The 576,716-nt window shown below is 36.1% G+C and overlaps 1 protein-coding gene, 1 long non-coding RNA gene and 1 pseudogene across 2 annotated transcripts; 2 read left to right on the forward strand and 1 right to left on the reverse strand.

Annotated features, from left to right (window-relative positions):
- Positions 1–22,313: 22,313 nt before the first annotated feature.
- LOC141584609 (uncharacterized) lies at positions 22,314–429,806 on the reverse strand. The gene is made up of 9 exons (XR_012517762.1): positions 429,380–429,806; positions 416,824–416,877; positions 384,433–384,605; positions 154,290–154,316; positions 44,116–44,208; positions 37,481–37,655; positions 25,968–26,126; positions 23,480–23,653; positions 22,314–22,685 (listed from the first exon to the last, which is right to left on the reverse strand). It is a non-coding gene; the product is annotated as an uncharacterized LOC141584609 (long non-coding RNA).
- On the forward strand, positions 263,518–274,825 carry LOC141584505 (histone H2B type 1-K-like). Its single transcript, XM_074398689.1, has 2 exons — positions 263,518–263,701; positions 274,421–274,825. Exons 1-2 carry the CDS (start codon positions 263,518–263,520, stop codon positions 274,747–274,749), a joined length of 513 nt encoding a protein of 170 aa, XP_074254790.1. The 3' UTR covers positions 274,750–274,825.
- A 105,682-nt stretch (positions 429,807–535,488) lies between the features above and the next one.
- LOC101028658 (epsilon-sarcoglycan pseudogene) lies at positions 535,489–541,014 on the forward strand (annotated as a pseudogene).
- Positions 541,015–576,716: the final 35,702 nt, after the last annotated feature.

Consider the following 576,716-nt stretch of genomic DNA (forward strand, 5'->3'; position numbering starts at 1 on the left):
CCAGCTTCAGGAGGGGAGGGTGTAGAAGCTACACATAAAGAGCTCACACTCAGACCTCACACATATGTCTCTGCTTTAGTTGCTCCTAATTTATATCCTTCATAACAAAACGGCAATCAAGGAAAACGTTCTAAGTGAGTTCTGGGAGTTGTTCTTGAAAATTATCAAACTAGAGAGGGTGGTGGGAATCCCCAGATATATAGTTGGACAGTCAGAAGTGGCCTCCAACACTTGTGACAGATGTCTGAAGCAAGGATAGGCTTTTGGAGAACTTTGCCTTTGACGTGCAGAATCAAGTGCCGACAACAGGTAGTGAGCGTTGGAATTCAGTTAAATTCAGGACATCTAATTGATGTCACAGAATTGGTGTCAGAGCAGTGATATTTGCAACTTTGTATTTATTTGTCCCCTGAATTTATTTACCTACTGGTTCAATTTTTTAAATTAAATAATGAAATACCGAAAAAAAAAAAATAGAAAACTATAGAGGAATAGCTAAGAAGGAATTCAGTTATTTCAAGTAGCAAAGTAAAACAACACTTCATTAAGGTGCTGAAATATTTAGGTTTCTTTTTCTAATTTCATGGCATATATAAAATGTATGGTGAACTGAAAGTCAATATGAATTTATAGTTGTCTAAATCCTATCTATATTATATTATATATAATGGTATAGGTAAGATTATGGTTTAGGTAAACTTTATGTTAACATCATTATTCATGTTTATGCTAACCAACAGAAATAAATTTTGACTTTGGTTGAATTTTGAGACCCACAATGTCTAGAGGAATGAAGATTAGAAGAACATCAAAGAGTAAATAAATCTAGAACCTTATAAGATGTTAGGGTTTCTCTAGCATAACTGCATCCTTCTAAATGTACTCCTTGAAAAGTCTTTCACAAAAATGAACATTTAGCAATTAGCATTCTCAGTGTTAGAAAGATAACTATTCACTTATCTGTGAGATAGGAATAATGCTGATTTCTACTGTCTTTAAGTTTCTTATGATGATAAAAGGAAACCATGATTTCAGATCTTCAGAATTCTGCCTGTGGCACTGGGCAATGCCTGACCCAAGAGCCAGGCCATTTTCCAACTTCGTCTCACCACTCAGTCACCTCCTCTGGACTTCAGCTTGCCAACATCACTCTTAAATGTGCTATTAGTTACTGAATTTAAAATTCTGGTTGTATTCTGACTGAGGCAAAGAAGACAAAGCTGTCACTCCTGTTCCCTAGAACAATATATTTCTCCTAATTCCATTTCGTTTTTATGAACAATTTTACTGTAATATTGATTGCAATTGCTGTGAAACAGGCTTGTGACAAGGAAGTTCTCTTAATTGGGCCCAATTCTTCGTTTTAAAATACAAATTTATTTCTATTGAAACTCATTACCATTGTGTCAGAGCTGAGTTCAACACTTTTAGGATAATCATTAATCAAACTATGTTTGTATTTGTTACAAGATATAAAATTTGGTGACTATGTGTCATTTCAAAAAGATAATGTGATAGAACACATTTGCAGTCAAAATCAAAACAACCAACCCAAAAAACTTGTCTTGCAATATAGATGTACTAGTTATACAATTTCAAGATAGTTTTGTAACTCAAATTTTAGTTTTCTTATTTATAAAATTAAGATTAGAACATTGCCCCCTCACTATGTGTAATAGGGCTTCTGTAAGGATCAAGTTGCATTAGATAACTTATTTTAAAATGCTCTTTAAAACAATACTCAACTATAAGGTGGAATTACAAATAATCAATAGCATTTTTTAAATGAATAAATTGGGACAAAAGACTGAGTTCTTTAACTTCTCACTAGAGACCTCTCTTCATATTCATTACATCATTCTCTTTGGGTCAGTTGTTCTTGGGACAGCCCTGACATATTTCTCTCGTGTTTTACAAGAGCCATAAGAGACTGTTGGATTCAATATATCTAAAGTTCCAGCCTAATGTTATAATAATTTTATATAACCTCCTTTTCTTCCAGGTACTCTTTCTGAGTACTCTAGCTTCTACCTTAGAAAGCTGACAGGTGAAACATTAAGAACTCAAACTGAAAAACCAAATAAACATGGGTTGGAATCCTCAACCACTTTCTGGCTAACAGACGTGGGCAAGTTATTTTATCATCATGTGTAAAATACTCCTCCCTCACAAGAGAAGTTACTTTCCTTATGGAATTGGTGTAAAGTTTCTCAGAGACAACATTAGAATTTAAACCAGTGCCAGGTACGTGCTAACTTTAAAAAGAGGAAATGAAAAGAAAGCAGAAAGCCCCATGTCAGTGCCGTTTGTCGGAAGAATGAAGAACAGAAAAAAAAAAAAAAAAGAAAGAAAAGAAAGAAAGAAAAAACAAAAGAAAAGAAAGCAGAAAGAAAAGTCATAAGAAAATAATAAAACTTCAACTCTCTTACAAGAAGGAGTATGCTAATTTCAATTCTGCGAGATAATGTGCAATGTCAGAGTGAAATCCAGGAATGCTTTTTGTGGCATTTTACAACAAATATCTCAATATGCAGATGAGGTGAGTAGATCATGTTGCTTCTTAGGAAATCCACAGGTTTCATCTGTTCTTTTAACTCTTGCCTTCGAGACCTACGGCAGAGGTAGCAGTCAGTGCATAAAAACCAGAACAAATATCGGACATCTGTGAACTGAACTCTCATAATTTGGCAGCTGTGCAATCTTTGTCCTTTTTTTATTTTGTAATCTTCATTTCATTAGATATCTCTGTATTTGAAAAACCAGCTCAACATTGGTTAGTTACTGACCTGGAAATCTTAAGATGCTTGTTTTGGTCATTGTGGCCTGGATTCATATTTCCTAACTGAGGTCCTGGGAAGCTGCTGGCTGCACCTCACTTCCATCCTCCAACTGCCCATTCAGGGAAGGGCAGACAGTTCCATATCAACTATCACTGTTATTACTTACAATTCATATTTAATATACTGAACATTAACTAAGATTATAATTATATAATTTCAGTAATCATCCCCCTTCTCGCTTTCTCAACCTGTAAGGTTTTTCATGTATTCTGCAGTCATAGTTAGAATCTACATTTATTCCTTCAGGAGGAAACTCCAATGAACCTAGAGATCTGAAATGAAATAAAACCCCTAGCTACTGGATTTCTCTTTTCTTTCTCTCTAAAATTCTTCCTCCTCTTCGCGATATTGATTCTTCTCTCTTCTGGTTAAATTCTCACTAATCTTCTAGATGATAGTAGTTGAAGAAATGCAGGTTAATAGCTATGTCTCATCTATGCTACATGTTAGTGTCTCATTTTATGGCAGACAGATATCCTTTTCCTAATTAAATCAGATTTTTACTCCAAAAACGGCTTTTTTTCCCCTTCGGCAAGTTTTATAGACCTATGCTAGACATTAGTATCCATCTTTGATCATATGTTTACAACTATCTTTTTAAACTGTCCTTTATGAATTGTTCGTATTAGAAAACTTGCAATATGTCAAATTGTTTATTATCTTTTTAACGTCCATGAGATCTGTAGTGATGTCCCCTCTTCCATTTTTGATATCAGTAATTCGTGTTCTCTCTTTTTCTTAGCATGGTTAAAGGTGTATTGATCTCTGGATATTTTCAAAGGAAAAGACCTTTGATATTAAAAAAAATAATAATAATCCCAGCTTCTGGATTTACTAATTTTCTGTTTGCAATTTTGTTGTTTTCTGTTCTGATTCTTCTTCTTATTTTTCTTCTGCTTAGTTTGAATTTAATTTGCTTTTTTTCTAGCTTCCTTGGATAGAAGTATGTGATTAATTTTATATTTTTTCTTTTCTAATATATGCATTCAAAGCCATAAATTTCCCTCTAAGAACTGCTTTTGCTGCATTCCGTAGATTTTGATAAGTTTTATTTTCATTTTCAATTAGTTGAAAGTATTTTAAAATTTATCTTCATTTCTTCTTTGGCCCATGTGTTGTTAAATCTCTAAGTACTTTGAATTTTCCCAGTTATCTTTCTGATATTGATTTCTGATTTAATTCCACTGTGGTCTGAGAGCAGACATTTTGTGACTTCTATTCTTTTATATTTGCTGTGTTTCTTAACCTAGAATTTGGTCAGTTTTGGTGAGTGTTTCATGTAAGCGTGAAAATAATGTATATCCTGTTGTTGTTGGATAATGTAATCTATAGATGTCCATTTTATTCATCTGATGGGTGTTACAGAATTCAACTACATCCTTACTGATTTTCCATCTGATTGAATCTATCCATTTCTGATAGAGGTATGTTAAAGCCTCCAACTACAATAATAGCTGCATCTATTGCTCCTTGAAATTCTATCAACTTTTCTCCAGGTATTTAATACTGTTTTATTAGATATATACACATCAAGGATTGTTATGTCTTCTTAGAGAACTGACTCCTTTGTCAATATGTAATGCCCCTCTTTATCCCTGATAAAGGGATAAACAGACTTGGTCTGAATCTGTTTCATCTGAAATTAATACAGCTACTTCTACTTTCTTTTGATTAGTGTTAACTTGGTATCTTTCACCGTGCATCTGCTTTTTATTTCTTTGCCTTTATAATTAAAGTGGGTTTCTCATAAAAAACATACATAATTCGATCTTGTTTCTTAATCCACTATGATGATCTCTGTCTTTTAGTTAGTGTATTTAGACCATTGATGTTAAAAATAACTACTGATACAGCTGGATTAATATCTACTAAATGTTACTGTTTTCTGTTTGTTGCCCTTGTTCTTGTGCCTATTTTTGTCTTTCCCTCTTTTTCCGCCTTTTGTGGTGTTAACTGAGCATTTTATACAATTGCCAGCTGGTTAGTGATGGGCCAGAATTTTCTTTTTATCACATTGCCTTCAATAGAAAATTAGACATGGGTGTCATCTTAAAGTTCATTTCCTCAATCCCCTAATTTTTCAAATGAGAAAATAAAGACATCATGGCAATTATGACAGAAATTCTGGTTCTTTATACTTTTGTACCACATCACTTTGCTTTTAGGTATAATGGCAGGGAGTATGGACATTTTTAAGCAATGTCACTAATACATGTGCTATATAATCATCACCCCTCTTTAAAAAGTTACATTCATCCTGAGAATGTACTTATCTTAGTGGTTATTACCTAATCAGCAACTATGAGGATTTTGAAGTTCCCCAAGAAACGTGTAGTCTAATAAATATTTCTATCAAAATGCTAATTCCCAAATCCTCAAAAATCCAATTGCTCTTTGAGAGAACAGGTTCTGTGAAACTTTTGTTTAAGGCAGGAGAAGCAATTAGAGTACAATCTCTCTAGTCATCCTCAGAGTCCTGTATGATCTAAAAAGTATTATAAATGGTTCCATGTCACTGTTATGTTTATAACTCCTATAGAGTAGGATTAGCATTTTTCATGAATTGAGAACATTTTTCTCCTCTCACAGTGTCACATATTGCCACAAAGCACATTTGAGAATTACATGTAACCATATACTCTGAGTTCTGTGCACTCCATGTGATTAACTTGTAACGCAATCTAGAACACTCTTTTGATGCTTCTGCATGCCTGGAATAGAATCTTGTCATTGCTCTTAAAATGATTTACAATCTGTGCTCTATCAGTTCCATGAAGATAAAATATAAATGCCAAGCTAGAATGAAGCAAATGGACAAAGATCCCATTCCCTGCCTTCAGCATGATTTGTGATATTTACTGACTAACCAAACACTAGCAATGGGATCAGACCCAAATAGCCTTTTAAGACTGGAGTGTTGACAATTGGCAGTGGTTAGTGTGGTACCAAAACATGTACAATATTTGCAATGTCATAGAACAGGGGCATTTCCAAAGGGAAAAGGCAGCACTACTCCACAAAAGACATTGGGAGATGATGTGGGCACAATCCATCGTCCTGGGTATAGGAGAGAACCCAGAAATGTCATAAAATCCCTCTCTGATCTGTTGTCGCTACTGTTGGTTGTATGGGAAATTAACATATTTAATTAACTGTCTGACCAAAGCAGCTGTTACCTTATATAAAACCTTGAACATTGATGCCTGGCTTATCCCACTAGGTGTTTGAATGTGCCAGTGGCATAAGACTGATGATATTTTTATACTGCATGGCACAGCATGACTTCTCTTGCAATCAGCTCAAGTCAAGATCTTCTTTAAATTCTTCATGGAGAATAATGATGCTCCAGCCCAAATTACTTAATAGTGTGTTGTGTCAGGCCAGCCAACAGGAAGCTCCATGCACAACAAAACAGACTCTGGCCAATCCAATCAATCCTAACTTCCAAAAAGGCTCCTGCTACATAGGCCTTGGAAAGGGCAGTCATGCATTTTTCTTCTTCATCAGTATGCTATTTTATTCACAATTCACTTCTCTTACTTATTACAGATTATTATTTGCCTTCTATATTTTTTTTCAAAAAAAATTTTCTTGGCTGCAACATTTCCAAATGGAAAGAAATGTTTCCAAGTCAGAAGTTGCTTTCATTAGTTTGCTAAGTTGTTGGTCCAAAGCTATTAGGATCTTGTAAAATAAATTTAATACATCTAATTTTATATGGCATGTGGATTGGTTTAAGGGATTTCTGAGAGGAGGGGGTAGAAGGCGGCTTTTCCGACCATTGAAAATGCTTCCTTTGCTTGGTTTGTCATTTCACCCATTTGTGAGAGAGTAAGAATCAAGCATTTTCTATTTTGGATAGCTTGAGCTGTGAAGTGTTGAGTTTATCTCTAGCAAAGATGGAGACCAGAATTCTCAATACCTTTCTCAAGGGTAATGTGGCAACACTGGTTATCTTGATTGCCAGTGCTGCTCTTTCTCTAAATGAATTTACTTTGCGATTGAATGTGTCTTCCTCATCATACCTTTACTACTGGATACACTTAATATTTCCTTTTGTGCCATTTCTGAAATTCTTGGAAAGTCTTGCAAAGTCTGCATTTTCGCCTAGTACCATATGTAACTTACAAACTGTTTGCTAGTTCAGCAATTGAAGAGCTCAAAATCCTGATTAGAGAGTCAGTCCTTCATAAAAACTATGGAGAAAAAGTTAGCCAAAAGGCCATTTCTTCAGTGTTCACACTATTACATTTGAATCTGCAATTAATATAATACACAATTAACAAAAATATATACAAGATACTATGTCACTAATAAGCAATAATCAGAACATTAACTTGGTATATGATTTTATAAAAAATAATTTTCCAAAAATATATATCTGAAGAAATTTTTAATAAATATCAGAATGGCATTTACTTAATTATTAATGAGCATATCCTGTATTCTATGCACTTTTATTTGCACAAAGATCAATTTTAGTTTTTTAAATCTATCATGGGGGGAAAGCTTTTGGGGTTAAAGAAAAACAAAATGGTGATTGGCTAGTTCATTTTTTTACTGACTCGTTGTAAGATAAATTGAAATATACATATGTATATATATATATATATATGCAATTATATATTTCTACCTACAATTATAAGGTATAGAAGGAAAATTGTTCTTCAGAAACACATTATTAAAGCAAATGGGACATCACATCTGAAACCATGAAGAGCAAGTTCAAGTCTGTATACTTTAAATATTATAAATTATAGAGGTCTTTCTCATGATTAAATTCAATGAGGAGTAAGTTGTTGAGGTAAGTAGATAATATTCTCTCTGCTGCAGTAAAATTAATTTCCTTTGGTACTCTGATCACAATATTCCTGATTGCTGTATTTATACAGATCCCCCAATTCATTCCTGTTATTCATCAAATATGTGCTACTCATTCTGCTGGGTACTAGAGAAAAGAAGTAAGGAGTGAATAAATGAGATACTCTGTTATGAATAGGTATCTAGCCATGACTGTAACTGGGGAGATTCTTTAAATAGAGATTTTAATGAATAGAATAAAAGAATATATACAAGACACTTATAGCTAATATGAATATAGTTAGATTTAATAAATTTTAGGTTACATAGAGTGAGGCTCCAAAAATTTCTAAACTACTTCTACCATACCTTGAAACAGGTATTCTGTTAAGGAATTTAAGCATTCTCTCATGTGTGCCTAATAATGCATATGTGCATATGAGGTGGCTAGTTTTAACAGATATTATCAACTAATATTATCAACTTTGAACAGATCAGAATACAAAAAAGAACTGTCAGGATGAATCGTTACCCACAAGTGGTAGAGGACTCTGTCAGCTTAGGTTTTTCCCCTACTGTGGAAATAAATGTGCTGATTTATTTCAGAGTTCTTACTATTCAGTGAACTGGGAGAAACTCTTGACATCTACTCTGATGTGTTGCAAGTAATGGTGTTTTCCTTTACAGCTTGTTCTGATTTTGAACTCACATGCCTATTCTGCTTTACCTGTAGGAAGATTTGGTTTGTTTTTTTTTCTCTTTTACTGTTGGCTACAAGTTCTTAAACTTCTGGTTTGTACTTGCACACTCTTTTGTTTTCAAACTGCACTTAAAGGAGATTGCTTTTCTCCAGTAGTCTTCCCTAAATGCCTACTACTTGTTATTCATCGATCCTGGAACAACTTCTCTTTCCTTTTTTGTGACCCTAAAATGTTTCCTTTGCTTCTTATGTCTGTGTGCTAGATTCAACTGTGAGATAATTTCATGAATTTGGGAAAGACCTGAGACTTAGAGAGTAAGAATATATATCACTACTTTCATTACTTCTTCGTATATACATTTCTCCCATTGTAGCACATTTCAAAGATGGCTCTGTCTTTTGATCCATGAAATATCAAACCCTGGTATCACATCAGTCATGAATGCAGCGGGCAGTAACTAAATATTTGTTGAATATTAAGAACTTGAAATAAATATACTTAAGAAAATATGTTTAGTTTGGTAATTTATTCCTCTTTCTTTTCAGAATAGCACCTCAAACCTTTCTTTTTGAGAAAAGAAAAGTGTGCACCGACTTCAAACCTACATAAATGGTAGGAACATGACTCAAGTCAGAACGATGGGTTGGTCTCTCTCTCTCTCTCTCTCTCTCTCTCTCTCTCTCTCTTCCTTCCTTTCTTCAACCCTCCCTCTCTCTCTGAGTTTGAATCAAGAGAATAGGGACAAGGATAGGGTAGGAATGCTTTGGAGCTTGTCTATTTCACTGAAGACTTCAAGTACAGTATGTCTATTTCAAGTACGTTTTCTACTACTTAACAGTATTAAGACATAACAAATATTTACGTATCTTTATTATTCTAAGACATTTGGAGTAACTATTAGACCAAGTAGATTTAAAACCTGGTTTGAATACTCTAACTTAATAATAAAGGAATTGGTGAAGAGACATAACAAATATTAAAAATTTGTTTAGCACTTTTACATTTGCTATCAAAGGGATAGTGATCTGCAGTTTTCTTTTTAATTGTTAAACCTGTATGTATTTTGGCATCAGAGTAGTGTTAATCTCAAAAATGAGTTGAAAAGCACTTCATTCTTTTCAATTGTGTGAAAAAATTTATGGATAATTAGTGTTATTGTTTACTTTAAATGTTTGAAAGTATTTATTTCTCAGCAAGGATATTTAGGCCTAAAATTTGCTTTGGGAAAAGGTATCTAGCTAAAAATTCTACTGATTTAACAGAAATGATATACAGGTTGTTTGCTTATTTCTTCTTGGGAGACCTGATATGTGTATCTATTAAGTAATTTTACATTTTATCTAACTGGTTGAACTTATTGACACAAAGTTCTCATACATATATATTTAATATTTAGAGAATACATAGTGATGTCATCTCTCTTACTTGTGATATTAATAGTTTGTGTCTTCTTTCTTTGTTTCCTGTCTATTTGGCTAAAGTTTTATCAATCTTACTAAATTCATATGAGATACAGTTTTTGGTTCTATTGACTGACTTACTCTAAGGTTTGTTTTTCTATTTTGTTGATTTCTGCTGTGGTCTTTATGATTTCCTTTTAAATTTACATCGAGTTTAATCTAGTTTTTTAATATGGAACATAATTATTCATGAACATTCTTCTTTCTGATGCTATAAATGTGCCCTTAAGTACTGCTTTTGCAGCATCCCATGCATTTGAATATGTAGCATTTTCATTTTTGTTTAGATTGAATACTTTGTACATTTATTTTTTATTTCCTCTAAGACAAATAGATTATTAATCATATATTACTGAATTTGAAGTTCTATTATTAGGGACTGACATAATTTGATTATTTCTTATCTCCAAATCTCCTGTGGAACTATGACTTCCAACGATGGAGGTGGGTCCTAGTGGAAGGTGTTTGGGGGCCAGATCCATCACGAATGGCTTGGTATCTTAATGAGCCATCTTGGTGTCATCACTGGTGGTAATGAGGGAGTTCTCACTCTATTATTCACGTGGGAGCTGATTGTTTAGACAGCTGGGCTTCTCCTGTCCTCTCTTGCCTTCCCTCTCTCATTCCCTCTCTTTTTGATGTGGCATACTGGCTCCCCTTTGCCTTCTGCTATGAGTACAAGCTTCCTTAGGCCTTGCTAGAAACAGATGCTGACACCATACTTCTTGTATAGTCTGTAGAACTGTGAGACAAATAAGTCTCTTTTCTTTATAAATTACCTAGCCTTGGATATTTATAAAAATACAATACAGACTAATAAAAGTACAGAAATATTTGTTACGTCTCTTCACCAATTCCTTTATTATTAAGTTAGAGTATTCAAACCAGGTTTTAAATCTGCTTGGTCTAACGGTTACTCCAAATGTCTTAGTATTATTACAGTATATATTTTTGCACTATTTTTATCCTAGCTTTGACTCTGTATTTGAGGTATATTTGTCCTGGGAAATATGTACTTGCATTTTAGTTTTGTGTGTTTCTTTCCTTTTTTTTTTTTTTTTTTTTTTGGCCATATCTATTTTTTATTAGGATATAGGATCATTAATATTTAATGTGCTACTGACACAAACATCTTGATGTGTTTTCTACCATTCTCATCTGATATATAAAACATACCAACCAATCCCACAAACTTTAAGAAGTGCCTTCAAGAAACCTACTCAGGCTGAGTGCAGTGGCTCATCCCTGTAATCCCAATACTTTTTGAGCCAGAGATGGGAGGATCACTTGAACCCAGGAGTTCAAGACCAGTTTGGGCAACATAAGGTGATCCTTCCTCTACAAAAGATTTTAAACATTAGTTGGGCAAGTGGTGTGCACCTAAGGACCCAGCCACATGGGAAGCTGAGGTAGGAGGATCACTTGAGCCTGAGAGGTTGGGGCTGCAGTGAGCCATGTTTGCACCACCGCACTCCAGGCTGGGTGCACTCCAGGCTGGGTGCCAGAGCAAGATGCTGTCTGAAAAAAATAAAAATAAAAAAATAAACACACAAACAAACAAAAAACAAGAAACCTTCTCAAAGTAGGTCTCCAGCCAAGATTTCTGACTCAGGCTCCCCTTCGTTTCCTTTCATCAATTTCTTTATAGGATGCATTGTAAGCAGTGGTATTGCTTTTGCTTTGTTTCTGTTTTACTTAAGTCTTTGAGTACACCCTTGTGATATATTAAAGAATATGTGTTGATTTAATTAACTGTTTTATGATTAGCTGATCTTATTATGATTTTATCTTATTTTTATTTGGCTTATTAGCTATACTCTGTTTTGCTAGTTAAAGGTGGTTTTAAGATTTGTATTATGCAACTTTCCTAGGTTACCATTCTTGATGCTCTTATTTCTTTTCTGTGGACACAGATTCCATCTTGTATTTCTTTCATTCTTTCAGATAAACATTCTTTAGTATTTCTTAAAATATGGGTTTGCTGGTAATAAATTTTTATAAATTGAAATTGATCTTTGCCATTGTTTTTGAAAGTTGATTTTGCTGGGTGTAGAATTCTAAGTTAATAAGGATTTTGGTTTTTCATGCTTCAGTCATTTTGCTCTACTGTCTTTTTATTTGCCTTGTACTGATAAGAATTACTCTACACTTAAATTTGTCCATAATATATTTTTTCTATTTATTTTAAAACATTTTCCTTATTTTTGAGTAGTTTTGCTGTGATGCTTTATGTTGTTTCCTGTGTGCGTAATGTTCATTGAGATTGTTGGATCTATAGAGTACTCTTTGATGATATGAATATTTGAAAAACATTTGGCCAATTTTTCTTCAAATATACTTTCTCTCATGCTCTACTTCAGGAATTCTTGAATAATCTATCGTTACTATAAGTAATTGTAGATTAGCCCACTTTAACTACCACAGGTTTCTGATTCTCTGTTGATTTTTGCTAATTATTCTTTCTCTCTATTTCATTTTAGATTTTCTATTGCTATATCTTCTTTCACTAACTTTTTCTCTGACTATGTCTAATATACGGTAAACATATGTTATGTTTTCCATCTCAGACATTGTAGTTTTCATACAGAAATTCAATTTGGGTCTGCTTTATATTTTTCACTCATTCATGTGTCAATTCAACTTTTTAAACATTTGAATACAGTTGTAAGAATTGTAATATCCTTGTTCATTTGCCATCTGTGTGAGCTTTGCTTAAGTTTCGATTGATTGGTTTATCATCACATGATTTGTATATTACTGATTCTTTGCATATTTGTTTTTTAAATTGGATGCTGTACACAGTAATGTAATTTTCTGGATGCTAGATATTTGTTATATTACCACAAATATTCTTGAGATACATTCTGATATACAGTTAGATTTTTAGATATAATTTGAAGCTTTTTACTTTCTGCTTAAGATTTGTTTTTCAGTAGCAAAACAGTATTCAGTCTAGGGCTAACTATGCCCCACTACTGAGGCAAGACTATTCTCAGAATTCAGCCAATACCCTATGAAAAAATAACATCTCTTTGAATAAAATAAAGAGATTCACAATTTATTGGTTACAGAATTCAAAGCAACAAGAAGAGTCACAGATGACTAAATATTCAAGTCTGACAGAATGTAAATGTTCTACTCACTGATGAAAAGCCACAAGTTGGAGTCAGGTTAGAGTATGCAAAAAAAATCATAAAATGAGCACAATTCATTGTACAAGACCTTTTGCATCTCACAAATTAAAACTGAAAATACATTGTCTTTCATCTATCAAACTTCAGTCTTTTTCTTTACTTTTTTCTACTTTTTTTTAAACTTAAATGCTTTTTTTCAAACATTCATTTAACATGCAGTCTTCTGCCAAATACTGTTCTTACAGTCATGTTAATGTGTATATACCCATTCAATTTTAGTAATTCACGCTAATGTGTATATACCCTTTCAATTTTAGTAATTCACACTTGAAACTATGGCTGAAGTGATAAAGATTTTAATGACTTTCCCCAAATTCAGAGACAAATAATTGAAGTATAAGAAATATACTGTTTTTAAATTAATGAAAAAAACACAAATTTGAAAAGACCTTATACATTTTAACATATGCACCTAAGAGCTATCCAGCATAAGAAAACTTTTGAAGAAAAGCATCCAGTGAAATATTCCTGCACAATTTCCATAAAAGATAAAGCACTGTGCATGGTAATAAGTTCTGGTTCTAACAGAAGCCAATATACTTTCCATAATTTGTTTGATTAATCCCTAGTAATGTAGTGAGAATAGAACATAATCAAATTGACAGAAAAAGAGCACTTCCCATTATCCACTACTGCTAGGCAATAAAATTCCAAGTTTTTTTTTCAAGAGGAGAAAATACATCATCAAACATAAAAACCTGGGATAAAACCCACAATATGAAAGTTACTGCCTTAATAAAATATTAAAATTGCATCAGGAATACTCTTCTGGCATTAAAAATAAACAATAACATTTCTTTCTAGTTATGGTTCACTTCAATTCGTTAAAAATTAATTATTACCTCTTTAAATATTTGATTAAATTAGATTTCAGTGGGCTATCACTACCCACAAAACCCATACTATTGTGTATAATTCTCATATCTCGATTTTTGATATACTTTGTCATATTATTGAATTCTGTGATAAAGTCTTTGATTTATTTTTTTGCCTTGGTAGTTTTAAAACATAAATACAACCGAAGCTCCTTCATTTTGAATATAAATATTATATACTGTTAAGAAGTCCCATAAAAAGTAAAAAGTGTGTGACAGTAATATTTGGTACTTCCCTATCATATATTGTCTCACTTTTTCTCAAAGTCAATTGCAATTGCACTTATGAAAAATATTATTTAAATTTCATATAACTGCAAGGCAGGAGCCATTCAGTCCAGCTGTTCATAGTATATACAGTTTGACTGCCAAGTAAAACATTTTTGGCACCTATCTATAAATTACTAATAAAAAATGCTTTCAAGCGAAAGTATCTGTTTCATGCTATGGTTCAATTGTCCTTAATTCAGAGTAAATTGTCGAGCCCATCATAAGTTTAGAAGTGTGATACATAGGCATAATTTTACTATTAGTATAAGTACTGAGTTTATTAAGTCACTATTTTCTTTTTCAGAGAATTGCTTTAACATCATTCATATTATATTTAAATATCCACAACCATATCTATTGTTCAATTTTAAATGCCAATCAGTGAACTTCAGAAATTATGCCTAAGGGAATAGCCTGAAAAAATGTTAATCTAGTTTGTATACATAAATCCTGGAGAAAAGGGCAGGGGTTGGTCTGTTAGATTGAAGAGTCACAATGTGCGGGATATTTTATTTAGAGAAAACTTTATTCAGGTTAATTTCTCACACATCAAGGGAAAAAACCCTCACCACCCAATGATAAATGCCTCATTTTATTCAAACTGTATCCACAATGTCCCTCTAATAATACAATATAATGCTTCCTATTAGTGCTTCTTATTAACTCCCTAGTTCTATCAATACCGTTATAATTTTGCTAATCACTGAAACTGGAGATGCTAGACTCATCTCCTGCTTAGCAATATCTAGCATCTCTCATATCCATTCTGTTGCCAGTGACAGCATTGCAGATTCCTGGGTGTTACTTGCCAAATCCACAACTCTTTGAGAATTATTTCAGTCTTTTCTGGAAAGTGGAGAAATAGCCATATTTGTGATCTTAGCCCTCTGGCAATAGCTTGTTGGATCAGATATAGCTACAATACTCAAGCTACATCAATAAAAGTTTTCCCAAGAATACCAAGTAACCCATATAGAAGTTCCATCAATCAGTGTACTCACTGGAATGAGGAGATACTACACTTTGCCAGATACCCAAATTGAGCTTAAAGAAGGAAAAGCCAGTATTGTTTAAAATAAGAGTGAAACTGTGTTTCTGTTTTGTCTGTACAGAGACATAACAGAAACACAGAGACAAAAAGATATGTGAAATTATGTAATCCCAGAAAGACAGGTTGGTTTCTAGTTATAATATTCCAGGCTCTGTTTAACTACTTTGGGAAATCCAGATATGCTTTCTGGTCCTAGACTCCAACAGATCCTCTTATATGTGCTGACCCTCCCCAACCTTGTTGATCGAGCTGGTTTAAGTTTGTAAACAAGTACTGTTCCTCACAGTTTAAGACATTGACTAAGGGTATTGTGAGAAAATCTCTCCTCATATTTCTTTTGCCTGTACTCTTGCTTCCATGTTTACTGCTACCATAGCACTTTCAATAATTACTTACACCCACTGAGCATTCAATCAGTAGTATTTTAATTGAGCCCCTACTGGGTACAAGGCATACTTCCAAACCTAGTATAATAACGTTGACCAAAAAAGCCAGTTTCTTATCTTTTGAAGCTGAAATTTAGTGAGGAGAAACTTACAAATTTATTCTAGTGTATTAACATATACTATTGAATGTAAATAAGTTCTCTTTAAAAAAAAGCATCTTTCTGTGAGTGTTTATACAGAGAAAACTGATGTAGAACCAGGATCAAGAAAGACCTCCAGGAGAAAAGGACACTTCAGCTGAGATGTGAAGGAAGAGTAAGCACGGATTTTTAGAGAATGGCAGGAACTTGAAAATGTTTTAAGAAAAAAGAAAAGCTCTTAAAAACAATTCCTATGTCTAAGGAAGTCCAAATAATATGGGAACTAAGGACAGGCAAAACAGGTTTGAGCAAAAGAACAAGCAAATCAATGCAAAATATCACTGTAGAGATAATGCAGTGTTTTTGATATTTTGGATTTTATCTTAAGAATGATGGCATGCCATAGAAGAATTATAAGTAGTGAACTGGTGTCACATACTCAGTTTAGTATTTTGAAAATATTATTCTGGCTGCAGTGTTGAGAAGGAATTGGTTAGAATGTAGTGGACAAACCAGTTGGCAATTATAGTAAACCCCACCCCCCCACCACTAAGTCAAACAGTGACCCTAGTTTCTACTTGGACCTTTCAGTATGAAAGTGGGAATGAGAAGATGCTTAGAAGAATCAAAAGGACTTGATGATGATTTTTGTATAGAAATAAAGGAAAAGCTGATATTGTAAATGACTCCAGGGTTTCTGACTACGGCAACAAAATATAGGCTGGTACATAGTTCTTATTGAGATATCCTGAAGTTTACCAGGTTTGAGAAAAATATGTGGTGAAGTGGGGGAGGTGGAGGAACATTCACAACTTAGCATTAAGACATGTTGAAATTGAAGTACTGTGACATTTTGTGTCAAAGGAGAGATTGGGCTGATATATTGAGAAGCATCAGTAAATGGAGACGACCAGTGGAACCATAGGCAGGGAAGGGATACTGTATGAGAAGATAAAAAGTAAAAGGATAAGGAGGTCTGGTACTAAACCAGGAAGAACTTCAAATTTTCCCGACTGGGTGAATCTGTAAAACATACTGAGAGAATCTCTCAGAAAGTTTGGGCCATGAAGTCAAAGAAAAAAGGTGTTTCCACATCATTCTCAGCAAACTGACCCAAGAGCAGAAAATCAAACACCGCATGTTCTCACTCATAGGTGGGTGTTGAACAATGAGAACACATGGACACAGGGAGGGGAGCACTACACACTGGGGTCCGTTGGGGGGAAATGGGGGAGGGGCGGGGGTGGGGAGTTGGGGAAAGATAGCATGGGGAGAAATGACAGATATAGGTAAAGGGGAGGAAGGCAGCAAACCACACTGCCATGTGTGTACCTATGCAACAATCTCGCATGTTCTTCACATGTACCCCAAAACCTAAAATGCAATTAAAAAAAATAGTTGTTTCCAGAACTACAAGCATCGAGGAAAAGGAATGCTAAAAAATGTGACTGAATTGAGTGACTCTGAGATTACTGTTAACTTTACTAAGAACTGTTTTATGGAGTAAGGGGCAGAGAGAGGAGAGAGAGACCAAGAAGTACAAAAACGGAAGTGGTAAACATAAAGCATGATTTTTTTTTTTTAAGTTAGCTGTGAAGGAAAAGGGAGATGATGAGAGAAAAGTGGACATCTCTCTTCTCCAGTTGAAAATAGCCCTGGATGTTGGCTTTTTAAATACTCTGAGTACAAGGCATTTTAATATGGCCATTTTAGTTCAACTAGCTGGAAAGCGCCATCGGAGTATTTCCAAAAGGTCTTTGCAAGTAACATACCTAACAAGTAATCTAACCCCATGGCTCCTCTCCTTCTCTCCTTGAACTAAACTTATTCCTGGGTCTTATTCCAATTCCCAGTCTGTCTCCTCCTTTACTGAATCCTCAGGACATCATCACACATGCCATTTCATACCTTCACCCATGATGGAACAATGAAATAAAGTGAGACCACTCCAACAAATATTAGCATAATGCCATGTATTTAATAATCACTCAAAACTAATTTACTAAATTTAACTACACAAGCCAAAAAAAAGAAAAAGAATGAATTATTAATTTTCACCCATTACCAGAAAAGTATTCTCAGGTATAATATGAGATGGTATCATTGTTAAGAAACAAGAAAGTTGGTGAGGGCCTAATGTGAATGATAAGCTATTTATCCTAAAATTGTCACTATTTTCTTATCTGTGTAGATAAAGAACATGTTTCTGATAATCGGTTATAAAGAACAAGAACACACTTATACTGTATCATCTATTCTAAGGATACATAGATGTAGGATCCAAAGATAAACTAAAAATCAAATGCTCAGACTGGAAATATGAGTATCGTTCTGAATTAAAACCAGCACTAGAGGCTTCAGCCATTAGGGATCCTGGATCTCGCTCTAGGACCTCGACTACTTCCATTTACCCTGTAACTATTTATATGTTTGTGTCTGCTTTTCAACCCATTCTTCTGTTTATTTCCATGTGTATGTGTGTGTGTGTGTGTGTGTGTATGTGTGTTTCCTCCTTCACCTAACAGCTTTTTGAACTTAATTTTCATTCCTTCATAAATTCCAATTGCATGTGGCCATATCAGAGCCTCTCCAGTGTCTCCCTTATGACCTTTCAAATTACATCACTATTGAATATCTCCCATATTTCTCTCCACATATGATAATTCATATGCCAGAGTGAAGAATCTACTTGGTCTAGTTCATAATTTTGCACCAGATCACAGTGAGATTTTTACCATTCTATTGACCCACTGTCTATGGATCACAGAACAGGATCATTATTTAGTTTGGCATTTGGATGTGGAAGCTTTATTTAGAAGAATCTGTGGACTTAGCAGACAGTATAGTTAAGACTGGTATCAGGTAAAATGCTTAAAAGATACTTAATATCTTTGGTACTATAAACCTATGGTTTATGCTCTGTTGCTGGGCTACATATCAATGAATCACCTGGTGAGCATTTTAGAAATTAGAATTCTAAGGTCTCAATCAAAATGTTCTAAATGTAAAATTTCTACAGGTTCAATGTAATAAGCTGGTATATTTTAAAAGCTTCCCAGTTAATTATGATTCTGCCTTTCAATTGTGTAGATTTTGTTCTTGATATAAGAAGTACCTGAAGTTTTATCTAGCATCACTCATTTGCTGGTTTATTTTCTATCCAAAGTGTTTGCCATATTTGTTAGAGAGTTTATTGATTGCATCTACTACAAACTTTTTTTAAGTGTGTCCATTTTCTTAGTCATCAGCTAGGAGATGCAAATTGATAAGCCTAGAAAGGTCAAGTGTAAAACTGAGAGTATTGACTCCTGGAAGACAGTAAATGGTGGGGCTTCAGGAAGTCAGAGAAGGTATGCTCCATCTCAAAGCAGCCATCACAATTCAACTTAATTTAACTCTCTTCATACAAATATGGAAGATTGGTGTTGCCAGAGCTTTTACTTTCAAAAGAAGCTAAATATCAAGATTTCATAAAAATCTAGATTTTAATAAAAATCTTCATAGCTTGTAGGTGGATAATTTATTTAAAAATTTACACACAGATACACGTTCACACACACACACTTTGTAGGCCAAATTTCATAGCCAATGAAAACATGTTCTTGTACCATGCTGCCTTTTAGAGGGAGAGTGCATATTTCTTTGATTCAGAAGGTGATACCCAAAAGTCATGGTTTGTGGAAGAAAGAGAGAGGCTATATTCTCCGTGTTGGTAAGGAAATTTGGAATGGAAAATAGTGGGAGATAAATGAAACAGGAAAGATGGAAATAATGTCAGAATCTAAAGTTTATAAAAATGCAGCCAGTGGTATTGGTGTGAGGTCAAAAGACTTTTAAGAATATATATATGGCATTTTTGTGACTTATATTTCTATCCGTCATCTCCCAAAACTTTTAATAAAGACTGCTTTATATACAAATGATCCATATAGATTGCCTAAAGGAAAATCCAGCAAAGGGGGCTAAGTTCCATGTTCAGATTTCAGCATCTGGTAGACAACGGAGATCAGCTATGGGAATGAACATGTGTATAAAAATGAGAGTTGACATTTTCAACCACTGGATTCAATCCTAAGGGATCATGAGAACCCAAGGCCCTGGGAACATGCAGAACTTAAGGAGGTACCATTGATCTTCTCAGATCCAGCATGGAGGCTAAGATCCTGTTTACCACCCAGTGCTAAGCTTTCCTAGGTGCGGTGTGACATGGGGTATAATGATAAATTTTATACGACACTGTTCCTGGCTCCCTAAACAGCTTAACTACCTTATTCAGGACAAATTTTGGTTATCCTTATTCTTTCCTCTTTAAAATATGCTACCAAGAACTAAATGTGCCTAATACTGAGAAAAATTTGAAAGTTTCTGTAGAGTATAGACAGGGAAGGTTTTTCCCTTACATGAAATGCTCTAAAATGGCAACAGAAACAACAGAGGAAAACAGAAACTAGCAAAATAATTCTCTATTGTGGCAACCCAAGGCTTTAGTTAGTATGATGATCTTAGGTTAATGATCCTGTAAAATAGGTAAAGGAAAAAGTAATGAAAAGACAGTGATCTTACTATGAAGTAGTAGATAAGAAAGATGGAGACAATTTTTTGGGTTTTTTTAATGAAAGATTTTGAATTGTGATTGAATAAGAAAATATTTTTGATGTCCAAGTACTCATTATGGCAAATGTGATGAAATATGGAAATAAATTGTGACAGACAGTACTAACCACCAGGTTTGATATTAATATACAAGAACGTGAATATCTGAAGTTGCTATTTGCAGTCTGTCAATTGTGGGAAAATTCTTCCTTTCAGTCGTGACTGTCCTCTCAATAAAATAGTGATAGGTGGTCCTATCTCCCATGGCTACTATGAAGATCAAGAACATGAAGTAATTTCTTCAAAAGTCAATTTTGAGAATTTAGTTTTAGTTGTCATAAAAAAGTCCTTATGCTTCAACTATGAGCTATAAATTATAGAAAACTCTCTTTTACCTCTTAATTTATCTTCTCTATGAGGTATCTCAGAAGAATCAAAGATTATGTCCTGATTCTTGGCAGTGGTCTAAACAGAAGACCACAACCTCTTGTTAATTAGCTGATCTATTTTCTGGACTACTTATTACATGCTTCTGGTATATCATTGTTTTAAAATATACATGTTACTGGAATTTAAGTGTGCTAACTGAAGTTCTGATCCACCCAATTCTGACACCCAGCATTTAATTTGAAAAATCTGAAATCGTCTATTCCTTTTGGTCACTATATTCAGATATGGTAAGAATTTTAATTGTAAACTTTCCCTAGTTATGGAACTTGGCTTATTAAATATTTTAAAGGAATTTGGACTTTCTGTCACTGACTTCACAGGATGGTCAGTGAAGCTTCTCTTCTCAAGCAGACCTCCTTACCTTGGTTTGGTCTTCTCAGACATTACACATTGACATAAACTTAGAATGAAATCCATGAACACTACGAAATAAGGATCTAGTCCAGTTAACACCTTTCAGAAATTGATAGTTTCACAATATCTTTTGAGAATCTACACAAATTAATAAAAGCAACTTTACCTATGAGCCATAGAAAAAGAAAAAATAAATTAAAAAGTAAGTTATTTCTCACAACTAATACAAATTCTTCATGGCATAATATTAGGTTGGCTCAATATTTTTTCTCAATGAATAAAAAGGCAAATAAAGGAAACAATTTTTAAAGTACAAACTACAGTGAATCATATGGAAATGTCATTTTGTGGAACAAAAATTATTGACTCAGTCAATACATACAGTTCAATCTAATACATCCAAAACCCTCAGAATACTTTCTGTTCTTCTTTTGCTTCAAAGAGCCTCAAAATGCATCTCAAAGTTTACCATTCTAGATTCTCCATCTATCTCAATAGACAAAGTGCCTCATAAAGCCAGAATGACTTATAAAGATTACAGACTATTCATATCAAGTATTGAAGAATTCTGAATGTTTTCTCATTCTAAATTTCTTTGCATTGTAATGTTTTATTTTTTGTTAATAACACACATCCAGTTGAATATCTTATATAACATTTGAGAAGCAATAAATTATAGTGCCTTACACTTACATTAGGCTTTTCCAGAGTTCATCTCACAGACATTGTCTTATTAATATTCAGAATTCTTCTGAAAAGTAGGTAGAGATTATTATGTTGAACAGTGATGTAAACGCAAAGAGGAAAGGTGGACTCTCTTTGCTCTCCATTTGATCTTGACTTGAAAAAGATAGTAGAAATTAAAGCTAATAGCTGAAGTTGAAGCTGATAGAATGGAGAGTTTAATAGGTGTCTTTCTAATGTTATGTAAGATCCATGAGGCAGGGACCATATCTTGCTCTGTCACATCCCTAGATTTTAAGAAGAGTGTGTTATTGCATTTTAGGTTTTGGGGTACATGTGAAGAACATGCAAGATTGTTGCATAGGTACACACATGGCAGTGTGGTTTTCTGCCTTCCATCCCCTCGCCTGTATCTGTCATTTCTCCCCATGCTATCTCTTCCCACCTCCCCACCCCCATCCCTCCCCCATTTCCCCCCAACAGACCCCAGTGTGTAGTGCTCCCCTCCCTGTGTCCATGTGTTCTCATTGATCAACACCCACCTATGAGTGAGAACATGCGGTGTTTGATTTTCTGCTCTTGTGTCAGTTTGCTGAGAATGATGGTTTCCAGGTTCATCCATGTCCCTACAAAGGACGTGAACTCATCGTTTTTGATAGCTGCATAATATTCCATGGTGTATATGTACCACATATCCAGTCTATCATCGATGGGCATTTGGGTTGGTTCCAGGTCTTTGCTATTGTAAACAGTGCTGCAATGAACATTCGTGTGCATGTGTCCTTATAGTAGAATGATTTATAATCCTTTGGATATATACCCAGTAATGGGATTGCTGGGTCAAATGGGATTTCTAATTTTAGGTCATTGAGGAATCGCCACACTTACTTTAAAAAAAAAAAAAAAAAAAAGAAGAGTGTGTTATTCATAGAAATGTTTCCTTAAATATCTTTTTAATGAATTTTTGGGGTATGCATTGTTACACTTTTGTCATACATATGCTCTTATCCCATTTAAATTATTTTACCACAACTGTAAAAAGTAGATCTACCTAAACAATTCAAATCATTTTTTTTCTGAATGTATAATTTTGCATATTGAAAATACTGCAGGTTGTTATTAAACAAAATTTCACTTTTATTTTTGACAGACGACTAAACTGAGGTTTAGGAAGAAAAGTTGAGGTAATTAGCCCAAAGCCTCTCATAAAGCAATTGGCCGAATCTGGATTCAGTCCCTGGTCTATATAGATTCTAAGTCCTAATTCTTTTCCCTGTAGAAAACTTCATTCCCATTTGATTATTATAAATTATTTTATCTCTTAAAATATGTTCTTTAAATGCAAATTCATTTTACTGAATAGTTTTCTTCCATTGAGTTGGCCTTTACATATCATCATTGCAGTACCCTTATATTAGAACTATTACTAATAGTGAATGTAGAGAAGAAAGGAAGAGATTATGAATAGATAACCATATTTTAGAAAACATTCATTGGTAAAGACAATTCTCTGGAACTTTGCAGAACTTTGTGTTAAGCCCAAAAATGTGAAAGATGGTACCTTTAATTTCTGTAATTATAATCATCCTTCAATCCTGTCCCATGTAGAGCAATTCTCATGACCAAAAGAAAAAAGAAAAGTTTGAAGAAATGAGACTTAGATTTTGAATGACAAACAGACCTGAGAATTTCTCCAACTGGGTGAAATCATAAACCAATGACTGGGAAGAGTGAGAAAGGGCCTCTCTTTTCTACGTAGCAGTGCTAGAAAGACATCCAAAATGGTGATAAATTGTTCCTTCTTCATATTCTAACAGACACACTTTCCGTGAAGAAGAATAAAATATTTTTCCTCCTGTAAAACAACAGTGTCCACTAATTAATAGGCACCCTACACTGCAGTTTGAATAAGGAAAAAAGTCATAGGAGCAGGCCAATGAATCTTAGCAGACATCATTTTATTCCATGGCTATGTCTAATATAATAACACTTAAAAAGCTGTAATAACATTTAAAAAGCAGTATCTTCTACTGCTTAGTAGATATATGGCAGAACATACATAAGCATAAAAAATAAACATGAGCATAACTGATTTAGAAGATAAAACACAAAAACAAGGGCTTTCAAAGTCAAGTCAATGAAAATATTGATAACTGAAGTGATTTTGCACACACAAGTCAGATATATTATGGATCTTGGAGCCACGGTGTTTTGCTATTTCAGGTAGGAAATAAATAGTATTTCTAAGGACCCTCAGTCATAAAAGTCTCTGCATCTCTGTCACTTAATGTAATAATGGCACATAACAGGTACCCAATCAATGCTTCTGGAAAATTGAACAAATTAGTTTCAAAGTCCATAATGATGGAGTCCCTGGTTTAGTGAGTTTAATAGACTATAGAAATGTATTTGAACATCAGATCTGTACATCTAAGATACTTTAGCTGGTAGAGCTAAGTATCACAGAGTAATAATCTCTTATGCATATGGTAGTCATTTGGATAATCCAAAAATATCAGCACCTCCCTCAAACCCCAGAGATTCTGATTCAATTGTTCTAGGATAGGACATGGGCATCAGTGCTCTTAAAAGCTACCCAAACTATGGTGCTGTGCATACCACTGGAATTAAACCAAACTGCCTATGCTACCAATTTGATGGTCATAAGTGTCACCTCTAAGTAGTAAATAGTCATCATTGGGCATCTATTTCCAGGAGAAACTTAAGGAGACTAAATATTTTAGTTATACTGACTCTACAAGGATGCACATATTTTAAAGACCAACTTAGTAAAGATGCATCATCTGAGTCTTCTAATTTGTTTAGCAAATACATATTGAGTGCCTAGTATGTGTAGGCAGTGTCATGGCCCTGGGAATACACCAAAGAGAGAGGTAAAGTCCCTACTATAATGAAAGAGAGACTATTCCTCCTCATACAAAAGTATTCAAGTGTGATTGAAGGGACTGCTACCCTCCCCACCACCCTACTATCCCCCAAAAAAGAAAGCAGTAGACATTGGGAATATATAACAGGAACAGCCCTAGATATAACAGCACCTAGATTAGGGGCTCAGGGTAGGTCCTGAGAGAAGACCTGAAATTGGAAGGACCAGCGGAGAGGTCCTTCTTAGGCAGAACGGTATATATTGAAAAGACAAGAGTAGGTAAGCAAAGCGTTTTTGAGGTTGCAAAACTGTAGGTCATTGTGCTTGAAGCATAAAGAGTGAGGGGCGCACACAACTTTTAGCTGAATCTGGTGAAGTATGTTTAGGCAGGTCATGAGAATGGATAGCTATTCATTCAAAAGATTTAACTTCCTAAACAGTTGCCAATTCTGTCCAGTTTTCCAATTCACTCAACTCTCTCTCTACCCGCTGTTACTAGCCTAATCAAAGCTACTCTATCTCTCTCCTAATTTCTGCCATTTATTCTTTTACTGAAACCAGCATAATCTTTTGAAAATAAGTAAAAATGTTACGATTTCATGCTACTGCTTGAAATATTACAATAATTTCTTGTTGACGAGGAAAATATTCAGAGCTTATTATGGACTTTCGTCATCTGACCTCTCTCACTCTCTCTCTCTCTCTCTCAGATCATCATGTCATCACTTGCCACTCTTCCACCTTGCTACAGCCATATTGAACTTCTTTCAGTTGTTGCAATTTGCCAGACTTTCTCACACAGGTTTTCTCCTCCGCCTGCTTGTCATGTGGAATTTAACTTACTTATCTGAAAATTTACTGTGTGTGTACGTTTTTTTTTGTCCCAGCTAGACTATAAACCAACGTGTATACTAATATAGACTGGTCCACATTTATTGAATTCATCTATAAGAGAAAGGGATAATTGCACTAGAGATCCTCTACTAAAAATTCCTGGGCTGGTCAAATGAATAAGCTTTTCTTCAATAATTTTTAATGGGAAATTAAAGTTTTTAATAGCACATAGCATTTTCATTCCACATGTAATAATAATTTTAAAACTTAAATATGGCTTGTGATATGGTTGTGTTTAACAACTGAGGGTCTCTCTCTGAGCTTCAGAGGAGATCAGAAACTGATGGGTACGGAGCAAACGCCACTCACACACTCTGTGGGCATTGAAGTAGTCATTTACCACTTGCAACACTTAGCCACTTCCACAACTCGCTCTGAAAAATCTTACCACAAAACCACATGCTCCTCCAATTGCTTGACAGAAGTTCAACTTGAAAAGGTTTCCTTCAGTGTAGATTTTCTTTGTTTCCAGTTAATGATAGAAGTAAAGCCTGTCACAACCTGTGTGGGCTCTGCACTCAAGATATTTTGTGACACAAACAAAGGCCTAGGAGAGGCATGGAAAATGAAAATAGAACAGAGCTATCAGTATCCAGAAAGCAGGACAACCCACATGGTCATTCCCTGTAACACATGTTCAGCTATTCTTGAAGAACCCAGATGACATGTTAAGTAGTTTCTTTTCCAAGGGGAATGATCTGGTAGGTGAAGCAAGAAAATAATATTTGTTAAGTAGTAGCAATGCTCAGAATTTTAGATGTGAGGTGATCTCATGTTTGAGGTGGTTAGTTTGGAGGAAGATTGGAGCACATTTCTGGTAGCTGCTGAGCTGTGGAAGGAGATGAGACCGCAAACAAAGAGAATGTTACTGTTTGAAAGGTGTCTGACACAGATAAGAAATGTAGTGTTCAAAGCAATGCTTCATTTCCACAGAGATGAGGTTGCTGGGATATAGATGTAAATTGGGGGAAATGCAGTCATAAAGAATGTGTAAGTCTGGTCAGAGAGAGTAGATTCAGGTGAACATCCAGTTCCTTGGCTAACAGGTGTCCTGAATTCCCCACAGGGGTAGATAATGTGCTAAGGGCTGAAAATTCATGTCCACCTCAGGTAATAGAGATGAAGCTGCAATCAACTACCAGACTAGGTGAGAACTGTGGCTTAGGACCTGGTTAAGCTAAATTGTATTGCCTGAAAGGGCTTCTGTGCTGTTAAGGTCATTGTGGAAGGAAATATGGACAGACTTGCCTTTATCAATTGTTCTCATTTGCTCCTCATTTCTTTCTTAGCTGGGTCCTGGCTTTACTATGATTTTTCTTTATATATAATTCTATTTTATTTTATTTTTATTGTACTTTAGGTTCTGAGGTACATATACAGATCATGCAGGATTGTTGCATGGGTACATACACGGCAAAGTGGTTTGCTGCCTCCATCCCCCTATCACCTATATCTGGCATTTCTCCCCATGTTATCTCTCCCCAACCTCCCCACCCCCCACTGTCCCTCCTTTATCCCCCCATAGCAACCCCAGTGTGATGCTCCCCTCCCTGTGTCCATGTGCTCTCATTGTTCAACATCTGCCTATGAGTGAGTACATGCAGTGTTTGATTTTCTGTTCTTGTGTCAATTTGCTGAGAATGATGGTTTCCAGATTCATCCATGTCCCCACAAAGGACACGAACTCATCGTTTTTTTATGGCTGCATTTTTTTCTACCTGCTGCATGGTTCTGTTGGCCCCAGTGCCTTCTACCATCAGTCCTCTACTATAGCATGCCCTGCTTCTTTTTCACCCTTCTCCCAACTGAAATATCTGCATCCCACATAGACCTCTTTGCCATCGTTTTAAAGCAATGGTACTGAAAAATGAAGCTCCTCTAGCAAGGAACAGGGGATTTAAAAAGCTTGAGGAAAGAAATAAGGAAGAAAAGGCTTAAGAGCACAGTTTATGGAACAAGATTGGCTGGGTACGAATCCTTACTAACTGTAGGATCATATGTTCCATCAGACTTTCACTTTTTCATCTGTAAAATGGGTACAATAATAACAGCAGTTACCTTGTTGGGTCGTTGTAAAGAGTGAGAAAATACAGGCAACATACTGGAAACAGTGCTCAGTACAAAATAGCTTTTATAAATCTTAGCTATTAATTATTGTTTTCATACATTCCTCAAATTATCATGGCATTTTAGTAGCTAGCTATTCATCCAGTGTGGGCTAGGAGATCAGACCTCAGAGAAATAAATACATCCAGAACACTCCAAACTGTGTAACTTTATCGTGTGACAGATAGTTAAAACTTCTGAAATACTGAATGTTTCACTACCTATACATGGATTTCTTATAGGATGCTCTTGTACTATTTAGAGCTAAGCCTCCAAAAATGACCCGAAGATAATAGCGATTATTGCTAAAGCCTAACTGGATTCATCTTGTCTCCCAGCTTCCTTGTGACTTTATAGTAGCTAAAAATTTATCTGTTTTAAAAATAATAATTGTATAATTCAGTTTTCTTAATTGGAGTAGCATTTCTTCTTCTTTTCTTCCCTGCCTTCCACTAACTTCTCTCCATACGTGAAATGAAAGCATTCTATATGTGCATGATGAATGCATATTAAGTAACTAAAATATGCATGGTTAAAGGTAAATGGTTTTTCTAATTAGACTTAAACAAGACTGAATAATCAATGAAGGTGGATAAAATAATTCTAACATTTTAATTATTTTGTTTTTGCCAAGTTGCATACACAGTGAGATTTAAAATAATAATTCTGAAGTAAACCACATTTTCAACACTGAGCTTTATTTTTGCATTAATGCAATGTACAAAGATTTTCAGTTTTTTGAATACAGATTCTAGAATCAAGTCTTGCTTTCACTGTTTACTGCATGATGTCAGGCAAATCACTTAGGTTCTCTGGATCTCAGTTACATCATAAGTTACATGAGGATAATAAGATTATTTCCCTTGGGGTTATTTTGAAGTTTCCAAGATTCCTCCTGTTATTAATGGCTAGCTTTATACCATTGTGATTGGAAAAGATATGTGATATTATTTTGACTTTCTTAAATGTACTAAAACTTGTTTGGGGGCCTAACATGTGATCTATTCTGGAGAATGTTCCACATACACTTGATAAGAATGCATATTCGATTGTTGTTGGGTGAATATTATAGTTTTGAAAAGGAATTTATCTTAATAAAATGCCTAGAACAGTGTCTCACATTGAGCAAGAGCTATGTAAATGTTTGTTTGCTATTTAAAAATACAATAATCGCATAGCAATGGTAAATTCCAGTAAGGTATGCCTTATGTGGTTCGATAAGATAGGCTGATACAATTGTGAATTTAAGTCTTCTAAGCTCACAAGCTCAGAGTGCCAGAGGATGACTGGATGTTTGTGTATGTGTGCCTGTCTTGGCTGTATCTTTAATACAGCAACTTTAGTTCACACTTTATTTAGCTAAATAAAAAATGTTTACACTTTATTTAAGGCTGTTGGTCTTCCAGTCCTCTGGCAGCGGGTATTTCAAAAAATAACATCCTGCTTTGCATGGCCAAAAGTTGCTCAGTTTCAAGACAGTTGTACTAAACGTGTTTGAGGAAATACATGATCGGCTGCTCTTACAAAGACTACAGGATGTTCCGAAGGAGTTTAGTCTTTACCTTTAGATTTCTATGCAGTTAGCTATTATCCTGAAACATCCCTGGCTTCCCAGAGTGTATCAAGTAGCTTCAGGAACTGGCAGTGTTTATAAGCCCCAACTGAATGTTTTCACTCCCTTGATCTCCAATTCCAAAGGATACATGTAGAGTTTTGGTGACAAGTGGAATAATTTGAGTCTCTATTTGAAGTGGAAGGCTCATTGACTATTTTAACCCATGTATAGATTATAATTTCACAGAAGGAATATCTAATTAGGGTTGTACACAGACTAAAGACTCAATAGGTGTCTTATATAAATGTTTTTCCATTTTGTAGTTATTTAGCAATAAGGACAGCACTAATTCTAGTGTATTCATTAAGGACATGGAAGTAATAACATTTCTTCTCTGACCAAGCCCCATTTCTCTCAAAATTTTTTGGAAGGAGAGAAGGAAAAAAGGCAGTTAGTTCTCTTAACAATAATTGTGTATTGAAACCATCCCCAAACACAGTGTCTTATGACAGCTATTTATTTCTCAGGCACAACCTACAGGTCTTTAAGTTTGGGCTGATCTTGGCTAGACTTGGCATGATTTGGCTTAAAGGTGTATGTTTGGTTCAGATCTATTTCTCTTTGGATCAAAAGCAGATATATACTTAAGGCATGTTTTTCTCCTACCAAAATGCAGAAAGATAAGAATATAAGCTCAACAATGCAAGCACGTCTCACTCAAGGCTCCCATCATACAGTCACCTAATGTCTCATTTGTCAAAACAAGTCAAAGATTGGGAAAGTACATTCTGCTCACCATGAGACCATGGAACTATGTTAGGGGTGTGAAAAGGATGGTAATGATAAGTAAGGAGTGAATATATGCTGAAAATGAATTTGAATAAGGATATGAACAAACCCACAGATAACCAACTGAGTTTCCAAAGTAAGAAGTATCAAGACAATTGTTTCCAGGAACCTGATATTGGTTCAATTTGCCTTTAAAAAGTATAGATACACACACTTAGGGATGTTTTGTGCACTTAGGCAGAAAAGGGGAGTATCATCTCTCCATAAAGGTCCTTGGTCCATATTCTCCTCACCTTGCTATAAACACTAAGTGCCAGAAAAGCAACCTTGGTTCATGCCTCAAGCCATTTAAGGGAACAGTTTTTTCCCTTCTCTGAATAATTTCTGGCTTTTTCCTGTCAATCCTCTATGAAACCATAATCTATATGGTTATCAAAAATCACCAAGTTGCCAATCTAAAGCAAAACTTTTCTTGAAATCTGTGAAATCAAGAAAAGTTTAATTAATTATTACTGTAGGGACTGTGAAGCCCCTTCTCTTTTGAAAACTAGGTATAGTTTGGAATATGAACAGGCTATTGTATAATACCTCATGAACACTGCTGTGAAAAGATGAGCAGAGCGTGATAGATAATGGAAGAGAAGCTCATCATCAGCAAGAAAAATAGAGGATATGATATCACTTCATATCCTCTATGAAGTGATGTCTAAACTGATACCTAAAAGGTGTATAAGAGTTAGACCAAGAGTGGGATGTATATATGTGTGTTCATATCTGAGGGACTGCCAGAAATGAGAAGCCTGTTTTGAAAAGGAATTTATCTTAATAAAATGCTTAGAACAGTATCTCACAAAGAGAAAGAGCTGTGTAAATGTTTGTATGCTATTTAAAAATATAATAATCACATAGCAATGGTAAATTCCAGTAAGGTATGCCTTATGTGGTTAGGTAAGACAGGCTGAGTTTCCAAAGTACACTTAGGGTTGTTTTGTTCACTTAGGCAGAAAAGGGGAGTATCATCTCTCCATAAACGTCCTTGGCCCATATTCTCCTTATGGGCTAGGGTATAATCTTGAGAATGAGTGTCTGAGGAAAGGCAGAGGCCAAGGAATAAAGAGTCTAGGGAATCTGAGGCCAGGCGCGGTGGCTCAAGCCTGTAATCCCAGCACTTTGGGAGGCCGAGGCGGGTGGATCACGAGGTCAAGAGATCGAGACCATCCTAGTCAACATGGTGAAACCGTGTCTCTACTAAAAATACAAAAAAAAGATAGCTGGGCATGGTGGCACGTGCCTGTAATCCCAGCTACTCAGGAGGCTGAGGCAGGAGAATTGCCAGAACCCAAGAGGCGGAGGTTGTGGTGAGCCGAGATCGCGCCATTGCACTCCAGCCTGGGTAACAAGAGTGAAACTCTGTCTCAAAAAAATAATAATAAAGAGTCTAGGGAATCTGAAAGACCATCTATGACTCTGTGGATATCAAATTCCTTGGAAATTGTGTTAGGAGTATTGGGAAAAATATCAGCAAGCATAGAAATTACACTTTTAAGCAATGAGAGAGTGGCCCAGCACATCTGTAAAGGGCTGCAAGTTGGAGGAGGAGTGGGTGGGGTTGTCACAATTTGAAACTGAAAGCTGCATGTTTTCCTGAAGGAAAATGATGTAGTAGTTGAGCAAGGAAAACATGTACACAGCCTTCATATCCAATAAGAGGAAAAGAGTGGGAGCAAAATCAGGCACCAACTGAGAGGGCTGAAGAGAAGAAAGCACCTGCAGGGGAGAGTTATAAAGGGAATTTTTTTTAGAACAAGAAGGTAAAAGGAATATTCAAAGAAGAAGATAAGGATAGATCTATGGGGAGGTGCCCGGAAGACTGGCTACGAGTCAAAGAGGGCAGAGTGGAAGGGTTTTAGTCATCAGGAAGGGGTAGAAATAGGAGCAGACATACAGACGCATGTGGAATAGAAGGCAGGGAATTAGAAATTGAGTTTATTATGGTCACTGATATAAACATCAATAAAGAGCATAAGTAGAATTGATCCTGATGGTCTCAAGGCATAAAGTTGTGTTGAGCCTATAAGGCGTGAGGGTAATGAAGGGTTGCAGGTCTTTCCAGGAGCACTCAGTGTTCTGGGCAACTTACAGACTCCATTCTACGGAAGGCCAGAAAGAGGAGGAGAGGTTGGAAGACAATTAATGGAAATTAACAGTGAGAAAATTAGAGAGAACCCACCACATTCTAAAAGAAAGCTGGCTCAACTCTTTTCTGTTTAAAAAAAGCAACTCAGATCTCTTCTTTCTGATGAATCCAGGAGTCATAGAACCTGTCTGTCTCTTTTGCCTCTAATTTTTCAACACTTTCAGTTTAGTGTGCTGGGTTATATATACCTATATTAACATAATCTATTCTATTACCTTGAGTCCATGGTCTAGCCCTTTTAGTAACCAGAAATTTATTTAACTTCTTATGCCTCAAACTTCATGCAAGTAAAAGTGAGATAATAATGGTACATAGCACATAGGACTGTTTGGAGAACTCTATTAGTTAATTATGTAAATATATGCAATATTATGAAAGTTCTCTGACATTTTAATAATCTAACATACATTGTATATTTTCAAGAGGGAAGTATATTATCTGAAAAAGGAGATTTGTATTAACATAGAAATGCATTTTACTTCTTACTTATGATGTGACATTGGGCAAGCTACTTAATTTCTTAATAAATAGGTACATATATAAAATTTATTTTACAAAATTGATGGTAATAGAAGGACCTAGAACAAAAGGCCAGGTCTTCTTGTTTCATGTGTGAGTTGGCTTATTAGGAAATTTGTTACTTGATGATGGGTATTCTAACATATAAGACATATGTTTTAATTATTAAATAGCACAATATAATTTATTAATAAGTCTTATGGCAGCTTACACAGAGCCCTCAATGAGGGCACATGTGGCAATGGTGGTGTGTTGAACTAGTGACTAAACATCACTGCTTTGAATATTATTACAAATGCATTTATGGCTCAGATCATTCTTGTCCAAATTAGATGAGGTATAACTCATAGCATTTCCTCTTTGGGGTCTCGCTTTAATGGAAAGAAAAAAAAATCTGTCTAATGTGAAACTCCCTCTTTTTCATACTTCCTGATCATTGTACCTAAATAGAAAATATCATAATAAAGAAATACATTTTTTAATGGAAGTAAATTCAACTTTTATCTGGATTAAATCCTTGCGAACTCTGGGATGAACAAGAGCTTTATTTCTCCTACCAGAAAATTATGTCCTAAAATTATCCATTAGTCCGTTTGCCTTACAGCCTCCTCTCCATCTCCGCTAACTGGCACTGTGATCTGAGCAGTAGCTCTGTTCTGCATTGCTTGAGTGCTTATGATGCCAACACTATGGAAATATTTTCATATTTAGGAATCAAGTGTTAAGGCTTTGAAGGCTCAAGAGTCCAAAGGATGTTTATGAGGCGCTATTTGACAGGACAATCAGCAATAGCCCCTAGTGCAATGGAGCTGTAGAGAGTCTGTCCTTGCTTTAGGACTGAAACTTCACCAACACTGTACATTTGAGGAAGACTGGGACCTCTCAGAGCCTTAGTCTGTGAGGCAACAAACATAACTGTCATGACGAAAAAAACTGCTAAAAAATAACTCAAACCCATTCTGAAGAAATAGTTTGCTTCTCTCGATAAAATAATCCTGAGAGTATTAGAGGTGAATCCTTTAAGGACACAGATGTTTCTCACTATTATTATGGCTCAGTAATTCAACTATCATACTAGCAACTACACAAAGATGATTTGTAATGTGGATAATATATATCTTTAATGCTCAATAATCACATTTATTATCAGGTAATACATATTGTTATTTATGCTTCATATTTTAAAATGGCATGTAAAGTAATGAGTAAAAGAATTGATCAGAAGTGTTGACAAGATTTTTAATTCCTCAGTTTCCTTTGATATTTTTCTTAAATAGAATATGTAAGTGATGTAACCCCTACATAAAACACATCTCGGTTTATGTTTATTCTGCTTTTTTATTGCACATTTGAAAATTAATAATTCAATGTTCTAATATTAGCTGTCATCTTAGCTGTGATAAAATTAATAATTCATCAAAATGATATCAAACAAATGGTGCCTTTTTTTGTTCTGGATGAGAAATAGTCCTCTCAGCTTCGAGAAACTACAATTGGTGAATTTATTTCTTTTATTTTGGGTCAACTAATATTTAATCACTTAAGCTATAATTTTAATGCTTTCATTTTAAATATAAAAATCTGCATACATCACAATTGATGCTAAGAAAACAACCTTCCTGTTAGAGTGGATTGTTCCTACCCTTGCTCATTTCTTGGCAGATAAGCCTTCTTCAGAAAAAAACAAGAAAAGTCATGTTTTGGAAAAGTGAAATGATGCCTTTCGTTCTGGCTGATGTTATACTTGCACCTTCCTAGGCTAGAATTCACTGTAAGTATGTTATTGGACTGAAGGGTACAATAGTCAGAGACTCAGAACATTTTTTTCTGAATAACATATTTCTTTGAACACATTTGAATATATATTTAAGTTAAAATAATGTGTTCTTAAAGTTAGGTGTTTATTTTCAGTTTAAAAAATGTGATCTTAAAGTATCTGCTTTCAAAAGTCTTTATAGTTTTCTTCATTCTTTAACAGAAGCTTTGTCTCTTTAATTATAGATATTGTTTTAAGGCTCCCAGGATTGGGAGTGGGAGTTATAATAAACCAGTTTATTTAAATCCTTCCTGTTTTATTCCCATAATTTTTTTATTGGATGAGTTAGCAGGAGATGGTGGTAGCATGGAGCAAAGTATTGCAGCTTGTATTAAGGCCTGAGACCTCACTCAGCCTGAGTTTATGAACCACCTGTAAAAAATAGGGATTTGTAATATATCAAATGGTATTCAAGGTCCTGCCATAACATTCTATATCAAATCTTACTGAATCATAAGTCCAACATATTCAGCTGTTATAAGAAGTAAAATTGTGTGTTATGGGTCACTATGAAGGATTACAATCTGCCTCTTCACTCTGAGTTCACTTATTTTTATTTTTACTTTTGTGTTGAGAGAAACGATCATACTCCTCCACCTATGCCTGAGTGCAGTAGTGTGATCATAGTTCACCTTAACGTCCAAATTCCAGGCTCAAGGGATCCCCTCACATAGTTAGGACTACAGATGCACACCATTATGCCTGGCTAATTTTCTCTTTTTGAGACAGGATCTCACCATATTGCACCTAACCTCAACCGATCCTCTTGTCTTTGCCTCCCAAAGAACTGGAATTACAGGCATGAGCTACCATGCCTGGGCCGTGCACACTCTTTTTTTGGCCTATTGCTTTAACTCCAGCTTCCTCAATATCAATGTACATCAGTAACTCCTGAGGTGCTTGTTCAAATGCAGAGTCCCAGTCCAATTTTAAAGATTCCGATTCAGTGACACTAGTGTTGAGCCCCAAATTTACATTTTCAAATAAGCACCCATATAGTTTTTACCAAGTGGCCCACACAGGGTTATCGTCTGTCCTGGCTTGACTAGATGGTGCCAGCATTTCTTCTAATACCAATAGTAAACATACTATTAGTAAGCATTCCCCCTTTAACTCTTGAAAATGTTTTAGTTTATATGATAAATAATATGGTTGCTCTACTCATAGGCCACACTTGGAAGAACACATAATCTTTGTCTCTCAGTGAAGCATAAAGCCGGAGTTTGAAAGAAGTGTTTTGATGTGAGTACTGGCTATCAGGTTAACAATAAACTTCTGCACCATGAAATGATTGTTTTCTTCCTCTCCTTCCCTCCCCATGGTGACACAAGTGTCAAGTTTGCTGCTTTCTTCTTTTTTTTTAATGCATTCAAACTCTATTAGTTTGCATTTGGATTATTCAAGTGTGTACTTCAAAGTTCCTAGCATTCACACTAAAATATAAAGTTTTTCACTGGTCTGTAAACCTATTGAAATTTGTTTACTGCAAAGTGAATCAGCTATGTGCAAAAGACTCTGACAAATCTGTCAGTGGGAACAAAATAAAAGAGGATATATTAAAAACAGAGAATTTATACTCTTCTATCTTCCCACCTCCCCCCCAACTTTTCACAAATTAAGTAGGTGTCTTCACAGCAAAGAGTTGCAGTCCTAAACGTTTTCCCTTCTCATTGAATAGAGTGTTTCATTACAATAACTCATTTATCACACAATTTTGAGGATTCTGTTTCATCAACCATTGAGTCCTCACTATATGGAAGGTATATGTTGGGCCCTGCAGAAGCAAAGGAAGGAAAACATGGTCTATTTCCTTGAGAAGATCATAATTTAGTATAAGACATAGACAGATCAACATTTCTTTACATTGTAATGCACATTATAATGGAGTAATACGCAAAATACATGAGAACACATAAGATGGTTAACTCATTTAATTTTCATTCTAACAAATGAAGTAATGTCTTTTATCAGAAATATCTAGGTGATGGAATATCTTGTCAAAGAATCCATTAACAACCAATTCCAGTTGAAGACTGTAGTGATATAAAAATGTTTCATTCAACCCACATTTGTTGAATGAGGACTTACTATGTACAAATGACTTTTCTTGGCAATGAAAATGATAGAAAGATCACATAAATCATGCTTTCTGCCCTCAGAAACTTTAGACATATGGTATATAATATAGAAGTTAGAAAGTGGCATGTGTAAAAAGAATAGTTAACATGATATAAGGTTTGAGAAAAAGGCAATTTTCCTATTGGCTTGGAAAAGATAAGTGTGACATTCTATAACAGTGGTGGTCATATTCTAGCTTAAACTCTTAAAATAAAAGCCTATAGATTTGTCTGCACATATTTTTATGTGATAATCAATTTTTTGTTGAAAATATTTATTCATAGAAGTGTTCTGATGAAGAACATGTTCACCTCTTCTCTGTTGTCTCAGGCTGTTTGTTAATTTGACAGACTGGAACATAGGTCTACTCCCTATTTAGGAATACATTTTATTTAGGATTTCAGAAATCTCCCCAGATGTGACCATACTTTCTGTCTCTAGGTCTCATGCGTGTATTTTGCAATATGCCAATTTCTACTTAACGCTTTCTAAACACTATTCAGTGTCAGGTGTGTTCTGTTAGCTCACATTAGATGAATCAAAAATATGAATAAGGTACACCACAAATTTTGTGAATTTTTCTTGTATATTTCCCTATCCCTAGCTGGCCTTCATAGCTGGACCCGTCAAGTCCTTCATAGCTGGCCTTCTTATATATTCCCCTACCCATAGCTGACCAACTGCCAATTATCTGGAACTGATTTGAGGAATGGAGGAGTCTCAAGAATCTGAAAACAGGAACTATGGAAAACAAATTTTGTCCTTAATAAAATATTTGGATGTATACAGTATGCAAGGTACCTTGTTGCACAAAGAAGCTGTAAAGATGAATAAACACATGTAAGCGAAGTAATTATAGCTCATTCTCAGGAACTACATTTCCAGTGACATTGGATTGAAAATTGAGGAAAATTCCAATTCAGCATCAAATATTCTCTCATTTGTTTCTTTCCCTTCAGGGGCAGATAAATAAAACCTAAAATGAGGAAAGAATCTTAATAAGGAACAATGCGATAAGGTTGAAAAACACTTGCCTTTTGAAGACAGGGACAGCATATACGTACATTACATAGCGTATGTTCTTAGGAATATTATTTAGAAATATTTTCCTTTATACCCTTAGGATAAATATTATCCAAAAATACTTGAAACTGGTATGTTAAATTTGCTAGGGAAATTTAAAAATCATAAAATTTTTGATCAGATTTTTCCTCTTCTTATCAACATATGCATTTGCTGAGCTTTACTTTTTGTTAGTATCAACATTTATTGATTCACAAGATAAATATTGACATGACATTGCCTTCACATCGGTTTATATCTACTTCTTAAGTCAATAAATCTAGAAACTGATCTGACAGCAGCCAATATTCATATAATATTCTTAAAATAGCAGCTTTGCTGTAAGGTAATAATTCAGTATTTTATAGTTTCTGCCTCAAAGAAATAAAAAGGCAATGTAACTTGTCAATTAGCTAGATAAAACTCTTTCTATGCCATTTGAGTTCAAATACAAGAATCCCACTCATGTCGAAGAACATTGATACTTTAATGCCTCTATATCTTCTAATCTCTGACCCAAAGTATTTGAAATACGTTATTCCACTTACTGGTGGCAATTGAACACTAGTCTCTTGCTTTGATTCTATTCATAATTAAGATACATAATTAGGTTCTAAATGACTGATGCTTTCCGTTGGGCTTAGTTCCCCTTGGACTGAATTTTACCTAGAGATATAATAAATAGTCAACAGCTCTACCGGACTTTGGAAGTTAAAGGCAACAACACATTTGTTACTTCACATGTTAGCTTGTTTTCATCTTTTCAAAGTCTAGTAGATATAAACCATAGGTCAAGATTACATATATTTGTACTATGGATAAAGGAGGTAGGCTTAGGGACCTACTTATAACCAGTGCAATATCCTCTACAATTTATTGCTTTTTTAAGGCCACAGCACTCATTTTTTACTTATATGATTTCCCAGTGTTTTGGGGATAGATGACATAATCATACTTCAGAACTCCATAATAAAATTTTGCAAAATGCTTTTTAAAAACATAGGTTTTCAACATAAGCAACAAATAAAAATTGTGTTTGGAAATGAGTTTTGAAAATAACTGATACCCAGTTGGTCTAAAGAAATTGATTATAATGTTAATATTAAAGCATATTTAATCAGGTAGCTGTTTAGAGATTGAATTTAAAATCATGAGAATAGGTGATGAACTCAAAGTAAAAATAAAAAGTTATACGGTTTATTTCACCAGTTAAAAGAATCCTACTATAGTGTAAGACTTGTGTTTTTAATAATCTTATTAAATGTTTCATCCTTGCCTAGGTTAGATGAACGATCATCTAAGTATAGATAAATGGTGCAAATTGGCCAAACCGTACAAGGAAGATACAAATATTTAACAAAATACTGGCACCTCACTTGAAATCACGTTAGCAAACCTTATGGGCGCAAAGCTAATAATCCTTCCAATAAATTCTAAAGTTTTTAAGGGCAGATCTCATACATTGTTTATATTCACATCCTTTCATATATGTATGAGTAACATGCCTTCCATATATGTGGCTCTCAATAAATTCTTATGCTTACCATAACAAATTTCTGCTAATGATTTTTATTCTACCTTAACTTGATTTTGTTTAATCAAATATTAACTCTAGATTTAAAGAGACTTAGTAAATATAGTAGTTAACTATGTCTTGATCACGAAGTGCCATTTTTGCAATATAATATGATAAATCGGCCTCATAATGAAGAGCCATATAAGTAAATATTAGAATTATAAGGTTAGAATTGTTATTTTATTCATTAAATTTTAATCTCACTATTCTTACAACTTGCCATTTTTTCTTAGCCCATACTATTTCTTATCTAGTCAAGCTCCATGACTGGGTGTTTATCACTGAATTTAGCACCACAAGAAATAATAATCATAATGCTTACCTGAAAAAAAAGAATTTATTTAGAAAACAAGGCATTGTGAGATTATCAAAATGCATTTCATAATAATTATGTAATGATAAATTCTGATAGGATTATTTTATGATATTTGGTTTACTTTTCATACTACTACCTCATGTCCAAAGGGCTAAAAATAGTTCAAGGAAATGCTTCATCTAATTATTCAGTGCCCTCTCCTCTCATACATCTAAGAACCTAAACATGGTGAGAGAGAGGCAGTTATTTCCAGAGAAATAGCATTTGAAATTCAGTGAAATGAATTCCCCTCTTACTTAGAATTCTTTATATTTTTTGTACTTAGTTTTGGTTAACAGAGAGTGCTGCTTACAGTATCTCTCATTTGTGTAAGTGAAAAATAACTATGTTTTTATTACTTAAAATATTACAAAAAGGGACAATATGCTAAAAATATGCAGTGAACAAATATCATCTGTACAGACTGGAAGAGAACCTTCATAAATTAACCTTATTAGTGCATTACTGTAAGCGAATGCCAAAAAAGCTCCTAATTTGCATTAAGATAGATTTTTCAGGTTGGCTGCATGATTTAATTAAAGAAAAGATTAAGAATCATTAAACAAGCTGCTCTACCTTGCAATAACAGAATTCATATCTGATTCAGGTTAACGAAAACACAGATGGTGATTCAGTAACTGTTGAGTTGCTGTAACAGAATGAAAATGATCCCATTAGTTCTCTGGAAATGTGAGGGAATTTGGAAATTAGTATGCAGATACATTGTATGGTGCTAGACAGCTTGGTCTGCTCGGATCATCGCTGATTATACTTTGTTTGGGTTGGCAACACTGAACTTAATAAATGAAAAAATGTTCCAGTATACCACAGTTGGAAACTGTTCAAGGTTGAAATAGGTGTGCAGGCTTTCAAAAGGAGAGAGTTAAGTAAACAAATGTCAATCAATTCAGAGCTGGCAACTTTTTTTCTTTCCTTTAAAGAATATGTCTCTTCTTGAGAAGCAAGTGTCATAAGAATGGAAAACCTTTACTGGATACATATGCCTGTGTGGTATTTATTGTTACAAAAGTATTTTAAATGCATAGTATCAGTTTGAGGGAGACGTGCAAGCATTTTAATAGTTTTCTTTCTGGCAGAAATAGAAAAATTCAGTCACTATGAGGATTATTATATTTTTCACAAAAGAAAATCAATATAATTCTGATGGAAAATGTTATGACAGGATAAAAAAAAAAGTGTCAGTATAATGGCTATTGAAAGTTTAAAGGTGTCAATAAGGACCACAAAGTAATCCTCAAGGAGCCTTCTGGGAAAGAACAACTTAAACAAGTAGTATTGTCAATCACAGAAGCTGACAGAAATAGCCTTCATGTCAAGCACTCAACTACACATGCAGCCTCCATTTTTAACACCTAGTTCATGCCATCAGTCTGAGTGCTGAGCATCTGACCCTTTGGAATGAGTCTCCACGAGAGTGCAAAAGACCCAGATGGATGGAGGTTCTCAAAGGCAAGCAGCAAATGACCCTGTTCTGTTAACTTGTTACAATAAAGCAGACACAGAAACGTGCACTTTAAAGACTACTTTGGTCATGTAATTTTCCCTACAACTAACTTAAAGGCCAGAACATCGATCATGTGAAAATGCTCAAGGGATTACAATAAATATAGAGGTGAAGCATTCTAGATCAAAATGGTGCCTGTTTATCTTGTATTACAATCTTTCCAGAATGTATTGCACCAGGGACTTTATTCTACATATGCAAACTACCTTGAAACCTAAGAAAAATTAATTGACATCATATAATCTTGGACAACTCATACTACCAATGTGATAGTACTAATCTCATGGAAAACATAACCTCTTTTCAGGATTAGCACAAAAATGTTCTAAGCAGATTGCCTTCTCTCTGACCGTAACTATTCATTTCATTAAACTTTTTAAAAAGAGATTTATGTCACCATTTTTCTGAAAACTTACATACTAAAAATTATAGTCTACAATACATAATAGCTTCAACACCTGGCAACATTTAAAAGGACACATGTTATTATAAACATGAGTGTCTTAGTTACAAATGACATCCTCATAGTTCCTCAATTACAAGCCCTTTTTATGGCTCTCAAACTAGATCTCTAAGGAAATTATACTATTGAGAAGAAATGCTGCAAAATACTTTCCACACAGTGCAGAATACAAACTCAGTATCTATAATTGTAAAGGCCTTGGTATATCTCCTTTTCTTTTAACCACAACTTAATTCTGTCTTCCTAAAAAATATATTTAAAAAATTTCCGGTTTCCCTGAGCACTGTATCAAGAAAAGACACTGGGTGTAGGAATTGTGCATGCAACATATGGTACTATTTTAAGTTGGGATGCTTAAGAAAGAAACTAGATCAAGTTGTTATTTGCCACTACAGTATAGTATTGTGTTGTTACAGATCTAGTGGAAGTCACCTTCACCCTGAATAGGCAATAATTATTTTAGCTACATTTAAAGATGATTATCTGAAGATTTGCATTCAGGTCCATCTCCCAATGTTAAATAATGATTTCAACTGGACTTTTTCCTCCTTTTCTCATGTAAGATGCCAATGATTTTTTTTTTTTTTTTTTTTTTTTTTTTTTTTTTTTTTTTTTTTGAGACAGAGTCTCACTCTGTCACCCAGGCCAGAGTGTAGTGGCTCAATTTCAGCTCACTGCAACCTCCACCTCCCAGGTTCAAGCAATTATCCTACCTTAGCCTCCTGAGTAGCTGGGATTACAAGCGTGCACCACTATGCCTGGCTAATTTTTTGTGTGTGTATTTTTAGTAGAGATGGGATTTCACCACCTTGGCCAGGCTGGTCTCAAACTCCAGATCTTGTGATCTGCCCACCTTGGCCTCCCAAAGTGCTGGGATTACAGACATGAGCCACTGTGCCCAGCCAAAATGCCAAATTTATTCATTATCTTCATGTCTAAACAGTCTCTGGAAAGGTTTGAAGTCAATGGAACAGAAATGTTGGAAAGAGTTATGGTACATGGCTATCTTTTTATGCTATTTAAAATTACTTAACCCATTTCCTTTAAAACAAGAGCCTATGCTGTGGCAAATTGGTAGTTACTTTTTTATAATTGTGAATGCTGTTTATAGGTGTTGCAATATTAGCTCTGCAATGACTTGGAGAAAAGTTGACCCATAAAAATAAAAGCAAAATATAAAGAAGAAACAAACAGTAGGCACTTTTAGTTTATAAAAAGCCTCACCATAGGATTATTATAAAATATTAATTCCTGGTGAATGTAACTTTTGTACTTCACAGAATCAAACAAATATTCAACCACATTTTTAGGTAAGCTTTTATATATGATGTAGGTAAATGTATATCTCAAATTTTCCAAAGTTATTTTTAAGGGCCATTATCATTTAAATATATTAAATATATATTAAGTAAAGACTGAAAGTTTAGCATTGCTCTTAGTTGATCTCCATTTACTTCGCATTCCTTGAGCCAATGTTTTAGTTATTTACTACATTCTATATCATGCATTAACAAATATCACAAGGTTTATATAATTTGTACTGTCATGTTATTAGTCTGGTTTCACAGATTATGAAATTCAAATTTAAGTAAGTTACCAAAGTTGTCATAAAGAAACAGGATTTGATCACATTTATGTTGCCAAATTCAGTAGACATTAACCCTAACCAACGCAATTGTTGCAATCCTTACTATCCCGATTCAAAATAGCCATTTAGTGCCGAATAATGCAGGTAAGGGGCAGTTTTGTATCCAACTTGTTCTATGCCAGATTGATTTCAATTTGTTGGCTTGTTATTTTGCAAATGTGTTATTTAACTTGTTTCTTACATGTGATCTATTTTTCTAACAATTTAGATTTAAGTAGTAATCTAACCACTGCACCTGGGATGGAGAATGAATACCTCTGCCACACACCTTAAAGCTATACTAAAGAGGAACAAAAGTATCTGCTGGAGAAAGCCTTTGTTTATTTATTTCATAAACAATAAATTAAGAAATATATTTATCAACCAGGCATGGTGGCTCATGCCTGTAATCCTAACACTTTGGAAGTCCAAGGCAGACAGATTGGTTGAGCTCTGGAGTTTAAGACCAACCTGCTTTGTCTCTACTAAAAATACAAAACTTAGCCTTGTGTGGTAGCAGTCACCTGTAGTTCTAACTACTTGGGAGGCTGAGGTGGAAGGATCACCTGAGCCTGGGAGGTCGAGGCTGCAGTGAACCGAGATTGCACCACTGCACTGCAGCCTAGACAACAGAGCAAGACCTGGTCTCAAACAAACGAACAAAAAAACAAAAAATGTATTTATCATTTGCATATTTGAATGATTACTTCCATGGAATGGTGGGGAAGAGTTCTCTACCCCAAATTCCTGGAAGAAAGCCAAGGATCTATTCAGAGAAAATAAGATCATGAGTGACTAATTATTCAGCAGCCAAGTTAAGCGGCTTACCTGCCCTCGAAGAATACAGCTGCTCTTCTCCTTGTCTGCTTAAGGCTGGCCTGCTCTTTAATGGAAGGGACTCTGTCTATCGCAGAGGTAGAGCTTAAAAAAGAAAATGGCGGGGGAGAGAACAAGTTCAAATAAATTATACTATCTGTATTAGAAAAACAGAAGCAGGGAAGAGAAGAGGCTTAATGGAAAAAGGAGCAAAATCAAGGTAAAAACAAAAGTGATTCATAATAATAAAGCTGAAAGGAGGGAAGAGGAACAAGCAGTGAGATGACAGCTGGGGAATTCTGATGATCAGTATGCCAAAATTAAATTGTCATGAACCCAGAGTTGTCTTTTCTTTCTCTTTCTCTCCAATTGACATCCTACCCCTTTCCCCTATTTTCTCGTAGAAATAAAGTATAGGCACTCTCATACTGATAGGGTTCTCATGTAAACTCCCAGCCTGTAACTCAGGCTTGGTGGATGTGGTATGACAGCATCATCATTAGGTCAATGCCACTGTACAATCGACACACAGACACCCAAACACACACACACACACACACACACACACACACACACACAAACATGCACAAGCACACACACACGCACACACACACACACACATCATAAAAACAAACAAGCAAAAACTAACAAACAAAAAAAAAGCAGCAGTACTATAATACTTATAACGCAATCACGTGAGGGGTAGATCAAGCAAGTCCCTGTGAAATCAGTGAATATCTAAACTATCCAAAAAAGTAATACAAATAAGTTGATACTTTTGTAATTTGGGTTTCCTTGTCCTCTGTAACTATAATTCCATCTGAGGTCAAAACAAGGATTTTAACGTAAAATAACAAGGCAAATCTAGCAAATGTGAGATTATTTTTTCTTATGCATGTACTTTAGGTTCTTCCATCCATGTATAGGATCCCATAGGGCCAACCAAGGCTTCAGTAGTCCTATCTCCTGCTGTATCACATATCACTCCATATTTCTTGATCAACAGCTCCTGGCTGCCACAATTCCCTTCAAACTAGAGGACCCAACAGAACCCACAGGAACAATTTTTCAGTGAAAATAAGATTGGCTACAGTCTTACAGCCTAACGCTGTACTGATTGCTTTGGCAAAAATACTAGTCACATTGTGCAAATGTGACATGAAAATAATAAAACATGAATGAGTTAAAGATTAAACACAATACAAAATTAAACTTAGAGTAATACCTACCTTACAGTGCTATTGTAAGAATTAACACATAAAGCACTAAGCATTCAATACAGATTAGCTGTCCTTACAGATTTTATTTGTGAAATGTGTAGACATAGATACATGGTAGAAGGAATTGCATGTGGATCAGTATGTCAAAATTTTAAGACACGCATTTTCTTCTTTTTCTCTCCCATGGGCAGCCCATTTTTATCTGTTTTTTTAAGAATACATCAGAATGACAAACTGAGAATGTTTGAAATGTCATAAAATGGTCATATTCTCTTTAGCCTGCTTTGCAGTAGAAAGAAAGGTGAATTTAACTGGTACACAACTGTTTTAGAAGATAAGATGACTGAATTAGTCATATTCCTGGGATAAGATTGGAGATAGAATTAATTCTCAGCAAACTCTGAATAAATCCATTCAAGCCATCAGTTTCATCATTTGATTCACCTTATTATATGTCATGGCAATAAAAATAAGGAGCATTAAAATATATTGGGAAAATTAGAAAAATACTTCCTAGAGATATTCTTGAGTTGATGAAAAATTATTTTAAGTTAATAGGAAACTTATAAATCCAAAATAGAGCTAAAGAAAAAACATCAACAACCAGTGACAGGCTCTAGTTAACAAAGAATACAACTGTATGTGTGTCCTAAAGATGTATAGCGCAGGCCAGGCACAGTGGCTCACGCCTGTAATCCAAGCACTTTGGAGACCAAGGTGGGCAGATCACCTGAGATCGGGAGTTCAAGACCAGCCTGACCAACATGGAGAAACCCCATCTTTAAAAATTAAAAAAAAAAAAAAATTTTTAAATTAAAAAAGATGTATAGCGCATTCTGGGAACATGATCATGGTGCTTTCACGTGGGATGTCACCTACTGGTGCAAGGTGTTTTAAGATTAGGGCTAGGGCTAATTTATTCTGCTACACATAGTGAAATGTTTTAGACATTGATAGATTTTTTAAAGGAAGATTAAAAGAGGTAAATTAAGCTGTCCAATGCCATTCATATGCTCTAACGGCACTGTTCATGGTCCCTGGTAGCTCGCAGTAAGTACTGATTGATTAAATGAACTACCACCCATGCTTTAAAGTGCCTAAAGGGACCTAATATCAAGAAAATGCAACTCCTCTCCTAACAAAGAATATAAATTAATAAAAGCTAAGAATAATAAAATCAGTTTTTGTTTTTCACACATGCTCGGTCTGGGAATTATAGCATATAACACCTCAAAATTTTAAAATCTTACTTGAATTTAAATATAATCTGGTGCCACTTAATCATTTTATAGATAAAGAGCCAGACGAGTTTAGTGGATTTGGAAAGTTAGGTGGAATTAATACATTCACACATTATTTTTTGGAGTAAATGGTCTATACTTTAATAATTCAGATGAAAACAAAACTTTAGTTACATGGACAAATCAGGAAGTCAAAAGAACAGTTTGGTGGAAGACATCTAGACATAATGATATCAAGTACCATATTGAATGTGAGATTAGTCTCTCTGGAAAAACCTTGAAATTGGATATCCAGGACCTAGTTACCTGACTCATGGATACACACCTTCTCTTTGAGATTCAAAACAGTGTTAGGAGTTCAAATTTTAGAGAGTATTTTAGGGTGTTTTTATCAAAAGAACTACTGAACTGTTGTTACTCAATTCTGGGAGTGGGGTTGAATGTGCTGTCTCATAAAGACTATTCATTTGGAAGACCCAGACATTGCTAACTGGTCCATTGCTGATGACATTAAAAAGGGCTGTGACTCCAGGAGAGAGAATTATGTCTTTTGAGCAATTGCATTCACCTTCAGCTATAAGAAGGGGTGGCTGTTTGGGACTGGACCCATACTTCTAGGGTTGACTGGAGAAAGGGTTAACTAAGTCCCATGCACCAGATGTGGGCCACATGAAAAGAGCCTACATGCAAACTTTTGGATTCCTGCTGAAGAAGACTGCCTCACAGGGCAATGGACTCCAATAAAAAGAGCCTGGGAGGATTCGACCTCAGGAAAACAGGGACTGAAGAGTAGCAGCATCCATGCCACAGAATTTTGTCAGAAGGACTCTGCAGGGCAGGAAGAATTTATAACAGTGCTTGTGAAATGAGTCAGCTTTATGTATCTGCCAGTCAGAGGTTCTTAATGCTGGTAGACACTGGTACTTTTCACATGTGGCATGGAGAAGAAGGACTAGACAGCAGGCAGAATCTACAAGAAAGTCCATACTGCTCTGCCCTCTCGCAACTGTTCTGCTTTCTCCCACTGCCCCAAGTAGACCTTGGCCTAGTAAGAGGGAGAAAACTTAAAGCTAGATCAAGTTAGGAATCAGGATCATTACAAACATGTTCTATTTTCCAACTTGAGACTGGGCTTGTAATTGAAGCAACCAGAGGACTCTTACTACGAGTGAATGCCCAGAAAGGAAATGGACCTGCTGGTGCTTCCTCTAGTAACTGAGAAATACTTTCTCTGACAAAATAAGTTTAAAAAAAAAAAAAAAAAAAAAACAGTTGCAGCCAAAAAAAAAAGGGGGGGGGGGGTTTATTCTGCTTGTGTTCCAAAAATCTTGCATGAGCCGATAGAATTTTTCACTAATGCAGATGCTTATGCTATAGCAAAATATGTGTCACATTTGTTGATAAAAACAGTAATAACAAGCTATAAAATATTTTCAAAATAATTCAATAAATTTTGTTATGAGACTGCACACCTATTTCCAGGTTCTTACATCTCTTTAGCTAGTAGAACATGAAACTTCCACAGATAATTTAAATTTAGAACAGTGATTCTTAACCAGGGTGATTTTGTTCCCAGGGGATATTTGGCAATATTAGGAGACATTTTTGGTTATCATGACTGGGAGTTGTTGCCAGCATCTGAAACAAGGGATGCTGCTTAACATCCTATAGTACAGTGTATGGAACAGCCCCGCTTCCCCGCTTATAACAAATAATTAGCTCAAATTGTCAATAACTTTGTGATTGAGAAACCCTAAGTTAGAGGCATAGATAAGCATTATAAGTAAGCCAGCAAGGCTGAAAAAAGACAGCATGCAGAGCTTGCTGATGTAACAAATGAAACCTGAGTAGTCTACAGGCTGTCTTCCTACCTTCTCACTGGCTTCTACTTGTCAGTTTCATCTTCTAGCACTTTCTTCTCTGATTGACTGATTCCTAGAATGCTCCAGGGCTGAAGAAAGCCTTTCCCACTCCTGTCTCCCTAGGTAGTAGCATCTTTTAACCACTTTCGGTCTATTTGCCAGCTTGTAATGTAAAGAGGCTAGATCAGATCATCACGATGGCTCTTTCCACCTCTGGCATAGCAAGATTAATGTTTACTTTAAAAAAAGAAACATACAAATTCACAAAATGGGAGAAAAATAATGTAAAGCAAACACAAAATAGCTAAAAGGTGTTTAGCAAATGTTTGTAATGTGAAAGAATAAAATGCTTCCCACTGTTTTGGGGGAACTACCTTCTAGTTCATTTCTAGGTGATGCAGTGCTGTTTTTATTGAGAGATGTGGAAAGTTCCTTTTCTTAAACTCCATCATTTTCCTAAGCAAGTAGAGTCACTTCCCGGTAAGCTCAGCTCCTTGGGGAAGGTTGATCAGTAAAATCACTGCTCTCATGATTATATATATATATATATATATATATATATATATATATATATATGCATATACGTATATATGTGTTTATATATATATATATATATTTTTTTTTTTTTCTTGAGCAACCTATCTGTTTAATAAATACTTGGCTTGGTAAAATTGAGTTAGATTGCCTGTCAATAGATACTCTTCAATTTAGGGAAGAAAAGAATTTGGAAGATGAGTGCAAAGGGAAAGTCAAGGTTAATTCTAAACAGTTTCTGACTTTGCATAAAATCTACTAAAAGCCTCTTCTGTGTGCTTCCACATTTTTCCTGCTTTATTAGATATGTAGGAAAATTCATAACTCTTCTACTTCAAAGATACTATTTTATTAGGAAGTTTAGCACACAAAGACAGATCCAAATCATTTAATGCCTAAATATCCATTCTGACAAAGTGAGGAAATACTTTTAATTTGAAATATTCTTGAGAGGTATCAATGTTATCGAAATGTCTCTTGTAATTCTAGAATGAAAAATTCAGTGTTTGATAAATTGAGTTTATTCCATAGAGGTAACAAGTAAAAAAACATTTTATGATTCCAGAATGTAAATTTTGCATAAGTTTACTGCCAGTCTCAAATAGACTATCACGATTTCAATCAAATCAGCTTTGAAAAATGCAGATCCTCCGTTCCTAATTTCCCTTTATACCAACCCCCTTTTCTGTCATCCTTTTATAAATTTATATTTTGATATGTCTTGTATTCCTAACTGGTTAACTAGAAATATTTCTGGATGTCAGTAATTTCTTTAATATTATTTCAAGGTTTTTTACTTGCCTTAAACATGAGTAAAATTACATTTGCACTTTTGTTTTGTGGATATATGCATGTACGTTTTCATGTTTGTAATAGTCTTCCTTCTTTAAAATTTATCTCTAATTTAACCTACCCATTCTTATATTTCTCTAGAAAAAAATATTCATCTTTTATCTAATAATGGCCACTTCTGGGTGTTGATTTTAGGTATGCTTTTATTTTCTTATTCATGTTTGTTTTCTGAATTTATTATAATATAACGTATCATTTTCACAAAATAATAGACATATCTTAAATATAAAAATGTATTTGCAGGGTTTTTTTTTTCTCATTCAATATTTTACAAGCTTTTTATAGCACACTTAGACAATTGCCAAAGTATGTTAAATTTCATTTTTAAAATTCCAATCAGGAAATTGTTCTGTCACGAAAAGGATCAAGATATAACTAATCCCGGTACTACAGCAAAAACAGGAATGATATAATTACACAGATTCCAGGTGGAGGCTATAGCTCTAGAGGAACAAAGTTGTCATTTCCAAGGCAATAAGGGATTAATAAAAATCTAATTGCAGAGCATTGGAGAGAACAAAATGCCCTGGTATTTCAGGATGGTTATAAAAATAAACTTTGTGCAATTACAAATCTCTGGAAAATTTGTGAACGTTGGGGAGTAACCACTTCCTGAACCAGAAAATGAGAATCAGCAATCCCTGAAAAATACACTAAGTAGAGGAATTCAGATGGACCCTAACTGATACCTTTCTCTTAATCACACTGAAGAGGAACTGGTGACAACTGTCAATCATCCAATTATAGTTGTTTATAGCTACATTTATGATTATGTGTAGAGTAATCTGGCTATATTTATTTTATACATTCAATTCATTTCAGTTCATCGTTAATTATTAAGTTAATGAAATTTTGAATTAAAAAACCACCTCAGATATTTTCATCAATGAGTCAGGCAGTAGATACTGAGTAAACAATGAATGTTAAAGAGGCCAAGCTCCTACCCTGGAGAGTTTATAATCTGATAGAGAACACATCAGATAAGCAAGCCAGAAGAATGCAGGGTCCCCCCCTGATTCTTGCAGTCAAGACACTGGCATACTCGTTAGCTAAACTGAAAAAAGGTGCCACTCCCAGAGTGCTGAGCTTCAGGGTTCATTTACAGGCAGATATTTTAGATGTTACACACCTTGGGTTATTTTCCAACAAAGCAAATGCCTCTGATCTCCCCTGTTTGCCTGGAGTCACTTGTGATTGCAACGCATTTTCTGTAGATGCTTGCTGAAGATTCTGGTTTAGCCTGCATTATTAGGAGGCCTCAATCAAGAGTCTACCTTTAACCTTAATCACATTACTACCTATATCCTTTCACCAACTAGATAAAAATCAGAAAAAAGAGCCATGTACCATAATTTAGTATCAACTTATCATTGAAATTTTTTCTAATGTGATTCACAAATGTTGCTTGAATTTCTTCTAGGTAGCCAGCCCAGCCATCCTGCTTTACATCCATGTGAGCCCTTTAGTCCAACTTAATCTCAGTTTCCACACACTCATGCCTCAATCTTCCCTAGTTGGAAATCTCGCTTACATCTCCTTCCCACCAGGAATGCCCATCTTCCTGCTTCTGAAATATGGTTCCTTTATAGACCAGTTTAGGTTCCAAAAATTTTAACCATTCCCTGATCACTTTAAGCCACAATGATGCTCATCTTCCTTTCTAGTCTTCTACAGAACTGGTTTCCTCTAGACCTAAGTGTTCTGTTCTACAAAGGTCAAAGCCATCATGACATTCCCAGAATTCTGCTTGCAGCATTCAGGAACAGAGACATTAAATAAAGCAGACTGTGTGTCACACATATTTCTGCATCCACAAATATTCTCTGTTGTGGTAGGTTAAAAGACAAAACCAAATTACAGGAATCACCATCATGCATTAGCATCTGGAACCTAGGGTATTGGTAACTGTCTCTCCGGAGATGACAGACTAACAACATAACCGACAGAAAAACTTGAATGAGATATTTAAACAGAAAAATGAAAGTCCAGCTCAAGATTGTCCACGTTAGAATTAATTCTGAAACAGATATGCCAAGTTCCGCCTACACTTCCAAACAGAATATGCCCTTTGCTGCCATTCCACTTCTTCAAGTAGTCTTTTTAAAACACTTAATCTGCATCGATTAGAAATATGAATGTGTATAAAAAAATAAAGGACTTATGCATGAAAAATGTGTAAAAGGAGACTGAGTATAAAGAAGAGGGGAGACGTGATGGCAGAGCAGGCCTTGACACAGTGAAGCTTCCTCATCTCTGCTAGTCACACAGTGAGACTCCCTTTCTGTTTTTTCAGGATCTGTAGCCATTTGAGAACACCCAAGATCAAATCATGGCTATCAAAGACCGATGCTGCCTCATCACATTGCTGGTGGCCAGGAGCCAGGACTGTCATCACTTGGTTTTGTGCTGCTTAGCACAGAAAATCTGATTGTTCAGCAACATGTAATCAGCTTAAAACAAATCTGGAAGCCGTTACCCAAAGACTAGATGATATCCAGGCTCTGGAACTCTGTCCAGACAAAGAAAAAGAAGGATTTGCTAAAATAAATAAATAAATAAATAAATAAACAAACAAACAAATAAATAAAATAAAAGCTGTATTTGTGATCTGTGACAAGAAACTTGAGACATTGGAACAAGATTCAAATCAGTAAGTTTAATGCTAATGCTTTAAGAAACTGGAATTACAATCCAAACAAGCCAGGCAAATCCTGTAGAGCAATGAGAGAAACCAGAGTTGACTTTCTAGAACCAATCTTTGCTCTATTCAGTGTGCAGGTAGCACTTACAATGTATTCCTCAGAAATGGCTCACTCCCATGAGAAACAGAATTACCGTTACTGAAGACCAAGATAACAGAAGGCTTAGGAGTTGATCTGAGTCATGATTTAACTATACACCATGTGACCTGTGACCTTATATATATATCACTCTGTCTCCATTAACCTTCTTTTCTTTATCTGAAAAAGTAGGGCTAGGAATACTAGTTCTACCAATTTTTTTTTGTACAAATATTCCCTTCTTCCTTCCATATTCTCTCCCCCACGACAACTCTTGGTGTGCAGAAGACGGGTTGCTAATATTACAGAAGGTTGGAAGATAAAAGCTGTGGGAAATATATTAGCAAGACATTACTCCCCAAAGTGTAAACGCCTGCTCTCCTTTGAGAAAATGCACTCTAAGCCATCCCAGTCAGTGTCTTTGCTCTCTTCTTTCTCCACCCTCACAGGAACTTTTGGCCTCTGACTCTGGTGACCACCTTGGGCAGCAGAATGGGGGTAGAGGATTGGAGTTAGCATGAGAAACTGTGGGACCCGAGGATACAGATTCTGAGTCAAAGCCAATTTTATTTTAAAAAGCTATCTGGACCGAGCACAGTGGCTCATGCCTATAATACCAGCATTTTGGGAGGCCGAGGCAGGCAGATCACCTGAGGTCAGGAGTTTGAGACCAGCCCAACCAACATGGTGAAAACTTGTCTCTACTAAAAATAAAAATAAAAAAAATTACCTGGGCATGGGGGCACATACCTGTAATCCTAGCTACTTGGGAGGCTGAGGCAGGAGAATCACTTGATCTTGGGAGTCAGACAGTGCAGTCAGTCAAGACTCCAGCCTGGGTGACAGCAAGTCTCCATTAAAAAAGAAAAAAAAAAAAAGCTATTATCTGTAAACAGCAGAATTGAGTGAGCCTTTAGGTGAGTGAAAATAGGTAATGCTTATTGAGTGCTTTCTATTCACCAGACACCGTTTAAGTACTTTATCTATATTAATGTATTTAATTCTTATGATAAACCCTTGAGGAATGGACTCTGATTATTCCCATTTTACAGATGATGAAAGTGGGGCAGAATGAGTTTAAATAATTTGCATAACATTTCCCATGGAATAAATGATAGAGCTGAACCAACACGGTCTAAACCCAGAGTCCACCCTCTTTCCCGAAATGATCTACTACAGTGTGGAATTACCTAGGAAAGAAGAAGCAAGTAGCAGATTCAGGCAGAAGAAGCCATGTGAATGAATGCACAAAGGCCTTGAAGAGGTTTTGTCTTCAGAGACTTAAACATATCAGGAAGTACATAGGATAAATTTTTAAAGTTGGCTATAACCAGGTCCAGAAATATGATTTGATGATTTATAAAGAGCTGGATAAATGTTTAATACTAACCGATATAAATTTTCCCTGTTATCTCGTTATCCAATGACCTTTCTTTTATCTTCTGGGCCGTGATGCATCAGTTGTCTCAAGAAAGGTTGATAAATCAGAAGCAGAAAATATCTTGAGCTTTACAAGGGCTTTGGAATCACAAGAAAGTCTCAGATTATTGTGTTTCTAAGCACTAAATTACTTGCGACATAAAAGACTTGGATTGATTCCTAATAAATAAGAGAAGATCTCCACAGATAATACAAAATCATTCTGCAGGCTGATAGGAAGGGCAGGGAGAAAAGAAAGGATGACAGAAAGCTTGGATGCTTGGGGTGTCTAAGAGAAAAAGGAAATGTACCCCCAAATCCAGATAAAGTCCAGAGAGCTGGCAAGATCAGGAGTTTCTCATTATCCAGTATTGGAAAGGGTAGTAGCATAGAAATGATATCATGGATCATCTAGATAAAGAGACTTCAGTTTCAGTACATTTCCAAGAATGTTAGGGTGGCAGTAGGCAAACCTGTCTTGGTGCCTGAGGAAAGACCAATATCTCCTATGAGAGAGCTGACCTGGAGAGACTGTGAGTTTGTGATAAGGAAAAAATAGTGGCAATATGCATGTAGTTGGAAGCAGAGATCAGGTGATGCAATCTAAGCCTCAACAGGTGCCAGTGTGGATGGGTGCTGACAACCTGGACCGGATTCCTTTTGCCCTGCCTGACCCCCACCCATCTCTTTCCCATATGGTTTTAACACTAGGTACTCCTTTCTCAAGGACTGAGTTTAGGGATGAGAGACCATTCAGTGAAAATTTAATTTTCAATACACGGCAAAAGGAAGCTCAAAAATTAAAATCAGTTACAAGAAAATAAAATAAAATTCTGTTGTACCAAAATTTATGACTTGGCACTCACGGCTAGTTTACATCTAAGTGTTATTGTTTTGTTAGCTTTTGCTATATGCAATGTATGAGCAAATAAAAAAAAAGTATACTCCGAGATAGATTTAAGGAAAGCAACTCATCGGGGGAGAGTAGGTGAAGCTGTTAATAGGTAGGAAGCAGTTAGTGAGACTGACCTGGAGAGCAGGAACACATCGTACCTGATGAGCAGGTATTTTCCACAGGTGGACAATAGTAATTTTATACCTCTGTACTCACATTTGTTTTTTAAATTAATCTTCAAACAAATCTGCTTGTTTATTTGTCACCCATTCTGTCTGTGCATGACTACTGGACACTCTTTTCTTTCCATTTGTTTTCTCCAGACACTTATTCCAGTTCTCCCTTGGACTGGTCAGCCTCCCCTATCCATTGGTGATCTAATTATTCAGGTCTTCATTCCTTAACTGAGCCCTGCTATTTCAGAAGCCAGTATTTTGCTTAACTTCTTCTTAACTCTTTGCAGTGCCTGACATAGTACTATAAAACCACTGGTAATATAATTTAATTTTATAACATATTTCTTTGCAGGTTTCCATTTTGTTTACTTAATTTAAGTTTCTAACCTTGGAAATATTAGCCAGGTACTTTTATTTGGTTTGAAATTCCAGAAACAGTACCATTTGTGCCAGTATCGAGGATCCAACCTAATTTGAATCATTATTTCAAATAACCATAACTTTGTGCAACTCTAAATTTTCCTAATCTTACCTTTCTACTACTAACATATTCCAAAGCAGGATGGCAATTTTAATGATCTTACAATTTTATATGTAATTGTTAACTCCTCACATAAAACTTCATTTTTTATTATAACCATATGATGGATAAAATAGCAGCATTTGAATAATTTTTGTATTTTTCTTTTCTCTGGTATGTGTTCTAAATTTTGTCCTATTGTGACCTAGCACTGAAGGGTTTGTAAGACATTCAACTTGTTTAGACTCAAATGTTTTCATCCACAAAAAAATCAATATTTATATTAAATGTTACAATTAGAATGTTTATTTTGCAAACATTTACATAGTACTTGCTATGTGCCAGGTTGTGTTCTAAGCACTTTGCAGATATCAGTTTGGTTCACCCTCATAAGAGCTCAGTGAGTTGCTACTTTTAATTTCCCCATTTTATAGTTAAAGAAAAATAAACACAAAAGGGATTAAGTAAATTGCCCAAGTCACAAAACTAGTAAACAACGAGCCAGGACCTGAGCCCAGAAAGCTGGGCTCCAGGACCTATGCTTATATCCATTACATGGTGCCACCTTTCCAGTTATAGATATTTAGACTCTATCTGCATATACATCAAGTTAGACATGGTTTCTCTTTCTAAGGCACTGACAATTTAAGTCAGCACTTAAAGTCCTTATAATTAAGGTGCTGACAATTTAGAACAGATGGTTACAATCAAATGATCAATACTACCAACCTATTTGCACTGAATGGTGATTGATGCCATGTCCACTAAGTATCAACAGTACATTTAGCACACATTGAGCTTGATTATATGTAGGATTATTATAACTACACATTAAGGACATTCTAATAGACTTGCTAACCACTTTTGTGATGAGGTCACAGGAAACTTATCATGGGTCACATCAGCCCAAGGCTCTCAAGAGGCCTGGATCTGGGCAAAACTAAAAGATATGAGTTTATCTCTGACAATGTCACCATCCTTCAGTTTCCTTTCCCAGAATCCACCCTCTTGGGTACCTCAAACAAGCATAGAGAGTTTATTAAGCGTATTCTTCTCTGAGTGAAATTTGCCACTTACGGTAATAACTTGACTTTGACAGAATCTGATATCTTTCTTATCCAGGCTTTGTGACTTCCAAGGTGAATATTTGCTAGTGGAAACCTACAATTGGCATGCTAAAAATCATAAGGTAACAAGCTAGGACAATCTTGAGGAGCTTTGCATCTCTACGTAGAGTGTCCTGGTTACTCTCTGTTATCAATTTTCCTATGGATTCTATTTCACAGTGGAGATTTGAATAGTAATTATAATGGCTGACATTTTTGAGGGCTTATTTGTGTCAGGCACTGCTGTGGAAACTTCACATGCATATTAGTCTGTTTTTATGCTGCTGATAAAGACATACCCAAGACTGGGCAGTTTACAAACTAAAGAGGCTTAATTGGACTTACAGTTCCATGTGGCTGGGGAAGCCTCACAATCATGGCAGAAGGCAAGGAGGAGCAAGTCACATCTTTCATGGATGGCAACAAGCAAAAAGAGAGAATGAAAGCCAAGCAAAATGGGTTTCATCTTATCAAACTATCAGATCTCAGGAGACTTATTCATTACCACAAGAAGAGTATGGGAGAAACTGCCCCTGTGATTGAATTATCTCCCACCAGGTTTCTTCCATACCACATGGGAATTATGGGAGTGCAATTCAAGATGAGATTTGGGTGGAGACACAAAGTCAAACCATATCATTCCACCCCAGCACCTGCCAAATCTCATACCTTTACATTTCAAAAACAATCATGCCTTCCCAACAGTCCCCCAAAGTCTCATTTCAGCATCAATTCAAAAGTCCAGGCCGGGCGTGGTGGCTCAAGCCTGTAATTCCAGCACTTTGGGAGGCCGAGGCGGGTGGATCATGAGGTCAAGAGATCGAGACCATCCTGGCCAACATGGTGAAACCCCGTCTCTACTAAACATACAAAACATTAGCTGGGCATGGTGGCACGTGCCTGTAATCCCAGCTACTCAGGAGGCTGAGGAAAGAGAATTGCCTGAACCCAGGAGGCGGATGTTGCAGTGAGCCAAGATCGTGCCATTGCACTCCAATCTGGGTAACAAGAGCAAAACTCCGTCTCAAAAAAAAAAAAAAAAAAAAAAAAGTCCATAGTCCAAAGTCTGAGACACGCTTCCACCTATAAGCCAGTAAAATCAAAAGCAAGTTAGTTACTTCCAATATACAATGGGAGTAAAGGCATTGGGTAAATATAGCCATTCTAAATGGGAGAAATTGGCCCAAAGGGGCTACAAGCCCCATGCTAGCTCAAAATCCAGTAGGGGAGTCAAATCTTAAAGCTCCCAAATGATCTCCCTTGACTCTATGTCTTGGATGCGGGACATGATGATGCAAAAGGTGGGTCCCAGTGGTCTTGAGAAGCCCTTCCCCTGTGTCTTTGCAGGGTACAGCCTCCCTCCAGGCTGCTTTCATGAGCTGCTGTTGCCTGCAGCTTTTCAAGGCATATGGTGCAAGCTGTAGGTGGATCTACCATTCTGGGGTCTGGAGGATGGTGGCCCTCACAGCTTCATTAGGTGGTGCCCCAGTAGGGACTCTGTGTGGAGTTCCAACCCTACATTTCCCCTCTGTAACTCCTTATTAGAGGTTCTCCATGAGACACCCTACCCCTTTGCAAACATCTGCCTGGGCATACAGGTATTTCCATACATTCTCTGAAATCTAGGCAGAGGTTCCCAAACTTCAATTCTTGACTTCTGTGCACCAGCAGGCTCAGTACCACATGGAAGCTTCCAAGGCATGGAACTTGCACCCTCTGAAGCCATGGCGTGAGCTTTATGTTAGCCCCTTTCAGCCACAGCTGAAGGGACTGGGACACAGGGCAACAAGTCTCTAGACTGCATACTGTACAGGGATCCTGGGGCTGGCCCATGAATCCATTTTCTTCTAGGTCTCTGGGCCTGTGAACAGAGGGGTTGCTGTGAAGACCTATGATATGACTTGGAGACATTTTCTCCATTGTCTTGGAGATTAACATTCAGCTCCTCGTTACTTGTGCAAATTTCTGCAGCCTGCTTCAGTTTCTTCCCAAAAAGTGTGTTTTTCTTTTCTATCACATTATCAGGCAGCTAATTTTCTGCTAATTTTCTAAACTTTTATGCTCTGCTTTCCTTACAAAACTGAATGTCTTTAATAGGACCCAAGTCACCTCTTGATGCTTAGAAATTTCCTCCACCAGATACCATAAATCATCTCTTTCAAGTTCAAAGTTCCATAAATCTCTAGGACAGGAACAAAATGCCACCATTCTCTGCTAAAACATAAAAAGAGTCACCTTTGCTCCAGTTCCCAACATGTTCCTCATCTCCATCTGAGGCTCTCTCAGCCTGGACCTTATTGTCCATATTCCTATTAGGCTTTTGGTCAAAGCCATTCAACAATTCTGTAGGAAGTTCCAAACTTTCCAGCATTTTCCTATCTTCTTCTGAGTCCTCTAAACTGTTCCAATCTATGCCTGTTACCCAGTTCCAAAGTTGCTTATTACATTTTTGGGTATCTTTTTAGCTACGCCCACTCTAGTGGTCCAATTTACTGTATAAGTTCTTTTTATACTGCTGATAAAGATATACCCAAGATTGGGCAGTTTACAAAAGAAAGAGTTTTAACTGAACTTGCAGTTCCACGTGGCTGGGGAAGCCTCACAATTATGGCAGAAGGTAAGGAGGAGCAAGTCAAGTCTTACATGGATAACAGGAAGCAGAGAGAATGAAAGCCAAGTGAAATGAGTTTACTCTTAACAAACTGTCAGACATCATGAGACTTATTCACTACCATGAGAACAGTATGAGAGAATCCACTCCTATAATTCTATTGTCTCCCACCAGGTCCATCCCACAACACATGGGAATTATGAGAGGACAATTCAAGATGAGATTTGAGTGGGAACACAGAGCCAAACCATATCAACATGTTTTTATTTTCGCAACAACCCTTAGAAATGGATGAGATCACTACTGCATTTTTGAAATCATAAAATTAGGGCTGAAATGTTAACTAATTTTTTCGAATTCACAAAAATGTTTAGTAACTGAAGTTTGATTATATCTTAAAGTTTTATTTTGTTTCTTCTATCTATTACTTCATGACAAATGTCCATAAAACATTGATCTAAGACAACCATTTATTTTACTCATAGACTGATGTGTCAGGAACTCAAAAGGATTTGATTGAGTGGATCCTTTCTGGTCCACATGGCATAAACTGGAGCTGTGGGGACTGGAGAATCCACTTCCAAGATGGTTTTTTTATTGTATTAGTCTGTTTATGTATTGCTAAAAAGAACTGCTTGAGATGGGGTAATTTATAAAGCAAAGAGCTTTAATTGACTCAAAGTTCAGCATATCTAAGAGGGGCCTCAGGAAACTTACAATCATCACTGAAAGTGAAGGAAAAGCAAGGTGCCTTCTTCACAAGGCAACAAGAAGAACTGCCAAGCGAAGGGGAAAGAGTCCTCTATAAAAACCATCAGATCTTGTGAGAACTCACTATCATGAGAACAGCATGGGAGAACCATCTTCATGAATAAATTATCTCCAACTGATCTCTCCTTTGACATGGAGAGATTATGGGGATTATGGGGATTACAATTTACGATGAGATTTGGGTGGGGACACAAAGCTTAATTATATCATTCTGCCCCTGGCCTCTCCCAAATATTATGTCCCTCCCTTTCACATTTCAAAGCCAATCATGCCTTCCCAATAGTCCTCCAAAGTGTTAATTCATTCCAATATTAACCCTAAAGTCCAAGTCCAAAATCTCGTTTGAAATAAGGAAAGTCCCTTCTACCTAGGAACCTGTAAAATCAGAAGAAAGTTAGTTACTTCATAGATACAATGGAGGCACAGGCATTGGGTAAGTATACCCATCCCAAATGGAAGACATTTCCCAAAGCAAAGGGGCTATAGGCCCCATACAAGTCTGAAATACAATAGGACAGTCAAACTTTAAAGATCCAAAATGATCACTTTTGACTCCATGTCTCACATTCAGGTAACACTGATGCAAGAGGTGGGCTTTCATGGCCTTAGGCAGCTGTGCCCTTTGGCTTTGCAGGGTATAGCTCCTCTCCCAGCTGCTTTCATGAGCTGGCTTTGAGTAGCTTTTCCAGGTGCATGGTGAAAGCAGTTGATGGATCTCCCATTGTGGGGTCTGAAAGATGGTGGCCCTCTTCTCACAGTTCCACTGGGCAGTGTGCCAGTGGGGACATTGTGTGGAGACTTCAACCCCACATTTTCCTTCAACACTATCCTAGCAGAGATTCTTCATGAAGGCTCTACCCCTTCATCAAACTTCTGCCTGGACATCCAGGCATTTCCATACATCTTGTAAAATCTAGGTGGAGGTTCCTGAACCTTAATTCTTGACATTTGTGTACCCACAGGCTCAACACCACATAGAAGTCACCAAGGCTTAGGGCTTGCACCCTCTGAAGCAATGACCCAAGTGTACCTTGGCCCCGTTTTAGCCACAGCTGGTGCTGAAGCAGCTGGGATGCTGGACACCATGTTCTGAAGCTGTGCAGAGCATGGTGCCTGGACCCAGCCCATGAAACCATTTTTCCCTGCTAGGCCTCTGGGTCTGTGGTGGGAGGTATTGCTTTTAAGGTCTCTGACATGCCCTAGAGATATTTTCCCCATTGTCTTGGTGATTAATATTTGGCATCTTCTTACTTATTCAAATGTCTGCAGAAGGCTTGAATTTCTCCTCGGAAAATTGTTGTTTTTTTTTTTTTCTATTGCATAGTCAGGCTGTGAATTTTCCAAATTTTTAAATTTTGCTTCCTCTTGAACACTCTGCTGCTTAGAAATTTCTTCCACTAGATACCTTGTCATTTCTCTCAAGTTCAGAACTCTATGGCAGGGCCAAAATCCCACCAGTCTCTTTGCTAAAGTACAGCAAGAGTGACCTTTACTCCAGTTACCAACAAGTTCCTCATCTCCATCTGAGACCACCTCAGCCTGGACTTCATTGTTCCTATTACTATCAACATTTTAATCAAAGCCATTCAACAAGTCTCTAGGAAGTTCCAAATGTTCCCACATTTCCCTACCTTCTTCTGAGCACCCAAACTGTTCCAACCTCTGCCTGTTGCTCAGTTCCAAAGTCACATTTTTGCGTATCCTTACAGCAGTTCCTCACTACCTCAGTACCAATTCACTGTATCATTCCATTTTCATGTGGCTAAAAATAACTGGGTAATTTATAAAGGAAAGAAGTTTAATTGACTTGTAGTTCAGCATGGCTGGGAAAGCCTCAGGAAACTTACAATCATGGCAGAAGGCAAAGGGATAGCAAGGAACCTTCTTCACAAGGTGTCAGGAAGGAGAAGTGCTGAGCAAAGGGAGAAAATCCCTTTATAAAACTGTCATATATGAGAACTCACTCACTATCATGGTAACAGCATAGGAGAAACTGTTACCATGATTCAATTACCTCTACTTGCTCTCTCCCTTGACATGTGTGGATTATGGGGACTATGGGACCTACACAATTCAAGATGAGATTTGGCTGTAAACACAAAGCCTAACCCTATCATTTCTTCACCCACATGTCTAGTTCCTCAGGGCTTGTTTCCCTTACTCACTCCTCACATTGTGTCTCATTATCTAGAGAAATCTTGTCCAACCCATGGCCCATGGGCTACATGGGTCCCAGGATGGTTTTGAATGTGGCCCAATAAAAATTCATAGATTTTCTCAAAACATGAGTTTTTGTGTGATTTTTATTTTAGCTCATCAGCTATCATTACTGTTGGCATATTTTACATGTTGCCCAATATAATTCTTCTTCCAATGTGGTCCAGAAAAGCAAAATATTGGACACCCCTGATTTAGAGCATCTTAGTGTTCTTAGTGTGGCTGGGGCTCCTTACAGCACAGTGAATTGAAGGTGTTCTCACTTCTTACATGGAAACTGACCTTTAAGAACAACTATTTCTAAACAAAACGAACTGAAACTGACAGTCCTTTGGAAGTGTACTGCCTACTGCTAGCACAGCCCCACTTCTGCCATATTCTAATGGTCAAAAAAGTCAAAGCCCATCCAAAATTCACAAAGAGGGAAAATAAACCCCATCTCTCAGTGGGAAGAGTGTCAAAGTATTTGCAGCCATATTTAATCAACCAAGCATTTGCAGTCAGGATGTGAGTGAGACTGGAGTCATTCAAAGACTTGGAGGTACAACTGAATTGTCTCCCTCATAGGACTGGAAGTTGACAATTAGTTGAGAGCACAGATGAGGCTGTTGACCAGGGTGTCTACCCTATACACAATCTCACCATGTAGATTCTTACATCACGATGGCTGGGTTCTTAGAGAAAACGTTCTAATAGCTATCCTTTCGAGAGACCCATGCATAAGTTGCAAAGCTCTGTTTCAATCTATTGGTGACAAAATTCATTAAGAACAGCTTAGATTCATGGAGATAGTAATTAGATTCCACCTCTTGATATGAGGTGAAGTATTTCTCAAACTCTAGCATGGTTGCTTGGCTTTATAAGTGGTTGCTGAACATGTGTTTCACTTTGTCACTGCATGTACTTCTATCAGAAAGAATTGTTTTTCTTTTTACTTATGTAGAAAGAAAAGCATGATGCAATGAAAGGCTATGGTTTGTAGTATTCAAGAAAACATGATTCCACAAATTAAGGAACTCTTAGCAGAGATAGATTGAACCATATGAAATGTCTAATATTTAACCAGCATTGACTAACAAAAATTTCTAAGATGATTTTCAGTTTTGTATCATTCAACTTAATACTTTAGGTATCCATCAGCATTGAGATGTATATTTTAAAAATATTTTATATTAATATTTAGCAAACTCAAAAAGAAGGCTTTGCTATCTTAACTTTGAGAAAAAGCAGAACATTTTTCTGCTAGGTAGGGATTGCCAGACCAACATGTCTATCTTCTGATTACTTATGTCCCTTAGTCCAGATTCCTGAATCCCTTCCTGGCATTGATTCTCTGAGTTTATGAGGCCAGTGCTTGGATTTGGCGAAGACTTATAGAGGCCTCCTCTCCAACCTTATCCCATGGGGAGGGAATAAGGTCAATTCACTGTGTCAATAGCAATAAAACTGTTCTCCTTCTTACCAAATCTTCTGTTTTTCTTTGTGACTTTCCCAGTGTTGCTCCCCACATGAAGGACCTGTCTTACAATTTACTTCTAACTGGAAAGCTTTTCAATAGTAGATCCCCTGTGAAGGAACCCACAACTCTTAAAATGAGGGAAGGTAGCCAAACCTCAAAGCTCAGAGCTGACTACTTGCTGAGTTGGTATATTTTAGGAAGGGATTATTGTGTGTCAATAACTCTCTCATACTATGGTTTATATGATATGAAACACTCAACAAATGTCAATTAGTAATGAATATAGCTCTCCTTCGTCTTCTATTACTTAAACAGTATTAATTGAAGTACACAAGATTTCTATCTCTCACACCTCAGAAATTTTAAATATTTAATCATAGATGGTTCAAGACACTACAGTGCCTTTGGTCTCTAAGAGAACTTCTTTTATCTTTTAAGTGAGGTTCTAATTATTAACATTGAGAATTTATGGACATTACATGCTATTTGAAACACAACATTCTGATAATAACACTTTTGATCATATGAAGCCAGGGTAGACAAAACATTAAGTGGGAATCAGAGCAAAAGGGGTTGTCTCTGTCAGTGATGTCCTGATAGTGGATTACAAGAGGGTGTGAACTTACGATACCTAAGAAGAAAAAGGCTGCTGACTAAGATCTCTTCTATCTTTAAGGAAGTCTGAGCTCTGCTTTGTGTTTGGGCTGAGATACAAAACAATTTCTCTATTTTCTCAAATAGTTCACCCCTCCCTAATTATAGCCCTCAGATGAATGTTTTGTTACCATCAGAAAGCAGGCAAAGCAGGAAGGAAATAATCAGGCATTTTCACTTAGAACATTGAATTTTAATACCATTTTCCTCTTGCTAACAGACCTTTCAATTTTACTTCTTACATATTTTAAGTGTGATCAATTTTACCTTTCAAGATATTATTCCTCATCCACAAAATTACACAAAAATTGCCATAAACAAGCTGGCTGCAAAGGAACAATCGTCATACATTAAAAAAAATAACCTTCGTGTTTATAGAAATAATAAAGCCCATGCAGTACTTCTTTTAAATATCTTGCTCTAAACAAACTGAATTATTCATGCATAGAATTGTACAGCATTAGAACACCTGTTTTCAATCATGCATAATGTAAAATCACTCATTACCTCACAAGAGCCTCTACATCTCCAGCAATCAAATGGCATTGAAACAGCAAAACAGGTGCCTGGCAGGTGGATCCAAGCAGATGTTTTGGGCTTGCATGCCTTTTCTTGTACAGGTGTGATGATCTTGTTTTCAACGGCGTAATTGCTATTTAAAAAGGTAATATTTAATTCTTATGTACTTTAATATTTATTTTTGCTTCTTCAATTCCTTTGCCTCTTTGCCACTGCCTGGGCTTGAGGTGGATTTGAAAGCTTTCAGAATCCTGTGAAGTGGAGTGATGCCAGTTGAAGGTGCAATCCCACTGTCTTAAACTTTCATTGCAAAGCAACCCTTCTGGGTGAGCATTTGGGGTTTCAGCAGCATGACTAACTACTGAACAGAAATGGAAAAGTTACTTTCCCTTGTTAGGTATCATCCAAAAGTCATATTTAACCATTTCTCCTGTGCATACAAGGAATTTTAAATTAAGTTGATGCAAATCTATGAGTGCAAATCAGATAGAGAACATCTTTCTTCAGCTGCCGATACACACTTTATTGAACTTCCTCAAAGATAGCTCTGTGTGTATCCTCCTTGTGAGGCATCAAAATGCATTTGCTTAAGCATGTTTTAGTAAAACATCTTTAAGTCTCAGCTGGAAATAGGGTTTTCACTTCGTACTAGATTTATCCAATATAAATTCATTCAAGCGGAATAAGTAATGCAGCTTTCAACAGGGGGTGTTACAGGCACCTTATTTCTCTGTCTGTTTGTATAGTTCTTCCTTTTTTTAATAATCAACATATTTAGTATCAGTGTAAGGTGTTATATTGAAAGCTGCAAAGACAGGAAGCTTTATTTTTGAGAACAGGTGCAGCATGAATTTCTATGGCATCCCATCAATGCCATCCTTCTCTACAAATCCTTGTGACTCTTTTAGCCACGAGTTAACAGCGAGTTAGGATGCCAGAGTGGAATCAGATGTCCATTTTGCTGACATAGTTGAAGGTTTGGGCACCCGTATATCTCAGAAACTCTAGTGACTGCCATACCAAGCAAGCAAACTCTGGATCACACCAACAGCAGCACATATCTTTGACATTCTGCTTTATATAATAGATAATCTGGGTAAACTGTAAAATGTCCAAACACATCTAGATAAAGAGAACAATTTTTTTAAATCATCCAAATATTGTATTTATCTCTTTCAAGTATCAATTGTATTTATCTCAATTCAAGATACCTTGAGTTATTCATGTAGAACAAAGACCTGGAAGATGGCTGTCTTTCTCATATTTTGAAGACAGTTGACTCTATGTAGACATGGCCATTATTTAAGTTAGACATGTGATATTCTTCCAATGAAAATACTCTGAAATTAGTGAAGGAAAATTTTATTACAGTTATTTTACTAGCTTTTTAGATTATTTAAGCTACTGCAATGGATTTTTTAAGTCAGAAAGTTAACTCTTTGTATTTTCTTGTATTTTCACCTCAGTATTACTGATGATTTGCTGTATTGATTGTCATAACTTTCTTCTGAGGTTTACCTATATCACAAGTATAGTGAGAATAAAATGTCTGTTGCAGTCTATATTAAACAAATCAGTCCCATTTTCTTCATATTTATTTATTTTTTTATATTGGTTATTGATATTTTATTGTTAGAAATTATTTTAACTATTAGTTGTATGTTAATTGAGATCTATTACCATCTATGAATAATAAGAAATCACTATTACTGCCATTTCATAAATGCCTATCATGGGCCAAATATGACATTAAATGCTTTATACATATTATTTTAATATCATACTATACACTCACACATGCATTATTGTTATCTTTATCATTTTTATTATTTGAGTATGTTTAAAAATGTAGACCTACCAAATATGAATATAAAATATTTGGTAGGTCTGAGAATATAAATTTGGTAGGACTGAGAATATAAAATCTATTGCTAAACTTGGTTTCAAGTTCCTTCCCAGGTCAGTCCACTTTAGTTTGTTGGAGTTTTTAAATCTTAGGAGCTGAGGAGTGTAATATAAATTATTGATATAACACTCCATAGTATCCTCATGTAGTCACTGATAGAAGAAATACAAGCTAGTTCTAAACAACGCATTTAAGAAAACATTTCCAATAAAATTATCAAAACAAATATTACTCTAGATGCAGAACCACGCTATCCTTAAATACGTGTGTGTATGTATAGGTATTTGAGTTTATCTATACTACATCCTCATCAATCATTTATTTTTATTCCTTAACATGAAAATATATATTTAGTGTTTTGTTATCTCAATGTAAGAATACAAGGGGATGCTTCCTCTGAAGTAACTTATACATTTTAATACAAATATCAATAACATTCCACATCAGTTATAGTTGATAGCAATACAAATAAAAAAAAACCCTAGATGTAGGCATTCATTATTATACAATTTTTTAAAATCTACAATAATAATGTAAAATACAATAGTATTTTTAACTTATAAAATAGAAAAATTTACTTAGAACCAAAGTAGAATAGACAAAACAAGTCAAAGAAGCTTATGGAAAAATAGAGTTTCAGTAAAATGGAACTTCAACACAAAAGAAGATAAAAATGCCACCACAAACAAATGGCTACACTATGATCTTAACAATGGCTCATTATTGGTATTTTTTGAAACTTTTAGAATATACCTTCATTTCTGTGTTCCCTGACTTTGTCCTGATTTTTTCTGCTTTATAATCATTTCATCATTCTATTATCTACACACACACACACACACACACACACACACACACACAAACACACACACACACACGTTCAGAATGAATCTGTGCGGACATATCAACACTGAGACCTCTCCAGTGTGATTGACTGTGTTCGTACTGAATTCTGCCAAATATATGGAAAAGGAACTACACTGAGAGCAAAACAAAACAATTAGAAGCTCAGAGATGAAATGTTTTAAATAGACATTGCATGGTATTAGCTGGAAACAGATAAATAAGTGAAATATAATAAAATACTAATGAATTATTTAATTTCCAAAAAAATAATGCCCCAGAATCTATTTGGAGACAGGAAGGATTGTGGTCAGTAGCTCCCACAAAATACCTAGTCTTCAAAGATTAGAAAATAATTTCCATCCTCCAGTGATCACTCTTTTCGTCAGAGATTAGAAAATAACTTGCAGAATAATCCAGTTTGCTATATTTTCTTTCCTGCTATCCTGCCTTAATGAGTTTCAAGGACACCTGCCTCCATGGAAGTAAAAAGTAACAGGAGAAAGAAAGAGCCAAGTGATCTTGAGAAGTGAATATCAATGTCATGGGCATTAATCTCTGTTACATTAAAAGGAAACTAGTGTTCAAATGTTAGGTCTCAGCTAAAAAATTACATGACTTTATTTTTCTAGAAAACACTATAGATAGAGCATGGGGGAAATAAGGTAAATAGTCATAGGCATAGTGAAAGGATACAGTTTTAATCTTAACTCAATCACATACTCTAAAGCCAACATATGTCAGCAAGTAACATAAAAACAACTTTTCCTAAGATCCATCTGTATTAGTTCACTTTCACACTGTTATAAAGAACACTTGAGACTAGGTAATTTCTGAACAAATTGACTCACTGTACTACGTGGCAGAGGAGGCCTCAGGAAATGTACAATCATGGCAGAAGGCAAAGGGGAAGCAAGCAACTTCTCTAGGTGGCAGGAGAGAAAGAGAATGAAAGGGGAAGAGGCTCTTAAAAACCCATCAAATCTCATTAGAACTCACTCACTATCATGAGAACAGCATGGGGAAAAGCATCCCCCATAATCCAATCATCTCCTACAGGGTCTCTCCCTCAACACCTGGGAATTACAATCTGAGCTGAGATTAGGGTGGAAACATAAATACAAAACATCTTACCATTTCTTACCATTTACCAAGAGGTCCGTTCCCAAAGGAGACTTTTGTAAACAGCAAAAACTATCTTAATTTTAATAGAACTCTGCTACCAAGTAAAATTTTCTCACAAACCCACTAGAAAATACATACAACGTTTGGAAATAGAATTATTAAGCGTAGCTGTCCTTTATAAATGATATTAAAGGTAGTATTCTATGGTTAAACACATTTGGGGGAAATAGAAGTTGGTGATAGTGTCTTGATTGACACAGAGATTAGCTGTTGATATCCTTCTTAATACTTACATGATGACCCTTCCTCAAGACATGAAGTGTCTCTTTAACTCATAGCAGTTAGAATATTAGGTTCATTTCTGACTTCTTCTTCTTGTAAACCAACATAGATTCCCTGAGCTTCCCAAAGTGGAGACCCACTCCCCTCTACTACCAGGCTGTGAGGCTAAGCTTTCAAAGGGTACCTGCATCATTAATTCTGTCATTTCCACATAAGGCATTTCCTATTACCGCCCCATGACTCAGTTTCCCCAAACTAAGTCCCCAAACTTAGAAGTTCTAGAATGGTATAGAATGGGTATCCATTAAGTTGTACTGCTGAAATTGAATTATTTCTTTTATTTATGCAGTGCTACAGTTTTTGACTTTGTCTTACAGATAGAATCATGGTCTTTTCTACATTAACCATACCAAAATATCTTGAAGTGCTAAACAAATTTAACATTTTTCTGACATTTTTCTTTTATTTATTTTCATAAGAATTAGTGTTTTCTTAAAACCTAATTTTAGCACCTTTAAGTACTGAGTAAATCAATTTTTCAACTTTTTGGATTAGTTTACTTCCTTTGGAGCTAAGGGACTGGCAAAAACCTATCTATAAACTAAAGTAAATGCCAGATGACAAATTTTTAGCATTTACCAGAAAGCCAATGACCTAGGACAACATATCAACTCAAATTATAACTAACGTCTGCAGTTAAATGCATGCTAATTATCATATTTAGGTTATCTGTTCATTTCTTCAAAGTTTCAATTTCTGTCCAATTTACTCTCCTTCCCCTATTCTTCAATTACATAGAGGTAAGGTGCCAGTTTACTGTTCACAGGTAATTTGATCACTTATAATGGACCATTTGAATGGAAGCAAGAATGGATTATTATCAACCCTCAGGCAAGTGGTAAGAATTTGATAGGATCAGTGTAATATTAACAAATTCTTTATTTTACCCATTGATATGGTTTGGGCCAGTGTCCCGACCCAAATCTCATTTTGTAATGTATTCCCTAATGTTGGAAGGTGGAGCCTGGTGGGAGATGATTGAATCATGGGGGTGGAGTTCTCATAAACAGGTTATCACCACCCCTTTGGTGCTGTTCTCGTGATAGCAAGTGAGTGAGTTATTGTGAGATCTGTCTGTATAAAAGTGTGTAGCGACTCCAAGTTCTCCCTCTTCCTCCTGCTCTGGTCATATAAGTAAGACATGCCTGCTTCCCCTTTGTCTTCTGTCAGGATTGAAAGTTTCCTGAGGCCTCCCGGCTATGTTTCCTATACAGCCTGCAGAACCATGAGCCAATTAAATCTCTTTTCTTTAAAAATTACCCAGTCTTGGGTATTTATTTATAGCCATGTGAGAATGGACTAATACACTCATATTAATAGAGATTCTTCCAAAAGCATTTTTACTTGTTTCAAAGTAGATGGCTAATTTTCAACTGAAGAGAACAAAATGAAATTTACCAAGGTGATGAAAATGAAGTTTGATAAGTTGATTCATATGGTCTTTTAGGGTTTTGAAGTTCCTCAGAGTTAACATTTTGAATATCAAATCTCATTCTATTACATATGGGCAGACATGAGGTTAAAGCAATTTTTCACTTGGTAGAATGCCATAACTATATTTCTCTGCTATTAACACTTTAGAAAATAATTACATTAGTATAATTTCTGTATTCTACCCTAAGACTTCTTGCTTAAAACACTGTTCAAGATATTAAATAAAACATGTTTTAATTAGTAATTATTCATTTTTGTTATAGGTACATGTAAATTTTCTGCTCATTTTGGATCATATGTGGCAGTATCCAATAAAAAGTAGCCAAATAAATTATATTTATAGAAAAAAAAGCTAAGATTTTTACTTAAATTTACTTCATTTTTTATCACATCAAAATGTCAATCAGGCCAAAATTAAATTTAAAATATTTCTCTGTAGAGGCAATAAAGACAATTTTATTTGGGGAAATCTCTCTTTTACTAATGGGCTGTTTAAAGTTTCATTTAGTATTACTCATACATCCTCTTCTTGTGGGGTGGCTGGCAACATGGCCAAATAGGAAGAGTTCCAGTCTGCAGCTCCCAGTGAGATCAATGTGGAAGGCGGGTGATTTCTGCATTTCCAACTGAGGTACCTGGCTAATCTCATTGGGACTGGTTAGACAGTGGGTGCAGTGCACAGAGGGTGAGTCAAAACAAGGTGAAGTGTTGCCTCACCTGGGAAGTGAAGGAGTTCAGGGAACTGCCTCCTGTAGCCAAGAGAAGCCATGAGGAACTGTGCCATGAGGAACAGTGCATTCAGGCCCAGATACTACACTTGTCCCATGGTCTTCACAACCCGCAGACCAGGATATTCCCTCAGGTGCCTACACCACCAGGGCCCTGGGTTTCAAGCACAAAATTGGATGGCCATTTGGGGAGACACTGAGCTAGCTGCAGAAATTTTTTTTTTACCTCAGTGGCAGCTGGAACACCAGTGAGACAGAACCACTCACAGGAAAGGTGGTTGAAGCCAGGGAGCCAAGTGATCTAACTCAGCAGATGGATCCCACCACCATGGTGCCCAGCAAGCTAAGATCCTCTGGCTTGAAATTCTCGCTGACAGCACAGTAGTCTGAAGTTGACTTGGGATGCTCAGCTTGGTGCAGGGGAGGGGTGTCCACCATTACTGAAGCTTGAGTAGGCAGTTTTCCCCTCACTCCCATCTCCCTGAGACAGAGCACCTGAGGGAAGTAGCAGCTGTGGGTACAGCTTCAGCAGACTTAAACATTCCTGCCTGCTGGATCTGAAGAGAGCAGAGTATCTCCCATCACAGCACTCAAGCTCTGCTAAGGGACAGACTGCCTTCTCAGAAGTGTCCCTGACTCCCATGCCTCCTGACTGGGAGACATCTTTCAGCAGGAGTTGACAGGACACCTCATACAGGAGAGCTCTGGCTGGCATCTGGTCAGTGACTCTCTGAGACGAAGTTTCCAGAGGAAGAAACAAGCAGCAATCTTTGCTGTTCTGCGGACTCTGCTGGCGATATTCAGGTAAACAGGGTCTGGAGTGGACCTCCAGCAAACGCTAGCAAACCTGCAGCAGAGGGGCCTGATTGTTAGAAGGAAAACTAGCAAACAGAAAGGAATAGCATCAACATCAATAAAAGTGATGTCCACAAAGATACCCCATCCAAAGGTCACAAGCATCAAAGACCAAAGGCAGATAAATCCACAAAGATGAGGAAAAAACAGTGCAAAAAGCCTGAAAATTCCAAAAACCAGAACACCTCTTATCCTCCAAAGGATCACAACTCCTTGCCAGCATGGGAGCAAAACTGGATAGAGAATGAGTTTGACAAAGTGACAAAAGTAGGCTTCAGAAGGTGAGTAATAACAAACTCCTCCAAGCTAAAGGAGCATGTTCTAACCCAATGCAAGCAAGCTAAGAACCTTGATAAAAGGTCAGATGAACTGCTGAGTAGAATGACAAGTTTAGAGAAGAACATAAATGACCTGATGGAGCTGAAAACCACAGCATGAGAACTTTGTGAAGCATACACAATTATCAATAACCAAATCAATCAAGCAGAAGAAAGGATATCATAGATTGGAGATCAACTTAATAAATAAAGTGTGAAGATAAGATTAGAGAAAAAAATAATGAAAAGCTCTGAAGAAAGACTTGAAGAAATATGGGACTATGTGAAAAGGCCAAACCTACCTTTGATAGGTGTACCTGAAAGTGAGGGGGAGAGTGGAACCAAGTTGGAAAATGCTCTTCAGCATATTATCGAGGGGAATTTCCCTAGCCTAGCAAGACAGGCCAACATTCAAATTCAGGAAATACAGAGAACACAAAGACACTCCTCCAGAACAGCAACCCCAAGACACATACTTATCAGATTTACCAAGGTCAAAATGAAGTAAGAAATGTTAAGGGCAGTCAGAGAGAAAGGCCGGGTTACTCAGAAAGGGATGTGCATCAGACTAACAGTGGATCTCTCTGCATAAATTCAACAAGCCAGAAGAAAGTGAGGGCCAATATTCAATATTCTTATAGAAAAGAATTTTCAATCCATAATTTCACATCCAGCCAAACTAAGCTTCGTAAGTGATGAAGAAATAAAATCCTTTATAGACAAGCACATGTTGAAAGATTTTATCATCACCAGGCCTGCCTTATAAGAGCTCCTGAAGGAAGCACTAAATATAAAAAGGGAAAACCAGTACCAGCCACTGCTAAAACATACCAAATTGTAAAGACCATCAACACTATAAAGAAACTGCATCAACTAATGGGCAAAAAACCCAGCTAGCATTATAATGATAGGATCAAATTCACACATAACAATATTAACCTTAAATGTAAATGGACTAAATTCCCCAATTAAAAGACACAGATAGGCAAATTAGATAGAGTCAAAACCCATAGGTGTGTTGTATTCAGGAAACCCATCTCATGTGCAAAAACACATATAGGCCCAAAATAAATGGATGGAGGAATAGTTAGCAAAAAATAGAAAGCAAAAAAAGAGGAGCAGTTGCAATCCTAGTCTCTGATAAAACAGAGATCAAACAAACATTGTAAAAGACAAAGAAGGGCATTACATAATGGTAAAGGAATCAATGCAACAAGAAGAACTAACTTTCCCAAATATATATGCACCCAGTAGAGGAGCACCCAGATTCATAAAGCAAGTTCTTAGAGACCTACAAAGAAACTTAAACTCCCACACAATAGTAGTGGGAGAATTTAACACCCCACTGTCAATATTAGACAGATCAACAAGACAGGAAATTAACAAGGACACTGAGGACTGAATTCATATATTTGTATCTGGACCAAGTGGACATAATAGACATCTACAGAACTCTCCACTCCAAACTAACAGAATATACATTCTTCTCAGTACCACATTGAACTAATTCTAAAATTGACAACATAATTGAAGTAAAACACTCCTCAGCAAATACAAAAGAATGGAAATCATAACAAATAGCCTCTCAGACTACAGTGAAATCAAATTGAAACCACACAGCTACATGAAGGCTGAGCAACCTGCTCCCGAATGATTACTGTGTAAATCAAAAAATGAAAGCAGAAAGAAATAAGTTTTTGAAACCAATGAGAACAAAGACACAATGTACCAGAATTTCTGGGACACAGTTAAAACAGTGTTTAGAGGGAAATTTATAGCACTAAATGCTCACAAGAGAAAGCAAAAAAAAGATCTAAAATCAACACCCTAACATCACAATGAAAAGAACTAGAGAAGCAAGAGTAAACAAATTCAAAACCTAGCAGAATACAAAAAATAAGTTCTTTCAGAGCAGAAATGAAGGAGATATAGACACAAAAAAAAATGCTTCAAAGAAATCAATGCATCCAGGAGCTGGTTTTTTGAAAAGATTAACAAAACAGATAGACTGCTATTCAGATTAATGAAGAAAAGAAAGAAGAATCAAATAAACACAATAAAAATTGGCAAATGAAAGATCACCACAAATCCCAAGAAATAGAAACTACCATCAAAGAATACTATAAATGCCTCTATGCAAATAAACTAGAAAATCTAAAAAAAATTGATAAATTTCTGGACACTTACACCATCTCAAGACTAAACCAGGATGAAATTGAATCCCTGAACAGACCAATAACAAGTTCTGAAATTGAGGCAGTAATAATAGTCTACCAACCAAAACAAAGCCCAAGACGAGATGGATTCACAGCCGAATCCTAACAGAGATACAAAGGGAAGCTGGTACCATTTCTTCTGAAATTATTCCAAATAATAAAAAAAGATGGACTCCTCACTAACTTATTTTATGAGGCCAGCATCATCCAAATACCAAAACCAGGCAGAGACACAACAAATAAAGAAAATGTCAGGCCAATATCCCTGATAAACATTGATGTGGAAGTTCTCAGTATAATAGTGACAAACTGAATGCAGCAGCAGATCAAAAAGCTTATCCACCATGACTAAGTTGGCGTCATCACTGGGATGCAAGCCTGGTTCAACATATGCAAATCAATCAACATAATACATCATATAAACAGAACCAATGACAAAAAATACATGATTATCTCAATAGATGCAGAAAAGGCCTTCAATAAAATTCAACATCCTTAATGCTAAAAACTCTCAATGAACTAGGTATTGATGGAACATATTTCAAAATAATAAAAACTATTTATGACAAACTCACAGCCAATATCATGCTGAATTAGTAAAAGCTGGAAGCATTCCATTTGAAAACCAGCACAAAACAGGGATGCCCTCTCTCACCACTCCTATTCAACATAGTATTTGAAGTTCTGGCCAGTGCAATCAGGCAAGAGAAAAAAATAAAGGGTATTCTAATAAGACAGGAGGAAGTCAAATTGTCTCTGTTTGCAGATATCATGATTATGTGTTTAGAAAACCCCATCATCTCCGCCCCAAATCTCCTTATGCTGACAAGCAACTTCAGCAAAGACTCAGGATGCAAAATCAATGTGCAAAAATCACAAGCATTTTTATACACAAATAATAGACAGAGAGCCAAATCATCCAGTAAACTCCCATTCACAATTGCAAAAAAGAGAATAAAATACCTAGGAATAAAACTTACAAGGGATGTGAAGGACTCCCTCAAGGAGAACTTCAAACCACTGCTCAAGGAAATAAGAGAGGACACAAACAAAGGAAGAAACATTCCATGCTCATGGATAGGAAGACTGAATATCCTGAAAATGGCCATACTGCTGAAAGTAATTTATAGATTCAATGCTGTTCCCATCAAGCTACCATTGACTTTCTTCACAGAATTAGAAAAATCTACTTTAAATTTCATATGAAACCAAAAAAAGAGCCATACAATCCTAAGCCAAGACAATCCTAAGCCAAAAGAACATAGCTGGGGGCATAGCGCTATTTAACTTCAAACTATACTACAAGGCTACTATAACCAAAACAGCATGGTCCTGGTACCAAAACAGATATATAGACCAACGCAACAGAACAGAGGCCTCAGAAATAATGTCACACATCTACAACCATCTGATCTTTGGCAAACCTGGCAAAAACAACCAATGGGGAAAGGATTCTCTGTTTAATAAATGATGTTGGGGAAACTGGCTAGCCATATGCAGAAAACTGAAACTGAACCCTTATACAAAAATTATTTTTTTCTTACACCTTATACAAAAATTAACTCAAGATGAATTAAAGACTTAAATAGAAGACCTAAAACAATAAAAACCCTAGAAGAAAACCTATGAAATACCATTCCAGATGTAGGCATGGGCAAAGACTTCATGACTAAAGCACCAAATGCAATGGAAACAAAAGCCAAAATACGCAAATGTGATCTAATTAAACTAAAGAGCTTCTGCACAGGAAAGGAAACTATCATCAGAGTGAATAGGCAACCTACAGAATGGGTGAACATTTTTGCAATCTATCCATCTGACAAAGGGTTAATATCCAGCATGTACAAGGAATTTTTTTTTAAATTTACAAGAAAAAAACAAACAACCCCATAAGAAAATGGGCAAAGGACATGAACAGACACTTCTCAAAAGAAGACATTTATGAAAGAAAGCTCATCATCACTGCTCATTAGAGAAGTGCAAATCAAAACCACAATGAGATACCATCTCATGCCAGTTACAGTGACAAGCACTAAAAAGTCAGGAAACAACAGGTGTTGGAGAGGATGTGGAGAAATAGGAACACTTTTACACTGTTGTGGGAGTGTAAATTAGTTCAACCACTGTGGAAGACAGTGTGGCAATTCCTCAAGGATCTAGAACCAGAAATACCATTTGACCCAGCAATTCCATTACTGGGTATATACCCAAGGATTATAAATCATCCTACTATAAAGATACATGCACATATACGTTTATTGTCACACTTTTCACAATAGCAAAGATTGGAACCAACCCAAATGCCCATCAACCATAGACTGGATAAAGAAAATGTGGCACATAAACACCATGGAATACTATGCAGCCATAAAAAAGGATGTGTTCATGTCCTTTGCAGGGACATGGATGAAGCAGGAAACTATCATTCTCAGCAAACTAACACAGGAATGGAAAAAGCAAAACACTGCATGTCATGGTGATTTGCTGCACCCATCACCCATCATCTACATTAGGTATTTCACCAGGGCCTTTGTGGGGGTGGGGGGCAAGCATTAGGAGAAATACCTAATGTAGATGATGGGTGATGGGTGCAGCAAATCACCATGACACATGTATACCTATGTAACAAACCTGCATGTTCTGTACATGTATCGCAGAATTTAAAGTATAATTTAAAAATTAATCATACATTCTTTAGCCATTATTCATCAGAGTTTTCCAAAACAAGTTTAAGTATAGGTATCTACAACACTATTCAAAAATATATATACATAATTTTAAAAAATATTCCTATAAAGAAATACTTTCATTATTTAAACATTTCAGACAACCTTATTTCCAACATAAAAACATTTAAGGAACTGTATATACAACTCAAAATTATTATTTTTATTTTATTTATGTATTTATTTTTGAGACAGAGTCTCACTCTGTCACCCAGGCTAGAGTGCAGTGGTGCAATCTCGGGTCACTGCAACCTTTGCCCCCCAGGTTCAACCAATTCTCCTACCTCAACCTCCTGAGTAAATGGGGCTACAGGCACATGCCATTACACCCAGCTAATTTTTGTCTTTTTAGTAGAGATGGAATTTTACTATGTTGGCCAGACTGGTCTCGAACTCCTGACCTCAGGTGGTCCACTTGCCTTGGCTTCCCAAAGTGCTGGGATTACAGGCATGAGTCACCATGCCCAATCTACAACTCAAAATTATAATAGGCATTATCAGGCACATTTGTATTTGTAATAATTCAATGTTGTTTCATTGTTTTTTGTAGTAAGGAAATGGATGGATGGGTTTCTTCTTGGGAAAGTGAGAATGGTGTTTAATAAAACCATAACTAAATTACTCAGTACATTTTTCTTTGTGTGTAATGAACTTGAGGAAAAATAATGAATCAAAATAGCAGCTTTAGTGAAGTACCAGAAGTCAAATATTAAAATACTTCATTTAGTTAGAGGCAATATAATACATGTTGAGTGTCCCTCATTCAAAATGCTTGAAGTGGAAGTATTTAGGATTTTTTTTTTTGCAAATTTTTGAATATTTACATTATATTTACCAGTAGAGTGTCCCAAAGCTGAAAATCCAAAATCCAAAATTCCCCACTGAGCATTTCCTTTGAGTGTCATGTGAGCACTCAAAAAGCTTGAGATTTTCAGATTTGAGATGTCCAACCTGTAACTCATTCAACAGTGAAGTAATATGTATTGAGTGCCACTGCTTTTGAGGCACAAAACAGACAAATATCTCTGACCTCATGGGATTCATATTCTAGCAAGTACAGGACAGTCATCTGAGTTGCCTTGGGCCAAACCAGTTCTCCCTCATTTCTCGCTTGTCTTTCCGAAGGAAAACTATATGTGCTTGGAATGCTGCATCCTGAGATAAGACAAAACTGATCAGAACATCTAGGGCTCTATTCCTGTCTCTCCTAAAACAGGATATCCTTTCATGCTTTATTCTTCAAGTCATTTGACCCTCTAGGACTAAAGCCCAGGATGGACTGCTTTTTGAGTACCTCAGCTGTGCTATCATGTAGGACACATACAGATGAGATTCCATTAACTGAGGCAGCTTTCCTGAGTCCTGGGAAACCAACCTGCCTTGAATCTTAGACTTCCACCATCCCTTGCTGCCTATTGATGAGTGATAAAGCTGCTTTGCTTAACTCATTATATGATTGTTCTCTCTCACCAGACTCATGCAAGTAGCATAAATTGCAGTCCAAGACACATGGGCTGAAGTGGTAGCCTGAACACAGTGAATTTGCTTCACAGCAAAAAAACCCCATAAATTTTGGTTAAAGTTAGTAAGTCAGCAAATTATATAATCTGTTAGAAAGTTGAATAAAGGAGACAAAATAGAGCAAGTTAAGAAGGAATGAGACTATAAAGTGTAGGGTGTGTATTACAGTATTTCATAGGATGCTCAGTGTAGTTTGCTGCATTCAGCAGGTGACATCTGAAAGAAGTAAAGAGAATTAGTAATATGGAGATCTAGAAAAAGGGCATTCTAAGGAGAAGAGTTAGTGCAAAGGCCCCAAAGCAGGAGCAAGAAAACCAATGCAGATGCAGCAAAGTGAAAGGCAGGGAGCAATAGATGAGGTCACAGAGGTCAAAACCACATATTTTAGGTCAAAGTTGAATACATTTTTCTGAGAAGAGTCCAGTAGTAACTATTTTAGGCTTTGCAACATACAAGGTGTTTGTCATAACTATTCAATTGCCAAGATAGTGTGAAAGTAGCCATAGACGATAATCTGCAAATGAATGTGTGTGGCTATGTTCCAATTAACTTTATTTATGGACACTGTAAGTTAAATTTCTTATGATTTTCAAATACTGTACATTTGCAAAATTCTTTTTCAACCATTTAGAAATGCAATGCCATCCCTGGCTCATGGATATTAAATCATAATCAGGAGCCAATTTGCTGACACTTGGTGTAAGAAATGGTTGAGCATTACAAGAACTTTGGTTCTCACTTTCAGTGAAGTGAAGTTTCATTCTGGGATTTTCAGCAAAGAAAGCATGATGAGTCATATACTTCCAAACGATTGTTTGGGCTGTGATCTGATTTAACTGTATCCCATCCAAATCTCATCTTGAATTGTAGTTGCCATAATCCCCACATGTCCTGGGAGGAGCCAGGTGGAGATAATTGAATCATGAGGCAATTTCCCCCTTCCTGTTCTCATGATCGTGAGTTAGTTCTCATGAGATCTGATGGTTTTATAAGAGGCTTGCCTATTTGCTGGACACTCATTCTTCTCTCGCCTGCTGCCCTGTAAAAAAGGATTTGTTTGCTTCCGTTTCTGCCACGAATGTAAGTTTCCTGAGGCCTCCCCAGCCATGCTGAACTATGAGTCAATTAAACCTCTTTCCTTTATAAATTACTCAGTCAGAACAGACTAATACAGGCTGCTATGTGGAGAAAAGAGTGTATGGAGTAAGGACCAAAACAGAAAGACTTGGTAAGAGGCTAATGGAAAATTCCAGGCAAGATATGATGGAGGCTGAGACTGGGAGTGGTAGCAGTGGAGGTGGAATGAAGAAGTCAGGTTCTGGACCTCTTTTGAAAAGGCAGCCAGTCATCTTTCCTAACCAATTGTATAAGGGGTATGAAACAAAAAAGATGCCTCAAGATTGGCTCCTGAGCAACTGGTAAGAAAAAATAAAGACACTGGAAGGCTTTAACCTCATCTTGATGTGATATGAGGCAAATTACTTATTTCTCCCATGACTTAGTTTTCTTGGAGTCAAGTGTGGATTATAATTTGCAGAGCAAGTCAAAGTTGTTGAGCAAACAACAGGCATTCAATGGTAGCACTGCCCTACATGACATGCTCAGCTCTATGTGCTTATACACTTAACCCCATGAATTCTGCTCCCTAACCCAGGTCCCATCATGGCCTCATGGGAAAGAACCTGAGTACACCCTGCACTGCTTCCCAGTACCATGCTGGCCATACCTTGAGGACTGTTTCTGAAACTCTTTCTACCTAACTCCATGCTTTTAACCACTATGCCATGTTGCCTCTCTGAAAAAAATTATATTTCATTTATCCTAAAACCAAACAACAAACCAACAAATAACTTGTTTGCCTATCAGAGACTATCTTAAAGTCAGATATAGTGGATTTCGGGCTTAGAAATTTAAATCTTAGAAAAGAGAAGCAAAATGCAGGAACTAAGCACAGCATTATATTGGACAAGAAACTAAATGTGGAGTAAGAACATTGTAACACATGTACATGGGCAAGAAATTTAGAAGAAAAATTAAGACAAAATCTCACATTGAATGTTGATTATCCATGAAAACAACTTCTGCTACATAGAAAGTTAGAAAAATACGAATTCACTCGTTCATTTGACAAATATTTTGGTGTACCAACAACCACTGTTAAAACTAGAAATATATGTGACTAAAGTAGATATGGCATCTGTTCTCTTGGAGAACCCATCTTTTGTGATTGTGATTAACGAATTACAATCACACTCTGTTAACCAAGACTATTTTCAGTAGGATTAAGTGACCCTTTGTATTTCTAAAAAATAATTCAAAATCACAAAAACATAATTAAATCCCAAATGTTGTGTCTATTAATTTTTAAATGGGGGTTTATAAAAAAGGAGAAGAGAGGTCAGCTGCAATATGTTCACACCTAGTACTTTGCGGGGGGGGGGGGGGCGGGCAAGGCAGGCATATGACTGAGGTCAAGAGTTTGAGACTAGCCTGGCCAACATGGTGAAACCTCATCTTTACTAAAAACACAAAAATTACCTGTGTGTAGTGGCACATGCCTGTAATCCCAGCTACCTGGGAGGCTGAGGCAGGAGAATCTCTGGGACCCGGGAGGCAGAAGCTGCAGTGAGCCAAGACTGCACCACTGCACTCCAGCCTGGGTGACAGAGTGAGACTGCATCTCAAAAAATAAAATAAAATAAAAATAAAAATAAAGGAAAAAGAGAACACATAATATTAAATGTATTACCTTTATAATGGGATGCTGCTATCTATTTAGAAGAGGATGCTGCTATCTTCAATGTGTGCCACAAACATTGGCACACATGGAAGGAAGTCATGAAGCAGAGAAAAGAAACCAACAAGCTCAGTTGTGATAAAGAAATGTTTCTCTCAGAAGGCTTGTACTGATCAAACTAAATTTGTTTAATAATATAAAATTTAAATACCAATGTAAGAGAACATATATAAAAAACATGAGAATGCTATGAAGTATATAGAAATATTCTTGTGTAAGAAACGTACATTTTTTACTTATTAGTAATCAAAATATGCAGATGTGCACATGAATATTGACAACAAAAATGTAAATATCTTGAAGGAGAATATCACATCAGAGGCAGGTCTATTGTGGAGATATTCATAGTTCCAGCTAAGTTCTTTATTTTTTCCTTAAAAATCTCAGATCCAGAGCCTGGCACATGTCCTGGCTCTGGGTAGTGCTGTCACCCCTGTGCACCTAGCATTGCCTGCTGGCTAGTGACAGCGTCTCCTTGATGAGCAGGCTGGGGCCAGTCCCAGGCAGCTCCCCTTTCAGCCTGACAGCTGCATATCCCAGGTGGTCTGACATTTGAGATGGAGGCTGTGGATAAGATTGAAGGTGTTTTAGGGGAGAAGTAGGCTGTGAATAACACCAAGACTTCATCCAGATGGAATCACTCATGAGACAACCTGAGATACTCTATTACTGTCCATATGTCTTCCAGGTCTCCAAAGGCCAGACTCCATTGATTTATTAGAAACTCACTATTTATGCTTTTGGCTCATCTCACAGCAGACTACAGTAAAGGATTTATCAGAGATGCTGCTGTTTCTGTCAGTTATGAGAATTTTATAAGTTCTTTAAATAAAACAGCCTCCATAAATATCCTAGTAAACATTAGACAATAAAGTAAATATTTGGGGGTGAGATTCAGTTTATTTCCTCTTAATATACACTACCTTTTTACAAGTTTCCTTTTGAGTGCAGCCTCATGGCAAAATCTTTTCTCGAAAGCACTTATGTTAAGTAAATAAATAAATATGTGAAATTTATTTATTTCACATATTTATCCACACAAAGAAATCCAAACTACAAGATCTAACTATGTGAATGGTCTTGCTTAAACACAATTTTTCCCTTGCAAATAAAGCCAGAAGAATTATTTCATTGTTTTAACAGCACAAACAGTTGTTATTAGTGTATCTTATTTATAGATGGCTCTTCGAAGGACTACAGTAATATAGCAAAATATCAGTTATTCCATCACACTGGTGAATTTAATGAACCTGAAGGTGTGTGTTATTTTAGCACTTGCTGTAGCTCCTGTGAAAACCCAGTGGTGCTAAAATCTGTAAACCTGTCATTGCTTAAGTAATAACCTTGTTAAAAGCATCTTCATTTAACTTACTTTAGCTGCTGCAGAATGCAGGTTTTATTTTATTGGTGTGCAGAGTAGGTGTTTCAAACCCAAACCACTTATTGTAAATATAAATAATTGTAGTTTATTAATTTATTCTCAGTGTTATTGCTTTTATTGTAACGCTTAGATTAAATTAAATATTGTCTGGAATCCGGTATCCATTTTCAATTTTTTACAAACTCTGAATTTATATTGAATTTATTTGGCTAAGGGAGTAAATTTTAGTCTGCACCAATGAAAATGCTCATTTTCATCTTTACTACTCCTTTATGTGAAGCATAACAGGCTCTTGCCCTCACCCCTGCTGTATACAATGTGGATGAAAAAACAAAGTACATTTTCGTTAATCTACTTGGAATGGATCTGGGTTTATTCTTGCCTCTTAAAAATATGAAGACAATTGCATGTTGGTAGGTGTTCAGAATTATCAATTGATTTCTACAAGAAAACACCTATAATTATTGAAACGCTGTCAATAAAAATGGAAAGTCCAGCCGGGCACTGTGGCTCACACCTGTAATCCCAGCACTTTGGGAGGCCTTGGTGGGTGGATCACCTGAGATCAGGAGTTCGAGACCAGCCTGACCAACATGGAGAAACTCTGTTTCTACTAAAAATCCCAAAATATTATTGAGGCATGATGGCACATGCCTGTAATCCCAGCTACTCGGGAGGCTGATGCAGGAGAAGTGCTTGAACCCAGGAGGGAGGTGTTGGTGAGCTGGAGATCATGCCACTGCACTCCAGCCTGAGCCACAAGAGGGAAACTCCATCTAAAAAAGAAAGAAAGAAAGAGAGGAAGGAAGGAGGGAGAAACAAATGGAAAATCCTTACTATTCAGAACTCACTGAAAATGGAGAGAGGAGGGAGAGAAAGAGAAACAGAGAGAGAAAATAAGAGAGAGGGAGAAAGAGATGGAAGAGAAAGAGATAATGAAAACAGATAAAAACTGTAATTCGTATTTACAGTTACGGCCTTAAAGCAAGACAAGCTTTCCTTAATTACCTGGATAGGCCCACAGCAAGGTACGTGATACATGCTGTATGTTATCAACAACTTTGGAATCCTTGGCCACTTGTAGTACTTATCCGTGAATACTGACACGTGTTACATAACCACACCTACAAAAACGTTATACAAGGTGTTGGTGTCCAACCACTGTTTCAATGCTGAATAAAATTAGTTAAACATACTACTAGGGTGAGTGATAGATTAAGATTTATATTAAAATTATTTTCCTTAAAAGGCATCAATGAAAATGCAAAACATAAATAGCATAATAGTCATATGTGACAATAAATTGAAACTGTCAAGGTCAGTTTGTTTAGGAATCTACTATTGTCTAAAAACATTTTTATAAGGTCATGAAATTTCTTTCTACTTATGTTAATATCTTAGAAAGTTGACTAGTCAATGTTGTTTATTTCTTTTAAAAATCTCCGATTTAACTTGAATTTTGGTGCTTTAAAATATAATGACCCAACAGACTGATTATTACAAAATTCAAGATATTTTTTGTAAAATAAAAAAGTATAATACTGATACTTATCATTCTTTTCCAGTCCTTTAATTATAATGCTGATTTTGTATTTGGTGGTGGAGAGGTAAAGAGAAGATATATATCAAGAACTAAAGCAATTTCTTGGGTTATCTTTAAAGTTAAAAACAATACTAACTAAACATTGTTCTCCATTATTTTTGTTCTTATGATAATTTTTAGTTATTAATGTTCAGATTGTTTGAAGCACAGATTATTCAAATAATATGGGTTCTTAAAATATGTAGTGACAAAAACACTTTAAAAATGTATACATATAATTTCTGTAATTATCAGTCTTTTGTAGTGTAGCTACTTTAAGAAATTTACTTTTTATAATTCAGTTAATGTTTGTATGCTTTGAACAAATGACATTTTAAATCAGAATATTAAACAACCCTTTAATTTGTGTTTGGTCTGATAGTATAGTTTCTAAACAATAGCCGGATAAGAGATTATGTGATTGTATTGCTCAATAAGGTAGACTTTAAATATATATTAAAGTTAGAAGAATTTAATGAAATTCACACTTTATCAAGGATTGTTTTTAATTAAATCTATTGGTTGTTAGTATCTGTGAACTCTTAAGAATAAACACCTGCAGTGTTTTATTATGTAAAAAGGTGGTTTAATTGCATCATATTTATCACAGACAAATCAAGCTCTATTCAGAAGATAATAATGACACAGTAATTGGATCAGTAATTGGTTCAGGATGATTCAATATTGTACTAATAATCATAAATACTGCTGTCTTCTGCTTTGATACAGGGCTGACATGCTAATATAGATTGGATTTGGAGCAATAAATATTAGTGAACTGGATCTATTATTAATGTCTAGATCTTTAGTTTGGCTATGCCAGCCAGAAATAGGTACAAAACAAATGTACCACTTGAAAACATATGAATTCTAGATTATAATATGAATTTAGTCAATGTACTTTGCTCACTTTTCTTAAGCAGGATATTTTTGAACCAAGTATCTTCAAATTACATAAATAAAGGGGAGTAGAAATAAAGAATGTTCCTTATTTTCCTTATGAAAACGATTATTTTGTGGGAATAATATACTTTTTACATTTGATTGAGCCAAGTTGCCATAGCTGATGTGACATGATGACCTGGTGGGCAAAATTATTCACGTGCCAGTCATGTAATGATGGATAAGAAAATCATTCCCATTACCACACTGTGTTCAGCAGACACTTGGCGGTTAAACAGAACTATTTCTTAGCCAGTGTGGTGGCAGCCTTTCACTGAGAGCCAAAGGAGGGGGAGGTTCTTTATAAAGGAAACAATGATCCTTATTCACTCAACATGGAAACTTGCCTTACAAGGGCACATTGGACAGCTCTGGGCTGGAACAAAAATGGCATATTCCCTTTTATCAATGGAACAGAAACCCAGGATCAACATGCCTGGCTTGGAATCCTGCCTACTGGTGATAGAAATGGATATATTCAGGCATTTGTTTATTTATGATAATTTCTGTGTATGAGGTGAGGGTGCTTACTGTCTACCCCCGCCCAGCCCTGGAATTGGTTTGTTTTGTGGCCGTAAAGAGGGGCAGCTCCCAAATGCCAATAAGAACTTGGCCGGGCGCGGTGGCTCAAGCCTGTAATCCCAGCACTTTGGGAGGCCGAGGCGGGTGGATCACGAGGTCGAGAGATCGAGACCATCCTGGTCAACATGGTGAAACCCTGTCTCTACTAAAAGTGCAAAAAATTAGCTGGGCATGGTGGCGCGTGCCTGTAATCCCAGCTACTCAGGAGGCTGAGGCAGGAGAATTGCCTGAGCCCAGGAGGCGGAGGTTGCGGTGAGCCGAGATCGCGCCATTGCACTCCAGCCTGGGTAACAAGAGTGAAACTCCGTCTCAAAAAAAAAAAAAAAAAAAAAAAAAAAAAGAATTATGCAGTTATAACTCTAAAGTTGTAAAACCAATTAGAAGTTTATTATTATTTACCTTGCAATGGGAGAAATTTTTTTCTATCATTCTTAACTAAACATAGGATAATGGTATGAACAAAATCTCTGCACGTGACTAACAGAATGCCACGGAGTATGGAACTGATGCTCTCTGGCAATGAAGCCCAAACATAAGTGACATATTTCCTAAGAGCAACAGAGAGACTGATGGGATCCATATAGAAGATTATGATTATCCTGTTACTCATCTCATGCCTTGGGTTTTTGTTCATTACGAATTGGGAATTTGAAATGGAGTTTATTCTCCAAAGGCTATTATAAAGAAAATGGCATATAAAGCTTACCAAATCTATGAGCTATCCAAATGCTCAAGGATGAGTATTGAATTCTTTCATATTATTTATCCCTGTACTAATTATTTAAAGAACCTTTGAAGGTAGGCAGAGAGTCAAGTGATTACTTTCAGTCAATGAGCAGTATGTTGGAAGGAAAAAGATTCAGAGAGTACTGTATCAGTGAGATTTTGAGCAACCCAATGATTTCCATTCAAGGGAATAGGCTTCAACCTGTTCTAGTGTTCTCAATACTCCCTCCTTATGCAAGGTATGGATGCCACAATTTTCCCAGCATAAGCTCAGTTGAATCTCTCTAATGGCATCTATGTTGGACCTATTTTCTACATAGGCATAGAGGGATGTCTTCATTATTTGCAGAAGTCTGGGGTTACTGCCAAGGGCAATGATCCAACTCCACAGGCAAGGGAAATAGATAATCTATTTCGGTTCCTGAATCAGCATTGCATCCAGTAACACCTGAGCAGTGAAAATCCTGTGGCGTCTTCATTCAAGAGCCAGGAAATTCCACGTGTTTGTGGAATCAAGTTCTCTCCTAAGTGGAGTGACTGTTTATTGTTAAGTATCCATGAACGGAAATCTGCAGTCAAATATCAGCCAGGCAGTCACATGTTCACCGTGGATCTACGCCCCAGTGGCTCCAGCTCTGAACCAACTGCTCAGGAGTTACATGATAACCAATTCACCAGGTCCTGTGTCTCCACGAAATTCTGCATGTAGTTGTGGTTCACTGGTTTAGTGACGTGAATGAAGGGAATTTAGTGCACTTCAAATCTCTCATTACACCTTAATTAGGACCCTAGCTAGAAATATCAATGTTTGAACAACTGTAGCAGACAAGGTTTCTTTTCTTTCTTTAATCACATATTGTAAAGCAGATTGAAGCAGTTTATCAATGTTTTCTTCTTTTGTTTTTCTCCGTTGAGAATCTATACTCAAATAGATTAACATAGAAACTAACTCTGTGGTCTTTCAGTTTTAATCCTTAGCTCAGACAGCAACTCTTAGAGAAATAAATGGTAACAGTTACTGTAGAAAATATTTATTAAGAATCAGCAATTTCATAATTGTTTTTATTGTCTTTTGATGCTGTTTTTCTGTTTTTTTTTTTTAAACAGAAATCATACCACTGAAACAAATCATACCTTTTTTGTATTTGTCAGTAAGTTTCCAGATTTTTTTAAAAATTCCACGTTCATTTTGATCTTAAAAACTTGTCCTATAACCACCAATTATCAGTGATCTTAACTTGGTACACCTGTGCAAACTCCTCTGTGATAAAGCTTTATTGTAGAAAACTCATTTTAATGCAGGTAGCATGTGTACCATAATTAATTTCAAAAATTAGTTTATAGGTGTCAGTATAGTAACAGTCTGTAGCAAACTGGGGGAAACACCTCATTTTACTTATTTATTTTTATATTTACCTTTCAACAAATAAGATTACAATATATTTCTAATTAAAACAAAATACAATTAAAATATGACTTTAAAATCCACCTTTAAATCAAAGAAAGAAGACAAACAATACTAAAATTTAATCTCTCCTTTGGGGCAGGAGACAGCTTACAGGTCTAGTCAGCCAGCTAAATGACAGTCAGAAAAGATCATGTGACGGGGATCTAAAAACTAATTAATCTCCATAAAGCTGTAAGTGAGGTAGGTAGGATGACTTGAAATCTGATTACATTATTGCATTTAAGGGAAGAAAATGCAGCATGTATTTTTCATGTTGATTTTAACCACCTGAGCCCTTAATGACACTTTGTACCTTGGAAGAAAACTCATCTTTCATCCATATTTAAAAAGAACTACAAAGATGCTACTATCAGTAGTACTTGATTTATGCATTTGGTATAAATACTATGAAAATGAATCATGTTAGATGCCTGCATAAAGTTTTTCAGGAATAAGTGATTGCTTGAAAAGTAGATTCACTGTAAAAAGCTAGCCATAAATCCAAAGTTTAAAAGAAATTGACAGAGATATTTAAAGGAGATAAAATTTTTCTCATTTCCACTCCTACCTCCATAAAAAGCACATGATTAGGTAGTATATTTTGGCTATTGAACATTTATGGGCTGCATTTTTATTAGTTCTAAAGTTAAAATCTTATTCAAAATAATTCCAAAAATTGATTAAAATATGGTATTATCAATAGTTCCATTATTCTAGTCACACACAACTTACGTAAACATTGTGAATGTTAGGAGGATTCATTCAGAACTCCATGAAATTGTCCTGAATATTTCACATATAATTCTTTTTCCAGTGTTATAATATTTAAGTAAAAAAGATAATGGTTCTTGGAACTTTCCTTTGTCTTCAAGAAAGAACAAGGAGTCTAGAATAATAATTTGAAACATACATTGGAATAGCCTGAAAATAATCCTTACTAGATAGCAATGAGCCCTGAAGGGAGAGAGAGCATATGTATATGTGTATGTGTGTGTGTTTCTGTGTATATTGTGTGTGTGACTTTATGTGTATGTCAGAGAGATCAGAGAGAGAGAGAGAGAGATTTGGCATTCTAGTAATAAATATTATTAATCACAGATTATATAAATCATACTATGCAAAAATATAATTTAAGAAAACATTGAAAGTGCTGTATCTGAGTAGAAACTCAAGCCAGAGAAAATATTGCTGGCAGGTACTTCATTATATACTGAACACACAGGGAAGATGACATAATATATTTTATAATTTGTTTTATGAAAATGATATTTATTTTTCCCATAATAATATTAATGAATGTGTAAAAAGACTAGATCATAAAAATAGAGTACTTCTCACTGAAGATCCGAAAGCACTTTATAGATGAAGGCCTTTTTTTCTGCTGTATTTTACATGAGCAAAGTTTTCATGAATTAAGGTGTATTCACTATTATAGGACAAAAGTGTTATTTTATTTTGACAAAAAGAATAAAGGCCTCTCAATTTTTCCCAATGTGCAAACTTAAAAGAATCTCAAGGGTGGTGTAATTTGAGATGCAAAAAGACAAGACTTTTTGCCCTTTAATTTTTCTTTTCTCTACTCCCCGTAAGGTGAATGTGCAGGCATACCGATAGGTGCATACCCAGAGACACGCTCCTGTGCAGTGTCACACGAGGAGAGGCTGGACGTCTCCGGAGGTTGGTGAACCGGGCAAAGTGAGAGAAAACCCACAGGATATCTTGTCAGGAAGAGTAGCCACTCCATCTTTTCTGACCTCTGCCTTCAGACCCATCTAATCTCTTCTGTATCCCTTCCTATTATCCTCTATCTTTCCACTTTGCCCTTTAGATACAGAGTATGGAAAACGTTTTCCCTGACCTGAATAAGCATTCACCAGAAGTTACTTCCTGAGGTCAGTGAATATTTTTAGACCTTAACAAGTCCTGTTATTGTAACTTTCTGACTATGACTGATGATATCAGTTAAAATACTGTCACGATTATTTAAGATTAAGTTCCTACTACATACAGGCCTGTATTTCCAAATCATTGATGATTTAAAGCATTAAGAGAGAACTCTTACCAACAGGTAACTAGTAAGTTTCCATGGTTACCTCCTAAAAGGAGGTAAAACAAAAACTGTGAACACTGCAGGGTATTCTAAAAGTTTGTGTCAAGAATTTATAAAATGTTCTATGTGTGAAATAATTTAGAGAAACAAAAACTTCTTTTAAAATTATTCTAAAGAAAGCTTAGTGGGATACAAGGGTATATCTGAGGTATAAGACATCATTCTGTCAAACGCTAAATTCTAACTAGAATTGTGCTCTAACATATAATGAATCACAAATGTCTGATCATTTCCACCGACTGTGTACTGCAGAAAAATTTTATGAACCTATACGCAGTCAACTCACTGCCCTTACATAATCACATAGACAAAGCTTGTCACTCAAAGTTTTAAAAAAAGAGATGAAAAGGAAAAAGGAAAACGGAGCATTCAAAAAAAGAGCTGATGTAATTCTCAACTCTGATGCCTTTCTCTCAACTTTGAACTTTACTTGTGATATTACAGAACTGCTCAGCCATTTCAGAAATTCTGAGATCCAAAATGTATCAACAATATAACATACTTTATTTAGCTGTTTTAAAGTACACCCTCAAAAACTTGCTTTTTTAAAGCAATAATTTGTATACATGGCAAAATTGTCAACCTTTCTGTGATCTTGAACCACATTTTGTTTGGGTTGTGAAATTTAGGTTTCTTCTCTTTCTTTTCTTCTTTTATTTCCTTTCTGTCTAACAAGATATTTCCTAACACATCTAAATTTTGTATGTAAATTGAGACCTAGTTTGATAATTGAGAGACAGATTTGTGAACCACCAATACTCCTTATTGAAAGTTTGATTTGAGTGTGTATTTATTTATGTACTTATTTACTTATTTTTTCATTTATTCATTTACTTATGGATAGAACATTAGATAAACATTCATTTGAAAATACTTTAATGAGAAAGATGGTGAACAAATTCTCCTTTAATATGAAAGCCACTTCAACTATTAATCATGAATACAGAAAACTCCCATTGTGACAGAATATCATTTAACTTCCAAAAACTAGAGGCAGTAACAGCACACATTTTTTTAAGCTCTGCTATGGCAATAATTTTGTGTAACAAAATATTACACAACCTAATCTTTGAAAGAGCTTAAATTACCAATCAAATATACATAAACTATTTCATTTATTAGGGTCTTGATTTTATATATTATTTTGGCTTTGTTTTAACAAATGCACTTGGCCATAATGAAAATAAACCTGCTGAAGTCTCCGAGGTCTGAAACAAGATATAACACATTTCTGCACCACGGGGTGGGCTCATGGGAGACCTTCTGAGAAAATGCATGCCCACTGAGCATGCCCAGACTATTAAAATGAATTGACATGTTAATGCTGACAGGAAAAGAGCACAAGAGAGCTTGCTAAATTACTGCTCAGTCAGGCACTAGGAATTCCTGAGTGGCTAAGTCTGGGGCAAAACCTACAGCAAGCCCAACAACAACAAGAAAACTTTATTGTCAAATGGTCCCAAACAAACAAACACTAACAGGGCTGTCATGTTAGTAATCCACCTACCCATAAATCATATGGATTTTAATCATACCTGCCACCTTAGCTGCTTCTCCCCAGAGAAATTGTTTTCTTTTTGCTCCCTCCTTCATTCGCTTTCAATTATCTGGAAGCTGTTTCGTGTGTTTATTTATTTATCCAAAGTTCACATACAGTATGCACGCGCAAATTTTCTCCAGGGGTCTGGGACCAGGCAGATCATATACAAGGATGCGTGAAGCAGCTAACAGCTCAGATGAATGTACTCCATCTCAAAAACCTGCTTTGGACCAGGATGACAAGGAAAGAGGAGGACAGAAAGTAATTCGTGTGTGTACAATGATTGATTATGGCTTAATATGTAGGCATTTCACCTTAAGACCACTAGGTAGACTTAAAGAATGATTGAAGAGGAAGTCCACTTGGTTTTTGATAAGCAAGGAAGAAAAACTGCTTTTGCACATTTAAGTTATTAGCTGTATCTTCTACAGAGGTGGAATAAAGTTGATCCTCTTTAAAACACATGTATTTGATCAGTCTACTTCCTGCATCTAATAATTGTTCAAAATCTCAAATGTTAAGGTGAACATAAATAATGACTTTCAGAATCGGACAGAGAGCAAGAGAAAGAAAACTGCATGTTTCATATGAAATTATCCAATCCTGCCATCATGTTGTCTTATTCCCACGAACAACTTAAGAAAGTAATACCAATTTGGCTACTCAAGAAATAAGTAGTGCACTGTTCATGACCTTTACTCGGCTCCAGGAGGTGAAAGAGTAGCATAGATGCATCATGACGTCCGTATCCTTTAGACACAAAAATCATTTTCATGAGACAAAAGTAGGTCATAAATAGATGTTAGGGGAGATTCAACAGAGAACTTTCACTTGATTATATCTGTCAGATTAAAGGGTTTTTGAGTATGTGTGCGTGTGTGTGTGTGTGTGTGTGTGTGTGTGTGTGTGTGTGTGTTTGCAAGTTAGGATGCCTTTTATTCATACTCTGATCTATACTTGCCATGCTGTGTATTAGCTCCATCTCTAAATACGATCTGTTTAGAACACCCAGAGAAATTAAAAGGATCACATGGAGTTTGACATTTCACAAAATGAAAGAATAATGGATTTATTATATTGTATTTTTTTTCCTTTTAATAAAAATGTCTGTCTGACCCTTGGGAAGCTTGGCTGAAAGTTTAGAAGGCTGAATCATTTTTCTTCTTCTTTGTACTAAAACAATATAAGAATATAATTCTTCAGTTTCACATTTCTTTTGATATTTTGGTAAATTTGAGTTATCATTTACACTCATAAATCATAAACTAAATAATCTACATTTATCCTTAAGTAATTTGTGTCTTATATTGACTTAGAATGTTATATTCATATGCCCAGATAATCAAATTCCCCTACTTTATTTGCTTTTACATTTTTCTTCCTATGACTGAGATTATGGACATGCCACAGAATACAAGAAGTATTTGGCCTTTGGCCTCAAGTCTTAACAGATAAATAATCTGTATCATATTGAACATAAAATTTTAGTCTTCCAAACTTAAGTAAATATTTGAGTGGAATATAAATCGTTGAGTCATACTTCATAGACATTTTATTTTATATATCTATCTTTTGGAGTTTGTTACCATTCTCTTATTTACTCTTCCTTTAAAAAGTATGTTTATTAATCTATTCAACAATTACTTATTGAACACCTAATATGTATCAAGTAGACACCATATCACAGTGTTTTAGGTGAGATATCTCTTAATTGGTACATAACACAGAGCTGTATCTGTCTCATTTCAAAAATAGAACATCAAAGTCTAAAATTAGATCATACCTGTGCATGGTTTAGATGCATTAAAATATCCAAAAGATGCCCTTAACTTTATACCAATAAAAAATGGCCAACAGGATTTTGGTTGTTCAAGTTTCTATTGGTGTATCTACATCTTATGAGTGAGAAGAGAAGGTAGCCTAACACAGAATATAGAGTGGCACAGAACTGTAAGAATCCCCGTACAGATTGAGAGGGAAGGGTCAGAGAGGTTGAATGAACTCAGGAGAATGTGAAAAGGGAAGAGAATATTTCAAGAAAGAGAATCCAATGCTGTCAAAACGTCAATAAATGTCAACAAAAAGAAATTTTGGTTTAGTAAAAAGAGGTCATTGTTGATGTTGCAGGCCTGGTAGAGTGGAAGCCAGATTGCAGTGGCTCTAGAAATAAATAGGAGAAGGAAATGAAAAGGCAACTAAGGCAGAAAATTATTTTAAAGAATTTTTGCAGTGAGGAGGAGATAAAGCTGTAGCTAGAACAGAGATCCGAAGTGGGTGGAGACAAGTGTTCAGGGCACCACACTGCAACTACTTACAGCACAGTTTGCGTCTGGCTGTCTCTGGAGTTGTGCAGTGCACAGACAGTGCAGCTTTATAAGGCGGCACTGTTATTTATTCATTTATTTATTCATATTCAAAATAACAAAACTTTGAGAGAGACTTTGGTATGTTTAAGTGCTTATGCAAAGTGGCCAATAGTGAAAAAAAGGGTAGAGATATGAGGAAAGAAAGAGAGATTCAGAACTAGTGTAAAGAGGGATTGGCCACAGAGGCATGATGGGGGTCTCTCTTTTTTATTTAGATAAGTATGAATTCAGGTCAGTTGTGTCATCTGCAGTTCTTCCATGGATGTACATGTGGCCAGGGTACATAAAAAAGACCAGCCACACCCTCACCAAGTCACTCTTCACCATCATATATTTTATATTTTATGCTATTAGCATGTGACATTACTTATTTGAAGTAGAAGAAAGAAACTTTATTTTTCCACTCTTGTACTCCTAGCTCCCAGAATACTGCCCATAGAAGGTGTTCAATATTTATAGATTTTTTAACCAATTTCATAATACAATTATTTGTAAAATTGTGCTATATTCTTGAAGAAGACACTATTGTTTTTCCAGGCAACGGCAAATTCCCCTTTTTCCTCATGCTGTTGGATTTCAATTTTATGAATGTGAGTCCACTTCTTCCCCAGCAACTCAGGAGAATCATAATTGGTCTTATCAGGTTGTGATTGTTCTATCAGTCTGCTTGCCGGGGAATAATTTTATGATGGATATGTGACACAGGATGGGCCAATGTGATATATGAAAGGATTATCTTAGGGGAGGCTGGGAAATGTTTCCTTACTAATAAAAAGAAACAGCAAAGCAAAAATCTTCAATAAAATAATGGGGAAAAAAAGAAACAGTAAAAAGAACTTATTTTCTGCTCTACATCATTTTATCTTTATTTTATACCTAGATCTAGGGCATCCATCTTATAAGCATGTAAAGACCTGGCGTAAAGAATAAACTAACTTGCTTAGTAGAGAAGAAAGATTTAGGTCATTGAACAAGTTAACTTTGACTTTCATTTAACTCAAGCATCTGAGTTCCAATCCTACCCCATGAAGTGTCAGGGGACAGTAGAGATGATTGGCATAACCTCTAATTTCAGAAGCTTACAAACTCTCGGCCTTGAAGACAACATGTCCATGTATAAATAAGAGGACACAAAAATACATTAACAAACAAACAAGTATTTTTTTCTGAGGACAGGGCCACTTAGAATTTGATTTAAAATATTGAAAGAATTCATTTTTATGTGACGAAAAGGCTCATGGCAGCTTGCTTATGCAAAATCAGCATCACAGAGAGATTTCTAGCAAGACAGTTCTTATATAACATAACATTATCTTGGGAGTGATGTTCTATCACCTGTACATATTCCATTAATTAGAATCAAATTACAGCCTCTACTCACAATCTAAGGAAAGGGATTATACAGGGGCATGAAAGCGAAGATCTTCAGAGCCATTTTAGCTTCTGTCTACTGCAGTCTACCTCTAGCCACCAATGATTAATGTCTCTCCCACATGCAAAATAAAATCACCCCCTCCCAAATTTCCTGAGTCTCATCCCATTATAGAACCAGCTCAACATTCAAAATCTCATCATTTAAATCAGGTCTAGGTAAAAATGAGGTTTCTGGCAATAATCTGTTAAGTATAGCTAGCTCCTGAGGCACGATTCCTCTCCATCTGTGATCCTGTGAAACTAAAGACACAAGTTATCTGCCTTCAACAAACTCAATATAAATTCATGGGACAGACCAAAAATAACATCTATAGACAGTCCAGTTCAAAAAGGGGGGAAAATGAAAGATAAAAGGAAGTCACTGCTCCATGGCAGCTGTGAAATCCAGCCAGGCAAAGGTTTGATTTCTTGAAGAGATTTCAAGACCTAAGGATAATTCCATGCGGCTCTAGGCTCCACCCTCTTGGTTCTTGGTTCTGCTTTCTGAGTCACTCTTCCTTTTTCATAAAAGGTAGCAGCTGAGTAGTTTTATCAGTATTTCCTGCCAGTAGAATTTTGGGAGTTTGACAGCCTCCTTTCACATATACTCTGTTCTTTTTAGTCCAAGCTGGTAGCGCCTTCATTGAAACAATTATCTCAAGTGCTTTGTGGGTCTCCTGTGGATTTTAAAGGGGTTCACTCCATTAGACAAAAGCCAGGCCCACAGATCTTTTTGAGTAAATTCCTCTCTTCCTTGGCATCCTGCTAAAATGACTGAAGCACACCACCATTTACTCAGTGGAATCTTTACGGTTTGACTGGGAGAATCTGTGAGGCACAACCTTAATCTCTTGAAAGACCCCTTTGCGTTACCGAATACTCTAACCTTTTAATCTTTCTGAGGCTTTAGTAAAAGACTGTAGAGTCACAGCCTCTGCTTTCTCTCCAGAGCAAGCTTTCTTGACAGCGAATCCCTTAATTTTAATTTTTTTTTTTTTTTTTTTTTTTTTTGCCATCTGGAGAGACTGAGAATTTTCAAAATCATCAAGTCCTGGTTCCTTTTTTTAGTAGTTCTGTCCTCAATTTATCTCTCTTCTCTCACATTTTACTATAATCAGCAAGAATAAACAAGGCAGCACCTTCAACACTTAGCTTGGAAATCAGCTATATGACCACATGCATCACTAACGAGTTCTGCTTTCTGTGTAACCGTAGAAGACAATTTTGCTAATTTTTCTGCCACTCTATGACAAAGATCCCTCTTCCTCCCATTTCAAATAACATGCTCATCATTTCACTTTCAGCTCTCATTGACAGTGTCCTTAATATCCAGGTTTCTGCTAACAATCTGTTCAAGGCTATCTAGGATTTTTTTTTTTTTTTTTTTTGAGATGAAGTTTCACTCTGTCACCCAGGCTGGAGTCCAGTGGCATAATCTCCACTCACTGCAACATCTGCCTCCTGGGTTCAAGCAATTCTTCTGCCTTAGCCTCCCAAAGAGCTGGGACTATAGCACACACCACCACGCCTGGCTAATTTTTTGTATTTTAGTAGAGACAGGGTTTTGCTGGATTGCCCAGGCTGATCTTGAACTCCTGAGCTCAAGCAGTACACCCGCCTCAGCCTCCCAAAGTGCTAGGATTACAGCTGTGAGCCACTGCACTTGGCCCTATATAGGCATTTCCTATTTTGTCAAAATTTCTCCTGCCTGCACCCAGGGCCTGGTTTCAAAGCCACTGTCAGATTTTTAGGTATTAGTTTTCTATACTATATAACAAATTTTCACAACCTTTGTGTCTTAAAACACGTATGTATTAACTCACAATTTCTGCAGGTCAGGAGTCCTGGCACAGCTTGGCAGAGTCCTCTGCTAAGGACTACAATCTAGGTATTGGCTGGGACTGGGATTCTCATCTGGAGGCTTGACAGAGGAAGAATCGGCTTCCAAGTCACTCAGATTGCTGGCAGAATTCATTTTCTGGTAGCTCTAAGGCTGAAGGAGCAGGCTTCTTGCTGGTCATTTCCTGAAGGCCTCCCTCAGCTCCTTACCATCGGGGCCTCCTAACATGGCCACTTCATTTTTTCCAAGTCAATAAGACAGACAGAAAATCTCTAGAACAAGGCAGGTTATTTTATCATGTGACATAATCATGAAGTGACGAAGTAACTCCTCTCACCTTTGCCATATTCTATACATTAGAATCAAGTCAAATTTCCCGCCCAAGGGGAGAGTATGATACAAAGGGGTAATATAGAAAGGTGAGTGTTAGGATCTGAATAATGCCCTTTTCCCTGCAACCTGCAAATTTATATGTCAAAGCCATAAACCTCTGTACCTCAGAATGTGACTGTATTGGGAGATAAGTTAGCATCGTCTGAATGTTTGTATACCCACAAAATTCATACATTGAAACCTACTCACCAAGGTGATGACATTACGGGGTAGGACCTTTGGGAGATGATTAGGTCACGAGGGCTCTGCTCTTGTGAATGAGATTGCTGTCCTGCTAAAAGGGATCCCAGAGAGATGCCTCGCCCTTTTACCTTGTGAGGACACATGAGAAGGCATCATCTTTGAAGCAGAGTGAGTCCTCACCAGATGCTGACTCTGCTGGTGCCTTCATTTTGGACTTCCCAGTGTCTAGAATTATGAGCAATAAGTTTCTGATGTTTATAAATTACCCAGTCTAAGGTATTTTGTTATATTAGCTTAATCAAATTCAGACATAAGGTCTTCAAAGAGACAATTAAGTTAAAATGGGGTCATTAGGGCAGGCCCTAATGCAATACAACGGTGCTCTTATAAGAAAATTTAAGAGACAGACAAGTGCAGAAGGAAGATCATGTGAAGACAGAGAGAAGGTGGCCATCAACAGGCCAAGGAGAGAGGCCTTCGAAGACGCCAACCATGTTGACACCTTGATCCCAAACTTCTAACCTCCAGAATCATGAGAAAATCAGTGCCTGCTGTTTCAGCCACCCAGTCTGGTACTTTGTAGGTTCATTGGGGTCACTTTTGACTCTACTCACCACAAGTAAGGATATTATTGGTGGTTTTAAGATAATGCCCTAAGAAACTCTTGGAATTTTTATGAGGTACTCAGAAGGCCCTCAGAAGAGTAGGTGAGATGAGTTAACAAATGAGACCCCAGGGCTTCCAACTTCACCTCAGTGAATGAGTTCCATTTTCATCTGTTCTGTTTATTGGAACTTCTATCTAGTGAGAACTTTCCAAATTCAAAGAATCTCTATAGACTTTTCTGATGTGCCCCATCTCAGGAATACATCGCTCTTAGAAACTTTAGTAATTGTTAAAATAGCACTGGACTCGTATTTAGAGCTGACTTCTGATACGCAACCTTACAGAATCAGCCTGTGAAACTTGAACAAGTCTCCTAAACACTCTGGACTTTTTGTTTCTTCAATCATAAAATTGTAAGTTTGAACAAAATTATTCTAAATTTCTTTCCATTTTTCAGTAAATTATAGCCCTTTTCACATTTTGTTTTTAATCATTTTGCTTCTACTCTTACAGAGGCAGGATAGTTCTATATTAAAAAACGATTGCAGATTGCTTTACTTGATTAATAATAAGTATTTCTGAGAATTAAAAACAAAACATATTAAAAGTAAAGCATAAATTTGTACTGAAAAAGAACTTGACACTATTTCTCCAGAATTAGCAAGATGTATGAGATTTGTGTTTTGGGCACTGATTGCAGTTCTTATTCTCGATTATGTATCTTTGGGAAAGGAAATTAAAGTAGCCATAATAGATTGGCTATTTTCATAAGTTCTATCAGTGCAGAAGTATCAAAGACGATTTTAAGAGAAAATATCTTCTATCTTAAACCACAATAGTTTTTACCTTTGTGTTTTCAGAGATGAAGTTAATATTTCTGTGATGTTTCTTTGGTGTCTTTAAAAGCAAGTGACAAATTAGAAAGTGAAAATGAACTTCTTTTGGTTAAATTCCAAAGACCTCATCTGTAATTTTATTGCTTTTAGCCTTTTCACTGACTGGTAAGGGAGTTTGAATCAATGAATAATTCTTTTCCCTCACACTTGTCATCTGAACTTGCTGCCGTAGTTAAAAACTTAGCATTTTGTTTTAGACTGTCAAAACTCAGCCCAGAAATAAAGTACACATTTACCTTCACTCACCATAATGCAGTATTTATTTCCTTTAGGCAATGTTTCCAAATTTGAGGTTTGCATGAGGTAAAAAACTTCCAAATGTTCTTTTAATTTTCTGCTGATATCTATTTTGGTTCTTTTGTCTTCAGTTCCCGCAACGAAGGTCCCAGAGCAGAACTTATGTTAATACTTAAAAGGCCAAGTTTCTGAACCTATACTAGGCTAGCAAGAGATGTTACATTCAAATAAGTTCTCTCATGTATGGGTGACACACAAGGATGAAATTGGCAGTATTTTCTGAATTCTGTAAGCCCATAGGGGGCAGAATTCCATCTGCTTCGGATCTTCTGCTGGAGTAAACTCAGGGACTGGGCTTCATAAAATGAAATGGGCTGCGAAGGAGCAGCCAAAGTGATGGCAGCTTTTGTGTTCAGTGACTGTATGGTTTTCATTATCTTGTTCTCAAGGAAGAATTCATCCAAAGAACAACCAGATGAAAGCAATGTGTAAACCATGTCAACCCATCCTTGGATGGGTGTGCCACATTTGCTCCATTATCTAGTGGTGATTGTACAAAGGAGGGGAAAAGGGAGAGGAAGTGGGAAAAACGAAGGTAGTACAAGAAGAAGGTGCAGAAGGAGCAAGAAAAAAGAAACGTGTCAGCCACTCAGCTGTCTCATTATGTAGCTTCCCACACTCACCCAAGATGTAATTCATCCTGCAGGTGCAAACATTGTTGGCTTTCTCATGGACTCTTGACAGATGGACCGGATACATGTTTCCTTACCCCAGATGCTCTTTAGCAACACCGGCAATGAGATAGGGGATTGTGTGCACCTGAATCAGCACATTCACTGAGTCTTATTTGTCTTGTTTCTTAAAGAACCAGTAGTGTTGTGCACAGAGTGACAATAACTAGGCAAAGGAATCTTTTTTAAATATAAAAAAATAGCCAATCTAAACACTTTGGTGAGTCACTTCTTTATAATTGCCTCTAAGATAAATATGTCATTACTACCCTGATAATCATCACCCACAGACTCACTGGTGGAAGATTATCAGAGTATATGACAGCATTGGACCCTGTAATAAAAGTCATCCTTGTTTTCTACAAGATTTTCAAAATTTCAAGATGAATTTTCTAGTATAAACTGAGAGAAAACTAGATTTTCAAGTTATCTGAACAGATAACATACTAGAAGTGGGAAGATTCCTGCTCTCTGAATCAGCTTTCCTCCCCTTTCAGCTCATTAGCTCCCACCAACTTTGAAGATTCCAAGATCCCAAAAAAAACTGATTCTTTCCTGGTTGAAGTTCCATTGACTCTTGGCAAAATGTAACTTCCTGGTTCAAAGAAAAAAAGCTTGTAAAAAAAAAAAAAAAAGCTCACAGAGCTTCTTAGACATCAAATGGGTCTTATGAAACCACATTTTGATGAGCTAAGTGTAAATGAATCAGAAACACATGGATTAAATTTCCCTTGAAATACACATGGGTTTGAAAATTAAGGAAAAAGTGTTTAGCCAAATGTGTTTTGGGTTTCCTTGAACTGAAAACATTTGAAAAAAAAAAAATGTCAAGGCATTTGCTAAACCCTAATACACTGTTGTGTTTGCTCAACCCTCCTTCAAATCAACTAAATTTCCATGAGGCTTCCTCCATTCCCCTGTGGTTTGTTTTGTCACCTCTGTCTTGACACTTTACAGACCAAACTCAAGTTCCATTAAAAAAATAGACCATTGCTCATCTACTTAAATATGAGGGAGCTATTAAAACACCCAGCGAATCAGAGACATTAAGGGGTAGAAATCACCCATTAGGTCATGATTTCTGTCCTGAGGGTTGGAACACATGCACTCACAGCTCTCTAGTGCTTTATCCAGTGTAGTTTTAAATGTCTCAAGTGACAGGACTTCCACCAGCTCCCTTGGGAGAATATTGTGCATTCTAATAGATTTTGCCATTAGGAACTGTGCCTAAGTCTATAACAGACACACAGTGGGATATCTGGGGCAGAGGGGAGGAATGATGGGTAATTAACTCTTTCACTACTGCCTAATAATCACCTGTAGCACGTTCAGCAACTTTAGCATCTTAGTACTAAGAAATGTGCTATGTGTGTGTGAGTTTCCATTAAAAGAACATTTGGTAAATGGTGTAAAATTGTGCCAATTTCAATGCAAAATAAGTCTTCACAATGAACAGAACCATCACAACAAAACTGTGGTAAGTCATAAATATATTATCTTACCTGATAAATTTCACTATTTATTTCAAAAGACTTTGAAAGTCTTATGATTTTCATTGATCAGGAAATTTCTAACTAGCACTGATCTGAATCTTAAAGCTCATAGTACTTGTATATGCCTTCTATTACATATCTTCTCCCTAAACCACCTTCCTTCTGCTGCCAATATATTTTCTTTAAACCACTTTGCAGCAAATGGGCTTATTTCCCATTTCTGCTGCTCTTTAAGAAAGTAACACATTTGTGAGGAAATATTTGTTTGTCTTCTAGATAGAGAACAAAACCTTGCTTTCCATTTGACTAACGTGTTTTTAGAGGTCCTACGGCAGAGTTTACATTTAATATGCTCCAGTTCTCATTCTACTTACAAATGAATTATAAGCCACATAATGACTTACATGGCCTGTCATACTGCTACTATGCTGACCTTTTCAAGATTCTGCACTGTGAACAGCTGACAGGCACACCTCTTCCTTGCCAGTTACTGCAAACTGTAAAACTTAATCAATGGAGTGGCAGCAAGAATCAGGTCAGAAGAAATGGGAAGTAACACGACCCTCCTGAGTTCTCTTTTTAATCTCTCTTGGCTATGGAGTGGCTTTTTTATGTTTCACCCAACCTTGTCATTCCTATTAAAATGACCATCTTTTATTCCCCTGCCCTGTTCCTTACATTATCATGACACTCTGTATGCTCAAGTCTGTGGCAGTTACACAAAATGAGGTCCCTGTTAGGGTATAGAGTTGAGACACTGGTATCCAGCTAGCTCTGCCTCTCTGTTTTTTGTTTTTGTTTTACTAATTTTAAGATTTGGGAAGGGAAAGCAGAAATCGAGTTGAATAAGCATTTTTTTGGCTGTTGCTATACTTACCCACTTGCTTAAAGATACTTTAAATATTTAAATCTGAGGAGCTGCCTTTCGATTACTATATCCTTTACCTAATGATACTTATTATTAGCAAATAGAACAGGGTCATTTTTCTCCCTCAATTACAACAAAATGTGAAGTTGCTTTGCCCAGACTTATATATCACTATTAGTGCTTTGGCTTACCATGGTTTCGTCCAGCAACAGATCCAGAATTTGTTTTTTTTTTTTTTTTTGATCTCATAAGTCAATCCTTGTGACCCTTTTAATGCTCTTCTCTGAATTTCTTCTAATGGTTCCTTTCCCTCTCTTACTTAAACAAATTGCTGTAAATATTTAACAATTCCTAAATTTTGTTTTCAAAAGTGGATATTGCACTTTTTAATATTTGTGCTGGTTTAAATTCACATCAAGTTTTGCAAAGCACAGACTAAAACACACATGCATTGTTTCCAGTTGGTAGCAACCAGGACCAAAAAGGGGAGGGGGAAGCTATTGTTTATTTCTCTTCCTCGAAAATCATTTGATATTGATGTGATTCCAAGCAGAGTATGAACAATATTTTGAATCTAGTTATTGAGTTCTGTATTCTATTCTGGATTTGTTAAGTTTCTAAGTAAAGAAGGATTTATTTTATCATCTAGAAAAATGCTTTAAATTAGGTTTCATGTTCAAAGAGACAGAGATAAATGACTCAGTTCTTCACAAAGGGTTAAATTTTGAGATTACGGTAAGCAAATGATGCATACTGCCATATTATGCCACTAGCTTGTTTTTTTTCATTATTGGCAAAAGTGAGATTAGATTCAGTACTGCATACGTGTGTTGCCTTTGGCTTACACAAACTTAGTAAAGTCTAAAAATCTATCAGAAGGAGCTGTTGGCAAGGCTGTGCTCAACTAAGTGTGCATATTTACTTTTCTACTTCTTATATAATGGATCCTTTAAATAAAAGTCACTATGTAGTTCATCTTATTAAGCACATCAAATAAGTCATTGTCTGAACAGGAAATCAAATTCAAGATTTGTTTCTTTAAAGTGATTTTATTCTATCTTACAAATACATGTCATTTCAAAAAGAGATATTAATAAATCCTTGAAAGCCAACATTTTCTATGCTGTGATCATTCCATAGACATTGAGAAAAAAAGAGAAAATATTTATAAAGCATTTAGTGATGAGTAATTCACAAGGAAATAATTATAAATACAAGTCAAACAAATTGGTAATTATTTGCATTTCAAATTAGAAATCACATGGAATGAAGCATTGCTCTGATTTGCTTTATGAGCATTTTAGGGAGAACTCTTGCTACCTACATTAGGGAGACTCACATGGAGGTCTAGCTGATAGAACATTAGTCTGAGAGTCTGGATTTCATAAAGTCTCTGCTGGCTCTATCAGGCCTCACTGTGTGGCCTAGTGGAATTTACTGTGGATTTTCTGTTTCAGTTTCCTCATCAATGCAGCTGGGAATAAAAAGAAAGAAAAAAAAACAACATTTAAGATATTAATAGTCAAGCTCACTAAACATTTATTAGGACCAAACCTTATTTTTTGCAACACATGTGTTTTCTCTAAAGGCACTGATATTCCTCATGTATTCGGTCTGCTCACCTTCTCAATTCTATATTGTTTTGAGACAATCATGAGGACCATGAATGTCTACCTAAGAGAAAAGAAAATTCAGTTGAAGAGATGACAGGACTGACCCAGGGCCACTGTGAGTATCAGAACAACTGGATAATGCTTCATTTATAACCATGCTCAACAAATAGTTCTTAATGTGATCCTATGACGTTAACCCAGATTAGTCACAGATGGACATTCCTTGCTTATTAACTCCTTAATTGACACTGTTAGCAACATCTGCTTGTTTTCTCCTATATGTAGCATCAGACAGCAAAAAGGTAGAGCTTTCAGGTCTCCTCTAAATAAGCATGCTTAAAAACCACAAAATACTCAGACTTAATGCTTAATTGCATTTCAGCCAATGAATGAAGAACAGTGAGTGGCTAGGGAAGGAGACAGGTTAGACTATGTGAAGAGAGTCATGCCAGACCTAAATTAATTTGAAATTTGGTATTTGCCACACACAGGCAAACCAATATTAAAATACGTTAACATGAAAATGCATGAATAACAAATGTAATTTATGATCATTCTTTTCTCTTTCTTCTAGACAGTCTTGCTCTGTCACCCTGGCTGGAGTACAGTGGTGTGATCATACTGCAGCCTCAGCCTCCAGGCTCAAGTGACTCTCCCACCTCACCCCACCAGGTAGATAGAACCACAGGGTCACACCAACATGCCCAGATAAATTTTGTTTTTAAGAGGTAGGGGTCATTCTATGTTGCCCACACTGGTCTCAAACTCCTGGGGTGATGCAATTCTCTTGCCTAGACTCAGCCTCCCAAAGTGCTGGGATTACAGGCATGAGCTACTGCACCCAAAGTGTGCTCATGCATTGTTTCAGTTAATCTATGCACAGACAGTAGGAACGAATAGTGACTTTTATGTAGTGGCGATTATATTAACAGATTTGCTTGGGGACCCAAAGCTCACATTCTTTGTCTCCATTCCTGTTAACCTTGTCCTAGTTTTTTTTTTTTTTTCTTTCTTTTCTTTTCTTTTTTTTTTTTTTTTTTTTTTTTTTTTTTGAGACAGTCTCGCTCTGTCACGCAGGATGGAGTACAGGAGCACAATCTCAGCTCACTGCAACCTCCACCTCCCAGGTTCAAGCAATTCTTCTGCATCAGCCTCCTAAGTAGCTGGGATTACAGGTGCGAATCAACATGCCTGGCTAAATGTTTCTTGTTTGTTTGTTTGTTTGTTTGTTTTTGTATTTTTGGTAGAGACAGGGTTCTACCATGTCAACCAGGCTGGTCTCAAACTCCTCACTTCTGGTGATTCACCTGCCTTGGCCTCTCAAAGTGCTGGGTTTACAAGCATGAGCCACCTTGCCCAGCTGGTTATTTTCAAACAATGTGTTGTCATTAACATATATATATATCATCCTTTCCTACTGTAGTATTTGTTGAATTTATATATATATACATATATATACACATATATATATACATATATATGTAAAGAATATTATATATATATAAAGATCTTTCAAATGTACACATTACTTCCCATAATCAGTATTTTCATCCGATTTATAAAATCAAAGTAAAGTTTAGAGTAGTTCACTTTGCTAAAATGAATCAAAATTCAAAATAAAAATTAGAAGTTAACATTAAAAATAAAATTGTTTTGTAATTATAACATAAATATAAATATTGGTGAAGGAAATGATCATTTAAAAATACTCTTACTAAATTAAGAAACATATGGATGAGAAATACACTTGGCTATGGTGCATACATAATTTATACTTTTGTTTCCAAACTATGAAAATCCCCAATTGAAGTAGATGTATTTGTAGTCAGAATTTACAATTTTTTAAAATTTCTACATCTTAGGACTAACTAAAATATAGATTTTTTTTGGATGAAGCAGATGATTAATGATAATTTTATATTTAAAAATACATTTTTTACATTGTCAATCAACAAATTGACTTTAGAAATATTTGAGCCTTTAAGCCTTTGTACTTTATAAGAAGCCTAAATAGTCTAAAATAGTTTTAAACTTTTACAATTTTATATTCCTCTTAGAAATCATTTGGAAGGCCTCTCTAAAGTATTTTTTAAATGAGGCCCCAGAAATGGTCAGTTTTTGAATTATCAGTTTTGTAACAAAGGATAATGAAAAGCAAGTCTTGCAAACAGAAAACAAATTTATGCTTGCTATGACAAAGGGAAAACTGAGAAATTTAAACAATGAATGCTCAAATAGTGTTTAATATTTACCTTTTAAATTCTAAAATTGTCTTGCAAAATATCTTGACAACTTAATCCAACAACTTAATTTTTCTGAAAAGGGGCATCACATAAAAATAGTTTAGTATTGGGAAAAGCAAATACAAATGAAGCAAAGGTCAGGTACCTGTGAAAATATTTAGGTGATTCACATTCATATTTTTATTATTTTTTACTTGTTTAATGTTATATTTTTAATGTGGCTACTAAAAATTTTAAAATTAGATATGCACATTACAAGGCTATAAACTGATGCTGGCAAGGAACCAGTTTGGTGGTTATGTGTTACTTGATTTTTTAAATTGATACTACTTTGGTACTACATCCTGCCTGCCAACCCTGCAATTCACTATTTACTTTGTCCTGCTTTTATGTGCATATTTTTATACTTAAGAAAATTAGAAGTCAGAATATCCACTCTTTTAGTAGAACTTGCTATGAGCTTACCAAGCACTTCAGTACGTCTTAACTGATCATTTCCTCATTTTAAATATTATGGTCCATAAAGAAGAATGAGTTAAAGGTATCAATATGTTCAAGTTAGCTAACCATAAAAAGAAACTTGGAAGAACTCTGCAGGGTAATTTTATAAAAAAGTAAAAAGAAGAAAGCCTTTACGATGATGTTAGCACAACTTTGTAAATTTATTTAAAAACCTTAATATGTATATTTAAATGGGTAAATTTTAGGGCACATAAGTTATATCCTAATAAAGTTGTTTAAAAAAATTAAAAATAAAAACACTGAGAAACAATATGTTTTGTTCTAGGGACCAAAGCTAGTAACACAATGTTAGAGACAGAAACAAACAAACAAAAAAGAATCAGCTAGGCACCATGGCCCACACCTTTAATCCCAGCACTTTGGGAGGCTGAGACAGGGAGATCAGTAGAGGCCAGGAGTTGGAGACTAAGTCCAGGAAAGATAGTGAGAACTTGTCTCTACAAAAATAAAAAACAACTTAGCCAGGCATGGTTTTACATGCTTATAGTCCCAGCTGCTTAGAGGCTGAAGAGGGAATTGCCTGAGCCCAAGAGTTTGAGGCTGCAATGAACCCTGATTGTGCTATGCACTCCAGCCTGAGTGACAGAGAGAGACTTAAAAAAAAAATTAAATAAAGTAAATGGACTAAGGTTCATAACAATATACCAAAAATAATTGTTCTACCTTTATTTCTTCATAATATTCAGTAAATAAAAAATTTGTTTTAATGGATATGAATATTATTTTATCTTTTAAAATAATTTTCCTTTTGAAAATATTTCTTGAATAAGCTAATATCAGTTTATACATGGACCTTTTGTTACCAATAAATAAATATTTCAAAATATTATGTAAACTTTAATGCTTTTAGCACCCCTTTTTTCTATTAAAAGTGTTCTTTTTTGGATGATACATTATAGACAGTCCCAGATGTATGATGGTTTGATGCATAATTTTTTGACTCTATGATTTTTATGATTTTACACATTCATTTCTACAGAACATGTATCACTTTTGTGGTACACATACTTCGAATACCATATAATCATTCAATTTTTCACCTTCAGCTCAGTATTTTTAAAATTACATGAGACATTTTACTCTTTATTATAAAACCGACTTTGTGTCAGATAATTTTGCTTAACTGCAGGCTAATGTAAGTGTTCTGAGCACATTTAAGGTAGACTAGGTTAAGCTATGATACATAGGTGGTACACTAAGGGTATTGAGTGCATTTTGGCTTGCCGTATTTTTAACTCACAATGGGTCTACTGGTGCATAACCCCACTGTAAGTCAAGGAGCATCTGTACATGCTCACACTATTTGAGTGACACCTGCTGAGCACTGTTCTCAGATTTTAACAAACAGTAACTCTTTTATCCCTCATTTCAACTTTATGAGGCAGGATATGATGGGAAAATTGGGACCTGCAGAAGTGAAGCCAACTTTCCCAAGTTGCACAGGTAACAAATGATGACCCCAGGATCTAAATCCAGGCAGTTTGGCTCCAAAGCTGTGTCAGTAACCACCAAGCAAATGTCCTCCTGGGTTCCTTTTTTTAGGGGATATGTCTGTGGTCTATATTTCTATGCTCAGTATTTTTGTGTTCAGATCACCAGACCCTCTTTTGTCTCCTGGTTGGTAGGTTACACCCAGGGATTTGTTTTCAAATAATTTCTGCATTACTGTTTTGGTTTATTATGTTGCAGAAGGCCTCATAATCACACCCACATTACTATTCTGTTTATATGAAGGACCCACCTTCATGAAAACATTTGGAGAAAGCTAAAAGCTGGTGAAATAAAGTAAATGTATCTATGAATAGCAACCTGAACTGTTACAGTTTCTACTGAGAACTGTGTAAGACACATGTATATACAGTATGTGCAGTGCTGACTTACATAAACACTTCTACTTTATGATGACATCTCTTTTCCTGACTTCATTATCCAAAATCTATCATAATGATGTGGAATCTCATAAAGAAAGGTAATATGATACCTGACAAAAAGCACTTTTAAATGTGAATTCAGTTGTTCTTGGTTTGGAAAATATTACTTTGCTTTCTTGCACTAAATAAATGGGAAAACAGAGTAGGATCTATACCTATTAGTCCTGATCAAGGGCTAGAGTGTATTCAGGGTTTTTTTTTTTTTTTTTTTTTTTTTCAGCATTCCATCTTTATCCCTCTTAATTCCACCAGCATAAATCCTCCCTGTTACCTTTCTGCCCAGCATAGCTCCCTAGGTAATCATGGCCAGGTCTATGCTTCATCCTTTTCCAACAAGGCCTATGGCTCTAATTTGTACAGTATTGATGGTGTCCTGATAGTAATGCTCATTACTTTTCTTCTCTTCCTCTTTTCTCCTATTCAAATTCTACTCCTTTCCAAAGATCTGGTTCCAAACCTACCTGCTCAATAGAACTACATGATTCTCCTTGGCTTACAATGGGACTAAGTCCCAATAAACCCAAAATAAATTGAAAATAGCGTAAGTTGAAAATGCATTTAATACAACTAGTCTACCTAACATCATAGCCTAGTCTATTTGAAATGTGCTCAGAACATGGGCATCAGCCTACAGTTGGTCAAAATCATCCAACATAAAGCCTATTTTATAATAAGGCATTGAATATCTTATGAAATTCATTGAACACAGTACTGAATTATGATTTCTACTAGATGCATATGGCTTTTGCACCATCATAAAGTTGAAAAATGGTATGTCAAACCATCATAAGTTAGGGATCATATGTATTTCAATGTATATGATTCAAAGTTAAATTCTAATAAAACTTATTGACTGTATCATATAACACTGATTTTGTATGTGTATATTGTATCTATACAGATGTACATATACATATATGCATATATATATATGTACATCTATCTATATAATAGTCTATATAATATATATGTAATTTCATGTTTTTCTTCTTTTTCCCTAGTAAACTGTAAACCTTTTGTGGAGAAGAATTGTGTTCTGGATTCATCTTCCTCTCCATCTATGCTCCACATATGACTGATAGATACTTGTATACACTTAGAGTTTCTTTTTCATTTGACGATTTTTAAGGCATTTATTTTTAAGAAAAAGGGCTCGGCACCAATGGAACAGAATAAAGAAGCCAGAAATAAATCCATACAACTAGAACAAACTCATTTTTGACAAAGGTGCTATGAAATACATTGGGAAAAGGACAGTCTCTTCAATAAATAATACTGGGAAAACTGGATATCCACATGCAGAAGAATGAAACTAAGACCCTTAACTTTCTCATATCAAATCAAATCAAAATGGATTAAAAGATTTAACCTGAAACCATAAACTAGGAAAATACTAAAGGAAAATATCTGAGAAACTCTCCAAGACATTGGATTGGGAAAAAAAAAAAAATTGTTAAGGAGTATTTCGCAAGCACAGGCAACCAAAGCAAAATAGTCAGATGGGATCACATCAAGTTAAAAATCTTATACACAGCAAAGGAAACAATCAACAAAAAAGACAATTCATAAAATGGGAGAACATATTTGTGAACTATTCACTCGAACAGGGATTAATAATCAGAATATATAAAGAGCCCAAACAACTCAATAGGAAAAAAATTCTAATAATCCTATTTAAATATGGGCAAAAGATCTGAGTAGACATTTTTTAGAAGAAGAAATACAAATGGCAAACAGATATATGAAAAAGTGCTCAACCTCACTGATCATCAGAGAAATGCAAATCAAAACTACAGAAGATACCATCTCACTCAAGGTAAAATGGCTTTTATCCAAAAGACAGGCAATAACGAACACTGGAAAGGATGTGGAGAAAAGGGAACTCTCATACTCCATTGGTCGGAATGCAAATTACAACAACCACCATAAAGAACAGTATAGAAGGTTCTCAAAACACTAAAAATAAAACTACTATATGATCCAAAAAATCCCATTGATAGGTATTTACCCAAAAGAGAGGAAACTGGTGCATCAAAGAGATATCTGCATTCCCGCATTTATTGGAGCCCTATTCACAATGGCCAAGATTTAGAGACAACCTAAGTGTCCACTAACAGACAAATGGATAAAGAAAATATGGCACATATGCACAATAGAGTACTATTCAGCCAAAAAAAAAAAAAAAAAAAAAAAAGAATGAGATCCTATTATTTGCAACGATATGGATAAAAGTAGTAGACGTTATAACAAGTGAAACAAGCCAGGCACAGAAGACAAACTTTGCATTTTCTCACACACTGGTGGGAGACAGAAATTAAAACAATTGAATCCATGGATATAGAGAGTAAAATTGTGGTTACCAGAGGTGGGAAAGATAGTTGGGGACGGAGGGTGAGAAGGAGAATGGGTACAGTCATGGATACAAAAAAAAAAAAAAAAGAGTTAGAATAAATAAAATCTAATATTTGACAGCAAAACAGAGACACTAAACTCAACAATAATTTATTATACATATAAAAATAAATAAAATAGTATAATTGGAATATTTGCAGCACAAAAAAATGAGAAATGTTTGTGGTGATAAATATCCTGTTTACCCTGATCTAATTGCATGCTCGTATCAAAATGTCTCATGTACCCCATAAATATATACATCTACTACATACCCATAAACATTAAAAATAAAAAAAGTAAGATAAGGGGCTCGGCATTATATTCTTTATCCCTAATTATTTGCAATGTAGAATATAGAATAGGTTCTTCCCATATTCCAAGTTGTACTTTAAGTCCTATTAAAAGCACTATTCCATGAGTCCTAAATTCCATCAGGCCTAACTTCTATCCATATGTGCTGCAATTACATTGGTACTTAGCCATTAACACTCCTGTTCCTTGAGTATATAACAGTCATTGTCCAATATGTTGATTTAAAAGGCAACAACCTGGATCAGATTTCACCATGGCAGATCAAAATACCAGACACACAGCAACATCATACGATTTTAACCTGACTCATTAGGCAATCAGCACTTAAATTTCCTTTAACTTGAGATCATATCTGTGGCAATTTTGAAGGGTTTCAATAAATGCACGTGATCCTTAGCAAAGAGGAAAGCACATGAAACAGAAACAAAAAATTAAGAAATGTATGGGGAGTAAAAGGATGCAGAATTATGGCCTTCATTTTCTTGTTCTGTTTGTCTTCTTTCTTTTTTCCCCCTCTCTTCTTTGCCCTTTCTCAAAATTGAGCTTAGGAAAAACTTTTAGCAATATATAACATCGTCTTTCTACTCTCTATCTATTGAAAAATGCCTTTGAAAAATAGTATATGTATGTATATATATATATTCTGCTCAAAGATTGATTTTAAATTAAAATTGTAGCAATATGTTTGTGCATTACTTTTAGTGAAATCAGGATACACCAGTTTAAAATATAACAAAAATGATTATCATTCAACATTTTATTTTATTATAAAATAATAAAATGTAATGATCAAATATCAGCACCATATGTATACAGAAAAGGAAACAGAATTTTTTTTTTCTCAGTCAACAATCTCATTTCCAGTAATGAAATTTGCCTATCCTGGAGATACGGATACTGTCTTTTGAATATTTCTATTCACATTTTACATTTAAAAAGTATGTTTAAAGATTCACAGTTTTAGTTAAAAATCAAAAAAGATATAATTAAAATACATTAGACATTATTGTATTCTAACATTTTAAAATTTCACTTGTAACTTATTAAATAATTACATATATACCTATGTTAAATAATTGTATATATATACACATATATATCTTCACTATGTTCATTTTACATAAGTAAAACCATGACCTAATAAAATGTTATGTTACTTAAGTGACTTAAATATTTGAATTAACTTGCTTGATTTAGTTTTCTGCTCTTTTGCTTTCATTAGTGTTTCATTTTATGTTATAATCATTGCACCAGAGGAATTTTTTTAAGAGGTGAAAGACAAAAGAAAGGAGTGAAGTATCTTCTTTTGCAGTAAGCTTATACTTTCTATCGCCTCTGCAGTAATTCACCAAATATGTTCATTTGGGGGTAGAAGCAAATTATTTGAATATAAAAATTATGGCATGGAGGTTTAATTTCTTACATTCATAAACCATGCATTATTTTAAGGCAAGTAATTTTTTTGTCAATTCTTTGGGGGAAAATATGCATCTGTAATACCTTTATAAATGTCTTCATGATAATATTTGCAGCATAGTCATTCTTTGCTTTCTAATACAAATATCACTTGAACTCCTTCTGGAGTAAATATCATAAATACTTCACAGCCTTCTCTGAACAGTATATGGACTCTCCAAAAGAGGTGGGGTTTGATTTGGTGTACATAGAATGAGTAGGAGGTGAAGGAATTTAGTTTGAGTTATTTTAGGTGGCACAGATGATTTACACAATTGAGTAATCTTTCGAGTCATGAGTGGAAAGGTAAATTGGCTTTGGATTATATAAGAAATCCATTGCCATACTAAGTTCTTGTTACTTCATTGGTAATTAAATTAATTCCCACTTTTTGGTGGACATGTAAATGTACTAACTATAACACTAAGCAGATTCAGTGCACAAGTATAGAATGGGAAATGGAGATCAGAAAAAAAAAATGAATGTGAGAGTCTTTGTGGTAACATATCCTTGAGGAACCCCAGGTGAGGGTCACTTTAATTGACTTCTACCACCATGATAGGTCCAGAAACACAGCTCTTTGGCAGAAAGCCTGTCACCAAGATACAAACTTAGCAAGAGGCAAGAGGAGAAACTGAGGTTTACCTCAGTTTCAAGAAAAGGAAAATGGTAATCAATACTCACAGTGATGGACACATTTAGCACTCATTGCTCTGATATGACCCTTCATCTTCACTGGTTCCTTCACTGATACACAAAGGCTGAGTATTCAGCTACACAAAGGTGAGGTCACCTAGACCGAGTGCTCCCCAACACCAGTTCTTACACCACTGTTAGCCTAACTTCAAAAGAGTTGTTTCAGGGGACAGGAAGCTTAGGTACATTAACCAAAGATTTAATGTACCCTACTATGAACATTTATTAGGACATACTTTATCCTAATAAATAAAATGCTAACATTTATTAGGATATACTTATGACCAAAAGAGATATAAAAGTATGTCCTTTTTTTTTTTTTTTTTTTTTTTGTGACGGAGTTTCACTCTTGTTACCCAGGCTGGAGTGCAATGGCATGATCTTGGCTCACCACAACCTCTGCCTCCTGGGTTCAGGCAATTCTCCTGCCTCAAACTCCTGAGTAGCTGGGATTACAGGCACACGCCACCATGCCCAGCTAATGTTTTGTATTTTTAGTATAGATGGGGTTTCACCATGTTGACCAGGATGGTCTCGCTCTCTTGACCTCGTGATCCACCTGCCTCGGCCTCCCAAAGTGCTGGGATTACAGGCTTGAGCCACCGCACCTGGCCAAAGTATGTCCTTATAAATGCATATTTCTTTAATATTAAAAAAAAACATGAAAAATGTATTTCAGCCCAGGCTGAATGCAGTGGCTAACACTTGGAATCACAGCACTTTGGCAGGAGAATTTCTTGAGCTCAGGAGTTTCAGACCAGCCTGGGCAACATGGCAAAACCCCATCTTTACAATTAAAAAAAAGGAAGAACAAAAAGTTAGCCAGACATGGTGGCACATGTCTGTAGCCCCAGCTACTCAGGAGGCTGAGATGGGAGGATCGCTCGAGCCCAAAAGGGGGAGGTTGCAGTGAAATGAGATGGTGCCACTGCACCCCAACCTGGGCAACAGAGCAAGACCCTGTCTCAAAAATAAATAAATAAATAAATAAATAAATAAATAAATAAATAAATAAAGCCCTTGATTGGTGCTCCTGAGCAGTAGTGGGTTTGGTGGGACAGTTTATTTTGATGTAACATCAGAAATGCAGTAAATCAACTGAGAAAATTCTAATACCACGAATAGCATTTAGTCATAATTTAAGAGACTATACTTGAAACATACTTTACTCCGGATCATGCTCAGGTTCCTAATTATAAAGAGTGGACGTAGATACTGATGATGTAAGTCCTATTACAAATCAATTGACTCAAGGCTATATGAAAGAAAATAATATACAATCTTTTCAGCAGAGTTCAAAGGATTCTATCCTCAGTATTACATAATTAGGATTCCAACTGGATGACCAGTCGATTTTTGAACTATGAAAAAAACTGCCTATTCAGATAATTTAGAAAAAACTTTTGTAATATTCAGGATAATTTTAACCCATTTCTCTCCATACTGTTCCCTACTCAATGATGCTATTAATACCTTCTAATGCAGTCCTTTCAAGAAGTTTCTGGACTTTTCTATTTTTTATTTTTCATTTTTTTTGACAAGAGTCTCACTCTGTTGCCAGGCTGGAGTGCACTGTCATGATCTTGGCTCACTGCAACCTCCACTTCACGGGTTCAAGCCATTCTCCTATCTCAGACTCCAGAGTAGCTGGGACTACAGGCATGTGCCACCATACCCAGCTAATCTTTTGTATTTTTAGTGGAGATGGGGGTTTCACCATGATAGCCAGGATGGTCTTGATCTCTTGACCTCATGATCCACCCACCTCAGCCTCTCAAAGTGCTGGGATTATAGGCATGAGCCACCACACCCAACTGAAGCTTTTTTTTTTTAAAGAAAATATCATTGTCTTTCTAAATAGTTACAAAGCATATAAGAGGAAAAAATACATAATTTTCTTCATAGATTGACAGTTCTTTGTTTTAGTTTTACTTTGAGTGTGTTCTTTTTCTATGTATCCAACTACATAATAAATATTCATCACAGTTCTCAGGATACAGAAACAAAAAAACAACAAACAGCACTATACATCATCTGTCTAATCATCTATCCACTTCCAACACTCCATATGTCCTTTGGTCCATTAGTATTAACAACATTTCTAATGATATAATTTCATTTATTTCTTCCCAATGTCCATTATGTGCCAGATGTCTTTGATTCTTATCTCATGGCTGTTGTAGGTTCTGAGTATGTACTCCGACAAGCACTATGCTATGCATTTTTAGTGCATTTTTCTAATCCTGATATCAAATCTATAGAGATCATTATTATTAATATGAAAATAAAGGTGAAGAAGATAAAAATAAACTTCTTAAACTCATAGAGTAGCTTTATAAGCCAGAGTTCCATGTTAGATCTGTCTGACATCCATGCCTACATTGTTTTTCTAGTTTATCCCTCCAGGACTTCTACAATGTGGTTCTTTTTCTTCTTGCTCTAACGCTTTTTTCTTGCCAAGTCTGTTATTCAAAGCACCATGTCCTTCTCAAGACTTTTCTAAAGGTAAGCCTTCTCACTTCCCACAACTGTTCCTTACATGCTGCAATACATACTGTCTTTCATTGTCACTCTTCTTTGCAAATGGGTCTATGTGGGGCCCACAGGGCTGACGGCACCCTTCAAGTGTTGTGTGTACAGCATCAAGCAGAGTGGCACCATTATCTCCCTTATTCTTGCATAACACTTCTATTAATGCAGCCTCAGGGCCCATCAGCCTTTTTGGCAGCCACATTACCGTTGACTCCCACTGAGTTTATTGTCAACTAAATGCCTAAGACACTTTCACACATGCTGTTGCTAAGTCACATCACCTCCAGTTCTTTGTGTGTTTTGGTTTTGAATTCAGGTGTAGGACCTTACATTACTGCCATCACATGTTATTTATACTAGAGTTAGCCCAGTCATCCTAGTGGTTTAGCATTTCTCAATATCCTTCAGCATCTGAGTTGAGGGCTGAAGGCAGCAGGGATTGTGATTCTATCATTTGATACATCCACTCTCCTTCACAATTTGAAGCTTTTGGTTTTTTTCTTCAAAATCTAGCCACATAACATTCCATGTATATTTCATTTATTGATAAATCTCTTCCTGCAGTAAAACTTGAAGCAGACCACCAAAAACCTCTGTGCAGGACGAAGAAGAAACTAGCCTCAAGGATTATGGAGTTCTGGGGCTGCAGCCCAAGCTGTGCCTCTCAGTATACTGAACTTAGGAAATCCTCAATAACTATGTGAATCTTGTTGTTTTGTACAGAGGATTAGAATAATTATAGAGAATTAAAGAGTTGATGCTCAGGTAAGCAAAAAGTTATGAGTAGCTTAAAGCAATCAGACTGTTGCTAGGCTGTTCACTCAAACCAAATTGTCCACATATATTAAATCTCAAGGAAAATAAAAAGCTATGAAACCATGAGAGCATAAGCAGGGATATACACTGTATAATAATTTTGTCACCAAAAGAATCACTACCTGCTTAAAATTATGTAAATATTATGTCTGGAAGCACTGCAAAGTTTTTATATGAGGTCAGAGATGAAAAACATATTTGAAGACCAACAACGCTTTATGCCTTTCTTTGTCCTTTGGTCTTACTGTTTTCTTTTTCTCAAATCTTAGACAAATACTAAGTGACCTAAAAAAAAGGGGGAGAAAGACAAGAATGTTCCATGCCAGATAGTTTTTATCTTTTTCCTCTAACAGCATCCAAGAAACTAAAAAGGGAAAAGTGGAGAGAGGAGGCAGATAATCAGAGTTGATTGTGAATCTGGGAAAAGTCTCAACTATGCATTGAGATTCACAAAAATGAAAGATGAAAGATCACAAGAGAGGAAATGAATAACCATTTTGCCCACTGCCAGTGTTCTGCTCCCCATTCTTCCAGCTGCGGCCGATGCTTCAGCTTTACCCTTCAGACTTGAGTTAGAGGCGCATGCAAACATCTCAGCTGCCGCAGTTTCTGGTATCGTAGTTTGCCTTTCTTTAGAATGCCCTAAAGATAGCATTCTCAGTAAACATACTGTTAGGCTAAGGAAATTTCATCAGGGGGGATGTAACCATCCTCTCCGGTAGGAAAGGCTTTTCTGCCTGCAGGGTGGAAACTATTGGAAAAATAAAAAGTGTTTTGTTGTTGTTCTCGTTGTGGCATCAGCAACCAAAGTGCCTGATTCAGCTCTTGAAATGCTATTTGTTCATTTCTGCAGAGGACAGAGTACAGTTGGCGGGTGCCTGCCATCTTCATAGTGTATCTCCTGTGCCTAGCACAGTGCAAAGTACATATAAGGTAGTCAAGGAATATTTTTGACTGAATTTGTTTGTTGACTACAGATGAACTGTGTCTGAGCCCTCTAGGACAAATAATCGTTTTGGTATAAGTAAGTGTGAGCAAACACTTAATGTGCAAACATTTGGGTCTTACTGGGCAGTGGACACTGCCAGGTAAGGAATTTTCTCTGGTCTTGTAGCACTTTCTTGTTGTTTTCACTGCATTTTTCATGTATTTGATTGAATTGCTCAGGTCTTTCCATTGTGATATAACATGCCGTATCTGACTGTACAGCAGTTCAACATTTCCTTGAACTCCCACATTTTCTCATTCAGTTGATTTGGTCTGGGACCTGAACGTTTGCATTTTTAACAAGCTCTCAGTGCTGCGAACACTGCTGGTCCAGAGACTACATTTTGAAAACAGATGCACTAATCCAACACCCTTAAATGATAAATGAGAAAACTAGATTGAAAACTAGAGACAAATGGGGTACAATGCAGGCACTCTATTTGCTAGAGCAGTACCCATAGCCTCCTTCCAGCCAAGGCTTATTTCTGTTCTCTCATGAAGCTTCTCCAAGCAAAGGCAGCATGAGGAAGAACAAAGGGAGAGAACTTAGTAAAATAAAGGCAGCACCAGTAAATGAGGATAGATCTGATGTAAAATTTGTGGATTAAATAAAAAGTTTTTACTTGTTTTAAAGATCTCCAGGGGGAAGTGAGAGGTTCTATAATCTCCCTTGCTAACTTCTTCCACATCTAAAAACATTATTCAGAACATTCCTGCTACAAACTTAAGCCCATTTTCCATTGCTAATGAGGCATTCTATATTATACTACTAAGGAGCTGATGTTGGAAAATAAATGTGTCTATGAAGTAACCACATTTAAAAAAATAAAATTGAAATAAAAATAATTAAATGCAGCCAGCTGCTTTAAGCAACCATTTCATCACATGGCAAGAAAATTATTCAAAAGCTATCCAAAATCTGTTCTCCTCTGTTACTTCTTGCCTTATTGCCTCACCACAATGAGCCATATCAATTATTGAATCCATTGTCTCAGTGCATTTCCTTGTTCTATGACCAGTCCAGAGCCCTTTCAATGAATGGAACTGTCTTCATTTATCTCTCTGTACTTATCTGGTTTTGTACAGTTAATATCAAATTGTTTTTAAAAATTAAAACAAATACAGCCTATACTTAGCCACAAACAAAGGTAGAGTTTTGTTCTTAATAGACTTGTTAAGAATCAATGCCAGAAATTAAAATTAGTAAGTCATGTACTTATGGAACGAAGTGCTATACTATTTCTTAAAAATTAAATACATCAATTTTTTTCTTCAACCTTTGAAATCATTAGTACATGATCCACACTACTCACAGATATTCCTTCTTAGAAAGAGGAGGTGGAGGAGGGCAAAAGGAACACATGCATCTTTCTGTTTATGAGAAGAAAGCTTGACTGTGCAAATCCAGACACACCAGCAGTATACTGCCTCGTGTCTACTAGGGGATTAACCCATTAGATAAGTTACAGAATTATTAATTAGAAAGGCTCATGACTCATTGCAGCCAAAGCCCTGATTTTGTGTGTTTGTTTCTTATTTAACTTCCTCTTTTCTCTGTTTTTTGGTCAAATGATTCCAACTGGTTAATAGTTATTTTTATACTTTATGGTGTTTTGAGCCAGATATAAGTTAAAAAAAAAAAAAAAAGCAGTGTCCTGCACTCCAAAGCTGCCCTGCTGACATCGTAAAGCAAGAATATATCCAGGTGTATCGAATTTATTCCCTGCAACTTTTAGTATGTAAGAAAACTCATGCTAAAATAAATAATAAAGAAAAGGTTTTAGTAAAATGCTCATACTCACACATGTTTATAGTTTAAAAATTAACAAATGCTAAGGCAAAAATATATTTTCTCACTAAAAAGCACTTTACCTAGTGTGGGCATTTTTCTGGAAGTTATTAAAAAACTGAACTTTGGTATGTGTCAATATTATTATTCTCTATATGCCTGATTATGTGTGCTTGATAGATCCCTAAGAAGATAAACTGGAATAGTAAGAATTTTGGTAATACAAATATGATTCATATATCCTGAGCCAATATTTTTCAAACCGTTTCTAAACAGATTTTTTTTTAATGCAGCATTACCCAGGACAAAAACACACACACAATTACAGCTAAAACAAAATTCCACACAAAATTTAAGTGTATGATATGGAATGCATTCTGACATTTTCTATTCTATTCTGTTTTGTTCTTTAAAAAGTGTTGGTTGGATTCTATTAAACTAATTTCAGCATTCACTGAATTTCACAATAACCTTATCATTTGAAAAACACCTCCTTTAAGGAAACTTGCAGTTTTTAAGAAATTTTGTAGTCATAATCAAATAGTTCTTTAGTATGTTAATTGACATCAGATTTGTTTCTGTGCCAATTTAAGGTTTCGTTATAATGGATCTTTTGAAGCTATGCTTACCTCTATTTGAGTAATGCCAATCTGAAGACAACTACACAATATATGTTATACATTTGAACAGTGTAATATTACATAATGTGATGATTGCTAAAGATGTAATTTTTAATGAATGCTTTGAAGTTGCTATCTGAATTTGAAGAGCAAAGTATATGGCTTATGGTGTCCCCAGCCCTGCTACCTTTGTGCTTCAGTCCTCTTGGGGTTATCCATACTTGACTTTCTATCCATTAGATCATTTTTAGGAGAACATCTTATAAAGCATCTCTAGTAATATTTAATTTATATGATTAAAAATTCAAAGGAAGCTCTTGTACCAGTTATTAAACTATATTCACAAGCTGTTACTCAGAGTTCAGATCCCAGCAAATTGAAGGTTAGGTTAACAGGATCATTCAGTGGAACTGCACTAAACCATGACAGTTAGAACAGTGGGTGGACTGTTTCATGCATGCTCAGATAGTTGCAGAAGATAAACTAAGGATGAACAAACATACCTCACTGGAAATCTTGCTATCTAATTTGATTTTTCTAACCTATTTTCTGCAGTATGGTTTAAAAAGGAAAGCATATGAAGCTAACTCCGGGTTTTGTTTACTACATACACAGATTTTTTTAAAGAGAAGAGGAAAATCCACAGAGAGTGTTACATTGACTCTTGGTAATTGAGAAGTGGATTTCTCTTTTCTGACGTGGATTTTTCTTTTCATAACTTTCTCAAATAAGTCAGAAGTTTCAGAAGCAAGTATTTTTGCTTCTCAAACTGCAATGTGCTAACATGCCCCTGTGGGGAAATACGAATAAGCCCTTAATAATAATTGATGCTCCTACACTTCTGTTGGCATAGTGGTAGTAAGAAGTCAAGTAGTATCAGTTTTCTAATTTCTAAAAATAAAATAATCTAACTCATAAGATAGAATGTATGAGAACTCAGAGTTGCTCATCCTGGCTCAGTCACTTTCTAGTGGCATGCCTTTAGGAAAGCCCTTTAAACTCTTTGAGTCTCACTTGCTCACCCCTAACATAAGAGAAATGGCAAGATAACCTCTTCTGTATAAAGGATCTCTTTCCATGAGATTTTATGCTTCCAACTTTGTGCATAAAGTGGTTGTGGGGCTATATCTTTTTGTGATGCTTGTTAGGTTGATAGAAGACTGGGGAAAAAAGACGTGAGGAAGCATAAAATATATTTTTCTTAAGTGAACTTGAAATGCCCCCTTCCTGAATAATGGCTTAATTGCATTGAGTAAGGAAAAAAGGCTTCTCTGGGAAAGAAGAAAGAAAATGACATAAATCGGTAATCTGAACTTGATGTACATAGCATAAAATTAGTTGATAGAAGTGTAAGCAGATGCTTCTTCCTCCTCATCTAGCTAACATGAATGAAGGAAAGAGTGAAAGAAATTTTTAAGAACATCGGTGTTAGCTAGAAAAGAATGGGAAAAGCATCACACAAAAGAATCAATATTTGGCTTAAAAAGAGGCATAAGAATACAATGCTCCTGGGAAGTACAAATCAAAGTTTTGAATGCATTTCAAATATGCATATAAACCAGCAATAAAATATTCCAAAGTTTCCTTTCAGTCAGCAAACATCATGAGATGCTACTTTGAACAACACATTGAAAATTTTGGTGTATTGCACTTTATCATACATCTTTGGGATAAATTAGTAAGAGTAATTCATTAAATTTTTGTGTATGAATGTTCACTTCTCATCATCTCATTTATCTGTAACAAAGGTTTCTCTGGAGCTATGAAGATGTTCTGTGTGGGGTGCCCTAGAAGCAAGGTAAGTTAGGAATACTATAAAGTGTCTTAGATAAAGGTATATTTTCTTTTAATTGTATTTATTCTTCACTTGTTAGATTGAGAGACTTTGTGCATTTTCAATTTTTCTCACATCCACATAATAGATACTGTTAATAATTTATCATACAAAGGTAGCTGATCAATAGGCAATATGGAGTCAGAACAAAACCTAGGCTCCAACAGAACAATTCATTTTCTGTGTGAATTTGGGCAAATTACTAAACTTCTCTGATCTCTAATTTTTAAAACATTAAAGCAGATATGATGCTCACTCAGTATTATTGTGAATTTGAATAAAATAATATATATATAATATTTGCCATACTGGAATTACTCAATACGTTATTAGGGTTTTTTTTAAAAAAATATGGATCTAACTTTAATATTTTCCAGAAAGAAAAGTTACCTTTCAAAGTATAGATTAAATAACAATTCTTTATTTCATAATACACTCCATTTCTCAGTGGAGAGAATATTCAAAGACTGTGGAAATTGTATATAAACCCCTTTCAATAATAAGGAATTGTGAGCACTGTGGATAAAGAGCACTGTTTCTGCCAATGGAATAAGAGCAAATTTCAAAAGGAATAAGAAAAAGCATTAATTTTCTTGTTTTTCCTGTATTGAGCATCTAAATGTGCTGTTCACTCCTTCAGTAAACATCTGAGCAAAATATACAACGACACCAGCCCTCATCATATCAGCCCACATGGTGTATCCTAGTGGGTGGGAAGAGATAAACATTAAATAGAATTACTAAATAGTATATTGTATTATTGGGAAGTAAGAGATATGGAAAAAGATACAGTAGAGTCCTTGTAACCAAGATAGGATAGAATAAGATGAATTTTGAACAAGGACTTAAGAAGGGAAGGACATTTGCTAAGAAAATGCAGAACAAAGACAATAGGTTGGGAGTGTAAAGCCACATCTGTTGAATGACAAAGAATTCAGTATGAGTGAAATGACATAATCAAGAAGGAAGTGATGTCCAAGGTAATAACTGAGATTGTGGGTGCCTTTCTAGACATTATGGAAACTTGGCTTTTACTGTGGATGAAATGGCAGGGCAGGGTGGGCCTGCAGTGTTTTGAAGAGGAGTAGTATGCTACACGTATTCAAATAAAATTAAGCTGACTGCTGCTTAAGAAGTGATGTGGTTTGGCTGTGTCCCCACCAAAATCTCATCTGGCATTGTAGTTCCCATAACCCCCATGTATCATGGGAGGGACCTGGTGGGAGGTAATTTAATCATGGGAGTGGTTACCATTATTCTATTCTCATGAGAGTGAGTGAGCTCTCATGAACTCTGCTGGTTTTATAAGGGACTCTTCCCCCTTTGGCTCATTCTTCTCCTTCCTGCCACCATGTGAAGAAGGACTTGTTTACTTCTCCTTCTGCCATAATTGTAAGTTTCCTGAGGCCTCTCCAGTCATGCTGAACTGCGAGTCAATTAAACCTCTTTATTTTATAAATTATCCAGTCTTGGGTATGTCTTTATTAGAAGCCTGAGAATGAACTAATACCAGAAGAGAACTTTCAGGTTCTCGAGAGGAAGCCATGAGACACATTTGGAAGTTATTTCAGTAAACCAGGAAGTACACCAGTATGAAAAAAGTAGAGAAGATGAGAAGAGGTCATTATGCTAGACACATTTTGAAATCCAAAATAACAGACCTGATGAGGAAATGGACGTGAGGTTTGAGGCATAGAGAGTAGTGAAGGAGAACACCCAATTTGGGGCCTGAGCAGTTGGAAAGATGGAGCTGCCAGTAATTGAGTGGGGAAAGACTATGGGGAAATAAGTAAATTTTAGAAAACACAAAGAATTGACTTATGTACATGTCAAATGCCAAAGATATTCATTAGATATCCAAGTGGATACATATAAATGCAGACCGAAGTCAATGGAAGAGAGCTTACCTGGAAACCTTAATTTAGGTTCTTCAAACTAAATTTTATGTACAATGATGAACTGATAGTATTAAAGCCACAGAAAGTAGATGAGTTCACCTAAAAGTTTAAGATAGGAAGGGAAGCATCCAAGGGCAGAGACATGGGAACATTCAATACTAAGAGATCAGCTACATGTGCTCTGTCTCAGGCACTTAGTAGTGAACTCTTCCAGGTCTATTAGGCATATTTAGAACTCTATGCTTTGATTTATCAACCCCTCCCATATTGAAAACTATCACTACCTATCAGAAACCTTTCTCTCTTCTAAGAACCACCTAACCATTTCATCTCTTCCAATAATATATATATATTTTTTTTTTTTTTTTTTTTTTTTGAGATGGAGTCCTACTCTGTCGCCCAGGCTGGAGTGCAATGGCATGATCTCAACTCACTGCAACCTCTGCTTCCCAGGTTCAAGCGATCTTCCTGCCTCAGCCCCCCTAGTAGCGGGGATTACAGGCACATGCCACCATGTCCAGCTAACTTTTGTAAATAGAGAAAGGGTTTCACCTCATGTTGGCCAGGCTGGTCTCAAACTCCTGACCTCAGATGAGATGATCCACCTGCCTCAGCCTCCCAAAGTGCTGGGATTAAAGGCATGAGCCACTGCACCTGGCCAAGAATACTTTAATTGCGTTCATCCTCTGTGGTCACAGAGAGCTACGCAAGGTGTGCTCTGCATTACGTATGTGTTTCTATCTGCCCCCTTTAGCAGACTGCAATTACTTTGATGGCAGCCATCTTAGCATTCCTATCACCACCATTATAAAAATGACATGTAATTAGTGCTTAATACATGCCAGGTTCTTAAGTGCTTTTCATGCATAATCTCATTAAATTCCTTAATTCCTTTACGTGCATTTTCTAGATGAGGAAATTGAGGCTTGCAGAACTAAGGTAACCTGCTTAAGGCCTCCTAGCTAGAAAGTGGCAGGGTTGATTTTCAGGATCAGCTCTCCACTACTCCAAAGACCTTCACCTTTAGCCTGGGCCATCTTTATGTTATTTATTTTATCGTCCTCTAGTAAAAGGTAAATAGTATATAAAACTTGTTGGTTAAATAAATTATTGCTTTAATAATGGCATTGCTTTCTTTTAGGCCAGGCATCCCCAAACTTTTTACACAGGGGGCCAGTTCACTGTCCCTCAGATCGTTGGAGGGCCGCCACATACTGTGCTACTCTCACTGACCACCTTCCTGAAGTGCGGCTGGGGGCCGGATAAATGGCCTCAGGGGGCCGCATGCGGCCCACCGGCCGTAGTTTGGGGACGCCTGTTTTAGGCAGCCACAATAAAACCTTGACTAACAAAAATCAATATTACACAACCTTCAATTAATTACACTTCTTTTCATTTTTTGCTATAGTTTACTTTTAATGGAATGCGGCAAATCCCAAGAAACAAGTTTGACTTTACATTTTCTATCTAAATTGAACAAACTGTTAAAACAGTTCCCTGAGGTTAGTCCATCATCTTTGGCCATCTGTATGGGTGATATTTTCCCTGAGAAATTATGATCACAATGAGGACCAAAGGATCATTTGACCTTGAACTTGCAGAGAAGGATATATGTTATATTCCCTTGACTTGAGAACATTTCAAAAAATAATATTTTGAATAATTTTAGCAACATGAATCAAAGCACACATTTTGTTGAATCTTTAGAAACTCTAAATCTTAGAATGTCTTATTTCTTGAATACAGCACATGCTATTCAGTACCCTACCCTTATTCTGCAGAGTTTGCTTTGTGATCTGACTGTGTCCACCTACCATCATTTGCATCTGTGTGCCTGGGGGTTTCATTTCTGGACCAAAGGAAGCTACTCTGTGCATACACAACAGCCCAGAAACACCAAACATGAACACACCATCACCACTGCCACTGCTCCTCTCCTCCCCCACCCCTATCCAATAACTCTTCATACAGTGAGTCTCAGGAGGTGGTATGTAAATATCTCAGCTTTCTCACCTCTCAGATGGGGTCATTCTGAGGTGTTTGTTTTCTACGATATTCCAGAGGTCCCTGCAGGATTAAGCTCCAGCCACACACAGTGATAGCTAGCTTAATAAAGCACTCTTTAATGGATGACTTCACTTCCCTGGGCCTTTCCCCTACCACCCTCAACTAGTGTTTCCTGCACCTCCCAAATAAACTCCTTGCCCTCTTGTCCTTATGTCTGGTTCAGCTTCTGGGGAAACCCAAACTAAGACACTAAGCATTCGGGTTTGCAGGGCTTCGACTGCAGTGATAATTAGATCCTCCTTGATGGAAAGAAGAAAGTGACAGCATGCATTTCTTCTCTTCTTGTGTTCTCTTTAGCCAAATTTGCCATATTCAACTGTTTTTACATATAATCTTAGTAGAGAAATGAAAGAGATTATTTAACAGTTTACACAAGTCCTATAATTTGGAATATGAATGCAACATATGTGTTGCTTATGTGTTGGCTCTGTTCTAGCCCTTGATATGTAGGCGCAATAAACAATTTGAGTGCATAGGGGAAAATCTCACAGAAAGAGCACTGTATCCGCACCTGTGAAGAACAAGTATGGTTCGAGGATATTTCTAACTCTGGGGAGTGATCAAAGTGGGACACTATAAGATATACAAACCTATAAAGACATGAGTTAATTTTCAAAATACTCTCTCCACTATAAACTATTAGACAAATATAGGACAGTGCTATTACTATAATGATGACTGACATATTCATGATATCATATGAAATAACCTAAAATCTGCTTTTAAAATATGAAAAAATTGTTTCCTCATAATAAACTCTAATTTCTCAATCACCAAATCTTGCCAGGGCCTCTTATATCTATGAAACCTATACCAATATTCAATTTAACTCAAAACTGACTCATAAAAGACTGTCTCCAGCTTGTATTTTGAAGTAAATATTTTAGCATCTGCTTACGATGTCTATCAAAAATGCTTAATAAAACCTTTAATGTGAGGCTTTATTAGTCCTTGATGCTAAATGTCTGGAATAATCTTCCTCTTAGGGATCCTTTCTAACTGCAAGTTTAAATTTTAGAGGCTTTTAAATTTCCCTTTTTGTTTGTTTTGTTTGTTTGTTTTTTTAATAGCAATAAATGAGTCCACTACATGATTACTCTAAGCATCTTTGATTTTAAATAAGTTCTCAGAGAAAACTAATAGCTCTAACATTCAGCACTTTCTTAAAAATCAAATCCATTTCTACATGATGTAATTTCTTTCCAAAATTAATTTTAAGGACTAGAAATTCCTCACCGCTAATTGGTACATTGGGTATAATATGTGTTTTTAGATACAGAGTAAACAATTTACTTTAGTATCAAGGAAACTTAGTTAAGATTTTATTAGAATTCTAAAAATGAATAATAAGCCCAGCCCTGTGCTTGTTGTAATAGCTAAAATAAACTTGCTGCACACACCATGGTGACTTAGCTAAGCTCTTCTTTCATTCCATCAAACTGCATGGGGCAGCAGCTGGGCTTTTTTCCGACACCCTTGGCATGTTTACTGCAGCCGTGTAACTTAGTCTCAGAGGGCTGGGACTGTTGCTAGGGCTTGGACCACACCTTCCTCCTGCTTACCTAAAAGCCCATTGGTCATGGTTTCATAATCAGGCAGCTTTGCACAGTGTCAACATAAGGACATTGACAAAAATATTCTCTGTGTTTCTACAGGTGTTATATTTTTCTCCCCTAGCGACTACTAATCATTCAATTGGACTAAAATGATATATTTTAAAAAACAATATCCTGGCATTGCTGAGAACATGCATATAAAGCCATGAAGGTCTACACAGCAAGGATTGCACAATAACCCATTAAAATAAACATTTGCAACCACAGATAGCTGGACTGAAATCCTGCTCTGATACAAATAACATCTGGACAACTTTTGTTTGCATCTTCCAGCATAAAACACCCTTGAGAAAAAATAGAAGGAAAGCTAAAAGACAAAGGACCACTAAAGGTTTTATTATGCTGTGGGTGTGGTGCCATAAATTTGAGGGGGCTCTGAGGCCACAGTTGCCAAACCTGAATTTAAACAGCATGTTGTTTTTAAAGTTCTAACACTGGTGAGGAACAATTCGGTTTTCTTACATAATTAATACAGTGTGAAATAGAGTGACTGGAAAACATCCAGTGGTTTAAAAATAACCCAATTATTTATAAGTTCCACAGTGCTATAGGATTCCACATTAAGGAGAAGAAAGTGAAATATCTTGGTACCAAGCAAGGCCTTCAGGAAGTCAACATAAACAATCTCATAGTAAAAAATTATGCTGAGGCCAAAGACACTACAGTTTCCTTAGATTATGGATCAGGCTAGTGAGCAGGAAAAAGTTTCCTTCCTCGACATTTATATATTGCTGATAGATATTAGTATATATTACTCTTACCCAAAGAACTGAACAATGTGAAGTGGGGGTGTTAGGCTGCAGGGAACAGAAGGAAGAGGGAGGAGGTCTGGGAAAGAAATAAAAATGAATCTCTTTTATAAGATCTATATAACATAGGCCATGAATCATACATGACAGTGAATGGACTTTAATTTCTAATGTTGTTCTTTGATGTGAAGCAAAATCACAAGCTGAAAGATACTAGAAAGTATTATATTCAATGTAAAGATAAAGAAATTAGCCATAAATAAACCCTTCTATAAAATCTCATGCTCAGGGCGGGCTCACAGCTAGCAACATACATTTGTGTCAGCTACAGCTGGCTGCTAAACAAAGGGAATGAAAGTTTGCTTTAGTAATATTAAAATCTTGCAAAATATTTCACAGTTGTCTCAGGCATTTTTTGCTCTTTTTTTTCTACTTAAAGGGGGCTTGTGAGAGGTGGCAGTGATCTGAAAGAGCCAAGTCAAAAGTTAGATCGTGGGTCTGTAAGGTGCCTTTAAAGGTCTAGAGGGCTTTACTAAGTCATGTGATTTACCTTAAATTCACCTATTATTTCAGCGAGAATACAGAGATAAATAAAAGGAGGAAGCAGATTTTTGTTTTCATTTGGCCACTCCATCGACTGTGCGTCTAGTATGCTCCAAACTTACTGTATTTGTTTTTTTATCCTTGGAAACAAACAAATATGAACCACGATTGTACAATTTATTTACTAGGCTAAACAAACATGGTTTCAAAGTGTTAATACCCATGACAACAAAAGTAGATGTCAGTTATTTAAACAAATCATTAAGATGAGAACAGAAATTATTTCTTAAAAATTTATTTGTTATTGATTCATGAATATAACCTGATACATCAATTTTAGTAATTTCACTATAAAAAGATTTTTTTTGGTTATTTTTAAGGAGTTGTGACAGTGGAAATGTTGAAGGAAGGTAATGGGGGAATTACAGTTCCAGGTGGTTGGAGTTATAATATCTAACTGCTATTGAGTGAAATTGTTTTAGCTATAGTCCTGGTACTAATAACTGGGAGATTACTGCTAAAATAATTTTACAAAGTTTTTGACTAAGGATCAAGTCAGTAAATAGGCTCATGACTACCTTGTTCCCTGACAGTTCCATTGCCTTGCCACTTTTTCCTTCTTTTTTTAGTATCAAGTCAATGCCCATTATCCAGCCATCAGTGGTCTGTTTCTGTAGTTGATCTTTTATTTCACTTTCCCTATCCAACTCAAAAAGACACAAGCATATGAAGGCTTCTTTGATGGCATTGAGTTCCTGAAGCAGCAAAATCCTTCTGGAAATAAACTAGAACAATTCCACTGATGAGGTCAGTGCATCATTTATGCATGCGAAAAGAGAAGAGAAAACTGAACACTGTGCATAAAAACTATCGATTTGCTCATTCTTTGAAATTTTTTCATATACTCATTTACTTAAGGCCTACTTGTGTCAATAATGTTAATTATTAGGATGGAGATACAGTGTATTGCTTCTGGGGTGGAAGTTAATGATAAGTGTTATACAAACAGGGGAAGCCATGACTAAGGAAGTTGAAAATGGCTTCAAAGAGGGTAAGACGTTTGAGGTGGGTCTCGAAAAAGGAACAGGATGCATTTGGTGAGGAAGAAGGATATAAAATATTCCAGGTAAAGAAAAGATCATAAGAATGAAAAGGCATAAAACTGCATGATGCTTGGGGAAAATGTCACTGTATGGTGTGACTGGAGGTATGTGACATGAGATAACAAATGCAGAGATAAGTTTGGACTAGATTGTAGAAGATGCCATGACAAGGAGTTTTCTCTCAAGGCAATGGGAAGAATGGAGGATTAATACAGAGTGTGAAATAATCGGCTATAAAAAGATAAGTAAAACTTGCTCATTTGCCTTGAAGAAAGGAACAAGCTATTTTTAGCAGAAATTGCTACATTCTATTGTAGAGTGAATTATAACGGCCACCTTAGCAGTGAGAAAAAGATGGCAGCTCATGAGGTCCAAGCCAATTGTTTCTGTTTCATCATTCCTTACCATCCACCCCCACCTTCTCTTCTGTTCATGATTTACCAGCATAGATTTCCTTATCTACCAAAGAAAAAAAGACTTTAATCTCTGTCTGTCTCCTTCAACAACAACAAAAAACATTAGAAAATTCTTGATGTTTCAACCTGTGGACACTAGAGCTGTACTCCCATGAGGAAAGTGAAGTGGTAAATTAGGCATTGACCCAGATTATGCAAGCCTCCTTTACTCGTCATCACCTCAAAAATTATCTTGCCTTTTTTAAAAATATCTATACTTAGTGTAAAAGAAACACTTTCCTAACAGATTATTCCTTCACATTTTATTTTGTATTATGTAGCTACAGGCTTAATAAGCCTATATGAACAAACTTTCTGGCACTTTGCAGGGGCAGCACTAGTTCTTTAAAAAAAGAAAAGAAAAGAAGAAAGATTATTCCAAGATAAAATGCTAGCATTATGACCCACGCAGACCACCTGGAATTCTTAAAACCATTACACTCAGTAACAATTCTTCTCATGCAGTGTAGCTTGTACTTCCTAATTTCTCAAGAGATATTTACTTGGACACTAGCTCTTTGTTTTCAACAATTTTCCTGCCCTTGCAAATTAATCCCCACCTGTAGTCAAATGCTTCCATTTATGAAATCACAACAGTTGTTTAAGTCATTGGATTAAGAATGGAAAAGTTTATGTAATTTTGGGGATGTGTGAAGAGAAAAAGGATATTTTTAAATGAGCAAGACAAACGTCTTATTGATGATTTTATCATCCTTAAAGATAAAATAATAAAGAAAAGTAACTGGATATTCCTGGAACTATGAAAGTAAAGCTGAAACTACATTTTTTTAAAGGCAAATGGAAGTGACTAGTACAGATCTTCAATGGCCTTTATAATCATCAGAATCATTCATTCACTCTGTACTCAGTACAATATAATACCACCAAAGAGAAGGCTAAAATGAATGAGCTAATTATTAGGCTCCATTCTGCTAAGCTACTACGAGATGATTTGAATCACATGCATCTACCCCATGACACAGAGAGTAGAGTCACATGAAAAATCTGTTATTGAATTTAAATTAGATTTTATATTGTCAAACTGAATTATTCTGAACCCTAAATAATTTTTACAACAGATGATGCCTATGATCTACAATTAGTCAGTTAACCAGATAATTGCCAGTTCTCCAAGTTCTCCATGTTGTGAAAATTTAGATGGCTTATCGTGGAAGAGGACCATAACCTGCTCTTTCCTATGCTCCGTTTGAGAGGCAATGATGAGGCCATGACATAAAAATAATGAGTAAGTGGTGAACTTAAGACTTCCACTTTCAACTCAGAAATAACATTGAAGATCATTAATAAACTACCAAAAACCCATGAAAGAAGGATCCAAAAGTGTCAGATGTTATCATTTCCAATGATGAAAACTGAGAGTAGTGCCTATCCTTACCAGCCAGATTGGAAAACCTCATGATTACTGGAGCGTTCGGTAGGGAATAATTAGTCCTAGATTGAGCTTTGCTCCAGACCCGACTAACAAATCTTAAAAGGAAGATCCAAAAGAATCAAACTATGTTTATATGATTTAACTGTGTGCCAGAATAAAGCTCTAGAATAATTATAGAAACATAAATATCAGACACAAAATAAAATAAAATATATGATGACTGTCATCTAATCAAATATTACCAGGCATGACAAGAAGTAGAAAAATACAACCCATGAAAAGAAAGAAAATCAAGCAAATCCACATAGACCTTCCATAGATGTTAGAATTAACAGATAAGGATGATAAGGTGGAATTTATAATTGCATCGTAAAAGGTAAAGAAAGAGATAAAAATGTTTTTTACTACCAAAATCAAACTTGTAAAGATGAAATCTACAATCTCTAAGATGAAATACATTGGATGATATAAGTTGCAGATAAGATTCTGCAGAAAAACAATAATAATAAATTTGAAGATGTAGCATTAAAAAATAAAATACATATTTTAAAATGAACAGAAAAATATTTCTTAAAATGCTTATTTAAAAAAAGTTTAGGGAGTTGTGGAACCACTTTACATGGTCTAATGTTCATGTCACTGGTGTCCCTAAAAGAGTTGAGAAAAAGAGGATGGACAGAAAAATAATTTGGAGAAATTATGACGGACAATTTTCTTAACTGATGACAACTGCAAACATATAGATACAGGAAATTCAACCAAACTTAACCACAAGAAATATAAAGAAAACCTATCTAGATTACATTATAATCACATTGCTCAAAACCAGGGATAAGAGAAACTTTTTAAAGTGCCCAGAAAAAAAAAAAAAAAAAAAAGAAGCAAAGAGAAGGATAAAGAAGCAAAGATAAAGATACAGCAGATTTCTTGTTAAACCAGTAAAACCAGGAAGACAGTGGACTATCATTTTTAAAGCACTGAATGAATAAATCTGTGGAATTAGAATTCTACACCCAGTAAAAACATCTTTCAAAGACAAAAGTAAACTAAAATTTTGCATGTATACAAAGGCTGACAGAATTTGTTACTAACAGGTAGGTAATATAAGAAATGTTAAAGGAATTCCTTCAGGTTGAGTAATAATAAATGAAAATATGTATCTACACAAATAAACAACATCAGAAAAGGTAATTACACAGGTAAACAAATTGTTTTCTTAGTATTCAAGCTCTTTAAAATATTATGTACTGTTTAAACAAAAACAATAAAAATATGCTGTGGGGCTTATAACATGTGTAAGTAGAATATAAAACAGCAGTAGTTCGTATCTAGGAGAATACTGATAGAAGAATACCATGGTAGAGTTCTATATAGGACTGTAATAAGTTAAAGATATATACTATGAACTGTAAGATAATCATTAAAGTAATAAATCAAAGACTATTAGTTAATACATCAAAAAAATGAAATAATACATTATATTAGGTTGGTGGAAAAGTAATTGAGATTTTGAACTTTGAATTTTATATCATTATAACTAGGCTTAAGCACCTCTTTATTAATCAAAATAGGAACCATTACATTCAACACATTTTTCCCCATGAGAAATAAGTTTGTTTATTTCTGTAGCATAAAAATCCATGTGTTGGGATTTGACGATCTCTTGGAAAGCATTTTCTGCATCCTGCTGGTTATGGAAACTTTTTCCCTGCAAAAAGTTGTCGAGACAATTGAAGATGTGGTAGTTAGTTGGCCAGAGGTCAGGTGAACGAGAGATGAGACAGAACTTCATAGCCCACTTCATTCAACTTTTGAAGTGTTGGTTATGAGATAGGCGGACGGGAGTTGTGAAGAGTCGAGCCCTTTCTGTTGACCAATGCTGGCTGCAGGCATCGCAATTTTCAGTACATCTCTTCAGTTTGGTGAGCATACTTCTCAGATGTAATGGTTTTACTGGGAGTCAGAAAGCTGTAGTGATCACAACGGCAGCAGACTACCAAACAGTGACCATAACCTTTTTGTGGTACAAGTTTGGTTTGGGGAAGTGCTTTGGAGTGTCTTATCTGTCCAACCCCCGAGCTGGTCATCACCAGTTGTCACATAAAATCCACTTTTCCTTTACATCACAATCCAACAAAGAAATGGTTCATTGTTGTTGCACAGAACAGGAGAAAACAACACTTCCAACAACGATTTTTGTTTTTATTTTTGCTCAGCTCCTGAGGCACCCACTTAGCTTTTTCACCTTTCCAATTTGTTTAAAATGCTCAACAACCGTAGAATGGTCAACATTCAGTTCTTCCACAACTTCTTGCATCATTGTAAGATGATCAGCTTCCATGATCGCTCTCAGTTGGTTGTTGTCAACTTCCAATGGCCAGCCAGTATACTCTTCATATTCAAGGCTCTCATCTCCTTTGCCAGACTTCTTGAACCACTACTGCACTGTACATTTATTAGCAGTTCCTGGGCTAAATGCATCATTGATGTTGCCAGTTGTCTCCACTTCTTTATGGCCCATTCTGAACTCAAATAAGAAAATCGCTCAAATTTGTTTTGTGTCTAACATCATTTTCAAAGTCTAAAATAAACAGCAAATAATAAGTCATTAGCAAAATAAATAAATAAATGCCCACTAAAGTGATGTGTAACATAACCATATTTATTTAAAAATGTATTCCAATGTCAAAGGGCAATTTCTAACAATGCAATTGTTAAACTGCAATTACATTTGCACTAACTTAATACTAACTCAAAAAAGGCAGAAAAATACAGCAGAATGGGAACAAAAAACAAATATTAAATAAATAGTAGATGACAGGATTAAACCTAATAATACCAATAATCATATTAAACAGAAATAAGCTAAACATTCCAATGAAAGGGCAGAGATTATCAGATGAGATTAAAAAGCAAGATCTTACTATAAACTGTCTACAAGAAATGCATGTTAACTGCAGAGAAAAATTGTTTACCATTAAACAGATGAAAGATTTACCATACTAACACTAATCAAAGGAAAATTTGAGTTACCATATAAATTTCAAAGTAAATTGATTTCAGAGTAAAGAACATAGCCAAGGAAAAGCTGGTCATTTCATAGCAATAATTAAATCAATTTGGCAAGAGGTTATGGCAATCCTAAACTTTGATCTTATTGATAAGAAAGCTTCAAAACACATGAAGTAATAACTGACAGAACCACAGAAAAAATAAATGCATTACTATGGTCAAAAGTTTCAGTACCCCATTTCAATAACTGATAGGACAAATATAAAATAAGAATATAGAGGAACTAAAAAAAAGTACTATTAACCAATTTGATTCATTGAACACACCACTCAACAATAGTCGAATATACATTCTTTTTAAGTGCACAGGAAACATTTATTAAGATATCCTATTTTCTCTCCATAAAAACAGTCCCAACAGTCACAAGGCCAAACAAACACTGTTACTACAATGAAATAAAATTAGAAACAAATACCATAAAAATCTCTCAAAAATCTTACAAATATTTAGAAATGATGGAACACATTTCTGAGCAATCAGTTGGTCAGAAAAAGAAATCAAAGGGTAATCAGAAAGTCACTAGAAATGAAAACAAAAACACAGCATATCAAAATGTATGGGATGCTGCCAACGCAGTACAAACCATGATAAGCAGGAAAAGTTATAGCACTAAATGACTGGTTAAATAAATTTTCTTAAGTCTTAAATCAATAACTTTAGGGTCTTCTATAAAATACTAGTAATAGGAGCACAAATTAAACTTAAAGCAATAAGAAAAGAAAATAATAAAAGAGCAAAAATTATTGAAATAAACAATTGAAATAGATAAACAATTGAATGAAATAGATAAACAACTGAATGACCACTTAAGAGATCATATGAATAGCCTTATCTATTTTAAATAGGTTGAATTTTTAATTTAAAAACATTCCAAAATTTTTTTTAATCCCAGATGGTTTCAGTAGTGAATTCTACCATACATTTAAGAAAAAAATTGCACCAATTTTATGCAAATTCATACAGAAATTGAAGACGAGGGAAAATGTCCATAATCATACTATGAGGACAACATTAGTCTGATAGGAACACCAAACTACCTCATTGCAAGAAAACTACAGACCTGTTTCCCCTCATCGTGTGCATACAGAAATTCTCATTGAAATATAAGGAAGTCAAATGCAGCAATATACAAGCAGGATAATACTTTATCATGACCAACTGGGGTTTATCTGAGTGATGCATGATTGATTCAGCATTCAAAAATCAAACCATGTAATTCAACACATTAATAAACTATTAAATGCGAAACATACAATCACATTAATACAAATATACATACATGTAAGTAACTGGCAAAATTCAATATTCATTCCTGATAAAAAGTATCTTAGCAAACAAGAAATAGATGGCAATTTCCAAAGCCTGAAAACGTGCATCAAGGGAAAACATGCAACTGATGCCATACTTACAGTGAAAAATTGAGCAGTCTTTCTCTTAGAGCAAGAAAAAGACAAACATTTTTGCTCTCACTACTTTTATTCTACAATGTACTGGAGATTTTAGACATTTCAATAAACCAAGAGGAAAAATATTCAAATTAGGAACAAGGAACTAAAACTGTCTAGATCTCAGATGACATGATTGTCTGTGAAGAAAATCCTATAGAAACTACAAAAAAGCTTCTAACCCTAATAAGTTAGTGGAGCAAAACTGCAGCATACAATTCTGATATAAATTTATAATATACTAGCAGCAATCTGTAATGGATATTTAAAAATACTATTTACAATGGCATAAAAATATAAAATTCTTAGAAATAAATATGATAAAAAATGCTCAATATTTGCACACTGGGAACTATAAAATACTGCTGAAATAAGTTAAAGAAAAACTAAACAAATCTAAAATTTGCCATGCCCATTGGTTGGAAAAGTCAGTATAGTTAAGATACCAATTTATAGATTTAATCAATCTATAGATTGAATGTAGTCTCAAACAAAATCCCAGCAGGGTTTCTGGAGAAATTGACAAGTTGATTCCAAAAATTGTATGGAAATGTAAATGATCTAGAATAGCTAAAACAATATTATGAAAGAAGAGCACATTTGAGGGCTGAAACCACTTAATTTAAAGACTAGTATAATGTGACAACAATCAAGACATAATGGTATTTGGCATAAAGATAGACAAATAGATATGGATAACTTATATTTGACAAGTGTGAAGATCATTCAGTGGAGAAAGCTTGTGCTATTTAACAAATGGTTCTGAAACAACTGAATATTAATATTCAAAGGAAAACAAACTTCAATCCTTATCTTGAACCATATTTGAAAAATTAATTCAGCTGGATTATACATTTAAATGCAAAATACAATACCCTAAAACATCTAAAAAAATCTCTGTGTCATTTGACTAGGCAAAACTACTTTTTAAATATAATACTAATAGCATTTACCTAAATACAAAATTTTAAAAAATAAATTGACTGTCATAAAAAAATCAGTTCTTTAAATAAACAGTGTTAAGATAATTGAAGACAATATATAGACTGAGAGAAAATATATATCAAACATAAATCTGAGAAAAGACATTTATTCAGGAAAAAGTAAATATCTCTTAAATCTCAGCAATAAGAAAATAAACAGGCTGGGCATGGTGGCTCGTGCCTGTAATTCCAGCATTTGGGAGGCCAAGGTAGGTGGATCATTTGAGGTCAGGAGTTCGAGACCAGCCTGGCCAACATAGCAAAACCACGTCTGTACTAAAAATACAAAAATTAGCCTGGTGTGGTGGCCAGCACCTGTAATCCCAGCTACTTAGGAGGCTGAGGCAGGAGAACTGCTTGCGGCTAGGAGGTGGAGGTTGCAGTAAGCCAAGATGGAATGACTGCACTCCAGTCTGAACAGAGTGAGTTCCTGTCTCAAAAAAAAGAAAAGAAAAAGAAAAGGAAAGAAAGAAAACAACCCAATTAAAAATGGACAAAAGATTGAATGAACACTTCATCAAAGGAGATAAGCAGAGGGCATATAATCACCTACATATGCCAAAGGTATTAAACATCATTATTAGAGAAATGCAAAATAATTCAATGATCACTATTACTATAGACTTATGAGAATGGCTAAAATAAAAAAGACTGACCATACCAAATGTTGATAAGGATTTGGAGGAACTAGAACTCTCATATTATAAATATTGATGTAAATATAAAATGCCACACCACTTTGGAAACAATGTGGCAGTTTCTTGAAAAGTTAAATATACACATATCATATTACCCAGCCATTACACTTCTACTTATTTACTTAAGGGAAAAGAAAAGGTATGTGTATACAAAGATTGGTACAACAATATTCACAGTAGGTTTACGTTTAGTAAGCTCAAACCAGAAACAACCCAAATGTCCACCCTAAGGGAAATGCATAAACAAATTATTATATAATCATACAGTGGAATACTACTCAGCGATAGAGAGAAACGAACTATTGATACACACAACATGGTTTAATCTCAGATTATTTTTGCTGAGTGATAAAGACAGACAAAAAACAGTATATTTTTTATTATTTAAAATTATGGCATATTCTAACAAATCTCTAATAAAGTAAATCAGTGGTTGTCTGAAAGGAGAAAAAGTAGGGAACCAAAGGAAAGGATTACAAAGGAGACATGAGGAAACTTTCTGTGGTAATAAATAGGTTCAACGTCTTGAGTGGAATGTCAATTTCACAGGTATATATGTACATCAAAACTTATCAAATTGTAGATTTTAAACATGTGGTTTATTATATTAACATTATATCTCAATAAAGCTATTAAGAAACAAAACATAACTATTTTAGGAATGCCCAATGAATACTTAATTGTGAATTGTCAATTTCCATAGACTTTCCCTCTATAAATTTGCACATAGTCTTGCATACTGCGGATCCCTGTAACCAATGTAAAAATTATATAACAAGGTTACATTTTCCTGCCTATAGAAGTTGTATTTTAATGAATTTGGAGCATAGAGATCATTGCATTTCTTGAATTTAGCCCTACTTATTCATGCATGCAATGTTTATACTGCAATATTAACATACTCTGTTAGTTTTGATCCGTTTTTTGAAGACAGAAGAGATCCCTCCACTCAGAAAAGAGATAACCCAAATTTGGTTAGAATCCAAATGGTATTGTGTGACCTAATTAAGTGGTGGGTATTTCATGAGCTTAGTCTTTCACATCTGGCTGTTATTAGATAGTCCTACTTGGCTACCCTACAAAGTAGCATTTGATCTAAGGGCCAACTCTGCCCCACAATTTATTAATGTCTCTCACACTGACTAAATCCGCAGGGAGAGGTTGGGCCCAAGAAACCAGGCAACAAAGTAGGAGATATCTCTGCAGAGCGACTAATTCTTTTTCTGTTTGATTTTTAAGTGCATTTTGCCTTGACTAACTTCAAATATTGATTGTTAGAAAGTGGACTGGAAATGTAATGATTGACTGATCGCAATGTATTACATACAACGAATTTTGAATACCACAGGACTAATTGAATAAATGAACGGAAATATTAATATTGAATTAATAGGAATGATCAGAGTGAATTAAACACAGCGGGCCAAATTCTGCCCCTGGATATGCATGCACAATTTCCATTGACTTCAATGGGGGTTTTGTTGTGTGTATCCAAGGGCAGAATCCAGCTTAATTAATTTTTTAATTGTTTTTAAATGGTGAATGAATTGGTTAAAGTGCAAAACACCAGAGACAACTTCGTACATATTGCATATATCCCTGTGTTTTTAAAAATATGCCTGAAATACATTCTTATAGTCTTACATATATAATCTACCATAAATGTTAAAATTTAAAGTTTGCAGAAAATAATGTAAGAAATAAAAAACATTGCTGTTACATTTTCTTTGTAAAAGGTTAATGCATACAAATTGCTGCAGACTTCTATTTCTTTATATTAAAATGACAAAACTTTGATTTATTAATGAGCTTTTAAAATAAATCTGAAGCTTCGGTGCCCAGGAATCCATCCATGTCCTCCCAACTGCCCTCGAGCTGAACTCAGTAGCTCAAGGTACTCTCTTTACCATAGCCTTCTTGTTTTCATCACCTTCTTATTTTAGTTAAAAAATTATTTGACAAATACTGTGAATGCAAAGGCTTATTATTTGATCTTAAGTAACTGTCACATCAGTTTAGTTTTTAGTACTTAAGAAATTTTACTATGAAATCCCTTCTAGATTCAGGGTCCATAATAAGATTTAAAATGTGTTTGATCCCCTAATTGATTCCGTCATTAAAATAGCCCAATTCTACTCTACGTCACCACAACCACTGGCCTGCCTCAGGCCATAGAAAGTCAATGACTTAGACCTGAAATTTATAACAATTTGACATAAGACATCATTCTATATCATCTACCAAGTAAAGAAAAATAATCTTTTGTGAAATAAGCTTTAAACACGAACAGAAAATGTGTGTGTGTGTGTGTGTGTGTGTGTGTGTGTGTGTGTGTGTGTGTATTGGGAATGGAGGTTTAAATAACTCTCTTGTATAAGGACAATAAAAACAAAAATGAAATATTAATATTATACATTCCTTGAGTGACTGCATAAGGTAACATTAAATTGACAACTTTCTTTAATTAATAGGGGTTTTTTAGAGAAGTTTTAGCTTCACAACAAAATTGAGCACAAAGTACAGCACAAAGCACAAATTCCCATTTGCTCCCTCCCTGCTGTCACTCACATTAACATCCCCACCATAAACCTCCCTAATCAGTGCAGTACAATTGTTACAACACATGAACCAACATTGACATTATCAATAAAGCCCCTTAGTTTACATTAGCATTCACTGTTGGTGTAGAACGTTCTACAGATATTGACAAATGTTCACAGACATGTAGCCACCATTGTAGTAATCTGCCCTAAAAAATACCTATTTCACCTACTCATCTCTTTCTGTCCAAAAATCCCTGACAGCCACTGATTTTTCTTTCTAGGCTCCATAGTTTGCCTTTTCTACACTGTTATATAGTTGAAATCTTACAGTGAGGAGACCTTTCATATTGGTTCCTTTCACATAATAGTCATTCAAAATTTCTTGGTATCTTTGCATGGTTTGATAGCTCATTTCTTTTTAGCATGGAGTAATATTCCATTGTCTAGATGTAATGATTTATCTATTCATGTACTGAAGGACATCTTAGTTTTTTTCACATTTTGGCAATTATAAATCTTGTATAAACATTTGTGTGCAAGTTCTTGTGCAGATGTGTTTTTAACTCTTTTGAGTAAATACCAAAGAGCAGAATTGATGGATCAGATGGTAAGAGCATGTTTAGTTTTGTAAGAAATTCCCAAAACTGTCTTTCAAAGTTACTGTACCATTTTGCCTTCCCAGCAACAGTGAATGAGAGTTCCTATTGCTCTGCTTCCTCATCAGCATTTGATGTTGTCAGTGTTTTGGATTTTACCCATTTAAAATGCTGTGTAGTGATATCTCATTATTATTTTAATTTGCAATTCCCTAATGACTATGATGTCAAGCTTCTTTTCATATGTTTATTTGCCATCTGTATATCATCTTTGGTGAGGTGTCTGTTCAGCTCTCTTGCTCATTTTTCAATTGAGTTGCTCATTTCCTAATTGTCCAGTTTAAGAGTTATTTGTGTATTTTGAATAACAGTTCTTTATTAGATGTGTCTCTGCCAATATTTTCTACTAGACTGTTACTTGTATTCTTATTCTCTTGACAGTTAACTTTTTTTACTGTTTGTTTTGCTTTTAAAGACAAGGTCTCACTCTGTGTGCCAGGCCTGAGTGCAGTGATGCAGGCATGGCTTACTGCAGTGTCAATCTCCTGGGCTCCACTCTTGCCTCGGCCTCCTAAGTAGCAGGAATTACAGGGCTGTGCCATCATGCCCAGTTATTTTTTTAAATACAAACAGAATTTTACTACGTTCTCCAGGCTAGTCTCAAACTTTTGTCCTCAAGCAATCCTCTTGCCTCAGACTTACTGGAATGTTGATAGTCTTTTTCACAAAGGAGAAGTTTTTCATTTTAATGAAGACCAATGTTTCAATCCTTTATTTTTTTCATGAATTGTGCCTTTTAATTTAAAATGTCAGCACCAAACCCAAGATTTCATCTGTATTTTCTGCTGTGTTATCTTCTAGGTAGTTTATAGTTTTGCATTTTATGTCTGTAATCTGTTTGAGTTAATACTAGGGAAGAGCATAAGGTTGATATCTCAATTAATTTTTTTTTCATGTAGATATCTAGTAGTTCCAGCACGATTTGTTGCAAAGGCTATCTGTTCTCCATTGAATTGCCTTTGCTACTTTGTTAAATACCAGTTGACTATATTTGTGTGGTTCTATTTCTGGGATCTCTATCCTACTCCATTTAGCTATTTGTTTATCAGTTTGCCAGTACCACACTCTCTTGATTGTTGCAGCTTTATAGTAAGTCTTAATGTCAGTGTGAATTTTACAAATTCATGTAATCCTTCCCCTTCAATATTGTTTTGGATATTCTGGACCTTTTCTCTCTTAATACGAACTTTAGAATCACTTTGTCAGATTGTTTTCCTTTTAGAGGACTTTTTTTTTTTTTTAACTCAGTTGTCTTTTGTATTGGTTAAAATTAAGTTAATATAAAAAACAATTAGAGCTGTCCTTTATTAAAAAATCTTTTTTGAAGAAGTTAATAGCTACTTAAAAACTAGAATGACTACAACTTAATGTATTGGCAAGAGTCATTATTAGATTTTGCCATAATAAAAAGCTTGCTGTCAATGAAAATTAATTATTTATACAGTAATTATGAATATAATTTATATAATATGGATATCTGGAGAATAAAATAGTCTCCATATTATAGTATAAGAAAGATATATTAAAATAAATATCAAAGCATTTAAAATTACCATTATTTTAAATAATCAAGTTCAAAGATACTTATTTTTCAACATAGTTGCAGGAGGCACTTCACTCTCTCAGCCTAGTTCCCCATGTCTATCACACTTGAGGGTAAAGAACTGTGCTGCCTCCTGAACAGAGATGATATGAGGGTCTCAAATGCGCCACAGTAAGGTGAGTAAAATTAAATTAAATGCTATGATGAACATAGAGGAGGAAATCCTTTCAACTCAGTGTCTATATCATGAAAACAGTCTCCTGAAACCATATTGGTGATAGCAGGTTGAACTTCATTAATTTGGGGGTATTTGTTTTTATTTTACTGCTTTGGTTTTTTTTTTAATTTTCCTTTATAATAAACATGAAACAGTTGAGCCAAAATTTAAATTTCCATAGGCAGGCGATATTTTTGTATATTACCTGTAGAGCAACACAAGTGTTGCTAATAGTAGCTATGAGAGTAACCATAGAAGCACACTTTAGGGTACAGAGTCATATTACATCACATCAACTCAGCCTCATGATCCTGTTTAATTATGAGAACATATCATTAACTCACAAAAAGTGCATCTGCAATGTCTATCCCACAGAATATTTCACTAGATTAGAAATTACAAATGGTGATCAATGTCATACATCATGATTTTGAATTCTTCAAACAACAAGTAAATGCAAAAGAAATTACTGCAAGTAAGTATGTAAATAACTTTAAACAAATGGTGCATCAATAATCCTGAAAACTCAAGAATAAAGGCTCAAACTCTTGAGCTCAGAACGCAAGAACATATTCATGTTACTCAAAGTGCAGTCTGTGGACCAACAGCATTGTTATCACTTACCTAGGAATTTGCTAGAAAAGTAGCATCTCAGGCCCATCCTAGACCACCTGATTCAGAGTATGCATTAAAAAAAAAAAGACCACACGCACACACACACAAAAACCACAGGTGATCACTGCAAATATTTCACTTTGAAAATCAGTGCTTTACCATCTTAATAATATGCTGGAAAATAAATGGACTTTGGAGTTAGAGCGGTTCTGCCACTAATTGTGTAATCTCGGATGTTATTCAATCTGTCTATACTCAGTGTGCCCATCTGTCATGTGGGGCTGGTAATATCTACTTCCCAAAGTTGTCGTGAGCATAAAATGTAACAGCAAGTGTGTAGTACATTCATTCTTTCATCCATGCAATTGTTCATGGACTACCTCAAGTAATGAATTTATAGTACACTGCTGTTCACATATTAACTCTTGCCACAAAGTTATATAAAAAATAATAATAAGAAGAGAAAACGCATATTAGTATTAAATCAACACATTTTTTTACACTGGGAATTTGAGGATAGTCTCAATCTGCAAAATCTTTCTCAAACCCACCCTCTTTCTTTTTGCTTTCAACTGTGTATGTGCTGAGGTGAGAGTCCCCTAATGGTTGGGTTCAGTCCTCAGTTCTCTGGCATGTATTACTTCTTAGTAGTGGCCAGAAATTCCTTCTCAGATCTTTCAGAAGTGGTTGTCGAACTGCTCTCCCAGTGCTGATCCCTGATCCTTGTTTGCAGACATTTCCCTTCCACCTTCAAAGACAACATGAGCTTTCTACAATAGCCATAACCTAAGAAAACAACATGGTTGAACCCCTCCATTGTCAATGTAGAAAGGCAAGCTATTTTATCCTATTAGTATCTGTCTCATTTATCTTCTTCTCCCTTAACTTTTTATTTATCCCAAGAGATTAACTTGTCTTTCATTACCATGACCTTCCAGGAGGCCCTCTGACCGTGCATTAACACATCTGTATTTATAATTCCGTTGCCTAATTATCTCAATGCCTAACACATTGCAATCCCTCAGTAGGTGTTATTTTCCTTTTTCAATCTGGGCTATTTGAGATAACTCACAATGATACTATACATAATAAGATATTATTATTTTATGTTATTTAAAAATATATAGATATTTTATTATTCACCATTAATCAATCTTATTACTAAGACAAAATATACGTGTGTAAACTTACAAATAACTTTTAGCACATGGTCACTAAGCTTTCGGGTGGGAAACTCTCCATTATTTACCTTCTCTGAGGCCTTGTAGAATTTTAATAAAAGAAACTTTGTAGTACAGCTTTATTTTTATGCATTTACTGTCAGAAGTACAGTAATATTCATTATACATAATTCGAATAGTGTTCCTCCCAAAGCAGCAATTCTGTCACTCGTGTCTCATACGTTTATTCTCATTCAACTTGTCTTTTAAAAAATGGCTATTGAAATGATGATCAAATAGGAAAAATTTTAAGAGTATGAGTAAGTGCTGCTAATAATTAACTGACGATAACAGACAGAAAACAGAATCTGTCTGGGCAAACCAGGATGTGGAGTTGCCCTACATATTAGTAATTTCAGCACTGGAATACTTAAAGGCAATTACTAATACAAAATTACTCCAGTTATGGAAGATTCCTTCGTCAAGACAGAAGTGTTTTTGCAGCATCAGATTCAATCTGAAGAACTTCTTGGGACATACACAAGTAAATTTCTGTGAGACCATGAACTTGAGTCCTCACCATAAACAATGAATCAAGAAACAATGCAAAGAGGATGAAGCCCTGGGAAACTAGACAAGAGCAAAGTTCGACATGGTACTACGTGTTGTCAGGAGCAATTGATGAAAGGAAAGTTATTGTAGTACTTACAGTAAGAGGGTTTGGGCAGACAAAAAGGAGAGTCTTTAAGTGTATCACATCTGCACAGACAAATATCAGTATTCTATCAATTCTAAGTGTATTTTCATTTATTTTTGATTAACATGAAAACCTATGTTTTTTAATATTGATAATAACTTTTACTTGGAAAATAAATAGATTTCCAACATTTAAAAAGTCATAATATCAAGAAATGTTTTTAAATACCTAGAAATTTTGATATATGTTTAATGTATATAAACTGTATATAATTTGTGCATTTATCTTTCTGAAAACAATGGCAAGAAGTGAGCTTTAAAGGGATAAAATCTGCTATTCAACAGTAAAGAGAAATAGGGGCTGATTGCTGACATTATTAAGTCCTTTCTTTTGGAAATAAATGTAATATGTTAAAAACTCATGACATAAACGACTTTTTAAAGTGATGCTACGTATTTTATAGATGCCCTGGGTAGAATTCTTTATGTGCCTGTGGTTTGGAAAGAACTAGAGCTAAGCAGATAGATAAACAGGATGGCTGAGCTGGGAACACCTTTCTTGGTTGTTCTGTGTTTTTTTCAGGTCTGCAAAGCCCCTAAGGAGAATTCTTCAAGTCAGGTAAGAAACATTTGTAAATTTAAAGTTTTGTAAGGAGGAAAGAGAGAATTTATTTTGTCTGCTTAAAAGTGCAAATTCCAGTGTTTTGGGCATCGAGGGTGCAAAAAGCAAATGTAACTGTTTTGTGAATTTGGCCCTTGGGTTTGCCATTCAAACCTAAGCATTGCAGCTAGATCAGAAATTGCAACACTGTGACATCTCCATGACATTCTCTGTGAAATCTAATGCTCTGTCTCCTAGACATAATATAAAGCACTGTAGGTCTGCATTGTATACCCTCCAACCATATAATTCTATACTTGGCTCAAAATATAAAATTTTCCTTGGAAAAAATATATAAAGAAATAATAGCATTAAATTTGAAGTCACTCATATTTAAATACATGAGAGCTTCACTTTAAAAGCTGAATACTTTTGACTATCTGCTTTAAATAATAACTAATCTAGAGCAGCTTGATATAGATTTTTATAATATTTCACTTCATATTCAATTTTGGAAGTCTCTGGTGTTGCATATTCTTTGAATTTTGTTCTTTTGATACTAAATAAAATTTGAGAAATAAATTTACCCAACACAGCAAAACAAATATTGATTTTGTCATAAAGTCAATGCTATTTGTCGGGCTTCCTCACATGAAATATGTTAAGAATACACATGATTTTATTAACCCACTACTAAAATCATACTTTATATAATCAATATTTTTCTGACTTTTGAATTCAGTCAAGGATTTGGAAAAATTTTTATTATGAAGAATTAATATAAACAACTATAATTATCCAATTTAACTTCCTCTTGGAATAGAATATTGGTTGTGCTGAATATATGTATACTATAAATTATTAGCTCTGTAAAGACAAAGATTTCTTAGGAAGCACACAATGACTGTTATTCCCATATCAATGGGAAAGAAAAGATCTCCTTTTGAAAGTTCGTGAACTCTAAAGTCTTGGCTCCATTTTGATCCTACAAGGAAAGAAATTTAAGTATGTTATGATATAAATGAGAATTATTTTATTAAAACTGGTTGGCTCTTAAGAGCTGTAGTCTCAGTCAGATGTTATCATCAGAGACAATTAAATTGTTTCCTATGAGTCAGTAATGTTAGTCTCAGATTAGCAGAAATAACACATTAGATCAGAAGTCTAAAGAGATCTCCAGAAATGTTAATGTTAGCTAGCCCACTCTATCTTCTCTAGCAGGAGGAAACCCTGCATTTCTCACCAAAACATTAACTATTTTTAAGGGGACGAAAACCTAAGGTAATATATTATGCAACAACAACATCAATAAAGTCTACTGTTCCCTCTCTAGAAACTTTTCATTAAGACTCTACAAAATGTCTCAATGTTTCAACTCCAGGCTTTCTCCTTTGTTCTCAATTCACTTTTCTAATTCCTATACAACTTTATATTGTGGCTTTAATATATACAACATTTACATACTGATGTTAACAGATATTTTGTCAAGGAGAAAAATGTAATTCCATATTCTTTTTAAAACTACATTTTCGTGGTGAACATTTTGATCAGAGAGGTTTTTAACATTTTCAAATGTATACAAAATATGTTAATTTATTCATACACCAAAAGTAAATATAATAATTCAAATCATTGAATAATTGAGCCTACAAACTATTCTAGAATTATTTGAGATCAAGAGCATTATGTAGACAATATTGTATTGCAGGCATGTTAATTCACTGTTTAAGTACATAGACTTTGGAGTTCAATGGACTTGGGTTAGAATGTCAGCCTTATCTCTTATGGTCTCTGAGACATGACCATGAGTCATCAATCTAAAAAGACAGTCAAGAAATAATGCCAAGCTGATAAAGACCTGAGAGACTTGATAGGAGAGAAAGTTTGACAAGGATGGTAATAGGTGTTGTCATGAGAAATTGATGAGAGGAAAGTTACTGTATTACTTACAAGATGTGAGCACTTGAGCAAGTTACTTCTTCTTTCTTAGTCTTATTGACTTATCTATAAAACAGAAGTGGTGATAGCAAACTTGCAGAGAGCGTATAAAGCTCTAAGTGCAGTGGTTAGAACAGAGGTCTCCATGAAGAAACTAACATTATCATCAGCATCTTCATATGTGTGTGTGTATGTATGTGTGTATAAAATATTTTTTCTTTAAAGTTGGGGTTTTACTTTTAAATGGTTAACCTATCGTCTCAAACATAATAGTCCCAATTTTGTATATTTTTATATTAGGCATTATTCTCATATTGGCAAATGATCATTATAGTATTTTGCATGATTTGTAATATTTTTAAATATGACTACCTTGTCCTAAATCAAATGTTTCTCTGGAGTCCTCAGACCCATCTCATAAAAACAACGTACAAATACAGCCTATGACAACAGTGGATATCAAGTTCGTCAGGCCTAATTTTTAGAAGCCAAAACCAAGGTGCAATCAAGGTCACATATTTTCCCATTGCACTTCATGTAGGCAACAACTGTCTTTGGGATGGACACCTAGTCCTCAGGTGGACAGCATGCATGTGTCATCACAGTGAGTAAGCAAGAAATCAGACAGAATTTGAATATCATCATCACTGTCTCTGACATAGCAATTCTAAAGACTTAACCTACTAGGAATGAATAGAAGTATCCTCAAAAGCATGAACATATACCTTCTGGCCAAATAATATTTTCTCCGTTTATCTTCTGTTTACTCTTTTAATTTAAATAACCTTTTGGGAGAATGATTTTAGATTTACAGAAAACTTACAAAGATTTTACAGACAGTTCCCATGTAAATTGTACCAGTCTCTGCTATTGTTAACAACTTACATTACTGCGGTGTATTTGTCAGTATTGAGTCAACACTGGTATATTACTATTAAGTAAACTACATGCTTTATTTGGATGTCACCAGTTTTTTTTTTTTTTTTTTTTTTTTTTTCTGTTTCAAGATCTCATCCAGAGTACTACATTACATTTAGTTATCACATCTTCTTAGTATCTCCTGATGTGTGAGTGCTCATTCTTCGCTTTTGATGACCTTGACAATTTTGAGGTGTGCTGATCAGGTATTTGTAAGTTATTCTTTATTTAGGGCTTGTCTAATATTTTTTTCATAGGTACATTAAGGTTATTATTGTAGGGGAGATGGGGGAGGTCTCCTGTTTACATGAATGTTCTGATTGTATTTTGTCTAGCTGAGAGTTCAAAGAAGCTTTACTCTGTGAGGCAGTATTTGGGATCATCCTGATTTATTTAGCCCCGCTTGTTCAATTTTACTTAGTGATTGAGATGAAAGTTATCCAGATAACTACCACAGAGGATAAGATAATGCAAGCAAATAACCATGCAAAACAGAAGACAGTATTTTTAGCCTATTTATCTGAATATGTAAAATCCCTTCCCAGGTATATTTTCCTGAATCCTCTCTCACACCAAAGACAACTGCTCACCACATATTATTCTTCAATGTGTTTCTTTTATTTTGTATGCATAAAGGTCAACCTGAAATATACATCAAATCTGAATGAAACATCCTCTTTCCCTATGTAACATACCAGTGCTTGAAGTTTGCTCTTCCAGCATTATTTGTTTAATAGAAATATTTTCCATACCACCTGGTTCTGGCAGAAAGTCAAAATTTGCATTTATATGAGGTAGTTTATCAAATATAACATACAGAAGTCTGTTAAGTACACATTGCATTTTGTTTGTGAGAAAATCTGTTTGTATTTAATGTAGTTTTTAAATTAACCTTAATGAAAGCTTCTGAAAATTGTTGTTCTAAGCATTTGAAATATGCAACAAGAACTGGTGGAAGACATAAACATGTTTTCCATTATATGTTATCAGATAGCCCAAAATTACTACAAAGAAGAATGTGGGACTATGTTAAATTAGAAAGATAAGCAAGCATTTACTTAAAAGCAACGGTCTTTAGAAGAGAAAAGCATCTAACACAGTTAACCCTGAGCATCTTATAACAATCTTCAGTCAGAGGTATTCTAGCATTCTTAAGTTAGAATATTACTTACTGTACATGGAAACTAAAGTTATTTCCACTAAATTCTAACATTTTATTTCTCTATCTTTGACTTGCCATGTACTCAATGATTTACCTAAGGCTCTCTGAAGTCCAGAGAAAGGTAGTTTGGAGCATGAACCCACCTGTCTTGTGTCTCTTAAGATAACACTTCATCCTCCTCTCACGTTTTCACTTTTCATTCCTTATAATGTTTTCCTTAGTATAGTCATTTTGAATTTCAACATATCCCAGTGATTTTCACATAGATGGCTCCACAATCATGGATATAGGTTTGACATTCATTTCTAGTAGACCATGACGTTTTTATCAATTGGGGCAAACCCAAATGTCTTTCGGGTTTGGACAAGTTATTTACATGAGTGAAGGGAGCTAGACAGGTGATGAGATGAACACAATGCTCATTTGTAAAAAAAGAAATTTCTACTTGGTTTCATCTCATCTTTGCTATGTAGATGAAAATGTCCAATATTTTCAGAGAGTGAATGTTTTCTAAATTAAAAAAAAATCCAGATACTTGTATTTTAGGTTATTTTAGTTAGAAGCTAACTTTGAAATATTTAAAATATTGTGCAAGCCAAAAATTATGGCTATGGTGCCAGTATACAGCCTGTGTATAAAGTACAATAAATAAAAAAATATTAATAATTGCCTAATGCAAGTAAAAGCTGGGAAAATAACTATTCGTTGAATAAATATTGTATTTATTTAGATGAAAAGTTATGCTTATTTAAAAATAAATCAAATGTTATTCAAAGTTATTGCTCTTCAATTCTTATAGCGTTTGACAAAGCCTGGGCTCTGGTCCCTAGACATAGGATTTGCTACACCTTGGATTGTAAACTTACTTGAAGCCATTGCAGTGTTGTTCTATAGTTTAATAAAAAGTCTTAAAACAAAGTTGTATATGCAATAAATTCCACCTTAAGCTATCTAATAATTTTAGCTCTGTAAGCCTCTTATCTCCTAACCTTAAAGTTGTTTATTCATAATTTTCATCATGTGTGAGCTGATCTAAAATTTTAAATTGACAAAAACTGTTCATAGAGGTTTTGAGCCTCCATAAAATTCCTGTTGCTCTAAACAGTCATATTTAGCAGTGACCTCTTAGATTGGTGACCAGATGGCTTTGCTTGGGATGAAAGAAAGTATGTGAATCTACGAATTTCTATATTAAGATCCATCAAGGAAAGCAATCCACACCTCATTCTTTCCTTACAATCACAAAAGTTGAAAAACAAAAGGCTGTCGTTCATCCACTTTCTACAAGTTTTTCTTCTCCATCCTCCCTACAGCTGGGCCCTCTGTCAGCTTAGGATGAAACTGGTAGAGCTGGATATGAATGGGACTCCTCTTCCCTCCTCAATCCAAGTCTAACAGGATCCTCTCAGGGGTCAATGTTGAGTTATTTGTCACTTTTATCATGGCCCCAGAATTTTCCTTGCAGCCCAAAGTCAACATTTTCAATAAAAAAATAATTTCTTAAACTTATTACTATTATCTCTATAATGCATTTGAAGTATGATTTAATAGGTTTGGGAAAGATGTTGTGGATAACAGTTGCTTAGTGGGGATTTAGGAGTTTTTTTTTTTAATGTAAATGATTTTATGAGTCTTTTCACCCTAAATTATATTTCCTATGGTATCTTGAGATTGTTTCTCATAATATACATATTCAATCTCAAAATATAATGTAGACAGCCTCCAGTCCTCCACTGCCATAAGGCAGTTCTGGTAGAAATTATACCTTTATACACCTGAAAATGTGTGGTTTTGTCTATTAAAATTTGTAAGGATGGCACATACAAAAAATGTTCATATACTATTGCAGAACTTAAAGTTTTAAGAGAAAAAACTCATGTAAATGCCTTCAGAAACCTCAGCACAGCTTTTCAAATAATCTCAATAGTAGAAAACACCTGTCCTGTATCTATAGTTATGATTATTTTAAAAAATAGCCAGACCTGATGAACAAAACAGATAACCTTAAATTGGGCCAAACACTGAGTTACAATATAAAAGATTAAAATCTAATATTTTCATGTAACAAATATGCATTGAATGCCTATCTTATGCAAAGGAAACAATACAAAATGACGACTAAACCATAGAAGGTATATAGGTTCACAGTTTTGAAAAGAACGCTATTAATTTGAAGATGTATTATGTTTCACCATCCCTTAATTAATGAAATTAGTTCATTTGTTTTTAGTCATTCTAATATAACATGACAATGCTAATATTCAAATTATTAATCCAATATATTTATTTCTAGGGCTATTTTCTTGATACGTTAGTGGATTTCACTATTATCTTGTTTGGCTGGTAAAGAATTATATGAAGTGAATTGCAGAAAGACAAAATGTGAGTTTGTTACTGATGTTATCAGCCTTTAAGGCTTGCAGTCCATTAACCATTTGCATTAGAAACACCTGGCAATATTTGTTAAAAATATAAACCCTTGGGCACCATGGTAGAATTCATTTTTGTTATCACCAGGTTATTTTCTTACAAAGAATTGAGAACTAACATCTACATATTGAGAAATCATTACAGATATAGATATTTACAAATCAAGAACTCATAAAATGAATTCAACGCTTCTCCAGTAGGTCTTAGAAATTCTTCATGGTAAGGTGGAATTTCACCATTAGGTTGTTTGTTGTATCAAGTTGTTCTTATTTGCTAACAATTCTATTACAGCCACCAGATTTTCTCTAAAAATCTATTTGATAGACCTCCATTTCCTGTGAAGCATTTATTTCTATCAGTTAGGGATTTCCTGTTTTTTAATGTATGTTTAACTCTAATATCTCTTTCATATGCCATATCATTCCAAAAAGAATGTCAGAAAGCTTGATACAGTATAAATAATTACAAAATCATGATTTTGGCAGTTAATCCCCTGTCTCTGAATGTTTAAGAAAAAATATACCATATGATGCTTCTGCCTTTCTCATTTATGATCCCATTTTTGATCTACTTTGATGAGGTTTTTAAAGAATGTTTTAATCTGCATATCACTTTGGTTATAAAAAATATTCAACCAGTAATTATCTGCTTCAGGTGTGTCCTTAAAGTATGTATTATCTCCATACAAAAAAAAAAAAAAAAAAAAAAACCTTTCATATTAACTTCTTAAAATGGAGTTAATAGTTTTATACTTAACTGTCTGTTTTACAATGAGACATGCAAATAGTTTAATAACATTATTTGCTTGTACCTCTTAAGGTTCAAACAACTAGTTGTTATATAGGAACAAATAAGTCTTATCTGTTTCAGAAGAAACATACTCTGTTGGCGTACAATAGCTAATATCAGACCACTAATAGATTTAACCTTGTAAGTTCATAGATATTTAAAAGACTTACGGTTTGAAGGTCAACTTGTCTGTCTTTCTGTAAAAGAAAGGCAAAGAAATGAATAAAAATTAGAAAGAATTAATTCTTCAAAAAGTTTTTACAAATCAAAACCCTGCAGTTTCACACTGAGAACAAAAGAAGCATATTAAACACCAAAGTTTATCAAGACAAATTAGGTCCCAGTTTCAAATTTTCTTTAATCTTTTGCATCTGAACAGTTTTTTTGCCTCATGCTGTTTTCCCTAGTTAAATGTTAAAATGAATTCTAGCCAATACCATTGACTTCCTCCCTTAAAAATATTGAGACACATAATAAAAAATTAATTACTTCCCCTAATTTCCGTGTGATTCTTTAAAAAGATGTAAAATTCATTTAAAGTAAGTGGTGACTTTGTCTTTGAAGATCACGACAATTAACATGGATCAAAGCTTAGGTTCTGTAACGATGATAGCTTATTAGCATAATGAAATTAACTTAGAGACAAGAATCTTTAATAGGTACAACAAAAACGCTTTAATAATACTTGAAGAAAATTATGTATTTGCTAGAAGTACAACAGTTTCAGATTTTCTATCCAATTAATAAGTTGTTAATTAACTCCTTTTCCAAACAATGCACACTTTAAGCTAACATCTGCCCATTGGAATATTCTATCTAGTGAGTTTCATTTTTTTGTGAGGGTATCGTGGTTTTGCCAATGATGCTTTGTATTTTTTTATTATTAAGTAAATTTGAGTTTACCCTTCCATACTATAAATCCAACATTTCATCATCAAAATTAAAAAAGGCTTAATGTCGTATCTTAGGAAAGAAATAAAGATTTCACAATACGATTGCAATTTGGCTGGTAGTTCACATTGAAGGTCTTCAGCATTTCAAGGGCACATTTTTTTTGGATAGCTTTGGGGTACCTATAAAATTTGACTCATTGTTTAAACTCAAGAGGAAAAAACAATCTACTACAGATAATACTCATAATTTTGGTTTGGGTGTACATGTGGGAAACTACTTAGATTTGAGAATAAACAAAAGAATGCTTTATTTTCTTCCAGCACCAAATCTTAATAATTATGTTTCCATCCAAAGGCTATAGAAAAAAAAGTATCTTGTCATTTTCTTAACCATTCATTCATTAAGCCATTATTTATTGAGAACTAATATTTATTGCAGGTGCCAGGCACTAAGAGTCTCTTAGTTTTAAAAAGAAAGAGGGTTGCGTTGCTCCAGGTGCTGTTTTCATTGCTGCTGATGTTACTGTTTCAGTCAAATGGTTGATTTTCTTTTTGCCCATGTAGCAGAAATGGGCACTTCATCCACATCCTTTACTTCTGTTATATCTGATTGTTACAGTATTTTTCTGACACCCATAATTGAGCATAATCCAAAATCAAAAACAAAACTGAACAAGAAACAATTACATAGCTACTTAACAAAGACTGATTTTTCAAAAATATTAAAATTTAACAAGGAATTATTGCACATGCCTTCCTCAGTTCCAACTCCAAAAAGTTCCTTCTCTTCCTCATCTATATGAGAAGTTTGTGGTTTTCTAATTCATATATGTTGGCAATACGCTGTCTAAGTGCTTTGTTTTCTGGATCTAGAAATTAAATAAGTAGCCCCCAATCCCAAAGATATCATGCTGCCCTCAATGCAAACAAACATCAAGTCCCCTGGCTGCCTCTCTTGTCACCTGATAACTGCATGCCTCTATCCAAACAGCCACACTATAAGCTCCTTTTCTATTAGACAAGGGCCCAAACCAGAAGCACAAAAGTTGGTGTCATAGAAGACATACAGAGGGAAATACCAGAAGACTAGAAATGTCACAGGAGTCAGTGATGTGATGAGGACATAACTCAGAAGCGCTTTCTGGTGTAGCCCACAAAATAGACTAATTATGATTTGAGAGAATTCCAAGCAAGCACTGTATAAAAACCTTTTTTTTCTGATTAAATGGTAGCTTTATCTCCTTACCTGAGTTCTAAAAGCATTTTTTTACTTTTATTTGGAAACACCAAATTCTATCTTGTTCAAATGGCTATATTTGAAGCTATCTTAACCAATACTCAACTATTATTGGAACTGTACTTTTTTTTTTTTTTTTTTTAAAGAAGCATGTAAAGAAGCATGTTGGCTTCTAAACTACAGTAAAATTAAATCTAGGGCATTTGGAGAACTGCCCTAGCTTCTTCCCTTCTCCTGTCCTCCAGTCTCCCACCAGTAACTCCATAGGTCAAATCTTACTGGAAGCCCAGCGGACACAGAAACTTGGGAAATGTAGTTTGCAGAGATTGGCCACTTTGACTATAAAGCAGAGCAGGGAAAAGGAACAAAGTGGATATGAGAATGACACAAGTTTGTTAAAAAGTTAAATTTTTGTTAGCCACACATATTGGATACAATAGAATATTACTGAAATGACATCCTCACTGATTTTCTTTACCATCTGTTTGGCACTTTAAGGCTCACTCACCATTCTGCCTGATGCCAGGGATATTGTTCTGAAATGCAGATCAGATTATGCCATCCCTGGCATTGTAACATCCTTTAATTTGTTCTCATTCTTTTTTTTTTTTTTTTTTTGAGATGGAGTCTTGTGCTGTCACCCAGGCTAGAGTGCAGTGGTGCAATCTTGGCAACCTCCACCTCCTGAGTTCAAGCGATTCTCCTGCTGCACCCTCCTGAGTATCTGGGATTACAGGCATGCTCGACTATGTCCAGCTAATTTTTGTATTTTTGGTAGAGACAGCAATTCATCATGTTGGCCAGGCTGGTCTCAAACTCCTGATCTCACGATCCACTCACCTCAACCTCCCACAGTGCTAGGATTACAGACGGAAGCCACTGCGCCCAGCCCATTCTCATTCTTCACACTATGCAGTTGAACCTTGAACAGTGCAGGAAGTAGGAACACCAACCAGCCGAAAATCCATGCATAACTTTGGACTCCCCCAAAACTTAGCCACTGATAGCCTATTGTTGACCAGAAGCCTTACTGATAACATAAACAGTTGATTAACACACATTTTTATGTTATGTGTATTATATACTGTATTCTTACAACAATGTAAGCTAGAGAAAAAATGCTAGTAAATAAATCATAAGGAAGGGGAAATAGTTTTACTCTTCATCAAGTGGAAGTGGATCATCTTAAAGGTCTTCACCCTCACCTTCTTCATGTTGAGCAGGCTGAGGAGGAGGAGGCAGAGGAGGGATTGGTTTTGCTATCTCAGAGGTGGCGGAGGTGGAAGATGTTGGAGGGGAAGCAGGAAAGGCAGGCACACTTGGAGTAACTTACATTGAAAGAAAAAAATACACAGGCGGTCATGGTGGCTGACGCCTGTAATCTCAGCACTTTGGGAAGCCGAGGTGGGTAGATCACCTGAGGTCAGGAGTTCCAGACCAGCCTGTCTCTACTAAAAATACAAAAAAATCGCTGGGCGTGCTGGTGGGCACCTGTAATCCCAGTTACTTGGGAGGCTGAGGCAGGGAGAATTGCTTGAACCTGGGAGGTGGAAGTTGCAGTGAGCTGAGATGGCATCACTGCACTCCAACCTGGGCAACAGAGCAAGACTCCGTCTCAAAAAAAAAAATTGTTAAAAAAAGAAAAGAAAAAGTGTGCATATAAGGAGACCCAGGCAGTTCAAGCCCATGTTGTTCAAGGGTGGATTATAAATCTTGAGTTCATCACAGATGATGTCCCTAGCACCTGCCACTGGTGTCAACATATACCCTCTGATCCACCCTCAGTTAACCATCTGTAGCTTTAGACTGCTTGAACCTATTGTAGACCACTGCATCTCACATGGGTCTCTTTGCTCAAAATGTCAGAAATGTCCCTTGATCACTCTGTCAGAGCCACCACCATCATTTTTTTTTCCCATTCCGCAAAACTTTATCATTGGCTGGGCATGGTGGCTCATTCCTGTAATCCCAGCACTTTGGGAGGCCAATGTGGGTGAATTGCTTGAGCTCAGGAGCTCAAGACCAGCCTGGACAACATGCCAAAACCCCAACTTTCCCCAAAATTAGCCAGGTGTGGTGGCATGTGCCTGCAGGTAGTCCCAGCTACTGGGGAGGCTGAGGTGGGAAGATCACTTAAACCCATGAGATAGTGAGGCAACAACACATATGCACATACAACTTAACCTTTATATCCTTAGTATGACTTACGGGTCTTTTTGTATGCCACCTTGAACTCTGAATATACCTCCTCAACACATTTTACTGTAATCATTGTGTTTATATTTGACATCAAGTATCCTCTGCAGGATGTTAAGTACATGAAACTTGAGGACTGTACCTCTTAACTGTGAAACATGAATGCCCAATACATACTAGGGGAGCAATAAAAGATTATTAAATTAGTAGACAAGTGAATGAGTGATCTCTTATTTGACCATATTAGATGACAACCTATTCATTTTCTAAGTCCCATAGCTACGAAGAAAACTGAACAAAATCGAAACAAAAGTTAATTTTGTTATTAATATAAAAGGAAATTGTTCCTTAAAGTGGTTCTAAACAGCAATTAAAATATCTTACAATGATGTCCTCAAATAAAAGTAGACTTAGTCTGTGTCTTTTTTCTTGGAGCATTCTCTTCTAATGTAATCCTTACTGTCGTCATGTGAGCTTGGCCACTCTCTACTTTGTATGGTTTTGCACAGCTGTGTCCTGGATTTGAATTTCCATTGATGACTGTTCTTTTTAATGCTGTTTTTGTTTGTTTTCAGAACAATTTATGCTTCACACTTAATTTGCATGTTTTTTTAACTTCATGAGTTTGAACAAGAATATTTTTCTGTTCTCATATGACAACTCAGCAGGATAATGTGCTGTACTTTAAAAAAAAAAGTTTGTTTTGTTTTTTCTCAAGTGCAAAAGATATTTACCATGAATAACCACCGTCTTCCAAAAGTGTATCATCCAACACTTGGATGGGAATCCCTAAGAAAAAGGTAAAAAAAAAAAAAAAGAAAGAAAGAAAGAAAGAGGAGGGAATGAAGATAATATAAAGAAAGAAAAAGATGAATGAATGAACAAGAAAAAGAAAAGAAGGTGGGCAGAAAGGAGAAAGCCAAAGCAAAGAATGTTCCTCCTCCCTTGCATTTACTTATCAAGTTTTGCACTTGAGGACCTTTGTAGCAATGCCTTAAATTGTGTTACCCCTAAACCTAAAAAAAAAAAAAAAAAAAAAAAAAACCCTAAACTTAAGGCAGGATCCTGCAGAGGATGGGTATACGTTAGAGTGCTCAAGGGCTGATACAGTGGGAAAACTAAAGGTATGTTAAAGTCTTGGCCACTGAATGAGTAATGCCATTATAAAAGACTATTAGAACACATACAGGGGCATTCAGTTCCAGTAATTGATACAATCTGATCCAGAGTCTGAATAATATAATGATCCAAGAAGAGATTGGTTGAGGTCTTTTAAAACATTGCACGAAAAGCTGACAATCACCTCTGAAATCTCTGTTTGTTTTTGCTTAACAAAAATTGTTTGTTTGTTTATTTTAGTGGAACATTTTCAAACAAATGCTAAAATAAACAGGGTGATATGCTAATTTATATACAGCCATTGTCTAAGTTTAACAATTCCCAAATATGAGTCAATATTATTTCAAAAATCTCTATTCTCCCACTTTTGTCATCAATAATGTTATTCGGCCAGAGTGTTTTAAAGCAAATTCCAGACATCATATCATTTTACCCATAAGTGATTCAATAAAAACTATGGACCATTTTAAGCATAACCACAATGTCATCAAACATCTAAATCATTAAGCAAATACTTAATATCATCCCTGTCCAGCCTACACTTAGATTTCCATTAACTTTTTCTTACATGGTGTGCTCAAATCAGAATACAAACAAAATCCACGCTTTGATTTGGTTTATATTAAATTTTATTTAATTTTTAAAAATTGAGCTTTTTTTGTTTGAATGAGCTAGGTCCTTTTTCAAGTTGAAATTCTCTTATTCTTCACTATACTGCCACTTAACCTGCCTCTATTCTCTAGGTTTCCTGTAGATTAGTAGACAGAGTTAGAGTTTTTAGTTCATTCAGAGTAATATTTTGGGGAGGTGTTTGTGGAGGGAAAACACTTCATGGCTGCTGCTATGTGCTCCCTGTTGTACCATATCGGGATCTACTTAATAGCTGACTGCCCATTTGAATTAGCTTTTTGAAATTGATGTTTAGTGAGGTTATCAATGGGCCCAGGTGTTGTCAGCCTGACACGACCATTACAAAATTCCTTATCAAAACACTCATCTAAGTTTTGATATACATTATACATCTTACTGAATGTTGCAAAATAGTGTCTTTAAATATTCTATTTTTTTCTTGTGGAATGTTTCCCCTTTATGATGAAAACATGAGTTACCTTGAAAAATATATTGGGATAAACTGAAAAATGGACCTGGAGGGCATATATATTGGCAAAAATATTGAATCATTTTTCTTTATGTTATTTGCCTTTGATAAGAACAAAATAAAAATATTAGGAGATTTTTAAATAATAGTTTTTTGACATTCAAATAAAATCTTATACAAGATTTATAAAGAAATTGAATTGCCTTTAACCTTTTAAAAATTAAACTTGTTTTTAAGGAAATTGTTGATAATATGAAATTATAAAAAAAATACATAATGACACCATGCTCCCTTTGCCCACTTACCCTTTACGGTATCACCTTGCAAAACCATGGTACCATGATCATGACCAGAATATTGACAATTACATAGCCAAGGTAACATTTCCATCACTGTAAGAATCAATTGGCCGGGCACAGTGGCTCAAGCCTGTAATCCCAGCACTTTGGGAGGCCGAGGCAGGTGGATCACGAGGTCAAGAGATCAAGACCATCCTGGTCAACATGGTGAAACCCCGTCTCTACTAAAAATACAAAACATTAGCTGGGCATGGTGGTGTGTGGCTGTAATCCCAGCTACTCAGGAGGCTGAGGCAGGAGAATTGCCTGAACCCAGGAGGCGGAGGTTGCAGTGAGCCGAGATTGCGCCACTGTCCAGCCTGGGTAACAAGAGCGAAACCCCGTCTCAAAAAAAAAAAAAAAACAAGATCATTTAAAACACTGTATTTTTTTTACTGCTTCTGTCTCTCATTCTCTCTCTCTGATTCTCTCTCTGTCTCTCTTTCTCTCTGACTCTTTCTCTCTTTCTCACTCTCACTCTCTCTGACTCTCTCTCTCTCTGACTCTCTCTCTCTCTCTTTGACTCTCTCTCTGTCTGTCTGTCTCTCTCTCTCTTCCTTCATTTGTTCCATGTCAGTCTTTCTCCTCTAGGATTTCTCTCTCTCTCTCCCTCTCTCTCTCTCTCTCTCTCTCTCTCTCGCTCTCTCTTTCTCTCAGAAGCTCTTTTGGAGATTTATCTTTTATAAAAAAAAAAAAAATCACTTACGTTTCCTTTCATTGCCCACCTCCACCCATTCTTAACCTGTGGCAATCACTAATCTGTTCTCCATTTGTATAATTTTGTCATTTTGCAAATGATATGTAAATAAAACCATACAGGTATAACTTTTGGAGATTTCCTTTTTTTCTCTCTCTCAGTGTAGTTCCTTGGAAATTCATCCAAGTGGTCCTGTGTATCGATAGTTCATTTCTTTTTATTGCTTAATAGTATTCCACATACTACAGATTTTTTAGTCATTCAGATACCAGAGGGCATCTAGGTTAGTTCCAGTATCTGGCCATTGTGAATAAAGATTCTATAAACACTTACATACATGATTTTTGTGTGAGTGTAAATTTTTATTTCTCTGATATAAATGCCCATAAGTGCAATCACTGGTTATATGATGTTTGCTCTTCTAATTACTTTAAAAATCTGCCAAACTATTTTCCAAAGTGTCTATACCATATTACATTTTCACCAGAAATGTAGGAGTGATCCATTTCCTCCTAATTGTTGCAACACTGTTTTTTGTTTTGTTTTGTTTTTGTTTTTTGCCATTATAATAGGTATGTAGTGATATTTTCTCATTTTAGTTTGTGTTTTCCTAATGACTAATCAGGCTGAATATCAGTGAAGGTGTATATTTGCCAATATATCCCCTCAGAAAAATGTATGGGTCTTTTACCTATTTTCTAATTGCATTGCTTTGTTTTTTATTGTTGAATTCTCAGAGTCCTTTATATGTTCTAAATACTACTCTCTTGGAAGATATATGGTTTGCAAATATTTTCTCCAAGTCTGTAGCTCCTCTTTTCTTATTCTCAATACCATCTTTTACAAAGCAAAAGTTTTTAATTGTGATGAAGTCCAATTGATCTATTTTTCTTCTATGAATTATGCTTTTAGATCTCAAAGATTGTCTACTATTATTTTTTCTAAATGTTTCATAATTCTTTGTTTTACATTATAGTCTATGATGCATTTTTTTAAATTTAAGATTTAAGGTTTAGGTCATGTTTTATACTTTTGGGCTCTCCATTGTGTTCTATTGATCTATGTGCCTGTCTCACCACCAATATCACACAACCTCGAATACTGTAGCTATAATAAGTTTTTGAAATTAGGCAGACCTATTTCTCCCTTTTCATATCTCTTTCTCAAAATTGTGCTAGCTGTTTTACTCTCTTTGCCATTCCATATAATTTTTACAATAATTTTCTCTATATCTGCCAAAGAATTTTGTTGACATGTTAGTAGGAATTGCATTAAGCTTGTGCATCAGTCTGGTGAAAACTGATATCTTTACTATGTTGAGTCTTCCAATACATGAACAGAGTATGGCTGTTTATTTAGATCTTCTTTGCATTTTTTTCAACAGCATGTTTTCAGCATATATGTCCTGTATACACTGTTTTAAGTTTATTCTTAAGTTTCTATCTTTTTTGAGAAATACTGTAATGATTTAAAATTTTGCTGTTCATGTGTTCATTGCTAGCCTATAGAAATACAGTTTATTTTGATCACTCATTTTTGTATCCTAAAAACTGTTAAATTCACTTAGTTCTAGTAGTTTTTTGTTAAATCCTTAAGATTTTTTATGTAGACAATCATGTCATCTTCAATTACGAACACTTTTACTTCTTCTTTTCTAATCTGTATGGTGTTTGTTTCCTTTTATCTTATTACCCAGGATAAGAATTCTAGCACCAAGTTGCCTAAGAGTAGTGAGAGCAGATAGTCTTTGCCTTGTTTCCAATATCAGGGGGAAAGCATTTAATTATTCCCCAAGTATAATATTATCCTTCTTGTATATGCTCTTTAGCAAGCTGTGCTGGCCGTTGATTAAATGGTGCCCAGCCAGATTGAGGGTGGGCCTGCCTCTCCTAATTCACTGACTCAAACTTTAATCTCCTTTGGCAGCACCCTCACAGACCCACCCAGGAACAGTCCTTTGCATCCTTCAATACAATCATGTTGATACGCAGTATTAACCATCACATTCCACATAAGATAGTTGATCTTGGTATATAGAAAGTAATGACGTAGGTCCACCTGCATGACTCTGTCTACTTGTTGCCACCCGATCCACCCAATTCCCACCCTGGCAAAAACCACAATTTAGACTATGCAGCCTTCTCTCTGAGACCCTGAAAAATGACTTCTCCTCCAGAAGCTCTAAAAGATCTTTGTTCACAGATCTCTTCAAAATGAACATAATGAACTCTGCACCTGGCCACTAAAGTAGTTGTCCAGCACCTTCATGGGAGAGCCTGGGGCATCATTAGTAAAGCAGCAAATGCTAGGCATTACTCATCCAGCACGCCATCTGTAAGGCTCACTGTTAGTCGCAGCTTGACATAGCAGCTGAAGGTCCATGATATTGGCTTGGGAAACACTGGCCAGGAAGTCCAGCTACTCTGACCCTGCCCAGACTGTGGCTAACTAAAATTTATGTTGCAATGTCCATTTAGGGTTTGACCAGATTATGCAACTTTTTATGCCAAAATGTATACACAATAAACAACATGCCATCTTCTCTTCTGATACATCATACGTGACAGAACACTAGTAAACAGGTGCAGCAAAGTAAAGTTCTTTAAAACAAGTCTTGGTTTCCTACTAATGTTAGATAACAAAAGGGGCAGGAAGTCCTCAAAAGTCTCATGTTAATGAAATACGTACAGGCATTTCAAGTACTGATGAGGAAAGGATAGAGCTATTAGCCAGACCCACATACCCCAGTTAGCTAGGGTCAAGAGTAGCACTGAGATTTCTAGTAGCCTTAGTCCCTGTGTGTATTACTTTTTCCCACGTTCTCTAAAGGATTGTGTGCTCAGTTAGAAAATCACCCCTTCAGTATGCCCATCATGTACCCCTCTTCTCAATTGAGCAGATAATTAACTCTCTCTCTTTCCCACAGTGGTTCTTAGTATTTCCAGGCTGTCAACAAGATTTTCAGGAGTTGCATCTCGAACAAAAAAAAAAAAAAAAAAACAAAACAAAAAAACAGGCAAGACATTGTGTTATATTTTTTATAAAGCTAATTTTAAAAAATCTGACATTATGATTTGTCTATTTTCTTACTTTTCAAAAGCCCAAATTGTTGATAAATGAGAAAATTATAATAAGAGGTATTATATTTTCAATGCTCTTTTTATTAAATAGAAAACTGTTAACTCTATGTCGGTCTTCATTTTTCTGTGTACTTTTACGGGGCCATAAAATACAAGTCAGGGAACTACTCTGCAAAATGTACATTGCCGTTTATTTGGCTTTGTATAATGTTTAGAAACATATTTCAAATTTCCTTTGCCAAATTCAAGATGAAAGACAATTGACTAAAAGATATAGCTGAGAAAATATAAGTCCAGTAATATTTGTAGAGAAACAAAACTGCTATGTGAAAGTGTATAAAAACGTATCTGAAACAAAAAATAAAACAAAGGCATCATGAGATCCAACCTGTTGGACGGCCTGAAATCCCATTATATGCCAAAAATTTCTGGTATTTACTGAAAATGAGTGACTTAGTACATCCTTCTAAGCATAGTACAGCAACTGGAGTTACATACCGGCATTCCCTCAGAGTCCCCATTGACAGCTATGGAAACAAGTTAATTCTCACTTTGTTTGTAATTTTAGTTGTCACTAACAATGCCTCCACCTTCTGGCTTAGCATCTCAATATTAACTTACAAGCATGAAACAAGAACTTAATCAGGGAATGTTTGGGGATTTACTTTTCAGCAGCTGAAATACTGAAGGTGAGGTATGAGCAAACATTTGGTGGTGTGGGACAGTAATTAGGTTCAGACAGAAGGTACAGAACTACAGTGTTAACAAAATCTGTTTGTAACTAGTGTCTCATCTCAATTGGTGGGAAAAAGATTACACTGCAAGAGTGTATAAAGGTTGAGGCTTCTTGCATAAGAGTCCAGACTGTTACAAGTCCAGGTCTTGTTAGCACTGTTGATACCCTCAAAGATGAAAAGTGACTTGTTTCAGAAAACAGTATTTTTTGTTTTATTTCTTCCTCATTTTTTAAACTATTACTTGCCTGTGCTACAAAACCATGTTCACGATACTTGTGTGACCTAAGGAAAACAGAATCTCTTTACTAAATGCCATGAATCTTTACAGGCTACAGGGGGGTTATTTTATTGTTCACTTAATTTTCTTCTGAAGAAAATTAGTCTCTGAAGTTGAGAGAGAAGATTCATCTTAATGCTCCTGTTATCCAGATGAATAACTAGATTCACAGATATCTGCTACTTCTATTCCCACACCTGAACTATCATGCCAATATACATTCTGTATTTTCCACAATGTGTTTGTTAGTCTGTTAATCTTTTATTAGTATTTTAAAATATGGAATTTTTAAACAGATACCTTTTTCCCTTACAGTGGTAAAAATTGTTGTCACGCTTTCCTTTTTAGGTCTATAATTAATGGGCAATATTGGATAGCTACATTGTAAACAGAATAACTAAGGTCTAAACTACTGATTTTTCAAAGATCATCTTTGCATCACCCTCACCTAGAATGCAAATGCATGAGCCTCACCCTCGACCTGCAGAATCAGAATCTCTGCTGGTAGGATCCACCTAGGAATCTGTATTTTTAAGAAGTCCTACCCATGATTCCAACACCCACTCAAGTCAGAATTGTTGGCCTCGGCTGCCTATTATCAGATAACAGAGTATAGAAGCCGAGCAGGGACTAAATCCATGGTCCACGAATTCTAAATCAGACCTCTTCAAACTACATAAATATAAGATTGCTATTATTGAAACCACAATTTGACTTTCATTTTGGTTGTGTATTGTAAGAGACTGGGTAAAATACCATTGTTAAGACCACAAGGGAAAGATTTCTGCTTGTTTATTTAGAGTTCTCAGGTACATAATCTGTATAATTCCTGAAATGAAAGAAATACTTTTATATTCTGCAGTCATAATGCTCAACTATTAACTTCTTGGCTTAGTGCATTCTTACACAAAGTTAGAGGTCCTCGTAGCTGAGTTTGTATTTGACAGAAGATTAATAAAGCAAGAAGAGAATGCTGTTCAAAGCCTTTTGGAAACAAAAATATAAACCATTGAATTATATGGTGTAGCTATCATTTAAATTTTTTTAAAAAGCACGAATGAGATAATCCCTATGAACAAACCTATGCTTATCTCAGAAAGCAGGTTGAATAACCAAAATGATGTTCTCTCCTTTTTTATTCAAAGGCATCAAAATGGAATTGAGTAAATTGAAAAAAGTACCAGCTCTTTTCCCTTGGGAGCCACTTGCTGGTTAAATTTTCTTGTATAAGTGTCCATGCTTCAGAATGATTAGCTTTGTTGAAGGTTTTAAACTACAGGTAAGCTCAGGACATCACTGCCTTCTGCTCAAACAGTAGTCAGATGAGACTAGAGGAGCTGAGACCCTGGGCCAGTCACCTTACCTTGCCAGAAATTTGGCCTTTAAACTCAGGATACAGAATATGTCCTGTTATTTTCTATAGATATTTCTTATCATTTAAAAAATTAAAAAGCATTGCAATTGGTGGGAAGGAAGCACTGGTTTTGTTTGTTTGTTGCTAAAAGTGCAAGTTCCTAAGCTTAATTTTTTTCAACAATTAAAATAAGAGATTTTTAAAAATTCCTATCTTAAGACACTGGCATCCTATTTAACTTTTCTTCTCATAAGTTTATTAACATGCTGTCTTCTGTCATTGCAAGGCACAATCTATTATAAACAAAATAGGAAAACAATTGCTTAAGGATTCATTATGTACTAAACATTGTTTCTCACCAAATTGTATTAAATTTCTTTGCAAATAAAAACAATGTGTGCCAGGAACCTGACTAAGGTATCTGAAGGAAACATTTAAAATTACAAATACAATTTCACAATAGAAATAAAATAATTACATAAATACTGCATCATTTGTAAATGTATTCCCTCTGTAGAACATTCAAATGAAACACAAAGACAATACATAACTCAATAAATAACAACATACAACACAATACAAGAATAAAGACAGGAAGAAGGGTAGAACCCAGTAAGACAATAACAGGTGAACATTTAAATCAATGTAATTGTCATTTTTTCCCCATTGTACCAAATTATACCTGTGTATTTGGGCATGTAAAAATTATAATGATCTCAAGTCCAGCATGCATGAAATAAGATGAGATTTGTTTGAAAAGGCTATGAGGAAATGAAATTATTCAGCAGAGGTGGAGAGAAAAAAAATAAGATTCAATCAAAGATATGAAGAAAGAATCTGGTTAAGGTCAATGGTGGGTAGTACTAATGCCAGCTTCTAAACAAAGTCATGGGGCAGCCGAGTTTTCCATTGCCTTTCTCCTGGCTCTCAGCAACTGCTGACTGTCGAGGGACTTCACACCACGGTTCTCACTTGACATACATATATTAATCAGAATATTCTGGTTGCATATGACAGAAAATAAAGGCAAATACACATAATGAAACAATGATTGAGGCAAGGGAGGCTCAAAGAATGAAGAGTTCAGGTTAGTTTTATGTATGGCTGGTTGTAAGCAAGCACACGTAAACTCACGGTCCTTTTTACTTGGCCCCCTTTCTCAGTTCTGCTTTATTCTGGGTTAACTTTACTTTCACATAGGCTCTTCTTTCATGATGACAGCATGACCTCTAGAAGCTCTAGGCTTTTGTTGAGACCTCTTAACCGCACTAGCATGGAGACACCTTCTTATTGGGTTTCTTTGGCTCCAACTGGCTGGTTGTGGGTACACATTTATTGCTTGACCAATCACTGTGTCCATGGGATGTAATGATTTTTTTAGCAGTTGCAAGTCACAAGATTTCCATTAGAACTAACTGGGTGATGTGAACCTTAACTAACTAAATGAGTTACAAGTAGGAAAGAACTGGTTTTCCCAGGAAAATCAGAGTGACTTCAGTGAAAATTTTTTAAAAAGAGAGAATAAATGCTAGATGAGTGTCTACTGAAGCCTATAGATTTGAAGAGTGACTCACAATTCCAGACCCTTTCTTACCTCTTTACTCCCTAGCAGAAGAGTCTTTTATTTAGTTCCTCGAAGCGCTCCTAAAGGAGCAAAGTGTACCTGTCTATCATCACTTCACCACCACAGCCACAGCCAGGGAAATTCTGGAATTACAGCAAGGAGTGTCTGGGTCTTATTCACTGCAATCTCATGTGAAAGGCTTCCAGTCACAGTGTTTGTTATTACTGTTGGGTAAATGAGATAATTTGACTGTGTCGCCACCCAAATCTCATCTTGAATTGTAGTTCCCCCTAATTCCTACATGTCATGAGAGGGATCCAGTGGAAGGTAATTTAATAATGGGGGTGATTATGCTTACACTATTCCCATGCTTGTGAGGGAGTTTTCATGAGATCTGATGGTTTTATGAGGAGATTTTCTCCCTTTTGCTTGGCATTTCTCCTGCCACCATGTGAAGAAGAATGTGCTTGCTTTCTCTTTTGCCATGATTGTAAGTTTCCTGAGGCCTCCTCAGTCATGATGAACTGTGGTTAATTAAACCTCTTCCCTTTATAAATTACCCAGTCTTGGGTATGTTTTTATTAGCAGTCTGAGAATGGACTAATATGGTAAATGTAGGTAAGATTTTCTTTCTTATTTTGAGCTGGTATCTGCCCTTCTATAGTTTACCCACTGGTTCTAATTCTTTCCCTGAAGCCATCCAAGTCATGTCTATTATGTGTTCTACATAGATCTTCACATTTTTAAAGGCAAGTTTATTCAACTACTGTGAATACGTCATGGCTTCCAGAAATGTGTTGCCCAATTATTTATTTGTGCTCCTTTTTTTTCTCCCTCTGTTATGCTGTTCTTTTCTCCTGAACTTTTTGTTGAACCGTAGATGGGAAGATTTTTCATTGTTGTTTTTAATTTGCTTGTTTATCCATTTTGTTTACACAGTCTCAGAAAGTCAAGGAAGTAAAAGTTCAACCAATATTAAGTATAAAATTATCTATATTGTCACTTATCATCTATTGGCTTCATATTTGAGGACAATAAAATATACCAGTTTCAGCTATGAGACAAAACTATTCTGTGTATTCTGCATTCAGGTGTACTTTTCTTTCTTCTTCCATTTATCAAGTTGTGTTACTCCAAAACAAACAAGTAATTTGAGTCTTATAGAGAATCTCATGCCAGTTAGAATGGCTATCATTAAAAAGTCTGGAGACAACAGATGCTGGAGAGGATGTGGAGAAATAGGAACAATTTTACACTGTTGGTGGGAGTGTAAATTAGTTCAATTGTGGAAGACAGTGTGGCAATTCCTCAAGGCCCTAGAAATAGAAATTCCATTTGACCCAGCAATCCCATTACTGGGTATAAAACCAAAGGATTATAAATTGTTCTATTATAAAGACACATGCACACGTATGCTCATTGCAGCACTGTTTACAACATCAAAGGCCTGGAACCAACCCAAATGCCCATCAATGATAGACTGGACAGGGAAAATGTGGCACATATACACCATGGAGTACTATGGAGCCATAAAAAACGATGAGTTCGTGTCCTGTGTAGGGACGTGGATGAACCTGGAAACCATGATTCTCAGCAAACTGAATCAAGAACAGAAAATCAAACACCACATGTTCTCACTCACAGGTGGGTGTTAAACAATGAGAACACATGGACACAGGGAGGGGAGCATCACACACTGGGATCTGTTGCGGGCTACTAGGGGAGGGACTGCATGGGGTAGGAAGTTGGGGAAGGATAACATGGGGAGAAATGCCAGATATAGGTGATGGGGATGGAGGCAGCAAACCACACTGCCATGTGCGTACCTATGCAACAATCCTGCATGTTCTTCACATATACCCAGAACCTAAAGTGCAATAAAATATATTTTTTTAAAAAAGAGAATGCATACTTTATAATCTTACGGTCTACAAAAATTTTATTTATTGCTGCAAATGGTTGGATTCCCACTTGTATGTCATGGGAACTGAATTTTTGCCCTAATGTTTTGGCACATCTTCAGGATACTTACCACCATAGGAATGGTGTGTATCCACAATTATGTTATTTGAAAAGAATCTTTGTATTGGAAAATCCCATTGAGATGTAGCATTGCGTTTCCAAGGGTGCCTTGGGACAACAAAGAATGGGGCAGTAATGTACAACCACTTGGTTACATCATTCATACAAGAGAAATTGTCATCCTACTGCTGATGGGGAGCACTTGTATTTCTCTATTATCAGAGATTTTGCAGATCTGCTCAGCCCCATCTATTCATTTCATTCCAGCTGTTCTAACACAAGAAAGGAAGCAGAGTATTTCATTTTTTTACTATACATTTAAAAAGACAATGCCATCATTTGGGGGGCTTTTGAAGGGGTTTTGCTCAGTTTGGACTGTGTGTGGAGCAAGCTCACTGCCTTATAACAAAAGCATAAAACTCCGTGGTGACAGGCAAGTCAAATGCTAAAGAACTTGTTAAAAGGAAAGATTCTTAAATGTTAAGCATTTAGGAATAACAAGAGAAATGAGAAAGAAAGCAGGGAAAAGGTAAAGGAGAACGTCAGAAGGAATGTGCACTGGCCCAGCACTGTGTCCTTTTATAATCCTTTGGGAAAATGCACTCATAAGCCTCCAGTGGCTCCTTCTGGAATTTGTACTACATCAGAGTGCCAAAAGATTGTTCTTGTTTGAGCTTGTGCGTAGTGCCTTCTAAGTGTATATAGATTTGGAGGGTTATTGTGGTACTGACATATTAAAATTGTTTTAGAATGTTATCAGACATGTGAACATATCAAATGTCTGTTATGTATCCAATGTCTGATACATTAGTGTCATCTTGTTATCTTGAGACATAAGCCTTGCCCTCTCTTTGAGAATCTTCCATTTCTTCATATGGTATTCCTGCCTCATACTTTCTATATACAACACATATATTCAAATATTCTCTTTCCTTTTTGCTTTCTATTCCTATTATTCTGGAAGGTCAAATAAAATAACACATACTACCACCACTTTTCCTCATACCAATGGAAGACATTGCAAATTAATCATGGAAATCTTAAGGTATATAAGCCATTTTTAATATGTGTTCCAGGAAGTTACCACCACGGGAGCAGAGTTGAAAAGCGAGATGAGATGAGTGCTCACATCCTGGCTCAAGAATGTGAAAACTTAGGAATTGGGAGGGATCCCAAAATACATATCTGATTAATGAACTTGGGGAAGAATATATATCTATGTTTGGTCCAATAGTAATGGTAAAATTGATTCTCATTTCTGTATAATTGTAGAAGGCTATAATCTATCTTCCAATAGGCTTAGCTTTTGGTTACCAGATACTTGGAGATTTAGTATTTGAGGATTCCCACTGATTTTTAAAGCAACTTTCAGACAAATTTTAAAAAATTCACCACACTCTTTTGTAAACTATAGAATGGAATATAGTCATTGTATTTGCCCTTTCTTCCCCAAACTCTCATTCCAGCCTCACTGCTTGCAGCAGTGCTAGCTGGAGTGTTTGGTATCATCTTTCTGAGAGGTAAGACATTTTTAAAAGCTGTTACTTTTATCTAGAAAGTTATCTTTTTGGGCAGCCTATTTATTGACTCACACCTTGTTTCACTCTTCCCTCCATAATCTTGGTGGGATTTGGGGTCTTCTTCCTTCTAATTTAACACAGGCACTAGGATTCCTAGAGGCCCACAGATGGGCCAGTTTGTTTTACCATTAACAAGCTACATAGCACATTGATTTTCCTATGAAATTACTAATAAGCGTATATTTATCTAGTGTGTTCTTTCTTCTGCATATACTTACTCCTTGAAATCATGCAATGTAGATAGGTAATTCAAAGGACTTGATGATCCTGATCTTGGCCACAGAGTCACAATAAATATGACAATATTTGTCAAATTAAGGTGAATCTGTGCAAGGTATGTTTGGGAGAGCATGGATTGAAGAATTTTCATGTCCTGATCCTGGCTGTAAATGAAGATATATAACAGGTAGTTAACTAAAGCAATTTATTATTTGAAGAGGTTGCTTAGTCTGTAAATAAATACCTAGGAAAGGCTCTTGATTTGCTACCTTGTGTTTCATGATTTTAAATACAGTATTGGTGAGCTATAGCCTCTCCCTGATAGGTCAAGTTCCCAGCCCAAAGCACCTAAGAGAACAGTCTAGACTTTTTGGCTCTTTTTTTGTAGATCAAAATAATTTAACATTTCTCCCATTGTTTTCTTTCCAACAAAACCACCACCTCAATGTTTCTGACTTATGCTAAGCATGCACACAAACACACACACACACACACACACATGCACAAGCAGGCAAACACAACACACACACACACACACACACACACACACACACATGAAAACATCATTTAACAGAAACAAAACTTAATTCAAAAGACAGCCCAACTGTTTTTCAAATGATTATGAGTCATATTTGCCTCCAATTTCTGGCATCCTCTGAATTTGTGCTCATTGAATTACTGTTTAAAGGTATAGCTATAAGCCTGCCTTGGATGTTCACCTTCAAGGATGAATTCTTTTCCCTTTAGCCTTCCACCTGCCCAAAGCACCAACAAACACATTACTAAGTTTGTGTTTTCTTTAATTAGAGAACTGTGGGTTTATGAGTCATGAGAAAAGGGGATTGTGTGCAGCCAAATACCTTTAAATTATTCTTTGGATATTCCTCTCCTTGTAACCCACAGTGACCACTCTACCACTCAGAGAAGCTTTGCTGGGTTCTGAAGGAACCTGATGCAAAAAGTGTTAGGTTGAACTTTGTGGGAGGGGAAAAGAATGGGTCTTGTGCTTATTAGTTGGTGGAGGATCCAGCAGATTAAAATACACATGCACCACCAAAAACTGCTGTCTTTACTTGTCGATCTGAGTCAATGATGCTTGAGGACATCATACACAGATCTGTCTTTCCTCTCCCACTGCAACTCAAATGCCTTTACACCTTAGTCTCAACTAACGATTTTCAAAGTGAGTGAGCAAGGCAGACCAGTGGTTTGTGCAAACAAACTCATAAAAATGGAATTTAACCATTCAAGACATAGGCATAGGCAAGGACTTCATGAGTAAAACACCAAAAGCAATGACAACAAAAGCCAAAATAGACAAACAGGATCTAATTAAATTTAAGAGCTTCTGCACAGCAAAAGAAACAATCATTAGAGTGAATTGGCAACCAACAGAATGGGAAAAAATTTTTGCAATCTACCCATCTGACAAAGGGCTAATATCCAGAATCTACAAAGAACTAAAACAAATTTACAAGATAAAAACAAACAACCCCATCAAAAAGTGGGTGAAAGATGTGAACAGGCACTTTTCAAAAGAAGACATTTATGCAGCCAACAAACATATGAAAAATGCTGATCATCACTGGTCATTAGGAAATGCAAATCAAAACCACACTGAGATACCATCTCATGCCAGTTAGAATGGCAATCATTAAAAAATCAAGAGACAGCAGATGGTTGAGAGGATGTGGAGAAATAGGAATGCTTTTACACTGTTGGTGGGAGTGTAAATTAGTGCAACCATTGTGGAAGACAGTGTGGCAATTCCTCAAGGATCTAGAAATGGAAATTCCATTTGACTCAGCAATCCCATTACTGGGCATATACCAAAAGGATTATAAATCGTTCTATTATAAAGACACATGCACAGGTATGTTCATTGTGGCACTGTTTACAATAGCAAAGACTTGGAACCAACCCAAATGCCCATCAAGGATAGATTGGATAATGAAAATGTGGCACATATATACCATGGAATACTATGCAGCCATAAAAAAGATGAGTTTGTGTCCTTTGCAAGGACATGGATGAATCTGGAAACCATCATTCTCAGCAAACTGACACAAGAACAGAAAACAAAACACTGCAAGTTCTCACTCGTAAGTGCTTGTTGAATAATGAGACCACATGGACACAGGGAGGGAAATATTACACACTGGGGTCTTTTGTGTGGTGGGAGGCTAGGGGATTGATAGCAGGGGGTGAGGAGGGATAACACTAGGAGAAATATCTAATGTAGGTGAAGGGGGGATGGAGGCAGCAAACCATTATGGCATGTATATACCTACATAACAATCCTGCAAGATCTGCACATGTACCCCAGAACTTAAAGTACAATAAATAAATAAATAAAATGGTATTTATTTACTTTTATCCTCTAAATACTGTTGTCTGGGTTTTATTTATTGTATATTTATGAAGTTAATAAAAACACAAAAATTAATAGATATTGGGAGGGTGCAACCTACTTATTCTATGGCTTGAATATAGTTGCAAGTCTCCAATTAAATAGCTTCTGATAACATACATTTGAGAAATGTGCCCAAGAGAGTGACAGCTTTCTCCTCTCCCGTTATTGACCCTTCCTCCCCACAGTAATGCCACTGGTCTGGGCAGTGACTGAGGGTTGTTATTATATTTTAAAATCTACTTTGTGGGTAGTAGAAAAATTTCCTTATTGTGGTCTTTCCCTTTCTTCCACCATCTCTCTCAAACTCATCTTTGTTCAAGGTGCTAAACAGAACATATCTCTTTCACTTCAGAGAGAAATCTTGGCACTATTGTGTTTCTCTCTCTCTCTCCCCATATCCCCTACTTCCCTCTCCCTTTCTCTCTTTAGGAGAAATTAACTTTTAGTATGTCCAAGTGGGGGGTATGGAGTATGTCTCAGATGGTATCTAACAGAGAAATTCTTGTACCACTTACCATTTCTCATCCAGATGTGCTGGATTTTAAACTTAATGTTTGTACAAATTGACATAGTCCTTTCTCCTTCACTATTTCTCTCTCAAACACTGGGAAAAGCAGAAGCAAGCATCATGAGTTCTGCTTTATGTATTTACTTTTCTAATCAGTGTAGTTAGTATCTTAGTTTGGTAGCCATTCAATGAATATGTGTGGGTTTGGCACTGCTTACTCTATGACAGTGCTTTACACTAATCTAAGGCATTGGTCCACCAGCCTTGTTGTGAGTCAGAATCACCTAGAGAGCTTATTATAACCAATTGCTGGACTTCAACCCCAGAATTTCTGAATCTATAGCTCTAAGGAGGGACTCTAAAATTTAAATTTCTTTCAAGTTCCCAGGCAATCCTGATGCTGCTGACTGGGAATCACAGTTCAGGAATCACAGATCAAGGAAGTTTGCTATAAAGTGTCTGCAAACACACAAAAGAAGTCAAGATTAATTTTAAAATGCGTATTTTCTTTATGATATTTAGCCTTGTTATATCTCTGATTGCTAAAAGTAAAAAACATTAAAATTAAAATTAATCATGAATAAATTTGAGATTATATACATTATGTGAGCTATTGCTATATTTCAGAAACATAGATAATTGAAGATTTGGCTCTGTATTAATAATAACATGAATAATACGTATATACTATATAATTTTACATTTATTTTCAAAGAGATAATCTTATTTCTTTCAAACAATCACCTTTCAAGTTATAGGCAACCAATCACATTTTACAAATGGAGAAAAAGTTTTAAAGAGGTTAAGTGAATAGTGAAGTTTACATTAGCACCCAGAGCTAACTGGAAGCAAGTTATAAAATAAACAAACAGAGAATAAAAAATTACCTAGCTAGGAAAATAATCTATTCATTGGAATTAGTAGAGAGAAAAAAAATATTACAAGTGGTTCCATATTCTGAAATCAGTACACAACTCTGTTACAAGGCAAGGGACATCGGTAGTGCAGCTGTTTCCCCAAAGGGGGAAAACTTTGATTCAACCTTTCTCCTACTGACTTCCCTCCTGTATTCTTTTCGGATGCTCTCCAAAAAGTTTTGAAATATCTGTCTTCTGAATTTCACATTTGTTCAGTATCCCCATGTAATTTCTTTTTGCATTGACTTGATGCAATGTAAATTTAAAGCATTTCTCCAAATGACCTTAACAACTTTTACTTGCTGGGAGTATATTTCTGTACCATCTCTAGAACTCAGCCCTCACTACTTATGTTCACATTCATTTAATTCAGTTTAACCTTAGAATATTGGAGCCAAAAGCTACCTTAAGACAACATTGAGTCCCTAGCCCTCATTTCACAGATGAGGAAGAAAGGAACCCAGACCAGCAGTTAAAAAGCACATAGCTAATGACAAAGCTTGTATTGAAACTAAGGGATCCTTCTCTTCTATGACAGCTTCCTTTTCACCAAACCATGCTACTCCCTCTGGAGTCTCCAGTCTTTCTCTAGGAAATGAAGGAACATGATAGAGCCAAATCAATGGCCCATACTTGGAGACAGAAGGTGCAGAGAAGAAGTGCTAAGGGCATAGAGGAAAATGTAGATGGGGCCAGGTAATGGCACTGGAATCCTGGACCAGTTTTTTCTTAACACTGACCTAAGGCATGTGGCTTTACCTCTGTGAGTCCCAGATTCTTTTTTTTTTTTTTATGAAATAGTGACCAAAAATACCTGTATTCAAGGATTGTTGGCATGATAAAACATGGCCAACTCTGCTGAGAACGTAGGCGTGAATAACAAACACATTCTCCCTCTGTTCCTTATTTATCACACTGTTCCATCTTTCTGCAAGTTATATTCTCCACTGGTCACTCTTTCTGTCCCCTGCATCTGTAGAATTAAATTCTTGGAGTTTTCTCTCTCCTCTATGGTTGTTCTTTTATTTTCTCCCACGCTAATTTTCCCTTATGCTATTGTCCTTTCTCTTTCACCACATGTAACCTTGAGGTCTCCTTCTTCTTTACATCTTTTAGGAGCTTTTTTCAGAGCACCCACAATGAGTAGAGGTTGCTTATAAAGAAAGGTGATCTCAGTGGCATCCTTGTTCCTCCTACACTTCCTTCCTCTGTGGTTTAAGGACTCTTTCAACTGTGCTCCATAAGGCTTTCAGTAACTAACAGCCATTAACCAGTCATTTGGAAAACTGCTTATGACCTATTCCCAACCTTATTAATAAATGTCCCTTCAGTGTAAATATTAAACATTATAGTTGTTATCAAATTCTTGCTTCATCTACTGTATTTTCTAGCTTTAGAACGTCTTCATTATATACCTGTTACCTCAGCAAGATACATGACACTTGTCCGAGTTCTACTTTGACCCTCCACTACTGCTGAAATATCAAATTTGAAAGAACAAGTAGGAATAAAGGATATTCTTAAGATAGCCAGAGAATCATTCACTTGAAAATTTCTCTATTATTTTGCAACTCTGAGGAGTCGCCAGCATCATTGCGAGATTTGGCTTGTGTACACCTGGAAAATGTGAGACATGAATATTTCATGTTGACACTCTGGTTTCACTTCCCCAAGGGTTGGGGAGGCAAGCTAAACTGCATGTGTGCAGCCTATCTCTAAACTGTATCTCAGCATATGCTAGAAGGGGTTTGCTGTGGCATCTTAGTCTTGCAATATTTACTCCCTATCTTTTCACCCAAAATGAGTTTATTTAACTGTCTATGTATTGAAACAAGTACTGTTCAAGGTCAGCGTTAGCCCCAGGTAGAGGAAGCAGAAGTTCATGGGGTATGATTTAAAGAAAGTCAAAAATCTCTTACAGAAAATACTTTTCCTAATAGCCTAACTGAAATTCCCACATTAGTCACTTCCTTGGAATGAAGTAGTGAAGAAAAAATAATCTGATAAAATATACACACTGTCTAAAAGTTGTAGCACATAAAGCCCCTTTCACTTACAGATCAAATTAGATAAGCAGCCATTTAGAAGGATTAAAGAGGGAAAAGACTGATAGAAAATGGGAAGAAAACAAGGCATGGAGCTTGTCCAAGCTTGGAAAGGCAACACAATCTGAACGGCTGTAGGAACTGACAAAGAGACATCACTAGGGATACCTTCATGATCTTAAAATGACTGCTTATAATCAACCACAGTGCTGTATGTGCATATATCCATCCATATATCCACCTATCCTTTCACCCATCCATTCATCATCTATTCATTCATTCAACAAATGTTTATTGAGTGGTTTTTGTACAAGGCACTGCAGTGATACACTAAGAACACAGAGATGAAGGGTGCTCAACTTTTAATTTTTTTCTTTTCTTTTTCTTTTTTTTCTCAAATGTTTATCCTCAAAGAGCTTACAAAGGAATAAAAGCAAGCAAATAAAATTTACAAATCAGGGTCTTAGATGCTATAATAGAAATCAGTTCATGGTGCTATAATAACAAGAACTGACATTTATTCCTTTGAGATAAGACATTGTTCCTTAGATATATTTATTTATTTAATCCTTTCAGCAATGCTCTGAGGTAGGTACTATTATCAGGTCCATGTTACAGAGGAGGAAATGGTGATAGACCATAAGTAACACCCAACATTCTGCAGCTAGAAATAAACAGGATTAGAATGTAAGCCAATTTACTAGCTCCAAAACCCAATTTTCTGACTAAAGAACCCAAAGTAGTCACAACTAACCTACCACCAGATTTTAATAGTCATCTATATTTGAATTTTCGGTTAGTCAGGAAAGAAATATAGCTCTTCAACTCAGGTGTCCAACCTCTAATTGGTAGCCTGATAGCAGGACTAATTTGCTATTATTCCACCAGTTACTTCCCTTGGTAAACGTATAGCATTATGATAGCCATAGCTTTATTATCTAGAGCCTCCATGTAAACAACGTGACTGTTTAAGAGCTTAAACATTAAGGACATTCATTGGTGAATTGTATCCTTAAGGATTAAAAAAGGTTATTAGACACCTTGACTTATTATGATTTAGTCATTTTCACTGTAAGTAGAGACAGGCATTGGGTAATTCTCAGGTTCACAAAGCAGATAGGCTATTAAGGAGTACAGGGAGGCCAGTGAAGATTTGTGAGCAAGACAAATTTTGTCAGGGAATAGGGAGGAGACCTAGGAGACTGTAGCATCTAATTTGATACATTATAAGCCACAAACATGTCTGAATGACCAAGAGCCAGCTGCGACCACAAAATAACCAGGATAGGTCCGGAGTCAGCAGGGAAGAGCTAGGAAGAAGGCCAGGCCGATAATGAAAGGGGGCATTAAGGTACACATTAAAGTCTCCAAAGAGGGAAAAATAAGCAGAATTTTCAAGGCATCCCTAACAAAAAGTTGAAGTATTAACATTTTTGCTAAAGTAGCAAAAATGGCAAATTTGCTGGTTTCACTAAGTACATTACATTGCCTTTTTTTTCTTCTCTTGAAGTGGGGAGGTAGTAAGGCTTCACTGAGCGGTAGTGAGGGAGGATGTAAGACTTTTCAAAAGTGGTACATCAACCAATTACTTGAATTTCGGAGGGAGCAGTTTATTTTTCTGGCATTGGAAAATCAGCATATTTGGAGCTGGCGTCCAATGCCTTAGCCGGGTTGTCTGAACAACTTGGGACTCCAGATGGGAGAGTAGCTGTCTTATTTCGTGGAGTAAAGCTGCCACTGAAACCCAGGGCTCTTGATTGAAATTTCAGACATCTGATTTTGTCAGAGTTCGGATACCTTTCTTTTGCAACGCCCTGCCTTAATAACCACTCTAACCCACTGCCAATCTTTCCAGCAAACATGTCTCACGATGATTGAGAAAATTAATGAACAGGCACTAGCTAATATAATTAAACCCAAACACTCCTGATTTCAGTATTAAGAAAAAGCCACTGCCCCGATTTTCTCTTGACAACACAAAAAGTCTTGCCATCTCCGAACTGTTTAATTATTGAAATGAACTGTAACGGTACACCGGATAGGGGCAGAGGTCACTGAGCAGGACTGGAAGTCAGAAAGCCGGCAGGGCTGACAGAGGGCCTGCCAACGCCTCGGGCTGCAGCTACAAACCCACACTTTTTCTCAGGCGTCCAGCCTCTGATAGGTAGCCTGATAGCAGGACTAATTTGCTAGTATTCCAGAGGTCCGACGGTGCTTGCTTGTTTTAAGACAAGCCAAAATCCGCTCTGGTGACCACCACGACATTGCAATTCCCATGCCCTCCCGCATTCCTCTTTGCAGATCCCAGGCATTTTTTCCCGTTCCTTTTTTTTTTTTTTTTCTTTTTTTTTTTCCTGCCTCCCTACGTGCAGTCCAGGATGTAGACAAAATGAATTCCAAGTGACCTATGTGGGGGTGGATTTTTTTTTTAGAAACAAACAGCAAATTAAGTGAAAAAAAAAAAAAGAATCCTGTTCTCACTTTTTTTTTTTTTCTTTTTGGAGGGGGTGCATATGTTTATTTTCTCAGGGACACTCTCTGGCAATGACAACAGAACTTAGTTCTATGAAAGTGATCTTTTTTTTTTCCCTCAAAATGTTTAAATATTAAATATCAGCCCCCAGTTTTGCCTGACTTTTTTTCTCTGCCTCTCAAACTTAATAAAACCTATGGCAATTTCTGTCTTTAAATAAATATGTCCAATTTTCTATGATTCTAGAATACCAACATCTGGAATGGTTGTTTGTTTCCTAATATATCATTAATAATATTTAGACTACTACCAGAGAAAATGGTGGGGGAAAACCTGAAAAAAACTTGCTAGAAATGTGATAGTTGATAAATCAAAATAAAAGTATCATTTCTAAATCTATTTAGATTTAAATAATTTTTTTAAAAATAACAAATCTATTTTTAAGTAGATTTATCAAATTAATAATTAAGCAAAGTTAAAAAAATATATTCGACGGTTGGATAAAGACATAATTTCTAAACATTTTGGGTGCTCTAAACTACTAACATAAAATTAGAAGTAACAGGATTTTAGGTAGCACGAGGGATGACCTCAAGCAAACTTGTACAGTTGAAATGATTTGCCTTCCTCATTTCCAGTCTTCCCTTTACGTACCATTTTCTTTGAAGCCATCCTTCCTGGATTCCACACCTAGTACCGATGGGACCTTTTAGTATTATTTCTGTCACTCACTGTTACTGCCTTGACAATCTCAAATCACCTTATTAACACTTAACTATAAGGCTAAGAAATGACAGAGGCTTAAAGGGAATTGGTAATCTTTTAATAATAGAACGTGGATATGTGGCACATTTTTAAAATCTGCAAAGATAATGGGAGGATTTGATGTTCCTTTATATGTGCATATCATTTTTAATCTAAACTGGAATATCTTTGAGAGGGAAAGAGGAGAAATTAATTATCTCAATGAGACAAGAAGCTTAAGCCAGAACTATCCTAAATAAAATGGGATAATGCTTGACAGTAAAGAAACTCATGTTTAGACATACATGAGATGGCAGTATCTTGTCATTTTTCCAGCCAGACTACCCTTTTTATCTTTCACATACAGCTCCCATCTCTTCAGCCTTACCTGCTGGATCCACATTCCCAGGTTCCTAGGGTCTTATTTTAATGCTTGCCATCACCAGGTATTTTCCAGCCTTTCCAGACTGATGTGCTGGGACCAGGTAAGAATTTAATGTCTCTAGTCTAGTCTCCAAAACAGATGGCTCTCTTCCATTCCTCGGCTTCTCTGTCCTGGTCTAGCTACTAGAGAGCCAAGGCTTCCCATAAGAAGAAAGGTGAAACAATATGGTCATGTGAAAAATGCAACAGAACTTTCTCATAAGCTGACTTAGTAGTACAAGCACTTAGTATCACAGGAAGAAAATCCAATGCTCCACAATATTATAGCGCATAGAACAGAAACCAGGTACAGACATGATGAATTTATTAATCATTCTACAGGTCTCCAGACACAAAATAATAATAAAGAAGATCCCTAGTAATCCTTTGGAGTTTTGTGAAAAGGTGAAGAACGGATAGCAATGGCTTCCAAACTTTAGTATATATAAGAATCTCTGGGGCCCTTATTTAAAATGAACCTTGAGTTCTACCCATCAGCAAGCTGATTAGATGACCAAGAGTCAGAATGCTTAATAGGTACATCTGACCATTTGAATGTAAGAGGTTCATGCAACCAAAAACACAGGTAAAAGCTTCATCTCACTGAGTCATTCTTACTCAGTCATTCTCTTGCCAACACAGAGGATGTCATAGGCATATATGCAACTTTTTTCTTACTGCCTAGAAGTCTTCATATGTTGGGAGGGGTGAACAGACTTACATACCTACTGGACAAGAGGCTTCCTCATTCTTATAAAAGTGGTGTGGTGTGTATGTCATAAAAATAGACTGATTTTGGCATAGACTTGAAATTAAGGACTAAGATCAGACTCCTGAGAAATAATGTTAAGTGCAGTCTAAACTCCATTCAAGAAGAATCTGTGATTCCCTTTATGACCCAGCCTTGGCAAAGAAAATGTGGTTAAACTGTGGCTCAGCCACTTCAGCGATGTAGTGGAACAAACACTGCAGGGAACATGAATGGAATCACTGTTAGGAAAACATCTGAATTTTTCAAACCAGGTGAGTTTTCCTCCTTGGTTGTCTAATTTAACATCCCAAAATAGGAAGAAATCCAGCATCTGTAAACTGTACTTAATCCATTCTTTAAATAGCATTACAGCCTTTTTGATTTCTCTCCACACTGCTTTTTGTTGTTTTTGTCTCAGAGGCTTTAACACAAGGCTGGGACTTGCACTGGGAGGCCTATGGATTACAGGAAATAATGACCTGTATATATTTAGTTGTTCAAAGGAAATTAGAGTAGCCTGATTTTTATTATTCCCCATTGCCCCACGTTCTCTGGTGTAATAACTTGCCCTGTTCTCTAATTTACTTTTACATCATCGGAAATGTATACCATTTAGCCCAGATTCTCCCATGACCAATCAGGACCTGCTGCTGAGCTAGGTTAACAAAACCTTGCACAGAATGGCAAGCCTTCCCTAATGCAGGCCAGCCAAAGTCAACGAAGAGCTGCTCACTCCAGAAAGTATGTGAACTGGAGAAAGTCATTTACCAACTTCTTCCCTTAGGTAGCCAGTGACCACTGCATGCCCCTGCTATTAAATGTGACAGCTAACCTTTTCAGGACTGGTGTCATTTTAGATTAACCTTCTGTAAAAATGTGTAGGCTGTTTCCTTCTGGTTGAGCTTTTCATTGTTAATCCATCAATGTATTTCCAGTGATGCTGCCTCCTCCTTCTATCTTTCCTTCTCTCTCACCCCGACTCTTACCACCCAGCTTGGATAGTCTCAATGTGTATATCCAGAATCTAAAATTCATCTGCTTGTATTTTTTTTTCTTTAAAGAAGAAACATAACTGTTTTGGACTTTGCTTTTTAAAAGAGTCATGATTAGGTCTTTTGATCATGGTTTTATTGGGACTTCCTGGTCCCATAGCACATATCACCTGTATTTGCTGCAGTATTGAGGAGAAAGAGAAACATGGTGAGAAAAATACCCTGATAGCAGATAAATATCATAGTATTTCCAGAACATTCGCAACTTACCAGCATTTCTTCCATTACAACTTTATGTATGTTTAATGGACACTTTGAGAGGAAAGCAACATTTGAAAGACAGGACAAGCTGATTTTGGTTAGATTCAGCATGTTTATTTCGGACCTTTCATGAAGTTTTGTGAATTCTCCCAGTTTCATTGCAGCAGTTTTAAGTTGTGTGCCCTTTAACTGGTAGGCTTTGGCAAGATAAAAATGAAGAGAAGTAGTAAGTAGTTTTAATAATCATAACTTTTGAAATTCACTCCAACATGATTATATTTTAAGAGCTCAATAAATTTGGTCTTCATAAGCTTGTCTTCATCTCTTCCCAAACATTTCTTTTCAGTCTGGGCAGTTGCCTCATTTTTAAATAGGCTCTCTATTCCAAAACAAACTCAAGTCACTCACATCCATTTTACTTTAATTTCCTTCAGTCTCATATATTTTAAGATTAATTATTGGTTTTGTTTTGTTCCCCCCCCCCACCCCCTCTAAAACAGCAGCAATCCACCTCATTTTCCTCTTGATAATTTTTTTGAAGGACATTTCTTATTAATATTTTCTCAAATTTAATACCTCTAAATGTTCCATACATCTTCCTAAATCTTTACTAAATCCTCCCAACTCTCCTACAAGTAATCTCTGGTTGTAATTCAAAAGACAATTTAAAACTGTTGCTACTTTATAGTAACTTTAATGAACCAGCCATGCTTTTATTATTAAAGCTTAGGGAGTTTCTCTTACCAAATTGCCCCCGTTGCCCTAAATTCTAATTCTGGGTAGCATGGCTGGATCTGTATTCAAAGGTTGCAGATATTCCTTTGGGATACTCTAGCTCACTAAACTTCCAAGGACCTAGGAGATTCAGGAAAAGTTTGAAATATGAATAGTTTATACCTCAATCTGTATTTAAATCAAGTAATATTTGTCCTTTCCAGAGAGCTGACCTGGTGGCAGACCATGGGTCTGGGAGTGGGGAAGTTGGATGCAGAATGATCCGGTAGAGTAGAAAACAGAAATCCTGATTGTTTTCTCTGCAGTGACAAGAACATTCTATTGCCAAAGTTCAGTTGGAAAATACATATTCCATTTCATACCATTCATTCCAAAACAATTTCATAGGGGATCATAAAAAAATATGGCAGAAGAAACAGATAATGTATTGAGTTATTTCTCTAAAGATAGAAATTTGGGTTTTACTCTTTCTTTCCTCCTTCTTCCCAAAGCTGCTAGCATTTTAGTTAATTTTTGTATGTGATGTGAAGCAGAGTTCAATTTCTTTCTCTTGCATGTGGATCTTCAGTGGTGGTCTTTGTAGTCTTTGTTGAAAGACTATGGTTTGTTTGTTTGTTTGTTTGTTTTTTTAATTGTCTTAGCATCCTCATTGAAAATCAATTAATGATAAACATAAAGGTTTATATCTAGAATTTCCATTGTATTCCATTTATCTAGATCATAGAGTTTGGATGTTTTTCCCCCCAAATCTCATATTGAAATGTAATCCCCAGTATTGGAGGCGGGGCCAGGTGAGAGGTATTTGGGTCATGGGAGTAGGTCCCTCATGAATGATTTGTTTCCATCCTCCTTGTAATGAGTTAATGCAAAAGCTGGTTGTTTAAAAGAATGTGGCACCTCCTCCCTCTCTGTCTTGCTCCGTCTCTCACCATGTGATGCGCCAGTTCCTGCTTCACCTTCCATCATAGTAAAAATCTCTCAGAGGCCTCACCAGAAGCCAAGCAGTTGCCAGCACCATGCTTGTACAGCCTGCAGACTGTGAGCCAATTATACACCTTTTCTCTATAAATTACCAACTCTCAGGTATTTCTTCACAGGAAAGAAAATGGACTAACATTAGGAATCTGTTTCTATGTGAGTACCAAAATATCTTGATTCCTATAGCACTGTAGTAAGTTATTAAATTGAGACATGTAAATCTCTCAATTATGTTTCTTTTCAAGATAATTTTGACTGCTCTTGGTTCTTTTGGATTTTCATATGAATTTTAGGAACAGCTAGTGAAATTCTGCAGAGAAGTCAAGTAAGATATTAATAAGGGTTGTACTGAATCTGTAGCTATTTTGGGAGTATTGCCACCTTAACAATATTAAATCTTCTTATCCATGAATATCAGATGGCTTTCCAATTATTTAAATTGCCTTTAGGATTTTTCAACAGTATTTTGTAATTTTAAGGTGTATATTGTATACTTCTTTTGTTCAATTTATTCCTAAGCATTTTATTCTTTATTATGACATTTTTCAAAAATTTCATTTTCAGGTTATTCATAGCTAATGTATAAAAATATAATTGACCTTTGTATAATATTTTGTGTCCTGCACCCTTGTTGAACCCATTTATTTTCTTTAAAGTTTTAGTAGATTCTTTGGGATGTTCTGTGTACAAAACCATGGCTTCTACAAATACAAACAATTTAATTTTATTTTTCCCATCAGAGTATCCTTTATTTCTTTTTCTTGCCTAACAACTCTTGCTAGAACCACCAGTAAAATATTGACTATAAGTGGCAAGAGTGATGTCCTTGTCTCCTTCCTGATCTTAGGGATAAAAATTTCAGTCTCTTTCACCATTAAATATGAGGTTAGCTGTGAGTTTTTTACAGATACCCTTTGGCAGGTTGATAAAATTCTCTTCAATCCACAATTTATTAAGTGTTTTTGCCATAAAAGGGTGTTGGATTTTGTCAAATGCCTTTTCTGCATCTATTGAGACAATCATGTAGTTTTTGTCCTTTACAAACATAGCATATTCCATTAATTAATTTTCAGATGCTAAACAAACCTGGTATTCCTGGGATAAACCCCTCTTGGTTCTGGTGTCTGATCCTTTGTATATGTTGGTAGATATTGTTAGCTAGCATTCTATTGAAGATTTTTTTATCTATATTTATCAGATACTGTTCTCTATCTTTCTTGACTTGTTATGTCTTTGTCTAGTTTGGATATCAAAGTAATACTATGCCTCTTAAAATTAGTTGGAAAATGTTCTCTCCTCTTCTAATTTTTGGAAGAATGCATAAAGAATTGGTACTGATTCTTCTTTATATGTTAGGTAGAATTCATCAGTGATGCCATCTGGGATAGGGATTATATTTGTGGGAAGTCTTTAAATTCCTAACTCAATCTCTTTACTTGTTACATGTTGTCCCAAACTGTATTTTTGCAGTTCTAAAAGTAGATGCATTTTCCTCTTATTTGAAAAAGCCAAAACTCATTGAAATATTATCTATGGTGTCTTGGTGATGCGTGGGAGAAAGAGGAGAATATCCAACTGCATCAACAAGAAAGGAGAAAGAGAAACTTTTCTAGACTGAAGAGATAGGTGTATCAGTCACTGGCATAGTTCTGTGGAAGGGACAAAATGTTATAGAAGGGATGTGATGCAACAAAGGTCAGTGGATATAATGTTTGGATTCCCATGATCTTCAACCTTTCCCTGCTAGTAGAGACCCTGGAAACTACAGAGAAACCAGGCCTGAACATGTCTATGTAGGCTGATAGAAAGAGAGCCTCAGCAGTATATAATGTGGATTTATGACTAATGACTACAGAAGTTCCCCAACAGTCTTAGGTCTTGCTCTATCTATGATCCATGACTTTACCATAGCTCTGTCAAGAGTAGCACTAACATCTGAAAGTCTCGTCCCATCTTGATTGGATTTGAATTGGTTTCAATAAAATAAAGAATGGAGTCCTGGTTGGATTTGAATTGGTTTCAATAAAATAAAGATACTGAGTAATTCTTCAAATCTTAGTTTGCTAATTATAATTTATATCTGTTTCATTGAAAAGTCCATAACATGCTACATCTTTTATAGTTCTCCATGGTAGACCAGGGAGGCCTGACCACTCCTTCAGAAAAGCTGAGTATTCTAGAACTTATCCTAGGCTTTCAATCCTTCCCAGTGTAACACAGAGATTAAGCTTCCTGATTCTCAAAATGAGAGTGCCTGGGATTAATACCTGATTCAGATAGTTAATTGAGCATGAGCAATTTATTTAGGCTATTTGTGCCTCAGTTGCTTAATTTTTTAAAATAGGGTCAACATATAATACCTAATGTCATGCCTACCATAAATATTTATATTAGAATTAAGTGCTATTTATCTTTAGCCACTATTATAATTGATATTATTTCCAGAAATAACTGGCCAAGAAACCAAATTCTGTCATGTATGATTCTTACTAAAATTACCAAGTATCTTCCTTATCTGCTACTTCTATCTCTGATAATTACATCTTCCTATCACCAATTATCAACACATCAGTCATCTATTTTTTCCCTTTCACTTTTTTCAAGATCTAGAGATTCTCCCTTTATATTATCTTTCATAATCCTTCCTATTTCCTCAGTCCCTCACAGCTTTTACTCATACTATTGAGAAACGCTCTTAAATCTTTCTGCCTCCAATATTGCCTTTTCCCAGTGAAAACTTACTAAGTGCTTATACTCCGGTCTGGTCTTTGAAACCCATTCTCTCCACTCTATGAGAAAGTACTGCTAGATATGTATTGCCAGCCCCATTTTGGTGACTTCTCCTGGTTCACGAAGCTAGTACATGTCAATTCTAGCACACAGATTTAGTCTTCTGAGTCTGAAGTCCATGCTGCCCCTTACTTTTCAAGCTTCCACCAAAATAACCCTGTTGTAATGCAGCTAATTATAACACACTCTATTCAAGGGTCCTTATTGCTTACAAAGTCTAAACTCTCAGCCTTAGAATTCAAAGCCTACAATCATCTTGTCTCCAATCTACCTTTCTAGCCTTTCTACTCACTGATCCTTCTCACACCCACTACATTCCAATCAAAACTTATTCCTTTCTGTTTGCAAGCATGTCATGGACTTCCCTGCAAGGATGACTTTCCCCCTGCTGGTCCCTTGTACTAGAGTCCTTCTGGCCAGTGCAACCTCCTCCATAGGTTGCTAAATCCCAGGTGGATGTGAAAGCCCCTCCTGCCTGCTCCCACTGTAGTTTGTATATAACCAGCTAACAACCTCCATCATTCTACTTAATATAGAAAAAATACCAGAGAGAGGAGAAATTAAAAGGATATCAGGGAAAAGAGAGAGACAAGCTGAGAACTAACTGGGAAGACAAACTTCTCTGATTTTACCTATGTAGAAAAGCAAAGGAAAAAACAAGAGCACAGAGGAAGACCATGGTAACAGAGAGTAAAAATATATTTCACTAAAAAAGGAACCAAACTGTTTCATTTTCTCATTCATTTGAATATATAAATTATTAGGTGAAGTGAAGGATATCACCAGATAAGAATTTTGGCAGGACAAGGAACTTGGCTTCCCTATGAAATTACTGGCTTGGTGTGTTTTATACATTATTTTTGGATGTTAATTGTTTTATTCAGATTTTTTTGTTACAGTGCCTATCCAGAATTGAAGATATTCCTTGGACTTAGGAGGGTGGGAAGAGGCCAGGAATAGCCATATTCCATGAAATTAATTACTTGGACACATTCATGTCAGAGTGCACTGATACGGATATTATGAAGTCACATGTGAACACATTTTATTTTCCATGTTAGCCTAAAAGTACCAGAGCATGAAGGATCTGGTATTTTATTCACAGTGCCTTGCTTAGTGCCATCCATATAGTGACACAAAGTTCAGGATTCTTTGGTGAGGCCTTGCACTGATTTTTAATAAAAAGGATTCAAGGTGTGGTAGTACATCTCTTCACTATTACCGAGTTAGGCAGGTAGAGGGAGGAGTATTGAATGTCTCCCCAGAGAATCACAGAGAAAGGGGAGGTACAATGTGCCTTGAGCCAGAGGTAAGTGTGGCATCATATACGGTCATGGGCTACAGTGTGTTCAGCTTAAAGCAGGATTTCTGCATCTGGAGAAATTCTTCTCTTTCCCCTCCCTCACCAAGACACCAAAGATAATATTTCAATGAGTTTTGGCTTTTTCAAATAAGAGGAAAATGCATCCGCTTTTAGAACTACAAAAATACAGTTTGGGACAACATATAACAAGTAAAGAGATTGAGTTAGGAATTTAAAGACTTCTCACAAATATAATCTCTACCCCAGATGGCATCACTGATGAATTCTACCTAACATATAAAGAAGAATCAGTACCAACTTTCTATGCACTCTTCCAAAAATTAAAATAGGAGAAAATACTTACCAACTACTTCCCAACTCACTGTAAGAGGCTGGTATTACCCTGATGCCAAAATCAGACAAAGACACAGGCAAGTGAAGAAAGATACAGAACAACATCTCTTATAAATACAAGTGAAAAAATTCAACATAATCTAGCCAACCATATTTACCTTCATTTTGGGCCAGTTAATTCTTCATTGTGTGGGCAAGTTCTGTGTCTTGTATAATGTTTAGCAGTATCCTTGCCCTCTACTCACTGGATGCCAGCAGCATTCTTCTAGTTGTGACAACCAAAAATGTTTCCAAACATTGCCAAATGTCCCCAGTGGGGAAAAATTTCAATAGTTTAAGTTAATGAGCCAAGAAGAAGCCTCTGGGAAGACGTTAACCCTAGAAGTCATAAAAAGCATCCTGACGATGCATCACTTTGAAAGAGCCACCCAAGTAGGGAGAATCTGGGTATCAACGAACCTGGTACAATTCTTTCAGTCAACTAGCTTACAGCTACTGAAACCACAGCAAGTTCGTTTATGTAGGAATTAGGAGCTAATAATGGTAGAAGGCATGACTGAGGTTAATAGCTAGGAAATAGGAGTGTACCCATGTAATACAGCAACACACATCCGTGATACCGGCATAATACCAAGATCCAGGGTACAGTGGAACTTGCTAAGAGATTGTCAGAATGTAGCATCAGGGAGGCAAAGGGAAATAAGGAGAAATCCAAGCAATGATACTCAGATGTCAAGCCAGAACAGTATCTCTCTGTCTTACAAAAGGACGGGCTTATAGAAAAGAGATGTGGAGAGGTACCACACTTGGCCAGAGCAAAGCCTGGCCTCATTACTCTATAAAAACAGGGGCCTGAATGATGACTGAGAAAAAGCCAAGTTCTAGAAACTATGGCACCTAGAGCAAAACTGGACCTGGGATTCTGTGACTAGAGGCACTGCAGGGCAAGAGGAGTGAGCTAAATCCCGAGCTAACCCCTGGAGCTCAGAGGTGAGCAGGAGACATCATGTCATGGGTGAGAGAAGCAGCACTGGTGATTCAGAATGGGTGGGCTCACCCTCAGTGCTGCAATGGCACACCCCAAGCAATCCACTTAATCCAGTTAAGCCAGTCAGAAGGTGCTAACCCATTCCTGGTCATCCTGAAGATTGACGCATTTGAAGATTTTGCAACGATCTGGTTAAAGCATACAAAGAACAATCTTAAGTGGGAAAAAAATGGCAACACACCTTAAACGCAGCATGATCTTACTTTTATATTAAATGAGTAAAAGATATAATTATAGCTAAGTACTTGTAAATATCAACTCCTAGGAAACATAGGGGAAGGAAAGAGTGAAGTTACTCTTTAAGAGGTGGGGATCTTAAAGTTAAGGAGGGATTGCACATTATATCTCTTTCCTTATACTTTTATGTTTTGAGTAATGAGTACTTTAGCAATCATTTCTAGGTATCTTACAAAAATGAACTTCTTGTTTCAATCCAAGAATGGTGTGGGAATTAGGAACAATTGATTGTCTGAGTAGGACAAATATTATACCTTATGAAAAAATACTGAGGAAGACACAGACTAAAGAAAGTGTGGGAAATGTGGAAAATGTGGTTTGCTCAATGGAAATGAATACACTCCTACATAAACTTAACAGGAATTCAGCATGTGTCATCAGAGTACCTTCTTCCTAACAGACAACTATTTTGCAGTTTTGTAAAAGGAAGCAACTTGTTCTCTTTCTCCTCCCACCCCACCACCAACTGCTCTCTGGGAAAAAAAAAAAAAAAAGGTTGGGGGGGGGTGGGATGGAGGAAAGAAGAAGAAGAAGAAAGAAAGAGAAAGAAAAATCCTAAACCATTTGGCCACATGAAACTGTATATTGGACTGTGGAGTACAGTTTGTTTGGGATGATGGATGGTTTGACAATGTAGCACAATCAGACAAGACCAACCATCAATCACTTTAAATCAATGATAAACCTTGGGTGTGTTTTGTGCCACTTTCATTCATTCTGGTGCCCAGAGAGTTGAAAAGAGCAACCTCATGACCTCACATGAGCAAAGAAAATGGCTTTTAAAGTTGTTTTCAGGCTCCGCTCATCACTCATTCTTGTGTGAGATGCCAGGAAATAACTTTCATGGTTTTTTCCCCCCTCAACCTATCTTTCTCACCACAAACAAAGTTTAGATGGAGGATATGCACATAGACTAAAAGGGAAATAGAACTGATCTGAGTGGGCAAGGCTTTTGGTTAGTTGAATGAAATTGAGTTCCCAAGTTCTTTTTCAATTTATCTTAATTATGAATCTGCTCAGAATTCCCTCCTGTATTTCTAGAAGGAAGTTTTGTTTAGGCATGGGTTCTTCTTGGGTCACTCCAGAACATTTGGAGCAGGATACTCTGGTCATCGGTGCACACAGGACATTGCTGTTACTATTCCTCAGATGGGAACATTAGGTGTCTTCTTTGCTGGGATGGATATTGTTCACTGTGACCCTTATGGCCATAATTATTAATGTTAAGTGTCCAACTTTAGACTCCCTGGACCACCTCATGAGTGATACTGCCTTCTCTTAGGGTCAAGAATATCTCCTACTGGAAAGGCTGAGGGACCCTGCTAACCTCAGGAAAATCGACAGCACTTTAAGAACACCCTTACAATACAGCCTCCTCAATTCAAAGCACTATCTCAGCTTTGACACCATAATTAATCCCCCTCGTGTTCCTGAAACACAAAAGTATTTTATTTGTCCTCACTGATACCCCTTTCCTGGGCCCAGAGGAGAGAGGAGCAGTAATAGCAGCTTAGCCCTTCAGAAACACAGAGGTTAACCGCACCAATATAGAACAAGTCCAGGGAAAGGATAGACAAAGCTAATTTTTGTCTCCTCTTGTTACATGTGTTAATCCAAAGGTTTGATGAAATTAGTTACATTTCACTTCTTCCCATGACATATCAACCCACCAAAAGATTCTTTAGATTTTCCATCTACCAGGAAAAAACTTTATTATCTGTCTGGTGATACTATCTTATGAATACATATTCCCCGATCAAATTGTATCACAATGTTGATACAATTCTGCTTAATGATAGAAAGAATTTTGCAATTTTTTAGAGTGCTAAGATTTTGTTAAGATATACACATCACTCAATAAAAAGTTCAGTGGGATTGAATGCTAAAGAAGTAATTAACCACTTGCGATCTAAACACTTCAGGTTACAAAGCAACCTAGAAAAAGAAAACTCACTGACCTGAAAGCCAAATCCCTGGTTAGACTCCAGACTGCTTACTAGATAAAGGAATATTGGCAAGGCATCACGCCTCCCCTTTGAGCCTCAGATTCCCAGCATTTTCATAGAATTATTTGTGCTTTGGGGATTCCTTGGATTAAAAGCTATTTCTCTTGCAACTGTGTCAAATTCCCACTATCTATTTTAAAATAATTTTGTCTTCAGTGAGAGTTATACAATAATAACAATGTATTCATCATTTTTGTTGCTATTGTTATAAGAACCAAGGCAAATATTAATTTTCCCAATTAAGTTATATAGGTATATGTGATGGTTAATATCGAGTGTCAACTTGATTGAAGGATGCAAAGTATTGCTCCTCAGTGTGTCTGTGAGGGTGTTACCAAAGGAGATTAGCATTTGAGTCAGTGGACTGGGAACATGTGAGTTAATACTCCCTAATAAACTCATATATGCAGCTGTGTTTCCATATGTATATGGAAACACAGAATCACGGCTCCTTAATCAATTTCCAGACTTGAGCCGGTTTACAGACCCAGAACCCCTTGAGTGAAGGGGAGGCTGGATCCCCTTGAGGCAGGACCCCACTACACTACTGACAACTTATGCTGTTAATTTTTCTCCCATCCTTCTCCAAGGAGACCTCCAGCCTTTTACCAAGGTAACTGTGCACTGGGGAAAGAGAAATTATTAGACATTTCCAGGACTATTCAACATTGGCTCTGAGCTGACATTGTTTCCAGGGGACCCAAAAAGTCATTGTGGTCCTCCAATTAAAAGTAGGGGCTTGTGGAGGTCAGAAAATTGATTGAGTTTAAGCTCAGGTCCAACTTACAGTGTGTCCAATGGGTCCCTAAGCTCATCCTGTGTTCATTTCCCCAGTGCCAGAATGCATATTTGGCACAGACATATTTAACTGCTGGCAGAATCCCCACATTGGCTCCCTGACTGGTAGGATGAGGGCTACTATGATGGGAAAGGCCAAATGGAAGCCATTAGAGCTGCCTCTACCTTGAAAAATAGTATATCAAAAACAATAGCACATCTCTGGAGGGACTGCAGTGATTAGTGCCACCATCAAGGACTTGAAAGATGCAGGGGTGGTGATTCCCACCACATCCCCATTCAACTCTCCAATTTGGCCTGTGAAGAAGACAGATGGATCTTGGAGAATGACAGTGGATTACTGTAAGCTTAACCAAGTGGTGACTCCAATTCCAGCTGCTATACCAGATGTGGTTTCATTGTTTGAGCAAATTAACACATCTCCTGGTGCCTGGTATGCCGCCATTGACTTGGCAAATGCCTTTTCCTCCATTCCTGTCCATAATGCCCACCAGAAGCAATTTGCATTCAGCTGGCAAGGCCATCAATTATATCTTTACTGTCCTACCTCAGAGGTACGTCCATTCTCTGGCTTTGTGTTATAATCTTATTTGGAGAGAACTTGATTGGTTTTCAGTTCCACAAAACATCATTCTGCTCTATTACATTGATGACATTATGCTGATTGGATCCAATGATCAAGAAGTAGCAAACACACTGAACTTGTTTGTGAGACATTTGCATGCCAGAAGATGGAAAATAAATCCCACTAACATTTAGGAACGTTCTACCTCAGTAAAATTTCAAGGGGTCCAGTGGTGTGGAGCCTGTTGAGATATTTCTTCTAAGGTGAAGGATAAGTTGCGGCATTTGGCCCCTCCTACAACCAAGAAAGAAACACAATGCCTACTGGGCCTATTTGGATTTTGGAGGTAACACATTCCTCATTTGGTTGTGTTACTCCAGCCCATTTATCAAGTGACCCAAAAGCCTGCCAGTTTTTAGAGGAATCCAGAACAGAAGAAGACTCTGCAAGAGGTCCAGGCTGCTGTGTAAGCTACTCTGCTACTTGGGCCATATGACCCAGCAGAGCCAATGCTGCTGAGGTGGCAGCGGCAGATAAGGATGCGGTTTGGAGCCTTTGGCAGCCCCCATAGGTGAATCACAGCAGAGGCCTCTAGGATTTTGGAGCAAGCCCCTGCCATTTTCTGCAGATAACTATTCTCCTTTTGAAAGGCAGCTAGCTCATCGCCTGTTACTGGGCTTTGGTGGGAACTGAACATTTGACTATGGGTCATCAGCTCATGATGTAACCTGAACTGCCTATCACGAACTAGGTGCTTTCTGATCCATCTAGCCATAAAGTGAGTCATGCGCAGCAGCATTCCATCTCAAATGGAAGTGGCATATATGTGATTGGGTACAAGCAGGTCCTGAAGGCACAAGTAACTTACATGAGGAAGTGGCTCAATGATCTCCACTCCTGCCACCCCGCCTTCTCTCTGCCAGCCTGCACCGATGGCCTCATGGGGTGTTTCCTATGATCAGGTGACAGAGGAAGAGAAGACTGGGGCCTGGTTCACAGATGGTTCTGCACGATATGCAGGCACCACCCAGAAGTGGACAGCTGCAGCACTACAGCCCCTTTCTAGGACATCCCTGAAGGACAGTGGTGAAGGTAAATCTTCCCAGTGGGCAGAACTTTGAGCAGTTCACCTGCTTGTGCACTGTTCATGAAAGGAAAAATGGCCAGATGTGTGACTATATACTGATTCATGGGCTGTAGCCAATGGTTTGCCTGGATGGTCAGAGACTTGGAAGAAGCATGTTTGGAAAACTGGTGACAAAGAAATTTGAAGAAAAGTTACATAGGACTTTTGAACACTCAGGACCTCTCTGAGTGTTCAAAAACCGTGAAGATAGTTGTATTCCGTGTTAGTGTTCACCAATGGGTGACCTCAGCAGAGGAGGATTTTAATAATGAAGTGGATTTATGACCCATTCTGTGGACACCACTCAGCATCTTTCCCAAGCCACCCCTGTCATTGCCCAATGGGCCCTCAAACAAAGTGGCCACGGTGACAGGGATGGAGGTTACGCATGGGCTTAGCAACATGGACATCCACTCACCAAGGCTGTCCTGCCTATAGTCACTGCTGAGTGTCCAATTTGCCAGCAGCAGAGACCAACACTGAGTCCTCAATATGGCACCATTCCTCAGGGTGATCACCCAGCTACCTGGGGCATATTGTTCTTATTGGTCATTTTCCATCATGGAAAGGGCAGAAATTTTTCCTCAGTGGAATAGACACTTACCCCAAATATAATATGGGTTTGCCTATCCTGAATGCAAAGCTTCTGCCAAAATTACCAACTGTGAACTCACGGAATCCCTCATCCTCCATCATGGTATTCCATGCAGAATTGCCTCTGACTGAGGCACTCGCTTTATAGCTAAAGAATTGCAGCAGTGGGCTCATGCTAATGGAATTCACTGGGCTTACCATCTTCCCCATCATCCTGAAGCAGCTGAATTGATAGAACGGTGGAATGGCCTTTTGAAATCACAATTACAATGCCAACTAGGTGGCAATACTTTGCGGGGTAGAGCAAAGTTCTCCAGAAGGCCATGCATACTCTGAATTAGCATCCAACATACAGTACTGGTTCTCCCATTGCCAGAATTCACAGGTCCAGGAACCAAATGGTGGCCTAGCAGACATTACATTCTGCTGGCCTAGAGGTCTTAGTTCCAGAGGGAGGAACACGGACACCAGGAGATACAACAATGATTCCATTAAACTGGAAGTCACAATTGCCACCTGAACACTTTGGGCTCCTCCTACTTTTAAGTCAACAGGCTAAGAAGGGAGTTACAGTGTTGGCTGTGGTGACTGACCTGAACTATCAAGATGAAACCAGTCTGCTACTCCACAACAGAGGTAAGGAAGAGTATGCATGGACAGGAGATCCCTTGGGGTGTCTTTTAGTATTACCATGCCCTGTGATTAAGGTCAATGGGAAACTACAACAGCCTAATCCAGGCAGGACTACAAAAATGGCCCAGACCTTTCAGGAATGAAGGTTTGGTTCACTCTACCAGGAAAAACAATGTAACCTGCTGAAGTGCTTGCTGAAGGCAAAGGGAATACAGAATGGGTAAAGAAGAATGTAGTCATCAATACCAGCTAGTACCACGTGACCAGTTGCAAAAATGAGCACTGTAATTGTCATAAGTATTTTCTCCTTTTTTTGTTAAAAACATGTTTGTACATGTATACACTTGTATTAAGAATATATATTCATTTTATTTCCTTTTTAATTTATGATATGACATAAAATTTATTGACTTCATATCAGCATTTAAGTATTGCTAAGTTCATGTAATAGCATTTGGGTTGGGAATTGGTGTATTTCAAGTTGTAAGAAGGATAGTTTTATTATGTTACGCATAATTATGACCTAATTATTATCTTTATTTGGAGGATTATGCATGATCTCAGGATATGTGTATGGGTTCAAGTTTATGGGTGAACTTGTGGTGGTTAATACTGAGTGTCAACCTGATTGGATTCAAGGATGCAAAGTATTGCTCCTGGGTGTGTCTGTGAGGGTTTTGCTGAAGGAGATTAACATTTGAGTCAGTGAGCTAGGAAAGTCAGACCCACCCTTAATCTGGATGGGCACCATCTAATCAGCTGCCAGCCCGGCCAGAATATAAAGTGGGCAGAAAACTGTGAAAAAACTAGACTGGCTTAGCCTCCCAGCCTACATCTTTCTCTTGTGCTGGATACTTTCTGCCCTCAAACATCAGACTCCAAATTCTTCATCTTTGGGACTCGGACTGGCTTCTTTGCTCCTCAGCTTGCAGATAGTCTATTATGGGACCTTGTGATCGTGTGAGTTAATATGCCTTAATAAACTGACCTTTATATATGTGTATCCCATCAGTTCTGTCTCTCTAGAGAGCCCTGACTAATACAGTATATGTATATATTCATACACATGTGTGTATATACACAAGTATATATTTATGTATGTGTATATATAGGTATAGGTATGTACGTATATAAATGTTTAAAAAATTATAGATCTAAACATGTAGATCAACATATGTCAAAAAGGTTAACATATGCTATTGGTATTGATAAGATAAGGCCCATCATCAATCTTTTTTTTTATTGCCTTATAGACTGAAGCAGGAAGAACCATTCTGTCATTGAGCAAGTTACAGTCAATCATAGATAGAAGGAATTCTGATCACTTCTATAGCGAGGCAACAGTGTCCCTTGCTTAAAGAAAAGAAAATGCAGCCTAAAACTGTTCAACCCTAAAATACATTTAGGAGAAAAGTATGTGTGTCAGTTGAGGAAGGCCTTATATGTGGCAGAGGAAATAAAAAGCATAGATTCCTGAATCTCAGCCCTTAGAATGAAAACAAACACAGAACTTTCCATGTGCGGGATCTTCCTTAGTTGAATCTAGTGGCAGACAAGAACATTGTTCTGAAAGTGAGAAAATCAAGCAGTTTCACTCCTCCAGGGCAGGCCAGCCAAGAATACCAAAGTAGAGCTATATTTTTATTTTTCCTGTTACAGCACAGATCTGTTGTTTGGCTACCAAATTACAGGTTGTGCTTGGTTCTCACATACTTTGCTTTTCATGTACTGAACAGGAAGAGTAATAACAGGCTGCTCCTTTTACTTGTGGGATTTAGGTATTCTTCACCATGGAATGGGTCATTTTTCTAAGAAAACCTGCCAGTGTAAAGACTGGAGGTGTATGCCATTCATGTGGGGGCGGGAAAGCCATGAAAATGAGAGGTTTTTGGCTACAGAGAGTGGGTTATAGTTACTTGTTCCCAGATTGAAATGACATGTTTATGAGTCATACTCTTATTATCTAATCCTAACAGCATCATCCGAAGATCACTATCATTTAAATTACTACTTCAGAGATGGTTCTCTGGGAAATTTCACCAAAGAAAAAATTATATACATCCATTTGGTTATGGAGAATCACTCTGCACACACTTACACATTTTTTTAAAAATGCTCTATTGATAATCTATGAAAGATAATTAAATGAAGTATAACAAATAATGTCCAAATATATAATGCCTGATATCCCGGACATGAGACTAGTTATGTATATTACAACATATATTGAAGGAAACTACTGCACACATATATTGCCAATTAGTATTTGAATCAATCAACATTTGAGCAAATACTGTTCCCTTTATTATTTAGTGTGCGGCTCAGCTCAGGGATCAGTGAGAAATGAGAAATGACCTGATAGGATAAGATTCTGAAGAAATCCTGAATTCAAAAAACCGGCTTTAAACAGAGAGGATTGTAGGAACATTTTAGTGAGAGATCCCTTATCAGTCTGACTTAACCCAAAGCAGTATTAGGGAACCACACAAGCCAACATGGGAAAGAACCTTGGAATTTTGACTCATCAGAGAATTTCTAAAGCACTCTTTTGGCAGTCATGGCCTATTTTAAGGACATCTGGGTTTCTTCAAATGAAATTAATTTATTCTTCTTTCCTAAAAAAAAAAAAAAAAAAACAAGAACAAATAAGCATTTCCTTACCCTTGAGTCATTTATCTTGTCCAGAGATTAAAAAAAGAAAGCATTATCATTTCTATCATCCTTCATATTTGTGAAATAAGAAGCTATTATTATATTTAATTGGGAGAGAAAATGGAAGAACAAAAAGTTCATGTAATTTGTAAGGGAAGTGGGGAAAATTGGCAGTGCTGAGTATTCTCAGGCCCTAGCTCTACACTGCAAGTAGTAAAGGAAAACACTTAAGCGAAGTCCAGCTTTCCAATCCTGAAAACAACAGGTCCTAGCCTCCATTGAGATGGCTGATTCATCCTAGTCTGCTTTGGCCACACCCTTTTTTTCTCCTGAACAGGTTTTTTTTTCATTTTTGTCGATGCAGACAGGCTGAGAACTTTTCAAGTTTTAAATTCTGCTTTCTCTTTGACTAACAATTCTGTCTTTATACCATTTCTCTTTTCTTGCATTTTACAATAGGCAATCAAAAGAAGCAAAGCCTCACCTTCAACACTTTGTCTGAAAATACCTTCAGCTAAGCCACATTGTTCACGACTTCTACCTAGTGCAAAATACTAGGACAAAAACACAATTCAGTCAACTTCTTTGCCCCTTATAACAAGGATCTCTTTTCCTCCGGTTTCCACTAGCATGTTCCTAATTTCCGTCTGAGACTTTATCTGAGTGTCCATTACTTCCCATATTTCCAGCAACATTCTGATTACAACCACTTAGGTATTCTCTGAGAAGACTGAGGCTTTCTTTACAGCTCTCCTGTCCTTCTGAGTCCTCACTAGAACCACCTTTAACAGTCCACTCATAGCAATAAAGACTTTTATTGTCATGTTCCTCCAAATTCTCCCAGCCTCTACCTATTACCCAGTTCCAAGGTTGCTTTCACAATGTATGTATTTGTTACCACAGCACACCCATTTCTAATACCAGGGTTTTGTTTTGTTTTGTTTTGTTTTGTTTTGTTTTGTTTTGTTTGTTGTGTTTTGTTTTGGTCTTCGTATGTTTGGGCTGTTATAAAATACCATCAACTGGGTGGCTTATAAACAACAGAAATTTATTTCTTATAGTTCTGGAGGCTGAGAAGTCCAACATCAAGGCATTGCAAGATAGAGTGCCTGGAAAGGGCCTGATCTCTGGCTTATAGAGGAAATCTTTTTAATGTGTTCTTCATTATTGAAGGGGCCAATTAGCTCTCTGGGGTCTCTTGTATAAGGGCAGTAATCAAAATCATGAGATTTCAGCCCTCATGATCTAATTATCCCCCAAACACCCTACCTCCTAATGCCATTATCTTGGTAGATAGGAGTTCAACATATGAATCTGGGGACAGATACAAACACTCAGATGATAGCCCTAAGAGAGTGCTTATTTTATATCCCCATATATAACTTTTTCCCATATTAGCACGTTTGTTCCCCTGGCCTAAAATACCAAGCTCTTTCTTGGACCTATCACTTCCATTGACAAAATACTCTCGGACTATTGATTAAAATTAAGAAGTGTAAGTTCATCTGGATCAAGAGAAAAACAGCCCAAATTGCCTACCTTAGTAGGTACATAGATTACCCTACCTTGAACGTTTTGTGGTTAATAAGAAATCAAGATTTCCTTGTAAAGGTGAAGCTCCAATGATAATAAAAATTTAGTGATGGGTTAATAATCTTTATTAATAAAATATTAAAAGTAGAGACTTCATATTATAATCTGGATATAATGATTTGGGTCAACATAACTAAAATCTGAAAAAAATCAATGCCAAAAGTGGGATGGTTATTTCCATTACCCTGAAAAATTGTCACACTTTTACTCGTAAAGAAGACTATTATAACAGTGTATTTTTCATCAACCTTAAAGTTTCACTCATCATTTAAATGGCCAGAAAGAGAAACTAAAAGAAAAAGAAAGGAAACCTTTACATTTGAGTCATGTTTAGAGCTTTGTTTGGCTATGATTTTGGATTACTATAATAAATCATTAAAATCCCAATATTCCCATCATTTTCCTTGACTACTTGTCCACTTAATGAAGCCATTTTCCCCTCTATTTTAAATAGATTCAGTGTACAGTCTTGCTTACAGTGAAAGTCTGTATTTCTTAGTTTATCATGAAAAACAGTGCAAGGTTGTATATTTACTGGAAATCGTTCAAATAATCCTATCTGTTCTTACATTTTCTGAGTCTTTATTTTCACAGATAACTCTAGAAGTGACTGCTTCACGCTCACTATAAAGCAAGCAGATCATGTTAAACATCATGTGGACTTCAGTGATGTCCTATAAGAAGATGTCATTTCTTGATGCTCTGTGCTTGCAATGAAGTGATTAAAGAATCTTCCTGACCCAGAGTTCCTCTACTTAATCAACAAGAGAGGATTTTGGAAGCAGAGGCTTTCCTTAAGCAGCTGATGTCAAAGCTGCATCAGAAGCAGCAAACAGCAGCAAGAATTGCAGGTGTGGCCTCTAAATCAGTGTGTCTTTACTTTCTCAGGACAACCTCCAGAGAGGATTCTGACTCACCACACATCTGGTTTGTATTAATTGGTTGCTGAAAAGAACATATGAAGATGCAGCATGTATAATTACATATTTAAAAAAATATCACAGGTTCGATGGAAGGCTTTCCCTGTGGTCATTTCTATGACGGGACTAAGTGTAAAGAATGGAGTCACATTCAGAGCTTCCAGTGACTTTTCAATGCTTAACCATAATTTTCTCTGTGAGGGTAATGAACTAATGTTCTCAACTGTGATAACTGGAGAAACAGTAAAGATAAAATTAAATTCACTCTCTGTGTCTGGACTATTGCACTAGCCTTAGAAATGATCCTTCAGCCTATAGCTTTGTCCTCCTCCATCTGTTCTCTTTTCAGTAGAGTACTCTTGTTAGACCCTACGTAAGATCCTGGCATTCCCTCACTCAGCACTCTCCTTCCTCTCTCCTGCACTGTGAAACCCAAAATCCTTCTGAGGCCGCGTAAGATTCATCCCACTTTATCACTCTCACCTAATCTCCTGTGTATCTTCCTTTTCTCATGATCGTGCTACAGCAACCTTGCTCTTCCATGAACATAGCAGGCACTCCCACCCCTGGGCTTCTGCACATGCAGTTGTCTTTATCTGCACTGTTCTCCCACATATCCCTGAGCTCACTTCCTTCAAATCTGTGTTTAAATATTACCTTCTAAATGAATCCATCTCTGGCCTCCCTGTTGAAAATTGCAATTCTTCTGCTCTCACCCGCATCTCTCCCTTCCCTGTGTCATTTTTTCCTCATAACATGTATAGCCTTCTCATGTTCCACTTCATTTACATATTCATTTTATTTTCTTCTCTTTTCCGCCACTAGATTCTAAGCTCCCTGTGGACAGGGGTTTTCATCTGTTTTGTTCACTGTTGTGATCAGTGCCTGCCATGTAATAGGTGATCAGAAAATGTGCAACCTGAGAGCAGTCCATGAAAATTTGAGCATTATTAATCCGAGGTGTATAATTTACCTTGCCGCTTCCTCGAGAGGTAACAAACAACACTGACTGTTAATTGAGGAGCCAATTAGCTCTGCAGAAATAGAATATCTCTTCCACAGTCAAAAACAATACTCTGATGCAATCCTTAACCTAAATCTTGTACACAGAAGTCACAGCATTAAGAAAATGTGGATGACACAGTATGATTCAGAATAAGAGCTAGAGAAGAAAACCCCCTATAGCATACTCCCAACAGCATGTATCAGTAAAAAGACTTTTATATTCAGCATATTTATTTGGCTGTTGCAGTGCATTTGTCCAGAAAATTATGCTAGTTGTAAGGAAATGGAGATATAAAGTATATTTTAATTCCAAATAGGACCACGAATGTTTGTTTATGTTTTATTAAATGTGTTAGCAGCAGTGATCCTCTTGCCAAAAACAAGATGTTTTATTTTACTAATACTATTAGTAAACATGTATTTTTCTGGTTTTAAAAACATGTATTTTATTGTACATGTTTTTAGAAGCCCCAAAGAAATATGGTTCTGTTCAACTAGGTAGGTTGGAGAATTTTCTGCAAAAAAAATATGTAACCATAGTACCCTTGTCATTAGCAATCAAGTAATCTTGATTTTAAGAAAAAAGCAATTAGCCTTTAAGAAAAGCATAAAGCTAATTAAAAATGACAACTTAGTCATCTAAGCAAACAGCAGCTCAGAATCAGTCCCTACCACCTACTAAAAACTGATATGCTATAAACTAAGGTTGAAAACGACCTCGTTTCAATTACTGTTTTAAAAAGACCTTGCAGCTGCAGAGACCTCACATGCTTTTTCCTGCCATGCTCGGTTGATTTATTCTCCGAAGTTGGCTAAATTTTTAAGTACATAAGGCTGCATCCATAAAAACCTTTATTTAGAAACTCATTAGTGCCTAAGTTAATGAATCTTCAGTTATCCATGTTTTGAAAGCTCAGAGATTCAAAAACCCTGAAAACAAAACAAAAGCATTTACAGGAAGAATGTAAGATTGGGCTGTCAGTGAGTATTTTGTCCTATGAAGCATTAATTTAACAACCGGGTGGATGTAAAATCTTATAGTAACTAGCATAATGATCATAAATAAAAGGAGTAACAAAAAAATACTCAGGCGAAGCGTGGTTGCTCACTCCTGTAATCCCAGCACTTTGGGAGGCCGAAACGAGTGGATCACCTGAAGTCAGGGGTTCAAGATAAGCCTGGTCAACATGGTGAAATCCAGTCTCTACTAAAAATACAAAAAATTAGCTGGGCATAGTGGTGGGCACCTGTAACTCCAGTTACTCAGGGGGTTGAGGCAGGAGAATCGCTTGAATGCAGGAGACAAAGGTTGCAGTGAGCTGAAATCATGCCATTGCACTCCAGCCTGGGCAACAAGAGCCAAATTCCATCTCAAAACAAACAAACAAACAAACAAACAGACAAACAAACAAAAAACTCATTCCATTAAGTACCCTCAGATAGAACTGAAGAAATTCTGCAAAACATTCAAACGCTCTTTAGAAGTTAGGAAAGAATGAAACTCTTATAATCGAGCATGTTTTTTTTTTCTACTCCTCCCTATTGATTTCTTCTTATAGTATCATAGATTTCTCTTGCCTATATTCTCTGTTCTTTGTTTATTTTGTATCTGCCAACAAATCCTGTGTGTTTTCTTTGTCTCTTCTCTTCTTCACTGTCTTCACTCCTCTCACGTCTCATTTTGTGCAAAAAAAATTTTTGCAGGTGCAGTTAGACTGGCAGAGTCAGGGTGCAGTCTCAAAACCTGATGGATTCCATTCAGATAAGGCTGCTCAGAGTTACCGAACAGACCTAGATTCCTAGGAAAAGTAAAGAGAGAGGAATAGAAACAGATTGGACTACATTTTTTCTTAGACTCAAAGCCTGTAAGCTCTTGCCCCTATCATGTCTGTGTTAAGTGGCAGGGCTAGCTACTGGGGAGTTAAGGCCAGGAACAGAACTATTGATATGTCAGGCAGTTCTGGATGACTGTATTTTGCTGAATGATGAACTAGCAACCGCTGGAAATAATAATAGGCCTTAAAATAGCAAAAATTCCTGAAACACTATATCAGGGAGTGACCAATTTCTATCATGTGTTGATGTCAATTTAGAACATGGATGTTCCCTAGAGAAAAAAAAGAAATGAGATTCCAGACCTGCTTTTTTTGTAAGTGATTTAAACTACGTACAAAATCCCTGCCAGGCTCAGTTATAGAGCAAACGGGAAATGTCAAGAGGCCAAATGACAGGAAAAGCATTCTGTATAATCGGGTTCCTCTCTACATTTAATGTGGGAATATGAAAATCCTCAATATCTTGGCAGTCCTGGATGTACTGGAAACCATCATATGCCTCAGCTATAGGGTTAAGAAATAGTTTCTATAAATTAAAGCCCAATAATAAGTTGCCGAAATCTTCTGAAAAAAAAATGCAGGCAGTTAATAACCTATAAGGTAGAATTGAAATGGTATTTTATTAGAAATCTAAGATCATGAATACCTGAATATTGTTTTGCCACCATCCACTTCTTCTCAGTTCTATCTCCATCTTCACTTCACCTGAGATCCCTCAAGGAGATATACATGTGGATGCGGCTAAGCAAATATGTGTTCTTCATTCCTCAGAAGTAGTAGGCAAAAGCCCTGAACACCTAGGCTGGCCAGAAGGAGATTCCTCTTCCCTAAGCTATAGACAGACTTAAGCAGCCTAAATCCACTGACAGTCCCATTTTCCCCTTTGCCTATAGATCTTGGATTACAAACTGATGACCATTCACTGCAACAGGCTCATATAGGTTTTGGCTGTCAGTGTATTTTAAAACATATTAAAATGCTTGCAAACATTAAAAATTAGAAGGCTCTCTTATTTTAAAAGCCTGACTTATTCTTTTTCTGGGGGCAGAAAACAGAGACGATATGCACCACTGGAATCATCCGCCTATCTGGGAACATCTGGGCAGAGCTAATTCATGGCTGCTCGGACCACAAGGCGAACATTCCAGCCTCTGCCATTGATTTTTTCTCTTACTCCAGGTCCACTGTCTGCATTCTCATCACATTCCTGGCTTTGGATTTGAGACATTTGACCTAAACTCTACACCTGAGTCTTAGTCTTCTATATCTAAAAACCTCAAAGGCAAAGAATAATGAATTTGAAGAAAAGTACCTCCAGGGAGAGAGGGGAAAGTAAAAATTTCTTATTCAGTAAAAACCACAGTTGTCCCACCCCAGGTCTTCTCAAGATATATCCCAACCTAAAACTGTGAGAAAACAAAGGTGCGATTTTTTTTAAAAAGCTGCGTAAAGACCACTGAGTTTGAGGGAGAGCAAGAGAGTGAATGAGAAATGATGACAGAGAGGGAGTGAGAGAAAGACAGACTAGTACGTTAATACATTAGCATTATAAATGTCTTTGACCATTATAAATGTCTTTGACCAACATTAGTTCTTCCCCTTGGGAATAAAGTGCAGGAGGAACAAAGGAGATGAGAAAAGAATTTGCAGCTTCATGGGGAGGCCTTAATCTATATTTCCATGTATACTGGAATATTTCTGAGAAGCTAAGGAAGAAGCTTCAGCATCTGGGAACCTTACTAGCAAAGATAGCATCCAAGATCCTATACCTATTTTTGTATTTATAATTTTGCATTCCTCTTCTCAGAGGAGCGGGAGGTCCCAAAATTGTATAATTGTATACTTTACAGGCCTCAAAAGCTTACATCCATTTGTTCCCATATCCCACATTTTAACTGCCTTGACCAACATACATTTTTTTAAAAAGATGTCAAGTTTATTTGCGTGCATTTATGTGCGTGTATGTGTGTGTGTGTGTGTGTGTGTGTGTGTGAGAGAGAGAGAGAGAGAGAGAGAGAGACAGAGAGAGACCAAACTAAGACATCCCAGACAAGGAGATAATTCATTAGTTACTAAAACCATAACTCATAGAGAAGAATGTCTCAAAATTTCCTTATTTCATGGAAGATCTTCTGAGTCATTATATCAGAAAATAAGATTTTTTAAAGATATACAAATAAATAAAAACTGCATTAAAGCCTGTTTTTATGAATAAAATCAGAAGCACTTATATATATATATATATAACATATACATTATATATATAATTTTTATAATTTAATATTCTATGTCATCTAAGATTTGTGGGGTGTGAAACATCCCAAGGTTTCCCATGATCCTTCATATATGAAAACGTACAAAGTGGAGTTTTACCGTAACTGGGTTTTATAAGATTGTCCCCATAAATAAATGCTGAGAAGAAAATACTATAAGGAACAGCTAAAGTCACAGGTATAATAAGTGTTGAGTCTGTTCTACAATCTCTAATATACTCACATTCTTTTCATCTTTAGAAGCAACACATGTTCTCACTCATGTGCAGAAGCTAAAAACATTGATTCCATAGAAGTAGACAGTAAAGTAGTGGCCATCAAGGGTGGGCAAAGGGGAGGGATAGCTAGAGACTGATTAACAGATACGACACTCTAGATAGGAGGAATAAGTGCTAATGTTTCATAGCACTACAGGTCACTATAATCCACAATAATTTATTGTATATTTTCAAATATCTAGAAGAGTAGGTTTCTCAAGTGTTCCCAACACAAAAGAAATAATAATACTTGAGATGATGGCTATGCTAATTACCATGATTTGATCTTACTCATTGTATACATGTATTGAAATATCACACTGTACCCCACAAATACAATTATTATGTGTCCATTAAAATAATAAAAGCAAAAATGCTAATAAAGTTGTATGCATAACCAGAAGCCTAATAAGCAAAAAAATTTTTTTTTGATTTTTTTTTTTTTTTTTGGTTTTTAGATATAGAAGATATGAAAAGTGGTCAGGGTGACTCACACTTTTAGTCTCAACACTTTGGGAGGCTTGAGGAGGGTAGACTGCTTAGGCCCAGGATATCAAGACTAGCCTGGGCAACAAGGTGAAACCCTGTCTCTACAGAAATTACAAAAATTAGCCAGGCATGGCGGTACACACCTCTCGTCCCAGTTGCTTGCTGGGCTGAGGATGGAGGATCGCTTGAGCCTAGGAGGTCCAGGCTGCAGTGAGCTGTGATCACTGCCCTCGCCCTCAGCAACAGAGCGAGACCCTGTTTCAAACAAACAAACAAAACATCTTGAACTAAAACTTTGGTACTGTGCTTAACCTTATATTTTTCTCCTAATTTTAATAATGTGTATTTATGCCAAAGAAATCTTTTACTCCTTAATTTGTTTTCAAAGATAATGAAAAAAGATTATTCCTTTTATATTTAAAAAATAGATATATGTTAAGTGTAAGCTATTGAAAGGGTTTTCCTTTAAATAACAATGTCTAAAATATAATTTTTCCATCCATTAAAATTAGAGCTTTATATTTGACATAGCTCCGATGTGTAAGTTACTGATATTCAAATTACATCCAATGGCATATACAGAATTTTGAGCAAAAGTGTTTTGAGTATTTCCAGCTTCTCAGGCTCGGACCTTTTCATTCAGAAAACTATTGTTCTAGACCGAAATGGAAGAATTCACTTTATTTTAACACAGGAATTTAAGCTCAGGCATACAGCAACAGGCTGGCATATAAAGGGATTCCATCTGTCATTAGGAAATTAAAATATAATTAAATAATAATATACTGAAAATTAACAATATGCTTCCTTTACATCCACGTTAAGGATTTGTCAAATGGCTGACATGGATTAAAAGCAAGGACATTCTGAAAATATCAATAATTAGTCCCTGGAATTTGATCCAAAAGAAGCAATCTTAAATGCCTCACCATTATAGGCAACATTCTAATATGATTCCCTTTGCAAAATGTATTCTTTCTTTTTTTCTTTAAGTTATGTTTTGGCAAGCCTGTAGATAAAGATATAGACACCACAATTGTAAAGTGGTATATTAAATAAATGTGTTTTATTTAAAATAATTTGATATTTTTTTTTTTTTTTTTTTTTGAGACAGAGTCTCACTCTGTCACCCAAGCTAGAGTCTCACTCTGTCGCCCAAGCTAGAGTGCAATGGTGTGATCTGGGCTTACTGCAACCTCCGTCTCCTGGGTTAAAGCAATTCTCCTACCTCAGCCTCCAGGGTAGCTGGAATTACAGGGATCAGCCACCACATCCAGCTAATTTTTGGATTTTTAGTAAGGATAGGGTTTCACCATATTGGCCAGGCTGGTCTCGAACTCCTGACCTCAGGCAATCTGTCCAACTCAGCCTCCCAAAGTGCTTAGATTACACATGTGAGAACTGTGCTTAGCAGAAATGTTTCTTTCCAGAAACATCAGGTAATACATTGTCAGAAGTAAAACTAGATCTATTTAGATGTACTTAGATTTTCACTATGTTTAAAGGTCAAAATCTTCAGGTTTATAGGCTCACCACCAAATACAAAGTTGTATTTCATAGCAATTAAGCAAAAAATTTTAGCACATAAAAATAGTTAATTTCCATATGGGATCTTCAGTTTTGCTCAGTCTGCTCTTTCACTCTCTTGCTTGCTCTCTCTCTCTCTCTCTTTCTCTCACACACACACACACACAACAGACACACATATACACACACACACACACACACACACACACACACACTCTACCAGTTCTGTTTATGACTATAGGTCTTTTGAGTATTTTCAATTAGATATGTATGTATAATAAGAAAGAGAAGTTATTGAAGATCAATAAAAAGTTGTGTGTGTGGGGGGGTGTGATGTATTTTCTTCCTCTGAATAATAATATATTAAGGTTAGCACTTCATTATTACATATATTTTTTATTGTTGCTATTCTATTTTGTTTTTCCTTATGTAGGAAGGAAGTTCTTTCTTTGACACCAAGATTTTTTTTGTTAGAAAATTATCTTCAATTGTCAGAATTGGATTTAATAATATGAATACTTCCAAAACATTTAAAAGGGGCTTTTATAAAAAGTCTAGTGTTCTAAAGAAAGGGCAAGAACTCAGGCTTCAGATAGATAAGGAATTTGTCTTTGTCCAATTGTCTTAAAGAAGCTGTTTTTTTTCCATCTTCTTTTTTATTTTGTGAGGTAATAAAATATTTAAATAACTGATACTTGGCAGAAACACTTATTCCCACAGTATTCTTTGCCAAAATGAAAAAAATAAAGATCCAAATATCAAACAAGGGATGCTGTATTTGTGAGATTATAAGCCTGATTTTGTACATGACCTCCCCCTTAAAATAAAATAAAATAAAATAAAATAAAACAAAGTAAAATAAAGTAAAGCAAAGCAAGGCAAAATAACTAGAGTATTGGAAATCCAGAAAGCTATTCATTAAGTGATATAACCATATCAGTTGATGACAAAAATTAAAAATCCAAAAATATATAACAAGAAACAATCTTTCTCTAAGAGTGAATGGATCAGATAACCAAATCATTTTTCTAGTTTCAATATCTGTTCAATTTTTAAAAGGAACACAAAAGTTAGGACAGCATGACCCATAACTTGTGATTACCTAAATAAAATTAAATGCCTTTCAAAAGTTTTCTACTAGGGTGGTGTGTGTGGGGGGGGAACTAGGTAAAAAATAACACGTATTCACTGGGCTTCACTTTATAAAAGGAAATGCTCTTTTGAGAAATTAAGTAATTCCATTCTATACAGGTTTCATTTTTATGCACATCAAAGTAAATATGCATTTACTTTCTTCCCTGTGATTTGTCTAAAAAATATTAAGGAAGAAGTGACTTTACTGAGGTTCCTTCATTTAATTATTGCATCCAAAATTTATTAAAGATAGAAAACAAAAACATTTGTAAGCCATGGGGACTGTTGGTAATTCAGGTACAGTGAAACCAGGAGGATCTGCTGATTCCAGATGGAGTGGATATATTCCCATGGCACCCATTACTTGCCAAATGTTTCGTAAAGCAAACACATGACCTAAAAGATTTTGCAAGTATGGGGTCTTCAACACAAAAAAAAAGAAAAAAGAAAAAAAGTACTCACTTGCAAAAAAAAAAAAAAAAATTCTGTTCTTATTTAAAAGTCATTTCTTAATTCCTAACCATAAGTTGTTTTTAAAAACACACACACTTTTAATATTTTTCAGCTGTCATGCCCACTTTAGTGAGTCTACATGTGTGGGTACTCCATAAAATCTCAGTGGTGGTGGCAGATGTCCCCTTTGAAATATTTCATCTGCTGCTGGGGGTGGAGGGGGGTGTCACTTTGGTGCCATGAATGCCATTCCTTCTGAAGGCTCCAATTTAGGACAGCCTCTCTAGAGCAAAAGCAGTATTTCTTGATGTCACTCAAACCAGTGGTACAAAAGCAAAGAAACATATGACTATGTCAAGATGAAAAAGGAATTTTAAATAATAACATACTTATGAAGCCCTTTACCACAAGCAAAAGAACTGCTGTAAAAAAATCCATAATTGTTATAATTAAGACTTGGCTATGGAGAGCAAAAAATTACATTTGTTGTTTGAAGTGACCAAATTCTATGTGCATGCAAGACCCACCTATTCAGGAAGACTCACCTAGTGGTTGAAAACCCCAGATGATCTCTTCCTTCCTAGCATTCCTCTAGTAGTTTCACTCCATAACACAACTTTTAGCACTTGATTGCCTACTGTCATCCTTTATCCTCTAATTGTTTAGAGGTCTGTTAGTTTAGGAGTTTTGATTTATTTTGAATGAATCTGTATTTTTCCTCCTTCAAGACAATTACTCTGCCAACAGAAGATATGCAATATATATTTAATTGACTCATTTATTAATTCAATAAAGTTTTATAAACACCTAGTCTGGGCCAGGCTGAAAAAAAATGTCACTGTCCCTTGCCCTCAAGCAGCATGTATATTTCCAAAATGTTTTCTTAATGTCCCAAGAGAAAGGGACATTAAGCCAGTAATTCCAGAAATATGCGTATTAACTATAACCAGTGTTGGGTGCTATGAAGGAATAGCACAAGATGCTGTAAGAGACTCTGTCAAGGGATTTGATGTAGATGAGGGAATGAGGTGAGGCAAAGTTTTTTGGAAAACCAAAAACTCTGTTTTAGGCTCAAAGAGTAAGTTACAACTATCTAAAGAAGAGGGAATAAAAACATTTTGGGAAGACGAAAGTGCAGGCTAGTTTGAAGAACTGAAAGAAGACCAGTGTGATAGAAGAGTAATAAATATAAGAGAGATGCAAGGAGATGCTGGAAAGTGTAGCATTGGCCTGATTGTGTAGATCCTACGGTTTACAGTGAGGATTCTGAACTTCCATGCTGCATGAACTGGCAGGCCATTCAGGGCTTTGAACCAGGGAATGGCATGATCAGATTTACCTTTTAAAAGAATCATTCTAGTTGCGGAGCAAATAATGGATTAGTAATGGATTAGAAAGAACAAATGTAGAAGTAGGGAGACCAGGGAGAAACATACTTTATTAATCCAGGCAAAAAAAAAAAAAAAAAAAAAAAAACAGTCCTGAACTAGGGGAGATGACAACAGAAGACATGGGAAGAGGTGGGCAAGCTTGAGGTACTTTTGCAAAATTAAATCTTTAGGACCTTGTGGTGGATTTGATATGGAGGGTGAGACAGAAAAACCTCAAAAGTAATATGGCAGCTTCTGGCTTGAACAACTACGTAGGCTGGGTACAGTGGCTCATATGTATTATCCCAGCACTTTGGGAGACTGAGGTAGGCTGATCACTTGAGGTCAGGAGCTCCAGACCAGCCTGGCCAACATGGCAAAAGCTCATCTGTACTAAAAATACAAAAATTAGCCAGACTTGATGGTCCACAACTGTAATCCCAGCTACTCAGGAGGCTGAGGCAGGAGAATGGCTTGAACCCAGGAGGCAGAGGTTGCAGTGAGCTGAGATCATGCCACTGCACTCCAGCCTGAGTAACAGAGTAAGATTCTGTCTCTAAATAATAAATAAATAAATAAAATAGAATAAACAACTAGGTAGATGATGGTATCATTTACCAAAACATAAAAATAAAAGGGAAAGCAAGACTTGATTGAGCAAGAGTAGGAATCAATCGATCTTAAGTTTCAACTACTCCTGAGGTGGGAAACTGGAGGTGTCTGATTAGCAGCTGGTAGAAGGTCTGCAGCTCAGGAGAGATTTGTGGGGAGAAGATGATTTGGGAGTCATCCCCTAAAAAAAGCGTTTGTAAAACAGGACTGGAAGAGTTTGCTTAGAGAATAAGGAGGTAGGAAGAGGAGAAGCAGCCTGGACAGGGCAGGGGAACATTCCAAAAAGGACAAGAAGAAGTCAGAAAAACAAACCAAAGGAATAAAAAAAAAAAAAAAAAAAGAGGAAAGCAGTGGAGTGTGAAGAAACTCAAGGGAAGAGTCAGGAAGGAGGCCCTAACTATGGATGCCATTGTGAGGAACAGCCTTCCATTCAAGTGTCTGCCTTGGATCATTCCAATTGGAGGTTGTGCTGAAAACACAGCTTGTTCTTTTGTCAGTAATGCCTGCACTTACATACCTGTTTTCCTCCCAATTAGCATCACATGAGCTGCTCTGGAAAATAATTACATACGTCTTTGCAAAACTGCATGACTTACAAGAGGAATTCTTTGTAAGTGAGGTAAACTAGGCTTTTAGGTCAGGCCATCTTAAACATAAACTCCAAGTTTGGTTAAAATGTACCCAGCCATTTTTATATGATATGGTTAATAAACAGGCAAAATTTAATCTAGTATTCTATTAGCAAGTATTATTTGTAGACACATGACAATGAGCTGCAATTGTATCTAAGTAGTCCTCATTCTCTCGTACCTCAAAAAAAGATATTTTTTAAAATTGCCAAAATGATAAGGGATACATAAAAATTAAAAAGATATGTATTTTGTTGGTAAAATAACAGATAGTTGGTATTTTCTTTTAGAATTTTCTTTAAAGGCCTGTGTTAAATACATTGCCTGTGGGAATATAAATTGGTACAATCTATTTGGAAAACTATTACTCCATTTTTTAAACTTTGTATTTAATGATAGTGTAATGCCAAAATTGCACATAATTGTATAGTTCTCTGATTTTCAGAAACTTAACATGCCTCTATAATCAGCACATAGATCAAGAAACAGACAATACTAATACCTCAGACGATCCCTTGGCATTATGTGTTTAATGTTGAACAATTCTTTATGGCAATTCTACTCATGCACACACACTCGCACACACATGCAAACATGCTGTATATATGCACACGTATACAGTTATTCTATATATGGATAATATATCCTGACAAAATAGTTGAAGTCACTTTAATAAGTGTCCTTCAATAGCTATGAGAGTTTTGAAATTTAGTTAGATATTCAGATTTACTTGGGTTGATATTCAAAATATTTAACCACTCATATAGCACATGTAACAACCAATCCAAACAGATGCCACCCTTGAACCTGGGGCAAGGCCCTGTAGTCTCCCTGTGGTGCTGATATAACCTTTCAGTTGCCGGATCATGAAGATATCCAGATGATTTCTAAGGAGAGGCCCTTGGAGCTAGAGTGTGGGGATGGCGCCTAAGGAAATGGGTTGTGACCAATAACTAACCATTATATAAGTAGGTCAATATTTTTAAAATTAATACAACTAGATGTGGAGAAATGATTTGTTCAGGCTAAAATTTATACAATTTGGAATATGTCCATGAAGAAAATAAATAGAAATTGTCATACTTTCACAAACGAAGAAAAGAAAAAAAGAGGAAAAAAGATTATTACTAGGGCCTCTCTCAGGATCTTAAGTTTAAATAATGCTATGATCAGTTTCATGAAAACCAACCTCTGGCTATGGGTGTACTGGAACATACCAGCTGAGTATTTGCTTTGAATCTAGCTGAATATTCCAGACTGCAGATTCTCAGACTAAATAGACTATGTCGTCTCTGTTAGTGACCATGCCAGCATAGACATGATCAGTATAGTTTTGTTTGCTGCTGTTTACTTTGTACATGATTCAGTGGCAAATTAAATTTGATTTTACTACATTAGAATTCTTATCTTTGAGAAATAACATTGATCTTTGAGAAGTAACAAGGACATACCTAAAAGAGTTTCAGCAACAGTATTCAACAGTATGAAGCAACTTTGCAATTACTTCTACCACTATAGAGCTTCTATAAGTTACAACTTTTCTTATACATTAAGGCATATGATACATGTTTACTGTCTGAACAAATGAAGGCAAAGCTGGTTTTAAATCTCAGCTTCACTAATTAGCATTACACTTTTTTACACATTCTTAAAATGGAGAAGGTAATAAAACAAAAGGCAACTGTGAGGATTACTGAGAAAAAAAGATAATTCATATGGTAGATACTCAAAAACTGCTACTGCCTTCCTTTCCCTCCAGAACACAGTTAAAGAACACAAGCATTGAATTCATAACAAAAAAAGAAATGGGTGCTGAAGCAGATCTCAGAACTCAAGATGTTGGAACCAGGTTTCTCAATCATGCAGAAAGGTTTAATTATGTGAGTGTCAACATGATAACTAAGTCTATGTCACTGTGACCTAAGACCAAAATTAAATGTTATCAAAGACTAAATTCCACAGGGACATTTTATTGAGCACACAAGGGATTGTGTTATGTATTTGATGGCTTTGAGGAAGAGAAAAAAAGAAATCAGCAATTTTTTCCAATTAGTGGAGGGGAAAAATGGAAGACGATACTGCTAGAAAAATACACAAATTATTAAAGAATTTTTGACAACAAATAGAAACATGTTGGCCATAAACACATGTTAGAACAAGATAGACGATATTTAAATAAATGACTAAAATTAAATAAATATTAATGCCTTTCTTTCTACAACACAAAGAAAAGAATGAATTCTTCAGAAATTAGGGAAAGTCATGTGAACTCAGAGAAAGAAAAATAAACTTGCCTTGTGGTTATTAACAGCATATCTGTTATTAATAACTACTGAATTATTACTAATGTCACCACTGAATAATGTGTAAGTTCTCATGCCTTAACTGTAATGAACACATTAATATTTGTTAAATGTGTGAACACATTAACAATATATGATAACCTTCTTTCTAGGAACTAGCTTATGGGTATTAGAAGTTTTGTATTTCATAGTTTCATCATTGCTATTGAATTTTAAGCATTGTCGTAAGTTACCTCACTTCACTCATCTGGTAAAGATATTTTATATGTACAATCAAGGCTTTTTTTTTTTTTTTCAATTACATTTCACTCACTTTCTGAACTCTATTTTTTATATCCCTAATTATGAACAAAGAGATCATGAGAAATAAATCCATTTCCACTTCTAGCTACATTTCAAAATCTGGAATATTGAGTCTCCATGGAATGCTCAGTCTCAGAAAGATTTTCCCCTGGGTCTCACATGATATATTTTACAGCAGTTTAGGAGAGGAACCAATAGTTTTTATGGTCCTCAGGAGGATTGGATGGGTAGAAGACCACCAAGAAATGGAGTAAGATTTCAGTTCTGTGGGTGTTACTCCAAGGGATTTGCTAAACCTACAAATTTCCCCTTCAGGTAACTATAAGTCAAGGTGACATATATGTAATATGTAAATGAATCGGCAATGTAATTGCTACAAATGATTTCTGTAAAGAAGAATTTAAAATGCATTTTTATTCTAAATATTTCTAAGAATATCAGTGGGAAAATGTTTTCTAGTTTATGAGAAATCACTTGGTTATTTCTTAGAAAGACACTAAGGATAATATCAAATCTAGTACTCATAGAAAAAAATGTTTTTATAACCATAATTGTTTCACCTTACAAATATAATTTTCATTTGGTACCTCGGTGTTCTTAAAGGGTAAAATTTCTTAAGTACATATTGTGAATATAAGGAGTCTTTGAGAAACAAAAGAACATTGTAAGAATAAAAGTTGACTAATGAGGAAATGAGTGGGAAAACAGATTAATAATAGGAATAATAATTGTTAACCTTTGGGCCAGGTGCAGGGGCTCACACCTCTAATCCCAGCACCTTTGGAGGTACAAGTGGAAGGATTCCTTGAGGCCAAGAGCTCAAGACCGTGTGCACAACATAGGGGAACCCTGTCTCAACAAAAATGTGTTTTGTTTTTTTTTTTTTTAAAATAGTTGAGTATGGTGGCACATGCCTGTAGTCCTGGCTGCTCCAGAGGCTGAGGCAAGAGGATCACTTTAGCTCAGCAGGATGAGGCTACAGTAGTGAGCCGTGATCGCACCACTGCACTACAGCCTGGGCAACAAAGCGAGAACCTGTCTCTTAAAAATAAACCAGAAAAACAGTTAACCTTGGAAAAGTTTTAGTTTGTGCAATGTGTGTAGAAAGCAGCAATTTCATGCATCTAATTTAATCCTCATAACAAATTCTAATTCTAGTCTACCTCTCTTTTTATATAAAAAGATTATATTGAATCCAAATAAGTGAAACTCCACAGAATGAGAGAGTAGGACTAAAAGAATAGAGAACATTTAGCCTATTCTGTTTCACATTACAAATTATTGTTTCTTAAAAAGAAACCTTGGTCATTTACTCTATCCTTCAAGATAATTCTCAGGATTGCAATCTGTCAATATTCATCAGAAGAATTAAAAACCACCATGTATTTTGAACCAGGAATTCAACTTCTAAAATTGTACAAAATACCAATGCAAGGATGTTCACTAAAGTATTACATAAGATAATAAAAATTTAGAAATGGCACAAATGATTTGGGGTTTATTAAGTAAACGATGGTAGGTCTACCAGATAGTTTACTGTGTATCACTATAAATTATATTATAGGAAAATGTTTCTGAGCATGGAAAGAAAATGTTCACAATATATTGCTAACCTTAAAAATGTATCTCATTTTGAATAGAAAGAATAATATGTATGCATATTTTGAAAAGGTCTTGAAAGAAAACATATTAAAATGGTAATAAGCAACACTTCTCCCAGATGTAACCAGAATCCAGCATCCAAAGCTTCAGTGGTGGGGTGGCAGGAGGGGTGGCGGCAACATGATAACCTCAAGGATGGAACTACAGTGTGAGTGTGAATCTCATGCTAAGTGGTACAGCCCCCCAGCCTGGTTCTCTAGCTCACAGTAAAACCCACAGTCGTCTTCAATTACTCCATTTTCTGCTTCGAGTATGCAGAGCTTGTTTCTGTGGCTTGCCCTAAGGATCCTGACAGATACAGATCCTCCTTAGAGTCTTCGGTAAAGTCCTGTGTGAAACCCGAAGCAAACAGCCAACAGGTTCAGGTCATATGCTGAAAAAGGACCAGCATCAGTTATTTTCATGATTTCTGGAATTATCGAATACAAATTCTCTTCTCCAAGATAAATTTTTGACCAATAGCAGAGACACTGGAAGTTTACTGAGATAAAAGTGGAGCTAAGGAAGAAATAAGGAAAGTGCTGGAGGCCAGATTTCCCAGGTCCTACCTCCAGATACCTGCCCATGTGTGCTTCGATCAATAAGGGTAACGATTATCCTTATGGAACAGAAACCTTCAGAGAAATTCAATTTCAAGGTGAAGATCCCGATTCAAAAACTAAAACTCCACAAGTCACAGGTCTGTGCAGTCCAAAAAAATTGCAGGCCTACTGAGGAGTTCAAAGAGGAAACTTAGCAAAGCAATTCCCAGACCCTGAAAATAGCACCCATGCGAAGGGCTAAAGATATTCCAAATGGAGGATTTTGCACCACCCTCTAAGATGTGATGACTGAGAAGAGTGACAAGTAAGTAATTCCAGGGACTGGAAGAGAGAGGCAGCCTTTCAAAATAGCCCAATACAATTGATTTCATTTTCATATGAAATAGCTGGCAATATCACTGCCTCTCTCAATTCACCCATGTGACCTATGAGGGAGTTCCTATGACCATTTGGCTGAGAGAGAAAGAAAAAAAACAAAAAAACAGACCTGGTTATAAAGGCATCACATCATATGCTGGTACCGGCCAGCCATGGTTTGCTATTCCACTGCGGCCCTAAAGAAAAGTGATGAAGAGGACTGGGCCCAGTGGCTTATGCCTGTAATCCCAGCACTTTAGGAGGCCAAAGGCGGGGGCATCACGAGGTCAGGAGATCGAGATCATCCTGGCTAATATGGTGAAACCAAGACTCTACTAAAAATACAAAAAAAATTAGCCGGGAGAACTGGCACGCACCTGTAATCCCAGCTACTCGAGAGGCTGAGGCAGGAGAATCACTTGAATCTGGGAGGCAGAGGTTGCAGTGAGCCAAGATCACGCCACTGCACTCCAGCCTAGGTGACAGAGCAAGACTCCATCTCAAAAAAAAAAAAAAAAAAGTGATGAAGAGATACCCTCTCTCATGGGCACAACTTGGAGCAGTGTCTTGTTATTTAGTATGCCTGGGAAGAGAAATGACCTGAGGTTCACACTGATTTGCTGGCAGTCACTGTTGGGTGGCTAGTTGTCGGGGAAATGGAAGAAGAGTGGGAGAAAGTTGGTGAGCACTGTCTGGGGAAAAGTTACGTGAATGTACCAAAACGGGGCACAAAGCATGAAGATGCTTGTATCCCATGCAAAATGCTCTCTGTGAAAGACATCTACTCTTGAGGAAGTTCTCAACAATCATATTGTCAAAATAATTCATACGAAGGCTATCAGGCAGCATCCCTCCCCAGTGCTTATTCAATGGGCCTCTGTACAAAGATGCCATCATGACAGACAGAGGCAACACAAGGCCTCAACTGCATATTCTTCACCTCCAATTTATCACTGTAACACAGTTTCTAACGTACAACCTCAGTACAACCTCAATATTTAGTACCTGACAGAGCATTATTACCAAAGGGATTAGCAGCTTTCAGATGGCAGGTTGATTACAGTGGTCCTCTGTAATCAACAGTGAACCATTTTGGAAGGGGCAGCAATTTGGCTTCATTAGACAGATATTTATTCTATACATGGATTTGCTATGCTCCTGCCAGTGCTATCATTTCATGAACTTATGGAAATATCCTGCTGATCTTCACAGAATCCCATGACACATTGGAGCTCATTTCACAGAAAAATATGCCACAAAAAATTTATACCCATGAAATTTACTTGTCCTGCAATGTACATATTGTCTGAAGAAAACTAACCTAACAGAACAATGACGTTAATTACTTATGATTCAGTTATGCAATCAGCTGGGAGACCACATCCTAGGAATACTGGGTGCTTTGAACAAGGAACCATTATAAGGCGCTGCTTCTGTCATGCTCTGTATATAAAGTTTTGGAACAAATGGGTAAAAGGAATTACTGTTTTTGTTAATACACTAAATAACTATACTTGCATCATTTTTGCTGTCTGTCCTTATAACTTCATACTCAGCAGATTTAGAGGTCTTAGTTCCCCAAAAAAGAAATATTCACATTAAGAACACAAGAATTGTTTCTCTGAAATATAATTGAAATGCCCACCTCGATATACTCTGGGCTTCTCCTGCTATTGAACCATCAGCCTAAGAAAGGAGTTGTAGGGATTGATCCTGTCTAACAACAGAAAATTGTTTTGCTGAACCATGATGAGATTTACTGTCATCTTCCCTTAACAGTTTCAAGTTTAGTAGTAAAAATCAAAAAGCAACTACCCAATAAATCCAAAATCACTAAGGGCTCCAACTCTTTAGGAAAGAAGTCTTGGGTCGCCAGCCAGATGAATAACCCTGACCAATTGGGGTTCTGGTTGAGGGCAAGAGGGACATAGAGGCATGAATAAAGGCAGCACACTCATGATCAGAGACAGAGATGAGGGTGATGCTAGCTCTGCCTGCTTTTGTTATATATATACAAACAAATTATTTCTATTTTGCCCTTTCCTCTTTCTCTATTCATATGATCTATGAGGGAGTGTTTGAGATGCATAGATTTTCATTTTAATTCACAAATCACTGCACTCTGAGAAACTGCATGTAGATCTGATGAAGAAGACATAGTATCACTTGACCACTTTCAACTTTGAGAACGAATAGTGAAGATGAGATTTTTCACGTTCCTTTTGTGGAGAGGTGTGACATGTGACAGCTTGCTTGGGTTGCACTTTATTAGGTAGAAGAATGAAGCCATTGTTGCATGGGATTAAATTATATATGGTTAGGGAAAATTCATGCCGAACAGAAAACGGGGTGAGCTGTGCTACTTCCTTACCTCCTACTTCCTTGCTGCTCACAGTTTCATTTCCCACTCTTATTCTGCTTGCCAGAAATTTGTTTTTACAAACATGTCCAGGTTTTTGTCAACTGCTTTCTACCTAGGTTGGGTAAACTGGAAGCCCTAAATTATGAGTTTATCCTGAAGGAAGGGATGAATCAAGCCCCCCATTTCAACCCTCCCACTGCTTGTGATAGAATCTCTGGTACTGGTCTCATCTCCTCACGGTTCTATTCTAACCAGGGATCTAAACATCCCCTCTCACTGTGGTTTCACTTCCAGCTGTCTGGCCCTGGTTCCTAGGCTTGGTAATGCCACATTCTCCCTCTCCTCTCCAGGTGTAGGTATGGCAGCACTTGTGTGGGTTGGTACACCAGCCTTGGTTGGCTTTTCAGCTCTTCTAATTCCTTTGTCATATATTTTAGGCTTCCTATATACTCCCAAGCATTGGCTCTGTTTTCTCATTCGACCATGTCTGATCACAGTTATTTCAGTACTTTAGGTGAAAGATAATGGTGATTTAAACTGAGGTGCTACAGTGTTAGCAGTAGGGACCAAGAGATTTAAACAAAGTAGAGGATGTGCTGTATAGACTAGTTGTGTAAGAAAGGGAGGAATCAAGGAGAATGCTTGAAGTTTTTTTGTTTTGTTTTGTTTCAAGCAATTGCATAGATAATAGCATAATTTATTGAGATGCACTAGATAAAGGAAGGACTAGTTTGGAGATAAGAATTTTAAAATTCCTCATTATATGTGTTCATTATGAGATCTCTGTAGGATAGCAAAACGGGATTTCTCTATTTGACAGATGCTTAGTAGAACCTAGAGATTTGGGGAAAGACCTAGCCCCCTTCTTGATACTTCAGTTCCAAGTATTCTTTTTCATTTGCAATTAACTTATGAGTAGTTAGATACTGGCTCCTTTTTCTGTTCCTGTCAAATGGTGAAAAAATGAAATTTTTAGGGATATTTTCATTTAAATTATACTCATAGAATAAAAGAGTTTGGCTGACTGCCTAAGTTTTACCAGAAAGGATTTTACCTGCTTCTAAAATGGCAAAAATAAGTGATATTCTAAACAGGGAAACCTTAAGGTAATGGTCATTTGCTTGTTCTGATGCTCTGAGAACAATGGGAAGCCTAATTACTCAACAGCCAAGGGCACTTTGCAGTGTCTTGAGAAACCACCCTCTGTCAATATTCTCTTATAGGACATAATCATTTTATTGCTTTAGTATCAGCCAAATTTCACTGGAATAAAAAAAAAAAAATGGGAGGAAAATACTGACCTCTGAATGAGATTCTTGAGTCTAAAATAAAAATGTATAAGCATTTTGCTGTCTGAGTGAAGGATATGAAAGAAGCACTCGTTTGCCTCTGGCTTTGTGAATTTAGCCATATTCTCATGTTTCTATTCCCAGATAGTTATCAGCCATTCACATATAAAAATATAATCAGGAATAATGAACTACAGTATTAATAAACAATGATGGGTAAGAACACATGAAAATATCACCAATATATTTCTGAAAAGGAAATCAGGTGTCAGATTACCTTTCCTAAATTTTATCCATTTAATGTTAGCTAATATGATTTCTTGAAATACTTGTGCAGTTTTTCTAATCTTTTTGTGATACTGTCTTTCAAAAAGTGTTGTGGAGTGTGACATAAAATGAGAATGCAATCCTACAGCAAATTTTTGCTTTATACCTTTGCTATAAACATGACATTTCTGATTAGTATATGCAGGATTGATGTGAAAGTGTGTGTAGAGGGTATGATGTGTCTGTGTGTATGTTTACTGAATGCTTTATCTCATTGATGGCTGGCCATACAGGGGGGAAAATGTGATGAGAAGTAGAGTGGCATGGGGATGGGGAATTCTCCTCCTTAATTAGTCTTATAAAACCAAAGATTCCCATGCTTAAAAGGTCAAAGAGAGAATATAATGCACTTATGAAAAAGAGACAGCCTCATTAATCCAGTTGTTCTTGGCCCAGACAGCAGAAGAAACATAAATGCTGTCATCACGCATGAGATAAAGGATTAAATGTGGGAATTTGTTGGTTTACTGCAAAGACCATTCTTTTGGTTTGAGAACATTGATGGAAATAACCTGAGCTGAGAAAAGCTCCCTATGAGGAATACCCGTTATGGGAAACTATTAAAGACAACGTTTGGTCAATGACCTTCTTGATGTAGTTTAATCAAGCTGCATGCCCCACTCCAAAAAGACAACTGCTTAAAGAAGGGAGCCCTCGACAAGCCAAGACATTTTACCTTTCCTCTATTACATGAGTCTGGTATAAGACATGAGTGTGCAATAAATCTCTAGTTCATGCATTCAGAGGCTACACTATAATAATTGTAGACTATAAATCACAGAAAGTATGTTACCTTTATTTTAGGACAGTCAATAGCTAGACACAGTGCTAACCAATAGCACAGATGTCTAGTAGATACAAAAAGAAAGATTTGGCAGTTGTTTAAAAATGGGAAGTACAAGGATTTGACCTGAAATATATTAGAAAATAGCAGCAGTTTCATAGTTTTGTCAGGTTTCCAGTTTTGCATTTCACTATTTCTTCTTTAAATTCCATGTTCTGTTTTGGAAGGTAGACTGCAACTTTGGAAAACTGAAAAAATTTCTGTCATGCATTTCTAAAACAACGTTGTAAATATTTGTAGATCATATACACATACACGAGCTTTTATGTACATTTGCTTTTCGTTGAAAGTTGAGGGATAATTGAATGCTGAGAATGGAAGTAAAATGAGGCTGTAAACAAATGGGAGGCTCCCACAAGGACCCAAGGGGCCTGGAACGAGGATTTCCATGTGCCAACTATTAGCTAATTGTGAGATGACACTGACTGATCCGACTCATGATCCACATCCCAGTGTCTGCCTCAAAAGAGCTGTTAGAAGAAGAAAATGCTCATTTGTTGCAACTGTGACCAAGTTCTCTGAAATCCAATAATGGGCAGCTGCAGATCCCTCATATAACTGACAACACTAAGGGTCAAAGAGGAGAGGTAAGAAAAGGCAGACTAGGTATTTTAAGTACAACAGGGTTAACAAGCTATAATTTACTACCTTGTTGATTTTTTGCTTGATGGAAGTCTGTAGAAACTGGGAACTTGTGGAAAAATGAATCACACTTTTCAAAAATCCTCTTTTTTGTCTTTCCCTTTTTTCTTTTCTGTCCTACCTTTTTTATGGTGATGTGGAGCGGGGGGCGGTGATGGTGGTCAGGAAGTTAGGCAAGTTGATTTAGTTAAGCAGTTGAAACTCTAGAGAAATCTGATCTTAACCTCCCAGAGGTTGAAAAGTAATACTGTTTCCTGTGATTCTCCATTTCCTGGGTTTAGCAGGGACACAGATCCCAAGAATTAAAATATGATGAGAAAGTCTGTCCTCCTAAGATGTTCTCACCCCGGCAGGAAAGTACCATACCAGAAATTTCACAAGAAAGTCTGCTCTCATGAGACTCACAGCCAGACTTTTAACCATTTTGATAAGTTCAGAAGAGCTTCCATCAAAAAGCTTTCAAATGCCTGTCCCCAGTGACCCCACAGATCCCTTTGAGAGCCACCCAACACCACTTCATAGTTCCCATAAACACTTGGACCTTTCCCTGTGAAAGCTGACAAGTTTTCCCGAAAGTCCTTACATACCACACTCAGCCTCATCTTGCCAAATGTGCTATCTCAGTGGAAATTGCTGGAACTTTCCAGACAGATTTTGTGCTACAGGCAAAAAGCACCTCAGTCACCACTGTGCCCACACTGTTTTCTGAGACTGTCGGTACCTACATATTTCACACACGATGTAAAAAGTCCCATACTTTTTTTCTCCCTGTATAACTAAGTGTTGCTCTCATAATGCTTTGTGAAAAATATCTCATAACTATAGTAATTACTGATGTCAACGCCCCTGTTAATATTCTGGAACTGCAAACATTTCACATCAGATCTCCACATGGAAAAGGGACTGCTCACCTCTACTTTGTAAATCAGCTATATGATTTATCTGTGGGAAACATTTCAAAAATACAGATTCCGAAAGACATCTACCACATGATGGCTTTTCCATATGGCATCTCATAATTATTTTGCTGTGTGTGAACATGATGAAAACAGTTTCATAATCCTCCAAGGGTCAGAGTAAATTATTTCAATTAGACGTATTTCAGAGCAAACATTACCTTAGGGTTTATTAATAATATTACCTGAGAAGGAACAGCTGCCTTTTATGCATAAAAAGCTGTCAGCTTCTTACCGCTCCATACTATAGAAACCCTTTTGTGACTTTAAAAAAATGGCAGATTTTCTCATGCTTTACCTAAACACAGAACTTGGCAGCAGGGACCTGGTTGTAATCCTCAGCATGGGAGCTGGTGGGTGGATTTTTTTTCTCTATAAACTCTTGTATAAACCACACCAGTCTCCTGGTATTTATTCTGGGTAATGCTGGAAATTGTACACAGATCCAACAGGCCATGTAAAGGAATTTTGTAACTTCCTGAAGCCCTTTCATGCAAAATCCTTACTCTGAATGCAATTCCAGAAAGATGGGACATTACAGCAGCTTAAAAGGAAAGGTTTGCCCTGTTTTCTTTTTCTCCTCTTCGTTGGAGCCTTGCAAATATGAAATAGGTCAATTGGGGCAACATAATAACAGCAATTAATATGAAATTAATTGACCTATATTGAAAATGCAATGCCCATTGAAATGGCTTCAGAGCTAAATCATGTAGATAGCTATATTAATAATAATTAAGGATTGGAATTTTTCTCTGTAGATGGGTTGTCACTTTATAAGAGTTAGTTGGAGCTACCTATTACTGCAGCACATCAATTAAGCTTCACTTTATTATAACCACTAGTCTCTGAACATGCATATTAAAAGATCTCAAGGCACAGAGTCTATGAGACGTGTGGAAAAGAGATTAGAAATACTCTGTGTGTCTAAGAAATGTATCATCTTACCACAAGCTTTTCTTGCCTCCTACCCAAGATAATGACGATGATGACAATGATAATGTGATGATGATAATGATTATAATAATGGGATGATGATTTTGATAAGGGCTTCTCACCAACATGTCCTGCTTTTGGCAAAACTTTCCTAAGGCAAATGCATATTTGTCTTGGCAGAACTGACAAAGAATGTATATTTTAGGCATTTGTTGCTGGTCCGATGAAAGATGGTATGGTAGGTGGTAGAATTTGTCAACATTAATGTTCAAATATTACTCTCCTGGCATTGAGACCCAGTGAGGCTTCAAATTCTCACGGGATCTTAGCTGAAGCAGTATCTGTGACCTTATGAGCATTTTTTAGATAAACTAAGTTAAGCAGTGTGACTGAAATTTCAAAGGAAATAAATGTAAACACACAGTCTTTCAAATACTTGCAACCAACATTCCTTTACACAAACATACATGAAGCCATAGATAAAGCAGTCCTTTACCAAAGACAGCAGGAAAATGCTGTGAGGAAAAGAGGGTGATCAGAAAATTTTCTCATATTTGTCTGTTTTGCCAGTGAATATTACAGAGCTGTGGGTGAAGCACTGTACTCTGGGGAATAGAAATGAAAATTGCAATCAGAAAGGTTATTTGCATTAGTTGTTTCTATTTTATTTTAGGAAAAAATCAATAAAAATGGGGAACATCATAGAATTTAGAAGAACCTTTGTGTTATATTTTCTACATTTCTTATAGAATGGCAGAACATCTCGTACGCTTTGTTAGAACCATTCCAGAAAAACAAACCAAAAAAACACACAAAAAATGCCATAGTCATCGCTTCTCAATCCTACACTCTTATGCTTTCCAGTTCTCCTTTACTTTTTCTTTTTTCTTTATTTTGGCCCTCTGGTATATCACATTCTTGTTTTGTACTTGTTTTGACTCCAACTAAATGGTGGAAGACTAAGAACCAAAAGAAGAACCATAACTGGGTCAGAAGAGATGCCACAGATGAACCACTGACAACAGCTCAAGGCTTACTTATGGTACCAACTTATTTCTTACCATAGTGGTCACCATCTAAGTAAATGAACCATGGTCTACTCAGTTGCTCAGAAACAAAACCTGAGAGTCATCACTGACCGCTCTCCTTTTCTCACACCCCAAATCCAAATCATCAGCAAAACTGTCAGCTCCTAATCAAAACGTATTTAAAATTCAACAACTTACGATCTCCATGGCTCTCACCATAAGCAAAGATAGTACCATCATTTTCTGCACTACTGCAACAGTCTCTCAATATTCCTCATACTACTTGCTTCCATGATACTTTTACTGTCTATAATTTGGCCTCCACACAGTTGTCTGTGATCTTCCTAAAAGATAAATTATATTATGTTCCTACCCTCAACCTTCCAGTGCCTTCCCATTATACTTAGAGTAAAATTTGAAATCCTTATCATGGCTTCTAAGTCCTCATGAGATTTAGGCTCTGACGACCATTCTGACTTAATTTCCTATCATACTTCAACTTACTCACTGCACTCCAATGACCCTTGCCTTCATATTCCTTTATACCCCAAAGCTCTTCCTATATCAGGGCTTTTACTCTCTGTTTGGAATACTTGTATTCCAAGTATTTGCATGGCTCACTTTCTTTCTTCAACCACCTTTCTATCCAAATTTAACCTTCCAGAGTATAACTTTTACAATCCCATGTAGCATATCCTGCCATGTCAATGTCTGTGATGGTTAAGTCTCTTTTTGGAGGTGGAGACAGAGTCTTGCTCTGTCACTGATTCATTCAAATGATCCTGGTTCATTTCAGCCTTGATCTCCTGGGTTTCAGCAATCCTCCTGCCTTGGCCTCTCAAAGTGCTGGGATCATAGGGGTGAACCACCACACCTGACTGTCATGGTAAATTGCATGTGTCAACTTGAGTGATCTAAAAGATGCCAAGAAGCTCAGAAAACATTAATTCTGGGTGTGCCTGTGAGGGTTTCCCAAAGAGAGTGACCTTTGGTTTGGTAAAATGAGTAGGGAAGATCACCCTAACCAATGGGTGTGGGCATCATCCCATCTGTCGAGGGCCCCAGTAGAATAAAAGAAGTGGAGAGAGGACAAATTTGTTGTCTTTGCTCAAACTGGGACACCCATTTCCTTCTGCCCTTGGATATTTTGCAACCCTGTTTCTTGGGCCTTCAGAACCTGACTGGGACTTACATCATTGGCCCCCCAGTTCTAGGCCTTTGAACTCAGACTGGAACTTATATCTTAACTTATCTCTTGGCTCCCCTAGTTCCTAGGCCTATGGGCTTGATCTGGAACTATACCACTGGCTTCCCTGGACCTCCAGCTTCCAGACTGTCTTCAAGCAATTGAGTCAACGAGTCCTATCTTGTAGGGGGACTGGGGTGACACATTTCCCCTTCTGGTCACAGAACCATGTAGCAAATCCTCTTATATGTTTTACATATATGCAAAAGAATAAGGTATGTCCTATATGGGTACTTTTCAAAGACTACTAATACGATACTCTATTTGAATACTGTGCATACTATTTTCAATCTATGAAAATAAATAATGGTAATAAATATTTATGATCTACATTGAAGTATGCATGTAACTGCAAGTGCCCATGGGCTTGTGTGCAGAAGAAAGCTTGAAGTATGTCAAAGGTCATTTACAGACTAATATCCATAATAGAAGAGAGCAATTACCAATTCATAAATTGTGCTTTGGCTAGACTTCTCCTTCCTAGACTTTTCAAGAGCATTGGCTTTAGCTATGGGCCTACTTAACTGGCTGTGTTTGAATTTTAAAAACCTCAGATCTCACACCATTGTAAAGGGTTCATCAGTACATTCATGTATGTAGCTATCATGAAAGCGGATGTTTGCTTAATACTGACATAATTCTTGAATTTTTCTAAATATTCTTTGCTGTCATTATTATTTGGCCTGGAACTATTAATCATGGAATATACCATAATTATTCTTCCCTCTTTTCCCTTCCACTTAAATACTATAAAAATCATGGCAGCTTTTTTTTTTCACATTTTTTGAAATAACCAATTGGCTTAGCCCCACCTCCCCCCACCCTCCCCCCACCTTTTTTTTTTTTTTTTTTTTTTTTTTGCTGCGTCACCTTTTAATACAGGTTTTCATCACCTCTGCAAAAGGGATTTTTTCTCTCTCCAGTGAAAAAGATGGATTGGTAAGCAGCCCTACAGCCTATAAACTGTTTCCTTTTAATTCAGGCCTGAGCAGTTTGGCCTGGCTCGCATTCAGGTAGTATATAACTTGTCTGAACTCCTTCTAAAAGGCCTCCTGCTCATGTATTTATGGCTGAGCACTTGGGTGAGCCTTGAAACAGCCTCTCTACAGAGTGATGAGATGTTTGCTCACCTTCAGCCCACATTGTAATGAAGCATGCCCCTTGCTTTTAAAATCCTGAGGTTCTGACCTCTCCAGGTGAGGCTTTCCCTGGAAATGGCCCCCTGAGGCTACTCCCAACTGCAAAGTTTATGTGTGGGACACCAGTAACTATGTTCACTCTTAAGGGTTTTTTTTCTCTTTACATTGTCAGCTGTTTTCATGTTCCAACATAAAGGCCCACACAGGAAGTATTAGGAGAGATTTCTAGACCTCCTAAGGCTAAACCTGGTAAAGCTTTCCCTTTAACATTCAAATACTCAAAGGAACTTTGTGTAAATTACAAATTTTGCAATAGTACATTCATTTGAAGAAGAGTGGTATAATATGCAAAATAACAAAGAAATTTTTCATCATAAATATCATTGCCAAGAACAGGAACTGATGTTACTTGGCTTTGATCTTTGTTTTCTTCCCCTTCCTCCACTGCTTAATTCAATTATGTATCCCACCTTTACATAATGCAAGCACCACTCCTCCCCAACTCCTCCTTAATTACAGACTATTCAGGGATCCTGGATGTCCTGAGATAGAGCCAGTATATTCTGGCATTGTTTTATTCAATCCTCTACCAGGTACTGCATGTTCAAGACAATTTTCTTTTTAAGTGCCACTCCCCACTACCAAAATCAGACTACTACTATAGATAATAGCTCATTAAGTAATCAGTAGATTATGAAGTGGTTGAAATGTGGTTGAAAATTAGTGGAAAGATTGAGACAAAGAGGCTACTTAAATTCCTTTGATGAGATGATACAGCAACTTACATCTAACTGTCTGCTACTCCCTCTCACCCAATTAACTATGCAACTGCAAATTTTATGAAAATATTTCAAACTATATTTATATTATGGCCTTGTCAAATACAGTTTTTAAATAATTTTGGCCCAGAATTGAAGATTTAAAAGAAAAGGGAAAACTTTATATGTTATCTTTTTACCTAACACTTGGACTACCATCAATTATTCTGCTCATTCTGGGGGGAAAAGTGAGAAGAGTTATGGAAGGATAGTACTGGTAAAAGGAGACAGCAACACATCATGATAGATCTTTCATCCTGTTTCTGTGCTAAGCCTACTATACAGCAAACTAAACTCAAGAGAGTCCTGTCCTCTACCATCTGTGACTGGAAAAAGAAGATAGGAACAAATAAAGAAGAATTAAGTAGGATTTGTAAATGTAGTTAGATATCAAAAAATGATAGCTGTGAAAAGGTATCTGAGGGATGAACTGCCATCTCTCTTTTAAAGTGTTATGTAAGAAGAATTTTAATTGTGATGATGAAGTATGACTTTAGAGAAACAAACAAAGTCTTGTCTGAGAGAAAGACCAGAGGATGAGCTGGTTAAGATATCTGATATCTATTCCCTCCAGCTCAGTGAGTCAACATCATAATACCATTCTCCGATTAGCAATCTTTTTGATTTTTCTTTCCTTGTTTCAAAACATTTCCATAAATTGCAATTATTTCCCACAGTATCAAATATATTTTCCTTGACAAAGGTGATTATTAGGTATTAAACTCTAATCTCGTAAGAAATTTGTGAATTGTTAAGCCTATTTCTTAACTAGTCAAGAGCAAATCCTTCCTTCTCACAACTTTTAATGCTAATGTTGCATGTTATCACCTGCATGTCAGGAGAAAATTCTTTAGGCCAAGGTGTTCCCTTCAGAAGAGAAAAAGGGCAGTTACTCTGCACTAAATATATCATGATGGACTTTGATCTTTCCAGTCTCTTCATATATCTTTTATTTTTTACCCAGAAAAGTTGTCCATATGCTCAATTGTAGAGATGAAAATATTAATTTAAACCAAAAGCATAATGCAGAAAAAGCAATCTAATTACAAAAAGCCATTGATACAGAAAAAGCATACTTTCAAATAAACTTGTGAAAAGGTCACTACAAATCTTTATATGCTAAATAAATGGCATCAACTACATGTTACAAATGTACAGAAACAGTTTCTATAGAGGACTAACACTGTTCTCTGTCACTGATGCCTCTAGTTGATCAAGATAAAAATAGATACCATTTTAAAATTAACTAATATGGTTAAATTAACAAGTATACTTTCAGCTGGGCACAGTGCCTCCCGCCTGTAATCTCAGCACTTTGGGAGGCCAAGGTAAATGGTTTGGTTGCACCCAGGAGTTTGAGAGCAGTGGAACAACATTGGAAAATCTATATCTACAAAAAATTAGCCGAGCATGATAATGCACATCTGTAGTCCCAGCTACTTGGGAGGCCAAAGTAAGAGGATTACCAGATCCTGAGAGGTTGAAGCTGCAGTGAACTATGGTTATGCCACTGCACACTCCAGCCTGGGTGGCAGAAGAAGACCCTGTCTCAAGAAAAAAAAAATCTGAAAAAATAAAGTAAATAAATGGATATACTTTCACTATAAACTCTGCAAAGAATATATATCATGTTTATAAACATGCAGAAAAAATAGGCATTTACAGTTTCAGAAAATATTTTAATATATTCCACAAAGCAGAAATTATATAGGGTACATTGTCTGACCAACATAAAATAAGAAATAATAATAAAAGGCTAAAGAAACAAAACAAGCAAAAACTCTAACCATGAGAAAAGTTGTTATAATTTTTCTAAATAACTTCGTTTAGATCAAAAATAAATAAGAGTTAACAATTGAAGACAAATTAGAAAATAATAAAAATTAGTATGTTACATTTTATTTTTATGAGATGCAGCCAACGTGGTATCAAGAGACAAAATCACAGCCTTGGAATATTTTTACAATTAAATAAAAGAAATATGAAAATAAACCAGGTGTTCAAGAAGTTATAAAAAGAAAACACACTTAAGGGAAATAGAAGAAAATAGTGAATATAAAAGCAGAAATTGATTTATTATAAAACAGAAAGATAATAGAAATATTAAATAAATTCAAGAAGCACAGAAGAAGAGAAAAATTTCCTGCAAATAAAATCCAGAGAGAAACGGTGATTGAACTTATAATGATAAATACCTGGGATGTATTGTGCTTCTCTGTAGCAGAGGCTATACTTAAGCTTTGCCTATTATTTCGGTTAATCCTTAAAACAAAACTCTAAAGTGTTTATTTCTGTTTTTTTAAATAAACGTGATCACTGAAGTTGGGGGTTTCACTTGCTATTATAGCAAAGCTCCTTATGCATCAAAGATGGAATTTCAAAGAACCCTTTCACCTTACCCCAAAACCTGTGTTCCTAACAACTATACTATTTTTAACAACATTATCTAATAATGATGATCATAGAAGATTAAAATGTCTAATGTTAATTAGTTTGATAAATTGGATGAATTGGGCTATTTTCTGATAAAATATACATTTCTCAATTTTACCAACTTTAATTAGGCAATCCATATATATATGTAACCATTGAATTAATTTCATATGTTACAAAAAATTATCTTCAAACATGGCTCTAAGCCAAAATGGCATTTAATTTCAACTAATGAGCTTTTGTTTTTAAATTCTCGGACAGGGTGTTTCCTGTTGCCCAGGCTGGAGTGCAGTGGCACAATCATGGTTCACTGCAGCCTCGACTTCCTGGGTTCAATCAGTGGTCTCACCTCAGCCTCCCAAGTAGCTGGGACTGCAGGCATGCACCACCAAGCCCAGCTAATTTTTGTATTTTTTGTAGAGATGGGGTTTCACCATGTTGCTCAGGCTGGTCTCAAACTCCTGGACTCAAGCCATCTGTTCACCTCAGCCTTAAAGTGCTGGGATTATAGGCTTGAACAACCCGCCTGGCTAGTTTTTTTCATTTTAAAAATTAAATATGTGGTATCAAAACTTGATAAGGATAAAAAGAAAATAATACACTTATCTTAGTTACATAGATGTGAAATTGCCAAATACAAGCACTGTTATGAAGACATTTGATTGGATAAAATGAAATCCCATTACTCATTAGCCGTGATATAGAATAGCTCTTAAATCATTCATCAGCCTCACCTTATTATTAAATTACTAGAGATAGTCTCATTAAATTCAGGAACAAGGGAAGAAATATCATCATCATCATCATTACGTAATAATGTTAGGAGGGCCCTGGTTAATTAAACAGCCAGTAAAACCATTTATAAGAAACAAACATTTGGAAAGTAGGAGATAAAACTATTTCTATAACTATACCACACTGGAAACAAAACACATAACTTTCAAACTCAAAATTAATGAGTGCTAATTAGATGATCCAAGGTAACAGAAAAATGAATGATACAGTCTTTAGCTTATTCTATGTTCTAAATAACCAATTTGTTGGAACAAAGTCCCACCTGCATCTAAGTGTGCCTAAGAACAGAAAAAAAGGAATAGATCCCTACAAGTGGAAACCCCTGTAGCATGCTGCTGACAGGCTAAAATTTCCACGCCATGTCTATTATTCACAAACAAAATGTTATTGAGGTCCTACTAGGCACCGAGATCTGTCCAGATGTGGAGAAAATAGTGTTGAAAAGATCCAGGAGATATCATTGTAATGTAGCTTATAATCGATTGGGATGAGTGGAACAAAGGATCATACAAATGAAAAGTAAATAAACTGAAAACAGAGTGAAAAGTGCTATCATGAATAAAATGGGTTAATGAGGTGGAGACTCTGGAGCTACTCTGGGTTGGGAACTCAGAGTCCTTTCTCAACAGGTGACATTTAACCTGAGAATTGAATGATGAGAGCCAGATGTGTGATCAGGTTGAAGTGAATTTCAGACAGAATCTCTTATTTTGACTTAAAATTTATTGAACATTTATGTTCGATTTTATAATACATGCATGCTGCTTTTAATGTAAATACATTGCGGACCTCTCCCCCGAGATTAATGTCATAGTCATTGCGAAGTCCATTGAGACAGCTTCTCCATTTAGTTGCTTTGACTTCAGTTCATTTTGACACTTCTTATAAACTGTTAGACATTGTTCTCCTCCTCTTAGCCAATCTCTTTGTCTTCCTTTCTACTTTACTCATTAATATATGCAATATACTTTCTCATCTTATCTCTGACTCTCACCCCCATCTGAACTCATTACTGAAATGAACGATGGGGTGTCTCATTTGACATATTACTTGTTAATAAAAATTGTGATACCCAAGTGGCCTCAATAAATTGTGTTCATACAAATTAAGGTAATATCAAATTGGCTGTTTCAAAATGTTCTTTTTTTTTTTACCCCTTATCATTCTGACACACACCTCTAAGGGGGATTTTTTTAAAAAAAATATAAGAATATTAAAATAATTTGATTTTAATTCTGGTAGCAAGATGGTAGCAGGTTAGATCTGATTCTTCTCTCCTCTCTTGGACCCTATGCATTAAGGAAAACAGCAACAGCAAAACCCATAAACTCTATTTCAAGGGAAATCGCAAGACAAATTTCAAATTGTGTGTTAAAGCAGCTGAAGCTGACAAAGTCTTTCAGAAATCCTTGTGGAAAGAGGCAACAGAAGCAGCAGTAGACTACGAAAAATGGGGTGGCATGTGGAAGGGGACAGCTAGTGCTAGGAAATCTTAGCAAGTGCCAGAAAAAAATGTATACCTTCTATACAGGAACTATCTATTCATTGGTGATAATGACCATGAAGACACTACAGAGCATGGGAATGACTACAAAGGCAGTGATGGAATGTATTAGGTTCGGAGAGGAAGCATGGGCTACAGAAGGGGTTCACACTAAGAAAACATTCAGCAGTAGGCAGAGAAGTTTCTAAGAATTTTTAAGATGTTTTCACTTAGTAATCTCAGAGGGAGCCTAAGATAAAGAAAGGTTAATCTCAAAGAGATTTGTAGACATGGCTTTTGATTAATGGAGTATATTATTAATTGAGAAATAAGAAACCAAAAACTTAGCCAGGCACAGCTGCCTGTAATCTCAGCTATACAGGAGGCTGAAGTGGGAGAATTGCTTGAGGCCACAAGTTCAAGACCACCCTGTCTCAAAAAGAAAAAAAAAAAAAAAGAAAATCAAAAACTTTTTAAAGTAATTACATTGGAATGGACTAAAGATTGGACTCAAATAAACAGAAATTATATAAAATAAGAGGGTTTTGAACCTCAAAACTTCTACAGATACAGAGCTGGTTGAGAAAGCTATTAATATGTAGATGTAAATATTGGTAATTTCTATTGGAAAAGAAAGGATAACGCAAAGGAAAAAATCAGGAACCCAGAGGGTATAGCCAACACTCATGGAAAGTCATTTGTAGGGAGTCCAACAAACCCCTCAACCATGTTGGATTCAGAAATTACTATGAACCTTATTCAACTGGATTATTTCTTGTAATGACTCTATCTCTATCCCACCCCTGCACGTTGTGGCAGCGGGAGGCAAGAATGCAGAGAGTACATGGAACTCATTTAGTTGACAAAACTCTGGACTGCCAGCTGATTCCATAAGAGAATTAAACTTCTGCAGACCTTAGGAGGAGATGAAAGTATTTTATATGTTAGAGAAAGTAAACAATTTATCGCCAGATATGGAAGGTGTAGATTACAGATAGCCACAAAATATTTCGTAGCCTTCTCTTTCAAGTATAATTCCTCTCCACTTAAATCAGGGCTGATCCTAGTGTCTTCCTTACTGAATCAAATGCAGGTAAATACAGCTACTTCTGAGGCTGAGGCTAGGTCATAAAAAGCCCTTCAGAGCCCACCCAGTCTCCTAGTAATACCCCCCTATTTGAGCCATGAGCTGCCATATGGTAAGGTTGACTACACTGCTGAAGATACCACCTGGAAAGGACCTGAGACCACAAGGGAAGGAATAGGGTCCTAACTGAGCTTAACTTCTTGGCCATCTCCACCAGGCCACCAACATACATGTTATACTATTTTGAAACCTTCGGACCAGCCAAGCTAGTACCCGAATACCAACAACTGATACCAGTTAACAAAATATGGAGAAGAATTGCCCACCTGAGCCCTACCTGAATTCTTACTTTTTAAATTGTGAGATATAATCAAAATGCTGTTGTCTTTTTATGCCACTAAGTTTCAGAATAGTTTTTTAGACATCAATGGACAACAGAGCATCCATAGTAAAGCATAGAATAAATATGTACATGCTATGTCATCTAAAAGAAGAGGGGACTAAAGGTCTTACAATGAGATATAATTTTAAAGCTAACCACTGGAACACAAATACAAACCTTATAAAATGTCATAGTCCCAACAAGAAAAAAGCACAGAAAACAGACTAGAAAACAGGCTTAAAATGCACACATATGAACACTTGTTATAAAATCTTGCAATGAACAAATGTTTCTGGACAGCAATTTGTCAATATGTAGCACAAATATTATAAAGGAGTCATCAATACTACCCAAAATATGATTTAATAAATTATGGTTTATCATATAACAGAATAATGTGTAACCACTGAAAAACATGTTTTAAGAACACTTAATAGTATGAAATCCATAAATAATATAACATTAAGTGCAAAAGAGCAGAAAGCAAAACTATATGTAGAAGATAATGCAAATGTACAGAAAAACCAAGCAGCAATTAATACATATGTAGAGTTTTTTAATATATAGAAAAAACTTAAAAATATCAGTAATGTTCTTACCTATAATTAGTGGGAATAAATTTTTATTTTATTCTATATATTTTAGGGATACTCGCTCATATTTCCATATATTTTGGCAAAATTATAAAAATCCATTTTAAATAAGCAAATAAGTAAATTGTCCATCAAACTAAGGATCTGCCATCTTTCACAGTGAAGCTTTCTACTCTTCCTTCTATAATTATGAGCTAGATTCCAGAAAGAGTGATGGTTAAATCAGCTCAGCCAAAAGTGACACCCTAAGAAGACATATCTGGGGCAAAATTCTTCAGCACAATTTATTCTGTATATTTGTGGAATACTTATTATTCCTGAGGTATCCACAGATATCTGGTTAAAGAGGAAATGTCTAATTACTTATCATCTTAGATGCCTTTTAGCTTCTTCAAAATCGAAAGGTAAAACCTTGTTCCTAGGGCCATCATCTAGGCAGGTGACATTTCCTACTAGACATTAAACTCTGAATACGTATCACTCCACACAACATCGAGATATCTTATCTCTGACAAATGTGTTGTCTTTATTTAATTAATGGTTTCCAATAAATCCCTAATAATTTGAATATAATCTTCAGTACCTCAAAACATTAAAAAAAAAAATCTTTCTAAGTCACTACTCTCTCTTGGTTTTCTGTTATTGTTAACTCAGTTCCTTTCTGCACATAGAGTAGTTTGCAAACTGAACTAATTTCAGGATGTTAGGTAACTGTCCAGTTTTTTCCACCCAATTGCCTCCTAGGATCATGAAAGAGTTAAATCTCCTCCATAGTCACCATCTAAGAGCAACATACATGGCAGGAGCATCTGGCTCATTATTAGATTATGTGGGCACCAGTCAGCGTAGAACTCTGAGCAGACTAAGTAATAGCAGTGGAGGCATAGTTGTGGAAAAGCAACCCACAGCTTGAATAGCCAGGACACAAAATTACTCTTTGGTCTTGGCACAGAGATAGACACCACTTTCTTTTCTATGTAGCTCTTTTTACTTCAAACAAAAAACATTCAAAATGCATTCGTTTACATTACTTTCAATCAAAGATCTAAAAATATGGAAAGATTAATTTTTAAATGCCTAAATATATTTTCTTCTCAGACCCTACCTTAGATATTTCATTTCCTCATACTCTTCCATCCTCTCCCACCCAAAAAGGAAAAAGAAAGTGTCTGGTATTTAACTGGACTTGAAGTCAGAAGATTCTAAGTACCACAGAAAGACTACTCTGATATTTTTGGCAAACACCAGAAGTGGATGTTCTAGAATTCTGGCCAAATTTTCCATCCAATTTTGCCGACTAACTTGTGAGGTTCTGGGCATTTGGAAAGAAACAGATAAGAAACTCGCATCAGACTTTTTAAAAAATAAAACCCAGACACTAAAGGTCTTCATGCTCAACAAAGGTGGTATTTTTACAGTATGCACAGTCCTGTTGCCTGGATTCCACTGACTACTCAGAGCTGAACTGCAAGCATCAGAGGTTCCTGTTGCTGAAGAACAGACACTGCAGTATCAGAAGGGGATTTCTGGGAGAACTGATGGGTCTAATAATCCATTTTCTGGTCACATCTAGACTCCACACTAGATGTTTGACAATCGTGCATGCTTTCTTTGGGAACACGACTGTGAATACAACTTAAATTGTAATTGTAACTGGCAAAGCTTCAGGCTCTTTTCACTCACATACTTTTCTCTCTACTGAATATTCCTTCTCCAACTCTTTGCATGGCTCACTCCCTTACTTATTTTAGGTATCTTCTTTTGGTCATATCATCAGAAGACCTCACTGACTACTCGATATAAAGATAAAAATCCTTCTCCCTCTTGTAACCCAAACAGGATTGACAGATGCAGGGGCCTGGGTGGGAGGAAGGGCAACCAATTGTTACATTTGAATTTCAGATGAACAACAAATATGCCATTTTTTAGTATAGGAATGCTCCAAATACTGCTTTGGACATACTTAAACCAAAAAAAAAGAAATACTTGGATTTATTTCTAATTCAATTTTAACTGACTGTACTATATTTTATCTGGCAAGTTTAAACATACCCCAATGTTCCCTTTCACCCTCTATTTTAGTTTTTTCCATGGTATACACTGCCACCTGACTTATCATATACTTATTAGTTCTTTTATCTCTCTTCTGAGCTAGACTGAAGGCAGGGACACCATTGTATTCTAGCACCCAGAACAATACCTAGCATGCCAAGATCTTGTTGCATGAGTGGAATGAATGAATGAATGAATGCTGATACACGTAGAGCTTGGGGATGTGGTCTCCTTGCTCTAGGATCACCCTCTTCCTCTGCTACTCCTTCATGGCCAGAAAAGGGCAGGTTCTGAAAGCCTGGTTTGGCAGCTGTAAGCTTCTCGTAAAATTCTCTGTAAAATTCTGCTTAAGCCTCCCCATTGTTCAGGCTTCCTTACCAAGCCCTAGCCAGTCAGTTTCTTTTCCTCAAGCTTGCTGGTGCTTTATACAGAAACCAAGGAAGCAGAATAGTTTGGAGATTCTTAGTGGGCTATGTTTTCAGAAGGAAAAACCTTGTTGGATAGCGAATGTCATTCTGAATTTGTTCAATGTCAGAGGAGAGCTCACAGAAAGTCATTGTTTATGTCTGACACAAATCTTTATTACACAATTGAAAATGTTCTCAGTTACTCTAATTTACTTTTAATAAAAAGTTTAATGCGTTTTTATTTCTTCCAGGAAGTAGATACAAAGATGTCATGCAATATTGATTTAAAAGCCTGGCAAGTTTGCCCTTTTTCCTAAATCATTTTTTTCTTTAAAGACAAATACATGGATTTGTCTATGAGTATATACTGATTACTTTATGTCAGAAAGTAAACTGCTATTCTTTTTATTTTTAGGAAAAAAATATTTTTCTATTATACATTAACAATGAGAAGCAATGTAATGTATTATCCAACTGAAATTAGTGTTAACATCTATACATCACATAAAAGTGTTCATAAACTCTTTTTTTAGCTATAACTTGAAAAAAATCTGCCAAGCAAAAATCATAACACATGAAATTCTGTAGTTTAAATATTAACTAGAAATAACATTAAAATGGTGAGAATATAAATGATTTCACAGACTCGAGTTCATTTTATATGTAGAGAAACACAGGACATAGAATAAACATAAAAATCTGCTAAAGATGGTGTAATTTTTAAATTACAAAATCTCAAATTTCTCAAGTCCCGAACAATGACTAGCACTTTGAAGTTAACAGTTACAATTTAAGATGCAAACAACTATTTGCCATAAATACCACTAATGATAAAGTTCTAGATAACGTAAAAACTCGACATTTTTTTTTGTTTTTTGAGACAGAGTCTTGCTCTGTTACCTGGGCTGGAATTAAATGACTCAACCTGGGCTCACTGCAACCTCTGCCTCCTGGGTTCAAGCAATTCTCCTGCCTCAGTCTCCTGAGTAGCTGGGACTACAGGTACACGCCACCATGCCTGGTTAATGTTTTGTACTTTTAGTGGAGATAGGGTTTTGCCATGTTGGCCAGGCTGATCTTGAACTCCTGGCCTCAAGTGATCCACCTGTCTCAGCCTTCCAAAGTGCTGAGATTACAGGCATGAGCCACCGCACCTGACCCAAACTCAACTATTTTCTTATGGCTTTACAAAGAGTTAGTTTTCTTGCCACATATGTTTTCCGGGTAGTTCTACCTTGTCTCTATTCTCCAACATGTTTTTTTTCTTGAAATTTCAAACATAGTTCTTGCTCTTCAACATGGCTTGCTTCTATTCATCACCAAGGTCTATTCCCAAACTCACTGTATCTTTGAGTCCACAAATAACCTGATCCTCATCTCAACTCTGGAAATCTGACTTCACTTCTTCCTTGAAAGATAATACAGAAGCTCCTCTTAACTTTTAGTTCAACCATATATAGGCTTCCATATTCTCCAAGTATGTTTTTCTCTCTCTGAACATTCCTCATTTTATTATGTTTATAATAAAAGTATTGCAAACATTTACAAAATAATTATGTCAGATATTTTCTATGCAGTTGATAAATGTTAGCTAATTTATTCCTAACACAGCTATATAATGTAGGTCCTATTATTATTTCTATTGTTCGGAAAAGTAGTATGAGGCCCCGAGAGACAAAGTAACTTAGAATTTAGCCTGAGAGTATAGTTCCAAGGCCCTGACTCTCACTGAGCTCTAATGACTTCATTGACTTAACATGTGTGCTTCCTCATCTGACTGTGAAAGCCTAAAGTTCAGTGGCTCTTTATTCATCAGCTTTATATCTCCAGTGCCAGGCATAGTTCCTGTATCACAGCAGGAATTACAAAGTCTTGCTAAATTGGAAGGAAGGAAAGAAGGGAGGGATGGAGGGAAGAAAGGATGGAGGGAGGGACAATTAAAGCAATGTATTGTCCTTAGACAACTCAGTTGGTATTTTACGCTTTCAGCATCTTCTGAGACTGTCCATTGATTCTACCAAAGAAAAACAAAGAACAAACAAACAAAACTTTCACCTACCCAAAGCAAAGAAATGAACTCAAGTTCTTATTTAAGTATAACTCATTTCTTCTAGAACACTGAACACAAGACACCTAGAGTTTACCACACTATGCTTTCAGTCAATCTGTCACTTTTTAAATGTTTACTAAATACATATTGAGTCAGTCAATTCCCAGGGTGTTTCCCCTGTTCTATTTTCTTTAATGAAAAAAAAAAAAAAAAACTTCTATCATACATAATTTATTAATTATATTAACTGTTAATTGTCTGTCTTACCCTTTTAACATGTAAACTCCAGAAAGGTACACCTCCTTGCCTTATTCCTGATGTATCATGGGCACTTACAACCATGCCTGACATAAATTACACATTCAATGAACATTTATTAAATGAATAAATCAGTGTGAAAAGTAATAGAAGCTGAACAGATCATGGTGCATTTAGTAATGGAAAGAAATTAGCAGAATGTAGGGTCCCACTGGAAACATACAGTGAAGAAAAATGGAGAATCAAGAGTCACTGAAAATAGTAGAGATTACCAATAACCAAATGCAGAATACAGTAAAAGAGAAAACGAGTTTGGGAAAAAAGTTAGGAGTTAATTTTGGCAAGATTTAATTTCAGTTCCATGCAGAACATCTGGGAGCATTCCAGTAGGCAACCAAAATGCCTCACTACCTCATTACTAGCATGCAGAGGCCATAAGTATCAAAGTATTCAAACCCTCATTATGAACATCAGTATTTGTGATTGAGTCTGTAGGTGATTCCTTGCCCCCCAGCCTCCTGTTGTGAAACTATAAATAGGTTGCACTATACAATTGAAAAAATAAGATATATTCCTTAGAACTCAGTGTGTATGTGTATTTATGCCCGTGTGTGTGTGTGTGTGTGTGTGTGTGTGTGTGTGTGTCTGTCTGTCTAATGTAAGATATTTTGAGTATAAAGTCAAGTGCTACTTAGTTTACCAACAGGAAGATTAAAGGGAGCCAGTTGATGGCAGGTTTTTTTTTTGTTTTGTTTTGTTTTTTGTTTTGTTTTGTTTTTTTGTCCTATACATTAAGATCATGTTCATTAATTTAGAGGTAAGTTAGAGAAAATGGAAAGACTTTCAAGAGAGAAAAATATTGCCAAGACAGGGTATAGAAAACGAAGAGAATTGACGAAATCAAAACTAAAATTGGGAATTTAAATTTTAGAAAGGAGGAAGGACAGAAGAAAGGGATGAAAGCAGACATACATAGATCCTTTCAGGAACATAAAAATGTCAGTGGAGCACAAATTGTATGAGATTGATATTTTCAGAAAATGTAAGGCAAGTGCATCAGTCAGAGTTCTCCAGATAAACAGAACCAATAGGGTCTATATACCCTATGCTATATCAGGAGCTTCATTTTAAGGAAATGGCTCACAGGATTGTAGAAGCTGGCAGGCTGGCAAATCCAAAAGTCATAGGGCAGGCTGACAGGCTGGAAAGTCAGGCACTAGTTGCTGTTACCATCTTGAGACAGAATGCCTTCTTTTCGGAAAACTTGTTTTTACTCTTAAGGGCCTTCAGCTGGTTGGGTGATACCTAACCACATTATGGAGGGTAGTCTCCTTTACTTAAGTCAACTGATTATAGATGTTACCCACGACCTGGCAACATGTCACTACATGTTTGATTAAATAACTAGATGCTATAGCCTGGCCAAGCTCACACATAAAATCAACCATCACATCAAGATTATATGCAAAATTCAGGTTGAGTGAAAAGACAAAGATTTAGCTGATCTAGATCCCTGTGTGTATCTTACCATTTATTGAAAAGGTGGAGGAGCAAGAAATGTGAGAGAGAGAGTGCGTGCATGTACACTAGGCACTAGTTGAGGAGACAATGCCAAGTGAGAACACAAGGCAGAAAACAGTAGTAAATCAAGAATATCACTGGGCCAGGAACCAGAGCACCTGATTCCTTCCATTCCCCATTTTTCAGTTACTGTAATTTGGTCACCAGTAACACAATTTATCTGACTCTAAATGGAAACATTTATAACTGTTCCATACAGATCAAAAGATAATTTCTCAAGTCAAATTAGATATGTGTGAGTGATTTTTACAAAATAAACATCTTCATGTTTACACATCTATTATTACCACAATCAAGACTATATAAGCAGAAGTCTAGGTTACTTCAATAGAGATGGAGTTGTGTGAACATGTGAACCCAAGAGATATGTTGCATTCAACATTTAGAACAGATTGTCACCAAATGCCACTGTCTCCAATGCTGCCCACTTTGTTCCCTCAGCTTTATTTATTGAAGCTGCATGATTAGAGATCACTGTTCTCATTCCAAAGCACCAGTATCTGCTTTAAATTAAAACTATGAGCTGAGTGAATATGCATTGAATCTACCAGGTTATCGTGATCAATATGGAATTAACATCTCTAAGTTCATATGAGACTTAGAGTTAGTCTCTGAGTGAAGATTTAGCAACAAAGATTGCTGAGTGTTTAATCAAAAGGTGATTCATAGTTTTAATCCTATGTTATTAGTTCTTCTTGTAGCTTTAGGAATGTTTTAGTAATCAAAATGTCAACATGGAAGACAAATAATTTGAAAGTCTTGAGTTATTGGAGGTTCACAAATTATATAAGCAAAGTACATTTAGGCATAATTAATAGCATATATAGCATTGTGATTAATGAGTTGCACGAACAGGAGGAAAAATGCTTTCTTTTTTCCCAATAAAAAAAGAAATATCTATGTGTACATACTATTCACTTTAATGTACTTATGAATTAGAAAGGAAACACTATCCTTCCTATGAAAATGGGAAAAACAGTTTCCAAGCCCAAGTGAAGAGCACCAGCAACAGGGATTAAAATCTATACAAACATGAAATAACACAAATATAATCTAAGCTAAAGTATATGAAAATACGCATACTACTCAGTGATTTTGCTTTTACCAGCAAAGGATTATGTCTTCACAATAGTCCTTTAATAACTAAATTTCTAGTACATTTAAATATTTATTTACAGATTATCATCTGTTTCGTATAAAAGCAAGAAGATATCTGAGGTGAGAATCTAAGAGTTGGAAGTCAAAGTTTCATTAACAGAATAAAGATAAAGCATTTCTAAAACTGAAATGTTAATGACAAAATATCGCTTTAGAAAAATTTAAATTGTACTCAAAATTTCTGAAGCATTTTCACTGGGAATGAAGAGTAAGGTGAACTCCGTGTACATATATTGATCCAACAGAAATCTTTCTTAACTTGAATTCTCCCAAAAAGGAGCCTCAGGAGAAGGACTTGTGGATAGGTGCTTTTATTTTGAGAAACTCCCCCAGGAAGCAACTAGCAGTCAGCACTGGAGAAAGCAAAAGAGGAAAGGAGGAAAAGTATTATTGAACTGAATATGACTATGGAAATGTGGGTTCTGTGATATTGGGGACCCTCTGAGAAACCGAATAGAATTCACCCCAGAATTTTTCTCCCAAGATCAGTCTAGAAGGGAGTATTTAATCACCATTCCCACTTCCAACTCATCAAAGGTCCGCTGAAGACATGAATTCCCAATACTTCCAGTGGGGCACATGCCCAGCCTTTTATTCTGCAGCTGCGCAGAAGCCTGGTGCAGAAAGCAAAGGAAACAAGACAGCTGAAGCCAAACATTGTCAAGCTCACCTGCTCCTGGCTACAAGGCAGGGCAAGAGCCAAGAGGGGAGCTGCTAGAAGATGAGATAGTGCAGCATCCCTAAGGGGTTGGCCTTCTTCAAATATCATTGGCACCGCGTAAAGCCAACCTGCATGGCAACAGGTTTTTAGAAGCTTTTTTTTTTTCAGAGAGATCTGCCCCAATGTTTTAGCAGAGTTAGGTAAATAGATTCATGGAACTATGGATCCAGGAGTTATCTTGGAAGACTTCTGTTCAAGACATATGCTTTTATGTATTAGGAAAGAAAAGCCCTAGATATTTTAAAACCAAATGATCCAGAGCAGGATAAGACCTAAGGTGTCTTTATTTGTTTGTTTCTTTGCCTTTTTCCTAATCCAGAGCTTCTATCCTTTTATTGCATATTTGAGATTCATTTGTTTGTTTTTCCACAAATATTAAATGCCTTCTGGATACTTTTGCAGGCACTACGCTACATACTAGGGACACAGTGGTAGAAACTAGACAAGGTCCCTGCAGTGAAAGAAAACACAGGGAGTGAAAGGGGGAAAAGAAAGAAAGAAGAAAGGAAGGCAAACTTATAGTTAGAATTGATGCTTTGAAGGAAAAAATCCATGGTGCTAATTTGTGACACAATTACCTAATAATCACTGAACAAGCCTTACTCATTTGATTCCACATACCAATTTGTTTATCTTTCTCATTAGAATAACGTCATTAGTTTTTTATTTTTGTTTTTCTAGCATATACAAGTCCTTCTAACAAAGCCCATAAAGAAACAAAAATGTAAATCAGTTTGCCTCAGGATAGTAGACCATGTAATACATTTTATTTTCATTATCCTCCCTCTTGAAACTTCTCTTCCGTCTACTTTTATATGATTATACTTTCTTCATTTCTTCCCACCTCCCTGACCATTGGTTTGGTTTTTCAACTTTTACTTCTTCTTCGTCATTTCAACATTGCATTTTCCTGGGCAGGTTGTGTCACTTTTTTCTTCTCCTTCTATCTTCTTCTTAGGCAGCCTTATTCATTCCTCATGACCGACAACACACAAAAGCATCACAGTTGTTTATCTGCGGCCTATATCTCTCCTCAGCTCCAGGCCTCGTATCACAGTTCTCTCTGGATATTTTCACTTGGATATTTCAAGAGCAATAGATCAAAATGTAACACACAGATTTCCTTCTATCCCAGCCTTCTTCCTCAGCACATTTCTCTTTCCCCATTGAAGGACATCACGGGATACCAATTGTCCAAGTCACTAGCCAGGGGCATTCTGCAAATGCCTTTTCTTAAACTCCTCCATATCCATTCCATAATAGATAAACATTTATTGACACCTTTCTGTTCTTTTCTTTCCTCCACCGTCATCCCAGTCCAAGCTCTCATCCTCTCTCTCTTGGACTACTGCAGCAACCTCCTATCAAAGGTAGCCATTCACACTCAGTGCGGTTTTCCATACCACAGCCAGATCGCTCTTCCCAAAATGCAAATTCCAGCTATATTCACCACTTGTGTCCTTTCCCCCTTCTCCTGAGTAAAACGTCAGTGACTTCCACTGCATTCACTGTGAAGGCCAAATTCCTTCATGTGACCACATGATCCTACTTAGTCTGATACAGAGAAGCTCAGAATATACTCAACTTTGTATAATGGTGTTTGGTTATAATCCAGTCAAAACAAACGTTCTCTACTTTCCTCACATAGAAGACATAATACATTGATTCCTAGAGGTCTTGTCACAATTACAAATAGGAGTAAGCCAATTTTATATCTTTTTCAAAAGATCAAATCTCTCCAAAAGCTTCTGGTTTCAATATTTGTTCCTGTCTTAAGAGCAAAACGAAACCCATTAGTAGCCACATGCTCAGAATATTCAATGGTATTAATTAAATCCCATTTAAATGTACAGAAAAACAATCACCAGAACCCTGGAGCTGTAATTATTGAAGACTAAGGTTCTGGCTGTTTCCTCTCTGTGGAACTGGAGAGGAAAGTGTGCTGCGGAGAGATGAGAAGAGGAAAGAAAAAGGAAAAGTTTTAGAAAGAAAAAAACAAGGCAATGAATAATATGGTCAAGATTTCAATCCACTGGCAGCATTGGACACAGCAGATCTTGATGGCAACACAGGGCAAGGTTCCTCTCCAGAGATAAGGCCCATGTCCTGAAGAAGGGAAAGACCAGAAGCCCTATTCATTTGCTATTGTGTTAGGTTTTCACAAAACCAGTATACAAAGTGACACTTTTAAGGTCATGATAAAAACTGCTATTGAGCCACCTGGGCACGGTGGCTCATTCCTGTAATCCCAGCACTTTGGAAGGCCGAGGTGAGGAGATGACTTGAGGTTAGGAGTTCAAGACCAGCCTGGCCAACATGGTGAACACCTGTCTTTACTTAAAAAAAAAAAAAAAGAAAGAAAGAAAGAAAAATATACAAAAATTAGCCCAGTGTGGTGATGTGTGACTATAGTCCTAGCTACTCGGGAGACTAAGGCAGAAGAGTCGCTTGAACCCAGGAAGTGGAAGTTGCAGTGAGCCAAGATCACACCACTGTAATCCAGCCTGGGTGACAGGGCGAGTCTCCATCTCAAAAATAAGTTAAAACATTTTTTTAATTAAATATAAAAGTTGCTATTGTACTCCTGAAGTAATAAGACTCTTATAGACATCAAAATGACATAAAGAAATATAAGGAGGAGATGAACATGCCTTACTGTTTTTTAAATCTGTACATGCCTAAAATACATGCTTCAAAAAAGATCGCTTTCTTCCTAGCTTTTCTTTTTCAAAATTTCAAAGGCAGGACAAGTTCCCATAACAATAAGAAATCGTTTTTTAAAAAACAATATAAATATGTATTTTGTGGTCTACGGTAAAACCTGCTTTTTGAGTCATGCTTCATGGTGACTGCTTTAGAAATGTCAGTCCACAACAGACTCAAACTTCATCACTCAAACTTTCCTCTATTGCCCAAGACTGAAGTGGCATTAGCATATCGTTTTTCTTTCTTTTAATAAACTATTCCTGATTGCTTCTACAATTTAAAAAATTCCAAACATGAATGAATATTTAGTATCTTTTTCCCTTCTGAGTGATCAATGTGAAAAAAAATACAAAAGTTAAAACAAACCAAATGGACTTTTCTCAATACCAAGAAGAAGTCTCTGGAATTATATTTAACATATAAACATCAATACAAAGACCTAGAAAGTTAACTCTGTTGATCTACTTAGGTTTAAGTGAAGACACTAATTATTTTAGAAATGCCAAATTATCTTGATTTCCTAAACAAATTAATTAGCTAACTTCCCCGTATTCCATCTGATTTTCTCTCTAGAAAAAAAAAAAAATTAATAAAGTATCAAAAAGAAAAGTGAGAATATGACTGCATTCATAGGTTCTTAATACATGTTGACTAGCTATAGTTTTATATATTGTGTGTTCTTTATGTCTTGTGTATTTCCAAAGTTGCATTTCACATTATTTAATGAAGGTCAGCCTGAATGACTCGGGAAGAATGTACAAATTAGATCCAGAGTAAAGCACAGCAAACACTCCTCCATCAGTAGTGGATCTGTCGGAAATGGATCTCTCAACTTTACTACTATATATAATATTTCAATTCATTCTAATCATACACATCGTCCACAGATTAACACACACACACATACATACATACAGAAACACATATGCACCTCTGTTTAAGAAACTTCCAGGTCAATCTCTATGGAATCATTGAGTCGAAGAGGAATATTGTCCTCTGTTAATCTGTATGTCCTATATATATTAAGTCTAGTTTTTAATTCCCAGAATTGAATTCTTTTTCTTGGATGCATGACAACATGTAGATTAGTGACTCCTGAATGCATGCATGTGCACACATACACTCCTGTGACATACAGAAGAGAGAATATCTGGAGTATCTCCCTTCGGCAACACACTTTTCCTCTCCATTTAGGTCAATGAGAACTACATTCAGGTACAACAGCCTAGGGAGAAGGAATTTTTAGCAGGTAATTGTTATTGAAACAGAGTTTCAGAGAGCATCTCAAAAAAGAATCAAAGATGAATTCACCTGAAATCTTTGCTTTGAGCCAGAATAAAATAAAAACTCACAGCATTCTTTATAAAAAAGAAAATTACTTTATAACTAATGCTCAGAATGAAGAACAAAGTTTTCATGAGTCTTGCGTTCCTCATTATAACCTTGTGTACCTTGTATATTTATACTTAAAAAGAATTTTTAACTGCTGTAATTCGTCAGAAATTCTACATTAATCTAAATAATTATTTTTTTTCTCTAAATAGATTATTCAAATCTCACTCAGATCAACAATGGTTAAAAAAAAAAAAGAAGGCTCACTGTATCTTACCTAATTCTAATTTTGCATTATGGATGGGTTAAGTAACATCTAGTAGTAACAAGAATTGCTTTAGCGTTTTATGTACTGTTTATTATTCATTTATTCAATAACTATTTATTGAGCACATATTATGTTTCAGGCAATGGTACAAGTTGATGGGCATAGAGTGATGAACACAAAAATTACACTGCCTTCAAAAGAGCTTAAATTTTAGCAGGAGAGATGTGTATTAAATGAATAGCTGCACAAATAGTTGTGGTAGGATGCTATTTTGAAATGTGAATTCACATATTTTCTATATATTTTCTTGAACTTTATTTAGCCAATTAATATCTTCCATGCTTTTGCCTCAGAAAAGGAATATGCCACAACTTAAAGAAAAAATGTAATTCAAACAAACAAGTCTATTTTTAGCTTAGTCCTCAAAAGGAAGCAAAAAAGTAAACCTCATATTGTACAAAATGTACTAATTAATGAGTTAGAACCAAGATATCATAGCTCAAGATGAAGGATACAGTTTCCTAGAGGATGACAGGGTGCATGTTTAGTGAGTTCTGAAGGAAGATTTCTGGCTCTCTGCTTCCTCTTGTACCTGGTCAGATTTAGGCAAGGGAAAAACAGAAATCCTAGACTGGCTGGAAATGTGAGTGTGAGGAGATCGGTGCTCCTTTCCCATGTGGAAACTTGGGGGCGGGGGCAACAGACTACAGGCTGTCAAGTCTGGTGGATCTGAGTCGGAGTGTTTGCATCTCTTGACAGTAGCATAATAGCCACATGCTTAAGCATAGCCGAAAAGATGACAAAAGGCCTCTCAGAGATTACTGTGCCTCCGGCAGACCATGGGACTGGCAGAATTTTGCTCAGAGATGCAAGAAGAGGCTTGGGAAGGAGAGAGAAAGAGAAAATCACCAGTCCTGAACGGGTTTGGCAGGCAGCATCCAGAAGCAGCTCATGTGGACTAGTGGGTGAAGATCAGGACGCAGGATATCTCAGAGGTTCCCATTCAGGCTGTGACCTTGACACTTGATGCCCTTGCCTGAAGCCTTGGCTCTTCATGAACCCCTTGGTGCTTAGACATACTCTGTTTTGAGTGATTGTTGCCCCACTTTCTCTCCTACTTATGTATCCTTCTTCCCACCCATCTAGAACTAGCCAAAGAGAAGGATGGAGGGTCTTGTTCTTTTCTCAGGGACCCACTCATTCTAAATTTTCAATGTTTCTTTTCCAACTTTTTGTATCCCTCCCCAACCTGAAAAGGTTTTATCTAATGGCAATAAGGCAGCTTGGCTCTGTATTTATTGGGTAGTTTTTCAAATGTTTTGTCTATGCTCTGAGTCCTTTCTACTTCCCCAGAAAAACAGGCTTTCGAAACTCAAAAGCTAAGACTTTACCAATTTTTACTTAGCATTTCACCACGTTATTAATTTCCTGAATTTTAGGGAAAGAACTAAGGGTACAAGGATATAATCAGAAATGTATCAACTAACATTTCAAAACCTTAACCCACTACATAATTATTTATGCAGAGTTGTAATAAGCCTTGAAAGAAAGTACAGAATTCATGAAGAGTAGAAATTAGGATGAAGCAAAGACAGTATGGGAATGAATTGTAAGGAATGAAGAAGGAATAAGAGAGAAAATACAGAAGAAGGTATGTATTTGTGTTCAAATACGTGTGTAGGAGGGGCCTTAAAAAACTCTAACATTAAGTAAATAATATAATTCCTAATACCCTGAAGTTAACTGAGACAGATCTTGGTACTTAAAGACACGAAAAATGCCATAAAAGTGCTCTGTTGTGACATCAGAATTTATTGGTATTTATTTTTAAGCACTGAAATTTTAAGATGTATTTTTCTATTCATATAACCATAGAAAGATATTTTAATTACAATTAGGAAAATTACTAAATCCTAGAGCAGACACCATCGCTTCTAAAATCCTCTAAACACTCTCACAAAGAAAATATCCTTCTCTGTCCCAGTTCCAACCTTCTCCCACAGTCCTTACTCCAAAGCTCAGTTAGTGGCTTGGTCACAGAATATAGAGGAAGAGGTTTTATGTGGATAAATGAAATCAATAATGTTTCACTATTTTACCAAGTTCACAAGTTATACAGGCGACAGAAACAGGGTGCCCAGCAAGGAAACACCAAATAGTCCTGCTAAGTTTGTGTAAATAGATCACATTTTAGAAGTCAAAATCTTGACTATTTTCAGCTGACAAATTCTTTGGAAGCTTCTTAAAAAAAATAAGCTGGCAATGCTCACATATTTCAACTTTAAAATGAAAGGAATCTCTGAACTTTCCTTCTTTAGCAATAAACTCCCTTAACCCCTTCCCCTCCATACAATAACAGCAAAAACAACAAAAGAGTATCGGTTAAGATTCTTTGTATATATGCACACACCCCTCTTTTCCTAGAGCCAAGCTGAAACTGAAACCCAGACTCTGAATTTGCCCTTCAGATCTTATTAATCAACTTTAATACTTGTATTTTTCACCTTAGTTTAGATCACATTTTCTCACGATAAAAATGAGTAGTTGTGGCTTAGAAAATGGGAAAACTGGACGCACTATGAACTAGAGCAAAGTTGAAGACAACTCTAAATACTCTGAGAGTATGTTCCCTGATTCCATGAGCTTTCCTGACAATTGGTCATTCTAGCCTCACCGCATCCTGTGGTATCATGTCACATACCCAAAGACTATGATGCAACATGGCACAACTTCACGGGTAGGAGTTTCCATTTAAAAGCAATAAATAAATAGTTTTCCCAAGGAAGTCCAATTATTTTAAGGTTATTAGCTCTGAAAAAGAGTTGTGAGTTTATTAAAGATATTTAGGGTGCTGGTTCTGTGAAACTTAGCTGCATGTGGCTATTGGATCACTTATTCATTTTCCCTGCCATGTAAGAAGAAAACATCTCAAAATATAACTATTAGTTGGCTTTGTGGTGTTGGGTTAGTGTGCCAGTCTGAGGTTAGAGCAGAGATGAGATCCCAAGCCCTGGGCTTTGTATTATACAGTATTGTATTTTTGATGTTGTACTTACGGGTCAATTACTGTTTCCATTATAAACCCTGTTTTTCAAGGGTTTATAGCTCACCAATTTTCATTTTGGTATGCAAGCGGCATGAATATACAGGTTTTTAAAATAGCTTACATTGGGCAGTGCCATTTTTAGATATAAGGCAGTAAAATACACTTTTCATTGGTTTCAGTTTGTTTTCAATCTAAAAATTTATTCTTTCTTAAAATGCAAAAATGCACATTTTTTTCATGCTTTTTCACAATAGCTTTGCATACGGGAACTGATAAAGGGAGTATGAGATATATCAAGTGACGTTTCAAAAAAGGAAACAAAAATATCTTTTGTAAAAACGTGTAGGTAAATGTCACTTTAGTCAATGTTCTCAAAAATCAATAAACTAATCAATCAGTATTCCCTGAGCATTGGCACTATTTTGCGCTCAATACTGTGGTCAGTACTGTGAGGAATAGCTCCTGTCCTCAATGTGTTTGAAATCCTGGTTCTTGGGATCCTTATGATGAACAGAATTATATACCTGGGGCTCTTGATGTCTGTAATCCTTCTTAAGCAACCAACCCTAGTGGGTTCTAACTATGAAAACATCAATATTAAGCATAATAGCACTGTACTTTGAGGCATTAACGTGGTAAATCATTGGCCAAGACTTTAAGAGGCAAAGGCAAAAGCACTTAAACACTTCTGCAACTTATTTGTATCCTACAAAAAGAACAAAGAATTCCAGTGTATAGACAAATGCCCAGATACAGAAATGTATCCATCTATGGTCTTGCAAGCTTTAAAACTCCTACCTTCAACTGTCAGAATTAGAAAATCCCTACCTAAGGGTGAATTGTTTTCCCTACCATTCTGAACTTGACAAATCGTAAAACAAATTAAACATTGTTTTATTGTAAACTAAAATTATTAAAAGAGTTGTCTACACTATTTATACTCTCTCATTCAACTCTCAACCCTCAACCTATTCTTTTCTGGTTTCTAGCATTACTGGTTTCCAACACTCTACTTGTTCTGCTCTTAATTAAGTTACCAATAACCCTCTTGTTGCTATTTCTTTTTGTGTGTGTGTGTCTTTTATATTTTAATTATTATACTTTAAGTTCTGGGGTACATGTGCAGATCATGCAGGTTTGTTACATAGGTATACGTGTGCCATTGTGGTGGTTAGCTGCATTCATTGCCCCGTAATCTACATTAGGTATTTCTCCTAATGCTATCCGTCCTCAATACCCCCCACCCTCTGCTATTCCTCCCCTAGTCCCCCACCCCCCAGGCCAAGGTGTGTGATGTTTCCCTCCCTGTGTTCGTGTGTTCTTACTGTTGAACACCCACTTATGAGTGAGAACATGCTGTGTTTGGTTTTCCCTTCTTGTGTCAGTTTGCTGAGAATGATAGTTTCCAGTTTAATCCATGTCCCTGCAAAGGACATCAACTCATCCTGTCTTACGGCTGCACAGTATTCCATGGTGTATCTGTGCCACATTTTCTTTATCCAGTATATGATTGATGGGCATTTGGGTTGCTTCCAAGTATTTGCTATTGTGAACAATGCTGCAATAAACATACGTGTGCATGTGTCTTTATAACAGAATGATTTACAACCATTTTGGTATGCACCCAGTAATGGGATTGCTGGGTCAAATGCTATTTCTATTTCTAGATCCTTGAGAAATTGCCACATTGTCTTTCACAATGATTGAATTAATTTACACTCCCACCAACAGTGTAAAAGTGTTCCTATTTCTCTACATCCTCTCCAGCATATTGTCTCTTGATTTTTTAATAATTGCCATTCTAACTGGCATAGGATGGTATCTCAATGTGGTTTTGATTTGCATTTTTCTAATGACCAGTGATTATGAGCTTTTCTTCATGTTTGTTGGCCTCATAAATGTCTTCTTTTGAAAAGTGTCTGTTCATATCCTTTGTCCACTTTTTGACGGGGTTGGTTTTTTTCTTGTAAATTTGTTTAAGATCTCCATAGATTCTGGATATTCGCTCTTTGTCAGATGGGTAGACTGCAAAATTTTTTCCCATTCTGTTGGTTGCCCGTTCACTCTATTGATAGTTTCTTTTGCTGTGCAGAAGCTCTTAAGTTTAATTTAGATCCCATTTGTCTATTTTGGCTTTTGTTGTCATTGCTTTTGGTGTTTTAGTCATGAAGTCATTGTCCATGCCTATGTCCTGAATGGTAGACCTAGGTTTGTTTCTAGAGTTTTTATGGTGGTAGGCCTCATGTTTAAATTTTTAATCCATCAAAAGTTAATTTTTGTATAAGGTGTGAGGAAGGGATCCAGTTTCAGCTTTCTGCATATGGTTAGCCAGTTTTCCCAGCACCATTTATTAAATAGGGAATACTTTCCCCATTGCTTGTTTTTGTCAGGTTTGTCAAAGATCAGATGGTTGAAGTTGTGTGGTGTTCTTTCTAAGGTCTCTGTTCTATTCCATTGGTCTATATCTCTGGTACCAGTACTATGCTGTTTTGATTACAGTAGCCTTGTAATATAGTTTGAAGTCAGGTAGCGTGATGCCTCCAGCTTTAATTTATTTATTTTTTCCTTAGGATTGTCTTAGCTATGAGGGCTCTTTTTTGGTTCCATATGAAGTTTAAGGTGGTTTTTTTCCCAATTCTGTGAAGAAAGTCTTCGGTAGCTTGATAGGGATAGCATTGAATCTTCAATTCCATATGAATTCCAACAAGACCAATTCCATTCACTCTTAAGGTACCTTTGCCTTTCCCAGGAAGCCTCACTCTTCCTACAAGACTGGGCCGTGTCCTCTCTTATGCATTCCTAAGTCATCTTGGTCTCTCTAACATTTATTACTCTTTATTATTAACTATTTTGTTTTACGGGTAGATTTCACTAGACTGTAAGATATTTGAAGGCAGAAGCCATATCGCCTTGTAGTTTTTTCCATACCACATAGTATATGACCAATAAGCATCAGCTAACCAAAGAGATGAGAACTATTACACTTGTATTATCAAAAACACAATTTCAAACTGTGAAAATACTTCTATTGCGTTTTCAAGGCCTATAATACTTTGAACAGATTAATTGACTATTTTCAGATAGTTACATCTATCTGAAAATTTTGGCACTTAACGTTAATGAGCTGTATTACATTGCATCACTGATCAGATAATAAAACAGTAGCAGACTCTCTATATGTTGATTAGACATACCCAAGACTGGGAAGAAAAAGAGGCTTAATTGGACTTACCATTCCATACGGCTGGGGAGGCTTCAGAATCATAGTGGGAGGCAGAAGGCACTTCTTACATGGTGGCAGCAAGAGAAAATGAGGAAGATGAAAAAGCAGAAACCCCTGCTAAAACCATCAGATCTTATGAGACTTATTCACTACCATGAGAACAGTATGAGGGAACCTCCCCCATGATTCTAATTATCTCCTACTGGGTTCCTCCCACACAACACACTTTCAGTAGCCTATTTTCTTTGAAATTAATATGTTTTTGAAATCATTTTAGAACCCACTAAGGTTGGCTACTTCAGAAAGATTACAGAAATCCAGAGTCCCAAGAATGTAATTTTGTTCCTCATAAGGATCCCACAAATCTATTTTTTTCGTTTTTATTATCTTTTCCTTTTCTTCCTTAAATTTCTTTGAAGGCAAAGAGAAGTAGTCCTGAGAAGAGATCCAGGGTGAGAGAATGTTCTCCATAATCATAGGGGTGTACATGAAAGTACCTATTAAGTGTCAGCTTATGTAGATAGCCACGTGGATTTAATGTTTTATAAAATTAGCATTGTGGAGATTCTGAGGATCAAAACTATCTGCATAGTAATATTAAGATGATTTGGGGTTTTTTTCACCCTCATTTTCTCATGGTATACAATGGAGATTTTTCCAGAGGTGACATACTATTCGATATGACAACAAATCAAATGAAGAAGCAGATGTAAGAACCCAGACAATTAATGAGATTTACAAAATCTCATTGTAAAACAGTAAAAACAGTGCTACTCTTCTAAGTATTTTTGGCATGGAAAAATGTGGTTATTTTTTAATCAAATAAAACCGCATTTATGTTAAGATGGAATAAATACTTGAGAACATATTAATAAATAAATGTTTAAAATGTCAGTTTTAATTTCTGGTAGGGTAATATTGACAGCTATAACACATAATTATTGCATGTTCTTGATAACTTTTAGTGTGACAGGATCCTGAAAGCAAAAAGTTTGAGAAGTGCTGACATAGACAGTGAGGTAATTATAAGACGAGACACCTAACCATAAATGATACTGCACTGGACCCCATTGGAAATGGAAACAATCCAGGTGTAAGTGATGATCAGGTTTGGTTTAGCACTCCTCTCTGCCATATGTGTGTCAGTCTTCCAGAATTGCAGCACTAGGATAAAGAGGGAATCAGCCTATGCACTCATGTAAATGTAAGCACTAGGCTTTCCATGATTAGTTGAGGATACGCCTTGCACTTCCAGAGTCCTTTTCTTTCTCACATCATCTATTCAAAGAGTATAATAATTATTTGATTCTTACGGAAGGCCACATTTTCAGACAAGCAACTATAGTGCAGTAAAATTTGGCCAAGTGTGAGCTAAATAAGGAGAGTCTTGGAGCACTGATCATTCTCCATTCTGTTTGCAGCTGCCTTGCTTCAGCTAACTCTCAATAGTTGTTTGGATGCCATGCCAAGAAGGTGTGCAATGTCTGTTAAGTAATTGACTGACTGATCAATTCTTGCCTGGAGTCCAGGAGAAAGCATTGCTTCATTCTTGGTAGACTAGCCTATTAACAATGCAACAAACTATCTTCCTGAATAGAAGTATTCAACTACTTTCTTATTCAATGTGTCTCATTCTGAAAGAGTGAATACAAAGTCAGTGCAAGTGTCTTCAGTGCCTTGGGAGAGGATGTTAGGATTTCTCTTTTTAATTGACTTTTGCTAAAAGTAGCAAAGGCATCATAAAAAGAACAGTTAACAAAATTGCTTTTCTTTCCATTATCAAATAATATAATTATGTCAACACAAATATTATTCTTTTTAAAAAATTATTCATGAAGTCTACCTTTGCTGAAACTAGAGGGTAAAGATAAGAATTACAGAAGAATAACTCAACTGATCGCAATTTGAGAGGCTAATATAAAAATAATTTAACCCCAATTAATATAAGGGCTAATTCTTCACCCCCTAAAAACACGATACAATAAAATAAAGAATACAGGTTAATCCTTAATTTGACCTACATCAAATAGTCACCATGTAGAAGTAAAACTATAGATAATTTCAAGGTATCTAGAAGGTCTCTGCTTAAGTTAATGAGAGCTCAGATTTTACACACTGACATTCCTCACTTCATTTTTCCTCAGGTACAAAGTTCTATCAGGACTCCTCTCCTATGAAATCAACAAGGTCACTGGCTTACCTAGCTGGTATTGCCCCTCTTTATTTTGAGGTCTGCAAGCATTTGCCACTTATACTCAGATCATGTTTTTGTAAGAGGCCACAGAGCGACTTTCGTTAAGGCTATCAAAGCCTTCCTCATTATCCTTTATGGGCTGTGCAGAAAACATCTCAACTATTAGATATTTAACTGGAGTGCAGTAGAATGGGTTTGCTGGCCCCCTCCAGTTCCTTGGGTAAAAGCTCTGTTCATAATCAGTTTCTGGTTCTTTAAATGACCCTCAAGAGGTTCCTTCTGGTCCACTTCAGCTCCCTTTTTACTGTCCCATTGATTTTCCAGACTTTAGGAACGTGTTCTTAACGGCCTGCTTTTCCATTGGCTCTCTACTGAATGCTAAAGGAACACTTTGTGCTTCATACATTGAGACAGGAATATCTTGAGAACTAACACACCATTTATAATAGTATAGTTTACAATAGCACTTCCTGCAGAAAGAAGGTGCCTCTCTCAGAAGGAGAAGGACAATTTCTGCACCCAATTTACTTTTATAACTACAAGTAACACCCTTGTTTCTTGTCAATAAAAAGGAAGATAAAATAGAGTAGCAATCACAATACATAAATGATATTATTTGTCCCCAGAGTGCATACCAAAGAGTAATTCACTCAGAGAGCTCACATGAATTATGAATGACAGGAAGGCGAAGAGAGGGAGTGTTAGGACAGACGCATCTGCACTGCTGTTCTACGAATATTTTAAAGTCAGAGGAGCCACAGGAACCGTGTGATAAAATTGTAAAGGTATACCATTTACTTCTGGCTCCTTCTCTACTCTCATTCTCATTTTAACATTGAGACACTATAGAATTTGTGAATCTAAAAATATAATTTGTATTAAACTGTGATATCAAATAAATGATCAATATAAAATCTGAAAAACCTCATGGGAATGGTGAGATTTTTAAAGAGATGCTTCCTTGTCCTTACCCACCCGTGAAAGAAGGAAAATGCAAAAGCAAAGGAAAAAAGAACAGAAAACAATGAGTTCAAAATTGCACATAGAAGGCAGAAATATTTGCTCATAGGAACTTGAGCATTTATGTAACATTTGGTAACGTAATAGTGTGCATGATGGACTCTGTCCTGACTGAAACTAAGGGGCAAAGTCATTTTTGTTTCTGTGGCAAAGAAAAGGAGTATTCATGTTGTAATATAACATATTGTTATATTGTCCAGTTCTTTTTTGGACTCCATAATAAAAAATTATAGTCATTTTCTAAGGAAAAGTCATAGAATGATCATATCATAAGCTCCATAAATAAAAATGTGCTGGAGACCTTCCGTCTCATCTCAGAATACAGTATTCATGTACCCTATTTTCTTATTTTTTCCAGCAACATTTTCTTTGAGGTCCTTTTGAACTAAAAAATCAGGGGGAATTTGGAGGGGAAGGAGGCAAGAAATCTTTTCTTTTTGTAGGAAAAAAAAGTTCTAATTTATAAAAGAGTTTTTCTCTCATACATACACCCCCCAAAAGGCAGCAGTTGAACTGAAACAGAATCATTATGAGGAAGGAATGTGTTAGGAGGAAAAAGAAAAAATATAAAGGCAGACTCATCTAAATGAACCTAGTTTAGGGCCTTACCAAGGAGACAGCTTAAGTTATCTTTGAAAATGGGTGAGTCGCCCTGCTTGGCTGAGTTTGAATTGAATGTTCCCAAAGTAACATTTCACAAATAGGGATACCCTTCCATTTCACACTGCTCTTTCTCGAAATAGCAACACCATTTAGCAATATTTCATATCAAGACAATTACATTGTAGAATTATTGTAGTCTTAGTGCTTCATTAAAATTTTTTAAAAAAAAAGTTAAATCCCTGTTTTGTTGAACACAAGAAATGAATAGTAAATATTGATTTAGAATGAATGCAAACATTTCCCTAGGAGTGGATAATTACTGCCTTTCTATGCAAAACACTTATATTTGAAGAAGCACTTCACTTACTTTGCCATGCGGCATACATTCCTTAGTACATTTTAAATTATACGTTGTCCTGGACAGTGTCTGCTCTATAATTTCTTGTGTCTCTACACCAGAGTCAGTATGTAATTTTAAACTACAAAGTTTCTGCCAACTAGGAGAATAGGCTTAACTCTTTCTCTTTGCTGGTTCACAAATCCTTACACGAGGAGATCTGGAAAGCCATAGGATGGATGATCTCAGACCTTGAGCAGTTTGGTCTCTTTTTTTGGGCTAGCAGAAATGCCACTAGTAACTGGCCACAGTTTTATAAACCAGAGACTAAATACAATATAAAATTTATGGACCTAAGCCAGCATACTGTATATTTTAAAAACATGAATTAAATAATTACACTAGAAATGTTGAATGAATGACAAGTGGAATGAATACTTGCCATAAAAAAGTTTCGTTTAAAAAGGAACCATCATACTTTAGAATACATCTTTTGTCCACACCTTTGATTATCGGAGTTTTATCCTTCTGCCAAGATATTTGCAACACAGCACTGCCTAAATTACGTAGAGAAATACATTTTAAACATTTAAGTATCACCTGGGTAGTTAGTGATTTAATTTAAAAATTGATGTTGGAACACTTTTGAGTTCCCAAATACAGAAATATTAAATAGTACAAAGTTATTAAAGATTATGATATTCATCATTTTACCTATAAAAGTACCCTTCCCTAAAGTAATAAAAACACTTGTGGGATAACTTTATATTAGAAAGCTCAACGTAAATGAAGAAAGCAAAGAAATACTAAATTTGAAGTCAAGTAACCATGCAGGAGAAAAACAAGGTCAATGGATTGTTTATGTATCTGGATGCAACAGTGTATCTGGATTCCATAGAATCTCTGTATTTGTAGCTTGTGGGATTTAGTCTTATTTATTCTCCCTGGTTTAAAACAGCATGCAACCTTCTACCTCTTGGATATTAAAGTTTTACAATATAGGGAAGATAAATTCTAAGAGAAGCAATGCAATTTCAGTGATTATTCCAACTACATATGTACTTGAAAAACATAGATCAAAGTTCTGCTCTTTTGCATGTCATGTGATATCTTGTGGCATCCACTGTGTTCTCTTATGTTTATATCCTCTCCTGTTATTGGCTTATTTTATAACAACTTGCCTGGTCACAAGAACTGCCTGGGGAGCTCATTAAAAATACAATTCTCAAGACCTTACTCCTGAGAGGCTGACCTGACGAGACTGGAACTGGGCCCGGGAAGCTACATTTTTTTAATGCTCCGGATAATTCTTATGATTAAGCTTGATAAACACTGATCTAGACCTTCCCTAACCCATCTTCTAAGCTCAACTTTATTTTTAATCAGTGTGAGTAGTATTTTCACTGACATACTTCCGTAGAAAAGGGTGAAGTCTACTCCTTCAGCCTGCTCAGTGAGAAACAGTCTTCTTAAATGTCTCAGTGTAAAATGAAAGCACAACCAGGCTTGACATTAATCCATATAAAAGTAACAGTAATGAGTGCCAGGCCTACTTCTTGATGAGGGTTCTGATAGAGGTGTGTTTTAAGGAATGGAAAGGTACTGAGTTACTGAAGTGCCGACCGAAAAGGAGGTTGGCACAGTAAATAGAAACAGAACCGAGAGGGCTGGATGAAGAGAAGACTGATGTGATGTTGCCTTTGTCAGAAACAAGTCTAAATTCTGCACTTTGGAGATATACTAAATCCAACAGTCATCTGAGAATAGACTGAATCTTTAGAAGATTGTATGGATTTTGCTGATGTTAACTAAAAGGAACAAAAACAAATGCACACACTAAAAAAACAGAAATGATAATAATATGATAATAATTCTGTAGATATTATAAATAAAGAGAGACAGCACTGGTGAATTTACTAGCACATGGAAACATTTCAAATGTCAGGTTCTATCCTACCCAAGTGAATCGAATACAAGCTCCATTGTACCTTTGTGAGCAGTATCAAGAGATGTTCTGAAAGAGAATGTAGCAAATATCCTAGATGATGTCAATACTAATGTAAATGATACTGATGAGTATCAAACATACTTACTACACAGTAAACCAGGCGTCCCCAAACTACGGCCCGCAGGCCGCATGCGGCCCCCTGAGGCCATTTATCTGGCCCCCCGCCGCACTTCAGGAAGGGGCAACTCTTTCATTGGTGGTCAGTGAGAGGAACACAGTATTTGGCGGCCCTCCAACAGTCTGAGGGACAGTGAACTGGCCCCCTGTGTAAAAAGTTTGGGGACGCCTGCAGTAAACAGTCAAATGTGAAATATCATAAAGGTAATACATGGGTACGTTAATGTATTTGACTTGGTCTATCATGCCCCACCCTCTTCTTAACCACTCTAAACAGTGAATTTTATACAAGTAGCTTTTGCCTTTATACTGCATTCATTGGGAACACAGGTGATAGGGACGGTGTGAGCAAAATGCCAAGGCTTTTACTGAAAGAAGATATCTCTAGACCAGGGTCTAGAATCTGGCCCTTGACACCAGCATTCACTGAATTTAGGAATGACCTTATTTTTTCCTATCTAAGCCACTACTTATTGAAACACACATCTCAAGTTCAGAAATGTTAAAAGGTGAAAAGAAAATGTACATGTCATACAGTGGACTTTGAGGGCTCAGGACAAAGGGTGGGAGGTGGGTGAGAAATCAAAGACTACACATTGGGTACAGTGTATACTGTTTGGTGCACCAAAATCTCAGAAATCACCACTAAAGAACTTATGTATATAACCAAACACCACCTTCTCCCTAAAAACCTACTGGAATAAAAAAGAAATTTTTAAAAAAGAAAATGTTCATCTTAGAATCAATAATATGTAGAATTTCTTAAAGTTAAAAAATAAAAAAAAAAACCAGACAGGACGACTCCTTAGGTTTTTAAAGGTGTTTATCAAATAAACTCAAAACTGGCTAATAAAGGGCTGGGAATTGTCAACCCTTGAGTCAGTCCCCTGGTTACTGGCCCCTGTGAGGACGACATGAGCTGTTGAAGTCACTTTGTCATGGCACAAGGACCTTTGTTCCTCTCGGATGAGGCTGTGACACAATGGACAAGAGACATCTTTCAGAGAGCAGATCTTAGGGCAGCCAGACTGGGGACCTTGGAAACTGCCTGCTACCAGAAGGGGGCAGTCCTGCTACTCCAGGCCAGAAGAATGTGGTGTACGTCAACAACTCCCGACCACTGTACGTTGTTTCCCTCTCTCTCTTTTTCTAAATGATAGTTTTAATAAATTTATCTTCTCCTTCCTGCTCCGTCATCTATGGAGGGGGTACTTGAAAATACAATTAAGCATTCAGGGAGTGGACCACAGAATTTCCACATCAGAATCAAACTAAAGGCAGTTACACACCTCTCAAAGATCATAAAGATACACCTGAGATGCAGTAACAGGGCAATATTTTGCTTTATATCTCCTTTGGAAGGGGTAAATATTTTTATAGGATACAGGAGAGTCACATTATTTTAGGCAAGTGCATTACAAAATTATTCCCATATAGAATGTAAGTTAGTTCGACCATTGTGGAAGACAGTATGGTGATTCCTCAAGGAACTAAAATCTGAAATACCATTTGACTCAGCAATCCCATTACCCAAAGGATTATAAATTATTCTACTATAAAGACACATGCATATGTATATTTATTGCAGCACTATTTACAATAGCAAAGACATGAAACTAATCCAAATACCCATCAATGATAGACTGGATGAAGAAAATGTGGTACATATACACCATGGATTACCATGCAGCCATAAAAAGGAATGAGATCATATCTTTTGCAGGGACATGGATGAAGCTGGAAGCCATTATCCTCAGCAAACTAACACAGAAACAGAAAACCAAACACAGAATGTTCTTACTCGTAAGTGGGAGTTGAACATTGAGAACACATGGACGCAGAGAGGGTAATAACACACACCAGGGTCTGTTGGGGTGTGGGGTAGGGAATTTAGAGGACAGTTCAGGAGGTTAGGTGCAGCAAACCACCATGACAAATGTATACCTGCACATTCTGCACATGTGTCCCATTTTTTCAGAAGAAATAAAGATCAAAAAGTAATAAACAAAGATATTCACTGAAAAACAGTTATTCTATTATAAATAAGAGTACACGTAGAGAAAAACAGGGCACAGTGGTAACCTGCTAATGTATATCCATCACAGATACTCAGGGTCATATTTGCCATCATGTGGAGGCAGTTTGTTTAAAATGAATCCATCATACAGGAAAGTAAGTCCTAGAAAAGGGAGGGAGAGAGATTTAAAAATGTGTGTGTGTGTGTGTGTGTGTGTGTGTGTGTGTGTGAGAGAGTGTGAGAGAGAGAGAGAGAGAGAGAGAGAGAGGATAACAGGCAAGGTGAGGGGAAACATGGCAAGGGCAGAAAAGAGTCTACAGGACAGAATTCCTGGAAACATAAGAAAATATGAAAGAGAGAGTGAGGTTATTTTTTTATCACTGTCAATTTAAAGAGACCTCATTAATACAGAATTAACTGGCTTTTAATTCAGATTTTTTAATAGCTTTGCAAAGATGGGATTGAATAAGAAAACTGTTCTTGATTTACTGTCATTAAATCATGGAGAGTAGAAAGAGAATGCAGACTTCATTATTTCACCTCCACAAAGAAAATGAATCCAAATTTACCAGAACAGATAACCAGGAAATATACTGCTACTGAGGTCAATACCAAAGAGCAATAATAGCTAATACTCACTGAATTTGCACTACATGTCAACCATTATAGACTATTAATAATATATTTACATCACGATCAAGTAGGCTTCATCCCGAGGATGCAAGTCTGGTTCAACATACGCAAGTCTATAAACATAATTCACCACATAAACAGAACCAAAGACAAAAACCACATGATTATCTCAATAGATGCAGAGAAGGCCTTCAACAAAATTCAACAGCCCTTTATGCTAAAAAAAAAAAAAAAAAACCCTCAATAAACTAGGTATTGATAGAATGTATCTCAAAATAATAAAAGCCATTTACGACAAACCCACAGTCAATATCATACTGAATGGGCAAAAACTGGAAGCATTCCCTTTGAAATCTGGCACTAGACAAGGATGCCCTCTCTCACCACTCCTATTCAATATAGTATTGGAAGATCTAGCCAGAGCAATCAGGCAAGAAAAAGAAATAAAGGGTATTCAATTAGGAAAGGAGGAAGTCAAATTGTCTCTATTTGCAGATGACATGATTGCATATCTAGAAGACCCCATTGTCTCAGCCCTAAATCTCCTGAAATGATAAGCAACTTCAGCAAAGTGTCAGAATACAAAATCAATGTGCAGAAATAACAAGCATTCCTATACACCAATAACAGACTTAAAGAGAGCCAAATCAGGAAGAAACTGCCATTCACAATTGCTACAAAGAGAATAAAAAACCTAGGAATACAACTAACAAATAAATGTAAAGGACCTCTTCAAGGAGAACTACAAACCACTTCTCAAGGAAATAAGAGAGGACACAGACAGATAGAGAAACATTCCATGCTTATGGTTAGGAAGAATCAATATCATGAAAATGACCATACTGCCCAAAGTGATTTACAGATTGAATGCTATCCCCATCAAGCTACCAATGACCTTCTTCAGAGAATTGGAAAAAAAACACTTTAAAATTCATATGGAATTAAAAGAGAGTCCACATAACCAAGTCAATTCTAAGCAAAAAGAACAAAGCTAGAGGCATCACACTACCTGACTTCAAACTATACTACAAGACTACAGTAATCATAAACGCATGATACTGGTACCAAAACAGAGATATAGACCAATGGAACAGAACAGAGGCCTCAGAAATAATGTCACACATCTGGAACCATCTGATCTTTGAGAAACCTGACAAAAACAAGCAATGGGGAAAGAATTCCCTGTTTAATGAATGGTGTTGGGAAAACTGGCTAGCTATGTGCAAAACTAAAATTAAGTCCAGATGGACTAAAGACTTAAATGTAAGACCTAACATCATAAAAACCCTAGAAGAAAATCTAGGCAAAACCATTCAGGACATTGGCATAGGCAAGGACTTCATGACTGAAACACCAAAAGCATTGGCAACAAACGCCAAAATAGACAAATGGGACCTGATTAAACTGCAGAGCTTCTGCACAGCAAAAGAAACAGTCAGTAGAGTGAATCGGCAACCAACAGAATGGCAAAAAATTTTTGCAATCTACCCATCTGACAAAGGGCTAATATCCAGAATCTACAAAGAACTAAAACAGATTTACAAGAAAAAAACAAGCCCATTCAAATGTGGGCAAAGGATATGAACAGAAACTTTACAAAAGAAGATATATATGAGGCCAAAAAACATGAAAAATGCTCATCATCACTGGTCATTAGAGAAATGCAAATCAAAACTATTTTGAGATACGATCTCATGCCAGTTAGAATGGCAATCATTAAAAAATCTGGAGACAACAGATGCTGGAGAGGATGTAGAGAAATGGAAACACTTTTACACCGTTGGTTGGAGTGTAAATTAGTTCAACAATTGTGAAAGACAGTGTGGCAATTCCTCAAGGACCTAGAAATAGAAATTCCATTTGACCCAGCAATCCCATTACTAGATATATATCCAAAGGATTATAAATTGTTTTATTATAAGGACACGTGCATACAAATGTTTGTTGCAGCACTGTTTACTATAGTAAAGACTTGGAGCCAACCCAAATGCCCATCAATGATAGTCTGGACAGAAAAAATGTGGCACATATACACCATGGAATGCTATGCAGCCATAAAAAACAATGAGTTCGTGTCCTTTGCAAGAACATGGATGAACCTGGAAACCATCATTCTCAGCAAACTGACACAAGAACAGAAAATTAAACACCACATGTTCTCACTCCTAGGTGGGTGTTGAACAACAAGAACACATGGACACAGGGAGGAGAGCACCACACACTGAGGTCTGTGTGGGGGAACTAGGGGAGGGACAGCAGGGGGTGGGGAGTTGGGGAGGAATAACATGGGGAGAAATGCCAGATTTAGGTGATGAGGAGGAAGGCAGCAAACCACACTGCCATGTATGTACCTATACAACAATCTTGCATGTTCTTCACATGTACCCCAAAACCTAAAATGTAATAAAATATATAAACAAAAACTATATATACATATTTACATTAACGCTTTCCATTCCCTCAACAACTAAATGAAGTACTTACTCCATCTTACAGATGAGAATACTGAGGCTTAGGGAAGATCAATCATTTGCAAGTTCCCATCACCAGCTGGGACTGGAACCCAGGCTCTTTGCCATCAATCACCCATGCCTGACCACCATGCTCAAAACGGGACAAGTACAGTACTTCTAAAGTACCAACGAAACTTTTGAATTTATCTTTATCTCCTGCTCAAGTCCAGGATGAGAGAAAAAAGCATTTTCCCTCTGCCAACAATACCACTAACATTGCTATATTGACATATTCAGCAAGCTGCTTTCACTTAGGAAGCATGGTGAGAACTCACTGCCCAAATACTCAAGACAGTTTTCCAACAAGCCCAAATTCAACTAGAAATAAACCAAAAAATTTCACAAGTAGTAGAAGAGGTGGAACATTATTTTTAAGCCTACTTCAAGATTTATTTCAAGACCTGACTGACCATACTTCCATGTTAGACATTAGGACAGAATCTAATTTGCCTGGCTGTTAGTCCAGCATTGAGCTCAAACTCACCCTTCTCCAGTCCTTGCGGTGGGACACCATTTCAGAAAGCTGAGTGTTCAAAGGAATGTTACTTCTGCAAACAGGATTCCTAATGTCAAAGGATAAAGCATCACAGTTGTGAGGAAAGTTGTGCATCTACCAGGAAAATATTCATCAGCCTACCCAGTTGGTCATTCACTTCCCCTCTGGCTGTTTGGACATATTTGAGTACGTAATAAAATACCCACGAGATCCCAAATCTTAATTATAAAGCTTGAGAAAAAACATCCAGTGAAAGCATTTTCAGGTATAAAATTAGAAACTCCTTTTAACTCCTTTGCGTCAAGATTTACATAACTGTGAGGGCAAAGGAATCACATGATAAAAATACCAGATACTACAGATTAGAAACGAAAAGTAAACCAGATGCATGCCAGTCTCTTGCTATGAGTTCCAGAGGAGATCAAAATCATCGTGACTGAGAGAAGATGTAGCATGGAGAGAAAATCTCCCAGGATAATCAAGGGATACATTTCCCAACTCCATTTCCCCCAACAGAACTGTTTTGTTTTTTCACATCAGTGAGCTAGAATCAAATGTGGATCCCATGATCAAGCTGGCAGAAGTCAAACTCCCTACCTGGATGCTTGCAAATTGTAAATCACAACTTTACAAGGATTTAACTTTTCCCTTTCCAAAATAATCAAATGTTGTGGTGAGGGGGCCACTAATCATGACAAAAAATATACTTCAAATTCTTTCTTTTGGTGCCAAGTCCAATAAGTTCTCTGAGTGAAATTAAATGTGCGATCTTATTCCAAACCACAGCTTCCCTTGGGGATGTGCAAATCTCAAGTGGGGGCCGAAAGGCCAGTTGTATCAAAGCCCAGGGTTACACCCATTTTTTCAAGGCTTTTTTTCCCCCCTTTTTAACTACTGCCTGTAGTATAAACGACTCAGGCCCCTTTGCTTTCCAACCTTTGCAGTCAAATTAGCATCTTCATACTTTCCACATTCCGTCTCTAAAAAGCAGGCCAGTCTCTGACTTCTCTTAGTTTCTCACAGTTTTTGTTTGTTTAAAAGATTCTCAGCTGAACTCCAGGGAAGCAGGGAGAAAGGAGGGAAAGAGAAAAAAATATATGTGTGTATATATATATATATATATCTTTACATATCTGTTACGTTGTAAGCAATTACCAGCTCCATCCTTTCCATCTGCAGTATCACAGGAATTAGAGATGCAAAAGGTCCATTAAGTCATCGTGCACACCCTGTACCCACACAGAACTTTTGCCTACAGTATGTTATCTCTTCCGAGAGTTTTTCATATGTTTAAAAGGTACCTAATGATAACATAGTTTCAACTTATTTCTTTTTGCTTCTTTGTTCTGTCCCGACTACAACTCACCATTTCTAAGGATGCTCTAGGGTGACTTTCCAAAGGACATTTTTGAATGTCCATGAAAAATTAGAATATTTGTGCTATCCAACAACTATACTCAGTAAGTTCAGCATGGAAGCATACATAAAAACAAATTTTAAAGAGCCAACATTTTGTCCCAGGATGGAAATGTTACATATAAAACAATTTTACATAGACATATTCCATCTTTTGCATCATATCATAAATATAACCGTGTCAGTGTGCATACATGTTCACATAAAGTGTGTGCAAATACTCATCATTACCCCAGAGTGTTTCTGTTTCCTAAAACTTGTGCCAAATGCTGTATAATTCACGAAAATGTGATCCAAAATATTTAAGGTTATGTTTCACACAATTTCTTCTTATCTCTCTTAAGTCATACATTTTAAATGTCAACTTGCATAGGGAAATATTTAATTTCAAGGATAGTCCTCATCATAAAACTCTTTATCTCTTCCTTAAGTAGTTTTATTATTCTTTGTTCTTGTTATAAGATAATGGAGTATTTTGACTTGCTTTTAATGTGCCAAATCTAGGTATGTCTACCTGAAACTGTTGGACCACCAGTTTCATCCCTTTAGGAAAAGAAATACAATGTTAGGGGAACCTAGCATGTAGAATGGACACATTGTTTTGTTTTTGAATGGCTACCATCTTAAACCACTGTCCTTAAATACTAACAATAAGTCAAATCAATATTACTATTTGAAAGCTTATTATGTTATTCTGGGACCATAATCAACTCTGATAAAATGTGTATTTTTATTATGCCATATTCTAAGTTATATAGTATTTGTCTAGGTGTAATGCAGGATATATTTTTATTTTTCATAATTCTAGTAAGTTGGTCCATCGTTGATATGTGTGATAGAAAAAAAAATTTCACTGTTCTTCTAAAAGGCAGAATAGTTCAATAAGCATGGGTCTGAGACATGAATCACCAAGGTTTAAACTCTTAGCTTACCCTTCACAAGTCTTGTGATTGTAGGCATTACCAGTTATCTTTTATGTTTATTTAGTCAAGTTATTCATCATATTTCATCAGATACAAGATGTCATAGATCCTAACATTGAGGCTTATTTGATGTACTTGTAAGGAAGTAAAAGCAATGCTAATTAAATGATAACATGATGCTTGCTTATCACTTTGATTTCTTTAGCACAATATCATTCCATGTGCCAATACGAACAAGAAGATGCTGTTTCATTTCTCTGAGTACTACACCATTGGCTCTAGGAGGTATTTTTAACCAAATTATTAGAGATTTATTCTGTTAAGTTTTGATTTTACATTTTTTTGATCACAAGGAGTCAACAAAATTTTGAAACAATTAGAAAAAAATTTTAAAAGGCAATTATACTCAGTATACATAGTTCTAACAATGCATGTATAACGCAATTGAAGTAAAATGCTGCAATCACCTATGATCAAGTGCATGCATTTACAGGCAATGACAACTATGCTATGACTGAGATTATAAAGTGCCATCAATTGTAGGACATGTCCTGAGATCAGAGATGGGGATAGACAGATAGCAGGAGAAAAAGAAGGCACCATAAAATTGGACCAACTCCTATGTGCTTTAGTTTCTTTATTGGTAAATTAAGGAATATAATAACATCTGGCATAGGATTTCTGGAAAAGTTGAATAAAACCAACACACTGGATGCACAGGAGGGACTTAATAAATATTAGCAGCTATATAATTTTTGCTGTTACTGTTCTAAATGCTTAAACACTGAGTATCATAAGGAAATGTGGTAGCATTCAGTGATTTTCAACTGGAAAAAGAGAGACAGGGATTGTGAAAACGGTGGTGCCTTTTCAAACTTTGATTCTCCATTTTCCTTACGCATTGCCCTTCAGAAAAGAATTGTGCCTCTTCCTCAGACCCTCAACTCCACTAAGGATTTCTGCCCCATCTTAGGAAACTGCTGCCATAGGTAAGATTATACATAGTCTCAGCTGAGTTCTAGATAGAAAGTACTGAACAATTTTTGGAATCAAGCAGACAAATTTTTCGTTTTTGAGGGGGTGGACAGAGTCCTGCTCTGTCACCCAGGCTGATGTGCAGCGGCACAATCTCAGTTCACTGCAACCTCTACCTCCCAGGTTCAAGCAATTCTCTTGCCTCAGCCTCCCAAGTAGTTGGTACTATAGGTGCAAGCCACCATGCCCAGTTAATTTGTGTATTTTTAGTAAAGATGGGGTTTCACCAAGTTGGCCAGGATGGTCTCAGTCTGTTGACCTGGTAATCTTCCCGCCTTGGCCTCCCAAAGTGCTGGGATTACAGGCGTAAGCCACCGCACCTGGAGTAAATTTTTCAAATCTTGAGTTAGCTACTAACCAGTTGGGTGGCCTCAGGCAAATTTAAGATCCCTGGGCCTCAGGGCCTCCAAGTGTAAAATGTTTAGTGATACAACTTACTTAAGTGTGAGAATTAAATAAGATAAAGTATGAGAATGCTCTCCATGACGCTTTCACATAGTAAACACTAAACACATTTTCATTATTTTCCTTAATTTGCCAAGAATCAGTGATGATAATTTTAACAAACATGATTATTTAAAAGAGAAAAGCATCAATTGAGATTACAGAAAATAAAAGAAGCAGAGATTAAGGATGAAACTAATAGTCTTAACAAAAGCTTTATTAACAGGTAAAGGTTTACTTATGAAATTAGTGATCAATGGTTTAAATAATACTCTTTAAAAAAAGAGCCTAAGTTATCCATAAAACAAATGTAAACAACAGGAGAACTCAATTTACTCTATGCAGGGAAAGATTCAATTTGTGAACATTAGAGAGGGGAAGAAAGTTTGAGCTCCAAAACCCATCAGATTCTTCCCTGCCCTTACTGGGGAAGCCTTAGCACTTGTTATTCCCTCTACACAGGGTTCTTCTCATGACTGATTTCTTGGACTCTTCCCTTCCTTCAAAGCATCCTTTTTTAGCACTGTGGTTTAATGAGGGTCCCGCATTGAGCCTCTTACAGAACCTTGCTTATTTACTTCATCACTGTAACAATAATAATCAGTTATTGTGTCATTTACTTATTTGGTTAGCTGGTGAATCAGAGCAGCATGACACAGGGGTTAAGTGCATGGGCTGCAGCACCATCATGACTGCTTTAACCCCTTGTTCTGCCACTTTATTAACTGCTTCTCTTTGGCAAGTTACTTGTGCTGTCTTCCTCACCTGTAACAGGAAAAGTAATAGTTTCCACTTGATAGGCTTCTTGTAGGAGTAAGCGAATTAATATATGTAAAGCACCTACTAACCAACATGTATGCGATGCCAATAAATGCTAGGTGCTACTGTTTTATTATCATCCTCCTTTGTGTTTCAACGCCTTGTTTAATTCCTGGCAAATAACTGGCACTCAATAAATACGTATTAAAGCAATGAAAGAATAAATATTCTGAAGAATGTTCCTAAGGGACATTCTCCTAATGAGACCTCCAACAATAAGACAGGTTTCTCTTTGAGGGTGTAATTCTATCTTAGTCAAAAGAATTGCTGAAAAACCTTTTAGAAAGATTTTAGAATTCATTCTCCAATTGCAAAGGAGATGTAACTAGTGACTCACTAAGGTCTTTTTTAACTAGAAGATTCTGATACTGATCTAAGGTAGCTCTCACTACCTTCCTTCAGAGGGTTCTAGCTTACCAAAGGTTTTTGACTGAATAATCTCTAAGCTCCATCCTCTCTAGCAGTCTAGGGTTCTGTGTGAGAACTAATCTGTTACTACAGGCATTACATTTTTCCTGCAAAAATTTCCATAGGCGCAATTGGCCCAAATGGCACCTAAACAAGAGTTCTTCTTCCCCGCAGCCAAGGAGCCTAAATCACTGTTGACTATTCTGTAGTCATTGCCATTTGGTGACTGGAACATCAACAGGCCGTATTCCATGCCTCCTCTTTCCACTATTATGTTCTCCTTCACTTTTCATCTTCTGCAGCAATACAGCCTAGCCCTGTGCAACTCCAAAGCAGAGGTATTTCTGCCCACACATCTATGCAGAAACCAGAGCCAGAAAGCCCTATTAGGTCATGCAGACCACACCCCTTTTAGAGCAGGAGTGTCCTCTCCAACTGACATTTCAGCTCCTCTTCTGGCTCCAAAATGTGGTTGTGCTTCAGTAGTTCCTGTACATGGTTTGAATAACAGTTTATAAGCATTCTGGGATCCCTTGAAAATAAAGGTCCCATATAAAGTTATATTGCTATTTTGTTTATTATAAAAGTTTTTTTTTTTTCTTTTTTAATCTTCCTGGGAATAGTCACAAAAACATTTCTCAAAGAGGAAATTGTACCAGCAAGTATTTTGACCTGATTTTTATCAAAACTGATAGCCATTCAGAACCTGGTTGATTAATGCCCTGGCTGCCCCACTGTAAATGTGCAATAGAAAAATTAGCGTTTAAAGCAATTAAAATATTATTTAAAGTACTATGTGTTAATTATTGCTAATCTATTTACTCACATTTCCCATGAGTTAAAGTATATATTTATTGTCAATGTAAGTTCTGTCTATTTTTAATCATATAACAATGCTTCATTGCCTTTGGATATGAAGACCTATAACTGTTAGTTTGCTAAATGTTCAACATTTTGAAAATGTTTGCTTGTTTCACTGTGCTGAACAATACAAATCCAACTTAACATTACTCTAGGTGACAAGAAACCCAACTGATTAAGGAAAATGTCAAACACCACTGGGGATTCAACCCAAATCCTTGGCCATCAACCAGCCATTCCCTTGGCTCAAGGACAAGTTCATTATTTCTTTATTAGTCAGGGCACATGGGGTTGAGAAACGAACATCCTGCGGCAAGCGCAGCCGCAAGGAGAGCTACTCCGTGTACGTGTACAAGGTGCTGAAGCAGGTCCACCCCGACACCGGCATCTCCTCCAAGGCCATGGGCATCATGAACTCCTTCGTCAACGACATCTTCGAGCGCATCGCGGGCGAGGCTTCCCGCCTGGCGCATTACAACAAGCGCTCGACCATCACCTCCAGGGAGATCCAGACGGCCATGCGCCTGCTGCTGCCCGGGGAGCTGGCCAAGCACGCAGTGTCCGAGGGCACCAAGGCCGTCACCAAGTACACCAGCGCTAAGTAAACTTGCCAAGGAGGGACCTTTTCTGGAATTTACTGATCTGATCAAGAAAGCTTCTTACCAAAAAAAAAAAAAAAAAAAAAAAAAAAAAAAAAAAAAGCCGAGCGCGGTGGCTCAAGCCTGTAATCCCAGCACTTTGGGAGGCTGAGGCGGGTGGATCACGAGGTCGAGAGATCGAGACCATCCTGGTCAACATGGTGAAACCCCGTCTCTACTAAAAATACAAAAAATTAGCTGGGCATAGTGGCGCCTGCCTGTAATCCCAGCTACTCAGGAGGCTGAGGCAGGAGAATTGCCTGAACCCAGGAGGCGGAGTTTGTGGTGAGCCGAGATCGCGCCATTGCACTCCAGCCTGGGTAACAAGAGTGAAACTCCGTCTCAAAAAAAAAAAAAAAAAAAAAGAAAGAAAGAAAAAAAAAGCACAATTGCTTTCTGTTACCTCATTATCTACTGCAGAAAAGAAGACTGGGGAATGCAACCACACCTGGATGGACTTTCCCACAAGATAAAGCTGGCCTCTTGGTCTCATTCAGATTCCAAAGAGAATCATTTATAAGTTAATTTCTGTCTCCCTGGTTCATTCCTTCTCGCTTATAATCATTCACCAGTAGCTCCTTGCATGATACTTATGGCTTTCTTCTTGTAAAAAGTTTAAAGCACACAGCCTGAGATAATCTTGATTTTTACCACACATACAAACAAAATTAGCAATATCATATCTGTTTTACAGAGTTGAAACCCTGATTGTGGCCACTGGTCATTGTTACTCAAGGCATAGAGATAGAATCGGAGAAGAGCCGAAATCTGTCTACCAAGTTCTACCTCATAATCATATTCACAAGACCACATTTTCTTAACACTGGTAATTGGAACAGAAAAGCACCCCATAAAATGTAAAGTGTTATTCAAAGGTATACCAGAAGTTGGGGAGTGGGAACGGTAGCTCGCACCTGTAATCCCAGCTACTCAGGAGGCTGACACATGAGAATAGCTTGAATCTGAGAGGCAGAGGCTGCAATGAGCCAAGATCGTGCCACTGCACTCCAGTCTAGGCGACAGAGCAGGACTCTATCTGGGAAAAAAAAAAAAAAAAAAGAAGAAAAAGAAAAAGAAAAAGGAGAAGGAGAAGTGGATCAGTTGGTTTTCCCATCTGCCCCTCTATTTAAAAGGGATGATTGCAAGGAGTGGTGCTAAACTCAATATATGCTTAAGAAACTGCTATCATTTTAGATAATTCAATAGGTTATACGTTTATCAGTGACATTTCATGAGCTAAATATAATTTTGTGATTTTAAAAAGGCTGCTGTTCACATTAAAAAGCCCTGGGTAACTATTGCCTACACTGACACAGGACTAATAATGCCCAGGAACCAAATGTGGCCCATAGTTGGGAACAAACTGCAACTTCAAAAACTTTCCAATGAAACAGAGTCCAGAAAGGAAGAGAGACAGATATGCGCTCCTTAGAAATGTGTGATTTCAATTTTTTTAAAAAACAAAACTAGAACGAGTCTTCAGGGAAAGAAAGGGGCTCAAGAGATGAAGAGCTATTGAAGAGAACATTGGAAACACAATTTTTGGATCAAACTAGAAGAACATAGACTGGGTCTAAACTAGCAGACAGCATTTTGAGGTTATTTTGGACAAAAGGCCAAGTGACAAAAAGAAAACAATAGGTTCAGCAGTTCTAAAAACATAGTAGTAAATACATCAACACATGTGGAAGGATGTCAAAATTTTCCTAATAGGAAGCATTCCTCCTAGGAATGCAGTCATTGAAGGCAATATAAAGACACCAACATGTATGCTACACTTACCATAATATGAATTATCTGTTTATCTACACATCTGCCCAATTAAACCTAGCTATCACCTCAAAGTGGGAATATTTAGAACATTTGAATTTGAGAGACTATCCAGGGGCTTATCCAACGTGTCTCGTTTCAAGTTCAGTTTGAGTGATGAGGACCACAGGAAGGCTGCTTGGGTCACTTCATTGGGAATCTGGAGGCCTCACGCTGGGCTCAGCAGGGAGAGTCTGTGATCCGTGATTGCTGCCTGTCATGACCAGGTTAGAGGGAGGGAGAGGGACATAAGCCTACCTGCCAGTCACTTGATTTTCTGATTCAGTCCATCTCTCTCAGTCTACATTTGAGGAATGGAGACATAGGGAGCTTACTCTTAGAAATAAAGAGAGAGAGGACTTGGCTAAAGGGTAGACGGAGGCAAACTTGCTTCTTTTTGCAGAATGCATGTATCTTGATACTCAGTTCTCTGCGTTTTCTTTCCTCCATTGCTCTCCAAATACTAATTATTTTAAATTTTACAAAATAAAACTATGTAACTAATGAATGTAATGAAAACACAGTTCACTTCAACAATGATATAGTCCTAGATGGAATGAATCAATTCATTCTGCCAAAAAAACTTCTTAATGTTTAAACATATCCATAAATCTATGCAAGCTTCTAATATCTACCATTCTGAAAAAAACTATTTCTTAAAACTTAATTTGTCTCTGTAGGACATTTACTTCTGCAAGTATACTGTTTTTCCTAGGCCCCCTTCCTTAGGCTTCTTTCTCTCTGTTTAGAGAGTTTATAAATCTAACTGACTTAATCCCATTCAGTGTGATACTAAAACTAGTAATGAAGTGTAGAGGAACCATTAATGTACCAACTTCCCCTAAAACTGCCCACCAAAATGCCCTTGAGTAATCTCAAATTATTAGCCATATTCCCTTGAAGCTTACAAGAAGATGTATGGAATATTCACTGGCCCAGCATTTACCTTCTATAACCACACCCAATATAGAATTACTTTTTAGAAACCCAATGAAATATTCTGGGTAACCAAGTAGTTGTTGCAATTGTAAGCACTGGATATCTAGTATCTACACTAGATATACAATATAAAATATCCCCATCCTAACAGATGTTATACTTTACCTATTATTTCCCCTTGTCACTTGACCCATTTTCCCCCTTCTATTCAGATATATTTATTTTAAAACTTATTTGCAAGATAAGAAAACAATCGTCTCAACAGAAAGATTTCTGGTGAGGAAACACATGAGAACCATGACAATCATTACAATGGAAGTACCTCATGCACACTTGGATTCTTCCATCAAATTTCTCAGAACTATCTATACTGTTCATTGGGAAATCAATGGCATGCCTCTATTATGTGGGTCTTTGTTGAAAATGTTTTAACACAGACCACCCTTTAAAAAAATAGCATGGGGAAGGGTAGTCACAAGACATATTTTATGACTTTTATGGCTTTGCCTCTCCAGCTGCCCACTGAAGAGATATTTTGGCTCAGGTTTACCTATCATGGCAGCATGGGCCCATGGGGACCCATGGAAGGCTGTAATGAGGGGTTCCATTAACCAGTTTCATTATTTCAGAAGGCCTAAGGGAATAACACATTCACCAATAATAAGGCTGCTAAAGCTAGAATGTCAAATTACTTTGCTTTGGGGCAAGATCTTATCAATTTCATATGAAAACTCTTATTACCTCATGCTGATCAGAGTCTCTGATCGGCAACTATATATGTGCCTGATTAATAAAGTGTGAAATAAAAATAAATGAATTGTTTTGTTTGGACATTAATTTTTTTCAAAACATACAATCCCAGACATAGAAGATAATCAGAAAAGACTAATTTACATCAAGTGTTTAATGTCAACCTAACATCTTGAATAAGGATGGTGATGATGACACAGTAGCTAAAACTTACATGGCACAGTCTGAGTACCAGGCACTGTTCTAAGCATTATGCAAACACTAATTTATCCAATCATCACAACAGCCATATTAGGTAGGGCCAATTCTTAGGCCAAAATAAGGTTATAAAATAACAACCGAGGGCCCTGAGAGAAAGGGCAGTCCAACATTATTGCTATTATGACACAGTCATATGGAGTAACTGCTGAAGCAAGAATTCGAACACAGGCAGACTCCCAATTCGCCCTTTCAGGAAATACTCTGATTAGGGTTCTCATTTTTTATTATAACAAAGATAACAGCACACAGTGGCTTACTCATCTGTAAAACTAGGATTATAAATAGTTTCATCAAGAAGTGATGATAAGATTAAATAAGTTAACTTTTGTGAGCCTCTAGAACAATACCTGGTACCAGGTAAGTTTTGTTTGAATAATCATACTCTTCAAATGACAAAGCTTTTTTTTCTCCGCTTGAGTGCAAATTAAAGTCCTGAGGCCAACCCTCTCACCTGTGTTCAATATGGGTAAAAAAAATAATTTTGAAAATGACTTTGCTTTTGTCTAATGACCAATTGCAAGGAAATGCTATTGGCTGCCTAAAAATAAACCCTTAACTCATCATACTGGTAAAAGCTCAGCGTGAACACTCTCTTTGCGAGCAGGAAGAGGGAGGTGAGGAGGATGACACCATGACACGCTGAGTTCAGGGGCATGTAACCAGGCACCTGGGCCCTGCTGGGGAGCCTTGCGGAGTCTTCCTTTCTTTTCTGCCTCTTCAGAAACACTTTTGTGAGACTGGTAATCTACCACTAAATCTGTGAGCATAGAAAGAAACTTTTAAACTGTAACACACACATAAGCTATACATTCCTGGGACAAGCATATCGTTACATAATATAGCTCAGTTCTAATAAACCTCCATCCTTTGAAGCTTCGTTGTGGAGGAGAGTAATTCCAAGGCAGCTTTGAAGTATACTCCCTTAAAGAAAGTAAGAGAAAAGCCATTGTTTATTTCACTACTATTTAAGAGTTAATGAGAGATTTGCACCTGTACAGCTGTTGTGGACTGAAACTAGCTCATGGAGTGAATGTGTTTTCTGCTTGAGACAGTTGTAAATGCCTTGAGTAAAAACACTGAGGACTGCTAATGGATAGGTTTATTTTAAAGCATGCCATCTGCTATCAATCATAGAGAAGTATAGGAAGCAAGTTTGGCTAGGCTCCCTCCTTGCGAGCCTGATAAAGACAGGGCTCCAGGACTCGGGAACATTGAGTCCTCAAGAGAATAAAACATCAAACCTACTCAGCAGCTCCACTAACAATAATAAAAATGCCTCTGCCTAAAGGTGACATTCTAAATTTACGATTATTTGTGTCTATAAAGTGTATTCTTTGGCTCCTGACTCATTCTGACTGTCTCACTCCGAGAACAATACATTAAGCCTGCCTGGAGTAAATGGAAATCCTATCCTTTTATTAAACCAGCAGCCAGTACCTGAGACGATCTAATGCCCTGTAGGATCACAGGAAGATTTTCAGTTCTGTTTTGTTTCTTTGTAAATATTTTTCATAAGAAAAATACAAACAAAATCTATGTTCATGTGCTAAAATATATGTTTCTTAAAAGATAAAATAAAATAAAATAAAATATTAAAATAGAACTAATCCTACTATTCTATCATGCGCCCATTATAATGTGGCTGGAAAATTACCTATGAGAGATATGTTACGGTAAAATTTAGAACCAGTTGCTCGGAATGGTTTGTGTTCTTTATGCTGTATTAACCAAGCATACTTTCAAGAGGACAAACGCTATTTCCTCGGAAATGTTCCAGCTGTGGAATCATAACCAATATTGCTTTCAAAAATGGATCCCAAAGTATTCCTTGAAAAATGCCGAGCCTGGCTTATTAAAAGTGCAGCCTGCTGAAACCCTCAGTGGACGAGATGAGTTGTGGAACCTTCTACAGCTTATAATATTAGATTTTGCTTCAAATCTGCAGCTTAACTTAATTCTATTGCTAGCCTGGAATATAGAGTTGTGAGTGTTTGGGGAAAACCCACCTGGCCAGCAAACTCATGAGCCTAATTAAAGTTAACAGAGAAATTAAAAGAGGACAACATTGCCTAAGTATTGGTTAAAAGATACGTATAAGGCACTAGAAATTCAGGGCAAGAACTCAGATTTTTATGTTACACATTTGTTAGAAATAGTTCTTTCTTAAAGACATGAAAAATAAATTGGCATTATTTGACTTGCCATATACTATGGCTGATATGTTACAATTCAATATATGATTTTTGTGCTAAATAAAATTAATGTTTTAGGTTAAATCGTATGAAATTGAAAAATACTTAACCAATAGCACACTTCAGATCTGCTATGTATCAGAACTTTGCTAGGCTCTATGACAGTAGGAAATAAAAGGCATTATCTCTGCCCTTCATGGAAAAAAAGCTTAATACATTCAATAGAATTTTAGAACAACACCATAGTGCCAATCTTAAGAGCTAAATGCTTAGAGAGAATAAATGCTACGAGTTCAGAAAATAGGGAGAGCAGCAAAGACTGCAGTAGCAAGAAAGACTGGTAAGGAAGCCTTTCATCGTTTCCATAAAAGAAGAAAAAAAAAGATAAAATAAATGCAGAAAAATTAGAATAATTGACTTAGAAATACAGAAAATAAATTTACCTATTGAAATTTCAGTGTACTTTCTTTTTTTTTCTTTTTTTTAATTGCATTTTAGGTTTTGGGGTACATGTGAAGAACATGAAAGATTGTTGCATAGGTACACACATGGCAGTGTGGTTTGCTGCCTTCCTTCCCCTCACCTGTATCTGCCATTTCTCCCCATGCTACCTCTTCTGACCTCCCCATTCCCCCGTCCCTCCCCCATTTTCCCCCAACCGACCCCAGTGTGTAGTGCTCCCCTCCCTGTGTCCATGTGTTCTCATTGTTCAACACCCGCCTATGAGTGAGAACATGCGGTGTTTGATTTTCAGTGTACTTTGTAATGCAATATGGAATTAAATGTTGAGTCAAGTTACAAAACACACCTAGGCCAGAAGGAAGCACCAACAATGCTTTCGTCCTTTGACAGAGGTCAAGAAATAATGTCCATACTGACAGAGTAGGAAATGCATTAATAAATGCATGAAGCAGGCGAGGGCAGAGGCCGAGTGTGGCAAATTAAAGAGCACCTGCCTCATCTAAAGAGGCAGCCTCTACCCAACAAGAGCAGGTTAGTGCCAAGAGAGGAATAGAATCCAGTTTGGGCAGATCTCCAACTATCAAAGAAAGCTGGAAACCTGGCTCTTAAGTAATAGTATCAATTTTGTAAAAATTAAGGTCAAACTAAACAACTTACGACTGTGGGAAAGATCCACCCATCCTGCTCCAGGCTTCTCAATAGTTCATGTCATGGGGAAACCTGACTCTATTTCCAGGAATCTTAAAAATAAGTCTATAAATGTCACCAATCACTCCTGTATTACATTTGAAGTCTTTCTAAATGGTGGCGCCACCTAACTTTGCAGAAGGCCAATTCTGTGGGTTATTTTAGAAGAGCCAGTGGGTTTCTGAAAGCTTTGTGTGAATTCTAAAGGTTCATATGTTTCTTACACCAGATTTCAAATTCCTGACAAATAAGTCAGTGGAGCACTAACCAAAAAACTACTGTGATAGGGAATGTGCTGCTCCAATTAGACAGTAGCTGTATCAGGAAGAGAAATACCTGAAGATTAGCACAGTAATTTGTTTCTCTAAACCTGAATTATTTAATCTCTTTTCTTAAGAAAGCAGTGGTCTATGAATATTGTAAATAATTAAAACTGCATTTATAAGATGATTTCCAAAAGATTTAATGTTTTCAATAAACAGATGGATCATTTAAATATAGTTAATAAATATTATTCAGAACTCATTACCTTAAATATGCTCTACTTAGAAACTGCAAATATTCACTGTCTCAATTGTAAGAAGGTTGGAATACCAGGTAGGATTATATGATGTTTTCACAGTTAATATTTGCAACGTAAGACCTACATATTGTGAAATAGAAGAGCTTAAACCAAAATAATCTATTCCTATAATTCAGGACATCTCAATTCAATTTAAGGAATTATTTAAATATTGCAGCCAATTCTAACTATTATAATTCTATACCATTAGGGAAGTGTTTCCAAACATCATGCATTTATTAATTCAGTCAACAAGTATTTATTGAATTCTTACAAGGTTCTGTACTTCATGTAGAAAAAAATTACCATACTAAAATAACTGTCTTACTGGATCAAAATAATTTATTTTGGTTTATTTTTCTGGCATTTTTGATTAAGCAGCCTGTAATTCAACACTATCCGTGTTAAAACTAAAATGCGTAAATAGCTACAGGTTCAAACACAGAAACTCTTGCTACATATCAAGGCTAGTCAGACATTGTCCGCATAAAGTGTAAGGCTGCTGTCGATTTTGTGTTAATCTTTTTGAATTCAGAAGGTTAAATGACCCATAATATCAAGAGACAGGTGAGCATTTGGTGGGTAAATATGCCAACCAAATTATCCGAACTCAAATCAAAACCAATGATTTAATGTAAACAAAGAACAACATTAACAATTATATGCAATCAGTTTCTTGGGCTTGTGCTAGGACATGTTCTGGCTTTATCATAAACTATAACCACAATAGAAGAAATATTACCCCTCTGGGCTTCTTGTTTCTTTATTGCAAAAGGAGTGAGCCTGACTAGTTGGTCTCTAAACATCTGCCCTGCCTAGGATTTCTTATTAGTTTTAAGCAATTTCACTTCTGTGGTAGTTAGACCTATGAAAGAAAAATGTTTTCTTAACATTAGATAGTTCATACCTTAAAATATGTATAGATCACGTAAACATTTTTCTTTTATATGTCTAATAAATTGCCTTCTCCTCATTACAAAAAAAGTTTTTTTTCTATGTAATTATCTATCTATCTAGCCTCTCTGTCATCTATCTATCCATCCATCCTACATGCAATGCCAATCTATAGAGAAAATCACTGTTACAATTTCAGTATATTTGCTGTTAGTCATTTACTCTATAGAAGAATACATATATATTTATAGGAAGTTGTCACCACTCTGTGTTAATTTCTTATTCTTTGTTTCCCCTGCACTCTACGTTAGTTAAAACCTTACCCCCATATCATTTGATGGCCTTTAAAAATACAATTGCACAATCTGTAATTAGATGAACATGCCGTGGTTGATTAAGCATTCTCCTGCTTGGACATTTAAGTCACTTTCACTTTTTCTCTGGCAACAAAAATCCTACCTAATAAATCTTACCGTACACCTATGAATGTGACCTTAAAATAAATTGCTAATATGGGCCAGGCGCAGTGGCTTATGCCTGTAATCCCAGCATTTTGGGAGTCCGAGGCTGGTGGATCATGAGGTCAACATTTCAAGACCAGCCTGGCCAAGATGGTGAAATCCCATCTCTACTAAAAGTACAAAAAAAAAAAAAAAAAAAAAAAAAAAAAAAATTAGCCAGGCATGGTAGCAGGCACCTGTAATCCCAGCTACTCGGGAGGCTGAGGCAGGAGAGTCACTGCAATGAGCCGAGATCAAGCCATTCCAGCCTGGGTGACAGAGCAAGACTCCATCTAAAATAAATAAATAAAATAAAATCGGGACATTTTTAAAGCTCTTGACTTGTAGTACTACAATGTCATCCAGAAAGTTTGTATAAATTCACAGTCACCAGTGTAAAAGACTGCATATTTCAGATTAACACAATGATATGTATAACATCAATATGATAGTTGGTCCATCACAAGAGATTACATGTTGCTCCTTAGGGAGCAACGGGGGAAGTAATGCCACTGTAATGTCTTGTTTTTTCTATCACATTCTTTGAGAATACTAAAAGCTTAAAACTGGGCACTCTGCATACCCCTTTCATGCACACACATGCACACATATACAGCCCCATACTCACACACATAGGATGAACCTTCTGGTGACGGCAAACAAACTCCCACCTATGCACACACTCAAGAAAAGGAGGACTTTTCTGAGACCATTTGGTTATAAGCCAGCTGTCAAGAGGCCAAAGACAGCCAGAGTGAGTCTTCGGGGGATGCCTAGTAGAGATAATAGTTTCTAGGATGACAGAAGTGTTATGTGGTATAGATAGAAGAGACCTTTCCCTTTATCTCCTAGAGAAAGATAATTGCTACCAGGAAATGTGTTATTTTTTAAAATTCAGTAACAACAACTAAAAGAAAAATTTGCTAATTTTGCCAGCTAGCACGAGGAACTCTGCCACCAGTCCAAAGGCTGTGTGTCCAACTCAGAGCTGAATTCACTTTAACGAAAATTTCCCTCTTTAGCCACCTAGTGCTTGTTGCATTAGGCAAGAAGCCAAGGTGGGGTAGAAACAGTCACTCACATGAAATGTCCGTTTCCATTTGGATCCCTGTGGCCATTTCCCATGTCATGGTGAAAAAATGCTTCCTCTGCTTGGGTGTTTTCAGGATAACTTGGTTTGAGGAGGAAGTCGGATCTGCTGTTCACAAGGCGCCCATAGGAGGCAAAGCCACAGCTTTGCATGGTCAGAACCAGGCTGTCCCTGCTTTAAAAAAAAATATTCCTCGCCCACTCCTACCCATGGTTTTGATGTTGAAAGAAACCTGTTGTGGTTTAAATGACTCGGTCAGTTCTTCTGGGATTTTCCAAAGTTTCCTATAAAAAGAAATCTGTGGGAAATAAATGATTGCATAATCACTAACATATGCCCGTTTTGCTAAACCTGTTATCTTTTTGGTGTTTTGAATTGCATCGTCCTATCTAGCGAATTACTGTATTTTAATAATTTTACCTTTTAAGAAATGATGCTGATTATAGTCACCTTTTTTTAAACCTTTGATCAGTGTGTAGTTAAAGGAAAAAACAACACTACAAAAGGTAAGGCCATGATGTTTATGCAGCAAAATTAAAAGGAAAGTGTGATAAATGACGGGGAAATAAGGCGATTACCCAAATAAATGGCAGATGGAGGGAAAACTTGATTCTTCAATTACTTGTGTACCTTAAACATATGATTTTTGGCCTTACTTGGAATAAATGCCTCCAAATTTTTCTTTGGTAGTGCAGACTTAGTTAAATAGCAAGACTATTCTTCTTTTTCTATCATACACACAGAATTTATTTTTTGCTCAAAAGAATTCAAATGCCTGAACCCAGAAAACCATCTTTAAAATTAGAGAAAAGCCGGAGACAAAGCTTACAAGCCAACATATCACATTGAAAGGTGCTGGTAAAAGAAATAAAATAGATGTTATTCATTATCTATCAGGACGAGGATTTCAGATGTCTGATCCCCAATTTATTATATGACTTATAAATAAAGAATTCCAAAGGCTGCTCCTCCTGGCAGCGTCACAGCTGCCGCAGGTTTATTCCTTACTGGTAGTACCAAAGATTCTACCAAAAAAATGACGATAAAAGCAAATCATCTTAAAAAAAAAAAAAAAAGTCTTTGACTATTTCCATTCTTGCTGAAAGGTGTAAGAGCCCAATAAGATACTGACAGCTGGCCAGAGGCGCACTTGTGAGCATGAAATAAACTAAGGCTTATTAGTGGGCTTCAGCAGAGGCGAGGCCCAGTAACTCTCAACCCTAGCTGTACATTAGAATAATCTAGGGCATTAGATTATTAGAATGATCTTTCATTATATTCACGCCTCGGGTCTGCTCTACACAAGTAAATAAGAAGATGGACATTAGACCAAAGCACTGGTGTTTTTTAAAAGGTTTTTAGGTGATTCCAATGTAGAATCAAAGAAAACAATATGTCTGATCTTATGGAATCTAGGACTTCTCTATATTAAACCATACTCTACTTGATTGTGGATACATTTTAAATGTACTACCATTACGACTAGACTGTAGGAGAGTTTATTTTGCTACTGTTCTACCACAGTACCTAACATGCTTGGATTATAGTAAGTGTTCAGTGCATGTTTATTGAATAAATACAGGAAAAATTATAAAACAACATTCGTTTTAACACTGAATGATTATTTTACAAGTGATGAGTACATTATGAGAAGAAATTTTTACCATAGGGCATTGCTAGTCAGAGAAAATGTTATGAAAATGCTGAATCTTTGCCTGGGCCTTGAAGACACTATAAAATTTGGTTTGTGAAGAGGAGAAGCTGTAGGAGCAGAAATTGAAATGACTGAACTTTCTAGGATGAGAACTAAAATTACACTTAAGAAGTATCTATTATTTCCCCCTGAATTCATGCCAGAATATCGGAATGTGGGGAAATCTACCCAATGTTAAAGGAATTCTAGAATATATTAAAAGATAAATGGGTTACAAAACAAAATTTGTGATCACATAGAAAAAGAGAAGGATAGCTACGAGCTAGCAAATACCCACAGATAACAAGTAACACTTCACTAACTTCATTTTAAAGGAATGTTTCTAGTTTAGGACATTAAGGAAAAGCAAAATATTTCTTGATTCCCATCAGAAATTATACATCCTATCTTTATTGATAAGATAGAGATTGTAGGTTAAGTTATGGGACAGCTAAGACAAGTCATATCTTAAAAGATTCATGTCTTATTTGTAGCATAGTAATAATGTGCAGTCGAAACTGCCCTTGAAATTGTTTTTAATTTGTCCTAATAAGAACAATACAGGCAGTTTTTTCTCCAGCTACGAAACTAATCCTTTTTACTATGATTGAGTATCATATGAAGTAGTTTGGCTCATGTTTATGAGCTATATTGTATCTCAAAAAAAAATTTAACTAGAATCACACTCAGCTTGACAAAATGATCAAAATAAAGATAAAAATAGGAATTTCATGAGAACCAAATCACAAGGTAAACATCAACTGAGTAGAATGTAAGGAAGAATCGCCTCTATTATTTACAGTGTCCTCTTCTATTCTCTCTCTCTCTCAAGAGAGAGAATACATGATGTGATTCATGTAAGTTAACTGCATCTCCAATAAAATGCACCTAGAGCCATTTGATTCTGTCCACTAGAGAAGTAGCATACTTGATACGGTGTGATGTGGGTTTCTGTTCTCTAATTTCCATACAGAGTTTTTGTAAATGGCTTGGATTAAGGGATGCAGAAGGAGTATATTTATTTTTCATAACATAAAGTTTAAAAGAGAGCTGTTTTGGAATACAGAGTAAATATACAAACATCTCAATAATCAAGAATTGTGGCTGCAAATGAAGATGGGATTTAATAGAGCCACGTAAAAAGCTGCAGAATTAGGTCTGAAACATTAGTTCAACCAGAGTGGCAAATATCTAAATAATTTTCTTAAAAGACCAACTGTTGGATATGAATTAAAAAGCAAGAGCTATAGTGGTGAGAATTCTATGTTAGAATAACAATAATAATGCATATGCTAATCAAAAACAACAATTTTACAGGAGAAAGCATTTTCACATTCTATTTTAATAATATAATCATATAAAAAGATGGTAATCAGAGAGAAATAAAAGGTAGGGATTAAAAATCTTGAATCTCCTTGTTTAGTCACATACAAACACACACACACACTATATGTATATATACATATACATATATATGTGTGTAGGTATATACATATATGTAGTATAAATATACATACACATATATATACATATATATACATGAGGGTAAATAACAGATACTCTAGAGTGCATTGTGTTGCCAGATGGTTTTGCCCAACTATAGGCTAATATAAGTGTTCTGGGCACGTTTCAGGTAGCCTAGGCTAAGCTGTGATGCTCAGTAGGTTAGGCGTATTAAATGCATTTTCACTTTATGATATTTTCAACTTAGGATGGGTTTATTGGGATGTAACCCCATTGTAAGTTGAGGAGCATCTCTATATTATGGAGAATCAGTCGTTTACCCTGGTGATCACATGGCTTACTGAGAACTGTGGGTTCACAAGAGAGTACTGTATTCTCTAGCCTGGTAAAAGATCAAGATTCAAAAATTACCATTTCTACTGAATGTATCATTTTTGTACCATCGTAAAGTTTGTAAATTTTAAGTCAAACAATAGTAAGTCGGGAACCGTCTTTATTTAAAATTTAACCACTTCTAACCACCTTCACTCCTAGCCCCCTAAACTATGACCAGCTTTCACTGAACCTATTTAAACAGCTTCCTCACCAGTCCTTCTTCCCCCCTTGCTTCCCTAAAATCTGTGTTTCTACTTAACTGTCCAAGAGATCCTTTGAGATACAGCCAGATAATAACAGTACTATGCTCAAAGCCTTACAGACACTGTCCATCACTTATCCTTGGAGATCTGATCTTTCCAAGGATAAGTCAGAGACTCCCAATTCTCTCTGCAGCCTCACCTCCTAGCACTCTCTCAGTCACTTACTGCTCTATAGCCTCATTGGTCCCTTGCTATTCCTCAAATACACTTAGGGCAGTCTCTTGCCTCAGAGTCTTTGAGTGGCTGGTCTCCTGCCAGGAATATCTTCCACAGTTATCTACCTGACTTGTTCCATCACTTCCATCAGATCTGTGCTTAATGGTCACTGGCTCAAAAAGGGGTTTCTAAACACCTTTTCGAAATCAGCCCACTCTCACTCTTTATCCTTTTGTTCTATTTTTTTTTTTTTTTTTTTTTTTTTGAGACGGAGTTTCACTCTTGTTACCCAGGCTGGAGTGCAATGGCACGATCTCGGCTCACCACAACCTCCGCCTCCTGGGTTCAGGCAATTCTCCTGCCTCAGCCTCCTGAGTAGCTGGGATTACAGGCACACACCACTATGCCCAGCTAATTTTTTGTATTTTTAGTAGAGATGGGGTTTCACCATGTTGACCAGGATGGTCTTGATCTCTTGACCTCATGATCCACCGCCTCGGCCTCCCAAAGTGCTGGGATTACAAGCTTGAGCCACCGCGCCCGGCCCTGTTCTATTTTCTTTACAAAATAAAACCTGGCACAATTTATCTGCTTGTTACCGTCTTTCTATTTTCTTTAAATGCAAACATCATAGATACGGAGTTGTTTTTTTTTTTTTCTTTTGTTTCCTCCCCACTGCCTATAGAAAGGTTTAAATAGACCTCAAAAGAGGTTCAATGAATATTTATGAAATTAAAACATTAATAAATGATTTCTAATTGTTAGAAAGTTTCACCCCTCCCTTGTATTCTTGTTTCTCCTTTTTACAGTTTCTCAAAAGAACTCTACACACTGGATTATCCACGTCTAAGTCTCACCTAGAATGCACCTTCCTTGTTGGGTGTGGCTTACTCCATCCATAAACAACTAGTCCCTACACACAGTGCTGATGCCTGGCAGGGGCTTCCTATCACAGCATCCCTGCTGAAATGCCATCTCTCCTCTCCATCATGATTAGCCCAACCAACCAAAAGATGCTTGCTCTGTGATCTTGCCCATTACTTTCTTTCAAGAATTGCTAACTGCCTAACCTATTTTTAAATAGTTTCCACACATATTAACAGCTATTGCCACCAATGGTGGAGTATGGCTCAGAGTAGTTATGCATTGTATCATTTTCCCCCATAAGTCACATATTTCTCTCACTGTCTTTTTCTTTACCATATACAGCAGAGCTGTCTAAGAGAAATATAATGAGAGCCATAAATGTAAGCCATATAAGTCATTTTAAATTTTCTAGTAGTCACATTTTAAAAATGTAAAAGAAATATGAAATTATGAGAACACATTTTAATTAGCAAAATATATCTAAAACAATATAAGTTCAACATGTAACCAAAATTAGGATACAAACTCTTGTATCAATTATGGGGATTGTTAGCAGTCTGGCCATATCATGAATACTTAAGGGTGATCAACTGAAGAAGTAGTCTGTCCCACCTTGAATGTTAAAAAGCTGGGGTTCTCAAGGAGGGTGTGGCAGAATGAGAGAACCAGGGATGGGAGTTAGGATCATCTCAGAGAACTTTTGAAATAAGCATGTAGAGAAAAAAAGCATGTGTGATTTGAAAAAAAAAAAAATCCAAAACAATGTGTAAGTCACCTTCATTTCTTTCCCAATTTGAGAATCAGAGTGGAAAAGAGAATTCTTCCCATGGGAATGGATAATTAATATCTTCCACTTCCAACATTCAAAGACTAGATCATATAGAAGCTTGGCATCCTCCTAGCTCTCTCCTAAATCATCTCACATTATGTAACACTTATTTTGCCAAATAGAGGTAAAAGATTACATCTTTAATGTCCATTTTATCTAAATACATCCCTTTTGGCCCAGTGTGTAGAACATATCTAGATTAATGACTGAGGATTTCTAACTATGAAACAAATCACTGACCTTTCCTTTTACCTCTCTCTCTCGCTCTCTCGCTCTCTCGCTCTCTCGCTCTCTCTCGCTCTCTCGCTCTCTCTCGCTCTCTCTCGCTCTCTCTCTTTCTCTGTTGGCTTTTCTCTAGTATAGGATTTCTCACAGGACAACACCTTTTGACTAGGACTTTTAACCTCTTTAGATTGAAGTGGATGGGGGTATATTAGAAGAAAAATTATGGAGATACTCAAAATTAAATATCAAAGTGTAGGCATGATTTTTTGGGACAATTCTGATTTGTTTTTGCTTTCCCACACTGTTTTGTATCCCATGGTAGAGGCTGTCATAAGCAGGGAAGGATTCCAGTTAGTTGACCAATGGCCTGTGAATTCATATATTGGCATCAACTTAATTCTGCTCTGTGACTTCATCTCTCTCTTTAAGATTTAGATTGTAACAATGGTAATCTAGACATTTCAGGGTTGTCTGAAAGATGTATCTAAAGACGTAAAAAACAAAAGTACATAAATGGATGGTTTCAAATGCTTTGGAAAAAACAACATAAACATCACCAAAAGGTTTTGTTTTTAATTGTCAGATGTTTTCTTTCTCATTTTCAGATGACAAACACAATGGCAGATACTCAATATTTGAGAGTTTTTAGCATGCAAACTGTTTTTATTTGAAGATTAAGAATTTGATTACACACAATAGCCTCTGTGGCTAATTATTTTAAATGCAAATGTAAAATTCAGACACCTAGTGTTACTTAAGTGCACCCAGGTTTTTGTGGTTTAATAATAACATCTGTTTTGGTTTTTCAACCACAAAAGTGTGTTTAATCTGTTCTTCCTTTAGTTGAACTTTTCACATCTGCTTCGGCTCAGTTCCCATAAGCTAAAGACCAGATCTTTTCCAAAAGTAGGAAGTCTACCTGTACGACTGTTGTTCTAGCTCAAAAGATCTGTTTTTAATACCAGCTGAAGATTTCAAAAGAATAACAAAAATAAACTCCTTACCCATAATGCACTTCTTATGCTTTTTGGCTTACATATCATAGAGCGGTCATTTTGTGAATGCAATGCTCTGAAATTTTTAAATTAAAACAGTGAATTGTCAGATCACACACACCCAGGTAGTCCCTGATTTCTTAAGTTTTTAATCATGGAAAAAGAGTGTATTTATTGTTAATTTTTTATGAAAAAGTATACCAAGGATAGCAGCTTAAAAACCTCAGTGGTTTTTTTTTTTTTTTTTTTTTTTTTTTTTTTGGACACATACTTAGTACTTATCTGTCCCATGGGTCCTGAAAAGTAGGCCGAAAAATGTTGAAAAGACAACATTACTTCACAGATTTTCCACAATTGTTTGCTGCCTATGAGGCTTCAGCTCTTATAACCGATCCTAAGAGACCTATCTAAAATCAGAGACTCTGAAACCAAATCCTAATAAGCGATCTTTGAAAAGCAACCAAGGTGCTGAGAAGAAACACGTTTTTCTTTATGTAAGAATTTTGGTAGATAAAGTTATTGAACAAATGAGTGCCTGGGTTAGATGTGATAACTGTTTTTCTCAACTGGAAAGATTGACTCTCTTTATCAGCATTTATAAGAGATTGAACAAGGCTGAATATTCAGTCTTTATTTGGACAGGATTTAATTGATATCAAGTTAGTCTAATTATTTTATTTTAGAAAGTTATTTTGAATATGTGAGGCGCACATAATTATATATTTTTCCTGATGTATGATTATGTAATTATACATGGTCCTGTTTATAGGACAGAGTAACACAGCATGCTGCAATTAGTAGGTGTTCAACTCATGTTTGGTGAATGAGGCCTAATGAGGCAATATAATGGAGAGAGCCTGGTACACTACCTTTGTCGGAGCAAACAAGATGATTCTGTGATTTGAATAATTTCCCAATGTCTTACGTAAATAGGAGTTGTCAGTGGGGGTGATTCAACCTAATTCAAGAAATATTTACTGATTGCATGACATGTGCAAGTCACTACAATAAGCAGAGTGACAAACACAAAGATAAGCAGGAATTTTACAAGGTTAAAGTACGCAAATCATGAAAAGTGCCTTAAGAAAAATAGCAAAACACTGTTATGGTGGAAATAGCATTTGAGGCAGGCCTTGAAAGAAAAGTCATCAAAATTTGGAGATTGTTGAATAGGAGAGTTTTGAACAAAAGGTGAGAAAGAAAGTGATCTAGTAAGAAAGCAAAAAAAATCAGGTCCAGAGAACATAAGTAGCAAAAGTAGAGAATGACAAGCAGTTTCATGTGTCTCATAGACAAAGATAAAGACAGAAGAGTAGCCCGGTGGTACACTAGGGAACGCTCTAAATGCTATGCCAACGAGTAGGCACATTATATAACAGACAATGAGAGCCTGAATCTTCGAATCCGATTTCTCAATGGTATTCAAATACTTACCACAAATTTCAATCATTTTGCCAGCAAAGGCAGAATTTAAAAAGTACATTTCTTTTCCAAACTTGATCAAAATCATGTGGTGTTATTCTTAAATTCATTTTTCATTTAAAAGAGAATTCATGGAGGGGAATATCTGTCAAATTTACGGAGCCTTGCATTCATTGCTGGGCTTGAAGATAAAGCATAAAAGGTTCTTTTACAGTTCACACAGAAGAAACAGTCTCTGGAAAAGAAGGAAATTCTTAAAAATATGAGTAGAAAAGCCATTTGTGGGATTTCTTGCACCCAAATACTCCAAATTAAGTGCTATCAAGATCTATTTGACTATTGGCAATTCAAAGGAGAAGGCTCCCTATATAAACCATTAGTTAAATGACAGCTAATGAGATTTTTATTTAATAACAAGAAGGGAGGAGAATATGACACAACATAAAACAAAGACTTTTCCTATGTGATTTTTGATCTAAGTGTTTATTTATAACTATTATAAATACAACCAATATTTTGGTCCCTTTGTTGAGAGAGTCATAAAAGCAACTCTATAAATATTAATTGAGGAAAGCTACATGCTGAAATTTTTCAATGCCTTAACATAAGAGTGATGCGATGTTGAGAAATACAGAAGTTTATTTTGTTTTATTTTCATCATGATGCAATATAGACAGATCAGGAATGTACACAGCTACGTGTGTGTATCTGTGTGTTATACACACACACACACACACACACACACACACACACACACAGAGGAAATAAAATTTTAATATTTCTGCCACTCTGAGATTGAATAAAGTGGATATGGGTCACATGCTCACTAGTTCTTTTATTTATTTACTTTTACGGGGACATGACAGTGTGGATGGAATCTAGAATAGAAAGGAGAAAAAGATTTAATATGCCCCAAATACCCCAAACCAACTTACAATTGTTATCTCTATCTTCTGCTTTCCAACTTACACTGCTTCCAATATTATCTCCCATCTACTGAAGAATATAAAGCAATGCTCATGACTCCATTCTCTCTTCCTGCCCTATGTCCAACCAAACATAATCCTTATACTTTTACTCATGAAGTATTTTTCAATCTCAATTCTATCACCAGTTCTACCCCCTAACCTAAGCCACCACTGTGCCACATGTAGAGGACCACCACAGTACATTATCTGTCGTAGTTGCCCCCATCCCACCCTTCTCCAATTCATTTTCCATGCAGCAGGCAGATGAATATGATCTTGTCACCACCCACTACCTAACTCTATCTCTTGCTATTGCTCTTAGGATGTTTCTCACTGTTGTACCTCTTCAATTTAGCTATGAATGCAATTAAATTTATTTTAATTGCTGTGCTCAGATGGGAAGCAAGACTGATAAACAAATAATGGAATAAATGAGGAAACTGGAAACATGTAGAGATTGGTCATTTTGCTCTATGCCCCAAGGCAATGAAGTTTCACATTAAAAAAAAAAAAAAAAGCATTCTCTTCTCCAAGGCAACATTATCTTTGCTTTTTTATAGAGTTCCCATGGTTATTCATTGGTTTGGAATTCTGGAGTTTGTGGACTTTGTTCAGAATATGAGGAATTCTTTAGAAGTCAAAAGCAAGTACTGAAAATTTAGTTCATAAAGAAAGGTTTTCCACATATTTTCACAGGCTTCCTTAAAAATCTTCCACAGTTTGCTGGTCACAGTACTTCCAGAATGGATCATGTTATTACCCAAGATTTCAAGTAGGGCTGCTATTGAGGAGGCTACCTGGACTCAATTCTTAACTTTATATTTCAGAATTCCACCATGTGTTTTTCCTTCTCATAAAGGATCAAAACCACATCATGATAGAACAATCTGTGAGAATCATAGGCTTTTAACAAGGAAGAAATGGATTAAAAAACACTTTATGCCTTATTAAAGAAATCCCTATGTTCCTCAGAAGCCCTTTTTAGCATCTTATTAGTGGTATTTGATCTGACTGACATATTGACTAGTAATCTGAGCAGAAAATGGATCTATTCCACTTAGATCACAAAGGGAATATAAATTTGTGGCTGTAAATTCAAGAGGGACAACTTCCAAATAATTCCTTTAGAATAACTCCCTCTTACTCTAAAATAGCCTTCAAAGTTTTTCTAGATACATCCTCAGATTCTTTAGTAAATCAGTGGCCAATAGGTTTACCTTATTGTTTTTATTTGGATTTGCAAATAAACCCAAATAGAATTGATCTGAAAGTGAAAGTGACTTTTAATGCCCACCCTCTACTTATATCAACAGAAAAATCTGTATTAGTAACCAAAACACTATTGGATAATGTTTTGTTGTTGTTTAGCTCTTGTTTTTTTCTTTTTCTTCCTTTTTTTAAATCTCACTACTCACACATTAACTTTAATTTAAGGTTTCAGTATCATATTCTCATTGAGTAACTAACTGCTTCTCAAGTTGGAATCAGATGGTTATTTCAACATTTTCTAAAATTTCTTAAATAGTCAAATAGCTCTAACTTTAACACAATGATAAATGTTTCACCATTTCACAATTATGTGAAACAAGAAGCTATAAACCAACCAAACATCATCTACAGAGCATATTGAAATATTTTGTTTGTAACTATACTAATAAAATCACATTATCTAGATCATTACCAATATTAATTACTGTCTTTTGCATTTTGTGGTTTTTATTGTTTATAGAATAAGGGAAAGAATTAGTTGCAGGTATGTACGAGAAAATATACATGTCTACATGCATTTTGAAAACCTTTTTTTCCTAATGCTTATTCCATTGAAGAAAATTTACAAATTTAAACCATGGATGTTGTATGAATACTTTGAAGGATGTGACTTAATTTTCAGAAAATGTGACCACACAAAAGTAACTTGTTTATGGCACTCAGGGATGTATCATGTAAACATATAAGCTCATATATTTCCAGGGTATTGATCTTTATTTTGCAAATGTTTCAGCAGCATTTACTATCATTGAAATAGTGGCAACATGTTCTACTTAAGATCAAACAATTTCGCAAAATCTGGCAAGATTTAACAGAAATTTAAAACAATACTTTCCAGGGAAAACTCTAACCATCTGTAACTGTTATTATTAACACTATTCTTTTCTCTTTTTTATTTTTATATTATTTACACTTCCTGTTGCTCTCAAAGCTTTCAACCTATCATTAGCAATTAATTATAAACAAATGGTCGAAGAGGATGTTTATATGTATGGTTTTTTACCCTGAGCCAAATAAATACAGTATTTTGTTTTAATCACATGAATTTCCTGTCCACACACAGGTCTACCTGAGCTTTGCTAAGAAAAATCTATGGCAGAAGACAAAAATGACAGCTTTCAGAAAGGGGGAATATCAACTAGATAATGCTCTTGGTATCTTGTATTAGTTAGACAGATCTTTCTAAAAAAAGTAAAAAGAGCGAAACATGTTAATAAGGGAGGGCTATTTTACATTAATAGTTTGTTAGTGTTTTTTAAACTAGGAAACCCAAACTTCAATACGTTTGAACATAAAGAAAAATTCAAACATCAGAAAAGAAACTCTTGTTTTGTGTTACCTTTACCTAAGCACATAAGCCCTGCTACATTGAAGGACGCTGTCTTGTATCAAATTACGACCTCTTTGTTTAGTCCTTGTCATAACCATCAGGACAGATCATCCAATGCCACTCACTTGTATCTCCGCCAGAGCAAGTACACAGTTACGTGCTCAGTTTTGCAGTAGAGATGCCTCTTTGATGTTGTTCAGCCACCATTTCCTTTCCATTCACTTTTATCTCTGTCCTGGCACTCATTCATGCAACATCCTCCTCTCCAGATGGTCTCCATCTCCCCTTTAAAAGTACCCAAAATACTCCAGCTTCCTCCTCTTGGATCTTTTCCCATCAACAGCCACATTATCCCTCAGGACTTTCTTTCCTTTTTTTTTTAAATGGAGTCTTACTCTGTCACCCAGGCTGGAGTGCAGTGGCGTGATCTCGGCTCAATGCAACCTCCACCTCCCAGGTTCAAGCGATTCTCATGCCTCAGCCTTCTGCATAGCTGGGATTACAGGCATGCATCACCACACCTGACTAATTTTTGTAATTTTAGTAGAGATGGGATTTCACTGTGTTGGTTAGGCTGGTCTCGCACTCCTGACCTCATGATCCACCCTCCTGGGCCTCCCAAAATACTGGGATTACAGGTGTGAGCCAGCATACCAGTCCATCCCTCAGGGTTTTAATACCAACCTATTTCTATTTTATTTCCTCCACAGATTGTTTTTATAGAAAGAAAGAGCCACATGGTAAGATCACAACATCCTCAGCAAATATTATTGCATAAATAATACTTCTCAAATATTTGCTGGAATGTTCCTGTGTTACATTGATTACTCAACATGTACTGAATAACTACTGTTTATCAGGAACAGTATTTGGCACTGAGGATTTAGATAGAAATAAAAGACGTTTGATAATAGAAGGTAAATGAGTTATGAACAAGGTAGGGTGAAACAGGCATTGGAAATGCAAGGAAACAACAACCATTCGTGCTCATGGGAATATTATTAAAAGGTTCATGTAGCTGGGTCTTGCAGGATGAATTCATTGGGCTGATCATGGATGAAGAATACCAAAGGTAAAGGAAACAGTATAGGGATAGAGATCTAAAACAGGATGCCCACTGTTTAGAGAATTACAAATATTGTGTAGGCTTGTAGTGATGCGTCTATGGGCAGGTGGGGGAAGTTCAATAGATAAATTTAGAAAAGTAGGTAGGGAGAGAAAAGGATCTTTCATGACCTGTTTTTAGAACTTGTCTAGAAGGTAGCAGGAAACATTAAAAGGTTTTAAGTATGTAGGGAAAATGCATGATCAGATATGTAGTTTTTAATAATTTATTCCACTACACTGTGATAAATAGATAAAAAGAAAAATTGTATAGCAAACCTGATTAAACAGCCATATAATAGTTCCAGTGAGGAACAATCAGTCTACACTGAAGAAATATCAATAAGTTAAGAGAGGGAAAAGGGTAAATTCTAAGATTTGAAATAGATTAGTGGCAAGTAACTTGGTTAGGCATGTACTATGGAGACAAAAGTTTGAGAAGTTTCTAGATAGCTAACTTGTAAAGTTGGGGAAGAGGTACCATGGTTTCTGTCTTAAACATGTTAAGACTGAAGTGCCAGTGTAGGGTCTGAGTGGAGTTGACCAACAGACAGATATGATTTAGGAGCAATGATTTGATTACAGGTAATGATTTGGGTGATACAAGTTACCTGATATTTATGAAACTTAAATGTATGAATGAGAAGCCTAGGAGAAAGCATATAGGCTCAGCCTCAACTCCCTGAAAACACCAAAGTCTTATGCTTAGTGGAATTGAGAAGCTAACAAAGATTACCGAGAATGAAATGACTGAGAACAAATTTCAAGAAGGTAGGAGGGTGTATTTGATGAAGTCAAATGCCATTAAGCAGCATTTTTAGAAAATGAATAGTGACTGTTGATTAATAATCAGAAAAATATGGAAGGTAAGTACAGCAGCACTATGAAATATTATTCTTGGATTTGAAAGGAAGTAGTGAAAGAAGATGATGATTAATGTGGGTCAATTATTTTTAAATATTGAAGAAACTTTAATATATTGCTAATAGAAGCAATCAGAATTTAGTGAAAGACAACAGCATATAAAATTGATAAGTAGATAACATGAGTGTTATGATAGAAAAACACAGGACTATGGGAGCATTGTTAAAACTACTTTCACCATCGTTCCATAAATACAAAAGTCAGTAATGTTTTAACGCAAATTTACTGAATGATAACTTTCAGGTTATAGTCTATTTGTACAAAAATAAAACATGATAAATGGAATTTCATTACCTATTGCCTGAAACAAAGTGCTTATGGAGTGTTAGAACATACAAGAAATACTGCAATTAACATCATTCTATTAGATGAAGAAGTGAAAGGCCTGAAGAGGTTCCCTGGAATACTAAAGTCAATCAGAACACTGGAGGCAGAGATAGAGCACATTTGTACTACAATTGGTTTGTCATCATACTCTTTCAACATCTAAGTTTTAACTCTCAAATTCAGCTGTGAGGAAGAAATCTATTACGATTTGCATTGATCCCAGGAACCCTGATAACAGAGACAGTATTTGATAACATGTATCTGATATGGTTTGGCTGTCTGTCCCCAACCAAATCTCATCTCTAATTGTAATCTCCATAATCCCCACACGTTGAGGGAGGAACCTAATGGAAAGTGATTGGATCATAGTGTTGGGAGGCGGTTCCCCCATGCTCTTCTCATGATAGTGAGTTCTCACAAGATATGATGATTTTATAAGTGTTTGACATTTCCTCCTTCACATGCTCTCTCTCACCTGCCACCATGGAAGACATGCCCTGCTTCCCCTTCCACTATGATTCTAAGTTTCCTGAGGCCTCCTCGGCCATGCGGATCTGTGAGTCAATTAAACCTCTTTCCTTTATAAATTACCCAGTCTCAGGTATTTCTTTATAGCAGTGTGAAAACAGACTAATATAGTGTCACTTTATCCTATTTAAACAGACACTGTTCCGAAAGCCAAGTTATAACTAGATAAAGTTGTATTATTTAATGAGTATTAAATACATATTACCTGTCATAAGAAAAAGTTATAACAATTGTATTTCCCCTCAACCCAGAAATATAGGAATACATTTGGAATGGCATTCTCTCACTAATAATAGTGCAAGGATGTCACAGGTTTGGTTTGGCTGTTGTTGTTCTTATTATTGTTCTTGCTGTTTTTGCTGTTATTGTTTTTCCAGTGATGGGAGCAGGAGTTGAAAAAAAAATCTTAAATTTAACTTTCCTTCTTAACTAAGCAAAAACAAAGCTTTAGTTTTCAGCCTCAATTCACTTCAAATCTTTTACCCTAGTCCCACTGGCACTGTCACTTCAAAATCACAGCATAATGCAGTATGCTGTTTTCCAATGTCAGTAAAACAAAAGCTTTATTGAATAAATATGTGTGAAAATGCCGCAAACAAAAACATCTCCACAGGCAGTACCTGACTGGCTCATAGTAATGCTCTCCATTGTCATACCAGTGCTCAGCAAGTAACTTCCTAGTGCATCAGGCCAATGTTCCTTTTAAGGTTTTTGTCTTTTTGGAAAGAAGAAAATAAAGAAAATTAGGGTAGAATGTTTTCCTAGCCAAACCTGGGAGTAAACTGTATTCCTCAATTATAAGAAGATGGTAAAAGAGACTGCAAAGAAATATATTTGAATGATACCTCTGCTTTTACTCTGCACATTACTTTTAATATAATTTTTCAAGGTGATTTCACCCTTTATAAAAGCTCCAGATGCCAGTGCTATAGTTTTAACCAAAGAACAAACATAGTTGCATCTGTTTAACTGCATTTTTATGAACACTAGATCTCTACCTACTAAAGAATTATAGACTTTTCTCCTTCATTCCTCACCCTTGCATCTCAGCACTTGGTCACATCCTATAGCTAAAAATTACTACATTAATACAAAACTCAGCACAGCTGTGGTAGCAAAGTCAGAGCTAACAAAACTGTGCTAAGGTCTCTGTAATTCCCTGTACTCTCTAATTTTTTCTCTGCTTATAGGGTAGCTACCCTCATAAGTGTTTAGGACACTGATGTTTGAAATCTCACTAATTATGATTAGTTTTGCTTTCTTCAACCTAAGCAGCTGCTCCAGCAGCCAAGCCACTGGCTTGCACATTCAGCCAGTGCTGCCTTGAACTGCCTCCTGTTGATGCTGCCAGCAAAACTGACCATGACATTCCACACAAGACCGGTTTGGATTTCTGTCTTCGGAGTCTGTGTCTCATCACTTTGCTACAACCTCATATTTTAAAGTACTTGAAAAGTAGCCTCAAAACCATCTGAGATAGAAACAATCTAATAGAAATTAATACACTTTCCACCAGCGAGTTATCTAACAAGAATTCTAAATTACAAAAGCTAACTTTGTAAAGGCTACACTAGGAATGCTTCATTCATGGTTATTTCCAACTCATTAAACATCTTTAGAAAAATATACAAATGCCTTCAAAGCAATGACTTAAAAGGATCCATTCAGGCATTGAGGTAAGAGCAAAAGAGTGGGCCACTGTAAAAAGTGAGAAAAGCTATGTGCTATTAACTGTAATCAGGTGTTTAATCTACAACAGATAACACATTCCCAGAATATAGACTTGGCTACCAATTTTATTTAGAATTAATGGGATATATACTTGTCTTTCTTCATTTATTCATCCAGTCATTTGTTATTTCAATAATTATTTATTGAGCATCTATAATGTGCCAGTCACTAAACAAAGAGCTAGAAATATAATGGGCAAAGCCCCTGCCTTCCTGGATTTTATATTCTAGTGAGGGATGGTGAGTATAAATAATTGAAAGTGCATACATAAAACAAAGGTAGCATTAAGTATGATAAAAAAAACAAAGTGAAGTTGTGGGACTAAGAGTTACAGAGAATACTATTTTTTAATTTATACATATATTATTGCACTTTGTTTTTGGGGTACATGTGCAGAACATGCAGGATTGTTGCATTGGTACATACATGGCAATATGGTTTGCTGCCTCCATCCCCCAATCACCTATATCTGGCATTTCTCCCCATGTTATCCCTCCCCAACCTCCTTACCCCCCACTATCCCTCCCCTATTCCCCGCCAACAGACTCCAGTGTGTGATGCTCACCTCCCTGTGTCCATGTGTTCTCATTGTTCAACACCGCCTATGAGTGAGAACATGTGGTGTTTGATTTTCTGTTCTTGTGTCAGTTTGCTGAGAATGATGGTTTCCAGATTCATCCATGTCCCTACAAGGACACAAACTCATTGTTTTTTATGACTGCATAGTATTCCATGGTGTATATGTGCCATATTTTCCTTATCCAGTCTATCATTGACGGGCATTTGGGTTGGCTCCAGGTCTTTGCTATTGTAAACATTTCCACAATGAACATATGTGTGTAAGTGTCTTTATAAAAGAATGATTTATAAACTTTTGGATATATACCCAGTAATGGGATTGCCAGGTCAAATGGTATTTCTATTTCTAGGTCCTTGAGGAATCACCACACTGCCTTCCATAATGGTTGAACTAATTTACACTCCCACCAACAGTGTAAAAGTGTTTCTATTTTTCCACATCCTCTCCAGCATCTGTTGTCTCCAGATAGTTTTTTAATGATCGCCATTCTAACTGGCATGAGATGGTATCTCAATGTGGTTTTGATTTGCATTTCTCTAATGACCAGTGATCATGAGCATTTTTCATATGTTTGTTGGCCTCATCAATGTCTTCTTTTGAAAAGTGTCTGTTCATATCCTTCACCTACTTTTGAATGGGCTTGTTTTTTCTTGTAAATCTGTTTTAGTTCTTTGTAGATTCTGAATATTAGCCCTTTGTCAGATGGATAGAATGCAAAAGTTTTTCCCATTCTATTGGTTGCTGGTTCACTCTAATGATTGTTTCTTTTGCTGTACAGAGCTCACTAGTTTAATGAGATCCGATTTGTAGAAAAATATTGATATACAAATATAAAAACTTCAGTGAACTCCAAGTAGGATAATTTAGGGAGACTACACAAAAAATGTATTCTATTTCAAAAGACAATGACAGAGAAAACCTTGAAAGCAGCAAGACAAAAACAATTCATTACATAAAAGTGATCCTCAGTAAGACTATTAGCAGATTCTCAGCAGAAACCTCACATGCAAGAAGAGGCAATGAGATGATATATTTAAAGTGCTGAAAAAAATTGTGAACCAAGAATTCTATATCTGGCAAAACTGTTCTTCAAAAGTGAGGGAGAAATTAAGATATTTCCAGATACACAAAAGCTGAAAGAGTTCAATATCACTAGACCAATCCTACAATAAATACTAAAGGGAATCCTTCAAGTTAAAATGAAAAGATGCTAGACAGTAACTCAAAGCCAGACAAAAACATAAAGTTTCTCTTGTAGTTAAATGAGTGGACAAATTAAAAAATAAAATAAAATAAAAAGAAAAAAAAACTCTTGAGATCAAGATCAATGACAATTTGTAAGTGTGAAACAAAACCACTCACTGAATGAATATTATCATGACCCAGAGGTACATACACCATATAATTTAAAAATTACAAATCATATAAAGGTGCTCTCACTTATAGCTACTCTTCTAAAATCTCATAAACTCCATAGGAGGCAGAAGATTAGAGTTGGCAAAGCAAAACTGCTAATGCAAAATAATTCTTATTCTAACACAAAGAATTTCTGAATTAAGTAGAACTTGGACATGCCAGTATATACATTGATAAAGAAACCTTACATTGAATTCTCCATTTATATGTGATGAAAACATTGAGAATAAAAATGAACTATACATGCTTTCTTTGAAACAAAACACACAGAGCCAGCAATGAAAGAACTGGATGATGATGCTCCAGGATAAAATAAATGTTCATAATGTTCTCGTAAAGTTGTCAAGAAAAGATATTATTTGGTAATGAAATAATCAGAGGAATATAGTGGCTGTAGTTTCTTTCAACTTCTTCAATATTTTTCCAACTGTTATAGATTCAGAAGAAATTTGTTCACCCACTGAAAAAATTTTTACAAAAACACACTTGCAACTCAAGAAATGACACATCTTATCCTGTAAGAGTGATTATTTTTAAAAGATCACATAACTATTCAGTCATTAAATTTTCTTTATTTGTATATTTTATGTTGTTTTAAAAATAATCCTTTGTTGTATCCATTTAATCTGCTAGAGTAAAGATGTATATAATACTTACAGTTATATGAATTGAAGTTTTACTTAATGCTTTGTATGTTTATAAATGTAGTTGAAATGTATTATATATTCAGTTTTGTTGAGATTTGTTTTTAAAATAAAATATGTAATACACATTTGGGCAAGGATTTTATGACATAAAATATGTAATAAATATGTAATACATATTTAGAAAAGAATTTTGAAAAGATGTTTTGCATGGCTTTTAAAAGATTAGTCACTAAACAGCAAGTCAAGAAAAGCAAGAGCTATTTCATGCAAAAGGACCAGAATGAGTGAAAGTGTAAAGCAATGCAAAAGCAAGATGTCCACAGTTATACTACAAGCTATTTTGTGGTATAGAAATGGAATGTATGAGGCAAGGAATAGAGATAGATCAAGATGAAAAGGCAGCTAGAGGAAGGGATGTAAAAAGCTTTGTATGGGAGGGCTGCAACTTTGTCCTGGGAGGGGCCACTCTGGCATCATTTTATTCATGGGAGTAGCAGAATCAAGTACACATTTTATATAAATCACCTTGGCAGCTAAGTGCAGATGAATTTAAGGAAACAAATTAAAAGGAAAGGAAATGAGTTAAATATTATTATCATATTTGAGGCAATAGTATTATATTTTATTGCCTCAGAGGATGCATAGGATATATTTCTCCCAAGGAGAATAGAAGCAATTCATTCAGAGAGAAAAGGAATTGAAATTCTCTTCCTAGTTTGTTTAACATCATCTTTCAAAAATTCTCAACTTTTGCCATGTCTTTTATAATATACATAACCAATTAATACAGCAGGCCAGGTATGGCAGCTCATGCCTGTAATCCCAGCACTTTGGGAGGCCAAAACAGGTGGATTGTCTGAGCTCAGGAGCTCAAGACCACCCTGGGCAACATGGCAAAACCCCATCTCTACCAAAAATACAAAACATTAGCTGGCTGTGGTGAACCCTGCCAGTGGTCCCAGCTACTTGGGAGGCTGAAGTGGGAGGATCGTTTGAGGCTGGGAGACAAAGGTTGCAATGAACAGAGATCACACCATTGCACTCAAGCTTGGGTGACAGAGTTGAGACCTCATCTCAATAAATAAATAGTAAATTAATACAGCAGTTCATTTATACATGTTTATCAATAGAGATACTGACAAAATTCTCAAAAATCCCACTGTCTTGGGTAAGAGTAACAAAGGTATGTTCTAGGGCAATGATTTTACTGATGGAGAAATACAGGCAAAATTTTCAAATATCTAGGAGTTTATATCATCAAGATTTGATGGTTGTTTGGACAGAATGGTTAGAGTTATCAAGCATATGCATATGAACATTTCCATATAGAAAGCAAAGCTACAAGTTAATCTAGGGTTATGAGGTGAAGCAGAGGAAAACAGCTCTGTGAGAGAGGAATTCGATCATTGAAAGGCAGAGAGATTCTAGTAGCAAATTAAAAGCATCTGGGAAAAGATCATGAAAATGCTTGCTTTCTGCTGTAAATCAAAAGTATTTTAAAATACATTAAAACAAGAAAAATTGTCCTGGACTGTACCATAAAGTAGTTAGGTTAGCTAACAGAAAGAACATCGCTAGTAGTTGCTGTTAAAAACTATGTGTTAACAGAGAACGTCATCATTTCTGTTTGCTGTGGTTTAAGGTTTCATTCTGTGCCCATGCAGGGAACATACTGGAACATCTTCTCTTGGTTTGGTGTTTTTCTCAGCTGTCAAAATGTTTACATGGTGGGCTTAAGACCACCAAATCAGAATCTTTCTTATTATGGCTTAACACTCATTGACATATTAATTAATTCTTTGATAATTCAGGCTTATTTACCAAAAAAAGTAAAAGATTAGATACTAAGGAAGAACATATTTCACTATTGCTGAATAGAGGACTGGCTATTTGGCAGAAATCACACATACCTTTTGATCCAGTTTTCAAAAGCCCAAGTTTTCTGTAGGAGTTTGGATGCTTCCTAGCAATATTAAATGCTTTGATATCATCAGGTTTGAAACTTCAGGCTCACCCTGTTGTGACTAGCAGAGGTGGCTGCTTCTGCTGTGATTCAGGGCTAACAAAAGTAGTTGCACAACCCAAATACATTCCTCAAGGGTTTCCTCTTACATGAGCTAAAATTCTTGCTACCTAGGATATTTTGGTTAGAAAACAAAAGCAAGGTCCTCCTCTTCTGGAGGTCATTGTTAAACTGTATGTTACCCTGTAAGTCAACAAAGACCTTGGGAATTGCCCTCAATCTTATCCTTCAACCTATCAGCATGGATAACAGTCCAATCAGCCAGTTGTAGCCTTGGAAGGCAGAAAGGCACAGCCTTGAGAAGATAAGATATGGGGATAGGTAAGCCAAGGAAAAGCTCTGCCTCCTTATTCATAACAGTCACAAGAACAGACCTTGGGAAAATTACTGTGTGCTCCTCATTCAGGTTAACCCAAGCCTATAAAGACTTTTAAGAAAAGCAAAACTTTATAAAAATGTATGTTGATATTGTAGAAACTCAACTGAGAACACAGCTTTCTTATATCTTTTTTGTATTTTGAAATAATCCAAGACCATGCTAATTCCTTTTAATATTACCTAGTAGGATAACAATATAAATTAAACACCTAGAGAGCACAGTTCAGTACAGAGGTTAATTTAATTTTCCTAAAAGTTGTAATTCTGAAGTTATTTAAATAAATTTGTATTTGCTAAATTTGAATTGTTCACTATACTTACAGGAGAACTTTTAATGTATAGAAATAGCACTAATTTTCTATAAGGTTTATTAACTCTTGATACCATGTACAGGTGGTTAATTATGCATAAAAAACTGTAAATTCACAACCATTTCTCACTTTATCTACATAAAACTCACTGTACAGATGAAAAAATTGAGGCTCAAAAAGGTTAAAAGTCACATGGCCAAGGTGTCACTTAAGGTGCAGCACACCTGGGGATTTAAACCAAAGTCTGAATGTTCAAAGATAATTCCCATTATGGAATTATTAATTTTGTATATATTACTTGACATGTATTGAAGACATTTATTATGTTTTATTTTATTTTATTTTGAGAAGGGGTCTCACTCTGTTGCCCAGGCTGGAGTGCAGTGGTGCAATCTCAGCTCACTGCAACCTCCGCCTCTTGGATTCAAGCAATTCTCTTGCTCAGCCTCCCTAGTACCTGGGATTACAGGAGCCTGCCACTGTGCTTGTCTAATTTTTCTGATTTTAGTAGAGATGGGTTTTTGCCATGTTGGCCAGGCTGATCTTGAACCCCTGACCTCAGGTGATCCACCTGCCTCAGCCTCCCAAAGTACTGGGATTACAGGGATAAGAAGCCACCTCACCTGGCAGGAGACATTTAATGTCAGAGATGAAAGTACAAAACTGATACAAATTGGATACAGCTACTACCTTCAGGGAGATAATAGGCTAATCAGAGAATTCATATATACAAACATATAGTCATATTAAATAAATATACATATGCAAATATATGAATTACAAGTCTGAATTGGGCATATGAAAGGGTACATGATGATATTAAGAAATGTGAGAAGTTCATCTTCCTTCCTCTGTAAATATATAAGTTCTTCCACCACAGACACTACAGGCATATTCTGTTCCATGCCAAGTCCTGGATTCCTAGGCATAAGAGCATGCAGTAGAATAGAACCATATTGGGCCAGTATGGCATCTTTTCTGAATTGAGCTGTATTTTCAATACAGCTGGTTACCTACTACCAACTATGTCAGCACAGACTTTTCTGAGAAGCAGATGCCAAACAGGGTTTGACATATGAGATCAGGGGAGTTAAACTTTTCTATGAGTAAAAGGGAAGGGAACAGGAATAGGCAGAAACAGCTTTCAGATCACAAGTCTGGTCTGATACCTGTAAAAAGATAGAAAACTAGAAGATTTGGGAAGGAAGGACTTCAGACAATGGTGCAGTTCGGAGAAATCCTCAGGCAGGCTAAAGGGAGGAGTTATGAGTCTTACAGGAGCAGGCTGACGCTAGTTCCCTTACCATCTCAGACATTCAGAAAGCAGCCATGAGAAGTGTGGCCTGGAATTTCACAGAACTAGCTGGGCTGCTAGACATCTGCTCCAGGAAGTAGATTCTCCTGAAAGAGATCTGAACCGTGCATCTCCATGGCTGTCACATCTAAAATTAGCATGGCCAAGCATACACCTGTAATCTCAAGTACACACCTGTAATCTCAGCTACTAGGGAGGATAAGGGGAGAAGATAGCTTGAGCCCAGGAGTACAAGGCTGCAATGAGCCATGATTTTGCCTCTGCGCTCTAGCCTGGGCAACAGAGAGAGACCTCACCTCTTAAATAAACAAATAATAAAATAAAATCAACATGCAACAAAGATCTGTGGAATTATATCTTTACAGTGTCTTAGCATACATTATAGTTTCCCTAACGGGAAGTCAGTAGGCCAGTATCATGATCCTCCTGTCCATCTGAGGCTAGATCTCTTGATCTGCTCTAATGTCTGATGTATGTTTTAACCATAAAATGGATCTTTCGTTTGTTTGTCCTTTAGAAAATAATCAAACTCTTTGTCAGAAATCAAAAGCTCTTGGGTGGCAATATTGAATGTCACTGGCATAACAAGAGGCCATGAATGAATAAACAAAGCAAACGCTATGGGAGGGTAGCACTCATTGGCCAAGCAAGTGCTATGGGAGGCTAGTGCTCATTGGCCAAGAGGGTAATTGACTATTTTATTGGCTGACTCAACCTTAAGAAATTATCTTGTTCAGCACTCAGTGAGGTTTGCCTGGTGTCTTATCCACACGGTATCATATGCAACAGCAAATCTTCATTGATCTCCTATTGATTACACAGCTTCTTTCTTAGACCTGTGAATTAGAAAAAGTCACCATCCTAAATACTACTAAAAATAACCACCTACACTTGTAAGGAGATTTGAAATTTATATGCATATGTATATTTGTTATTTTAAATATGTGAAACTGGTAAAACTGGATATCTGCGTAAGATACTTGTATTTTAGCTAAATATCACTGAACACTCTATGCCAGATAATATGCTCAGTGTGTTACACTGATTATATCTAACCAAGACAGCAGCCTCTTGATGTACCATTATTTCCCCATTTTACAGTTGAAGAAACCAGTAATTAATGAAAATAAGCAACTCACCCAATCTCACATAGCTAGCAAGGGAAGGAGCAGGAAACTGAATCAAGGTTTTATAGGTACAAAGTGACTGCTTATAGCCAATCTTCCTCCACCTTAACTGATATCTAAGAGTAAAGCCTAGTAGATGGCACATACTGAGTGACTGCTTCAAGTAATTAAATGCACCAGGAATTCAGAGAAATGATAGTACTGGATCCCTTCATTCTTTCAGAAACCCAATAATATTTGTTGAGTTAATGACCGAAGGGAAAGATTAAATGCATTCGTAACTATGAAGTTTGTAAAATCACAGATATGATGACAGAGGTTTTCCTCAGCCTATGGGTCAGCTTAACCAAAAGGCAGGAGAAGGAATGCCATGAATTCCATGAGAATATAAATTACAAATGAAGGAAATTATTTGATATTATTAACTTGATAGCCTAGTACTCAGGTACCATTTACTTAATGATTTCTAATTGTCATATACCATAAACTATATCTATAATTTTAAATATTTCTTAGAACCCATAATCTGAGGTTTATTGTTCCATTAAACATAAATGAAACACTCAAGAGAGATTATGTAACTTGACCCAGGTCAAAGAGCAAATAAGTCATTAGACCAAAATTTAACTTCAATCCAAAGCTATCTCTCTTTTACTGTATGGCAGTACCAAATTACCAAAGAATTTGTGAGTTCTCAATGACTATATAGGGTAGCCAGCCAATGTCCACACTGGACCATTTAGTAAAGAACAAAGAACTCCTACAGAGAAATGCATTCTGAAAGTTACTCAGGTGGCTATCATGTTTCAGCCTAAGACACTCTCACAATTATGATATGCCAGTAGTTGCTACCATATAACAAAATTCAAGATTCATCAAATTTTAACCTTGGAAAATATTACTTAAATCTATAGAATTGTTATTAAAGTCATGTTTTTCCTTTAACTCACTTCCTCTCAAAATAAGAAATAATGTTAGGTATCCATCTCATACCAGTAGGAATGACAATCATTAAAAAGTCAGGAAACAACAGATGCTGGAGAGGATGTGGAGAAATAGGAATGCTTCTACACTGTTGGTGGGAGTATAAATTAGTTCAACCATTGTGGAAGACAGTGTTTCAATTCCTCAAGGATCTGGAACTAGAAATACCATTTGACCTAGCAATCCCATTACTGGGTATATACCCAAAGGATTATAAATCATTCTACTACAATGACACATGCACACATATGTTTATTGTGGCACTGTTCACAATAACAAGACTTGAAACAAATAAAAATGCCTGATAGACTGGATGAGGAAAAGGTGGCACCACATATACACAATGGAATACTATGCAGCCATTAAAAAGGGTGAGTTGATGTCATTTGCAGAAATCATCATTCTCAGCAAACTAACGCAAGAACAGAAAACCAAACACTGCATGTTCTCACTCATAAGTGGAAGTTGAACAATGAGAACAAATGGGCACAGGGAGGGGAACATCATACAGCAGGGCCTGTCGGGGGTTGGGGACTTAGAGGAAGGACAGCATTAGGAGAAATACCTAATGTAGACAATGTATTGATGGGTGCAGGAAACCATCATGGCACGTATATACCTATGTAACAAACCTGCACATTCTGCAAATGTATCCCATAACTTAAAGTATAATAAAAAATAAATATAAAAAAATTAAAAAGCAATAGGGGAAACAAAAGAAATAATGTTAGGTATCATAAAATATTTGGTAAGATATCCCAGAAGATATCACCAGAGTTTGTATCCACTGATCCTTGACAAAAACTAAAGAACTGTAAAATGTTTAGACATGATTGGCCAATTGTTCCCATTTATATCAACCTTGGTTTATTGAAGTATCATTAAATATATTCAGTGAATTCAACTCAACAAATATATATGGAGCACCTACTACATAAAATCTATCATCGGGCCAGGCACGGTGGCTCACACCTGTAATCCCAGCACTTTGGGAGGCAGAGGTGGGGGAATTACGAGGTCAAGCGATCAAGACCCTCCTAGCCAACATGATGAAACCTCGACTCTATTAAAAATATGTAAATCAGCTGGGCATAGTGGTATGCACCTGTAGTCCCAGCTATTTGGAAGGCTTAAGCAGAAGAATCACTGGAACCCAGGGGGCAGAAGTTGGAGTGAGCTGAGATCATGCCACTGCACTCCAGCCTGGCAACAGAGCAAGACTTCATTTCAAAAAAAAAAAAAAAAAGAAAAAGAAAGAAAGAAAGAAAAGAGAGAGAGAGAAAAAAAAAGATCTATCATCAAACCCTGGGGGCGGGAAGAGTTTGAAGTCTAATATGGAATAGCATCTGACCTCAAGAAAGTTTACAATTTGGTAAGGGAGAAAGCTGCCTACAGATGAAAATGAAAGAATGCAGAATTTGAAATGTGGCAAAACACTGGTACACAGGATGCATTATGGGAACAAGCAACCACTCTCAACTCATGTAAAAGATATTACTTCTTACTATAAAAAAATATAGAAACTTTCAGGGGTTTCAAACCCAACTACGCACCAAAGCTGTATAAGTTATCTATTATTGCACAAAAGATAACTCCAACATTTCAGTGGCTTTAACAACATTTGTCACATTATCAACTTCTGTCACATGCACATCCAGGTTCAGCTTAGCTGGATGCCTCTATCTAAGATTTCCCACAAGGTTGCAATGTCTTCTGAAGGCACTACCAGGGAAGCATCTACTTTTAAGTCCCTCATATGGTGGTTGGCAGGATTCAGTTATCCTTAAGCTGTTGGCCTGAGGGCCTTAGTTTCTTATTGGCCATTGGCTTGAAGCCTCCCTCAATTGCTGGCCAAGTAGGCCTTTCTGAAGGATGGCTCCCAACATGGCAGCTGGCTTCCCTCAGAGAGAAAGAGAGTGCGCATGAACCAGATCTCAGTCACAGTCTTTATGTCATCTAATCTCAGGAGTGACATCCATCCCTTTTGCATACTATGTATAGTATATATTAGGAAGGAACACTCTGTCCAGCTCACAGAAAAAGAGCAGGGTTCACACAAAGAATAAATTCCAAGAGGTAAGATCACTGGGGCCATCTCAGAGGCTACACCCTACAGTTTGCCTTGAAGAGTAGGTAGAATCTCAGCTGATAGAAATACAAAGAGTTGGAGGGTACAGGTTTCAGGAAAAGAATGAGTCTATATGCAGAAGTGAGGAAAGAAACACAGAGGTTTGCTTGAGAAGAACAAGAAGTTACTCTAGCCTGGTGGAAACATGAATGCATAACAAATATCAGAAAACAAGTCTTTGAAGTAGGTCAGGTTTTAATAATATTATGCCGACAAGTTAGAACTTTATTATTTTAGATTTGGCAAATTGTTGATTTCTTTTAACATAACAGTAACAGGAACAGAAATGTATTACAAGCTAATTGATGTGAAAGTCCTCTGAAAGGTGGGTTTGAAGTGTGAGACCTTGTGGAGGCAGAGTCCTTTAGGGGAGCGACCCTAAAAGACAGCTACCATTAGGATCCAAAGCAGAGCAACAGCAGTGGGAGGGGGAAGGAAGGGGTCAATTGAAATAGCATATTTTATGCTTTACTGTGCGTTCCTATAAATGAAATTTTTTCAACTTCTGACTCTCAAAATACCTAATATTATATGGATTTTCAAAGGTTTTTCAGTTTCTATTATTCTTTCCCCTGACTCTTTCATGCCCTGCTTCAGGGCAACTGTTACCTATTGAATGTCATGCTAGCAAAAACATTTGATCTGAACCTTGCCCATTTGCCCCTGCTGCCTTAAAGCAGGAAACACATGACCCGTCTTTGATCACACTCTTTTCCTAAAATGAAAACATCCTCCAATATGTGATTCTTATAAAAGGTGAGTGTTAAAATTTGGGGATAAACCACATTTAAGCCCAGGGACTCAGTTAAAGTTAATGAAAACACATCAGGATAAGAGAAGCTGTTGCAAGGTTTGGGGGCTATTTAATTCTTTTGCCAACATCAGAAAACCTGCCTAGCCTCAATATAGACAAAAGCTGGAATGAGTGCTCAATTAGCAGCAGTTTCTCAGCATTTTGTCCAATTACCTAATAAAGAAAACGAGAACCTCAGTACATAAATTTGTTCCATTATGGAAGCAACCTTCGGTGAGCAAGCCAGTCAGCTTTATTATTCAAATCATCAATGTGATGCTTGTGAGATGAAACAAAGGCAGCTCTTTAATGATAAATATTACAATACAGCTACTTTTCACACATGTCTCCAGACACACACACACACACACATTGTGAACCATTCATTGCAGTATAAATAAGAGACAACCAGTGACAATTCAGTTGGAAGAAAAATAGAGACAACCCAAAACAGAACAGATTATCCAGTTAGCGCTCTGACATTATTGCTGCTTTTAGGGAACAGCTGACTTTAGTCATCAGTTTCCATCATCTGTTCTATTTCTTTTGCAGACTCTTGCTATAGAACTTTTCACAAAAGATGCCAGGAAAATATCAGAAATAGATAAAAGTCTAGGAAACAATCCTTCAAATTAGCTCCCTCTCTCCCTTTAATTGCAAGAAAGAATATAGTTCTTAGGAGGATCTGTCCTTTGACAGATTATTCAGCAGCAGAGAGGTGGTACTCTCAGGTATCAAGGTCATTGCCAGATTCACTGCAGCCTGAGTCTCCTGGAGTGCTGCAGGCTCAGAGGAAAAGGATGAAGGCCCAGAAACAGCTTAAGAGATAAGCTGCTAGGGCTGAAGTCAGGGTCAGGGCTTCTGGAAACATAAAAGCAGAAACACATATCGCCAGAAGTATTACCACTAGCACAACTCACATACGTTTTTGTATTGGTCTCCTTATATTTGGACACTTTTTTTGAACACAAAGAATGAGTTGTACATATTCCAGCAGCATCCTGCAGCCAGATTTGCCTGAATTGAACAAGTACATTCTACAGAACCCCTATTACCTTTTCAGGCCCCAACTTCTACTCTGCTACTCATCTTACCCCAATTTTCCTTAATTCATGCCCAGTGGCCCCTCATATTCTAGACATTACAGTAAACATCATGGTCATAAGATATCTACTTTTAGTAGTGCCTGGTAGACCTTCTTCTTAATTACAAGTAGCATATGACTTTTCCTAAGATCCTTGAAATCTACTGTATGCCTGGCCTCAGCTCTCCTTATCCCAACATTTTTAGATGTCCCACTTCTTTTACTTGCAAAGCCTCCCTAAGCACATTCTAAGTAACACTATACTGAGTGACTCAACAAATAACACAAAAATGACATGGTCTCTATTCTTAAATCTCCCAATTCATCAAGGAACTATCCAGTAACTTTGTCTTCAACTGCTCAAGTAGCATTATTTAAGCAACCATACCCACAAATTACCTGACATCATAGAGTCATACCCACAAATTACCTGACATCATAGAGTCTTATTTTCTCCCACACTATCCAAATGAACATGGAAAACCATTTGTACATGTTTTCAAGATATGTCATGATTTCCCTAGATTTCAGAGAAAGGCCACACCCGAGCACAATAGATGTTCATGAAAGACACAAGTGATTTAATATCGCTATTTTCAAGTGAAGGAAAATATCCTGTGGACTCCTTATCCCCACTCCATAAAGAGGATACTGGATATATTATTTTTATATAGTCTACAAGCATGCTCATCTTAAGAAAAAAAATGCAGAAGGGTAACATGGATTAGCCACCATGCTTGTCTCTGACCTGTCATCATGCAGACTTTCTTAGAAAGCAGATGTCACATTGTTTGTGAGCCACACTTCTTCATCATAGCTAGTATCCTTCTTTGTAATGTTGTCATGTGATATGATTGGGCTGTGTCCACACTCAAATCTCATCCTGAATTGTAGTTCTCATAACCCGCATGTGTTGAGGGGGGGACCCAGTGGGAGGTAATTAATCATGGGAGTGGTTACCCCCATCCTGTTGTCCTTGTGATAGGCAGTGAGCTCTCATGAGATCTGATGATTTTATGAAGGGCTTTTCCCCCTTTGCTCAGCACTTCTCTCCCCTGCCACTTTGTGAGGAAGGATGTGTTTGCTTCCCTTTCCACCATGATTTTAAGTTTCCTGAGGCCTTCCCAGCCATGCAGAACTGTGAGTCAACTAAACCTCTTTTCTTTATAAATTACCCAGACTCAGGTATCTCATCATAACACCATGAGAACAGACTAATAAATCAGGTGATTCTGCTCTCTAGCAAAGTAGATGAAATAATAAGAATAGTTACTCACACGTGAAGGATTTTCCTCAAGGGCAATCACCTTAACAAGTATTTTTTTCAAAGTTAGCTAATCTACAATTCTACTAAAACACCATGACTCTCACTCTGCTCTCTTCACCCCAAAAGAAGGAAAGGAAAGACAAATTCCCATTAGAGAAAAAAACTTACAAGGCTAAAAAAAAAAGTCCAGGCAAAATTCCCCAATATTGTAGAGTGGCATAAAGATGCCAACATACATTTGGGCCTCACTATATACCAACCTAACATTGTGATTTATCTATCCTGACACTTCTAATATGGACAATTATTTCAAAATATATTCCAAAAAGTAGGCATTTAATGAAGCTTTTTTGAATAGCTCCCCAATTAGAAGAGGACCTGCTAGAGATGGATTATTTTTAATCAAATGACAATTGATAGTTGGGCACTGGTCACGGGTAGATGTCCTCTTTTTTATTAAAAAAAACTCTATAGGCATTAATGAATTTCAATCACTTTTTTACTATAGTTAGTAAACATTTTAAGTTAGTTTGGCATGTAATAATTTTGCGTGCCTAAATTGTTGTGACAATACACACTGTAAACATCACCCACGAAGATCAGCACAGAGGGCCACTTACACTGTTCCAGGGAAGAGTGACAATTTTTGACTTCTTGTTTACTAAAATTGTATATTACTTATTTCTAATAATATTAGTGAATATATATGAAGGGTCTATAATGTACCAGGATCTTTAGATGTTTTCTCTCTAATCCTCAAAAGGTGATATTATTGTTCCTAATTTTACAGATAAGGAATTTGAGAGTAAAGAGGACTGCTTTCCAGACCCAGCTCTGTGAAATCACAAAGCTCACACTCCTCCTATTTCCCTCTGCTTACATGAAGAACACTTTAAAAAGTCCATTAGACCTTTCAAGAAAGGAAAGCAGGATGGTGCCAAAGATTACATTTCCCCATGCTTATCTACAGAGATCATCAGAGTCCATCACATTTCTTTTTTCTTTTTCATATCTTTTGCCAACTATAGCCCAGTTGAATTCTGTGCAGCAAACAGGTGAGAAGATTAACATAGACATATATATGCACATTCCAATACATATGCCTAGGAATAAATTTGCGGAAGTACTAAATAACTGTATAGCCAATGTGATAGCGTCAAAAATTTGAGCATCAAAATATGAGTTTCAAGCGCATGTGGAGTACTCAGGACTGTGCTAGGCATTATGGCAATTAAAAACAGATGTAGATATCACAATGTGAAACTGGTAACATACGTGCACAAAAGTAAAAGGACATAAAGACACATGTGCAACTTTATCTTGAGCAAATACTATTTTTTTGAAGGTACAAAAACTCACAGGGCACAGGATTTTGTTGTATTACTGATGGATATAGTGTGAATTGTGGATGCTGCATATTTAAACGTGGTTGAGCCAATTTAAAACAACACCACCACATTATTTCCAGGTATGTGGAAATGATTTGGTAGGGGAGAGGGTGGTGATGTTTCAGAGTTCTTCAAATGATGGGAGAAGTACACTGTGGAATACTGGAAAGGGAGACAGGTAGAAAGTGCAGTCTGAAGATGCAGCAGGAGTTAGGGTGTATTGAACAAAGTGGGTGGTGAGGAAGTCTGCCTGTTAAGAAGTGGAGGAGGAATTTATTATAAATGAAGGATATGTCAAAATTACCCTTTTTAAATAGCTGAATTAATGTTGAAACTCATAAAGGATCCAATTTACTGAAAATTATTGAATCCCTTATGGAAAACCAATAGTGATTACAACTTAGAGAGCTGTTGTTCTATACCCTGGGACTTATATGCCATATGTGTTTATGTTTTTCACTAGCCCACTTACATACGATACTACTACAGCAGCTTTCAAGATGAACATTTGACAAGCCAGCTCACTGCCGACTGACACCTCCATTTCAGCTGGCCTGACATATATAGAAAGAAACTGAATGTTTATTCGTGTACTTTCCGGATTTGACATATGTGCTATGTAAGAGTCACAGAAGGAAACTTCAGAAAAGAAATTAAGGAGCATACTTGTCAGTTTATTAATCAAAGTTTACCTGCTTCACTTTACACAGAGACAAATTAAGCTGGCTACTATGGTGCTTCGAAAACATCTGCTAACAAACTCAGAAGTAATGATAAACAAACGAGTTTCCTTTGTGGTTGATTTTCATCCAGCTGCATTTAATTATAATAGCACTATCAAAGAAAGCTCCCCATTAGCTGCTAATTCAGAATGACTTCAGAAGAAACTCCCAAAGCCTCCAGTGATATTCCTCCAATTCCAACAACTTCTTAATCTCTGCCAATGTTTATAGAGAGACATATTAAAGAAGTTTGGTTATCAGTCCTAGCTTATTGAACGCCAATGTGGTATTTGGTGTTTTTTCTAAAGACTACCTTTGTAATAATGTGGCCAATTAAATTTTTAAAATGATAAAATTTATGACTTTAGAGTTAGATAACAAAATGCCTCACAAAGACAAGAAGAAGTCTTATTTTAATGCATATTACAAGTAAAATGCAATGCCAGTCATGTGATTCATCTGTTTACATTCACCACAGCTAGAAATAAAGTGGCACTCGATTTTTCAAATTCAGGCTTTTTTTCAAATAGTTTTCAAAACTATTGAAAACTATTTCAATAGTTTTCAAATAAATAAGCCAAAGCCTCTCAGAAGAACACTCTTTCCACCCAACTCAATAATGAATAACTATAAATGCTTTTGATTGATCAGCACTGGTTCTTACAAATTCCCGGGTACACATTCTTCCACTGACAGTCTCAACATCTCAGTAAAATTGCATAGCACCTCCTTTTCCTCATGCTATCTCAAATGGAAGTATAAATGATTCCTCACTCAAATTTGGCTTCTACATGGCAGGAAGTAAACATGAAATCAAAAAGCTCACATGTGCAAATCATACATGTATGCCTTTGCTGATTCAACCTGGGAGTTCATTATACCTCTTTCATTTGTCTTGGGGTGAGCTGGTGCAATGCAAGTTAAAGGGGAGATGGATAACCTGGAAACGTATGTAAGTTAATTTGGTACTAATTTCTGTATTAAAGGACAACAAACCAACAAGCCACAAGTAGAGAAGTTTCACTAAGACAATAATGGATGTACAGTCACCCAGACTGAGAATAGTAAAATAGTAAGCATTTGCTGGTATTGGATCTGGCTAACCTCTGAGGATCCATCTCATATTATTAGCATGAAATAAGTTCATGTAGATGTTGGGAAAGGCACATGAGATTCAAATGATATGGTTTGGTTCTGTGTTCCCACCCAAATCTCATATTGAAGTATACTCCCATAATTTACATGTGTTGTGGGAGGGTCCTGTTGGAAGATAATTGAATAATGGGAGCAGTTTCTTCCATACTGTTCTCACGGCAGAGAATAAGTCTCACAAGATCTAATGCAGGCGTCCCCAAACTATGGCCCGTGGGCCGCATGTGGCCCCCTGAGGCAATTTATCCAGCCCCCTGCCGCACTTCAGGAAGGAGCACCTCTTTCGTTGGTGGTCAGTGAGAGGAGCACAGTATGTGGTGGCCCTCCAATGGTCTGAGGGACAATGAACTGGCCCCCTGTGTAAAAAGTTTGGGGACGCCTGATCTAATGGTTTTATTAGAGGACACTCCTTTCGCTTGGCAATTATTCTCTCTCTATGCCTTCCGCCAACCATGTAAGACATGACTTGCTCCTCCATGCCTTCTGCCATGATTGTATGCCTCCCCAGCCATGTGAAACTGTAAGTCCATTAAACCTATTTTTCTTTTCAGTCTCAAGTATGTCTTTATCAGCAGCATAAAGACAAACTAATACAGCAAATTGGCACCCGTAGAGTGAGGCACTGCTGGAAAGATACTCAAAAATGTGGAAATAACTTTGGAACTGGGCAACAGGCAAGGGTTGAAACAGTTTTGAGGGCTCAGAGGAAGACAGAAAAATGTGGGAAAGTTTGGAACTTCCTAGAGGCTTGTTGAATGCCTTTGCCCAAAATGCTGACAGTGATATGAACAATAAGGTTCAGGTCTCAGATGTAGATGAGGAACTTGTTGGAAACTAGAGCAAAGGCGACACTTGTTATGTTTTAGTAAAGAAACTGGTGAAATTTTGCGTCTGCCCTAGATATCTGTGGAACTTTGAACTTGAGAGAGATGATTTAGGGTATCTGGTGGAAGAAATTTCTAAGCAGCAAAGCATTCAAGAGGTGACTTGGGTGCTGTTAAAGACATTCAGTTTTATAAGAGAAGCAGAGCATAAAAGTTTGGAAAATTTGTAGACTGACAATGAGATAAAAAAGAAAATCCCTTTTTTGGAGGAGAAATTAAACCAGCTGAATAAATTTGCATAAGTAATAAGGAGCTGAACATTAATCCCCAAGACAATGGGGAAAATGTCTCTGGGGTTTGTCAGAAGTCTTCATGGCAACCCCTCCCATCAAAGTCCTGGAGGCTTAGGAGTAAAAAATGGTTTCATGGGCCAGGCCTAGGGTCCCTGTGCTCTGTGAAGTCTAGGGGCTTGGTGTCCTGTGTTCCGGCTGCTCCTGCTGTGGCTGAAAGAGGTCAACATAGAGCTCAGGCTGTGGCTTCAGAGTGTATGAACCCCAAGCCTTGGCAGCTTCCATGTGGTGTTGAGCCTGTGAGTGCACAGAAGTCAAAAATTGGGGGTTGGGAACCTCCACCTAGATTTCAGAGGATGTATGGAAACACCTGGATGCCCAGGCAGAAATTTGCTGCAAGGGTGAGACCCTCATGGAAAACCTCTTCTAGGGGAGTACAGGAGGTACATGCAGACTTGGAGCTCCCAGAGTCCCTAATGGGGCACTGCCTAGTAGATCTGTGAGAAGAGATCCTCTTGACCCCAGAATGGTAGATTCACCAACTGCTTGCACTGTATGCCTGGAAAAGCCACAGACACTTAATGTCAGCCTATGAAAGCAGCTTTGAGGGAGCTGTACCCTGCAAAGCCACAGAGGTGGAGCTGTCCAAGACCATGGGAACCTACCTCTTGCATCAGTGTGTCCTGAATGTGAGACATGGAGCCAAAGGAGATCACTTTGAAGCTTTAAGATTTGACTGCCCTGCTGGATTTTGGACTTGCATGGGTCTCCTGTAGGCCCTTTGTTTTGGCCAATTTTCCCACTTGGAATGACTGTATTTACCCAATGCCCATAACCCCATTATATCCAGGAAGTAACTAACTTGCTTTTGTTTTTACAGACTCATAGGTGAAAGGGACTTGCCTTATCTCAGATGAGACTTTGAACTGTGGACTTTTGAGTTAATGTTAAAATGAGTTTAGACTTTGGGGGACCATTGGGAAGGCATGCTTCATTTTAAAACGTGAGTAAATGAGATTAGGAAGGGGCTGGGGCAGAATGAAATGGTTTGTCTCTATGTCCCCACCCAAATCTCATCTTGAATTTGACTCCCATAATTCCCATGTATTATGGAAGGAACCCAATGGGAGATAATCGAATCATGTGGGCAGTTTCTCCCAAACTGTTCTTGTGGTAGGTAGTGAGTAAATCTCAAGAGATCTGTTGGTGCCATAGGGGGAAATCCCTTTCACTTGGTGCTCATTCTCTCTCTTTCCTGCTGCCAAAGACTAATACAAGGAGAATGAGAGAAGCCTTTGCCTACTGAAAATATTGATACCTCTAGAAGGTTTTGTTTATGTTTGTTCCTCTGTTTTTCAAGGAAGAACAAAATATCTCTAGACCAAACTAATTTTTTAGCTTCCTAACTTCTTCTATTCTCAATCCTCAAGGAGAAAGGCATGCTTATGAGGGCTGCTCAACTCGTCATAAGGGAAAACAGAAGTAGGAGAAGATACCATTGCTTTTAGGTATGTTTTGTGCAAACTTACTTTCAGTGATCCATCAGGGTGAGCATATGACATTAATTTCACTCTTGGTACAAAGATCAAATGATGATGCCAATGTTATTTTTCTGTTTATAATAATACTTGTGATGACTTGAACATCCTCCTCCAATTGGCTTGAGAACAAGCATTATTATTCTGTGTTTGGTTTCATAAAGCTGGGATCTGTCCTGTTTCAAAAACAATGTGAAAGAAGCAGCATGGTCTTTGGTGGTGGTCAATCAAAACTGAGGTTTCCAAATGGTTGCTACAGGAGAAGTGTATTAATGTCTATGGTCATTCTTCTGCTCTAAAGATTCTAATGTTCTTCTCCCTGAGAGCCTGAGCAAATGGAGGCATGGGCCTATCTTTTCAAATCAGACTTTTTCTCATGTTATTTGCCCTTTATTTTGAAGAACTAGGTAAGTTTTTCAGTGGAATAAACATTTTGGAGCATGGAAGACCCTGTGTAAAAAATCTTAATTATTACCTTCCAGTATAAAGGTCCTTGAGAGTAAGCTAGGAGGTCACTTCAGTTTCTCTAATGACCAACCCCAGTGTCTTAACTTTAAATGACGTTTGCTCATTTTCTCCTCTATGTTGTAGACCTACACACAGTTTTTGGCTGTTCTTATAGCTTATATGAATCCCTGAGTATGCAGATATACTCATAAGGCACATATGTTTCTATTTTTTAATACCATCTCTAAGATTTCACCATTATGTAAGTACATAGCTAAAAGGAAAATAAAAGTTTATTAAATGCTCAGAAAGTTTCAGCAGGCAAAATGAACCCTGGAGTATAAAGTAGTATAGTTATACTTACAGATCCAGGATAGTGAGTGGGCCAACTTATGTCTCTAACCATTCTATGCCTTGGGTTCTATATCCTTAGACCAGGAATTACATTTGCCTTAATCTTAAAAAAAAAAAAAAAAAAACTGAAAAAATTCATTGAAAAGTATATTTCCCTCTCTGCAGGTAAGAAAATTTCCATTGCAAAATATAAAATCCAAACACTTTTTACAATGCAATTCTCGACAATTTGGGATAAAATATTTACTGATTTTAAAAATAATTGAAGCCCACTCATCTAGTTCAACACTTTCATTTTTACGGAAAACAAAGAAAACTCAAAGAAGTTAAGTGACTTGCCTAAATTCAAGATTAGAACATGAAATTAGAACATAATTACAAGATTAGAACATTAAAAAAACTAGTATGTCTTCTGCCTGCAAGTTCAATACTATCTGTTTTGTGGTAGTTCCAAAAGAAAAAATGATTATTTCTTATGTATAATCTCACCAATTATTTTATTACTACCTATCATCTTATCTTCCCTGATGGTTGGACACCATGAAATGTTCTGCTCCTCTTGTAAACTGCTTTTTTTGACTTCGCAGCATTCCACATCTTCTAGTCAAGACTTTTGTAGACATCACAAAATCATAAGGTTGTAAGTTGCTCTCAGAGAGTTAATAACGATTTATTTAATTTATTTGGCATGCTGCTTATCACATCAATATGTTAATGTGGTTACTTAAAATGTACCACTTATTGATGTTGACTTCATCTGCAACTTCCTTTGAAACTTAAAAATCAGGCTTGTATTAGTCCATCATCACCCTGCTGATAAAGACATACGTGAGACTGGGTAATTTATAAAGGAAAGAGATTTAATGGACTCATAGTTCAGTATGGCTGGGGAGGTCTCAGAAACTTACAATTATGGCAGAAGGGGAAGCAAACATGACTTTCTTCCTATGGCAGCAGGAAGGAGAAGAATGAGCAAAGGGGAAAAGCCCCTTATAAAACCATCAGATCTCCTAACTCAAATAAGTGACTTGCTCACTCACTATCATGAGAACATCATGCAGGTAACCACCCACATTTCAATTACCTCCCACCAAGTTTCACCCATGACACATGAGAATTATGGGAACTACAATTCAAGTTGAAATTGGTAGGGGGGGGACACAAAGCTTAACCATATCATTCCACCCCTGGCCCCCCCAAAATCTCATGTCCTCACATTTCAAAACACAATCATGCCCTTCCAGCAGTCCCCCAAAGTCTTAATTCAGTCCAGCATTAACCCAAAAGTCTAAGTCCAAAGTCTCATCTGAGACAAGGCAAATCCTTTCTGCCTATGAGCCTGTAAAATCAAAAGCAAGTTGACTACTTCCTGGATACAATGGGAGTACAGGCATAGGGTAAATACAACTGTTTTAAATGGGAGAAATGGACCCCAAAAGGGGAGGCTATAGGTCCCATGCAAGAAACTCAACAAGGCATAATGTTAAAACTGTGAAATAATATTATTTGACTCCATGTCTCAAATCCAGGTCATGCTGCTGTAAGAGGTGGGTACCCACAGCCTTGCGCAGGTCAGCCCCTGTGGCTTGACAGGGTACAGACCCCCTCCCAGCCACTTTCATGGGTTGCCATTGAAATTCTGTGTCTTTCCAGATGCATGGAGCAAACTATTGGTGGATCTACCATTCTGGGGTCTGGAAGACAGCGGCCCTCTTCTTACAACTCCACTAGGCAATGTCCCAGGTGGGCTATACGTGGAGCTCGGACCCCACATTTCCCTTCTGCATTGCCCTAGCAGAAGTTACCTATGAGGGTTCTGCCACTACAGCATACTTCTATCTGGACCTCCACGTATTTCCATATATCCTCTAAAATCTAGCTGAAGGTTTCCAAACCTCAATTCTTGACTTCTGTCCCCTTGCAGGCCCAACACCACATGTAAGCTGCCAAGGCTTGGGGCTTGTTCCCTCTGAAGCAGTGGCCTGAGCTGTACATTGGAGCCACAGCTAGACGTGAAGCAGCTGGAATGCAGAGCACAATGTCCCAAGGCTACATAGAGCAGGAGGTCCCTCAGCCCAGCCCAGGAAAACATTCTTACCTCCAAGGCCTCCGGGCCTGTGATGGGAGAAACTGCTGTGAAGACCTCTGACTGGAGACTTGCCCCACATTGTCTTGGTGATTAACGTTTGGCTCTATGTTACTTATGCAAATTTCTTCAGAGGGCTTGAATTTCTCCCAGAAAATGGGGTTTTCTTTTCTATCACATGATAAGGCTGCAAATTTTCCAAACTTTTATGCTCTGCTTCCTCTTGAATGCTTTGCCACTTAGAAATGTCTTCTACCAGAGAGCCTAAATCATCTCTCTCAAGGTCAAAGTTCCATATATCTCTAGGGCAGGGGCAAAATGCCACCAGTCTCTGTATAGCGAGAGTGACCTTTATTCTAGTTCCCAACAAGTTCCTTATCTTCATCTGAGGCCACCTCAGCCTGGACATTATTGTGCATATCACTATTAGCATTTTGGTCAAAGCCATTTAACAAGTCTTTGAGAAGTTCCAAATTTTCTCACATCTTCCTGTTTCTGAACCCTCCAAGTCTCTAGGAAGTTCTAAACTTTCCCACATTTTCCTGTCTTCTTCTGAGCCCTCCAAGCTGTTTCAACCTCTGCCTGTTACCCAGTTCCAAAGTTGCTTCAACATTTTTGGGTATCAGCAGCACCCCACCACCTGGTACCAATTTACTGTATTAGTCTGTTCTCACATTACCAATAAAAACAAACCTGAAATGGGATAATTTATAAAGGGAAGATATTTGATTGAATCACCATTCAGCATGGCCAGGGAAGGCTCAGGAAACTTAAAATCATGGCAGAAGGGGAAGCAAACACATCTTTCTTCATGTGGCAGCAGGAAGGAAAATAATGAGCAAAAGAGGTAAAAGCCCTTTATAAATCCATCAGATCTCCTGAGAACTCACTCACTATCACAAGAACAGCATGGAGATAACCACCACGATGATTCAATTATCTTCACCTTGTCCCATCTTTGACACATGGGGACTATGGGAACTACAATTCAAGATGAGATTTTAGTGGGGACACAGTCAAACCTGATTAAGACTCAAATTTATTCTAAGTTATGAATTTATTTTCACAGCAATATTCATCTAACAAATACTTGCTAAATGTGTCCTGTGTATAAATAACTGAAAACTTGCCTGATTTTCACATCCAGTATTGGGAGATACAGGGACACAATCATATGTAAGTGACAATATCACCATGATATTGGAATGTAGGGGCAGGGAGATGATTTCCAGCTAGGTAGTACAGAAAGGGCAGGTAAGCATATCTTGTGAAGGTGGTAGCTTTTTAGGTATCCTAGAAGATTGGGTAGAATTTCAATGTCAGAAACAGAAAGGTTTTCTAAGTGGTATCTAAGTTGGTGCAGAAGAGTTAAGCCTGTGGGACTCAGTGCAAAATATGCCTAAATAGTGCTCCAGTAACTAAAAATATCTCTATGGCCTATCTCCCATCTTCTCTTCGAACCTCTGCCAGATTAGTGTTCCCATTTCTTATCTTGTTGCCCTCCAAGTAGGCTGTCTCTGTCCCCTTTGGATTAACACTTCGACTTAGACTGCTTGACAGGCTTTCAATTTTGGTTTCATCCATAAACATAGTCTATTAGATCACCTGGAGTTTGGGCTCCTTGCCTGTAGGTCAGCCCAGTTCCAGTCATGCCAGGCCCATGTTGCTCAGCCCCTCTGCCCAGAACCATGTTTTTCAAATATTGTAGGAGAAAGAATGACATGAGAAATAGACAAATGTATTTAGAAATGGTCCCAACATGAACATTCTTTATTTTTTTTGCATTAATTGGTTCATCTAATGTACTCTACAATTCTTGCTTTCCCTGTTCTTTGAAGACAAATTCAACAGATTTTTATGTATCCTCAGTGTTTAAAATCTAGTCTAGATTAAAACATGAATCTCACATCAAAATTAGAGTACCTCCTCTTTTTCTATCTGAACCTTGGCTTGTGGCATGTCCTGCAATGGGGAAGTGAGGCATGCTTGGCTTTATTTATTCTTTTTTATTTTGCCCTGTCACTCCCTCTATGCCTTTCTCTCTGCTATTCTGGGTTTCCCTTGGTTCTCAGTATTGTTGGGCTCTCAACGGGGCTGGGGTGAAGTAAAAGTCGGTGTGGCAGGCATCCAAATGCTGATCCTGCACTTTTTATTGGCTCCTCAAGGCCCCCATCTCCCGGAGGCTTTCTGAGATGGATGGTGCATTCTACGGCTGACCTCTCCTCTCTCTCATCTCCCGCCCCTGGCTGCCTACTCAATGGTTACGTAGGGGTGCAATTTCCATGACACGGGAGGCCTCCAAGGTGTCCAATTGATCCAGGAAACACATATCTTTGTCACACAAAATATGGATGTTCCACGCTGCCCCACTACTGTTGTGTCATCTTGCTGTGTTGAAGATGCTCCAGCGATTTCTCACTCAGAGAGAAGACAGACAATCCCGTTTGCATGGCTCCAAAGAAACTCCATGAGGTATATGTGAAACTCTCCCTAGAACCTTCCTATCTTCATCTACTCTGCTGTCTAGACCAACATGGGACTAATGAACTCCTATAGCTCAGTAAGCTTTCATCAGTAGAGGAAGATGCCAGTCTACCTTTTCAGTAGATACTCCAATGTATATAAATAATTTTCTTATAGTCCTTCCTGGTAGGCTTGAAAGGAGAGAGAGGAAAGAATGCAAAACACTCTCCCTTAATGCCTCCAGCTCACTCATTCTGTGCATTCAAATATGTTCTAGTTTTCTGCTTACATCAGCTGGATGAGATGGGGGAGCATGTCTTTTTATGGAAAATGAGCCACCTGTTGCCTATTCCCCTCGACTTTGGCTCTTCAGTCAAAATTCTGAAGCATCAAAAGAAGTTCCATTCGGTACTATTTTACAATAATATTTGTGCAGAGGGTAGTGACAGAAAGGCTGCAGGGAGATGCCAGCTTCTATGGAAACAGAATCTTATTTAAGACGCTATAGGATAGAAACAAAGGTTTTTTGAGCTAGGCAATGCTAACATTTACATTTCAAAATTGTCTTCTATGCTTTACTTATAAGTAGATTCTTAAAGTTGAAAAGTAATTTTTAAAAAATGGACAATTATGTTGTATTTTATGAATGTGGTACACTGTTGTTGTTCACCAAATACTTGTAGTGTCTTTCTAGGCAGAAGGTAAAATTGCATTTCTCTCCTACCTTCGAAATGACATGCCACACAACTTTCTTTGAACTACAAATTAAGAATGGAAGTAACATGTGGAAGCTTTAAGAGCCGGTGCATGATATACAATGTGCCTTCCATCTTTCTCTCCAACAAGACTGTTCCAGAGAATGGCTGCTCTCTCTTGTCCTGGGCACCATAGTGAGGACCACACAAAGCTGGGGCTCCACCAACTTTGGAAATCATATTCAGTGTGAGTAAGAAAGAAACCTTCTTTCCAGCCTCTGAAATTTGGGGTGTGTTGTTACTATAGTGTCACCTACCCCTCCTTACTAATACAAGTATATAAATATTTTACACTGTAGAGTCAAGTAGTGCACTGTGGTTAGTATTTCTGTATTTCTTAAACTTTTCTCCACTACTTCCTGTCCTGTCCTGCTCATAGGAATTAGATTTCATCTTTTATATTCTACTGACTACTTGAAAACATGCTGTAATTGACCTGAATTTTCAGTTATACATGTCACACAATTAATGTTTTAACTGCATTTACCATCATGTCTTAACATCAATTATTATCTGACACAAATGTTGTTTTTCTTTAAGGAAGGTGATCTTTAAGAGACTGGTGGAGAGGCAGAGCAGAAGATGGACTCTAAGTTCATAGATCTCATGTGATATAAATGGAAACAAATCAAATAGAGGAATTCACATTGGACTAAGTAACGGGAACCTACTTCCATGAGAAGAGATTAAAAGAAAAATCCAAAAAGGATTCTGAAAAAAAAAAAATTGTGTACATTACAGGAAAGTTAATATCCAGGGAAAACCTCTGTTTAGCTAGAAGCAACTTCATCCCTTGTGAAATCTATAGATGAGAGCATAATATGATAAAAGGTCCCCTTAATTCCCTAGACATTTCCTGAGATATCTTACCATATGGCCTATTGATAATTAAATTATGTCTAAGTCAGTCCCCCAATAGGATGCAATATCTTCTAAAAGAGAGTAAGTGGATAACACTCTAAGAGTAGTACACGTGCCTCCAAGGATTCAGTTTTAAGTATAGGAGATGGACAACTTCTGCAGATTTGTATGATTAAAATAAAATGTTTTATAAAGAGAAACCATGAGGACCATGTAGTTTAGTGCTCCAACCAGAAGGGCCTATTTTTAAGCTGCCAGTGAATTTCAAAGCAACACACATTTCTTGAAATACTACTATGTGTAACTTGCTGCATTAGGCCTTGTTTCAAAATGTTTGTCATTTTCTCAAATACCACATGCTTCCCTGCTCAGAATTTAAGATAACTTCTTAATGCTTAAAAACTCTTAAGCTTAGCCTTCAATCCTGTGTATTGAATGACTGCTTCTTGCCTCCGTGTATTTAACTATTATTATTTCATCATGTACTCCTGCACACTAACCAAAGCAAACTGTAGCCCTTCCAAATTGTTTGATAAGCTCTACCTCAGTGCTTCAACTGCTGCAGTCTTCTACTTAGCCTTGCCCAAAGAAGGCCTCTTGTTATTTTTTTTCTCTCTCCACTAATCTTGTCCTCCAATATACTTCAAAACTATGTTGCAAATATGTGTCTATTGGGCTGTTTTGCTTAATTAACTCCAAGCCAATTCTCATTACTCTTTTATTCTGGATTTCATGTTTACTTATAGAATCATTTCATTTCATTGTTATAGAAAGCCTACGTATATACAGATATTTGCCCAAGATTATCATTACTTGGGGAAAAATCAGAGTCAAAACCTAGTTTCCCTGGCTCTCCATTTGTTTCCATGCTACCTACACCTATATCTTATTTTGTACTCTTGATTAACCATAGGCTTGATAGTTCTCTCAAGCTGACTTATAGTGTATTTCTTTCCTCACATATAAAACAGTAATTTTAGATGCATTTTAAATAATAAGAACTATCATTTATTAAGAAATGTATATTAACACATTTGCATCTCAAACAATCCAATAAAATAGGTATTATTACCATTGTCATTATCATTTTACATATAAGTGACAGAGAAGACTTAAACAACTTTTTCAAGATAGCATAGTGACTAACCTGGGATTCAAGCCCAGGTAGTAAAGCTCCAAAGCTCATGATCATAATTACTTTTCTATAGAGGGATATTTTGTACACAAATACACCAGAATTTGTATATCCAAATGAGTGTAGACTCCTTCAAATCAGTCAATTTGGGATATTACACACTTATGCCAATGATCTGATATTTTCCCAGAATATTTTTAGACCTTTGGTTCTGGAATTTACATGAGCATATCTAGAGCACTCTTTTAAATATTCACAACAAGAGCAAATCCTTTTCCTATGAGGACAATTTCTATTTTGGAACCAGTCAAAAGTCAGTTATTGCAGGGCTAAGTAAGAAGGCTAAGTAAATTTTGTAAAACCATATCCAATAAAAAATTTACTGGAGATATAAAATAATAAGACTATTTTGTGGGGAGTGAGTCATAAGCTTTCCATACTAAGGCAAAAGTTCCAAAAACATCTTGAGTTAACATCCCATAATGCCTGAATAGACTCCTATAGCAAACATTCCCTTCCTAAGCATTTACTTCCTTTGCTTCCAGCAACATGCCCTGTTTTATCTTAGGAACACTGAACTTGATGGAATCTGAGAGTTACTCTTTGCTAGGACCCTGTGATGGGCATGTGGCCAAGCATTAAGTAAGTCACACACTCATTCAGTGGCTACAGTGATTGGTTCAGAGACAGACACATGACTAAAGCTTGTCCAACCAGAGTGAATCAGCCTTAGGACTCTTATAAGCACTTTCATATAACAGACACTGTTTTCACTGAATTGTGAGGTCATGAAATTATGGGTAGAAGCACTAGCTTGCTGCAAAATGGAACCTGTGCATAAAATCATAACACATAGACTAGCAAGGGCTACCTAAGGGATACAGGCGTCCCCAAACTTTTTACACAGGGGGCCAGTTCACTGTCCCTCAGACCGTTGGAGGGCCGCCACATACTGTGCTCCTCTACCGACCACCAATGAAAGAGGTGCCCCTTCCTGAAGTGCGGTGGGGGAGGGGGGGCGGGGCAGATAAATGGCCTTAGGGGGCCGCATGCGGCCTGCAGGCCGTAGTTTGGGGACGCCTGGATTAAGAGATAGTAGAAATTGGTTTAACCCCTGAATCAAAATAAAACTTGAAGCCAACTGTACTCTGGACTTTATGGTTATGAAAGTAAATGTATTCCACTCACTTGCAGAAAGAGATTTACTATGGTACATCCCCAGGTGACTACGTAAAAAGATTCTACTCATTGACTAAGTCTCTATAGTCACTCCTAGGGCGTACAATATCATTGCTATCCACAGTGGGGATTTAGTGTACTCTTATTATAATTCATTTCTGGCAAAATTTTAGACTGAGATATTCTATTTTACCCAAATACCTGAAAACATCTGACTTGGATGAATTTAATATCTGTGTCATACCCATGCAGCACTGTTCCCTTTATGCTATTAAGAGTGAGACTAACATAAGTAGAGGAAGAAGCAGAAAACAAAATTGTATTCAAACAGTTATTTCCCAGCACTTTGGGAGGCCAAGGTGGGCAGATTACAGGATAAAGAGATCGAAACCAACCTGGCCAACGTGGTGAAGCCCCGTCTCTATTACGACTACAAAAATTAGCTGGGCATGGTGGTGTGCAACTGTAGTCTCACCTACTCAGGAGGCTGAGGCAGGAGGAGAATCACTTGAACCTGGCAAGTGGAGGATGCAGTGAACTGAGATTGTGCCACTGCACTCCAGCCTATCGACGGAGTGAGACTGCATCTCAAAAAAAAAAAAGAAAAGAAAAGAAAAGAAAAAAGAAAGAAAGAAAAAAGAAAAGAAAAAAAACCCTCTAACTCTTCAAGTGAGAGTTGTAACTAGACTACTCAAATATCACAATTGTTGTTTCTGAAAATCAATTTATCTGGATAATCTGAGACATATTAAGCATTATAATCTGATACTGATTCCTGGGTATGATTGGAAAGTCACTCATGATCCAGACTGACCTTTTGTATCTTTCAAGATGAAATTGTATATAACCAGTCACTTTAAAGTCATACAAATCCAAATTAAGTTAGATTAAATAACATACAATAAACTAGAATTATTAGATTATGTAAAACATAATATAAAATGTCAAAATAGCTAATATCTGTCCAAGAAGGCTAGATATATCAGCAAATTGCTGCCCAAAATTTACCAAATGTATCCATGTGTACTACTGCTTTTTATTCATACTTAAATTGCATGGATTTCACCACCACCACTAGTGATGAAAATTGCTGTGCCCTTAAGCTACATTAATGTTAATTTTCATGCATCCATTAGAGTTATACTAACAGAATTTTTTTTTTCTGAGTTTGGTGTCCATTCCTTAGAAAGAATGCATTGGAAAGCATAGCTTTCACATAAGGAACACATTGTGACCAAGGAATAAACCAATTTAATATGAATGAATTAAAATTGTTTTAATAAGATATTCTTTTAAATTGAGAATCAATACATCTATCAAAGTACAAAGCAATAAGTAGGATTCTCGGCAAAAATAGCCAACTGATATAAGCATTACTCCAAAAAATATATCAATTTACTTGCCATTAAATATTACATTCTTCTCAAGTCAAAAAAACACATCACAGGTAATTTTGAACATTTTAAATGAATAGATTAGCTTTCCTTTTATAATTTAAGGCTTTTGCTTTATAGCCTCCATGTTAAGATTATCAAATAACAACTGTCTTGTTTTCTATGATTCAGAATTTTGCAGTTACGCAATTTGTATGCCAGCATTCCAAACCTCAGTTTTAGCAGTGGGTCCTGATTGGTCTGAACCTAGTAGTATAACTGAATCCACTCTCCCTGCTTCCCACAGGTTGAGCTCAGAAATCACTGTAACCCAGTGACCTGTTACTGGGGGCAGGTGTCTTGGTTGATTCAATCAGAGTAAACTTAAGATTTTCATCCAGGTACAGTGACTCATGCCTATAATCCCAGCACTTTAGGAGGCCAAGGCAGGCGGATCACAAGGTCAGGAGTTTGAGACCAGCCTGGTCAACATGGTGAAACCCCGTCTCTACTAAAAAATACAAAAAATTAGCTGGGTGTGGTGGCAGGCACCTGTAATCTCAGCTACTCGGGAGGCTGAGGCAGGAGAATCACCTGAACCTGGGAAGCAAACGTTGAGTGAGCTAAGACTATGCCACTGTACTCCAGTCGAGAAAACAGATTACAGGACTCCATCTCAACAAAAAAAAAAAAAAAGAAAAAAAAAAAAAAAAGATTTCGTTCAGCATTTGGAAATGAGGGACACTTATTTTCCTAAGTTAAAAAAAAAATCTGGCTAGTATTTCCTTGCTTACTATGTCATGACAAGTTTTTCTAATGCTACACTGACTTGGATTTGGGTAGTATCTATACAAAAACAAGATAATTGAAGATTTGCTATGTTAAAATAAATTTTACAATATATCCAAACTAAACAATTAAATCTGAGTAATATTTTTAAAAAGTTTATTCTCTATATTGCTTGAGGATGTGTACATAGGTAACTAATCAAAGTATTAGTAAGAACCTCACTAAAACCTATAACCATTACAAGATTAAAATCTTTCATGTTCTAAATATTTAAATAATTTGTTATATTTGTAAGCAATCTCATATCTGCATTTAAGACAATAAAACCATATTCAACTAGGAAAACAGATAAAAGTTTGGTGTTGTCAATAGTCACAAGCTTTGTGAAGACCCCTGAAATGTTGAAATGATACATGGATTCCAGTTCTACATTCCTTAAATGAAAATCTTGGATATCCTAGGGTGGCACAAAGTATTCCAGGATAAACATTTCTTGGATAGGCAAAGATACAAGTAAAAAAATAAATAAAGACATTGATATATCTGTTAAACATTTGTTTGTTATTAGCAAAAATATTGGAAAGTGTAAATTTCAGATGGACTACTTTCAGTATCCTATACTTTTCCCCATTTAGTGTGAAATATATCACTCACTGAAGATCAATAGTTTAGGTATCCTCAACTCTTTATAATTATTCAGCCACCTTTCTTATCACCTCTCATTTCAAAAAACACAAAACCCATGAACTTTTCTCCCAGATTCCTCATTTGTGGAATAATGTGTACTCTCGACAGACACCAGCTATTTGGGAGTTTGTGTTACTAGGCACCTGACATCATTTTCATAAGTTTCTTTTGACACTACCTTTTAATCAACAGGATAGAGACTGAATAAGCCTGTCGGATGTTTCAACAAAATAAAAAGGAATACATTATAAACTCACAAAAGTACATTGATTGTGTCTACAAAGATATATAATTTAAAAAGTATAAATCAAGGACTGCTATTTTATACTTGACTTCGGTTATTTTGAACACTTGTGGTCTAGTTGTGCTCATTGTTAAGGATATGATTTTATGTGTTTAGAGTAAATCTGCTGTAAGCAATTTTATAGTTTAATGAAAATAATTATAGTTTGAGCAGGATGAAGTGTATCTGATTCTACTTCCCCAAAATAAGCTGTGATATAAATTATCATGATTTATTATGGTTATTTTTGTGGTTATATTTGGAGTGGCTTCTAGAAAATAATGATGATTCTAAATTGCAAAGAATACCATTTTGAGCTATTTTTCCCCAGACTTCATCTTTAATTTTTCTATAAAATTGATACAATTTTCATTGTGGTATGGTATGTGAAGACGACATTATTGTACTGTCAATTTGACACCTTACTTTATTTACACCATTTAGTGGAAAAAATACAATTTCTGAATCTTTTTAAATATATTATATGCCACTGTGGCGTTTCAATTTTTTAGTACATGAAACAGCAATGCTGTGCTCTGATGCACAACCCTGCCTTTCCCTACTTAACACTATTTACAGTGGCTTCAACTGCCGTCTTCTGTTTTGGTATGCTTTTAAACTTCTTATAAAAATCAGAGTAATAGATGTATATATTTTTAATTGAAAGGATTTTCATGCCTAGCCATAATTTCATTCATCTGAAGGCATTTGAATATACCTCTGAGGGGAAAAAAAAGTGTTATGATAGGTTGTACTAATTCTATGAGCTGCTAGGTGATTGGAAACAAGGTTCAAATAACTCCTTTTATGCTGAGTAAAATAATTTGATTTTAAAATCATGGCTCAGTTTCATATATCCAAGCTCTTCATTCCACTAATTCTATCAATTAATTCTTCTAAGAACCACTTACTGAGAACCAACCAGATGTCAACCTCTGATCTAGACACAGATGAAGATGACCAGACCTAGACAGCAAATACACAATTATAGGTTAACAATGATGGTGGAACGTAATGAGTATCACAACCCAGCAATGTATGAGTTTCTCTTTGGGGCACAAAGGAGGAGGATCTGATGCATCACAGGATGAGTGACTCCTTTTGCCACAAACCAAATTTGTGCCTAATTAGACTCAAAATGTCCAAATAAACAAACATTAAGTAAAAAGAAAACAAAACTTTCAATATAATTTCTTCTGTCACTTGGAGAATGTTTTGTCCTTTTAACTTCACTGGTACATCAAAGTTGGTCTAGGTTGACTTAAGTTTACAGACATGTTAAGGGTCTTATAGATACTTCTCTTCTGTGTTCTCTAAGATTAATGCCAACTGGCCTGAGGGTTTAAATGACTGTTCCTCAAGGACTTATACAATAGTCATTGGGAGTACTTTATTAAATAAGTCAGATCTTCACCAGAGAGATCTGTCTTGGTTTCCTGTGATGAATCTATTCACAGTAAATGTACGAAATTATGGGGATGGGTTTAAAGAGCTTCTCAAACTCAACCACTTAGAAAAAAATGTTTTAATTATTTTATTACCACTCAGAGTTCATACATAATAGGAAAATGACATTTCATTCCTTAAAAAACACATATCAAGACATTTGCATTTGGTCAAGTTGTTTTTGTCTGCCACTAATTCTTGCTAAAAGCAGCAGTCACTGGAATTTTGATGCTAACTGTATGAGCTTAGATTTGAAGTGGCGTAGACCTGGTTTCTAATTCAGTTCCCACTATTTTTACCCACTGTGTGACTGTAACTATGCTATTGAACCACTTGAGGCTTCTGTTTCCTAATTTGTAAAATAGAAGCAATATTTTTTTATCCCAAAGCATTGTTAGGAGGATTCATTCTCTATCAAGGTGCCTAGAAATTGCTCAGTAAAAAACTAGCTTTGTCATTAATATGCCATTCGTGATACTTAATGCCATTGGTTACCAAGCACCAAATGGTTTAGTATAAAGTCATTAAGTCATGGACTGGGCAACTCTATTTAGCTTGGGCAAGTCGATTTAGCTTATTACATGCCAGAAATGAATCAATTAACTACTGTTTTTATTTTATTATGTCAATATTTTCTAATTACTAACATTAGCATCAGTTTTGCCACAATTAATACCTTGATTAGATGCACATAGCAAATTATAATTATGTCATTAGGATTATCTGAGAAGTTTTCAAGTGACTCTGATTTCTGGATCCCATCTTAAGCCCACCAAATCAAAATCCTCGGAGGCAGGCTGAGAAATCTGTTTTAAATTGCTCTCCAGGTGATTCTGATGCCCAAATTTAGAAAACTGCATTAAATGACCCAAGTCAAGGTTAAGTACAGTGATACAAGTAATACCTTCCTGTTTAACCTAGTTCTAAGAGTGCAGTACAAAAGACTGACCTTGATCTAACTGAAGAGCAATTAACTACTATCTGTCTTTATTCATCCATATAAAAAAGGGCAGGGAAAGATAACACTGGGTCAGTTAAGCACCCTTTTCACAATGTTCTTCTTAATGTGCTATTTTTATGTCAATTTGCCATCATCTAAGACCTTAGAAGCATTTCCATTTTAAAAAAACATTAGGATGTAGAATTTAAACATACTTCAGATTAGAGGTGTTCTACCTTATTTACACACAGCTACCATGTGAAGAGTTTTTAAAATACTGAAGCCTGGAAGCCACCTCCAACTATACTGATTTATTTGGCCCGGGTGCTGTCTGGGCCAATTTTAAACCAGATGTTTAAAATTCCCAGGTGATACTAATGTGGGGTCAAATGAGAATCACTGTTGTGATTCACAGCTCACCTTGAGGATGGCCAGCTTCACCAGAAGTCCTGTTTTCCCATCCCTCAGTGTCATTTCCAAACTCATCTGTCCTCAGATTTACTGAGGAACTTCACAAACACTAGAGGTTCCTAAGAGGCTAGTTCAAAGGATGTAAGAGAGTTAAGGTGTGTATTATATAAAAGTTTCCCCAGGTATAACTTTAATAATAATAATTAATAACAAATACCCATAGGACCCAAGAGCTAGGCAATGTTCTAATCCCTCTAAATATATCCATTAATTTAATCCTCACTCAAACCAGTGTGTAAGAAGCATCATTATCCTTGTTTCACAATAGATGTAACTGAAGAATGCGGAGGACCAGTTATTTGACCCAAATAACATAAAGAATAAGAGGCAAATACAGGGTTTGAACTCTGGCTGTTAGACACCAGAGGTGTGCTCTTAATTCATTTATTTCTTACAGCAACTAGCAAGTAGATGCATCTTATTTCATTTTATTGGTGAGGAAATCCTTATAAAACAAATTATTTAAAGAGAAGCTAAAAACGACTATGGTTAAATTATATGCAGAGTGAATTACACTAGCCACAAAACAGCTATGTCCTCCAGAAGTGTCAACTTATTTCACTTTCAGTCCCTCTTCTCACAATCTGATATCTTCCCAACTATGGAAGCCAAGTGGTCCTGGTCAATATTTTTACTATTTTTCTTTTCCTTGCTGGATTGATTGATGTGTGTGTATGTGTGTGTGTGTGTGTGTGTGTGAGAGAGACAGAGAGTGATATATACATGTAATATATGTATATGTAGTGCCTCTGGAATTGAGCTAGCTTGTATACCTGGTATGGTCTATTAGTCCCTTAGAATAGTTTTGATCTCCAGTTTTATAAGAACTTTTCATTCTATTTCTTTGAATGTGCATGATGGTACATCATGGAGTAGGAGACAGGTCTCTTGGGCTAATGGGCTAGACAAGGCACTATATTTTTATTTCCGGTATATAGTACAGTTTAGACACAATAGCACTTAACAATGTTTGTTGAATAAATTGGTAAGATTATGAAGCTGGGAAACCATGTCTCCCAAGCACCAGCAGCCAGAAAACTTGTACACCCTTTCTGCGCTTACCTTGCTCCAATTTAACTTAGTAGCATGTTTCCTCAGAACACTTATTTTCTTATTTAATATGATCAACCCTTCACTATACAGCCCAAATGGAATGCCTATGCCAGTAGGTCCATTTTTCTCTGGGATTCTTGGCTATTTAGTACAATGATGACTAGTCAATCAATAACAATACTGTCTGTGCTACTTTTGACCTCTTAAAGACTCTAACGTTATGCTGTCCAGTCCAATGGCCACTAGCCACATTGAGCACTTGACATGTGACTGGCTTGACACATTGATATGCTATAACTGAAAATACACACTGAATTGTGAAGACTTAGTAAGAAAAAATAATAGAAATTATCTCATTAATAATTTTTTATATATTTTGAAGTTAAAAATTTGTATATTCAATAAAATATAGTATTGAAATTAAATTCAGCTGATTCCCTTTACTCTTTTGAATGTGACTAGAAAACTTAACATTACATATTTGGCTTACTTGTATTTCTGGCTGACATCTGTCTACCAGAGAGCATTTCTCTAAAGTCTCAATGAGTCTCTGGTAGCTCCTGAATTTTCACAGTGTGTCTTATAAGCTAGATAACATACATAAAATTACCTAGCTTCTCTTAGTTACCCAGCATGCCCAATACTATTATTTTCTAGGCTTGCTGTAGTAATTACATACTATGATGCTTTCAAATTCCCAGTAGAGAACCAGGGATTCTCAATGATCTTTGCAAACCACCACTCTCCACTGACCATCCTCAAATGCAATCACAACCTAGAAGCAAAGGATAATGCAGCCATTCTTTGTGAGAAAAGGGACAACTCACTCTGACTGCAAATGCACTTGAAACGTGTCAGTCCTTCAACTTTTCCTGCCTGCTTTATATGGAGAGCATTTAAAAACTCCTTGAAACACTGACATTGGATAAATGTTAGTTTACTTAAGTTACTAGTTAATAAATAGCCAGTGATAAAATGACCCACTTAGAAATGATTGGCCGGGTGTAGTGGCTCATGCCTGTAATCCCAGCACTTTGGGAGGCTGAGGTGGGCGAATTGCCTGAGATCAAGAGTTCAAGACCAGCCTGGCCAACATAATGAAACCCTGTCTCCACTAAAAATACAAAAATTAGCCAGGCATCGTGGTGGGTGCCTATAATCCCAGCTACTTGGGACGCTGAGGCAGGCAAATCACTTGAACCCAGCAGGTGGAGGTGGCAGTAGCCGAGATCACACCACTACACTCCAGCCTGGGCAACAGAGTGAGACTCCAACTCAAACCAAAAAAAAAAAAAATATTGATCCAAGTAAGCAGAGAAAATATAGATTAAACCGAAATCAATGAATCAATAAAGTACTTCAAGTACTTGCAGCATCTTTAAGCAGTAGAATTTCTAGAAAATAAAAACAAATTAGCACTCAAATTATTAAACTCAAATTCTACATAAACTTACATGATTGTATAATGTTTCATGTTGGACTATAACAGCAAAGATATCATTAATTTTAATCCATTGACAGGGCTAATTGTAGAATGAAATACAGTTAAGCACCTGACAAAAATAATTTTAATGTATTTATGATCTTATTAATGTGGTGATTTTCTCTTCACCAGAATTTTTCTCATCTGTATTACTCTAAGGAAAATTTCATACTTTTGATAAGTGCTGTCAGTTCTAATGTTTGATATTAAAATCTGGGATAAAAAATGTGTGATATTCTGCATTTTTATAGGTTTTCACATCAACAAGAAAATTAAATTACCATAAGCACACAAAGACACTGAAGACTTATTTAGAAAACACCTGAAAATAGAACCCATATGTCCATAGTCTTTAAAAAGGACTCTGGTAAATATTCATTAAAAGCAAAAACCTTTGACACAGGTTGCCAGGCCATATTGGTGGGAAGTGAGGAATGGCAAAGCAGGGTGGTGGGGTTTGGGGAGACAAAAATACTTATTTTGGAGCTTTCTTCATATTCTTGATAAATATTTTTAAACCAAGACATATTTTTAAACCATGGAGAAATAAGATGGCAACTGAATATCTCCTTGACTCCTAAAGATGTCTAATTTGTTCTAAGTTGCAGATCCCAATTCCCTCATTTCAGTACTTGCTGTACTATATGTTTACATCCTGGAGAGCTGAATTATTTGACTGGCATAGCTTTATAATGAAACAGTGCAAAGACTATTTAGCAAACTCAGATATTTCTATATTTACTGAAGATGGTCTCCATGTGTTACTCAGTTGCAGGCAATTATTACAGGAATGATAAGTCATCTACCAAAACTGTCTAATTCAGAAAGGCAACAATTTGGACTTTATTAAGAAGACACCTCTGAACTTTTTAGAAGCTGAAGTTTGATACATATTTAGTGAAAATGTGTTTTGCATATGACTGAAGAATGAAGAACAATAACTAGATAAGACTCTAGTGCAAAAGTCAATCCATACTACATTAAATTATCTTAAAATACTAACAAAGCCTCCATCCAATTACTCAGCCAAAGAGGAAACAGATAATGAGGATCTGTCCCTTCATTTTCTATAGGTACAGGTAAAATTACCTGATCTGCTTAATGGATAATTTTTGAATTGCCAATTTATTTTCTAATATGTATGTGATGAAATTTTGAGAGCTGTAAAATACTTCTCTGGCAATTGGGAGATTTAGATATGTTCCCTTAAACCCCATATGCCATAGGGTACTTGTATTTGCTGAATTCACAGGTTTATTAGTCTGTAAATAGAAATAATTAAAATAGCATTTTAAACCCACAAGTCTCTGAACACAAAACCAAGAAGAGGGTATGAGTATATGGGATAGTTCTGGGCTTTGAGATAATGAAAGAACAGATCGAACTTTCCTCTGTATTAAAGAGTGTGATTAATACTTTTGAAAGTGCACTGGGCACCTACGTATTGCCTGATATCAATCATGAAACCCCAAATACTCCAAAGACTCTTCTAGCAATACTTTTAACCCATCAGAAAATACTCACTAATGGGACTTTTCTGAGAATGTCTGTCTTCATGTGATTTCCAACTCTATTTCAGTACTAAATAGACCTGAATGCTTATCAGATCTGACCCAAACTGCCAAGAGCTCTGAATTCTGCCCATCTGCCATGAGGTTATTGGTTCAAGACAATATTAAGACACAGAGCAAGAGACGTAGTCAGTTGGAGAAAGCGATGTTTTCAACTTTCTACTCCTTTTCTTTATTGTCTATTGAACAGCAAGCTGTATGCTTCCAAACTGACTTGAAGTTGAATCTAAAGTTTCAAATTATCCAACTTCCTCGAGGAATTAGGTACCAAAATTAAAAAGTTGTTTTAACTGCTTTTAGGCTACTCACTCATTTCCCCCTTTCTCTCTTCTTCTTTTTTCTCTCCTTCTCCTTCCCTTTTTCTTCTAACCAATTGATGTAAAGGAAATGTCAAAAATAAATGTTGGAAACATACAGGATATAAGATATTTACCAATGTAGGCTGTTTCACTGAAGGAAAAGACTGGGAATTTATAGAAAGTTACAACAGAGTTTCATATGAAGTGTGGTGTTTATATTTCCAGAATTAAAGGACTTCTTTATTATAATATTCTATTTCACCTTGTGTCATTAAAAATATAGGATACCAGCAGTAAAACTAAAAGTAAATATGCACATATCTTTATCTGTGTAAGGAAGCTATAAATCTCCCTCACTGATAACAGCTGTACTACAGCTATCATTTGAATAGTGCAGCTGCCACAACAATATCAAATTTTATAGTTAAAAAGCAGTCAAAACTTTAATGTGACAGTGGAGGTAGATATATATTGCGCTATAAATAAGCATCCTCTAACGAAGAAATGAAGCATGTTTATTTTTTTTCTTAAACATACCATTGAATGGCGTGTATCTGACTCACTGCAATCTATCATAATATAACTCATATACTTGGGTGTCTATAATGCAAAAGTCTGATTTATACCTAATTAGGCTGACTTTCATTGAGACCTGTGAGCACTTGAAAACCCCTGGCCTGGGAATCTAACTTGAATTCTATGTTTTAAAAAAAAAAAAAAGAAAAGAAAGAAAGAAAAAGAAAAAAAAAAAGGAATACCCCAATAGATCTTTGGAAGGATCTGGTGGTCTTTTCCTTCCTTCAAACCCTTTTTAAACTTGTGGGTTTGATTGGGAGAGGTGAGAGATATGGGTGTGTGCAATTTGGGAAAACTCAGTTTGGCAAAGTTTAAACCTAAAATGACTAGCTCCAGAGCAGGCTTTTTCAGAGCCAGGTGATCTCAATCTAAAGGTGACATCCTGAGGGTTCTCCTGCCTCTATCTCAATGGTTTGTGGGATGTGATTTTTGGGCTGGACACGAAGCTGCCAATACAAAAATTAAGCTTTCCTTATGTTTAGAAGTCGTCAGCTTCCCCAGAGGGGAAAAACAAGGGTGTTCATAAATATGCAAAATTTAAAAAACACATAACGAGACGTTTTTAAACAGATTTTTGAAAGACACATTTTTTTTTGTTTGTTTGAGATGGCGTTTTGTGCAATGGCACAATCTCAGCTCACCCCAATCTCCGCATCCAGGGTTCAAGCGATTCTCCTGCCTCAGCCTCCCGAGTAGCTGGGATTACAGGCATGCATCAGCACGCCCAGCTTATTCGATACTTTTAGTAGAAATGGGATTTCACCATGTTGGTCATGCTGGTCTCGAACTCCTGACCTCAGGTGATCCGCCTGCCTCAGCCTCCCAAAGTGCTGGGATTGCAGGCATGAGACACATGACATATATCACACCTGACTGACAGAAATCTTTTTTGTTTTTGATGTTCTACTAGCTGGTCAGCTGATAACACATAAGATGCTTAAGTAATATAGAGAAAAACATGAATCTCTGGGCCAAAACCTAACCACTCCTGTCTCGTTCTTGAGCTCTTTGGCTACTTCTATGTTTAAACTGCATTCTGTATAAACTGAGACACCATTTGAAAAATAAATGCACATACGCATACATATATATTTGTGTGTGTATATATATATATATATATATATATATATATATGTACAAAGTGCTCTGGTTCTCAGGGAAGCAGTGATTTATTAAAAGAACACTAATACATATATATAATATATACATTAGCATTACATATATTCTATTATACACACACACACACACACACACACACACACAGACACACACACATCTGTTATCTTATTCATGGGGTCATGGAGCAGCCCTTCTCTAAACCAGATCGTACTGTTCCACAAAGCAGAACAGACACATAAATGAATGACTGTGAGTGTCTCCATGCCATCCTAAGATAATAAGCACCTTTGAAGGGGTATTCATTTTTTCAGGCCCCAGAGGGACCATTTACTGCCTAGAGACAATAATGTTCCCATGTATCCCCAGGATACCTGGGAGAATCTGACTCACTATGTGAAAATATTGTTGAGAGCTTTAGATTAAAAAGGAGTAATAAACAACAAATCTACAGAGGAAAGCCCTCTCTGCAATGTTCTAAGCAAGACTCTGGTACAGGAAGAGACTTGCTCCCTGTATTTTGGTAATTTAACAGTGTGGTTTCTATCTTGAAATCAGCCAGACCTTCCATGGCTGAAAATGCTACCAACAATGTCTCAGAATGCCTCCATGGAGACAGGAACAAGGAAGGCTCGGGAAGGTTCTGGGTTGTAAAGGGTGGTTAGGGAAAGCCATTCCCCAAAAACCTAACCACTGGTCAATATTACAGTTTGAATAATTTTTTTTAAATTAGGCCTATTGTCAGAGAGTTTGGGGTGATAAATTTTTCCATTCCCCAACTTATTTTTCTGAGAAAACTTGTGTCATGGCAGCAAACACATCCAACATGTATTGTCAGATAATGATGAATCTCTGATATATTTTGTCACATTGCAGTCTATGTTGTTAGTTTCATATTTACAAGCAAAATTGTTACCTCAAAATATGAAACACTGGCATTTAGAGAAATATAGAAATTACTCACCTCCCTGGAATTCTGCATGACAAATTAGAACTATGCTTTACCTCTAATAAATGTCACTGTAACAGTTTTCATAAACATTCTCGAGATGTTCTTCTGGAGTGGCTTTATTTTGGCACCCTACTTTTCCTGCTTAAACAAATGAAAAGGTTGGCTGATATTGTCAAAATACAGCACTTCTGGTGAACCAAGAGCTATTTATTAAAATAATGTATCGATGTGGTGTCATAAAACACAAAATCATATTTCTGCAGGAAAAACCTATTACCTTAAGCCAAGATTATTTTATTTTTACAAGAAAAATTATTACAGTTGTGGATTCTGAAAGTTCGATGATGTGGTTCCAATTTTGGCCCTTCAGAGACTAACCAGGCAGCTTTTAATGCACTGTAATATGTTATGTAAAACAGATATTTGTATAATTAACAAGTCTTGTCTTGGTAGAAATGCATTAGCTTCAAGTAGGTTCTGGATCTCTTGTGATTCAAAACAACTAACTTAATAAAAATACAAATGTGATTTTCTCTGGTTGTGCAGAGACATTAAATAACACATAGCCAAAGTGTGACATGCAAGCTTTCTCTCTCTCTCTCTCCTCCCTCTCTCTCTCTCTCTCTCTCTCTCTCTCTGTCCATCTCAAATTCCTCTTGCAGGGTCAGGGCTCTCCAGAGATAACCATTTTCCTGACATCGTCTTAATCTTGTCCTTTGTCACAGCTCTGCACTTTTTGCTCTAAAGGTTTCTGCACTAAAAAGTGGGGAGGTGAAGCCATAGTTCAATCCAATTTATTTTTATATTGCCTCTCATACAAAGGCTCTCAAAACGCTTTACAGTAAGAGATAAAATAATCATATAACACTTGCCCATATTGGAAATAGCCACGATCACCCAGACGGCAAGGGGTAAAGCTGTGTGCACAGTCATGGGTCAAAGTCCCTGGCACAGCACCCCTCATTTAGAAGCCACATAAATGAACATTTCAGCAGAGTGACGTGGCCATATAATATCACTCACTGAGGCCCACATATTCAAGGGACAAGTAAGAGGCTTCATTTTTCTATTCAAATTATGCATTATCTCATAAACCTATGGTGATCTCAACCGGTGACCAGTTTCCTCTCGTTTTTGTGCAAAACGAAAGAGCCAAAGCAGGAACATGTTTTCTTTCAATTGTTGCCAATTACTTTAATCACTCATGATTTATGGCTTCCTGGAAAGCAGTTATTCTGGGCCACCTCTTTTCATTGTCTGTGCTCCATATTTCGGACCCAAGAGGTAAAAGAGAAAAGATAGTGGAAAGCCCAAAGTGGGTGGTATTTCTTTTAGTCAACCTATAGCACAGAGAAAAAAAAATGCTTTCACTTGAGACTGAGAAACTCAGAATGAATCATCGGCACTCTGGGGCAGGAAGAAGAAATAAGGGAGGGTAATAGAGAAAGAATTTTTGATAGATAAGGCAGCCCAAATTAAATAATAATTCCCATTGAATAAGAAAACAAAACAAAAACTAATGTCTGGAAAGGATAATGAATAAGCCGATCCTGGGAAAAGGAAATTAGGTCAAATCAATGTATCAAGTTTGGATAGCACTTTTAATTTACTGAAGGGTTATTCTGGACTTAATGTAAGGAAACTGGAGATGTTACTATGCTCTGAGAATGTCAGAGTTATACAGTATAAGAAGAAAGTACACTCAGCAGTTGAAAGCTACCACGTTTGCAAAGACTTTCTTTTACAGTGCAAATAGCAACTTGAAATCACCAGGCCCCAGGGAAAGCAATTCTCAAAAAAAGAAGCTTCTACCCCAAATCCCCACTCCACCCTCATCACGTGGTTTCTCAAGAATAGAGACAAAATGTTCTTTGGTCCAAAAGCGTATTTTTCAAAAAGTGTGCAAATCAAAAGAAGCTTATGGCTCCACAAGAATTCACACTATTCATGTCAGTAAATAATCCAAAATGTATTTACTTGGAAGTCTGTTTCTAGAAGGATGTGAAGCTTTTGTATCCTCTACTTCTTGCATCAAGCCACATCTTTATAATTCATAATAAGAAACCAGAATATATTGTAACTCATTTTTTGACCTTTTAATATTTCTGTCACTTATTGTCAGAGTTGAGAACTACTCTCTATCCTGAGGTGATGGATTATTTAATTAACCATTGACCTTTTCCCAACATTTGTTGACAATGAGCACAGTCTCATGAAAGCTGCCTGCTTTAGATATTGGTCAATTCTGTGTTGTTTATCAATAGGAGCATACCATTTTTAATAACTTAGATCAAATAACTAGAATTACTTTGTGCCAGGTATTGTCTAAACCTATTTTCAAATGAATTTATGTATGTTTCCTTTTAATTATCTACTAAGAAATAACAACAGGTTTACTGTACCATTTTAAAGCACACTCCATGTTAACAAACACATATCAGGTAGAACTTAAATGAGTGAACCTACAGAAAAAATGTCATTTACTATATATGAATCTTTTGGAAAAAGCTGCAGTAACTTATTTCTAATGCTATACACATCTCTAAGTCCCAGTTGAATAAAACATTTTCTAAGGAGCAAGATTCCAAGGAGGGTGTAGCAGATTCTTTGGAAAGTTATTCTAAATGTTCTTTATAAGTTCCATTCATCAGTAAAAGAAATCTTCCTGCATTTTTTCCAAAGGTTTATTTTCTTTATAGAAGGTGATACGGTTTGGCTGTGTCCTAAACCAAATCTCATCTTGAAACTGTAGTCCCCATAATCCCGACATGTCATGGAAGGGACCCGGTGGAGATAAAAGAATCATAGGACGTTTTCCCCCATCCTGTTCTCATGATGGTGAGTTAGTTCTCACAAGATCTGATGGTTTTATCAGGGTCTTCTCCCTTCACTGGGTACTCATTCTTCTCCTTGCTGCCACCATGTAAAGAAGGATGTGTTTGCTTTCCCTTCTGCCATGATTATAAATTTCCTAAGGCCTCCCTAGCCCTGTGGAACTGTGAGTCAATTAAACCTCTTTCCTTTATGAATTACCCAGTCTTGGGTATGTCCTTATAGCAGCATAAGAATGCACTAATACCAAACATCAGAAAATTGTGGCATATTTTGGCTAATTAAGTAATAAGATTAGAACCTTTCATCAGCATGACTGACTTGTTTGTGTACTTGTGGTGAATAGCATCTTCATGTGTCCCTCCAACAGTCCTCTGCCTACCCACCACATTCCAGAGAGGATTTTTGTCTCTGATGCTGGATGAGGCTGTCAGCATTGCAAGCACTTCTGAGATTCCTCTGCTTCCAAGATCCAGTAATGCAGTATTTCAGAGAGGGTGAAACATTTTCAGAGGAGCTTTACTGGCTTGGTTGTCATTATTCTTGTGTTCACTTCTCAAAGACTTGTTTTGAGGACATATCATAATTTAAAGGGGTTTATGTTCTTCACATGTACCCCCAAACCTAAAATGCAATAAAATAAAAATAAAAATAATTTTAAAAAGAGGAGTTTACAGCCAGACTAATCTGAGCTCAGGATCTTGGTTCGTTTTCTTTCCATGTGATCCTGTGCACATCATTTATCTTCTTGGTGCCTCATTTCCTCACCTATGAAATGAGAATAAAAATACCCATCTCTCCCACTTGCTGTGAAAGTTGAATAAGATAACATATGCAAAATTTCTGGCAAATAGAAAAAATCAGTAAAACAAAGCTACTTCTTACATGATACTGAAATTTGCAGTTTGTGATGTAGACATGGCCATTATCTCTGCAGAGTGTACTACAATATATTAGAGATGTTTCAGCAACAACTGAAGTCCATTTCCATTTCCCTAGAGTCTACAGTGTTTAAAGACTTGACATTATGGAAGTATATTGTCTTCATTAATTTATGTTAATTTTTAATATTAGTGTGGCATATGGTATGATATATATGGAAACCTGTGTACACACACACATGTTCATAAACACAGATATGCCAGGGTGAAAGACTTCTGACCCTAAGAAAGCAGATTTCATTAAACCTTCACTCTAGAATATAATATCAAGTTTTATCTGTATAGCAGTGCCATTTTTTGTTCAATATGGAAAGAAAAATAATTCTTAAAATGAAAGATGTTTTGAAATTAGCAAAACCATGGTGTATATGTCATATTTTATAAAAATATAACTGAAGTTAAACTTTAGAGCTTGACGATTATGTCCAATGAAACAGACATGAAAACTACGCTTCTTTGGTTTTTTGCAAATCCGTTAATCATGTGTTTTCTTTGGCATCTATCAATTTCTTGTCAAAGCCACAGAGCTTATCTCCTGTTAGAACAGGTCTACATGGGCATCTCATCAGATATCCAGATGGTTAAGTTATACGTTTGATACATGGGTGACGTTAATATAATATTCTGATGGGTATCTATTAGCGCATACATCACTGAAGCACAGACTCTCTATCGTCAGGGACAGTGGCTTCCCAGTCTGTGTCAGTGTCAATCCACACCAGCATCACAAGAATGAACAAATGTGACAGGAGAGAGCTGTACCAATTACGGATGAAGGGATAGGATCTACTCCCACCGTTTGATGTGATTTATTTGGTGGTCTCTCTGCATTTGTAGGCAGCAGATTGTAGCTGTTTATGAAGTGACAAATGGTACTCAGTGACACTGAATGACTTCTCTAATCAATTTAACTTGTCTAAAAAGTGGTCATGAATTGTGGTATTCATCAAATGTCAGCGAGTACAGAAAAGATTGAACTTCTTGTACTAAAAACGTATATTCCAAATATAGTCCCAAAATATCGAGAGAAATGAGTGATAAAATTGGTTTGTTTTAATGATAATTTTAAAGGCATTTTAAAAACAAAATTTTAAAAGTTTTTCATGCAAAGATTTTTTTTTCAGAGAAGTGGTACATTTTATTGATTGGAGAGAGATTCTTTTTTCTTGCCCAGTTTTATTTTGTGGAGAGGTACATGATTATCTACATAAATGCACAATTCTCTGGTGGAAAATTAAAAATAGTTTAATTGGTTTTGTCAGTGAAATAATTGAGACTCCTTTTATACGAAAAGCCTTTAAGCTTATGATTTCAGATATTGACTAAAGTTTTCAATTATTGTTTTGCCCTTTTAAATAAAACTACTTTGGACTAAGTGACTTTATTAATTTATTAAATTCATTGTAAAATTTTTAAAAATATTAATCTATTATGAATGGGTTAGATCACACAACCAGAAGTCGTTTACCTTAAGCACTGGAGAAATACACATATTTTTAAACTCACACATATTTCAAGCAAGACTTTTGTCTCACACATACAACTAGTATAAAATGGAATAAAGTCTTAAGCTGAGTTAATCTTACACAAGTGTATTTACATATGTATTTCAACTTATTAGATGTAGGTAGTCCTTTCCATACTTAATACAAACCACTACTGCTATAAGCCAAGAATGATTTTTTCCTATCTCTGTATTATTCAAATTTATTAAACAATATTTCACATTTGTTTGACACAATGTCAAACTCAGGACTCCTAAAGAACTGCTGTAGCTTTGGAACTGTTATGCTTTCTTGGACTTTAATCATTTTTGGCAAGGCTCCATTTCCTGTCAGAAAGTGAAACAGCTTTGGAATGTCATTTTCACGAAAGAAAACAGAGAGAATCCGAGAGGAAGTTCTCCTCCACTCCAGATCCCCTAAGATACTCAAACACGCTCACAGGAGGGCTGGAATACATCAAACATTAGCAGAGGGAAAAGGACACAATTTTCCCACATTAAAATACATGGATAAAGTTGAACTTCTGCTAAAAATAGTTCCCATGACTAATCCTATTAAGTTTAAAAAATTGGGCAGTATCCTCCTTGAAGCAGAATTACTCTCTGCTATCACACTCTGCTGTTCCCCTACACCCCCCAAAGCCAGCAGCCCCTCAAAATTAGGCCCTCATCTTTCCCTTTGCCATGACATTTGGGGAAAAGGGAGAAAGAGATCGAACAGTACCTTTTATTCAGGTCTCAGATAGCAAAGGAAACCAAAAATAAGATATAAAACTCGAAATTATCTCAGAATACCAAGGATCCTAAAGAGCAATATACTGTTCTCAGGAGATCTGAAGTGTTTTCCCACTGGCTCTTGGACTCACTCAGTGTCCCCAGGGAACAATGGGATTGCAGAAAGCAAATGAAGATTACTCTGAGCTATTCCACTTTAAGGCCTAGAAATGGATGCACAAATTAAGCAGCAAAATGTAAAAGTCTCTCCTCTTTTGGACTTGCAAGTGCATGATTTTTGCCACATGTGACAACCTTATCAATAAAAAGGAAAATATTTAAAAGGATCCCTGAAAAAGACCAACCAAGCTGAAAGATTCTGAACCCAATACACATGTAGTTATCCAAGACAGAGAGAGCCATTGGTACTCTTCCCATCCTGCAGTTCACACGGATAATCAATGTTACTCTGGTCTTTCAGAGGGGAAGATATGGGAATATAAAGGATTCTCTGCAGAAGGAGTCATTAGGTACCATGATATTGGCATATGTTAGCTAAGTGGTTAGCAATAGTGAGGTTCAGCTGCAATCAAACCTAAGCCCAGCTGATGCTATTAACACGCTGGATCTAATGAACCCCACAGACCATATTAAAGCAGAAAAAGCAAAATGACAATAGGAGAATGGCTTTTAATGAAATCGTCAATCCTAGAAAGGAGGGAGATAGATACCATCTATGAAACTTTCGTAAAATCACTGGAGAGTCACTTACTTAAGCACTACTTTGAAAGGGCAGGCAGGTAACCCATGCCTGATTGTCAAGAGATGCTTGAGACATCATGTTTTTTAAGCAAAGTGGTCCATCTTTCTAGCTTGGCATTAGCATGCTCAAAATGAACTGACCAACTGATTGGGACCAGCTGATTCCACATTGCCCCACTATAGTGTGCAAATGCCTCCAGCTACATAAGTCATAAAGAAGAGATATTTTGTTATAGATTCTAAATAGAATTGTACATGCTTGAGCTAATCCATAATTCACAGCCACTTAAGAGTTGGATCTGATATGTACATATGCATGTTATACATGTACCCCAAAACCTGAAATGCAATAAAAAAAAAAAAACTGTGACCTAGAACTCCAACAATGTGCAGTTTCATCCTAAGAGGATCCATTTACCTTTAAGCTAACCACATTTTTCAACTTGCCTTGCATGTATGAAAAGTTTCAGCTTAATAGTTACCAAAGCAATTGAGAGGAATTTTTTATGAAGGTTCCCAAGGGAAAGTAACTCTCTCAGGTTCACAGGCACTAGAGTAAGTAGTTAAGAATGTGGGTGCCGTAAGCCACACTGCATGGTTTGACTCACAGCTCTGATCCTTACTAATTTAAAGTTGTAGTTTTTGTGACTAGACTAAGCCAAAAGAAAAAGAAAGCATATAGACAAGGAATGACTGGAAGCAACAAGAAGTGTCCTCTCTTCTTTCTTTGAGTATCAACCCCATAATTTCCACAACGTGAGTTAGTGACTGAGTTATTCAGTTAGTGAGTGTGTTATTTAGTTTGTGAGTGAGCAAGTTAGTTTTGGCGGTAGCCTTCTATGGACATACATGGCTTGTCCTCTCCCTGGACCATCTAACATCGAATCTGAATCACTGTCTCCTGGGACCAGCAAGATCCAGGAGACTGTGAATTCAAACTTTCAGAAACTTTATACAAAGCATGTATGTCAACAAACAGAAATAATTAGCAAGAATGAACCATCACTCTTTAAAGCAGGAACATTCCACATCTACAAAGGTAATTTTAGAAGCCATTTATAAAAGTTTTGGGGCAGCATGACCTGAAGAGAACTTCAGCTTTCTATTTAAAGAACCAAATCACAATAGACATTTAATTTAATATTTTATTTTAAGTTCCAGGATATATGTGCAGGAGGTACAGGCTTGCCATATGGGTAAACATGTAGCATGGTGGTTTGCTGCACCTGTCAACCCATCATTAATTTTAAAATTTAAAATAAGCAAAAGAGTTGTCATTTTTGCACACAGGATATAGGCCTGATTTTAACCTGTGTGGATTCATGGCCACTTAGACTCCTGAGAAAATATAAGCCCATCTCTCTAGTCTTAGGGGTGCTAGCTGCGACTCGTATTTCTGTGTTCTAATTCAACTCGACCACTGGCTAACTGTGCAACTGCTTAGTTTATCTTTCTGTGCTTCAGTTTCTTTCATGTGAGATGGGAATAATAATCTTGATTACTTCATAGGGCTCTTTTAAGGACTAAGGGATATAGTAAGCACTGAGTCCCTAAAACACTGACTAGCACACACAAAACCCACAGTAAACATTAACTATTGTAACTTGTGGTAGATATTATTGCAGAGGTTTATCATGTCATGCGTAACGTTCTTAACTCCTGATTCCTGGTGACCAGTTCCTCTTTTCTTGTGCCTAAATGCACATCAGCTAAACTCTGCTACAAATTGCAGCATGAGTTTCATTTCTTTAGGTCTTTCTTAATTCTTCTTCATAATGGCCCTAACTCTGTTTAGGAATCCAGTAAAACTATGATCTCATGTTCATCTCTCTGCTACTTGCTCTGTCCTGTTTCTCTTCTCTACGGGACTAATTTCTTTGGTCACTGACTATCAGCCTTGGTGCCCCTAAATTCAAAAGCCAGGCTTTGCAATCTAAGAAAACTTTTCTGCCGAATAAACACGCTTGGGTTTATTGGCCAGCTGAGCTCGCCAGTAAATGACTGCAACTCTACTTATTTTTCATGGTTGCTTTTGCGTTGTCTTCTTTGTAAGGCCAGCACTGAGGGCTACACCCAGAGCGCTGAGGAATGCCTGTAGGCGGATAGTCACCAAAGATCGACTCTGACGAACAGCTTGCTGCAGCTCTAATGGTGAGACATATAAAATGCATCATACATTAAATTTAATGTTGCCTCATTAGTCTCAATTAGATTCCTACATTACATCAGGATTATGGTTTCTCTGTGTTTATGTTTTCTCCTAAAAACACATCTACCCAAGATAATACTTCAGTATACTTTTTAAACCATTGAATAAAAATGTCCAGTAATGGATTAATATCAATAATAATCTTGATCTTAAAAAAATAATCCCCAAAGAAAGGCAAACTAAATTATCAAATTTCTAAAGACTTTCATGTCATGCATAAAGCCCATAAAAGAAGTCCTGGAATTTTACTTCTTTATTTTACTCAGAAATAAACTTAAAAACTGCAAACATTTGTTCACTAAGAAAAGTAATTGGCCTATTATTTTCTTTATTCCCTTTGCTATCATTATGCATAATATGTAATATGTTTTTTCAATAAAAGAATAGTTGCTTCCCTCCTCCTCTCCTCATTTCGGTTTAACTTCTCTTTTTATTGGCATCTACCATGAAGACATGTCGCATTCAGCAGTATCACAGCTATTAAAGAAGAAAGGGACTTGAGAAACCATGAAGTGCAACTACTTTTTAATAATAAAGAAATTGAAGCTCAGAGGTTTTAGAAACTTGTGGAATTCTGTAGGTAAGTAATGGTGGAACCATGACTGGATGACAGTTGTTCTGGCCCACAGTTCAACATATATGTGACGGCTCCACAATGAACATGAGGATATAATCTGCTGTCACGGCCCAGTACACCCTGCAGTGCAGGCCTCCCCAGCCGTGACTCAGAGTTTACATCGTTTTGTAACTGCCTTATCTGAACAGACTGAAATACCTGTTGCTCGGCTGCACTTTTATGAGTAATTACACACTCATAAAAAGAAAAGCCAAGGAAAATACATTGAAAACAGTATATTAAAAACACGTCTTCAGTTGTCTGTCAGTAGATAATGAAATGGTTGGAATATAGAAATCCTGAAAGGCGACATGTCATTCCTACCTATATACTACTAATGTAAGGATTATAATGAACATTGAACAATAGAATAAAAGGAATTCAGTCCTGCTGTAGATTCAGGACTACTTTCTTCTCCTGTTAGGAAAGGACAGAATTGGGCCGGGTGCGATGGCTCATGCCTGTAATCCCAGCACTTGGGAGGCCAAGGTGGTTGGATCATGAGGTCAAGAGATCGAGATCATCCTGGTCAACATGGTGAAACCCCGACTTTACTAAAAATACAAAAAATTAGCTGGGCGTGGTGGCGCACGCCTGTAGTCCCAGGTACTCAGGAGGCTGACGTGGGAGAATTGCCTGAACCCAGGAGGTGGAGGTTGCAGTGAACCGAGATCACAACATTGCACTCCAGCCTGGGTAATGAGCAAAACTCCAACTCAAAAAAAAAAAAAAAAGAGAGAGAGAGAAAGGACAGAATTATTTCTCATCATGTTCTCCTTGTCTCTCTGGGTTTCCCATGACCCTCTGGCAATTTCTGAGATGTGGCCAATGCACAGCAAAGCCTCATCTGGGAGGAAAACATCAAGACTTAGGGCCCAAAGAAGGAAATAGCAAAGGAGGGAAGAGGAGAGAAAAATATTCCTGTACAATTTGGAAACACTGACTTAGCATGGAAAATGTTTAAAAGTTACCATCTCCTTAAAACTGTGAGCTATGAGGAAAGCTGAAAGACTTGGAAAGAGCCCAGTGAACACTGTTAGGACAACACATTTTAGGCTAATAGCTTTTGAACAATACCTATATATTCATTTCTATAATCTATACATTTTGAAGATTAACAACCATTTGCAAAACTAACAGAGAAACCTATATGTTTATCAAGGAATTATACCGGATGATCATGAGTCACTTTACTACATCCTGTGCTAACTAGCTATTAGTTTAATGACTTATGCAACAGATCCTTGGATACATATTGTAAACTCGGAGTTTCTAAAATAATTTAAAACCCACTTCCAAATCCATTCCAACATTTCCAAGTTATAGAAACAATTCATATTTGGTGGATAAACTGCTGATTACATAATGGAGTATTTAGATAAAGTAATATATGATTGTTTTCCAAAATATAGGAGGATATCTAAAGAAGATGAAGACGCATGCGACACAACTGTTCATGACTTTGAATTATATAATTCATTATGTAATCACAGCATTTTTATTGTGCATATTCTAGAAGAATGCAAGCCTTACAAGGTTAAGCATTAACAAGATACCATTACACACCTATGAGAATGGCCATAATCTAGAACACTGGCAACAACGAATGCTGAGAGGATGTGCAACAACAGGAATGCACGATCGTGCTGGTGGGAATGCAAAATGCTAGTCACTTTGGAAGACAGTTGGGCAATTTTGTACAAACCTAAACATACTTTTACCATACAGTCTAGCAATCGTATTCCTTGGTGTTTACACAAAGGAGTTGAAAGCTTATGTCTGCACAAAAAGTTACATGTAGATGTTTATAGCAGCTTTATTCATAATTGCCAAAACTTGGAAGCAACCAAGATGTCCTTCAGTAGGTGAACGGATAAAAAAGACTGGTACATCCAGGCAATGGAATATTATTCAGTTCCAAAATGAAGTAAACTATCAAGCCAGGAAAAGACATGATGGAAACTTAGATGCATATTACTAAGTGAACGAAGCCAGTCTGAAACGGCTATGTAATGTATGATTCCATGTGACATTCAGAAAAGACAAAGCCGAGGAGACAATAAAGAGATCAGTGGTTGCCTGGGGTTGGGAAGAAGGAAGAGATGAATAGGCAGACCACAGAGGATTTTTAGGGCAGTGAAAATACTGGATGTGATACTATGATGGTGGATACATGTCATTATACATTAGCTTAAACCATTAGTAAACATAGAATGTGCAACACCAAGAATGAACCCTAATGTAAATTATAGACTTTGGGTGATAATGATGTGTCAGTGCACATTCATAAATTATAACAAATGTACCACTCTGGTGGGGGGTGTTGACAATTGAGGAAGCCACACATATGCGTGGGGAGATTGCTCTGAACTTGAAACTGCTCTTTTAAAAACTTAAGTCTTAAAAAAAAATTAAGTATTAAAATACCAAAAAAAAAAAAAAAAGTCCCATGAACTGTTAACAAATTAAATTGGGAGAGCCAATTCTATGTTCACGTAACAAAATGGACAGTAGCTTCTACTATTAAATTTTGGGCTAGCAGCAAGCTATCAAACCACCCACAAAATGTCAAAATATTCTGTACACCTCAGTGTTAAGAGATGTATGGCCCTCTGTGATTTATGGAAACATTATTTATAATGTACTTTCTGTTCATTTCTGTCCAGTGCTGCACCTTTTATAAACCTACTGATTAATATCAAACAGTGAACAAATCTGACAAGCAGGATTACCAATCTAACAAAACTGTTTATAGTGTGAATGAAAAAAGCACACCATTTCCAGGCCGTGTACTTAATAATAAAACCCTGTTGTACTTAAGTGGTGAAGGGATTACTTAACTGTCAAAGTTTCTTTAACTGTTAAGAGTAGCCACATTAAAGACCTACTATTCAGAAGCATGGGCAGAATATTTTATGACAGTTTAGACATCATTACCATATTTCCATATTTAACTATAACATCATTGATGTGTGTAACAATAAAATAAATTCAACTATTTAAAATTAAATTAACTTCCCATAAGGCATTTTATGGTAGAGAATAAACAAAAAGATTTGCTTATTTTCTTATACAGATTTAAGCTCACTTTTTATAAATATTATAACATTTTTTAAAGAGATATCCATACTCCCATATTCACTGCAGCATTATTCACCAAAACCAAGGTATGAGAACAACCTGTGTCTTCACTGATAGACAAATGGACAGAGACAAACAATAGAATATTATTCAGCCTGAAAAAAGAAGGAAATCCTACCATTTGCAACAATGTAGATGAATGTGGAAGACATTAAGCTATGCAAAATAAGCCAGACACAGAGAAATACTGCATGATCTCTCTCATATGTGGAATCTAAAACAGCTGCTCTCAAAAACAGCGAGTGGAATAGTGATTGCCAGAGGCTGAAGTTAGGGGTGGATATAGATAGGGACATGTTGGTCAAAGTGTCTGAGGGTTCAGTTATATAGGATGAATAAATGTTGGAGATCCAATGTCTGACATGGTGATTAAAGTTACTAATTCTGTGCCATACACTTAAAACTTGCTAAGAATATTGATCTTAAGTGCTCTGAACACACACAAAAATAACATGACTTTGTGAGGTTATGTCTCTGCATTAATTAGCTTGGAATAATAGTTTCACAAGGTACACATATATCAAAACATTGCATTGTATGTTTACAGTTAAATATATATACAATATTTATTTGTCAAGTATATACCTCAATAAAGCTGGGAAAAAAAGAAATATATAAAAAAGTGTTCCTTATTTTAATTTTAAATATTTTAAAATAATTTGATAAATTATTTCTTTGTTTTAAAAATATGTTCATCATCAGTTTTTATGCACTAAGAAAATATATGTATATTATATATTACATTTGAACATTTTTTAAAAATAACAATTATATCATAAACCTCACAATTTCCACAAGACATTTTGCAAAGCTACTGTAAATAAACTAATTTTATAGGTAAATGAAGAGTTTAATAAAACTAGCCTAAGAATTTTTAAGATTATAAATTTTTCTGAACAGTAAGCAGAAAATAATTGATCTTAAGATCTTTTCCCATATAAGATTCCAAATTACGTTTTTGTTAGTAGAAAACAGGACTTTTGTTTTCTTTTTTTTTTTTTTTTGAGACAGAGTCTTGCTCCTCTGTCACCAGGCTGGAGTGCAGTGGTAATTTCAGCTCACTGCAACCTCCACTTCCTGGGTTCAAGAGATTCTTTCACCTCAGTCTCCCGAGCAGCTGGGACTACAGGCATGTGCCACCACATTGGGCTGATTTTTGTATTTTTAGAGACATGGTTTCACCATGTTGGCCAGGATGGTCTCTATCCCTTGACCTTGTGATCCACCCATGTCGGCCTGCCAAAAACAGGACATTTTAAATCTTCATTTTCAGATGTCAGTTTCTGCTACCTCATTTCTAACACACTTAAATATAGAGTCTTTAGAAGGAACAATAACTTTACAGAATTCAAAGTATTTATTTCTCATCTACAGGTTGATTTTGAGCCTATATTTATGGAAATCATAAGAGATAAAGTTTCTGAAGATTTATATAGGAAGAAACAAAAAAAATATAGGAGTAGGCTGGGTGTGGTGGCTCACGCCTGTAATCCCAGCACTTTGGGAGGCTGAGGTAGGTGGATCATCTGAGGTTGGGAGTTCGAGACCAGCATGGCCAACATGATGAAACCCCATCTCTACCAAAAAAAAAAAAAAATATATATATATATATATATATATATATATATATATATATATATGTATATACACACACATACACGCACACACACACACACACACACACACACACACAATTAGCCAGACTTGGTGGCAGGCACCTGTATTCCCAGCTACTCAGGAGGCTGAGGCTGGAGAATCACTTGAACCCAGGAGTTGGAGGTCGCAATGAGCCAAGATCTCACGGCTGCACTTCCAGCCTGGGCAACAAGAGCGAAACTCTGTCTCAAAAAAAAAAAAAAAAAAAAAAAATATATATATATATATATATTTATATTTATATATGAGGGAAAAAAAACTGCACCTAATTTATTTTCCCTCAAAGTAAATAAAAATAACTACTGACAAGGAGTGACATCAACAAAAATAGCAGAGTAGGAAGCTCCAAAGGCCTGGTCTCTCTGCTAAACCAACCTGGCAAAATCAACCGTTTTGGAACTATGGAAACTAATCGATACACCAACAGGGAAATGTTTAATAATCAAAGAGTCTGCTAAATTTTGGCATTTAAAGAAAATCTGTCAGGCCACTCACTAGCTTGACTGCTCATAGAATTGAACAGAGACTTAGGTGACCATGCATGATAAAAATTACAGCCTATAAGAATAGTTTGGAAAAGTCACAAACATATAGACAAGTGAAACCACAAAAAAATAGCAACAGTAATGTTTGGGGAAGGTGACATATCTAGTTTCCAGAGTCATCATAATATAAAAATCAAACTGTTCAGTTCCAACAAAAAATATGAGACCTGAAAAGAAACAGGGAAAAAAATGACAGAAAGTATACCTGAAGAAGTCCAGCCATTAGAAATACTAGAAAGACATTTTAAATCAACCACATTAAACATGCTCAAAAAGTTAAAAGAACTCAAGGACAAATGGCTAAAGGAAACCAGGTGGATGATATCTCAACAAATAGAGAGTATCAGTAAACTGATGATGGAGACTATAGAAAGAATCCAAATAGAAATTTTAGAGCTGAAAAATAAAACCATGAAAATGAAAAATCACTAGAAGGATTCAATGCAGAGTTAAGCAGGATGTAGAATTCCATCCTGCTCGAATTGAAGATATGAAATTAAAGATATGTCCATTGAAATTATATAGTCTTAGAAGGAAAAAAAATGAAGAAAAATTATCAGATTCTAAATAGCAGTTGGCTACCATAAAGCATATTCATATATCAAATATAGAAGCCTCAGAAACAGAAGAAAATAAAGAAGCAGAAATAATATTTAAGGAAATAATGGTTGAAAATATCTCCAGTTTGATGAAAAATGTGAATCCTAATATTCAAAAAGCTCTACCAACGTGAAACAGGAGAAAATCAATGATATTTATGCCTTGAAACACATTATAATCTAACTATTTAAAGACAATGGTAGAATCTTCAAAGCTGCAAGAGAGATGTAATGCATCATGTACAAGGAATCTTTAATAAGATTAATAGCTAATTTCTCATCAAAAACCATGGAGGCCAGAGGGCAAGAGGATGAAAATAAAAAGGCTATTAACCAAGAATTCTTTGTCTAGCAAAATAATTCTTCAAAACTGAAGAAGAAATTAAGACATTCCCAGGTAGATAGAAACGGAAAGAACTTTTCACTAGTATATATTCACTATAAGAAATGCTGAATATTCACTATAAGAAATGTCCCTCAGGCTGAAATTAAAGGGCATTAGACAAAAACTCAAAGCAGTAAAAATACCGGTAAATACAAGTGTAAAATCGCCAGGAAATGTAATCACATAAGTAAATATAAAAGCCAGTATTATTATGCTTTTGGTTTCTAATACTGCCTACATTCATATATGACTTAAAAGAAAATTATATAAAACAATTATTATAAATCTATGTTAATGAACACACAATGCATAAAGATACAGTTTGTGATAACAGCAACATAAAACAATGGGAGAAATTACTGTACTGAAACAGATTTTTGTATACTATTTAAGCTAAATTGGTATCAATTCAAACAGATTGTTATACATTTAAAATGGTAACTGCAATCCCAAGAGCAATTGCTAAGAACATAACAAAAGGAAATACAGAAAAGGAAGTGAGGAAGGAGTCAAATATTATACTAGAAAAAACATACTAAACAGAAAAGCAGTGATGTAGGAATTGAGAAACAAAAAGATACAAGACATGTAGAAAACAAAATGACAGAAGCAAAACCTTTCTTATAAGTAATTACTTTAAATGTAAATGGATTAAACTCACAAATTAAAAGGCAGAGATTGGGAGAATAAATTTTTTTAAAGCATGTTCCAGTTACTTTCTGTTTATAAGATACTCACTTTAAATACAAAGACGCCAATAGGTTGAAAGTACCAGGATGAAAAAAGATATTCCTTACAAATAGTAATCAAAAGAGAGCTCAGGTAGCTATGCTAGTAACAGACAAAACAGACAATAAGTCAAATAGTGTTACAAGATACAAATGAAGACTTCATATGTTTTTTAAAATGTTAATATATCAAGAAGCGATAACAGCTGTGGGCATTGCTACAATATAGCAGAATTCATGAGACTGGTCTTCATCTGTTTAAAATATAACATTAGTTACCACTTTCCTGAGGGTAGTCCCTAAAATGTCAACCTAAATAACTTTGGAATATTTTTATTTGTGTAGTTATGCAAAAGGAACACTATTTATAATGGCAGCCTCTCTGTTTCATTTTTTTGTTTTGTTTGTTGAGTCTGAAGTCCCAATTTTTTCCAAAGACAGAGACAATACCCAGCCCCACATAATATTCTACCCTACAGTATTACCAATTGGGTAGTAAATACACCCAAAAAGCAGACAGATTGACTTTCATGACCTGGAATTTTTTTGATTTATGATGTTCCTGAATGTTTTAAAATTGTTTCAAGTGGAAAACATGCCATAAAATTTGCTACTTTTACTAATTATGATCTTTTTAAACTTAACTGCATTGATAATCATGAACTTACATACAAATATTGAGTATCATTAGTTCAGTGTCATCCTACACTAGTTAGCAGAACTCAAACAAGTAGATTAATATGAATCAAATGTAAATAAAATGGAAGATATAATTCGGTTGTTGCTGAAAAATTCCAACTCAGATCAATTGCCAGTTCAGAGAATAAGTAAAAAATATTTTCAGTGAAGTTCACCTTCAGTTAAATTTTGCTTTATTCAGTTAAATTTGTTTTATTGTTCTTTGCCATCTTTAATATATTCATTCATGTTTTATTGAATTTTCCTTAAACTTCTTGGAAAACTTACCTTGCATGTGGTTTCATTGTTTCTTCTTTTTAAGCATACTCCCAAAAAGCTCTTATTATTGACTAAAATTAACCAATAAATTAAAACTATTAAGAACCAACCAAAAAAAAATACACTGAAAATTCCTTCAGGTGATATCATAATTTACATTTTAAAAAGAATGCTTTTCAGTTATAATTACCAAATCTGGACTTTCTTCTCCAGTTCAATAGACCATATACTTGGCATTTTAGTTTTCCACATTCAAGTGTTGGCAAATTACATGTCTTCATTAGTTTTTATACTTATCTTAACCTCTGTTTTAGAACTTTAAATTAGTACTGACTATAGATCTAAACTACATAAAAATTATATTATGTGAATTAGAATAGAGGTGGGGAGAGAAGCTGAAGACATAGGGCATACATTTTTGTTGTGGTCTTTCCCCAACTCTAATCAAATTATCAAGTACTTCTCTGGAGCTGAGTAGCTACTGGACCCTGCAGGCGTGTCACTTCTGCAGGTATATGAAATCTGTGGGCTCTAAGGAGAAAACGTACTTTATGGCAAACTGGTCATTGTCCACGACAAACAGAAGCCAAGAATTGCTAAACTAAGTTCTCCCTACCACTGAGATTTAAAGTTCAAACTTTTGCTACAGAGAATACTAGGAATGAAGAGGCTTCCATTCACTGCCCTAAAGGAGACTAACATTCACCAGTAGAATACCATAAACTTGCAGATGTGAACCATGATATCTTCCACCAAGTGGGGGATTTTCACTGCACAGCCAGACAGAAGTTTAGCTGGCACCAAAAAGTGAAGAGAACAATAAGATAAGGGGATAGGGATTGGGAACAGGGAAGAGCTCCTTAGAAACTGGCAGCTAGGAGGAGGAGAGCAAGCAGAACACCAGCATATTCAGCTCTTTGTAAAACAGAATTGCACATGGAGACTAATGACTAGCTACCAAAAACCAGACTTCAAACGGCACTGAAAATTTTTAATGACAACATTAGTTTAAAAAATACCTAACTAGGAAACATGGCTATTGAATAAAATTAAAATTCAATATAGAACTTGAAAGCAAGTATATTACTGATAAGATTTAAATAAATGTCCCGAGAGATTAAGTAGAAGAAATATCTCAAAACACAGAGCAAAAAGGCACACATGGAAATCAGAAAGAAAAAGTGAACAAACTTAGAGGACTTCTTCAGAAGGTAAAACATACTAATAGTGCCTTATGAAATGAATTCCATATGAATTAGAGTTAAGTATAAAATATGAAACAATAAAAATCAGAGAAAAATTTAGAAAATTATGTCTTTTACCTAGTGTTAACTGAAAGTTTTAAAAAGGAAAAAAAATAAAATTGACTGTATAAACTTATTTTGAATTGCATTGCAGAAGTTATTATAAAGTCATTATTAAAATATTAGTGTTGGAAAATAGCTGCAAATAATATGAAAGTTAGTAGGTAGAGAATCATAATGTAGCAGTCATAAACTGACAAGAAAAATCTAAGAACCCTATATGCAGTAGTTATCTATTGCTTAAGGCAATGCAATTTTATCCCCAGAATCCAGGAGATTAAAATAACAAACATTTATTTTATCAGAATTTCTGTGGGTCAGGTATTCAGGAGTGCCTTCGCTAGGTTTTCCTTGCTCTAGATCTCTCATAAAATTGCAATAAAGCCGTCATCCTCCACAGACTCATGAAGCCTCAATTAGGGAGGGGAGATCTACTTCGAAGTTCACTCCCATGGATTTTGGCAGGCTTTAATTCCTTATTCATAGACCTCTTCACAGAGCTGCCTCATGACACTGCAGCTGACTGCTCACGGGGTGAACAATACCAAGAGAGGCACCCAAGTAGAAAGATGAGTCTTTTTGTAACCTAATCTCAGATGTAACATCCCATCACCTCTGTACAGCATACCTCACAGATATTGTGGGTTCGGCTCCACACCATCACAAGAAAGCAAGCATCATAATAAAGTCACAATTTTTTTTGCTTCCCAGTTCATACAAAGTTATGTTTACAATATGCTGTAGTTTATCAACTGTGCAATGGCATTATGTCTAAAAATCCATGTACGTATTTTAATGTCAAAGACATTGTTGTTAAAAATGCTGACACAGACACAAAGTAAGCATATGCTATTGGAAAAATGGTGCCAACAGACTTGCTGGACACAGACTGCCAAAATTTTCAATTTGTAAAAACAAACAAACAATATTTGCAAAGTGCAATAAAGTAAAACACAATAAAATGAGATATGCCTGAACCATACCTCAGAGATACTACAGGCCTGGTTCCAGAGCACCATAATAAACATATAGCAGAATAAAGTAAGTCATACATCTTTTGGTTTTTCAAATAGTCTATTAAGTGTCTAATAGGATTCCATCTAAAAAAAAAAGTACATATACCTTAATTTAAAAACACTTAATTGCTAAAAAATAATAATAATAATAATAATAATGTTCATCTGAGCCTTCAGCAGGTCATAATCTTTTTACTGATGGAGGGTCTTGCCTCGATGTTGATGGCCACTAGCTACTCAGGGTGGTAGCTGCTGAAGATTGGGTGGATGTGGCAATCCCTTAAAATAGAACAATGAAGTTTGTCACACTGACTCTTCCTTTCAGAAAAGATTTCTCTATAGCAATGCTGTTTTTATCACACTTTACCCAGAGTAGAACTCCTTTCAAAATTGGAGCCAATCCTATCAAACTTTAACTCTGCTTTATTAACTAAGTTTATAAAGTATTCTAAATCCTATATAGTCACTCCAACAATAATGTTTATAACATCTTAACCAGGAATAAATTCCATATCAAGAAACTACTTTCTTTACTCTTTTATAAGAAATAGCTCCTCATCCATTTAAGTTTGATTATGAGGTTTTAGCAGTTCAGTCATATCCTTAGGCTCACCTTCTAAATTGAGTTCTCTTTCCACCATATGTGCAGTTACTTCATACACTGAAATTTTGAGGCATGTAATTAATTTCTTCCAAACTCCTGTTAGTATTGATATTTGACCTCCTCCCATGAAACATGAATGTTCTTCATGGCATCTAGAATGGTGAATCATTTCCAGAAGGTTTTCAATTGATTTTGCCAAGATCCATCAGATGAATCACTATCTATGATAGTGATAACATTACAAAGTGTATTTTTTAAAATAATAAGGTTTAAAAGTCAAAAATATTCTTTAAGTCATAGGCTGCAGAATGGATGTTGTGTTATTAAGCATGAAAACAACATAATTTCCTTGTATATTTCTTCCAGAGTTCTTGGGTGACAAGGTGCATTGTCAACAAGTAGGAGTATTTTGAAAGAAATCTCTTTTTCTATGCAGTAGGTCTCAACAACAGGCTTAAAATATTTAGTGAATTATGCTATAAACAGACATGTTGTTATCCAGGGTTTGTTACATTTACGGAGCACAAGCTGAGTAAATATAGTGTAATCGGCAAGTTACTTGGGATTTTCAAAACAGTAAATAAGCATTGGCTTCCACGTAATGTCACAACCCACATTAGCCCCTAACAAGAGAGTCAGCCTATCCTTTGAAGTTTTAAGCTAAGAAATGACTTTTCCTCTTTAGCTATGGAAGTTCCGGAAGACATCTTCTTCCTATATAACAATGTTCTGTCTACATCAAAAATATTTTGTTTAATGTAGTCATCTTCATCAACAATCTTAGCTAGATCTTCTGAGTAACTTACTGCAGCTTTCCTATCAGCACTTGCTGCTTCACCTTACTCGTTTATGTTATAGAGACAGCTTCTTTTCCACAACTTCATGAACCAAATACTGCTACCTTCAAACTTTTTTCTGCAGCTTCTTCACTTCTCTCAGCCTTCATAGAATTAAAGAAAGTTAGGGCTTGGCTCTCAATTAGGCTTTGGCTTAAGTGAATGTTGTGGCTGGTTTGACATTTTATGTAGACCACTAAAACTTTGCCCAAATGACCAAAAAGGCTGTTTTGCTTTCTGATCATCTATGTTTTCACTTGAGTAGCCCTTTTGATTTCCTTCAAGAAGTTTTCCTTTGTATTCACAGTTTGACTAACTGCTTGATGTAAGAAGCCTTGCTTTTGGCCTGTCTTGGCTTTTGACATGCCTTCATTGCTGAGCTTAATTATTTCTAGCTTTTGATTTAAAGTCAAAGACATGTGACTCTTGCATTCACTTGAAAACTTAACAGCCATTGTAGGGTTATTGATTGACCTAATTCAATAATATTCTTTTTAAGGGAATAAGTATTCCCAAGAAAAGTGAGACAGATGGGGGAATGGTCAGTCAGTGGAATAGTCAGAACATACATAACATTTATTAATTGTGGGTGTGGTTTGTGGTGCCCCAAAACAATTACAATAATTGACTGATCACAGATCACCACACACATATAGTAGTGATCCAAAAGTTTGAAATATTGTAAGAATTACCAGAAAGTGACACAGAGACAAGACGTGAGCACATGCTGTTGGCACCAGTAGACTCATTTGATACAGGACTGGCACAAACCTTCAATTTGAAAAAAGAAAGCACTACTTAATACAGTAAAAAAAAGTGTGCCTATAAAAAATAGATATATAGAGACATCTACCTGTCTATGCCTACATATATTTGTGTGTGTCCACACATATACACACATAGAGATGGACCAAAATAAAAGAAGAACATGTCACTATTATAAGCCTGAACCTAAAACAAAAAATAATAACCTAAAAAAAGTTGCCGTTCCTACCACTCTGTCAGTTCTGCAGTTCTTCCTAGTGAGTAACTATCTTAAACAGGAAGAAACAAACCATAAATCCCATGAGTGCATGGCATTGAGGCTAGAATTACTGAGGGACAGAATCATCTCCAAGTAATACACATGAGAGGCCTGTGGCACAACTGAGCACATTGCACTTTTACCAGAAAATTGTTCCCCACAATTTCATGCATTTATTTATGCTAAATCACTCCACCCTGTTTTGGTTTATGAACTGATAGCATGTATCATTTTATGTCTATATGATTTTAAGAGTAAAGCACACTTGATATATGGGAAAACTGTTAGAGTTAAAAACTGTACACATAGGCAAACAAGAAATGATAACACAAAATGAAGAGCTTTCAAATCTGTGACTGTTGCTTTGTCTCTGAAGAAGCAAAATGTTTTTAAATCGCAGGTAAAAGGATCCAAATTATCTGCACTATAGAGCATAAGCTCTTCACATTTTAACCATAAGTGAAAAAGAGCTAAAGTTTCCATAGAAAGTGTCAATTAGCAAATGAATTTTAAAGCACTTAAGATATAATTCCAAAAACTTATTTACAAAGCATGTGAAGTTTTTTTTAAATAAAGCTGAAAGGATATTTTTAAATAGTAATCTAACCTCAGAAAACTTTCCCTGACCACAGTCAAATCCAGATCATCTTAGCTATCTTTGGAGAGAGGCTTTTAAAACCACCAGCTCCCACAATGCTGTAAAACCCCAAGAAACAAATAATATTACAGTGTGCAACTTGCCATTAAAAAGGAAGATTTCTGTCTTAATATATTTCAAACTCCCATTTACTCAAATGAAAAGGGCCTTTTTACTTGTGCTATTGTGGAAGCAATCCCTCAACCTCAATTCATTCTTGAGCAGTCTGCTCTTAAATGCTTTTACATTATGCTATCTTCTTTCAATATGGCCTATTTACGATAGAAACAGAGCATGGTAACCAATTCTTCAATCTTTCTCAGACACAAAACATTCTCTCTACACAGCTTCCCTCACACTTGACACTACATCATACTGCCTTCATTAATGACAGGCCACACCTAGCACTTTCCCATAGCCTGCAATTTCACTCTAATTACTGTTACTTTACACTGCTGATGAATGGAACAGCTAAAATTTATATGCGTACTAGACACCACTTCCTACACATCCATTCATCAGGAAGGTTTTCAGAGTTGTTAAGGAAGAGTAAAATGAGTAAGTATTGACCATGTAAAAAACTCCATTATGTAGGTCACTAATAAAAGAAAAGTTCTAGGAGATAAATGCAGCCCAAAGAAAAACATTTTCTAACTGAATGGAAAGACGAGTAGTTCATAAAGATCCTGGAAACTCAGAGAAATTTTCATCACTGATTAGAATATACAGAAGCAAAGGCTGAGTAATTCATGAAGGGAGACATTGTAAATTCCAAATAATTTTTTAAAAAATATTGTTAGGCACAAGTATTGAGGAGGAAAAACAATTTGTGGCACATCAAAGTGGAAGATAAATTTATAAATAATGCTTTATAAAACTGACTAGATTTTGGCTGGACATCGTGGTTCATGCCTGTAATCTGAGCACTTTGGGAGGCTAAGGTGGGTGGATCACCTGAAGTCGGGAGTTTGAGACCAGTCTAGCTGACAAGTTGAAACCCCATCTGTACTAATAATACAAAAACTAGCTGGGTGTGGTGGCAAATGCTTATAATACCAGCTACTCAGGAGGCTGAGAGAGGAGAATTTTTTGAACCCAGGAGGTGGAGGTTGCAGTGAGTCAAGATTGCACTATTGCACCCCAACCTGGGTGACAAGAATGAAACTCCGTCTCAAAAAAAAAGAAAAAAAGAAAGAAAGAAAGAAAAGAAAAACTGACTAGATTTTAAAATATAACAATAGGAATCAAACATATAAAAATTGTAATATTATAGAGAAAAAGTTCCCCGTGCAGAAAAATATTATGTAACATTAATTTGGGGTTTGAAGTAATCCTGGGAAGTACTGAAACCTGAGCCTTATAAATGTGAATGTCATTCAGTTGGCCAATGACAGAATCAAGATTCAAGCTCAGCCCTGCATTCTATGCACTGAACCATTCTACCATGTTGCTTTGACTCTTGGGTCCCATGAACAAATATTTTGCAGTATAGTAGGAAGATAACATGTGGCTATTAACCTGGAATTATAAATAAAAGATTAATGAATACTTTAAGACAGTTTTAACGTTTTTAGTCTGGATGACTGGGAAAATCATAATGTTACTAAGGGACAAGAGAGAAAAAGGTGATTTGAGTAAAATTACAAACTGCTTTTATCTTTTACTTTTTGAAGGCCTTCCCTTCTGCTTCCCTAAATGCTGGCAGTCACTCCTGGAGTCTCCAGGCAGGAGACTAGAAATTATGTCTCTTGGAAATATGTCAACACATGAGAAGACCCAAAGGTTATCCAATGAAATACCCTTGCTAGATAACATTACAGAGGGCACCGCAGTCAACAAATTATATTCATCAGCTCAGAGTCTCCTAGAAACTTTTTAGATAGTAGCAGATAATTAAGGATATTTGAGCATGTGAAGAAATAGTCTAACATGAGAAATAAAGGTCAAAGTGGCTGAAGAGGAGGTAGGTGGAAATACTTGAGGAAATAGATTTCATGAAGGAGAAGGAAAAAACATCCAAAGAAAGATTTAATAAACATTTTTAAAGAGAGAAAAGTCGGCATTATATTCATTAAACAAGAAGAAGTAATAATATAAAGGAACATTCACAAAAAGAGTTCTCTTGAAAATTAAAAATACGCTAACAGAAATAAAAACTCAAAGTAGTGTAGAAGATAATGTTGAGAAAATGTCTCCAAAAATATATATATTAAAAAAAAAAAAAAAAAAAAAAAAAAAAAAAAAAACAGAAAATAAGTGAAAAGCATAAGAAAACTAGAGTCCAGGATGTCCACTATCCAACTAACTACAGGTGGAAAAACAGAATAAAGAAAAGGAAATAATTTACTTAAGAAAATTCTAAGCAATGGAAAACATGAACTTCCAAGTTGAAAGAATCCACCAAGCACCCACCATATGAATGTCATTAAATATACAGTAAGGCAAACCACTGTGAATTATCAGCATATGGAGAGCAAAGGGAGTTCTTACAAGCTTCTAGAAGGAAAAAGCACAGTAGGTTAAAATGACTTTGGCTCAATAACGACACTAGAAGATGGAAGAAAATGACTTTCCCAGCTAGAATTTTGTACTAAAATATTATTCACTGAAAGATATTTTTATACATGATTCGTTTCAAACACCATCTCCTCCCTTGCGTGTGTGTGTTTTTTTTTTTTTTTTTTTTTTTTTTTTTTTTTTTTTTTCCTCAGAAAGTTCTTAGTGGCTGGCTTCAACAAAATGAATAAATACACTGACAGAGAAAGACATGGGTAGGCCAGGTGTGGTGGCTCATGCCTGCAATTCTAGCACATTAGGAAGCTAAGGCAAGAGGACTGCTTGAGCTCAGGAGTTTGAGACCAGCTGGGCAACAAAGTGAGACCCTGCTTCTACAAATAAGTAAAATAATTAGTTTGTACCAGCTACATGGGAGGCTGAGGCAGGAGTATCACTTGGGCTCAGGAGGTCAAGACTGCAGTGAATCATGGTTTATGCCACTGCACTCCAGCCTTGGTGACAGAGTGAGGCTCTGTCTCAAAAAACAAAAACTGACATGGGCACTGAAAAGAGAAAATAGACACAATAAGACAAGCAAAGACTAACACCTCTGCACCAGGCACAGAGGGCAACCTGTCCAGATTGGAAGAGGTTAGAATCCTCTTAGAGAGAAATGACACAAATAATACATCTGATTATTCCAGTATGTTGGGAAGAGATTTCATCAACTGGAGGTAAATCTGGAGAGAAAGAATGATAAATATTTGTTAGGAAAAAAAAAAAAAAAACTAGGCAGAAGAAAAAGAAATGAAAATGTAATCTGTGCAGGACGTGAAAACTTATATATATGCACACATAAAAATATAATATAAAAAATAAGGCTCAGATGTGGGCAGTGTTTGCATAGCCATAATAACATAAACACTGTAAAATATATCAATCTGACTCAAAATTATAAAATTCAAGAATAAGGAGCTAGGAATAACTAAGGTTTTGGTGTGAGAGGAAAGAAAAGACAGGAGAGAAAGAGATCTAAATCCCATTTCCAGAAGTCATTGAGGAGCTAGCACCTAGAGCTAAACATTTTCAAGACAGAAATACATTCATGTTTAGAATACAGAGATGATAGAGCTGAAAGTCATGCTTCAAGGAGAAGAAAGTAGGAATGTGGTGTATATATTTTTGATAGATAGGTATATGTAAGTTAAAGCATCAAATAGTTCAAGTTTCCTAAGGATGTTAGCAAATTTGAACTATTTGATGCTATAAATTACATACACCTATCTATCACAAATAGAAGTAAAAATTGGAGAGCAAAAGCCATGGGAAAGGAAAGCCACCCTTCAGAAGAATGTTGTTGACTTCAGTTTCAAGGAAGAGAAAGATGAGCCCTGAGGAACGGAAGAAAGGGGGTCATGCCAGCAGAGATGCACCAATCCAACTGCCAAAATGCTAATCTAAGTCTTTGCTGATAGCTTCTGCTTGCTTTTTTCAGTCACCCTTATTTTAGTTTTTTTCACTAAGCCAAATTTTGTTGCCAGCCACCTTCTAAATCTCTTAACAACATAACTTTAATACTAAGAGTCATCTCAATGTACCTCCATGTGCTACAATGGGAACCATGAACAGGCTCTAAGGCACCCATTTTAAAAATCTATTATTAAAACTCTCACTGAATTCCTTGCCTGTAAACTACATATAATGGCTAACAAATTGCTTGGTTAAATTAATACCAAAAAAATGGTGAAACAGATATCCAGCTCATTATAGTTTGTATCTAAAAAGCCTCAAACCAAAATCTTAAGAAAACAAGATGGCTCCAATATCTCAGAAACTAGAAGTGGTTTGTTTTCCTCTGTGTACATGGGCCTAATCTTCATTTTAAAATATCTAGAATATTGAGAGTAATGCCACTATTTCAACAGCATAATTAGAAAAACACACAAAAAAGTTATTTGAGTAAAAAAGAAGTGCATGTATTACTTTTGTCAAGTCTTGCTGAGTTCTGAGGGCAATCCTTTGAAATTGAGGATAGGAGTCAGACATTCCTCTGTCCACCTCGAGATGGTTTCCCAGTCTTGCCTGAGGCCCTTGGCTGGTCATGGGAGCCAGAAGAAGAATGAATAGTCTGACTTCCATCCCAGAATAGATCCTCTGGATCAAAAATAGGCCTTTCTCCAAATCTTCAACCACAATTCTTTCTTTATTCTCAAAAGTGTGCTGCAAGCTATAAAAACAGTGGTATATAACACTTGTGCAGAGTAGAACAGAGGTTACCAGAGATTGGCAGGGCAAGAGGGTAAGGAGGATTGGGAGAGGTTGGTCAACAGGTATAAAGTTATATAGGAAGAATAATTTCTGGTGTTCTATTGCACAGTAGGGTGACATTGGTTAATGGAAAGGTACTGCATATTAAAATATTGCTAGAAGAGGCTTTTGAATGTTCTCACCACCAAGAAATGGTAAACGCATGGAGTGAAGGATACACTATATACTCTGGTCATTAAACAACATGTATGTATCAAAACATAAAACTTTACCCCATAAATATGTACAATTAAAGTGTGTCAATGAAATTAATAGATTAATTCTAAAAATAAAAATAAAATGCTTGTGAAAGGCATCTGTTTTATGAAAAGCTATTATAATATTAATATAGTGGTATAAATATTAACAAAGTCAACATAAAATAAAAATTAGTAAATGACTATATCATTTCCAGTGATTTCATTCTGAGTAATATCAAAGTATAAAGAAGAAAAAAATTCATCAATTAAGTGGATCTCGTATTTCACTTCATTTATTTAGTAAAGTCATGAAAGTTTAAATATACATCCAATAATATATATTTTCTCATTTTATAACTATTGAATCTTTGAACGACTGAATCACTGACTTACTTCTTTTCTGGATAATAAATCGTTATATTCAGAACTGTATTACTTTAAAGAAATTTAGAATTATGCATAAAGATAGAAAACCACCAAAAAGCACATAAACCACTGATTTAAGCATATTTGTGTCTTTCATGGAAACGATAATTCATGGTAAACTTCTTTAACTCAGAATGGTTTCATATTCTTTAAGTTAGCACATGGTTTTTGAAATTAGTGAAATGAAAGCATAAGAAAAATAGATTGATGATTATTAAGTTGGTTTTTAAAAACTGCATTACTTTTGCACCAACCAGATATTTCAAAACTAATAGCATTAATTTTTTTTAGCAATCAATACCCTACTTTTCAACTTATACTATCATATTATAATTTACAAAAACAACTCAAGCTATGGAGGACATTTAGGAATTAAACTGTATCACAAAACAGAAAGAATTTCAAATATATATTTAAAGTATGTTTAAAGGGCATGAGAAATAATTAATACTGTTAATTCCCCATGTTTTTGATTGTCCTTTACACACAAACACACCCCTATGCATCTTTGATAAGTTTTCACTGATAGTTTCACAACAGAAAGTGTAAGAAACAGAACAGTAACATCAATGAGAGAGAATTTCACAGAAAATGCTGATTACATTTGATAGGGTTTAAAAAATGCCTTTGAGTTAGTTTCTGCTGAGAGAAATGCTTGGAGAAAGAATATCCTTGGGAACAATAATAAACAGAAAACTCTATAGACTGGATTTACAAAGAAATAAATATATACATAGTCTATAAAAGCAATGTCTTGAGCACTATGCTGGCAATTTTCCAGGAGCCCTGGGAACATGCCTAATTTCCATCTAAATTTGCACACATCTTATTGCAATCTCATACCCTGTGAAGATTTACTCACTCTTATGTCCTTTGGCACAAAGGAAAAAATGAGATGTTTCTTCTCTCTCTCTCTCTCTCTCTGTAACACACACACACACACACACACACACACACACACACACACACACTCTTTCTCTCTCTCTCTCTAACAGTAAAATCAGTGATGTTCCTGCAAGATCTACCAGGAGTCTAAATTGCATTCCTTGAGATCTAGCTTCAGCATCACTAATATTTAAACAACGGAAAAACTGCAGTCACAGCTTTGGTTGTGGAACTTACTCTCAAATAATTTTCACGATGGGAATTTAGTTGTACAAACGAATCACTGAATGAAGCTACGCCCCACTGTAATCCTCTCTGTAACTCATTCCACCTGTGCATGAAAAACACATATTGTTAGATAATTTTATTATGAGGCTGCTAAACCTGACAGCCCTTCAAAAGAACCACTTCCTGCATGTTCATTTGAAAGCATATTCCTGGACCACTTCCTGCATGTCTATTTGAAAACTATTCCTCTGCCAGTCATTCTCACCTTCTCGACTTCTACCACCTCTGTCTTCTCCAAGTAAAAAATATATTCAACCCTAGACTAGTCCCTGTTGAATTACTGTCCTCTGCCCTCCCACGTACTGCCAAGCTTTTTGAAAAATATTTTAGGTTATCTTCCCTACTTCTTTGACATCTTTCACTCTTTTGTCATTTGTTCCTGCCCCACAAAGTGTTGGAACTAATTACATAAATGTCAATAAAAACCTATGACTCACCAAATCCAAGGGCCTCTTTTAACTCTTACCAATGATAATGATGATGATGATGATGATGATGATGATAACAATCATTCTGAGAGCTGACTTTACTGACCACAAACTATATGCTTGGCATTGGGCCAAGCATTTTGTCTGTGTTAGCATATTCATTCTCACAACATTTCCTTTAAAACACATTATTTTAACAGCAACTTAACAAAATTGCAGGTTCAAGAAATTATTTTCCTATGGTTGTCCAGTGAGTAACAACTGGCCACTTTGCAGCATTTCATATAATTTCTATTTTCATTTCCTCCTAGATGTGTTCTTGCCTCTGCCTGTGTTACCTGGTTTTGTTCCTTGCTCTAAGAGGTGCTGCCTCCTTTTCCTTCTGTTAATTCTCTTCCTCCATGCATTCTTCTCATGTAGTTTCATCCTCTCTATGATATTATTCACTCAAATCATTTCAATCTTCCCCTCCTAAGGATGAATTCTAGGTTTAGACTTCCAGCCAAGATGTTCCTCCTGAGTTGAGGCCCACATGGAAATATAGCCCTACTGCTTGATCCTTCCATCCATAGACTTCTCTCTTTCTCATGCCCTTTCCATCCAGCCAATCTTGTGAATACACAGAATCTCCTTTTAAACTATTTTAAAAATCATTTTCCCTGTCCTTTCTGATTTCAGTTGTCCAAGTGAATAATCACATTACTTCTGCCTCATTAATTACACTTCCCTTGCATTAAGGGAAAAATTAATAACACAGAAGTTAGAGTTCGAAGGCCCTAAATTTGAAACACAGCTCAGGCACTTACCATGTGCTCCAGAGCAAACCAATCTATCTTCCTAGACCTCATTTTTCTTCTGAGTAAAATGGAAATAATACAGTGTTATTGTGAAGATGAAATAAAATCATAGGTATGGTATAGTAACACCATAATACCAAATCAGGAACTCAATCCAAAAACAAAAAAAAACAAAAATGCCACAAATAAAATACCCCAGAATGTGTTAACTAAGGAGATGAAAGATTTCTACAACGTGAACTACAAAACACTCATGATACAAATCATAGATGACATAATCAAATGGAAAAACATCCCATGCTCATGGATTGGAAGAATCAATATTGCTAAAATGACCATACTGCCAAAGGCAACCTACAGATTCAATGCAATTCCTATCAAGACACCAAAAATTTTTTCACAGAATTAGAAAAAACTGTCCTAAAATTCATATGGAACCAAAAAAGAGCTCAGCTAGCCAAAACAATCCTAAGCAAAAAGAACGAAGCTGGAGGCATCACATTACCTGACTTCAAATTATGTTACAAGGCTATGATAACAAAACCAGCATGGTACTGGTATACAAATAGATACATGCATTAATGGAACAGAATAGAGAGCCCAGAAATAAAGCTACACACTGAAAACCAACTGATTTTTGACAACGCCAACAAAAATATAAAGTGGGGAAAAGACACCCTACTCAATAAATGGTGCTAGGAAAATTAAATAGCATATGCAAAAGAATAAAACTAGTTCCATATCACTCACTATATAGAAAAATTAACTCAAAGTATATTAAAGATTTAAATGTGAAACCTGAAAGTATAAAAATCCTAGAAGAAAACCTAGAAAAATTTCTTCTAGACATTTGCCTAGGCAAAGCATTTATAACTAAGTCCTCAAAAGCAAATACAACAAAAACAAAAATTAACAAATAGAACTTAAACTAAAATACTTCTGCATAGCAAAATAAATAATCAACAGGGTAAACAGACAACCCACAGAATGGGAGAAAATATTTGCAAACTATGCATCCAACAAAGGGCAAATATCTGGAATCTACACAAAACTACAAGAAAAAAGGACAAATAACCTTATTAAAAGGTGGACAAGGCCAGGCATGGTGGCTCATGCCTGTAATCTCAGCATTTTGGAAGGCTGACATGGGTGGATTATCTGAGGTTGGTAGTTTGACACCAGCCTGACCAACATGGAGAAACCCCATCTAAACTACTAAACATACAAAAGTAGCCTGACATGGTGGTGCATGCCTGTAATCCCAGCTACTCAGGAAGCTGAGGCAGAATTGCTTGAACCCAGTAGGCAGAGGTCGTGATGAGCGGAGATCATACCACTGTACTCCAGCCTGGGAAACAAAAGCAAAAAACTCCGTCTCAAAAAAAAAAGTGGACAACGGACGTGAACAGACAGTTTTCAAAAGAACACACATAAGTCGCCAACAAACATGAAAAAATGCTTAACATTACTAATCATCAGAGAAATGCAAATTAAAACCACAATGAGATAGTATCTTACCCTAGTCAGAATGGCTACTACTAAAAAGTCAAAAAACAACAGATGTTGGAGAGGATATGGAGAAAAGGAAACACATATACACTGTTTATGGAAATGTAATTTGTAGAGCCTCTATGGAAAACAGTATGGAGGTTTCTCAAAAAACTAAAAATAGAACTACCATGTGACCTAGCAATCCCACTACTGGGTATGTACCCACGGGAAAAGAAATCACTATATGAAAAAGACATCTGTACCTGTATGATTATTGCAGCACTATCACAGTAGCAAAGTTAAGAAATCAACTCTAAGTGTCTATAAACAGATGACTGGATTAAAATATGATATATACATACATATATATAAAATACATACACATACATATGTATCACATGCATATATAATACACACACACATACACAGGGATACTACTCAGTCATTTAAAAAAAAAATCATGTGTTTTGTAACAGTAGATTGAACTAGAGGTTCCTAAGTGAAATAACTCAAAACCAAAAAGTACTGCATGTTCTCATTCGGAAACAAGAGGAACACATGGGCATACAGAGTGGAAGAAGAGACGCTGGAGACTCCAAAAGGTGGGAGGGTAGAAGAGGAGAAAGGGCTAAAAAATTATCTATCAGGTACGACATTCACTGTTTGGGCAGTGGGTACAGAAAAAGTCCAGACTTCACCACTATGATATATATCCATGTAACAAAATGGTGCTTGTACTCCTGAAATCTATCAAAAATGTAAATGATAATAATTATTCAGCAAAGTAATTATTATATTATTAAGCTGAATTTTTGACCCCAGATTCTTCCCCAACCATTTACTCTAAAGCAGTCCCTGTTTGAAAACATTTCATGACTTCTCTTCAGGACTCAGTTCCCTCAAGCCTCCATGAGTTCATTCCAACCCTTTTGTAGATCTACTTTCCATTTTACCTTCTCTCATTTCTCCAGTCTACCAACCACACACCAATTCCCCTGCAGTTCCTCTGGCACAACTCCCTTACCCACCACTTGCCTTTTCTTAAATAGCTCTATCAGTTCTTGTAGTAAACTTTTATTCTAATATTCACAAATGAAAATTCGATCCATCCTGTAAAGACAGAAAAAATTTCCATCAGAACTACTATTTCCTGGAACCACCCAGTTAAAATTAATTTATTTCTCTTCTGCATCCATATATCAGCTCAAAGCTCTGTTAATGTAGTTAATGAAATCTAGCCTTTGTCAGGTGTCACTGTTTAGTCATGTGACTGTCTCTCCTCAGACAGAAGGACAGACGTCGGTCTTCTTTCTGTCCTCCTACTTCACCTACTCAGTGCTTGTTACAGAGTAAGTGCTCAATAAATATTAGATACTTTGAAATGAATTAAATATTTTCAGACTTAATATTCTGAATAAGTAATGACATGGAGGAAATGTCAATTTTCTTAATATCAGAATCTCCTTCCAAGAAGAGCCAAGTCTTTGTGGGGAGAATCCTTTGCTGAGCTAATTAGGATGGGGCACCCAGAGGAGAAGTGTGAGACCCACGAGGGGAACATTTGGAAAAGCTACAGATAATCTATAAACTGCTTTCTAAGGCAGGTAGGTTCATTTCATTGCAGGCTTTGTGGGTGACAGGCAAGCAAACTTGAAGAAAGAGCTGAATTTCTTATAAGAGAGAAGATCTGAGAGAAAAGGAGTTTCAACACTGTAAGGAGACATGGAAGCTATCTTTCTGGGAAGAACAAACCTGTCTACTGTTCATTTTTCTTCACATTTTGCCTGATGCTATCAGATAAAAATCATCTTTCCAACCCCCTACCCACCATGAAATCATCAGTAAAATTCCCTATTTCATCCCAAAGCACTGCAGAATGTAACTTTGTTTGGGACGGATGAAGAGATGGGCTGAAACCTCCTTCAGAATGGAAACAGGACAAGAACTGAATGGTTCAGCCATATCTATATACTATTTATATAATATCCTGTGAATATCTCTTGTTTCTAGGATATAGGGATAAAATAAATTAGTGTAATGATGACTATGGTTCCTTTCTCACTTTATTTTCCAAATCTTGTATTTGCCTGAGTAAGCGCTATAGCCAATTACCCAAACATTTATAGAGTGACAGCAAAATATAGTATTCTATCAAGAAGAAAACAATAATGATTATATTAATATGGAACACTACCAGCATTTCCATTTTAGAGGCTTAGAGAGGTTGAGGAACTTGTCCACAGTCCCAAAGCTAGTAAGAGACAAGGCCAGGAGTTAAGTCTATTTTCACCTACTTTAATACAGATGTTCTTAACCACAGTATTTATTGCTATTAAGGGATCCAAAGATACACAATAACAAAACCTGCTACCAAACTGCTCACAATATATTTGAGCAGATTAACCAAAATTTCCTTAAAAGATAACTCAGGCGGCCGGGCGCGGTGGCTCAAGCCTGTAATCCCAACACTTTGGGAGGCCGAGGCGGGTGGATCACGAGGTCAAGAGATCGAGACCATCCTGGTCAACATGGTGAAACCCCGTCTCTACTAAAAATACAAAAAATTAGCTGGGCATGGTGGCGCGTGCCTGTAATCCCAGCTACTCAGGAGGCTGAGGCAGGAGAATTGCCTGAACCCAGGAGGCGGAGGTTGAGGTGAGCCGAGATCGCGCCATTGCACACTCCAGCCTGGGTAACAAGAGCGAAACTCCGTCTCAAAAAAAAAAAAAAAAAAAAATAGATAACTCAGGCAATGGCTGGAATTTGAGTTTCTAATTACCATTTCCAAAGTAAAAATGAGAAACTCGCTTGAAATTTAAGCATTCTGATTTCTTCTGAGTCCAAATTTAGCCAATATTTTCAACCAATCATGAAGGTTCTGACCATTTTTAGGCAAGGGAAACACCAAACTGGCCACTGTGCCAAATGACACTTAATAAGCCAAGTAGATTAGTTACTTTGGTGAAAAATGCATATGCGATCAAGAAAGTTGTCCATAAATGTTTCTAAAGAACATTCTTTATCCATTTATCTGTTGATGTACACAGGTTGATTTCACAACATGGCCATTGTGAATACCGCTACAAAAACATGGGGGTGTAGACAGCTCTTCCACAAACAAATTTCACGTCTTTTGGGTACATCCCCAGAAGTGAGATTTCTGGATCATATGGTAGTTCTATTTTCAGTTTTTTGAGAAGCCTTCATAGTGTTCTGCATATGGCTGCATTCCCATCAACAGGGTACAACAGCTCCCTTTTCTTCACATCCTTGCCAGCACTTGTCATCTTTTGTCTTTTTTATAAAAGCCATTTTGACAGATAGTATATGGACACAGTGGAATATTACTTGGCCTTTAAAAAGAAAGAAATTCCATAATTTGTGACAACATGAATGGAACTGGAGAACATTATGCTAAGTAAAATAAGTCAGGCACAGAAAGACAAATACTGTATGTTCTCTCTTATCTGTAGAATTGACAACAATCAAACTCAGGGGAGCACAAAGTAGAATGAGGGTGACAAAAACTGGAAGGTGGGAAAATGAGGAGATAATGGCCCAAAGTTACAAAATCTTAGGAGTAATATGGGTTTCTTTTCAGTTCTATTACATGGTGTGGTAAATACAGTTAATAATAGAGTATTATACATTTCAAAATTGGAAAGAGAGCAAATTTCAAATGTTTCCCCACAAAAAAGTTAAGTATTTGAAGAGAGATATGTTAATGAACTTTACATAATTATTTCATATTATATACACAAATTATAACATCATTTTCTGCCCATAATGTTATGTAATTATAGCTTGTCAATTTATAACAAAAAATAAATTTGGGGTATTTAAAAAAAGTTACCTTATTTTATTTTATTTTTTTTTTTGAGATGCAATCGCTCTATCACCCAGGCTGATTCCAGTGCAATGGCATGATTTCAGCACACTGCAATTCCACCTCCCAGATTTAAGCGATTCTCCTCCCTCAGCTTACTGAGTAGCTGGGATTACAGGTGCCCACCATCACGCCCAGCTAATTTTTGTATTGTTAGTAGAGACAGGGTTTCCCCATATTGACCAGGTTGGTCTTGAACTCCTAACCTCAGGTGATCTGCCCACCTCAGCCTCCCTCCCAAAGTGCTGGGATTACAGTCATGAGCCACTGCACCAGGCCAATGCTACCTTATTTTCTTGGCTTTCAGGTAAATTTTTAACTTGATCTAGAATACTTTTTTCACAAATGCCTGCAAGTAAAAATTGTGTAAGGGCTAATGTAATTTTTAATTTCCTCTGCCGTTCTGGATTAAATGGTATTATATTTTCAGAATTTCATTTCAAGATAGTCCTAACTTGTAAACCAGTAAATTATGGTGTTTCTACATTATAAATTTCCTAAGAAAAACTTTATAATTGTATTTCTTGTCCTACTAAGAAACATCACAGTTTATCCCTGGGAATCACTTAGATGAGAAGAAATCCCTACAAATTATGCAGAAGTGAAGTTAAAGTTGTTGTTCAAACAAGAGAAAACCAGACATTTTAACTGGGAATTAGAACAAGAATTGCTCTTTAAAAAAAAAAAAATGCGACTTTAAATTATGTAAATAACAATTAATTTAAATAAAGAGCAGATTTTTTAATGAGACTACAAAACAAGAAATTCAAAGTTAATGTAGATGTTAGATATTACTTCAGGAAGAAAACAAAGAATGAATGATCTGAGATTAAGGAACGTCAGATGTATATTGAATTTTAAAACAACGTCATCTTATTCAATCTTTTCTGAAGTTAATTGCCTGATCGAATTTAAGTTTATGTGACAGACATAAGTGAATTTACATGCTGTACCTTTCCCCTTTATTCCATAAGTAAATATGGCTTTCAACTAAAGAAAACAAAGGTACTAGAAGGTAATACTGGAGGATGCAATCATTTAAATGAAAAATCTTAGTGGTTTATATTTAGTTCCCAACATGTTGGTTTGACAGATAATTACATGATTAGAAAATTTTGTTGTTATTTTTTTAATCCTCTCTTATGTACCCAATAGACTAGAATGCCTTCTTTGGATGTTAAGAAACAAATTACTTAATTAAGTCATACACTCTATGTAATAAAATCACATATATAAAATCTATGCAGTACATATCCTGAATATTCCTGCTTTATTTTTTTATAAAAGGATAAAAAAGTAACATTTGGGTGGTGGTTTTATCAAATTTTGCTTTTTATTCTTAATTTTAATCTAATTTAATTTAAAAATATACTTTCATATGAAAGACATGTAATATGGGTGGGGTATGTGTGTGTGTAATAGAATATTTGTACTGGTATGAAGAACTGAGAAAAAACTATGTGCTTCATGTTAACATGAAAACTTTATTTCCTTATTTATATGAAATTATTACAGAATTAAATAATTTATAAAGGTAAAATGTTTATTGCAATATGCCTCTGAAGAACAGTTTAGTTATCTGACTCAGTCTCACACCCCAGCCTTATCATCATATCACCTCCATTTATTTCCTATTCCAAATATGTATAAAGTAGATTTAAATGTTAACTTTCAGATGGTCATATCCACAGAGTTCTTGGTGAGGCACTTTGTGCCCACAATCCTATCGTAAACTCATCAACTGGACCAGAAATTATAACCATTCAGTTATCAATTCCACAAGTACATGTACACCTGCTATATACCACACTTAGGTTCTGAGGATATAGCAGTATATGGAACAGATACAAATCCTGCCATCCTGCAACCTGACTGATAACCATTTCCTCCGCATTGGTCAAACAAGCAAAGCCAAACTTGAAGTCTCATTCGCAGTTAGCAGAACAGCGTCATCACAAGGTGGATTTTAGGCTTTTCAAGGTCATTTGAAGGGCTTCTCTTCATTCCGAAATGTAGATCCCTGTCTACTGGAGGACTGGAATGAATGACAGAAGGAGATCAAGGGTCTTTTGAATGAAAAACCCTAACCCTAGTTACTAAAGACTCAGAGCTAAAGAAATTTGGCAGTGAGAACAAGGTGGCCAGGACCAAAGTTCACAGACAGAAAGTTAACATCAGTAACCAAGAGTGATGTCAGCAGGAACAAGGTAGAAGTTTGTGTCAACTAGATTTGAATCTCTGTGAGAAGACCTCCAGGTTTGTGGGAAGAACTGATTCTGATAAGAGTGTGTAGAACAAGCAAAGCTCTTCATGTTCTAGCCCCCATAATATGGAGTTTTGCCTCGGGGAGCAATGGCTGAGTATGTGCATGTGAAATAAGATAGCCACAGCTCTGAATCCCAGCATTCAGCCCCTCTTTGAGCTGTGCAGGGCTTGGACAAATAGGGCCCTCAACAAATGGCAGGGAAAGGCTTTAGAATTTCCAGTTCTCTGAACAAAAACTCTGGAAAGCAGGACACCTACACTACACCACTTTCAGATTAGCCAAGCTTCTGGGATCCCTGAACAATTCTAGAGTAAGGAGGAGATTTCTCCCTGCGGTAGACTTCTTGCTAATAAGCATATGCACTGGTGGAAGGATGCACTGAAATAAGGAAATTGTTGCCAACTTTGTACTCTGAGATACTGATGAAGTACATTCAGGCTGCATTAAACTAATATCTAGTTAGTATTTGTCATTTATTTAACAATTTTTATATTTGCCCTTTATGTTCAGGCTGAGATTTTTTTAAGATGCTAGAACTCTGAATTTACAAAGGTTTATCCAATTCATCTGATTAAAAACACCCAATTCTAAATAGAAGGTTTGTAACAAGTCTTCTCCATGACCTATAAATCGAGGCAAAGACAGCAAAGAAACCACGTGCTGCTTCCAGGCACCACACAACTTTGTGCTGTATTTTGAAACTACTCCCAACTGTGCTATCCTCAGAGGTGATAAAGAAGAACTGTTTATTACCAAACTTTCTTCAGCCTCCATATTCTTATTCCCCTGAGTCCATATACTTGAAGTCTGTGATTGCATCTTAACTGAAATAAATCTTACATAAAATACTGTAGTTCTGTAAAGTAACTAAAACACAACCACTCCCCATTAGTACAATTCTTTGATAGAGTGGACAAATTATCTTTTGCATCTGAGAAACTCTAAATATCGGACAGCTATGACACCCAAGTTTCCTGACCTTGCGAGATCAGACCCCCACTTACCCACATCCCATTTTACTCCATTTCCCTATATATCCTTGACTTTGACACCTAGGTGTTCTTTCAAACCCTTATGTGTATCATGCCTCTTTATACACAAGCACTTTCTCTACTCTGTTATCTTTGTTGGAAACTTCTGCCTTGACCTCTTTATTGGTGAAATCATCTTTCAGCTCTCAACACAGTTGTCATTTCTTAGACACAGATAAAGTCCCCTGTTACAAGTTCTTATGGAGGGAGAGCCTCCTGTGGTAGCTCCTAATGTGTGTTGTGATTATATGTTAATGTTTACCTCTCCTCCAAGGTTGTAAGTTACAGAAGAGCTGCCAGCAACTTGTTTTCTTGTTCATCATCGCACCTTCATGCCTAGTGCATGATAGATATTTGAGTAATACTTAACTCAATACCTAAATGAATAAGGGGGTGAAGATCTCAATGACCTATAATAATTATGTCAAATATAACAAAATCTAATGTAAAACGAATAGTGAAAGTCCCAACATTTATATCCATAAAAACAACTACACATAAAAACAACTACACAGGTGCAGAATGGGGAGCATGAAGCTTAAGGGTAGCTCATATAAAAGTGTACTTCAGAATTTTAGTTAATTACAATTTACAGGTAAGTTAACAGCATGACTGCCTCAAGACAGAAACACTCATAGTATAGTGCCCCAAATCGCTGCAATGTCTCTCCCTTTATACTTCAAATTGATCCAACTATATCAAGAAAACTGTAGGATACTAGTTTTATAGGAATGCCAACACATTGTAGAAACTCAGAGAACAGATATTAGAATGAGGGGAATTGGTAAATCACACAATCACTGAAAACAGCTATATTGTATTCACTCATTCATTCACTCATTCAATTCATTTATTGAGTATTATTGAGTGTATTATACCTGGCAGAAGCCTGGATACTTGGAAACATCAGCAAATAAAATAGACAATGATACCTGTCTCATGTGCCTTACATTCTTTAAGAAATAACAGATAATATTATAATAAATAAGTAAATCATGTAGTACATTAGAGGTGATAAGAACTATGAAAACAAATGCTGAACAATCAGAGGGTCTGGGGTGCCGGGAAGAGGGTGAGGTGATAAGTTCTGGGGTTAATACTGTGATGAGGATTGACCTTATTGAAGGGATCAAAGAATGGAAGGGAATAAAAGAGTCAATCAACTGGATATCAGGAGAAGAATGTTCTAGGCAGAGAAAACACTCAAGCCAATGCCCTACCACAGGATAAAGATTACCTGGCATATTGGTGGGGCAACAGGGACCAGTGTCATGGAGGCAGAATGAGTCCAGAAGGAGAGCACAGAAGAGGCTGAGTTGCAGGAGGCTGATCTTGGGAGGCCTTGCAAGCCATTACAAAAATGTTGGTGTTTTCTCTAATATGAATAAGTAGATGAAGCTAGATTAAAACCTGCATGATACAAAGAATAGACATTTTTAAGTGGCAAAAATTGACTCTATATTAATAATATTACCAGGAATCGACATCAACTGAAATATAGAATGGGCCATCTCATCCTAGACAAGTTATTTTTAATTTTAACTTTATGAAAGAGACCCTGAATTTATATCCATAAGCCATGTCCATTTTCTTTACAGAAAAAGAGAGTCAGAAAATAAAAAATGCAAATGAAATGAGATTTCAAGACTTCATAAGTCCTTTTCATTCTTTCATTTTTTCATTTTATTATATTCTAGTACAGAATTCAAATGATGAGCCTCATGGCCTGTCAAACCTAGAGAAACAGTTTCCAAATAACAAAATTGTAGTTGTAGTCTACATATTATAAATAATACATAATATATCTTAATATATTAAAATACATAATTATAGCAAGTGTAACATAGACTACATATTTAAAACTATAAAGTAAGTGAATATATAACATAGTGTTTTAAAGTTCATATCACAAACATTGTGAATGTATGTCATTCAAAACTGAGCATGATTTTGTCTTTTACAGTTTTTAATCTTCCATCAGCATTTCATGTTAAATAGTGAAAGCAGTAAGATTTCCAGGGCATATATTTATTCCTCATTGAAGGAATTTTGAATGTAAACATTTTTGGGTTTATCTAACGAAAGGTTTAAAAATTATTTTTAAGAGCCACACAGTTACAATCAGTTCCTAGTTGAAAATAACTAGGAGAATTGGAGCTGACAAAAATGCAACTTGATACTATTCTGACTTAAAAATAAAGCCATTCCCTATGTTTAAGTAGTGTATCTATCCTGCAAATTCTTTATAAGGGGAAAAAATGTGCAAACACACACACACACACACACACACACACACACTTTTAAAAATGTTTGTTATCCTGCAAAAGTCACAAAAGAGCAAACCTAAATGATTAGACTAACTCACCCAGCTCACTAGTCAATTTAGAAAGAAAAGGAGGTCTTCAGAGTGAAGTAAGTGGACAGATTGAAGAACGAGGAGGGGGGTAATGTTTTCTGGAAGCAGCTTTTAGAAATCCTGTTCACAGCCTGGAACTGCATAAATTTTCTCTGCATATGTTATTGCTACCTTGGGGGCCATGATAGCATATGCATTTTGGGTTTTTCAAAAAATAGATATATGTACATGAATATGTGTGTTTAATGCATAAATATTATGATGATTTTCCTTTCATGGGACTCTGTAGTCCCTTCAGACTTTATTACAGCATATACAGTAAATAAACAGTAATCTATTGAGAATGCATATATTTTTTGAGAAAACACAAAATAGAATTGAAGGGGGCTGAATATTATTGCCCAATGTAGAATACTTCAGAAATGTAAAATTATTAAGCCAAATAAACTCAGCAAGACAATAGAGACATTTGGTGGTAACACTGAATCCAGCAGAAGAATCAACATGAGTATATAAACTGGAATCCAGAGTCTTGAAAAAGCAAGAAAATCACACTTAGGTATTCATGTAACAGCTAAAATTTAAAAGTTAAAAAAGCAAACTAACATATTGCTAAGATGCATTATGTAATATGATTAGAAGAAAATCTACCTCTAGTCAGGTGATTTCAATAAACTAGTACATTTAGTGTCTTGAACACCTGTAGGTTATAATTGTGAAGAGTATTATTTGATGATACATTCAGTCACTGATGTACTTTGTTTTTCAGAAAAGATAGGCGTTCAATGTATTTAGTCTTACTCTTCTTTGTATACATGATAGAACCGCATGATCAAAGCAAATGATTGCAATATATTTTGTTTCCCAGTAAGTTCTCTCAAACACAGACTGACAAATCTAATATGAATCCCCAGAAATTCAGTTACTTCTAAGCTTCAGTACTCTGGAATACATAAAATAAATATATGATCAATGAAATGAAATATGACAAAATGTTTCATATTGATGTTTTCTTCTTTCAAAAATGCCTTTTTGGTTAATGCCCTAAGTCACTGTTTCCACACATTTTCTTTTTTGCAATGTATAGATTTCCTAGTTCTGATTTCAAGTTCAGGGAGCCTGGGGAGAAGTGGGAGATTTCTTCAAACCAGGGCTGTTCCTCAGCCTTTCACATGAGAAAATTGTTAGGAGCATTAAAGTATTCCTGACTATGCTGCATTCCTTTGTTCAGAGTGAGTTTTGGGAACACATCCTTTTCTCATTATATTTCCATAAAATATATTTGATCTATTCTATTCTTAGAATACCTCTGATGTGGTCTGTGAGTGGAGCAGAGTATAAAAATATTTCTTCTTTATATGAGACAAAATGTTTCCATTTCTTAGACACATTTTAAAAAAATCATTGTATAGCACTCTAAGAAAGTAAAACTTGTCAGATGCATTTTCGCAGGGCTCAAAACAGACCACACAGGCCCCCTCCTCCAGCAGTGTAGTTCAAAACCTCACCCAAGGCAGGGAGTCCTCTACAAAACAAAAGGCGATCAGGAAGAGAGAGGGTGAGCCAGGAGAACTGGGGAGGGTCCTGGACTGAGGAAGCAAGTTTATATTTAGAAGAAACCAGAGAAGTTAACCCTCTTCCTCTGAGACTACATGAGTTCTACTAAATTTTATATTCAGAACTAAAACATGGTCAAAAATTGTAATAGTCTAATGTGAATAGTTAATGTTTCCAACTGGTAGTGAATAGTTGAAATGTTTGCTTGGCTAATTCAATTTAGAAACCACTGGAAGCCAAACCAGTCTTTCTTGCAACTTTCTACCACATACCCGCCCCCTGGGACATAACACCAGGCCACACATTCACAACCTGGCCTGGTCAAGGTTGTTGATCCTTCTAACAGCAAGTGATTTTTTTTTATTTTTTTTATTATTATTATTATTTTGAGAGCATGTGCTTTGGAATATTTGTCTTTGGCTTTCCTTCCTCAGAGAATGAATATCTTAATCTAATTTATCAGGGATGAGTTGAAACTAAAAAATAATCCTGAAGGACTGCTACTCGCAAACTCATTTTAAAACTAAAAATATAAAAGAAAGCTACTATTAATTATCTTTGATTACTCATGTGATTGCCTATCTATAATTTTCATAGCAAATGTAAGTTCTTTGAGGGCAAGGATTTGGTTTATCTTACCATAACATTCACCATGTCTAATACACAGTAGTTGCTCAATACAATTTTGCCAAAAATATGGATAAAGGAATATATTGGGAAACTGGACCTTGGTTCCTATTCTCCTATTTCCTGAAAGGAAAATAACTGGTTCCATTAAACTGAGAACTTACTGATTATCCAAGAAGACCTATCCTTCCCAGATGAGATAGTTGCCTTATATTTAGGAAATAATTACTTCTTGCAACAGATACTATCATAGTTACAGATATGTCTAATTCTTTTTATAAGAGGCAAATGCAATGTTTCAAAAATTCTAGAGATTTCTGTACCAGATTGAAATACAGGATACTGCTATAGTTTTAAGTTTCTATACAACTCCCACAGTGTCATAGATTTAACACTGCCAGTATTAGCTCTATTAATATTGGACCAAAATAAGCAGACATATGTACAGTCAGTTCAGCTATAATGAGACATATATGCAAAATCATGCAATAAAACAACAAGACTTATGGGAAAACGTGGGGAATGCAACACTCAAAACCTTTGTCAGTGACTCATTAAAAAAACAGACATCTAATAAAAATGATAGCATAGTTTTACATACAAAAAATGGTTAAGAAATGCATAAATGCTACAAAACATGTCACGATTCCTTGAAAAGACCTGAAGTGTGCTTGTGAAAGTGAGCCTAGAAGATAAAAGCACTTAAGTTATTGTGCAGGGGTGGATGGAGGGCTACATGAAATTATACAGCAAGCTGTAACACCAGATGTGGATAGGTGTAGCTACTAACACATACCTTGAACAGGGTAGTTGGTAGATGTTTGAAGTATGTGCACATATGCATTTTGTGTATCCCTAAGTAGTGCAGTTCTACTGAGCACAATTTTGTATGCTCACCTTGAATTTCTCACAGACACAACCCTACATGAACAATTGCAAAATCTGTATTATGCAAATTGCTCCCTAATATTCACATTGGAACAAATTCATATTTTCAATCTGAGCATTACAGCAAGACTGCCTCTATCATCTTCCCACATAATAAAATAGAAATACAATATAAATCTCAGCCTGATCAATACAGAATCATTCAGGTACAGTTTGCATGATTCTTATACCCTTAGAAAATCTGTTTTATCTAAATTTAAATTTCTTAAGAGCAACTACTATTCAGTAGCATATCCCGAAGCCCTTTCTCCACACACATTTAATATAATAGCATTCAACACACGTTGTTTTGTAAAAATGACAGAAGAACCATTGCAATATACCACTCTGATGATCTAGTCTTTGGCTGCTAAGGTGGCAGAGAGTAAAATGCAGAACAGTATAAAACAAAAACATTACATGCATCTAATAAATTATACCACAGCTATTCATCTAATTTAAAAAAAGGTAATTCCCATGCTCCTACATGATATTGAAATTTGCTAAATCGTAACTTTGAGATTCTGTTGAAAGTTGATTAATGTAGCTCAATATTTTGGCTTCTCTGCTTGCTACAATTTTAATGGAATCACTGTTCAAAATCATACTCAGCATATTGTTTTGAAACCTGCTCCTCCTTCTATGTTACTTATTTTTAGTTAATTATGTCATTCTCCACTGTTATTCTAAATACAGAAAGCATTCACTTGCTCTTCACCCCGACCAGGCCAACAAAGAGATAGGTGCTCTCTAACTGAGACAAAATAAATTTAACTACCCATGTACAAAAGAAATGTCGGTTAGGAACACTATTGAGAAATCTAAAATTCAAGAAAGAGTAGTAACAATATCAAGAAAGAGTAGTAGCAATAGAAAATACTTTTGAAATCAATTTACACAAGCATTATTTAAATAGTTTATGAAATCTATAAGTGTAGACAAGATTCAAACGAGATCACAGAAGGTCAGTAAAATTGAAGATGTTTTTCCTATATAAAAAGTTTTTTTCCAGTTACATGTGACATTCATTCTTTGAAGATTAGAGACAAGACTGTACATATACATCTTTGGGCAACCTAGGACTTAGCAAATTCTCTTTGGTAGATGTCAAAGGAATGGATTTTGCTAACAGAATTGGATAGAAACTCACAGAATAAATGAATATGTATTTCTCTATTTTTCTACTTTTTATGAAAAGAGAGGGTATGATGTTAGAACTTCAACACGGTAGAATTGATTTCCCCAACATCAGTTATTTTCACCTCACTATTTACCATTGTGTATTACTCTTGCAATTCTGCCATATCTGCACAGCACCTATCTTGTTATTTAGCTAATATTTTTCTTTAAGTTTTAGACCTTAAACAAATATATCTTTAAATTTTATATTACTATGAAAATGGAAAACCAGCACAATACACCATATAAAAGAAGTGATTGTGGCCAGGAGCAGTGGCTCATGCCTATAATCCCAGCATGTTGGGAGGCCGAGGCGGGCGGATCACTTGAGGTCAGGAGTTTGATCAGTCTGGCCAGCATGAAGAAAACCCAGCTGTACTAAAAATACAAAAATTAGCCGGGTGTGGTGGTATGTGCCTATAGTCTCAGCTACTCAGGAGGCTGAGGCAGAAGGATCACTTGAACCTGGGTGGTGGAGGCTGCAGTAAGCCGAGATCGTGCCACTAAACTCCAGCCTGGGTAAAAGAGCGAGATTCTGTCCTAACAACAACAACAAAAAAGACTGTAAAATTTATCTCAGTGAAAATCAAACACTTATTAAATTCTATCTGGTGGTAAGGAAGGCTCTGAGCCTGAGTCCTGTTCTCTCATTATTTTTTTAAGAAAATGATATTAGCAATAGTAAGGAGACATCTAAAGATCCACAGTAATAGACATGCCAGCACAAAATAGAGAATTCATCATTTCATCAATGAGAGTGAAAGACAACTGAAAAGACGTTAACTTTCTGTCTATGTAATCTATTATCATTAATGTAACATTTATAGCCCAAAATCACTTCATATTCAATGTTGGTACACATGCCAAATTTGGGAGAACATTGGTATAGTGGAAAAATATACTACTCGAGACAGCAGATATTGATTCTGGAAAGGATTTTGTCAACCTCATTTGCAACCACAGTCAAGTGCTACGATTTCTCTATGCTTTAAATATCTCTTTAACAAAGGAGAATTTGGATTTTACATCAAACCTAGGGTGATCTAGGTTAGGCTGTGGTAATAATCACCAAATCTCACTGGCTATATTTGTGTTTGCTGACTGTATTTATAGTTGTTTAAACCAAAAATTTTATTTCTCCTTCCCTCTAGATGTTCTATGCAGATCAGGTGGCATCATGTTCCTGCTTTGTAATCATCCTCACTCCAAGATTCAAGATAACAGAGCTACCACTACCTAGAGTATCACTGGTCACAATGACATAGGAAAACCATCCACTGCTTCTTAAAGCTTCTGCCCAGTAATAACACATGCTCATGTTTCATTGGCTATAGGATGTCATATGATCACACCTAGCTTCAGGTCAGTAGAAAGTACAATTCTGCCATGAGCTCAGAAGGTGGGAGTCCCAAAATATTTGTGACTTATAGTAACTTCTATCAACTTAATGTTCTCTAAAATTCTTTTAACTTTTTTAATTCTATGATTACTAAAAAATGGTACTTTGCATTTAATGTATGAGATTTTTAAAAATTTGTCAGGTTATTTGGTTTGGAAAATTTTCTTGTATGAAAAAGCTATTACAGAACTGTATCATATCTTATTCTTCAAAGATCAATTACTAAACACACTAAAAATTTTAGTGGATTAGAACTTGATATAAACTATCCAACCAGGATGGTTAAAAGTAGAAAAAGAATTTCTTGGTTTTGTCTTTGAGTGTTATTTACATAACACAAAAATATGTGACCTAAATCATTTCAATGGTAGTAGGAATTGTGTAGAATAAAAGAAAATAAATGTTTAGAAACTTGCACGTTAGGGAAGTCCTATAATTATTAAATTGCAAAGGTCTGATGTTAGTGGAAAAACTTGGTTTAATCTCTATTAGTGTGCCCTAGTTCTAAATGTACAGGCTCACATGGCATCCACAGGCTTGCCATGCCAGGTTAGATTTGTCTTCTTCAGTTACCACTCAGTTACTCACAGAACCAGGCTCAGCACCTCCTCCCCTGCATGGCTTGGCCTTCACATGTAAAAGTGATCTTGCTTATTTAAACAGAGTATCTTCTTACTGTTCCCTTTGTTGTTACATATTACAAAGAGCTTTGAGATTTTACCACTGTCTACATATCAAAATAGGTCATAGAACCTTTATGGGAATATCAAATCAGATCAATAACATCACCATAGCTTGTACCAAACATTTTGAAGTGTGACCACTCTGCGTTTTAGACTGTTGCCAATATATTCTGTCTTCCATTAGTTTCTCATGTTCTTTGAGTAGTAATCTCTCTCCAACTTGACTAAAAATTTCTTTAATGCAGTCAAGCTGAGCACTTCTGTCAGGTTAACCATACATATACCTAACACGAGGCCGAACACATAGTAAGTGTCCGGAAACTTTTGTTGTTGTGGTCGACAACTATTTAGAACAGAGGGAGGACAGAGGGCTTTTATTTTTTCATTTAGAAAGGTATTTCTGAGTAGCCACCACATAGCCTGGACTGTATGTAAAAAAACAAAAACAAACTACAAAACCAGTGGTCTTCAATGAGTGTCAATTTCACCTCCCAGGGGACATTTAGCAAAGTCTAAACACATAGTTGGTGTTTGTCATAGTTGGTGTGGGGAGTGGGGGTTGCTGCTGGTATCTACCGAGTAGAAGCAAAGAATGATGCTAAACATCTTACAACACACAGGACAGCCTTCACCACAAAGAATTATCCAGTCTCAAACATCGATCATGTCTGGATTGAGAGACTCTGCTCTACACAGCAGTGGGTGAGCCAGGGGGTGAAGAGTAATTTTAATACAAATTTCTTAACAATGGTTTCTTCTTTCCCATTGTTTAGAGAAGCAATAGTTTCAATATTTGTATCTAACTAAACAGTACGACTTTAGATGTAGACATATGACAAAAACTATGTAAGGGAGTTGTTGAAAGAATTGTTGAGGATACTTTTGTGGATGAAGATATAAACAGCTGTTTCCATTATTTTCTTAGAGTAGAATTAACAACTTCCTTATTAAAAGAAATAAAGAATATTATAGTGGGTGAGGTTAAGTTTAGAAAAGCTCTATTTATACCACCATGGTATTTCTGAAACCCCAATAACTACCATAGCTACTCTACAGCTTGAGATCAGTCAAGACTGACTAAGACCCCAAATCTCTTTGGTTAAGGGTCCTGGGTAGAAAAATAATATTTTATAACTTTATATATAATAATAAATTTATAGTATCTTTCAAATAAATAAATTTCCAGTTTATGAGCAGAAAATCAAACACTGCATGTTCTCACTCATAGGCAGGTGTTGAGCAATGAGAACACATGGACAAAGGAGGGGAGCACTACACACTGGGGTCTGTTGGGAGGAAACAGGGGAGGAACAGCAGGGGATGGGGAGTTGGGGAGAGATAGCATGGGCAGAAATGCAAGATATAGGTGATGGGAAGGAAGGCAGCAAATCACACTGCCACGTGTGTACCTATGCAACAATCTTGCATGTTCTTCACATGTACCCCAAAACCTAAAATGCAATAAAATAAATTTTTTAAAAAGATGAATCATAATAAAGCAGAATTATTGAAAGTTTGCATCCTAACCTTCTTGCCAGTATTCCAAGGTTTAGTTTGAAAATGCTGTGCTCAGTAGTTTAATGCAAGCTAGCACTTGTTTGATGATAAGATCTCCTTTATTAGAGGGCTAGTGTTTAGGAAACCTCCCATGTACAAGCTAATTGTAGGTAACCCATGGAGAAAGTGTTAAGTCAACACCCCACTTATGAAAATTACTGTAAAACTTTAGTAAAATATTAATTCCTTATGCCCATGAAAGATTCAAAGAGTTACAGTAATAAGTTTCAAGGATATCTGTTGCATCTTCTTTGCCACATGGGAGTTGATAAGTCTAAGAAATCTACTTATCTTTCCGTATTGCTATTTGTCTCTCTCTTCGCTTTTGCTCTCTCTCTCCCCCCTTACATCTTGGAGCTTATAGATGGAGGTCATATCCTTCTCTCTGTATCTCTTTTTCTGTCTTACCTGGTAGAATTAGCAAAGTTCTCATCTTTGTCTTTACATTTGTTAATCTCTGTGTTTTACTCTGAGTATTTTCTTGCTGTTGTTCTTCAGCTGTCTCTTTCACTCAATTGGTCATTCTCAATAACTAAACATTTTTTTTTTCTGGCTTTAGTAATTGAATTATTTTACATATCATGTTAAATTTTCATGCATTCATTCAATTAATTACTTAAAATATAATAATTGAATACTTACTGTATTCCTGGATCATATTAGGTACTACAAATATGACAATTAACAAAATACATACTGCCCCTACCCCATATGCCTTATAGTTTTTGGAGAAGATAGACAGGTAACCTGCCAATGGTAAAAGAGTGTTATAAATGCTTTGATCACAGAAGACTTTTGTGAGAATAAAAAGAAGAATCATGTAAGTTAGTCCAAAAGAGTTGGGTCTTGAGGAATAACTCCTGGAATTTTTGAAGTCCAGGCTCAAATATGAAGAACAAGGAGCTATCAACTTACTACGCTATGGAAGAATGATTATTAAAAGTGGTATAAATAGCATCCAAAAAGCAACATGATCTAATGCATGTTTTCAAAATATCACTCTCTTTTCCATACAGTACTTCAATGAGGACAGGATTAGAATCAAGGAGACCAACCAGAAGACAATAGCAGTTATACCTCAAGAGGTGATGTTGGTCACAATAGAGGAGAAACAAAAGAAACCAGAAGAGATTAACAGAATTATTGTTAGTTAGGAATGAGGCCAGGAGAACTGAGGCTGCCTGCCAATGAATCCATCTTGGACATGGAGTTACCATTCCTTGAACTGGAAAGCACAGAAGAAGCAGCAGGCTGAGGAGCAGGAGCTGGGAGCTCACTCAGTTCTATTCAGTTCTGTGTTGCCTGGTGGGCATTCACAGGGAGTGGCCCAGGTGGAAGTTGGCTATATAGGTCTGAAACACAAGAGAAGCAACTATATATATAGTAGATTAATTTCAGATATAGTATTTACCTAATGGAATGAATACATTGTACCTATATGAAGTTAATTCTTTCAAATATGAACCCAGGAGTAAAGAGTCTCTAGTTCAGTCTTTGACATGTATCATCAAAGGTTCTTCATGTCTTTTCCCCTTATCACTGTACACTAGCATTCCTTATTACTGCCTTTGCCAGAAGGTTGAATAATATTATTAATGTAATATTAAACTAATATTACTAATCTTTTGCATTTGTATAGCTCATCACAGTTTACTTAAAATTCTTTCTCATACAGCTCTGGACAAAGTCTTCAATCTGTGAGCTGGCTTTAGAGAAGCAGCCTAGGGCCAGGAAACCAGGATCGAACCACAGACCAAAAGTTCTAATGAGGTTGTTGCAAGTATTTATTCTGGGGTCACAGCCAGTATTCAGAACCAGAAGTCACAGAGTTAACCAAGCCAAGACCCAAGATCTAAGCCAAGCGTTGGAGCCAAGGCCATGGGCAAAGCCAAGGATCAGTCACAGGATTAGCACATCAGAACAGGCCCCAGAACTGCTGCTGAACCCAAGTGCCTCCCCCAGGCCCTGTGTCCTTTGGAGGCATTCTCTGCCCATGGACTTGCACTCCCAGAGGAATGCAATCTACGAAGTGGGAATGGGAAAACTGAGGATTTCCTCTGCCTTTATGGGAACTTTGCTTTGGAAAACACAACAGGATTCCCACTGAAAGCATATTAACTTCCAAGAGAGGGTTTAAAAAAATAAAATTTTGTGTATATGAATTTATTAAAATTCCTGGATGTACAGAAATAATTATTTTGCATTCAATTAAAACCAATGGGAAATCTAATTACTTCAAATTCAGTTAGATTTCTCTCAAAGAATCTTAAAAATAAAAAATCCTGAATTCTATCTCACTGGGCTATAGCAGAATGTATAGCTCATCACAGTTTACTTAAAATTCTTTCTATCTTTAATACTTTCCTATAATATCGTATGTCTTCCTTCATTTACCCTCTTCCAAGAAACTTTGATAATAATGTGTAGGTTTCTTTTTTCTTTTTATTTTTGATGTAGGCAAAAGAATATAAGAACAACCTAGGCAAGAAAGGAAACCTTTACTAAAGCTATATTCTCCATAAATACAGCAAAAATAGATTTGTCTCTTTAAATCTAATTTTAAATAGAGCATACATCATTCATATAACTCAACAATTTTAAAAGTATATTTCAATAGTACACAGTGAAACTTTCATTCCTAGGTCAGTCCCTCTTCTCTTTAGTACTATACCACCACCCATGAAGGTAATCATTGTCATGAATTTCTTGCTATTCCTTCAGAATTTTGTAATGAGCATATAAGCACATACAGAAATATGTTCTCATTTCTCTTCTAAGCAAAATGTAGCACACTGCTCTTGCTCTGAACCATGTCTTTTCCCATATAACTATATGCAGAGACTTCTCTTGTCTTTTAGAGTTGCATAGTATTTTATTGCATAGGTGTACTTAACTTATTTAGCTAGTCATTTAACGTAGACACTTAGGTTGTTTCCAGTCTTTTACTGTTACAAACAATGTGGCAATGAATAACCTTGCAATATCCCATTTTTTACATAAGCAGTATATCTGTAGGAAAAAAATGCCAGAAGTTAAACTGTTGAAGTTAAATGCAATAATTTGAAATACAAATGACTGCATTTGTAATTTTAATGGATATATCTAAATGCCTTTCATAGTGTCATACTAATTTCTACTTCCCCACAGCCTCACTAAGAATTTTATTGATCTCTTAACTTTTGCTAGTCTTTTAAAAACTATGGTATTATGATATAGTTGAATTAATGTTTCTCTTATTATGGGTATTACTGTGGCTCTTTTCATGTATTTAAGAGTCAAAGGTATGTTATCTTTTTACAACATTTGTCTATATTTTTTAAATTATCGGTCTTTTAAAATTATTGATTTCTAGAAGATTTTTACTATTTTAGACCTTTTTGTACCATATGAGTTGTGAGTAATTTCCCCAGATTTTGGTTTATCTTTTGAGTTCCATATAGTTTTTGGCCATACACAATTTTTCTTAGCTTTTTATGCATCAAATTTACTATTCTGGCTTTGGCTTTTAAAAAATCAATAAAATAAAAATACATGAACACCTCCATATGATGAAGAAATATCTCTCTCTTTCCCAGACTCAGCATCATGCTTATATGGAATACACTGGATGTAAAAAAAAAAAAAAAAAAAAAGAATGTCTAATATCAACACTATGGTTAACATTATATAAAAGGTACTAACCAACAGAGATAGAAGAGAATGAAAATGAGAGTTAAAAACATACCTAGGCATAACCAAAACAAAAAATGCAAGACTCTTATGAAGAAACCATTGTAAATGGTACTGATAGACTAAAATGAAGACTTGAAATAATGGAAAAAACCTACCGTGGACTAGAAGACCCAACATTGTAAAGAGGCCAATTTGTTTGAAATTAACTCATACGTTTTATATAAAACCCTCCCAAAAATTACTGTGAGTTTTTGTGTTGTTTTTGTTTTACTTTGTTTTTTCTTGTTTTAAGAACTATACAGAAAAACTATATATAGTTTTAAGAAATATAACTGAAAAAATTTGTATGAAAAAAGAAATACATACAAGGTATCTAAGAAAACCTTGATATAGAAGAGCAATAGAGGTAGATTAGCTCTATAACATATTAAAATTTATTATAAATCCTTAATGATAGTATGTTAATATCACACTAATATCAATAGGCTAATAAAATTCTACAACAAATCCAAAAGTATGTCTAATATAAACACAAATTTTGTTTGCAGTAAAGATGTCATCCCAAATCAGTGGAGAAAGGTAAATCATTGTATAAACGTCTTGGGACACTTGGATAACCAACTAAAACAAAACGTTGGATCCATACTTTAGGTATAGCAAGTACCAGGTCAATTCAAAATGGATCAATAGTCCTAAAAAAGGTAGGAAGAGAAGGAGAAAGGGGCTAAAGCACTAACAATGCATTGCAGGTGAGATCTTCCATAACCTTGAAATGACAAAGACTTCTAACTATGAAGCAAATAAACATTTTAGTGTTTTTTAAGTGTTTTGTACAATTCTAAAACTTTAAAACTTTTTTCTTGAATACAATACCAGCCTAGGTATTTTATTCAAGAAATCTTAAGCAGACATTTCTGAGAAATAATCAACTTCCTTTCAAGTAGATAGATATACACAAAAATATCAGAAGACTATAAACACAAAGAAGAAATGAGATTTTTAAGTGTCTCTGGCTAAAATACTAAAATTAAAATTCTGAGAGACATTTCAAGGTAAATATGTTAATCCCTTTCATATTTTTAAAAGAACACAGCCTACCGTGATTTACAGCCAGATGATACAGGTTCAACTTTCTATTCTCTCACCAACCACATGACCTTAGAAAATTTAATTTTTCTGAAATTTAATTTTCCAATCAACAAATGGAATTAATGGAATGATTTATATCAATGTCCCCAGGTTACTGTTTTGATAAAATAATCTAACATATCTGCAAATGCTTTATAATCTATACAAACTATACAAATATAGTTTTATATATACATATATATGTTATATGTTTCAGCACAGAAAGTATATATCTATTTTAAAATAAGAAATTCGGTTTAATCAAGTTTCTGACATTATATAGCAGCTTAACAGTTTTGGGATTTATATAGAAGAAGTTAAAATATGTTTATTACCGTCTATGACACTTACTTTATTGATTTGAACCTTATTATTTAAAATGGAACTGAATAAATGAATAAAAACAATTATTCTAGATGGCAAGTTGTCATCTGCTGAAAGTCAGTGGGTAGACGCAGCAGCAGGTACTGTGAGAAATCGAGGCAGGGGCGTATCCTTGAAGCCCATCACTGAAGCCAGTCCATGTGGCAGAGCACACATTAGACTCATGGCAGGGAGGCCTGAGTTGCAAAAGCAGTACAGAGAGTGGCCACAGCACAGTGCTGAGTCCAAACCTCTCCATAAAGAACTTCCAAAGGGTCAAGCTAATGGTAAACTAGAAAATGATGGTCTCTGCCATTTAGTAATTTGGAGGACAGGACTTTCCAGTACTACATGTAGTACTCTCTGACAAGAGAAAAAAAGCATTTCAAATAAGGCTAGTAGGACTGGGGGAATGGCTTTGGTTTTCCTTTGTACTCTTAACCTTTGCGGGCAGGCAGAGCCAATTCGACTGAAGTAGCATTACGCAACAATATCCAGATGGGCTCTTTATATCTACATAAGAAAATGGCTTGCTGAGAATAATCAAGCCCACCCCTGTAATGAGAAAGTACATAGTTAACTATACATATGTGCATACTTTAAAGCACACAGAGTGGGTTCTGATCGCATTGTCTGTTCACAAAAAATTAAAAACCAGTGCCTCTTCCCCTACCTCCCCAAAAAAGAAGAAAAAATATTTTGTGATTAGCAAACCATTTTTTACCAGACTAGTACAAATCCTTTCACTATGTTGCTCAGTTTTCACGATATATGGTTTGCTCCTTTATTTAAGTTACCATTGTTAATTTAAAACAAAAAATCCCTCTCCTGTGTTCATTTATTTGCCCAATGGATGGCTTTTATTAATTGCATTATTCCAGTAGTCATCAGCAAAATTCTACATAGGACTAAACTGCCCTGAATATGCTATGCAGATTGCTTGTGCCTGTGGTGACACCCAGAATGAATAAAGTGTAGCTTTAATTGGAGGGTTCTGCATCTTGGTCCCACCTATCAACAGTGGTGTTCTGGAGTTGGCTTGTTCCATCTTCCAGAGCTAATTACGTGCATTTCTTCCCAAACCAGAAACCAGCAACATCATGATGGTTAAAACCAGTAACGTCATGGTGGTAGCTTGAAATCAGCCATGACAGGAGTATTTACACCTTGGAAATTAGCAAAAGCTAAAAATCAGTCCCCTCCCCTAAAAGAGGGCCAGTTGTTAGACATTCTCCAACATACTTAACCCTGTTCTCTGACCAGTTGTGATAAATGGTACTTTAAACATATTTTGGCAAGATTTGCACTCACTCACAATAAACACTGAAAACGATTCAGTCCCCTCCCCTAAAAGAGGACCAGTTGTTAGACATTCTCCAACATACTTAACCCTGTTCTCTGACCAGTTGTGATAAATGGTACTTTAAACATATTTTGGCAAGATTTGCACTCACTCACAATAAATACTGAAAACGACTGCCCCCTTCCTACCAAAACATAGTAACCGTGCTCCATCAGGTAGAACACAATACCTTCCCCAAATTAAAGCCTTGAACTGTTAACCATAGAATCATTTAATGGCAGTATTGGGAACCCATTCTTGAAAAGTATTCACATTTCTTGCTGTCACAAATTAAGTCCAACATTTTTTGTAGTGAATTATTTGGTTGGTTGGTTTTTAAACTTCCCTCAATGCACTAAGATCACCAGAATTTTGTGGTAGTTTGCTGAGGCTGAAATGAAATGGATGAGTGAGGCCAGCCAGATACAAGAAAGTTTCACGGTGTGACCATTTTCCACGTTTGTTGTTTGCAGCAAAACAAAACTTGAAATAGTAAGTGGCACAAAGCTGAGAGTGTGGAGGGTGGGAGGTGGAGGAGCTAGACTGCTGCTGTTTAATGATCAAGAAATTAGAAACTGTTGCTCCAGAGCAATAGTGTAGGTGGAATGCTGGTGCCAAGTGGGTTCTTTTTTTCTGTACCTCACTTCCTTTCCTTGCCTGTGGCTTTCAACAAGTATCATGGTGGGATGGTCAAAGTCATGTTCCTTCTCAAATTCCAATTTAAAATATTCTTTCAACAGATGTGTCCTACAGTGCTTGCTGTGGACTGAGTTATATAGCCCCAAAATCATATGCTGAAGCTTTAACAGCCCTATACCTAAGAATGTGACCATTTGGAGATAAGACTTTTATAGAAATAGTTGCATTACAATAGAATTATTAAGGTGGGACCTAATCTGACCAGTGTTGTTACAAGAACATGAAATGAGAATATAGACAACATGAAGTGGCACCACATGAAAACACTGAAAGAAAACAGCTATTTACAAGGAGACAGGCCTCAAGAGAAACAACCCTTCAGATAGCTTGATTTTGGACTTCCAGCCTCTAGAACTGTAAGAAAATAATTTTGTTGTTTAAGTCACCCACTCTGCAGTGTTTTGTTATGACAGCCCTAGCCCTAGTCACTTAGCCCTAGTGTTAATTAAAACAGAAATCTTTTTTGTTAGGGACTGAAAGGCATCTCCCCAAAATTTTTATGCTGAAGACCTAACCCCCAATGGGAAGACACAGCCTTTTGGGAGGCAATTAAGGTGAAATTAAATCATATATTGTGGGGCCCAAATCATCTGATAGCACTGGTGTCCTCATAAAAAGGAGAAGAGTCACCCTCTCTCTCTCTCTCTCTCATCTTTATCTCTCTCTCCATACTCACCGAGGAAAGTCCATGTGAAATCACAGCCAGAAAGTGACATTCCACAAGCCAGGAAGAGTCAGAGAGAAGTCTTACCAGAACCAAACTCTGACAGCATCTTGATCTTGGACTTCTAGCCTCCAGAACTGTGAGAAAACAGATGCTATTGTTTAAGCCACTGGTCTGTGTACTTTGCTATGGCAGCCTGATCAGACTAATCCACTCTTCCTTTGAATGTTTTGCTGCTGAGTAGGCATCAGAGCATTATTAAATGCATGCATTTACCTGAGAGCCTCAATCCAAAATGGAATCTGAGAACAAAGTAATGTCTTAATTTAATTAATTTCCCCTTCCCTATTCATCAATCTTCTTTTGACTTAATTTAACACCTTTTCTTGCTTTCACCTTAACCATAGGTTACCCTGGTGGATGTAGGTTCACAGGATAATCCAACACTACTGAAAAGGTTTACTGAGCCTCTAGCATGTTTGGTTTTCATTGCTAGACATTTTTAATACATCAGTGTAAATCTCTGACTGCTATGCCATGGTAGCAATTGACAAGGTTGCATAAGCATGCTGTTGGCTATATTATTTCATCATTTTCATCCATGAACCATTTTTTTCCTGCAGAATTGGTGTAGTTCATATCATCAAAATCCAAGTTGAGTCCTAGTTAGAATTAAATTTGTATAATGATAAAAACTGAGCCTTCACTAAAGTGTCAAGTGTATGTGAGCAATCCAAAAACTACAAACCAAGGGTAAAATAATATATATTCTAGTTTATACCATCATCCATGAGCTCAACACAGATTGGTATATATGAATTGTTTGTTTTCACACAGCTCTAAAACTGTGACTCTACACTCATAACATTTTAATCCTAATGTCTTTCACACTGTAGGTATTAATTTATCTTACTGTGACCAGGCTAGAATCTTTATTGCATGTAAAATTTCTTATTCATCTTGGGATCTCCCATCTTCTACTAGAGTGGCTTACACATAACAGGTAAAGTGAATTGAGTTAGAGAACAGAAGAAGAGCTCAATCTCCTTGATTTCACAGTAAAACAGTAGATGGATGGAGACTAGTCTTCAAGACTGTTGAATTCCAGACCCCTGTCATAGTTATTAATTGTGCATTTATTGTTTATCTTCATCATTCTAGCATTGCAAAATGAAGTTTTTATTGATCAAGTAATAATATGTGTGGCTAGGCAAAATTATCTCAGAACTTCCAGATCAGTCATACTGATGGGATGGCCTAGCCATTCCCTACCAGATCCCCTTAATGCAACATAGTTTATTAGGTGTGAGAGACTTTCAAGTGAGCTCATAATCAATGAGCAGTAAACATCTCATGGCAGTCCGAAGTGGCATGGACCCTCAGAACATGAATCAACTCCCTCTTAGCTCTAGTGCTGTGCTTTGTTCTCAGTGTCTGTCTTTATCTTTCAGCTGCCTGGCAGTTCAGCTACATTTGTGCAAAGAAAAGGTATGCACAGTTGATTTAGAAAAAGGGTTTCCCTATAACTGAAATTTGCATGTATGAGAATGTTTGCTTTTAAAGTCTTTAAAATATTAACATTTTATTCATGGTGATATGCAATTTAGCAGCTTGGAATATATGACTGTTTGAAGAATGTCTTTAGAAGTTTCATGATTTTGCCATGCATTTTGTAAACACAAATTTCCCAAGATTTGCAAGAAGGTCATGGATTAGATCTATGACCCCGATGTCATGATAATTTTGGCAACTCTTCCATGCCCATTCCTTGGATCTCTCTCTCCCATCATGTATAACCACATCAGTGTTGGCTCATCAACTGTGCACAGTCCCGCCTCTTTCCTGTGAGAATAAACATTTCATCAAATAAAAACAGTTTTGAGACTAGGCTTTCCTTGGCCAAAGTTAAAATAAAAGCTTTCCCTTTATGTAATTAAGACAGAGACAACTGTAGACATGTTCTAAATCCTTAAAATGCTCAATGCATCCACAGTCCCCATGTGCCCCACTGGAGCCAAAGTCATCTTAATTATGTATTCTAGGTAGAAGGCAAAAGACCAAATCCTGCCTCATCAGGACTTCAAAGCATTTCAAATCTCATCCACACCTCCTTGGTTTTTTCTTTCACTTAATATTAAGTGTTCTATCATTATCCCTAAACTTTCTATTGATGTACCACTTTTTATTTAAAGAAATAAAAATTGGCTGAATAAATGAATGATTGAGACCATTTCTCCCCAATGCCCAGTTCCCTCCTTGGGAATGAAGCACTTCATGTTAGTAACATAATTTATTGATGTACTGCCTTAGTCAAGGAGCATTTCAAGGAAGCTTGAAGGACCTAGGTAATGGGGCAATCAGACAATGTGCCCAGAGCCCTATGCCAACAATTTTTATATATGTCATCCAATTAAAAAGCACCCTATGCAGCTTGTAAAAATTAGATATTAAAAAGGGGTTATCAATAATCTGAAAGATGTATATGCATGGTGAAGAAGGTATGTATGAGGGCATGCATTTGTGTGGATAAAGAGAATGAAAAAGTAGAGAATGACTGACAAGTGGATGTATATAATTATTGAGAGCCTACTATGTCCCAGGCATATTTGTAGACACCAGAGATGTGTGCAGTAGAGGAACACAATCAATACTCAGCCATCTGTAAACAAGGAGTGGGCAGTACAGAAATAAATTTGGTCTTTGATATACTCTGCTGGTAAATTCAACCAGAGGCTGTGAAGCCAAGAAGTTTGTTGACACCATTCATATTGGTTACTTCCTGAGACATAGAGCAGAATTTTAAAAGACAGAGGGTAGATACAGAAGGTCCATGAAAGAGTATTTAGTACTGCTCTTTTTCTCATTTCCTCTGCAGTGCTATTTGCTGATATAGTGTTGAGTCTTCCAGGATGCAGAGGCTGTCAGGGAATCACAGTAACTCACCATACATTTGGATGACTCTGACATTGGGTAGACCATATGATAACCCAGTGCTCAGGAAGTATTCAGGTTTCTTCCTAAATAATTACACTTCTGAATAACTTAAAAATTATGTCCCATGAATGGAATAGGTAGCTTCATTAGGTGTCACTGTGTATCAGTAACTAAATGTCTTTTTAATCTTGTTTCTAATTTTGGAATGAAGCCTTTAGAAACTGAAAAACACAGGGTAGTGAAGTATAACCTTTATCTTACCCATTTCTTATTTGAAACATGCTTGAAGTTTTGTAAAATCAACAAAAACTAATTTAAAACCTAGAAATTAAAGGGTAAAAATCCTGAGTTATGTCTCTATGCACACCGCTGTCTCCAGGACCTAGAATCATGAGTACACATGGCACCCTTTAAATGGGTTCAATGGGTTAATGAATTAGTTATTAGTTTCTCTCTATGGCAAAATGATAAGTACAAAGGACCTTGAATATCAGGTAGTTTGGCCATGACCCATGAGAAGAATAGCATGATCCATATGGCTCAGACCCAATGTAAAGTCATCATTCATCATTTACATATATAGAACAAGAGGTGAGCAATGAAGAGTAATAAAATAAGTGAAAAGAGTAACATCATGGAGGACTTACTATGTGTTAAGCACTGTGCTAGGTCCTTTATAAAAAAGTCTTATTTAATTCTCAAAACAATCCTATAAATTAGATACTAGTATTTATTCTACAGATAAGAAAACAGAGCAATAAGTGCAAAAAGGAAATCATTCCAAAGGAATAGAGAAAAATGAAACAAAGTGTTGCTCCGGTCAGAGATATAAAGTGCCAGAAATTAATTTCTCCCTAAAATGTCGACATATTAATTTAACACTTTCACTAAAAATCACAACCAGCAACGTGCTACTTAAGGAATGTGTGTGCATGTTTGCACATGTATGCACATTTCCATCGGATGATAAAACTAAATCCCCCTTTGGAAAAATATAATGAACAAATCCAGAAAATTGTTTCACCAAAACCTCCTATAAATGATCTCAGTTCTGTTTTGGAAGAAACTACTCTCCAAGGAGAAATGAAATAAGCTTTACTTTCAACATTCACTGTCTTTCTGTGCTGTTCATGAATAAATTGGGCTAATTGTTGAAGGTGAGAAGTGATGGTTTTATGATATATATATTACTGCCCCAAAATTATTGGTTGCCAAGTTCATCATCTTTAACCAACAAGTTAGGCTAAATCTAGAAGAAACAGTTATGATTCTCAACGTGCAGTGCCATACATACTTTGCAATCCCCATATTTATTTGCAACAGGTAACTCCAGTTACCGAGTCCACAAACCTGACACACTGAAGGAGTTTCACATATCACATAACATTTCAATATTTAATATGTATTCTAAGCATATCAATTTCTACATATAAAGAGTGACTCACACATCATGCATTACCATGTCATACTAGTTCTGAGGAACAACGGCTTTCAATTTAAAGAATAAAACACCCTCCAGCTGAAGAAAATTCTCACATTACAATATGTTTAAAAGAATCTATTCCAGTTGTGGTTGGTTGTCTATGAGAAATCTTTTTCATAGGGGGAAAAACTGAACATTCCCATGTGAAAGTCTTTCTTTCAAAAGAAAAAAAAAAAGCTGTACATTGCATTTTATACAAACTAGGTGAATTCAAAATGATGGATCATTTCAAAAATATTCATTATACTATTTACTTACATAAATGTGGTTGTATAAAAAGTTAAAAAAGGAATGCATTCACAATTGGTTTAAGTAATTTTCTCTTGGCAAACCACCATATAAAACAGGGGCGTCATGGCGCCACAGAATTCTGAATTGTGGTAGAGCATCATCAGTACACATGGCATTAATCTTTGTCTCGTTGCAGGAGACACCCTTGCTTGCATTAGCAGGCTGCCTCTTAAATGGAAGATGGTGTAATGCAACTCAGGTTTAAATAACACAATAAATAAGATCACCATTTCTCTTTAGTCTTTCTTACCAATCTCTTCAAAGACCTCTTTGTTAAAGTGCTTCCTTGTCTACACATCTTAATTCAACTAACAACTTTTTTGGAAGGGTGCAGAGACTCCCAAAAGAACATGGTAAAGGAAGAAGCTCAAGGGGTTAATATCAAAATTTAGTATTTAACATCTTAAGCAATAGAAATACTTTAAAAAATATGTATGCGAATGTTGCATAATTACCCCACTTTCTTGTCTTTTAGCAAACTGACAGTCCCAATATTTTGGAAATCTTACTGTTTTGTATCACTTCATGCTCTCCATGACAAGGGGAACATTTAGCTGTCTTTAATGTCTTCTAATTAAATACACAAAGCATTCTTAAAGTCTTCTTTCTCCAAATATAGATATATTTTAACATAACAGATTTTTCCAAATGCATTTTTCTATTGAACTGAGAAGCTTTCAGAAACTGTCCCCACTGAACATAATGACTATTTAAGGAAACAGCTATTTATGTGGAAATATTAAGAGGGATGATTTTGATAACCCACACTCAAGGCCAAAATAAGGATCACTGGGACTTTTACTGAAGAAGTTAATGGAGGCCAGGCCATTGGCAAATGACCTTGAAATCCCTAGATGTAGCCTCAAATTGGCTTCAGCACAAGCTTATTATTAATGCAGACAGCTAGTTTATACCATGAAAAGCACATGGTATCTCTCTCTCCAAAACCATAGCTGTCACTCAGGCACCCGCAGATTCAAATAAAAGCATTAATGTGACAGCAGTTTTACACTTTTACATATTTTTACTAAATATCACAAGTTTATTAATCAGTATTTTATGTTGCCTAAGAAAATTAGAATTCATCTGCTCAATGGCAGTTTTACATATGTATATTTTTAAATTACTATACAAAAGTATTAAAATAAAACATATTACAACACTTGATTTAGATTTTAAACTGTATTTGCCTCTCTGATTAGTAATGCCCCAGAGACACATATCAAAAACCTTTTATTTTTAGGTACCTCAACATGTTAAAACTATTTTCTCTAATGTTTTTGAAAATTGATATATTTCAGAGCTTGTACACACACACACACACACACACAAACACAAACACACACGCAGACACACACACTCTACCCAGTCAGAAAGGAATTGTTTGTTCAGTTTGCAGATATGAAATCATTAGGGACTGGATTTCACTATGGGAAATTTGAGTATCATGTACTGTAAATGAAAAATAAAGAAATAAAGCCTGGGAAGTTAGAAGATTATTTTTTTTGGAAATGCATGTTTGGAACTTAAGAAAGAAAAAAATTTTAAAAATCTTTCAATGGTAAAGCATTAACAAATACTTTTTCATATGAATAAAATCTGTAATCAGTTAGATAAGAGCAATGTGCCTTTTTTTGGCATTTAATCAAACAATGAAATCATATACACATTTCCTGACACAAAAGACAAATGATGTAATAATCTGAAGGAGTTTCTCTATCTCCTTGGAACTTTGCATACTTGACTTGTTTTCCATATTTTGTGACTTTAAATGGTGGGAAAATTATATTAAAATGCTTGTAGCAGTTCCTCTAAACTAGCATCCTTTTTGTTTTATTGTATTTAATATAAAAGCAGCAATTATTTGATTTCAAAGTTATGAAAATATGTACCTTATGAGAAAACAAGCAATTTAAGCTTTAATTGGTGTCATTTTTCACAGAACTGGCAAGATTCTTGCATCCCTGGCACGTTGTTTTTCTATAAAACTGCAGAGCTGCCTTCGATGAATGTTTTACGAACGCAAAAGTTGTTATATGAAGGTATATGCAAAGATGCCTGGAAATATAAGATTTCTGGTGGGAGTTATTTACAAAAGATGTATTTCATTTGTTACTGTGTGTGTAACAACTCCTATTATTCTAAATGTTTCTCTCTTCTCAATAAGATTGTTCTTAGCTCATGTCTATGAAACATTGGGACTTATGACTAAAGTAAAATAAAGGCGGACACTTTGATGAGGGAAAAACAGAACACTTGTGAAAAATGTAAAAAGGAATTATAATTTTGACTAAAAGGAAACCCTATTTTAATATGTTGGAAGGTTAATGCTGGTTTTAATCAGAAGAAAGATAATATAGAATATATACTGGGAGGCCTGCCTTACATAAATTACACATAGGCACCCCAAGACTATTTCCTGAAGTGTTGTCTTACCATGAATACCTTTACTTATTTTGTTCATATTACATATTTCCCACATTTCCCAAAATAGTGTTTTGTTCCAAAGAACAAATGTTTTATATATGTACTGAGTATTGAGAGATTTCACCATCTTTTCATTTCTAAGGACATCATTGGTTTCCACACCTGGGGAGGTATTTCGTTGTTGTTGTTTATTTATTTATTTTTTTTTTTAATGAAACTTCAGAGAGCCACTGCCAAGATCAGAATAAAGGTAGAGAATCTGTGTTTTTAAAAAATGTTTAGTCGGCTTCTATCAACAGCCAGATTTGAGGGAAACTGCAGATTAGTGGACTTTATGCAGAAAGTTCTTGTTGGACTAGACATTAGGATACATAAGTATTCTTTCCATTGTATTTACATCTTTGTCTTTTTTTCAATGTTGGCCATTTTTGTTAATAACTGTGGTTAATTTATACTCAGTGTTACTGTATGCAAGGCACTGAGCTAACTACCTTGTACACTTGTATCCCAAAAATCCTATAAAACCGACGAAAATTTATTCTTTCCTCTTTAGAGATGAAGACACTTTTTGTTAGGGAGCAATGTACAATGGTCACACAGCAAGTGTTGAACAAGTAACTAGAATCTAGGTTTGCATGACTCTAAAGGTCACTTTTCTAACCACTGTTCTATAGTAGAAGATTCAAACAGAAAGAGAACTGCACATGTTTGGAAAACCTTTTCATGTTGGCTACCCAAATTAACTATCAACACTGCTAAGAATGACGTGATCTGAACCATCTATATCCCCCTCATGAGTACCATTACTGGTTTAATTCAATTTTGATTCACAATGAACCACCCAACACTGATTGAATGGTATCAGAACAAGCTTTCCATTGCTGCCATTTTCCACAAATATCAATATTAAAAGGTTTTAAATAGTAGCTCAGTGAGAACAAAAGTATGTATATGTTCAGTCTTTCAATTACTAATCCAAGACTACATTAAAACTCTACCAAGACATGACCAAAGATACTGTTGGAGAAGTTTAAAAGATTTGGTGGGGGGTGGGAGGGTGGGGGGGGGCAGGCAGGGACAAAAAGATGCACTTCCAAATGGGTATCAATGAGTTGTGCATCTTTCAGAGATGTCCTCTGATCCTGAGAATTTTCCATGATCTTTCCAGTTTGGGTTTTGGGTGCTGTAGCACTTTGGGATCATGCCATTCAGAACACTAATCTGTGAGTCACTGAGGGGCAAGGCTTCTGCCACTTTTCTCTCTATCACCAGATATAAGCATATTATTCTGAGTATGCTAAAAAATTTTTTGTTCTGTAAAGGGCCAGATAATAAATATTTTAGATTTTTCAGGCTGTATAATCTCTGTGCCAAGAACTCAACTTTGCTATTGGACTACAGAAACAATCAAAGATAGTATATAAGTAAATGGGTGTGGTTCTTACCAATAAAACTTTATTAATGGTCACTAAAATTTGAATTTCAAATAATTTTTATGTTTCAAAGAATAGTAGTCTTCTTTTGATTTTTTTAAACCATTTTAAAATATAAAAAAAGTGTTCTTGGTCCATGAGCCATTTAAAAATAAATAGTCAGTAGGCCAGATTTGGCCAGTGGGCCATAGTCTGCTGATCTCTGCCCTAAGCAGTCAATACACATGGTTGGCTGGTTGACTAGCTAGATAATTGTGAGAAATTAGTTGCTATTTAGGCTGAACACATGATGAGGGTATGCATGCGATAAGATAAAAGCCTGTGTAATGACATTCAATTTCCAATATAGAAATAATTATAAAGGACAGAAAAAGTACTTCTAAGGTAGTAATTAGTAGGCAAAGCCAAAATGACGCAGAGCTACATAATTAATATCAAACTAAAAGATTTCTGGATAAATTCATAATGCATGTAGACTCACACAATATAAACTATAGCAGTCTGTCCTCACCAACAGGCAGGGGCTTTGGGGGCCTGTTAGCTGCTTCTGTGATATCTTGCTCTCCATCCTGATTGATTTGGCTTTGGGAAACAAGGAACTTCTATTTCTATGTTTGGTCCTCACTCTCTGCTCCCCCACCCAGGCTCATACCCAATTATTTTATTATTTGAGCACATTGGCTGCTATGCTTTCATGTGACTCTTTAGGCAGATGGGATGTCTTTTGCAAATAATTGTATTGTTCTCTGGCATTCTTCATGTTACTATTTTAGCGTTGAAAGAGATTTTTAGCTTGTGATGAGAAAGCATCTTGCAGGACATAGAGTCCATCCTGGTGGATGGTAATTGCAGGACTACGCTGGTGCCAAAGGTGAGGATTGGGACTAGGGCAATGGTGGAAGTGATGCACCTTGTCCTTACCTTCCACCTGAAACCCCTAATTTCAGAACAATTCATCTCTCTATTCCTATTAATCCCCACTGAGAAAATTAAACCATAAAATTTGACATTAATGTACGACATCACATTCTAATATAGGTTTCTTAAAATGGCCAGTCCTAACAGGCACAATATCCTCTACTCTTTCTGACATTGCTGAGATGCCCGAACTTCTAGAAGGCAGAGAGTTAAGTCCCTGATCCTTTTTATATTGGCCAGACCAGGTCATTCAGGTACTCAGAGGGTATCTCTTTTCCCCTTCAACGTGAATCACTGAGAAACAAGTGAGTGCATGAAAGCTTACTGGGTTACTTATTAGGAAAAGTGACGTGCATTATTTTAGAAGTTATCCTTTGAACTTTGTGAACTGATATCTGGTGCTCTTTACAAAGCATTTAATCTTATCTCTGAACTGAAGTACTTGATTCCAAAAGGAAATGGTGAATGGCATTACGATGTGGGGGACCCAAGACCCATGCTCAGAGCAGTCATCATCATGTGTGATCAAATATTTGTTTCCTCCATTACTTCTATTTGTTATTTATCACCTACAAGACTGTAAATCTCACAGGAGTTAGGATTGTGTCTGCTTCTACGATATAGTAAGACAGGGCCCAGTATACAGTAGTTACTCATAAAATGCCTTGAACAAATAGTTAAAATGACAAAATCTAACTGACAAATGTTCACAGTTGTTTAGTTATAGCAAGAAACAAAAACACACTTCTTATCCTATACATACCACAGTGCAAAGAAAATATTGGACAAATGTCTCTGCCTTAGTCCAAGGCCGTCTTCTCTCAAGCACACATGTATCCGCTTCTGCTGAACTACTCACTCCTGTGAGTTTGACCTTTTGCTATATCTGTATCATATGCCACCTTCTTTACCAGGACCCATATTACTTCACTGGTTTTCTTCCCCCACTTCTGTCTTTAAGTACTTCCATAGCTTTTCTGGGCCTAAATAATGTCTCCAACTTCCTAAGGTAACACTTCCATGGTACATGCCAGTAGTGAAGATATCACTAATTATCCTAACTGCTATTTATCTTAGAATAAAGAGGATGACATTTATGTACATATACATTCATTATTCACTCCCCTTAACACTGAAATAATGCTATCACCTCATGGTACATGCCAGTTAGATGTTCATCTGCTCCTGGTCATTGATCACAAAGTCTAAGTCTCCTGTTAAGACATCAAGAAACCAGGCATACTGATCAGTGGTGACCAGATTTCTCAGAGCTTTTGAGTGCCTATACTAAGAAAACAGTCACAGAAGTATGGGATATGCATACTGGATCGACTGAAAAGGAAAGGTATGATCATTAAGTTACACAAAGGTAAATTAGTTAAATCACTGTGGTCAACTACTAGAAATATAAACTTAGCAATGTTGTGCAAAAAGATAATTTATTGTAAAACTATTGACTGTCTCGTGAAATCTAGAGCTAGGGATGTGGCCAGGTCTCAGGGAAAAGATGCAGTCAAGAACTTACAAAGATGAGGTCTGTCTTCTCTGCCCCATCTCTCCTCTCTTCTTTGACAGATGTTCAGTTCTTCTCTGGTTTTGAGCTTTCCTCTGCCTCTTGGACCATATGGTCTACCTTTATGACAGTGGAGGAAACGTAGGCCATACTAGTCCAGCCACCTGAGGCTCCAAATCTCCAGACAGGTATTTCTTAGTACGAGTTTTTATCCCTGGACTAGTACACTATTAAGCTGCAGCCATGTAGAAGAGAGGGGGTGAGTAGAGGGAAATTTCTGGGAAAGTCAATTGAGGGGTACCTCACAGGCAATGTCATGAAGACCGTACCACAAAAAACTAAGTATGAGCTAAAAATGCCTCACAACCCCTGATTTTAAGATACAAAAGAACTCCCCTGTGAATGGAGACTAGGAAGTGGGAAGGGTCACAACAAGGAACATGTAAGTAATTCTCTCTGACTCATCAGGTCTAAAGTGAAGGGGAGTTCTAACATCATTAGTTTTCTCTTAAGATATCAGTATTTGCTATTGGATGAATCCTTAGAGACTATCAGGTGTTGCCTCCTCATATTCTATTCTAAGTGAAGATTAGAAGTGACGGCAAAATGAGTACTTGTTAGGACTAAATTAATTGGGCAAATCTAGGAAATTTCTCAAGGAACATTGTATCCCAAGCTCAAATAGGACAATCAGCAGATTGTACTTACCGGTTCCATGTTTATGTCCCATGTTCAGGAAGTTCATTAATGACTACAGATATCAAACTAAATACTATGAGGCCCCTTTAATGAATCTCAGGTCTTAGTAAATATCTGTGAAACAGTGTTAACTGCTTTCAGCAATACTCTGATAGTCTCTCAGTACTGGACATGAATGCTGTTGAGACTCATTGCTCTTCCAGGCTGGACATCTCTGCTTTTCTGGGTTCAACCACTTTGGATCCTACTTTATGAGCCTGCTACTATTTCTTTTCTTGTTTGTTTGGTTGGTTGGTTAGTTGGTTTCTTTTTTTTTTTTTTTTTTTTTTTTTTTGAGACAGAGTCTCACTCTGTCGCCCAAAAGGCTGGAGTGCAGTGGCATGGGGCAGCTCATGGCAACCTCCACTTCCCGGGTTCAAGCAATTCTCCTTCCTCAGTCTCCCGAGTAGCTGGAACTACAGGTCTGTTCCACCACACCTGGCTAATTTTTGTATTTTTAGTAGAAATGGAGTTCCACCATGTTGGCCAGGCTGGTCTCAAACTCCTGACTCAAGTGCTCAGCCCACCTTAGCCTTCCAAAGTGCTGGAATTATAGGGGTGAGCCACCACACTCAGCTGCCTGCTACTATTCTTGACCCTCACTAATAGGCACTGTTCTTGTGTACCACATGTTGTTATTTATAGGAAATTTGTATACTTTCTATTGGTCACATTTTATTAAATATCAAGTCTACCATGGTATATTTAATGAGGTCAACTTCCCTCTAATACGTTCTATAACTTAATTGGTCTCCAGGACAGTGTCCTTCTCCTTGAACCACCTATGGCTCCTTAGCTTGGAATCTGTGTAATGTATCTACTTATTCAGGCTTTCTGTGTCTCACGTTGACAAGATAGACTCTTCTTTTTTTCTAATATGCATTTTGTCCCTTTGTGCTCTATATGGCACAAACCGACTGAAAACAAAACTCCTATGAGGCAGAAAGGGGTCTGCCACCACATCTCTGCTGAAACGCTATTTTAAAAATCCTGCCTCACTGCATATTTCAGCAGCATATTTTAACATTTCACACTTACAGTCATGTCTTACTCAAAGGTATAGGAAAGTGATGCACGCACATGTTTGTCGGAAAGTGAATAATTGTAATAATTATCTCTGAGTGTTTGTAAGTAGCAGAGGTAAGTGGATATTTCAGGAGAGGTAAGAGAGGAAAATAATCAAAATGGTGATTTTCAATTGTAGGTAAAAGGGGTGGTGATACATGCAAGTCTTAGGACCACTTTTAACATACTTAATAAACATATAGCCAGGTTGGTTAGGGCTAAAATCAGCCAAGGGAAAAAAAAATGTAGAGGTACTATTTTGTGTGTGCATGAAATAAATTTTTAATACTTCAGATACTTTTCAAATAAATACTCTTTTGGAAGGAAAATTCTCATTTCTCATTAGATTATCAATAGGAGAGGAGAAATATTTGACTTTTCAAATTAACACTGTGAAAGAATTCAATGACAAAGAAGGAACTAGCTGAAAAGCACAGCACTGAGATTTGAAGGAGTAGGAAAAGATTTGGGCTGAATTCTGTTTTGTTTTGTTTTGTTTTCTATAGTCATTCCTTTCTATAATCACTGCCATGAATCTGCATGCATCTAGTAGTGAAATGCTGTATATTTTCAAAGCTCTAAAAATTCCTCGAAATAGCTCCAGTGGTTCAAAATATGCATGATGATCAAAATAACCACCTATAAATACTGTGGGTCTATCACACGATAAATAAACATTATCAAATATTTGTACATTCACATATGTATATAGAAAGAGTAGAGGGAAGAGGAGGCAGAGAGAATATTTCTGTTAATGCTTGCAACTAGTTGGCAAATATATACCCCACAATATGACTACATTGCTTGGGACTTATGGGAATATGTCTTTCTGTATTGTGTACATACACATAAACATAGAAATTGGAATGTTCATATGTACACATGAATACATATTTTAAATAACATTTTAAATGCATTTTGAAAATACATATGCATATACATACTCACACACATTCTGAAATGCCATCATTCAACATAATTCATGATGTGTATTGCAATGTATCAAAGCAGAAACACATTCCAAAAAGAAATACTCACTGGTGCAATTAAATCATAAAGGAGTTTAATTTGTTCGCTTAGTAGCTAAATGCTTATTTCAACATTTTTGGACAGCAGTTTCTTTAATGAGACTGTACCTGGAATGAATTAAATCCAGTTTTTATTTAAGCTCATGAGCTAAAGTGTTTCTTTGGGGACTGCACTTACGCTTTGATGCATTTCAATGAATACTGTTCTTAAAAATACCTATTTCAAGTACTCTGAACTTGAAACCTGAAAAGTATTCAAGATGGTCTGGTTTATGAAACTGATCATGATATTTGGAGCCAGCAAGATAGGATACTCACTTTCTTCTCATATAACAGCCTTATTGAGGTACAATTTACTTATCATACAATTTTGCCATTTAAAGGATATAATTCAATGTTTTTTAGTATATTCACATAGTTGTGAAACCAGCTTTACAATCAATTTTAGAACTTTTTCATCCTTCCAAAAAGAAACACTATATTCACCAGAAGTCATTCCCCATTTCCTCCCACCTCATCCTAATCCAGGCCTAGGTAATGTCTAATTTGCTTTCCGTATTTATGAGTTTACTTATTCTGGATATTTCACATATATGGAACCTTATAGTATACTGTCTCTTGTAACTGGTTTCTTTCACTTGGAAGAATATTTTAAGTTTTATATATATGGTAGTAAAAAAATATCATCACTTCATTTGTTTTATGACTATATAATATTCTACTGTATGAATATATCACATTTAATTTATGCATTCATCATTTTATGAACATTCATGTTGTTTCCACTTTTGGCTATTATGAATAATGCTGCTATGAACATTTATGCACTAGTTTTTCTGCAGACATATGTTTTCATTTATTCTGTATGTACGGCTAGGAGTGTTACATAGACAACTACTGGGTCCTATGGTAGCTCTATTTTAAATCTTTTGAGAAACTACCAGCCAGTTTCCAAAGTGGCTGTCCCATTTCACATTCCCACCATCAGCGTATGAGAATTCTAATTTTTGTGATCACCATGACTAATTCATCGAATCAGTCTGTTTCCTAATGCTGGACTTGGTGCTTTCCTGTGTTCTCCTGATGGGCGTATGTATGCACAGCCACAGCAGACAGAGTACAAGCCCCCTGATTTCCTACACTTGGAAGCATGGCCAAAACAAGCTATAGACCCAGAAATATCAGCTCCCCTTCAAAAATCACCATTAAATTTGTCCCACAGACACTGTATACACTGAATTTCTTCAATTGTAAAATGAATGACAGTGTTCCAGAGTGAACTAGGCCACTTCCACAGTTGTTTGTAGAACTAATGGTTTCCATTTGAATCCTGTTTGGCTCATCCAGCTCCATGGCAAGCTAAAGCATATATATAAGGAGGCACAGATACTACCTTAGACAACCTTAATATATTTTAAAAGTATAAACCTTGTAACTGTATAAGTAGTAAGCTTTGAGAAATCTATCAGTTCAATGAGGGAAAATAATCTAGAGTTTGGTTAATATCTCTTAAATATGCACTCTCTAATGTTCTCAGAAGAGACTTCAGTCTTTCACTGCAAGCTTAATTTTAGATGCACTATTGTTCTTTCCTAAAATTATCATATGGCATATGCTTAAAAATGTTGAATGAATTTTAACTTACTGGATGATGTGAATGTTCCAACTTGTTTTGCTAGAGCCAAAACAATCTTGAAGACTGCGTAATAAAAGAAGCAAAAATGAAGATCAGTAAACATTTTAACTAATTGCATTATTCACCTTTTCATGTTTTCAGCATATTATAGACATGATCTCATTGAATAACTAGTATAGATACCAACCCTTATCATAGTAGAACAACACTATTGTATAGTGCAGTTTAGGTCTTGAATAGCACAAGAACAGCAATAATAAAAGTGGTAACATAACATCCCTAAATGCATAGTCTGTGCCAGGAAGTATACATGTTATTTTACATATTTGTAATATAACTTGACCTTCACATCAACCCTCTGAAGTAGTTGTTATCAATATTCCCAATTTACAGATGAGAAAATTGAGACTTAGGGAATTATTATTACTTGTCATTTATTATGCAGCCAGTAAGTGCTTGGCCAAAACCAGAACCCAGGTTTGTCTGATTCCAATGTGACCTTCAGGCCAAACTGCAACCAATCAAAAGAGCTTTAAACCACCCCCCACCCCCCAAAAAAGTGAGACAGTCATGAACTATATTTCCTACAGTAGTGATGATGAGCATATTCACCTCCATTGAAAAGCCTATTATTTCAGTGGGCCACTGGGAACCAAACACTATGGATTAAAGAAATGGTATATCATTCATACATATTAACTATTTTTCAAATATATGCAGAATCTGTTGGATTTGATAAAACATAAATTCACTACTAGTAAATTTTAATCGCCCTTCCACTACTATGGATTATTTCTATCAACAGATAATAGAAATAGAAATACAACTATCAACATGTTATGATCTAGAAAATGTTGTTATATTGGAAAGAGCGTCATTCTTGAAAATGCTAAAATCTATAAAACTGAAGTGTTTTCACAACCTTAATGAATGAAATGTTCTTCTAAGCAAGGGAAAAAGTAGTTATATATGCCTGTTAATAGAAAAGTGTTATATAACACCTATAAAATATTCCGTGCTTAAGAATCACCAACTTAGTTATTTCCCTTTTGTAAATTTGAAATCCAAGGTACTAAATGTCTATTTTTCTTTGTTTTAAGAGAATGTAGAATCATACACAGGACTGAGAACCACATCTTGACTTTTCACTCAGAGTTCAGCTCCCGAAACATACTGGAAATTTAATCAATATTTGTAAATAAATGTTCAGTTTGTGACCTGCATTCTGTGCTACCCTCCAGAGATCTTTTTATTTTGTTAAAACATGAATGTCATTCTAGTTTGCTAAATTTAGAGCAGCAGTATCTTAACAGGGTCCTTAATTAAAATTCAATAAAACCCCCTCCATTTAAAAGTTAACATGGTCAAAACTGTGGGTGAGCTATGGAATCCAGAGATAAAGGCAGTTAATGTAGATTTAACTACCTGTGAGGTGTAATAAACATGCCGAAATGCATAGCCCAGAGTGTTTTCACTGCTATTTTAAAATTAAACACAGACAAAAAAAGTAAGGGACACGTTTAGATATGACCATTAACATATTATCACATAATTGACAGCAAATCAGGAATAATTTGTTACTCCAGTGTTAACTGTTAGAGTGTTACCACTGCAATGTTATCATTCAAAGTTATCTCTTAGAAAAACTTAGGAATTTATCAGTCATATATCTCTAAGAATTCTACCCATTATTTCAATAGTTTATTCTCAATATCAGAAGTAAAAAGATCTAGAAAGAAGACTGGGTCCAAAAGGGAAAGTACGTCATTTAGAATATGAGATTTGCATGAATAAAATTACCTTTAGGAAATTCTATATGTTAAGAGTCTACATAATCATAACGTAAACTTAGTCTACTGCTATTCACTCATCAAATTCAACTCTGTGCTGGATATATCCATGTTCTAAAAGATTATACTCAGCTCTGCCTCCTAAGTTCAAGCTATTCTCCTACTTCAGCCTCTCGAGTAGCTGGGGTTACAGATGCCTACACCATGCCTGGCTAATTGTTTGTATTTTTAGTAGAGACAGGATTTCACCATGTTGACCAGGCTAAGTTTGAACTCCTGACTCCAGATGATCCATCCACCTTGGCCTCCCAAAGTTCTGGGATTACAGGTGTGAGCCACTGTGCCTGGCCTGTAAAATAAATTAATTTCACACATCTCATGGAGTTCATTAGAAAAATAAATTAATCAACAAATATACATGAAAATAGTTTTATACCTGTGAAATAAATCACAAAATTGGTCATATCTGTTTTTTTTTGATATCTATTTATATGAAAGACATCATTGCAACATTTTAAAAAACGTTTTTCAAACGTTCATTTTGACAAGCATATACTCAAATATATTTTCAATAGGACAAAATGATTACCATTTATAAAAATTTTTAATGAAAATTTTAGTCGCCATTTATATAAAAAGGGGGAAGAGTGGTGTTAAGTCGGCTAACTCAAGCCAAATTCATTGGTCCTTAATTATTTGAGTACCTACTAGCTATAAGTATCTTGTGTGATTACATGGTATGAATATTTTCTTTACTTTTTCAATTTTTTCATCTACATGATATTAAAATGACCAGTTGTTTCTCTTATTACATACAACTGCAAATAACAAATTAAGTTCACCTCTAACAATTGATAAAGGCTCTTAAGCATATTTATTAACCCAAGCTACAGATATTTGAGGGTTTTTATGAGTCACACAGTGTGCTAGGAGTCATATGAATACAAAGATAAATATTAGCCAAACCATGCACTTAAGGATCATGGATTGAATAATGGAGCTAAGAAAGATGCATCAGATATAGATGCAGATAAAAATGCAGATTCACACACAGCTGTATATGTGATCTATACTATAAGTTAAGAGTTCAGGCTGGGCACAGAAGCTCATGCCTGAAATCCCAGCACTTTGAGAGGTTGATGCAGGAGGAATGTTGAGCCCATGAGTTTGAGATTAGCCTAAGCAACACAGGAAGACCCTGTCGCTAAAAAAAAAAAAAAAAAAAAAATTAAATATTAGCCAGACATGGTAGCACAAGCCTGTGGTCTCAACTACTTGAGAATCTGAGGTGGAAGGATCACTTAAGCCCTGGAGGTTGAGATTGCAGTGAGCCATACTCACACCACTGCACTCCAGTCTGGGTGACAGAGCAAGACTCTGTCTCTTTAAAAAAAAAAAAAAAAAAATGTGCCATCAAATATATACAAATATAAAAATTTCAATACTGATTCCTTCAGTGGAATGATCATAGAAGACTTCATGGAATATAGGGTCTTGGAACATCACGGCCCCACAGAATGCGAGACAGTAGAGGAGGCAAGCTTATTAGGCCCAGGACCAGAAAAAACAAGGGTGGGAGAGAGAGACACTGAATTGAGTTTGGACAAGTGTGGAGCAATTTGGCTAGAAAAAGGGAGCCTAAAAGTAAGCACTTAGGAGGTAAGTTTGTTTAAAAAAAAAAAAAAAAAAAAAAAGTAGAACCAAATCAGGAGAGGGCATTGAGTGTATCCACTAAAGGATGTTTAGTTAAAGTTTTAAAACTTTTGAGAAAGGATATGACATTTCACATTGCAGGAGAGGTTTCATGGTAATATTAAATTGGCAAATGTTCATAAAGTGAATTAAAACAAGAAGAGGCAAAAGAAGCAAAGAAAGGGGCCTACTGTAGCAGAAAGAAGCAGTGGAAATGGCGAGTAGGAAGTTAAGGAGGTCTGCACTTAGCTACAAGAATGACAGAGATAAAGAATGCTGTAAAGTTATTTCAGAGAAACGATTGGCAAGGCATAGTAACCAGTTGGATTTAAAGTTAGAAATTCTATTTTTTTCTCTTGGCAAGTATTACCTGGCATTTATCCTGTAAATTTCCATGTCTGTTAGAGCTATTGGGGTAGCAATGTAAGGAAGGAGGGGAGGTAGTGATTTGCCTATTCTTCTCTATCTTTTTGAGAAGCATGTGACGGGGAGAACAATCCCAGAATACCATGTGCTCACTATCCACCTAACTTTCTACCTAAACAGTGACTACAGACTATACTTTTGCCTTTTGCCACCCCACTCCTGTCAATTCAAAAATATCTCTGCCAATGAGCCAGCATTCTGGAATCCCTAGCAAATGAATAGAGGTGGTGTGCCGAAAAATCGAAGTTAAAACACAGCAGTTGACAAAAGCACCAATAAGAGGTTAATGACAAATTTTTTAAGTATATTGTATCAAGACATGTTCACATCCTAGGATGAATAATAAATAGAAATCAATAAAAGTCTAAACAAGCAAAATCATCAAATCAATGAGAGGAAAATAAAAAGTAACCGAAGACCCCAAAAGTGTCCATAAATTTGGACAAATTTCAAATTAACTTCATTATATCAGTGCATCCGTACTCAGAACGTGTACAATCTGCCATGTTTTCTCCCACTCCGATTTTAAAATGTTTGCTTCTTTCCTTCTTTGAGTACTTGGTCTAATTAATTTCTGTGCTCTAATTTTTCAACACTTATTTTCTACTCTGCACTTGCTCACTCCTTAGATGGAACTGAGCTATCATTTTCACTTGTGTGCTTATCCCCCTTCGCCCATTATGTTCCCTTTCAAATGATTTCAGAAAGGCCTCCAAATACCTGAGCACGAACAGCATCAGAGGTTTTAACCAGTGATGTAAGTGATCAAGGTGCCAAATGCATGGTGAGGGTCTCCTTAAGTCTAAGGCTTTTGCCTTGACATCTGCCAATCCCCTAGATTCTCTCAGGTCCTTGTGTCAGAGCATTTCCTTCATTTTTTCTTGGGAAATATTTCAAGTTCATGATATTTAAAGATATCCGTGGGTTCGGAAAAGTCTAGTACTTAAAGACAAACTGGCACTCCAGCATGATAGGGAAAATTAGTCATTCAAATTGAAAACTGAAAAATATATCTAAAAAGTAGGAGGGGTAAGTGCAGATGGGTAGAAAAGGTAGGGATCAGCTTGGTGGATGGGGGAAAAATGATACTCTATCAAATCTTTCCTAAAAGTGTGTCTCACTTGGATGATGGAGCTTGAGCAGAATTTGGGGGTCAGTTTTTGTTCTATTCTCTCCCATTTTTAGAATAGGTTTGCCCAACATTATGACACACATGTTCCCAGTTACCATAATAGACTACATATGTAACTTTAACTACATCATTTCAGAGCTCCATTTGCGGATTCTACATTTTATTCATCTCAAACTCCCCTCACCCCAAAGGAGATAGGCTGTTAATCCCCATCCTCTGTGGGAAGCTTATGCTATGGCTGGCAAAATGTGAGAAAAAAGGCTTTGTATTCCAGTTGCCATGTTAGCTGTGATACACACACATATACATTTCATCTCCAGTGTTGTTCTTCATTAATTCATTTTGGAATTTATAATGCAGCATTTCAGCATCGTCTTAGGGAAGCTCAGAGCAGATTTTTCTAGATGTGCAAAGCACTCACTTTACACAGTGGAGTTTGCAGCTATAGTGAATAAGGGCATCTAAATTTGTACTCTTTAGGCTGAATCTTAAACTTTTGGTAAGCCCTGTGTGGAAACACATGCTCAGAACTTATCTCAGACAATCTGCATCTTACAGTACTGAAAGGAACAATTAAAAGAGATTGACTCCCCATCTATCTAATGTGAAATCTAAGTGTAATGAGAAAATGAGAAAGTTCTAAATCACTTGAATAAATAGAGAATATGGTATTTTAATTTCATATCAATACTTTCTAGCTATGTTAAATTTAGATATATCTTTCTTGGTGACAGTGAAGAGTTAGTAAAAACAACTATTTTTTTTTCTGTGTAAAAATTAGTAAAATATGTGGTTAAAGAGACATGTATCAGGAGAAGGGGAATATAAAAGTCAAATGATGATCAAAGGTTTTGACCATCACATTAAAATATCAGCACTTTGTATTCTGAGACTTTTAGGAAGAAGTCTAATTCACAGTATAAGCTGTGTTTAACTAGCTGTATTCTAGCTTTGTTCCAAGAAATATTGTCTTGTTTATGACTGTTTAAAAATGTAAACAAAGATGAAAGGGATTTTAAGAAAAGTTATTTAAAATAAACTTGGCTCTACAACTATAAGAAAACTTTACATGTATTAATACTTTATATGTTAACGTTTCCATACAATAATTTTTGAGATATAAGTACAATTTTCTAAGACAAGCTTTCATGTGAGACAATATCTATGCATTTTTTTCTCTAAAAATGAATTTAAAAGCCATCATTTATTTTTATTATTCTTTAATCTTTTCAGAAAAGTTCATCTTTAGAAATAGTTTCAGCCAGACACGGTGGCTTACACCTGTAATCTCAGCACTTTGGGAGGCCAAGGCTGGCAGATCAACTGAGGTCAGGAGTTTGAGATCAGCCTGACCAATATTGTGAAACCCATCTTTACTAAAAATACAAAAATTAGCCAGGTGTGGGGGTACATGCCTGTAGTACCAGCTACTCGGGAAGCTGAGACAGAACTGCCTGAACCCAGGAGGCAGAGGTTGCAGTAAGCTGAGATTGTGCCACTGCACTCCAGCCTGGGTGACAGAGCAAGACTCAGTCTCAAAAAAGAAAAAAATTCAGCAGACAAAAATGACAATTTTCTTTTCAAATAAAACCTTTATATTTTAAGTTAAAAATACTTTATTAATATGCAACTGCAATTTGATATGTTAAGCAGAGGAGAGAGCATACTGAACGATCTTGTACCCTTTCTCTACTTTTGCTTAGTTCTTAGAGGACTCAACAATGGAATTATTATATTCAACAATATGATTTCTAAGACTTCAAGAAACATAATTGTTTTCTTATTTTAAAATTATAAATGTCACAACAAATAAAGAATAGTTTTCATTTAAAAATGACAAAAAACAATATGCAAAAATACTGAGGCAGCCTTTAAAAAATCTTAAATATGAGCAAAATTTTACAGTAACTTTCCAAAGGAAAATAAAAACTTAGAAAACATGCTATGAAACAGCAAGTTTTTAAAACAAGCAAGAATTCTGAAAAATTATTTGAAGTTTTATTAGATCACTTTAACTTTCATAATTTCATTAAATATTATATGAAAAAGAAAAATAGCATGAATATTTGCACAAAAGTCAGTTTATATAGGTTAAGTTTTCTCTCTGAATGTATCACCCCCATTTAGTATCTGATCAATTTCATGTGCATCAAGATTGAAAAGAGATTGCTATAATTAAAAATAATATACTTTTTTTTTTGAAATGCAACTTAGAGACTGACAAAATTCCATATTGTACTGTGCATTCCTTAAATTTATCACTCTCATCTATCACTCTGAATTTCATACCAAATTGATTTTGACACATCACATTTGAATAAAACAGTGGAAGAACATGCATACTCATTTACACTTCAATATTAATTGTTACACTTTTCATGCACCAAATAAATGTACATAATTGATAAAATGCATGGGAATTGAGTCAAATTCACCAAATATGAATTGTTTAAAAAAGTATTTCCCTATCTTGTGCATTGCTATATATTGATATCTGGTAAGATATATGCTATAAATTATTATAGAAAACGATTTACATCTCTGTGTAAAATAATTCAAATAATATAATTATTCTTTCCAAACTAGTAAAGCACAATAACTTTTCACTGAGTTTAGACTGGAGTTGATAAAATGCAAATTGACTTTATTCTAAAACTGAAAAAAAAGAGTGATATCCTAAGTTGAGAACCGTTAAGTGAGCAGGTCAGAACTTGTGCACTTTGTAGAATTCAGGCAGGCCCAAACCTTAGGCAGCAAAATTCTCCTCAGGGTCAGTGACCTCTAACTATTGGAAACCCTATGAGAAGGGATAAAGAATAAAAAGATAACAACCAATTAACTTTCTATAGAATATCCTTTTAAAATAGCTATGTCACTATAGACATTTTACACATTTGTAGGCCAAAATAATGTTCCCAAAGAATGTGGCTTAAAAAAGTAGGGAGGATTTGGTGAGTAGTCCACCAATTTTCCTAATACTATCAAATCACAGCATGAAAAAATAACTTACAATTTAAATAATTAGGTTGCTGTCAGCATAAAAGTGGTTTTAAATTGCAATTTGAAACATGCTACATATAATCTATGGTGTTTAAACTGGAATGATATATTTTTTAATGTAGCAATGACATTTGAGCCACCTAATAACAGAAGAGGGGGGAAAAAAAGCAAACATCTCTTTAAAGGAAAGTAGTTTGTATGTGCACACAGGTATTGAAAATGTTAACTTAAGGGCAAATACTAATGCTTCATTCAGCTGGAGGTCAAATGGCCTCAGTGCACAAGAACATGTTTGTTCTTCAGAAGTAAATGAATGAAGCTACTAGGCCCTGACCCTCCAAATGACCATGGGCCACCATTATACACTTTTTAAAAAATAGCATTAAACAAACCTTCTGGGTCTTCCTTTAGAGTTTATTTACTTTTCCATAATCCTAGAACAGTATTTGTCAACCTGGGCAATACTGTCATTTTGACCCAGATGAATCTTTGTTGTGGAGGTCTGACTTGTACATTTTAAGAGGTTTAGCAGCATTCTTGATCTCCACCCACTAGATGCCAGTAATGTCCTCCCACTGTTAAATAGTGATAATTTAAAATGTCTTCATACTTACAAAGTGTGCCCTAAGGGACAAAAATGCTTCTGTTAACTGCTGTTCTAGATGAAGAGCACTAACTCTTAATTGTTAAGAGCAGGCTTACTGAGGAAAGCAAGAAACAACAGCTGACAGCTTCCGAAAAGACAAAGAAATGAGATAAAACAGTGATATCAACTGGTTGCATAGCACTCTAGGGTCATTTAGTTTAGGAGCTCCAATCACTAGTCTAAGCATGAACACCACTACAATAAATATGAATGACAAATATTTTGTTCTGCATTAACACAGAGATGCCCTATAGCAAGAGGATCTCTCTAAGTTTTTGCCAGACAAGGTAGCTGATGTTCACTGTGGTGATCCTGAGTCACTAAGAAATTGTTAGAAAAGTTTCTTCAGTGTAGCACACCGAAGAAGACAGAAAAGAAATAACATTTGAGGATTATTTCCATCAAAAGATTAAACTTTTTAAAATTCAGGGCAATTAATGTTTATCTGAAAAAAAATGCCTCTGTGCCGACATACATATTAGATTTTTCAAGACAAGGTTGAGAAGGAATATTTCCTTTCATTGGTGGCTGTTTAATTTATGGTTTAGAAGAGATATCCATAAAGGGAATGCCTTATCCCTGGTAAAATCCTACTATATTATGATGTATGCCTTATTTGTGTCATAGGTCTTGCCAAAGATGAATGTTACCCGTTCCTTCCTGTTAAACGATGCCCATGAAGATGCTATAGAGAGGTGTATGTTTGGGTAAGAAGAGGTTTCAAGGTCATATTCCAGAACCCAGGTCAAAGAAATTCGTTGTGGGGAGAACCTACAAAGCAAAGCTAGGGTGAAAAATAGAAGAGGGAAACAGAAAGGACCAAAGGCCTCAGACTAAACAACAGAATGCAAAAGAACTGTAGCATGCATCAGGACAGGGGAGGCCAGACTCCAGATGGGTCAAAGTCTTGTTTTTAATAAATTTTGGAAATGTGGCTTACAATAATTAAATGAGGAAGCCCAATTCCAAAGTCTTAATGGCAGTCTGAAACAGGATTACAGGAGTTAAAAAAAAAAAAAAAAAAAAAAAAGTCAGACAGGTCTCAATCTCTTCACCATGACCTTCAACAGGTTATGATGAGGAGAGAGTTAGGATAAGGACATTCTAGAGCAAGCAACAAAAGAGACTGGAAGGAAGTCAATCATTTTGTTCTCTATTCACTTGTATTTTAGATATTGAATCAATCTGCAAACATAGAGACAGACTTCAGTTTGGATGCCACAGAGAGATGTGTGTTAACTGAGTTTAATCACTAACTATGTAATTTTAACTTCTCTGATTCTTAGTTATTATATATAAAATAAGCATAAATAATAAGTAAAATCCTGGTAAAATGAAAAATCATATTTGATTACATTTATAGGTGATTAGCTAACGGTCTTCACCCAGTTCCCATTCTCAAACGAAGGCTCATCAAAGAACGTTGGGGTTGCATAAGTGATTGCTTGTGGTCACTTGGGACTCTTTCAGGTCAGTATATGGTCACTTTTTCTAATACACATCTCAACGTCTCAAGTTTTTTGCTTTTTGTGATAGAACAGGCCAACTAAAAAGTATTATTTTCATTAATTTTGCAATAATACAACCCTGCATTTTATGTGATTAATTTTTATAAACATACTTTTGGTACGTTAGAGATGTTTTACATTATCTACCTTATAGAGCAGTAGTCCCCAACCTTTTTGACACCAGGGACCAGTTTTGCAGAAGATGATTTTTCCATGGACCAGAGCAGATGGCTTCAGGATAAAACTGCTCCTCCTCAGAAGACTGTCAGACATTAGATTCTCATAAGGAATGTGCACCCTTAGACTCCTCACATGAACAGTTCACAATAGGGTTTGCACTTCTATGAGAATCTAATGCAGCCATGGGCTGATATGAGGCAGAGCTCAGGCAGGATGCCGACCCACCTCCGCTCACTTCCTGCTGTGCAGCCTGGTTCCAAACAGGTCACAGACTGGTACCGGTTCATGGCCTGGGGTTTGGAGACCCCTATATACAGAGCCAAGCAAGGTAGATCTAGTTTGGTGGGACTTAGGGCTTATACAATTTGAGGAAGCCTTTTTGGGGAAAAAATACAGGAATATACAAAATTATTAATAGGAAATTAGGTATGGAAGAGAATGCTCATTTAGAATGAGAAACAGAATGATACTTCTTTTTTTCTTAATGAGAACTGAAAAACAGATCATTGGGAGGGGTCCTTGTAAGTGAATAGCCTTGAAATTTAAACTTCATTAGCTTCATGGTATATTTGCCTCTGGGGCTGAATGAGGATTAAAGAAGATTATGCATAAAAATACTTAATACCTGGTATTAACAACTTATCTTCAGTAAATGTGAGCATTATTATTCTCGTCAAAATAATCAATAATAGTGATTATGTGTAGTGTACCAAGTCACATGACATTTGAGGACTTGAAAGATTTAGGGGGAGGCTGCGATAGTGTGTCACAGCAGTCCTATATCCTGTTTTTTGTCCTCTCTCTGAGAACGCTGCCCTCAGCAGCCCATCATGCAGAATAAGTGAATGTCAGCTGCAGAAAAGTCAAGTAAGGAAAGGAACCCCATCCTACTAACTGGCCTGATTAGTGAAGTCAACCTTCAGAAGTCAGATGTCAAAGCCAAATTGTCTTCTGGGCCTATAAAAAGAGAAAATTAAAGATAGAACTGGTTTTTAGGGACAATAGCCACAAATGTAATTTCAATACAATGTAATCAGATATATAGGCATGAATAGGGGAGAATATGGAGGAAGAAAATAAAATGGGCAACTAATTTTGTTCAGAAACATTAGAGAAGGATCCTAGAGAAATAGACATTTGATTAAAGTTCCAGGCTGGAGAAATGATTTGCAAAAGAAGAGGTGTGTGCCAGGTTAGACATCCAGTACCTTAGACTTGGGTAAGATGAAACTACAGGTGTAATCAGGACTGGGATTGCCTGCAATGTGAAGGTATTTGGCCTGAAGGGGATGGAGAGCTAATTAAGCATTAATTTTTGTAAGTTGCATATTAACAACCTTAGGGCAAGTGTTCAAGGGTCACTCTTAAAAAGGTAAAGGCCACCATTAGGGAGAGTTCCCTTGTGTAGGGGTACAGAGGCTGTAGCCTGCACAATTCCATGGGAGTGTCATTCTCATAGACTACGGTGGGAACAACATTCCCTGGAATTCTCCACCACTTGCAAGGACAATAACCCATGAGAGGAAAAATAACAAGGAAGTTAACCAAGCAGATGCAAAGAGGATAAAGAGCACCTAGAAATATTTCTGAGAGTCAGTTAGCAAATACGGGAGACCACAATTTAGTTTCCCAGGTACTTGTTGCTGCTTGAAGGAAACAAAATTGAGGTTGGAGTCAACTTGAAAATAGAAGCCAATTAAATTTTTTAAAGCACCACAGGAAAGAATCATTCCTCCTTAGGACTTTCCATTGACAGATCCATTACTAGTGTTAAATAAATATTCAGTATTCCACATTGCCACAGTGAGAAGCTGGAGATTCAGTGTGCTTCCCATTGAGTGCTCAGGATACTTAACATTTCCCCTTCCGGACACTTCTTAGTATTTGGAAAAACGAAAACAAAACAAAATAAACAGAAAAAGGGAAACATCATTTGTTTCCATTTATGAGGAATTCAGGAAAGTCCAGCATTTGTCTCATTTTTCTTACCAGTTTCATTTACTATGGATTTCTAGAACTCACGTTCACATTACTTTTAGGGTCCAAAGAAATCCTCAGGTATAACAGAGCACCACAAGGCAGAAGAGGATCAAATGTCTGCAGACAGCAGCCATGTACAAAATCCATTCTGGCCATTTAGTTAAAACCAGAGGTTTCATCTTCTCTTGATCTATTTCTAGTCAACACTTACCTGAACAAAACTTGAACTGCCAACAGAGCCCCAAAGCAGTAATACGCCACTGGCTCAAGACATTCTGGTGACACTTGTATCAAAATGGAATTCTCTTGCCTTCAACTGTATCAACCAGACCCAAAATAAGACAAATACGTCTATCTATAAATCCCCAGCAAGCTCTTGGTTCATTTTCTGTCATTTCTTCCTTATAAGATTAATCATCAAAAAGCAGAAAATAAAGTCAACTGCTTTAAAACATTGGTCTTTTCACCTCCCTTCTATTCCTAACAGCCCTATTCCTATCATTCCTATCAGCACAGGGCTCCCTGATATTTAAAAAACATAACAGACTTTGCTGTTTACATTGTAATCTCCAGGGAACTTTTTAGAAATGCAAGATCTCAGGCTCCACCCCAGACTTACTAAATGAGAGTCTGCGTCAGAAGATCCCAGACAATACTGAGCCCAGTAAAGTTTGAGAAAGACTGTTCTAATCTGTTTCATGATAAACGAAACTACCGAAGTACCAAGCTGATTAGCTTAAGCAAAAACCACTTTAAATGCACACACGTAACTAATAAACCAAATAACATGCACAAGTTTTTCAAACAAAAAATAATTTTTCCCTGAGGAAGTTTCAAATAAAAGGATGAGAGAATGAGATACACAGAAAAGAAAAAAAGACAACCAAGAACACAGGAAAATTTAAACTCCAATTAAAGGCACTTAAGTTTCCAAGTTTTCAGACTGATTCCAATAATTCAACTCCTAAAGACTGCCCAAAATATACATGCGATTTGGTTCTTTCCCCTTATTTGCATGGGTAAATACCTTCCAACTCCTCATATCATATTTTAAGATGATTATAGGCAATCTCAGGTGGTTACAGTCATTTAGTCTTCAGCCTGGTACCTTATACTCCACCTGAGGCAGGCTGCGCTCCTTGGAAATGGGCCGCCTGTTGTGTCTTACTGCTTAATTATTATATTAACATATTGAAGCTTCCTTTGAATTAGTTCTTCTCTGTGAGTGTGTTTATTCTATAGAAAAGCCCTTCAGTGATTTGCAATGAAGGTAATTTTTCTTGTCAGCTTACTTCAAAAATCCAATAAGTATAAATCCAATGCAATTTGAGTTTTGCCAACATTTTGCTTCCATTTCATTCTGTTTTGTTTCCTTTGAATCTTTTCCCCCAAGTGCAAAGCTTCAATTTCTGAATGCAAAGCAGGCTGCAACCTTTCCCAGAATACACAGTGCTATTTTACTGCTCTGGCTCCTGAGATGTGGGGCACCTTTGCCCATGATGGGCAGAATCTAGCCTGCCTAGTAACACTACGTCAGAGCACACCGTGAACTTTGGTCCACTTGGCAGAGGTTTGCATGTTGACTAAATGAAAACTGAGGGACATCCATATCAAAGCATAAAGCAAGCGAATAAAAGCTTTTTTGGAGCATTGCGCATATAAGACTGCCATCCCCAAATTCACAGTCATCTTTTTACCTGCTCCCAATGTCTAAACCTGTGGGGTTCTGGCAAGAGAATCTTGGTTAAAAACAAACAAACAAACAAAAAGAGACTGCAATATTCTGTGGCATTCTCAGTTAACATTCTCTTCTCTGGTGATAGTCCTTGCAAGTATTAAATCCTGCTTCTAATTCTTTTAGCCACACCCCCACAGTGTGACCTCCTCATTAAAATTTTGGCATGTGGTAAAGACTAAAGTTAAGGAATAAATATTGGTTTGAGTTATACGCATGCCCTCACAATTCTTTGTTGTTTAAGATTCAGGGACAGAACGGCTCTCTCAACAGGCTGTAAGTTCAGTCAAAGCAGGAATCATATTTTACTCATATTTGGAGTCCCTCTCAATAGCACTTGGACTAGAGCTTGGTACCTAATTTCTGCTCAGAGAAGCTGCTGAATTGTGAAGCTACGCTCAACTTTGCATCAAGAGGTTCACATTTCTTTTAGGTGTATCTGATATGAGAACAACAGGAAGAAAAGAAAAACCATACAGCAAAGCAAAGACTTCTACCCCAATAACAAATGCAGAGTGCTAAGTAGATTAGGTATTTTAGTTCATTAATCTAGACCTGCCACCCAAAATAACTTCCTAATTTTTCCTTCTGAACTAACTCTGTAAAACATTTCTAGAAATCCTTCTTTGTAAAACTGTCTCCTAAGTGAACTATAATCTTAAAATGATTTATCTTGTGAATTTTTTTTCCTCTTCTCAGTATTACAAACCCAGCCCAACATCTCACCTAAATGGAACGGCGCTTTAGACGCACGATGTCATTTTTATGACTAAGGGCTACTGTCAAGTTAAACAAAATGACTTTTATAATTCAAGATCTCAGGGGAGAAAGTAGAAGACAAATGAGCAGTGGCTAAAAGAACCACAACATAACCTCATTTTAATCACCAGCATTCACCCCTTACTGTGCATAGCTGATAGGTTGCTGAGCAGACTCAGAATAGGTCACTTCCAACCAAGTTCAAGTCAAATGGTAGCAAGCTAGAGATATGGTGGTAGAGTCCAGTGATTACAAACACTGGCTTTGAACTCAGACAAGCCTGAGGTCCCTGGCTTATCTCATGTGGCACTTAACAACAAAACACAAAGGGAGATTAACGACAGAGTCCTCAGACAGACAGAGGTATTTCATTGAAGGGCAATAAAAGAGGCAGCATCAGGGAACATCAGCAACAGGATTCACTGTCAACTTTGTTCTTCAATCTGCAGGTTTCAATTCTCAGTTATTTTTTATTCCTGTTTCAGTGCAACTGAACAATATTTGAGTGCTTACTTTGTGCTAAGCACCAAGATCTCTCAGCTACTCACAGCCCAGAGTCAGGCCAGGGAGAGAGACAATAAACCTTAATAAAATAACAATTGTGAAGTAACACAAAAACTTGACAGAGAAAATATGAATAAAGTGTGAAACAAATAAAGATGCAATAAATCTGACTATGAATAGAAGGTCACATTTTAGGCAGGTCTTCAAGCAGAGGAAGAGTCTGCCAGGCAGAAAAAAAAAAAAAAATTCTAAGTGGAAGAACTAAAAGCAGAGTCTGAGAGCTTGGCAAGTCCCAGAAATTGTAAAATATCCAGCTATATTCAGAACAGAGAAAGAATGAAGTCAAGGCCAAAAAGATAGGGATGGGATGAAGGCTCTTGCAGAAAATGCAAAGGAATTCTGACTGTGTTTAAGGTGATGGATGATAACTGTTGAAGTAAAAAGTTAATAAAACCATGTCTCTGCTTTAGAAAGCTGTGTTTTCCCCCGCCAAAAAAATCATTCAATTTAATGATGATGCCAAGTCATACATATCCTCTGTAAGGGCCTTACTATTGGATCTTTCTCTCTCTTGTCTCTCTCTCTCTCTCTCTCTCTCTCTCTCTCTCATTAATACTGGCTTTTTCTCTCTCTGGATGTCTAGCATAACCTTCTGAAACATCACCTGGATACTAATTTCTGTTCCTTGAATTCATTATTTGCACAGGGGCCAAAGTTTAAACTTCAATGACTCCCAGGTCTTGAATTGTCTGTGTGTGTGTGTGTGTGTGTGTGTGTGTGTGTGTGTGTGTATGTGTCTGTGTGTGAAGTTCTAGTCATGTGATGCCCATAAATAAAACAATGTGGGAAAAGAAACTGCTTATTGCTGAGGTCAGAAGCCCAGCATCCTACTAGATGAATCTGAAATCCCCAGTGGACTCTGGTTAAAATTAACTCCTCACCAAGTATTCTAAGTATTCTCCAAAATGGTCTCAGCCACCTTCTTTGGACCAATTTCACTTTTATTCGTCCATTTAAACCATGTGCTGTTATCAAATACATCTGTAATTTCTCAGCCTCAGACCTTTTTCAACACTGTCCCCTACAAGAGGAATGCTTGCATCTTAACACTCTTACACCACCTGTAATATCCCACTCTGCTTTCAGGTTCTTAGCCTCAGCTGGTGGTGTCCAGTAGAACTTTCTGCATTGATAGAAATGTTCTATATCTGTATTATCCAAAGGATAGTCATTAGTCACATATGGCTATTAAGAACTTGAGCTACGGCTAGTGTAATTAAGAAAACAACTTTCTAAAAAAAAAAAAAAAAAAAAAAAAGAAAGAAAACAACTTTCTAATTTTATTTCATTTTAATTAACTCAAATTTAAACTTAAATAGCCTTGTGGCTAGAGATTACCAGACAGGCCTAGGCTAGCAATTATCCCATTACTTTGTTTTGATATAGACCTGAAACAGATTTATTTTTTCAAATGATGTCTTGTGGCAAATAATGAAGCTATAGGGGCAGATTATTTGGATTCTAATCTGGTGATATGGTTTGCTATGCCTACACCCAAATCTCATCTTGAATGGTAGCTCTCATAATTCCCACATTGTTGTGGAAGGGACCCAGTAGGAAGTAAGTGAATCAGGGGGGTGGGTCTTTCTTGTGCCGTTGGGTCTTTCTTGTGCGTTCTCAAGATGGTAAATAAGTCTTGTGAGACTTGATGGTTTAATAAAGGGGAGTTCCCCTGCACATGCTCTCTTCACTTGCCTCCATGTGAGATGTGACTTTGTTCTGCGTTTGCTTTCCGCCATGATTGTGAGGCCTCCCCAGCCTTTGGAACTGTGAGTCAATTTAACCTCTTTCCTCTATAAATTACCTAGTCTCTGGTATGTCTTTATTAGCATCATGAGAACAGACTAATACATCTGGCTTCTTCATTTGGAAGGGATTTAAGATTGGACATTGTACTTAACTTTTCTTTGCCTCAATTTAACTGTTGGCAGAGTTAAAGTACTCACCCCTATAGGATTATGATGAGGATTTGTGCCTGACACATAATAAACGTAATAAACGTAAGCTGTAATTATTATTTGCAAGCATATAATTCCTAATACCATGCTATTCACTGTCAACATGCAGTCTCCAATACCAGGTATCATAATGTGAGAAACTGTATAATAATGCCATAATGAAGAATAATGTAGTCAGCATGACTGTGCATTTCCTACTTAGGAACTCCAGAGGTTTTTTTTTTTTTTTCTTTGAAAACAAGCAACCCATTGGCTGGAACAACTTTTTCTTCCTCCAGTTTGATATCAAAGTTTTTATTGTTTTGTTTTTTTTCTGCAATATTTCCACTGTAACTTTGATGATCATTATCATAAAAAAGAGACAATGGTATTAACCAAATTTTTAAGTTATTGTTTCTTAAAGATGAGAAAAATATGGCCTTGTTTCCAAAGAAAGAGTGTTTTAATCCTCTACCTGTGAACATGAGGATATTTTATTTGCATGAACTACCAACATAAACTGTGTCAGTCCACACTGGGAGAATAAGTATAGTTTATTTGCTGTCATTAAAAGTAGAGAAATCTTGTCATTTAATATAGACTGAGATAAGTCCAGATTAAGTATACATTGTATAAAGAAAAATGGTTACACAGTTTATTAGCAAACAGCAATAGGGCGATTACTTTTCTATACTTCTATAATGTCACACACACAATTTTAAACCAGGGGACTGGATTGTGCACTATAGGGTATATGTGAGTTATATATTTTCCTTTGGCAATATATTATTGATCCACTCTCACTATAGTTCATTCTCTTCCTCAAGGGAAACTAAGAACTTATCAATTTAGTCAAAGTTTTATGATTACCTTTTGTCTGACTTACAATGTAACATAATATAGTCTAATGCATCAATTCATAGCATTATCTCTGTCTCTGTTTTAAATATCATGCATCCTCATTCTATGATTCAATTTAAAGAATCTTTCAAAAGATCAATTAAATAAATAACAAGTTAGCTTTCAGGCAAACAAATAAATTTGCATTGTTTTATATTCATCATAAATATTTTACTTAATTACTGAGGTACCTTGCTCAGAAACACAAAACAACATTATAAATTAATTAGCACTGTCCCTGCTGATGTTTTAGGCCTGTGGAATGTAAAAGCTAAAAGTAAAAACAGGCCATGAAGCCCAACCACGGGACACATCATATGCAAATGCTGAAGCTCACAAACATCATGGTATCATTCGTAGGACAGTTTGAATCACCAAAATTTTGCCTTTAATCACATATTGCCCTGTTTATTTTCAAATTCAAGGTCAAAGAAACCTGGCAACCCCATCCCTTTTTTTCTTTCTATTGCCTTATATGATCCAAATGGACAAAAACCTTATTATCTTGAAAAGTGATCGAAGGACATATTTTTTTTTATCTTATTGCAGAGTAACAAATTTTCTATATTATGAAAATGTAACTATGCATTTTCAGAGATATAGATCATCACTATCAGTGTGAAATAAATATACTTCCAATATATAAATGTTACAGAATGAAGCTTTTAATAACAAACTTTTAAGTCCATTTTATATTATTCAAAAAAGTAACACATTTTACCTTAGCTAATTATAACTTGATAAGACTTTTTTCTTAAGTTATTACTTCCAAATGATTGACAATTTATTATGTTTCTAAGTGCTAGTAACAACCTCAGAAGAAATAGGAAAAGTTCATAATTTCTGAACACAAACCTAAAACAGCAAGGTGCCCATATTTTATTAAAGCCATAATATTTTGTAAAACATAAATGCAATTTCTACAGAATAACTGATGTAAATATCAAATTCTCTCTCAATTCTTAATGCTTAAGTCCATTTAAAATTTTTAAATGCATCATAAGTATTATTTACTTTTTCCAAAGATCTTAATTACATATAATATCATTATAAAATATTTGAGCTTTTTTATCATAAGTCATTAATGTATCTGCTAATTATTTACTGAAATCTCTGCTAAAGCTAGTTGTTGTCTTTTTGGGTGAACTAACAACAGCCTGAAGAAATTAGTGCTTAGAAGAAAAACTCAAGAAAAACAAAAATATTTTGAGTAAAAAGCACCAAAAATGGTTTGGTTTAAATGATGCACTAATTTGTAAATTAGGTTTGATTTTGTCTGATTTAAACAGCTGGAATATTTTTCTGAGTAGTTGAGGAATCAACTTAAATCCCTCTAACACATGCATTGTATCTTCAGCATGCCGTTTTTGGCAATATTGATGAATATTTTCTAAAACAACTACGGTACAGGACAATGCTAGTTAACATAAAATATTTTAAAATATAGATGGTTTGTATAACATGTACATGCTTTAGAAGTGAGTATATGTGCAACATTCTAATGAAACCAGGATGCAAATTGTAATCTCTGTTGTGAATTGAGGGCCAAAAATAATAGCACAACATACACATAGGAACGACTAATCACACTCTTTGATTGACACATTTTAACCTCCTAAAACAAGAAAGAGTCAATGGGTATTAGATTTTGCAATTCCAGTTTCATGGTAGTCTTCCCACTTGACCATCAGATAGTTATCATGCTGACGATTTCAGAATCATCTTTCCTAGGCATACATTAGGGGGAGAAAATTGAATAAGTAACTAATTCACTTAATTGACACATTCCGAGAATTTTCTAAGCAGACAGTATGCTATTTTCTCAGAAATATGAGAACATTCTCAGTGTCCGTATCTCCCGACCACTGATTTTTTTATCCTGCCATATTGTGTTGTCACGCATGTGGTTTCTGTTCTATCAATAGCCCATGCAGAGGTGCTCTGTAAACCTAGTCATGGCAGGGCGTGGTGGCTCACGCCTGTAATCCCAGCACTTTGGGAGGTTGAGGCAGGCGGATCACGAGGTCAAGAGATAGAGACCTTCCTGGCCAACATGGTAAAACCCCATGTCTACTAAAAATACAAAAAGTAAGCTGGGCATAGTAGCACGCAACTGTGGTCCCAGCTACTCTGGATACAGAGGCTGCCATGAGCTGAGATTGCGCCACTGCACTCCAACCTGGGGGACGGAAGGAGACTCCAAAAAAAAAAAGAAAAAGAAAAAACTACCTATTCTGCTTTGACTTTTCTTAATTTGAGGTTGCTGTTACCCTTCCCATTGTTGCAGAACATAATAGCCTGTTTTAACACAAAAACTGAAATACAGAGAGAGAATAAAAATATTGAATAAGAAACTAGATATACTAATGATTTAAATAATATAAGCACTATAGACTATCATTGCTATTAAAATGTAAATTTATAATAGTAAAATTTTATACCACTACTGAATTTTAAAATGTTTTCCGTGTTAGTGGACTGTAATCTAACTTAAATACCTAGCGGACATAGTAAGTAATAACTGACAGACAAGATAAGTAATCCTGTTGAAGGTTAACTAGCCAGTGATTGAGATATCATAATGACTATAGGGAGAAGTTACGTATTACATGTTTACTTTTCCTGGAAAAGAGTAAACAATGGAAGATACATTTTTATGTAACATATATATAAACAAATGTATATGTACATATATAAATATGTAGTTATTTGTTATATATATCAAATAACCAAGAGTATAGATTGTTTTACACTATTTATAGTACGTTAGACAAATTTTTCTATTCGTTTCTTAAAAAGAAAAGAAAAAGATAAATAGGGCTTAAAACGGACCAACATATATGTTCCCAGATTCAGAGATGTATAATACAGGGCACCCCCACATTTCATGTTCTTTCTCCCCTTAATATCTCTGAACCTCTGCCTAGCTCCTTGGCCAACATGTGATTTCTGGCTCATTGACAAAGCACCACCAACTGATGCCCAGACTGAACAAGACTCTGAAACTTCACCTTCTGGATTCTAACATCTCCTCAGATATCGTTCTATTATCTCTTCTTTACTGCTAATAACATTCCCATGATAGCTTTTCAAACCATCTTTCCTGTCTTTACTCATCAACCCTTCATTAAATCACTTAATTCTCCAACTTCATTTCTTTCCTTACTGAGAAGAATAGGTCATGTGATATTTGTCCTTAAATTCCATTTTTTTTTTTTTTTTTTTGCCATCTCAAAAATAACCACTGGGTCATATTCTCTCTCTTGACTCCATCTCTTCATTTTTAGGGACAAAAGTATAAAAGATTTTCTAAAATTTGCTTCTATCTCCTGTGCTTTTTGTCCTATTTGATCCCAGGTCTTTTGTTCATGCAGTTATCCATTCATTCAGTCAGTTGCTTGCTTGGTCAGTCCACAAATACTTATTGAGTATGCATGTATTACATGTAGTTTAAAGCCAGAGGTAGATTGTAATACCTGATCTGTCATTTTCTAGCTATCCAAGCACAATCAAGTTTCTTAATCTTTCTGGCATTCAGTTTGCTCAGTTGTAAAATGAGCAATACCTTCTTCATGTACCAGTTTGAAGATGAAATAGGAAATGGGAGATTAAGCATCTAACACTGCACTTAACTATATAATAACCTTCATGGCTAGCAAAATGGCAGGTTCTAAACGTATATAGCTGAAAAGTGTTATGAAGTATACATACATATATATATATGTAAATACATATATTAAACCTCCTGAAGGTTCAATTAATGCAATATAATATAGAATAAAAATAGGGGACATAACTATTTTAATTGAAGAGTAATATTTATCCCTTCGTGTAGATTTTATTATTGTTTAACTGGAAATCCAGTTTTATAATAAATTTTAAATTATAATTAATAAAAACTGACAGCCCAAGTACAATTACATTTACAAAAATCCGGTGTTTTATGTAATGACCATTTAGAGATAAAGAGATTTCATTCACAATCACCACAAAAATATGAAACACAGAAAAAAATTTGACAAGGAAAGTATTAAAAGTATGTAAAGAAAAAAATTAAGGTTTACCAAAGGATATAAAGTTTAGAATAAATTAAAATGTAGTCCCCTTTCCAGAATATTGTAATAGCCAGAATATCCTGTATTCAAAACAAATTTTATTGGGATTTGTTCTGAATATGCAAAACAATGACAAAATGCATCTAAAAGAATATATAGGTGAGAACAGATTTGAAAGTCTGAAAAATACAAGCATGTGATGGGAAACTCTTCCTATTATATATTAAAAGGCATCATAGAAGCACAATAATTAAAATAGCATGGAACTATCCCATCAGCAGGCAGAAAATGGAATACAATGAATATCTCAGGAACAAATCATAATTCATACATAGAAGTATGGAATGCAAGAAAAATGACCTAATCAATCAGTGGGAAATATTAGTTAATAATTAAGTCACTATTTAGAACTTTTAAAACTAAATTACATATTCATCCTATAAATAAAATTGGTTGCAAAATATTAAAAGGAAATTCTCACATCAAATAACACAATTAAATGCAAGCAATAAGCTATGAAAATATTTTACACAGATTTATTACAGTTCTAGCATGTAAATCTCACATGCAAATCAATAAGTAAAACTTAAAAGCCTAATTACATAAACAATCAAGTTATAAAGGAGTACAAAGCGGTAATAAGAATGTGAAAAACAACATGCAGATTAATCACAAAAGAAAGAGAACTGTAAGATAACTCTGACAAAATCAGAAAGAAATAGTATAACATAATATTCCATGTTTGTTGGAGTTTAAATGAATACACCACTGCTGTTTAGAGGGTAAATTAGTACATGTTCTTATTTGTTCATTTATCTATCCATTTGGCAAATATTTTAAGAGTATTTACTCTTCATAAGAAAGTTTTTAATTGGAAATTTTATATCAAAGGTTTTTTAAATGTTTATCTTTTTAATTTCAGAAATTACTTCTAGCAATTATTATCCTAAAGAAATTTAAGTAATGGTGAGCAAAAAATATACATGAAAAAAGATATTTGTCATAATTTTAATACCACAAAGTTCAGACTCACCTAAAAGCACCGAATTATGAATGACTAAATATATGTTAATCTCTTCATAGATTAATTGTATGTAGATTCATTATGAAAATCAAATGTTTCGATAAATTTTAAGAACCTGCAAATAACAGGATTGAATACTATATATAGTATAATCACAATTTTGTGATACACACACACAAACACAAATTCTCCAAAGATTAAGACAGGTTATCACTGGATGGAGAATTAAAAGTTGTTTTTATTTTCATTTCTATATTGCTTTCAGTGAGAAATGTTAATTTTACCATCAAAAAATACTATTTTTAAATTCTATGAAATAAGAAAAAACATTCTTCTTCTAAAAAAAATGCAAAGGCCTCAAAGGCAGCTTTTGGACATGGCTATATCATTATCTCTTCTCCCTTATATTTTTAGTATTTCCTCTATAGCAAATGAGTTTAGGTTTCTCCAATTTAAAAATTACTTTCTCCTGTTCCCTTGAGCTGGCATGTATTTTTCCTACCTGTTGCTGCCACATTTCTTGAACAGTCAACCTTTCCTTTCTCACTTTGTCACCATCCATGCCTCTTTTTCAGAATAGCTTTTCACTTGAATACTTTTCACTACAATGAATAAGCCTGCTCTATCTCAGATCAGTGATATATTCACTTATTTTCAATTTTTTTCATCCTTGCTATACGCTTGCTTTCTCTGTGTTTTTTGACTTTGGTCATCTTTAGATCATTTTTTAATCAATAAGTACTTCACTGTTTTTTTTTTTCCTCTCATTCTTTAAATCAATGTTTTTCTGCATATACTATCCTGAGCCACCTTCTCTTCTGATGTCCCATAGGCTTTTCCTTGAAAATTTCATTCAATTTCATATCTTCAACTTTTTTTTTTTTTTTTTTTTTTTGAGACGGAGTTTCACTCTTGTTGCCCAGGCTGGAGTGCAATGGCGATCTCGGCTCACTGCAACCTCCGCCTCCTGGGCAAAGGCAATTCTCCTGCCTCAGCCTCCTAAGTAGCTGGGATTACAGGCACGCGCCACCACGCCCAGCTAGTTTTTTGTATTTTTAGTAGAGACGGGGTTTCACCATGTTGACCAGGATGGTCTCGATCTCTCGACCTTGTGATCCACCCGCCTCGGCCTCCCAAAGTGCTGGGATTACAGGCTTGAGCCACCGCGCCCGGCCATATCTTCAACTATTGCCTGGCTTCATTTAATTCATAAATCTCTGGTTTTCATGCTGATTCGCTCTTAAACTATATTCCCCTCCTTTTTTTCAGCTGTGTGTGTTGAGCCTGCTTGAGATATCTGGCTACCTGAATGCAAGCCAGACAACTCAAGCTCAATACATCTAAAATCAAATATTCAAGGTACCCTTACAATTTCTTTCCTCATATGAGTTCTTGATAGCTATTTATTTTCCCACAACTTTTATGCTTGCCAGACTCAGAATTTTAGACTGCATCTTTGTATTGTCCCTCTTCATCCAGTTAGCTGTCTGAGGTTGACCAATCTTTTTGTATATGTAGCCTTTTATTTCCTTTCTCATTCATTCCAACTCCTACCTATATAACTACCCTTACCTTCATCTGTTTCTAAAGAAATAAAACTCTGATCTAACTTCTTTCACACTCTTCTGATGCCCAAATCTTGGCCACTAGTGGTGCAACACCACTATGACTTCATCACTATTTACTCAAATATGCCCATTATCCCTCAAATTAAGAGTTCTTTACCTTAGCATTTGAGATCTTCTACAATCTAGTCCTGGTTGCTGCTGCCTCCTCCTCCTCCTCCATATATGGGTTCCATATATGGGTTGCTCTTTCTGAAATTAATTTTTTTTAAAAAGCCCTCCTAATATACCCAGAATAATTATCACCTAACAGTGGCACCTTTCCTGGCCATCTCCTCTAGCTTCTTATTTTCCTCACCTTTATGGCAATTACTCTATTCTATTGCTTAAAATGAATGAATGCCTTCCTCCAAAGCTATACCATAAGGTCCTTGAGGAGAAAGGCTGTATTAAATTAGCTTAGAATAGTATGGTGCCTATATCCAATACTCAGATACGGAAGAATTCATCAATAAATTTACAGGCAGAAAACTGACACATACACAAGATAGTATGTTGCCTATAGACAACGCTCAGATACTGAAGAATGCATCAATAAATTTACAGCCAGATAACTAATAATTTTTGGTCATTATTGTGTTTATCTATTTCTGCTAGTAATTGGTTTTTGGTCTTCTGTGTAAGATTGTTAAATCCTTCAGAACAGGAATCGTACTCATCCTTAATAATAGATAATCCATTCTTTAAGATAAACTCCAGAAAACCTGCTATATACAAAATAATTTCACCAGGTATTATACCCTTGCTTTTTCTTTAAGAAGGAGGAATATAGAATTTTTTAAAAGTATTTTTCCTTACGATTGTCAGTGATTAATCCATAATTCATTGTTGATGATTAGTGTGACCATTAGGGTTAAAGCTATTTCTTTAACCAATTAAGTCTTTGCGGAAAAACATAGGTAGATGCATTAGTTCTTAAAAATAGGCACAATTAGACATCCCAGTGGTATATGAATCAGGTAACTCTTTTATTTGGCAGATTTTTGAAGGGAAAAAAAGCATCAAATGACCAGTCATTTCCCTGAACACCTCTCTCATTTTAATAGCTATTACTCTCATCCCGTATACTCATCTCCCCTGAGATACTGTGTTGCATTCTTTCCCTAAGTCTTTCAGAAATTAAAGATAAATACAAGTCTCAGAATACCAACAACATTTCCCTCTGAGACACTTCTTATCCGTTAAACCAAAATGGGGTGACACTAGAGCCCAGTCTTGCTTGGATCAGGTGAAGCCTTCCCTGGGTAAATCTATTACACAAGACCATTCCCTCAGCCCTGAGCCAAAAGAAACAAGAGTAAAAGGACAATAATATGGTAATATCATTCCAAGATCCCAAACGTATCTGTAAAACCTCAGCTGGAAGTTGATTTAACCTCTCTGGTATTGTCATGTGACCCCCGAGGTGGTACCTTCCTACTCTAAGTGAGCGGAGCGATTACCATTACCCGTGGAAGCCAGAGTTCCCCAGTGACTCGGAAGAGTCTTGAGAAGGGATAAAGTTTCATAGCTTATTGCAATTCTTCCAGCACTGAAATCTCCTGGAGCTGAAATTCATTGAGAAATGATGAGGCATTTGAAGCTGCCTGAAATAAGGGCTCTCTACTAAAGTGAGTGGCTAGTCCATAGCCCACCTGAGAAAATGATGAAAAATTATGCTCAGAGAGAAAAAAAAAAATCCATCCCTACAGTACAGCAGAGACAGCAGTTACGGAGCTGACTTAGATTTAGGCTTGTTGAACTTTTTAGATTCCTAATGGCCCATTCGCACTGGAGGTTTTGGATGCTGCACTAATCCTTTCATTTATCCCCTCTGATTGCTGTGTTAACTTCTATGCTCTAGAAAAAGTAGAGAACTGAGTAAACAAATCACCACTGTTCCAATATCAGAATAAATGCATTACTGTAGATATGCCAGACCTTAACAGAAATCCCCTTTTCCATAGTGCAATCTCACCATGGAATCTCTCTCTGGGAAGTTTCCCACAGTGGAGAATAAGGGGGCCGAAGTTCACTTATGGGGACGTAACTGAGACTAACCTAAAATTTGGCTGTTATTCCACAAGAAGCAAAGCAGGAATGACAGGCCTCCTTTACATTCACAAAATACTTGTTGCCACGTCTGAATGGATTTTCAAGTGTGGTGGTGAACCTGGGTTCACCAGCCTCCCTCTGTCCGGCTGCATGAGTTACATATCCTGTGTATTTTTAAATGGGCATTGCTCAGTCAAGTTGCCGATAATGGTACCTTGTGGAGCACACTTACGGCTACGAGACAAACTACATGAGCTGGGGAAGGCTCTCAGCAGATGCTGTTGCGGGAGTGGTAGAGGATACACAGAGGCAGAGAGAGTTGTGGCAACAAAGAAAATAAAAAAGAAAGAAGAGAGGACCATTCGCAAAATGAAAACAAAACAACTGACTCACACAAAAACGGTAAATGAAGAAACTAAACACCCCAAAGACAATTTGGTAAGCAATTAAGACACTGAGGTGCAGCAAGATGGCCGAGGCTGAGGAAACAGCTTATCCTCTAGGAATACATCTGATTGCCTGTGTGGACATTAACCTAGCTCCAGAAAGAGGTGCTTTTGTATAGTTTACCCACTTGAGAAATTTAAAAAAAAAAAAAAGAAGAAGAAAAAGAAAAGAAAGGAAAAGCAGAAACAGAAAATGGATGTTTAGGGCAACTTGTTAGCCCACCTGTGAAGCCACGGTTCCACTGTGGGGGACCTCCTGCCTTCTACTGGTGACCCTCAGTGGGCACCGTCAGTGTAGAAACAAGCAACAAGCTGCCTCCGAGAAAAGAGAACAAGTTTAAAAGAAACAGGGTGATCTGGCGATTATTTTGTAAGAGCATAAACGCAAAGGACAAAATTAATGGGTTAGAGAGGCACATTCAACTTCTTTAGAACTGTGAAATGAGGAAGAGGGGGAGAGAGCACGGGACAGAGAAAGGGAGGAAGAGCTCTAGAGAAAGAGGAGAGCCTACTAAAGAAATAAGCCCCCCCCTGTACAGACAGCCTGACGCCAGATGGCTTCTTCTAATAAATATTCAACCTTAACTCTGTTCCCATGTAACTTTGTTGTAAAGCTGCCAGCACACCCACACAGATCTGGGCCAGCAAAATGATTACAGTAGTACAAACAAAATAGTGCAATAGAGGAAACAGACAGACAGGGTCCTGTCCACAGACAGTCAGGGCTGGAATATGTGAGTTGATGGGCCTTTAGATTTAATGCCTCGGAACTCATAATAAGTGGCATTGGAAGACGGGCACCTCAAAAGCCAACAAACATTTAACCCTTGCCTGCGCTCTGCTTCAGATTTCAGTGTGGAAAACATGTATACCTTTTTTCTTCAGAGATCATGAATGAGATAGTATATCTCAAATATTACTTTCCAACACAACCTCTATGTTTATATTTAGAGTAGTAACCACACTGAATTCTCCCCACCACATTTACTTTTTTAAATTGTAGCAATATATGAGACTTTGTATTTTAATAATTACCTTACTAGTTGCATAATAACAGATGATTCATCATAATTTTTTCTTAAAACAGAGCAGTAATTCTCTATAGAATCATCTGTGTTTTCTTCTTTCCACTCCCCAACCACTACTACCCCGAACTTGCCTGCATTATTATTTAAGTGCTATTTAGGCATAGATATAGATACCTCTTAACTCTAGCAGGGGTGGGGCAGTATGCTTTTCAATATTTTAAGGGGGGGATAATTTGAAAAATATGACAACAGAATAAAGTGTCCTATTAATGAAGTAACACATGAAAATGTTGAACCATATAATGCCAAAATAGATTGAAGAAAATGGTGATATGATGAGATATTCTAGAAATATATACTTTGGAGTATCTGAAAATATCATGTTAGGAACAACTATTAGAGAAAGATATAAAGCTTCTGTGATTTCAGTTTTCAAATGATATATATGAATTGTACTAAACCAACTTAGTAATGAAATACAGCAATTTACAGCAAATCATCTAAAATGCTTGGTATAAAAATGAGATGATAACTATTTTATTTTCCGTTTTTTTATCTGATATCGAAAATTGCCCAGAAAAAAAATCCCTAAAAGAGTCCATTGTAAGCCAAGATTTCTTTTACCTTAAAATCAAAGATATATTTCATGAGGTTATCTCTGAGCACTGATAACTGCAGCAATGAAGATGTAAGAAAAACCAACAAAACAAACAAAAAAAATTAAACACTTACCAACAGCTAGGTAAGTTTTGTTAAGTGCATACTGTTGTTTTGACAGTTTGAGAATCTGCACAGATTTTACATTTTATTACACTGACATCAAAAGCTGTATTGATAGGAAAGGACCACATTTCTAACAAAGAGAGACAGATAAAAATTAGCATTTATCTTCTGGTGGTATTGAGCTTTCTAATGGTAAGTCATAGTATTTTCCTTTTTTTGTGAAGAACTCTCTCAGGGAATGGAAAATGCATTGGAAGGTTAAGGCTTCCCAATTAGGGACATGATGGAGACCAGTTCTTGAAAAGATGTGTATAAATTGCACACATGAAATATAAACAATGCAAACATATCTGTATACAAAATATGCAGTTGTGCATTCAAAAAGGGTAATGGCATGCAATAATGGGAAATTATTTGAACATCTGTTTGCACATTAATCTGCATATTTTTGCACATGCAATCATCCATTTGCATCAGCATATTTTGCATGTCACATGCACACGTTAGACACCTGTTATTAAAAACCAGGTCCACAATGTGCTGCTGATTCCCCTGAATTTATAATTCCATTTTTACAAGATTTAACATACAGTCCAAAAGGTAGTACTTTTTTAAGTACGTGGACAATATAAACAGGATATTAGTGAAACACTTCTCCTTTATCTATGGATGGTAAACTATAAGGTTCAAAAAGGGAAATAAATTAGCAGTGAATGAAAGCAAAACAACATAGCCAGAGATTAATCATGATACAATCTACCTCCTCCTTTGTATTATTAAAAATGATCAGCCTCTCAAGAACAAATTGAGATGTCATGAACATCAGCTGTGCCAAGCACCATGTCTCCTTTGCACATAATATGTGATCAATAAATATTCGGTGATTCTTTGGTTAATAAAGGAATGTATAACTTAATTAAACATCACATTTAGCTGATAGTTACAGGGGTTAGATGATATGTCAAGCTCCATTCTAACTGCTTTTGCAGGCCTCTCTCAGTTAACACATTTGAAAAGAGCCTTTGAGGGAATATTGAGAGACTGAGCTAAAAAGAGTGGGCTCTGCTACTAACTAGTAATGTAATCTTGGACTAATTTCTTTAATTTTGTAAAACGAGAGACTGTGCCCAGTCGGCAAATAGGTGGTACATATGGTGCTACTCTTCACTTCTTTAACCATGGTAGACATTTAAAAAAATCAACCCCAGCATTTTTTTCCACTGAGTCTGGACTTAGCCATAAAGTATTTCTTAACACAGCTCTCCAGGCAGCCACCATCAACTGATCAAATCTGGCACACAAGATGAATCTATTTCTTATCCAGGATTATATTATCTCTAAGGTCCTTCCATAAACTGAATCAAGAACTCCGACAGACCACTACAATTTATGTTCTTAGAAAACTGTCTTAATGATTTGGTTGTTTTCTAATTACAAGGTATGAAATATGCTTTAAAACTAGTTGAACACTGTTAGAATTGGAGAAATGCTTGCTCTATAAAGAATTTCACTGTAACAGTATTTTTAATGGATTTAACCCATAAAATACGCTAAAGTAAAGTAATGTTCAATATATTTCCCTCTTTGGGTTATCCATAAAAGTACTTTCTTCCAGGCAGTTATGCAAAGCGGATCAGGAAAGCAGCATGAAGCAATACTTTGTGCAGCACAGCCTTTCATTATGAGAAGAAAGACAGCAGCCGTGGTCTCAGCTTCTGCCAGACAGAGCGTTGGTGGTGTGAGAGAAAGCACAGAAACCTGAAGGCACATTAAAAGGACATATTCAGATTCCTCAAGTAATATGGAAAAATGGGAAGCAAATGTAGCTGTCAGTGAGGATGGATTTTGAGAGAAATCACTGAGAAATACCTTTGTGATAAGCATTACAAACAGCTGAAATGAATTCATCAGAAGTCTGTACCTAATGTTTGCTCTGTGGCCAGCACTGTTCTTAGAGATATACAATAGAAGACTATAATACAGTGCCTGTTTTTGAAGAAGTTGTATTCTAGTTGGAAGTCACAAAACAGAGGTAACACTATAAAGCTGTTCATAAGCCAAGGATATGTCTTATTTCCCAGCTACATCTAGACCCACTTAGATGACATTTCAATCAACCACATTACTTTGAAGGGCATGGCCCCAGCAAAGAATGATCTGGGTACTCTTCATGTAGTAGCAAGATGCCCTTTTTGTTACGGTCTTGTCATTTGGGTCCCTTTTCGCAGCTATGTATTATGTCACGCCTCTTTCATTCATTCAAAATGGTGGTAGAGATATGTCCTTTTTGACTGCTGTGTCTAGAATAAGTTGTTATCCTTTGCTCTAAAGAATTATTTTCCCACTCAAAAGCTTTGTGAATAGGGTGAAACGTACACTCACATGCTAGCTTCAAGGGTGGGTACATGGTTGAAAGTGGATAATGACAGCTCTAGGGATTTTCTAGGAACGATGCAAAAGAGAAACTCAATATATGACTGGACAAGCTGGTGGCCACAGGTAATTGACTAAAAATAAAACCAAACCAAAAAAAGTTGAGTAGAGAGATGGAAGCCAACCAGCCCCTAGTGGCATAACATGAGCCCTAGGATACAAAAAATATCTGATTCTAACTATATCCCTGACACTTTCAATTAGCCAAGCCAATGCATTCTTCCTTTCCACCCACCCCCAAGCTTAAACTAGTTTCAGTTGGATTTCTATCATAAGCAATCAGAACAACCTGGCAAATGCAGTCCACACCACTGGCATGGATGCAGGAAGTCAGTGGGTCCCATTTAACAAAATCCATGCAAGAACTTAAATCACTTTCCCTAAATCGTGTCACAAAGGTCAACAAAAATACAGAAAGCAAAGGCCCAGCTCTTAACAACAAAATAAGTTGAAGAGTCATATAATTATAAATTATTTTCTACAGCTATTCTCTAACCTTTGTGGGGACTACTTACCAGACTCTGTTTCTCTTCACCATTGCACGGGAGCTTCCTAATATGCTCTTCCATAAAATACAAGAAGTGAGATGACCATCATAATTACCCTTCACTGCAATCTTCCCTTAACTGAGGATGCTTTCAAGTGACTGGCAAAGAGCCTTTATGAAAACAGAGTATCTAATTATTGGGAAGAATTCTCAGAATTCCAAGAAGTTCCTTTCTAGGTCTGCTATGGAACTATTTGCGTTAATCCTCAATTTAGAGCCCCTTCTCCTCCTGCATACTTCTCCTGTGAGTCCAGCCAGCTCTCATTGTGTCCCTCAGAGGGAGATGCCTAAGTAATGCAAACATCACCTCAGAATTCAGGGCATTGCCTGGGGACATTAGCCAATGATCATCTTAAGGTCATCTAAGGATACCAGCAAGGCATCAAGGTATTAATTCCTGACTCCAGGAAGTAATTTATGCAATGGAAGGATCTAGCTGGTGAAAAATAAAGAACCAAGATAAGGAGGGGTTAAGTTTCTCATGCATAACATCTGAAGAGCCACCTCGCTAAACCACCAGGTCCTTAGCTCATTGACTGACCCAGGCAGTCACTCTACATTTTAGTGAAAGTTAGCTGTGGAAACCTCCATCACATCCCTACTCCTGATAGCTCTTTAAAACCAGGCATTTGTTCTTTTTAGTCCACTTCCTGTTTAGAAGTCACTGCTATTTGAAGTGGCATGTTTACTTTTTCACCTTTTTGTAAGGGGAATTGCATTTTATTAGCTACAATCCAAATACAGCTAAATGAGGAAAACTCAATAAAGAAACTGAAGAAAAAATTTCATCCAATAAATTTCCTGTGAAATGCCAAGTTTGTGGCTGTGCCTGCAGTCATTTTAGTTGTAAGACACATAGTAGGAAACAGTTTTGGGGTTTTCAGCCATTAGTTTATAAATTGAATAAGATAGATGTGTTCATTCATATGAAGTAATGTAATTTTTCTTGGGAAAGTTTAATACTATACAAATCCATTAGCATATTTACAAATTAATCTTCCCTTAGGAAAAAAAGATTGAGGATTTACAGAAGGAAGGATTTTATTCCTTTTAAAACTGCATTTTAAAGAAAATAAAAGAAAAAGAAGGAAAATTATATTGAACTATAAATGCCTTTTTATGACTAACAGTTTTCTAACACCAAAATTTATGAAAGGAGAGGAGAATAGAGCAGAACATAGAAAGAGTCTTCAAGGAGCTCACAGAAACTGCAACTCCTATATCACAGATTGCAAACTCCTATAAAATCAAACCTGTTTATGTGAATGCAAGAAATGGCATTAAATTAATTAGACACTTAAGGCTATTAATGTGAATTTCCCCTGGATATCTTTTTGTCTAAATTCTCTAGCTACTTGTTCTAATTTTTGACAAGATGGGATTTAAATCTTCACAACCCCAATGACAACAACAAAAAACCTGCGTTCATTTCTTCCTCAAACTCTCCATGACTTATTAATGAACAAGTAACTGATGACATAATTCCTTTCTAAAAATCCACTGTCATAAACTTTTCCTACAACACAGAAAGTAACTGGGAGTATTAGGTAAGGGAAATCTCAATCTATATGCAAATATCTGATATATTATAAAAAGGTAGAAAAGTTACTTGGTTTTTCTACAGATAGTCTCCTTTTTCCTCATTAGTAGCACTTACTTTGTGAATGTTCTTTTTATTAAGGAAGGGTTACATGGACTTTTCACACAAACACAGAATGTAGCATAATATTAACAGTAATCTTATGAATAAGATGCAAATTTTAATGATTTCTTAATTATACTTTTCGCAATATTTCCAACTATGGGGAAAAAAATTAAAGTATTAGCTATATTAAGATATTCTTCCACAGGGGAAAAAAAAACTTTTACAATGATTTAAGAATACAACATACGCAATTCTTCAGGTTGAAAGTCATATAGCAGTAATAATAATAATGATAAATACTATTCATTTGTTGATTGCTTCCTGTATTCCAGAACTGTACTAAATGCTTTAAACATATTGTCTTATTTAATACTGACAGCAACCCAATCAGATAAATCCTGTGATCATTTGTATCCCATAGAAGAGAAAATTAGTCTTGAAGATATAAAATATCAAAGACATCTAAATAGTAAATGACAGAATCCAGGATGAAATTTCAATTCCTTTGATTCCTGTGTCTACACTCTTATCCTAACTCTATACTTTGAAATTCAAATGATATAACTTCTTTCCCAGAGTTTGCAAACATATTTAATAAATGCAGTATTAATATCCACTAATACAATATCAGTGATATGAACCTCGCTATCATTATTTAACAACAGTTATTAAAATGTTTATTTCCATTACAGTCAACCAAATTTTAATTCTGTAATGTATATCCACCAGTTCTGTGTTGTTTTTCTTCATCTTCTGATTTTTACTTTTCTTTTCTGGAAGAATACATTATAATTGTGCTATCATGGCTCCCATAAAGCATCTCATTTCCATACCAAACAGCCTCACTTTCAACAACAGTTTTCCAAAAAACAGGGGACTCACTGTTCTCGCAAGTTCTCTCACTGTCTTTTCTTCTTCCCATGGGCCCACTGGTCTTCCAAGGGTCCCTTTAAAGGAAACTTGAGAGATTTCTTAAGGAAGGGGATGTCTTCCATGGGGACCTTAACTAGGCAAAATCCTCCATAAGGATTTGATCACCAAGAACAGTTAAGTCTCCTGATTCTTAGCTCCAATCTCTTTCACCTCAAAGTTCTAACATTATCTGTAAAGACGTGTCAATCAAATTTAAAATAAGCTAGAAGATGTATTATTTGCCATATAGTATTCTGATAGTACCCCTGGAAGGACTTGCACATTTTTTTTTTCTTTTTGGATGACATACTGGGCCAGTGATTCAGTTGCAGCTTTGGAAAGGATGAAACCTCCGGAACAATCCTACAGAGCCAAACCTGCAAGAGAAGACTCTTCCCTCACAATCCTTCAGTGATGCTGTTGAAATCAACTAGGAATTAAGAAAGAAGTGGTGTTTTCTGTCTGGAGTAGCCCAAACAAGTTTCATCACAGTGATAGGACAGAAGCCCTTCCTGACCCTATGTATGTGGAAAAGAACTGAATTCACCAAATTTCATTGGAAATACTTGAAGATCCATGTTAAAGGACTGCCAAAGAATCTTTTTACCTAGATTGACAAATCAAATTTCTATCTCAGTGATAATGGAATCAAAATTTCAAGGAAGAGAAATATAAAAATATAGTGTGATATATGTTTATAATGCATTTCTGCTTCAATATGTCAATTTATATGAATATATGCGGTAGAAAAGGGTCTGTTGGTTTTCTTTCTTCAAGAAAGAATTGGGAGCAGAAATTGCAAAATAGTTTTTTTACATTTCATGTAGCAAACGGCAGCAGAGCTGAGAAAAAACAAGGTCGGCCTTCTAGATTAATACACTGTTCAAGCTTCCTCTCCTGAAATGTGCTGCAGTCCAAAACACTTAACCTACACTTTCCACACCTCCAGAAGGAGATACCACAGATATACCTATTTACTTTGGCATGAACTCAAAGAAATGAGCTTGCAAAGCTGATCCTTTCTTTGTGCATTAACTTTAATTTCTCCTTTCCATGCATACACTGCAAGAACATCAGGTAGATCCATTTACTTCCACCCCCTCATCCCACTGCTCCTCCTAAAGTGACATATTAATTACGGCTCATTTGAAATTTTCTCATACAAATATAGGCTCAGGCTTCAACATCTAAATGAATTATATATACACCGTGCAAGCCTGTTTGTTTCAGGTTTCTTAAAAGGAGAAAATGAATGCAGAGTATTAATCACCAAACTGATGTCCCTGATTGAAAAATAAATTATTTAAATGAGTAACACTCTGGCTTTTTTTAATATGCTACTTTCTAGAAATTTTTTTCAACATTGCAAGTTGAAAAGGATGAAGAAGATGTTACAATATACTATCAAGATAAAACAAGGACCAAATTAAAAGATGTGTATAGCATAATCAGAGTCCATCGAAACTGCTGGGTCATGGTATTCATTGCTTCCACAGTCATCCATCAAAGTTATTGAATAGCAATCCAAATCAGCTGTTAAAAAGGTCCAAAGGTCTAGACTGACTGTTCCAGACCTAAATAAATTTATCTTCTTCACATCCCAAAACTTTTGTACCCCTAATGTAATATTTTTTTAAATCATATCTTTCAAGTGTATGGAGTAGGGAAGATAAGTGGAATGGCCATAATATGTGTTTCCAGTCTATATTCACTCTGTTTTAACTTTCTGGGGTACAATTCCTTATGTTACTCATTTTATTTCAAATCATATTACAGATACACCATGCATACAACTAGAAATTATAGGAATGAACCTACCAACAAGGAGAAAGATATATAATTCAAGAGGGGGAAAAATTAGTTTATATAGAATGTAAGTAGCCTAAGTAGTCATTGAAACTGACTCTTTGAGCATACATAAATCAGAGAAAAAAAAGATAAAAATACCCAGTGAGAACAATTTATTAAACTCAGTGGTGCAAGAAAGGCATTCTATGATGAGAATTACATGAGTTAGGGGTGGTTAATTGTTTTTTTTTAAAAAAATACCAGACCAAAAATAATGTGTAATGGTGCAAATTCAAGAAAATTTTTGTTATTTAAATAATGATACTGAGTAGATAAACATGTTGCCAGACCCTCCTCCATGTAGTCATTCGAGTGATGCTAATGCAGGCTCTGCTATATTCAACACATGACTTTCAATGTCACCATGGAGACTAGCTCCTTCCAAGACAGGAGGTAAAAAAGAAGAGAATGAAGAAGTGCTTTAGTGGTTTTTAATGAGCCAGGCCTGGATGTGATACACATCACTTCTCACATTCTTAGTCACATGAGTGCAAGTAAATGTATGAGAGCATGGGAAATGTAGTTGTGCAACCATGAAGAAAAGAAGACCGGATTTTTAAAAAATGGTTATCATTCTTTGCCACTGTCTGCCCTGTTGGTCACCATAATCGTGTTCTTTCTTCCCACACATAGAACACATTTAAGAATATCCTGGGGTTGTGGGCAAGATGGTCAAATAGGAACAGCTCTGGTCTGAGGCTCCCAGCAAGATCAACTCAGAAGGTGGGTGATTTCTGCATTTCCAACAGAGATACTTGGCTCATCTTACTGAGACTCATTAGACAGTGGGTACAGCCCATGGTGGGTGAGCCAAAGCAGGGTGGGGTGTTGCCTCACCCGGTAAGCACAAGGAGTCAAGGAATTCCTTTCCCTAGCCAAGGGAAGCCGTGAGGAACTGTGCCATGAAAAACAATGCACTGTGGCCCAGATACTACACTTTTCCCATCTTCACAGCCTGCAGACCAGAAGGTTCCCTCAGGTGCCTATGCCATAAGAGCCCTGGGTTTCAAGCACAAAACTGGACTTCCATTTGGGCAGACACCAAGCTAGATGCAGGAGTTTTTTTCATACCCCAGTGACACCTGGAAACACCAGTGAGACAGACCCGTTCACTCCCCTAAAAAGGGGGCTGAAGCCAGGGAGCTAAGTGGTCTAGCTCAGCAGATCCCACCCCATGGTGCCTAGGAGGCTCACATCACTGGCTTGAAATTCTCACTGCCAGCACAGCAGTATGAAGTCAACCTGAAATGCTCAAGCTTAGTGGGGGGAGGGTCATCCACAATTACTGAGGCTTGAGTAGGCAGTTTTCCACTCACAGTGTAAACAAAGCTGCCAGGAAGTTCAAACTAGGCAAAGACCATCTCAGATCAACAAAGCAGCTGTAGCCAGAATGCCTCTCTAGACTCCTCCTCTCTGGGCAGGGCATCTCTGAAAGAAAGGCAGCAGCCCCAGTAAGGGGCTTATAGATGAAACTCCCATCTCCCTGGGACAAAGCACCTGGGGGAAGGGGCGGCTGTGGGCACAGCTTCAGCAGACTTAAAAGTTCCTGCCTGCTGGCTCTGAAGAGAATAGTGGGCAACCCAGTGCTTGAGCTCTGCTAAGGGACAGACTGCCTCCTCAACTGGGTCCCTGACCCCTGTGCCTCCTGACAGGGAGACACCTCCCAGCAGAGGTCGATAGACACCTCATACAGGAGAGTTCCAACTGGCATCTGGCAGGTGCCCCTCTGGGATAACACTTCCAGAGGAAGAAACAGGCAGCAATCTTTGCTGTTCTGCAGCCTCCATTGGTGATACCCAGGCAAACAGGGTCTGAAGTGGACCTCCAGGAAACTCCAGCAGACCTGCTAGAGAGGGTCCTGTCAGAAGGAAAACTAATAAACAGAAAAAAATAGCATCGGCATCAACAAAAAGGGCATCCACAAGACAACCCCCTCCAAAGGACACCGACATCAAAGACCAAAGGTAGATAAATCCACAAACAAGAGGAAAACCAACACAAAAAAGCTGAAAAGTCCAAAAACCAGAATGCCTCTTCTCCTCCAAAAGATCACAACTCCTCACCAGCAACTGAACAAAAGTGGACAGAGAATGAGTTTGACAAATTAACAGAAGTAGGCTTCAAAAGGTGGGTAATAACAAACTCTTCCAAGCTAAAGGAACATGTTCTAACCCAATGCAAGAGAACTAAGAACCCTGAAAACAGGTTTGGAGAATTGCTAACTAGAATAACCAGTTTAAAGAAAAACATAAATGACCTGATGGAGCTTTAAAACATGGCACGAGAACTTCATGGAGCATACACAAGTATCAATAGCCAAATAGATCAAGTGGAAGAAAGGATATCAGAGATTGAAGATCAACTCAATGAGATAAAAGGTAAGGACAAGATCAGAAAAAAAAAAAAAAAAAAAAAATGAAAAGGAATGAACAAAGCCTCCAAGAAATATGGAACTACGTGAAAAGACCAAACCTACATTTGATTGGTATATCTGAAAGTGACAGGGAAAATGAAAACAAGCTGGAAAACACTCTTCAGAATATCATCCAGGAGAACCTCCTCAACCTAGCAAAACAGGCCAACATCCAAATTCAAAAAATACAGAGAACACCACAAAGATATTCCCTAAGAAGGGCAACCCCAAGATACATAATCTTCAGATTCAGCAAGGTTGAAATGAAGGAAAAAATGTGAAGAGCAGCCAGAAGGAAAGGTCAAATTACCCACAAAGGAAAGCCCATCAGAATAACAGTGGATCTCTGCAGAAACTCTACAAGCCAGAAGAGAGTGGAGGCCAATATTCAACAACTAAAAGAAAAGAATTTTTAATGCAGAATTTCATATCCAGCCAAACTAAGCTTCATGACCAAAGGAAAAATAAAATCCTTTATAGAGAAGCAAATTGTGAGCAATTTTGTCATCACCAGGCCTGTACTACAAGAGCTCCTAAAAGAAGCACTAAATATGAAAAGAAAAAACCGGTACCAACCACTGCAAAAACATACCAAATTGTAGAGTTCATTGACACTATGAAGAAATTGCATCAACTAATGGGCAAAATAAGCAGCTAGCATCATAACGACAGGACCAAATTTATACGTAACAATATTAACCTTAAATGTAAATGGGCTAAATGCCCCAGTTAAAAGACACAGACTGGCAAATTGGACAATGACTCAAGATCCATCAGTGTGCTGTATTCAGGAGACCCATCTCACGTGCAAAGACAAACATAGGTTCAAAATAAAGGGTGAAGGAATATTTACCAAGCAAATGGAAAGCAAAAAAAAAAAAAAAAAAAAAAAAAAAGCAGGGGTTGCAATCCTAGTCCCTATAAAATAAACTTTAAGCCAACAAAGATCAAAAGAGAAAAAGAAGGCCATTACATAATAGTAAAGGGATAAATGCAACAAGAAGAGCTAATTATCCTAAATATATATGCACCCAATACAGGAGCACCCAAATTCATAAAGCAAGTTCTTAGAGACCTATAAAGAAACTTAGACTCACACACAGTAACAGTGTGAGACATTAACACCTCACTGTCAATATCAGACAGATCAACGAGACAGAAAATTAACAAAGATTTTCAGCTCTGAATCAAGAGGACCTAATAGACATCTACAGAACTCTCCACCCCAAATCAACAGAATATACACGCTTCTCAGCACATCATGCTTATTCTAATATTGACCAGGTAATTGGAATTAAAACACTAGTCAGCAAATGCAAAAGAACAGAAATCATAACAAACTGTCTCTTAGACCACAGTGTAATCAAATTAGACCTCACGATTAAGAAAGTCACTCAAAACTGCACAAATACTTGGAAACTGAACAACCTGCTCCTGAATGACTACTGGGTAAATAACGAAATTAAGGTAGAAATAAATAAGTTCTTCGAAACCAATGAAAGCAAAGACACAATGCACCAGAACTTCTGGGACACAGCTAAATAAGTATTTAGAGGGAAATTTATAGCCCTAAATGGCCACAGGTGAAAGCAGGAAAGATCTAAAATCAACACACCAACATCACAATTAAAATAACTAGAGAAGCAAGAGCAAACAAATACAAAAGCTAGCAGAAGACAAGAAATAACTAACATGAGAGCAGAACTGAAGGAGACAGAGATATGAAAAATTCTTTAAAAAAAAATCAATAAATCCAGGACCTGGTTTTTGAAAATATTAAAACAAACAGACTGCTAGCCATACTAATGAAGAAGAAAAGAGCAAAGAATCAAATAGCCACAAAAAATAATAAAGGGGATATCACCACTGTTCCCATAGAAATACACGCTACGATCAGAGAATACCATAAACACCTCTATGAAAATAAACTGGAAAATCTAGAAGAAATGGGAATTCCTGGACACATACACCCTCCCAAGACTACACCAGGAAGCCAAATCCCTGAATAGACGAACAATGAGTTCTGATATTGAGGCAGTAATTAATAGCCTAACAACCAAAAAAGGCCCAGGACCACACTGATTTACAGCCGAATTCTACCAGAGGTACAAAGATGAGCTTGTATCATTCCTTTTGAAATGATTCCAAACAATAGAAAAAGACAGACTCCTCTCTAAGTTATTTTATAAGGCCAGCATCATCCTGATACCAAAACCTCGCAGAGACACAACAAAAAGAAGAAAATTTCAGGACAATAACCCTGATAAATATTGATGCAAAAATCCTCAATAAAATACTGGCAAACCAAATCCAGCAGCACATCAAAAAGCTTATCCACTATGATCAAGTTGGTTTCATCCCTGGGATGCAAGGCTGGTTCAATATACACAAATCAATAAACGTAATATATCACATAAACAAAACCAATAACAAAACTATGATTATCTCAATATATGCAGAAAAGACCTTTGATAAAATGCAACAGCCCTTCATGCTAAAAACTCTCAATAAACTAGTTATTGATGGAAAGTATCTTAAAATAATAAGAGCTATTTATGAGAAACCCACAGCCAACATCATACTGAATGGGCAAAAGCTGGAAGCATTTCCTTTGAAAACCATCAAAAGACAAGGATACCCTCTCTCACAACTCCTATTAAACACACTGTTGAATTTTGGCCAAGGCAATCAGGCAGGAGAAAGAAATAAAGGTATTCAAATAGGAAGAGAGAAAGTCGAACTGTCTCTGTTTACAAATGACATAATGTATTTGTAAAACCCCATCCACTCAGCCAAAAATCTCCTTAAGGTGATAAGCAACTTCAGTAAAGTCTCAGGATACAAAATCAATGTGCAAAAATCACAAGCATTCCTATAGGACAGAGAGCCAAATCATGAGTGAATTCCCATTCACAATTGCTACAAAGAGAATAAAATACCTAGAAATACAACTTACAAGGGATGTAAAGGACTCTCCAGAAAGAACAACAAACCACTGATCAAGGAAATAAGAGAGGACACGAATGAATGGAAAAAACATTCCATGCTCATGGATAGGAAGAATCAGTATTGTGAAAATGACCATACTGCCCAAGGTAATTTACAGATTCAATGCAATCCCCATCACACTACCATTGACTTTCATCACAGAATTAGAAAAAAACTACTTTAAATTATATATGAAACTAACAAAAGAGCCCATATAGCCAAGACAACCCTAAGCAAAAAGAACAAAGCTGGAGGCATCATGCTACCTGACTTCAAACTATACTACAAGGCTACAGTAACCAAAGCAGCCTGGTACCGGTAGCAAAACAGATATATAGACCAATGGAACAGAACAGAGGCCTCAGAAATAACACCATACATCTACAACAACCTGATATTTGACAAACCTGACAGAAACAACCAACAGGGAAAGGATTCTCTATTTAATAAACGCTGTTGGGAAAACTGGCTAGCCATAGGCAGAAAACATTTGGACCCCTTCCTTACATCTTATAAAAAAATTAACTCAAGATGGATTAAATACTTAAATGTAAAACCTAAAACCATAAAACTCTAGAAGAAAACCTAGGCAATACCATTCAGGATACAGGCATGGGCAAAGACTTCATGAACTAAAACACCAAAAGAAATGGCAACAAAAGCCAAAATTGACAAATGGGATCTAATTAAAATACAGAGCTTCTGCACAGCAAAACAAACTATCATTAGAGTGAACAGGCAACCTACAGAATGGGAGAAAATTTTTGCAATCTATCCACCTGATAAAGGACTAATATCCAGAATCTACAAGGAACTGAAACAAATTTACAAGAGAAAAACAAACAACTGCATCAAAAAGTGGGCAAAGGACATGAACAGACACTCCTCAAAAGAAGACATTTAAGAGGCCAACAAACATATTTTTAAAAAGCTCATTATCACTGGTCATTAGAGAAATGCAAATCAAAACCACAATGAGATACCACGTCATGCTAGTTAGAGTGGCAATCATTAAAAATCCAGAAAACAACGAATGCTGGAGAGGAAGTGGAGAAATAGGAATGCTTTTACACTGTTGGTGGGAGTCTAAATTAGTTCAGCTATTGTGGAAGACAGTGTGGTGATTTTTCAAAGATCTAGAACCAGAAATATCATTTCACCCAGCAATCCCATTATTGGGTATGTAACCAAAGGATTATATATCAGACACAGCCACACATATTTTTATTGCAGCACTATTCACAATACCAAAGACTTCGAACCAACCCAAATGTCCATCAGTGTTAGACTGGATAAAGAAAATGTGCACATACACACCATGGAATACTATGCAGCCATAAAAAAGGATGAGTTCATGTCCTTTGCAGGGACATAGATGAAGCTGTAAACCATCATTCTCAGCAAACTAACAAAAGAACAGAAAACCAAACACTGCATGTTCTCTTTTATAAGTGGGAGTTGAACAATGAGAACCCATGACAGAGAGAGAGTAACATCGCACAGCGGGGCCTATAGAGGAGTCGTGGGTTTGGGGAAGGATAGCATTAGGAGAAATACCTAGTGTAGATGATAGGTTTATGGGTGCAGCAAACCACTATGCCATGTTAGGTATGTAACATACCTGCACGTTCTGCACATGTATCCTACAACTTAAAGTAAAATTTTTTAAAAAGAAGAAAAAAAATACCCTAAAAAGAGTGGTGGGAATGTAAATTAGTTCAACCATTGTGGAAGACAGTGTGGCGATTCCTCAAGGACCTAAAAATAGAAATCCCATTTGACCCAGCAATCCCATTACTGGGTATATATCCAAAGGATTATAAATCATTCTACTACAAGGACACATGCACACGAATGTTCATTGCAGCACTGTTTACAATAGCAAAGACCTGGAACCAACCCAAATGCCCAACGATGATAGACTGGATAGGGAAAATGTGGTACATATACACCGTGGAATATTACGCAGCCATCAAAAAGGATGAGTTCACATCCTTTGTAGGGACATGGATGAACCTGGAAACCATCATTCTCAGCAAACTGACACAAGAGCAGAAAATCAAACACCGTATATTCTCACTCATAGGCGGGTGTTGAACAATGAGAACACAAGGACACAGGGAGGGGAGCACTACACACTGGGGTCCATTGGGGGGAAATGGGGAAGGGGTGGGGGGTGGGGAAGTGGGAAGAGATAGCATGGGGAGAAATGACAGATACAGGTGAGGGGACGGAAGGCATCAAACCACACTGCCATGTGTGTACCTATGCAACAATCTTGCATGTTCATCACATGTACCCTGAAACCTAAAATGCAATAAAAAAAAAAAATTAATTAAAAAAAATAAAAATAAAAATAAAAAAAAAAGAGAGACAGCCTACTTATTCCATATGGCTCAATGACCATGGGTCACAGAGTTATTGTATTTCTTTCTTTTCAAGCTTGAGGTGGCTTCTTGTGATCCCATGACCTGTGAACTAAGAAGACAAGTTATTTCTCTCCTCCACGTATACTTCTACATCAATAGTAAAGCAGAAACAAGATAACTCTCACAAAGTCTCCAACTGTGAAAAGAGGAAAAGGGTAGACATACAGCAATCACAGATTCATTCCAATAATGAAACCCTGCTGGGCAGGAAGAGTGAAACCTCAATTCACGAGCGTTCGGCAAGTTTCAAGTCCCTGATTCCACTCTTCAGGGGAATCTACTGGGTCCCTTCTTCTCCATAACTCTGATGCTGCCCTCTGAGATACTGGTTTTTTTTGTTTTGTTTTGTTTTGTTTTTTCTTGTCCATTATCCTACAACCATATCTGAAGTAAGTACATTTTTCAGTGAGCACACTTTCAGCAAACACTTTCAGATATCAAACCATTGCTGTTCATTATCTGCCTACGTAAGTTTGGGCAACAAAGGGGTGTTTCGTAATCACAGAGTTTTATAAAACTGCAATTATTGTTTTACTGGAAATGTGCTTCTGTTAAACTCATAGCTTCTGATCTATTTGTTTCCACTCAATTCCATGAGTCAGTAATCAGCTCCTAAATTCTTTTTTTAGATGTAAAACTTATACCTCTTTCATTGGTTTGTTTATTATCTTCTGTTTTCTAGAGCTCATGTACTTCTCTCAACCTAATGGCAGCTACTTCAGGTCATCTAGAACAAGACACTTAGGTGGGAAGATAACCCACTTCATTTTTAATACCAACTTTATTGAGATATAACTTACATAATATACAATTCACCCATTTAAAGTTCAAAATTCGATGGTTTTTGTACATTTGCAGATATTTGCAGTCATCATCACAGTCAATTTTAGAACATTTTCATCACATCACAGGGAAACCCTGTGACTTTTAGCTACCACGTATCTACTTCTCCATCCTCCCAACCTGGGCAACCTACTACTTTCCATCTCTACAGATTTGTCTTTTCTAGACACTTCACAAAAACTGAATTACAGAGTAAGTGATCTTTTGTAACTGATTTCTGTCACTCATCATGTTTTCAAAGTTCATTCATGCTAAAACACTGCACTCATTCCTTTTAATGGCTGAGTCATATTCCATTATATGTATATATCACATTTTGTTTCCCCATTCAGATAATGAGTATTTGAGGTTTTTTTCTACCTTTTGGCTATTAAGAATAATGCTACTGTAAACATTCATGCATATTTTTTCTAGAAACATGTTTCCATTTGTCTTGGATACATGTCTAAAAGTGAAATCGTTGAGTTATATGGTAACTATATGTTTAATCATTCGAGGAATCACCAGACTGTTTCATACTGGCTGCACTAATTTACATTCCTGCCAGCAGTGCATGGGAATTCCAATTTCTGTGGATCCTCAGAAACAAATGCTATTATCTGACTTTTTTATTATAACCATCCTACTGGGTGTGAAGTAATATCTCATTATGGTTTTGATTTTCACTTCCTTGATGAAAAAAGATGTCAAGAATGTTTCATGTGCTTATTGGTCATTTGTATATCTTCTTTGAAGAAATGTCTATTCAGCCTCTTTAACCATTTGTCAATTTTCAAATATTTTTACTATTGAGTTGTAAGCGCTCTTTATCTATTCTGGATATAAGTCCTTTATCAAATATATGATTTACAAATATTTTTTCCTATTCTTTACTTTGTCTTTTCACTTTCTTCAATGTTAATTTTGATGAGGTCCAATTTATCAATTATTTTTGCCATAACTTATGCTTTTGATGCAATATCTAAAAGTTTCTTGCTAAATCTCAGTCATGGTTATTTGCCTCTATGCTTCCTTCTAAGAGTTTTATGGTTTTAGCAACTAGATGTTGGACTAATTTTGAGTTAATTTTTAGATAAAGTGAAAGTGTAATTTTATTGTATTGCCTGTGGTTATCCAGTTTTTCCAGCACTATTTGTTGGAACAAACGGTGGACACTTTTTCCAAATGGAAAAGTATCCTTTTCCCATTGGGAACTCTCAATACCCAATGTGAAAATACCCTTGCCAAAGTCAGTCAACCACAGAAGCCATGTGTTCATTTCTGGTCTCTTTATTCTTCCCCATAGATATATACGTCTATCTTGATGCCCGTATCACACTGTCTTGATTGCTTCTGCTTTATAATCTGTTTCAAAATTGCTAAGCGTGAGTCCTCCAACTTTGTTCTTCTTTTTTGAGATTGCTTTAAAACGGTATTTCAAAATTCAATACAGATTTTAGATCAGTCTTTTAATTTTTACAAAAATGACAGCTGCTATTCTGACATGGCATGGAATCTGTAGAGCAATTAGGAGTTACACGTATTTTAACAATATTAAGTCTACCAATATGAAACATGGTGTTCTTCCACTTATTTATATGTTAATTTTTTAAAATAATGTCTTTTAGGTTTAAGAGTATAAGTTTTATACTTTGTTGTGTTTATTCTTAAATACTTCATTCTTTTTGATGCTATTGCAAATAAAAAATTTATTTTATACTATTTATTGACAGTTTAGAAACAACATTTGAGTATTGATTCTGTGTTTTCACAACTTTGTTGAATGCATTTCTCTATTCTAATCATTTTTTCACTCAACTCGTTAATATTTTCTACATATAAGATCATGTAATCTGTGAATATAGTTTTACTTCTTCCTTTCCCATCTGGATACCTTTTGTTTGACTAATTGCCCTAGCTAGAACCTGTTAAGTTAAAATAGTGAGAGTGGGTATCCTTGTGTTTCCTGATCATAGAGAGAAATTATTCAGTCTTTCTTTATTTAAAGTTTAAAGTTAGCTGTGAACTTTTTACAGATGCCCTTCATCAGGTTAAGGAAGGGCCATTCTATTTTTAGTAGGTTGAGTCTTTTTACCACAAAAAGGAGTTGAATTTGTCAAACGCTTTTTCTGCATCTATGGAGAACTTCATGTGGGGCTTTTTTATTCAATTGACATAATATAATACTTTGATTTTCAGATGTTAAACCAACCATTGTTCCTAGAATGTCTTACTTGTTTATGGTATAATTGCTCGTTTTTTTGTTGAAGATTTTTGTATCCATGTTCATAAGAGGTACTGGTCTGTAGTTTGCTTGTTATGGCTTTGTTTAGTTTTGTTAGACGGGTAATAATGGCCTCATGGAATGAGTTGAGAAGTGTTTCCACTTATGTTTTTAATGAATATTTGAAGACTTGGTATTCTTATGTAAACATTCAATCTCTCTTCCTGCTAATGGGTCTATTCAGATTATTTCTTTTTGAGTCTGTTTGGTAGTTTGTGTTTTTCTCGGAATTTGTCCATTTCATCAAAGTTGTATAATTTTTTGGCATTCAAATGTTCATAGTATTCCTTTATGACCCTTTTTATTTCTCTAAGGTCAGTAGTAATGTGCCCTCTTTCATTTGTGATCTGTGTAATTTTGCTTTTTTCCTCTTTATCAATCTATTAAAAGTTTGCCAATTTTTTAGTCTTTTCCAATAACCAGGTTTTCATTTTACTGATTTTCTGTATTGCAAGTCTCTTTTCCATCAACTTCCATTTGAGTCTTTATTATCCTTTTATATGCTTCAGGTGTAGTTGCTCTTTTTCCATTGTCTTATAGTACAGGTTACATGTTTAATTTGAGAACTTACTTCTATCTAAATATAGGGATTTACAGGTATAAATTTTCCTCTAAGGGCTGCATTAGCTGCAATCCATAACTTTTCGTGTTTTGTGCCTAATAGTCATTCATCTTAAAATATTTTCTAATTTCATTTCTTTTTTTTATCCTGTGATTACTTAGGAGTGTGAGTGTTTAATCTTTACATAGTTCTAAGTTTCCCAAATATTGTTTCATTTTGTATTTTTAATTTTGATGGATACATAATAGTTGTGTATATGTATGGAATACATGTGATGGTCTAATATGAGCATAAAATATGTAATAATCAAATCAGGGTAACTGGTATATCCATCACCTCAAACATTTATCGTTTCTTTGTGTTAGGAATATTCAAATTTCATGCCTCTGGTTATTCATTGTTAACTATAGTTGTCCTGTTATGCTACTAAACACTAGATCTTATTCCTTCTAACTGCATCTTTGTACCCACTAACCCCTCTTTACCACCCCTTCTACTATCCTTCCAAGCCTCTGGTAACCATCATGTTACTATCTATCTCCATGAGATCAGTTTTTTCAGCTCCCACATATGAAATGGGAACATGCAATGTTTGGTTTGTCTTTTTCTGCCTGGCTAATTCCACTTTGCATCTTCCTGTTCTAGCCATGTTGTTGCAGATGACAGAATTTCATTCTTTTTAATAGCTGAATAATATTCCATTGGGTATACATAACTCATTATCTTTATCCATTCATTTGTTGATGAACACAGATTGATTCCATACCTTGACTATTGTGAATAGTGCTGCAATAAACATGGGAGCACAGATATCCCTCCAATATAGTGATTTCCTTTCTTTTGGATACAACAAAGCTATTGGATTGTTGGGTTATTTAATAATTCTACTTTTAGTGTATCATAACACTAAAACCTTCATATCATAACACTATGAACCTTCATATCATTTTCCATAGTGGCTGTACTAACTAATCTCCATTCCTGCAAATACTGTAAGAGCATTTCTCTTTCTCCACAATCCTGCCAGCATCCAAAAAACATTATTGCTTGTTTCTTGGATAAAAACCATTTTAACTAGATTGAGATTATATCATATTATGGTTTTGATGTGCATTTCTCTGATGATTAGTGATGCAGGCCATTTTAATATACCTGTTGACGATTTTATTTCTTATTGAAGTGATCTTCAGAGTCAATGTAATCACTATCAAAAATTCCTCACAGAAATAGAAAAAAAAAATCCTAAAATTTGTATGAAACCATAAGACTCATCCTGATAGAAAAAAAAAAGCTGGAGGCATCACTTTATCTGATTTCAATTATACTACAAAGCTGCATTAACCAAAACAGCATGGTACTGACATGAAAACAGGCAAATAAGGCCATGTGCAGTGGCTCACATCTGTAATCCCAGCATTTTGGGAGGCCAAGATGGGTGGATCACCTGTGATCAGGAGTTCAAGACCAGCCTGGCCAACATTGTGAAACCCTCATCTCTAAAACACAAAAATTAGCCAGGTATGGTGGTGGGTGCCTGTAATCCCAGCTACTCGGGAAGTTGAGCACTTACAATATGTTGTTTCACTCCTTTTGGCATCTATATTTCCTGATGAGAAGTCAGCTGTATATCTTATTGGTGTTCTCTGTAAGTCATGAGTCATTTTGCTCTTGGAGCTTTCAGGTTATTTTCCTTGTCTTTGCCTTTCAGTATTTTTACTGTAATTGTGTCCGCTTGTAGATTTCCTTGTGTTTATCATAATTAGAGTTCTTTGAACTTCCTTCATCATTAGGTTAATATTTGTCAATAAATTTTGGAAGTTTTCAGCCAGTATTTCTTTGAATATTTTTGTGCTTCTCTCACCATCTCCTTCCCCATGCATTCTGATGCTTCCACTAGTTTATGCTGTTGCACTAATACTGTTTTACATTTCTCTGAGGCAATACTTTTTTTTTAATTTTTCGATATTTTACTTTGTTCTTTAGATTAAAATCAATGTATCTTAAAGTTTGAAAATTATTTCTTCTGTTAGTTCAAATCTACTATTGAGTCCCTCTAGTAATTTTTTAAACCTTGCAGTTATTATACTTTTCAACTCCAGAATTTAAATTTCGTCCTTTTCATCATTTCTCTTTATTTATATTCTATATTTGATGCAGCATATTTTACTTTTTAAACTGTAGTTTCCGTAATTCTTTAAACATATTCATAATGGCTATTTTGAAGTATTTGTCTATTAAATCCAACATTTTGTTCTTACACCATTCCTTGCCTAATTTTAGTAGATGTTTAAATATTTATTCTTGTGCTCTAAGTCCATAAGGCTTCTTTCAGAGGCCTTACTTTTAAAAGAAAAACTAACCAGTTTAAATGAGGAGGAGGCCTGCAGAACTCTTCATACTGTCATGCCAGAAGTAGAACTCCTAACCCCCTTAATTTTATCTTTACTATATTGTTGAGTCCACTTCTTTAATTGAGAAGTATACTTGGGACTTCGACAGTCAAGGATTTTCTCAGTCTTTTTGCCTACGCTTTGGTGTACAGAAGCAATTGGCTTTACATTCCTAGGAAGAAATTTGTACTCACACATCAGCATACTCTTTCCTGAAATTATCTCATTCTTGTAGTATCTGGCTAATTGCGGCAGAGAGAAATATACATATATTCTCGATTTTTTAAAATTTTAAGTTCTAGGATACAGGTGTAGAACATGCAAGTTTGTTACATATGTATACATGTGCCATGGTGGTTTGCTATACCTATCCACCCATCATCTAGGTTTTAAACCCTACATGCATTAAAGCATTTATCTTAATGTTCTCCCTCCCCTTGCCTCCCACCCTCCAACAGGTCCCAGTGTGTGATGTTCCCCTCCCTGTGTCCATGTGTTCTCATTGTTCGACTCCCACTTATGAGTAAGAACGTACAGTGTCTGGTTTCTGGTTTCTGTGTCAGTTTGCTGAGAGTGATGGCTTATAGCTTCATCCATGTCCCTGCAAAGGACATAAACTCATTCTTTTTACGGCTGTATAGTATTCCATGGTGTATATGTGCCACATTTCTTTATCCAGTCTATCGTTGATGAGCATTTGGGTTGGATCCAAGTGATTCTGGCTCTAACAACTTTTCCTAGATTGGCAGGCTCAGTATCATCTGCCTTTCAGGTTGTTGTACACAATAGTTTTACCAAATGTTTATGTAATGTGGATCTCCAATATATTTTCACCCCCCAATATTTGTTTCCTTGCTTCCTGCTGACAACCACTAGAAGTCAATACTCCATATTTGAAATTTTTGATACAGAGACAATATACTTCAAGATACTTATTTCAATTTTAACTAGGTGAGGCAAACAGTAAAAAAAAATAAATCCACTTGAAATTTATTTTTTTGCTCATATAATATTACTGACCAGGGATCAAATCAGTAGAGTACTCCTTCCCAGGCAGAGCTTTTTCCCATGAGTGGGAGCTGAGCAGAAGAAGAGTCAGTTAGCCATACTTCCCCAGAATTTAGCCTCAACAACAAGTAGTTGAGATAGGATGAGGAATACTGATGTCTTGCACACCCCAGGAAGAGAGCCCACCAACTGGGAGCTGGAAGAAAAAGGGAGCCCTGTTCAAAAAAGAAAAATACTACTTTATGAGTGAGATACAGGATGTAATTCATGCAACAAACAACTTAGAATATATTTCTGTCATATTTAAAAGTAGAAGTGTCCACTAAAGCCCTTCATCTTAGACTTACAGATTGTGTGGGCATTTGCAGGCACAAAGCATTATTTGACTAAAAACATCTTGTTATATGGAAGTTGCAGGTATGTTGAGAGGGACATTTACAGAACATACTAACATTAAAAAGTAGATTCGTTTTCTGAAGTCCTTGCATTTCATACATTTGTGAGAGGTAAGATTTGGGGAGACATACACTGGTTCCTCAATTCTCATATTTTTACATGGGGAGGAATTTTGACTCCACTTTCTAGAAAAGGAAATTAATGGGGGAGAGGGCATTTTCAGTTCCCTCTGCTCTTCGCTCTGTCCTATGATGTTATGAGCTAAGTTGTGTCCCCCCAAAATCCACATATTGAAGCCTTAACCCCCAGTACCTCAGCATTTAACTATATTTAGAAATATAAGTGATTAAGGTAAAGTGAGCTAATATGGATGGACCATAATCCAACATGACTGAAGGCCTTAGCAAAAGGAGATTAGACCACAGACCAAGGGATGACCATGTGAATACACAGCAAGGAAACAACCATCTATCTGCAAGCAAAAGAAAGAGCCTTCAGAAGAAACCAAACCAAGCCCTTGATCTTGGACTTCTAGCCTCTAAAACCAGAAGAAATTAATTTCTGTTATTTAAGCTACCTGTGGTATCTTGTTATGGCAGCCCAAGCAAACAAATACATATGAGAAGAGTGGAAACATATAATTGTTAAGGTTAGAGGAAGTAACAGGGCATGCTCAGAATTTTCCATCAGTAAACAGTGCCCAGTGAAAAAGGCATTTACCCATTCATCCAAAATACTACTCACTGGGTGCTGTATTAGATGCTGCCCCTCAGTAATAAATAATTCTAATATGATTGTTGCTGCTAAGAAATTTAGAGCCTAGTGAAAAGGAAAACAAAAAATGAACAAATGTTGTGTACATAAGAGATCTCAGAATACGGAGAACAGCTGGGTAGCCTAGCTCCTTCCTAGGAAAATTTGGGGAACTGACACCAATACTGACCTATGCTGAGTAGTAGTGATGTGCCCGGGCGGGGAGGTGGGGGGCAGAGAATTGAGAATGTATGTCAAAGTAGACAGTCAAAGTATTTTCTGATGTGCTGACCAGATTCTCTTGATCCTATGGTGTTGAGGGGTAGCCTAGGCTTGGATCGTGGTTTATGTTGAACAGATGGAATGGGGCTTGGTTATGAACCACAGAGAAAAATATTAGCTAAAGGTTTCATCAATTTTCTAATGAAGAATGTTTTACCACTATCAGCAAAACCACATTGGTTAACTGAAGTATACAAACATATAGCACCAACTCTACATAATATACAGTCAAAGCTAACACAATTCAATAAATGCTTTTGGTTTATTTCATAGTATGGATCCTACTAGTGAGGAAAGCACTGGCATCAGAACCAGATTCAATGTCAACTGAAACATATGCTTAATGAGCACTAGTGAAATGCCAGCCCCTACTAGGCACGGAGGGGAGAGGAGTGAGAGAGAGAAAAAAACAGACATGTCTCTGCCATTTGTGAACTTGGGCAGGTTGTTTAGTCTCCCTGAATCTATTTTCTTATGTGATAAATCAGGATCATGATAGCTGTTTTGGATAGATTCTGTAATAATTAAATTTTACAGAAAAGAAAAGTCATGAAAAAGTACTTATGACAGTGCCTGGCAAATAACTATGTGCTAAATGCTATTTCCTTCTCACATTTGTCTACCTTTGCTCTCTGCAAAAAGAATGAAATGTAAAGAGCCCCTTTGGGTATTGTTCAAATGAGTTACCAAATATCATAATTTTCATAGCCAAATTCTAAGACTTAGAGAAAGACATGGAATAAGACTGGCTCTTGTTTGAGGAAATCAGGCTTTACACCGGCATGAATGATACGTTTAGAATCTAAAGTGTATTCTTCTAGAAGGTACAGATGTGTGCATATTTTTCTCTATTTTGCCACTTCTCTTATTCTTAACTCTATAGTGCTGAATTCAGGTAAAGAGCAAAATCATTTGTTGAAATGGAAGAGAAAGAACAGGTCACAAGGAATAGTCTGCAGATACTGAAATAAAAATCCATCCTCTTAAAGCATTAAAAATAATTTTATATTATTACATGCAGAATACACTAATATATATGCTCAGTAATATATGATGTTTTCCATGTTTTCCAAGAATAAGATAAAAGCAATACAAGATAATAGGGTGAATTAACCTCCATAACCTTCAAAGATAGTACTGAGACTAGTAGGGAACATATAGTTCAGATAACATATCAGGAAGGTTATGTGCTGCCTGTACTATATTGAGCCAGAACCCCTATTTACAAAAGCAACTGTCAATTTGGTTAAGCATTCTGGGAAGAACTACTCCTTTTTCACAACTTCAGGGAGAAGCTTCAAACACAGGTTACATATTTAGAATCTGTAAAGTTTTGCTTAAATGCAAATGACTCTCTCAATTACTCTCAAATCCTATCTGTCAATGAATTCCAGACTACAGAGGCAACATGTTCCTTTGTCTTATCTCTGTTCATCCTTTCTCTTCAGCTAGTCCACCTCCTACAAATCAGAATTTTGCTGTAGAATAAAATGTTTTGCAATTGAGCTTCCTTTTATTCTAATCCCAAATTCTTCCTAAACAACTTTCCTAAACCTACTCCCTTTATTTTTCACACTTGAAAGATAGAGTTGGGCTGTAATTATATGTAATTCACTACTATCCACCATATCAATCATTCATTTATTTTATTCAGCAAATATTGAGTCTACTCTATACAGGGCAAGTTCTTTTGGGATTGCCAAGAAATAAAGCACCAGGGTGATTTTACATTCAGATACAAAACCATACAATACCTCACTTTTTCTCTATACATTTCACATTTGTATACAAATATACACCTTTCATTAAACTGCAACAGCCTCTGATCAAATAAATAATGCTAAAAAATAACTTTTGTCTTTAACGCTTTTGGCTTCATGTAAAACGTCCATAGCTGTGGTGTGTAATGAAACTACCCACTGTTTAGAGATTCCTGCAAAATCTACATGCAGTGGAATTCATTTAAGACAGAACAATTGCACAATTTGAACACAGCGTAAGCAATGCAGTAAGAGAACAATGCTCTGGGTAATACCAAAGTTTACTTAAACAGATTGATAACGTCCTCACTGAAAAATAGCAGGCACCATTTTCACAGTTTGTTCCCTTTTGTATGACTTACCCACCAAGCTAGATAGCACAATTAGTGAACTTTGTAGTAAATTCCCAGACCCCCTGAGGCACTATCACAGGAAATCATCCAATAATACAACGGCATTTCTCTCCTTATCACATAGCTTTTGTGATTTGTCAGGAAATATATACATTACATTAAAAATCAAGAAATACAGGGGGTTCATGTGAAGAAAACAAGGTTTTGTTTTGGTTTTTTTTAAGGCATATGATTATTTTCTCTATCCTATTTGTCCTCTTCCTCCCAGATCTCTTTACAAAATTCTTCACCCAATGGTCATTGATGAGCCTGGCCAGTGAAAATGTCTCAGTCAGAAGATAACAGGACCCACAAAATCCAATATGATTTCTGTAACTCAGTCATGACCTTTCACTTTTCTGTTATAAAGATGACTGAATGGTCACTCAAATCATGAAAGCATTAAGTGGGAGTAGTCACAAATCACCATTTTAAAGTCTGTTGCCAGCATGAACACTCTATATTTAAAAGGGGGTGGGGGGAAGAATTTAAGATCACACTCAACTGGGCTTTCACAGTTTAGTTAAATTCAGCTCTCTGGTGATCTCGTAACTCTGAAATATAATGGTCTTTTTTTTCGAGATTTCTTTTTAATTATACTCTTAGCTCTGGGGTACATGTGCAGATCTTGCAGGATTGTTACATAGGTGTACACATGCCATGGTGGTTTGCTGCCTCCATCCCCCATCACCTACATGAGATATTTCTCCTAATGTTATCCCTCCCCAACCTCCCCACCCCCTGCTATTGCTCCCCTAGCCTCCTACCCCGCAACAGACCCCAGTATGTGATGTTCCCTTCCCTGTGTTCATGTGTTCTCATTGTTCAACACCCACTTATGAGTGAGAACATGCAGTGTTTGGCTTTCTGTTCTTGTGTCAGTTTGCTGAGAATGATGGTCTTGGTCTTTTTTTTTTTTTTTAATCTGGCCATCCAAATAGAAATACAGATATACATATATGCCCTTAAATACTGGAAGTAACAAACATAAAGTGATATACTTTCAAAGTAAAATATCTTAAAATACAAACCATTTAAATTTAAAGGACATATAAGTACAGTATTTTATTTTAAAATATTTGAGGTTTTTCTCTATATAAAATTATACATCAATGCCTTTGTTTCTCAATTTATTAAAGTTGAAAACAATACCAAAAAGCATAGGAATATATCAAAATCACTTGTGCCTTGCACAATTTGGTAAAACTCATGCATGCATTTTTTTAAATGAACGCAAAATGTTTATCCAATGTCTGTGGTAGAAATCTCGAATTAATCAAGATAAAATATGACTGAATTTCCTTTCAAATTAAGTTTGGAAATAATTTTAAAAAATAAATTTGGCTAAACAAATAGTCTAGTAATTGGGCATTTTAAAAACAATTGCTTATAAATGAAGTCTACTTTTTTGGAGGATACATTTTATAGCATGTTTCAATAGAAATAAAGAGCCAGATTATAGTGTCCATCATATCTCCGGACACATACACAATTGAATATCTCAAAAATGCTCTAAAACCAGGACTGATCAGGTATTTAATAAATATTTAGTAGATGTGCATTGAAAAACACTAGAGAGCCTCCCTGACAAAAATATCTGTCCCATTTCCCATGTCTGCCTTATCATTTTTTCTTGTAGCACTTAGAATTCTAATCACTGGTCATTATTTTTTTTCACGTCATTAAAAATCTTTATCAGAAAGCAAACATATTATCTAGGAAGCCATTAATAAGTCATTAGCACCTTACCTTGAATTAAATCAATCAAGTCATACAAATAGTTTTCTTAAGGACCCAAGGTGAGTATAATAGCAAACAGGTAATTTTGATAAGAGCAGGCATTTAAAAACCACAAATGTTGAGTCATTTGGCAAGAAGGGCCCCTAAAACACTGGAGAGTTTATCAGGGGAGGAATTGTGGAGTCAGCCATACACGATTAGAGGAGACACGGAGGAATGAAAACCTATGGCATCATTTCCCTCCAAACCAACTAATATAAAAGCTGAGTGTGACTGACAGCTTTTGAAACACAATAATAGTATGTGATTTATGCTTCTAGTCTAAATAATACAGGCTTCTGTGACAGCTCTCCACTCTGAATTACTAATAACCATTTTGAGGGAGGGATAGATTTCTCAGCACTAGCAGGTACCTGATCTTTGTCTGAACCATAGTGTGGGACTCTGCAATCACACATGAACATTTTACAGTGAGACACAGCTTAAGTGTGAGACTTATGTACTAGGTCATCAGTCACATTATGCCAAAAAATCAGATGTTCAATTACTGAATTATTAAAGTTGCATTCAGATAATTCTGAGACAAGTGACTAATGTCAGTTACAGTGTGTGTATTGCAGGGGTGGCATGGAACATAATTGGTTGTTTGACTGAAGTGACTAACTCAGGCAGGTGGTCTGACAATTCTGGCAGGTAATCCTATTCTGCTATCTACTTATACCCTCATTCACCCTTGAGTGTTCATAATCTCCAACTTCTTTAAACTATTGGCCTATAATCATATACATCACTCTTATATTCAATAAAGGAGACTTCAAAATAAGAGTACTTTACTGAAAATTACATGAGTGGATATTCTCTGAAGTAAATTAACAATAAAAGAATAAAGCTGTTCAACGAATATATTTTTCATGCTTCGGGGCTACGTGTTTAACAGTTTTCTAACTGTTCATTCATTTATTAAAAAAAAAAAAAACTACTTCAGTTATTATCTCCGAGACTTGAAATTAGATATTTAATTGACTGGAGGGAATGTAAGTCGCTCACTTTTAAATAATTTTCTATATTTCTATATAATGCTCCATACAATCACCATCAGCCCAAACTTCTGGCAAACATTCTTGTGTGCATACATAGTTGTTTTTATAAATGTCATGCTATAAGCTAACTTCTTCAGAAACATGTTTATCTTAATTAGGAAAGTAAACAGACTTCTAATGGGAAGAAATGGGAATTTATCTCTGTAGTATCGAAGGCATCAAAGGCCCAGTTCTCCTGCCAAACCAATCTTCCTTCCTGCCTGCTTTAAACCCAGGTGACTGCAGACAGCTGAGCAGGCATTTTCCCCAAAGCCTCTCTTGACCCGGCTCCAGTCTCTGCTTGGTTGCCCCATCTCTTGCTCTTTCTCTCTCTCTGTGTCACTCTTTCTGTGGATTTTTTTTTTTTCTGTATTTTTTGCCTCAGGAAACCTAGGGATATTCATGGCACTGAGGCAAATAATGTGGAATTAAAAACTAAATTCTTGAGGCCTCATCCTAGCAACAAGACCATCACCATCTGTTCAGAGGACAAGCCTGCCATTGTCCTCTGCATTCTTTATACAAACTCCATCACCTGTGAGGGGAAAAACACTGCCCCTTTCCTGGGTTCTCTCTTTGTCACAATAGAAAATGGTCTGTTTCCCTCTGATCCTGTAAAATTAAATAAAGCAAATATGACTGTGAGCGCTTACAGCAAATTTAAAGAGATATATCAGAAGGCCTTAAATGGCCATTCCAAAGGGTCTGATAATTGTCTTCTTCACAATAAAAGCTGACAAAAAATATATTGTTGAAGTCTTTTCTAATTATTTAAATTAGAAAAGAGCAAATGGAGTGCTGGTGTCTGTTTTTGGTGGTAAGATAATTGTCACATTCTTTTATTTATTTTTAGCTTCAAAACTTTTATTCATTTCACCTTTGAAAACCACATCAAAATTTATATTTTAAAAGTGGCATTAAAATGTTATTTTAGTGACTTCGGGGTGAGAATCAATCCATTTAGACATCTAGTTTAATCCATCATAAAAATTTTTCCCCCAGGAGAATGTTTAAAACAATAAATACAGTAACTGGGGTATATTTTATGCAGTAAAACTAATATTATTAGAAATAAAAAGGTCTGTTTTCTCTCCTAAAATAGTTGAGTATGAAATATGACAAAATCTATAGATATAGCATTTGAAAACCCCAGCCAGAGTTGAAGTGCAGATAAGGAAAAATACAAGACGAATTTTGATAATTTTCTTTCTAGAATGAAATACACATGAAGCTATCTGATCCAATAAATTAAGAAAGAATATATTTATCAATGTCTAGTAAATACCAACCACTACATAATATGCTGTTGAGCATTTTTTTAACATTTGACATTTTAATGCGAAATATATGAATAAACATAAAGTATTCCCTCAAATACAAGAAAAAGTTAGTTCTATAATTGTAACTAACATTTAACTGGGGTATATTACTTTCAAATCACTTTTCCCTACGTTATCTCCTTTTATTTTGATAAGGAGACCGTGAGGTAGACTGAGCAATCATCACTGTCACCCATTTAAAGACAAGGACCCAGGTGCAGAGGAGTGTGTTTGTTTGCCCACAGCTCCCCAGGCTAAGAATCTAAACTCTCCTTAGTCCAAACTGGAAACAACTCTAATATTTTTAAATGGCATTATTTATATTTGTGCGATCAAAAAAGAAATACAAATGAATGCAAAGACTTAAGCTGGAGCAAAAACAGTTCTTTGTTTTCTTGGACAGGTAGCTGACATACTTGCTGGTGGACGTTCAAAAATATCATTTGTGTCTTACATAGGCTCCATTTCCAGGAGTCAATATTCCCAAAGTTCTTTGTAAAATATGAACTGAAGTTACCCATATGGCTGTTAATTATCTTCCTTTTTAGATTGCACCTTGTATTGCTATCGTCTGTATATTGGGCACTAACAATTTCCTACATTTTTCCCACATGGTTTTTGCTAAAATTGTCCTAGGCGCAGCCACAGCTGAAAAGTCCTTGCCAATGAGGTAGGGATTCTGAGAAGCAGCTGAATCATTCTCTTCATCCCATCTGTGAATATGTTTGATCTGTTGGGAATAAAATCCCAACATTTGGCTAGTTTCAATGGATAGCAATACATCTGTCTGGTTACACCATATTGGAGCAGGACAACAGCATACAGGAGAATGATAACTAGATAAAATGTATTTTGAGAACATGGAATGTAACTTTGATGCTATAAATAGGTATTCAGAGGGTGAAATAAAAATTTGTATATACGTGAATAATTGACTCTCACCAATCAGGGCTACTTAATTATATAAAAAACATTATAGAATAAAGTATTTACCAAAATGCAGCTCAAAGATATTTGTGGGATCATAGATTCCAAGTTATGCAATGTGGGATGAGAACTGAATGGTGTATCTTTAGCAATGCAGGCAATTCCATTTCAAAAGTAAAAAATAGTGATAGTAATTTCTCAGAAGATTACTTTTTCCCAGCAAGAGGTAACTAACAAAATTACAAAAACAATTATGCAGAAGTCATTATTTCCAACCCTCATTTTCAGATTAACTTAAAACAGGTGTTAGTAAAACCAACAGCAATGTTTTGATTCTCACATGGCCTGGTGATCTCACTTTCTCAGTTCCTTGAATACAGCCTTTCCTTCACTGCCTCTTGTAAACTTGTGCTGGTGGTCACAAAGGGGAATGAAATGGAAAAGTGATTGGATGGGCCACCAAACAAAGCAAATTGTACTTATAATTAATTGTAAAACACAACATTGGGTGTAAGTATCTTGTAAGTAAAAAGATTTCTCTTAGCTAAGGTGACCAATCATTCAGTCTGCTCAAGACTTGAAGGGGTTCCCAGGATTCAGGACTGTCAGCATTCAAACTGGAAAGTCCCAGGCTAACTGGGGTGGGTGGGTCCCACTAGTTTGCTGTGTGATAAATTAGTTGGTTAGCTTGCAATTTAATTTGGCACCATAGGCTTAAATATTTTTAATAAAACATTTTTGGAAAATAGGACTAAAAAACACTAGGTTTCTATTTTGAAAATTAAGAGCTCCAAATGCACCTAGGTAGCATAAATCTGGAGTTTGAAATCTCTTAATCTATGCAAGTAACTCTTTTGTGATTTTGCCAGTATGGAGACCATTGCCTGCCATACTCCATGGACCCACTTTGTACTACAGTCAGAAGCTGATTTTTGCTTTCCTTGTCTCCTGCCTGCTGCTGAATTATCCATTCATCCTGCTCTGCCAATATTCCCCCACTTTACTGAGAGCCTGATAATCTGTTAATAATGTGAACACCACCACCAACAAAAATATTCCCCATCCCACCACTCTTCTTAATATCATGGGAATGCTGTCCTACTGTTTAGAAGAAAGAAGATTCAATGGATTGACTGCCTTGGAGGTGGTCAAGGTAGCAACTCATTACTCTGAAAATTGAATTTTAAAGGAGTTAGGGAGAAAAGTATCAAGAATTTATCCTGTCAGTTTCATATAAACTACATTTTAGGGAAACTACGTAGTTAATGAAAGAAATTTTTTCTTTTAGAGGAATTCCAACTAGTAAATACATAAAGAGTGGTGGAATTTTAAAAATCACCATTTTGTAACCCTGAAACAAATGATTGACATAGGCATGATCATCAATGAATGTAAAATCAGCAATTGAAAATTTGTTAGGGAACATTAAATGCTGACATCACCGTTCAAGCCTAGAAGCATATAAAATAGGGAAGGAGTCATTGCATGCCTTGTACAAAACGCATACATAGAATCACTTATGAAATGTTCTAACCTGAAAATTTTAAAACAGAAGCCTGAAACTAGACCCAGCACACTGGCTCATGTCTGTAATCCCAATACTTTGGGAGGCAGAAGTGGGAGGATCACTTGAGCCCAAGTATTTGAGACCAGCCTGGACAACATAAGGAGACCTCATCTCTACAAAACATTAAAAAATTAGGTGGATGTGGCGGTGCAGACCTATTGTCCAGCTACTCAGGAGGCAGAGATGGGAGGATCAGTTAGCCCAGGAGGTCCAGGCTGCAGTGAGCTGAGATCATGCCACCACGTTCCAGCCTGGGCAACAAAGCCAGATGCTACGTCAAAAAAAAAAAAAAAAAAAAAAAAAAAAAAAAAAAAAGCCTTATCAGGTAAAATTCATACTGAAGTTTAATGGATTAAATGACATTATTTTACCTGAAATTGTTTAAAAGTACTGCAGCAAAACCAAAAAATAAAAAAGTAGGGAATAAATGAAATCAGACTGTTAAAATCCTGATCATTGTTGAAGGTGATGATGAGAATAGGGAAATTAATATCATTATTATTATTATGCCCACATTTGTTTATGTTTAAAAATTTTTATAATAAAGTTAATAATGATTTAATGGTTTCAAAAATCCTAAATTCAAACACATAAAATAACATCAACTCTTCTAACTTAGTTGACTCAATCAACTAATCTAATATATCCATTAGATTTCACTTGTGAGGGATGGAGACAAAAGCAGTTCAGGTACCGCAGTGGTAATACTGCTGCAAGTTATTTGGGAATACAAATGTTTTTCTGTCACTTTCTTGTTACCAAAAGCAAAGTTCAACAGACATCATGTTGTCACTGGTTAGCATGTTATGGAGGCTTCTTCAATTTCTGTGTACTCAAACAAAAATCTATTTAAGTATTAGCCTATACTAGGTATAACTGGAAAGCTGTAAGGAAGAAAATAAACACGGCCTTCTTTTTGTATTTATATTTAGAGTATTTCCAAAAGCATTGTTTCTGTTGATTCTTAAGAATTTCTAAAAGTAAAAAGTCACATAGTATACCCCAAAGTGAAAAAAGTAAGTGAATATGAGTCACCTGACATTAGCTGCTTTGTGTTTCCCTTATATGAACACAGTTGATCATTCTTGGGAATGTCAAAGTAGACAGCTTCTTAAGGAAAAGGATTTTTAATGTATTCATTTTTGTATCCTTAGTACCTAAAAGAATATTTGACGCATTATAGCACTTGATAAATACTAATGCCTAAATTCCTCTAAATCCTTTACTGAAATAGTTAAGTGTGTCATCTATCTACTTCTCTCATCATCACTATTGTTTAGTATAAAACAGCATTGCTGTCTTTTCTGGACTTTCTAACTGGTTTCCTCATATCCACTGATGGTAATACCAATTAAACTGCAGACAAGAGTCTTCATAAATGTAAATATGATCACATGACAACACAATACACACACACACACGCACCCCTAAAACCACTCAATTGAGTTTTATGGCTCTGGTGCTATTATTATTACCACCTAAATATTTCAGTATACATTTATTGTGTGATTATCTGATTAATGTCTATCTTCCCTTACAGACCTTTAACCTCATCCTTAGAGCAGGAAGTGAGTCTGTTTTGGTCCTTATCTCTATTTTCAGAGTTCCACATAATTCCTAGAATATAATATATAGTCAATAATTTTGTCAAAAGAATTCATCCAGTAGTTGAATTTTAGTCTGCTTTGAGTTATTGTAACATGTCGCTTTCATTACCCAAACTAAGCAGGTAAAACAACAGAGTGGAGCAAGATTAAAATCAAAATATTAGAATTGTTTCTGCTTGTTAACAAATCACCTATAAGATTGTAAATTACAATGAACAGAAAAGCTACAACTCCATCTCCTTGCCAAAGAGGGATCCTGATTGTGAATTCAAGGAAGATACTGAAAGAAATCCATAATCCTGCCTTTACCTATAACAGTTACATAAAAATTGAAAGTACATTTGGCAGCTTTCAGGAGCACAACAATTCTATATGGACAGCAGTGAGTGGAGGCAGTAAAAGAACTTATTCTGTTACAAATTTTAAAGAGTCATCTGATTTTTAGTTCTTTGGCAAAATCTATTATCAAAAAAAAGTAGGTATATAGAAAACTCAAACATATTACTGATACACTTCAGGGTGTATTATCCAAAAACAAAAGAACTTTGAAGACTATTCATAACCTGCTTCGTTTTGTTGTTGAGCCCTAGGGCATTTCACAGTGCACCTTTACATATACCATTCTGTGCTAGGCCCAGGGGAAATCCTTCTTCTCTTCCTCTCAGTGATACTCTGTCTCATGTTATTATCATGTGTGTGCCCCTGTGTTTTCCTCACTGGGTTTTAAGTCTGTGAGGACAAGATCTGGCCCTACCGGGATAGCCAGGAACACATAGGTGCTATATAGTATAGCAAATCTTCATTGAATGCTATGGTCTAATTTGCAAAAATTTGAATTTATACTAAAGATTTTGGATTAATATCCATTGTGTCAAGGAGAAGATGGCACCGAAGCACAATGGGCAAAAGGTGGCAAAGAAAAATAGTGCTTTAAGTACTAAATGATGAATGAGGCTGAGTTTTTCTTTAGAGTTCCTCCCCGACATTACCAGCCCTGAACTCCATATTGGTAATTATTTAACTCATCACCCCATTCATGTTCCCTGGCATTAAGATTTGGTGAGTTTTAGCCATATGTATTGATGTAATGAAGAATATAAAGTATGGATTAATTTCTTATCATTTTGAAGTGAAACTTTACAGAATACATCATCAAATTAAAACAATTTGAGATATTTTAATGAAATAATATTTTGAAAAGTTTTACTTCCTACAAAAATATACCTACCCAAAGTTCACAGAATATTACAACAGGAATACTCTTCAGATAATTTCTAGCTAAGCATCTGTGTACTGCGAGGTTTGATTATTTTATTAATTAGCTAATAACAGATATTTACTGAGTGTCTTACAAGCTGCTGTAGGCAAGGCACTAGAAACGCAGAAAAATTGATAACCTACTCACAATGAGTTTCTAGTACAGTAAGGCACAACACCTCTGAGCTGAGAATTATGGCCATGTTTTCTGATTGTAGAGGAGATATCTGCAGAGTCTCAGCATTTAGAGAAAATATGCCTTATCAACAATTGTCTTGATGAGCAGATTAGTATTCATGGGGTCCTCATGTCTCTCCATAGGTACCACTGTTATAGAACCTATTTCATCTGAAAAGAACTAACCCCCTAAAGGGCACACATTTTAGATTCCCTTGCTTTTTGAAATTTTAATTTTGGGAACTTAATATACAGTCTGCTGTTACCAAAAATCATCTTAAAGTAGCTATAGAATCCCAAAAGGATAATGAGTTCTTACAGACTTTCCCTAGTTATGGAGAGGAAATCATTAGTAACTTAAGACAGAAATAAAGAAATCATCTAATTAATGTATTCAGAGATGAATCTTAATGTCCAATTATTCTCTTGATTTGACACAACCTAGTAACAACATAACATCGTCAGCAACATTGTATTAATGTTGGAAGAATTAGAAGGAAGGGAGACAAATGGGGGAGGGAGAGACTGTTCTTAATCCTTTATTTTTTCTTTTTCTATCATACATAAGCAAATCTCCTGCTTTAATTTATCACATTTTTAAAAAGTAAACCCGCATAATTAACCTGAAAACCAGATTGTGCAGAGTCTGAAACCTATTATAATCAAAGCTTATAAATATCATTTAAACAAAGGTCTATCTGTTCAATTCATTAAATATTAAAAAAGATTTTCTTGTCATTCAATATAGTCTCTTAGTTCAGCTTCATTGATTGATTTAACCAATGTCTATTTAAACGTGTATGACTTCCATATTTCGTAATTGGTCCAATATTTAATGATACTCACACAGAGCAAAAAGTTAACATGCCAATGTTATCATGCTCCATATTCATGCTTCATTTCTTGAAACAGTGAAAATCAAGGAAAATATTTTTCAATATTTTGTGTTTTTGATTAAGTAACACAGAGTAGTGGGTGTTAAATTGTTTTAAAAAGGTGCTACAGTGAAAATCTGCAACCCATCTCCAATCCTCAGCTTCCAAGTTCTCCTCTACAAAAAACAAAAATAAAAAGTTCCTCTTTCCATTTTTTTAAATTCTTCTCAAATTAAAAGGCTGTATCTCCTGAAACTCAGGACTAAATAAATGGAAAAGACAAGGAACATCTTTTAATATTAGTAATTTATAAAATGCAAGTCACAATTAATAGCTAGGTATATTTAAGATCATTCAATCACACCTCACTTTCCCTCACTAAAACATTATAAAGTCAAACAAACATTTTAAGCAAATAAATACCAGAATATCAGTGTGCTTTCAATTTTTTCTAAAGTGAACTTACATTCTCTAGTTATTTTTATATTTGGCAAATTTTCACTGTTCTAGTAATTGTTCTTGAATTGCTTTGTTAGATAATCCCTCTCTATAATTTCCTATTTTTTTTTAACACTTCCACTTCTAAACAAGTCTTCCTCTCCCCTTGCTAAAGTCTTAAGCAAATGTTTATCTGCTTTGCCCAATCAGTAAGGTCAATGCCGTTGTTCTTTATAACATGCAGTTCTATTCTGGTATCCGGAATCACAGGTGGTCTTGAAATCACTGATATGAAAGTAAACATCTAAATAGTTTGTCTATAACGAAAAAATGATGAGCTTGCTATTATGCCAGAATCCACCTGGGCACTAGATTAGACACTAAGAATTAGAACCTCATCCCAAAGTATGCATAAGACAGAGAACCTGATCTTAAAGAACACAGAGTCTAATTAAAGAGATGCAATGCACGCAGAAAACATACGCATGGCATTGCCATTCATAACCACTGAAACAACGAAATATTCGGGAATTCAAAGAAGAGAAAATGACTACTATAGGCTGTCAGAGGAAGGCATTTTTTTTTTCTTTTTAGGAAAAGATGATTTAATAACTACACCTCAAAATACGTGTAAGAGTCAGATATACTCTTTAAAAAAATACAGAAGAGTGTGGGCAAGACATGAGGATGAGACTTAGGAGACTACACAAAGGACAACAAGTAGCATGGCTGGAGTGAAAGATTAATAAGTGAGAGTAATGGTCCGTCAGGTTAGAAAAGCAGCTTGGGATTATATCGTAAACACCTTGAGAAGCCAAGTTAAATAACAGGCATTACATTTGGAGAGGGTAGAGTTAGTGGTAATTTTGATGCGAGAGATGACATGATTAAAAAATGACATTTTAAAATGATTACTAGGGGATTTTTCTTCTATTCATGTATGCTCTCATTTATCCAACAAACACTGATTCAAATTCTAGAATATGCAGGCATTGTCCTATAAACCTGAGAAAAGACAAGCATTTCTAATACTCAATGTGCTTTTATTCTAGGGACAAAATTAAGACAAGTGCTATTTATTGTGGTATGTGGATGGCACAGCACTGCATCCTAAATATTGTGGATGTAGAGAAGAATGACTTCCAGATACCACTTATGATGAGGGAAAGAAATCCCAGCAGAAGGCTGAGTAAACCACATAAATGCAAAAAAGAAGGAGCAGTGAAGACTTTTTAGGTGCATGAAAATTATTCATGCAAAGGAACTGAGGCAGAACACAGTGGAGCACCCTCTCTGACTCCCAATGTCATGTATCCTTGGCTCATCTGTTATTGCACAATTCTGTGCACACTCAGAACCAGCACCCCCTTCAAGCATTTCCCATTTCAAGGACTTCTCAGGAGGCCTATTTAGCTCCTGCACAAATGCAGCCAAAAGCATTCTTCAACCAACTAGTGGGGCACAGGAAACGGTGGATCAATGACTCAGCCTTCTGTCCTTCTGACAATTCTGGGAGTTATCAGAGGTTTCTCACAGATTTCAAGGAATGAAGGCTTATTGCCCACTACAGGGACTTCAAAAACACATGCTAACGAAAACATACCCTGTATATCTATTCCTACTTCCTTATATACCCACTCAAATATTCTCCCTGCCACCAAGTACTTGCCTCAGGCTCTGATTTCAGTAGAATCTAAATTAAGACAAAAAGTAATTGATTCAGGGTAACTGTAGTGAAATGTTTGGCAGTAACAAGAGAGGTCAGAGTGTATGAAAAAGAATAGTTATCCTTGAAACTAAAAAGAGCACTGTGTATAATATCATGCTAGAAAGTTTGCATTTTATCTGAAAATGTTATAACCATTGAATGTTTTAAAACATGAGAACATAATCAAGATTCTTATTTTAAAATAACCCCTGGTAGCAGTGTAAGAAATACGAATTGCATCATCCTTGAGTGAGAACTGGGTGGCTGATTTAGAGACTATACAGTAATCCAAGCAGTTATTTTGAAACTTCATTAAGGAATTAACTAAGGGATGAATATGGGAGGCAAAAACCATTTGGTATTAGTGCTTGGTTGGATATGTAATGTGAGAGTATAAATGCTATTCAATGACAGAATACAGAAAAGAGAGATTTAGGAGGAAAATGAGTTAATTTTTCAGCGTGTTGAAACCAAGGACTTGGGATAAAACTCAAACTGGGAGCAATTTGAGTTTTTATATTTTTTGGTAGAGATTTAGATTACAGACATAGACATATGTTAAACTAGTTTGTATCAGGCCCTGTGATAGATTGTCCCAAATATTACTTACTTTACCTTCACAGCAATCCTAAAACATGAGATTATGTTCATAAGGTTTTATATGAGAAAACAGATTTACAAGTGTTATTTGTTTGAAATCATAACAGCACGTAAATAGTGGTGATGGAATTTGAACCCAGATCTGATTGTCTGAGCAATGTTCCTTAGAATACACCACTCTGTCTCTGCCATACTACCTGTAACATAATCTTCATCTTAAAACAGTTGCTTATTGTAAAGCTACAGTTTTCAACTATAGCAAATAGTAAGGTAACTAGTCCTATGAGGCTCACACCTGAACCACAAATAGCTTGACATTATACTAAACAATCGAGCTAATCTATTACCCTACCTACAATGTAATTCACTCTTAACATAAATATATATACCATATAATAACATATTATAAATGGATTTACCTACTATGTTTCATGCCCCTATGTGAAATACAATTTTCGCAAGTTTACAAACCACATCACCACTTTTAATTTACAAGCAAATAAAGAACAGGGGTGCTCATCTTAAGTAATATACTTAATATCAACAGGATCAAGAGGGAGAAGATAACTGTATAACAGCACAAAATGGTAGGTGGTTATTGTCACTGGAATGCTTCGCAGAACAGATGGGTGAGGCATCCTATGGTGTGTTCAAAAAAAGGCAGTTCCAGGTATACAGCAATACCGTTCTGAGTGAGGGAAGATTCAAGGCCATGAGTGTACTGAAAACGAAGATACAATTGTACTAAGAATCAAGATTTAATAAGCAATAGGAAGAATAAATACATGAGGTAAAATTGGTTACACATATACACGTGTGTGTGTGTGTGTGTGTGTGCGCGCGCGCGCGCGCGCGTGTGTAGAGGGCGAGGGAGGGAGGGAGGGAGAGAGAGAGAGAGAGAGAGGAGAGCCAGCGAGCGAGCGCACTCTTCTGTTACTGAACACAGAGTTCCAAGGATAGAATAACACAATATTCAGATTGGGAGAGACATGACAGAGTATCCTATCTCCCAACGCCTACTTCCACTCTCATCTTGTAAAAGAAGAAATAAGCGGAGAGGTTAAATAATATTTTTCAGGGTTTAAATCTGGTTGTGGGCTGGACATTTATGGAACATTTACCTGTCTAGCATTGTGGTAGATTCAGTATTATAAAATTAATAGACTAGTGGTCCTTCCTTCAAGCATCTTATACGATTCTACTTTAAGGATGGTTCTTTACTACTCATGAAACAATGTGTTCACTAAGGAGATTGTTACATAACAAAGACTCATGGAATTTGTAAGATTTTCATTAGAAATTATTTTTATTTCCTTAAGTTTTTGTAAATCATGTGTAGTTAGTCCAAGGCCTATGTTTCTTGCCCAGAAACCTAAAGAATAAATATTTGTAGAGCCTCTGAAAGAATTACCACTCTCTTAAATGAAAGTATCTTTTTTTTGTATTCATTTTGAACATTAAGCAAGATAATTAGTTGAAAAGATTTTAATTTCTCCACTGAACTGGTGGCTCTCAAACACAGGTCAGTGGGCCTAACCCCAATGTGGTTGATGGAGTAGGTCCAGAATGCGCTCAGAAAACCTGCACTTCTCACAAGTTCCCAGCGATGCCCATGCTGCTTGTCCGGTGATCCCACTTTGTTAACCACAGCGTTAATTAGATCATGAACAACTTGTAGGCAGGAATTATGTCTCACTTATTTCCGAATGCTTAGTGTCTACCATACACTAGAATCTCAATAAATGTTCATGGGAACATGTAAATGACTGACTAATTACATACATGATGTAACAAAAAAATTTTTGGCTAATTTGTATTATTAAATGTCCAGTTCAAGAATCTTCTTCATACTCCCACTTATAAAGAAATTAATAAATCAAGAAAATATTAAGTAATTGCTGTCCCATTTGCTGAAAATGGAAAAGCTGAACTCTATGTTGTCATGGATACAGTATTCTATTTTCAGTACTAGTCGTGTCCTACTTGTTAATGACTGTTACAGTAACCAATAGGAAAATAACACTTCACTCACCACATTTCATTAAATTTAACACCTCATATTAAGCTTAATGGGACAATAAGAACAAAGTTCTACTTGCCAATTGTTTACAGAATTCCACCATTTCCCTGTAGTTAGTGACTTACACAGTATCAGTCTTTATGAACAGCTTCCAAAATAAAAAGGAGATAGGAAAATAAAAGCGTTCTATTTGACTTAATAATAATGACCTCTGGGCTGGACATTTCCTGACATTTAACCAATAGTTGAATTAAAAGACTCAAATGTCTTTGATTCAGGGTCTCTGCTTCTTCCAGAGATTATTACCTCTCAGGAAATACCCTTACTTTCCAACATTTCAAGTTTAATGAAAGAGAAAATAGAATAATATAAATCCCAAGCACCAGAATCTTCAAATCCTTGCATTTTACAGTGGTAAATGCAAAATATGGATGGAGAGTAGACAAAATCAATTAACTTGAATAAGATTTTTCATGGTTTGATCTTGAAGCCAATCACAATGAAATAATGACCTCCATTGTTGAAACCTAGAGTCACGTTACTTTTTCAAGGAAAGTTGAACTGTGAGGGTAAAAAGCTTAACAATACATAAGGATAGAAGAGACTATAAACAAACAGCTCAGGCTTAGAACAAAAGAAAAAAGATAATTAAATACATTGAATGATTAACACATCTGAGCAAAAGATCAAGGAAATATTGGAAAATATAACATCATTTCTAAGTCAAGGGAAATAAATGGCGAAGGAGAAAAGGACAGATAACTCAGAGGGACTGAATAAATCTCAGATAGGCTATAAAAGACTGGAAACAGATGTTTATATTAAACTGCCAATGGAGTGGTGAAACCATACAGATTGTGGTACCAATTTAACTGGAAAAAGCTATGGCTAGCAGACAGAGATTTGAGTTGGAGCTCTATTTTCCACCAGTGAACTAAAAGAGGTGGCTGCTGTCGCTACTGCTAATGATGAACACCATATGCTAGCAAGAGACATAGCCAGTGTGCTCTGCTGTGTGTGTTGGTTAGGAAAGATATGTGTAATTTTCTTTATCTGATACAGAATTAGTGCAACTTCAAATAACTACATGCAGAATGCCTGAAGAGAAGACCATATTGCTTCTCATTGAAAAAGTCAAAAGTAAGTCATTACAAAAAAATTTCACTTCAACAATTCAGTTGAAGTAATTTTACCCTGATTTAACCGTGGTATTGCTCTAGTTGTCTATTTTATTTTCACAGTAGAAAGGAAGCCTATAAAAGAATAACCATGTCATCAAATAGTCAAAGTGATATTTAAAAAAAAAAAAGAAAGGAAATTTGCTGCTTACAGTCCTTTTTAAATGAGCATTATGGTTCTCTGTACATATATTCAATAGTTTTGTCAGTGTGTCAGCAAAGAACGCATTCGAACCTTGTGTTCTAGATAAATTTAGTCTTATACTTTAAAATGTCAGTTCCCCAGTTTGAAAAAACAATCTTAAAAAAAAAACCACTATAATAGAAGTGCCAATATGGGTTTGTTGCTTGTTTGTTTTCTTTAACAGAATGTTGGGGTCCACATTCAAAATTAAAATAAATAAATAGTCAAGGTAAATGAAAAGAAAAGGGCAACTAGAGAAATGGTATGCAAGTCCTCTTGCTTTCTTTTTGAAATCAGCTGTAACTGCCTTAATTCTGAGGCAAACACCTAGTTAATCTGATCGATTCACCAGGAAAAAGGAAAGAAAATCTTGGTCATTTTCTTTCACATTCAAACAAACAAAATGACTGTTTATTGGAATTTTTATGCCCGATCATTACAGTAATGTTACATAATCTTGGTCAAAATGCTCTTTCTTTTTTTCTCTATGACTCATTAAAATATGGATAGGACAAAGGGAGACCCACAGGAAAACTTTAAAAATATTTTGGTAGTCCTCATTAAAAAGAGTTTAAGTACCTTGGATTTTATTTTATTACATGGTAATAAAATTCAGCCAAAGGAGAGATGTTCAATCTGGAACTCCAAGGCCAAAATATAAGTGCAGCTAACTCATAACCAATGAGCTTTTGATAAAGTAGACTTGCAGCTGACAAAGCCTGTTGCCCAAAAAACCATCTGCACTATTTAAGATACTACTTTCTTTTAATGATCACTGTCTTACCAGCTGAAGTTCCTTTTACACTCATTAATATGAAAAGGAGAAACAAAACAAAACAAAAATTTCTGACAGAATGTGAACCTCTTAGCAATTATCGTCAGATAAACTTTAATACAATATGTTTACTGATCTACTTCTGTTCTGAAAATGAAAAATTTTTAATGGGGAAAAAAAAAGAGGAAACTCAGGGAAGGAGGGAAACACTGAGGAAATGTAACTGCCAGCAGAGACAGATTAAGGCTGCCTTACAAGCTACTGTCATTTCATTATTTTCCTGGGGCCCGAGACTTCTTTCTACTGCTGAAATAGTATTTTTCAATCTCTGACATCAACAGCAAACATGTATTACTTGACAGTATTCCAAATTCATCTGTGGGGACAGATTTAAACCACCTGATTCTGCCTCAAGCCTAGTTGCATGTTGTGGCACACAGCAAGCCTAAATGTGCAACTCCTCTGCGAGACTGTGCATGATCAATCCTAGTGAGCCGGTGAGTACTGTTCATCTGCAGACCCCTTTTGGGTAACACCTAGCAAAGCTTTTCATTCTCAGCTAAGAAGAGCAATTGCTCTCTCTCAAAAAAGTTTTCCAAATGCTCCTTTGAACAAACAAGAGACTTTGCAGCTTGCTTGAGGATGGCAGACGGACACAGAGCTGTGTTCCATCCCCCTCTATCCTGCACAGGTTCCAAGAATCAACAATGAATGAGAGTGTGGAAAAAAAATTAGAATTGTAGAAGTGCCAAAGGTATCCCTTGGAGCAGTGTGTATATTGTGTTGTCATGTAAAAGAGCCCTCGAAAGATAAAGGAACTAAGTCCAATTATATTACTGATTCCACGTTCATCTGAATCACTGTCTAACTTCAGACTTCCAAAGATATCACAGCGCCTGCAATAATTAATTCACCTCTTACTTCCAAAAACAGGTTAGAAAATTAATTCCCAATACTAAAATGAATTGGCAGCAGAACACATTACAATTTTGCAGGTTACCTGGCAATCATTTGGAAATGTTATCTTGGGTAAAATGTACTCTGGTATCTGTCCCACAGACACAGTCTGTCTGATTCATGGACTTTACTTCTCATTGCATCAAAGAAAATATACTCATTATAAAAGAATACAACATTTATTTAGATGCTAAAATATATTTTAACTATGAGAAAAGCAATACTAATTTTTTATTGCAAGTAAGCTAGGACAAACATTTTGCTTATATGAAAATCAATGAAAAACCATGTAAATAAGTAAGTTGGAGGTAAATTTTATCATTATTGCATGGTTGTTATTGTGGTTTATCATGGGAGACACCTATGCAATAATTTTTTTTTTAAGGGCAGCCAGGACTGCAATGAATTAATGTGCTTTAACAGGAATATAAATTCCTAGATTTGCACATCAGAACCTGGGAGTGACTATTTAAACACCATCAAAATCTAAATCTATAATTTGCAGGTGTGTCAACAAGTGAGAAAACTACTTGGGACATGATAATAGTTACAATGGTTGAAATACCAGGTATAATCAAGTAGAAGTATTTTTTTCCATCATTTTTAGGGTTTTCTTTTCTTTCTGGTTTTTTAGAAAATTTTTTACTACTGACTGAGGCTTCAGAATGCACAAACTCAGAGGAAACTCAGACTCTCTTAGATGGGCTCTCATTTGGACTACTCCAGTCCCAAGAAAAGCCTGTTTATATAAATATTGCAGTAGAAAAAAAAAAAAAAGCCGGACACAGCTGGCTACTCTTTCCCTTGGCAAAGAAAAGCAATGGCCTTACCATCCTTCTGTTTATGGCAACACCAACTACTTTATTTGAAAAGTCACTCATTTCTATAATTGCAGTGGACATGTTTTCATCAACAGAGCAGTTCACGAGGAAAAAATTATTTTATTAGCTAATTTTCCTTTCATGAATTAGGGATTTTTCTCTGCACAGAAAGAAATTTCAAACCCCTCCAGAAATGGAAGCATGCCCATGGACTGACTACTACAGATCAAGTTTCCAGTGCGCTAATAACCTGCTCCAGTGAAAACAGATTTTTAATTTGCTTTTAGGGTTATTTATTTTTTTATTATTACGCTAAGGGTTTATAATTTAATGTCAAACATAATTCTGCACAAAGTATGTGACTGTACTATGATTCAGTAGATAAGCTTAGTGTGCATCGTTAGCATGGTCTCAAACGATGTTTTGAGAAAATGGATCACCATTTGGCAGGGTGCCATTCCATAAACTGCTCAGTAGAACTTTAAAGGGAAAAAGTTGCAAAGAATTTTTGTGTTTTGCAAAAAATATTCCTAGTAATATGAGAAACAGAAAAAAAATAATTACAATCTTATTGCTTTCTACTACATGTAACATAAATTACATGAAGCTAATTAAGAAATTAAAAGGTTTGTGATTAGAAATTGCAGTCATATTTATTGTATATTGTCAACCAGCCAAGTGGAATATTTTTAAATGGGAATATCTGTTTAAAAATATAGTAGTCATCATAGTGTCTGCAAGCTTTATGATCAGTTTGGTGAACATTTAGGAGCATCTACAATGTGCCAAGCATTATGCTGGAAATGGGAGATTCAAAAATAAAAACTATATTGCCACTCTCTCAAGGAGCTCACTGTCTAATGGAAGAGATGGGCAGAGACACATTCTGTCAATGTAATTTGGTAAGCACTGTAATGCAGTTATGCAGAGGTTTTCTGGAACATAGACAAGGAGCATTTGGCCAAGATTTAGGCATGGGGTGAAAGGTCAGGAAATGTCACCACGGGAGACTAGGGACAGATTTAGTGTTACAAGTCGGAAGACAAAGAACCAAGGGAATAGCCTTGGCCAAATAAAATATAATTTGTTCATATCTCTATCCATAAGTTCAAATAAATAAATATAACATTGTGTGTCATGAAGCCATTTTAACATGCTTTTTAGCTAATCTGATTCTTATACCAATGCTTTAACCATGAAGGGTACTGGTATCTTCACTCTATATGTAAGAAAAGTAAAGCCCTGAACAGTTCTGTGACCAGCCCAAGATCACTTAGGTAACCAATGCATTTGTAATAAAGCCTGGAGTCAACCACAGAACTCCTAATTTCCAGCCAAATGGGCATTCTGTCTAGTCCTACCATGATCTGTGAATTATCATGTAATCAATAACAAAACAACTATAGCTCTAGACACAGCAATGCATAATTAAATTATCATTTTTGAAATATCATTTTGGGCCCTTCCAATTAAAACAAATATTTTATCAATTTAACATAATCAATAAGGATCTTATATATTTTTTAAGTATCAACTGTTCTTTAACCAAAATACTAAATTAAGTCATATAGATCATGAAATCAAAACTTCGGTTCACATCTGTGTGTCCAAAGAACCAAATATGAATATTTTTGGCAGATAAGGAAATGAAGTCTGTGGAGGTAAAGGCATTCCAGTCTGTAACTGGCCTATTTGTCATAATAGCCATTCAAGTTATCCAACCAATTACAGAACATTTACCATGATACTATGATGTGGATGGGATTTCAGGGTCAATGATCTGATTTTGTCATTATAGTAAGTAAAATAAGTGAATTGTGAAACTTTCATAATTTTTAAATAAATTATCTTTATAGACAGTTGTCATACAGTGAACAGTTTTACTCTAGAGTTTCCACTCTTGATTCAAAATATTTTTGACACCACAAGAGACGTAAATCTTAGATAAGACAGCATTAATTTAACCTGGTATGTCATGATTAGTTTTCTTTTTGTTTTTGTTGTTGTCATTCATATTGAAGGTTTTACTGAAGGCAAATTTCTCTTCCAAACTGGGCACGGTTCTAATATTGGTACTTCAATTTCTAACATGCTCAGAAAATGACAAATTCCCTCGTTTAAACACACCACAACACAGATGATGCATCTAGAGCTAGAATTAATATCAAACGTTAAATAGTGACGCAGATAACATTTTTAAACTGATAAGAATAAAATTACAGAATTGCTTTAAGCCAATTAAGTAGAAAGAAAACTAACTTTCTTGATTATTTTGTTGTATATTCCAACTCAATCTTTATAGAAATCCTATAATCTGTGAAAGGAAGACTCAGAAAAACTCTGCAAGCTTTCATTTATGAATGAAGCTTCCTATAATCTATGAAAGGAAAACTCAGAAAAACTCTGCAAGCTTTCATTTATTTCATTCCTGCAAGCAGCAGAACTGGGATTTGGATCTACTGGATCTTACTCCATCAATACTCTAATTTATCATGCTGAGTCACCAAATGTAACTCGATCAAAAAAGAGATCGACATCCCTGCCCCATTCACCTAAACCAAAATACCCTGTGAGCAGAAGGCACCTTCAACCTATGGTTCATGAGTCTTCTATGGGGAAGGGGTCAGAGTGAGGCTCAAAGGTAAGAAATCTACCTGCTAATTCAAGGAAGCTAAATGAAGAATGAGAGTTTGCCCAAAATGCGCATTAGAAGTAAGAATAAAAGTAACCAATGAGATAGGAGGATTTTTAAATGGAGCAAAAGTTAAGTCTTGACAGCAATCAATTTAGGCATTAAGAACAAGTCTGGGCATCAGGCTGGCCTAGTTTGGTTCCTGATCATGCCATTTACAAAGCATGTGATTTTGTGTAACTTGCTTAAGCTTGCTAAACCTCAATTTCCTATTTCTATGAAATGGGCATAATGTCTACCTTGTTAGATTATTAGATTAAAGGAATTCATACAGGCATACCTGGTTTTATTGCATTGTGCTTTATTGAGCTTCACAGATAACCACGTTTTTTACAAATTGAAGGTTTTGTGCAACACTGCATCAAGCAAGTCTATCAGAGCCATCTTCTTCAATAGCATGAGCTCACTTCATGTCTCTGTGTCATTATTTTGGTAGTTCTCACAATATTTCAAAGTTTTCTTCATTATTATATCTGGTATGGTGATTTGATGTCAGTGACCTTTGAAGTTACTATTGCCATTGTTGTGGGGCACCATGAATTACACTCATGTAAGATAGGTAACTTAATCCATAAATTTGGAATGTGTTCTGATTGCTCTACTGACCAGCCATTCCTCCACCTGTCTCCCTCTCCTTTGGCCTCCCTATTCCCTGAGACACAACATTATTAAAATTAGCCCAATTAATAATTCTACAATTGCCTCGAAGTATTCAAGTGAAAGGAAGAGTCACACATTTCTCACTTTAAATCATAAGCTACAAATGCTTAAGCTTAGTGACAAAGGTATGTCGAAAGCTGAGATAGGCTGAACAGGCTCCCTGCACCAATCAGCCAAGTTGTATATTTAAAGGCAAAGGTCTTGAAGGCAATTAAAGTGCTATTTCAGTAAAGAAGTGAATTACAAGAAAGCAAAACAGCCTTACTGGTGCTATAATGAAACTTTCAGTGATCTGGGAAGATTAAACCAGCCACAGCATACTCATAAGCTAAAGCAAGCCCCTAACCCTCTTCAAGTCTATGAAGGCTGAGAGAGCCATAATAGGATATATATATATATATATATATATATATCCTGCCATGGTTCAGTGCACGAAACTCTTACTAACTAGAGAAATGTATGTAAAATAATTAGCACAAGAAAGATAGTTCGCTTTACCTCCAAAAAAACCTTTTGGCTTTTTAAAATGTTAAACAATAGACATTTACTTAATTGGCACTTTTGCCCTGCATTCATGAGAGCATACATATCATATAGCAATACTGAAGTATCAAAGGTTCTTTCCTAACCTAGAATATTTTACAATGTTTATAGATTTGCCCTCATCCCCTTAAGTTATTTATGGAGTTCACAAATGCTGATTAAGTAAATGCCAATTAAGTAAATGTCTATGACGGCTCTCAAAGAAACAGTAAAAGAAGTTTGTAGCTATCAGAGGTGGGTTCATGAAGCTGAAGGAAAGAAGCAGTCTCTGTATCATAAAAGTGCAAGCTGAAGCAGCAAGAGCTGATGGAGAACCTATCCAGAAGATCTAGCTATGATTACTGATGAAGGTGGTTACCCCAAACATCAGATTTCCAATGTACGTGACACAGCTTTCTGTTAGAAGATATCATCTAGGACTTGCATATCTAGACAGGAGAAATCAATGTCTGGCTCCAAGAGACGGGGTGGCTCTCTTGAGCCTGGCTTTTTAAATGATCACCATTCTAAATGGCATAAGTATCTCACTGCAGTTTTGATTTGCAATTCTCTAATAACCAGTGATGATGAGCTTTTTATGATTGTTGGCCACAAAACTGTCTTCTTTTGAGAAGTGTCTGTTCACATCCTTCACCCACTTTTTGATAGGGTTGTTTTTTTTCCGATAAACTTGTTTCAGTTCATTGTAGATTCTGGATATTAACTCTTTGTAAGATAGACAGATTGGAAACATTTTCTCCCATTCTGTAGATTGCATGTTCACTCTGATGACAGTTTCCTTTGCTATGCAGAAGCTCTTTAGTTTAATTACATCCCATTTGTCAATTTTGGCTTTTGTTGCCATTGCTTTTGCTGTTTTAATTGTGCCCATACCTATGTTCTGAATGGTATTGCCTAGGTTTTCTTCTAAGGTTTTTATGGTTTTAGATTTTACATTTAAGTCTTTAATCCATCTTGAGTTAATTTCTGTATAAGGTGTAAGGAAAGGATCCAGTTTCAGCTTTCTGCCCATGACTAGACAGTTTTCCCAACACCATTTATTAAATATAGACCCCTTTCCCCATTGGTTGTTTTTGTCAGGTTTGTCAAGGATCAGGTGGTTGCAGATGTGTGGCATTATTTCTGAGGCCTCTGTTCTGTTCCATTGGTTTATATATCTGTTTTGTTACCATGCTGTTTTGGTTATCGTAGCCTTGTAGTATAATATGAAGTCAGGTAGCATGATGCCTCCAGCTTTGTTCTTTTTGCTTAGGATTGTCTTGGCTATATGGGCTTTCTTTTGGTTCCATATGAAATTTAAAGTAGCTTTTTCCAATTCTGTGAAGAAAGTTAATGGTAGCTTGATGGGGATAACATTGAATCTATACATTACTTTAGGCAGTACAGTCATTTTCATGATATTGATTCTTCCTATCCATAAGCATGGAATGTTTTTTCCATTTGTTTGTGACCTCTCATTTCCTTGAGCAGTGGTTTGTAGTTCTCCTTAAAGAAGTCCTTCAATCCCTTGTAAGTTGTATTCCTATATATTTTATTGTCTTTGTAGCAACTGTGAATGGGAGTTCACTCATGATTTGGCTATTTGTCCATTATTGGTGTATAGGACTGCTTGTGATTTTTGCACATTAATTTTGTATCCTGAGACTTTGCTGAAGTTGCTTATCAGCTTAAGGAGATTTTGAGCTGAGACAACGAGGTCTTCTAAATACACAGTCATGTCATCTGCAAACAGAGACAATTTGATTTCCTCTTTTCCTATATGAATACCTTTGTTTCTTTCTCTTGCCTGATTGCCCTGGCCAGAACTTCCAATACTATGATGAATAGCAGTGATGAGAGAGGACATCCTTGTCTTGCGCTGATTTTCAAAGGGAATGCTTCCAGATTTTGCCCATTCAGTATGATATTGGCTGTGGTTTTGTCATAAATAGATTTTATTATTTTGAGATACATTCCATCACTACCTAGTGTATTGAGTTTTTAGCGTGAAGCGTTGTTGAATTTTATCAAAGGCCTTTTCTGCATCTATTGAGATAATCATGTGATTTTTGTCATTGGTTCTGTTTATGTGATGAATTATTTTATTGATTTGTGTATACTGAACCAGCCTTGCATCCCAGAGATGAAGACAACTTGATCACGGTGGATGAGCTTTCTGATGCGCTGCTGGACTCAGTTTGTCAGTATTTTATTGAGGATTTTTGCATTGATGTGCATCTGGGATAATGGCCTGAAATTTTCTTTCTTTGTTGTGTCTCTGCCAGGTTTTGGTATCAGAATGATACTGGCCTCATAAAATGAGTTAGGGAGGAGTCCCTCTTTTTCTATTGTTTGGAATAGTTTCAGAAGGAATGGTACAAGCTCGTCTTTGTACCTCTGGTAGAATTTGGCTGTGAATCTGGGTGGTCCGGGGCCTTTTTTTGGTTGGTAGGCTATTAATTACAACCTCAATTTCGGAACTTATTATTGGTCTATTTAGGGATTTGACTTCTTCCTGGTTTAGTCTTGGGAGGGTGTATGTGCCCAGGAATTTACTCATTTCTTCTAGATTTTCCAGTTTATTTGCATAGAGTTGTTTATAGTACTCTCTGATGGTAGTTCATATTTCTGTGGGATCAGTGATAATATCTCCTTTTCCATTTTTTTATTGTGTCTATTTGATTCTTCTCTCTTTCCTTCTTTATTAATCTGGCTAGTAGTCTATTTTGTTGATCCTTTCAAAAAAACCAGCTCCTGTATTCACTGATTTTTTTGAAGGGTTTTTCGTCCTGCTCTGACCTTAGTTATTTCTTGTCTTCTGCTAGCTTTTGTATTTGTTTGCTCTTGCTTCTCTAGTTCTTTTAATTGTGTTGTTTGTATATCGATTTTAGATCCATCTTGCTTTCTCCTGTGGGTTTTTAGTGCTATAAATTTCCCGCTACACATTGTTTTAGCTGTGACACAGAGTTTCTGGTCCATTGTGTCTTTGTTCTCATTGGTTTCAAAGAACTTTTATTTCTGCCTTAATTTCATTATTTACCCAGTAGTCATTCAGGAGCATATTGTTCAGTTTCCATGTAGTTGTGCAATTTTGAGTGAGTTTCTTAACCCCGAGTTCTAATTTGATTGCACTGTGGTCTGAGAGACTATTATGAGTTCGGTTCTTTTGCATTTGCTGAATATTTTACTTCCAATTATGTGGTCCATTTTAGAATAAGTGTGATGTGGTGTTGAGAAGAATGTGTGTTCTGTTGATTTGGGGTGGTGAGTTCTGTAGATGTCTATTAGGGCCACTTGGTCCAGAGCTGAGTTCAAGTCCTGAATAACCTTGTTAATTTTCTGTCTCATTGTTCTGTCTAATATTGACAGTGGGGTGTTAAGTCTCCAACTAAAATTGTGTGACAGACTAAATCTCTTTGTAGGTCTCTAAAACCTTACTTTATGAATCTGGGTGTTCCAGTACTGGGTGCATATATTTTTAGGATAGTTAGCTCTTCTTGTTGCATTGATCCCTTTACACCATTATACAATGCCCTTCTTTGTTGTTTGATCTTTGTTGGTTTAAAGTCTGTTTATCAGAAACTAGGAATGCAAACCCAATTTTATAGTTGTTGTTGTTTTGTTTTGCTTTCCATTTGTTTGGTAAATATTCCTTCGTCCCTTTATTTTGAGCCTATGCATGTCTTTGCATGTGAGATGGCCCTCCTGAATATACACACCAATGGGTCTTGACTCTGTATCCAATTTGCCAATCTGTATTTCTTAATTGGGGTATTTAGTCCATTTAAAGTTTAATATTGTTATGTATAAATTTGATCCTGTCATTATGATGCTATCTGGATATTTTGCACATTACTTGATGCAGTTTTTTCATAGTGTGGATGGTCTTTACAGGATAGTATGTTTTTCAGTGGCTGGTACCAGTTTTTCCTTTCCATAGCTCTTGTAAGGCAGGCCTGGTGTTGACAAAATCTTTCAACATTTGCTTGTCTATAAAGGATTATATTTCTTCCTTGCTTATGAAGCTTAGTTTGGCTGGATATGAAATTCCAGGTTGAAAATTATTTTCTTTAAGAATGCTTAATATTAGCCCCCACTCTATTCTGGCTTGTAGGGTTTCTGCAGAGAGATCTGATGTTAGCCTGATGGGCTTCCCTCTGTGGGTAATTCGACCTTTCTTCTGGCTGCCCTTAGCCTTTTTTCCTTCATTTCAATCTTGGAGAATCTGACAATTATGTGTTCTGGGGTTGCTCTTCTTGAGGAGTATCTTTGTGGCATTCTCTATATTTCCTGAATTTGAATGTTGGCCTTTCTAAGTTGGGGAAGTTCTCCTGGATGATATCTTGAAGTGTGTTTCCCAACTTGGTTCCATTCTCCCAGTCACTTTCAGTACACCAATCAAACGTAGATTTGGACTTTTCACATAGTCCCACATTTCTTGGGAGGGTTTGTTTCTTTTCACTCTTTTTTCCTCTAATCTTGTCTTTTCACTTTATTTCATTGAGTTGACCTTCAATCTCTGATATCCTTTCTTCTGCTTGATCGATTTGGCTACTGATACTTGTGTATGCTTCATAACATTCTCATGCTGCATTTTTCAGTTCCATCAGTTCACTTATGTTCTTCTCTAAAATGGTTATTCTAGTTGGCAATTCCTCTAACCTTTCTTCAAAGTTCTTAGCTTCCTTGCATTGAGTTAGACCATGCTTCTTTAGCTTGGAGGAGTTTGTTATTTCCCACCTTCTGAAGTCTACTCTGTCAATTCATCAAACTCATTTTCCATTCAGTTTTGTTCCCTGGCTGGCAATGAGTTGTGGTCCTTTGGTGGAGATAAGGCGTTCTGGTTTTGGGAATTTACAGCCTTTTGTGCTGTTTTTTCCTCATCTTTGTGGATTTATCTACCTTCAGTCTTTGATGTTGGTGATCTTCAGATGGAATTTTGGTGTGGACATCTTTTTGTTGATGTTGATGCTATTCCTTTTTGTTTGTTAGTTTTCCTTCTAACAGGCTCCTTCTGCTGCAGGTCTGCTGGAGTTTCCTGGAGGTACACTCCACACCCTGTTTGCCTGGGTATCACTGGTAGAGGCTGCAGAACAGCAAATATTGCTGCCTGTTCTTTCCTCTGGAAGCTTCATCCAGAAGGGTACTTGCCAGATGTCAGCCAGAGCTCTCCTGTTATGAGGTGTCTGTCAACCTCTGCTGAGAGGTTTCTCCCCATCAGGAGGCATGGGGGTCAGGGACCCAGTTGAGAAGGCAGTCTGTCCCTTAGCAGAGCTCGAGCACTGGATTGGGGAATCCATTATTCTCTTCAGAGCCAACAGGCAGGAACACTTAAGCCTGTTGAAGCTGTACTCACAGCTGCCCCTTCCCCCAGCTGCTCTGTCCCAAGGAGATGGGGAGTTTTTACCTATAAGCCCCTTACTAGGGCTGCTGCCTTTTTTTTCAGAGATGCCCTGCCCAGAGAGCAGGAATCTAGAGATGGAGTCTGGCTACAGTGGCTTTGCCAGGCTGCAGTGGGCTCCAATCAGTCCTAACTTCCCGGCAGCTTTGTTTACACCGTGAGGGTAAAACTGCCTACTCAAGCCTCAGTAACGGCAGACTCCCCTCCCTCCACCAAGCTCCAGCATCCTAGGTAAACTTCAGACTGCTGTGCTGGCAGCAAGAATTACAAGCCAGTGGATCTTAGCTTGCTGGGTTCCATTGGGGTGGGGTCTGCTGAGCTAGATCACTTGGCTTCCTGGCTTCAGCCCCCCTTTCCAGGGGATTGAACAGTTCTTTCTTGCTGGTGTTTCAGGCACCACTGGAGTATATATTGAAAAAAAAAATTCCTTCAGCTAGCTCAGTGACTGCCCAAAGAGCCACCCAGTTTTGTGCCTGAAACCCAGGGCCCTGGTGCTGCAGGCACCCAAGGGAATCTCCTGGTCTGTGTGTTGCAAAGACTGTGAAGTAAGTGTAGTATCTGGGCCAGACTGCACCATTCTTCACGGCACAGTCCCTCACAGCTTCCTTTGGCTATGGGAGGGAGTTCCCCAACCCCTTGTGCTTCCCAGGTAAGGCACTGCCCCACCCTGCTTCAGCTCACCCTTTATGGGCTACACTCACTGTCTGTCCAGCCCCAGTGAGATGAGCCAGGTACCTCAGTTAGAAATCCAGAAATCATGTGTCTTCTGTGTTGATCTCACTAGGAGCTGCAGACCAGAACTCTTCCTATTTGGTCATCTTGCCAGCCATCTCCTCACGCCTTATTATTTAAGAAATACATTTCATAAGTCTATAACTACTATAAATAGTGATCCAGCTGATAGATCTCAGCAAAGTCAACTGACAATCTTCACGAAAGAATTCACCATTCTAGATGCCATTAAGAACATTTGTAATTAATGGGAGGAGGTCAAAATATTGACATTAACAGGAGTTTGGAAGAAGTTGATTCCAATCCTGACAGATGACTTGAGGGGTTCAAGTCCTCAGTAGGGGAAGTAATTGCATATGTGGTATAGACAGTAAAAGAACTAGAATTACAAGTGGAGCCTGAAGATGCAACTGAATTGCTGCCATCTCATAATCAAACTTGAACAGATGAGAGGTTCCTTCTTATAGATGAGTAAACAAAATGGGTTCATGAGATGAAGATGCTGTTAACAATGTTAAAATGACAATAAAGGATTTAGAATATTCAAAACAGTAAAGCAGAGCAGGGTTTGAAAGGATTGACTACAATTTTGAAAGAAGTTCTACTGTAGCTAAAATACTGGCAACTTGCATCATGTACTACAATCTTTGGTGAAAGAAAGAGTCAACTGATATGCAAACTTCATTGTCTTATTTTAAGAAATTGCCGCAGCCACCCTAATCTTCAGCAATCACTACCCTCATCAGTCAGCAGCCCTCAACATCGAGGCAAGACCCTCTACCAGCAAAAAGATTATTACCCACTGAAGGCTTGAATGATTGTTAGCAGTATTTTAGCAATAAAGTATCTTTTAATTAAGGTACGTATTTTTTTAGGCATAATGCTGTTGTACACTAAATAGACTATAATATAGTATAAGCATAACTTTTATATGCATTGAGAAACCAAAACATTCATGACTTGCTTTATTGTGAAATTTGCTTTATTGCAGTAGTCTGGAACCAAACCGGCAATATCTCCAAAAAGTATGCCTATATTTGAAGTGTTGATGACAATATATGACAGTGCCTTTTCCTGGAAGAAGTAAGGTTTTTAAGGGCCTCAACTAATAAAATTCAGTATTATGATTAATACCTAACCCACTGTGACACTGCTTACAACAGTTTTTTATATGAATAATGGAGGTTTTATATGGACTTCTTGGTCCTGAAATGGAGAGAGACGTTTTCATAGAAAGCAATGTGCCATGTGAAACCTGTGTAGCACTGAAAACACATTCCAAAAAACACAGCTAATATGAAGTAATGCAACCCTGCTTGACAGTATACATAAACACTCAAAAGTTATTGACATAAATTCAATAGGACTATAATAATCTCATTTTCTATAATCTTAATAAAGAAATTTTCCCATTCTACTGTCATAGTTGCTGATAATCAGACAAAACAATTTGTGTTCTCAGTATGTGACCGAAAAAACGTAGTTTCAAAATATTAATCCAACTTAAATCATCTGGGTGATTTTAGTATTTTGATATTATTACATAACCATTAAGGACACTACTCAGTTACATTCTCTGTGTAAATAGCCAGGTATACTGATTTATATTTTTCACTTAATCAACCCAATCTTTCTGATATCACATCACCATAAGAGTAAGGATACAATTAAAGGCACAATTGACTGTATAACCTCTAGCAAAATTCCAGAAATGTGTATCCACCCTAAATATAGAACTCTTGTCTTCAGCATCTGACAATTTAATGTTTTTTTCCTACCACTTTTCAACTCTAAGAATAAGAAATATGTGTTAATTCATTTTAGGCACTACACAGCCAGCAATGGAAACTGAAGTTCACTCTTACGCTAGGGAGATAGAGCCTGGGTGATAATGTCATGGTATTTTCAGTGAGCTGGGGTTCTGAGCCACCTGTAGATATTCTAATGGAACTATATTTGAATGGTACTGTCAAGACATTATTATGCCCTAAGTAATGAATAACCAAGAATGATTTAACAGGTAAGCTGAAATGAGACAAATAAGTCATGAAAAATCGAGATAGCAGCATCAAGACCATGAAAAAGACTCTTCATTATTATTCATTAGTATTAAACCTCATCTTAATAGAAATTGAGTCTAAAACTTGTTTCTAATACCTGTGAACATTTTCTAAAGTGCCTCAAATAAGATTAGAGCACAAACACTGAAAACAGTATTAGACATAAGAAAAATCTGATACTGGGAACATTTAAATAGATGTGCCATACATTCTTCAAATAAGTAAGAATTGTTAAAGAGAAGCAGTATACCACAGTACCAGAAGTCAGAAGCCCTGGGTTCCAGTTATGAATCTAGCCATTTTAACAAATCATTTTATTCTTCTAAATCTTAATTGTATCACCTACTAAATAAGAAGTGTGTGCAAGCTGATCCTGTGTGTCCCAAGTGAAAACATCCAACTCACCACTTATATTCAGTCCTATTCTTATACTAGTATGTCTTTCTACCACTTACAATATGCTTTCCAAACTATGGTAAACACTGACTACCAAATACAGTAAATGCTGACTGCAAACAGCTTATTAAAAAATCTAAAAAAGGACTATACCATATGAAAAACATAATTACACATTCTAAATGGATCACTATCTAATGTTGCACAATGATAGCCATTTTAAACCTACTATGTTTAACTATTCATGGTAAATTTAACCAACCACTTCAGATAGAGGTATTCCAAATTGCCTTGACCTCACTAAGTGGTAAATTTGTGGTTAAAAAAAAAGACTTTGTGTAAACCATGGGGGGGCCAGGATAATTTAAAACAATTCTAATTTTGATAGCTATTATTTGTTGACTCTTTATGAAATGGCATGTAGTGCATTAAGAAATGTATAGGCATCATGTGTAATTTTCTCAACAATCCTAGATATTAGATAATATTACTCATATTTGCATGGGAAGATGACTATACACTTTAAGGTCCCATTATTTGACACAATTTCTGTCTAGTTCAAAAGTCTTAAATACTCCCCTTATGTATAACATACCTGTTGTAATCACATATTGGGTTCTCTAGTAACATATAGAAAGGCTATTTTAGAAGCATATAGTAGGAAAGAATATGTGTAATTCCGGGTTTAGGCATGGGTTATTTTAATAGCCATCACCCTGAAGCCAGGATTCTATCTGTCATGTTGAAAGTAAGAGTTTTATTATTTAATAAAAGGGGACTAATTCACTAAAAGACACTAAAAGGAAGATGAATAAAAGTAATAATATGATAATATCTCTCTTCCAGAATAGCATAACTATTCCTACCCTAGATTTGCATCTAATTCAAGTTTCAGATTATTGTCTTAATCTTTGAAACTGCCGTGAATGGAGGTAGATTTAAATACAAGAATTCTGATAGATGTTTCTCTCGTTATATTTGCCAGTAGAAAAGCACTTATCTACATTCAGCTCCAAAGTAAAAGCTTTTAGAGCAAAAGTTTAGCAGTATGCCCCTTTACCTTCTCATATAAAACCCACATATCTAATTAAGAATGTTTAAGTCAGTAAAAGAACTATGCAAATGACTTTCCCAGTTTCCTCTCACGAACTCACTACTGCATATGCTATATATTCAGATCATTCTTTTTCTTAAAAAAAAAGTTTTGAATTCCAGAAATGTTTACAAACTAATTATACCCAGGCTTTCAATGAGCTCAACGAGGATTTCATCATCGCAGGAAACACAATTGTACCTCTTGTGGCTCATAACGGTAATGGTAGGCTTCTGCATCATTGCTTTGACAATCTGCCACTGATTCTTGTGGTCTTCATCTTGGTCTCCAAACACTTAAAAACAGCTGGCAATCTTGATAGAGAATTACATTCTCACTTGTTGGTCCTTGAGCTTCTTAACAACTTAAACTATTGTCATAATGATGTGGCCATGCCCTTGGGCTTCAATCTGATAAATACACCACAGTCGATAGCTACAGCCTCTTAGTATCGTCCTGAAATATTTCTTAGAGTTCTAATCACCTCTGGAAATAGTTTAGTTGAGATATTTGTCTTCACCTAGCAGCAGATACTTACAAACAATGAGTGTAAAGAAATTAGCACCAGCAACCAATACCAGAGCAGACAAGTGATTTTTTATGCATATTCTCTTGAATCCATACTTTTGAGTATTGTCCCATTAGTACATCATTCCTAGAGTGTTATAAAATAAAATGTCACTAAAGAACATAATATGAGTAACTAGGGATGAGAGAAATAGTGTTTTAAAAAAGAGAGAGAGAGACTTTAAAAAATGTAATTTGAGAAGACTGGAAAAAAACTGAAAAAAAAAAATGAGAGAAAAACGTCCCAATTAGATAAACAATCCTGAAACCAAAAAGAAAAGAACGAAGTCAAGAAAACTATTATATATGAAATAAGATTACAGAATATAATAGCATTCCATTGAATTGAATTATAACATTATAATACTGGGATAAAATGTGAGTGAACCAGAGTATTATGGATTCAGTAAAAAGATCAAAGTCATTACGAGATTCTCAAAACATGAGATAAAACTTGTGGGTTGTAGGCCATTTGTGGATGGGTGAAGGGTTTAACCTTAACAGAAATTAAACTAGAAAGCATTATAAAACATACATTTTTGAAAATTAAAATAAAATGTTATTGCTAATTTTGATATTTACTGTTAGATTATTAGGCTTTTAAAAATCAGTGGTGTTCTCTTAATCTCTTTTTTTCCCCATATATCCAGAAGCAAATCCATATAGCATTGGTTGATATTGCTAATATTCTGCTGCTGATAAAGAAAGACAATGACATGAATGACCAAAGATTATAATCTTCTTTAATCTTGAGGTAACAAAGATACTGCTATATCTCTTATACAATAGCAGATTTTCTCTTGTCACCTGATTTACGGTGCTTTTCATCTCAATTCCATGAGTGAATCTTCCATCACAGAGTCCCAGTAGTGCTACTGATAGTTGAACAACTAAATTACACTCATCAAGTTCAGAGCTTACTCCACTTAAAATTGCTGTAAAGAAAGTCATAATTGGGACTTGCTGGCAAGATGGCCGAGTAGGAACAGCTCCAGTCTGCAGCTCACAGAGAAACTGACACAGAGAGTGGGTGATTTCTGCATTTCCAATTGAGGTACATGGTTCATCTCATTGGGACTGGTTAGATGCAGCCCATGGAGAGTGAGTCAAAGCAGGGTAGGGCGTCACCTCACTGGGAACCACAGGGGTCAGGGAACTCCCTCTCCTAGCCAAGGGAAGCCATTAGAGACTGTACCACACACTCTGGCCCAGATGCTGTGCTTTTCCCATGTTCTCCGTGACCTGGAGACCAGGAGATTCCGTCCAGTGCCTATGGACCTTGAGTTTCAAGCACCAAAATGGGTGGCCATTTAGGAAGACACTGAGCTAGCTTCAGGAGTTTTTTTTTCCGTACCCCACTGGTGCCTGGAATGCCAGACAGACAGAACCGTTCACTTCCCTGAAAAGTGGGATGAAGACAGGGAGCCAAGGGGTCTGGTCCAGTGCGTCACACCCCCATGGAGCCCAGCAAGCTAAGATCCACTGGCTTGAAATTCTTGCTGCTAGCACAGCCATCTGAGCTCAACCTGATATGCTCCAGCTTGGTGGGGGGAGGAACGTCCACCACTGCTGAGGCTTGAGTAGGCAGTTATACCCTCACAGTATACACAAAACCAACGCAATGTTCAAACTGGGGTGAGCCCTCTGGTGCACAGTAAGGCCTCTATAGCCAGACTGCCTCTTCTCTCAGGACAGGACATCTTTGAAATAAAGGCAACAGCCCCAGTCAGGGACTTATAGATAAAACTTCCATCTCCCTGGGACTGAGCACCTGGGGGAAGGGGCAGCTGTGACAGTAACTGCAGCAGACTTAAACCTCCCTGCCTGATGGCTCTGAAGAGAGCAATAGCTCTCCCAGCACAGTGTTTGAGCTTTATTAAGGAACATACTGCCTCCTCAAGTGGGTCCCTGACCCCCACGTATCTTGACTTGGAGACATCTCCCAGGAGGGGCTGACCAACACTTCATACCGGAGAGCTCTGGCTGGCATCTGGCGGGTGTCGCTCTAGGACTAAGCTTCCAGAGGAAGGAACAGGCAGCAGTCTGGCTGTTCTGAAGCCTCTGCCAGTGATACCCAGGCAAACAGCGTCTAGAGTGTACCTCTAGGAAACTCCAGCGGACCTGCAGCAGAGGGGCCTGACTATTAGAAGGAAAACTAACAAACAGAAAGGAATAGTACCTGTATCAACAAAAAAGGACCTCCACCCAGAGACCCCATCAAAGGTCACTGACTTCAAAGACTAAAGATAGATAAATCCATGATGACTGAGAGAAAATGTAAAAAGGAAGAAAATACCCAAAACCAGAACACCTCTTCTCCACCAAAGGATCACAACTCCTTGCCAGCAAGGGAACAAAACTGAATGGAGAATGAGTTTGATGAACTGACAGAAATAGGCTTCAGAAGGTAGGTAATAACAAACTCCTCCAACCTAAAAGAGCATGTTCTAAGCCAAACCAAGGAAGCTAAAACCATGAAAAAAGGTTAGACAAATTACAAACTAGAATAAACATTTTAGAAAACATAAATGACCTGATAGAGCTGGAAAAAAACAGCATGAAAACTTTGTGAAGCATACACAAGTATCAATAGCCCAATCAAGCAAGCAAAAGAAAGGATATCAAGATTGAAGATCAACTTAATGAAATAAAAGGAAGAAGACAAGATTAGAGAAAAAAGAATGAAAAGAAACAAACAAAGCCTCCAAGAAATGTGGGACTATGTGAAAAGACCAAATCTACTTTTGATTGGTATGCAAAAGTGACGAGGAGAATGGAACCAAGTTGGAAAACACTCTTCAGGACATTACATAGGAGAACTTCCCCAACCTAGAAAGACAGGCCAACATTCAAACTCAGAAAATGCAAAAAACACCAGAAAGATACTCCTCGAGAAGAACAACCCCAAAACACGTAATTGTCAGATTCTCCAAGGTTAAAATGAAGAAAAAAAGGTTAAGAGCAGTCAGAGAGAAAGGTCAGGTTACCCACAAAGGGAAGCCAATCAGACTAATAATGGATCTCTCTGCAGAAACCCTACAAGCCAGAAGAGAGTGAGGGCCAATATTCAACAGTCTTAAAGAATTTTCAACTCAGAATTTCATATCCAGCCAAACTAAGCTTCATAAGCGAAGAAGAAATAAAATCTTTACAGATGAGTAACTGCTGAGAGATTTTGTCAACATCAGGCCTGCCTTATAAGTGTTCCTGAAGGAAGCACCAAATATGAAAAAAAAAAAAACTGGTACCAGCCACTGCAAAAACATACCAAATTGTAAAGACCATCATTGCTATGAAGAAACGGCATCAACTAATGGGCAAAATAACCAGCTAGCATCAAAATGACTGGATCAAATTCACACATAACAATATTAAACTTAAATGTAAATGGGCTAAATGCCCCAATTAAAAGACACAGACTGGCAAATTTGGTAAAGAGTCAAGATCCATCAGTGTACTGCATTCAGGAGACCCATCTCTCATGCAAAAACACACACAGGCTCAAAATAATGGGATGGAGAAATACTTACCAAGCAAATGGAAAGCAAACAAAAGCAGAGGTTGCAATCCTAGTCTGAGAAAACAGACTTTAAACCAATAAAGATCAAAAAAGACAAAGAAGGACATTGCATAATGGTAAAGGGATCAATGCAAGAAGAAGGGCTACCTTAAACATATATGCACCCAATACAGGAGCACCCAGATTCATATAGCAACATTTTAGAGACCTACAAAGAGTCTTAGACTCACACACAATAACAGTGGAAGACTTTAACACTCCACTATCTATATTAGACAGATCAACAAGACAGGAAATTAAAATGATATCCAGGATTTGAACTCAGCTCTGAACCAAGCAGCCTTAATAGACATGTACAGAACTCTCCACCCCAAATCAACAGAACACACATTCTCCTCAACACCATGTCGCATTTATTCTAAAATAGACGACATAACTGGAAGTAAAACATTCCTCAGCAAATGGAAAAGAATTGAATTCATAACAGTCTCTCAAACCACAGTGCAATCAAATTAGAATTCAGGATTAAGAAAAATTGCACAACTACATGGAAACTGAACAATCTACTCCTGAATGACTACTGGGTAATAATGAAATTAAAACAGGAATAAAGATGCTCTTTGAAACCAATGAGAACAAAGACACAATGGACCAGAAACTCTGGGATACAGCTAAAACAGTGTGTAGAGGGAAATTTATAACACTACTGCCAACAAGAGAAAGCAGGACAGATCTAAAATCGACACCCTAACATCACAATTCAAAAAAAAACCTAGCAGAAGACAAGATATAACTAAGATCAGAGCAGAACTGAAGGAGGCAGCAACACAAAAAAACCCTTTGAAAAAATCAATGAATCCAGGAGCTGGATTTGAAAGGATCAACAAAACTGATAGACCACTAGCCAGATTAATAAAAGAGAAAAGAATCAAATAGACACAATAAAAAATGATACAGGGGATATCACCACCAAAGAAATGCAAACTACCATCAGAGAGTACCGTAAACACCTCTACACAAATAAATTAGAAAATCTAGAATAAATGGATAAATTCCTGGACACATACACGCTCCCAAGATTAAACCAGGAAGAAGTCAAATCCCTGAACAGACCAATAACAAGTTCTGAAATTGAGGCAGTAATTAATAGCCTACCAACCAAAAAAAGTCCAGGCCCAGATGAATTCACAGCCAAATTCTACCAGAGGTACAAAGAGGAGCGTGCACCATTTAGAAAAAGAGGGACTCCACTCTAACTCATTTTTTTAAGGCCAGCATCATTCTGATACCAAAACCTAGCAGAGACACACAAAAAAAGAAAATTTCAAGCCAATATCCCTGATGAACATCAATGCAAATATCCTCAAAAAATACTGACAAACTGAATCCAGCAGCACATCAAAAAGCTTATCCACCATGATCAAGTTGCCTTCATCTCTGGGATGCAAGGTTGGGCAACACATGCAAATCAAGTAATGTAACCCATCACACAAACAAAACCAATGACAAAAACCATGATTATCTCAGTAGATGAAGGCCTTCTACAAAATTCAACAGTGCTTCATGCTAAAAACTCTCAGTAAACTAGGTAGTGATGCAATGTATCTCAAAATAAAAAGAGCTATTAACAAACCTACAGCCAATATTATGCTGAATGGGCTGAAACTGGAAGCATTCCCTTTGAAAACCAGTACAAAACAAGGATGCCCTCTCTCACCACTCCTATTCATCACAGTATTAAAAGTTCTGGCCAGGGCAATCAGGCAAGAGAAAGAAATAAAGGGTATTAAATTAGGAAAAGAGGGAGTCTAATTGTCTCTGTCTGCAGATGACATGATTGTGTATTTAGAAAACCCATCTTCTCAGCGAAAATTTCCTTAAGCTGATAAGCAACTTAAGTAAAGTCTCAGGATACAAAATCAATGTGCCAAAATCACAAGCAGTCCTATACACCAATAATAGACAAATGGAGATCCAAATCATGAGTGAACTCCCATTCATAATTGCTATGAAGAAAATAAAGTAACTAGGAATACAACTTACGAGGGATGTGAAGGACCTCTTCAAGGAGAACTACAAACCACTGCTCAAGGAAATAAGAGAGGACACAAATGAATGGAAAAACATTCCACGCTCACGGATAGAAAGAATCAGTATTGTGAAAACGGACATACTGCCCAAAGTAATTTATAGATTCAATGCTATCCCCATCAACCTACCATTGACTTTTTTCACTGAATTGGAAAAAAAAACTACTTTAAATTTCATCAGAACCAAAAAAGAGTCCACATAGCCAAGACAATTCTAAGCAAAAAGAACAAAGCTGGAGGCATCATGCTATCTGATTTCAAACTATGCTACAAGACTACAGTAACCAAAACAGCATGATACTTGTAACAAAACAAATATATAGACCAATGGAACAGAACAGAGGCCTCAGAAACAATGCCGCACATCTGCAACCACCTGATCTTTGACAAACCTGACAAAAACAACCAATGGGGAAAGGGGTCTCTAATTAATAAATGGTGCTTGGAAAACTGACGAGCCATAGGCAGAAAGCTGAAACTGAATCCCTTCCTTACACCTTACACAGAAATTAATTCCAGATGGATTAAAGACTTAAATGTAAAATCTAAAACCATAAAAACCCTAGAAGAAAACCTAGGCAATACCATTCATGACACAGGTATGGGCATAGACTTCACGATTAAAACACCAAAAGCAATGGCAACGAAAGCCAAAATTGACAAATGGAATCTAATTAAGCTAAAGAGCTTCTGCACAACAAAAGAAACTATTATCAGACGAACAGGCAGCCTACAAAATGGGAGAAAACTTTTGCAATCTATCCATCTGACAATGGGCTAACATCCAGAATCTATAAAGAACAAACAAATGTACAAGAAAAAAACAAAACCCATCAAAAAGTGGGCAAAAGATATGAACAGACATTTTTCAAAAGACATTTATGCAGCCAACAAACATATGCAAAAAGGCTCATCATCACCAGTCATTAGAGAAATGCAAATCAAAACCACAATGAGATACCTTCTCATACCAGTTAGAATGGCGATCATTAAAAAGTCAGGAAACAACAGATGCTGGAGAGGATATGGAGAAAAAGGAGTGCTTTTACACTGTTGGTTGAAGTGTAAATTAGCTCAACCATTGTGGAAGACAGTGTAGTAATTTCTCAAGGATCTAGAAATAGCAATATCATTTGACCCAGCAATCCCATTAATGAGTATATACCCAAAAGATTATAAAATCCCTCTACTATAAAAACACATGTACACATATGTTTATTGTGGTACTGTTCACAATTGTAATGACTTGGAACCAACCCAAATACCCATCAATGATAGACTGGATAAAGAAAATTTGACACATATACACCATGAAATACTATGCAGCCATAAAAAAAGAATGAGTTCATGTCCTTTGCAGGGACATGAATGAAGCCGGAAACCATAATTCTCAGCAAACTAACCCAAGAACAGAAAGCCAAAGACCACATGTTCTCATTCATTAGCAGGAGTTGAACAATGAGAACACATTGACACAGGGAAGGGAACATCACACACTGGAGCCTGTCAGGGGGTTGGAGGCTAGGGGAGGGATAGCATTAGGAGAAATACCTAATATAGAGAACTGGTTGATGGGAGCAGCAAACCACCATGGTGCATGTATACCTATGTAACAAACCTGCACATTCTGCACATGTAACTCAAAACTTAAAGTATAGTAAAAAAAGAAAAAAAGAAAGTCATAATTCTTTCTAGTAAATTAACAAACCTGTGATTATTGGTATTACAGACCATGTAACTATTATTGTATGGCTTAAAAACGAACTGCTCAAGTATTTTTGCATTGTTACCAGAATTGAAATGATTTTTAAAAACTTATACCCATGAGAAGCAGAAATTATTTATTTCATATCTTCTGTGTCAAATATTAGCAGACACAAATCATTCTTTTTAGGTGCCTTTTTGGTATTAACACTAGGGTATCATTGAGTTCACATCTATCTTTCCATTTTTAAGCATATAATAGCATTTACTGCTCTAGCAATACACATTATTAAATTTTATTTTCAGAACTAGAGTTGCTAATAAGAAATAATAATGTATGAAAATATAGAAGTAGAGAAAGAGAGATAAGAAGTGGGGACAGGGGAGAGACTACATCATCATAGACCATATGCTGAATTCTGTAAGAAAAAGTGTAAATAAATAGAAACATGGGGAAAGGACAACACAATTCAAAAAGGCAAATAGGGCATCCCCAAACTACTGCCCGTGGGCCGCATGCGGCCCCCTGAGGCCATTTATCCAGCCCCCCGCCGCACTTCAGGAAGGGGCACCTCTTTCATTGGTGGTCAGTGAGAGGAACACAGTATGTGGCGGCTCTCCAACGGTCTGAGGGACAGTGAACTGTCCCCCTGTGTAAAAAGTTTGGGGATGCCTGTTATAGGGAACACTATGAGTACAAGATTTCTGGTTACTTTCTATACCCCTTAAACAATGAGATGACAATCATATCATTTAAGCAAAGCTGTACTAATATAAGAACACGACATTTTCTTTTCCTCTTAGATGTTTCTGATGAGAAATGAACACTGCTTTTGGACACAGTTTTTGTAGCCTCTAATCACAGTATTGAAATATACTTTAATTATTTACCCTTTAAAATTAGAATGATTAAACAAAATAGATATTTCTATATAATTTATGTATCTGTTTGTCTGCCTTATGTTTAAAAGTTGGCCAGAATTTGAAACTCATATAGTCATCTTTAGACTCTTCTATCTGCCCCAGATGTGGTTTTCAATTTTTGCACAAATACATTAAAAGGACTTTTTCTACCTTGGACTTGACTGCTCAGAGTTGATGTTCTCTAAATGGAAGCCCAATGGTGGCCAAAGGTGGCAGAGCATCATGCCTAATAAACAATACTGCTCAGACATAAAATATTAAGTTAATGTTCTCAGGTCAGTTTTTTTTTCCCATAGAATATGCATAAGATAGTAATGGGCATCTGTTAAACAGATCCATGAATATTATCAGATTATTCTCTTTTTCCCTCAAGTCTACTCTGCCCACCCTCCCAATTCCATATGTCCTTGGTCCCATTCTCCCTTACTTGCTCTTATTTTAACATCTTCACTGCCCCTTCACCACTGCATCATCCAATCAGTCTACAAACATCATCAAGTTCACATTATCTTAAAAAGATAGAATCCTTTATTTTGCTCTTTTTATTAAGTTTTTATTCTGTTTCTTGAAAGGACAAACTGTGCTCTCAAGGCAGACATTATATTATGTTGAAATGATCTATATCTGTGTTTTGCCCTTTCCAAATTTCATACTCCTTGAGAGCAAGGACTCAGCTCTGTTGATTTTTGGATATCCAGTAGCCGGAAAATTTCCTCATTTCACATCAGATGCCCAATAAACAGTATGTGAACTAAATTGAATCCATCACCCACTTATCCCTTATTATTTTGAAATATGACTTCTGCTCTCATGACTCTCTTGAGGTCAACCAAATAACCCTTTCTCTTCTGTTAGATGCTTCAACCTGTTGGCAGCATTTAACAGTGCAAAAGCATAGGCTTTGGAATCAAACAGCTCAGCTACTTGCTACTTGGTGACTTTGGACGTGTAACCTAACCCCTCTGAAAACCAATTTCTTCCTTTGTAAAATTAGGTTAAGAATATATCTCTAATAGAATGCATGGAAAGATTAAATAACATTTTGTACATCTGAATCTGGATATACAGTTGATACTCACTGTGTATTAGTTCTTTGCTCCTTCCTCTTCTACGCTTCCTTTTCTACACCAAAGTCTATGTTCCTCCTTCCTACTTATTACCCTTCTCAGACTCCTCCATCACTATTCTAGTAGAGATTCCAAGGATCTGTCATTCCTTGTTCTTTCATTATTTACATTATCTCCCTCAATAATTTCATATGATCTTCGAATTTAACTACTGCTTTTAGTCCCTACTTAGTTAACTACAAATATCTCTCTCCAGCCTCTCTCATGATCCCCCACAGTGGGCCAGTTATCTGCTGAATGCTCCTAAGTTCACGTACTAAACTTCCCACTCTACTGTCTCCACTCTCCCAGTATGCTTGTCCCACCCCCGGCAACACAGCCCTGGCATCCTAACTCCCCTGACCAAACGCTTTCAGTAGCTCTAACGGCCTTCAGTGAAATCTGAATTTGGTATTCAAAAGTCTCCATAGCCTGGTCTTTATTTGCTACTTCAACCATATTTTCCATGACTCTCACAGAGTCACCTTATGCTTCAACCAAATTTTCAGCACTTCATTAATGATTCCTAATATTACTTACCCCATCTCCTTACCCCAAGGCTTCTCGAACGTCCATATCCCAGTTCCCATCTTTTTCAATCCTAGATAACCCACTAGGCCCAACGGTAATGTCCCCTCTCCATGAAGACTTCCTTGAATTCCACAGCTAGGAGCTATCTTTCCTTCTTCTAAGTACAAAGACAGTTTAACAGTCTCTGTTAAACTGTAGTCATTGTCTGCAAAATAATAGCTATTCATGTCTTTTTACAGCTTGCTAACCTGCACATCCTTCCCCCATTCCCAATGCATTTTATCCCCTCCCTATTTCCACTTACCTCCATAACCTAGAGAAGAACTTAAAGAGGCTTTAAAAAGCCAGACAAACAGGTATATTAAATCAGAAAGTTAAATGTATATGCATAATCAATTTAATAAACCTTCCAGGGAGTAGCTGAATGCATCCAGAAAAGAACATTGTTCCTATGTGCCCAAGGCTATGAGAGATTCAATCCTAGGATCTCATCTGTGTTCTGAGTGGTAAAGATTGCTAGAAATCTGACCGCCAGATAACTGGAGTATTACTGTATAGCCAATGTTTCTTGCCAAAGATTTATAATTAGCAACAGAATCGGCTGGCATTACTAAACTATTTTTTGTTTCTTTAATCTCCTTTTCATCCCTTTTGCTTTCTTCTTCCCTGTTTGTGACTGATAGAGCCAGATGATCAATAATCTTTCTTTCACCAACTCTGATCATCATCTTTGCTACTGCCTGGATGCTATTATTCAGTTTAATACATTAATCCTTTGGTTGAAATTCTTAAACCACAATTCTTTATTAAAAGACCATCTTGGCATCCATGTGCTGATAGCAGCTTGTCTGGTGTCTCAAAAAAATAAATCTGAATGAAGCATCTCTTTCCCCCAAAAGATCTGAACAGAAGAAAGAAAAAGATATGGAGAGAGAAAGATTTCAGCTCATAGACACAATAAAATATATGGAAAGAAAATTGAATCTTATTAGATAAATTAAAGAACAGGGAAGTTTCACCTTATAATTACAATTAGATATCAACATGTCATTTAATGACAAAGTGCTGAGAAATATTGTGGCATTTTATTGAATCTTACTCTCATTATTATTCCAATGAGAAATAGAACACACATTGTACTGGTTAGCAGACCAAACCTTTGTACGATGCTGTAACCTTTGGTGGAGCCCAGTGATTCTTGTTGCTTTTCAGAAAGATATTAAAGTGACAATGTGGCAGGCCATTTTTTCCACCACACACACTAAAACTAGTGTGCGTGCAGCAGAACCCTGCCAAAGCACGTTGCATTCATACAAAGATCCATACAGATCTTAATCATAAAATAATCCATTCTGTACTCTGTTTTTATGACATTTATATGAATCTGGCCACAGCCTCATCAAGCAGTTCACAGAGGAAAATTGTTCTATTTATGTGGTTGAGACAGGGTGGACTTGATTTTCAAGCAAAGAGAGAAAGAAAGAAATGCCTAATTTTTGTAGTCACAAATCTGAAACTCAAAAGGACTATTTTACACCATTTTGTAACTATATTTGTAACAGAGAATCCAAAGAGATGAACTTCTCTTTCTCTGTCCCCTGTCAGTAGTAAAGTCGTATATCGATATTTCTGAAATTTAGAGACTGAGTGAAGACACCTGGAAATAGTATTTTTCCTTTTCTATTCAGTTGCAAAAGGAAAAAAGGAAAAAAGGAAGGGAGGAGGGAGGAGGGAGGAGGAGGAGGAGGAGGAGGGGGGGAGGAGGAGGAGGAAGAGGAGGAGGAGAAGAAAAGAATGTGCGGGTAAAAGTAGAAAGTAAACTTTCCAATGTGCATCTGCTTTAATTTATTCGTGCCTCTGCATTTTAAGAACCAATAATTTTTCAATTAATTTCCCCTTTTACTCTTTACTCCTTTAGATATCTCACATGCATATACACACACAAGTCACCTCAGAAAATTTGTTCAGATTCATCTGCCCTTTCTTTCAGACTTGTGCTGATGCAAAAACGAATCTATGTGCTTGCTTAACACTAAGCAATAATAATTATCTGGACTCTATTAAGACACATGAAAATGAAGACAACTTTTTTATTTCCTCTAACTTCTCTGAGAAAGCTAAATTTTTGGGTAAATTATATGAAATAGTAATCTGGGCAAAAATACGTCCCTGGTATGCTGACAACAATATTTTACCCATTTATACTATTTTTGCTCATCAATAATAGGCTACAATGCTCCCCCATGCACTTGAAGTTTTATGTCATCACTTACAGCTCTCTTAGATGCTGCAGCTTTTTTTCCTCAAGGTCGGAAACTAGACTCTGATGATATAATATCATGACAAAGATATGGGTTCAAGTTTCCTGGTTCCTTTAAAGATACCATTATTATTTGAGTCTGAAATAACTACAGAAGATCCAGGATCATGTAGAAAAATCAGACACCGTGTGGCCCCAGGAGCCACATCAAATGTGGACATTTTTGCACACGCTTCATCAGAAAATAAAACCACTTTCCTTTTCCCTTTCAAATAATAAAGAACAATCCTCCCTTCTTTTAGAACGAAGAGGGGAAAAGAGGAAATGCAATAAGTTTAACACTGTTGTAAGAAACTGCATTAACGTGAATAATTATGTAATGATTGCTTCTAATTAAATGAGGATAATGTTCAGGGTGTTCTTTTTTCGTCTTCAGAAACCAATGGTATTTAGGTAATATGCTATACATTGCTTTCTTTCTGTAGCCACCCCTCCCCTAAATAAATGACAGCGTAAATAGACACATAAACTCCATATGAATCATTACTGTGTGAGATACTGTTACCCTGAGGCTGCTGTAATTCACATATAGCCCCTTCCTTCTATTTCAAATCTTTAAAATATTTTCTTTTCAAATACTTATAAAAGCACGTATGGTTGAAATAAAAATAAAGCACATACAGATGATATTTTTAAGCACAGCATTTTCATACCAGAAGGAAAGTAGTCAGGCATGTTCTGTTTCTCTGGGTCCAATACACAGTTAGGGAAAATAAGAGCTTAAAAGTAATGAGGACCAAGAAGAGATTGTAGTACTACTTTAAGGTATTGCAACTGTTGTTTAGAAAAAAAAAAAATGACATCTTTTTTGTGGTCCTTCTTCCCAACATGAAAGTTTATGACAGCATGTGCATTACACTGTTAAAAGCATGTATGTTTCACATGCAACCACTATGTGAGGATGAGAGGTTGTAGACAAATCTCAACCATTTGAAACTATGTTATGATTTAAAAAAAAAAATCCCCTTTTTCAGGAAAAAGAGTACTGAATAGTTTGACCTGTTTATTAATATCAATATAGTCTTATGTTTAAGTCAATCCTAAGTTATAGGAAATGATCTTCAAGTTAAAGACTGCCATAAATCCTGCAAATCTAACCTGAAAGTCCATTTTCTAAAGATAAAGAACTGCCAAGTAAGCATTAATAGCTCCTCTCACTGCAAGACTTTTCCAAACTTTTAAGATGTCAGCTGTCTCATGAAAGTTAAGACAAATCCTAACAGCAAAGCTGAAAGTTCGGCATGCAAGAAGGAGGTTAAGCACATACCTGGCTCATGTGTGTGTGTGCATGTGTGTGTGTGTGTGTGTCCTGCAGAACAATAAGAAAATCCTACAGGACTCAGTGAGGGTAGCAAGAAAGCTTATTAATGTTTTTTTACCAATCTGGCAGATATCCATCTCCCTAAAGTGTGCTTTCCTTGACAACATTGGGATTTAAAGGAGTGACATCCTTTCCATATGAAAAATTATATGTCAGATATGTCTTTACCAACACATGTAACTAGACATAATGAAGACAAAAGAGGGCAAAGTAGGTGTCAGGTTAAAAGAAGAGCCCCAAGGCTGCATTTACAAGTGGAGTTCATGCACCGAATACATCTTGTTCAAAATGTAGCAAAGAGAATTTTCCTGGAACAAGAAGCAACTGCACAATGGAGACATGTCATAATGTACATTTAAGTTATATGATCACAACCATACACAACTTGGACAAAAAGATAAATAAATAAACAGAAAAAGATCTATGCACGTACCAAGGCAATTCTGCCAGATATTTCTACAGAATGAGCCTGAAATAAGGGACATGAAGCCATTTTTCATTCAGTCAATCCCAGTTCTCACATACCTCTCATATATTAAACAGCTTCCAGCACTGAGGATGAGTCTAGTGTGTAGAGAAAACCATTCTTATCTACCACATGACTCTGAAGACAGACTAACTACTTTATTTACATTAAAGCAAAAAACACCAATCTATCCCAATTTTGGAAGGAAACCATGCTGCTTCGGACTTATTAAAGGAAATAGAACCCATGGTCCCCAATGTGGCAGCTTTCTAAGGAAGGATTCTTAAGGTAATTTTGTCTAAATACAATTTTCTTCTTGTATCCAGACTTTAGAAATTAGGTCCTAGCCATATATAATAAAAGTGCCTCTATACAACTTTTTTTTTTTAACACAAACATTTAACATTGCCAAGAGAACCAATCCCTGGTACCCATTAAAGAAACCAATTGGCAAACAAAAAGACTTTAATGAGTATCTACAGTATGCCAAGCTAGATGCTATGCGCAATAAAAGAAAACTAAGTATATGATATCAATCCTCAAGCAATTAAAAGATCATGCATGAATAAAATCGCAGAGACCAGATCAAGATTTTTTAGTACATAACAATCATGAATCTTTCAATTTAATGAATCAAATTCTAGAAGGATGAAAGGGAAAACATTATAAGGGTGATATGAAATAATCTGAGAATTTATGTGGGTGGTACTTGAGACAAATATTTAAATTGGTGGTATGGATTACATAGAATGAATGAAGTTCCAGGTTAAAGTTACTGCTGTCTGGTTAAATGACCAATGAGCACAAAATAGAACAATGTTTAGCACCCAAATAATGATTTTTAAAAAGCAGAGTGACATATTCAAATAGAACAATTGGATGTCTGTTATGTTTTAGGATTCAAACAGGACATTTTGAAAATGACATTAGAATACATTCTAGAAGGCTTTCAGATAAACCACTGGTTTGGCACTTTGCATATAATGGTCCTTGAATTTTTCAGGTGAATTGGGTTCTAGTCCAACCTGAACACAGGGAAAGGATTTTTTATCATAGTGCAAAGATTGCAATTCAACTTGGAAGTTTTCAAGCAGATCAAGGTTACACATTTGTATATACTATGAAAATCTCATAAGAAGCCAAAGATCCTAACAGAATAGCCAAAGCAACTACTAATTCCTATTACATTGAAAGGAAACTCAGAAATGAATAAAGCACACATAAAAACAACCACATTATGAGTTTTTTTTTTTCATTCTGAAACACAAAACAAAAATTATGACCAAGTTGATGATCTACATAAGAAGTTTGGTCATACTACAATTGAAAATACTTTTTTTCATTTTTTAGAAACACATATTTGCCATTTATATTAATATATCAATAAATACACTCAACTTCACATTGTTACAGATGTAAGTTAGTCCAAGCTCTATTAACGTGAACATACAGAACTTGGAAAACAGCATAATTAACTAATTCACTAATTTGGGATAACCATGATTATCCCCCCACCAAAAAAACAAAACAAAACAAAACAAAACAAAACAGAAGAAACAGAAGAAACTCAGCAAACAACAACTGAAGAATCTCTAGTTGTTGCGAACTAGCAATATCTGGGAAGCAACAGGCCATTAGTAATGTTGCAGCACGCAGAAATGAAGGTATCTTCATTTGATCAAAGCTACCATGTTATCCAAAAGGCAAAGAGACAGACCTGTAAACTAAAAACTCTATAAACAGCAGCAAATCACAGAAAGTCTACAGAAGCAAATAGTCATGCAAGGATTGATTGCAGGAGCCTCCAACTCTCTTTCTGGGATTAATGCCTGTAAAGATAGCAACACCATCATCAGTGTCATCTTCCAAACAAAGGACCACAGTATAGAGAGAACAATATTAATTATTGTCAAAATCACTTGTGCACTCAGCGATTTCAATGGGAACAATCAGTTTAAGTGGCAGTGGCAACTTCTCAACATAAAACACACTTGCTGCAATCCAAACTGGATTTAAAGAGAGGTGAGCAACTGCCTTAGTTGTTTAATCTGGTTATATTTGAGCTAAAGTAGTTCACATTTTTAGAATGAACAAATCAAAGGCGTAATTGTTTTTGTCATCTGCACAGCAATTTTACTCCTGAATGCATTGTTTTAGGCAGGAATTAATAAAAATTGCATGCGCTTCAGGTGCTGGGTAGATCACCCTCTTCCACATAGCCCAGCCTGAAGCTGTGAATGCTCCTTTTCTTATTATCAGTTAATAATTCTCTCTCATTGAGGCAAATTAGGAACTTGACTGTGTTAGAGAGTCCAGAACACTGCTAGAGGCAAAGGGGGCTAAATGGCAGAAATTCCTCTCTGAGCAAGATGCATGAAGCACGACATTGTGTCCACCACAAAAGCCGCTCTGTATTTTTGATCCTTTCTAATTTAATTAGCCCAAGAGGTAGCGCATTAATTTGCCAAGAATTCTTCTGATGCGAAAGCTGCCCTTATTGCAGTGAAGGGAAAAAATAACCTGCGTGCTACAGTGGCATGCCAGTAATGAAAGGGGGTTATTTTTGTGTTACAAATGGCATTGCAGGGTTACAAGAGACCTTTAAACCTTTTTATCTCTGGTTAGGTCATATGTAACACAGTGCAACACAAAGCACTAATTAACCAATTCTGGTCCAGAAATCTTTTAGAACACTTAAGAGAGTTACCCAGTTAGAACCCAGGTCAAATGCATTGCTTTGTTTTGCATTTAAAAACTGAAAACACCTTCTGGTGTGTATATTAAAAAATAGAGCAAAGAAATTATCAATCGAGAGTTCAGTTACTCTATGGACCCAGCACACAAGACATTTATTCTGGTCTTTGTTTTCTTTCTGTTTAATGATATTCTTTATGTGGGCAAGCTGGAGCCTTGAAGTCCCTTAGAAGGTCTCTCGGCTCTTTATGCTGTATTTGTTTGGTAAATTGTCTCCATGTTAATCTTCTTCATCAAATACTTGGAGTCAGTTTTGAAAACCTTTGATCAGATCTACCACCACCACACTTCTTCTCCGCCATGTGCTTCTGATATGTGCTCATGCACTCAAATGGGTCATTTACTCATTAAAGAATGAGAAACATGCATGCTACCATGATAAGTCCTCCCCAATACTTTGAACTGTTAATTAAGCCTATGTAATCATGTCTCCTGTTTGCAGAACTATTTCTTTTCTAGAAATTACAGGATCCCATTTAGGGACTTTCAACACCCTTGTCGTTTTCCCTCATCACTTTCCAACCCTGCTGCCTGAATGTGGCTTGTTAAAACACTCAGGAAAACCTGAGGATTATTACATTTTACATATAACTCTCCTGTCCCTTTAATGAAAACCAGTGGAAGACAATGGCTTTAAAGTAAAGCACTGATATTTTCCTTCCTCCTGCTTCTGGCTACAAATCTGTGAATTAAGGAGTGGTGGCACTTAAGGGCATTTTTGGCTATGCATTATGAATAACGAGAGTCACCATAAGTAGCCTTTTATGGCATAGTGTAAGATTTAGTAGCCAAACTGAGAAGAGGAAATTAGCATTATCCAGAGGTAGCGCTGGATGAAACCAGGCAGGAAGGCGTGGCCAGGTTGAGAGGGCAGAGAAAAGAAGAACATCTGGGAAAAGAGAGGGATCTTTTACAAAAGCAACTTTGTGGGCAAGAGGTTTTTAAATAGTGAAGAAAAAAGTAAGAGTGATTGGGCATTAATTGCAAGGGAAAGATGGGGTTGGAGGGAGAATTAAATAAGAATAATATTTTAGTCTATCAATGTTTTCTCATGGACAATATGAAAACAATCTCATTTATTAAAACAGATTGTCCTATCATCAAAAAGTATTTAGTTTTAAAGGCAACATCCTTCTAGAAATTTTTGTACAAACCTAGAAATATCTTTCAGATTTATACTGTATATTTTTTAAAAATTTTTAATTTTTTTAAGTTTTCAACATTTACATACATATATATATAATATATATATATATATATATATATTACAGATTCTGTTTAAAAACCAGCAGCTACTTAGTAAAATGATAGCCTTCTTACTTCAATTTAAAAGTTCATATTTAATATGATTTAATATCACCACATAGGAACACGATAACTCAGCTAAGAATGTGCTTTTATGGATACATGTTAAACTGTTCTCATTTTTCCAGGTTGTCCAAGAGATTTGAAAGGGTAAAAAGATTTTTTAATACACAGTAAATACTTCTGAAACAGTGAACTGAAATGAAAAACAGATGACACATTTATTCAACTTTTCGCTTCTGTAACATCAAACAGCACATTTTCTTCAAATGGTTTCATCAGTGGACCAGGAACCTCTTAAATTGATTGACTCAAACATGTCACTTATTTGGTCATTGGAGGTTTATAAAACAGTCCCTACTTTTTTCATCTGCTGACATGTTACATATCTCTCACAATAGATTAAAAGGTAGCATCTAGTCTCACGCTTTCTCTACAGATAATTTTAACTTTTCAACTAAAATGAAGATACAAAGTATGCTAAGAGATGCCTTGCAATTTGGAGTTATTATTTTTATTAGGTTTCTTATTTTAAGACTGATAAAGGTGATTTAAATACTATCTACAGGAAGAAAAAAACTAAACAATTTACTTTTTCAAGGGTGATATGCAAGCATGCAAACTTAGTCAAAGCAATAGAGGAAAAACTAATGACAAGCATTTGCAATGTGACAGGAAAAAATGGCAAAATCATTATTTTAAGCCAATGCTGAATAAATAGTAAGAAATTACTTTCAATAATGTGATAAATTAGACGTTTTTTCCAAGTTCCAGATGCCTTTATAATCTTAGAGACCACAGCAGAGCCAGGACAGTTTACCTACATCTGCGTTAGAGATAAACCTAGTGCCCTCAGATCTCAATTCCTGCTTCCTAAAATACCACGAAGCCCACACCAGGGTACTCAGGTCTGAGAATGCACTTATTTCTGAGAGTACATATGTCCCTGGAAATCTGTTGATATTTAAATTACAGCACTCTCAGTTGGGTAAAGTTGAAGAGGAACAAAGAAAGTATAATCCTCCCTGGAGAAAAACAGTGAAAGACCAAAAGCAAAAAACAGATGTCTCCCCAAACATACCAGAAATGAAGGAGGGTATTTAGTCAACTGTACCTTGACCATTTAGCATGGGCCTGAAATGAATGCCCTGAGGGGATGTACCAGGTGGGTCATAGTCCTCACAGATGACACACTAAAGCTTGGAGAATGGACTCGCCACAAAGATGTCGGCAGGGAAACTATCCAGGGATGGAACATCCCAGGACAAAGGACAGCAGAGAGCTGGTACACATGAGGTCTAAATGGTTACCACAGCCCTGAGAGAGTGTGTGCAGAGGACCACTTACTCAACAGGGACTGCAGCTTTGCTAGAGCCCCCCAGCCAGCCCACAGCCACAGAGGGAATCAAGGAATCAACATCCCAATCCCACTCTCTTCCCAGAACTCTCTGCTCTATCATTGTCAGTCTTGAGAGAGACTAATGAGAAAGCAGAGGGCAGCACCTGGAATCAGTCTCCCTGTCAGACAGTGGACTGGAAGCACAGTCATAAGATAACCAGTACAGAGCTCTTATTATTTAATAGTGGAGAAGACACATTGCTTAACATTTTACAAAACGTTATCAGAAACAAACCTTATCAGAAACAAACCAAAAAAGCATCTTTTTCAGATAGAACATTTGACAACACTCTGGGATTTTTAAAAACGCATATGTATACACCCATATACTGAATTATTTTCAAAAGAAAAACAGAAGTCAAATTATAAAACTATAAATTTTAAAGAGATAAAATTATAAAATATAAAAATACATAATTATAGATAATTTTGAAAACTGTGCAACTAGCCTCACTTTCTCTACTATTGAGAAATAGAATCTATCCAGTTAAGATATTATAACATATGAAGAAAAGTAAGAGAAGGAGGAGGAAAAAAGTGGGGATGGGAAGACAGACAACCAAAAGGGGAAAAAAATGATTGAAGCATGGTTCTTTTTATTTTCCTACTCTACCCTGTAATGCAGCCCTGGAAAATGTTTAACCCTGAGAAGCCAGAATACCTGGATCCCTGAATCTAATAGCTCTCTGGACCATTTTAGAGACAAAGGTTTTCTTAGGACAAACTGCTATTTCCCACCTTACCTTCTCAACAATCTTAGGAAGAGGATACCTAGAAATATGGAAGCACCATTTTCTAGCTAGTGGGGAATGAGAGACACCGAAAACCCATTTCCACAACAATGAGTCTATTTCAGATCTAGATTTCTATTCTCCACTCATGATCCAGCTTTCCTTGCCTCCAATATCAATGAGTGAGGCTCCTTTGGAGACACAAGAGATCCCAAGTCTTGGGTCATACAGAGATAGACTTTATGTATGCAACCTCAAGGGATAGTTTCTGATGAACTGCTTCCTTCTCACTTTCCTGACCCTGCCAAGCATTCCCCTACCTGTGCAGAAGATAGTTTACTAGTACAACTGAAAACATCTAAACTAGATCCTCATTGTCCTGTCAGGTTGAAAACCAACTTAAGTACATCTTTCTACCTTTCTTCATCCTTTCCTTCATCCTTCCCTCTTTTTAACGTGCATTTGTTTTATTGACATTTACTGAGCATCATTTTGCTGCCATTGTGCAAAGATGAGGACACAAAGTAATACATGGAGATTCCTAAACTTGAGCAGCATGCAGTGCAGTAAAAGACACAGTATCACACTGTCCTTTCCATCACTCGTGGAACACGACAGAACATATATGGTACACATGTGTACCACAGGCATAAATACATATGCATGCTTTTAGATATACATAGTCTAAGTCTGAAATACTTCCAATCCCTTGGGGAAAGATCCTCCCCCACTTACCACGCTCTCTTCTGGCATCCTTCCTATGTCTCCTGATCTCTCATTTCAACAGGTTTTTAAGAACTGAACATATGTAAGGATGTTGAAGCCCACTCAGAATGGGAAATACATAAGTTTGTTCCTGGATGAGGGTTAAGAGTGGTAGGAGTTGGTAATCAGCTCTAGAAGAAACAGAAGGAAGTAAATAAAAGGCTGATATATGGAGATGAAATTATAAAGATGTGGTAAAAACTGAAGACTAAGATTCCCTTCAAATAATATTTTATATCTTTCTAATATTTCTTTCACTAAAATGTAATCCTCTAGAAACAAACAGACCTAAAATTTAATCTCTGGAACAAAATTTCATAACGACAAATAATATATAAGAAAGTTGTTTCATTGTGTAGTTATTTTTTTCCCCAAAGCACCTGCTTTAAGACAGAACACATATATTTGCAGAGCTATTAAAATCACCTGGGGAGCTTTAAAAACTATCAGGTCCAGGTCCAAACCAGACCAATTAGACTAAAATCTTTGGGTCAGCCCAAGCATCAGTATGGTTTCAAACTCCCCAGCTGATACTACATGTAGCCATGGCCATAAGTAATAAATATATATTTAGACATATGATTATGAGTTACATGTCTATCATCTTTTAGTAAAATTCTCAGCGATATTTTGTTTTTGATAAGTCATCAATAATTTATTATAATAATCTATAGCTATAGCTTTAAAGTCTTTTAAACTAAAGATATTTAGGTTTTTGATATAATTTTGAATAAAATATAGAAGATTTTATGCTTAATAATAAAATGAGCCACCTAGAAATATAGCAATGTCTTTTTAGGCAGACAGAGCTTAGACCAGAATAATGAGGCAAAGTTTTTATTCAAGCTACTCCCTCCCACCAACATACTCTTTTTCCTCTTCTAGCCCATACTTGGAGTCTATTGTAGAGAAATTAGTCTAGCAACTTTAAATACAAGTAATGTTGACTTAGAGAAACTCTAAAGTCTCCTTCATCTAAATTGTCAATAATTTCATAGCTATGTTGCATTGTCATTTTAGTAACCAGTGCAAGTCACTGTTTTTGAGTCCATTCACACAATTTAGGCAACAGTGACTAAGCTAGGCTTGCGCTGTGTGCAGGACAGCTACTGAAATAAGGAGGAGCTTAGTCTTTAGAGGTATGCTTACAAGGTATGGAAACCCAGATCAGCTCTGGCATATAAACTACCAAAAATGTTCTTGTTAACTGGGCGACATATTTTCAAAAGGTGCAGAATCTACTTTGTTTCTATCACTTGTCAGTGTTAAGCATAAACAATGTACAAACAAACAAACCGTGCCAGTATAAAATGTAATACTTGTTTATGAGACACTTCCAGAATCTGACAGTGGCCCTCTGTTAACAATATTTAGGCCATAACTATATTGGCCAAATTTTACCAAAAAAAAAAAAAAATTATGAAGCTTCTGGTAATGTTAAATAGCTTTATAACTTCCCTTGTATCCGGTTTCTAACCTCAGATTAAATCAGACCAGAGTTATCAATTTTAATTATCACAATGTCACACTAAGCAAAAAGATGAATAAGATGAATAAACTAAGAACCTGTGTATATTGTAGGCTAGCATTCTCTTAATCCTGGACTCTCTATCCTTTGGAATTGTATGAACCAGTAAAACATCTCCAAAAACTTTAAAAAGTAAAAAAGAAAAAAAGAAGTTACCATTTTTTTTAATTTTGCCAAGGAAGGACATTAAATGAGGAGAATAAAACCAGATCCACTATTATCATTATACCATTATATCATGTAACACTAAAAGAGTAGGAAGTATAGACTCTGTCAATAAAGGATGGTTCAGTAAAAATAGTATACTTAATGAAATTTTTATCATTTTCTTGAATATCTAATTTCACTGCAATCCAGTGAAAATGTCATCAGAGATCAGCCTGGGTCCACTGACTGGTACTCTGGAGCCACTGTTCTCAGGGAATTCGTCTAGACTCCTGCCTCATTTCCTGCAAAATTCTGCCTGCAATCTCATTGATACCTGGGCAGAGATTCCCCTTCTGGTCCTTTTAAAGGGCAACTAGAGTATTCATGACAAATCTGGAAGGAGTACTTCTCCATCCAGTTTAGAAATCACAGTTTTACCAGAGCTTGCAAAAACATTGGCAAACAGCAAAACAGTCGCTTTCCTCAAAAATACAATGTATATGAAGTCACAGTCCTGTTTGTTTTAAGTAAAAGCTTTGGCAGCAACCAAAACAAAGAACATGATTCCTGTGAATCAGAAAAAGAATTTATGGTCTGCCAGTCTTGTAAGCTTAAGAGTTTTCCATATTGCATGTGATTTTACAGATTTAGTTAAAGTATAGCAAGATTGCTTTATCTTACAAGAGCATTTATCACTTGATATTCAGGACAATAGGAATAAAAATTACCTTGTTCATTTTCTAAAGTCACAGCGTTATAAGACTGACCTGCCATGACTGAGATAGATTCAGTACCACATAAAGAAATTTTCTTCCACAGCTGGGCAGGATACCTGTAAAATTACCCAATGATCCTGTTTTCTGTTATTACAATGACATTCAGATAGTTTATTCCAAAGCAAATACTTATTTCAAAAGTCTGGAAACCAGTCATTTGATGCCATTTGAAACACTGAGAACATCCTACAAAAGATTTGAACTATAGATATTAACTGTATAAATAAACTTATTTTAGTTTTTCATTTATTTCAGTTTTTTAAAAATTTAAGTTTTTCTTAACAGTACTCTTACCTTTGGTAAAGAGAAAACGTAGCTTTATTAGTCTGTTAATAATTATGTCTTTCTTAATTGATCTGTTTCTGCTCTTTTTCAACCATAATCTCAAGCCCATAGATGCGTTTCAGGGGACGATGGTGCCAACACACAAGAGAATGTCCACGAATTTTCAATACCCCACATTCATGGTGATCTTGAACCTAACTACTTTTAAACCATTTAAAAAGAACTGAAGGACCCCAGAATGGTTCATACTGAAAGAAAATCTTGCAGGTTGTTTTTCTTCCCAAAGTTAAAGACACAACTCAAAATAATGAGAGGACAAAAACTTAAAATGGAAGTTCTTACAAGGACTCTGAACAGGCAACAGGAAGAACTATGCAATCAAAAAAAAGTAATAATTGAATTTAAGGTGCTTTAGCTAGCTGCAACACAAAAATTATGAATAATTAAAATTAAAATTGAATCCGTCAACTTAAAATTTTTTATTTGAAATCCAAATCAAAGTTTTGTAGTAAGGTACTTCACCTGGAAAAAGAGTAGCCCAGTTTTAAAATGTTTTAGTAAACAAAGACCTTGTCTTAGTTCATTTGTACTGCTATAAAAAGTACCCAATACTGCGTAATTCATAAAAAAGAAAAAATTATTTTTCACAGTTCTGAAGGCTGGGAAATCCAAGATGCTGGCAGGTTTGGAGTCTGCGAAGGGCTTTCTCTCTGTTTCCACGATGGCACTTTGCTACTGGGTCTTCTGGAAGGGACAAACGCTGCGCCCTAACTTGCGGAAAGTTGAAAGGGCAAAAAGGGGCTACTTGATTCCCTCTAACCATTTTATAAGGCACCAATCCCATCCATGAGGGCAGAACCCCCAGGGTTGAATTATATCCCAAAGACCCCACTTCTTAATAATACGGCATAGGGGATTTAAGTTTTAGTGTGAATTCTGGAGAGAGCACAAACATTCAAATATAGCAGACCGTCTCTACTGTCCACCCTAAACAAGAATCAAGCCAACAAGCATCAGTGTGCCTCAGTCAAATAGAAGCTATGAAGAGGAACCTTCAGAATGGTACTTATATTTGGCCTACTCTATACTCTTTTTCTTCTATCCCAGTTGTTACTCCCAACATTCCTTAATTCTGTGATTGGATGAAATGCAATTTTAGCAAACTAGCCTACAAAGAATAATTTAATGTTGATTCATGCAGTATTTTAAGCAAATTATTTTCAATATTTGAAATGCAAATTTAGATTTGAGAAATTTAATTAATTACACCTTTGTATCAGAAAGACATATACAGTCACCTAAAAGAAGAAATGTTTTTCCAAGTTCTGCAAGATTTTATTGTATTTGAAATAACTCTATCAACAAAAATAAAGTGTGCATTCAAGAATGATCCATCAAAAGATTTAAAGAAAAAAGTCACAGACGTATATTGATAGAGCTAACCAACTCTGTATATGAGCTGGTAGAGCTAACCAGCTCTGCATAAGTATTTCTGGCATATACTTGGCCAAAAACTTTGAACAATCTTTTTTTTTTAAGTTTAACCTTCTTATTTTAATATATTTTTTATTTTGCCATACTTTTTGGGGTATTAGGGTACAGGTAGTATTTGGTTACATGAGTAAATTCTTTAGTGGTGATTTGTGAGATTTTGATGAACCCATCACTCAGGCAGTATACACTATACCAAGTCCCCAAAGTCTCCAAAGCCCCTTGTATCATTCTTACGTCTTTGCATCTTCATAGCTTAGCTTTCATGTATCAGTGAGAACATACAATGTTTGGTTTTCCATTCCTGAGTTACATCATGTAAAATAGCAGTCTCCAGTCTCTTCCAGGTCACTGAAAATGCTGTTCACTATTTTTTATGGCTACATAGTATTCCATCATATATATATATATATATATATATATATATATATATATATATATATATATAAAAGTGTGTGTATATATATATGTACATACATATGTATGTACATATATATATACACACAATATATATATACACACACACACATACACACACATCACCATTTCTTTATCCACTCATTGACTGATGGGCATTTGTGGTGGTTCCATGATTTTCCAATTGTGAATTTTGCTCCTATAGCCATGTGTGTGTAACTATCATTTTTGAATAATGACTTCTTTTCCTTTGGATAGATAGCCAGTAATGGTATTTCTGGATCAAATGTTAAGTCGAGTCACAAGGAAAAATGGATTCACTCTTGGTACACAATTGAAATCAAACTTCTGAGAGTGGGAAGCTGAGGAACTAGCTAGACCATGTCCAGTTCACCAAGGAATTACTTATTGTTGAGTAAACTTGGGGAAAAGACATTATTAATCATAACCATTATTTTTCTCATTTTGAAACTTGTACTGATAGGTTTGTTTTGGTTTTTACTTTTTTTATTGTACTTTAAGTTCTGGTGTACATGTGCAGATCTTACAGGATAGTTGCATAGGTACACACATGCCATGGCGGTTTGCTGTCTCCATCCCCCCGTCACCTACATCAGGCATTTCTCCCAGCATTATCCCTCCCAACTTCCTCGCCCTCCCTGCTGTCCCTCCCTTAGCCCCCCACCCCACAATAGACCCCGGTACATGACATACCCCTCCCTATGTCCATGTGTCCTCATTGCTCAACATCCACCTATGAGTGAGAACATGCAGTGTTTGGTTTTCTGTTCTTGTGTCAGTTTGCTGAGAGTGATGGTTTCCAGATTCATCCATGTCTTCCAGGTTTTGGCTGTGCATTTGTCATAAATAGCTTTTATTATTTTGAGGTATGTTCCGTCTATACCTAGTTTGCTGAGGGTTTTTTTAAGCAAAAAGGGCTGTTGCATTTTGTTGAAGACATTCTCTGGATCTACTGAGATAATCAGGCGGTTTTTGTCTTTGGTTTTGTTTACATGATGGATTAAGTTTATAGATTTGTGTATGTTGAACCAGCCTTGCATCTCTGGGATGAAGTCTACTTGATCATGATGGATAAGCTTTTTGGTGTGTTGCTGCATTCGTTTTGCCAGTATTTTATGGAAGGTTTTTGCATCGATGTTCATCATGGATATTGGCCTATAGTTTTCTTTTTTAGTTGTGTCTCTGCCAGGTTTTGGTATCAGAATGATGCTGGTCTCACAAAATGAGTTAAGGAGGATTCCCTCTTTTTGTATTGTTTTTAATAGTTTCAGAAGGAATGGTACCAGCTCATCTTTGTACGTCTGGTAGCATTTGGCTGTGAACCCATCTGGACCAGGACTTTTTTTGGTTGGTAGGCTATTAATAGATGCCTCAACTTCAGCCCTTGTTATTGGTCTATTCAGGGTTGCAACTTCTTTCTGGTTTAGTCTTGGGAGGGTGCAAGTGTCCAGGAATTCATCAATTTCTTCTAGATTTACTGGTTTATGGGCATAGAGTTGTTTATGGTAGTTTTTCTCATGGTAGTTTTTATTTCTGTGGAATCAGTGGTGATATCCCTTTATCATTTTTTATTACATCTATTTGATTGTTTTCTATTTTCTTTTTTATTATTCTGGCTAGCAGTCTGTCTATTTTGTTGATCTTTTCAAAAAACCAGCTCCTGGATTTATTGATTTTTTTTGCAGGGTTTTTTTGCTTTGTTTTGTTTTGTTTTTTGTATCTCTATCTCTTTCTGTTCTGTTCTGATCTTAGTTATTTCTTGTCTTCTGCTAGCTTTTGAGTTTTTTTTTTTTTATCTTGCTCCTCTAGCTCTTTCAATTTTGATGATAGGGTGTCAATTTTAGATCTTTACTTGCTTCTCCTAAGGGGATTTACTGCTATAAATTTTCTTCTAGACACTGCTTTAAATGTGTCCCAGAGATTCTGGCACATTGTGTCTTCATTCTCATTGGTTTCAAAGAACATCTTTATTTCTGCCTTCATTTCATTGTTTATCCAGTCATCATTCAGGAGCCAGTTGTTCAGATTCTATGTAGTTGTATGGTTTTGAGTGAGTTTAATTCTGAGATCTAATTTGATTGCACTGTGGTCTAAAAGACTATTTGTTGTAAGTGCCATTCTTTTGTATTTGTTGAGGAGTGATTTACTTCCAATTATGTGGTCAATTTTAAAGGAAGAGTGATGTGGTGCTCAGAAGAACATATATTTTGTGGATTTAGGGTGGAGAGTTCTGTAGAGGTCTATTAGGTTTGCTTGGTCCAGGTCTGCATTCAAGTCCTGGATATCCTTGTTTATTTTCTGCTTCATTGATCTGTCTAATATTGACAATAGAGTGTTAAAGTCTTCCACTATTATTGTGCAGGAGTCTAGGTCTCTTTGTAGGTCATTAAGGACTTACTTTATGTATCTGCGTGCTCTTGTATTGGGTGTATATATATTTAGGATTGTTAGCTCTTCTTGTTGCATTGATCCTTTTACCATTTTGTAATGACCTTCTTTGTCTCTTTTGATCTTTGTTGGTTTAAAGTCCATTTTATCAGAGACTAGGATTGTAACTCCTGCTTTTTTCTCTCTCTCTCCATTTGCTTGGTCAACGTTGACTTCTTCCATCTCTTTATTTAAGTCTATGTGTGTCTTTGCATATGAGATGGGTCTCCTGAATACAGCAGACTGATGGGTCTTGACTTTTTATCCAGTTTGCCAGTCTGTGTCTTTTAATTGGGGCCCTTAGGTCATTTACATTTAACATTAATATTGTTATGTGTGAATTTGATCCTGCCATTTTGTTACTGGCTGGTTGTTTTGCCTGTTAGTTGACACAGTTTCTTCACTGCATCGTTGGTCTTTACCATTTAGTAGGTTTTTGCAGTGGCTGGTACTAGTTGTTCCTTTCTATGTTTAGTGCTTACTCCAGGGGCTCTTGTAAGGCAGATCTGGTGGCAACAAAATTTCTCAGCACTTGACTATCTGTAAAGGATTTTATTTCTCCTTCACTTATGAAGCTTAGTTTGGCTGGATGTGAAATTCTGGGTTGAAAGTTCTTTTCTTTAAGGATGTTGAATATTGGCCGCCACTCTCTTCTGGTTTGTAGGGTTTCTGCCAGGAGATCCACTGTGAGTCTCATGGGCTTCCCTTTGTGGGTGACCCATCCTTTCTCTCTGACTGTCCTTAGCATTCTTTCCTTCATTTCAACTATGGTGATTCTCATGATTATGTGCCTTGGGGTTGCTCTTTTTGAGGAATATCTTTGTGGTATTCTCTGTATTTCCTGGACTTGAATGTTGGTCTGCCTTGCTAGATTAGGGAAGTTCTGGATAATATCCTGAATAGTGCTTTCCAGCTTGGATTCATTCTCCCCAGCACATTCAGGTATACTGATCAAGCATAGATTAGGTCTTTTCACATAATCCCATATTTCTTGGAGGCTTTGTTCATTTCTTTTCACTTTTTCTCTAATCTTGCCTTCTCATTTTATTTCAATCAGATGATCTTCAGTCTCTGATATCCTTTCTTCTGCTTGATTGTTTTGGCTATTGAAACTTGTGTATGCTTCACGAAGTTCTCATGCTGTGTTTCTCAGCTCCATCAAGTGACTTATGTTCTTCTCTAAGCTGGTTATTCTAGTTAGCATTTTGTCTAACCTTTTTTCAAGGTTTTTAGTTTCTTTGCCTTAGGTTAGAACACATTACTTTAGCTCTGAGAAGTTTTTTATTACCCACCTTCTGAAGCCTGCTTCTGTCAATTCATTAAACTCATTCTCCATCCTGTTTTGTTCCCTTGCTGGTAAGGAGTTGTGATCCCTTGGAGGAGAAGAGGCATTCTGGACTTTGATGATTTAATCCTTTTTGCGCTGGTTTCTTCCTATCTTTGTGGATTTATCTACCTTTGATCTTTTAAGTTGGTGATTTCAGATGGGGTCTCTGAGTGGACATCCTTTTTGTTAATGTTGAAACTATCTCTTCTTGTTTTTTTAGTTTTCCTTCTAACAGTCAGGTCCCTCTGCTGTAGGACTGATGGAGGTCCACTCCAGACCTTGCTTGCTTGGGAATCACCTGCAGCGGGTACAAAGCAGTGAGGATTGCTGCCTTATCTTTCCTCTGGAAGCTTCATCCCAGAAGTGTACCCCGCAGGTGTCAGCCATAGCTCTCCTGTATGAGGTGTGTTTTTTTGTTTTTTTTTTTTTGGTTATTCAGGTGTCAGGGAGCCACTTGAGGAGTCTGTCCCTTGTCTGCATGCCAAAGTGCTGCTGGGCTGCCTCAGACTCAGCCCTGCTGCTGTGTGGGCTTCCTCTGGCTTTTGTTTACACAGGTGAGATTAGACTCACCTTTGCAATGGTGGATGCCTTTCCCCCCACTGAGCTCCATCTTCCCAGGTCAAGCTCAGATTGATGTGCTGGCAGTAGAACTCTCAAGCAAGAGGGCTTCAGTTTGCTGATCTTTGTGGAGGTGGGACCTGACAAGCCATTATTACCTGTCTCCCTGCTTTTAGCTCTCCCTCTTTCTGGGGGATGCATAGATCCATCCCACCGGTGCTCTCAGCACTAGTCAATACTTCCATGCAGATCTGTGCTGACAACTGGCAGTGCCAGGCCAGCTGGAGCTGTTGCTCAGATCTCTGTCGTTAACTTGCAGTGTTTTTCTGCCCGGCAGCATTCTCCTGGACTGTGGGTTGCAATGGCCATGGGAGAAACACAGTACCTGAATCAGAGTGCCAAGGGGGTAAAGTCCCTGATCCTTCAGCCAGTTGGACTTCCCGGGTGGGGCAGCACTCTGCCCTGGTTTGGTTTGTCCTCCTTGGGCTACACCGACTGTCTACCCAGTCCCATTGAAACGAACCTGGTACCTCGGTTGGAAATGCAGAGACTACCTGCCTTCTGTATCTCTCTCACCATGAACTGTGCTCTGGAGCTGTTCCTATTCAGCCACCTTGGCGGAAGTACCCGATATAAGGTTTTAATATAACTTTACAAAAATAGAAAAATTTACTATAAAGTAAAGCTGAACTCTCTCCTGCCAAGGCACTTGGAAAGACAGGTTTGATTTTGTTTTGTTTTTCTTGGATCAGAATTCTATTTTAATACATATAGCATGGTTCCTAGAACAGAGTTGGTCTTTAATAAAGCTCAGAGGAAGAACAGGAGAAAAAAAAAATCTAGACAAGAGAGATGCAAGAAGGTTCTAATGCAGGCAAAAACTCAGCCCAGTCAAGTAACTTAGTATAGGCCATGAGGGAATTTAAAGACAAGCAGGGGGATGAGGTGCAGTCATTCATGAGAGTGGTCAAGATAATAGTGGGAGAATCTGGTTAGGTATCACAGCATAAAAGGCCATATAGGTTATGACAAGGGCCTTAGATTTTACTGTCTGTGTGACAGGAAACCACTGGAAGAATTTAAGCAGGAGATGAACATGATTTAATCACTGTGGCTGCTATGTAAGGAATGGATTTGTGAACAGACAAGAAACAGGAAAACCAATAGGAATTTATCCCAGTGGAGATAAACTCCACAGGAGAAAAAAGAAAGATGATAACTGATTAGCATAGAGTAATAGTGATGATGATGGAGAGATATGGATGGGTTCCAAAGCTCTTCTGAAGATGGAATTAACAGGAATTGGTTCTTCAATTAGGTCTAAGGATGAGGAAGTCAGCAATGGCAGGAATGACCCCCCACCCAGTTATCAGACTTGAACCATTCAAGGGTTGAGGGGACATACTATAGGTCTTCACTTAGACCCTACCTCGTACCTTGCTTGCCTCCCCCATTCTAGCCTTAACAAAGTCCAGTGGAGGAAAAGCACAGGTTTTAAAATGAGACCAGTCTATCCAGGATTCTTGCAGTAGTCCAACGGGTACAAGGAAGCAGGCAGGGAAAATCCTCGCTGCTTATCATCTTATAATTTTGTTCCATTCAGTTGGGAAAAAAGTACCAATGGAGGCCAGATCCTCATGACATCACAGAAGGGAACGTGCTCCTGCTCCAGGGAGGACTGTGAATATGCTCTACTCTGCTTGCTGGTAGCAGCACTGAATGAGAACCAAGATTCAAAATAACTTTAACCCTAACCCTAACTCAAGATGGCTTAAAGACTTAAAAGTAAAACCTAAAACAACCAAAACCCTGGAAGATAACTTATGAACTATTATCTGGACATAGGGCCTGGCAAAGATTTCGTGATGAAGATCCCAAAAGCAATTGCAATAGAAATAAAACTTGACAAATGGGACCTAATTGAAGTACAGAACTTCTGCACAGCAAAAGAAACTATCAACAAAGTAAACAGACAACCTACAGAACAGGGAAAATATTGCCAAACTATGCATTTGACAAAAGTCTAATATCCAGAGTCTATAAGGAACTTAAACAAATACACAAGCAAAAAAGAAACAGTCCCATTAAAAAGTGGGCAAAGGACATGTACAGACACTTTTAAAAAGCATACATACATGTGGACAACAAGCATATGGAAAAATGCTCAACATCACTAATCATTAGAGAAATGCGAATCAAAACCACAATGAGATACCATCTCACACCAGTCAAAATGGCTATTACTAAAAAGTCAAAAAATACCAGATGCTGTTGAGGTTGTGGCAGAAAGAGAATGCTTATATACTGCTGGTGGGGATGAACATTGGTTCAACCATTGTGGAAAGCAGTCTGGCAATTTCTCAAAGAACTCAAAGCAAAATTACTATTCAACCCAGCAATCCCATTACCAGATATATACCCAAAAGAATACAAATAATTCCATCATAAAGACACGGGCACATATAGCTTCATCACAGCACTATTCACAACAGAAAAGAATGGAATCAACTTAAATGCCCATCAACAGTAGACTGGATAAAGAAAACATGATACATGTATACCATGGAATACTATGCAGCCATAAAAGAAATGAAAGCTGTCCTTTGCAGCAACGTGGTTGGAGCTGAAGGCCATTACCCTAAGTGAACTAACAAGGGATTAGAAAACCAAATACTGCATGTTCTCACTTATAAGTGGGAGTAAACATTGAGTACATATGGACACAATGAAGAAAAAAACAGACACCAGAGCCTGCTTGAGGGTGTAGGGTGGGAGGAGGGTAAAGATCAAAAAACGGCCTATCAGGTACTATGTTTATTACCTGGATGCTAAAACAATCTGCACATAAAACCACCATGACAGGTAATTTACTTATGTAACAAACCTGCACCTGCACATATACCCCTGAACCAAAAAATAAAAGTTAAAAATTAAATTAAATTTTTAAATGACCAGAAATCTCTTCTGATCCCACGATTCATGTGCTGTGTGATTCTGGGGAGTGACTGAATCCCTGCTAGGGATCATGAGTGATCATTAAAAGGAAATGTGATGGAAACTATAAAAGGTGTGAGTTGTATTCTTCCTAAAGAGTTTACCAGTGCCACTTCCCATTTTGCGTACCTTGGGAAGTCGGAGGCGCTTGAGCATCCTGTTGTCCTTCCCTAAGTCATTCAAAACTTCCACATACTATTTCTTCACTTAGACATCTTCAGTCTTTTTATCAGAAGTAAAATCATTTCTCCAGATGCTGAGTTGGAAGGTTGGTATGTAAAACCCACTCACACTGAGTTACCTATCGAGAAGCCTAGAGTTCCAAGGATCCTCAGAGAATATCTTAGGACTCTAAGCAACACAGTCTCTTCCTTTCCAATACTGCTAGACGCTGCAGCTGCTACACAATCACTTCTCGGGAACAAAGTGACTGTGTATCCAAACACCTAGACTATGGTTCTTCCCTTTCATAAGGTATTAGAAGGAACACACCCATTGTTCATCCATGTCAGGTGGAAAAAAAGTCAAAACACAAACAGATGGGGGAAGAGGAACCCCCAAAAAGGCAAAAAGATGAGAACTACCAAGGATATATTTGATTGATAATAAAATCTCTAACAGCTAAATTTCCTTCATTTCATTCCTTAGCTATATGGATAATTTCTGTACAACTTTGTGCTATTTTTTGTATTTACTTGCTTTTTTGACTTCTATGATTAGTGAAATCCATTTTAATCTAAAGTCGTTTGTTATTCCATAGGAATAGTGAGGGGAAAATTTCACATATTTTTGAAGAGACATGTAAACAGCATGCAGAATACTGAGCTTTCTGAGGACTGAGGCTTCTGGCTTCCAGAGTTCTCATTTTCTTCAAATATTGGTTTAGTTTTGTATTGAATTAGGCTGTAATATTCCCTTATATGATAAAGCATCATTTAACAGGAAGTTATACTCTTTTATGTTATATTTGCATTTCATTCATTTCATTTCCATGCTACTTTTTAGAAAATAAATGATAAGTAGAAGCAGAACAGGTATTTGTAATTACTCATGAGTCATTTGCTCTCACGTAATTTAATAGCCATAGATCTTTAATATTTATAGCACATGTTGAAAGGATTTAACATATGTAGTGATCTTCACCAAGTAACTCTATACTCTTCTTGAATACAAAGATGTAAATTTTGTCACCATTTATGCAACCTGCTAAAAATGTTACTATTCATTCATGTGAATGAGTTTTTCCTCCAAGATTTTAATTAAAACACAAACGCTCTGCACACTTCAATCTGCAATATCCTACACACACATTTTTTTTAAATATTGACTGATCAGCTGGATAACGGGATTTCTTTGTAAGATGCTTTCTCATACCTGAAAATTTCCACAAAGCATTAATTTTTGTGTGAAAGCCAATTCAAAAGCTAAATAAGCATCACACTACAAAGTTCGCGGTGGCAACTGTGTTCTCTTTGCATTCCTATGTATAACCAAATGTGCTCTAATAAGAAACGAATAGAACCGGCAAAGCTGGGAGGAAAGAAGAAAGGGAAGAGAAGGAAAAATTGAGGACAACTGGCTCGGACAGTTCGATATTGCAATTGCTCTGGTCATGGGAGCTTGGAGACCCCTGTGCTTAGATAGGACAAGTTCAGGGGACACACAGGATGAGCCCGTGATGGTTGGCACATTCTTGATGACAGTATTCATTATTTTCTCCAAGGTGCACTCTGATCAGAATGCATACCCATCTGCAAGTGTTCTTTTGGATTATGCTTTGGAAAGAGTATTTAAAGGGGAGATTTCCACCTCACCAAAACCAGGTGAGATTAGTGAAGATCCCAAAGCATTTGAAACAAATTGAAAGGTTATTCAGAAAAACCTGGATGGCTTCTATACATCCAAAGAACACCATATAGTGAGATTCCTTATGGCTCTCCAACAACTGAAAATGTGGAGAAACCAACTACCACTGATATAATTGCCTGCAATAGGTGCCCCTTTGAGATTGCAAGGCATAATTGGATAATTAATATAACATCAACAGAAGACTTCCTGTTACCATATCAAGTAGAAATTTTCATTAAAAATATAAACGTGTAAGAAATATTGGCCAGTGAGTTTCTTAGAAACTTTGTCTAAGGAGAAAAATGTGCTGTGGCCAGAGGGACTGAATGCCATAAACATCATGCTAGTCCTAGATAGGAGCAGCAGGTTTCTGCTTCCCATTAATGGCCTAAAGGAGGGTGTTTTCATCAGGACTGGTGCTGATGTTCCATTTTCTTCTTGATTACAAGATGTTGAAAATCCACAGAATTAATTGAGATGCAGTCAAGAAATGGAGCCTGTAATAACATGTGCTAAAAAATGTTACATTCCATTTTATATTGACTGGTGCAAAATTCCATTTGGTTGATAAAACAAAGCAAGTGGCCACCTATCCAGAAGTGATTAGTGGAGGGGAATTTTAGCTAATGATGGAGAGTACAAGCCCTTTTCAAAACGACTGAAAAGCAAAGTAGTACTTGGATTTCACAATTATACTAGCTGTGTCCTCAGCAGTAAGCCTGTTCTTTTTTCCAGTACTTCTTTACATCATGCACTGTCAACAGGAAGGAGTAGAAAAGAGAAACATGAAAACACCAGACATCCAACTGGACCATCATAGCGTGATTCAGAAATCTGCCAAGGAGCTTCAAGACACACACAAGAGCAGAGAGATAGCATGGCCCCCATCAACACTTCCTGTGTTTCACTTGTAACTGGCAAAATCACACCTCCCTTACACACAGACAACCATCATAGTACTAACATGCCATTGGTGCAAATGCAGAATTTGCCACATCTGATTTAGATTCCTCAACAACAGACTACAAGTAAATATCATCCCTGAAGAAAGAAAACTGACCAAAACATGAATTTACACTCAGACAATATAGCAGTTATATCTTATTTCTTTTCACTTCCAATAATGCATGAGCTTTTCTGGTATATGGTGTGTATGTTCACTGTATTAACTATGTAGCAGATATCATAATACAATATAACTTTTATTTTACTAATGTATTTTTTCTTAAAGCATTATTGACAATTTAGAAAACACTGATGACTTTATATTTGTTACAATTAAAAGTGATCTTTCAAATAAATATTAATGAAAAACAGGGTGTAGAAATCAATTGAACTAAACAGGTATTCTAGCCTAGACAACTAGAATTTGAGAGAAAACCATGTCACAAGTAGGAAAGTTAACATTAATTAAAAAAATCAAAAATCAGAAAATGTATTATCACAATCAAAACCATGTATAACTTTTGATTTCTAAAAGAGTTGTTATTCAACACAAAATACTTTGCCCATCAATTATAATGATAAAAAGCAACTCTTGTTCAACCTTTAAATCTAAATTATGCCAGAGCTTTCTAAAATAATACAATTACTTCAGAATGTTGTGTATTTTAAAATTCGATGTTCTAATGTAATTTTTAAAAATCTATTAAAGGTACTTCTTTAAGTGGCTAAACTTTCTTTCTAGAACAATAGCACAAATAGAGTAATACATTATAATAATGTCACTATATTCTTTAGAATTGTAAAAACAGCAATGACAAACCACATCCTTTGTTCTTTTGAAACATTCTTCATAGGCAACTTTTTAGCTGTGTCATTTTTGCTATTTTAAGTTATTATTATGCTATATATTCTTTCACCAATCAGTTTTCTTAATAACAGTAAGAATTTGTCAATAATTGTCGGCCATTACAAAGCAAAAGTAAAGATTTTTCTAGGTGCATTTTTCAAAACAGAAGTGTGCATTTTCCTAAAGGGATGAAAGAGAAATGTTTGATTAACTGACACTCTGAAATCATTCCTGAGCAATCTGTTAGAATTTCTTTCTCTTTACAATGTTTTCTGTTCTATGCTATCAAGAACTACGAATCGTAATTTCTGGCACCTAAAATCAAAGATGGTGAGAGGCTCTATTAGCATCCTAAAAATATGCATGTCCTAATGCTCTCTTAAAATATGTCTGCTCAGAGATGTTTCAGATTTTCTCAGCCAAGCAAAATGACATTAACTAAGACCCTGGCATGAAGATTTGCTTATTTTAGTTTGCTTAACATTGTAACCACAGCACAAAAATATTGCTACTCAATGGCAGATAAGTTATTCTCTCACATTTTCACTTATTGTTTATTAACATCACATGATAAACTATCAAATCACTTATGATCACTAATTACTTTGATAATTCAGTTATAAAGACAATAAACTAAAATGACATTAGAATTAGTTCTTCTCAAAATAAGAGAGCATTCTTTCTGTTTTAAAGGAGTCTGGTTAAAATTATTCAGCTCAAACTAGGAATAATTAAAGACAATTGATGATTTAAATCAAGACAGCATAATCTGTCTACATCAGTTGCAGATAAAGTTTTGGAAAAAAAAGCAAAAGTCATACTTTTTTTAATATGTATTCAGTATTCCTCAATGAAATTTAACTTTATTCACCTTTTGCCTCTGAAAGTTTACTAAAGGATTCTAGGAGGAATTTCCTAAAAGAGAACAATATCCGGCAGCGTGTTTAGCTGACTTACCATAAAGGATGAATAGGATGCAGAGAAGGTCGGAGCTAAGTCAACAGAGGACATCTTGTTATTCTCACATTACACCTTTGAGCCAAAGGCCTAACAAATACCTTTACAGAGAATAAAATGCAACAATATGAATACTTTTCTCTGCTAGAGATAGTAAGAAGACAAGGGTCATGTAATTGCATATCTTGTTGCATTGTTTCACTCCTTTTCTCTTTTTTAATAGAAAACAACAAATTAGTCAAGGAAACACTGCCAGTTGCTTTATTTCATATGTTAACTAGTATATTTATATGCTTCCAAAAATATAGTAGACTTGAAGCAAGATAAAATGGAAATGTTTCATGAATTCACTGGGAAAACCTCAAGAAATGTTTTAGTAGCAAAAGTACACAAAAAAGTAGCAAAGAATGCAAAGAATTCTGGAAACAACTCTAACAGTGATATGAGAGAAGATGGAGAATTCAAAAAGAGACGTTGAACAAGTTCTAGAGAATAGACCCTGTATTAGTCCATTAGTTCTATGTGGCTGGGGAAGCCACACAATCATGGCGGAAGGCAAGGAAGAGCACATCTTACATGGATGGCAGCAAGCAGAGAGCTTGTGCAGGGAGACTCCCATTTTTAAAACCAGCAGGTCTCATGAGACTTAGTCACTACACTGAGAACAACATGGCAAAGACCCCCCCCACCACCGCCACCCACCACCATGATTCAGTTATCTCTCACTGGGTTTTGTCCACAACGTGGGAATTGTGGGAGCTACAAGATGAGATTTGGGTGGGGATAGGGAACCAAACCATATCAGACTCCAACTAATGGATAAGGAAACAAGAACAAACAAATGAGTGATGACAAAAGACTTATTATTATTTTATCCTGAGATCATAACTAGAAATCAAAGTTTTATTTATTCTATTAGCCTAGCATTACCTAAGGATGTTTCTTGAAACATAAATTCAATTGTGTTATTATAATGTATTCCAAAATGTATACTGCGTAATTAGTTATTATATATTGCCCAGAACAAATAATTTTATTAACAAAAAGTTAGGGTACACTGTGTTAAACAATCTCTAATACATTTCTTTTTTGCAAGACCTATCAAGAATCTTTAACATGCTAATGAATTTTATTACTCTCCACAAAGAGCATATGCTATGTTTCTTAAATGCTTTGACAAAGGAAATTTTATACACAGAGACATAATTAGAGATAGGGAGTAATTCTAGAAATTGGTAGCCTATTGAACCCAGACTGACACTTAACAATAATTTTCCTTTTCCTTCATATAAAATTCAGACATAATACTGCAGAGAAAAAAAAAATTGTTTTCCTTTCAATTCATGCATTTAATTTTTTTCATTTTCTATTTGAATACTTTCTCTATATTATACTCTATTACAGTATCTTTTATTTAACTTCAAAAATAAAAACATTAAAAGTACTAAACATACTTAGTTACATTAGATCTTAGTTACAGAAGTAGCTCCAAGCAGAGTGACTCTGATCCCTGTTAATCATACACCTGGTCACCCTTTTGGCTAGGAACTTCGAAACTTGGAACCAAAGGAACTTGACTCAAGAAGGTAGACAAAGAAGGTGAGTTAGTTATCTGTTCACTTGAGACCCTGTTTTTAAAAAAATAAATATTTAATTTATTCTAAAACATCATCAATTGTAAAGCATGTTCTGGTTTAAGAGATGTAAAAAAAAGTCAGGGGAATGTCCATCTAAATATTGATAAAATGCAGTATATACACCTGTAATTACAAAGAGAATGAGACAAGTCATACAGTTTTGTTCATAAACTTAGGAGTATAAATTGTATTTCTTTGTATATGTTTATTAAAATAAATATCAATATATGCATATATATACATATGTAGCTATAGGGAGATTAGATAGGTAGGTAGATAAATTGATAGATTTATTGGTTATGATCTGAGTGGACACAGAAAAAATGACACATGGAGGGAGGGAGAGAGAGAGAGAGAGAGAGAGAGAGATTTATTGGTTATGATCTCTGAAACGACATAGAAAAAAATGACACATGGTAAAATTGAGCAGTCTTAGACCTTAAACTTGATTTCCAAATATCATTATTTAGGATACAAGATTAATTCAATGTTGCATCAGGATAGTATAAGATGAGCCTAAAATATTTTGCTGTGGTAGAAAATAGGAAGCCCTCAAAGGACGATGAGAAGGTATTGAAAGATACAACTCAAAGGGCTCCCATGTCCAAATGTGAGCATCAAATTAGTGATCATAGTGGCTTATAGTTCATGAAACAAAATAAGAATTCATGAATCCACATTAATACAAATAAATATTTGTTCAAATGAGGATTTAGCTGACATCGAATAGGAGAAAGGAGATACTATCTATGAATGAGACAACAAGAATCAAGCTTTAATCTGCCATTTGAAAGTACAGAAATGAGCAGAGGCAGAATTGCAAATGTATTAGGAGGGTGCAGAAAAGAACAAGAAATAAACAGTCTAAATCCTCGTGTATTCCATCAGAAAATTAATAGAGAAAACATAGCAAGATAACTATATTATTTAGAAATATATAAGTAACTTCCTTAAGATTCAAAAACTAAAATAATGAAAAGGTAGTGTCTCTAAAAAAATGTTTGAGAGTGAGGAGTGATAGGTTTGGGGACTGCTGCATTTTATTATAAGCCTGACTACACAATTCAATTTTTAAGCTTATACATTGATTTCACTGAAAAAAGCTTTAAGAATTGTGTACTCAAACTGCTGCTTCTTTTATAGAGTCACCATTTTTTAGCATGTCTAAAAAGATCTTAGCCTTTTTGTGGTTGTTTTCAGCCTCACTAATGGTTGAGATGTGATTGTCATAAATTCACTATGTTCTTTACAAATCTGTACTGCTTTACACTGCCTTAATTTGCTTCAACTAAGCTTCAAATACTGCTCCCAGGTCTCAAGTACTGGGATTTGATAAATTATTTTTTTCAATTTGATCAAATCCCTTTTTGATTTTGTGTCACTGAAAATTGTGTACAATTTTCCTTTCATTTGAATAGTTGCCTACCAACTGTATGATTTCAGCAACTTGATGAAAAAAAAAAATCAATCATTTGATTTGTAAGACCATTACTTTGTGTGCTTATTTTTTTCTCTATTTCATTTTTTAAATTAATATTAAAATTGACTTTTTGGAGATGTATATTACTGTATTAAGACATGAACACATTAGTGTAAACAACATCACAATCAGGATACAGAATACTTTCACCTTTTAAAAAAATCTCCCACCCGGGCATGGTGGCTCACGCCTGTAATTCCAACACTTTGGGAGGCCAAGGCAGGTGAATAATGAGATCAAGAGATTGAGACTATCCTGGACAACATGGCAAAACCCTGTCTCTACTAAAAAAAAAAAAAAAAAGAAAAGAAAAGAAAAAAAAAGTACAAAATTAGGTGGGCGTTGTGGTGCACACCTGTAATCCCAGTTACTCAGGAGGCTGAGGCAGGAGAATCACTTGAATCCAGGAGGCAAAGGGTGCAGTGAGCTGAGATCATGCCACTGCACTCCAGTCTAGTGACAGAGTGAGACTCCATCTCAAACAAACAAACAAACAAACAATTCCCATGTTACCCCTTTGTAGTCCCCTCCCTTGGCTCCTAATCCCTGACAACTGCAGTTCTGTTCTTCATTACTATTCTTTTGCTTTTTGAGAATGTCATGCAAAGGGAATCAAAAAATATATAAACTTTTAAGACTGAATTTTTTAACATGGCATAATACTTCTGAGAATTATCCAAATTGTTCTGTTATCAATAATTCATTTCTTTGTGTTACTGAATAATATTTCATTGTATAGTTATACCATGGTTTGTTTTTTCATTCACTCACTGAAAAACATTGGGTTATTACCAGTTTTGGGGCTAATGTGATTAGAGTTTCTATAAACATTCATGTACAGGTTTTGTGAAAACACAGGTTTTCACTTTATCAAAAAAAAAAAAAAAAAAAAAAAAAAAAAAAAAAAAAACACTTCATGAGAAGAATTGCTGGGCCATGCAATAAGGATATGTTTAGATTTACAACAAACTGCCAAAACAGTTTCAAAATGGTTGTAATATTTGGCACTGCCATCAGTGATGTATGAGTGTTCCAGTTGATCCACTTTGCTGTCAGCTCTTGATACTGTCGATATAGCAATTTTAATAAACGTATATTAGAATCTTTCACTATTAAGTATTCTATTAGCTTGCAGATGCCCTTTATCAGTCTGAATAACTTTTCTTCAATTCCTAATTTGCTGAGAGTTTTTATTATGCATGCATATTATATATTTTAAATACTGTTTTTGTGTTAATAGATATGATTACATAAATTTTCTTTAGACTACCAGATATATTTTATTGATTGATTGTCAAATACTAAGCCAACCTTTTACTCATAAGATAAATGCTATTTGGTCATGTTACACTATTTTTTTATACATTGCTAGATTTGATTTGCTAATGTTTTGATGATTTTGCATTTAATGTTCATGAGTGATACTGATCTGAAGTATTTGAGTATTTTTGTACTGGTTTTCTTGTCACAGTAATGCTCATCTCATAAAATGATGTAGGAAATGTTTCCTCCTTTTCAAGAGATAATGTAGACTTGAGTTTATTTCTTCTTTATGTGTGTGGTAAAATTTAGCAGTAAAGTAATCTAGTTCTGGAAATTTCTTTTCCACAAGATTTCAATAATGTGTTAGGAAGTTTAATAATTATCAAACTATTAATGTTACCTATTTCACTCTAAGAGAGGTTTTAGAAGTTTTTGGTTTTAGAATAATTGTTCATTTCACCTAACCTACGGAATTATGTATTATACATAGATTTATTCCTAATGTCCATTTTATCCTTTTTATATCTACAGAGAATGGGGTGATACCCATTTTTTGATCCTTGATATTGATCATTTGTATCTACCCTCTTTTTCCTTTGTTTATTCTGCCATAGGCATATCAATTTTCTTTTTGATGATTTTGCCTTTTGGTTTTATTGATTTTTCTCTGTGCTTTCTGTTTTCAGTGTCATTGATTTGTACTCTTATATTTATTACTTTTTATTTCTATTTGGTTCAGTCTACTTTGTACTTGTTCTATTTTCTTAAGATGGAAGCTCACTTTGTTGATTTGAAACCTTTCCTGTTTTCCAATAAGCACATTTAATGGTATAAATCTTCCTCTGAGCATTGCATTAAGTGCATCCCACACATTTCAACATGTCATATATTAATTTTCCTTGAGATCAAAATATTCACAAATTTCTCTTGATACTTTCTCTTCAACATATAGATTGGGCATATATTGCTTAATTTCTAAGTTTGAGATTTTCTCATTATTTTTATGTCATTAATTTCTAATTTAATTCCATTAGGTTCAGAGAATATACTTTGTGTGATTTCAATTATTTCAAACTTTTTAAAGTTTTATGACTCTGGATATGCCTATATGTGTGAATTTTGTATGTACACTTGAAGAGAAAGCTTCTTCTGTTGTTTGTGGGAGTGCTCTGTTTATGTCAATTAGATCCGATTAATTCATGAGAAAAATCCTTGTTGATTCTATTGGTTTTGCTAGTTCTATTACTACTTCTGATTCTAAGAAAAGAGTGCTGAAGTCTCTACTGTAAGTATGGTTCTATCTCTCCTTTCAATTCTGTCAATTTAATCTTTCGAAGTGCTGTTGTTTGCCAATGCAATTTTAAGATGGCTGTGTCTTCTAAGTTGATTTACCCCTCTATGATCACGTACTGTGCCTTTTTATTATAGGTAATTTTCTTTGCTCTGAAATCTGCTTTTGTGTGACATTAACATGGTAACTCCTGATTTATTTTAATTAGTGTTTGCATAGTATATCTTTTTAATCTCATTATTTTTTCTTGTATCAATATTATGTTTGACATGAGTTTTTCATATGCAACATATATTTGTGTCAGTTTTTAATTCTGAAAATCTAGTTTTAATTGAGATAATGAGAGCTTTTGCCTTTGTTATAATTATTGATATATTTAGGTTTAGGTTCTACCATTATATTATTTGCTTTCTGTTTTCTTCCCTCTATTTTTAATTCTCAATTGTCCTTTTTCTGTTTTCTTATTATTTTTTAGCATCTCACTGCAATCGATTTTTTGAACTATTTCTCCTTGCATATTTGTTTGGTTTTGAGTGGTTGCTCTAGGCATTACAATACATATTTAACTGCTTCCTTGGACTCAATATTTTCCCACTTGAAGTAGAGTGTAGATACAAAATCTGTCCACTTATTTCTGCCCTCCATGATTTAGGGTGAGAAAAGTGCAGTGATTTGAATATCCTATCAAAAATTTTTTTTGTTTCTGGTTGCTTTTAATATTTTTCTTTGTTGTTAGTGTTTGCAATTTGATTATGACATTTCTGAATTTAGATTTATTTGAGTTTATCCTTTTAAAGGCCTACTGAGCTTGTTATTTGTAAGTGCACATCTTTCATCATATTGGAGACATTTTCAGCTATTATTTCTTCAAATATGTTTTTCTGTACTACACTCTTGTCTTGATCTTCTGGGACTCCCATGGCATGAAAATTAGACCTGTCGATATAACCCAAGAAGTTCCTAAAGTTCTGTTTATTTTTTCTTTTTTCTGCATTCTTTAGATAAACTTCTATTGATTTATCCTCAGATTCATTGACACTTTTGTCTTTCATCTCCAGTATACTATTGAGTCCATCCAGTGAAGGTTGTCTTTGTTTGCTTAGAGTTTTTCTTTGTGTTTGCTTATTTTTGGAGAGTGTAGAAGTTATGTTTTTAGTTATACAATTTCTACTTAATACTTCTTTATATCTTCTAGTTACTGGCTTAGATTTTCTTTACATTTGTTTCAAAACTGTGCATACTTTTGAACATTTTTACAATAACTGCTTTGTCAGGTAATTCCAACATTTCAACATCAGAGTTTATTTTTTGTCTTTACTCATGTGAGTTGAGGTTTTCCTGGGTTCTTGTTTGTCAATTAATTACATATTGTCTTCTGAATGCTTTGAATAGTTTCTCAGAGACAATGAGTCCTGTTTAAGCCCCACAGAAAATGTTGATATTTTGCTTTGGCAGACAATCAGCCCAATTGGGTTCAGGCCCCGCATCCTGACCAGCCTTCTGTGGTTGTGGTTCCAAAGTACATTTCAGTTTTCAATGCCTTTGCAATGCTATTTACATCTGTCTTGTGTGTTTGTCACCTAATGGCTAGTCCAGGAAGAGGGCAGAAGCCCATCTCAAAGTTTCATTCTCAAAACACATGGTATACTCTTCAGAATTAGACCCATGCATTTGCAGCTCAAGGGTGAATCCAGGAGTTTATAAGTGATTTTATGGAATTGCTTTCTCAAGTTCCTATGTCTCCATTATGTCCCTTTCTGGTTCCTGGGGACTCCCTTTACAGTTCCCCAGAAAGCAAGGTCTTCAGCTATGCTATCCTGACACATACTTCCCATGAATGTGTATACATCCAGGGCCAAGAGAAGGAGGGCATAGAAAGAAGAAAAAGCATTAGATGTTTTTATTTCTCAAAGCTTAAAGCACGTTGCAGGTTCCCGCTGCCACAACTGCTGCTACCAGAAATTCTGTATACTGGTCACGGAACAAGAACTGAAAGGCTTTTCTCTAACTTCTCTCTCTCACTGCTGATGTTAACTTCCATATTTTGAATTACTTGAATCCAGGCTTGGGTAGACACCAGCAAATGGTAGATGCACTGTCAATTCAATGATACTTCAGACACTAGTCAGAGTCCTCAAATAACTCTTCCATCATTCTGATTAGGTTTTATAGCTGCATTTAGTGAGAGTGACCGACTGGAGAGTGCTTACCCCATTTTACCCAGAACTGGAATCTTTGAGTGGGTTTTTTTTAAATTAAGCTTATAAATACCACTATTACTTTATAATTAGTCTATATAAAAGCTTATCTGGATAAGCGTTAAAAACAGATGAATAAAGAAGAAAAGAGGAAAAAAGGGATGGAGTAAGGGAGAGATAGGAGAAAGGAAGAAGAAAAAGGAAAGGAAGGAAAGGGGAGAGGGAAAGAGGTGAGAGAGAAAGAAAGAGTAATAAACAATAAGAAGGGGTGGGTGCTTTGTCTCAGGCCTGTAGTCACAGCACTTTAGGAAGCTGAAGCAGATGGATCATTTGAACTCAAGAGTTTGAGACCAGCACGGGCAACATGGCAAAACCCTATCTCTACAAAAAAATACAAAAATGAGCTTGTCATGGTGGCTTGTGCCTATAGTCCCAGCCACTCAGGAGGCTGAGGCGGGAGGATCGCTTGAGCCCAGGAGGTGGAGGCTGCAGTGAGCTGTGTTCACACCACTGCACTCCACATGAGTGACAAAGTGAAACCCTGTCTCTAAAAACAAAAACAAAAGAAGGAAGACAGAAAAGGAAGAAATCAAAAAAACAGAAGAAAGAAAGAGAAGAAGGAGAGAGAAGGCCAAAGGTGAAAAAGAAAAATGAGAGAGTGAAAAAAAAAAAAAAAAAGAAAGAAGAAACTAAAAAAGAAGGGAGGGAGGAAAGAAAGAAGGAATGAAGGATCCAAAGAGGGAGAGAAGAAGAGAGGAGTAATAGAAAGACAAATTTTAATATCAAACACATTACTGAAAGGAGATAAACTTGAAATGGGAAAGATTCCTTGGTGTACGGGAAGAATCGGATCACACATCGGCTTTGAGAATGAATGCAAAGTTTCACTGAGTGTTAGTAGCTCTATGCTGATGGGGGAGTCAGAAGGGAGATGGTTTTCCCCTGGAGCATCTGTCAGTGACTGCTGGCATGTTCTCCTCCTGTGAGCTCCCAATGACCAGCTGCTTGTGTCTTCTTCCACTGATGTGTTCCTAATGATGTCCAGGCGCTTGTATGTGAGTGTTCCTGATAGGGGCTCAGGTTTTTAGAGGCACAGGATGGGGGTGTGGTGAGCCAGGGTGGTCTCAGAAAATGCAACATTTGGGAGCAAAGGCAGAAGTGCCTGTCCTCAAGTAGGTCCGTGGGGATGGAGCCCTGGCCAGGGACTACACCCTCCTCTACTCAACACTTCCCTCTCCTCCTTCTGAATCATTTAAAGGGATCATGGTCTTCCCTTTCTAGCACTCTTGTATCAAACTCACCTTTTCTTATCTGACAAATTGTTTCCTTTGTCTGGGAAAAAGACCACTGTTAGCAAGCCAAAATGTAGAAGTATTTCCTCTTCATATAACTTTTGACAACAATTGGACAAGAAATGTTACTCCTAAGTTCACATGTAGAAGTCACAATTCTCATCACAGTTTTTACCACCAGATAGGGCAGAAATACAACTTTGGTTTTTAAAAACTAAAAAGGCTAAAATTTAATGAAATGTTTATGCTGAAAACCCTCAGGTCTGGGGTGGGAAAATCCTTCCTAGAAAAAGCTTTCAAGACATACATTGCAAATGCAAATCAAAACTACAGTGAGAGATCATCTCACCCCAGTCAAAATGGCTTTTATCCAAAAGATAGGCAGTAACAAATGCTGGTGAGGATGTGAAGAAAAGGGAACACTCATCCGCCTGTTGGTGGAAATGTAAATTAGTACAACAACTATAAAGGATAGATTGGGGTCCCTTTAAAAACTAACAATAGGACCACTATACAATCCAGTAATCCCAGTGCTAGGTATATACCCCAAGAAAGCAGTATATCAAAGACACATCCGAACTCCCATGTCTACTGCAGTGCTATTCACAATAGCCAAAATGAGTGTCCAAGAACAGACAAATAGATAAAGAAAATGTGGTACATATACACAATGGAGTACTGTTTCACCATTTAAAAAAAAAATGATATCCTGTAATTTGCAACAACATGAATGGAACTAGAGACCATTATGGTAAGTGAAATAAGCCAGGGACAGAAATACAAGCTTCACATGTTCTGACTTATTTCTGGGAGCTAGAAATGAAAACAATTGAACTCACAGAGAGAGAGAGAGAAGGATAGTTACCATATAATGTGCATGCCTGTATCAAAATATCTCAATCCCATAAACATATAGGCCTACTATGTGCCCACAAAAATTTCTGAAAATTCTCAGGGTTTATTAAATTGAAAAACAAAGCATAACATAACCTTGAGGCAAGGGTGCACTTGCATTAAATGTCTCCCTAGATTTTCGAGATCACTTCCAATAGGCTGGCAGCAAAAGAGTTTTAACTTTAAGAAAAGTTTTGACCTGAATATGAATAAGAAGCTATCAAATATTTCTAGATATTTATACTTTTATATCTCAACCTACAATTTTATATAAAGGAAATAATGTTTAGAAATGCCTATTATGAATTAGTTTAATTCTAAAAGCATATTTAAGTGGTAAACCAACTAAAGCCACATTCATGTCTATGAGACTATTTTGAATAAATGACTCAATTTGTAAATTTGAAATTTATCCCACATTTGTCCACATGGCTTCTCCTCCATTGTCTCTTTCTTAAAATGGACAAGCTAGAATCAAGTTCATAGTACTCCAGAGTTAGATATTGAGTAATGATAATGTAAAATTTGTATTTTGTATACCCTCTCTAGATGTTGTGGAGAGGAAGGCTTTTAAGAGACAGTATTAACACAGAAACATAGAAACATGTAAATCTTCTCTTGGCCAAGCCATCTCTCATTTCCGCAAAATCCCCATGGAAATATAAGTATAAATAAAAGTGTCAGAGTGAGGCAAATAACTATCGTTTCCAATCGCAAAAACAGCTGCAAAATAGGAGAAGTAAAATAAGAGAGCTATGCCCAGGGATAGCCTTAGGGCTCTGTCTTAGAATCAGTTTTGACTTCTTGAAACTGACTAATCCTTGGTGGCTCACGCCTGTAATCTCAGCACTTTGGGAGGCTGACGCAGGTGGATCACCTGAGGTCAGGAGTTCAAAACCAGCCTGGCCAACATGGTGAAACCCTGTCTTAAAAAAAAGAAAAAAGAAAAAAAAAAAAAGAGAAACTGACTAATCTTTAGGGAGAAGTAAGAATGGGAGGGGAGGGGAGGAAGAAAGGAAGGGAAGAAAGAAAAGAAGGAAGGAAGGAAAGAAGGAGAAAGAAAAGGAAAGAAAGAAAAAGAAAAGAAAAGCAAAAAAAAAAAAAAAAAAAAGCAAAAAAGAGGATTCTCTTACTCTTCCTCTGGTGGACCACACTATTTTCTATGAATCAGAACAGCCTTTTTAAAATATTTTTTTAAATTATTATTATACTTTAAGTTCTGGGGTACATGTGCAGAATGCACAGGTTTATTACATAAGTATACACGTGCCATGGTGCTTTGCTGCATCCATCCCCCCATCATCTACATTAAGTATTTCTCCTAATGTTAGCCCTCCCCAAAACCCTCACCCTCTGCTATCTCTCCCCTAGTCCCCCACCCCCTGACAGGCCCCAGTGTGTGATGTTCCCCTCCCTGTGTCCATGTGTTCTCATTGTTCAGCACCCATTTATGAGTAAGAACATGTGGTGTCTGATTTTCTGTTCTTGTGTCAGTTTGCTGAGAATGATGGTTTCCAGCTTCATCCATGTCCCTTCAATGAACTCATCCTTTTTCATGGCTGCATAGTATTCCATGGTGTATACGTGCCATATTTTCTTTATTCAGTCTACCTTTGATGGGCATCTGGGTTGGTTCCAAGTCTTTGCTATTGTGAACAGTGCCACAATAAACATACATGTGCTTGAGTCTTTATAGCTGAATGTTTATAACCCTTTGGGTATATACCCAGTAAGGGGATTGCTGGGTCCACAGACAGCTTACACTCATCTTTCAGAGAAGTGGCAATACAGCAATTCTCAACTCCTATCCTTAAAATTGAATGCTCAAATTTCACCTTTTAAGGTACAGATTTCGTAGTTTTAAATGACATGTATACCCTTGTATTGGTTGGCAGTATAATAAATCAGTTGCATTTCTGCCACTTAAACAGTCAAGCAAGGCCTCTCAACTAATTTTTTTATAGCTTTGCATTTTGCCACTGTGTGGTCCTACTGCTGCTATAACAAATTGTCACACCCTTAATGGCTTCATATAATGCCGATTTGTTATCTTAAAGTTCTGAAGATCAGAAGTCCAAAATCAGTCTCACTGGGCCAAAATCAAAATGTCATCAGAGCTGATTGGTTCCTTCTGGAAGCTATAGCTACCTTTTTCTCACTTCTAAAGACTGCCTGCATTCCTTGACTCATGGGCTGTACCTCCATCTTCAAAGCATATCACTCTAATTTCTGTTTCCACGGACTCATCTTTTCTGCCCTCCTGCCTCCCTCATGATTACATTGGGTCCACCAGAAATTCCAAGATAATCTCCCTATCTCAAGATTTTTTAACTCAATCATCCTTCCTTTGCATGTAATGTAACATATTCACAGGTTCCAATAAGTAGAATGTGAACATCTTTGCGGGGCAGCGGCAGGGGTGGGGGTGGGGGGCATTAGTCAGCCTGCTACAGTTTAAAAGGTTCCTATCATTGGCATATTTGGAGAACTTTACTATATGTAACTTTTACCAGAAAATTTCTCAAAAGTTTAATTAAGATTGATTCTAGTTATATGGGTCACTTACATCACAGAGAGTAACTTAAAAGAGTTTGACAGGGATTATTTACAAATATATGAGCAAGTTTCCCACAAAGGACAGAGAAACACTTGTAGAGTCATAATAGTCCAAAGCCCTGAGACTAAATTGTTAAGAAGCAGCAGCAGCTACTAGAATTCCCAAAGAACCATTGCTTTAAGAGAAGTTCTCCCTCTATATGACAATGTAGAGAGGAATATATCCATTGCTCACCATCAGCAAACAACGAAGGAACATGGGAAGTGAATATTTCCCTAGCCCTTCTCCAGCTGGCCATACTTTGGCTGAACTGAAACAGAAGTCACATAGCAAGAACATGAGCCTTACTCATACAACCCATTGAGTTTGACCTTCTGGACCACAAAGGAGGGTGAAGAAGGGGGAAGAGTGAATACATAGGGACAAACAAATAATATCCTATGGGATAGGTCTTCTTGTTTGCCTTTCATGATCTACTACTGTCCTTTGTGCAAATGAAAAACACATGTCATTAACATAGGGGACCCACATACAAAGTCCCATCTATTGTCATACTATTAGAGAATTATGTCAGTTCAACCACATGCCCAACAGAAACCTAAAACTTAAAACACATAACATATCAGAAGAGAAAACGTTGGGGACAGACAAATAATTAATATAAAATATAGCTGTTGGCTGCTATTCACAATAGCAAAGATAGGGAATCAACCCACAGGCCAATCAGTGGTACACTGAATAAAGAAAATGTGGTACATATACACATGGAATACTATGCAGCCATACAAAGGAATGAGATCATGCCCTTCGTAGGGACATGGATAGAGCTGGAAGCCATTGTCCTTAGCAAACTAACGTAGGAACGGAAAACTAAACACTCCATGTTCTCATAAGTGGGATCTGAACAATGAGAAGACGTGGACACGGAAAGGGGAACAATATACACTGGGGCTTGTCTGGATGGGAGGGTGGCAGGGGGAGGGAGAGCATCGGATAAATAGATAATGCCTGACTTAATACCTAGGTGATCGGTTGATAGGTGCAGCCACCACCATGGCACACATTCACCTATGTAACAAACCTGCACATCCTGCAAGTGTATCCCACAACTTAAATTTTAAAACCAAAAAATAAATAAATAAAATTAGCTGCTGCCAGCACCTTGTGACAAAGTTCATAATCACAGCTTCCTTCATTTGTCACCATTGTTTCTTTTACCTTCTGCCAGCAACTGGGCTACTCCAGAATTTTCCTGATGTAGGACCCAATACTTAATTCCCATGGAATCTGTGTTGTTAGTAGTCTTTTCTTTACTGAATTGCCACAATGTCCCATTGAACACTATTATTGGACATAAAAGGATCATGAGGTATCCCAGTGAATCATCTAAGCTGCAGACAAGATGCTCTTTTCCCTCCCTTGTGTAGCAGCCACCCAATTTTCTCTGGGTAACTAGGACCAATCTTCTCGACAGTACAGTGAATACATTCTTTGCCAAAATGCCAGTGAGAAATCTTTTTCTAACTTAATAGAATCATGACTGTGGTACCCATAGGAAGAGAGAGAGAGAGAGAGAGAGAGAGAGAGAGAGACAGACAGACAGACAGACAGACAGACACAGAGAGAGAGAAACAGACAGACCACTACCACTTCTACTCTTTGTTCCTGGAGACACACATTTTGGCTATAAGACAGACAGCACCATATATTCATTGCAACATTTAAGCATATGCCACGTGTTGTAATACAGCACTCCTACTTTCCAGAGTAAAGAAAATACAGAGGCAGATTCACCATATAACCTTATATCACCATTGCAGGTTACTTCATCAAGGGATCTGCTGCCCCACTCTGAATAAAGGACTCTGGATCTCTGAGTTGGATTAGGTCTAGGAATTGAATATGAGGCCATTAATGCTCACTTTGGCAACTCAAGTCAAATTTCTGCCCACTAAACATAGCCTTTTTCCACATATGAGAAGCAACACCTCACTAAACTACACATTCGTTTTCATCTGTAGGGATTCCATGATCAATGAGTCATTGCCACAAGTCCCTGTGGGTCAAACACTCTGATTACCACTCCATCACTGCAGCTTATTAAGATAATTGCACTCATCTTGTTTCTGCTGGTTAAGCAGTGACATGTGGCCTCTACCACTCTGTGATCCCATTATTCCATTGAAATCTAGGACTCCAGTGCAGATGGATTATTTCCTACTATCATCTCCAGCTTGCAGAGAACGGCCATTGCAGATGCTGCTGTTTTTCCCAACGGATACATTTCTGAATGCTCAGGTAAAGGGAGTGTCTTCCCAGGGACATGTTTAATGGGTGGCTGAATGAACTGTATATAATACATTCATCCCAACATTTATACTTCCCTGATCTTAGGACTTCTTTCACTAAAATATTCCAGGAGGCTTCAGCATTTATTCATCATTGACCCTAGATGACCATGGTGTCTAATCTTCCATTCACTATTTTTACATTATTCCCAGACGGTTGACCCAACATGTTAATTCCAAAACTAAAGTAAACGCAACATTTAAATAAATCTGTCCCAATATAATCTTATATTTTTCCTCCTTGGCTCAATACTTTTTGAAGCTACTTATATGTGCTACATAAATTCCTACTGGTAAAACATGGCAAGGTACTGAATTTCCCTGAGTACAATCTATTTTCTTCCTAACCAGGTATTTTACAGTCCCTGTCTGTGCTCTGCTATATACTCCATTCCATTATTGAATGACTGTGTGGCTTTGGACAAGTCACTACATGATTTTGAGATTCTTCTTTAAAATGAAGATAATAATATCTACTCATAGTGCTGATGAGGAGAATAAATAAATAGGCAATGTAGGTAGATAGTTAACAGCACATAGCCAAGGACAAAAGCAGCACACAAAACACTAGCTTTTTCCCCCACGTTGAGGGAAACTTTGAACCATATCCTCAGATACAGCAAACAAATCAACAAAAATTCAACCAGTACAAATTGCAAAGGTTCCCGTTTACTTAGGACTAAGAAAATCTAAAATACTGCAAAATAATTTGAGTTTAATTTAGACTACCGCACACATGGTAGGCACTCCGAAGTACTGTTTCTGGAATTGGACTCTGATTCAAAGTTTGAAGCTGTATTAACTGTCCTTGGAATTTATTCTCCTTCAAGCATCTATGTCTGAAGACAAAAAAAAAATCCATAGGATTTCCAGATTTACCAATAAAAGACAAATGCATCATAAATTGATATTTTAATTACTCATGAGTGAGACTGATGCTGAGCCTTGAGTATACTTAGCAGGTTTTGTTTTTCATGAAAGCCTTCATTTCCGTTGACACTGGCAATCAGATTATGAATCTTAGCTCCAGTGCAGTAATTATGTCAAACTCAGCTTGGGAGAGTAAAATGTTCAGTGGAGAGCAGTTGCCCTTGTTCAGAAGGAAAAGCACAAAAGGATAAATGATTACTTACCAAATGTAATTTGGAAAATGACAAAGTTCTTATAGAGGCATAGAAATAAAACTGCTCTTGGAAACTTGATTTCCACCTGGTATGACAAAAGTATATAGAGGGATAATAAAATCCCATAGTAGATTCACTTACTCACTATCAATTTTACTCTCTATTGCCTTGAAAAAAAAAGTGTAAATATATTGCCTCTAATAATTTATACTAATATTTTCCAATTAAGTTGCTAGGGAATGCCCTTTTAAAAGCTGATGAAATCAGGTCTTGCTTGCCATCTACTTGTAATGTCAATGTTAATTGCTTTAAGAACCTAAAGTTTGGAGAGATGACCATACTTCTGCATTGCAAGGGCCATATCCATTCTTCTGGGCAGCAACTTTTGTAATAGCAAAAAGGTGTAATGTATAAGCACATAATCCAGAGTCATCTATTAGAAATTCATTTGTTCCAAATACTTCTCCCAATGTGTAACACTGAGATACAAAATAACCATTCCATGATGTGCTTCAGAAACGTACCAGATGTATTTCTCCATTCTTGTGGGAACCTGTGGATTAGCCTTCCCACATGAGCTATCTCTGTGCAAGAAAATACTTTCCTCCTACTTTTCCCATGACTCTATTGCAATTTGCAGGACATTATGGGAAATTTGCCACAATATGTGGGACATTTTGGTCTCCTGCTGGAATTTTGCAAGCATGCATTGCCACGGTTTGAAGCACAGATCAAGATATTTGTCTCGTATGCTGAAAACTAACATAACACTTCATGAGAGGAATAAAAGCTTGCCTGTCTTTTCTAAAGTCATTAGAACTGACAGCCTAGACTTTTCTAAAGTCATTAGAACTGATGGCTGATCACTAACAGCTCGGGATTGTAGCTCCCACTGAAAGCGCAAAGAATGAGAGGACGCCACACCTTCACATGAATTCTTGTTGCTCACGCACCAGGAGATTCCCAGCGGAGGAGCCCCACGGGTCGCCAGCGCGACTCTTGTGACCGGCGAGGCGGTTTTGCCGGCGCCTTGGAGCGACGGTTCTTGGTGCAGAGTCAGAAAAGCACCATCAATCTTAACGCCGCTGATTTGGTCAGTGCAGTGGGTTGCTCAGATTTCGGCGCTGAGAATCAGTAAGTTGGACGTCCACTCAGAAACCTAATTGCAAAGACGGTGAATTCAAAGACCACAGATGGATAAATTTATAACGAAGGGAGGAAAGCGGCCAAAAAAGGCTGAGAATGCCCAAGATCAGAACGCCTCTCCCTCAGTGGGGGATCCCAGTTCCTCATCAGCAACAGAACAAGGCTTGATGGAGAACGAGTGTGTTCCAATTACAGAAGCACGCTTCAAAATGTGGATAATGAGAAACTTCTGTGAATTAAAAGAACTTGTTTTAACCCAATCTAAAGCAACTAAGAACTTTGAAAAAAGATTTGACGAAATGTTAACAAGAAAACACAATTTAGAGAGGAATATAAGTGAATTGATGGAGCTGAAAAACACAATAGGAGAACTTCGTGAAGTATGCACAAGTTTTAACAGCCGAATTGATCAAGTAGAAGAAAGGATATCAGAGGTCCAAGACCAACTCAATGAAATAAAACAAGACAAGATTAGAGAAAAAAGGATAAAAAGGAACGAGCAAAGTCTCCAAGAAATATGGGACTATGTGAAAAGACCTAATCTACACTTCATAGGTGTACCTGAATGTGATGAAGAGAATGAATCCAAGCTGGAAAATACGCTTCAGGACATTATTCAGGAAAATTTTCCCAGCCTAGTAAGGCAGGATAATATTCAACTCCAGGTAATACAGAGAACACCACAGAGATATTCCTCAAGAAGAGCAACTCCAAGGCACATAATCGTCAGATTCACCAGGGTTGAAATGAAGGAGAAAATACTAAGGGCAGCCAGAGAGAAAGGTCAGGTTACCCACAAAGGGAAGCCTATCAGACTTACAGCAGATCTCTCAGCAGAAACCCTAGAAGCCAGAAGAGAGTGGGGGCCAATATTCAACATCCTTAAAGAAAAGAACTTTCAACCCAGAATTTCACATCCAGCCAAACTAAGCTTCATAAATGAAGGAAAAATAAAGTTTTTTGTGAATAAGCAAGCACTCAGAGATTTCATCACCACCAGGCCTGCTTTACAAGAGCTTCTGAAAGAACCACTACACATATGAAAGGAACAAACAGTATCAGCCTTTCTAAAAAAATTATCAAAAAGAGCATCAATATAATGAAGAATTTACATCAACTAATGGACAAAATAGCCAGCTAATGGCAGTATTAAACTCACATATATTATTATTAATTCTAAATTTAAATTGACTAAATCCCCCTTCCAAAGACAGGCAATTTGACTAAAAAACTAAAACCCATCAGTATGCTGCATCCAGATCCATCTCACATTCAAGGATACACAAAGACTCCAAACAAGGGATGGAGAAAGATTTACCAACCAAACAGAGAGCTAAAATAAATAAATAAAAAGCAGAAGTTACAATTAAGCAACAAAGATCAAAAGAAGCAAAGAAGGACATTATATAATGATAAAAGGATCAATGCAACAACAAGAAGAGCTAAAGATCCTAAATATATACGCACCCAATACAGGAATACGCAGATATACAAGACTTATAAAGAGACTTAGACTCCCACATAATAATAGTGGGAGACTTCAACATTAATATTAGACAGATCAATGAGACAGAAAATTAACAAGGATATTCAGGACTTGAACTCAGATCTGGAACAAGTAAATGTAATTAACATTTATAGAACTCTCCACTTTAAATATACAAAATATACACTCTTATCAGTACCACATCATATCAACTTAGAAGTTTAAAAGAAATCTTGGTTGGCTCCTTGTTTGCTATTCTCTTCCCTCATTTTCTTTCATGTCTCCATTATTAAGGACAATTATAGGCATACCCATATTTAGACTGCATTCTAGCCCAGACAATAAAGCAATACCCCCATCCTCTCTCCCTCTTCCTCTTTCTCTTTCTTCCTTTTCTTTAAAAAAAAAAAAAAAAAAAAAAAAAAAAAACAGGCAATAAGATAAATGTTAAATTTTGAATAGAGAGAAGAAAGAATTTGGCTAATTCCTTGGAATTCATTTTCATGGTCAAAGGGTTGAAAGCCTCAGATTAAACTATATACTCATTAAGCGCCTATGCCTTGACAAAGACCCAACTTAGCAAGTATGGTTGCTTGAAGTTAAAAAGTATTTTATGTTTATATTAAATATTTGATGGGATAAAATAATACTTTGGTTAAACTATATAATATTTTGATGTACAGATATATTTCTTCATTACATTTCTGAGTATTAAGAAAAACTTGCTTTATTTCTTGGGATTTGGCTTTAAATATACAAATGGAAAATTAGGTAGTGAAAGAAAGTTGTAATTACTTTCATAGGAGGATAGCTAATTAAAAAAAAGTGATAAAAAAAAAGAAAGACTTTTGGAAAACAATATAAAAAAAAAAAAAAAGAACTGACAGCCTAACCCATTCATTTAGAGGAAGGCTCAACCATTAGCTACAGATTATCCCTGCTGATTTTTAACAGTATTAGAGATGGCAACATCATATTTTAGCACTGCTAGGGAAGAAAAGGAGCTAGAGAGAACCCGTTTGAAAATGAGTCCTCTTAAGAGAAGTTTAAACTCTGCCATTCGGTTTGCTCTGAGCACCACAGAAATTTGAACAGCAAGTCATTGTTCTTGTATTTTATTCCTCTTGTAGGCCTGGTAGACCAGAAGCAGAAAATCATTTACTTTTAAACATGAACCTGAATTGTTTATATAACCTAGGTTTCTATTTAGTCAAGGGAGAAACCTATTTTTAAATCAAATTTGTCTTGAAAAACAATGATTCAGTTTAAGAGAAGAAATGTGTTAGGAACTTGAAAATATAGAAATCTCAATTTCATAAAGCCCAAAATTTGAAAAAAAAATAGGTTATATAAGTTTTAAGGAACATTCATCATTCACTTCAAGTGTTTCTATAATTTTTGTTTGTTGTTTGGTTTTTGCAAAATATAAAAACTACATCAACGTGTAAGAAAGTCTCTTGTGTGTTTCTAAAAGAAAGTACCCAGTAAAGGTACTATAGTTGATTTGACCAATTACAACTCATTACCCTGGATCACTCTTTACATTGCCAGTACAGTGGCAACGTTAGGGACATCTATCATTAGAGATAATCACAATTTTATAAAATGAAAAGCCTGCCAAATTATTACAGTCGGTTTCACAATGGGAATGTCTTTGAAAAGAGAGGGAAAAACTAATCAAATTCCAACTCATATTTTTTAAAATCTCAACAGTAAAGAAACAAAACCTCATACAGTTGAAAGCAGCTCCAAATTTCTCTAAACCATTGTATAAAATAGTTATCCTTTTGCTCACCTCACTCTCTGCAGCCATCAACCCAGCCCAGTCTGTCTTTTGCAGCCCCTCCTCCCCCTCCCACACACACATACAAACACACATAGTATGTGGAAGCAGCTTCCACTGAGGTTACCAATGATAAAAATGACACTAAATATAATTGGCACAATTTCAGTCCTCATCTTACTTGACCTCTAAAAAACCACAGGCAACTTGTTGCTACTCTCTTCCTGAAACACTCACTTCCCTTGGATTCTCTAACATGTCACATTCTTGGTTTCCCTTCTACTCTGGCCACTCTTTGCAGGCTGATTCTCTTCTCCCTGGGCATTAGCATCAAAGCTATGTCACCTTCTATTTTTACTATATATTTTCTTCCTAGACAATCTCTTCAAAGCTCTTGCAGTTTTTAAGGAGATAAATCACAAACTTAACTCTTCAGTCCATACTTCCCATTTCAGGTCACCAAATGCATTGAAATTTTCATTTGGCTGTCTCACAGAATTATATGTTTAAGATATGCAGAACTGATCTCATATTCTCAATCCTGAATTTGGTTTTCTCCCAATGCTTGCTTATGGCACCACATTGTTCCAGTTGTGCAAGCTAGAAATATAGGAGCCATCTTTAACAGTTCTCTTCACTAGTTCTTCCCTCCTTAATCAATCCCTCTCCTACTCTCTGCTTCTGCCATGCCTACCTTTTTCTTAGTTCCTCTAACATGCCGTATTCCCTCTTGCTTTACATGATGCTCCCTCTGCTGAACAGTTTTTCCCTCCTGCCTCTTGTCAGTTCTTCCTGATCTCACCTCCAATGTCATCTCCTTGGAGAAGCCTTCTGTGAATTTTCTGACTAGGCCAACTTCCCTGTAACATGATCTCATAACTCCCTGTACCTCTAATTTGTGGTACTTATTAGAGTTATAATATGAAAGTTATCCGTGTAGTCATCAGATTTGTTCATAAAAGCAGTAAGTTCCTCTGAAGGGTCTATTTTACTCACTATGGTATTCCACCCACAGCATATTATAGGGTTAAATCAACAGTAGTAGAATGAATGAATGAATGACATATTTTGGGAACTCTTACTAAATATAGATACTCACTGAAAATATTGATCAGCCAAAGAACTACTACTTAGATGACCACAGACCCGACATTGATAAACAATGAGGCTAATTATGTTGATAACAATTAAAGTGAAGATAGGGACAATGATAATGCTTATGATAATGGTGATATTAGCTAATACTCAATGAGCTTTGCTTGACACATGGACTAGGTGTCACTGTAATTCTCCTAATAACCTAAAAAGTAAGTATTTCTGCCCCCTTTTCATGAGGACACTAAAATTCAGAGATGAAGGTGATGTGTGCAATTGCTATCATTAAAATGTGATGACCCTCTCAAGTATGTTTTTATTATTTTTATATGTGAGGTGGAAGTGTATTTCTACCCTTTTTTCAATGCAATAATGCCAAACATTATATATTTAGTACCCTTGAGGAAAACTCCCAGCCTTTAACAAGCTTATTAACAAACATTTCCATAATTTAAGTTCATTGTTGCTCATAATTAGTAAGTGGAACTTTGTTTTCTGGAATTAAAAACATATTAATTTAGAATGTAATGTGTCCAAAAAACTAGTCAGTTGACTTACATTTTTGCTTTCTTACTACAGTGTTTTATCTAAAAACATTACTAACTTCTTGCTCAAGTTAAACCAAAAAAAAAGCAAAAAAGATGGTTTAATTCTTTTAACAACATTAAAATGAAAATTTTACTCCTGGTGTAGAAAACAGGATTGCACTTGCTTGAACCTGGGAGGCGGAGGTTGCAGTGAGCCGAAATCCCGCCACTGCACTCCAGCCTGGTACCTGGCGACAGAACAAGACTCTGTCTCAAAAAAAAAAGAAAAGAAAAAAGAAAATAGGATTGCACAACCTTTAATAATAGATCTTCTGCAAAGGAAAGGTGAATTTATCATCACTATTTTACATATCTCTAATAAATGTTTTTATATTTATTCCAAAATAAACTAAAAATGGAAATGCAAAACATCCTGCAATAATATAGAAAGTATCAATAAAATAAACCACCACAAATAATAATTATTATTTTCGTATACATTCACCTTCATAGACCTCTTATACTTTCTATGGCAGAGCTCCCATACAGTAAAGCTGTATAAGTACTAATAAACTGAAGCCATGATTTCTTGATGTAAAATAAACTCTAGTGGTTACTAAGCTTTTTCCATGTCAAAAAAGATTTCTCCAACTCTGATCAATAATCCATGATAATATTCATTTCTCTGAGATACTAGGCTCAAAATTGGGCTCAGGTATATAAATTATCTTACCTTCTGTCACCTACATTTTTAGAATATATAATTTACCACATAAATTATTTGAATAAACCTGTGAAAATGACAGCTGATCCTGTTTTAAGAAACATGTCACTCTGTCTCACAAGAAGTCATGCAATACTGTGACCTAATGATTGTTTTACAACTGTTTTCCAGCATATTTTTACATTGCATGCATTTTCACTTCCAGCCATGAATCCAGTACTTAACAAGACATAAAATTAATAATTCAGCTGAACATGTTTAACCAGGTAATACAGTCACATGCTAACTCCTCAGATGAATGAGCTGTATTTTATTCTGTAGGCAGAGATTTTTAAGTCATCTGATACTATGACCAAGGCAACTGGGATTGCAATGCACCAGAAAATACAATAGATATACACTTCAGAAGTGCTTTTTCTTCTGTGTTTGCACTAAACAGAGGAAAGGGAGGAATCTAGGGAGGGGGGATGGCAAGCTGACACTCCATACACAACTTGCTCCATTGTATCTCGTTATTACAGCACATATGGCTTGTACCATACTGATCTGAGATCCCTCCAACACATAGGAATAAGCAGAAAAAGTGAGGAATTAAGTGTTAGCCTTCACTTTTAGTTTCCCAGCTTTGGAGGTTCCTCTAAGAGAATTATTTAAAAGTTGTTAATTTCCTTTTATAACAGTTTTTTTCTTCATGGAAGAAATTCCTCATAGAAGTGTAAAGAAGATAGCATGATAGACTGTAAAGGTTCTAAAGATGTGTAAATACTTGTGCACTTTTTGAAATGCAGATTATACAAATACTCATCAAGCACTTTGAAATATATTATTGATCAAATTGTTTACACTTAAAATATACTCATGTATTTTATTTTGGACTATTAGAATCTGCCTTTAAAATACAAATTGGATATTTTAAGTAATGCTATTTACTAAGTAGGTTATAATAATTTCACCAATCAAAATATATATGTAAGTTGTGTACAGATATTTAGAATGTATTTTGAAATCTTGGCATAACAAAAATCTTTATGCAAAGCCCTTCCTTAGTGCAAGGAGAAATCAAACAGCAATTTCAAAATCAGATATACCTTTAGTGACCCACCATTATATTTAGCACCTTTAGATATTCTCTAATTTCCTATAATATCAGGTCACTAGTCATTCACGGCAAAAAGGTTTGGAACTCTCTCTTCCTTGGAAAAGTTCTAAAGAGCAAGTTTCCCTATAGACCACTATTCAGCTATCAGTTGTCTTCTGAGATAGTTTTGAGCTTAAAGAACAACTTTTGACCAAGTTTAACAAGTTTCACAATCCTGAAATGCAAAAACCACTACACATGTAACTTCAGGTCTTTTATTATATTAGTATGAATGCCAAAAGAAAAATGCATTTTCAATATTTAGAAGATGAAAAAGATAAAAATGATTTCATTCACCTAGAATAATTTAAGTGGATAACTAAGCTGTAACTATTGTGAACATGAGCCACTTAACTTTTTCTTCTTTGACATAAAGTAAATTTATAATTTTAAAACAGACATATTTCATAGTAAAAAACCTCCTTTTATGTTTCACACAGTAACTATTTAATAGATACAGTTTAACAGTTCAAATACAAGAATATTTTAGAGTTCTAAGTCTAGAGTAACAACTTTAAATAATTTACCAACATTCACTTATGTGTTTCTTATGCATTCTATATAATATATTGGCCTAACTGTTCATAGGAATTTTCAGGGAACTTAAATACACAGGAATAAGGCCAATGTAAGAAGTACATTAGAACAATGTTTACTCCAGTCATAACTGACCTTGTAACTGGTCTGTGAGAGAGTGAAATAGGAGTGGGTTACTTAAGGCCATTCCTAATCTGAATACATTTCTAGTTTTTTACTTCCTATATCTCCAGATGGAAGTGACACAGAGAAACATAGAGGAATAAAGAAGAAACTCAAAGCTAATTCAAAAGTGCTAGTTTTGACTATAACCCAAGCTTTGGTTACAAGGGAGAATACCCTGAATAGAAATTAACTTCCCATTTAACAGGGGAAAATACATTTTAAAAGCATATCTAGGGCCCTGCTTTTGAAAAGGGACAATATTATATGAATCTCACAAATAATAATTGACCCAATAAATATATTGGAAGCAAGTACATACGGATAAAATTTACTTGACATCATTTAAAAATAATTAAGGGAGGAGAAATACTTGAGATAGAAAGCATTTGGGATTTTATTGAAAACAAGCCGTTTGTAAAATAACTGGAGATACTTAATGAGCTTAAAATGTGGACGTGTTGGCACATCTTCCTTTTGGATTAATAAACTGTTCATTACTAGAGCCTGGTGGGTATACATTCCTCAGCTCTAGTATCACTATTATTCAAGAAAGAACCCTGGGACCAACTATGGACTGCATCCACAATGTCCTTAAGTATTGGGAAACCCTGGAAATAATACAGGAGTTGCAGGAATAAAGGATCATAGCAAAAGCATCTTAATATAAAGACATGGTTTCTCTCATGAGTTGACTTGCTCTTAGATATAGTCAGTATGAGAGAAATGACTTTGAACTTTGGACTTACAATCAAAGCTAAATTTTCTCTAGTGTTACAAATTATTTTAAATGCACCTGTCCTGCTAGAATAATCTATAATGATTAGAAAATAGTTTAAGGAGTATAAAAACAGTGATACAGAAACAAAAGGCCATGGACTCTTGCCTACTTCTGTGCCAATCATTCTACAAAATGCTTGTGACTGCAGAAATTCTTTTCATGAACATGGGGACCAAAGAGTTTACCCAGCAAAAACTTATTTAAAAAAAGAAAGAAAGAAAAAGAAAATACAATAACTTCCTAGCACCAAGGACTAGTAACACAAATTTTCATTTAGAACACATTTGGATATCAAATTTTCCATGCACAAAAAGCATTTCATAGGACAGAAAATACATCTGCAATGATAATTGTTTGGGGCAACCCTTAAAAATAAATTTGGCATTTTGCCTAATCTGACACCATTAAAATCTTTTAAAATAACTAACTGTCCAATCCTAAAACAAATGCTAAATGCATTTGGAGTTGATAAAGAAAAGTGGGAGAAGGCAAATGTACAGCAAGAGGAGATATTTTAAGTAGGCCTTGAGAGATGGATAGGATTTGGAGAGGCAAAAAGATGAAAAAGAAAGTAAGACACAGGACAAAGTATGAAGAACAAGAATCAAAGCACAAGACTGAGCTTGCTGGGGGGAGAGAGATTAACCTGACCAGGGTGAAGGGTGCTTTTGGGGAATCTGTGAGATACAAGGATGAATAAATTGTAAGCAGACTATATGAGGTCTTTGAAGCTGAGTGGATTACTCACTGTTGGTGGGAATGTAAATTAGTTCTGCCACTGAGGAAAGTAGTTGCCAGATTTCTCAAGGAACTTAAAACAGAACTATCATTTGACCCAGCAATCCCATTACTGGATATATAACCAAAGGAAAATAAGTTGTTCTATAAAAAGGTGCATGCACCCATATGTTCATCACAGCACTAATCACAACAGCAAAGACATAAAGTCAACCTAGGTGCACGTTAACAGTAGACTGGACAGAGAAAATGCAATAGCAGTGCATACATACCATGGAATACTATGTAGCCATAAAAAAAAAAAATGAAATCATGTCCCTTGCAGCAACATGGATGCAGTTGGAGGCCATTATCCTAAGCATATTCATGCAGAAACAGAAAACCAAATACCATGTGTTCTCACTTGTAAGTGGGAGCTAAACACTGGGTACACAAAGACGTAAATATGGGCACAATAGATACTGAGACAACTAGAGGGAGAAGAGCAGGAGGAGGCTAAAGGCTGAAAAATGACCTATTGGGTGTTATACTCACCACCTGGGTGATGGAATCAGTTATACCTTTAATCTCAACATCATGCAATATACTCATGTAGCAAAGTTGCACATGTACCCCCTAAATCTAAAATAAAAGGTGAAATTACAAAAAAAAAAAAAAAAAAGAAAGAAAGAAAGAAAGAAAGCTGAGTGGAAAGGTAAGAAATGAGGTAACAGAAGATAACAGGTTTTTACTTCAGAAATGCTACGATGGAAGGGATGTCTTAGAATTATTAGTGTAGAGGTACAAGTATGTGGAACAGATTACAGTAAAGAGACACTTGAAGAAGGAAAATGAACTAGGCTGTTACTGCAGAATTACAAGCATAAGGTGATTAGGAACTGTGATGGTGTGCTTGGCAGTCACCAAAGCGAAAGAAGCAGGACACGTCACCAGAGTGTCAAAGGTCAACACAGTCAACTACTAGGAAGTGATCAAAGCATTATGTAATGGAAAAATACATAAACTCTGGATTCAGTTAAATCTCACTATTTATTAACTCTGTGAGTAGATTCGAGTCACATAATCCCTTTGAAATCTTTATTTCCTAATCTGTAAAACAGGCATAAACATACCTACCATGTAGAGTACTTGTGAGAAATAAAGATAATATGTATGGAGACCTGACAGGAAATAGTCTTCATTTTTATTATTAATAAAAATGTAATTTATAATTAACAAAATGTGGGTTTTTTGTAATTTCCTATCTTGACCAGAAGTTATTGTAATGATCCTCTTTTGCCGACCCTAACAGGTATATACCAATAGAAAGAACTGAATTATGGGGTCCCATTTGATGAATATTTTTAATTGTTACTTGCAAAAATCCACATTATTTTCTGTTCTCGTTACCCCTTTCAAATCAATGGCTGAAAAGAAAGCGAGAAGTTGGCAGAATGAACCAAACAGATGCAATTTCAAAGACATCTGGACACTGACAACTGAAAAAAACTAAATTTTTAATATTGTTTAATTTTTGCTTCAAGAACTCCAGGTATTCTTGCTGACTGCTTTACTTATTTCTTATAAAGATAATAGATGCTGCTGCTTTTCTGCTGTCACTAAATTCTTTATCATCATGTAAGTATCCCACCAAGGTGGGAGGAGTTCAAGACCAGCCTGGGCAACATAGTGAGACCCCATCTATAAATACAAAATACACATATATATTATACATATATGTGTACAAAAGAAGCATTTGCTTTGCACAGCATCACAAAGATTTTTTTTCCTATGTTTTCTTCTAGAAATATTATAGTTTTGGATTGTACTCTTATGACAAGAATTGTATCTATTTTATTTCTATAAGTAAAATTATGGAACCACATACAGAAACCAGCCTACTAAAAAATGAAGTTCAAGCTAATCTTTGTTGTTGGAGAGGTCTGATCTCCCATTTCGTAGGTGGACCAATCCTTCAACAGTTCATATACAGATGTTTACTTTTACCTGAAATGCAGAGAGCTGTATCCTAGGTCTGTCAGTGTTTCAGAAACTAATGCAACTGTCCTCCAAAAAAAATTTAAATGGAAAATATGTCAACATCTCTATCAGAAAGGCATACTAAAGTTGTCTCTTATAAAACTGGCAGTGCATTACCATCTGAATTTCAAGAGAGGAGAGAAAATAGATGATATTATAGATACCACAGTGCCTTAAAAGTTGCTTAGTTTCATGTGGTTTTTAAATTTGTAACTATTTTTCAACAAGGTTTTTAAGTATAATTTTTATGAGTTACCATATGTTAACTACAACAAAATTGAATATATAAAATATTTCCACTACCCCGTAAGTTTCCTTGAGGCTCCTTCATAATCAACCTCTTCCTCTGTTCCCAACCCCAAGCACACCCCTCAGTGATACTTGTCTCAACAGATTTTTCTTTCCTGAATACTGTGTTAGTGTAATAACACAGTATGTTTGCTATTGGATCTGCCTTTTTTCACTGAACATAATGCTTTTGAGATTCATCCGTGTTGTTGTATGAATCAGCAATTTGTTCTGTTTTTCACTGTGCAATATTTCATTGTATGGTTGTACCACAGTTTCACTACCACAGTTTCAGCAGCTGATAGACATTTAGGTAGTTTACAGTTTGGGAGAGTTATGAATGAAGCTACTCTAAATATTCAGAGTCTTTTGTAAACATATGCTTCTGTTTCTTTGGGGTAAACACCTTGGAGTGGGATTGCTAAGTCAGGTTAACAGGCAGAGGTTACAAAAATGCAAAAATTTTATAAGAAACTCCAAAGGGGGTGTAATATGTTGCGTTCCTGCAAGCAATGTATTAGAGTTCCAATTGCTCGACATCCTTGTAAGCATCAGTATAATTTTCTTAAACTTTTATCCTTCTTTAACAGGCATATAGTGGTATCTCATTCAGGTCTTATTTTGCATTTGCCTACTGACTAATGATGCTGAATATTCATTCATACGTGTATTTGCCATCTATATTGTGTCTTTGGTGAATTGTTCAAGTCATTGGTCTGTTTTCTTATTTGGCTGATTTTTAAATTACTATTATCGAGTTGTGAGAGTTCTTGTACATGAGAATTCTGGATACAAGCCCATTATTAAATAAGTGATTTACAAGCACCTTTTTTCTCAATGTGTGATTTGTCTTTTCATTTTCTTAACATCATTTTTTGAACAGCAGAAGTTTTTAGTTTTGATGAAATCTAAATTGTCAATTTTTTTCTTTTATGATTTCTACTTTTGGGGTATTTTCTAAGAAATATTTGGTTAGCTGCAGTGATTCATGTATGCAATCCCAAGCACATTGGAAGACCAAGGTGAGAGGAGTTCAAGACCAGCCTGAGCAACATAGTGAGACCCCATCTACAAATACAAAATATATGAATATATAATTTATACATATAATATATATGTACAGAAGAAACATTTGCTTTGCCTAGCATCACAGGGATTTTTTTTTTTTGTTATCTTCTAGAAATTTCGTAGTTTTGGATTGTGCTCTTAGGTCTAGAATCATGTCTAATTTCTATAAATGAGGTAAGGAATGGGTTAACCTGATTTCCAGCATTTTATGGGGTATTCTAGTGCCATATATTAAAAAGACTATCTTTTTCTCCATTGCATTATCTTGGTACCTATGTCTACAAACAATTGACAATATGTATACATATGAGCCTATTTCTGGAGTTTCCATATTATTCCATTGATCTATATGTCTGACTTTCCAACAAAACCATACTTGCTAATCTCTATAGCATCATAGTTAGATTTTAAGTAAGAAAGGAAGAATTATTCAGCTTTTAGGTTTATTGGCTTTCTTTACTGTTTCTGTTTGCATCTTTACTATTATATTTCTTCTGTTAACTCAGGTTTAATTTGCGCTTCTTTTCCTAGTTCCCTTAGGTTAAGCTTACATTTTTATTTTGAAACTTCTCTTGATTTCTCATCTAAGCATTTAAGGCTACACATTTCCCTCTTATCAGTGCTTTGGTTCTGTCCCATAAATTATGATATGTTCCATTTTCATTTTCATTCATTTCATAACTTAGGGTCAAAACTGCTTTGATTATTCTAGGTCCTTTACTTTTTCGTATGCATTTTAGAATCAACCTGTTATCTTGATACAAATTCCTATTAAGGTTTTAGTTAGGATTGCATTGAGCCATTAGAGCAAGTTGGGGGAATGACATGACAACAGTATGAAGTCTTCCATCTATGAGCATGCTACAACTCCCCATTTATTTCTATTTTGTTCAATTTTTCTCAACTGTGTTGTAATTTTCAGCATGCACATAATGTAAATGTTTTCATCTTATCCATAAATTTTCACGGTTGTCAATATTACTGTAAATGGTACTTTTTAAAAAATACTGAATTTTTGACTTTTCCTTAAAAGTATAAAGAAATACAATAAATTTTCGTATTCAAACACCTTGTTAAACTCACAGATTAGTTTTTATGGTTGGGAGTGTTTTTGGTAGACTGAGCTTTTTTATTTGAACAACACTTTCAAGTAGAAATAATTTTATTTCTTGTTTAATCTATATGTTATTTCTTTTACTTGCTTTATTGCACTGGCCAGAAATTCTAGTGTCATGTTGAATAGGAGTGATAAAAATGGGCATTCTAACTTATCTTGAACTTAAGGGAAAAGAATTCAGTCTTTCACTATTAGGTATTATATTAACTGTAGTTTTTCACTGATGTCCATTAAGAGATTGAGGACATTTTCTTCTATCCCAGTTTCCTGAGGGTTTTATAACATATGAATGTTGAATTTAGTCAAAAACTTTTTCTATGTCTATTGAGATAGACTGTTTCTATTCATCAGGCTGTTGATATGGTAAACTGATTGATGTTTGAAATGTGAAATAAACTTCCTTCCTGCTGGATCACAATATATTATCATTTTTTATATGTGGCTAGATTTAATTTCTGTTAAGGAATTCTGTGCTTACGTTGTTATAGAATAGATTCTGTAGTTGTGTTTTTTCTTGTTTGTCCTTTTCAAATATTACTGTTAAAGATAATGCTAGCCCCACAAAATGAGTTGGGAAGTCTTCCCATTCTTAAATTTTCTCAAAAATTTTAAGTAAACATTGTATTGTGCCTTTCTAAAATGTTTAGTAAATGACAGTTTGGCTGTGTCCTCTCCCAAATCTCATCTTGAACTGTAGATCCCATAACTCCCTCGCCATGGGAGAAACACGGTGGGAAGTATTTGAATCATGGGGGCAGGTTTTTCCCTTGCTCTTCTCATGGCAGTAAATAAGACTCACAACATCTGATGCTTTACAAAGGGAAGTTCCCCTGTACCTGAGACCTTGCCTCACACCATGTAAGAAATGTCTTTGCTCCTCCTTTGTCTTCTGCCATGATTATGAGACCCCCTCAGCCATGTGGAGCTGTGAGTCCAGTAAACCTCTTTTTCTTTATAAATTACCCAGTCTTGGGTATTTCTTCATAGCAGTATAAAAATGGACTAATACAGTAGACTTAACCAATAAAACTATCAGAAGATGACATTTTCTTTTGGGGGCAGTTTTAGCAATACATTTAATTTCTTTAATACTTATAGACACTTCAAAATTATCTCTTTCTTCCCAAGTAAACTTTGGCAGCTAATGTCCTTGAAAAATTTGTACATTTTATTAATGTATTTAAATTAACAAACTTACTGACATAAAATTGTTCATAATATCCATTTCTGTCTTCTTAAAGTCTAAATTATCTATAGTGATGTTCTCTCATTCCTATTAGTGGTAATTTGTGTCTTGTTACTATATTTCTTGGTATGTCTACCTACGGGTTTATAATATTTGTTCATCTTTTCAGAAAACCAGCTCTTAGGTTTACTGGCATTCTTTATTGTTTTTCTGTTCTTATCTTTATTATTTTCTTTCTTCTGCTAAGTTTAGGTTTAATTTGCACTTCATTTTCTTTCTAGTTTCTTTAGGTCAAGCTTACATTTTTGTTTTGAAACTTCTTTTAGTTTCTAATCCAAGCCTTTAAAAACTATGTTTCCTAATTACTGCTTTGGTCCTGTTCAACAAATTTTGACATGTTCCATTTTATTTCTCATTCAATTTGTAATATTTTCTAACTTCCCTTGTGACTTCCTCTTTAAAACATTTATTTGGACACGTGGTGTTTAATTTTCAAATACTCAGGGGCAGGGGGTGTTCTATCTATCCTTCTGTTGCTGACTTCTAGTTTAATTCCACTGTAGTCAGAGAATCTACTCTGTGTAATTTCAGGTCCTTTAAATTAATGGCTGAAAAATTTTTTATGGCCCACAATATCATCTAGACATCCAGTTGTAAAGAATGCATATTCTGCTGTTATTAGGTACAATGTTCAAAAATGACTATTAAGCCAAATTGGTTGACAGTGTTCCTAATGTCTTCTATCTCTTTATTGATACCTTATTTGTTTTTTCTATCAAATATCAAGGAAAGAGTATTGACATCTCCAAACGAATTGAGGATTTGTTTATTTCTCCTTTCAAGTCTATCAATTTTTCCTTCATATGTTTAGAAGCTCTCCTATTAGCTAAATGTATATATAGAATGGAGATGTCTTCCTAATGAATTGACCCCTTTACCATTATGCAATGTTCCTTTTAATCCCCAATAATATTCCCTGCCTTGAAAAATATTTTATCTGCTATTATTACAGCAACTGCAGCTTTCTTTTGATTGGGATTTTCATAGTATTTTTCAATTCTTTAACTTTTAAATTGTTTGTATATTTATATTTAAAGTGAGTCTCTCATAGATCGCATATATATCTGAGTCCTGCTGTTTTAACAATGTCTTTTAATGGAGTGCTTAGATGATTTACTTTTGATGTAATTATGGACATGGTTAGTTAGAAAACTGTCATTTTGTTAGCTGCATTGTTTGTCCAATTGTTCTTAATTTTCCTTTTCTCTTTCTGCTTTTTTGTATTAGTGAATTATTTTTCATAATTTTACTTAATCTCTATTATTTGTTGTGCCATTTTTAGGAGTTGCCATAAAATATCAATATAAATTTCTCACTCATCATCATCTGCCTTTAAATAATATTGTACCATTTTATTTTTGGTGTAAGAAACTTATAGCAATATACTTTCAAATCTTCCTTTCTATTCTCTGTGTTGTATTTGTCAAATATTTGATTTTTACATAATTTATATATCCACAATACATTTTTCAATCATTACTACAGGCAGTCAATTATCTTCTAAAGTGAATAGATATTTTTAAAGTCTTTTAAATTTACCTTAGTTTCTATCATTGCATCTGCACTTTATTTTTTTGTGTAGACCCAAGTTTCCATTTGGTATCACATGCTTAGAGAACTTCTGTATATTTCTGGTAGTACTGGCATACTGGCAATAAATTCCTGAACTTGATCTGATCTGAAAATGTTTTTATTTCACCTTCATTTCTGGATGCTGTCTTCCCTGGGTATAAAATTCTGGGTTGACAGTTTTGTGGGGTTTATTTAGTACTTTAATGATGTTAATCCATTGGCTTTCGGTTTCTATAGTTTCTGACAAATATTCTGGTGTAATCCTTACCTTTGTTCCTCTGAATGTAATGTTTCTTTTTTCTCTAGCTATTGTCAAGATTTTCTCTTGGGCTTTGGCTTTAGGCACATTCACTGTACTGTGTCTAGGTGTAGTTTGGTTTTGTTTCATTCTATTTTGGTATGTATCCTGCTTGACATTATTTAAGTTTTTTTTTTTTTTTTGAGAATTCTTAGCCATTATCTTTTCAAATATACCTCCTTCCTCATT

The sequence above is a fragment of the Saimiri boliviensis genome, chromosome 5 (genome assembly GCF_048565385.1).
Source record: "Saimiri boliviensis isolate mSaiBol1 chromosome 5, mSaiBol1.pri, whole genome shotgun sequence".
NCBI lineage: Eukaryota > Metazoa > Chordata > Mammalia > Primates > Cebidae > Saimiri > Saimiri boliviensis.

Excerpts from the sequence above, each read along its gene's own strand:
- LOC141584505 (XM_074398689.1), top strand. The coding sequence starts at position 263,518 with ATGGCACAAGGACCTTTGTTCCTCTCGGATGAGGCTGTGACACAATGG. Across the intron at positions 263,702-274,420 it reads GTCAACAACTCCCGACCACT|TCAGGGCACATGGGGTTGAG; the intron begins GTACGTTGTTTC and ends TTTCTTTATTAG.